This window comes from Cinclus cinclus, chromosome 3 (assembly GCF_963662255.1).
Source record: "Cinclus cinclus chromosome 3, bCinCin1.1, whole genome shotgun sequence".
Classification (NCBI taxonomy): Eukaryota; Metazoa; Chordata; class Aves; order Passeriformes; family Cinclidae; genus Cinclus; species Cinclus cinclus.
The window spans coordinates 73,208,377-73,785,092 of NC_085048.1; the positions used below are offsets into that span (position 1 = coordinate 73,208,377).

A 576,716-nucleotide genomic window follows, 5' to 3' on the forward strand; every position below is an offset into this window, starting at 1 on the left:
ACTTTTTCTAATATTTCACTCTCAAGATTCCCTGCTTGCAGTTCTGCTTGGTAGCGCTTGCTCTTACATGCAGTTGTAGTATATTCAGAGAAAGAAAGCAAAAGTGAGGCTTCCAGAAGAAGAGATTCAGGCTGCTTTCCCTTTTAGCTTAGGTATCTTTATATGGATATTTACACTGATGGCAAGTGGGTGGTAAATAGGCTGTAAATATTCCCCTTATGTCAGTGTCCAGTCATGAGTGCAACCAATAGACAAAGAAAGGTGGAAGGCATCAGAGGTGAGAACCTCCACATTTCAGGACATAAACACTAATACAACTTTAAGCAGCCCTGCTCTGAGATCAAGCCCTCTTCTCTTCTCTTCTCTTCTCTTCTCTTCTCTTCTCTTCTCTTCTCTTCTCTTCTCTTCTCTTCTCTTCTCTTCTCTTCTCTTCTCTTCTCTTCTCTTCTCTTCTCTTCTCTTCTCTTCTCTTCTCTTCTCTTCGTGATAGTCTATCAACAATAGAGGTATCCTCACTGATCACTACAGAGCTTTTTCTGAGCTAGCTATATAGTGGGCATTAATAGCATGAGCTGCCACCTCTGAACAAAAGAGAAAAGGTGAAAATATATATAATTTGTGTTGCTGATGGAGTCCCATTCTCCCAGCCCACATTATGGGTGTGTGCAAGGAATTTCTCATGCATGCTCATGTGAACAACCAGTAAGCAGTCAGGCAGTTTCCAGTAAATGGCTCTTAAGACTTCAGAGCCAAGGCCATACAAAAGTCCATTGTTCATATGCAGGATCTGCCTCCCTACCCATTCATTATAAAAGCACAGATTACAACAGTGGCATGTTTATTTTAGCAGGGTGTTAAGTCTTACCAGCTGAGTCACAGTACCTGGTTTAGCCTTAGAAATGGCATTACTGCAGCTGTTCTGAAACATCTAAAATGCAGGACAAGACACAGGTACTATGCCAATGCTCACGCAACAATTTAAGGAGGTAAATGTTACTTTGGCTGTCTTCTGTGAAGAGGTTGGCTGCACTTCAGGGCAATGTCTTACCTTCAAAATGCTTGAATTTCTCCCTAGGCTAGAATTAGTGTCTGTGAACACTCTCACAGACGTGTTCATGCATTCAAAACTCCAGCCAAAAGTGATGCAAATCTCTGGAGGTGAGTAACCTCCTGGAGAAGAAGAATATGAATAAGAAGTCCAATACTTAAAGGAATTGATTCTCCAGGTCATCAAAATTTACGAGTGAGTCTGGATTGGTGTCACATTATTCTGTCCTAAACTGAGTTCTGTCTATATTATGAAGACTGCACTGGTTATCTGGACAGCTGCATTCAACAGAGCAGAAAGGTGTCCTGCAGGGGAAGTCTCCTACATGGCCTTAAGGGAAAAAAAAAAAAGGGTCAATTTCATTCAAGCCTGTACCCTCTAGGATCTTTTTTACCTTTGGTTCCCTTTCTACCATGACCTGTCTCCCAACTCCAAAGACAAAGTGTCCCTTCTCCTCTTTCTTAAGGAATAGGGAGTGGAGCTGGAGGAAATGGACCTTATGGGGAATAACAGCGGTGTCAAAGGGAGAGAGAGAGATCCTACAGCCAGTGAGGCTGAGAGTAGTGTAATAACCTGTGAAACAGGAACGCAGCCTGCAGTTTTCAAGCCACTTCCTTAAGAATTGAAAAGTCTGGTGGCACTCAGGAGGTGAGCTAAGAAGGGAAAAGCAGAGAGACAGAGGCAGGGTGAAATCAAAGGAGGAATGAAGGACGGCATACATCAAGGACATAAAGGAAGATTGAGATAGACAGTTTGGTTCCTCCAGAGAAAGACAGAGAAGATCAGTAGATAGGATTCAGACAAAAGTGGCATATTAATGTCTATACAGCTATTCATGCAGAGGGAATCCTAGGAGAAGACATGAAGGAGGATGCTTTGCATGGCAGGAGAGAAGTATTTGAAAGAGGAGATGAGAAATATAGGAAATTTGGAAATGAGACTGAAGTACTGAAAAAAGGTGAGATGTTCAAAACTTTGCAGATAAAGAGGAGCAACTTATAATTCTTGAGCCTTTGACACAACAAAAATTATTTTGCTTCCAACTTCATGGGCAAAATGCAGTCACCGACTGGCACCTCCTTTACAGCCTCCTTCCTGGAAGAAAACAGCTTTTCTTGCTTGATCTGTTCAGTTGGCTGTTACCTCCTTTCAGGCTGTGACCTTCTCTCAACATGTACCAGGCAGTATTTTCCAATTCCCCTGTCAGAAATGGCTGGGCTTTGGAAGACACATCACATTTAATCACTCCTGCTCGAAATCCAAAAATGAGCAGGACACAAACACTCATAAAGGAGGAGGAGAATAAGAATGTAACATGGCCAGGTTTCCACAGCAAGAGGGGATATGCTGTGTAGGCAGTCATCCTTTCTACAGATAGATCCAAGGGATATTGTGTACCATCAAGCAAATAATCAATTAAAAGCCTCCTGAGACAGAAAATCCTGTGATGAGTATCCTGTATGCTGTGGGGCTTTCTTCTGTTATTGTTAAAATTACTGCCTAAACAATACATTTGGCTAGAATAAATAGGGAAATGATAATTATGAAGCACAAAAGCCCCCAAAGATTAGCCTCCGGTGCTATAATCTTTTGAGCAAAGACCGGCCTCATCTACCCTGAGAAAATAAACAGGTGAAAACAAATGTAATCACTTGTAGATGGAGTAATAAATTTAACCAGCCTCTTCTATCTCCTTTGTTTATGATTATTCTCTGCAAGTAGTTTTCATTTGGCATCTGTGTGAAACCTAATCCCCAAACACAGCACACAGCTCCTGAGGCTCACTTAATCTTGGACTGGCAGAAAGAATGAAAGAAGTGTCAAGGGTGATACACAGCAGGACTGCTGGAGCTTTAGCTGCCTGGTACCAAAGGAAAAGATCCTTGGCCTTATCAGATCTCTTTGGTAAAGACTCTGCACATTCCTGAGGAGGGGCTTGGGACCAGTCAGTTGGATAACCCAAAGCTCTGGGCAAGGGATGTGGAACAGCCTGAATGTCTTTGATCTGTGGAAAGGAGAGAAAAAAAACCCCTACACACACAAATTACCACTGTCTTCCATATGCTCTCCAATATTATGCTGCTGGGAAGATGTGATGAATTAGGAGTTAGGAATTCCTCCAGGGCAGAAGTGCTGATCAGATAACCTGTTCAACAGTGCATTTTAAAAATAATGTCCAGTTAAAGCTGATTTTAAAACTTTCTTGTTATTGCTGTTAATGTCAAGAAAGAGAACTAAAATAAATAGTGCTCTTTGCCCTATTGCTGGTTCTTGCCTGTACTGGAGTGAATGATAATTGTGCTTTTGTTTAGAATAAGCATTATTCTTACATATTATCAATATTTTTTTCCAGTTATTTTAGGCCTCTGATTGCAGATTCCTAGAATTTTGCAGACTTTTTTAAAGGGGTCCAACACAGAAACAAGCATGTTATCACCAGGTGCAAATTTCTTCTGAAATATTGTCACATGAAAATTGCAAGGATCCATAAACCTGAAGAGTTGGGGGAAAGTGCCACCAGTTTGGTCTTAGCTCCTTGTAGAGACTTACAAACCCTGCCAAACAAGAGCAGTATTGTGATCTCATTCAAGGACTCTGCATGCTGAGCATAGTAGCCTGTAAAATAAAAAGCCACTATCTAGATTTGCAACATAGAAGTACCAACAACAATAGAGAATTAAAAGATTATGTTTTCTGCATTATTTCATTCAAGAAGATTATAAGACAAAAGAAGAAAATTAAAAGGCACATAATGCAATGTTCTCCAAAGCAGAAACTGGCTGTGACCTCTTAAATGTTTTAAATTATTTTATGCTTTAGAGCTTCCTCCCCTCAGCTGCGAACGTCCCTGTGGGAAGCAAAATTGTGCCATCTAGTGGGATTTAGACTAAGTCTTAGTTGTGCATTCCCAATGGACACTGTGGACACCCTATAGACCTGTTTACATCATAGCACGGACATTTTCAGATTCCACCTTGCTCCCAGGTTCAGATGTCTCCTCTGCCACAGATGCAGGAAGTTCACCCTGCTAGTCTTAGGGCCAGAGAAGGGGAGGGGAACTTGCTTTTTCAGTTATCTGCTCAATCTACCTTTCTTTTTTTGGCTTCTGACTGGGAAAAATAGTTTTCATGAGTATGACTTGGTAGAGCATGAGGGATCAAAGCCCTGAGGTTCCCCATGAATTAAGGCTGTCCTGCTTGCCAAGTATCCAGCAGCCTTGGGATTCTGTGCTGCACAGTTATGGAGCTGGTGTATGCAGACAGAGCTGTAGCACAATCTCATTTCCTAGCATGCTTTTGTATCAGTTAAGCAATAGGCCTAATATAGGTTTCAGTACAGTGTTTAATCTTTGTCCTTTGTGGATTTATGTATCTTTATGATAGAAAGTGATTTCACAGCTTGCATTTTTTTTTTTCCTTCTGTGCTGATCATTGTGGAGAGCAATATAATATATGACTTCAGTACTCAAATAGGTGCAAGTGTTGCAAGAGAATTATATACCTCTCTAATAAAACATGATAGATGCCCTTGGGACTGCTGGCTATTGCCCAAGGCACAACAGGTGAATGAGTAACAACTCCATACGAAGCTTTCAGTACTACTAAAAGTAAAGTTCACTGGCCAGTCTTCAAATAATTAACATCTCTCTTCTCTACAAACACAGAAAAAAAGTGACCTTTTCCAACAAGGCATAAGCTGTTTTTCTCCAACTCAAATCATCCCCTGGAATAATTGGATCAGCTTTGCCTACTGGCAAATCTTTTGTCTTCTATGAATCAACATGGAAAGGAATCTTAAGAATGTTTTGGTCATTTCTTTCGGATTTTTGCTTCTCTTTACTGCTTATGGAGGACTCCAGAGTCTACAGGTAAGTGGGGCATCTCCCATTGGTTATCAGGATGGTTGGTCTGGAAGGGCATCTGGCCAACTGGTAGTATGGAACACATCAGTCTTTCCATGGTCTCTGAGAGGAAGGCATACACAGTATTTTTATGAGGTGGGTTGCAACATTAACTTGCTGCAGGTTAGTATTCCTCACCCAGATCCACAGCATTTATTAAATCTTTTATTCTAGTATTTCTCAAAGAGCTTACATACTTATGTCATGCTACTACTTTAGATCCAAAAAACTTGTTTCAGTGGAAACAGAAAACAAAATCAACCTGAGATGACTTTTCTCAAAAGAAGATATTGCAAAATGGAAAATAAATACTGTTTCTGGAAAGGGTTTGTTTTGAATATTTCTGAATTGCTATGATTTTATATTAATATACATTTATATTTATATATAATTTACATTGTACAGCAATGTAAAATAATTAAAAATTATGCCTAAACCATAAAATAATGTAAGTATAAAATAATACAGTAATTTCTAGGATCATGATATAACATAACAGTAAAACCCATTATTTTTTAATAAGGCATTTTTAATAATTATGGCTTGAACTGGCATTAACATTCTAAAACATAGTAGAAGAGATGGGTTTCTAGAATGACTTGAATACTCAGGTTACTCTTAGAGCTCACTTGTTTATCCAAAATAAAAGACTAAGTGTTATTGTTGCTGTCTATGAATGCTTCTGAGTAGATAAACACAAGGAGAAACTTCTCAGCCTAGAAGGCTCTGCTGGTCTAATGGCTGATAAATGAATAGAAGACATCGATGAGCAACTTCAGGCAGAATACTAGCATATGATCATGATCAACTGGACTGAATTTTCCCACTGGAGTGGGAATCTGTATGCCTTAAAGGCGGAACTTGATACATAACACGATGAACTTGTTTGCAATAATGAGGAGCTGACCTCATTTCAGGAGGAGGTCCCTCCTTATTCCGTACATCTCTCTTCTCTCCTTGAGCTGCTTTTCTTTGCTGTCAGAGTCAGATTCTGAACTCATGGCTGCTCTGCACAAACAGTCCCAAAACTGGATGGAGATACTATGAGCTGGGGAGACTAATGAGGCAGGGGAAGATAAACCCTAGAAACTTCAAGTCAGTCCCACTATCTGAAAGAGCTGGTTAGACCATGGTGTTAATGACACCAAGGTTGTGGGTTCAGTGCCTATACAGGCCATTTACTGAAGAGTCAAAAGAGGTTGATGATCCTGTAGGTCCCTTCCAACCCTGAATATTCTGTGAATTTGTAACCTGTAAGTACTGCAGTGGTAAAAATTTTCATAGCTTATTTCAGTATTCCACTACCCAGAAGCCACACAAAAACAAACAAACAAAAAAACACCAACCAAACAAAAAAAACCCAGATAGTAAAAATCATATGATTTTGGAAGCCTGGCTTCTAATTTTTGGAAGCCTCTTTGCCTGTTTACAAAACAACCATTCAAATTCTCAAACAACTTGACACTGCTGTAACAGAGACTGTCCTCAGCTCACTGTCCTGGTACCTGGTCATCTCCAAGCGTGCCACATGACTGCCACCATGGTCCTGCATGGCCAGACTGCACAACCACTGCAGGTTTGGAAAGTGTTCCATGAAGCCACTGACAGCTTCATTCCCCTACTGCGCTCTCCAGTGCCACCTCCTTAACACCCAGTCCCCCTTCCAAAATCACGCTGGACCTATTAATCAAAACAATCAGAAAAGCATTGTTAAGCAGCATAGAATTGCAGAATGGTTTGGTGGGAAAGGACCTTAAAGACTATCTTGTTCCAATCCTCTGCTGTGGGTAAGGATACCTTCCACTAGACCAGGCTGCTCAAAGTCCCATCCAGCCTGGGTTTGAACATTTCCGGGGATGGATAATCCACGAACTTTCTGGGCAACCTGTTCTAATGCATCACCACCTTCACAGTAAAGATTTTCTTTCTAATATCTATCCTAAATCTCTTTTTTAGTTTAAAACTGTTGCCCTTTCCAGGCCTATCACTATCTGCCCTTATGAAAAGTCACATCCCCACTTTTTACTGTCCCTTTTGAATACTGCAAGGCTGCAATGAGGTCTTTCTGGAGTCTTCTTCTCTCCTGGCTGAACAATCTCAACTCTCCCAGCCTGCCTAGGAGAGGTGGTCCATTCTTCTGATCATCTTCATGACCCTCCTCTCCTACAGGTCCGTGTCCTTCCTGTGCCAGGGACCCCAGAACTGGATGGAGTGCTTCAGAGGGGGACTCATCAGAGCAGAGTAGAGGGGGAGTATCACTTCCCCTGCCCTGCTGGTCACAATTATTTTGATGCAGCCCAGGATACACCCAGCCTTGTGGGCTGTGAGCACACACTATTGTTCTTGTCCAGCTTTTCTTCCATGGAATTATCAAGTCCTCTCCTGCAGGGCTACTTTCAATGAGTTCTCCCAGTTTGTACTCATGTCTGGGATTACCCTGACCCAGGTGTAGCACCTCAAATTGGGACTTGTTGAACCTCATTAGGTTTGCATGGACTCATTTTTCAAGCTTGATTTTCTTATTTCAACTTTCAGGGCATCAAGAGACGAGGACAACTAATTTGAGCATAAAACCGTAAAACCTGGTTAGATCAGTAAAATGTTATTCCTTCTCTGCGAAAATGTGGGTGAATCAATTACTTCCAACTACAAAAGGCTGCTGTAAGCCTGTTAGGATGTTTGGACCTTGGCCTCTGAAAATCTTAGAAGTTATCAGGCCTGTTGTTTAAAGCAAAAAAACTCCCACTATTGCTATACCAGCCCTTGAAATGCAGATCTGAGAATATTCCTGCCTGAGACAACAAATGAAGGCCAAGAAAAAGGTCATCCTTCATTCAACTTGCTTTCAAAGAGAAACTCAAACAAATAACATCAAATAATCTAAAGAATGACTTAGCAAAGCTTTGAATCTGAGCAGTCCTTACCTGTTTGTGTATCATGCTTTCATAAATGGTCTATCATTTTGAAGAAAATTTGAAGTCCATAATAAGGCTGTTTTGGAGAAATGAGACAGTAATACCCAGCCCCAGACACTGTCTCTCTATTTCTGCCTGAAGCCACTCTCTGTACACCATAGTATTAGGTACCTGTGATCAAAATTTTTCTCAATCCCCGTTTTTGTCCCTGCAGAGCAGTCTCAACTCAGAAGAAGGCCTGGGCGTCGCTTCCCTAAGTGTTTTGTATGCTGCACTCATCTTATCGTCCATGTTCCTCCCTCCAATCCTCATCAAGAAGCTGGGCTGCAAGTGGACCATTGCCATCTCTATGTGCTGCTACATTGCCTTCTCCTTAGGGAACTTCTATGCTAGCTGGTACGATTTAAATACTTCATCCCTCTCTGTTGTGTTCAAACAAAATAAGTAAGGGCAAAGTTCTTTCTTCTTTTCCTTCTCCATTCCTACTCTAACTCTGTGCTGCAGACCAGCAAGTTGAAGGTAAAAGGTGCTACTTGCAACAAACCAAGATAAATTAATCCAGTATTAGGCGGACCAGAGAGGTGAAAATGTGCAAAGAGTCAGAATGAATACATCCATCCACTCGCTTGAAGCTGCTTCTCTAACTCATGTTTGTAGCAGAGATCCGACTTTGGGGGAAAAAAAAAAATCAGAAGTTTCATTTCAAGTTTAAAAGACTTTTAGGGCTGTTTTTGAAAAGGTTGAAGGGAAGACTATCTTCCAGCCAGTAGCTCTGAGAGAAGAGTACCACAGGAGAAGGCTAACTCCTGCCTCGCTCTTTCCAAAGATGAATGAACAACTTCTGCTCTCCAGTGACCATGGCTGCAACTCTCTAGAGAGAAGTTGTCAATATCCATCTTTTGAAGTGCACGTGCAATTTAGTTCTCAGTTAAAAAACTTAAGGCACATGAGCACAGACCTAGCCAGCCTGGCCTAGTCCCTGCATAGATCTGCATATGCTTTCACACCCTAAACTTCACCAGGCTGGCCTTTTCTTGATTCCATGTATCAGATTTACTGTATCATAAAAAGGATAAATCTACTTCTTTGATGTCTATTTTTGCCTCTGGATCTTTGGGCAAATGAGTATTATGCTAATGATAGCAACTATGCTAAATAAAGTGTTCTTTGGCAGGTACACACTTATCCCTACCTCTGTGATCCTGGGCTTAGGAGGAGCACCACTCTGGTCTGCCAAATGCACTTACCTCACCATTGCTGGCACTTCGTATGCTGAGAAAGCAGGAAAAAATGCAAAAGACATTATCAACCAATACTTTGGGGTCTTCTTTCTGGTGTTTCAGTCTTCTGGCATCTGGGGAAATCTTATCTCATCCTTGATACTTAGCCAATCTTCCACCAAAGGTAAAATGTATTGAAAATGTTGGTACTTCTTGGTATAAATATCAACTAATTCTAGATAGATAAGAGGTAGATTTCTGCAGCTGAACTTTCACAGTCAGTGGAAACAGGCACTTCAGATGAGAGTTGGCTCATATGAGGATGGATGTCTGAAAGAGATGAGATAAATTTCTCCCTTCAAGTGTCTATTTTCTATCAAAAATCAGACATAAAGAGAGATCATACAAATAGCTAAAAAATAGAACTCTGTTGAATTCTGTTTGAATTCTACCCCTGTATTTCAAAGGACAGATAGGATGCAGGCAGTGACAGTCCTTCACATCTGACTTCTATTAAAAGTGGATCAAAACAAAAGGCAAAATACTGAAGCACCCTTTTAGTAAAGCTTGTAGTATTGGGTTAGTTTGCTGTTCATCATTCAAGGTGAGTCAGACTGGTTGCTGTTGCTTGCTGAATATGAGTGCTCTACAGAACTGCCAAGAAGAAGTAGCAGTGGCTGTTGGCAGGAGCCCATGTGCCAGGGATCTTCTGCTGTATTTCAGGCTCAGACAGCAGATGCCAATGTAGCTTGAAGAAATCACTCAGCAGCAGTGCCCTAATTTCCCATGCATGTAATTGGTGTCAATTTTAAAAGGGTAGTTGTGAAGATAAATTAATATTTGGATGCCACCTTAGAGATTTGAAATGAGGTGGTGTCTTATCATTGCAGTTTCCTGTACATTCCTCATCCTGTCAAAATCAGAACAGGGCTGTTCTCCAGATGTGGACAGAGCTTTCCATATACACTGCAACTAGTGTAGCAAGAAGTCCCCTCCTTCCTGTCTCAGTTCAGAGCATGTCCTCTGAAGAGTTCTCAAATAACCACTAGGTTAAAGCTAAATGTCAGGAAGTTGGCATCATGTTTTAATCTTTGAATCTTTAAATTTATGGCAAAGAATTTGTCATAACAAGAGGAATAAAAAGAGGAATAGAACACTACTTTTTGGTCTTGTAAATCCCTTCCTAGCTTTACTTTTGAGGGTGCTCCTCTAAATTTTAAAGATGCTCTTATTTATCTATTACATAGAATTTCAGAAAACACTGTGTTCCTGTGAACAGTTATCAAAGCCAAAAGCCTTGCTCATCTTCCTGAAAGTGATGAGCAGTTATAACATGAGTTTCTCTACTGTGTCTTCTCAGTGACACACAGCTTTAATCAAGAGGGAACTTCTTTGCAGGGGAAAGGGGGTAAGAATAGTCAGTCATGCAATTATTTTTCTCTCCTCTGAGACTTGTGCAAAGGCATCCATTCATGTTTTCATTTTCTTAAAATGCCTAATTTCATTGAGCAGTAGGAAAGATATAGCATGTATCTGGAGAATCAAAATGCATAAAATTCAGACATGTACCTATTCTAGGTGATTGCCTGCATCACTTTATCCAGACACAGCAAGGCAAAGTTACACCATATGGTAGTACCACAACTGAAGACAATAATCAATATAAATTATTAGAGTCATCCTTCCTCACTCATCAATATTACAGTTTTAATTCAAGAGAAATGGTGCAAACCCTGCCTTGCAGCTTGTACATGACTAATTGCATGTGCAGCTTCATCTTCAGATGATGCAGGAACAGATAAAAAACTTATTTTACACATTTCCACATGTCACTCATGTGACTCACCTTTTGCATATGGCAATTTTGCTGAAGGTGTGTTTGTCCATTTTTTGCTGAAGGTCTGTAGTGGTAGCCAGTGACTACAATAAGATAATGATTTCCTTTACGTTAGTACATTTTATCTTATGTTGAACCTAAAGTTGTTCATGAAGCTGGTTAGACAGGTGAGTCACATCACAGCAGCTTTGATTGGAAGCAATGAGGAAAAACACACTAAAAGTAGTTACACAATAACCTTAATTAAAAAATTATGGAACAACTCTTCTTCAAGGAATCAGCCAAGGTACAGCTGAATTGCCCTTTATTGTGCTTGGACCAGAGACAAATTCTGCAGTGAAAGCACTAAAATTATTTTGTGGGGTTTGGATCATCCTCGTCCAGTAGACAGTTTATTCAGGCTTCCACTTTGGGTTGGCATTTATTCTTTACCAAGAGGGTGCTGGAGGAAGTGAGCACAGTGTGCTGATGACACAGTGTATGTGAGTATGTGTGTGTTTGTGGGTTGACACACACCCTACACAACAGCGATAGGACTGCACAAAGCAAAGGTCTTACTCCAAACCCTGCTGAACTGTTAGCTTACAGTGTGTTCTTGGAGAGTTATAAAGGCACTAATAAAATAATGAAGTCAGGAAAAGCAGGCTACTTGGAAGACTGCAGTACTGAGTACTGATACTGGTACTGATACTGATGCTAGTAATCATAAACTGAATTTATAAAAAAAAAATAAAGGGATGTCTTCAGGTGGTTTTTATTCCTATAACATATACAGAAATTATCTGGAGAGGGAAAATGTGAAATGGCTGTAAGAACTGAGTTGCTGGAGTAAACTTATGGACCTATCTCCTGAGGTATTATGATTAAGAGGTAAAAATATATTCTCAAACTTTGAATACTCCAAATTGAGCTTGGATTCATATTTCAACTCGAACTTTTGTCCCTGTCCCCATGTAACCATTAATTCAGTGTTCAGTTTCTCTTTTGTTTCTTTTAAACCAAATTTTTGTGTGTTAAACTGAAATTCTGAAGTTAAATACCTCTCATCAGGAAAGACTTGAAACCAGGACCAATCACTAAGCACTGCATTCCTCATATCCTCATATCCTTATATCCTTATATCCTTATATTCTTACACATAGTGTGAACTCACCTGATATCTTCACTGTCCTGCCTTTCTTTTGGTTCTTAATTAGTGGATATCTCAGAAGAAGACCTGGAATGCTGTGGAGCATACAACTGCCTGACTGATAGCACTAACACCACTGGGTCAGCAAAACCCTCTAACTCCTTAATCTACACACTCCTAGGAGTCTATACTGGTGAGTAATACACACAATCTTTAATCAGTATCACTGATGGAAGTGCATTAGCTCCTGTGGAATCTAGCATGACTTTGCAGGTTAAGTTTCTGCCTTTCCGCTTCAATCCGATTTGCTAAAGAAAAATAAGATATGTGAGAGCTATAAACAACTCCTCCCTAAATAGTTCTAATGCTTTATGCCAGAGCTGTATCACTTTTATTTAAAGGAGAAAGATATTCTTTATATTTTTCACCTGGAATAAAGCTGAACCTCAGTGTTATGACCAAAATTCAGCCAGGCAAATTGGCATATCTCCCATTTATTAACTACAGCTGCTGTAGACCTTCCTTGCACGAGGCTAGAAAAGAATTAAAGACAGGGAAGCTGAAGCCATTAAAAGAAAAAAAATAGATGTGCAAGGAGTCACTGAGTGAGGAGAGTTCCAAAAAGTATCTTGCTCAAAAGAAGTTATACTCTGGATAAAGGGAAGTATGTGGCAAGATGTTGTGCATCTTAGCTCTGTCAAAATATCTTTGCAGTCTCTGAACATAGATGTACTCTCTGGGCTGAGACAGAAGCATAGAATTTGCCATACAGTCCAAGAGAGTGTATGAGATACAGGGAGAGCCAGCTCTCAGTGCACAAGGACATTGCAGAAAACCCTTCCTCTGTCCCCAGTCACCATTCCTAATTGGTGGGAAAGTGCGAAAAATATTCCCCCACTCTCCTGCCAGAATGTACTGGAGCTGATGACTTTCTGCCAAAGGCACATTTGTCTGTAAAGTTTAAATTTAAATTTGTTGACTAACATATACAGAACTCCCTTAGGCTTTGTGAATGCAAAGTGAATGCAACCCTGCTGTCTCCTGACCCTGTGGCAGTGGGGTTTTGTTTTTCTTTTAAGCTCTTAATAAAAGAGATGTCTTTTCTTACCTTGAGGGAAAGTAACTAGCTAAATATTTAATTCACAGACATTTTTCAAATGTGTCCTTTATTTGGTGGCTGAATACTTATTTTGCCCATCTTGGGTGGAGACAATAATGGATAACTCTTGTGCTGTTTCACTTTCTCAAGGACTGAGAAAGTTTCTACTTATGTTCATATCGACCACTATTAAGACATGCCATTACCTCCTATAATTGCTCTTGATTCATTTAACATATTTGTTATGTATATTTCTTCTGAAAAAGTGGATGTCCTGCCCATAAGTACTAATAAACACTGGCAGAACCAGTAATGACTTGAATCATGAAGGATTTACAGCTCAGCCACAGTGGGGAACCAGGACACTCAAGAAATTCTTGGAGACATGGATAAAAAGTAATAAGCAATAAAAAATGAGGCAATTTATTGTAAATATGCTGATGTATTTGGATATTAAAAGTTCACAGGAAAGACACTAACCATACATATAACATAGGAGCACATTAAATAAGCAAAGTAGATGGAAAGAGGCGCCTGGTTCTCATCTTACTCTGAACTGTAGTTCTTTCCATGGATGGAATTCTAGTCAGCCTAAGTGAGGAAATATTATCATGCCCTGCATGTGTAATGAAGCAATCAATTGTGAATCTATGGTTGTCTTGTGTATATTATGAGACATGGTTATCTTCTTGATAACATGGGAAAAAATCGTTCTGATTCACTACACAAGAAACAAAACCAGACTGATACATGCATGATTATTTTCTGATTAACTACTCCATATATTCTTTTGTATGATGCTTCTGCTAGGTTATTATGGGTTTAAAGCTGTAACTTCCATCTTTTCAAGTTAGCTAGAGCTGCTTACTATTACCTTCAAAACAGCACATATTCCATACTCAAAGCATGGTTCTGAGCTGATAGAAAAAAAAAGGCACAATATATACTAGGTTTCAAGACAGCATTTATTTTTCTTTCCATGTATTTGAAAGAAGAGCCCTTCTAGCTTGGCACTGGAAGTGAATACTCCTCTCTCTTGTTGATTTAAAGCCTTCTGATATCTCCCCAGGGAGCTGGGTCTGGCCAGCTCCCATTCCCGTGCCCCTGGATTGCCCTGGAAGGGTGAGCCATCACCCTCTGCAGCTGGCCCGGCGGCTGTCACAACAGCTAGCCACAGCTAAGATGAGGGGATTTGCAAGTGCACAGCTGTATGCAGAAGATGTGAATGTAGATCAGGCCTTCTTGTTTATACAGAAATGGCCTTTACGCTGAAGCGGAATCAGAGGCAGCTGCCAAAATATCCCGCAGAGAACTAAGCACCAAGTCAGAACAATAACAGCAGCAAGCGACTTCCCATCATTCTTTCAGCATTCCTCAGTTTTTCATGAAATTTTTGTTTTGTTTTTTTTTGCAGCTAGTGGTGTGCTAGCTGTGCTGCTGGTTATTATATTTCTGGACCAGATCAAATCTGACCAAGCAGAGACTGAGAAAGAAAAACTAGAGGCACCATCCTTTTGGTCTACGTTCCTAGCAACTTTCCAGCATCTTAAAGATAAAAGGCAGTGTCTTCTAATCCCTCTGACAATGTACAGTGGGTTTGAACAGGGATTTCTTTCTGGTGACTACACAAAGGTGTGGATGTAAATGAAAATCTATTTCTGTCTGATTTTTTGTGCCATTGCGTCTTACTATTTCATCTGATCTATATTTAATTGTCAAATGAAGACGTTTTTAATGATGATTTGTTGACTGCAAAATTACTGTTCACTTCTACATGAATGAACTATAAGTGACATCTTCAAACAGCAGTAAATATGTCCCCTGGAAGAGCCTCTTAAAAGAATGCAGTAAAGAGCTTAACTCACCAGTGGAGGCCACAGCAGAGAGCTACAGGTTCAAACTCTTCACCTTGTTGTAAATAACAAACTGGGAGAAAAGCCAGAAGCCAGCAAAGCTTTTATATCTTCCTTCCTCTTCTGGTTTCCCTAGAGCTCGTATAAATGCAAGTCAGCACACATTCCACATATTTTATTTTGACAACCCGTACGGTAAGAGGGCAAGTCCTCAACATGGCTGGCTGAAAGCCCTCACAAGTCACTACTGCAACAGGTCCAGACCCTGACAGACTGAAATTATTAAAACCACCTCTGCTCCTCCAGCTTCTTGACAAACCTAGACACACAGCAGTTGTGCTCCCCAGGCAGCTGTTGAGAAAGCCTCCACAGAAAGAAGGCAACCTTCCTGAGCTGCTTCTTTCATGCTTAAGGCTTTCAAACCCTGTATATAAATCAGATGGAAGAGTACACTTGTTGCTGTGTTGGAGTGGATTGAAAGGGGCACTCCATGGCAACCTCCATTGGTTATATGCTCTTATAGAAGAGGTCCTCTTCATTGCTTGAGAGCTGCTCTGTAATGACCATAGTCTGAATTGGCAATTTTCATGTCTTGGGCTATGACAGGAAGGGGAGAAAATTCCTAATGCTACTTCCAGGAGTTTTATCTATACAGCAAACAGTGCTCAGATTTGTTCTGCTTGTTATTCCTCTGTTTGCATGGCATCAGTCCAATTGAGAACTGGATTAGGAAAGCTGCTGCTAAAGGCCCAGCTATGTCAATGCACCAGGGACTTGTCGGCAAACTCTCTGTCCTTGCTCTTTTTGTCTCGTCCGTGCTGGCTATTTACCAAATACTCAGGTTAAGATCCTTGAACTTTAGCTGTATATTTTTATCAAAGAAAATGTGGCACCACTATCCCTTCTCTTCCAGGTATATGTGACCTGTGCCCTGGGGATTCAGTACGTTGGCTATGTGATGATCTGCTTTGCAGCTGTAAATTCCCTCTGCTCTCTGCTCTTCGGAAAGATCTCCCAGTTCACGGGTAGAAAATTTCTATTTGCATTAGGTATGTAAAGATTTCTTGAATGGCCAGTCACCACATGCAATCAGATCCACTACTCCCCCCTATATCCCTTTGCATGTACAAAGGGATAACTTGCTGTCAGCTATCAATTAAAACCAAAGTCAATCTCATTCATGAGAAGAGAGGCAGCTCAGCTCACAGTTAAGCACTGTATTGCTGTTTTTGCCTTACATCACCTTGCTGGTGATGTAAGTTCAACCTGCTTTTCAGGGCTCTCTCTAAGCAGAAAGTGCCCTATAGCTCTGATGCTTTATAGCTCTGATGCAACCAGTGACAAATGATCTTCAAATGCAGATGTTGAGACTTGTACTTTAATAAGAAGGATTTCTCTACTGGGCTGAAACCTCCTCACCCTTATGGAGTGAAAGAAAATCACTGTTGATCTGAGTCTCAGCAAATGAGAAGTTTGGAAATTTGAGTGAAATTTCAGGTTGGCCTGTTGTCTTTTTTCCTATTTGTTCTATAGGGAGAAAAATAGAAGAAAGTCATGTATCAGGATGGAGTAATTTAAGGGCTTGTGTATGGGACAGTGATTTTCATATTGCCTTGAGAAAATATATTTAAGAACATCTCCCCCTTCAGAGAACATTTTTCTAATGAGTAACAGAGTCATGGAGGCATAAAAAGTACCAAGAAATATTTATTTTGTGCCTTTGTATGCATTATGCATACTGAAGTGGACTAATACTTTATTTCCACTGTGCAATAATTTGTATTATTAGAAACATCACTGAATAGATCAATATGCACCAAGACATTCTAGGCATTTTCTCCACAGGAAATTTTAAACCTGGACAAGGAAAAAGAAATTTAGAGTGCGTTCTGTTGCAGTCACTAGCTCCAAGATTCTTCTGTCTGTTCTAGGTGTGTGTTTCAGACTATAAAACTCAGATTAAAAAAAAATCAAAACAACACCTAATAGTAGCAATAAACAATTAAATCTCCCTCAAAACTGTACTGCAAAAATGGAAGACCTCTGAACCTCTAAATTCTGTTTAGTGGTCTTTGTACTCAGCCTTTGAATGTATACCTGTGGGGGGAAGAATCTGAGACTCATTTACAAATCACTTTTAAAAAGAAAGACCCAAAGCCACCAACCCCTCTAGAAATCCTTTCTTGTCCCCTCTGGCCCTAAATACTAGTATCATTTAAGGCAAGGAGAGCAGAAGGGTGTTTGTTCCCCCTTCCCACATGCCTCACGTGGTGACTGCAAGCGTTTCAGAAGCTCCTTCTACTCAGTGGTTCGTGTCCTTTGGGCTAGCAACCATATCAGCACTGAGGATCTCTCAGCTCAGGACACTGTCCAGAATTATGAATTAGACTCTGTCAAAGGCCTGCATTGTCTTGTATTTCATGTGATATCAACTCAGGCAGCACAAAGCTCAATGAACCAGAAAGATTTTTAAGATAGCCTTGTGCTTTCATTGGGGTAGAATAAAAAAGTGTTATCTACCACAATCTGTCCTGATTATAATTGCATCTGTATTTGTCTTCTTTATTTCTTTCTAAATCCACAGCCACAGTTACGAACACAGCCTGTATAATAGCACTACTGGTGTGGAAACCTCATCCCAAGCAGCTTGCTGTGTTTTTTGTATTCCCTGCTCTCTGGGGTCTATCTGATGCTGTTTGGCAAACACAAACTAATGGTAAGTCCTGGTGATAATGAAATGTATTCTCTCGAGATATAAAAGCCTGCATGTTTGCAACTATGAAACAATGCTGCATAACAATGATAATGGCTTTAAGACAGCATCTAAAAGAAATATGTTAACTCATTGGAAAGCAGAAAAAATAGAATAACTTGGGAGCAAGAATGCAAAATACTCATTGAACCAATTTTTCTGAGATGGAGAAGAATACTGCAGAATATGGTAACGGGTATTCAGAATAAATATTCTAGAGGAGTATACATATTTCAAAGTAATTTAGAAACTAAGAAGAATTACACATTTAATCTGTCTCGCGATAAAGGAGAGCACTCCAGATAAAATTAACTCCCAGCTCAGCAACAAAAGAAAAAGAAAATTGTCTGTTAGGAGTTATTGGAAAAAAAATTGTAGGGGAACACCACAGAAAGCAGTATTATGCAGACAAGTAACTTCATACAGCTCTGATTTACTCCATTTCAAAACTCATAATCGAATGTGATAAGGCATAACTAGGCAATAGAAAGGAGCAAGGTCATGGGACACTTCTGCTTGAAGAAAGACTAAAAAGATAGCACTCCTTTGCCTGGACAAGAGGTAAGTATGGAAAGCAGTCAGTAAGGTCATTAATTGTATGGAGAAGGTGGCTTGAAATTCACTATATCTCTTAATAACAGGATTAGTGGTACCAGATAAAGTTATCAGGCAGAAGCTTTTATAGAAACCAAAATAAATTTCTCACACAATGCATCAGCAAATTATGGAATTCATTGCCAAAAAATTAAGCTGGAATTACATCACATCATTACAAAATCACTGCAGGGGAAAGTGCTCCTCTGAGCACACATAAGGATATGTGTCTTCCTTGCTCTGATCCCTTTGGTTTTTTCAGGAGCTTAGAAGATCTCACCCACTAGATAAAGTGTCATGTTCCTCCTGGAGAGCCAGATGGAAAACATGGCAGTCCACTGCCTGGCACTGACAGTGGTCTCCTTTCAAGCACATGTAGAGTCCCTGCCTCTACACACAAGGGAGTGACCAGCCAGCATCCTTCTCTGCCCCTCCAGCAGCTCCAGCTCATATCCCTTAGAGGAGAGGTAGTACACACATCAAGGAACACTCATCATCTCACATCCTTACCCAGAGGCTTGTGCCTTAGGTAAACATTTTAAATCAGTGCTCTTGATAATACTGAGGGTCATGGGAGGAAAACATCAGTGAGGATTTTCTCTCTCTTAAGTGAAGAGGTTCATTCATTTCCTGCTTCTTCAGCCACAGTCTGTGTGACTGCTCTGCAAGGCTCTTCCTAACACTCTTGAGAACCATATCTTAGTCTTCCACTGGGATAAAGGATCTGTCCTTTGTCCTGTCTCTATCTAGTCCAGAAAGCCTTGTTCTCAGATACTTGTCCTCAGATATTGCGCTTCTTTCAGAATCATAGTGAGGTCAGGGTTGGAAAGGACCTCTGGACTTCAGATGGTTCAACCCCTTGCCTAAGCAGGGCCACGCAGGAGCAGCCACTTACTCAGGATCATGTCTAGGGAGTCTTTGATATTTTCCAGAGAAGGAGACTCCACACCCTCTCTGGGCAGACTGTGACAGTGCTCAGTCACCCTCATAGTAAAAAAAAATAATTTCCTGAAGTTCAGAGGAAACCTCATGTATTTCAGTTTATGCCCATCACCTCTTGCCCACTTTTCTTGGACACCACTGAAAAGAGCTGGGCTTAGTACCCTCTCTTCTAGGATTTACATACATTTGAGATGCCCTTGAGGAGCATGTTTCCTCAGCAAGGTCCCTGCATGACTGACAAAAATGGACCTGAGGCCCACATTAGGGAAAAAAGGGGTAAATACAGAGGACTTAAGATTGGAGAAGGTGGCTGGGAAGTAACTGTAGTTTCTAAACCCACAGAGGAGGCAAAGACAGTGCACAATTCTTCATGCTTACTTGATGGTGAGTGAGGTCTGCAGCTATGTGATGGGATTAACCTCTATTTACAACACAGTGTCAGGTCATCTCCATTCCAAGATTCCTGCAAGATATTTGTGAAAATTTCACATTTGTGTTAGCTTGGAAAACACCCAAATGTTCTTTTTCCTTGCATAATGTCTTTTTTTGCTCTATACGTTACTCAGCTGTTTCACAGCTCCCATTTATAAAATTATACAAAGTTCGCTTTGTCAAGTTGTCACAGTGAAACATCAAGTGATGACATGAAACCTTAAAGGAGAAGTGCAGTGACATTACCCCACAATGCTGCATCCCAGAATAGGATCTTCAGTTTGACATACCCATGGAGGACTAAATGTCTTCTGACCTTCAAAAGTTTTATACACATGATATATGATATCATGTGATATGAGATATCACAGGAAAAATTCCCAGCGTCAAAGACTATGAGGTAAGACCTCCAAAATAACACTGGTTTACAAGGCCTGTGGTCCTTCCTTGGCTAAGCTCCCACAAGTGCTGCTTGGACCTCAGTAGATAAACCAGTGGATACACAAATGGCATAGTGCTACATACTTAAGGCATTCTTTGGTTTGCTTTGCACTGCTGTGGATATTTAATACTCGAGTACCCCCTAGAGGATATGTAGACTCACAGTGGATGAGTCACCTCATCTTAAAAGTTTTCCTGAAATGTTTGTGTTCATGTATGAATGCTCTCACTTATTTCCAATGAAAGCTACTTCATTTCAGAACATGTTGTGCTCTTTCTTATCTAACTTGACCACAGATGTGGATATTACCCACTGACAAAAATTGCACCCTGGGCCATGACTAATGGAGCACAACAAATGTGTAGCACAGAATTACCAGGTGGACTACAGTAAAACCAAGTTCTTTTGAGGCTGATTTGTGTCTTTAGAAAGTGTTTATAAACTGTTGCTTATATAAACTCAAATACTTGCAAACAGTCCTGTTATATACCCATGCTTACTAATACCAGGGGAACACGTAGGAAAACAGGCAGTGGCAAAAAACCAGGATAATTTCCATGGAAGTGAACTGTGAAATTTCAGAACTAACAGCTGCTCCACTCACTCAGAACAGCAGGTCCTGCTGAAGCTCATCCAGACAATTTGATTAAAAATAGCAAACATGTACCAGCTGAAAACCAGGATCTTTAGACATAGACCTGCCATAGCATCAGAAACCTTCCTATATTAATCTTGCCTCACTTATATCTTTACAGAAGATAACACTGGGCATATCAAGAAATTATTATGAACAACTTGTACTTGCTCATTTATTAGGCAAAACTATGAAGGACTATCATATCTGCACTCCACTCAGCCAGTTTAATGAACTAAGTATATCTCGTGATGCACTTGTCCAGATTTTCCATCAGGTCTAAATTGAAACAGTTCAGTAAATGTCCTCTTGCAGTCATCAGGACACATAAGCTTTTTCATACAAAGTCTCCTCCTACTTAAAAAACCTGAAAGGGTAGTTTGAGTCTACCCAGATTTTCAGAGAACTTTGCATTCCTCTTTGCCTTTTGGCTAAATGTACATATTTCAAACAGATGTGTTGTTAAACAAGCGGATGAAAAGAGTCAAAGTTCATTATGTTCTTCTCCTTCCCTCTGTGCGCACCACATCTGAGTCAGAGTAAATGCCTTGTTCTTTGTCACCACTGGTGCTAGCTCAGCACCCAGAGGAAAGCAAGCTCTCCCCCTTCCCTGTGTGCTTCACTAGTCAGACCTGGAGGCTGGAATTCCTCCCTGGATCCCAGCTGTGAGTGTGCAACTGGCTGAACTCATTGGGAGCTTCCCAGTGAACACAACTGCATTAGGATGATCAATTGAACTGAGTCTCTATGTCAAGTAGATTTTCCAGTTGCTGCCTGGAAGTTCTGTGTGCATCAAAATTATTCTATTTGCTATCCCATCCAGGAGCTGAAAATTTGAAAACCTGGTTGATTCAGAGAGACGTAACTTGTCTGCATACTAAATCTGAGTCCATGTCGTGAAAACCTGTAAGGATTTGGTGTGAGCTTCTTGATAGATATACATGGAGACTCTACAATGGCAAGGCCTCCTTTTTCTCCTTGCTCACTTGTTCATCATTGTAAACCCCTTGATTTTTGTAACTAATAGTTTGAGAAAGTGCTGCCATATTACTTCAATAGATCACATCCTTCCTTCCTTCCTTCCTTCCTTCCTTCCTTCCTTCCTTCCTTCCTTCCTTCCTTCCTTCCTTCCTTCCTTCCTTCCTTCCTTCCTTCCTTCCTTCCTTCCTTCTCGCATTTTTGTTCTTTTTTTCTCTTGCATTCTCTATTTTGTCATGTTTGTTTTGTTATTTCACTTGTTACAATTCACAGAAGCACAACAATTTTTAAAGACAAGGCTTGTATTTTCCTTTCTCTGACATTTATGAAGGAGTGTCTGTCTTCCCCATTGTGCTCTATTTATTCCCTTTGCAGAAAACACATGGTTGCAGATTTAATCTTCACAAGACATGTTTTTCCTTCCTTTCTTCCCTCCTTCCTTCCTTCCAGGACTCTACGGCATTTTATTTGAGAAACACAAGGAGGCTGCCTTTGCAAATTACCGTCTCTGGGAATCACTTGGATTTGTCATTGCCTTTGGTTACAGCACCAAATTGCAAGCCTACATCAAACTGTACATTTTACTGTCTGTGCTTGTGCTATCCATGGTTACATATGGAGCTGTGGAATACCTCGAGGCTAAGAGATCCACTGGGACACCTGCTGCTACAAAGAAGGAAAATGGAGGCTCCCACTCCCAGGAAACATGCATGTAATCCAACAGGTTCGGAGAGATGGAGACAAAGCAAACTCACCAGCTCCATACAGGCATGTCTCCAAGGGTGTTCCAGTGTGTACTATATCCAGAAAGATGGTAAAGGAACAGATTTCAAGGCCATTATAATGCAAATGTCTTAGGAGTAAAAACCTCCTTTGACATCTCACCTTTATAAGGGAAGATTATCTGACCTTACCCTTCCATCCGCATGACCAACTAAATGTTTTCTCTTTTTATTTTGATTAATAAAGTCTTAATAAATGTCTTAACAAGACTCCAAAAGTCCTCACAATTTTGTTTCTGTGGATAAGATCTGGTATAGCTTTACAATCAAACCACATGCAGAATGAAAGATGCAATTGTTGATTAACTCTGTTGATTGCAGAAAACAAACATCATTTCATGGAACCATTAATTATAAAGAATTATGTTGCATTTATGCTACATTCTTTTTACATTTTTACGTTCTTTTTACATTTTTGCATTCTTTTTACATTCTATTTACACCTGCTGTAAATAACATCAATCTACAGACTGGCTATTTCTGCAGTTCATATCTGCACATCACAGAATCAATTAACCACTGAGTCCACCAATTTGTCTTAGGCCAGCAGACAGCTGTGAATCTGCCCATGTCATCCCTCTATCCCAGCACTCTTTCTCTCTTGATTTTCCTGTGTCCAGTTTTTCTGTCACCACTTAAAGCAACATCATCCTAAAAGAGATGCCTTCTACAAGACAAAATACTCCAGTGATTATGACCTTGTCCCACTTTTCCATCCAGGGACAGAGCTGTTTTCAAGATGAGGAGCAAGGCCATGGGGAACTTCACCATGAGAAGAGTGCAGCTGACAGTTCAAAGTCACAGAGAGATAGGGAGAAAAGGAGAACGGGCATACACTATAATATGCTCTTGAGATCTACATGTGTCCTGCAGTGGCTCTTCTCATTTCAACTTCTCTTTAATTTTACCTATATTGTTTCTAGATATGGATTTTCATGGTCTTACTGCAAAGAGTGTTACAGTGAAGTTACAGTGCAGTGTCCCTGCATCTCAGTGAAAGAGCAATGTACAGACCTCATGTTCATTACTGGGAATGACACTATTCAGATTCTCTGTGTGAGGCAGACACCACCAAAGGAATTGCAGACAAATGCTCTTCATGTCCAAGATTAGTGCTGCCTCTGGAAACAAGCTACCTAAGTTGTTGCCTGCCGTGGAGATAACACTTGATACTGCTTCTCCTCATTAACCACAGCAGGAGGATGAGGAACCACACAGTGTGACAACAATAACACAATTAGTGTAACAAACCCCCCCAAATTGTTAGGCCTTTTAAATAGCAACAAACTTCATGCTACTTTACTGTCTTTCTTACATTTCTTGTTCCCAACCATCTGGACTCCCCTTCAGACTTCATTTGTGTTGATTCATGGCTTTTTACACAATGAGCTTTTTTCCAGGTCTCATACAACAAACTAAAATTCATCATGTTCTGCAGAAAAGAAGGTGACAGGTGGGTTCCCTCACAGGTGCAGCTTTCTCTTGCACCTTTGCCCTGTCAGCTCAAAGGCATGCTGTTGATCTCTCTGTTGGAAATACAAATGGCAAAACTATTGTGGCTGAAGAATCCTGACAACCTCCTACATACCCAGCATGCACAGATGGATTTTCTAGGCTGATGTTGATTTTCAACCCGCCCTGCTTCCATCTCATAAAGAATCACAGCATCATGTTTCATCATCTGTGAATCCTACTCTGATTCTCTTTTACTAAGTGGTGCTCAATGGCAAGTGAAGCGAAGAGGATTTCTGAAGTTAAAATCATAATGAAAACTCATCTGTGTGAAAGTAATAAATCTTTATTGGTAACAACCCAACACAGAAGTCAGGATCCTGCTACATGAGATGCTCTACAACTTCAGAACAAAAAGATAACCCCTGCCTAGACACTATACAGCTTTTCTTTAAATGTAGTTTCTCTTTTTACTCCTGTACTGAGTCTGACTGGGATGGAGTTAATTTTCTTTGTCGCAGTCCATATGGAGCTGTGTTTCAGATTTTTGTAACTAAAACAGTGTTGAAAACACACCAGTGTTTTGGCTATTACTGAGTAGTTTTTTCAGAACATCCAGGTTTTCTCTTTTTCTCCACTCTTCCCCCTCAGTGAGTAGGTTGCAGGTGCCCAAGAAATTGGGAGGTGGCAAAACCAGTGCAGCTGAGACAGGGTGATGAAAGGGATATCCCGAGGCACGTGGAGCCATGTTCATCAATAAAAGTTTGGGGCAAAGGAGGAGGAGGAAAAAGGTGTTCTGACCTTGTTGAGGACCTCAGTATCACTGACACTGTATCAGCACAGGAGGTAGGATTTAGCAGCCTGTTGTTTGAGGAGCTGGTTTTCACTCTTGATTTTTCACAGGACTTTATGTAGTCATTTCATGAATGACAACTCTTCCATTGTACAGGGACCATGAGGAAAAATTATGTTACTTTGGAAATGAAAGCCACAGTTAAAGGCAGCAATGCAATGAGCATGATTTTGACTGGAACAGGATGAATATAAGGGTGCCCATTAGTCTTGGACATGACTTAAATGAAAATTGCCACTTACATTGTTACGCATGGACAATACACAGTTATAAAACTTCTATGGTTTTGTTTATTGTAAGGGCTGTATGGATTTTGCTGCGTAGTATATATAAAAAATTTAGGCAGAAGTTCAGCTAGGAACATATATTCACTGAAATGCAAGGAAAAAAATGGTAGTTGAGGTTGCTGTGACATGAGACATCTGCTCTTTCATGGCAAAGAAAGTCTCCACAAACCCTGCTTCAGTCTAGCAGGCAGCAAATAGCACAAGCCTGTCTGTGCTGAGGCCTCAACCAGCAGCAAGGTGCAGGTAGACTCACACTTCTTACCATGTTTATCTCCTGTTTTTATAAACCCCTCACTCAGGCAAAGTTCTCACTAAGGATAATTGAACTTCAGTCTGTCTCTTATCCATAAGGAGATTCTCAGAAATAATCCCAGTGTAGTTTAGATGTTGCTGCCTCCCTTCTAACACCAGTTTAAACCTGAGATGGAAGGTTACTGGAGGTCTAATTGTAGAACATCATTAAATATATTCATATGCATATTACTATTGGAATATAGAATTATATATTACTTTTCAATATGGAAAGTCATTGTTTACAGAAGTTCAAATTTTGGCCACAGTCTCAGCCATTAATGATGTCAAAAGTCTCTTTCCAATAGGAGCCTTATTCCTCACACCCAGGAACCAAAAACTGTTTCAAATCCCTTCTTTTTTAGGCAACAATTCCCTCACAACAGAATGTAAGATGGTCCAGGAATCACTAGGTATTTTCCTACTGTCTACTCTTGGTTTTGAATTGGGCTTTATGATCTTAACCAAGAGAGTTTGCTCAGAGCAGGGCAACATCCTGAGTTAGTATAATGTGCCAGTAATGCAGCAGTGCAAAGAAAGCCACCTTGAAGTAAGATGGACTTGAAGGCAGATGTCTGTGATACAAGGGATATCTTGAAGCTGTTGGAGTCTTATCTCCATGAGAATGTCTATGACAAATTCAAGTTAAAACTCAAGTAAAATCCAGCCTTTTGTTTAGGCTGTTCCATGGATGACACTGTGAGAAGAAAACTTTTTCACAGTACTGATGAACTACAGGCAGATTGACACTTCCAGGCCAAACCAAGTGCCTGGGGTGAGGGCTGGCAGAAGGTGTGTGCCCTGGAGCACAGCCAGAGAGAGTGTCTGGCTTACTCACCTATGAAAAAGTGGCAAAATGTACTTCTGCTTCTTCTCCACAACCTGCCCTGCAGGCTGCAAGAGCATCAATTCCTAAGGTGGCCATCCTAACTAAGAAACTGCCAGAGCACTTCCAAAAAAAAACACTGACTTCCCAGCTGCAGGAAAAAATATCATGCCAAAAGCATCCTTCCGAGCAAAAGGTGAAGCTAAAAATAAACAAATCCCAGGAGGCTGGGCATTTTCCACACAAGTCTGCCCAATTCAATTGATGGTTACCTACACCTGACTTCTGCAAATATGAGCTAACCACACACATATGTCCTCTGATAAGACCAGAGGCCCACAGTTTGTCTGATTGGAACTAGCTCTGTTCACAGGTCACAGCATATTCTAAATGTGAAAAAAACTGGGGCCAAATACTGGCTGTAGCTTGTTTTTGCTAATGCCAGGAAAATCTGTGGGAAGACAGAAGTGGTAATTCCCAAATGTGTTCCATCTCCCTGAAGGAATAATGAAAATTTAATTGTAAATCCTCCAAGACAAAAACCATCGAAGGGTAGCTATGTGTGCTGCTACAGTTTAAGCACAATATGCAGTCACACTTAATTTGGATTATTATTGGGTTATTTTTGATCCTAGAGCTATGAACTATAAATGGTAGAGCCATACTTCTGGTTAACTGAAGCAAGTGGAAGGTGGAGGAGAGAGGGTGTGAGAATCAGCCTGTGGAAAACGAAGTGGGATGTGTCAGAACTCATCTGTGAAGGACTCTCAGTTATAACACAGCTGACAGAAATTGTCATTCATGCGGGTGAATTTTCTGCCCCCTTGTTTCCAAACCCTCTGTGTGCCCTTTATGTCAAAAATCCATTTACTATTATACTATAGAATATTACCTGAAAAAGCATGTCTTGGTAAAATGATGGTTGGACACGGGCCAGCAAAAGTGGTACAAAACCTTCAGTGGAGTCACCCTTGTGCCCAGCTCTAGGGACTGCTTTGAGCATATTCCCCATGTATCGCACATTGTGCACGACTGTGGGACAAATTATTCCCAAAGTCAAAATGTTTCCTGCAAGTAGAGTCAAGAGTGCTTAATGAAGCAAGGAGCAAGCAATATGATAACAAAATTGTTCCTTATTTAGTTTGCAATTAGGAGGGATAACTTATCCACAAGATTCAGTGGATTCAGTGGCAGGTTATTGAATCATAAACAGCAATTTAAGGCTAAAAGCTGTGAGAAAAGCCTATTTTCTGATTTAAGACAGGAACAAAAAAAATGTTAGCATTTTAACTGAAGAACAGGGACCTTTTGTTATAGGAATTCTTGGGAATAAAAAGTGCTCCTTTATAAAACATTGTATCATATCTAGTTTCTCAGCCAAACTGAAAACACTAGCCACATTCACTTTTTAAATTATGTTTAACTGAGAAAAAAAAATCATCATAGATCTGTTTTGGTCAGCATAAGGTAGCATGAACTGAAATTCTTAGTGAAACAATGGAAAATAATGATGTCTTGATTTTATTTTACCTAGAGTTTTCTTTTACAAAACAAAACCCATACAGACTATTTCAGCAGTCGAAAGCAGGAGTGTTATGAAGCAATTAAGGGAAAACAATACAATTTTGTCATTACACCAGCTGATCACAGCTTCATAATTAAATTAATAAGCTGAAGTATGTATATGATCGATATCAACAATGATTCTTGCCCTTTCTTTGAAAGATGCTCTGTAATTTGAGTGCTGATTTGTCAACTGTCTGAGCCCCTGGAAACAGAAAAAAAGAGGAAGCAATTCCATAATGTTGCAATTTTTGCACTTAGGTGTGAGAAAAGGCTAAAACAGCATTCTATGAGAGTGTATTTGTTGCTACAAGAATTTGAAGGCATAAGGAGATATTTGGGCATCTCAGTCAGTGGGAAGGTAATGAGTTGAGCTCTACAAGAGAAGAGTTTCAGTGATTTGGAAGAATTCACTTCACTAGAAGTGTTGAAGGCCAGGTTGGATGGGGCTTTAAGCAGCCTGGCCTGGTGGAAGTTGTCTCTGCCCAGGGCAGGGGGAGTTGGATTAGGATGATCTTTGAGATCCTTTCCAACCCAAAGTATTCTGTGGTTTTCTGACAGGCAGTCTATGGGGAAGGCAGTTGAAAGCAGCGTCTGATAAATTATTACCCCCTCTAAGTATCAGGTCCCATCCAAAGAACCTTACAGATGGAGAGATCCACTGGCCAGAAATATTTTTGCAATACTGGAAGAATAAAAGCAATAGCAGGAAAGGTTTTTTTCAAAGACAAGGCAACACAGAAGAAAGACTACTTGGGGAAGAAGAAAGATCCAGAAGATCCAGATCTTTGATCCAGAATGATCACTAGGATGGAATAAACATTACATTTTATTTTCAAATTCATGAGGCAGATTTTTTAGATTATGATCATATAATTTTTGAATATAGTTGGAAGGCACATCCAGAGCTCTGACTGTTCTCTCCACTCCTGCTCAGGTTTTGGTCTAATGTCTAGCTCATGATAAGCCTTGATACATGCTGGGAAATTCTGCTCCAAAGAATCCAAACAAACTGAAAACATTAATCACTTCCACACATTTTTTGATGATTAACTCAGGATATAAAAACCTCATGTAGATTTATTTTAGCCAACCTAAGGCAGCGTTGAATCACATATTTGAGGTTCTTATAACGTAGTTCTTAATTGTAGTCACTTTCACAACAAATTGCAGAAAAACTAGGGAAAGTGTGATCAGTACCATGGAAGAAACACTTTGGTAAGAAGTACTGTGGGTATTTGTTTTAATGTTGAATACAAAAAAGGGTATGACTGCATCTCCTTCAGTCTCATTCAAGAGACATTTCATTTCGGTTATTCCAATCTAAGCACCAGTTGCTGAGCCAAAGTAATTTCAGCCTTACAGATCCATCCATTCATTTTCACAAGTTTAATCTTCCTAACAGTTCTGACCTGCCAAGAAAACGCCTTGAGCTACATACGTTCAGAGCAGCCTTCTGCAGGGAGGAATCACTTCTTACCTACGAAGAGGTTACCCTCCTTATCTTTGATGTGAACTCATCTAGTGGGGCACTTGGTTTCCTGTCTGCCATTGCAGAACACAGTTTTCACAGTGCCATCCAGGTGTTCCCTCCTCCTGAGCTGTGCAGTGTAAATTTCCCTTTGACCACCACTGAATGCCACCAGTTTATCTCTTCATCTCTGTTCCTGAAAGAAGTAACACTGAATGAAGTGATGAGAAAACACTGTCTCTTATTAATCTGTCTCACAGAACTGTCTAACTAAACTCAATGAAAATGGAAAATAATGTCAATTGGAAAACCTCAGGATGTACATGGGGTGGCATTAGAGATCTGGTCTCACAAAAAGACCTCAATATGCAGTATAATAACTAATGGATGGTGAGATCTGCATTTTATGTGACTTCATGCAGGGATCTCAAGGCATTTGGCAGGCAGAAAGTCCATTTTACGGCAGGATCCCTCTTCTTCTCCAGAAGAGATGTGCAAGAGGGTCCTGATGCTGTTTTTCCCATCTAACATGGAGGAATAGAGACACTCAGATTCACAGAATATGACTAGGAAGAGACCCACAAGGACTCTCAAGTCCAATTCTTAAGTGAATAGTCCCTTCAGGGATCAAACCCACAACCTTGGTGTTATTAGCACCTGCTCTAATCAACTGAGATAATCTCAGTCTTTGCCCATCATTAGAGGCAGAGCCAAACAGCTGGGAATACAGCTCAGGAGTCCTCATCCTGATACCTTTAGTACCCACGTTCCTAACACTGACAGCTGGGGATCTCCTAGCTACTCTGGCCAGTGTAAAGTTACATGGAACTAAATGAGGAATATTTCAGTCATTTTGACAGTGGTGAATCATCACCTATCATTCAAGGTGGAAGTGAATTTTCAGTGCCACATTCTTGCAAACCCTTTGTTATCTTATAAATCCTTCTTCCTTTCATCTGGAAATTTCCCAACTGTGCAAAATCCAACCATAGTTCTAAATGTCAGTCACTCTACCTATGTCCAAAATGTGGTCCCTGTTATTTACACAGGACTTACTTTCCCATTTTTACTACTGTACCATCTGGGAAAAATGTTTCCTTCTGTCCATCACTGTAGAGGCATTTCACACGTGATCTGGGAACACAGTTTCTTGTGTGCCATCAGGATAATGTTTTTTGTGTAGAAAAGAAGATGTTAAAAGGAAGACGTTCTTTCAGACTGCCTTACACAAAGCTAGGTCAGGATGCTTTTTTTGACATTGTAGTGAGGATGTAAATTTTATCTACAATACTGTTAAAAGAAATTAAAGAATCACATAATCAGATAATCAGAATTGGAAGAACTACATTTACATTATTATATTTGCTTGTAGGAGGAAACTGAGAAGTGAAGTAATGGAATATACTAAAAGTGAAATGCAGAGAAAATGTAAAATGGCAAGAAAATATGCAATCTGCTGGAGTCAGAATTCAGACCACACTTTCATAATAGAAATAAATTTGCATATGCAGTTCACATTATGAGCTCTTGCATACCTATCTGATTGTTAGGGAACTGCAGCACCTCCAGGCCATCTGGATAAGCAGTGTGAATTATCTGTGCACCTGCATAATAGTAAATCTGGAAGGAGAGTGAGATGATAGCAGCATGTTCACAATATTTGCATAAACAGATTCAGCCATAACAGTGTGCTCAAAAGTAAGCCATCTTTAAAAAGTCATTTGAAGGTAATTTTCTGCATCTGCCATCCATAAAAGTAGCTATGTTCACATTGCTGTTCCTTCCTCTCATTCACCCTCTACAGCTGTATCCAGACAATGCTACTTTCAACTCTGTTGTGTGCAGGAGAACAGTGTGTATGTGAAAGTCCTCTTCCCACCTTTATGCTTTGGCTTTCATCCATGAACTACTAATTTAAAATAATCCCAGTGCTGCCAAAGCCTCACTTATTGCCACTTCAGCCCACATAATTATTAACTATTTATACTTACGCAATGCTGACATGAAATAAACCTCTGTGCTGCCTGCCCTACAGATGTATAAAAACCAAGCCTTGCTTCAGAGGGCTGCCCATGCCCCTTGCCTTTGTTCAGAGTCCTGCTTGGCCAGCTACACATTCGTTCCTTCTTTGACTGTTATCTCCATGCCTTTCCGCTTCTGTCTTTTGTAGATGAAGTAGTTTCACTGCTCACGGTTGTTAAAACAACACCCTTATCTCTCAGAATATCTCTCAGTTTCTCTCAGAATTGATAGATCAAGATAAATTATAGAACCTTGCTGGAAAATCAGTTACTCATTTTATTTTCCTTAAAGAAAACAAAAAGTTACCCACCACCCTCTGATCTGGCATGTTCTTCTTTACATCACTATTGAAGAACCTGATCATTGTCATCCTTTTATCAGCACTAATCTCCTTTTTAGTACCATCGAGGAAAGTGAGGATTTGTCATCCATCAGAAAGCACCTCTTCTACCTTCAAACACACAGAGCACCCAATATAGATTAAGTCAAAGAAAATGAGCAGCACTGCAGTGCCTTTCAGTTAGATTAGGTCTTGAAGGAAGTCATGCTATATCTTTGTGTTTCAAAAGTTATCTCTGAAGAACAGGCATTATTTTTGCCTCATTTGTGTATAAAGAAAACCAAAAGAAATTTTCTTTTCATAAGATGAATTTACTTGTAGCACATGTTCCAAGTTCTCACCCCACCATTTTGTTTTTAATGTTAAGCAAAATAAGATGCACAGCCCTGCAGGAATAGGGAAGATAGTCAGGTTTCTTCTTGACCAACTTTAGTGTATTATTGACCAAACTCATTTCATATACACTTGCTCATCTTCCACACAGGTCACTTGAGAGATGCCTGGTTCTGGACTATGCCAACCAAAATGATTAAACTTGATTTATTAACAAATTGTTGGCATGGTATGTTAAGAACCATTTCTTCCCAAGTAACTCTATATGAACCTTCAGTACTACAGAATTGATTTTGGCTGCATGCACAGATGTAATTCCTCTCCTGTGTGGTCACAAAAGCCATTTTATTTGAGCTCTTAGCAATTTTTCTGCCTGTTAAAGAGCTTCTTCTTCCTGAGATAAAATTAAAATGTTAACTAACAACATAAATCTGTTAATGTTCAACACTTGTGCAGAAATATATTGATAAAGAAATCTAGCCTACTATTTGAAAGCCATTGCAATACTGTTTTAAAGACTCCACTTATATAAAGAATAAATGCAAAAAAATAAAGCCAGGAGAGTATTGTTGCCAAATGAATGGGAGTTAGCATGCTGTTTATGAAAACTAAGACCACAGACTCCTTGTAACTCTATTTTACAGAGTTAGATGGAGAAATATCTCTTTCTTCATTGTTTCTGCTGGATGCAAATCTGCAAGTGTCATTCTTGTGGTTATGTGAGAGGAACGTGTTTTCTGAGCTATATGAAATGGGAAAAGGTGTCCTGTAAGAAAAATCAAAGGAAAAGGGGTCATTGAAAGCAAATGAAAATTGCTGACTAACATGTCCATACCTGTCTCAGGCTTTTTAAAGATGCTCTCAGAGTCTTGCAATACGTTGCTTCTTACACTGATAATGTTTGCTAACAGTTTGTCCATCCTCCAAAAGGTGCTCTGTCCTGAACCAAAATGAAATGCAATCTGCATCCATTCTCCCATTCTGAATGTCTGGGACAATGAACTCAGTAAGTAGGTGGCAACACAATCTGCTTTCTCTTGTAAAATATGAATTTGACAATACTTCTAAGAATCCTAGATATGTTTTAGTGACTCAATTCTCTATGAGTTAAGAGTTGGGGACCAGTTTCTCCAAATCAATTGCAGACCACTCTAATCAGGCAGGAGGTTTCCACAGACCTCACCTTTTACACAGGAAGATGAGGCGGGCTCCTTAACCACTCAGATGTGAGACAGCTCCAGGTGATTTCCTGCCATTATATCTTTCTCCAGCAGGAGAGGGCTGATGTAAAACCTGAAGAAAAATGAAGAGGCCCTGTCTTACTACCATGCTTCACTTCAATATGGGAGCTATCAGTGATAAGGCAAGAGTATGCCATACACTTCTCCTTCCTAGGAGTTTAGCTGCCTGTGTCTAAGCTTTTGGTGCCTAAGCTTGGTTCAGACTGGTGCAAAAAAAGAAGAAAGGATGGAAGAGCTGAAAGAAGCTTCAGACAGGGCCAAGTCCCCCCACTCCCCCCATCTTTTCTCTTGGGAGATTCATTTGCTCCATGGTGGATTGCATTGCAGTAATGTTTGTGTCCGGCCATGCAGCTCACTGATCCAAATCCCAGCCTTGACCCATGGGATGACTTCCTGTCATGACCCCAGGTCTGTCTCGTCACTATGGGCTTTGACAATTGGGGTTTTGGTCTTCCCTTCCTTCCACACCCAGCCTGCCCTCCTTCCTGGCCAGGGCTGTGGGATAGCCAGAGCCCTGTTACACTCCATGGGCTAGCCCTGGTTCTCCAAGCCCCTGGCCTCACTGGGAACCACTGGTCCATGCAGTGCCTCAATTCCTGATGCATGTGATCACCCCTGAACTTATTCTGAGACAAATGGGGGCAGGTTTCAAAGCATACACCTGCACTCTGGCCTGCAGGTGTCTAAATAGCTCAATGTATGAACAGTCTCTTAGATAATTACTGACAAAAAATCTGCAGTTCCAGGGAAAGAAGGCCAAGCAGCAGCCATGTGGGGACCAGGATCTAAATACAGATTCTGAAAGATATAATAAAAATAAAATAAAGACAGTTTAAATATACCTTGTTGCTGACGTATTTTGTCTGGTTCAAAAGGTGTCAGTCTTCCCTGATGAAGGGTCCTCCTGCCAGTTGGTGTTGTGCTTCTACCAGTGGAGAAGTTAGATATTTTCTTTTCTTGGTATTCCTTTGTCTCTGATCTCAAAGGAGTGGCTTTTTGCACAGAGCTATTTATGCCCTAAAAAGTGTAAATACATTTGTATGAAGTTTATATAAGCATCTTCAAGTAGCATTAAAAATCCTCCTACAATGGGTAAATCATTAAGTGGTTAAAACTTTAGGAAAATGCTTAATTGTATCTATGGGCATACCCAAAGAGACACACTCAAGCACACACACACATTTTATACATCGCTCTGTATTTGGGGTCTTGCTTTGCTTCCCACATTTCTCTGTGCTTGGACAGCAATGCAAGTCAAGGGTAATCCAAGGGGCAGAGTGTGAGGCCAACAGCTGCTGAAAGACTCTCATCTCAGTTATCACAACTGGGCTGACTCAAGTAAAATATATTGCACAACAGTTCATTTCTGCTTGCTGGTTGTCCAACTTTTCTGTGTTTTATCTCATACATTTCCATCAATCAAGGCTGACACAAGACTTGTAGGACCCTAAGGGGTGTGTGAGCCACAGAAGGGAAATGAGATGCAAAAGTTTTCAAACAAACTATACCAGTTATTTAGACTGGAAAGATCATGGACACTCAAAAGCACTTCCCCAGTTTTTATGGAGACCTTAGAGCAGAGCACAGAGGAAACATAAAATATTCCTGCATGACCACCATGAGATACATGGCATTTACAGGATTTACACAATGACTCTCAGGCATTTGCAGCTGCTAAATAAATATTACATTGATATGACAGGAGAACTGAGGCTGTTCTCCTGACTAACCAAAATTTGAAGGTAATGTACCTAATGTAGAATTGCCTGGCGATGTGAGACAAAGACATAGTCTCACTGCCCACATTGCTAAACTAACCCAGAAATGGTAAGGGAATTATGTCTCTGTTTATCAGAATTGATAGCAGAAGGGTCTCTAATGCATTGAGCTGATGAATGACTAGGAGTGAGTACAGGATGGTAAGAAACAAAGAAACAATCAAAAAAATTTGGAAATGGCACCAATAACTCTAATTTGAAATGTCTCACACACTGAAGAGAGGGTGTTTGAAAAGATACTTGTAAGCTATTCATGGAAAGAATATATTTGCCATCAGCTTAATTTACTCAAGTCCGTGAGCTATTGCTCAAGGGACGTGGGACTAGCAAAGCACAGATGGGAAGACTGCACTGCTCCTTCTCTGATTACAGTGGTCAGTGTTTGACAGCTGTAAAATTTTCTGTGTGTAATCAATGAAATTTAGGGTGTCTGCTGCTGCTGTGGAAGGTGATTTCTTATTTATATTAATAAGTGACATTACAATTTAATGTATGCTTATAAGGAAGGAGCCAAGAAATCAATTCTACTGCAACACTAGGAAATGGCAGGATTTTAAAAGGCTAATTTTTTCCTCCAAGTATAAAACAGTTCTCAGCAGGAGAAAGGCAACTGATTTGCTCTTTCAGAGATAAGGGTGCTAGAAGGTACATAAATTAATAGAATTTATTGTTAAAAAGAATATTATTTATATTTTACATTTGGTGATATTTTCTGCAGGCAGATTCTGTGGATATGCCTGTGTTCTCCAAACATAATCAGGTTTTCAAATAAAAGTGAATGGGCAAACTGTCAAAATATGCCCGGGACTTCAGCTTGAGACAAATGGTACAGAACTAAGTTCCTTTAAGGCCATTTCTGACTAAGAGATACTAGCTCAGAAATTGAAGAGGGATAGAAGGAAATTTCCATCATTTCATTGCTAAATATCCCAAGACTGAAACTGCCAAATTATTTAAAAGAACTTGAAAAGCCATTTGAGCAGTTTCACAGCAGCCCAAACCAATTTCAGCCATGATTGCTGCAGTCTCACTCCTTTTCTTCTGTCACCAGCCACATGTTTCCTGTCCCTCCTTTTTGAGGCATCAGCAGCTACAGAGGGGAATTGACCTGGTTCATTGAGTAGAACCAGACGGAGATGAATTTTTTTACAGCCTGGTTAGTTTTGAGCCAGCTGGCTCACCATGTTTAGAAAGTGCCAATAGGGCCACAGCAGCTCAAATATTCATGAGCTTTGGTGAGACACTAACACGTGGCAGCATTTGTTTTCCTTGTGGTTTATTATAGAAAGAATGTTGCAATTCAAGCTTTTAAAAACCTTACCTAAGATTTGTGAATAGAAGATGCTTTGTGGCAAGATGTAGTCAGAGAAAGTAGCAGTGTTTCCATGAACATGATGAGATGTATTCAGCTGAAGGAGCATGCAGTCAGAAGAGTTGGTACTTCAGCTTGTAACACATGCCATTGTAAAAGCCAGACTTCATTTTTTGTGCATTGCATACACTAGCATACCAATTATTAATCCAATAATGTCAAAGGAATCCAGACAGGCTTACATGAATCAGATGTAGTCTCTGTTTTCATTCAGAGGAATGTCATTCTAAGAGATCATTTGAAAATTCAGAGCCATCACTGTATCCCAGGCAACAATTACAACTTTGCTCCTCACTTTTAAAGAAACCCAAATACAAAGATTTGGACAAATCATGCATGACTGAGATCTTGATAAAGATTCTCTCAATTCCATCACTTTCATAAGCAAAACTATCAAGTTATCTCAACTTTCTTCATTGCAAATATGTGGATGACCAGTAAATTCAGACCCTTGATGCAAAGGGGCAACAGGATTAGAGGAAGAAGCAGCATCTCAACATGCACAAGGTAGATAATTTTTTCCAGTTTTCACTGAAAACATAAAAAAACCATTAATCACCAGATCAGCTGGTGACAACAAAAGAGGTGTAGTTTAGTTAGGGAACTTGACTTCATAAAGAACATGTAGACAGTTCATTCTGTATCTTCATGATGGGAACTATTGAAGCAGTTTGGATTGCCATCAGTGATACTGATCCTGCTCTTGGCAAAAGCAGGGACCTCTTGAAATTCCTCTAGTCCTACAGATCCATGATATCAGGAAGGCAGTGGAGAACAGGAGGTATTGTTACTAAGTGTCCACTTGACCACAGGAATTCTAAAAAGATGTTCTCCTGGATCTTCATGCTAAACAATGATCAGTTACATTTTCTAATGAGCTTTTGCCTCCCAGCTGTTAATATCTACAGCTCTTCTTCAAATTTTCCTAGAAATCTTTCACTTGTCAAGTCCCATAAATAAGAATCTCTTACTACCTTCAAATGTGTCATGTAGAGTTCACATTCCCCCTAAAAAATCAAAACCCTGAGAAAAAGCAACAAGTACTTATTGATAAAGCAGTGAAGTTCAAGTGCTATGAAATTCTGTCCACATATTCACAGACCTTCCCTGCTTCAGAGTTGGTAATTTGTCAGGAAGAGCATTCATAGGCAAGGAAATAACATGCTCAGAGTTCATAAAAATCCCTTGCAAGTTTAGACAGCAAAAACCATCTAAGATTGGAAATAAACATATTTGACCTTGTCTGAAGAATTAAGAAATGCTATCAGTATAACTTTCAGTGCAATTCCCCTCCCCTCCTCCCACTTCCAATCCTGCCAGGCAAATGAATTCATCTTTTTTCATAGAAATCATTAAAATCTATCCATAGGTGCATGTTAGGCAGGAAACTGGCAACACGTTCTTGCTAATGAGCTGCATTCAGAAATCAATTTGTTTTCAGAGGATCCATGTTAGTTAATAGAAAAAATTCATAAATAATAGCTATGTTGGCCCATCTGTTCATTCTTTCATAGTCTGAAAGAATCACTAATGATGTGCAGTTAAAATTTTTCTTCTCTCACCAAAGCACAACTTGACCTGGACTGTTCCTCACCAGCTAGGTCACGTTACAGTACAAATAGAGATCAACCTTAAAAGTATTATAGGCAACCAGAGTACAACTTTTTTCAGAGATGTAGAACATCTCTTGGATATGGGTTTATTTTACTTCATGAAATCATGTCTACAAAAAATTTGTATCTTTAGCCTGTATTGATCATTTTTCAGACTTATCAACTGTTTTTGTGCATACCCTCAAATTCTATTAGCTTTGACAAAAATAAGTCAGATGGAAATTGTTTTGCCCTCTTGGCTACAACTGACTAAACTCACCAGTCCAAGCTAGATTTAACTTACATATGTTATAGAAGACATGCATGTCTTCTTCCAGTCCTAGAACCATAAAATATTTTAGGTTGCAAAAGATTCTCAGATCATCAATTCCAACCACTGACACAGAACTGTCAAATCCACCATTAAACCATGTACCAAAGTGCCATATCCGCACATTTTTTTTGAACACTGCCAAGGATGGTGATTCCACTACTTCCCTGTTCAGCCCAATGCCTGACAACCCTTCTGTTGCTCAAGGCTATCCTATTCACTGTGAATTGTTCCTCTGCTCAGTTTCTTGATTTTGGATAGAAATACTATGATAATTTGTTTTATCTATATCCCAAATTCAGAATTATCCAGATTCACAGGATCTGTGAGGGAAAGCATTCACCTGCATCAAAAGAGCTCAAATGCAAAGAAAACACAAATGACTCACTGTGTTCATATCTATCACTATGACACAGATTTTTGGCTTCTGTTTAATGTTCCATTTGCCTGAGACTTCAATTTTAGAGTCAAATAGTTGACAGCCACTCTATTATTCACTGTAAAGCCTTTCTGTGCTATCAAATCAGATAAAGAGCATGTGCCTCTGACAAATGTTTTAGAGTTCATTCAGGACATCTGGGCACTATGCCCACCAGTCTAGCTCATGCTTGTGCTGGATTCCAGTTGGACTGGATCCAAACCTGGCTAGATTGTGAAAGCCCAGATAGCAGGGAGCCCAAAAGTCTGTTGTCCTCAACTTCCCTCTTTTCAAAACTGTTGCTGAAGTCGCAATTGTATTGGACATGGCTATATGCCATAGGAGGAAATTATCAGTATCTCTTTTTGTATCTGGCACTGTATAGAATTCACCAAAGTTACTCTAGTGACTTTCAAACACACACTGTCATGCTCACTATAGTGGAACATTTACCTCCCTTCTCATCTGATCTCTTTTACATTTTGTTTCAGTCCGTATACAGGCAGAGTGTGTTGGATAATCTAAGTTTCCCTTTAGCCGAAGGAATAGTTTCCAGTAGAGAAGATGAATTTCAGAGAGACTGTACACTTGAACAAAACATAGATTTCAACCAAATCTGAGTAAAAGTAAGAAAGGGGATTTGTAATGTCCAAGGTTCCCTTAATATGAAGCAAGAATACAAAGCCAAGAGAAAGAAAAGCATAAAGAGATACTTAGATATCTAAATTCTAAACAGTGAGATGTGTTAGAAATGTGGTAAGCTGGCTGTGGAGGAGCAGTCATGGACACACCAGCCAGAAATAAGCATCTCACTTGACATACTGAGCTAACTTGTCACAACTTGTAAAAATGTGAGTGGTTTTCCTACTGAGTGGAACAGGCAGAAGTACACTGTTACATATTGGCAAGTAAAGCCTTGAATGGCAAAATAGGAGATTTATGGTTTGCCAAGGCAAGGGGATTCCCTGTAAAATCAGCCTGTGGAGTACTAGGTGCAACAATTTCAGAAAACCCATTAAAAAAAACATACAGTTGAGTTAGGCCTAGAAAAGAAGGGGGGGAGAAGAAAGCTTTTTCTCCTGCTTCTGCAAAACCAGATGAAAATCTATAATTAATGTAGAATTATGCGCAAGAAAGAAAACATGATTATGCTTATACACACTTCCAGTTGAAAAAATTTTGATTCCAAAAAACATTCTCTTAAATACATATTTGAAACTCCAGGAAAGTGACTACTGGCAGTAGGGATGCATACTTTACTATTCATATCTCTAAGGAAGTGTTGTTGCAAAGATGTCTTCAGACCCACATGAGAGGTGCTGTGGCTCTTGTGATTACCTCTCTATGAACTTTCTTCTGGTTTGGATGAAGAGGCTGTCCCTCACAGAATAGCTTCTGCAGCCTGGTGGAGAATTTGTTGTAAATACATAATTTTAAGTTCAAGTTACAGCTAGTAGAATCAAACAGCCTTCAAAGCCATCTGACTAAAATTTAAGGCCACTTTCATTTCATAAATATTATGATATTTAAACACAATGAATGAAATTCCACATGATGTTCTGCTAGGGACTGAAATTCCCCAGCATCAAAGAAAAACTTTGTAGGTACCATCCCATCATCTTCATATACAGTATCCTAGTATTAGTTTCACACAACAAAAATAATCAGTGTCTTGACCAGTAGTTTTACAACAGCAAAGTGGTAGAAATAAAACAGAAATCTGGCCACCAGCAGAAGTCAATTAACTTTTTCTTATCTTGGTTTTTATTGGAATTTTTATGCATTTTAATTTTGCACCTGTGACTAATCTTTTTTTTTTCTGACCTTCACAATCTATAAAAGGATGAATCACAAGAGCAGGTAGGTTTGGGAAAAGTAAAAATAAAGTGCAATTTAACTTCAAATTACATTTTCAATGAAATTTAGGTGTTAGGTGAAAAATCTCATTAATAAGTGCATTACAATCAAATTGAAAAAGAGACACAAAACTTCTTCACTCCAATAAAGCAAAGGACAGGTTTGTTGGTGGTTCTAACATTTTTTAAAGACACCTTACTAGAAATTTGATTTGAAAATTAGGGAAATGCCTAAGAGAAAATGGCTCAATTTTATTTTCTTCTAGGTTTGGCCATTCTGTGGAAGTGGGAGGTTCATCTCATCAGATTATACCATCTAGGAGATAATTATTTTTTCTAGTTTCCTTGACACACATAGGATGAAACTGATCCCTCAAAGCAGGTCTTTTTCTCCCTTGGATACACACAAGGTAATGAAATGACCCACTCAACCCAAATTTCAGGGTTTTTTTGAATTCTAGTTTGAACCATTTAATTTCACAAAGGCTTGCTGTCCCCTGTGTAAAAAGTGAGTGACTTTAATTTCCTTTAACTCCCTTACAAGAAGAGACTCAATTATATAGTAATGGAACAAGTAAAACCCTAAAAGTGTTTTAAACATGTGGAATACTGAATAAAAAAATTCCAAGGCACTCTGTAAACCTATGGTTAAATAATTTTGATTTCCAGAGACGCAAAGACATTTATCTTAGCCAGATCTATTTTCCACCCTGTTTATCCCTCCTGCTCCATCCCAGTGTAACTCTCATTCAAGAATCCAACTTGTGCCTCGGTAAGGCAGGCCACTGATTGCAGCATAAAATAAGAACTAAGATTTAATAGCAGGTCCAACTATATTTTTTCCAGGCTGAAAAAGATGTTTTGTTTAGAAGGTAAATGGCATTATATATATATAATAAAGAGTAGAATTATTTTCAGGAGGCCTTTCAGGAGGCTTTAATTTAGGCACTGAAAGTAAATCAGTTCTCTAGACTCCCTTCCCTTCTAGTTAGTGGAGGGAGACATCTGGTCTAAGTGTCTATGACAGGCTGGCTGCATCACCTGGTAAAGTTGCACACCTCATGGATAAAAAGGCTAGTTGGGAGAGGACCACACCAAGAGTGCATTTTAACATGGCTCACTCTAGAGCTGACTTTTGCCCCTTCAGGCTAAGCATGGCAAGAATGGAGGAACAGTATTTACACATGACAGCTCCAAAGAAAAAATACTGAATTTTTCAAACAGTATTAAGCAGGTAGAATCTTCCAGTGCCAGGGTCTCTGATTTTCTGTCTATGAAATTCATAGCTCTGGAGGTTTTTTTCCTGTTTTCTGTCTCTGATGTTCCAAAACTCTGAGCTCATCTCCAAGCTCCATGTTCTGCCTGGTCAGCAACTCAACCTGGTCTCTCAGTAAGCTGCAGGCAGCACGCCAGTAGGACTCAGCTCTCCTGAACTCCTCCTGCAGTCCAGCAATGTGCTGGCTTAATATCTATCAGTGAAAAAATGAAAGTGTGCCGTGTCATTGCCTGCTCTGAACTAGGCATGCCCACCTTACATATCCAGAAGTAAGCATGGAGTCTTTTGTTCTGCTTAAAGGTCTACAGTATTAAGGTGTGCAATAATAATAAAAAAAAAACAAAATAACCACATTTGAAATTATTTCAACAAAGAAAATAAAACCCAAACAATAAAAAAATACTACTTTGCAAACTCCTATATTTAAAACAAACCAATTGTCACAAAATGAGCAGAGGCAAGTCCGTGCTGAAGAAGATAACTAAATTCGAACTAATCATGCAAATAATCAGCATTAAATGTCAATGTCTTTTAAAAAGGCTAGAATGCAAGGCAGATTTTAACAGCAAGAATGTCAGGTGATCAGATCTTCATGTGGTGAAAAGGGAACGGGAATATTTCAATCCTTCTTACAAACCAGCCAGGGATTGCTGAGACATAATTTTCAACTGAATTGAAAATTAAAGTAATGAAATTTGGAGAGGACATTTCCATATACATCCATCTCCATTATTTTTGCCTTCTTCCTTCTTCCCTCACCCCTGCTGATGCAAACACTGAGTCCTTTTCCTTCAGGGCACTAATGCTGGATAGTGCAAAGAGAATACTGGTGGACTTGAGCTAGAAATGTTCAGTTTGCTCTGTAGTCAACCAATTGTCAAATGCAACCCTTTCTCACTTTCACTTGTGTGTCTGCCCACTTGTTTCCTGATTACATTCTTTTCTTAGCTGTGAGTTGCCTGCTCTGAATTTGGCACATCCTCCATCCATTCTCTAGAAGCAGCAGACTTCTGATGTTGGGAATTACAGAGATTAATAACCCCAAAAGTATTTTGGTTTTGTTTTGTGGAAAATTAAATTTTTGAACCTGCACTCATTATGTTTTTCAGGTAGGAACAAAAAATTAAAATAATTCTATCAAATTTTATCTCTAGACCTAAGCATAATCAAGAAGCACAACTATTCCCTGGCATAAATTCTGGATTTTTTTCTAATCCAAGTGGAAAGAAAACTGACATTTTAATATATTATGCAGAGAGTACATTCAAAATATTTTTAATCAAAACACTAAAACAGCCTCACTGAAACATTTCCTGTTGAAAATGCAACTTGTAGACAAATATGCAACATAAGGAAAAAGACCCATTCACTATGTGTATGATCCAAAAATATGTATCTCAAAAATGTACAAATGAAAAATAAAGTGCAGAAATTTTGAACAAAGTACTATGTTGCCAGTTTTAATTGTTCTGAAACTTTTTTGATCATGAAAGTAATTTAAATTGTCAGTTTGCTGTCAAATATATCAGTTTGGTTTAGACATTCTTTTGCAGCAGAACATTGTTCCAGACATTTCTGGGCTTTAACATTGCCTATTCTTTTACTTTATAAAAATATAACTTTCAGCTGCCCCATCTCTTTTATTGGTTTCACATGGCTTACCATTTTTTCTGTTTATCAGTGATTCTTTTAGAAAATTGCCCCTTAAGTTATATTATGTCTAGATGTTTTTAATAGGGATAATGGCCACAGAAAATCAGAGATTATTTTACCACTAAGAAATCTGAAATAGAAGCTTTAAAAATATAGATTCCCCTAAAGGAATTTAGAAGAAACCATAACAAATGAAATGGGGATGTTATTAGGAAGGTTAGATTGTTAGACACAGGGCTAGATATCATAAAAATATCTCAAAGCCAAGTGTAGGGTTAGACCTAGGGTTAGACAATTGTAGTGTAGATCAGGATAGGGTAAAGAAAAAAATAATCACAAATACTCAGCACAGGAATGAGAATGGTGGCCATTAACTGCCTTGCACTTGGCACAATGAGTCCTAATATTTACAAGTAGGAAAGTTCACTGTGCAGGAGCTGGAAATTTTTCAAGAGTCAGCTCAGCTGAGCAAATCAGTACAAGGAAGTATGAGTAACATGGGAACATTTTAACTTCTTGAAAAACTGGTAGGCACAGCCTAATTTTTTTCTTATACGAAAGGAAGGGATGTACATTTAAAACACAAACCAAAGCACAGTCTTATTAAAATTAAAATCTTCACTGTGTATTTAACCATCTGAAGGAATGGCATGAATAATTTGCCATGTGTGGCAAATGGAAAGGTTCAGGTAAAAGCATATGATGTTTGTTTGAAAGGATATTAATGGACAGGAATTGAGTATTTATTCTACAGAAGACTGCTTACTTGCATTTCTTCTGATTTCACGTGTTCTCCTGTAACTTTCCCCCCCGCCTCTGCTTTTCTCAGGCAGGGTTCAATTACAAGGTATGTAAGTGCTGGCCCATCAGGCAGTCAGCTCTGTTCATCTTTGCTTATAGGAACCTTCTTCAGCCCACATAAAAAGACCGGGGAAACTGCTCAGACTTTTCCACAGGCTTTATTCTGTGAAAGGGGGTCATGCAGGAATCTGAATATATGGGGTACTACGTGTACTTTTATAGGGTTCGGGGGGGTTCAAAAGTAAAGCAATAGGGGACAAATTTAAAACACTTAGCCAACCACATAAGGTTTCTTTGTGTAGGACAACCGATTATAAAGAATCCAATCTAACCAATAATATTCTAAAAAGATAAGAGAGGGTCTACATTTTTCTAACATGAGTCATTTCGTGGTTTGTCTTATCTCAGAGAGAATACCATGGGGGCCTCACAGGGGTATCTGCAGAGGGATTTGTTGCCTCTACATCCTCCAGTGACTCTAGATGTTCCTTTGCACTTGTTCTGGGCAATTTTTTCCTTCTGCAGTAAGTGAGCTTGATCTCTATTGTATTCCAAAGAGTGAGTCAACTCCTGGCTCCTGACAGCTCCTCGAGCTGGTCTATTCATGTTCTGTTCACAAAATCAACAAAGAGTATGAAATTTGCATAAGAGGCTGTAATGAAAGACTGTCTTCAAGTGTACCTTCTTTGGGCATGATCTTTGGAGGGCTTGGGAATGGCCATCATATGCTGATACTGCTGGGAGAGGCAACCTGTTATCAGCACTTGTCAAAATTAAGGTACTTCCTCCCTGGGAACACTCATGTATGCATCCAGCTGCAAAATTTGTTCTATTTAGCGGCAGGCAAAAATTCTAATTTGAGTTTTTGACAATATAATGATGGTGAACTTAGAGGCTTTTAAATATGTTTTGTATTGAGATAGCTAAATCAGGTCAGACATGCAGAAGGCACAGCTTGCTACCTGTCAGTGTATCTGTGAAGCCCTGCAATCATGCAAAATGGGGGACTGGGCTGTATTTTCATCTGCCCAGTCATTACTACATATAAGATTAGCCATGGATCTGAATGAAATGGGATAAAGCATTTACTTTCCACAGGTAAATATCCTCCAAGAGTTAAATGCAGGTGTTCAGAAGAGGTTTTGCCTTCGAATTCAGTGGCTCAAGACATGACTGATCTGGAAATGCACTTAACAGCCAGAAACAGGGGAAGAGTACAAATCTTTGCATTTTCTCAAACAGAGCTTATTTATATGACTGTGATCTAACTTCTTAGTTAATTTTTAATTATTTGTTAGCTTCCTGCTAACAAATATAAAGTGAGCTTCCAGCTCCCTTTGTGACCTACAGCCACCATCTGTCCTTCACTATCACTCAAAAAGAAACATGAATTACAGGAGGCAGCCATGACCTCATGTTTCCATCTCAGTAATGGAGTTTAGCACTTCAGGAGCAAAATATGAAAGTTCTCACAGATGCTAAGAGAAGTAAAAACTCCCCATATCCTGCTGCTCTTTGTAGATAATTACCTAATGTTGTTCTTGTTTTCTATTCTAAATGAGCTTGACTAATATTCTGGTTATAAGCATGATGGAGAAAGCCTCAGCAACAATCAATATAAGTACTAATTCTCCTCAAAATAATCAAATTGAATGAGCAAATAGAGCCTTTGTGTGATTATGCCTAGCCCACCACTTCTCCATATCCAGACCTGAATTACAATGCACTACAACAAAAGCAAGATGCAACATCTATATATACCATTTTTCACTGCAGACTGAATGGTACTGTTTTAAGTCAAGGCTAGAAAACAGTCCCTGCCCTAGGGAAATGCAACAACCAAGGATACCAGGAGCACTTGTGATTTTGGAGATGCTGACAAACAGTTGATAACCCAGCCATAAATTACAAATAGGAGCTAGCTGCCGAACGTAGATAGAAAATACATTAGAAGAGGCTAAGCACTTTTACCAAACTGAAATTCCTACTTGCGTGCCAGGCACACTTCTGCATGAGACAAATTACATGAGACAGAGCTGCCTGTGAGGCAAGAACCTGAAGCAAGTCCTTTTTCCAAGAAAAGGTTTTTCAGTGAGATGCAGGTGGAAGAAAATAAACCAACCGCTAACATATTGGCTGCTGCTGTTGGTCCATTAAACATGCAGATTCCATACCGTAAGGAAACTCTGCATTAAAAATGGCAAACAAGCTACACTGATTGGAGGAACAAACAAATAACCATTACAGAATCTTCTGTCTGACACCAAGTGCCAGCAGAGCCACCTCAGTGCCGCAGGGGTGGAGCCACAGATTGATGCCTTGAGACCTGTCCAGGCTCTCTTAGGCACCAGATACACACAACACACTACATCCCTACTGGTTTTACCCTCTTCCTTGTATTAGTTGTGCCTGAAAAGGTCTGAAAACAAAGTATTTGTAAACAAATTAATGGATAGGTTTGGGCAGGTTCAGGCATGTCTTGCTACTCTGAAAAGGATTTTCATTTCTTCCAGTGAGCACAGGTTGTCACACGGCACAAGTGAACTGCTCTCAATGGGCAGTCATCTTGTATTCCTAACAGGGTTATTGATTCAAAAATGCAAAGCAGATTCTTGGATTGCATCAATCAGCACAGGGCCAACACAGCCAGGGATGATAAGATGTCCTCTGCAATTAGTTTTAGCTCATAAATTAGAAAAATTGAGTGAAAAGATGTGTGCATTATACTGGGCAGGCATTTTTGGGTAAACATCTGTGTGGAAATGCTAGCAGCTACTATTGCTAATGACATTAATAAATCCATGCAATCTCTTTTAAAAATATGAATAAATATTAAAAAGTTAAAGCAATTGTTCGGGTAAGGCAGCATGGTCAGCAGGCTGAGAATACAGTGCTGGCAGAATTTGGCACTGCAATAATTCTGCACCAGTACATCACTCCACAGTCAAAATTTACAGCAGTAAAATAAAAGCAGCGCCCAATTTCATTAGTAGTTTCCTGAACTACTAAATCCCACAAATACTTACGTCTGGAACACCTATCATGGCCAGCTAGAGATCCAAGAGGGATCTTTAATGAAACTGGTAATTTTTAAGGCAGTGAAAGCATTTAGCTGAAAGGCAGCTATAGGAGAAAATGCTACAAACCAATAAAAGTAAAATAGCCTTTTGCACTATTCCCATCATCTTTGAAATGAAGAAGAATGGACAGGCAGATCTGAAAAATAATTTCTCACTTTGCATAATATGTCAAGAAATAAAAATCAATTAATGATGCTAAATTTGCACCAGTTAAGAGCTAGGTTTGAAAGGCGAAGAGGAAAACAATCTCCCCTGTGTTTATAGTAGATGGCACTTACTGATTTCTAACAGATTTTATTACATCAAAAATTCATATTTGATTTGATTGTAAGCAACCTCAACTTTTATTAGAGGGATTTTTATAGCCTACAATTAGTTAGTGCAATGAAGGCACTTCCATTACAAACCCCATAGTTCCAAAATTACTCATTGCAGGGATTTTGTGTTAAGAAATTATTTTTCATCTATGAAGGTGTAAACACAAACCAAACCAAACTAAAACTTATACATCATTCAATAATTACAAATCACAAAAGCAGCTCTCTTGAATTTTCAGCTTCTTCATTAATATGGTGTCAAACACATCCTCAGTCTGGTCAAAAGATTAATATTATATATATATAATATATATGTGTATGTATGCAAATAATACATATGCATATATATAGTATTACATTTATTATTTCATATATATAGTATTATATATATGAAATAAGAATGCTATTGGCACTGATGTGTGGTCTACACTTTTTGTTAACCTTAGAAATATGTGCTAACCTGATGTGAATGAGAAGTTTATCCTTTACTCATCATCAGCCTGATCCTATTAATTTTTTTTTTTTTTCCACTGAGCTCTTACCTCTTTCACTGTAATCCAGAGATGTTCAGCAAATTATGGGAAGCATTTGGCATTACTCAGCTTTAGACCCAAAGTGCACCAGTGTTTTGAGAGCTGGCCTCCTTCAGTGAGGTGCTTTACTTTTAATCTAAATACCTAAATAAATTTTTCTGTTCAAAAACAACACAGACACCCCTGAAAAGGAGCTAACTGGTAAGTAAGAATTTAGCAGCCTGCTTTTAAGGGTTCTAAAATAAATATTGTCCTCACTGCACACACCAACAATTTCTTGTGTATACAGATTTACCTGCAGAAATGTGTTGCTTCCTCATGTTCTTCTCTCCCCACTGTCAGTGAAGGGGTTCTTCTGTGGTACACATCAGTCTCTAGTCCTCTGCTGAGGATGTCCTGGGTTTCTTCTGGCAGGTGTCCATGGTAACACAGAACTCTGAGAATATTTACGAACCCTCTCTGTGTTTTTAAAACCACAGTCTGCATAAATTCAGTAAACTTTATTGCTTAATCTGTCAAAAAGAATTAATGCATTTTGCCTAATTATGTAACTATTCCATTCCCAGCATAGCTCTTAGTAGTGCAATCCAAGCCCTACAAATCAAGTAAGTGAAAGAGATTTGGGAGTATATCAGTGTCAGCAGCGGAACTCCTTTTTAGGAATGTGAATGCCATGTGATGGTTCAATTTTAATATGAATATAACCTTCAAAGAGGCCTCAGGAACCCTTTATTAACAGCAGTCTGTCAGAGTATAGTGTGCTTAGTAAATTGTGACAGGGCAATTGAGAGCCATCAGAAATGAGTATTTCTGCCCTGGTGATTATTTGTGAGGAAAACTTATTCTGACTGTTCTTACATAAAGAGAAAGCCCATGGGTTTAGGATGAGGAGTAAATGTGTGGGAAGTCCTTCAGTGGAAGCTAAGAAAAGTCAAGAACCTGTTTAATGAAAAGGACTAAAGCCTGCTGAAGCAGGATACCATTTCATTATCAGAAGTAAGATCACTGGGCCCAAAGGTGAGAAACATTGATTGACTAAAAAGCTGGGACCACATTAAGGAAAAGCTGAGTGAAGATGTTCTTAGGAAATGATAGCATTGTCACTGATGTGAGGTTTTCTGTGTTTTAGGAGAAAAACATGCACATTTGAGAGATAATTTACCCATTTTTTAAAAAGTCACATATGTTAGCTCTAAGCAAGTTAAATAGAAAATGTGAATATTTCACTGTCAAGGGGTGAGTCATACCTAAACTAAAGGGAATTCTAGCCCTGACTTCAGGGATTCATTGAACACTGTATTTATTTCATGAAATCAAAAGTCTGCACCTCAAACAGACTTAGGAAAAATGACTGGTGACGATGGAGAAGTAAGGAAAAAAAAAAAGGGGGCTTGCAGATGTATCTCTTCCCTCTTCTCTGTTTTTTCCAGTTTAGGTCTGAGAAATACTGACAGAGGTGGGCATATAGCTAGGTAGCACAGGCAGAATGAGTCATAAATCCAAGACAAAAATTTTTCCCCAATGAAAAATAAACACAAACTAATACTTGGGTAGTTCTTATCTAATGTGTCTGCACACAGTGTTTGCTGTAGTGCCTCCACTTCAGGGGTTTCTTTAATTTTGAAAGCAGGAATCCCATGAGCCACTCTTGAAGTTGGCAGATGTAGGCTTTTAACATTGCTGGCCCTATTCCCATTCTTTGAGTCAGGCTCATGATCTTTCCTTTTCAATCTTGTAGATGAAATAGGGACTCCTGAAAAGAAGAGTGAGCCTTGTTCCCTTTCAGACCAACAGCTCCAGTACTAGAATCACTGCTGCTCGTGCTGCAGGAGACATCTTGTTCACCTGAAATTGCTTGAATGTCTTGTTTTCTTGATCTGCTGTATTTCCTAACTGAGATTTATTTTTTTTTCTGTTCCACTGGATTTATCTGTAGCATAATCACCATCAGAAAGATCCCTATGTCTGTCAGCGTGATCTACTCCCTGAGGCACAATCCCTGAGGCTACTGATCTTGAGCATGGTGGGATTTGGGGTAATCATCCCTTTTTGGGTGTAAGCAGCTTGACTCACAGAAGAAAGATGCAACTCGCCATGTCAAGGTATCTGCTCCCTTCCTTTGCCATTCTTACTGCACAGTTGAGGATGAACTTCCCTTCCCCACAGTCTCAAATGTAATTTTTATTATATCTTATCAGTGACCATCTCAAACCCACTATGGGTTTGCCTTTTGCTTCCCGAGTTGTGGCTCCCCACAACAATTTCCTGTGGGCAGACCTGAACCCACTTCTGACCCTGTGTGAATGAAGGACCTGCACCCCACTCTACCTCCTTATTGTGATCTGTATCTACATCCTGGAGTGGATAAGGCTTTGGTAAGGCTTCTAAGGGGATTTTTGTTCCCTCTATGAGATGACCTTTCAGAGGCTGATCCACCCTATCTACGCCCCATGGTTCTTCCAGCAGTTTTGCCTGCTTTCCCTAGAGGATTCATGTGATGAGTCTCCATTACCTCACCTACTTGTAGGTTTGCATCTGTCACTGTTTTGGGACATGGTTGCAGGATTTCAGGCCAACTTCTCTGTGATGACTCACCAAGATTTTCCTTTGAGTCTTCATCTCCCCAGTCACTTATTTTCCTTCTTCACATTGCTCAACTAATTTGTTTCATGGTCAGTCTTAACCTTTTTCTCCCTGTCAGCTAAAACACAGTCTGCCTTTTTTTCATGTGTATCCATCTGCATGGAGCTACTGACCTGCCGATTTAGCTGAGACCATTCCCCTAGCTGCAGTATGCCTCTGTTCACTTGGCCAGACTGGGAGAAATGACCCCAGCAATTCAAACCAGCTCTTCTGGAATGCTTCCTATCTTCTTTTAAATACTTCTGTTCAATTTTTCTGAGCCTTGCCATGCTCTCTCTTCATGTCAGAAAAACCTTTCAAGGTGTTATTTTTGGGCTGCTCTGGAAGAAAATTAAGTCCTGACAATCACAGACAGAATCATTCTACAGAAAGGAAGATTACAGTTACAATAACTGAATAAACTGAGACACCAGAAGTCTAAAAGACCCCGGGTATAGATAACTGAGTAGATAAGAAACAGCCCTGATGTTACAGGGAAGGTGCAAGAAACACCTTTTTAGAAGCGGTCGCTACATGATAACTCCATTCACTCATTCATTAGTAGAGACAAAGAGTTACGATGGTACTAATTGTTTATATGATAGAAGATGAGAAACGTTCTGTCCTTCTTTGTTTTCAGGGGAAGTTCCAGTAGGGGAAGTTCCAGCAGTTTTTACGATGTGTCACAGAAATACACAGCTGCATCATTTTGAGATGTTATTTTGCCAGGGAGACATAGGGAAAAATTCTGCGTGATGAAATGAGCATCTTTCAAGTCACCAAGCCAAACCAAATGCTGAGTCTGACACCTAGAGGTGTCAGGCATAAGCTCATCTCAAACTGTACCCACAGCAAAAGGCAGAACATTCTCACTGTACTCGACCTTTGCACAAAACCTGCATTTGGAAATGCCTCCATTATCACAGTAGTGGCACATGACAGACCAGTTATTATGGAGCAAACAGAGTCAACCTTAATGTCTAATTTAACTAAGCATCTTGTGACCTGGGCACAAACTGTGACCCAGAAAATAGGTGAAAACAGAGGAAATCATGGGGGAATTAATTGTGACTGAGTAATACAGCCCTTTTCTTTTTCACTTTGGGGAAAAATCTTCTAATATCACACAAAAGAACAATGGAAAAATGTGCTACCATGTAATGAACCAAAACAGAGCCCACACAAAATCTCTGTCCATGAATATTTGTCAAAAAACAAAGTGAATGCACCAGTGGCAACCGTACCTGTTGCTCCTTCTGCTGTTTTTGTCTGAGATGACTGTATGCTTTAAGTTGCTCTTCAAAACATTTTTCAGAAGTCTTCTAATACCAACTGCTAGTGTGATTTGTCTAAGCAAGGAACAAGAAGGTACTTATTTGTGACATTCTCCAATTAGTTTTCTTTTGATAATTTGAATGGAGGTTATATGGAGTTCAGAACTGCAAACGGTCTCTGCAATTCTTTTTAAAATGTGAAGTTTGTTAGTAAAATCTCCCTATTGTATGAATCCAACTATCACTTAAAAACATCCTGTCTAGACAAAGCATTAATTATACCTCCAGCAAGCAATATTTTTTGCCTAGTATTAGTCTGTCCTTAAAAATAAGAAGATAATAGTTAAAAGGAAGGATATTTCAGTCATTTTCTCCAGACAAGAGTTGATGACAATCACAAAGAACTCACTACGTCTCTGGTACAGTGGCTCGAATTTGATGGTGAAGAATGATAGAGTAGAAAAAAATAATGTCTATGATGTTGTAGAGAGCCAAATTGAAACCTGGCTCAAAATGAAGCATAGTACAGCATACATGAACATAATTCAAAGGAAATGTGCTTGAGCCTTAATTTAGTCACTTATTAACAATTTCTACTAAATATTTTAAAATTCTACGGTTGATATAAGTGGTGGTCATGCAACACATCACTGTCCTTTCTACACCCCATCTCTTCCCATCACCACTGTACCATGGAAAACCTTTTGATTTGTCAGTCTGTTACCACACCATGAGCTAAAAGTATTAGATCTGTAGGGAAAGCTCTTGCTAAAGAGGACTCAACATTAGACAGTACTCGTTTCAGTGAAGCTTCCTTCCAACCAGATATAGCCTGGTGCCACAGTTAAAATGTCATGAAGAGCTGGAGAACATTCTGTGCTTTAGCTTCATCCAGCTCATGATAACACCACAATGTGAACCAAGGCACAGCAAGTAGGGGTGAGTGGGAGACAGACTTCAGAAGCTCACTGCTGATCCAAAAATGCATACATAGACAGGGCCACTTGCCCAGACATGCATATGGTCCTGACATACCTTCCCAGCCTTCCACTCTGGAGGTCCCTGTCTTCCTTTTCTGTCCAACTCCCATATGGTTAACACATGAAAATTCTCATGACATTTGCTCTCAGTCTGTGCTTTCCTAGAAGTTTGCTGCTTCTTTTTATACTTGATGGAAGGCTCAGTGTGCCAAACACCTGGTGCTTCTATCTGAATCAGCTGAGGAAAGATAACAACTCTGAGCATTTTTTCCATCACCAGTGCCAGCCCACCCATTCTTGCCCATTGTGAGCACCCCCACAGTGTCCTTTCGCAGCGTAGTGATGAACCAGATCAGAGAAGTGATCCAAGTTAAACGTTACATTTCTTCTCTTTGCAGATAATTTTAACATTCAAAAATTACTTCACTGCCCTGTTCAATATATAGGCATATAAAAATTTACCTTGGCAAGAAGAGGCAGAGCAAAGACGGGGATGAATGAGCTGCCATCACAAACTGATAGCCATTGCAGAAGTGATGGCATATTGGTAGATTTTATCTCTCCCTGCCAACTTTTGCCTTACTTCTATGCATTTAAGGTCACAGCTACACAACCAGTTAATTTATATGGGCTAGACCAGCATCCCATTACACAGAAGTAGATCAGCTACCAGGCCATAGATCTGCCCAATTTTTGCCCATGCACACTTGCCATTCTCAAGAAAAAGGAAAGAGCCATTGTATTGCATATATAACACAAAGAGTATGTATACCATCAAGGAAAATGTGTTTGCAGCTTGACTGACTGACTAAAATAATTTCTCACCTGGCTCTCTGTATTTCCAGTCTTCATCTTCCCCTCTATGCTAAAGTGAGATGAAGAAATCTCTTCCTTTAGTTGTTCTCTTTGATATTCTTTAGCAGCAGAAAAAGTTTCAGAAAAACTACTTTCTTTTAATTGACTGCTCTCTAAGCAGCAAGAAAAAGGGCAATGTAAACAAAGCCATTACAGAATGAATAAATGAAAAAGGAACATCCTAAAATAATTAAAAATATTTGTAGTTTTGACAACATACACATGGTTCTGATTTTTGAAAACATTTTACAGAATACAACTGAGTTAAGTAGGTGGAAGGATGTACATTGTGGGGAAAAAAAAAGAGGCTTCTGATCCTCAAGTCTAGTGCTGGAGTCATGGAAAGGACAAATGGTAAGGTGCATGTTCCCTGCCTACAGAGATTTATAATGCTTGCTTAATGTGTTCACTACAGAACGTGGCAGTGGAGGCACTGCTAGACAGTACTGAACAACTTGTGTGTCTATAATTATGCGACTTGCGAGCCAGTTCATTAAACAGTTTAATAAGCAGTATTTGTACATATGAGAGTTTCTAACCTAGCATTTTCTATTCTATTCCACAAAATTGCAGGTGTGTGCATCTTCCTATTGAAGCTTACTGGTTATGTTCGCCACAAGAAGGCAGCTTCTACTTCACTTAATTTTCCTCTGAGTGTCAGCTAGCGGTAAGTTTCTCTTTTAGGTCAAGTTAGGGCTGACAAGTGGAACAAAATGCCCTTATTTGCTCATTCATACCACACACTGTTGCTGTAGCAGAAACTATATAACTCACTTCATCATGTAAATACAGCCATTAGTATTCCAGTCCTCTGGAACACACTGGAAGGACTTTCTGGTCCAACAACAGGAATACAAATGTTTGTATTCATCCCTCAGTCTTTCCCAGCTGCACACCAAATATCCTCAAACTTCTCCAGTCCCATAGCAGACAAGCAGTGCTGTTTCTGCAACCTTCCTGCCTGCCCTGATTATGGCTGAGGAGGAAGAGGTGACAGAGTAAGTGGACAGCAGTAAGTGATGCAGAACCCATGTGTCCCTTCTCACAGGTCTCATATGTGGGGCAATGTTACCTCCAGAGTGCTTTAATAGGAGAGGTGCCCAAGTTCTTTAATTTTCAACTAGTGCTTCCCAGAGAAAGGCAAGAGCAATGTGTCCAAGCAGCTGTGTAATTCACTTTTCTTTTCTTCTTTTCTTTTCTTTTCTTTTCTTTTCTTTTCTTTTCTTTTCTTTTCTTTTCTTTTCTTTTCTTTTCTTTTCTTTTCTTTTCTTTTCTTTTCTTTTCTTTTCTTTTCTTTTCTTTTCTTTTCTTTTCCATTCTCATCTTGAATATCTACTCAGGAAAGGTTTTTTGTGGGGAAATCTGTGGACTGAAGCAATGGCTCAGTGCTTAACTCCTTAAATAAGAAATGTTAAGCAAACTGTTGATATGCTCACATTTGTGTTTCCAGCAAGGAAAACCCAGACACATCACTACAGTCTGAGAAGCCTCAGCTAGCTCAGTCCTCAAGTGCAAATTCAACTGAAGCATATTTTGAAGACAGTGCACTGACCAGAAGTGACCAGCTGGAATTTACCCTGATATTATAAGGTCTCTGCACTTTCAAACCTTAGTTTTACACACGAGGCAGGTTGAAGTTGGCAGTGCTGCCAATAAAAAGCAGTCACACTTCTACCTGTCCTAGTGTGCTCTTGCTGTCCAATTCCTGCTGTCTGGTCTTACTCAACTTGTTTGTCAATAATCTGGATGGAAAAGGATAAGAAGCACCCTAAGCAAATTTTCTGATGATCCAAAACTGGGGGGAATGGCTCATCCACATGAAGGCTGTGCTGCCATTCAGTGGGACCTTGATAGGCTGGAAAGTTGGGCAGAGAAAAACCTGATGAGGTTCAACAAGGACATGTGCAGGGTCCTGCAGCTGTGGAGGAATGACCCCAAGTACCAGCACAGGCTGGGGACAGACCTCCTAGAGAGCAGCCCTGCTGAGGAGGACATGGGATAACAGATGGGTGACAAGTCATTGCTGGATGGCAAGCTGATCATGAGCCAGAAGTGCCCTTGGGGCCAGGAAGGCCAATGAGATCCTGGGGTGCATTGGGAACAGTGTGGTTAGCAGGTTGAGGGAGGTTATCCTCTCCCTCTACTCAGCCCTAGTGAGGCTATGTCTGGGTTACTGTGTTCAATTCTAGTCTCCACAGTTTAAGAAAGACAAGGATTAACTGGTGAGGGTGCAGCAGGGGGGTCACAAAGGTGATGAGGGGGGTGGAGCATCTCTCTCATGAGGAGAGACTGCAGGAGCTGGGCCTGTTTAGTCTGGAGAAGACTAAGAGGGGACCTCATCAATAAATACAAGTATTTCAAAGGTAGGTATCAAGAGGATGGTGCCAGACTCTTTTCTGTGATGCCCAGAGTCAGGACAGGGAGTAATGGACATAAAGACAAGAAGTTCCACCTTAACACTTCCTTAGACTAAGCATGGCAGAGCACTGGAACAGGCTGCCCAGGGAGGTCATGGGGTCTCCCTCTCTGGAGACATTCAAAAGCCACCTGGATGAGTTCCTGTGTCACCTACTTAAAGTGACCCTGCCTTGGCAGGGGGTTTGACCCTAACTGTTCTGTGGTTCTGGCAATCTGTGATCCAGTGATTCATCCACCCAAAGACCACCTCCAAATCCCCCCCATTTGTACTGTCAGAAATATTTCAGAAGCTCTACTGTGCGCTTCACTGGGCAATGGATTCACGTTCAGTGTAAACCAGCAAGAAAATAATAGTTCCAGGGAAAAGAAGGAGACCAGACTCTTTCAGTGAGAGTACCTGTCCTGAGCTAGCTTCAAGAATATAAAATTAAACTTCCAATTGTATTATGGGAGTGGCTCACAGTATCACAGTCAGGTCTCACTACAGAAGTTCAAAGGAAACCAGGATGCATGTCTGGATTACATTTATATTTTCTTCATTTTTAAGCTGTTTATTCAACTTCTTTTTGCTCATTTTTTGAAGCCAACTTTTGATTTCTTGCAAATTGCTCTTTTATTCTTTCTTACCCTTTGGTATTTTCTCACAGAAGACAAGGCTGGCAAAGCGTAGCCAAGAGAAGATGCCAAGTAGCAGCTTACATTGTTTTAACTCTCAGTGATGCAACTATATACCAGTGTGAGAAAAAACAAGATTGCTGACAGAGAGTAGGCCTTCTTAGCTACAGAAACATGTTCTCACACCTTTGGAAACCATAGCCACATCCTACTTATGCTTTTCCCCTGAATATAACATATTGCCTTCTTCATATAACTTAGATTTTCCAACTTAATAACTTCTTCATTTTTATCTACAAGGTGCAACTTCTCTCAGTATGAGAGGCAGGATGACTGTGATTTGAGAAGTAAAAAAAAAATCAGGTTTACAATACTTTAAAAGCTTTTATTACAAGCCACCACAAAAAGAAAGCACCTTCCCCTGACCTGCAATAAAATCAGTTAGAATCACTAGCAAAGGCAAAGATTCACAGGAGTTGCACAATAGACTTAGGTTAAGATTTCCTTTCCAGCACTTTTTGTCAACCTGAAAGCTGCACATGGTCTCCTGAGATTTCTGAACTGCTCTCATTTGGCATGAACTCCAGGGATCTGCTTTGCCAAGGAGAACATGTTGTCTGTGAGAATTCCAGGCTCTCGGCTTGGGAACAATTTTGTGATGGGAACTAGACAGGAATGAAAGTAGCTGGAAAGCATGAAAGGGCATCATGGCATCGTGGCTGCTAGGTGAGAAGGAATCTCAGAAGAAAGAGAAAAGCCTAAAATAATCACCAGAGAAGAAAAATTAGAGAAGCTTAAGGCAAGTATTTTTACATTGAACTAGAAATCTCTTACTAAACTCTTATGACATAAAAGCAATGTTGCTTTCATGTTTCCTGGTGGTATGTTCAGAATGAAATAATCAAAATCTGCTTCTGTTATTTTATTTAAATTGTAAAACCTGCTTGCTGCAATCATAAGTTGTAATAAAAATTATTATATGAGACAGGGATGCTGAATTAAAGAGAACTTAAAAGGTACTCCTGAGCATGCAAAACCCCCCATTTACCCTAGTACTCCTCAAGTCCACTAGCAGGTAAAAGTTACATATCTCAAAATATTTCTGAGGCATACATTAATGAAAAAGTGGGGAAGGTTTTCCTTTCAGCTCTGGATGGCTGGTTACACATTCTGTTAGAAAACTTATCAGAAGAAAAAACATAAGCAGTTCTACATAGGGACCAAAGTCCAGGTTCACTTCTTCCAGGAAATAAAAAACAACCTTCATAAATTACACTTGCTTTTTTTTTTTTTTTAATACCAAAAATCCTTTTTGTCCTGTGACCTAACTTCAACAAGCAGAAAGGGAATGGCTGAGACTGAAAATGCTTCACCCCTCAGTTAAGGCTGACCTGTGGATTTGAAACCTGTCAGGCACAGACTCAGGAAGATCCCAACTCACTACTCTTGAATGCTTTGTTACTCCTTTAAATGTATGGCAATATTAAAGCAACTACCTTTACCATAATAACATAAATCATAGCCCTACTATTCTTCATATTTTATGTCTTCAAAACTTAATGGAACCAAATTAATCCAGTGTCCTTTGCTATCCTAAACTTACACTGCCTTCAGTAACAGAAGAGGACTTTGAGTGCAGGTTTTTCTGCCTTTTAATTCAAGTCTGCATTTTGTCTGTGGCCTTATGTGTTAGCTGAATGTAGCTGGATATGTAAATACACCCAAAGAGAATCCTATAAATATATTTCTTACTGTATGAGCTTTGCCCTGAGTTCATAGTATTAACTGTACTTTCTTTCTTCAGAAATACAGTAAAGAATTCACAGCACTGGGGCAGGGGGAAGAGAAATTTCTATGATGAACCATAGCAGACTTAAGACATGTTCCTTCTCACGCTTCAGCCCTTCCTGAGAACCCAAAAATTGTGGCACAGCCACAGAACAGTTCTGCTCCCAATGAACTACAGGCAGGAACAACAAGCAGCTTGCTAATTATGGCATTTGGGCAGAGATTAATGAGCAACATAATTACTCCATGGAGGTTCTGCTTTGATTAGAAAGATTGGAAGTCACAGACTGTGGACTTGTTCCACCTGGTCACCCCAAACAGCTTGATGGCTTTTGCCTGTCATTTCAACCAGCCTTTTCTCTGAACAGGAATGATGAATGTTTAATTTACTCAACCATAGTCTCCATCCTCTCTCTTTCTCAGGCTGTCTCCCTAATATTCAGCAGTGGGTCTTGACAGCTAATTCCCAGTGGTGTAGCTCCATCAGGAAATCTAGTACAGTGACAGCCATGCTTGTTTGTACCACTGCTGGTGTGGCTTAGCTTCTGGCTTCAGGGTCAGTGTTTGAAATCCTGCTTATCCCACCCCAAACACCCTGATTGCCACACACCACCTAGTTTGAAAACAAGACCTTCAAACAGATCTGACACTGAGTTCTTTCTCGAGTTTCTCACTCCCTTCAGTCTCATATTTCTCTGCTCTGCCAGCAACATCAGGAAGCTCAGAAAGGGCCCCAGGATGGAAGCAGACAACCCAAGCTGCAGCAAGCCTGGTTTTTCGTGATCTCTGTGGGGCTGATGGTTGGCCCTTGCTTCCCACCTGGTGCATCTACCCCAGCATACACCTCCTGCCTGCATCCATGCTCCACAGTTCTGACAGCCACACAGCTTTTCCAGCAGCTGTGAACCTGATCAGTGACAGCACCTCCTGCACCCCAGTGTTGCAATGATCTGCATGTCCCTTGTTTATCCATTCCAACATTTTGCCATTCCTACAGAAGGTTCTCTGAACCCATGAGGTTGAGAGGGACTGAAGTAAAGCCCTTTTATTTTGTTAGCTAACAACAGGTGTTATGCTTATTAGTGAAGTAGATGAAACTTGCTAAAATCTCATTTTCTTTTATGAAAGCAATAATGTAAGGTCAAATTTCCCTAAAACAGTGTCAGCTCCAAGAGTTTCCAGGATAGGGGGCAAGGGAATGGCCATAAACTCTTGTAATCGTTAATTGTGCCTGCAGTTATGCCTATTGTCTTGAGCAAACCTTTGCAAGCAGATGTTCCTCATATGGCAACTGAAATAAATAGAATTTTGATTATTAATTATTTCATCCAAACTGGCCAAATTAGGTGTGCTATGAAGTATTTTTATCATATGCATGAGGGAACAACAAAAGACATGGCTGTCCAAGAGGACTTAGTCACACACTTTATGATTAGAAAGTGGGAAAAAAAAACTCTGAAAAAAATGTAAGTTTTCAATTCTAAAAAGTTGTTGGTAAGACCTCATCAGGCCTACACTGAATTCTAGCATGACAGGCACCATCACATAGTTCTCCTGTCTTCTGAAGTCTTAATATGAGATTCTTGCACAGATCCTCAATTGGACCAAGAAGCTTGACATTAGACTGAAAAATATTAATGCCAGATCAATGTACAGATGCAAACAGCAGATGCCTTAGGGCTTAGCTCATGGTTTAAGTGAGGCTGCCTCCCCAGAAGGTTATCTGAGAACCAGCATCAATCCAAGGGGCACTTGGCTTTCCTGTGCAATTATGGATACTCCCTGTCTGATGCTATGCACAAGCAGCCCTGCTAAAACCAGGCCAACAGTCTCAAAAATTTGCATAATTTTCCTAAATTCTTCTTTCACCTTGGGATCACTGAGGAGAATGTGCTTCAGCTGTGGACAGGGTGAGAAGGGGTGGGAGCTCCTCTTTTTCTGCTTGCTGGACAGATGGTGTTTTCCAGCAAATGAAACTGTTTGAGGAGTAGTATCATGCTGTTAGGAACAGGCTGTTCTATTAAAGGTAAGAATCAGTTAACAGCAGCATGGTATATATTTCTTCCTCTTCTTTCATCCATGAAAAGCTGGACCTTTCATATGTAGGTGCAGAAGAGAAAGGCTATTTCAGCTTCTCTGTAATTTTTACCACTACGTTATAATTTTCTGTACTACTGTTCAAGACTGCTTCAACAGAAGTCTATATGGGAGGTCTTTTATTAAATATAAAGGTTCTTCTGAAAGTTTATTACACAGAAGAGGAAAGAAGTGTTTTCAGGAGTTTACAGCTTGTATGCAAAATGTACAAAGAAATGAATGTTTTAGTCCATCTGCCAGAGGAGGAGCCCCCAGCCACTGAAAGCATCTATCAAACCTTCTCTTTCTTTAAAGAACTGCTGCATTTCACTGCTGGAGTACAAGCAGCAGCAGGTGCAGTTGCCAGTGTCAGGAGAGATTCCCTGAGTACCTGGCTTATAAAGGGCGATGATTTTCTGCTGTTCAGCCACCAGCCTTTGCAGCTACTCCATCTGCTGCTTCATCAGCTGGTCCTGCTTCCTTGGACCCTGAAAACATCAGCAAGATATAGTATCAGACTACATTTCTGCATGGTTTTTAACCAGAAAGAATCGCCATATCTGAGCTTTGGGGGTAGGCATCTCTTAAAGTGTGTATTCCTTTAAAAAAAGAATTTTGCTGCTCGTATTTAAAGCTTTTTTACCATGTTAGAACTCAAAGGGTACCTGGCACTGTGCAGGCAGTATGTGCCTTGCCAGGTTTGGCTGCTCAGCCTCACATCAGCCAGCATTTTTTTTCTGGTCTCTGTGCTGGGATTTCCTTCCCACAGAAGAAAAAATGCACAAAAGGAAGAGAAGTGTCCACCTGTGTTTCATACCAAGAAGGTGCTGGAACAGCATCAGAGGACATGATATCATCACATCAAGCTTCACTCCAAAACTTAAAAATGTGCCAAGATTCAACATTTTATTCTAGAACTACATGATAAATGGAAGTTACCAGTCACCAGTGTTGTTGGAGAAACTGAGCTTTCAAAAGTCAATATCGACACACCAGAGCTGCAAGTAGAGGGAAATATAAGCATGGTTTGAAAATAAGGATGAAAGGATAGAAGAATGATTCTGTTTGACTAAATTGCTGTCACTATTTCCATAGCCCTTCCACAGGCCAGGCACTCCCCTTTGCTTCCCCACAGGTACATACCTATCCAGCTTGTTTTGATTTTCTGAGTTTCCCAGTTGGTATCTATTCGAGTCCTTCTTTAAGCCATCTGTTTCTCCTGCCCTGTCCACTGAGAACTACCAGAGATCAGTAGTGCAGGTTATAGGTCTTTTTTTCTCTTTTGTTTATTTATGTGAATTACCAGATCTATCCCAGAGCTAAAACTCACTGTGTAAAGACACTCTCATGTTGCTGCTGTGCCAGGACCTTCCCAGCAGTCTACCTGTCATCCTTTTCACTCTGCTGTCTCTCTGTCTGATATTATTCAACAGCACCATGTAACAAAACAAAGCCCAAGTCCACCTTTTCTTCACCAGACTCTTTAAGAAGGGTTCGAGTAACTCACATAGTTAAACGTTAGAAGGCACCAAAGAACAAACAATGCCCAAGATCCAGTATCAGATTTTATGACAAGTTTACAGTTTAAGTTTTATTACCAGTTTATTGTCAGTTTACAATATTGACAGTTTATACAACATTGTCAGTTTACAGGATACATTCTGGTCATTAAACTTAATGACCTGGTTTATGCCATCTGAGAACAGAAGTGGCAGACTCCCAGGACTCACAAGAAATTATCTTGAACTGCAGCGTTACTTACATTATTACTTTCACAACAACCAAGGAATAACAATTTTTCTTCCCCTATATTTAAAGTACTACTCTCTTCTTTAGAATTAAAAAAAATATGCTAAAATGATGATAGACCTCCAGTGGAGAAAGGATTGAGAACTGCCAGCATAGATACATGCTAAGTAATAAATTCAACTGTGTTAGAAACATAAGTTTCTTTTAAAAATGCAACTTAGGCACTTTATTGTTTACTATCTTATGAGAAGCAGATGGAACATTCAGTGGAAGAGATACTGTGGAGTTGCTTCCGTGCACCACTTTGTCAAAACTAGGAAGAGGAAGTCAGAAATGGAAAAAAAATAAAAAGAACATGGAGCATGAGCTGAGAACTGATAAAAAGACATATGAAAAAGAACATGAACGTGCCCCACAACCATTACAGACACAAGAATGTGGACCCAGATTATGCAATCCTTCTCCCTAGAAGGAGGGAGATAGAAATAACTGTCAAAGAAGAGGAATAAGAGCAAGATTGTTTAATTGTCTCTTGTGAAAATCACTTTGTTGCATGGATGCATTAGAGCAGCAATATCAGACAAGGGGTTATGATGCACTCCCCAGTCTTGCCAGTAAAGCTTCCTTTAGGTATATATATGTATAGTACACCTATATACAGACATGAAAGTCACTGACCCTGTCTTTCTGGACAGGCTGGACCACTATCAGGAATACACAATAGGCAGTTGAAAATTCAGTAATTATTTAAAGCAAACCAACCTGCTCTATGGTTTTGTATGTGGTAGCACAATGGTTCATCTCTGGATCAGGGAGCAAAGGAGGAGTGAACATTTCCATGGTCTTACTCACATCATGAATTCCAGTCTGGTTTACACTGGAAGTCAGCATCTGAGGGAAAAAGTCAAAGTTGATCAAATAAGATAATTGCTTTGTATGCTGAAAAGCTTGGTTGTGGCTCAGGTTGAGACATTACTGTTGTTTATCAGACCACTGGCTTCTGAATGAAAGTGAACATCTCTTGCTGGAGGACTCACTCATATTGTCAACCCAACCTGGGTATAAAGAAGGTACAACGTTCTCAGTTGTACTGGAAGGTGGTACCCTGCTTGTCAAATCACTGACAGTCTGCTGTGCTGTTGATAGTCTTCCTTCTTAAAAGTCTGCTTCCAAGCCCTCCTTTTCAAAACCCATTCTAAGGAAGTGTGACAAAAAAAATCAACATGAACAAATGTGTCATACTGATGTACTGTGTTCTTTCTTTATCCAAGGGAGGTTCTGTTTTAGCCCAGGCTGAATGCAGAGTAACTTGAGACTCCAGAAACTGTAAAACATGCATATATATTTTTGTATGCTATCAGAGATGTAAAATAATATATAAATATACATATACATATAAAATGCTGTTAAGATACATGCAATACAAAACCCCATAAAATCCTTTGCATTCAGAGAAAGTGTTTCATTATCAAAGATGACAGCAGAAAGCAGGTGATGAAGATAACAGAAGGAAAAATGAGAAAATAATTGTTATGTGGGGGAAAAAAAAGCATCACAAGGGAGATACCTGATGTTGAAGTAGCTCAAAACAATGCTTATTTCAAAAAGATAGAGTGACACTGCTACACTACTAGCTTGGATCGTTCTCCCTGGGACTCATAAGTCTGAGACAGCTGGGAAAACACAGTCTGCTTCCCCTCTTCAGGTACTTGGCTCCAGCCTTTCCAGGGCACAGGCCAAGCTGTTGTTACTTACCTTAAGAAATTGGGGTGGGGATATTCCTTACAGCAGGTGAAGCTGGTGAGGACCCCCATCTTGATTCAAAGGTACTTTATTTCCATTCTCTGAGGAATGTGGAGTGTCTAAGAACTTCACTCATTTGCGAGAAAATTATCTAATCCCTTCTTCCTACCCTAATGTAACTGGTTTGTGTAAGATGTTTACACATCCTACCAGCTTTGTTGCCTCCTTTGACAGATCCATGATGCAGAGCTGGGAAGCCTTATGTTGTTTGCAATCTTAAAATTCCTTTTAGATTCTGCTGGAAATACTTTGGAAATCTACAAATCTAACCCAACAGAAGTCAAGACTGTCTGGGCAGAAGTTTGTACAATAAGATAAGAACCATACATATTGGATCTGAAATCCAAATGAAAAATAAAATGGAAGCAGATGTAGTGAAGACAAAAGAATGGACATGGACAGGACAGAAAAAATGGGCTAAGAGAACACATTTAAAGAAGTAGTAAAACCAATGACCCTTATTTATATTGCAATTCCCCTCGAAGTTTAAGAAGGAACACCAAATTCCTGAGTCTTCCCATTTCTCTGCTGTTTAGAGGAGTATTGGATGTGTCCTAGTATTGCACAGGATATGACAATTTGCTTCTACAGATCCTCACTTCAGGTCAAACTCAACTGGAGCTAAAAATTCCAACCAGATGTTGATTTTCTGAGAACAACACTGTATGCAAGTTGGTTGTGATTTTGGGGGGAATTCTGGTGTTTGTTTTGAGTATTTTTACTTTTTTTTAAGTATAGAAAAGAACTAATGCCCACCAAAAAAAAAAAAAAATGCTGAACTGTCCATAAGCTCTAAGTTCAAATGGTGAGCAGCTGTCAGCTGCCTGCTGACATAAAGGTTATGGTCTGTAATAAGGTACAAATACAAATTCTGTAAGTGGCTTGTCCCACTGACATCATATCTTGTGCCAGGTGCATGGAGGCCCCATGTCCTGGTCATGATTTCTCCACAGCATAAATGAAGGAAATACAGTCTCAAGACTAAGAATGGTGGGATCTGGAAAGAGGCAATATTTGCCAAGAGTCTCTCTCAACAAATACCTTTCTTTAGGCACCCCAAGTAAGGCATTATGAAGAACCAGATTTTGTGAGGCAACTTTCTTGACATCATCAAGGAAAAGATATTCTGACCTTGTGATTGACAGGAAGGTGGCTGAGTGGCAAATGTGATACTGTCAGATTTATTCCAGAAAAAAAAAAAAGAAATTGCAGTAATTGTCCATTATAATTTGCCTTCTTCATCCATTTAATGTACTTTAAGTTCAGGAAAGCAAGGGATGTATTCTCAACACATGAGGTTTCATACCCAAGAAATTATTTAGGCTGGTAACCGCCTAGGCTGGTAGCTGACTTTAGTTTGTATAAGAAACTGAACACAAAAACCAGCTCTATGATGAACCTTTTCAATGTTTGCTTTCTTGTGGTTGCTGGTTGTCAGGGAATTATTGAATAAACAGAAGTTCTCACCCAGAGCCCTGACCCCTGCAGTTCTTCCTGGTCTGCACCTCTCAGTCAAAAACACATGAAGCCACTCCTGCTCCAGGTAACACGATAGTTCCTCAGCAAATATGGCCAAATAAGTGAAAACTGCTCCCTGTGAGGCAGAAACACCTTTGCACCACTACCTTGGGAGCCAGCAGGAGCAAGCAAGGAATAGTGGTACAAGCAGATGATTGTCTTGTGAAGTGTTTGTGGGGAATCTCTGATTTAACAGAGTTTTTTTTTTCATGTAGAAATTATCACAATAAGCAACATGTTTTATCTCAGGCAGTTGACTAAAAAATATTAGACTAAATAAATAAATAAATAAATACTTTACAGTTTCACAGGCCTTCCACCCTGGTAATTTTAAAACATTTGATGTGTTAACTGGAAGTGTTAACAAAGTCAGAATGTCTACGAATGCCTGATCTTTTATCATTGCTGAAACCTCAAAAAAAAAAGAAAAAGGCATACATTTAATTGAAAGCCCTAACAGTTTTAATCAGGTCCCCAAAAACAGCATTAGGAAGTTAACCACATGTACCAAAGCCTGCAGACATCAGCAGAAGCCTCACAGCCAGACTCAAAGCCCTGCAAAAGAACTGCCAGTGACAGCGGCAGCCAGGCGAATCCCCTTCCCATTCCACTCTCTGAAGGACTTTAGGGAGAAGAATTTTCCAAAACCCTGAAGCAGTTGCACAAGTTTCTCTTTGGTGGAGATAACAATGAGAAGTTATGATTTATAAATTGCTCTTGTGCTTTTAAAAATCATATTGTTAACAGTGAAGTAGCAGCCATGAACTTCAGGCATATAGATAAGTAGAACAAAGAGACATAAATCAGTGGCGACAATTTTGTTTTAAGTAGCAGAGAATATAAAATATTCAACAAGCATTGAAGTGCTGGACTTATCCTGCACTCTCTGCATTCTCCAAAATCTGATGAATGATTTATCATTCTTCATCTTCACTGCTCTGATACCTAACAATCCAAGCACAGATCTTGATCCTTCTGTGTTGAAAATCATAGAACCCCAAAAACAAAATTGCACTTTGTTTTATTTTATCTACTTATGCAAATAAGTATCCAGCAGCTTCATGGGTTATATCAGCCTTCTGTAAACATGAACATCCATGGACTTTTGGGTCTAGTTCAGAGAAGGGCCACAAAGATGTTTACAAGGCTGGAGCACTTCTGCTGTGATGGCAGGCGGACAGGGATGGGGCTGGTCAGCCTGGAGAAGGCTCCCAGGGGAGACCTTACAGCAACCTTCCAGTACCTTAAAGGAACCTGTGTGAGGGCTGGAGAGGGACAACAGCACAGAGTGATAGGACAAGGGGAATTTGCCTTAAGATAAAAGCGTTAAATTGTTTAGATTAGATATTAGCAACAAATAATTTACTTTTAAGTTTGGTGAGTCACAGGGACAGGTTGCCCAGAGAAGCTTTGTATTCTCCATCCCTGGAAGTGTTCCGGGCCAGGTTGGATGAGATTTTGAGTAACCCGGTCTAGTGAGTGGCATCCCAGCCCATGGCAGCAGGTTTAGAACTTTAAAGTCCCTTCCAGCCCAACCCATTCTATGATTCTATACAATATAAAACCCAACAATAACATAAAATGGGTGAAGTCTGGCATTAATTTGCTTTAACTTATGTATGCTGTGGGGCATGCCTAAACTGGCACAATGAAAAATACCATGCACAACAAAAAAACCCCATTAAATGTTTTCTTTTAATACTGCTGAATAATTTCCAAAAATACTTAGCTAGCCAACTACTTTTACAGAGAAAAACAGAGCTATGAGTAATATCAGAGCAGTATCTAACACTGCACACCTCATAGTGATTTAAGCAAAAAGCAAGACTGGTATCTACTAAACAAAACAGAATTCCAGGCGGTTCCTAGAATTAATTAAATTTAGGATGTAATTACAATATTCAGGTCTTTTGCCATAAAAGATGGACTGATATATACATTTAGGAAGTGTATTGATTGACCACGCTTTTCAAAGTTATTAATGGGTTTGTGATATGTTTATGGTTGCCTGTTTTCCATTATACTTTGAGATTCAGTCTTCTTACAAAACATGCAAATTTTTTATGACAAAATCAGAAAGCACGTAGTTATTTAAGGTGAGAAACACGGCCATTTATTTGTATAAAGTTGTTATTTGCTCCATGTAACCACAGTGTCTGGTGCATTTGAAAGCAGTTATTCAACAACTGATAAAATTCACTACTGTGGTACTGTGATGACTGGCAGCAAAGAATGGCAAATTATTTCTAACCTATGGCCAGTTCTACACGTGTTATTTGTCTCAATATTTGCTACTGGAACATCCATCATGCTACTGAAGTCAAGAGGAGCAGCACAGGAGCCCTTCCTGGCTGATCTTGGACTGCTGCAATGCTTTTCCGCAAAGTGTCAGCACCTTAACAGTGGCGTTCCTGACATGTTTTATTCTTTCTCCAAGTGGATGGCAGGTCCCTTCCTGGCAGGATGCTGCCAGCTGCTTAACTAGCAAGCTGGAGTCTTTAGAAGCAGCCACAAATGAGTCTATGCTAATTCATTTTTCTCTTTGTTTTTTTTTAATTTTTTTTTAATTTTTTTTTAAAATCCTCCTTTTCACTCAGCTGTTGGTAGCCTGGATGGCAGTCTGCCCCAAAAAGCCTACCCAAGCATGCAACAACTGTGTGACCTCCAAACTCAGCTTTATGGTACTTCCTTCTGGCTTTTTGGACAAGCAGTTTCAGACTGAGCACATGACTTCCCCTGGCTGCAGCAGCACAGTTTGAGGGTTTGCTCTTCCTGAATTAGGAACTTGTTACTGTGATTTGTTTACTAGTTTTGAATGTACACTACTAACAACTTAGTAACAGTATCCACAATGCAGTGTAATAATTAAGTTGTCATGAGCTACTCTCATTTCAGCACGGCTCATTTACTGTCTACCATTTAGAATACTCCAGGGTGCTTGAATTTCATATAATTTATCTTGGCCTCTGTAAAAGCTCCCATGGAGAGATTTCTGTTGCCATGCACGCTGCCCATTCAAGTTTCACCACAGCAGAATTACTGTGATAGTAGCAAACTTCCAAAACAGTTTGGTGTGGAACTTCTTTTTTCCTCATTGCTACACTTTGTCTCCATTAACTGTAGGATGTTTAGCTACCTGTTAAATATGATAAACATTCTGAAAATATCCCAAATTACATGAAGCTAAAGAAGATCTGTCAGCATGTCCTAGTAAAGGTTTCTCTGGAAATGAAAATAGAAACCTACATTGTTTTCCTATGGCCTCCTGTTAGATATATTATTTCTGCATTTTTCCCACTGTCTATTTGTTTTCCAAGCTTCTGATACCAACTTTTTGTCCCGGAGTGGAGCAGTGGCTCAGCTGCCACATACTCAGTATCCACAGGACTAATATGGTGACATGTTAGCAATCCTCTGGTATCCAAATATTTTCATATTCAAGAATAATGAGTGCAAATATAATGGGAGAAAAACAGTCACAAACCACCTGAAGTCTACCCTTCTGTACAGTTAGTCAGGGGATGCCTAAAGTCATCTGCAAAGCAAATAAATATGAAACAGCAGGATGCTTTGACAAAGAAACTTAAGGAAGATAAAAGCTGGATGAAAATGAAACCTGGAAGTTCACAAATTAGGAAGCACTACACAAGTCTATAAATATATATCTAATATGTAAATGCATATACATAAATATACTTCTTGGTTACACAGAATTTATGAAGAAGACACTAGTACTCTGCACAAATAAATCTGGAGAGAAAGCTCTACGTATAGAGACACTTTCTTCTGCAGTGGCCTGCCACAAGTTCAGTGCAATTCTTTTCAGTAGTTCTTCTTAATCCCTGGCAATAAAGTTTATGTGGAATTTTCTGGGTGGAACGAGAATCAATTTACCTATTGGCTAGTGCAGCAAAACCAGCAACTCCCTAAGACACAACAAGTTAGCATTGTTAACTGAGTATAAGCAGGGAGGTTGGACCAGCTGGTTTATGGTGATCCCTTCCATCCTTACCTGTTCTGTGACTCTGTAATAATTTAACCCTTAAAGAGAACAGTAATTAAAAACAGCCTGAGAATGGATTTCAAACTTCCTCCCCAAACAGAAGAGGAATTCACCAAACAACTTCCAGCAAATGAGCCTGAAATGGAGCTGTGACATTTTGTTGGTTTTATTATATGTTGCTGTGTCTCGGAGTAACAGAAATTTACAAGTAAAGTGGAAAATGGGCAGATATTTAATTCTCTAGAGACATTGCTATTTTCTATGAAGAGAAAAAAATTCTGCTAACTGGACAATACTCTCCCAGCTGATGGAGAAAGCTGAAGTAACTGGTAATGTGTGCTGATATAACTGGGTACAGATCCTTTGTTACACAAAGACAACTCCAGACCTCAATGAAAAAAGATCTGACTTGGGGAAAAGTAGAACTATCTGACTACATTGTGCTCTGTGATATGGTTCTCTTCATTCAAGCTGTAAAGAAACTTTGATTACATCTACAAAGTAATTACACCTATTTAAGGTCTGATGGATGTGTGCATCCTTAAGATGTAAAATGACAAAAGCCTAAGATAGTACAGGTACAACACTACACTTGCAGACACTGTTGCAACCACCAGAGGGAAATCTTGCACCAGTCTGAGTATGCAAATAAACTAAAATCGAAGCGCAGGGATGATTTTTAAAAATGAAACAATGAAAATAATTTTAGGCCTAAAAGAAACATGTGCTCTGTGAAGGAGTCTTAAGGGATTCTTCGGAAAGTAGCAGCGTCTCACAACAAGTTATGATATTAGATGTGAAATTTCAAAAGTTTGTACGCAAGGAACATTGTTTTTTTGTACATCCTACTGGCTACTAAACTCAAAATGATCCTGAGTTTGGGATGAGTTTGGGTCTAAAAAGCCCAAATGGTTTCCAAATACATCCAAGAATCCACACTTGTGTCAAGAAGACACCAACAAAAATTTGCAGACAGCTTTTAAATTTGAGCACTTTTCTGTTCCTGAACAGAGTGATACCACATAATTGATCCAGTTGCTTTATACCATGGCATCCACTTTTCCATCTTGAGTGAAGCTCACCTCGAGTGAAGTTCCCAAGAAGAATGCTTTGCCTGTGCACCTACACCGACCATCGCAGACAACACAAGCAATTATGTGGGTACAGCTCGCAGCAACAAAACTGACTTTCTGCCACTTTCCAATAACCACTACTTCCTTTGCAAGATGGATTTCCATGGGTAGTATTATTTTGACAGCTGGACCCTTGGTTCTTAATTAGGTAAAGGTATTTCAGAACCTCAACTTACCATACTTTTCACACGGTGTCTCTACTTATCTGCATAAGCTTAATGAGTTTCTGCAGAGTTGTATCATTAGTACAGAAAACAATTTGTACCTTTACGAAAACAAAAAGAAAGAGCAGCATAAGTGAACAGGAATCAAATCTTCTAGTTAAAGCAATAAAACCATCTTAAAACCATGATTTCCATGTCTTTCTTCAGCAACACATTTTAAAGTCAAATTACAAATCAACAGGTATTTATAGGAAACTTGATAGGGGTGAAAATTGTTTAGAGAGCACAGCAGCAATTAGAAACAATGTGTAATAAATACTGCCTCATGCAGCTGAAGACAAGAGCAAGAGGTTAATGAAAACAAAGTAGAAAATGTTTCCTGCATTGACAAGTCTGTTAAAAAAACCCTGTTTTTATGAAAACCCCAGAGCACAAATACTTTCAATAACAAACACTGTGCTAATGCCAAATTAAGCCCAATGTAAAAAGTGCATTGGGTTCTTCGATCTCCGCTTGCACTATTTGTATGTCTGATGATATTGTTCTTTCTTATAAGCAGTTGTTGAAGTGTAAACCTGACATATATATCCACTGGTCTGAAAATACCACAGACTGCAAAACACTTCTGAACATAGTACTATTTTTACCACTGTTGTTATGAGGTGAATCCTGTTTGAATCTGAAACAGAAAAATAAATACAAAGCTAGTATAATTTTCTATTATAATCTTATGAGAAAGATTGTTAAAATACATTATAATTCACCTGAAATACATTAATAAGACTCTTAACTTTCATAAATAAGTCCCTCAGAAATCAAACTATAAACCATAAATACACATCATTAATGCATTCTACCTAATAGTACATTTTCTGTATCTTAATATTATTTTTTCTCTTCCATTCTGTATTTCTGTAATTGAATACAGTATCTAGAAATTGTTTTCATGAAAACATTCTTGATATTAGCAAAAAAACCCTAAAAAATTACATGAACTAGAAGCAAAACTTGGTCTGATACCTACAAGAATTTCATAGGTTTAAATCTGTATAGCAAAAAGATGAGCAAAGAAAATCAAGAACAGCAATTAGAGTTCCAATAGTAACTACTTTAATGGCTCCATATTTCTGTAAATGTTTTTCAGGAATGGGACAACAAATCACAATAGAAACAGTATCTGGAAGATATAATACAGGATAAGAAACAAACAAATGAAAAAATCACCAATTTTCTGGTAATCAGATACTTTCTACTTTCTCATCCCTAATCAGTAGATAGGACTAAGGACAAATTCTTCAAAAATGATACTACCATGTTTCGTCCTGAAGCATCACAACTGTCTGTGGTTTACATAAATCCAGATTACATATTGTCTATTTTGGAAAAAAAATTTATTTCAGTGTTCAGCCACTGCTTCTTGTGGAAGAAGCTGTTGTTCTCTACTTCTCCTAATCCTCAGTGAATCACAAATTTATAAATTAATTCCAGTTGTTGCAGACTAAATACATATTATTACATCAATTTGTATTGACTAAAATAAAAGTCTGGGAATGAAAAAGCTACGCTTAAATGAAATAAGAGCTTAAAAAACTTTTGGTAGAAGAATTTTAATTTCATTTGTTTAGCTGAACCTAATATATATAGGCCAAATTGATAATGCAAGAATTCAATATGTATTTCTAACAAAAAGGCAGTAAAAGTAAATGAAATATGAAGATTTAATTAGAAATATGGATGGTGCATCACTATTTACAGTTGGGTTACAAGATACCATCAATTCAAAGAAAACTGACTGTATATCAGCTAGAAATTTGTACAGGCAATGGGTTTTTCAATCTGTGGGGAAAACAGCCCTCACTTTGCGGATAGGAATTTTTACCTTCAAAATAGCTTCTTAATTACTAGGTTTTGTTTTCTAGAGTAAATAAAACTTAGATGCTTTTTGACTCAGGTTAGTAGTTCATTCAACCAAAAATGAAGAAATTGTTTTAAGGAACTCATCATAAAAGGAACTGAACTGTGCTCCAAGAGGCCAAGAGAACAACACTCTACTTAGTGGCCACATCATTACCACCAGGTCTTGTGTCATACATCCACAGTAGAGGAGGTGCCATTTGATTTCCTCTTCAGCCTGAAGGACATGCAGAAGAGAAATAAGATCTACTGATGTAGGAAAATTTGAGGGTGAATTTTTCACCCAATTTTTTAAAGCTGTACTTTGCATGGATTGTTTCAAAGAGGCTATGAGTCCTTAACTCACAGGGGGCGACAGAGGATTGGTATCCCCTGCCATAGGAGGTAGTTGGAGGGAATACCCTGATTACTTGGCAGCAGCATAAAAAAGTAGATTAGGAACCACTTTCAGTGGTTTTATGAAATCACTTCCTTGGCATTTGTTATAGCATCTGAAAACTAACCAGAAATGGCAAAATATTTTAGATGCTTCATGAGACACTGTTTTGACAATTTGAAACTGTTATCATTTGCACGTAATCTGAAACTATTTTTTTCAATTGTGTCCAAATTTTTAAAGCTTCAAGTATCATCTCTTGCTGCTTCTGCAGCAAGAAAATTTCCCCAGAATTTCCACAATAAATAACAAGGTTGCCCTACAAAAATCCAAAGCAGAGTTATATCTGTTATGTACTTCACCATCATTAATAACCTTCCATAGCAAGATGTTCTTCTCTAGACTGTTTTTACAAGTTTTCCTTCAGTTTCCACATGTTATCACCAAATGCTATCTACCTTGGTGTGTAATTTTCTTTCCTTCGCCTTTCAAAGTAAGGCACAGATGGCTTTGATCTTATCTATCCACTTTGACTCTCTTGCAGGCTCACCAGTTTACAGTGATCACTCTTCTAAGAAATGTAATATATAAATAGAAGACACACCACATGAAATTTAAATTTCGTCCTGTGATGGAAGTTGTCATTTATTGTGGGGACAAGAATAATAAATCTGGTCCATTTTCATGATCAGACATGTCAGAAAACAGATTTAGCTTTAGACTGCCTGCACTGAGGTATTATGCCTTTATTTAGCAGTGTGTACTGATGACCTACGTCCTTCTGGACTGCTAGAACTGGAAGCATCAAGCAGAGCTGCTGTGGACCTACCCAAAGTAGAATGGAACCTGCTAACAAGAGAGACCTGGTACATGCAGCCGATACCATAACCCAGCCCCAGTCCCCAGCTGGAGGAAGATACAAATCAACTTCTCGAAGCTTACCACCCACATCTTCTCTGTGTAAGTCATGAGGCAACACTGCATATGTCCTCCTCTCTTTAAATGTGGTGGGAAACAAGAATATGTGCAAAACCAAGGCTTATCTTTCCAAAAATCCCAGATGGAATACCTGCAACAAAAAAGAAAATCTTACCATATGCTTGTCACACAGAGCTACCACAACAAGATGAAGATAATAATAAAATGCAGTATGCATAGTAAGCTTTGAAATGTTGCTCTACAAGCACTAAAAGGAACACCAAGTTCCCAGGCTCCTCTAAATCTGTGTTCTTTTCATGCCCTGAACTACCAATATCAGCTCCAGCTCATGAGTTGGTTCTGCTGACACGGCTACCAAAGGAAGGATGGAATATCTGAGTGCTCATCAGCCACATCCACTGGCCAGCCTGCCACCCTGGCCATTTCCTTCCAGACATTGAGCAGAGTAAGACCCCTCTTCCACTGCCTTTGCTCTCAACTGGTCTCTCTCTTTTACTTTATCGTAAGTTTCACAAAAAAAATGTCAGGAAAATTTCTATCTACCCACCTTTCAACCCTATAGTTACCCTCAAAGTGGGTGTAAGAAAGCCAGCATCCCAGTGGCTGGAGCTGTGGTTCTCCCTGCACAGCCTCTTGGGAGATGTATGGGGTTTGTACAGTCAGGTTTTGGTGGTGGGGGAGTTTTAAGGGTGGCTACTCTGAGAAAGTGCTAGAAGCTTCTCCCACAGAGCCAATGTCAGCCAGCTCCTCCAAGATGGACCCACTTCCGGCCAAGGCTGAGCCCTTCAGCCATGATAATAATGCTAAATAGGAAAAAAAAATGTTATTGGTACAGAAGTAACTGCAGAGAGAGAAGACAGAAGTGAGAATATGTGAGAGAACCAACACTGCAGACACCAAGGCCAGCAAAGAAGGAGGGGGAGAAGGTTCTCCAGGCACCAGGGAAGAGATAAATTTGCAGCTCATGATGAAGACAGTGGTGAGGCAGGCTGTTTCCCTGCCACCTTCAGAGTTCCACAGGGGCTCAGAGATCCACCTGCAGAGCCTAGAGGAGCCCTACATGAGAGCAGGTGGATGTTTGAAAAGAGATTGTGACTCTGTGGGGAGCCCACACTGGAGCTGGCTCCTGGAAGGACCTGTGGCCCTGTAGAGAGAGGAGCCCATGCTCCATACCAGGTTTCTTGGCAGGAATTGTGACCTCACAAGGAACCAACACTGGAGCAGCCTTTTCTTGAAGAAATGTAAGCTGTAGAAAAGGACCCACGTTGAGCAGTTTTTGAATAACTGCAGCTTGTGGGAAGAACTCATGCTGAAAGAATTCATGGAAGACTGTCTTCTGTGTGAGGAACTCCAGGCTAGGGAAGGGGGAGGACTCCTCTTCCTTCCTGATGGCAGAAACAAGTGATGAACTGACTGTAACATCCATTCCCATCTCCCTGCTAGCTGTGGGAAAGGACGTAAAGAACCGGGAACAAAAATATGTCTAGGGAGGAGGATGGGTGAGGAGAAGGTATTTTAAAGATCTGATGTGCTTTCCATTATCTTATTCTGATTTTGACTGGTAATAAATTCAATTAACTTCTCCAAGTACCTTGATAGCATCAGTGAGTAATCTCTTCCTGCTTTTATATGTTTTCCTGAGCCTTTCATTACATTTTCTCTCCCCTGTTCAGTTGAGGAGGGGAGTGATAGAAGGGCTTTGGCTGATGCTTGGCAGCCAGACAAGTAAAGCCATCACAGGAATCCACCTTGCCCTCTACCCCCATCTTTCCTAGGGACAGATGGGAACCAAGATTTTGGGTGCACATCAAGCAGGACTTCTGGCAAGACCTTGGCACCATCACAATATTTACTCCAAGCGCTGTTTTATTCCCACCTGTGTACAGTATTCCTCTTCCCTCAGGAGGACTTCTTTCCCATATACCCTGGGGAGCAGCTGGGTACAATTTCTCACTTCACTGTCGTTTCCAGTGAGCACTTTGCCCTCACAAAATCCAGCAGCCAGGAAGCTGTGCTGCTCCTGCCTGAGGCAGCTGTCCCATACCACCACTTCCTACTTGGTCTCTCACAGTTACGAGGGGCTGGTGACCTGCAACACCCCAGGCTGACCCCTCTCTCTGGGGAAGGGCCAGGACCCTGCTTTGTTCTCTTTCTCTGCCCCCACCCCCGAGGGAGGATGCTCTTTCAGCCTGGAACCACTTCAGAAAGGCTACTGCACACTTTCCCTATTGTGCTCTATCTTCTTTTTGCCAGGATTAAATGCATGAGAGGTTATTTCTTGTTCAGACTCAGATGTTTATTAGTTCTTATCTTACATTCTCACAAATCGTGAGTTCCACAGCACCTCAAGATAACAAACTAAATATGGAGCCATAGCTCTCTCTCTATAAGACCTTTTAAGGATAAACTGCCCAATTAAGAAATGACATCTAAATTATTTTTGCTTTTAACCCAATATGCACCCACCTGTGGCCTGCAATGTGGATTTTTTTATCCAGTTACAAAATCCCACACAGACCCATGAAGAAGAAGGTGATAAAGAAAGACAAACCTCCTCCCTAAAACCTCCATCTTGCTTTCTGTATATTGCTATATTCTAAAACCTCAAATTCTAAGTTTTCCACCACGTGATGTTACACACTTCTATTCAAACTACACACCCATAATCCCAGTTCTGTCATTCAATTCTGGAAGCCTTCTCCATGGCCTCAGGTCAAAAGCAGTGCTTTCCTGGGGGATCAGAGCCTGTCAGCACAGAAAGTCTAAAATTCCCAGTGATCAGGGCTCCAGCATGTCCCTGCCCTGTGGCAGGGTCTGTCAGCAAGTCGCCGCTGGTGGGACAGTGACAGTGCCCAGTCAAGGAGTGTCCCTTGGCTGCTGTCTGTCCCCCCCAACCCCGCTGTAGCCGTGCTGGGGCTGTTCAGTGGCTGAAGGCCAATGCAGGCATGGCAGTGGGGTGGCAGGAGGTGGGGAATACACTTTGGAGCCTTGGGAGGTTCTGCCCAAGAGCCGCTGCAGCTGCTTCAGCTCTGAACATCCCACCCTGGGGCACAGTCCCTCAGAGAGCCCCTCATGGACAGACTGTTCAGATTTTGACAGATTTTGCATGGAATAAGAGAAAGTTTCATGGTAACATATGTACATATGAGGGGAGTTTTTCCTCTTCAGTTACATTCTTGATTTGCTGAATTCTCTTCCAGAAAATCATCATGGCTGTGTACAGCAAATTACATGCATCTATATTCATATCATTTTCTATTGCATTATTGGAAAATTGCTATTCAGTTATGATAAATGTATGCACTCCTTATCATATCTGGCACTGATATTTAAAAACTTGACACTGCAGTGCAAACAAGGATGGGTTGTACCAGCCAAGGCAGTACTAGTTTCATGTGCCATATTAATGATTTCTTCAAGGGATCTTCAGCTCCTTCTTCTGTCTATCATACTGTCCCACAGTGACTGCAACAGTGGTAAAGCTCACTCAATGAGCAGAAGATCCACTGAGGATTTGTTGAAGCGTTTTACCCAAGGCTGGGTAAAATTAATTGCATTAATAACAAATACTCCTATATTCATAGTGAGTCAAATACTGACTCAGTAAAAATTCTGCTTGAATTAAGTTGGATTCTGATCTATTTTATAGATAATAACGTCTAAGTAATTTCTGAAACTATATATATGCATATTTGAGCTGATGAAGGAATTTCTAAGAAATCTTTTCTAGCAGTAGCTAAACACAAAGAAATGCTTCATATTTTGTCACCAATCACATTCCAACAAATAGTGTTGGAATAGATGCAGTTTCATACACTTAGCTGCCTTTTAAAAAGTAGAGTGCAAATTTCAGCTAGAAAGAGATAACTTTTTACAATGAAATATTCATCAGATTATCAGCTTTGTTGTATTCCGACATCGGAATCCTGTGCCAAACAAAGAGAAGAAACTCTCTAGCAAAACTTCACTCTCTGTTCAGAATAGCACTGGGCAAAAATTCACAAGACTAAGCACCACAGCCCAGCTATGTCAACAGTCCTGAGCCTGTTTTTCCATTTCACAGTTTGCATTCCTTGTGGTACTTTCCTCAATATGCCATCTCTTCGGGTTAGTATTGTCACAATGTGACCTGTCTGCAACATAAGCACAGTGGAGAGCTACACTTCAGTAGGATTTCCAGGTGGAAGTAATTAACAGAAACAACATAAATGTAAGAAAGAGCCTAGGCATAACTTTATTCATTTGCTTATTATTTTGGAGATATTTCAGTGATGTAGGACAGATGAGATGCAATTTTTCCTTGCACAATGATGAGGGTTTCTCTGTAAAGTTCACTTTCTCTATAATTCCAAGAGAATGTATTTTAGAAGCATCAAGAGAAGTGAATAAGGCTTTAGTTTTACGCAGGACAGTATAATTCCTTTATCCTAATTAACTTCCTGAAAGGAGTTGTAGATCATTGGATCTGCTTTAGAGGCACAGAGAAGGTCAGAGGACTTGCTGCTACATGCACAGTGATATTGGTTTCGGATGCTTGGTGAGAACAGTCCTTCAGTACTAACTTCCTTCAGATTGTATTATATAGTAAAAGATGATCCATTGTCAGTCAGAATTTCACTAGTCTGTCTTGAATGATAAGTATCAGAGTTTGTCCTTGAACTACGTTTATTGTCTTTCTTGTCTCTCTTGCACCATAGGTCCTTCATTAGCTTCACAAAATAACTTCTGAACTTCACTCCAATAAATGCATAGAGCACAGGGTTCACACAACAGTGTAAAAATGCTATGGCTTCAGTGGTGTATTTTGCATAAGCCATTATCTTGTCACTGTCACAAGATTTGTCGATCTTGCCCATGTTGACAGCTGTTATGAGAAGAACAATGTTATAAGGTACCTGGCAAACTAGGAAGACAGCTACAATTAATACAATCACACGGATTGCTTTGTTTCTTTTGGAATTATGAGCTTGTTGTAAGGATTTGACAATGAAGGTGTAGCAAAAAATCATGAATATGAAAGGTATAAAAAATCCAAATGCAACTTGTAGCCACAGCAGCAGCGATTTCAGCATTGTACTTTCAGACATTCCTCCAAATCTCTGATCACAAATCTCTTTGGTTTCATTGATGGGGAAGCTGTAACTTTCGCTGTACAGAAAAGAGGAACTGGAGATTAAAATTGATGATATCCACACAGCCAAACAAATGAGTTTACTGTGTGCAAGAGTCCTTGCCCTGAGTTTAAAAGACTTTGTTGCTTGTACAATAGCAATGTACCGGTCCACGCTGATAAAGGCCAAAAGCAGCATGCCACAGCTGAAGTTGATTGCATAGATACCTCTAGTCATTTTGCAAACGAAATCACCAAAAATCCACTCATCAGCAGCGTAATTCACTGCCCACAGAGGGAGAGTAAGAACAAACAGTATGTCTGCTATGGCCATGTTGAAGAGGTAGACATCCGTCATGGACTTGGTTCTTTCATATAAAGTGAAGGTCATCACCACAAAGATGTTACCAAAGAGGCCAATGATACAAATCAAAGAATATGCAACTGGCAGAAATGCTTTTGTGAAGTTCCTGACTTCCAGCTTAGAACAAGGCGGCATGATTTGAGAAGCATAGTCTGAATCGTAGGGGTAATCTGTGGAAGGAGGGTCTGTCTGTAGAAAAGGGGAACACCAGTTAACACACAGATGTTAATCTTTAGTCCCTGTACAGTAGAAACATGATAGATAACTGACCACACATTCCAATTACAAATGCATTTAACACTGCAGACAAGGTTAATCAGAACTATGTAGGAAATTTCATAAAATCATACTTAAAATATGAATGTGGAAATAACCCTTTTGGATGTCCCAGAGGCCTTCACATTTAAATGCATTATGCAGAAAGGACAAGTTTGAGGTCACAGAATACTCTACGGTTTAAAAATCTGAACTTGGGTTAGGGGTCAAGTCTTTACCATCACATAAGTCAAACAGGCCTTTCTAGAATGTTATGCATTTCATAGTAATGTAGCTTGACTAAATCAAGCCCAAAAATGATTACGTCTCTCTACTCAGCTAGACAGGCAATCTATGATAGCTAGCCTGAGACGCTTTTACCTGCACGACAAACACCAAACCTGTAGTGAAAATCCAATTAGCAGTGTGCTTTGAAAGTGAACTCTGCTGTCAGAAACATCTCTTCAGATTTTCACACCTGAAATTATGGAGTTTGGATCTGCAGCCTCAAGGAACTTGGTCTAACAGAGTCATTGTTTCATTTATATACTAATAGAGTATAGGTACTTACAAAATTAGGTACTTACAAAATTCATTTTGGTAGTACAGTTCTCAGAAAAATATGTTCAGAAGGACCTCAAAGTAATTTCCCAAGTATTTCTGAAAAGAAAATTAAGTTTTATGGATCAGGAAATCAGCAAAATAAGTGCGAACAAGTATAAAAACAAAATTGGAAATAAAACCTACTCAAAACAGAATCTCATTACTGGAACATGTGAAAAAATCACACATCTCTACAAAATGTGCAGTTGTACAAAGTGAATGGTGTTTATCACTATTATTAAGAGCACAGACATACATTGAATGTTTATTCATAGGCTAATAAATTATATATGTGAATATGTGACTGCTACTTCACATTGAATTTCCACCACAAGAAATTAGAATAAATTTAATTTACTCTGAGAACTTCTGTAGGACAATGTAAATCCATGTATTGAGGGAAATATGAAAAAAAAAAACAAACCAGCAACCCCTTAGTATACTTCATAAAAGTAATGCAACAATTTACCCTTTCTTCCCACTCTGACACTTTATCAGTGTCTCAGTACTTTCAACATCACATTATTTGTCCTTTTTTATTACTCTAGCAAGGTAATTGCAGAGCAAGAGAACAAGAGTTTCTTATAGAGCACAGTGTATGAACAGACTGAGCACTGGTGTTTGGTCAGTGCACAGATTTACAGTGCAGTGTTCAGTGTGAAGTACAGACAACACCCTATACAAAATTTGTTTTCTAAAACATTGTGATACCTAACTGTTTTACAAATGGGGCTAACTTAGCTGGCACAACATCCTGTGGTGAAAATGTATTACCAACTTCATTTACAAGGCAGAATCTGAGTCATTAAAAGTTAAGTACTACTTAAGATGTTCACTTTGAGACAGGTATCCCCCTCAACATCACTTCCAAGAGTACTCAAAATTATGAAGGACTTCAGCTAAGTAAAGGATTTAATCCACTGACTGTTTGCATCCAGGATCAGACTTCTGCAAATCAGATCGCAGAGTCACAGAAAAATAAAATGGGGAACATGCCATTGATGACCACGTGTGGGAAGCTGGGCTTAAATAACTTGTTCCACCTCACACAGGAGCTCATGGGCAGGAGATTTAATTCCTCAGCATCCCTTTGCATGAGTCCAGTCATTCCCTTCTTTCCATTAGTTGCTCTCTGAGAACTACACCTATCAGCAAGGCAGTAATTTCAGCAATGGGATGACATGAGGTCCTATATTTGTCAAGGCTGTGAAGGGCAGTTTTGTCTGGAGTTTGTCTGCTTTTTGCCAGTTGTATTACTAACTGGGAAGAGCACGTGGGCCAGCTTTAAGTCTACAAAACCAAAACCTTCTTATTTGGGACTTACCTAATGTTGAAAACAGGAGAGAGAGAATTTGTAAAAGTGGGGCAGATGAAGTCCAGATATAATGGGGAAATTGAGGGAGGGAAAGGACAGAAGAGTCTCCAAAAACTTAATGAGGATGACTCATGTGGGCATGCTGGCTCATTACAGAGGGCTGCAGCTGGGTAAAGACCTGAACTTTATGATGTAGCTAAGGCATCCCAGCTTATCTGGATTTCCTGCCCTTTAAACAAATCTTTAACTATCTCTCAGCTTCATCTGCTGGCTTTTCAAAACTGACTTCTAGAACCTGCAGGAATATGACAGCCTGAAAGTGCTTGAACGCATTCTGAAGCAAATTTCAAACAACTTAAAGGTCCCTTAAGCAGGCAAGTTATGTGATTAACCTGGTGCTGTGGTCCCCTTGACCATCTTTGAACAAATTTAGTCAATGTCTGCAGCTTTACACTTTCTAATCTTATCCAGCCACACACTCATGGCCTTGCTTGGTATTTCTGTTACTCTTTGCATTTGGCTGCAGCTACAGTAACTCTTCAGATGGACAGAATTAAAGGGGTATCTGTCTAGGTTATTGTTTTAGAACCTGTTGTTTTTTTGTTGCAAGAAAAATACCATTCTAGGTGTCTGCCATTCGTGTCTTTTTAAGACCTATGTGGTTAAAATATAGCATATCTTCTCTATGAAAGTCACTCTCAATTCCACTTACACAAGCCACTTTGGAAAATGAGCATAACATACAGAAGGAAGGTGATTGGGTGAGGACATTTAGAAGAAAGGGAGCCATGGGTATTTCCTACAACCTGCAAGGAGGGCTAAGAAGGGAGATCTCTTCAGATTATCACTAAGAAAAGGCTTTTTAGTTCACAGAAGAGATCAGCAGAGATCATATGGGGAACAACAACTATTCATCACAGGAGGGGTGCATATTCTCCCTGATCCTACAGAAATTCAAAAAGGCACCACCAACCACACATCTACTCGTAAAATTACTTCCACTCTCCAGCAGAAACTTCCTGAGGATATTTAGTATGAGAGTTGTAGCAAAGGACTCAAACTGAAATCAGAATTTCAGAGATCAGGGTTAGACCAAATTTAAATCTCTTGAGCTGACTTCCTTTTCTGAATTTGAAACAGCATTCACAGACGTTATTAAAAAGATGCGCTGGCTGCTGAGGAAATTGAATCATAACTCTTATAAACACAATTTGCTTTTCTATTTAAATCTTTCTAATGGTGTTTCAGTAGGCACCTTTACAATTTACAATCTGCATATTTACATCTTTATTTGGCATTAATGTATTAGGTAAATATAAAAATTAATTTCCATATATAAATATATATGAGGTGGTATGTCTGAACATAGGTTATGTACTACATGTAGATAGTACATGTCTGTTCACATGCACTCAAAAACACCCAAGTTCTGAATATTAAATATGTCAGCCTTGAATTTTTGAGCTTAGTATTTTTCCACTTTAACCACATCATCACATTTCTTTTCACTATGAAAGTAGTGTGTGAGTACTCAACATAAGACTAGACCACAATCTTAAGAATAAATATAATATTTGAGTTATACAAACAAAACACAATGAATAAAGACAGACCTGAGGAAAAAGTCAGAATTCTAGGAAGAAAAAAATTCAGCCATTAAGTACTTTTAAAAATAGTTCACCTTTGTAAGTAGAATCCCACCTACATCTTAATTAATTTACCATAAATATGCACAGATTATAGGTTACCTGTTTTAGTTTATTACTTACCCAATTTGAAAATTTTCTGAAGGCCAGGGGAAAGAGGATGTGTGATTCTTTTAAAGTCTATTTTGGCTGCCTCAAGCACATTTACCATCAGCCTCAACAAGAGTACACTCTAATTTAAAAAACAAGAAATAACAGCACTAGTTAAAGGTACAGATTTAAATTGAAATAACCACCACTTCCTCCTCACAAGCAACAGATATAACCTGCTTTTTATGTAAAGGAAAATGTTGCTGTGCTGAGAACATACAAGCTGGAGGCAAATATTTTATTACTTTACTTATTAGTCTACCTATGTAATGATATGATTTTAAAAGTAATCAAGCTAGAATTAGAATCATAATAAGCAGGGTGTTAGTTGTCATTATGCTCAGAACATGTCCTGAATGTTGACCTGGTTTTGCAAAAGTACACTTGATGTCATGCAGATTAGTAGTTTCAACACCAATCATTTAAATCAACAAGACTGCTTACAGTAAAACTATGAAATGAGACAAGTAATAATTACCAAATTGATTAGCAGCTGTTCTAGAAGAAAAAGAAATAGTTATCTCTTATATGTCCAAGTGCACACAACCTATAGGTTTGTCCAGATCTGCTAACACAAAATGTGTAAATGCAGATAAATAAGTAAAATGTGGTTGTATTTCCTGTTTGGCACAAACGTTTGCTGTTCATGTTCATGCTGTTCAGGTGTCTTGCTAAAGACAGTTGGGACCAGATATGGAAGTATTTCATTTCATGACTTTTGAATTTTAAAACCTAGAAAGGTTTCCTTTCCAGACCTTGGTTCTGAACACAACTTAGATGTTTGCATTAGCAGGAAGGGGGAAAAGAAGAAAAAAAACCTGGCAAACCATCCTCTTGGAACTCCTTATTTATTTTAGAAATTGTGTTAATGGCATAAATACAGACAGTCTTGTAAGATCCTAAGATATGATTAAACTAATAGAACACTGTACCTAAAGAAATGCTCACTCACCTTTTTCTCTGAACTGGGCATATCACAGTAGCAGTGGCTCCCCACCAGCTTAAGACTGAGGCTTCTTTCCACTGACCACACCCATTGAATGGAACAAAAATGCTGCCTGGTGTCAAAAGGAGAACTGGTCCATTTAAAGCACCGTGCTGTAATGGTTCTAATAATCATCTACACAGGCATATGTTACTTTCTCAATGGCTCATTTTCACAGGATCCATGATTTCAGCTATAACCAGATAACATGTGCAAGGAACAACACAGAGATACCTGAAAGCCCTGAAATGAGAGTCTTGTTTTATCCATGATTTCAGCTATAACCAGATAACATGTGCAAGGAACAACACAGAGATACCTGAAAGCCCTGAAATGAGAGTCTTGTTTTACCTAAAGGTGCAGGCATATGTGGTGAAAGCGTATCTTTATTGTTACTGCTGAACAGCAATCTTCACTGTTTGATGCATACAAAACAAAAAAGTATGAAATCTATCTGTAAGTCAAATAACTTCAGCAGGGTCACTATAAGACTAATTTGGCCTTCTTATCATGGTTTGGACTAAATCGCTCCCTGTCATCACAGATCTGGAACGGGTTGTGATTAAATCCACAGCATAGTCAGCACTTGAAAATTGTTTTATAAAGTCCAGCAACATGGAGAAAAGAAGATGTGTGAGTTTTAGTGCAGAGATAAGGAAGTGAAGCCAGAAGCCCCTGTGAATCTTTCAAGACATCCTTAATCACAATAATGAAGAACTCTTCACTCTATTATTTACAATTTTATAATTCATAACAATTTCCATCATTAAAACTTCACAGGTTTTCAGCCATCCTCTGATCCTCTGCTAAAAAGGTGCTTTGACTTTTCTTCTAACTGCATTTTTGTTCTGGTCTGCTAACTTGTTATTTGCATGTCAAATTGTAATAATGGAAATCATCTAATTAACTTGAGATGAGGCTTGGAAGGTACCTTCTGGACCTTCTTAGAAAGAAAACACAAGCTTCATTTTGAAATCTCCTGTCCTTCAAGTGCTGCAAGGCACAGTACATTTACTCCTGATAAACTGAGGTGCATGTGCTCTTTGTAATAACATAGCTGCATGTAACAGCCTTGATTCTTTTTACAGAGAAGTCACTTTCTGTAAACACAGCCTGAAGAAAACCACTGATTCCTGTTCACAGCCTCTGACAGTTTGAAACAAGGGTTCAAAACCTGTTAAAAGTAGCAAATTCAGAGTAGGATCACATTCCATTGGTAATGGAATTTGGTGATATGTGAAGCATTTCTAGTTTCTTTCTCATAACTGGAAGTGAAGAGGTGGATCTGTGTCTTGCAAAGCAAACTTCATTGCACCAAGACAAAAGTAACACATGGCAGTCATGTAACCAGCAAGTAATGAAGCAGAAGATCCCTCTCCATTACAAAACCATCTGCGACTTCATCGTGATTGTATATTTGGATAAGCACTTCTAGTAACAGCTTCCAACATCTCTCTCAGACAACAACTTACTTTTGGAATACCAAGATTAACCTGTGAAAAAAAAATATTATCAACGTATTTTCATGGAGTGAGAGTCATCAAAAAATAGATCAGATTTGTTATGGTTAATTAAAAGATAAATCAGAGTTTTAGCTTATCCTGTACAAAAACTATTGCTCACCTTGTTCCATAATTAGGTGTTTCCTGATTTAAATGTTTTGTGCTTTTAGTCTGTAATATATTCAGTATCCAGAATAAATAACAACCTTTCAGAAGGTGAAAAATTCACCATTTGGTGAATTCCAAAGTTACCACAAGGTACCTAGTCCAACTTACCTTTTCAACATAGTTTCTTTCAATTGGTCAGACTTATTTACAGGTGCTTTGTGCTTCACCTTCACACTGTGGCAAATGGAAAGAGTTTGTTCTTTTCGACACAACTGTTTGTTAATCCATGTGTTAGCTAGTGTTGGTTCATATGTTAGAGCTCTGAAAGGAAATCTGCTCTCACTTAGCTAATATGGTATTTGTGGTTTTTTCAAATCTCACCACGTGTTAGTTTTCTGCCACCATTAATTAAGGAAAAAAAAAATTCAAGATAAAGAAAGAAGAGCCATTGTCTGAGTTTTTCCAGAATCCACATGGTTCTTCTGAAATGACACAGTATGTCATCTTTTTTTAATTCTAAAAGAAAGGTGGCATGCAACCCTATGCTCTTCCAACCTGATTTCATGTTCCTTCAGTTAAATTTAGATCAGTCTCATCTAATTCAAAAACCAAGCCATCAGATGAAGTTCTAGTCTCTTCATCATTCTTTTGGACTATAAAATATAAATTATGTATTTATGTTCAACTTGTTTATGTTATCTGTTTAATTTTCTCATTGTGACCATCCCACATTCAATATATATTTTTTTCTCATTAATTCAACCAAAATTTTCTTCTTTTGTTTGCATCTAGACTTTTACTTCTTGTCAAACATTTTTGCTGGTTTTGGTATTTCTGTATTTGGTTTTCTGCTCTCCCTCTTTCTTCCTCTTTCTTTGTTCAGGTTTTCTAGATGTCTCTTATTCCCATCTCTTGTTGTCTTTATAATTTCTCTTCAGCATCATGTTTTGTAATACCACTCACTTCCTTCCCCTTTGATCAGTTTTGTTCCCATTTTACCTCACTCCCATCTGCTTCCATTATCCTCTTGCCAGATGCAGCCTTCCTCTCACATTATGAGGTGTCAGTGACTCATATCCATCCCACACTGACCAGTATCCATCAATGTTTTTATCACTTGGTCACCTCTGTCAAACCAGTCAGGGAAGACAGAGCCCTCCTAAAGGCCTTCTACAGGGATTTTTTTTCCCACAGGAGGAAGTAGGGCTCAGGGATTAAATGGATAGCAATTGTAAACAGAGCTTTTGGGAAGGAGCCTGCACAGTCAGTGCTTAAGTCTCACCTCTAGCCCAAGGTATGACTGTATTTGTAAGGTATCATAGTCCATCGCTTTTCTTCCACCAATGCACTCAATATTTATCTTGAAAATAAAGTGAGGCTGAAAATACTGATGGGAAACAGTTAGTTGGTCATGGTAAAGATTCAGATGTGATTTCTTGTCAGACTAAACATGGAATTTCTGAAGGAGGAGCACAGTCATACTCAGAGCTCTACTCTGCTTCAGTGCAGCATCGCTTCCTAGAACCAGCTGAGCTCATAGCAGTCCTGTGTTCCAGAAACAAGCATGAAGAGCAGTAAGTGTACCCTCCTGTTGGTAATCACTGACTTCAGAGAAGCTGTTTCAACAGATTTTATTCTATTGGAGAAAATGTTGATAAACCAAAGTGGTAAATTAAAAATGTTCAGGAAATTTTTATGGCAAAAATGCTAGTTTATAAAATGCACCAGGATGCACTGCTGTTGTATAAGTTATTATATGCCTGTTTATGTTTTTATACTCTTTTGTAGTCTCAACTTATCAATCAGGCTAGGTTTCCTAGCTTTGGACAGATAAAGCAGGCAGTGAGTAATGTCATTCTATGGTTGAAGATCTCACAGAAATTTAGACAGAAAAAGGAATAGAAATCATGAGGAACAACAACTCCCATGAAACATTAAGAGCAGCCTTTTCCAATTAACACACTTCAATTTTTCATTAAAAATGTTTCTGGGATAGCTAAAGGCATTCTGAAGGAAAAATCTGGTTTATTGAAATCATAGGGTTTTTACTTTAAGAAAAAGCTTTTTCTAGATTATGCTGTACTCAGTCTGTTTCTTACTATTCCCTTTTGACTGCTTATCTTAAAAAAGTTTAAGAACAATTTCTGGTGAAAGTATCTCCCCAGGTTATTTCAGAAGTAATGAACCCTTACAGCAATGAAGAGAATAACACAATCTTTGTACTGCCAATGGCTAACTGAGTGAAGATGCCTGGCAATTGTAATCTATTTTTTTCTACCTTTTCAACCAAAAAGAAACTGTTTTATAGACCAGAAAATATACGTTTATGTAAGGTAAATCACAGTCTCTTATTTAAGGGCTTAAGATCATATTCTTGCTAAAGTGGATGCACCTTTTTTTAATTAAGTAAATCACCTCAAAGAAGACATTCTGCAAAATATTTCCAAATAACTGCTGCTTTCTGAAGTCAGTGGTCTCCTGCAAGAAAGTTCTGCTGAATTGTCTGCCAGTGTTTACATTAGGCTGTAGAGGACGAGTGAATTTCCATGTCAGAAATGTTGCACACATGAGATAAAGATACATGCTTTTGGTCCTATTGTCAGACCATACTAGTTGTGGTAACATTTTTTTATTGCTTGACTCAGGCACTCACTCTCAGTTTCATGTCTCATTGAAATAACTACAAAAGTAGTTTCTCAGAGTCTGTCATCACTTTGTACTCACAAGCATTTAAGCTTTAACCTGAGTATGCTGAATTCGGTGACCTCATTTCTTTTTAGACTCGTATTTTCCTCCTATGACTGTTTTGTACAAGAGACCCATACCATGGAATGCCCCAGTCCCATCTCTCCAGCACTGGGCTTCGTGGGCGGAGTAAGAGCTGAAAGTAGTTTAATACTAAAACCAGAGATGATGAAATGGAAGAATTAAATTTGAAATTTGTGTCTGCACAATAAGCACTCCCTGTGTTGGCTGGATGCAGATCAGAGACAATTATTTCCTCCTGCGTGGACCAAGTTACAGCATGTACCTTCCAGCATGTGAGCTGTGATTTTGCTGATTGCAAAGACAAACTGGAGGTGCTGGCTGGCCACTTCAATGAGACAATGACTCCTCCATTTTACATCTAAACCATAGTGCAGACTATAACCACTAACCACACCAATGATCTGAGGCTACCCAGAGAGAAACTGCCACAAGAGATTGCTCTGCAAGGAGGAAAATCTCCTTCCAGGTCTTCTGGACACGAGGAATTACTGCTCCCATACAGCCACCACTGAGATGCCACTTGTGCAGGCTAGTATAGGAAGTTGTGTCCCAATCACACATCCTCTCTATGGTCAGATACTAATCAGTGAGATAATCAAGCACGTTTAAATAATTTTGCTTTTAACAAGTTTTAAATGTTCCAGGCACTTAATTTTCACAGCAGAAGAGTTGCACCGTGATCCCTTGAGAGCATTGAGCATAACCATTTATTTCTGTGTTGATTAGGAGGGAAAGGAAATTCACAGAACTATGTTGTGCTAAGCAGATGACAGGGAAAGTAGCTGCTGACACAGGATGCTCTGCTGTGCACAGCTAACACATCTGTCTGAATTCATATTGCAGCAGACAGGTAAACTTTTACTTCCCTTCTAAGAGTGGGCAGCTGCTCTAGGTCTTTATGCATGCAATCACTGGTGTTTAGGGCTTTGATAACATTGATTTTTCCACTGTGATTTCAGAGGTGGTAAAAAAAAAAGGAAAAAAAAAAAGGGAAAAAAAAAGGAAACCAAAGAAGTAATGGGAGGCACATTACTGAATATTTCCTCACAGGAGCAGCAAATTGGCAACTGCAGTTGATTAATTTTTGTGCTACACAGAGAATGCAGGCATGTGCTTACATCCATTCCCGAGGGATGATGATTTTGTTTCCTTAAATATAATCTAGCCTGCCTGAAGATGGGAACTTGCTTTGTGAGGCAGATATGTTAGAGAACCAAGCAGCACAGATAAATCTACTGAAATGATACTACAGGGCAACAGCCTGGAGAGTGAAGAACTGTTAGCCCAGTTACCCAGGTGTAACTGTCATGGTGACATCAGGAGCACAAAGGGACAGAACAGGCATTTTGGCACCGATTTGAACTTCAGTGCTGGTTGGTGAGTTGACTCTGGCTGGATGCCAAGTGTCCACCAACATATTTCTATCACTGCCCTCCTCAAAAGGGCAGGGGAGTGAAAATATAATGAAAGTCTCTTGAGATAAGGGCAGGGAGAGATCACTCACTGATCTCTTCACGTGGGTATCTCTAGAGCTGTTGTATTATCTCATATACTCTTGTTCTTCTCTTCTTAATCTGTCATTGCTTTTGTGAAGGTTTTTTCCCCCCCACTTCTTAAATATGTTATCCCAGAGGCTGTGCCACCATCGCTGATAGACTTGGCCTTGACCAGCAACACATCTCTCTTGGAGTGTCTGGCATTGGGTCTGTCGGACATGGGAAGTTGTAGCATCCCCAACTCACCTCTAGCAAAACATTGCCACACAAACCCAATATAACCTGGAAAACCAGAAACTTGTTTATGGCTCTTACCCTTGTCAAGGAAACTTCTTCATTTGCAGAAAAACTTTTAACAACTCTCTTGTATCTTCCTTACCCAGTGCAAAGCCAGATAGTTCAGGTGTCAGATGGAGTACAGCCTCCAAAGGATCTATTTATCTTTCTCCAAGTTTTATTATTTTTGATGCCTGCCCAGGCACCTTGCTCATCTCTTCATGGGATCATCCCTGCTTGTTGCAGGGGGATTGGACTAGATGACCTTTGAAGGCACCTTCCAAACCAAACTATACCATGATTTTAGAATTATACGATGGTGCTGAGCAGCACAAACATTTTCTTTACTGACGGGGAAAGGTATATGTTTGTGAGGACACATTTGAGAAAGGAGGAAACCCACGATCCTTTCTCCCCAGGATGTTTTGGTTGCCTCCACCGCCAAGATTTTGAAAAGTGAACTAGTATTAACCACGTCCTGCCTCACTGTATCTTCCTCCCGCTTTGTTGGCTAGGCTTGACAGACATATAAATTTGCACTGGTCTATCACTCATCCCCAGTGGGTTCACACTGCTCTGAAGGTTTAGTGCCTGTTCCAGGAACCACCACCTAAATGCTAACTGGGACACCAGGATCTGCTGCTGCTCCCCATTGCTGCTCTCCGCGGTCCTACACAGTCTTGGCTCTATCGGCCTCCTTCTACAAAGATGATAATCTGACAGATATGCTTCTTTCTCTTTCCCTCAAAATATTCTTTCTGTCCATGTTCAACTGACCTCACCAGACTGTGTTTGGAGTCAGGATCACAACTCAGCTGGTAATATTTGGGAAAGCAGTCTTGTTCTTTCATCACTCCACAGGCACAGTATTCCTTTTGTTATTTCCAAGATCAGTTTCTTCCAAAACACCTCTGACCATTGCTACCTGAAATGCTGAAGTGAGACGTGGCCCAGCTAGTCATCTCCTTCTACCTGCTGTCAGTTGTAGGGGCAGAAATGTTGCTCCTCTGCACCTTTTGTCCCTTTGTCTCAAGCATACCTTCTCCCTGTTCGATTCAGAGTGCCAGGACTGTGTCCTGACTCTCACACACCACAAGAACCATCTACCAGACCACCTTAGTATCAAATATACAAAGCCAGAATCCAAAGAGGAAGTTGGATCCTCAGAGCAGTGTTGGTTACATGAGGTTTGTGTGATCTGTTCCTTGATTTCTCAACATTACTGTGAAGGCATGGGGTCAGCATGCCCACAGCTAACCAGTGCACTGCATTTAGCACTGAAGCACTGACTCCTCGGCCCCTCCTGAACCGGGGGATGCCTCAAGCTAGTTAGGTGGTGAGGTGTTTAGACCTCTGCCTACTTCTAAATGCATGGATAATATCAAAGGTGCTTTTCAGTCTGGTTTTAAGACAGCTGGACCAACATGTCAGCTGCCCCAGACACTTTCTCCTGGGCAATGACACCTGCCTTTCTCTCCTGGTGACTGTCTTAGTTTGGCAAAACAACAGAAAAGTGTTCATTCTCTTTCTTTGTTGTTTTATGCTGTGTTTTGTTGGTTTGTTGTTTGGGGTTTTTAAAGTGAGGAGTTTCCCCCATATTTAGCAAAACAACTCTTTCCAGGATCAGGCAAAAGCCAACAAGAAGAGACCATATCTTGATCCTAAGTATGGTTGGGTTGCTTAACTCCTCTCCCTGTGACTGTGGGACAAGACTTCATGGTGAAAACTGTCACCCCCCTCTGCAATCAAGAAGGAAGGTTTCACCCATGTGGGTGAAGTCAGTCCAGATTAACCCACAGTGACATGTAAAGTCTGGAAAGGGTCCCCTAATCCTCACATTGATTTTGAAGGGAAAATTATGTCTCCCTGGCAGGGCATGATGTGTCATGTGTGCCAGTCATGCCTGCATCACCCTGCTGTAAATGGCACAGAGCAGCCCATCCTTCAGGAATGCCCTTCAGCCTGTCCAACAAAAAGAGAATTCTGTTACACTGTCCAGGAGGTTGTTTTCCTTTTTCCTTTTTGACCTACACAAGTGTTATGGGATGTAAATTTTACTTACCACCTTTTGTGAGGATGGAAGGAAAATCTGCTTCCCTGTCATTAGGGTTTCAGCCTTTATGGCTGGAAAAGAGAAAGATGTTTTGCCACAGCAAATGCAGACAGCAGGATCAGAGATCTTTTTTCTATTTCAAATGCTGCCAGACCTGCCTGACCAGCCTGACCCACACCACCTCTGGCCTTAGGCTGGCTTGTATCCTTGTCAAAGGGTCCTTGCTGTTAATACTTCAGTGGGCCTAAAACAGGAAAGTAGCTTTTGCTAGTATGGGATTTTTGCTACGCTTTTCCAATGGTTTTATTAGATGAGCACCCTGGCTCATCTGTGCCAGAGAAAAGGATGAATTCCTACATGTTGAGCTCAGTCGGAAGGTTCTTGGATATCCTTAAGTGATAATTTTGTGATCTCTAAAAGAATACAAATACAACAAAAATGTTTGCACTGTGGTGCCTCACTGAATTGTATTACTGAAGAGAAACTATGAAAGAAGCTACACTGTAATTACCAGATTTGTGTCCTCTCCTGTTCAGATGCTACTGCCTGATAACCATGAGCTGCACCTCAGAATTCTGAAGTTACCTCAGCTCTACAGGAGTGTAACCAATAGCAAAATTAATGACTCAATTGCAACAGTAACTTGTAATTTCCTCATGATCTGAACCAGCTGCAAACTTTCAGTACTCAGGTAGATATTTCTTAGTGCAAGAGGCTGGTAAGAGTGCAAGACAGTGAGAGAGAGGCCATGCCAGCAGCTGGAGAGAAAGCCTTGAGCACAAAATGAAGCTCTCAAATGTAGCCACTTGGCCTGGTTAAGTGAAATGAAGGTGAATGTGACACTGGTCCAGTGTGAGACAAGGGGTGTGTGGGAAGAGTCAGTATTTTGCAGTTCTCCCTTCAGGCTTTTTTATTATTTAGAAATAACTTTTCTTTACACTAATTTGCCTTTTCAATCACTGCTGAGTGCAATAAAGACTGTAAAAAGCAAGACAGAATGTTAGACTGAAAGATTTTTGCAAGCAACAGATTTGTGGTTAAAAGTTATTTTGAGCTTCTACTGGGGAAGATGCTTCCTTACTGAAGGTAGCACAAGGTTTTAGTTTTAAAAGCTCCCCTCTGATTATAAGTTAATTAAAAAGCTGCTGTTTGAATAAAGAAGAAAGAAACTGCTTGAATTCAATTTTCTATAAGCCATGAACTAAGGGTGTTGTTTTTTTTTTAGAGGGCTTAAGGGAATTCTTAATGAAGTTAAAATCTAATTATTCTAATAATTAGAAAATACCAGAATAATTGGAAAATACTAGACTTGTGTCTTTTAACAGTCACACACACAGAGATCCCTGATTGCTGATCTGAGGTGATAACTCCTCTTTATCTGAGGTGACAACATCCTACTCTAAAAGTCTTTCATCTTCTCTCTTTCTGCACTCCTGCAAGACCCAGGGTGGTTTTCAGTCTATATTAGAGTACAGTAGCATCCTCACAGTGAGCCTTTGAAGCTGTTGTCAACAGCAGCTTTTTCATGGGCTTGTTGCCAGCCTGCTCTCCCAAGAAGGAACCCTTCTGTCCCTGTACCAATCCAATGCTCTGAACCTCAGACTGGAGTTTGAAGCACAGCCCCTGCACAAGGACACTGAAGCTCATCTCTGGGGCGCCCAATTCTGCCTCACAGCCCCTCCTCAAAGTTTAACCTCCCAATCTGCCTGATTCCAGCATCTCTTCTTACTACACAACAGCTTTAATGTTCTACCAAAAGTGCAACTTCCGTTGTTGAACTCTTCAGGAACAATACAGTGCTCCTAAGGGGAAAACCATATTTGCTTGATTTAAAGGCAATCCAAGGGTTTTCTTCCAGGTCCCTGGAAGACCAGTAAATATATCAGTGAGGCCTCCCACCCGCAGGCAGAACTGTGTTGAACTGTCTTTACTCACATCCAGGGCTTGTTGTCTCTTTCTCCCCTCTGACTTGCTCGAATGGCTCAATTCAACACCAGAGTAGGTTTTATTTCCTTCTGAGCAAGTGTTGCCATCCCCTCAGACCCCAACAAGCCACAAGGTTTTTTAAGTAAAAAAAAACTGTGCTGTGCTTAGAGTGGCAGAGTTCCCATTTTGACAGGCTTCACAACTAATGAAAGCAGAGGGCTTTACTGAGATCAGAGGTTTCTACCCTTTCACAAGCCATGAAACCACTGAGAAGGAGGAATAGCTCAACTTCTTGCTAACACCACAGTGCAAATCTGGAAGTGAGGAATGTTCTGCACCACTGTTGGGGGTTGTTTTTTTCCCTTGTTTTCTCCTCTGTGGAATTTTCCCCATTGTCATGCTAAGATACCTGTTGATTAGGCTCTAATGACAGGGGGAAGGCGGGAGGGGAGGGGAGGGGAGGGGAGGGGACAGGGAAACCCCTCTATATCCAAACATCCAGAAGAGCAGACGGAAGGCTCTGGCTTAGCCCATTTCCCCCGCGGAGTTCGGACGAGAAGGACGATCACTGCCTCTGTCCCATCCCTGCCATCCCAGCTTCGGGAGCCATCCTCACTGCTGTTGGACCCTGCCCTGCTGCCTTCTCACTGTAACCTGCCACCATCCAGCACTCTGCTGAGCATCAGGACCCACACTGTGAGCGGAGGGCTCTCTCCATCTCTCTCTCCATCTCTCTCTCCCCCATTGGACAGCGCTGCCATCACCCTCAGCCCTCCTGCAGCTCTGCGGGACCTGCCCGCCCCCAGCACCGGGAACTGCAGCTCAGGGAAAAGGTGCCTGCAGCCAAAAAACACTGGGACTGAGTTACTGTTCTGTTTGTGGGTAATTTCATAGCTGTTGTTGTTCTTGTTTGTCATGTTAGATATACTAGTAAAGAACTGTTATTCCTACCCCCATATCTTTGCCTGAGAGCCCCCTTAATTCCAAAATTATAATAATTTGTAGGGAGGAGGGATCACACTCTTCATTTCAAAGAGAGGCTTCTGCCTTTCTTAGCAAATACCTGTCTTTCAAACCAGGACAACCACACAGCTAGAGTGTGCCTCACCATGCTACACCAGGACTTCAATACTGGTCCCACACTGCCTCACCACTGCTCGTTCCAACCCCAAATACACAGCAGAGGATCCTCAACTGTCCTTCATCCCCTCCTTCCTGTGCCTAACTGAGACTAGATCTAATTAGTGCCTGCCTAGTTATATCTATATGTGCAGTTTTCTGCAAGTAGGGGTAAAAACTAGTTCATAAGACACATCAGCGTCCCTGCATTTATTCACTTTAGGAGGTTTAACATAACAATATTAAATTCCACTCCCCAGCGCAACCTTGTGAACAGAAAACACAGCACCCCTTCCCAGTGATACGGTCAGTGGGGACTGTCCTCTCAGCACCCTGCACTGGTGAGCAATACCTGTGGCAAAATTTCTGTTTGCCCCAAAGTGTTGGCATATTCTACACCCCATGATACTTTTCTGCACTGCCACATCTTGAGATGGAGCCTTCAATTCTATTAAATATCATATTTACTAAAAAAAACCCAAAAAACCCCCACACAGTTCACTAATAATTATCCCAAGTAGCTGTGTACCCCAGGCTGGTAGCTAACACCAGACTGTTGTGGTTTTAGTTTAAACCCTCTGGTTAAGAACAAAAACCAGGAGAGGAAAGGAGCAGCCACTCTCAAGAAAGAAATATTAGCTATGGTGATTAGCTTGTCACAGCTCAACTTCTCCTCTCCTATACTGTTGGAACCAAGGAGAAAATAAGCTCCAAGCAAACAGGTTTGCTTGATTTGAATGATCTCTTCTATGCTCCTGCCTGTTGAAAGTTTGTTTCAATTCCCTTCCCTAACCCCTCAAGGATGAGAGGATCAAGTAAATATAAAATTATTCATTTGCAGAATTTAACTCTACCATACAGAAAACAAACAAAAACAGATAATCTGTGCAAAAGACCCCAGTATTGACAAGAAAATGTACAAATGCTATTTATTGTCAAAAACCACACAACTGGACAGTGTTCAGTTTGCTTCCCACGATGAACAGATCCTTTTATTATACAATAGCACGAGTCAGGATGCACACGTTTTCTAAAAATTCTAACTACATTGAGATATGAGTAAATGAAAAAGGCTGGTCTGCAGGATTTCCTGTTCCGTGATGCATGGGCAATTGGCCTACATTTGTGACCCCATTTTTCCTTCAGGTCTGTAGCTGTACTGCACAGACTTGATCCTTTGATTTGAAGTCTGAAGGAGCGGGAATGGCCAATGCTGGATCCACTGTTGAGACAGCCGCACTGCCCTCTCACCACCATATGCTTTCCAGCTTCCACATGCCTCTAAAGCCTCAACCAGACCTGAAACGCTGCTCTCGAGCAAAGGAAGACATAGAAAGAGACGAACAGCCTTCTCCGCCAGGCAGCTCTGAGAAGCGCACTGGAGCCGGAGCGTCTCGGCAGAGGCAGAGCCCCAGGCGGGGTGGGGCCGTGCTGCAGGATGCTCTGTACCTGCAAGAGAAAGAACCTCTGCGGCTCTGCTCCCTCCAGCAGCACGGACAGCAGAGCCACTGCCCTAAAAATCACGCGTTTCACAGGCTCTTTACATGGCTTTTACTGCTAGAGCTCTAGCGTTACGAGGCATTTCTGTGACAAAAAACAGTGGGGCAGAGCTGTGAGATCATGTAGTCTATAGGAGCTGCTATAGCCATGCATCTCCTTTTTTCAAAAAACGGATTTTCCAGCTCATTCCCTACAACACCAGGCCACAGCCAAAATTAAGGTCTACTTTCTGAGCTTTTGTTTACAAATAGGATTATGACTTCCAGGTTCAAAACCAGAGTGCTCCTCACAGTTAATCTCTAGCGTGATGCAGTTATTTCTTCAGATTTTTAAATTTTTTAAACTCAGCCTTTGCCCCTGCTTCTTCCTTCTCTAAACTGCCCAGCTTGGTATCTGCTTCACCATCAAGAACAAATCCACACGCCCCAGGGAAGGGAGCACAGCATCTATCAGCCCTTGTCAGTGCAAAGGGAGTTTCCTGCACCAAGCCACAGCTCTTGTGTGGCTGCCAGCAGTTTTACTGTGTCAATCAACTTTACATAACTTACTCTCTGCTACCACCCATTGCCTTCTCAGCTTCATTGTTCTTTGGGCTAGTCTCAATTTGTGTGTATGCGCTTAATTTTCTTTGTACAAACTGGATTGACTTGGGTTCTTTCAGAGTGGTACTTGGCACTGATTTCTGCGTATATTTTTGTGCCTCTCTGGGTTCCTTTGCATTTCTCTACAGTTTACCTTAATATATTTTGATATTTAGTGTAAAAGCACGCATGCAAGGAATCAGTGCAGAAGAGCTCCTATGCACTAACATCACACTAGTGTATGCAAATCTCACTTGCCAGGCTGGATAAGCCCTATAGCCTCAATGCATTCGTTTGACTGGTACTTCGAACTCCTTCACATTAAGTACCACCAAATTAGCATACATTTATTGAAACCAGAAACTCATGAAAGCATTCATTAATTTTAATTTCTCTTTCATGGTAGAAGGCCATGAGAATTTGTCCTCTTTTCTCTGAGATCATCAGCACCTTCCCACATCTGTGACTTATCACCTTAAAGAGACCTGCACTGCCAAGACCTGCTCGAAATTCAAACCTTCTTGTACAGTGAACAGTTTCTGTTCAGGCACCTAATTTCAAATTTCACTAGGGCTTCATTAACTTTAATCTACTGAGTGAACGTAACTGACAAACACCAGGTTTGCACTGCTACAGTTAACAATAGCTGGGGTGTGTGTTGCTTTTTAATGGCAGAGCCTATTACTTAAATCCACAATTTATTCCATAAGAATAATTTAAAATTTCATATTTCTCGCATGAATATGTGTTAAATTATGAAGTTTAAGTGTACGTAACTCTCATCTCCAGGATTGCTTTAGTCTCTGAAGCCCAGAACTTACATTTTGTAATTTCATCTTGGCTTGCCTGGAATGCTTTGAACTACTTATCTTTCAATTTTATCAGTTTCTTTTTAATGAACTGAGCACAGACTTCTTTGCTGTTCAAAGATGATGAAGAAAACATCAGTCAAGATGTCAGCCCCTTAACACCATAAAGATACTTTTCTTATAAAGGTTGCCAGAATAATTTTGTAAAACCCAATCTGTGCCAAGTATCACATTGATTTCAAGGAAATCCATGCTTCTAGATTTTGCATAAATTAATCTCTAATTTATCCACAAGACAGTAATACTTAGACAATTTCAAGCATTTTATTCATGATCAGAAAGAACTGGAAAGAATTTTCAGGGAGGGCAGACAGCCCTGTGAGGGGTAGGCACAGCCAGACACACTGCTGAGCAGCAGCCTGTTTGCCCGCAACTGCTCCCTTCCCTCTCTGCTCATGCTTGTTCCTCCAAACCACCACGACCCCTCCCTTTCTCCCCTTTTAGCTCTGGCTATAAATATCCCAGAAGAGGATTTATGCACCCCCCACCCCCCCCCCAAACAGTCTTTTCAAACATCCCATCAGTAGGTCTCTGTAGGTCACTAAGTCCATGGGGTGACCCAGGGGTTTGCCTGGGGGCACCTCACCCGAGATGGCCCAGGAAAGAGATAGGGCAAGGGGTTTCAGCTTCAAGAGCTCCAGTTCAGTATTGGGCTTCCCCTTGCTCTTGCTCCTCTGTCTGAGCCCTAGTCCCAAACCCTATGCTCACCAACCTAAACAGCAGGCAGGCTGCACCATTAACTCTTCAAGCTGTGTTTCAGCTGCTGGGTGGGCAGCACTGCGGAGTGCTTGTTGCCACTGCAGGTTCTGAGGGCTTGCTCAGGACAGGAGCTGCTGGATCACAGCAGCCCCTCACAGTGGCAGCTGCACCTGCACAAGTTACCTCTTTCTTCTTGCCTGCTTTCCATTTGTGGAGCTGAGCTTTTAATCACATAACCTAACACACAGCACCAGAATGACATCTCTGAAACATGATGGGAACGTCAGTTTAAAAGCAAGTCTGCCACAATCACCTAAGCCAAAAATGCATCTGGAAACATTGCTCTGCCACACAGCAGCCTTTTCCCAATAGCTCCCCTTGCAGCATGGCCTGAAGGATATCTGTCAGCCCAAACAGACTACATTGTGAACACAAGGTTGAAACTTTTCCATTTCAGAAAAAAAAAAAAAAACAAAAAAACAGCTGAAGCAGCTTCTTGCTATGAAAGTGCATATGATACTTTTACAGGGGCAAATGACCTGATTTTACTACTTTGTATCTGTTGTGGTTTTCCCCATAGCACAGAGCAATTGAAACTAAACACTTAAAGCTGTTAAGAAACTGAAAAACAACTTTTAGAAACACTTTGTTTTTAAACTTGGGTCCCAGTGTAAGGATCAGCGGCAGTTACTCACCCAGCACACTACTCAGTTATGTTCCAAGTCCACGTTTTCTAAAAGGTTTCTTCAAGGACATAAGATTTAAATCCTCACAGTAGAGTCAGCGTTAAATTACTGTATTTGCACACGTTGGCCTATCTCCTATCTCTTATGAACACCTGCATCGATAAACTGTAGCAAAACTAATTCTACCTGCAAACAGGGTGGTTCGCACACACAGAGGCAGCCAGATGGTCTATCCCCATAATAACTAGTTTTCCATGCAGAGGTCTGTTTCTGTAGAATCATGGAATAATCTAAGTTGAAAGGGCTGGGTGGAGGTCCAGCGGGCTACTCAAAGCAGATCAGGTAGCTCCGAGTCTGCCCATTTGAGTTTTGAAAATTTCCAGTGATTGAGACTTCACAATCTCTCTGGGTATCTGCTCTGAGTCCTGGACCATTTTTCATGATGATTCTTTAGATTTTATTTCATGTATACAACTGGAATTTCTCTCACTTCAGATTGTTGTCCTTTTACTGGGCACCTGTAGGAAGAGCACTGGTATTTTTTTCATATGGTCCACTTAACCACCCATCTTTGCCTTTTTGTCTACAGGCAGAACAGTCCCAGCTCTTCGTAGATCATATATCCCAGCCCCACCACCATCTTCTAAGCTCCTCTACCAGGCTCTATTTTGTTGGCAACTCCTGTACTGAGGGAGTCAAGCTGAGCACAACACTGCAGGTACTGGTCTCACACAAGGAAAGGGAAGTAACCACCTCCCTCAGCCTGCACACTGACCCACCTTTCCAGGCTTTCACTCTTCGCAGCTGCCCCCAGGCTCTTTTCTGCGAAGCTGCTTTTTATCCAGCCTATCTGTCCAGAATTTGGCTACAAAGATGCTTTGGGAGATTTTGGCATCTGTAGAGGCTATAGCTTCAGTATGAATGAGATCACTTACAAATCTACCAAAACTGTAACTCTTGCAATTCAGTTGGATTCCTCTTGGCTCCATCTTACAAGGAAAACATCAAACCAAATGGCCTGCAAAAAGACATGCATCTGGCACCACGAAGTTCTACCCATGGATGATATTTTTTTTCCTGAAGAGGAGGTTGGTCTTTGTTGATAGTATTTCAGCAGTGAAAATTACTATACTAAAATGAAAGCAAAGTAGTAAACCCCATCTTTATCAGCATCACCTAATCAGATCTTTCAGTTGTCTCAAGAGCTAGGTGTACTGTCTGTATGTTGTCAAAATAGTCTAAACCTGATAGTGATATATTATATCTGGGGAAAGCATCACTTACAAGCAAGTATTTTATGAGATGTGCTGTGGCTTCCCACTTAACTTAAAAAGAGATGGAATGCAGTAATTTCACTAAAAAAAAGACAGGTATCATTTTTACAATCCACCCTTATTGCAAGAGCCATGCTAATTCTATGAAAGTGTCAGACAATCAAGTTTTTATCTCTGAAAAACCACAAAATTTGTTAAAAAAATTACAGAGCACTTAACAAAAGACAGTTTCTAACCAGACCTAGCTGATACAGAACTGCACAGAGCAGTCATCAGTGTCCCTCTCTAACACTTGCTTCTCTGCAATGTTCTCATCTTTTATGACAGGGCTCTGGTTGTCAATTCTAACATCTGAGGTGGAGTACTCAACTACACTGGTCCTTTTTGTATAAGCCTATGTGAAATACTAAACAATATGGTTTGAAATATACAGTGAAAAAGCATTCAAGAGAGCTTGTCATTTATGCTTAAATACCTCTAACAGAGGTAAACAAGACAAAATTTTGCCAATCAAGATTGTTTGGTTTCTTTTCGTTGTTGAATCATAAACCATCTGACAACTTGGGCTGATACCACTTAATGTAATTCTGGCAAATCTTAACCAGATTCATCATCAGGAATTGCAAGATCCTTTGGGCTTGAACAGATTCTCAATTGCGGACTAGACTACAAAAAAAGCATTTTTTATAAAAACCCTTCAAATCCCAGAGAGTTTCCTTAATTTATCTAAATGTTAAGATTTCTGGTTCAACAAGTCTTAAGACACGATTTAGCCAGCACAATAGCTTTATTTTACAATTTGAATTATTATACACAATTCAGTAAAAGCTCACAGGAGGAACAACATGGAGACGTACCACTTTTTGGTATTTCCTTCAATTAGAGCCAAAGTGAAAGGTCTCTAACTCCCAAGATAAGAGAACAATACTTGGCTGTTAACAAAAGTCAAGTTAACACTTAAAATATCTAATTAGTTAATGAAAAGGCCACATTTCCAAATGCAATTAGAAATATTTTAATAAATTTTTGGTTTCTTTTGGTATGATAAATTGCCACATATCCTACAGCTAATTGGTAATGGAATATCATGTTTTCCCAAGGCATGTAAGAAAGCAAACAACACTGCCTCTGCATTATTTCACACACCTTAAAAATGAATGCCAGAAAACAACTGCTCATGGGGAATTTTATTTCCTTCTGACATGTTGATGTACTTCTTAAGAAAAAAAATAAAAAGGAAAAAAGAAAGGGAAAAAAAGTCCAATCCAAACTTTCCCATACACAGTAGCTTGAGGCACAGGTTCCCCTACCCTTAAATTAATTTTTTACACAGGCTATATAATATGTTACAACATTGCTCCTATCTGAAGTTATGGCACATTGACTTTTTGGGGTGAAAAAAATTCTCCTCTGTGCTCAGCTGCTACAATATGGCACGAAGTTAAAAGTTAACACCATGACTAAATACTCTGATGCTTTTTTGCTGGCTATTTCTGGGGTGCACATAAATAAAAGGCACACTTCTGCTGTCTCCTCTCAGATCATTTATGTAATGATTTATGTCATGTCATCTATGTAACGTCCTAGCACTGCTCCAGGCCCGCTGGCCCAGTGCAAAAAACCATTGAAGTCAGCTTCCAGAGCTAGTAGCAGCTTTATATGCTTAACCAATGGCTTTAGTTTAGCATGCTACTTCCATTGTGCTGACTACTGCCGACAGGTCAACAGTGTTCCTGAAACAGAAAATTACAAATCCTAAAAAAAGAAAAAAACAGTTAAAATAAAATTATTTATATTCACTTACATGTCTTTTTTCCAGATGTGTTCACCATGTTCAGAAAGTGCACATTTTTAAGTTTTGTTTCAGTATTACAAATGTCCATGACCTACACATTGTAGCAGTGTCACTTGCAACAGTATTGTTGAAGAACTATTCAACCTTGCCACTACTGACCCTGTTCTGCAAGACCATCATGAAAATACAAGAATTTTCTCTTAGCTAGAACTTAGTGTCCATAATGTCTTCAGTATGGTATTTTTAAATATTTGCATTGAACTTTGTACAGCAGTCAGAATCTGAAAAGCAGAAGTTTAACAGTTTCACTTTTTGGTGCTCATTTTTACTTAAAATATTTTCAAGAATGAAAGTGATCTTACAGCACATGAAGAACCCTCAAAAATAAAAGCTCCACTAAGCATTACACACTGTTACAAACTTACCCCGTAAGGTTTAGTTACTGATTTGTGGATCCTTACAAAATTATTTTTCACGATGTAGCAACAGATAACATTGATGAAATTATCATATATAAAAACAGCTTAGGTCTTAACATCGATGGTCTGACAAACATATTTAAACAAGACTATTCTGAGTTAAGAGTAGGGCTAAATTTAGCTCCTAAATATAGCTAAATTTAGGTTTAAGAGTTTAGATATTCTCAATTTAATATGCCTTCATAAAAGGTAAAGTCCAACTTTCAGAAGAATCTATAAAAGAGCAATTTCAAGTAAGTCTGGAGTAATTAGGTATTGTGGCTAGAGTTACCATAAATATGTATTACATGCTGACTTGACAAGATTATGTTCGAAGAAGTGTGAGTTGAACCACTACCTTTGAAGGTTCTTGCTTTGGTTATCTTTAAAAAAAATCTGACTGTTAAAATAACAGTGCAAGTTCACTATAAAGCCACATGCCTCTTCTTGATGTTCTCTCACCAACTGGTTTTCATTATGTCCACTGCCAGCAATGGACATTCTGCTTGGAAAATCCACCTCCTGCTGTGAAAGGTTTGGTTGAACCAAATGAAGAAAGTAATTCTGATATCAGACTCAAATGGGAACACACTCTTTCATTTAGTTCTTGTTAAGAATATGTAAAATCCTTCTTCACCTACAGTCTTTCTGAAACACAAGGCACAAATAGAGAGTGGACATTCCAGCAAAAGGTGATTGTCTGAAATTAATAGTCCACCGCAGTCTTCTTGTTCAGCACAATGAAAGATTTTAGCTGTCCAATTTTATGCCACATCTTCAAGATAATCTGCAACGTCACTTAACTGAGAAATGGTAAGGTCTTGTGTGATGCTTTCGAGCTAGAAAACAAATAAAATTGCAAACTCAGAAATCACAAAAACAGTATTATGTCATGTATTCCTTCATATACCTTTTGGCCTCAAGTTCTTTCAGTGAGATTACACCATCCTTTAGGAGGTACTCAGACAGATCTTGATACTGAGGTAAACCTTTGTATGCTGGGCACTGAACCAGCTTCAAATACATATTACACATCTAGAAAAGCACAGTGAGTTTTGCTACTGAAAAACTCTTGCAGGGCTTTTGTTTCGTTGCGATTTTGTTAACCACTATAGCATCTAACTTAGCAAGGACACTAGGTGCAAAAAACAGAATGTAACAAATAATAGAACCTTAAAATACAACCTAGGAACTAAGGATAATGGCATGTTACTTCACAGAAGGTTGGAAACAAAGTCAAGGTAAGATCAGAAGAATATAAAGAACAACAACAATTAAAAAATAATCATACTTTATCACTGGCATTTGACCCTTCTGTTCCCACAGAAATTTCGTCTATTTCTTCACCAATACTGATGTCACTTTTTTCCGAGCGATGACTCGTACTAAAGAGAAAGAAAAACATAAGTACAGAAGTAAGACTTTCTTATCAAATATCCAGGTATTACATTTATTTTTTATTGGACATTTTATGGGAATTGCACTTTCTAGCAAGTTAGATGTGAAGTTACTTAAAACTCCATAAAAACTAAAGGTTTTCTACCTAAATGAAGTCATAATAAATACTGAGAAATACTTAGGCCTTGATCATACAATTTACAACACCAATACCTTCACATCATAAGGCTGATGTGGTTGTTAAATATTTGTTAGTGACTACACTTGATGCTTTATTTTTCAGTTGAATACCTCAGCACACAACATAATTATTCACTAATTACATTAACTGCTAAAACATTATTAAGCGCATGGTTCAGGGAAAAAAACAAACCTCAAACCCCTTCCCCAAAAAACCCAACATACTATCATGTTGAAGTTAGCAGCAGTTTTTAATGAACTCATTATCCCTATTCAAAAACATCTGCGTTTTGGATGTTTTTATAAAATTTGTAAATAAATCTATTCAAATAGCAAACCGAAGTTTAAAGGAGTTCAGAAATACTGACAGATCCCAGTGATAGTGACTGCCCACCATATTATGAAATAATTCAAATATGCTATTGGATATGCTTATACTGCATAAAGAACTACCCTACTGAGGTATGATCCTTCTCTTACCTGTTGAAGTCATCAACATATTCATCATCATCTCCATTTCCTAAATAAGATTTAAAAGCTATTAATCAAACAAGTTTTCTCTTCGGGAAACACAAACCCTCCCCCCCCCATCTATCCATCTATTCTGGCACCAAAATACATGGTTTGATGACCAGCAAAAGTGGGAGGAGATTAAATTACTTACACTGATTAGAAGGATGAATTATGTTTGTCATTACTTAATCTCAGTATTATTAACATAAACTGCTTCAAAACTGAACATACATTTTCTGGAAGTTAGCTGCATTGCTAAACACAAAACTTAAATATTCAACAGCTCTATTTTGAGAGAATTCTTCCATCACACCTTCTTTGTCTTACACCAAAAGAAAGGCAACTTTCAAAGGTGTGGAGGGCAACTAAAAGTGCTACTGAAAAGCAGTAAAACTTATCAGGCTATCTTTTATCAAAAATATAAACCTGCTCTTTTCGTAGAAACCTCAACAACAAAATTCATCACTTGGTATTAGTAAATGCATGTACAGAATGAATCAAACTTTTGCTCCACGTGTAAAATATTAACCCACAAAACACCAGTTTTCACTTTTCTCTATTTCTTTAGATTACATCTTGCTTTTAACATTAAGCTTCACGGTCCATGTTAAATAGAATAATGTAAGTAAAAGCTGAAGGTTTTAGTTCAATATGTATATTTCAGTTTCTCAGATTCCTTTAAGAAGCTGGGCCAGAATTTATCAGTTATGGCCAACCAAAAATATCAGAGCTTCCTCATTTTAGCAGTTACTTGCCTAATTCTAGTGATCCCAGCTTTGCATTCACCAACCGCAGGTCTTTTAAAACAGAGTTTCTATCCAAATCTGTAAACAAAAGCACTTACATCAGAAATTGGTCTTGTCACTCATCAATAAGATCCCACTTACACATACAAACCAACCATTTATAACACCTGTTCTTTTATATCAACATAATGTACTTTTATAGTATAGTACAGCAATATCATATTTTCACAGTTGAACTCCGATAACATTTAAAAACTTGAGGAGTAAACAGGAATAATCTTCCACTACTCAAGGATTTACAATATGAAAACAAATACCTCTAAAGAACTGGTACAAATAGTTTAAGATAATACAAAGGAATAAGACAATTTCAGTTTAAAACCGAACAGTAGAATTACATACTGCTTTATACACACACAGAAAAAAGGGATGTAGGTAAGTAATTCATGCTCCAAAGCATTAAAAACCCCAGTGGCAGCACAATATATCCAAACCAATATGCCATCACTCGCCAAGAAAGCACTACTGTAAAGCACATTACAACCAGAAGGGGGCCACATACTCTATTGTTCTTCCATCTGAACTTGTAGCTCATTCATCTCATTACAGAAATAACTACTACAATCATCAAAACACAAAAAAATAAGAAAACTTACTATCAGACTCCTTTAGCAAAGGTGCACCAGTCAGGGAGCTTAACCCACTTTTTAGAGCTGGTGCATCAGAAAGGGATGCTAGACCTCCTGCTTTATTAGCCTCAGTTTTCCTGTAAATAAACAAATAAATAAGTACTCCACAGAGCTGTAAAATACGTATCATTTTTTTTTTCCTGTTATTAAATTGTCATTAAACTAGAACAGCAATACTACAGCAAAAAAGTGCAAGGGAAAAGGACTATTCACTCTGCAGCCTTAAAAGCAATAGGCAGTACACTGGCACAAGTGTCAACCACAACACTGACTGAAAGACACTTTCTCACCCATGCAAAGACTTCTGCCTGTCTTCTCTCACAGATAGAGCACCGTCATCAGCATCACTATTTATGTCTAGGGACCTTTCATCATCCCCACATGTCAATGCAGCCAAAAGAAAAAAGATTCAGATATAAATCAGTACCTCACTTCGTTTTACATCTTAAAGAGATTACTTCTGATGAAATTATTAATTCTAAGAGCAGTCAGTTCACAGAATGAAAACCCCTTGGTTATAGGAAGATAGATCTCACCACAAGTTGAAGTTCATTTGGCTACTACCTAGTTCAAATTCTACTTGTGAGTAAAGGATGAAGAAACAGAAATTAAGAGACCAAGATTTTCACATTTAGTATTGCCAGAACTGTTTGCTATTTTGATTCCATTCCTATTAATAATGGGCATCATTTGAATCATTCATTATATCTGGATCACCAAATTATAATGCGCAACATCACACATTAAAGTGGTTCAAAATTTTGAACAATGGGTCAGAGACCTAGAGATAAAGAGTCATCTCTCACACTGTCATTAGCAACTGCTTTCTCTGAACCCATCTGATATGAACGGGCGAGATTTCCATATGGAAATTACCTTTTTGCAAAGAAAGCAATGCTGTCCTACTCATTTACCCCTTGGGACTCGAGCACACCAGCACAAAGTACCACAAGGGAGATTCTACCTGGAGAATATGGAGAGTTTTTGCCCTCTAGAAGAGTTGTCAGGAAGGTAAAAATCAGCAATTCAGCACACACAGCTCAGCTACAAATAGCTTCTAGCTCATTCATAAATGAGCTAGAAGCAAACCTTATTATGGGATGTTACTTCAACAGCTGCATCACTGTAACACCATGTGCTACAAAATACTACTTGTGGACTGTGACTCCACTAGAGACACATAATCCAGAAGCAATTTTTTCTGTAGTGAGTTTCTCTACTAGGAAAAAAAAAGCCTTACTTTACTAAACAATTAGTCTGATTCTTGATTGTCTTTTAGATGAAATCTAGTTTACCCAGTTTAAAAGAAAATTTCCCTTGCTGTCATATGAAAATTCCCAACAAATAATAAATTAGTAAATATTATTACTATGCAAAAGTTTTTACAGACTTATTCTAATTTACTCAACTTATTATTCAGACTACCTGCTACAAAGGTTATTTTGGCTAAAGGCTAGTTAAATGAGCTCTCTTGTAAGGAGGAGTAAATGCACTCAGATGCAGTTTTATTCTTGATAATTACAATAAGGAGAAAAGAATTACTGTAGTAGGGTTAGCTGTAACACACAATATTTTCCAGAGTACAATCACTACTCTTTAAGGAAAAAAAAGTTTACTCCAACAAAAAACATCCAATAAAACCTGTATTATAAATAATCTTTCACAAAGAGTCCACAAATTTACTAGAGAGAGGCCTGGTTCACCTGGCTTGATTACTTTATGCTCTACCAGAAGGATCTTACTCTTAAGAATAAGCATCTACTGTAGCAGTAATACAAATAAGTTTATGTTGCTCTGCCCACTGTCAGTGTAGCTCATCTGAAGGGAAAAGCCAGCTGCCAAACTGACTTACAAATGATTCTGTAACTTCTTCTTAATGCCTGCTAAGATGGAGCAATTCTCTGATTACTTGAGCACAGCAAAAGTACCCCAAGAAATGATCCTGAAGCATTGCTCAATACTGTGGTATTTAAGCTAAGCTTCAAGATAACTCAGCATGATAACACAGGGATAGGTTTTTCAGTTTTATAACAAAGCTGCTGTATAGTTCTTGTTTCAAAAAGAAACTAGTCTTGTTTCAAATGGCATTTTTCAGTCATCAGACTCCACAGATGAACAATAAAAAATGTGCTTCGGATGCATCTCCAAAATAGGCACACACTGAAAACACAGAATGCGTTGCAATGTGAAGAGAAAATCCTCAGCTGTAAGAAAACTTTCCTTATTATTACAGTCAGTAGAACCAGCTTAGAGTGTTTTTTGTATTCCTTACAAAGCCATACTGATATTTAATGCACTGCCCCTATCACTGTCCACTTCCTCTAGAACAGATCACTGCAGCTCTGTTGCAAGAAGAAACACTGATGTCTGTGCCTCATATGTGTTCATTCCACCAAAGAAACAGGCTGGGTACATTAGATACCCTAACTGATGCACCTTAAAGTGATACAGGTTTATCCATTCATAGTACACCCAAGAGATCCCAGAGGACACTGTGAACAGAACAGAACAGAACAGAATAGAATAGAATAGAATAGAATAGGGTTAGGGTTAGAATAGAAGATATTAATATTTTGGAAACAAAATGTTACAGATCTCAACAGTTACAAAAGTAAATAATCAAATAACTAATAGCTCTCAAAGGCCTGAAAGCATACAGAGGACAAAATAAACCATATATTAAGAACATCCATGTTACCTACCAGCTGAAAGTTCTTTCTGGTTTGGGTACAGGGTCATCAAAGAAAGAATCTCCCTCTACATCATCTTCATCCACAACTGGATCACTTTTTTCTTTGGTATTCAAGTCTTTGTTTTCTAGTTGAGGATCTAGTTTTGTTTCATTAGGCAGAAAATGAATACTTCTTTTGCTTGCTTCCCCTGATGAGACACTTGTATCACTCTGAGTGTTTTCAGCAGCCTTGAAAGAAAAAGACTGGAGTAAGTATTCATGTCATGTAATACTCTAAGTGCATATATAAATGCACGACACATAACATACACCTAGCATCACTTTTTAAAATATTACCTCAAATTCCTTTAAAGTACTAGTAAGTTCATTAGTATCATCAAGAATCACACCAGGAAAAAGTTGTTTTCTCACTTCAGAAAGTGTTCTTTATTGCTGCTGCCATTAAAATATATTTTGTTCCATCCTGTGCATTGCTACGCTATCTACATCACTTCTATTACAAAAGCAAACAATTTAAAAAAATTCGGTTATCAAATAAAGAAATCTACAGATATAGTGATTCTTACACATTATTCATGTTATTTTGCAACATCTCTATAACAGTTCTTAGTTACAGCCATTATCTTCAAAAGAAATCAATTTAAACCCATGAAAATAGCTCTAAATTCCACATTACATGGTAATCTCTGCAGTACAGTATTAGGTTTTAAAGTAATAAGCATAAGGAAATTGGAGTATTGACACATTCTCTCAAATACTAAAACCAAAAATGACAGAAGTGAGACTTTAAAAGTACGTAACTTTCAGTCTCCTTCTCATGCTTATGGCTCAGACCTACAGTCTAGAATGTAAGGACAATTCCATGTGCAACCTTCAACAACAAATCATACAACTCCAGCTGTAACTTAGCATAGCTTTGAGGCCAAGAAAAATATTCTAATTTACCTAAATAGTCAAGGTGCTGAGAAAGAAAAATGTTTTTATATTATTACCTAGCAAGGAGTACTGCTATTTTTACTTTCTCCTAGACTTATTAAAATTAAGGCAGTAAAAGACTTACTACATTAGCTTCCTTTCTACAAATTAATAGCAGTACAGTTTTGAAACAAAAAGTATTATTTAATCTAGCCAATATGTATGCAGGCTGTACTGTCTGAAGTGTTTTTTAATCAGTCATTAACTTTCATTCAGAAGGCTGAAGCCAAATTTTCAAACTAAAGGCCATAAAAGTTAAAATTTCCCTGGTAGGTCTTTTTCATACCAAAGCTTTTTTATCTCAGTCACAGAATCACATTCAATCACTGACAGTAGCTCAGTTTTCTTAGGGCAGGAAAAAGTACTTAAACCCACAAGTTGTAGTAATAAAAATATTTTTATTTCCTATCCTAGAGGAACGGAATTGTTTTTGAAAATTAAGAGCTTAATGATAGCCTGGCTACAATAAAAGGGAAGCTACAGCTACTTTTCTGCTCTGGGCCCTGTACTATGTCATGCCAGAAAAGTATAAGCACAAGAATTCATCTTTGCTTAGAATCATATATAAAAGTTCTGCTGAGTGGAATAAATATTTTCAAACTTCAGATCATTTAAGTGAATACTGTCCTATCTGCAGTTTCATAGGGGTTCTCTCCTTTATTCATCTCATGTATGGTATGAAGCTTTCCATTATATTTAATCTTACCTTATTTGGTATAGAGTGTGCACTTGACCGTCCATCAGATGATTTTGATGTGGGGCACTGGCTGTCACTAAGAACTGGAGCCACCTAAGAAGTTTCAAATAAGCACTTACTAAAACTTAAATTTAATTTTGTAATAACTGGCACTGGTGAGGTCACATCTTGACTACTGCATTCAGTTTTTGGCTCCTCACATTAGAAAAGATACTGGTGCTGGAGCAGGTCCAGAGAAGGACAGTGAGACTCATGAAGGATCTAGAAAACATGTCCTAAGAAGAAGGGTTGAGGCAAGTGGTCTAGACAAGAGGAGGCTCAGGGGGGTGTAGTGAGGTAGGGACCAGTCTCTTCTACTGTGCCTGCAGTGAGGTCTAGAGGAAACAACTTAAGATGAGACAGGGCGCATTCAAATTACATATTAGAAAGAAATGTTTCACTGTTATGGTGGTCAGTCATTGGAACAGATTACCCAGAGAAGTGGTAGAGTCACCACCCTTGGAGGTGGTCAAGAGGCATCTGGATCTGGTGCTGGGTGCCGTGGGTTAGGGGTTACAGTGATGGTGCTATGCTGATGCTTGAACTGGAAGATCTTGGAGGTCTCTTTCAATCTCAATGATTCTCTGATCCTATGAGAATTGCATTCAACAAGAAACAAAGCTACACCATCCTCACTTGGACAGTATGCAAACCTTGACACTGGAGAGACAACTGAGAGTAGAACTAGAGAAAACTGGGAAGTCATAGTCACACACTATGACTGGTATGGAAACCAGAGAGTGAGGAGATCTAGGAGGGGCTCTCCTTTCTAAATTGCACTACTGGATTTGAGTCCAACACAGTGCTGGCACATGCCTCTCAGCAAGTCAGTTAAACACCCTCCAATACAGTGGACTTCTCAGTGGAGTCACCATAACAGGACGCTGACAGACCGGCCAGCCACAAGGGTCTTGGCTTTCCTGGGGCATTCCCAGACTGATCAAATACAAGGAAATACAAGGGTTCAAGGAAACACCCGTTTCATGTGACAGAAAATTGCTACGTTAAGAAGTCTATGACAACAACTCCTGAATTTAAGTTTTCTTCTGGACACTGAATGCATCCCAGGTGTAGAGAACTTTCTTTCAAGTTACAATCAAATGCTATTGGTTGGGTTTAATTCACTTAATCAACATATTGATTATCTACTCCATTCAAATACTGCTGTCATTGCCTTCAAGTAGTTCAATACTTTGATACATGTACTCTTAAGTACATATGTTTTCAGCAGAGCTTTAAAGCTTTTGACAAAACTCATTCAAGGCTTTTCAGGTCATATTAAAATTAGAAGTATGCCAAGGAAAACAGATAAAGGTACAGATAAAAGTGTTAGCAAACCACACCAGAAATTAGAAAATAAGTGACACAGTGTTCTGTGTAATTTATCTAGATTCACACTGTGCTACTATGTTGCAGTAGAATATTAAAAAAGAACACTAGGGTGGTATTAAAAATAATAGTCCTAAAATTTACTTCTTATCTCTCTGATTAAGTTGAAGGCATAATATAGTAAAGACCTGAAACAGTTTAATAGTACAATAATAGCCAAGTGTTCCGAATTTCAGTTTATTTTTCATCATTAAAAAAAGGAATAAAGAATTATAAAGAAAGAAATTTCAAGTTAGCATTACTTACTTCTCCACCACTTGAAGCCTTTTTCTGCTGACACTTCCTAACAACCTCCAACAACAGGGGACCACCCACAACACCTTCTGCTTCTGTAATTCCCAAATCTCGAGCTAAGTTTTCTCGGCCATCAAGGCCATTTAGCTGGGGGGACAACAGAAAAAAGAAGAATCACAAGATCGATATATCTGTCAGAAAACATAAGATAAATTTTGTAATACAAAAAAGTCATATTTAACACAGCTCTACCTGAACTAAACAGTGATTATTTATGATGTCTTGTTGTTGGTGGACTAAAGTAATAAAATCAGAGAATCACTCAGGTTGGAAAAGACCCTTAGGATCACCATACCATGTCCCTAAGTGCCACATTTACACCTCTTTTAGAAACCATCTACTGCATAGTTTACTTCTGATCTGTACCTGAACTTGTCATAGATCATGCAAAGTTATTTTAAATATGCAAGAAGCAATCATTAGCATGCTTTGGGATTTAAGAACTTATATGGCCAAATTACTTTAGCCTATCACATTTAAAAGTGGATCCAAGGTCACCCAGCCAGTGGTCCCAGCAAATTCATGGATGATGGGGAGTTACCATTCCTGTGCACAGAGAACTACACTTGCGGAACAACACTTACTTTCAGTCTGTTTCACATTAAAAAAACCCATGGGTTTGGACAGAAAAAAGGATGAAAGCAATTCAGTATCATCCAAAAAAATTCCACAAAAACACCCCAACAACACTTTTTCAAACTGAACTTCACACTATAGGAGAAGCAGAAAGCTACAGCAAACCGAGGTTGATTAGCACAACCCCAGATGGCAACACTGCAAAGGGCATCAGTTCATCTGGATCCCTTACGATCATATAGTGACATTTCTTATCAGAACACAGGTCAAGGAAACACTGAAATGAGCCACCACTAGTCAAGCACACTGAATAAAGAGACAGTACAAGAAACTGCTCAGAGGCAAGTAGAGACAGACAAAGTCAAATCTCTCAGCACCGTACACAACAGCCTTGGCCAGCTCACCTAACTTTGACAAATTTCCTTTATGCTATGCAATAGGTGAAATGGACACATTTACAGGAAAACAGAAGGGGGTGTTTGAAAGTAAGATGCCTTTATAATGCAAATGAAGCACTGCTCCCAAGAGTGAGTGGCAACACAACACGAAGTGTGGCTGTTTTCATTTGTTTTTATTTGGTAGCATGAACATGAATCTTTTCACAGATGTGTTCTAGTTATAAATTAGCAACTAATTTGGCTAAGGATATTTGGCAAATAACAAAGTCATATGGGATTTTCTTTGAATAAGCCACTAAAAAGAAACATGAGGTTCTGAGAAATAGAAGTCAACAACTGGTTCATTTGAAAAAATTGGATTTTTAATATTTTAACTATTTAAACTGACTTCAAAAAAAGTACTTGAGATATTATGGGAAATTCTGCAGTGAAATGCAGCTACTTCAAACCCAAAATTACTATTAAAACCTTTATATCAAAAAAAAAAAAAAAAGACAAAGGGACGAAGATGATGAAAACCCTCTAATTCAGTATCTAAAGCCTTAAAGCAATGAGTTGGGCCACATAATCACTGTAAGTCCCTCCCAACTGAACTATTGCATTCAATTGTTTTTGTAAAGTATATCTGCCCAAAGTCCTTTGTGTCACTGAAATTTCTCTTAGAGTAGATGACTGACATTATTTAAATTTTCATGCAACAATACTAACTTAATATTATGACACAGTAAAGTTAGTGGCAAAGAATGTGGCAGGGGTGTGCAGGATTCATATACTATTATATGATTCCACAAAAATTATCAGCTTGTTAATTCAAAATTAAATTATTATCTAGCACTGATTTTGATAAAGAGGAGTATTTGTATTAGCCCACTTTCCTGAAAAATGTATTTTCATGACACAAAGTACCTATTACAGACAAAATATTAAAAAAAAAATAGCAACAAGTAAGTGGTTTAAACAAATCTGCAATGGCTTCTGTATTCATTGCCACGCACTTCACACAGTGAGCACTGCATAAAAACAAAACCAGTATATCTTACTGTGCTTGACTCAGGCTGGAAAACAGCTAAAGTAAAATCAAGATTGAAAAACCGCAGAAATTCTGCAACAAGACCTGCTACCAAACGACCTAAAAAGAAAATGAGAAGAGTTAAAATACACCAGACAAGAACAAATCTTATTTAAATGATTTAACATTAACACCAGCACACATGGCTTCAGCATGGCCATAGTTTAGACATTAAGCAAAATACCACCTCAGAGCAATTTTGTATACCAATTCCCTAATCTTGAACTTGTCTATTATAGCAAAATCATTTAGGACAGTAATACCACCAGAGCATTACAGACTGCTTACAAAAGTCATGTACAGCAGTTTTTTAACTATTCAGGTGTTCTAAAAACATAATTTTGACATTTGTCATATATGTGCATTCACTCTTGTACCTCTACTCTTAGTTTTCAATGGTTACTGTTTCTATTGGTCTAGAATGTCTCTGAGTTAGCACAGCCATAAGGCATCGTGAAATATTAACTTCAATGCCTTAATTACCTTAATTAAAAATACAACTTCAGAAATATTAACTTAAAAAAATTATAGGTTTAATTATATTCTGAATGAGTAGTAATTAGGACACCTGAAAGGAACAAAAGCATACTTAAGGTAATGGAAATTGCACTGTTAATAAGATGCAAAGATTTAATCCTTTGTCTCCTATTTTTATTATCGTGAGAAATATATACTAAACAAAGAACTCACCATCCTTTGTACCTAAAAAACTCTTCAGGCTTTCATTTACCAGTGGTGCTTTGTTCTGTCAAAATGTAAAAACCAAACAGCAATTAATGTCATCTACGTGCTAGCAAGAAACTGAAAACCACAGCAAGCTAGTGTTTTGGTGTACTCTGCTGCACAATGATGCCCTGTCCACGCAATTCACTTCTTAAAAATCTACCTTTCTATGAATTCTACAAGTAAAAGCTATTAGCAATAAATTTATTTAAGCAAATTATATGTGACTCTGAGCTAAAGTAATTTCACCAAAAATCTTAATAGCATACTGATTTTTATTTATCTAATGACTGAAGAGGTAAGCTAAGCAGCTAACTCACTAACTTCCCTAGTTGCTCCTCTGATACAGTGCAAAGTTTAAGGCAATTCAGTCCAACCTTTTAAAAAATGGAAATTTACAAATCTTCCAGATGAAGTGTGGACCATGCTAATTATTAGAACACAAATGAATACTAATCTTCTATTAATTAAAACACCTTCAAAGATATTATGAAAAATGTTTTTTTCTCCCTTGTTAGATTTGCCCTCTTCAACTTTTAAAACAGAAATAAATCAATATGCTATGTCTGCGGTTGTCAAAATTGTTCTGGATTTTTCAAAATGAATTCTAAATGCCATTCCTAAGATGGAATGGATATCCTGGGTAAGAAAAGGATTGGTTATAGGTATTTATCACTACAGTTGCAAATGATAACACGCAAGAAAGTGCTACCGGAAAAAAGAAAATCTTGCTTAATTATTAAGAATTTAGAGCAGCGGTAAGTATTAATATGTCACCAGTGTTGACAGTGTAAATTTAAAATACTATGATACATGTAAGCTTTTTGAGAAATGGTGACCTGAAATGTACTGTAGTAAATCTCTCTTAATGTTGCTTGAACTATTGCTATTACTCTCCAGGTAGTGTGGGAGGTTGTTCTCTGGGTGCTCTACAATATACTTCCCATAAAGAGATGGCACTGCTCTTCTACATCACTCTTCCACCACATCTTCTTCAGCTACCTTATGTTAAATTTCTGGAATATGGAATCTCATATCATAGAATAACTACTTCCCATCCTTACTAACATCCCAATATTGCCTGTTTCACTGAAGTATTTCTCCAGAAAGAGCACAACCATCTAACCAGTAGAGGAACAGCACAGTTTTCCATTCCTCCCCTTCTGAAGCAGAGAGGCTGGAGATACAGCACTCTACTTTCCCATTCTAGAAAATGGAAAGACAGAGGAAATTAAGCATAGTTGGCAGTAGAAGATGTCACAAAACTGATATCTGTATACCACAGCAGTACTGTTATGCAATCATGAATCAATATCTCATTCCCTTAATATTAATATATTGCCAAAGTATCAGTATATAGTCCATCTCTTTATTGAGAATTCATCCTTAAGTGTTTTTTCTGAAGCAAGCCTGCAACATATTTATGGGAAATACCATAAGCATTTACAACTGGCATTTTACTGGACTAAACCTCTTCTGAAATACACTTGTCAAAGCACCCAAATATAATATCTTCAATTTCAAAAGACATTACTCCAATCTGATAAAATCTTGGTCAAGCAGATATCTGTTTTGAAAGATGTAAAACAGAAAATATTTAGCTATTCTGGTCAACTGAACAGATGCCATATAAACCCAGCAGAGACAGACATGTAAAATTACAATTTCAAAAGGCTACTTAACAATTCCCCATTTTAAACATCTGGAAACACCCTGATAGTCCTGTTTTGTGTCCTTTACAAATCTTATACAGAAATATATCTTTTTATCTTGCTACATTTCATAAATAGAAAGTATTAAAGTTATTTAATTCTACACAAAGGATTTTCTTTTCTGATTTATTTTTTAAGATTCTCTTACCTCTACTTTCTCTTGTTCTTCTAATGCCAAAAACACAGCTGCTCGTAACTCTGCCTGCCAAATAAAAAAAAAAAAACAAAACAAACAGCATTTCTACAAGCACTTTTTTTCCTAAGCAAATAGGATGCAAAGAGCCAGCAAGTAGCTTTACAGCTATTTGTTTCTCCTCAAGCAACTTGGCATGCACTGTAATCTATATCAGTGCAATTAAAACATTTAAGATTACAGGCAATGTTACTCGAGGCAGAAAAATAATAGTTTCCAGTTTGAGAACAAGGCAGGAGGCAGCATAATTTGATACAAGACTTCCTAAATTATTTCTTTGCACATAAAAAGATTCCAAAGTACCTAAATTACCATCTATTAGTTTCTTCTGAGAGTTAAATATCCATCATTTTCAGGCAGCTCCAGAACACCTACCCTTCCCTTATAATTCACTCAGGAAATATAAACAAATAGGCTGTAATAACCCATTAAAAACTAAACATTAAGATATACAAATTGCTATGATTTCTTGTCCAGTTATACTCAAAACCCCAGAATTTCTCAAGGAAAAGAACATGATCACAGTCATTCAAATACTCCTGGATAGTAATGGTTTACCTACCTGATTCTATATTATTATAAAGAATCAGAATTCTTCTAAGGACTACTTTGAATATTAAAGCTTAAGCCTTGTCTACTTTTCAAAATTTTTTGTAAGCACTACAGCTTTTTCTGCTTTCACTGAATGCATCAAATGGATAACATAAATTTGATGAATTAGTTTGCCACTTTAATCAACTCTTAATCTAACGTTTTGAAATAAGTCAGTAGACACCATTGCAGTAATAAAATAGAAAAGATGGCATATTAAAGTTTTCTTAACAGGAAAAAAAAAAAGCAGAATTTAAAAGAAATGTTTATTTCCATAACTAAGAATAAGACCAGTATGGAGAATGACTGGACTTTCTCATATATATATTACGAGAGGTAACTAAACATGATGTAATGGTCCCTTCCCCCAAAAAAGAAAACCAAAAGCAAATGCCCACCCATAAAAAACCCAAACAAAGCAAAAAACCCCAAACCCAACCAAATAAAAATATCAACCAAAAAAAAAATAAAAAAAATCAAACTCAAACACATGAAAAAAACCCCACCCAAAAACCAAACAAATAAAAAACCCCAAACCCAAACATCCTTCATCAGAAAAACAAACACATATTTTTTAAGGAAACTCCTCTTTTGGACACCTAATTGAAGGACAAAAAAATAATGCAAAAAAAGCCAAAAGGATTTCTCACCAAAAGAACAGCAAAATGCTTGCAACAATTATATGCAATGGTCATACTGACACTGCAATCACATTTTTTCAGTTGCTGGGATACAGCATTCAACCAGAAAATCCTCTTATAAGCAATTAATTTATTATTCTTACCTTTTTTTCAGGTGTTGGGGTACAGTTGTCAATGGGTGAGACCTTTTACACACCCCATTAACTTAAATATTATTCTTACAAAATCAGTTTTCATTTAACTTTGCAACCAGCAGCTAATAACTTGCTTATTTATCTTACCTCCCTAACATAAACCTGAAACAATTGCACTGTCTTTGTCACTCAGGCTACAGAAACCAAGCATATTTACATAAGAGGATAATAAAAATAACAAAGCATTCCTGACTGGCTGTTACAATGGTTCAAAACAAAACAAAACACACCAGTCAATGCATGTGGGTAGGGGCAAACCCCCCTAAAGGTCTGGACCGTGGAACTGGAGAATAAAGTTTTCTAAAGTAGTTGCCAGTACAACAGCTAAACCAGAGTCTGAGCTGTTTTGAGATTCTGGAACAGTATCAAACTGCCACTTTTTTTTTCCACTTAACTGGAATAGTTTTCCTGCTCCACTCCTCATCCAATTCAACAGCTTTTAATTACTAATGGAGGTGCTTTTCTTGCTTTTCCTATTTATTTAATCATGAATGGTCAATTTCTCTCAGATGTTGCCTTTCTCCATGAATAGCTGCTTCACTTTTATTTGCTTTAGTGCCCAATTAATAAACTTAAGCTCAAGAGCTGACCACAAGCAGACAATGCCACTGATATTTACACCTCCCTTCATCTTACCTGCATCATCTAGAACACCACCCTAAAGCCGTTCCACAGATACATAGCCCTGCAATCAACCCTCCAGTCCTCTGAGCATGACCATCGCAATGTTTGAAGTTACACATTCCTGTACTATCCCCACAAGGAAAGTCTACACTACTGCAACACCCTGACCTTCATCCTTTGAGGAGGGTACTGCTCAGACCATAGCACATTATTCTCAAAATAGCTCAATAAATTTAGACAAAGAACCATACACTAGAATTTGTGTGAGGTTAAAGCAATAATTCTCAATTTAATGCAGAAGGAAGTAAAAAGCAACAATAACAAAGCTGAGGCCAAAGGAATAATCACCCTACTACAAGATGAATCATCATACTACACCAGTAGGACAGACAATGTCATACAGGCTTTTCAGGACCTGAGGCCAGTCATAAAGAAATTGAACGCCAGGGACTGAGATCATCATCATCATCAAGTACAGCCACAGCAATTTGCTCCCACCATCAGATATGAAGGTTTATATAACTACACAGATTAAACCACTTGCACTTTTCTTCTCACACTTCTTTTGTTTTTAATGGGTAGGAACAGATTGCAATTCTCTTTGCCCTAGTAGCCTTTGGCACCAGCCCAACAGGTGTTTCATACACTGTTACTATCTGCTCTTGTCATTTTCCATACTTCCCTATTCCACACTGCCTCATTCTGCTAGCAGTATTCAACACAATCCAAATACACCATGAATAATTTTATTCACTGTCTAGTAGTAAAGCAGGCCAAAGTTTGATATTCTAATTCCCCACCCATATTCTTTCTAAGCCTTCAGTAAAACAGGGTTATGTCAACAGAGACAGATGTTGATGAGTAAGTGTCTATCACTCTTACATCCATCAAGCCTACAGACTTCTTTCTCATACTGTGAAAGACACCCATTCTCTTCTATCCCCAAGTAGTTTTGTCAGGCTAGAACTCATGTCAATGAAACAGCAATTTCGTTTCACTGAACTTGGCTAAAACAAGTAAGGCTATCATTGTATATGACAAATACTGTCTGTGCTAGAGAAACGTATGGGTCAGTGTTTTGAAACAAAATTAAATTTCACCTTTTCCTCCGAGGCATTTACAGGTCATCAGACAACACTGGTTTTTACTGACTGTTGTTGAACTATAAATCAGAAATTGAAGTCTGTGAAAAAAGCAAGTTTTCTGCACTGAACTACAGTATCCCTCTTTAGAACCTGGGGAAGTTTACCCTATTCCAAATAGAGACCCTTTTGTACGTACCCTAAGTACTGCCCATGAAAACAGCTCCCTTAGTCTGCAGTTCCCTGGAAAAGAGGGTAACAGTTCTTACTATCACGAGAGCTCCCCAAATACACTTTTCAGGTGGCATCTCAAAAAATGCCCATCTAATTTGGAAACATGTTTTTTAATAGGAAGACAACAAGCAACTACACTAACAAGGCTATTGGTCTGATTTAGCAATATGCTTGTAAAGCCATCCACAGCACCTTAGATAGCAGATACTGGATGAAAACTGAAAGGATAAGACAGAGACCATTCAGGACCTGTAACCACATCCCACTTGCAGACTCCAAAATGTGTAACATTTAATATGTCCATGGACACCCCCATGTTCTGGGGGTGTTTATGGTAGTGTTTGTCATTGTGCTAGAATAGATTTGTCCAGAACTTAAACAAGAGATCTGATTTTCCTAAGACAAAACTTGAGACAATGTTTTCCAACAGGAAAACACTTGTAAGCTTCACACACATTTCCACACCTCGAGGGATGTAGGCACATCAGTGGCCAAGATGATTTCTTACAATAAGCACAAACTCTGAATATGGCTTGCTCCTTGCATTCTGTCTCTTTTGTACAGCTACACAATTCACCTTCAATCCAAATATCCCAACACCTTCCAAAGAGACCTCATCAAAATAATTATTTTCTATCAAACTTTATTCATACTTTCCATTTCTGGGGCAATATTTCATATGAATAAGCAATAGTTTTCCAACACTGATCTCCAAATGCTGTGGAATACTAGGTTAAAAAAGTGTGAACTTTAGCTTCATAAACTGCTTTGTACCTATAGCACAGTTGAGTACAACATTGTCTGCTAGCTAAGAGAGCCTTGCTGTCTGCTTCGTGCATCTCTCAACATTTCTACAAACCCTTAGGGTTCTGAAGCTTTTAGCTTTTGCAGAGGAAGTCCTGGGCTTCTTTTTTTAGGCACAACTCATTAGCAGAAACCATAACACAAATTTCAACCTGACAAACATGTATGCTACCACTCTTCTCAACCCACTTCAGCAACTGAACACAGTTTTTGAAGCCATAAAGGCAATGTTATATATTCCCTGAGAAATAAGGGGTAGGCAAGATCAGCAAGTGCCAGTATGGGAGACACTTCAGAGATCTGCAATGGGCCAGCTGGAGGTACAAAATCTCCAGCAAGCTTGCACTCCCAAGATTTGCATCAGAGCTGGTGTGGTTAAATGTGTAGTTTAGGGCAGTGAAATTATTAAAGTAATGCATAAGATTTTGCAGGGTAATGCTCAGAGACCTTCCAGCTAAAGCACAGGAATGTGTAACTGCCATCTGCTCCAGCATTGTGGAATAGCCCCGTGCATGCCCAAGCATAAACAATCTCTCCTGCATTTGTAAAATTTAGTGGCACATGGGCACATTTCTGCACAACTTTCAGCATCTCCACTTCCTAACTCCAAAAGAACTGTCATACACCTTGGTAGATACAGAGCAGATGCACGGCTCTGGAAAGAGACATGGCAGAACATTGAGCTGTTTAACTGCTGGTGACCAACTCTGTGTGCACCAGGATAAAAACCTCTAACAGTCTATATGCATCATAAATCCAAGGCTGGTGTCAAATCATAACCAGCAACATCTCTACCAACATTACTCAGCAGTACCCTCCCTGTCATCTCCATGTGCAAAATCTGTAAGGGTTCTCATCCTTGAGCATGTGGTGGGTATGCTCTGCCCCACTGCCTGCTCAACTTTGGAATCTTGGCTAAGTGACATAAAGGAGTGATTGTGCACACATAATCCTTTAGACATAAACAAAGTCCTGGACTAGGAGTGGAACCAGTCATACTCAGACTCCTCTCTGAGAATATGATGAGAACCATTTTGACATTTAAATGTTGAAATTCAGATAGTTTATTTGAAATAATTAAAAATTGTTATATTTTGACTTACAAAACTAAAAAGAAATAGATGTTACATTAAAAAAAATATTCTCCTTGAATCTAAGAATTAAGTTGATTTTTTGGTATGAACCACTTCAAAACAAAAAATGCATCACAACATGCAGAAAACAGGAGGTTACACTGCACTGCACAGCATGCTCATCGTGACAGTTAATAATTCTAGGACATTTAAAAGCACTATTCATTACTGTACATGGATTGAAGATGCAAAAGCAAACAGGACAATTTTAACTGACCTGGGCACATGCTCATATTAAAAAACAGTACTTTTATCCTTTCTAACATCACACCACTTGCCCATACCACAGCTGTCCAGGTTTTGATGCAGATTAGTAAGAAATTAGTGGTACCACTTGGCCAAATGCTTTACTAGGTATATGACATTAGTGATGCTAATCCCCTCCATGTAACTGTAGCAACAGCAAGTTCCGGAGAAGATGCAAAATTCAAGTAATAGAAGCTTAAATTATTCCAAAGCAAGAGATTAAAAGATATAAACCAAACCAAAATAAAATAACAAAGAAACACACAAGAAGCATAATGGCTCCTCTTGCTCAGATGACAACAGCTTCCCCAGGAGAAAGATCACATTCTCTTCAAGACAAAACACCCCTATTTGTACACTACCACATGGAAACAGTGATAATTTTCACTGAAATACAGATATCTAGAGTTATATTGTGTGTTTACAGAATTCATTATAAAGCTGTTTTATTCATCAGACTAATTCCAATGATTAACAAACTATATATAGTATATATCTGTATTATATACATATATTTATGTATATGCATACACACGTACATATTGCAGTTTAGACAATACAGGAAATTCTCAACTGCAAGTAGCAAATACATTTATACAACTTCCAGTTTTCTCAATATTACTTTATTAATTACTCCAGTGCTCAAACTTTAAGACAAATACAAAAATCATGAACAAATTTTTAAAATGTCATATAAGTAACATTTTTTAGCTAAATAATTTACATCAACACCAACGCACCAAAGAAATTAATCTCAAAATACAAATAAACAAATAAACTGCAAGCCATTATAAAATTGTCTTTTAGTAGAGAACTAAATTATGACAATAAATTTCTTCCAAAAATTACTCTAATTGTTACAAAATGTGTGACTCTGATACATTCTATCCACTGAAATAATTCTCCTTGAATTCTAATCCTCCCAGTGCTTCATACCAAGGCAGCTACACATTGACCACATATTTTTCTCCTTAGTGTAGCTACTTCAATGAATCACAAATACTTTATTGTAGCTTTCTAGCCTCATCCAGCTTGAAAAGTGGTCAGTTCTCATTCTAAAATATGAAACAAACATCAGTTTCGATTAACATGTAAATGTTCAGTTCTACCACATCATAAAAAATATTGGCATATAATAGATAAACACTACTGAACAAAATCAAGTTTAATTAATTTTAGTTAAAGGATGACTTCAACTTTTTAAATGGATGGTATAATCTAATTTCAATTAAAAGATGACAGTTTAAGAAGCCTTGTTCAAGCTTAATTCTTCCAGCAACAGGTTTTTTGTCATGTAATAATAGAACAAAATCTGTAAGTCATTAACACTGCCAATCAACACTAATCAAACTCACATGCTGTCTTGGGGTGACTTTATAATGCTTGTGTCCCCAAATTGTCTGTTCCGTTGGTGTTGAATATTAAGTTCTGCAGCTTTAAGGCTGGTTCCAGTAGTGAAGGGGGAGAGAAGAGGTGCAGAGTTTGTTATTAGAGACTGCACTCGCTCCCCCCACATCCTTCACACAGACTGTGCTGTCTGCAGTGGACAGCAGGAGAGAGCTCCCCTTTGCTTTTGGTTAGTTTCTGGCCAGCTGAGGCAAAGAAGCTCCCTGGACTGTGTTTTTTTTGTTTGTTTCTTTGTTTTTTTTTTTTTTTTTCCTTTTTCTTGGAATTGTTCGAACCTGCTCTGGACTGAAAGCCCAGAGGAGCACCAGAAGCTCAAACCTGTGTCCCACCAGGTCTGGCCTGGCCTGGGCATTTCCCAGTGTCAGAGGGACTGAGAACAGCCTGAGTGAGCTGGGCTGCAACCCGCAGAAGGGACTCTGCTGAATTTGTCATCTCTTCAGAGCGGCAAGACGTTTTGTTTTTTTGTATTGATCATTTTTCTGCCGGGGAGTGCTTTGCTTATTAAATAAGTAAGTTGGTTTTTTTTCCCCTTCTCTCCAAGGAAATACTTTCCCTGAACCAGCTGGAGGAGGGACTGCTTGAATCTGTTTCCTAGAGGGACCCCATTCAGAGGTTTACTCCCAAATTTGCCCTAAACCGAGATGCATGCCAACTAAGGTTTACAGCTAAGAATAAAACCACCGTGAGTTCCTCCAGTCAAAAGCCTTATCCATAAGCATACCAATTATTAAACAGTAATGCCTTGTATTAAAGAGAGACACAATCTGTCTCAAGGAGGCTGCATTTAGTATTTTTCTAAGTCATTTGCTAATTTGCCATAGCAGCACCTTACACAGCATTGGATACCACACACTTTAAGCATTATAGAATAGCAAACGGCAATAAATTTATTCACATAAAACTCAACAGACTGGCAACCATAGTATGAAAATTTACACACTACACAAAGGTGGGAATTAAGAAACTACTGTTCATGAACTCAATGTGACTCAATTGCCTTGCCGTACCTTTTTAAATTACAATTTTACTATCACCATACTTGCATTGTTTAACAGTATGTGAGTGGTTAACAGGTGGCCCAAAAGGCCTTTCTGACATCTACTAGAAAATTCTCACTACTCAGAACACAATTACTTGAGCTAAAATCTTCATTAACTTACAGAACTTACACAAGGATCATCCATCTGAAAGGGGTGAACAACATAGTTTTGAATATTATTTTGCTGAAAAGCATGGCTAGTTCAAAACACAGTAAACTTTAAAGTGCATACAGAAAGACACTCTCATTTCCATAAACCACTTCAGTTGTTCAACTGCTCTTGAACTATCAGCATCGACCATCCATCTCTGGAGACTTACAGCAGTGCTCTGTGGTTAAACACCACAATCCCTGATCTGAAAGCAACGCTTCATTTCTCCTCCAGCCTTGAAGGAAACCCATTTATTTTCAGGCTTCCATATCTGTGTTGCTCTCTGTGATACACAATAATTATTGCTGGAAGCTTTTAATTTTAACAAGAATCCAAAGAACCAATTTTCCTACCCTTCTGACACAAGCTCAGGCTGCACCACAGATTCATTAGCAGTATGCACTCCACTATCTTCTTCCGTGTATTTTCCTAACATAGCATTATTTGTTCCCTGTAAGCAGGTAGCATGCCCAGAGAGTTTCCCGACATAGCAAGCCTCCAAGACACAACTGAAGCAACGCACACACAAGAAGAACAAGCGCTTAAACAGCGACCCACAACTCCCGCTTGAAATTTTCAGTAAGGGTTTTCCGTATCGAAGCAGTGATTAACTTCACCCACCCCGTCCCGCACTACGCCGTTGCCCATTGCTTCCAGCCATTCTGGCGGCAGCAAGGGAGCTCTTGCGGCCGCACGGTACCTGAGAGCGAACGCGCACAGCCGGGGCCGCGCTCCCCTCGCCCGGGGGGGGGGGGGGGGGGGTGTCCCCAGATTCCCGCGGCCGCGGGGCAGCGCCGTGCCATGGTCAGGCCCCGGGCCCTCGCAGCAGCCCCACCGCGAGCGGCCGGCGAACACCAAGGGGAAAGCAGGCGCCACCGCCAGGCCGCGACGCCGAGGGAGCGCTCCAGCCGGGAGCACCGGCTGCGAGCGGCGGCGAGAGGGGACGAAGCCTCGGTCCTTCCACATTCCACAGGGCTGCGAGGCGCCGCCAGCGCCAGCCAGCGCTCCCCGCCGGCGGGAGACTCTTCTTCGCCCACCTTAATCTTATTGAGCACCCCGCTGCTCTCCAGCGTCTGCACCAGCAGGTCCCGCAGCTCCGTGTCCTCCTCCGCCGCCGCTGCCGCCATCTTGCTTCTCCCTGACAACCGCCCAAACCGCGCTAGCGGCGGGACCGGCCCGGCAGATTCGCCGCCGCCGGAGGCACCAGCTTAGGGCGGACCCGAGGGAACGGGGCGGACCGGACCGGTGGCAGCCCTCAGCACCGCCCCGAGAGGGGACGCAGAGAGGCCACGGCCGCCCGGCACTTTTGCCGCCCGCTGAGCCTGGAAACTGCGGCGGCGAACGCGCAGCGCGGGCGGCGGGCGGGAAGTTCAAAGCGGGGGCGGCGGTAACGGCTGGACTGCGCGGCCCCCGCGCCCGCAAGCGGCCCCTCACACCCGCCGTGTGTCCTTCCCTTTCTCCCGCCACGCTCGACCCGAGGGAACCGACCGTACGAGGAGCGGCTGAGCTCATTCGGTCTGAGATCTCAACAGAATCTACAACTTCCTCGTGAGAGGAAGCAGAGGGGCACGCAGCGGTCTCTCAGTGACAGGACCCCAAGGGACGGAGCTGAGTTGCGGGCGGTTTAGGTTAGATATTAGGAAAATGTTTTCATTCAGAGAGTGGTTGGACCCTGGAGCAGGTGCCCCAGGGCTCCCCAGGGAAGTGGTTACAGCACCGAGCCGGTCGAAGTTCGAGAAGTGCTTGGACAACGCCAGCCTCCAGAGCGGGCAGCTGCTCGGTGCTCGGGCTGAAGGCGGGAGCAGCCCCGTCCCAGGGCCACGCTCGCTGCAGCAGCTTCTGAGGGCAGCTCCGGGCCAGCTCTCACCCGCTTAGGCGCTCCGGGAGGCTGGTTTTAAAACACGTGCAGCGACTGTTCAGGTCGAGAGCACCCTAAAGACTTGGCCAAGCCTGTGAGGACAGGTGTCCATCACTCCATCCCACTTCTGCTGAACACATGGGAGGTACTGCTGGAGCCCGATGCCCGTTCCTTCCCAGAGCTGCCCAAAGAACACATTGTTGCATTTTGGAATCCTGAAGTTCGGAAACATTAACAGTCTTCCACTTTAGGACAAAACCGTGTTAAAGTAAACCCACAACACTGTACTTAAGCACTTAAGACAACAATTCTTTCCATTTAATTTTTCAAAACCATGTCAGAAACAAATAGTAAATGGAGAAACATAATGTCTGGTATTACAGTTATTTTTATTTGTTCACTAGATCTCTAAACGTAATGGAAAGACAAAACCCACTGACTAAATAATTGATAAAGGAAAGAGCAGAAGAAGACAAATCAGTAGACTTAGAAGATAGTTTATAATTTGTAAGATTCATTTAGCATTTCATAAACAGTGCCTTCCAGCTTTCAAATGCATGTAGAATATTTTGAGTCCATTCTACAGGTAAATTTTTTTTTGAGCTCTGCAAAACAGCAGAACTATTATATAGCTAAATACCCATCACCTTGAGGGCAGCAGTAGTGTCCCATTGCAGTGCATCGCCTCAAACTGTCTCACGTTTAAGGAAATGTTTCCATCTTGACTGTATGTAATTCCCAAGTCAACTCTGTGGAAATCATAGAAACACATAACTACAGGCTATTAACAGAATTTAAAACAAACTTAGCTTTCAAAATAATATATGGACCAAGTCTATTGACTTAAAATTAGGCTGAGAATACACACATATTTCAAAACGTGTTCATCTGCTCAGAGTACTGTAAATGTTCCTTATAACACTTTTAGGAATAAAGTCTAGCTGGATTTGTTTGTTCTATTTGTGCAATGGGAATAATCAAAGCAAAACAACACATTCTGTTAGGGACAAAAAAATTTGAAAGTCTCTATCTTGATTCTTAAATCCTAATGTATACTGCTGAAAGCTGCAAAAAATGTACTCTTTTGAAGCATTTCAACTAATTTTGGGTTGGGTTTTTTTCATGCCACACATTTCAGTACATAAACATACAGAAATCTATACCACATTTGTTCATTATTTTTTGAGGAAGATATAATTTTCATGAAATTTAAAAGAAAGTTTTCAAATAGTCTGACATTCCCTCATTTTTTCATAGCATTATGAGTACTAATAGGCAGCAATCAGGAGATAAAAAACAATAAAGAAACAAAAAATCACAGTAGATAGATAAATATTAAATATAAAGTCTTAAGGAGATAGTTATTCAATGTAGCTATCCATTGTCTATCTTTGCATATTTCACAAAAACATTCTTTTTAATAACAGCCTCCATTAACATGCACTATTTTATACTGTAACATAAAAATGTGGCTTCTTTGTCCCAATATACGAAAGGCCTACACTATTTCTGAGTAACTTTGGATCTCTCTTTGTAACCAATGGGAAACTTGGGCTCAGTTTTCACAACGTGCAAAGTGGTAATTTGGCACCGTCAGAGACCAAATCCCTGCTGCACCTCAAACAAGATTAGCACCGGAGCACATGACCCTGCAGGCTGGAGAGCATGTGTGCAGTACAGCCCAGTGTTTTCACCCCTGGCCTGCATAGATAAAAGGAAAAACCACTCTGAGAGAACAACTCGGTGTGCTTATCTACTGATTTAATGGGCAGTGACAAAGACTTCAGTGCCACGTGGAGCCCTGATGTCCTTCATGTGACACGAGGGACAATCCACACTGCTTACAAGGATCTGAAGTTTCACTGTTTGTGACTCTTCGAGAAAATTCCTGAAATTTTTGATACCTCTTAGACAACAACAGACGGATCACTCATTCCATCCCGCACATTTTCACGTTTCCACAGAAAGGTATGCAGAAACTAGTTTTGCCTCATCCTCCTTCCTACCACGTAAATGCGTAAGCATAATTAAAATTATTTTACCAGTTAATAAAACTGTTATGAGATGTTGAACAAAGACTTCATTACAAAGACTGATTAATCTGTTTAAAACAAATGTTGTTTTGCTTGTGGAAGCAGATCTGCCCACATATTTCTTAAGTACATTAATGTAGGATGGTTGCAACATACCCCCTGTAGTTCAAAACCATGTAATAGTAATTAATAATCACACTTTGTATTTATGACTCATGCATCGGCAGAGAATGAGGGGTCAGAATATGTTTCATAGCTTAACATACCGCTGAGAAAATACTGAGCCAAATCCTGACTCATCCCTTGGGGCTCCTTCCTCAGAAACTTCCTACTTCTTCCAAACACGAGTTGTTACCATTTCAAACTTCTCTGTTTGGAGCAGCACGCCACAGACGCCCGCGTCAGCTCCTGGGCTTGCATTAGTCAGTAGTCTAATTTAGAGTCCCCATCGCACTCTCGAAGACCTCCGAGCCGTGCAAATGCTCAGTATGAAATCAACATAACTAAATCCTTGAATATGGTAAAGAACAACCATCCAAAAAAGCAGGACGAGCCAAACCACCCACATAAATAATTTCCTTCGCAGCCCGCCGCAACCCGGCGCTCCTTTCTTGCCCGCGCTCACAAGGGCCTGATCCCGCGGTGCCCGGCTGGCCGCGGGGATGTTGCGGAGATGTTGCGGAGATGTTGCGGGGATGCTCCCGGGAGGCAGCGAGGCCGCCGCCCCCCGAGTCTGAACTCGGAGCAGCTGCCAGCGCCGGGGCAGAGGGCGGCAGCCGCTGTGGGGAGCGGCGGTGCCGCCGCCCGCCCTCCGGGGCGGGGCCGAGCGCGGCCTGGGGAAAGGGGCGGGCGCGGGGCAGCTCCTGCGGGCAGCGCCGGGACAGCGGGCGGAAGGTAACGCGGGCCGGGGCGTGCGCTGAGATCTGGACTCGAGATCAGCGGAGGTCGGGTTTGAAAGGGTCCCTGCTCCGGCCTACCTCGGCTCCCTCTGCCCGCCGTGGGGCTGCGCTCCCGCCGCGGCAGCCGAGCGGGAGGGAGCTGCTGTTCGGTCCGCCCGAGGTGTTTCTGAGTGGGCTCTCTGCCGCTGAGATTCTCAGTTGCGCCAACTGCGAAGGTGGGATTTGCAGGCCTGGGACGGATTCAGTTTGTGTTAGCTTTCACTTCTTATGCGTTAAATTCCATGCGTAGCAAATCGAAAATCAGCCAAATAAATGCCAGCAATTTCCCAGAGGCAGAAAACCTGTTAATAATTTTGTTTGTTTTGTTTGTTTTTTTTTTTTTTTTTTTTTTTTTTTTTTTACGCTTAACATCGGCTTTGGCATCCTGCTGTCGCCTGGAGGCCTCCCGCTTCCGGTGCTTGTGCTATTTGCATTCCTTGCGGCTCGTGCCGACGCCTGGGTGATGATCGTTTATCGGGACAGCGTTCTGCTGTCCGAGTTCATCGGTGCGGGAGCGGAGCCGTGCGTTGGTTTTGCCGTGCGGGAAGGGCGAGGTGCCGCCGTGCTGAGCTCGGCCCCCGCTGCCCCCGGGCTCGGGCCCTGCGCCGCGCCGAGCGCTGTGAGAGGGGTACTGCTGAAATCCTGCCGTGGCGGTGGGCGTGAGTGCTGCTCTGAAAAGCCTTCAGAGAGCTTCTTGCTAAAATTACTCGGGCCGGCGCTCGGGCTTGGGATCCATGGTTGGCTGCGAGTGGACAGCGAAGGGAAAAGTTGCCGGAGCCAAGAGCGTTGTTTATAAATTAAATTAATGTTTCTGACTTAGAGTATTGCGACTTGCCTTATCTGTCTCGTTGTGGCAGATGCAGTGCGTGCTGAGTTGTTTGGGATGTTACCAAAGCCTTGGGTGTTCATTTTTGTGGCTTTAGATGCCAGGCTGACTGTCCTAAATATTATCTCTGGACATTGTTGCCAGCATTTAGCTGCGTGCAAGGTATGTCATAACCATGGATATCTCCTGCTGATGTTTGGATGGTCTTCTGCAGCATATTCTTTTCTGATTTTGCTGAAGGAAACTGTAGAGCAGGAAATTTTATATTAATGAGGGGTTTTCTAGTCAAGCTAATTGTTAAAAAGAAAATAAGGGAATAAAAGAAGAGGAGACTAATTGTCTAATGTCCAGAAGAAGCATGTGCTACATCAGCAGTCCCCTCAAGATGGTGTATTAGAATTCCAACTATAGTGAATGTGTTACCAGGAGGATTTCCTCAGTGTTTATTACAAGTTCTATCTAGTCATCTATAAGCCTGGGCAGGTAATTTTGGAAACAGCATGGAACAATGTTAACATAACTGAAAGTGACCTTGTCCTGACCGGGTTACTAATACACACACAGAAACTTGTGTTTTGCATTCCTTTTCTAGATATAGTAAACAAACAGTCATCCCAAAGCTGTTCTCGTGCTTTGGAATTTTATCCATAATGGAAATGAGTTGATAGCCTAGTTTCAAGTGATAATTTTATGTATAAGTTTTCTACATTATGAAATCTTGTGGAGTATCATGACTTTTTTTGTAACTAACTTTCACAACATGAAATCCCTGCTTCTTATTGGAGAAGAGTTGGGGTAAGAGTTGTTAAATCTGTTCGTTCTTGTATTTGTGAAATTAGTAATCTAGTGTAATTTTTAGTAAACAGAAGCTGTTTTTATTAAAAATGGACATGCTTTATGCATCTTAGTTGTTAATACAGTTTTCATTTGGATGCGTGTATTTCCTCAAATGTGCATTATTCAGGTGACTTTAAGGTGAGATTGATGCACTTTCCACCCACCATCATCAGTGTCTCAGACAAATAACAGATCAGCTTGAATAGACCAGTCAGTCTGTCAGGATAGTTGTGGTAGCTGCAAGGTTCTCTTCTGAACGAAATCCTAAGAGAGAGTTTATGTATTGTTTGTCAGTGGAAAAAAGTGAAAGTTACCGACTGGGGGCTTTCAAACCTGCTTGCTGTCTTTGTTGCCCTATGTTCTGCTTCCAGGGTTCAATAGAACAATACATACAATCAATCAGCACCTTCTGCTGCTCCAATAGCAGCATTTTTTGATGCCCCCTCTGTTCCTGGTCATTACTTGAGCAAACATAAGAGTCCAGTGAGAAAGGAGATAATCGCATTCATTCTTTTTTTGCAACAGTCACTGAAAAGAAAAAAAAAGGCTTCTTTCTGCCTACCAGTTTACATCAAAAGAAATGCTGTTACTCTTGCTGGGTTATTTTTCTCTCATAATCGACTTCCTTAAGGTGTTTCTTCTACACCTTTGTAGATTGCAGCTTTTTTTTTGGTGATGTGCGACATTACCATCTTTTAAGTGGTACTTCCTGCTTTTTTTAGGTAGGGCAGAATTTTACATGAATCTCATACTCCTTACGTCTCTCAGTGTTTTGTCTTGAGCAGATAGTTTTTCATGCAGAAAAGTAGTCTTGCTTGGTTGGTTTTCAGTTGAAAATAATGGAAGATGAAATCATTAAGCACGTCTGTAAGACAGAATCTCATATCATTAATTCCTGTTGTTCAGATGATGGACTGGAGATCACTTAGGGTACAGAAGTCTTGGGGAAATTGGCAATCCAGCAGTTAATTACTTAGTTGTGACTTTTTTATACATTGTATGGCTCTATAAATTTCTTTAGTACAGCATGTATGTCTTGCTTTAGCTTGCTTTTGCTAAAGATTAGTTCTACATTATTGTTTGCTTTTCTATACAGGTAGCACTCTCCAAATGATTTTTTAAAAATTATTATTTTTCTCTTATTTTACCTGGTGAGTGAAATTCCTTCTGGTGTTTTTTTAAGAAACTAGATCAGGAAATTAATGGTTGGCAACTAATATTTGTCTTATTATATCTTCTGTTAGACCAACTGCCTTGATAATGTGTCTGTTATAAGTTAGAGAGGCATTAATATATGAAATAGAAGAATGTCTTAAAGGTGTTAGCTCCCTCACAATTTAGCAAGACCTTGTGATAAATTTAGCTGGTTAACTGTTACTGTTGTTGCCAAGCCCCTCAGGAGTTTTGAAATCCTCTGGCATTTTGCAAGCAGGGAGGCTCCCTCCTTTGTACTTCTGCTCTGGCACAGTGTTTGCAGAACTGTGGGGTTCTGCAACCTGGGTCCAGAGCTGCATAACGACTGTGGGAAAATGGGCTCCTCTTCATAATGAGCTGTGAATATGAATTACACTGACTTTTCTCAGTGTAATGGCTGAATCAGCCATGTCTTCGCTGGTGTCAGAACAGGCTTTACTTGACTGCTGTAAAGGATGAATTAAAAAAAACCTTAATAGAAAAAAAGAATACGACTTGTGTAGTGAATAATCTTGGGTCACCTAGGTTACAAGCAGTGTCTTGTGGTGTAGGGTTGTCATTTTGAGGAAGTTGGGAAGTAGGTTTGGTGAGGCTTTAATAACTTGCATGTAAATATATGCATGTACATCCCTCTTTTGAAGGCAGCATTTGAAATGCTGTGAAATGGCTGACAGGTTTGGGAGACAGTTGGGATTTTTGACCTGTGCCAAGTGCAAGTCCTTCTGATTGTGAAGGTTGATTTGTTGTTTTTTTTTTTATCCCTTTACTTCTAAGGTCCATGAAGTAGGCAAATTGTGCATGGTTTCATAAAGGCTCTCTCATGTTTTTAACAAGAACAGAAACTCATGTGGTTTTAGCAGCTTTTTTTTCAAATATTAGTTTAGTAGTCAACTGGCATTTAGACAGAATTTCATCTTTGCACATCATACTTGGCTTCCTGTGAGTTTCTAATATTGGCCTTGGCCAATCCAATACGTATATTCAATATTAACTTCAAAGTTTCTCTAATTAATCACTTTGGGCATTTGAGCTGACTCTGAGTCTTCAATTACGTATAGTTGTGTAGAACATTTATATATTTCTGTTAATTGGAAGGTGGCTCTTTTGCAACCATGTACAAGTAAAGAAAAAAATAGGAAATGGTAATCTCATCCTTCATGGCATTAGTTTATGAAAATGACCATACAAGCTGGGCAATCAGGTACAGCCCTGAAAGAGATCAGTATTTTACACGTGGTTGTAAATCTTACCTAGAGTTACTGTTACCTGCTATTTTTGACATAGTAGTGTTTTTTTGCATTTTAACATTTAAGTGTGCTGGATAGGTAACAGATTTCTTCTTTTAACACCTTTTTACAGCTATCTGGATAACAAGATGAAATCTGCAAAGCTGCACTATTGGATTCTAGGTTGGTTTTCCATGGCACTATGTTGTTGGTGTACTTCAAACACATTTACTCAAAGGTAAGTTATGCTTTAAAATGAAATGTCTGACAACTCATTCTTAAGTGCAGCTCAGAATGATTTAACTATTACTGTGATGTTGTTATGTACTATTTTTGATGTGCTATTCTTCCCTTAGGTGATTTATAATAAGGTATCTACATTAACTGGAGGAGCAAGGGTCATGCCTGAGGAGACCTGTATATGTGTCATGTGTATGAAGAAAGAGGGGAAACTTAAATTCCATTTGTTGCACTTAAAACTTTTCCAGTCTTGCTGGTAGATGAATCATGTAGAGTTGTGATGTAGTAATGACAAAAACTGAAAATAATTTTTAAATTTACAGCAAAAAATCTGGAGTAATCCCTGTGGTGTGAACTGCACTAACTTTTGCATTGTTTATCATTTTTTCCTTGCTATTTTCTCAGTTTTGACAATATAAAATTCTTTTTCATATGATATCCCAACTGAGGCTGTGTCAGATTGCTGCATCACCTTTTGGTGGCTGTTGTACCTTGGCAAAATCTGAGCCTCCATACCAATTGGCCATGGGAGAAACCACACTCCAAGTCACACCCTTCTGTGGTCAAAGCTGAAATTCCTATTGCATTATATGAGGAAATAAACTTTTCTGCTTCCTTTCAGAGCTTGGGCAAGAGAATGGTTAGGGGTGCTCAGTTCAGTGCTGAATTTCTTTCAGTGCCTGCATTGCAGCTGGTGGGTAGCTTAGACACTGCTGATGTTTCTTCAGTGCCCAGGATTTAGGCTCTGGCTTGGCCATCTTGGCAAAGAATCAGCCCTAGAGGCACATTGCTGACCTGCACAGAGCAGGATAACTCAGGTCCAGAGAAGGGGGGATATCTCTGAAGCTGCATAGGTATTGAAAATGGCTTTCCTTGGATTTCAGTTCTGAGCCTAACATGCTCTGTTTAATAAGTGCAGTTTTCTGACCTATCCTTAGCCAAAAAGTGTGTTCTAGGAGAACTCTTTTTGGCATGATGGACGTTGCAGAAGTTCAGCTGCTATTTCAAGAGCAGATAAAAGATCTAATGAAAAAGTCTAATGAAATAATTTCTTAAGCAAGGATTTTTTTAAAACCAAGATAATTAACTGCTCTGCAATATGGGGCAATTCCTCTATTCAGGTTTCTACGGCAACAGTAAACATCCCTATAGTGCTAATAGTTTTCATTAAGACTGTGTCCTGGTAAGTTCTAGAGCTATTCTCCTCAGTTATATAGAAAACCACAGATAGATGTGAACGCTAAAGAGAAAATGTGGCCATTGCAAAGTAGAAAAACTAGAGAAAAAAACTGAGGCATGATATAACACAGAAGCATCCCTAGGCTGTACTCATGTTGAGAAGGATTAGCGATTAGCTGTCTTTTATTCCTTTTCTTTTTTCCTTTTTATTTTGGTAATATATCCTCTAGCAAGAACTAATGACTGACAAGTGGCTATTAGCTACCAGAGAATAACAATTTATTTTGACAGTTCTGCACATAATGCTGTCAGTTTAAATAACTTACAATTCTGTTTTTTTCCCCGTTTGCTGTTCGATCTAATTACTTTGTCTGGTTGCTTAATAACTACATGTATCTGTTGTAGTGTCTGATGCAACAGGTTTTTTATTTACTTCTACTTTAACCAGAATAGGTCTGCTCCAAACTGTTGGAAAAGGCCTCTATAGAAGTAATGTGATACAGGCTTCCAACACTTCTTGAACAAATTTTTGAGGGTTTTTTTCCCCTCTGCATATGAATAAGATAGTACTGGTGGGTCTGTAAGTTATAAATCTCATTCTTAGAGGATTTGAAAGAGGCATGTTCCTGTAAAATATGGACTAACCCTTAAATTCTTCCACAGGTAACCTTAAGACTCTGTCATAGTTTGATCACTTTTTAAATGTTTAAAAATTACTCAATTTTTAATAAGTATTTTAAAATGTGCTCTTTGAATTAAATGCCTATAACCTGACATAGTTAGAATTCTGTTTGCACTTTACTTTTTATTCTCAATGTTTTTTTAAATCAAAAAGTTTGGAGACATTTGCAAGATCCAGTTGCATGTCCTGCAGTGTAAACTACATAGTTTGTGAGCGATTGTAGTCTTTCTTTATTAGAAGAGTAGTTACAGTTCTGAGAAGGTTTTATGCTTTTTTTTTTTTTTTCTTTAGATAATATTTCTGTCAAGAAGAATTAGAAGATTCTTAGCATCATAAACAAAGACACCTATTTTAAAAAAAATATCATTTTAAAAGCATGCCAGTGAGTGGTCTCCTAAATATAAAGCAGAACAATGTTTTTTCCATACTTGAGAAATGGAAAGCATATGGAGGTAGGGTGCCAGAAGGAGAATTTGTTTAACAATGAGGATATTAGCAGGTTTCCTAATTATGTTTTTTCTCTCTGACTTGTTAGTTTGGAGTGTGTGCCTGAAGTTGTTCCTCTTTTTAAAATTCTTGAAGAAAAATAAATTTGTCTGTCTCTCTCCAGTGACAGCCACTCTCATCCCTGGAAAAAGCTGTATTTTGCTCATCATTGGCCAGTGACTGTATGTAAGGTGAGATTTTTGTGTTTCTCTTTCATCCTAAAAGAGGTAGCATTGGATAATAAATACGTGAAAACAGATTGAATGAAGCCCATTAAGTATTTAATCTTGGTTATGCCTTTGTAAAGGCTTTTCATGATCTTGATGCAACTTTTGCTACTTCTCCCAGCAATGCAGAGCAGCCATAGCAGAAAAGATTGTGGTGTGTTGCAGGTAAGAGTCGTCAGTGTAGGGTGTACTGTCCACTAAGTTTGTTACAGAATTTGTGACATCTTATTAGTTATAAACTTAATCCTAGACTTTCATCAGACTCTATAGGAAGACTTCCCTGCCTTGTTTGACTGAAGACAGATCAGTATTTGAACTATCTGCTGCACAATTAAGTTTTTTAGCTTTGTAATGATGGCTCCAGTATTTCTGTGATGTCATCAAATACTGATTCAGTCAGAAAAAGAGCTGTAAAGATGTTGTGGCAGGTGTCTCTGAGAATTTCTGCATTTTTTTGCTGTATTTGAGGAGTGTGAACCCAAAATGAGCCCAGCCGTCCAACGTACACTTGTCAAAGCACAGCTAAGAGAGGTACTATTGCTGTTAAGTATCTACTGCCATCTGATAAATAGAACACTTTTCCTATACACAAGTACTCAAAGGTCTCTTCCCATACAGTTAAGTTAAAAATATCGGATTTACTGACATAAGGTTGAGGAACCTTGTGGATAATAAAGTAGCTTTAGGCTCAGCCAAATGTCTTTGCAGTGAGAAAAGTTTCTTAGGTTTTTTGTTTTTTACAACATTAGAATTTTAATTTTTGTGGTTTAGGTGCTGTTTCTGGAAATAGATAGAAAAGCAATAGCAACTAAAGTCATGTGCTGCCTAAATGTCTGAGGAAAAGTAGCTGTACTTTACATTGCTTAAATGTGGAGAGCAATATCAGTAGCAAGAGTCAGATGTGTGTGACTGACTGAGACCAAAGACCAAGACTACTGTTCTGTTTTTTGTTTGTTTGCCTGTTTTTGATTGGAAGTAAGGAGAGATTTCATGCCATTTGTGTCTGATTTTCTGTTGATTAAACATCAGTGTTAATGACTTGCAGCAGGGATGTTTGTGTTGAAGAGTTTGTAGTGCCTAGCACGAGTCAGTGTTCAAAGTCAGTAGCAATGCAAACCCTTGCTTACATGAATGAGATGAGAACAATTGGGAAAATTAAGAAAAGAAAAATGAAACAATCCAAGATTAAAAAAACAAACCCCTACCAACCAGTTTTCCCACTATGTATTTATGCTGGTTACTTCTCTGAATTCCAGGGTAGTGCAGTTGATAAATTGACAAATAATTTACGTAACCTGGTAAAATTGTAGTGAAGGTATTGAGCATCAGAAAATGTAGGCATCCTAGTACTTTGTTGATTTCTTATGATATTCTGTAGTAAGAGCATTCAAAGAAGTGCAGAAAAAGGGATTTTATAATAATATTTAAGTGACTTTTTTTCCTAGTTTCCCATCATTGAGTCATATGAAGAAACAAGATCTCAACTCTACTCCTATAACAGCTTTCTTGTTTTACATAAGAGGAGTTCCTAAATTCAGGAATTAATTCAAGTATTTTTAAGTAGGTAGATTTTTCTGCATGTTCAGTGTATTTATATATGATAACTGGTGTTTTTCAGGGTGTAAATAGCTTTAATGTTCTTATTCAGTTGAAAGGAAAAAGCTATGAAAGAAACAGCAAAAGTCATATCATTTATGGCAAAAAGCTGTGAGATTTTTTTTCTGAAAGTATTTCTTAGTTTATGCCTCCTATATAAAAGAATCTGATTAAAAACTCTTTCATACATAGTGTATTTTGAGTTATGTGGATGAGCTGCATCTTAACTCCTACCTCTCTTACCAATCTGTCCTTGTAAAGGTTTTTAGGCTTTTGATGGCCTGAAAGCCCCTCTTCAAAATTTAGAGGGCACAGATCAGCTTGCCAGAAATTTGAGAATACATCTCTCCCAGCTCTTCCTGGGCTTGAAAAAGTAAGTGTTCAGCTGGTGCTTTTTAATACCGAGTATGATTGGCACAATTAAATTGGAAAATGTTTTGTAATCATATCTTCCAAACTAACCCATTAAAATAAAGTGGTGTCATGGAAGCAGTGATAACCCCAGGACCTAATTACTGACTACTATGGTGAAAAGGTTGAAGAAGGAAGAATTTTCTTCTTTGTAATGTAATTAGAAATTCCAGTACCATATAATTGACCTAAGGTGACTATGTCTTATGCAAATATATCTAAGCTAGATTCACAGACCTCAACTGACTATGAATTTCACATTCCCTTAAAAAATTGTGCCTGTGGCTAATTCGTGCCACACTTTTCAGTAACAAATCAGTGTGACTTAAGAGCAACTCAAGGGCAAGAAGAGAGACTTTCCTACTCCTTTTTTACGGAGCTGTGAAGACCTTCTATTCCAGAACTTTTAAAAGAGAACTGTTTATTTCAGCTTTTGCATCCTGGAGATTGCAGAAAGATAAACTTTTCTGTGTGGTGGTGGTTTTGTGTGTGTGTGTGAAATGTGGAAAATCCAGTGTGAGTTTGTAAGTTATTCAGTTCCTTCTCTGTTAGGAATGGGAAGGACAATAGGGAAATGGAACCTGCTGACATCTGCCTTTTACTGCTTTTTGTGTGCTGATGAAAGGAAAGAAAAAAAAGGAAAAGAGAATAGAGTAATGAACAGAATAGCCTAAATTCAAGTTTGACTGTTAAGCAACAGATTGTTTTTTTTTTTTTTTTAAATTTTTATTTTTTAATATGAGATAAAAAATTTTCCCAAGTTCAGGTTTTGGCCTTTTATAGCAGAGATTTAAATGAAGAATACAAACACTCTTTCTTTTTTTTTTTTTATATAAGAATAGAAGTTGTCACATAATACAGAAAGAATTAAAGTGAGGGCAGTACACTATTGTGATCTAGCATAAGATCAAAAAGTTCCTTAGGTTTATTTCTTTACGTTTTAAGCCAGGTGTGTCAAGGTCATTTCAGCTCTTGCTCTTCTGGAACAAAAAAAAAATGCTTTTACCAGTGTCCATGTAACTCATAAAATAGATCTTAATCTATGCCTACAATTTATGCAGTTTTTCTGCGACTAAGGTCTAGTTTAGATGGTTTTGTGGGTCTTTATATTTGTGAAGGGTTTTAGCCTATCAGCTCCTGCTAGAGAGGTGTTCAATTAGAAGGGATTTTGTTTTATTTGCCTCCCAATTTTTTTCAGCAACCTTATAAATTTGGCTCGTTTATTTATGTGTTTGACCCCAGGGGCTGGAGAGAAGGAGGAAGGGGAGTAATGCATGCTGGGGGGAAGAAGTTGAAGAGGTGAATTCTCTCCACAGTTGGAAAAGCAAGAATTTTTCTTAGCAGATGCCATGTTTCATTACAAAATAGCTTTTAATTTATCTTAATTAAAGAGATGGCCTACTTAAGCAAAGTGGTTGGAAGGGAGAACAGGATTAAATATTTCACTTCCCAGAAGCCAATTTTTTTATTTCAATTTGGTATATCTGTCTGTGATCCAGTAGCTCTGGCATTTACCAGCTGCTGTACCAAGGGATTTGTAACTTGGGCAGCCTAACAGGTGACACATTGATGCTATTTCACTTTTTGGCATTTCAGAGATGATAAAAGCTTCCATGCCTGTGGCACATGCTGTGTGTGCAATGGCTTGCTGTTACAAATAGGCTGATTCTTCTGCTGTAGCATTCCTTCTCAGCGTGGTGGGTGCTCTACAGCCTCACCAGCACTTTGCTCAATTTTATAGGTCATGTCATTCAGATTGGTTTGATTATCAAATTGCATTAAAAGAGGAGGAAACAGTGCTTCTTTTTCAAATTAATATAGGTATATAGGGGGTCCAGTGCCCACTTGAAAATAAATATTTGTACTTCTGTTTCAAGTTAGTGGTTGCCTGAAGTTGAATTAATCCTCCAGCAATCAGTCTATGATAAACAGGAAGGCTGACAAGCAGTGGTTTTGCATAAGCAAGCAGGGATACCCAGCTTCGCATACCAGCGTTTGCATTTTTTATGATACTAATTTAAAATGACCATTGGAAAGATATTAAAGCTAGAATGAAAAAGGAGATTGAATGAAGCTGGCCAAAGCATGCAGAGTGCGAACTGAAGTGCTGTAGGTTGCATTGACCTCCCAGTTCTGCCAGCACACAGGGTAACACCGTCTGATGGAGCTGATAGAAGAAACTTCTAGGAAGGTTAGTGCCACAGTTTCAGATCTAAAATGCTCTGGGTATTCCATTAGCATGTCTGAGAACTGCAGTTAAAGATTGAATAAGGAGCACAATTGTTTTGTTGCCCCCTCTGTTGAGCAAGCTGTTGACTATTAATTTGCTGTACTTTGGGCTAGATAGCCAAACCCCTCCAGCTCCACTGAGTTTGTGTCACGACAGAGCAATGTTGTTTAGGCATTTGCAGTGTGTGCTTGTTCAAAATACTCCTTTTAGGAAGAGAAAGCTGCTGATGGGTGTAATTGCTTGTGTTGTTGTTGGCAAGAGAGAAAGGAAATGGACACAGAACAAGAATGTCTTGCAGAATTGTGCAGCTTTGCTGCCACTGGCCTGTGGCATGTGGGAGGCAATTAGTGAAATTACAGGTCTGTCTCTGCTCTTCTCTACACTCTGATCTTGCTCTGGCATCACATAAAAGGCGCTATAAAAGGCGCTGTGGTGTAATTAAGACAGAATGCAGAGCCAGAAAGGAAAGATATTGTTACGGGATAAGAACGTCTGGGGAGGTTGTTAGTTAATGGCAAAAAATGTTTACTTGAAAGAGCTGTAATTGCTAAGAAGAATAATCAGGGAAAATGCAGTAATGGTATTCTGTGATGTGTGACATGGATTTTTTTAGTTTGTGATTTTCACAGATATGTCACTGCTCTAAACAGTAATTAAACTATAGGCTATTATTCCTGTATTATCAACAGTTTTTATTGGAGGCTCTATTTTTCTGTTGTTGTAGGAAGGTATTTAGTCTTTCTTTTTCTCTCAATTGTCTTGTCCCTCAAGTCAAAATCCTTGAAGCATAAGTCTGTTTTACTTGGAATAAGCAATATATTTGATATCTTCTTTGCATTTTTCACTTTTAATACAATGATAAAACTAGTCCTGAATTCTTAAAATAAGGTTTTTTACTTGTCCTATATTGTAGTTATTTTGCATGTTTTTATTTTAATGGCTCTGCATTCCTTGAAAAGATGTGGTAATGAAAAAAGTACAGAGAGCTGCCACCTGGAATATTATAAAAGCAGATAAATCTCTGTTCATTTAGTGTGGATCAGATGACTTCCTGTTACCTCAGAACCTGTCCTTTTGACTTCTGTTTATGCTGTCTGTTCAGATTTCACTGATCTGCTTCAAAATTTTAATGCCAGTATGTCCCAAAGTGGCATAATCCATGACAGCTTCGAGTGACTCTTCAAGGAGTTCACCAGTTCCTGGTTTGGCAAGTAAAAGTTAACATGTCACAGTAGAGCCTCAGGCCATCACTGAATGAGGTTTTACTTTTGCCTTTGAACTTGAACTCCTGAATACATACAGCAAATACTCTGTGTTTCTGTTTCTTACAGATGAATGCAAATGATTGTCATGACCCACCAAAGTACTGGACAATCCATGGATTGTGGTATGATCATAGAGTCTTTTTTTTTTTTTCAGCCTGGAAAGGAAAAATCAAATTTTATACGAGGTTGTTTAGTGATTCGGTTTTGTTGGGTGGGGATTTGTCTGGTTTTGTTGGTTTTTTGTTGGGTTTTGTGGGTTTTTTTTTTTTTTTTTGGAGACTCACTGGACTTGATGCCATTGGCAACAATTCAAAAATTTTCTGGACAAATGCAGGTTAAAATCAGTACAGGAGTTTAAGCTGTGCCTCCTGGAAAAGTGAACAGCATTAAGTATTGATTCCCTGAGAGTGTCTTGGTGATACTTGCAGAAAGATCAGATGGGGTAGCAATTTAGAAGGTCAGTGACATTAGTGACACCAGTGACATCATGTGCAAGACCCTTTCAAGTCATTGGCACACCTGAATAAATTTTACATAGAATGAAAGGGACCAAAGGGCCAAACAGAGAAATCACAAAATCTTTTGGGTGTCTTTTGAATCTTCATGAGGAATCTTTTGGCCATAATTAATGTCTTGAAGGTGTTAGTTCTAAACCACTGTAGGTTCTGATGGTTTACTTGTATTTTTAAGTAAAATCTACAGCTATAATTCTGCATATTTAAAATTCAGGCTAATGATATGTTAGTTGCCAGTAGTGAGTTAGGAGACACCTCTTTTTCAATTTTATTTTGTTTCCCTAGGCCTGACAGAGCTGAAGACTGTAATAGGACATGGCATTTCAATGTCACAGAGATCAAGGTATTTAAAACAAAAACAGACATACCAGGCAGAGCTAAGTGCAATTACTTTTGCACATCCTATATACAAAATCTGCAGTTTATACTATCACTCTTAATGTTTGCTGAGAGGTATGATTTTTTTCAGGGCTCCAGAAATTTTTAGTGCTTCTGGTACTATTTGAAGTTGCTGTCCTTGTGATCATTAGCAGCTTTATCTACTGGATTTTGGAAACATGCAGTTTGGCTCGTTCAACCACATCCTTCTTAATAAAATCTAGAGGTCCACCACCACATAGGTGATGTATCTGCAGTGGCAAAACGTGCCTGTGAAAAAATTCAGTCAGTTGGTGTTGTCTTCACATTTTCTACTGCAAAATCAGAACAAAGAAAATAAGAGTTTAGAGTACTGTTTTCTGTGTGTTTTCTCCTAGGCCAGTAGTCCTTTTTTGTTCTTTTTCTACTGAAAAAAAACAAAAAAACAAACAACCCAACATATTAAATTTTTAAAAAATCATTTATGAACAGGGATAAGAGGCTTGAGCCGACAAATGTCAAACACTGCATGATTGAACAACTTCTGCAGGGACAGTTGAAGGAAAGTTTTTCTTTGAGGCAGTATGTCAGTATGTTCAGATATTTAGGTGGTTGCACCTGTTACCTCCAACAGCAGCATTTGCAGAATATGGGGAAAAAAGACCTTTTATTTTTCTTCAACCAAATGTTTCAGTTATGGACACTGAAAGATGAGGCTTCAGTTGTTAGAAAATATATCCATATATGTAGATTGTATAAGAAACATCTTGTCAATGCTGTAGGTGCTTTTATTAATTGTGGTATTTTTAGGATCTTCTGTCAGACATGAGACACTACTGGCCTGATGTGCTTCATTCATCTCTGAATCGCACCCAGTTCTGGTGAGTACAAGAAAGCCCTAAAAAGCATTTTGGATATTATTTTGTAGAAATCTATCTGAGTAGTTGTTCAGGTGATCTGTTGTGCATGAGAGGAAGTGTCCAGGAGGCCGCTGAAGCAGTGTCTTGCCAGTCTCATTTACAGTATAGATCTGTTCTCTTGTAAAATACAGCTGCTGAAGAGAGGGCTATGGCAGAAGTTTTAGAGAAATGAAACTTGGTGAGGGAATGTTTCTTCCCTTTGTCCCTAGGGAGCAGAAACAGCTGCTGTTGACACATTAAATCTGAGTAGCAGTAGGACTCCTGGGATGTCACAACTAGCTGCAACAGCAGCTTCCAGATCTCTTTACCTAGCTAGTTTCACTGTGTTGCTGGTCTTAAGAGAGCTTTCCTTTTGGGTTTCCTCACAGAAGAGAAAATAGAAAAATAGAATGCACCATGTCATGGTAGCTACTTCTCTGCTCAGTGAAGTTACTGATGGCAGGTCTGTGCTACCACCAAGCTTGTGGGTGCAAGAGGTGCAGAAGGATGAAGGCCTTCATGAACACTGGCATCAGTACCTTTTTTTTTTTTTTTTTTTTTTCCTTCAGCATGACTGTGGTGCAAAATAAAGTAACACTCTGAAGGGTGTCATCTTAAAGTCTTGGTAAATATTTTGTGGAGACTATAGTCTCTGTCCATTCTGGAAGCTCATAGGACTGATTAAAACACTGGGCCTGGTGCATTCTTGGCTTGCTGCAGATGGTGGTGCACAGACAATGTCAGTGCAGACTGCACCAAACCACTCCTTGGGAACAATAATGGAGCTTCTTGAATGCCAGCAGATCTTTGGCCCTCTATTTCTGCCTTCTTTTTAGAAAGAGCAGGACACTTAAATACAAGTACTACTGAAAGTCTTCGAAACACAAACACTTCACCATTAGGTTTACATACATACACGTATACGTTCTCTGAATTAAAATTGTCATCCTACATGCAAAGCCTTGCCTCCAGCTTGCTGCTGTTTCAGCAGCCCTTTGAATTTGACTGTTGTCTGCTTCTGATCCAACCTAACCATATCTCTTGCTGAGTTTACCCCTGAAAGACCTTCTGTTTACTTTAAAACTGTGGTGTCTTTTCTCGACAGTAATTTAAAATCCCCCGTGGAGAAATCTGCCCATGAAAACTGGACTCTTCCAGGCAATAAACGATTAATTTGACATGCAGTTGGTTGAATGTTACAGCCAAGATAAGAACCCTCTACAAGGCTGAATTTGGGAAGATACAGTGAAAGTCTTACAGTAAAGCATCTTCTGCCCTGCCTCAAATCTCCTGACACCACAGTTGCTTTATTAATTCTCTGTTCAGAAGTAGTGCACTGTTTTTCTAGATTGGAACATAATTTCTTTTAAGGCATTTTAATTCCTTAAGAAAAATCCGAAGTTTTTAATATGAATGGACAATTCCAAGGTAGGCTTTCAAGTGAATAATAGTTGTCCTTCTCTGCTTTTTGATTGTGTACTTAAGGCATCATAAGGTGACAGGATGCTGTGATTATGGCTGGAGTTTAGATAATCTGATTATATGATCTTTGTGTGCATCTGCTGAACTGATACTTATATAGTACAAGTGGATTGTGAAAATTTGGAAATAATTAAAAAAAAAAGACATCCACAGGCAGTGTCACTCAAGATTGTACTGTTTAGTCTTTCAATGGACTTCAGAATTGATAGAAACATTTTTGTCTTTTTCCCAATTTCTGCCCTGTTTGAGTTTGTCTTCTGTGCGCTGCAAGAATTTCTTTTGCTCTGTGTTCCTTGCTGTTAGGAGGATGGATAGTGAACTAGAAGCAAGACTTGAGAGGAGGCCTGTGAAAATTTTGCCACAGGCCAGCATAAAATTTGATGCTAAAATCTTAGCAGCTTGTGCAATTAGACTGTTTCACCCAAAATAAGGCTTAATCCTTTGAGTTCAGAAAAAGATTTAGTGCTTTGAAGGTGCATTTAACACAAAAAGTTCAACTAAAACTTACAAAAAACTTAGTAATTTTCTAGGCAAATTCTTTGCATTCTGATCTCCAAACATCTTTGTGGAAATATACTGTATCATAAGAGCATGATAGATATTTACTTCATGAATATATAGATGTTGCTCTAATTGAAATGGGAGTAGTGAGTGGGGTGGGAATTGAAATGGGGTGGGAGTGATCTTGCTTGGGTTTACTTTGGTGTGATAGATTTGAATGCAGTGTCTTACTCCATGTATGTAACCTTTCAGATACTTGATTAAAGTACAATGACTAGCTTATACAGCACATGTATCTGCAAATAATGTGTTCTAAAATTTGCATTTTGCTTTTCTCCTACAGGAAACATGAGTGGGAGAAACATGGCACTTGTGCAGCCACACTTGAAGTCCTTAATTCTCAGAAAAAGTACTTTGGTAAAGCCTTAGAACTCTACCAGCATATTGATCTCAATGGGTACGTATATAAACTCGATGATCTGGCTTTTGTTTCAAACAGTTCCTAAAAGTTTTAAATCTAGCCTTAAATGAAAGTCTAAAAATGTGATAGTAGAGAGGAAATGAGAATTAGTGGAAATTATTTTTAGTCCTGAAGTTCAGAGGAAGAGTTTTTACCCTGAGAAGCAGTTTCTGGTCACTTCAGTCAGATAAGTCAACAGCATCCTTAGCAGCATCATTTTAGACAGTGTGAGCCAGTAAATTTTTGAGAAGCTTTACAGGCTGTATCTTGATACCTGTAAAGTTCTAAATCAAGTGACAACCTCCCACCAAACTTGTGAGTCATGCTGAGTCCCAAACACGTGTTTTTAAGACAGTATTCTGCTCAGGGGAAAGGACAAGCTGCAGGCAAAATCATGCAGGACATCTTGGGAAAAGGCTGAGAGGCAACAGCAAGAGAGGAGGTTATGAAGGATTCAGTTGCTGCAGGCAGCCCTCTTCTGTCCTGTCTGACAGCCTCTAAGTGACACTCTTGCTTTGTCCTAGGGGCTGATTCCTCCTTATGGTTCCAAAGCACTGGCCATTCCAGATTCAAAGTCTTGATGAGACTGTTGTGGCTTGTCCAAGTGCTGTATGCATGTGTTCTGGCTGCAGGTGAATGCCAGAAGGTTAGAGTCCTGTCCTGATCAGTACTTGGTATGGGCGACAGGATGTTTGACTTAAATTTCTTGACCATAAGAGGATAGCATCTGAGAAGGGAAATAGTTTTGTACGAGGATACATGTCTTGAAAAAAATCTCAATAAAACAACCCCAAATAAACCCCAAACCAGCTCATCCTGTTTATACTTTGCCAGTATCCTGTCCAAGCAATCTCCTAGTTTCATTTATTTTGCATGTGCACAAAAGAAATAAGTCTTTCTTCCCTCCCACCTCGGTTTTGTAGAATTCTTTTAAAACTGTAGCAGATTTTTCTACACAACAGTGTTTGAGTGTGTCATATGTAATGTTAAAATTAAGTGTCTAAGTCAATTGCCTAAACAGCTGTGATGGTGTGACTAAAACATTTACAGATGGCACAGTGACCAATAATGTGACTCTGTATCAGCATGTGCTGCACGGCAAAAGAATAGAGGCTGAAGCATGTTGAAAATAATTGCTGAAAGCTTATTATCTATTGTGAAAATAAGTATAATTAATTTTATCTTTACTGAAGAGAAAAAAGACTGAAAATGTTCTCATTGTATGTCATTTCTACTTGAATGAGGAAAAATGTCAATGATTAAGAAATTCGTTTCCAAAAGGCAAATTATTAAAAAGAGGACATCATGCAGCCTTCTGTAAGAATTAACAGAACATCATCTATTTTATTTGCCTCCTTATATGTAGTGTAAATGACAGTGAAAAACAGCGTGTCCTTTAGTCAGCTGAGTAAAATCTTCCTTGTGCCAAAACTGACCTTGAAAGGGAAGGGTTGAGCATTATCAGCATTTATGGATTAAATCCTGCAAGACACTGACCATTCCCACTTCTAACAGAAGAAGCTGGGACTCACAGACTCATCATGTGTTGGGTCCTGAGTATTGTCAGCTTGGAAGTATGAACTTCTCTCAGGACTGAGCCTAAAGGAAAGGGTACACAGGGTAGAGGTTCTTGAACATTACCTCATTTCTCTCATGTGACCAACTTTTCCTCTTCAAGAACATATCTATTGGGAACAGTTTCTGCCCTGCTAGTGACATTAATCCTGACTGACATGCTGTATGCCTCACCCAGCGTGCTGTGTGTATCCCACCACAGAAAACCCATCCTTTGAATATGAGGGTGCCTAGAATTCTTTCACATGTCTGCTCCTGTGCCCTCTGCAGGGCCAGGAGCACATGGGAATGACTCAAGGCAGGGGAAAGGAAGCAATTAAACTGCATGCCCTACCTGGCACTGAACAGAGCACTCTGAAACTCCCTTTCCCTTAGCTGTGTCTGAAGACTGAACTGTGCTATTTTCTCGGATTAATGTGTGGGAAAGGGTTCTTCCTGACCCTGCCAAGTTAGATGGGAAGTGTCCTTTCAGAAAATGGCCTTTCCTAGGCTGGCAAAAAATGAAAGACAAGTTGGCCTTGCTCCCATTACTGTAATGCTTGACAGGTTCCTAAGATTATCTGTTTTACCTAATGATTATGAAGGTGTGTTTGCATACAGGAAACATTTTAAAATGTTTTATCTTTGTTTCAGTTGTCTCTTGAAAGCTGGGATAAAGCCAAGCAGTTCATATTACAAGGTAAGAGGCAATCTTTTTATAGAATAAAATCATGTGCATGGATGGTTTTTTTTCAGTAGGAGTCAATGAATTTATATAGAGCATATGACCTTTTAAAAATTGTATAGTTCTTTAAGGTTGTGCTTTTTATAAACGTTTTTGAGAGTTTAACCAGTATGGCAGCTTTTGGAAGGTATGCTTGTGACCTGTTAATCTCTACAAGCTTTTTAATTTTTCAGATGACTGCTATAAAGGAAGCTCTTACAAGATTTTATGGGGTAACACCAAAGATCCAATGCCTTCCTCCAGAAGAGGTAAAAAGTCCCCTAGCTTCTCAAAATGGAAAAAACAAATGAACAGAAAAACTTCATTTTTTAAGGAGTACTTTTTATCAAAAATACAGCAAAAATAGAGTGAAAAATCTTTGATATGGTGAAACTTAGGTCTAGGAGTTCTTTGTGGATACACCAGCTTGCATAGAGGTATTGTTTGATTCTTGGACTTGGGTTTTAAATGTCTCTTTGTCTTAAAAGATTTAAACCTGCATCTCTTGCATGCATGGTGTAACCACCATGCCAGAGGTATTGCTGTAGCTGAGCACTTTCCACCGTGCCTGCTGAAGCTTAATAGCTGCATGGTAGATGACTAAAACCAATAAGAGTGAGCTGAATGGAGCCAGTGACCGTCAGCCTTGGTGAGGGTGCTGCTCTCAGCAGCAGCCTTCCCTCCACTGGACATGGCTCTTGAGTTCTGCATGAAGAACTTACTCAGTGAACAGAATCCTTCTGAAATAAAGCAGCTCAGAAGCTTGTCTCTGAGATTGTTCCAGAAAGCCCATACCTAAAGAGGTAAAAGAGGGCGTTTTGGGCTTCACTGTGGTTCAGGATCACTGTAGTCTTTCCTTTTGAGCCAATCATGTCTCCGGTTTCCATGTCTTTTTACTTTTCCTTGCCAATGATTGTGCTGTGCATCGTGATGCAGTAGAAAATGTGGTACACAGAGATGTTGTTCTGTGAAGTGTAGGTCACCATATCTGAACCAGAAGTGCCTTGGAAGGAACAAAATAGTATTCTGAACATCTACATGTGTAGGTTGTAGAGCTCTTTCTTTTTTTTTTCCAGCTGGGGTACTCTGCTCTTATGGAAGAATAGAGCAAAAAACAAAACCCACAAGGTTAGCATTCACTCTTATAAGTGGTTCCTTCTTGTTAAAGGTAATTTGCTGCAAACTCGTGGCAGAGTTACTGCCCCTACACAGGCAACAATTCATGAAAACTTGCTAAGATACAGTTGCTATTGGAGTGTGTTGTCAACTCTTGCTTTGGTAATGCTGTGAGGTTTTTGTATTCATAGGTTTTTTAACAGGAAAAGAATCTATAGGTTACAATATTTTAAACGTGTTTAGAAGTTACTTAAGGAACAAAGGAATATTAGTTGAATGTGGGTTGTACACTCATCCACATTTTGACATTAAAGAAATACAAAGCTAACACAAACCCCAGTTTCTAGCTCTGTTCACTGTAGTTCTGCCATTGCTTTTAGTACACTTGGGATACTGCTCCAAGTACATGAAGGTAATGTATAGCTTGGGTCTCCTGTACTTAACTGCTGAAGGTATTGGGTAATATAAATTAAAATGTACATCTCAGTTATATGAAGATAGGCCTTTTTCAGAGTTCTAGACTTGTCCATGCCTGAAGTGCATGATGGAGGTACTTTGACTCTTGGAATGGATTAGACGTACTCTCTGTTCTTACGCTTCTTAAAAAAAAATACGCAAACAAACTAAACAAACCCCCCAGCAACACAAATTCCAAACAAAAAAAAAACAACCTCACCACAGTTACTTTTGTCTTGTGTGTATCTTTTTGTTCTGCTTAATTGTTTCAAAATCAGTTTTTTTCCACATTTTATTAGACCTGAGTATTTGGGGGATTTTCCTGTAATCTTTTTGCTGCATGAACGGCATCCATGCCTGCCTGCTTTATTCATGGTCAGTGGTTTTCTTCCTAGCCTGTCCTGTAATCCAAAAATGATGTTTCTGCTCCTTTTGACGGACAGCTTTGTTCTGTATTCTTTTGTGTAAAAGCTGTTATAAAATTTAGTTTCTGTTCTCTTGTATGGAGAATTTTATTGGCTTCAATTCCTGTCCTGCTATGAAGAATTGGTGAAAAGTGTCTTTGGGGCCACATGTGCCCTTCAATATTCACACAGTACACCGAGAGCTCGTCACTGAGGTGAACAGCTTCCATGGCCTGTGCAGATGAGTGAAGGCCAGGATAATGTGTCACAGCACTTCATGATGAGACTTACTAGTTAAACAAGCCCCAGACTGGCACTGAGTAACAGTTTGTACTGTAAGCTGTTCACTGTGGTTGCCTTTTGTACTTTTCTTTGCGTTTTTCATCTGGTAAATGCACAAATAATCATTACTGCATTCTATAGGTTGGGCAATATAGCTGAAGAATTGATTTATTTTCTCCTTCCCATGAGACTGATCCTACCTTTCATGTTTCTAGGGTGAAAAAGCACAAACAATTGGCCAGATTGAATTCTGCTTCACCAAAGAACTGCAGCTGGTAAACTGCACTGCGCTGGAGGGTGAATCCAACCCAGTGCAGGCTCACTTGAAGCTTGGAACTTCGGAGCTGTCAGTCTGCATTGATACTCTCCCAACCTATTATCCTCCAGAGGTCCAAGATCACAAATGAAGCCATAAGAGTTTGAAAAACTTTTTAAACAGCAACAAAACCTGAAGTCATGTAATATTACAAGCCCCTGTCCTTATCACAGGTCTACAGGGAAGATTTCTGCATGAAAACACAGTTCTTTTGCTATTAAAGGAGAGTGGTCCACATGGTGGATAATCATCAGATCTACAGCTTGGTCTGGATTCTTTGGCTTGCTTATGGTTTGAATCAATGTTTGAAAGAGTTTGACATGCAGTTAAGTCTGCCACTTAAGCTGCTTTTTGGTTTTTACCAGTCAGGGAGTCAGAGAAATTAAGTAATTCTTTGTATTGAAAGGATGATCATCTGTTTGAGATGAGGTGACAGTTTCTTGAGAAGAAAATACTGTAAACAAGAAACTCTTGAGACCTGTCTGGAGGTCCATTCCCAGATGTAATAGCCACTGCCTTGCATAATTGCTCTCCAGAAGTGAAGAACAGAGATCATATCTTCAGAGGTGTTGAACCTTTTCTCACTCAGGGATCACAGTGGACCAAAGATGACTTTTGCGTAACTTCTTAGTGAAGTAATAACTTTCTGCAAGTTTGGGCTCTGCTACCTAAAACATCCCAGGGAGACTGTATCTATAGCCTTACCTGTTTTTGATTATTTTTGTGGCAGTAGCTCCATACAGTCTTCAGGAGCAACCAATGCTAGAGTTTACATGTTAGTATAGGAGTATGCTAGCCCCTAGAAATATGTTGTTAGTAACTTTTAGTTGTGTTTGAGCATTCAGCTTTACTACTTGTGAGTGCCCACACTTTTATAGAAAAACAAGATTGTCACATAATGACTTTTTTCCAGGAAACAGCTTTTTATAGATGAAACAATAAATACTGCAGGATTTTCAGTAAAAACTACAGATGTTGGCAATAGTGCATCTCTACCCCATAATGATGAGTAACATGCCACCAAGTTGGATGTTTCCAGAAGGAACCGAATTTTGATGACGTATTCCCCACACTGCTGTGTTGCTCTATGTGTCTCAAATTGTGTTTCAAAGACAATTAAGGCTCAAGGAACCATCTGTTTGTTAGAATAATGTTACTGTGAAAACATGAAATGCAGTATTAGAAACAAATTTGTTATTTTTGAGGGGGTTAAAAACCACTTACTCTCACTTGTGACTATCCCTGTTTCTCTACCCCCTTTCATTTAACCACTCTGTAACATTTACATTCCTGAATGCTGTTGGTTTTTTAGGCCTTTCTTGAAACTCAGATATTTATTTATTTTAACAGCCAAGAAATTACCGTGTGTCGAACAAGTGATTGTTGGGTTTGCCTGTTTTTCTGCAGTTGCTTTAATTCCTCAGTCTTGTTTCTCATTTAAAGGTAAAACTGACTTTTACCAAAAGGAATCAGCAGATACATGAATTACAAATGACCAAAGTTTGCAGCAGAATGGATAGTATGGATTCCATGCATTTTTCAGCCTCATTTTCAAAGGCCAGGAATGTGAAGGAGCTGATATGTCTTGAAACTTTGAGAAGAAAATAACATAATCCAAAATGAGTGAGGGAGATAATTTCTACTCAGATGCTGGCATGTTGACTGAGAAAACATAAAGCTTGGCTAAAACAACCTCACATATTCTGAAGTCCCATTTAAAGGGACATACCTGAAGTACTGTGTTTACCTTAAAAAACCCACGCTGATGTACTTTTTATTACAGATTAAATATTTAAGTTTTCTATGGTGAACTTTTCAGTAGTAGCAATAAAGCACTATATATACAACTGCTGTTGCTTGGGTTTTGACAAACCCACTTTCCTAACTTCTGGGTAGACACAAGTCTTTCAAAAGCTACCTACTGATTTTTATACAGAGATGTGCCAAGACATTATGAAGTTTTAAGTGATATATTTAAGGGATGTTTTAAGGTCTGTATCTGAGCAACTAGAAGAGCAGATGAATGAATGAATGCTATCACCACTTCAGATCATACCCAAAGATCATGTCCACCCCTTTGTGTTCTCTCTAGCAATGGCTCACAGCCAGTTGTGAGCCTTGTCAGTTGCTTTCCATCAGACTGTATGTAATTTAAAGAGTTGGATTAAGGCTATTTAAATAAAAGAAGTAAACAAAGGTATATTGGGAGCCATAAAATTCACTTCAGTTCAGAAAAGTGTCACTCACTTCCTTGTGCAATATAAATTCTGTCAGCCTTGAAAATTCAGCACAGCCTGGGGCTGATGGGTCCTATATTCTTTTCTGCATCGTTGAATAAATTAACTAAATTCCAGCAGAGATGTGTGCAGTCTCAGTGGTTCAAAACGCTACTCAACTCCACAAAGGGACTGAGCTTGTTTTTACCCTTAGTCTGTGTGCTGTCTCATACAAAATGCTTAAGCATCGCTTGGCATGTAGGTTGGAGTGTGGGTGTGTGTCCCTTTTCCAGGTACAGCCCCTCTTCCTGTGGCAGGGGGAGGTTTATTTCTCTGTTGGTTTTCCCTCTCTTTGTGGCCTGTGCTGAGCCTTTCTCAGCTGCACAGGAGGCCAGCTTGAGCCAAGTTTGTGGTGGGGTAGTAGAGGAGATTGGGAAATACAACTTCTGCTCAGTTTCATGAGGTGCATATTTCACGTGCTTAAGGACACATCTGTCTCTCTCTCCCAGCAGACAGCTGGTCTGCCACTGCCAACCGCAACAGGAGATGGGAGAAGTGGAGGGGACCGGTCCCCACCGCTCTTGTTTTAGTGGGTGCAGCAGCTGGTTGCAGTTGCCCAAGGGATGGGCAAAGCTGTCTGCAGGCTGGAATGGAGGTGGCACAGGCCTCTGTCTGCATCCTCAGTGGCTGGAGAGTGCTACTGCCCCAGCTGCTGCTGACTGGAAGGAGGAGTGGGGGCAGGACTGCAGTGTCCACGCAGCATGTCAATACACTGCAAATCAAGTCCCACCAAGGGGGACAGGCTAGGTATCTACTGCTGCAAAGCAGCAGGTTGGGAAGGGGAATTTTGACCAAAATGGGTTCTTGAATTTGGGCACCTCAGTTCTAGTGTAGTCCTCCTTCAGTCAGCAATGCTCTGGATCTGGCACTGCTCACCTTTAAGCCAAGGCCACAGAAGGTTAATGGTGCTGCTAACAGTGTTATTGATGTCTGGTGATACAAAGAGAAATTGTCAAGACTTTGCAAGTTGCTTTCCCAGGAATGGAGCAATCAATGGTGAGGAATGTTCTACTTACTGTAAATTCAGACTCATGCTGATGTGGCAGCTTCTCTCACAAGGGTCACTGCATGCCTCCTGTAAATATTCCTGTTCCACGAAGTTGCCATAGATCACCCAGAGTTGATACAAACAATTAATTTTAGAAAGGATTTAAATTTCTCTTGCTTTGAAGAATAAGAGGTTTTATATGCAGGCTTAGTGAGACCTGATATGAGAGATAGATTATTTTGTGTTTATGCTGTGATTATCATTATTCCTTACCCAAAAATATACTGGAACATCACAGACTGGAGGAGGACTAAATTGACCTCAGGGGCAGCCAAACCCAACCTTGCCCACAGATTGGTGGTGTAAATCAATACATCAATTCATTCAGCATGACAATAATAGTGCTGAAATTTATATGCAATGCTCACTCTAAAGGACTGATATTTCAGTAATCTTTCATAGAGCAAAAGAAGTAAAAATCACCATATTTGATAAGAATTTTAAGGTATTATAAAATTCTCAAGCAAGCTGGAGGATACCATAGTGCTGTTTTGCAAGAAATACTTCTCTGAGTACAGCTTATTTACCAGAAAAAGGCTGTTTGCTTAGGGTTTTTTTTCTATAACTCACACAATTGTTTGTGTTAGAGACCTGTGCTCTGCATGCAAATCAGGAGAGAAGAGCCAAAACAAAATTAGCAAGAATTAAAAAAACACAGCAGTTACCTTGTAACAATTAAAATCTCTGTAAACAAGCAGGATGCATTCCAGCAGGTGCCTGCCTTTACATCACTTACTTCTTCTTAGTATTAAATACAATTTGCTGCTGTCAGCTTTGGAGGGACTTCTCTCTATCCAAAGTGCTCTGCTGAGGGTGGAGAAGCTGTGTGTGCTTGTAGCAGAGGTTGGAATAGCTGTCATGTCACCTGACTGCTGTGATTTTAGCCCATCAACCTTCCACAGATCCATCTCCCTTACCAAGGTTTCATAGGTTAGGTTAGGAAGGCTGTGTATATCCAGATGACTTGTGCTAACAATTCCCCGTGCCAGCTGTTGTGGGCTTGTGTTCCAAAGAAGATTCTGAAGGGACTGCCCCTCCTCATAAACCCTAATTTGCAGACAGTTGCTAAATGCCTGGGGTATGCATTTGTCGAGGATTTATTAGCCAGGAGGCTGGCTGACTGATGTGTGAAGTGGGAACCACTTCATTTTGTCCCAGACTCCCAGATGTTTGGGGGCTTAGAACACTGGTATCCTACTGGGGCAGATGTTTCATATGTAACAGCTGGCCCTGACTTATTCTTTGTCCTTCAGCCCCTGAATACCTTCAGAGATTTTAGTCTCACCATTTCTGTGGGATTTGGTGAGCAACTTGTCATTTCTGAAGCCTACTGCAGGATAATCACCATAATAAAATAGCTCTGGGACACAAACTACCTTCTCATTTCCAATGCCTTGTGTTGTTTTCTCTTTGATTCCCTTCATTATCCTCAGTGACTTGAGGGATGAATGGACCATGCTTTTGATCAATTGAAGGCACAGATACTATAGGAGAGAAAAATCTCTTAAATCTCATGGACAAAATATTCTCCAAATAAACACCTATTTTGTGTCCCCAGTTTCCCCCCATCTATGATTTTGAAGGACTCAGACTTCAAGGAACCTTGCGGGTCTGAAAGAAGGTAGATGTATTGATGGATAGCTTTTAATCCTTTACTTGTTATGTGTTTGGCATCTGTTCTTTGGCCAGCCTGGCTGATTAACAGACTTGCTCTCACACTTAAAACTGACCAAGAACATCTCAAAAACTGAATTAAAAGATGTGGGGGAAATGGATATTTATTAAACCAGTTAACAGTCTGAGGCCTCCACAATTACTTAGACAGATATGTGGCATGACTAGCCTGGTCTGTCTGGCCACATGGGAGAACAGGGAAATCGGGGTATGTTTTCTTATTTAGCTCTGCCACTATCCCCCCTGCAAGTGAAATTCAGCTTAAAATCTGATGACAATTTTAATTCTCACAAATTAAACAAGACTTCCATGTACTTGCTGTCTTCAGAGAACCTCTTCATCCTCCCTAGCTCTGGATAAGTAACTGAAGTCTAAATGCTTAAAAATAGCATGGATTTTGGAGGTAATGGAACATGTGGTACCTACGGTGGTTAAAACCTTGGTTTAAGCATCTGAGCTCCTTTTGCTTACATGGTGTGAATAAAGTGACACTGCAGAGAGATGCCTTATGCAATAGTTGGACTGAGTCTTAAATCCAGCTTTTTCCCAGGGTGGCAAGGAGAAATGTCCTGCTGCTCTGGTGCAGGAGTTCTAAGCCTTTGGAGATCAAACAGGTATGGCATTCCTGGAAGGAGTGCAGACAGCACTGGTTGGTGTAAATAAGCTCTGCTTAGTCGTGCCGCAGTCACACTCTTCCAGTCACCCCAAAGAGGGTTCTGCTGCTACAAAAAGCCTCTGGAGAAATTGCTGAAGCAGGTTTTGTAGCAGAGATGAGAACCAAGGGCTTCTTCCCATTTCAGGCAATCTAGCCAGTTTTCTTCACAGCTTCACAAGAAAAGACTTGGAGGAGGCCTGTGCAGAAAAAAAGCCCTGGGTTTGGTGGTTTGGATGCTCAGAGGGGAGAAAGAGGTCCTTGACCCTCTTTGACCCTGCCAAGGGGAGAGTGCAAGGACCTCCTCTCCTGTGTCTGAGACCACTGCTTCACTTGCTGTCTCCTGCAAACAGCTCCAGCACTTTCAGCTGTGTGTTAAACACAATGGGTGCTGTCTTTTGCAATGATTTTGTTTCCTTTTGGGATAAGTAACATGGGCTCTTAGGAAGCTGCCCCAAAAACAGATAGGTGAAGAAGGAATAACCTATCTGGTGAGGAAGAAGTGCACTGGGTGCTCAAACTCCTCCTCCTCCTCACCCAGATGGATGAGTGTTAGCAGTACATATCCAAGTGCCTGGGGTCTGAACAAAATGGTGACAGGGAGGACCTTGCAGAGCAAGGTGTCAGGTGAAGAAGCAGAGTTTCATAAAATGAGACTTTATGCTTTTCATGCCTCAATTCCCCCAAGTTTCAGAAGTAGCACACATGCTTTTTCTCATCCATCTCTTAAAATCTGCTTAGCAGTATTCTGTGCATTTCTCCTTCTCCAGCTGAATTCTGCTGGAAGTTGCTAGTGGTCAGTGGTGGAAATTTTAATTACTGGCATCTTATTTTATGAGCCACAGGGAGCCAGACAGAGCTAATTCCATAACCCAAATCATAAATAATGTATTATCTAATAGAGATGCTGAAGTCCCTTTAGGCTTGCAAATCAGCCAGTTAATAACTTTTTGGTTTAGACGTACTGAACACTGTAATAACCTGATGTAATTTTGAACACAGCAATTAAGTATTCATTTTACAAGACAAATTGAGACTCATTACAGTCAATCAGGGAGAATTACATGAACTTAAATTGCAGATATTTATCACAGTTTCTCAGAAGAAAATTTCATTAGCTATTTTGAAAGAAAAAATCTGCTGCTTTGTTATTCCGTAAAAGAACTGCCTTATTTATAAAGAGCTTCTAATGAGCTCCTGTTCCAATTGCAAAGTGTTTTGGTAATCTGACTGCACCATGTCATCATAGGTCATTGTGAAATTAGAGAGTAAGCATGACAAGTATATCACACTGGCAATTTCTTAGCAATTTATTTTAAAATTTTGTAATTGTGATGGCTAGAAGGAGATAAAACTTTAGATCATGCAATAGGAACTGATTCAGAAGTCAGTGACTTCTAGTACACTGTAAAGAACAAAACCAAACAACCAAATAAACAAAAAACCCAAAAACTCAGAAAAAGAAAGAGTGAGATTTTATACGCTTAGTTCGTCATGTTTGCCTAACTTAGGAAATGTTGGGAATTTTCCAGTACTTTAGAGCTCAGTAACATAAGTAATTCAAAGACCACTTAGTAAAATACCCAACACAGATATTAAATTATTTCTGATTGCAATTTTTAATTATTTTAATACCACCCATCTTTGTAGGCTTTGTACTATATTTATCTTCTTTACAAGATTGTCTAAGCTGTAATAAAGCTGCCAAAAGCCAATTAGCAATATTGGGGTAATAGTAATGCTTTGTAGCAGACAAATTGGAATGAAATTATTTCCATTTAGCCAATGATTTCAGATGAAATATTAAGTAGCATCATGGCTAGATTTAGAGAAAGCAGCCAGGCTGAGGCTGCTCTTCAGAAACTTGCTTAACATAATTTTCCCCCTCAATTTCTTTAAGACGCAGGAACCTAATGTTGTTGGCTCAGCCTATAGTACTTGGGGGTCCTACTGCATTAAGGCAAATTTTTATTATCAGTTGAACAAATCACAGAAAGACTCTATTAATCCCTAACCTTTGCATCATTATGAATGACTGACAGTGAAGCTCCTGTTTCATCTCCCTGTTTTCAGTAGCAGCATGTTTCTATTCTAGGTTATTTGTCATCATTCAAGTTTAGGCTGAGAGGTTGTGTTTTGTAGTCACTCCTTGTGAAGACATAGTTCACATGAGCATTTCTTGAAATATCACAGTCAACTACAGTTTCATTAAAGGACATTGGTGTTACAAGACAACTGCAATTTGCATTCAAGTAACAGAGCAGAAAGGTTTGCAGAGAAAACCATCTTAATGAAGTAGTTTTGCCTTAGAAAAGTAGTTACATTTGCATAGGAAGTTTTGTCCTCATTTTCTTTATTCCACACAGAGAATTAGGCATAAAGACTGAGATACAGAGCATGCCATGATGCAGCCAGACTGCACCAGACAGTTTATTACCAATTTTTATTCCAGACTTTATATACCATTTTCTGGAATTAGCTATCATGTGACCTGCTCTCAGAAGCATTTCAGGGTAGTTTATAAAACAGAGAAAATTGTACATTGGTGTTATTTATATGAGACAATAAGCAATTCCAGATTCTGCTAGCTATGACTTTTTGGGAAACATTTTACTTTTGAGAAATCTTTTACAGTTTGTCAAGCAAAAAGTGGGATTTGGTTAGAAGAGAAGACTATCAATCCAGCTGACATACTGGATGTGTGCAGACTGGCCAAATAGCTGTTTTGTTCCAGGATCCATCCAGAACATTTCTGAATCTCAGTTGTCCACACTGTGGTCATTGGCTGCATTTCTGTCCTGGGAGAGTAACTTTTCAAGATAACCATTTTCTACAGGTCTGAATTTTGTTTCCCAGTGAGCCTTTTCTAGACCTCAGTGACCACCAGAAGATATCCCTAATGCAGCCAAGATATTTGCAGTTCCAAGAATAGCACAGTACAGAGCTGTGCATTGTCCTGTTATAGCTGGATCAAGACATTAGCATTTCAGACAATTCAGTTCTGAAATTCTGGGACTACTTGTACTTCTAATCTGAAGTTCTGCCATGTTTATATTAGCCTTCCTATTCTGGATTTTACAGAAGTGGGAAAGAAACCTAAGGACCAAGAGATTTTCTGCAGATTACAGAGAAGTAAAATCAGCCATGATCAGAAACCTCATTTAATGCTGCCTGTATTAGCTTAAATTAGATTTGAAACATTATTTGCTCTGTTTTGTTGCACAGTATTGTTAGGAATTTGGCAGATGATTTGTTTATTTGACAGAGAGCAGAATTATAAATAACAATGTTTTATTCCTACAGGTGCTGTTTCACAAATAAAATGACTGCAGGAGAAACAGTCTGAAAAGAATGTGCCACGTATCTGCTTTCAAAACGTATTAATTTATAACAACAAGGCAAGTCAGCACGCATTTTGAAACACTTTTAAGACTTCCGATTCTTCCAGACAACTTGTATTGCCCATGTGGAAATGAATAATTGCTGTCCCTGAAAACCCTGAACGCTGGAGCTGGTAGAAAGCTGTGCTGTCAGCCATCCCAAAGGTCTTCTTTCTCTGAAGTACCCACCAGCTAAGAACACTGGCCCCTTAGGAAGCTTTCGTACTTTACAATTTTTCCTACTTTACAAGTAAGATAAGCTCTTTTAGCAAGTTCTCCCAAAGACTGAGATCCTCCCTGCAGCCTCTGTCTGCAAAGCCTGATGCACATGTGCTCCTTTTCCCCTAAAGCTTTGTTAGAGGTGTGAGATTTTCTTTGAAATGAATTCTGCAATCTGAGAGCTACTGTGAGGCAGTACTTTGAGACTTGAAGGACTGTTCTTGGTGGATATTTTACTCTTGATTCTAGGTCTCCGAGTGTTAGAGACTTGAAAACGGGTGGCAGACTCACAGGGATTTGTCCAGTCAATTACATTTGGAGAGAAAGAATAGATGAGCTGTAGAAATTTTTATTAGCTATTTGCTTGTTTTGTGAAACAGGCATGACTGCAATGAATAGGCTGGGCCAAACATAAAGTAGTTAATTGACTCCACTGGTGATCGATGGTGGAATTTCTATCTATTGATCAGGAACAGAATTCTCTGGCTGAAACCGAGTAGAACAGGAGACAAAGGAGGAAAATTGTCTCTTAAAACTGTTTGGAGAGTGCTGTCTGAGAGGTCTAGTAATTATATATACATCTAAGCCAGGGCAGCTGCTTGCCTGGGGTTTTTTTAGCCATGTGGCTTAGCTACTTGGTCATGTTATATGGCAAGATAATACACTCACAGAAATGGTTTAAATTGCTTTATATAGGAAACTTCTAGTCAACCATCTCATAGTAATATCTCAAGGAAAATTGCAGTGAAGCTTGAAAGAATGCTTTGCAAATTATTTACGATGTCATAAACAACATTCCTCTGGTTTCAATAACACTGAGAAATCATAATTATTCAAGTAAGCCTTTGCTTCTCAGGTGGTAACAGACAGGTGATTAACACGCTGTTTGAAAGGAATACTGTCTCACATACTACTCAACATGGATAATATTTCTTTTCTTTCAGCAGTCTATTTGTGGAGCTGTATTATTGCTCATAATGGCGTTTGTGATATTAGAGTGGAAATTATACCAGTAATTACTCAGGTTAGAATAGCCTGACATGAGAAAATAACATTTCTCATACCCCAATTAACTGAATTGAATGATGATTCAGAGCTATGTACAGGATATTATAGATGACCTATAGAAATTATAAATGTATAAATATTTCTAGAACATTTAAGCCATCAAATACCAATGCAGTAGAAACATATTTATGATTATTTTCAGTAAAAGCAGTAAAAGGAAGTATTTAAAACAACAGGTTTTAAATATGAGGTAGAACTTAGTGGTTTCAAAAACAGGAAAATTCTGAGATAAAACTACTTTTTTTGAACAAGTTAAAAGCTGCGATAATGAAAATTCATTATTAAGGTAGCCACAGCAAATATAATTTTTCAATGTTACACACCACACAGATCAGCAATCAATGTGATATTAAAATCAAAGAATAAATTAGAGATACTTAATAACTCCATTTGTATCTACCTTATTGAACTACGTGCCTGAGAACATGTAACCTAATACTAAGCATTTCAGAACTGTTGTGGAAACCATTGTGAAATGACATGCACTTATAGCTAGCTGTGATAAAAAAACCCAAGCAAAAACCCTCAACAAAAGCATTAAGTGGAATACTTTTTAATGAGCTCTGGGGAAATGATACAAACTCAATTTCTGAAAAACTGGATGTGCCCTTATGTGGAAAAGGGCTGGATTACATTCATCAGTGTATCAACGCAATTAGCTAAACTAGGCAGAACAAAATGTGTCCAGGAATTTTATTATTGGATCTATGCCGTCTAAAAAGTAATTCTGGCCCCTGTGAAACTGTCTTCTCCTACAGGTTTATGGGCTAGAAATGGTATATGTAGCAGATATTGGTTGCTAGCATGAAGCTTTTATCAGTATAATTCCAGATTTGGTTTCATAGAAATGCACAAACTGCTGAAACACTTGAAGGTCGTTTGTCCTGTTCAGCTGCAAAGCTACAAATTTTTACACACAGAAATCACTTACTAGCAAGCTTTCACTTCCTTTTGTTCCACTCCTGAAAGTGAGGAGTGAGACCAGGTCAGGCTGTACAGGGGACTCCTGAGGTCACTTCATGAGCCCGTTTTATGCAGGAGGTTACCACAAGGGCTAATGATTAACTTGGCAAAAGTATAATTCTTGAAGCATCTCACCAAGAGCAAAGGTTTCCTGTTTTTATAATGGTTGGCACAGGATATCAGGTACAATAGGAAGGGAGTAGAACATGAGCTTCTCATTACACTAGTAGAGCTGCTTTTTCAAGAAAGATAATTAAGACATTATGAATCTGTACCTAAATTGATTTCTAGAAGCAGTGATTCATACATCACAACAGCCCCTCCAGCACATGCATGAGTCTCCATTCCTATTCTGAAAACTTCTGAAGTGTAAAAAGATGTTTTCAACAAATCTGATTTATACTAATATCTTGCAACATTTGAGGAAGTCTGTGTAATATGTAGACTTGTCTAAATAGAAAAAAATTAAAAGACTTCTGATTGCGGTGTGTTAGGGTCTGCATGAAGTCAAGCAAATCATTAAAACAAAATGCATTTTCCTTGCTGTATTTCTGTTTGACACTGAAAATGTAGATCATGTGATAAAGGTACTGCTGACCCTCAGTCTCAAGTCCTGTTTGTAGAATCCTCAGGCAAGTAATAAAATTTTAAAACTTTTGAGGAGCCCTAAGCATAATTTCCCTTTGTTGTATTTTTATGGTACTAGGAAAGGTCTAGGAAATGTTGAGCATGTGTAAAACCAGTCCCAATCCTAATTAGACACCAATTTAAGACTGGATTAAGACAATTTACATAGCAGTCTCACTTGATTGGGATGGAAGAGTTAATTAACGAGTCTTTCTTTACTTGACAGAAATTACTACCTACTTTTTACTTTGTTTGTGTTTTTAATCCTACAAGGGATGTTGCTCTGCAATGCAAATAATTTAGAATCCAGTTCCTCTTCACCAACCTTGGTAATTGCCTCCATAAAAAAATTGTAAATGCTTTCTAGTTGAGAGGATGGAAAGAAATTCAATGCATTTATTGAAAATTTCCACAGCAATGGGCTGCATATGGCCTGGGCACTGTGCACTTGTCACACGAGGTATCAGGCAGCCCACACCTGGCAGCCACCTGGGAAGCACGAGGGTGACAACAGGTTGATGTGGTGTCCTTTGAGGTGGCAGTTCGACGTGCACAGCCCATAGAGGTGGAGAGCTGGAGCTCACTCCAGTCAAAGGCTGCATCCAAAAGAGATCATCTCAGTTGGCTGTTGGAGAAGGCAAGGGGATATTCCCTGTGGATAAGAGCTGATTGAATATGGAGTTCCTGCAAAGAGGCGCACAGGACTTTTGTCAACCTTGTAAAGGCCCTAAAGGTCCTTACCAGTGGCACTCACGGGATGGTGCATGTTAGCTGAAGAGATGAACATTCAGGGTTAATTCCCAACTTCAGCCTCTGAAAATCAGCTGAAGGCAATATTTCTGTGTAGGAGTTAATTGACCCTGAAGGCCCAGATGGGCATAAGGGAGTTAGAGAGCAGGGAAATACTAGATCTCTGAGAGAATGAACATTAGTATGGATATGTGAAGTTGAGAAACGAGGGAGGAATTATCCCTTCCATCTTGCTTTATTGCTTATTGAGTATAAATGAAAATGCTGCGAGGGACTTCTACCACCCTGTTCCAGATTTTAATTAATTGACTTGAGAGACTGTGCAATCCAGCTAAACTTGAACGCATTGCTATTATTCTTTATGTTGTTATCTCAGTTTTATACAAATCTGCTAAAGTTTGAAAAGCAAATTGCAGGTCTAGTGGGTAACAGCAGCTGAGAGCCCTGCATGTCTGTTTGAAAGGCTCTAATGAGACCAAGGGAAGTTTGTTTTGAAATCTAGCAGCATGACTGCTCTTGCAGAATCCTCTTTCCAAGGAGAATTGTGCCTCATTTGCACAGTCTAAGACCGATTTACCTCTGGTCACCATTGCCCTGCACTCTCTGGTTCAGTACTGCTGTGGAACACCTGCAACCCTGGTCTGATTTGTGTCTCTTTTTAAGTCTTTGGCCAGCTGGTGGTCAGGCTTATTGGCCACCTGTATGTGAGGCCTTGAAACTTCTTTGGAAGCTGCTTTTAAAAGTAACTCATGATAATAAATTCTACTATTCTTGCAGAAGAACTGTGTTTCTTTTCTAATACAAATAAGCTTTTACTGATCAGTACTCATGCATCAAGTTTGACAAGCTTTTGCTTTTCATGCCTTGCTTCACAAATTGGGCATTAAGTTTTTTGAGAAATACAAAAACAAGCTAGGGACATATAATGATTCTTGAAGCAAACACAGAAATCACAACATACAAGGGAACATCTAATATAAATGAAATGTAAAATTCTACTGAAGGCTTAATTTATTTACAGACAAGAAAAGCATTAATTTTGGAACAACTAATATACTATACTTGTTCCAGAGCTTTTCTAACTCTCTTGATGGAAAGATAGCAAACGAATGATAAAAGAAGACCCAGGAAATCCATATCTTAAAACATTAGGGGTTTTTATTGGCTGGGATTTATTCTGTTGTGCCCTCTTTCTCTCAGTCATTCACGTGCCCCCAATCTCAATCATTCTTCAAAAAACCCACTGGAAGTAAGTACTACAATTTAATACAATTTAATTTATCTGAATCAAAATATCAGTCAGCCAGTGCTCATCTGACTGACAGCTCCGTGGGACAGATGTGAGACTACATGGCTCTCTGCATTTCCTCCACTACAAACACTGTCCTTGCTCAGGGCAGGATCTATTTCCAACACCAAACAAGAGGCTGAGGGTAGCAACTGCTCCCCTCTTGCCAGAAAGCCACTCCTGGAAAGGGCTCTCAGCACTAAGAGCAGGAGTGTTGTTCTTTCCCTCTGGAGCCTAGGAGCAGGTGGCTCTCCTCCAGGTGGCCCTCACCAAGGTGATCCTTGTTACATGAAGGAGGGGCTTTAAATTGGTGTAGGCTAGGGATGTAGAGGCTTTTCCTGCCTTTGTGGCTGTGGTGGTGTCTTCTGCAATTTGTGCTGCTATTGCTGTACTCTGGGGAAGCGACGTTACCTGGATAATGAGCATGGAAGGACGCCACCCCTATGGGCTCCTGGGGCTGTGGTGCTGCTGCACCTTGACCTGTGAAGGTGGGAAAGTGGCTTTGAGTGGCACCATTTCCTTGCTGCTTCTTGGGAGGGGGAAGAAGGGCACCTAGAGATGGGCTGCTAGCACATACTTTCCTGACTTACCCGTTTTGGCAAGTGGTAAATGGTATGGAAAATGTCTAGGCATGCTTGTTGTTTCTGTGTGTGTGCCTTGCGTGGTGGGAGCCTTGTGGTGTGGCATAACAAGCTCACCTGTGGACTCCCTATCTCAGCCTTGTGTGTTTCTACCCCACCAGTAGGTGGGAATTCTGATCTGTGCATGTAACTCATCTCAGTGATTCTGCTGTGGAAAGCACTTACTTGGTTTCTAATGTCTATTTTGAAAACACTTGCTATGTTACAGCAGGTGTCTCTGCTAGTGGGCACTGAAAGGGTTAATTGGTTAGGTCCCTTGTGCACCATGATTTTAACTTGCCCATTAAGCTGCCTTTTTTTTTTTTCTTTTTTTTCTTTTTTTTCCTTTTTAAAATCTTCCTAAAAGGAATATGAAATGTGAGTTATGTGGGGGTGGTATACAGCTGTGCTGTGTTGCCTGACTCTCTGTTCAGCCTCACAGCATCAGAGGATTTTAACTCTGGTCTGCTGCTGTCCCCAGCTCCCCCTTCTGTCCTTGCCTTTGATAATGGTCACTGCCACAATGAGGGGAAATTCTTTCTGGAATTGCATAGTTGAGAGGTGCTGGGTGGGCTACAACCAAAAAGCCTTTTAATCATCACCCATAATATACTCCATTTCTTGAGCTGAGATATTCAAGTCTGAATCTCTGTTATCTCATACTTGTCTGTTAAAGTAGGCAGCTACTGTTGTATTCATTTGGGAAAAGTAATGAAAATACAGTAAGTCGCATGCTTAAAATAAAAACCTAAAAACTGTAACTTCTGTCTGCTGGAAATTCAAAACTCTGGAGAAATTAACTCATTTTGGAGTATGATTTGTTTGTTTTTTTTTTTTTTTACAGAATTGGATATAAAGCACCTGCAGAGTTTAGTAACTCCATTTTTCTCATCTTCAAGCTAAAGTCATATTTGAAAAGACAAATGTCAAGTGACTGAAGGGGAAGAAATCATACTGACTTTGGTCTTGGATTAGAAATTCTTGATTTCTGATTTAATTTGTGTGTATGCTTTCTCAGCTCTTTATTGATTTGAATGTTCCATTTGAGAGGAAATAATTCCCTTTGCTGCTAAAGATACTTGATGTTGCAAAGCTCCTGTAATAATGGAGCACTGGTGCTGTTGAAGTTGAATAGATTTTATTAGTTTCCCAATTGTAAGTTAGATTCCCTTAAAGAAGAATTTATGAAGCTGAAGTACTTCAGCTTCAGATGGTGCTGCATTTACTCCTGTTCTTAGAGTATGAGATTATGGTTTACTGAGTGAAAACCTAGCAGCATGCACAAACTTTCAAAATTAATTGTAAATATTCTGAACCTTTCCTCCATTCAAGGTTGTGGTTTCCTCAGGCTGTGTGTGGATCTTGTTAATGGATATGTTTTGTTCCTCCATTTTTTTCTTCAAATATCATTGCAGTTGCTGAAAATCTCATGTCTGTGTACAGGTTTGATGGGTGTGTTTTGTCTGAGTAGACCTTCTGAAAGTAATCAAGTCCATTTTCTTGATACTTAACTTTTTTTCCCCCAACACCAAATGAAAAATGGACCTCCTTTTAAGGAAGGCTATAATTCAGTTATTCCATGTGTTTAAGCAGGTCTTTAGCAGGATCTAAACTGAAAGTCTGCCCCCAAATGAGCTAGTACCTTTTTCCTCAGTCACCTAGTGTGCATGTGTAACAGCTATTGGGCAGCTTTACTGTGAGGTTTTCTATGATGCGCAATCTTACATCACATTAATGCTACTCTTACTGAATTATGCTTGAAATATTGCTTACAGTCCTCTCTCTGTATTTTTAGGCAATCTTAATGTCTCTGCTAACAGTGTTTCCTCATCTGTTACAGAAAGAAAATTAGGAAGCAAGCTTTTTTAGTTCTAATTTTTTTTTTGATTTAGAAAGCTTATATGAAAAAATTAGTTCCTGAGCATTCTTTCACCAGAATGTTGTTCTAGATCTAAAATAATAATTTCATTATGTACTTAAGTTGACAATTTGTTTGGACTTCTAAATGTAACTACTGACAGAAACAGTGACCTGTATGAACGTAGTCAGTTTTGTCAATGAAAGTCAAAGAAGATTTAAATTAATTCCTGAAGGACAATTCCCCTTCTGTAGGCAGGAGTAGGACAACTGCTCTTACCCAGTTCACTGCAGCCACATCCACCCTACTGAGATTCTAGTAGCAGTGTAGCCCTGCCACCTTTTCCTCTTGGTGTTTCTGCTGCTTATTCATGGTCCAGTTGAGGTACCAAAGCTGTTCTTGCTCCTTGTAGTGAGGCAGTGTTTAAGCAGTTGGAGAGGCTATGTTGCAGCTACCATCTTTTTGCTGTGTGCCCTGCTCATCTGGCACTGAGGTGACAGGCAAGAGTTTTTCCTTGTTGGTTTTTTTTTTTTTTTTATTTTTTCCCTGGGAGGGAAAAAGGTTACATTGAGATGATATTATGTCTGGATGCAGTGAGTGCAGCAGGTAGAGTAAGTGAAGCACCAAAGGTTCTCCCCCATCACCCTCAATTGCTTTATTGCCTCCAAATCAGTTTTCCTGGCCCTGAGCTGAGGGCAATGTGACAGTCCTTTTCCCTTCCCCTCATTTTGGCTGTGGTAAGTGTCCAAGCTGTGCTGCAGCTGCTGAGAAGCCTTGATCCAGCCTGACTGGAGCAGTTTGTGTTCGGCTCTCTAGCCTCTGACAGAAGTGGCTGCTTGCAGCAGGCAAGTGGAAGCCTCTTTGTTCAGCCCAGGTACTGCTGCTGCAGTAAGAACTGGCAGAGATGGGAATGTGTCCTTGGAAATCTCTGCTCTAGGCCATTGTGAGCTGCTCCTTGAAGAGCTACGTAGAGTGTATTTTGGGAAAAACAGTCTCTTCTGTGCTTGCAAGATGAAAACGTGAAGTCACAAAACTTAGTGTAGTCTTGCATAGCAGGAAACCTTTTGCTACATCTTGTATGTGTTGAACATTTTAAAGTGGTGTTTACCAGAGTGTAATGGGGAATTACAGCTTTAATGAATAATATCCCAGAAGTTTTCGCAGGGAATTGCTGTGTAGGAGGTACTTCTGAGGATCAGCATCTTTGCCACAGGAGTCTTTTCTGTTTCCTTTTTTTTTTTTTTTTTTTTTCTTTTTTTTTTTAATTAGTACAGGATGTAGCAGGTAAGGCTACCGTGTGTTTGGCAGCTCAGCTCTGAGGGTGGTTAATGCCTTGCACAGTAAGGAGACTAACAAGCTCTGGATTTCAGGCAAACTGTCAGCAAATCAGCTCAGGCTTTCCAGCTGCACAGGCTTGCAGTGCAAATATGATGCAGGTACCCAAATGCCTTGTGGAAAAAACAGTCACCACTTGGTTTAGTGTAGGTGGCACTCAAGTGGATTCTGGAGCTTGGCTGATGCCATGTGAGGCCACTTGGTGCTGCTTCCAGTATTCTGCACTGGCTCACCAGCCCCAAGGCTCCCAGGCTCTTGAAGCTGGACCCAGTATTGTACCTCAACTAAACTGGTGGGTCAGTGCAGGAACAGAGTGGGGTATCTGCTGTTCTAGCCAATTATCCTTCCTGAGGACATCAGCTAAGCTATGTCTGTATTGAAGGAAGCTGATCTGCTGGAGATATCTGAACTAGGTTTTCTGTTTTCCAAGTTAATTCTTCCATTTATTTATTTAACTCTTCAGTAATATTAAGCACTGATTAATGTAGGATGTGCTAAGTAGCTGCAGCCTTAATGCAGATAACTAACAGATGTGAAAAGTGTTTTTCTACAGCTTCTAATAGCCCTAATCCTTGTTTTGCAGAGGCACCAGGCTGGCTTGTTGCCCTCTTCAAACTGAAGGAGTGTAATTACTCTTGTTGCTCTCTAAGCATATTGATTTTAATGCTCAGTCTAGACCTTCTCATTAAATACAAATGGTGAAGCCAGACTATTGCCAAGGTTAGGAATTAAGCTGACTTTCTCGCCAGTTTTGAGCATTTCTTATTCCAGGGGACTCAGCGGACATGATTTTAACTTGGAAATGTTATAAGCTTTGTAGGGGGCAGATGCACACTGCTTTAATACTGAATGCCTTATCTGCCACTGTTTCCTCATGTATTTCTCAGGCTTGTAGTTTACAATTGAACAGTAAAATGTTTCAGCAGCTCTAGGGATGCCACTCCTACTGTAGTAAATGCTATTTCTCCTGTGTCTGGTACAGTTAGCTGTGTGTAGATACTGTTTTGTGCTTCTTTCTGGTTCTGCACAAATGATGGTAGGCTCTCCAAGTGCTGAGCTTGAAGTAGCTTGAGCTACTTAATGCTGAGATACTGAACAAATAAGCTGAGGAGAAATATATTAATCTTATTTAGGAATGAGCTTAAAGCATTTCAACACCTGCTCTCACTGAGAAAAAGTAGTGTGAGGAGTTTTGTTTGTTTGCTTTCCTCCAGGAAGGGTAGAAGTTTGACTGTAGAGATTATAGGAAACTAGTCATGCACAGCATGTTTCTTTCACATTTAGGATAGTGGAGTGGAAGTCCTATATGAACCTCAAAGACAATGGTTTCTACTCCCCTGCCATAAGGCTGCATTTTATGGTAAATGAGAGCAGCAGCTGATGAATAGACCATCCTGATGCATATACATGATGACAGTCATCTGGGTGGATCTGAAAAACTTCACTGGGATGTGCTCAGGCCTTTCCTCTTGCTGTTGAGATTCTGCTCGTCTGTGTATGCCACCTTCTGCTGCTGTGTGTGGCCAGCAGTGTTTTCTTCATCGTGGGATGTCAAATCCTTTTGCTGAAGTGTCTCTATCAGCAGGACTTTGAGTCATTTCCTCCAGTTTATACCAACCCTTTACTGTCAAGGGAGGTATTTTGAAGTATTTCAATGTGCCTTGGTCTTCTTCTGTTTAGGACATTAGAAGGATTTTTTTTTTTTTCCCCACAGAAAGGGCAATTAAGCATCCTTCCCCATGTGCTTATTCCATAGGTACAAATATGCAACAGAATGGAGAGGTTACAAGATGACTGCTTGCTTGAAATACGTTTGTGCTGCGTGGTAGAGCTTGTTCTGCCCCAGGTCTATCCTTCTTTGGGTTCAGTACATAGCGGGAACCACTGGAAAGGACCAAAGAAACTCCTTTTTTGTGGCTTTGGAAACTGGATTATTCTGCAGGAAATGTTGCTAGTGCTCTACTCTGATTTTCTTCTTAAGTTACTTTTGGCAGAACTTCAGCACACATTGTACAGTCTGATTTCTTTGGAGGTTAGGGGTGATCAGTGGTTGGGTCTTTTGAAGTTGATCATTCAAGGCTTTCCAGGAGTCCTTTAGCAATCAAAAATGGCATCAGAAAAGTAATGCACTCTAGGGATGCTCTGTAGTGCAGCATGTGAAAAGGGACGGGGAGTGCTACTACTTTGCTCTTGGTAATATTTTTTCCTCCCACTTTTACTGATGCTACTGACGCTTCAGTAACAGGATCTCTTCTCAGCACTGGCACTGGGGGATTCTATCACTTAAGGAAGTGTTCCAGGTAGCTTATGTTTGCCTGGGAGTTACTAAAAACGAAGCTTAAATTTTGCCTGTGTAATGGTGCAGATGAACAGGCAGGCAAGTGGTCAGTCTCGTCCCAAAAAGTTATGTGCAGGAAAGGAGTTTCACTTGGGTGAATACTTGAAATTTAGAAAATGGGGAAAAAGTAACCCAAAACCAGGCAGGTGATGCTGGTCTGGCAGTGTAGCCAGCCAAAGAGTAGGTGAGGTTTGTACTGTGGCAACCAGGAGGAGGTATTTAAATGGGGGGGAGGGGGGGGGGGCAATGGGAATGTCTCTGAAGGAGAGAGGATTTATTTTGCTGACTTCTAAGTCAAGTAGTACCTCTTTTGGTTGTTGCACAGGCAGAAGGTTATCTAGCTCAAGTTTTGAGTGAGCTTTGAGTTCAAGCTGCATGCAGATGAATGCATGTGTTTTGGCATGAGGTGATTCCATTGAACTAAACATTGAAGTAATGAACTTGGAAATGTTGAGCTAGTGGCTGAGAATAGTATTTCTCAGTACTTCTTCCCTTTTGTGCATCAAATAGGGAAAGAGTCCTTTCCTTTTCCACAAAGCACTGGGCATGTAAGTTATTAAAGCATCTTAATGTGATTTGTACAAAATTCCCTGAAGGCATTGTGTATCTCCTGCTAGCGTAGGAGTTAATGTAACCCAGCAGGATATTGATGTGTCTAACCCCCCCAGTCTGCATCTGGCAGTGACCATTAGTTACCATTCAGGAGACAGGTAAAAGTAGATGAAAATTCAGCATGCGAGTAGTCCAGTGCTTCCTCACCCAGGAGATAAGTGCTTTTATTCTCTTGATGCATGTTGAACTGACCTCCTTGCCATTCTCAGCCTAGCTGACATATCTGCGAATATTACTTGTATAAATTGTGAGTGTGGTTAAGTAAATTTTTCTTAAGAAAAATACCTGTAAATGGAGATCAATTTCTTTGAACTTCTGTCTACTCTTCTGTGTTTTTTTTTTTGTTTTGTTTTTTGGTTTTTTTTTTTTGCCTCTGTTCCATCCCCCTCTTCCCTTCTATTTCTTTATTTAGCTCCTAATGAGGTATTTTTGGAAGTGGCCTACTCCTGATTTTGTGATGCTCCAAAATAAAGGGCAGAGGGAAAATTACCCAAAGCTGCGTTTTCATTTGATCTGGGGTTAAAAACTTCTGCACTTCAAGTAGGGATAAGAAATGGAGTATGGAATGCATGCTTTGGTTAGTCCAATTATTTTTGAATATATAATTTGGGCCCAAGTCATCTTGGTGCTGAAAGAGCATAGGCAGTCTACTGCATAATACATGCACCATGCTTATAACAGAAGTGTATATGTCAAAGGAATAACAAGATTTTGTCACTTGTTTTTCCCTGCTTGTATTTTTATGCATTTTACACTGACTATACTGGTGTGGAAATCAACTTCTGAGTTTTGATGTCCCGGTTCGATAACAGGTTAATACTTAAGGAAACATGCAATTACATAAGTCAAGAATTAAGTGAAGTTAATGGCAAAGTTGTAAAAACATTTAATCTGCATGCACATGTTTTTAACTTGGCTACAGTTCAATGACCCCAAGCCTTGGATTCACCTCCCCTGGGATTATCTGGACCTCCCCAATTTCCTGTTGTCAGAGACACTTTGCTCTTGCTCTCAGCCTGTAGCAGCCAAGATTTGTATCTCAAAGGTTAAAGTACAGTCCTGTAAATTGGAGTTACATGGTTTTTAAAAATCAAGTTGGCATGTGATATCATGTACAGTCTTCTCGGGGATAATATGTGGGGTTGATAAAGGTCCCTGGGTTTTGTAAAACAAGTGTAGTTTGTGCTCTGAATTTGTTTTGTTTGGTCCTGGCTTTGGTCTTTCAGTTGTTGGTGCTATGAGGCTGTTTGGGAGTACCCGTATGTTGAATTAAAGGTAGGAACTCCATCTCTCATGTGTAGTTGCTGAGGAAGAGGTAGGGATAGAATACAAGAGGCAGGGGGTGTGTTACAGCCAGGTATTGCAGCTTCTGACCTCAGTTACATGTCTGTTATGGGAATAACATCACTCCCACTATGCTTATTTGGTGAGCAGCGAGGTAAGGCAGTAATCTAGATATTTAATTGCTCAATCTGTAAAGCACATGAAACTGCATAATTGGTGTTACGAGTTGTTACTTTAGTGTTGTCATGGATGTCAAGAAACGTATTAATATTCTAACACAATTAAAAGACTGAGTTTCTTGCAGCAGCATCTGAATGCATGGCTCTGTGGCTCTGGTTGAGGACTAGGGTTTGTTTTTTTTTCCCTTTATTATGGTTAGTGAATTTGATTTTCCTAACCATGTTTAGCATTTGGACTTACAGGGGAGCTTTTTCATGTTCAGTAGGGTTTGGGGAAGCTGAGATGGGACTGGAGGAGGAACACTTCTCAAATATTCCTTTGTAAGCTGGCAGAAGAATTTTTGTTTTCAATGAAAACTTGTCCTGAATTTGTAGAGCACTGCTTCTATGGAAGCACACTATGGCATTTTGAGCGTGGAACAGAAGAAAAATGCACTCTGCATATTGACTCTTAGTTCCAAAACGGCTCTTTGAAGAGCTGTGATTTAGTTAACGTTAAAACCGTTCAGTCTCCGATGAAGTTGCCTGAAGAAGTTAAAATGCACGTTTTGTCCTAAATTTGAGGAGAATTTAAATCAATATCTGCTGAAACCATGGTCTCCGGCAGGTGGGCATGTGATGTGTTGTCACGCTTGCTGTAGTAAGGGTGTAATAGCTTCTGAGATGTGAAGGAGGAGGAAAGGGCATGTGAATAAACAGACTTTACTACAGGCTTGGTAGTACAGACATAAAATAGTAAAGGAAATGATAGTTAATTCTTTTTAAGACTGGAATAATAAACGGGCTTTACAAACCTTAGATATCCTTCTGTTAACCGCACACTCTATCACGATCCCGACGTTCTACATAGCGGCTATAAACTGACTCATTTTCTTGTTGCCTCTCCAGCCGCAGTGGGGCCCGGCGCCGTTCCCGCTCCCTTTCCCGTTCCCGTCCCTGTCCCCGCCGGTCCCTCGGGCGCTGCGGGCGGGGCCGGGCAGGGGGGGCCGCCCCGCCGTTGCCATAGCAGCGCCCGCCGCCGCCGCAGCATCCTCCGCAGCAACTTTCCCCCAGCCCAAAAGCGAGCCAAGGCGCCCGAGAGGGACGGGACGGGGCGGCCGGGATCCGTCGGCGGCTGCGGAGCGGCGGCCGCTGCCTTGTCCTGTCCCCGCGCCTGCGGAGCTCCCCCGCCCCGCCCGGCAGCCGGCTCCCCGGGGGCAGCGCGGAGCCATTTTGCCGAGCGGGTGCCCGGAGCGTCCCGGTGCCGCTCGGCGCCGTGTCCCGTCCCCGCCTGACACCTTCCTGCCTCCGCTCTCGCCGGCGGCCGACGCGCGCTCCTGCTGCTTGGTCCCGTCCTCAGGCAGGAATCGCCCAGCATGCCGATCGCCCACCTGCTGGAGCTATGGAAAGGGATAGAGGTGGAGCCCATGGAAACGGAGGTGAGCGGCAGCGGCGGTGCTGCCGGGCCCCCTTTCCCGCCGGGGAAGCACCTGGTGGTGCCCCGAACATCACGAAACGGGGCGTGATGAGCATCCCTCGCCCGCTCTGCTCGCTGCTGAGGGCGGGGAGCCAGGCGAGGCTCGGGAACCTGTTGCCTCACAGGGCGGAGCGGTCCGGAGCGGCGGCCGTGGAGCCGGGACCGTGCGGGATGTCCCGTTCCGTCTGCCCGGCACCGGGCTCGGGTCGGAACCGTGCCCCGGGAAACCGGGGGGGCTGGGAGGGAAAGAGCGTGTCCGACAGAGGGGAAGCCACAAAGCGGGCTGAATCGGACTCGGGCTCGCGTTTAAACGTGAAGTATGTGATCCGTAATTTGAGGCTCGGATAGGACCGTGGACCTTGCTTGGGTTTTCTGATTGCCCATTTTGCCATCGCCTGTCAGCGTAAGCCTGTGCTTTCCGGATCATGCTGGAAACCCGATGCGGTGATGATTAGCGGACTGCTGTGTTGCGTGTGCTCACAGTTGTTTTGCAGTGTTTTCATTACCTGCAATCTAAGGTTATCTTGTGTCAAGAAAGGCATCGTTCAAGTTCGAGGGGTGTTTGGACAGTGTTCTCAGTCACATGGTGTGATTCTTGGGGATGTCCTGTGCCGGAGCTGAGCTCTGTGATCCTTGTGGGTGGGTACCTTCCATCTTGGGTTATTCTATGACTTTATAATTTTTATACTGTAATGGGACAAGGTAGATTCCTGAGTATTTCTGGGACTGTTGAGCAGTGTGAAACCCCCGAGGTATTTCAGGCCAATTGTTTGTAGCACAGGATGTATTTTTGTAACAGACAGGTGGTAGAAATAGATGAGTTAAACTTGGGGGGTGGGTGGGAGGGAGGGGGTGGTATTTATTTTTTAACCCACCATCCCCTTGTTTAATTGTATTACTGTAACAGGATTTTGGTGAGAGGAAAAGATGGGAAGGTAACTGAGCCAAACGGGTTATGGAGAACACAAAACACCTGCCTCAAATCAAAAGCAGTTGCTGAACCGCTGGAAAGGTTCCATGCAAGCTGTCAGTTTGTACATATAAAAATACAGCAGAAGTGATAATGTGGTATATTCTACCAGCACAGTTCTGGAGTCCCCCGTGGTGGGCTTGCAAAGGTTTAAATCATGTAATTTGCTTCTGAATACTGTCCCTTGTTCCACTCTGTGGGATGCAAGGAATCTGAGGGCCAATAAACAGATTATAGCTGGGAAATTGTGTATCATTCCTGCTTTTTAGAAGTCAGCTGACACCATGTTAAATCACTTTGACAATGAGAAGACTTGTATAACTATATTTATGGTGACTAGTTTTCTGTTGAACATCATAGAAATGGTGATCCCCTCCCAAGTATACCTTTCCATTGACCTGGTATTCAAAGTGCATATATATGTCTGGGTTTTTTTTCTTTTTATTCCTTCTCTTCTTTCTAAAATCAGTTTGTTTTTTGTGTGCCCAGTGTTTTTCTTTTTGGCCCTGACAGAAAGCACTTCAGTCATTGCTTTTTCTGTTGTCGATTTCTGAGGAAAACACCCCTAGATCACAGGGTAAATCCTGCCCTAAAGCTCAATTGCCTGGGACAACATCTTTGAACTGTCATCCCTTCTGCTGGTAGAGGGCTTATTTAGACCTTTCTTTCAGAAGAAACTGAATGGATCTCCTTACCAAGGCTAATTGACCCATTGCAGTGACAGTGAGTCAGATATGTGGGTTTGTAGGTTTTGGTGGTGCTGTTTTTTCATTCCCAGCTTGAAAGAACAGCATAGCTGAGCTACATTGTTCTATCATTTGCTGAGATTTCACTTAGAATTTAGAGGGTTAAAGAATTGCAGACTCAAACTCCTGCAGTTTAGATAGGAACAATAGATAAAGCGCCATTTATTTGCTCTATTTATTCCTGTCTCTAAGCATAATACAGATATGGTATAATTTAAGACCATTTTAGATCATGCTGTAGATAGAATAGCTGAAGCACTGTTTGCTCAAATCTAGTAAAAGCATGTAGAAATTAATGTCATCGCTGGTGGGCTCTTGTTTGTGAGGAGGTTTTCACACAGCAGAAGCATTTACTCTTTAATGAGCTGAATGCAGCTTAAACACTAGTGGTTGTACTGATTCAGGAGAACTGTCATGGTCTCTGAATCTGTGTGGGATAAAATGTTTTCATGATTGTCTGCAAGTTGCTCTTTTTCACAGAAGCTCTTCACAGTTAGCAGACAAGTAGGGAGACAGTTTAATTCTTTGATGCATATGGACCTCTTTCTCCTCCCCTTTCTCAATGCCAAAAACCCTTTTAAAGCAGAGACATTTATGAGTGCCTGTGCATGACTCAGGTGAATGACTTGCAGATATTAAATACAGCTTTTATAGTAAATCAATCACTTGATTAGGAAGAGTGCATCAAGGGCATGTTCTATATTATGTCTCTGTAAAGGAAGAGTAGTGTTCCACCTGTTGACTCAGGAGGTTATTAATTGTGTTTGACAAGTAAGCAAGAAAATTTGGATATTTGCTGTTCCAGAATTTCTTTGAGAGTAGGCAAAGTTATTGATCTCACTCCAGATGGATGGCTAGAATAGTGGATTACAGGCTTGGGAATATTTTCTCCTGAGAAAGGGTTGTCTGATCAAGCTTTATGTAATCTTTCTACCTGTTTTCCGAAGGTTTCATCACTTTATGGATTTTAGATGAGCACAGCATTTAAATGGAAGCTGAGTATTTAGAAAATTTGCTCCTATATATACACATATATTCTCTTCTGAGCAAAAAATTATTTTCCATTTCTCCAGTTCTTTTTTCAGTAATCTTGTGTTCTTTAGCCATTCTAGGACAGATTTGACTTCAACAATTCATCAGCAATTTTAATTGTTATTTTATTATGCTTTCTTCTCTTAACATTTTATATATCTTGGAGAAAGCAGGTCCCTATGGATTCTAAGTTTATTTTACATGTGGAAAGTGTGAAGAATTTAACAAGCCTACTATAGTAGGATAAATTGAAAGCAACTTGACTGCCTAAAACTAAATTAACTGTTTTGTTCCAGATTTTGGCTAAAAATGGTATTTCTTGGTAGTGTATATTTACAAGATTTTTCTTCTCTTTTCTCCTCTCTGTTTACTAGACTGTGGTGGAAGATGCTGCCCTAGATGAAGAACCTGTAAAAGAGGTAAATTAACCAATTCATGGATCATGCAAATTTTAAAAAAATATTATAATTATCACCTTCTGTCTTCATGAAACAAAAAGTGTCTCTGGTCCATATTCTCCACATGCTTGTAGCTGTCAAGATACAAAGCCAACCCATTTTTGGTCTCTTATTACAAGGTCAAGTGAGGAATAAAAAGATGTGGGAATTTTATTTTACAGATATTGGCTGTGCATTTTTTTCCAAGGAAGAGCAAACAACTTCTTGAGACATGCAGTTTGCCTGTGGAGGACATTCTTTAATGACCTCAAAAAGAATAACTGTCATATTAAAAGAGTTTGTGTATTATGAATTGTGCATAAGGGAATTCTGTAGACTATTAAATTGAAGTCATTACTGGTTGCTCCCTTGGCTGGCCTTCACCACGACGAGACTGAGCTGACCCTTTGCTTCAAGTTCATCTGTTGTTTATATTATTGTAACACTGTACTGTTGTGCTAGTTAAAAAAATGCCAAAACAAAACCAAACAAATCCAAACCTACAGGCAAATGTAAGTCTTGCCTTAGTGTCTAAATGCCAAGTAAGCCCTATGAAGATATAAAGCAGCAAAGCCAAATCATCATTCACTATTATGATGAGTTGAGGGCAAGGCTTGATGCTCGTCCCATGTGTCAGTGCAAGGTGCTGCTGGTTTGTGTAGAGTGGGCCAAGGTGTGCTTGACAGACCATCAGCCATTTGCTGATGTCAAAAAGCAAAGTAGACTGAATCCCTTCAGGACTGAAGGGAGGCTGCAAAGATGCATGTCTAAGTAGCCACCTTTTGAAGATCAGCTTCCTGGTATCTCTTACTCCTTGAAATATAAAACTTACCTTTGATGTCTGTTTTTCTGTGCAAGGATGTATTTTTGTTTACTTTGACTATGTTAAAAACATAGTTTAACACCCTATTGATAGGAAGGAGGAATAAATCTTAGCTTTGATCTCTGAATTGAGTGCAGCTTCCAAATGGATTTTTTCCCCTTCCATTACCATTTCTTAAAAAGAGCAGTAAATCACTCTTTAAGAAGTTTGGAGAAGAAATTAAGTGCAGGTAGTTAGCTCTTCACTTTCTTTGAGCAAATGGCTTAAGACAAAATTTCTGCTGTGTAGGTTTTAGGAGGACTTTCTTTGTGAATATAGGCTTTATTTCCCAAATTAATTTAAGCCCAGTTAATTTTCATTAGAGATGCTTCTTATAATTCTTAAGTTGAAATTTTGCAGGAAAAAAAATGGCATTTAATGACTGCTAGTATAGAAGCCTTAATCCTGTGTTCTTATTTTCCTGTGTAAACATTGCAGTGTGCAATTTAATATCTCTAATGGTGTTTCTTTCTGATTTTTTTTCTTCCTTTCTCTGCTGCTGCCATGCTATTTCAGCACTTTGCTGGCTCAGTCTGTAAACATATTCCATTTCCATGAAACTTATGTCCTGCTGCAGTGGTATTGTAACAAAGAACCATCTACTCTTCAGGTGACTGATAGCTGTGTGGTGCCCAACCCTGAAGAATTTTTTTTGTTTATTTTTGTTTTGAGACACTGAAGCATGACTTAAGGAGAGAATTTAAATCATGTAATGCAATGGCTCTTACCTGCTTAAAGGATGTTTTTGTGAATAATCTCCCTTAGGCTATGTTGACCTCCTGCTGTTTCTCCCATGCTGTGTATAGTGTGGACAAATGAGACGGTGGTAAAATGCATTATAGAACTGCACTTCTCATTTATTTTTTTCCTGAGGTCTGATTTTCCTGTTGATGCACATGTTTAACTGCCTTGGGAGCACAGATTAATGGGATTTGTTGGATAGAACAAGTGCTTCTGAGACACATCTTGGCCTGAGAGCACTGTGTCAGCTCTGCTCTAGAATTGTCACCCAGATTACTGAGTGAGGGTTGATATCAGGGCTTTTTTCCTAGGAGGAGGAACATCCCACAGACCCTATTTGTCCTGCCACAAAAGCAAGCAGAGTAGTGGATGGAAATTTCCTTAAGAGGATTTTATATTCCTGCAGCAGTTATTGCTTAGACTTGTGGGATGCAGTTTTGCCTTAAGAGCTTCTTTTTGACAAAATGGCCTTGTCTTGATAGAGAAGAATAAGTCTGACCACCTGTGTTGGTTAGAGGCCCAGCATACTTATGGGTGATGTGTCTTGTGGTCTATGCCCAAGTGTTGGCATTCTATCTAAGCTTCCTTGAAGGTGCAGCTGACAGCAAAATTGTCACATTTTTCTAAAATAATGGGTATGTGTGCAAAACAGCTTGCAGTACTTTGAAATTGCAGCATTCAGAAGCTGTCTTGTAACATTGCTTTGAGCTGTTTTACCCTTTCAAGGGAATTGGTATGCTCTAGTTCAAACATTGCATGGGGCTCTTGGGGGAAGTAGAACAGATGTGCAGTGGGAATGCTGAAACACAAACAGAACTGTGTGGCAAAACTGAAAATACCATACCTAGGCTTACTCTTAATTCCTGTGCAGTTTCCAAAGACATGTGACTTCTGGCAATACTGCGTGCACTGGTGAAACTGCAAGTAACAAAATTGGAGGGAGCAAAGGTGGATGCTCTGCGTGTAGCTCATGGCAAGCACATGTTGCAGTTTCTGCCACTGTCTGTAGTGAGGATATGAATTTATTGGATCCTCTAAGAAAGATGAAGTTTCTATAACTAATGGCAGTAACAGCTTATCTGGTACTTTTGAGGAACTGAAGGAAAACTGCATTGAATGATCACAATTAAGAAGGCATGAAATCTGCACATCAGTGGAAATTTCATATTTGTTGCTCTAGTGCTGTCGTTATTTATTGCTAGCAATAAATGTTCCTGGCAACGTAGAAAACTGATGTTGGAAGGTGTCTCTGGAGATCATGTAGCCCAACCTTTCCTGCCTTTTCCAGATGAAAGCAATGCCAGTGGTCGAAAGTTCTTGGTACTGCATCCAGTTGTGCCTTGAATGGAAGGCAGTACAAGCTCTCTGGGACCTGGTTCTAGCATTTGATCACCCTAAGAGGAAAATAAAACATTCATGTTTAAAATTTCCTGTGTTGGTTTGTGCCCACTGCCTCCTGTCACTTCACTGGAGATACCAGATACTGCAAAGAGTCTCATTCTGTCATGCTTTTTTTTCTCTCTTTGGGTATTTATACATGTAAATAAGACATGGTCACTATTCTTTTATTGTCTCCTGAATTGTCGTCTTCGGGGGTACAACTGCAGCTTTCTCAGAATCTTTTTTGTAGATCAGATCTGCTCTTCCATTGTTTATTTTTGTGGTGGTTCACCTTCATCACTTCCTCCAGTATGTTTGTGTCTTTTTTCTTTTTTTCTTTTTTTTTTTTTTTTAACCGCATAAGCCCAGATTGCCCACCTGGAAACCCAGGTACTTCTCTACAAAGATGAATTCCAGCTGTGTGGCCCCCAGCCTCTAGCAGTATGGCCAATTTCTTCTGTCAGCAAAAGTCCCTCTGGACACAGCACAACTGTCTGATGTTGCCTGCTGTTACTTTTTTGTAACATCTACAAACCTGTAGTGTGTGTACTCTGCCCAACCATCCAAATAATTAATGAAGATGTTAAATAATCCAGGACCCAGTCTTGATCCCTGGGGTATGCCAGTGACTGACTCCAGCAGAACTTGGTGCTGATCACAGTCCTTTGGATACTATAGTTCAGAACTTGTTCCATCTCGCTGTGCACTTATCTGATTTAAACAGTCCTCCTTCTGTTTGGTTGAGATATGGGAGACAATGTCAAAAGTTTTTCTTGCACCTTCATTCTTCAAAATGGAAAGGGCTGTCAGGTTGTTTAAGCACAGTTTTCCTCTTCACAAATCTGTGGTGACTATGCCAAATAATTTTCTTGCCATTCATACGCTTGTGAATTCTTTCCAAAGAGATTCGATTCATCACCCCTTTCAGGTACTGATGTGAAGCTGACTGGCTTGGAGTTTGTTGGAGCTTCCTTCTTGAGGAGAGGAACTACATCCCCTGTGACCTCTCAAGAAGCTGTTCCAATTGCCATGTGTCTTCAGAGTACTGAGAGTGGCTACACAATGATGTTGGTCAGTTCTCTCAGCATTAATGGATGTATCTCATAGAGTTCCACATTCTTTTTATAGGGTATGTTGTGTTTGTTTAAATGCCCCCTAGCCTGACCCTCTTCCACCAAAGCCAAATCCTTCTTTTCCACTTTTTTTTTCAGGGGCTTGGGAGTCAGAATAACCAGTAAAGGCTGAGTACTGAGTACCTTGGCTTTCTTGTGTCCTTTGTCACTATTCCTCCTTTCCTGCTCAGTAGCAAGAACAAAGGTATTCCTTTTGCTGCTGCTAGAACTTCATCAGTTTCTACCTCTGTCACCAGATTCAATGGCACAAGGGCTTTGGCTTTCCTGGCACTACCACTACATGCTCAATAGTCTTCATGCTCCTCCTGCACACTTCTGTTTCCTCCATTTAGATACACTGCTCTTGCATATCTGAGGTTTATCAGATGCTCCCTGTTCATTCATGTAGGTCTTTGGCTGCCTTTGATTTTTTTTTTTTTTCCCCCCCCCTCTTTGGCAGTGTGGCCAAATTCTGAGCTAGGAGGAGGTGATCCTTGATAATTATCCAGCTTTCCTGTACCCCTCTGTCTTCCAGGGTCATTTGCAATGAGATGTATCCAAGCAGGTGCCAGAAAGGAACAAAATCTGTTCTGATGAAGTATCTAATTGTGATATTGACTTTTGCTTTTCTCTTTTGTCTTGGGATCTTAAGTTTCTTCTCATGGTGACTGCAAGGAAAACTGCACTTGTACTTCAGTCTTGATCAGTTCTTTCTTGTTTGTACAGATTAGGTCTAGCAGAACAAATTCCCTTATTGGCTTGTTGATCACCTGTATCAAAAATTTGTCAATGCAGCAATCCCTTAGTTTTCTTGCAAAGTTGTAGAGGTGGGATTTTTTTTTCCAGTAGTATCTGGTGAACTTTGACTTGTCTCCCACCTCAATTAATTGAAAGTCCCAATACACCTAGTATGGCGTGTTCAATTCATTACAAAACTAAATGTATGTTTGTGATGATTTTTGGTAGTGATTATAAATGACTGCACAATGAAGGAAAAAATCTGCATCTCTGTGGTTGAGCTTGTAGGTTACAGGTTAGCATGTGTATTGAGGTCCTTCAAACAGAATAACTTTAGTTTTCTGCTGCTGTATGAGTTGTGTTTAAGTTGTCAGGAATTATCACAGAACAAAAGACATTTCTTGGTATATATGTTTACACACAAGAAGTCTGTACCTTATTAAAAACTTGAACTGCAAGAGGAGCTTTTCCTTTCAGGGAAAAACAAATAGGAAGCTTCTTGTCAAATGAGTGGTATGGCACAAAGAGTAGAGATGTACACTTTTGTAATATGATGCAAAAACTTTTGAGGAGGGAAGCCTGGTTCGGGCTTCTAGATGACAGAAACACATTTACTGAACATGCAGGGATTTTTTCTTCCTTCAAAAAACCAAGCAACCAAACCCAACAACCACCAAACACTCAGAATTACAGAACCTTGTTTAAGAAAAAGGTTTGAAGTAATGATTTTTTTTTTGTATTAAGTAATGCTTTTTAGTCACGATGTGTAAGTAATTGTAAGTCCAGACATTGTGCTACATACCTTTCTAAAAGAAAGATTTGTAGGCATCTGTCTGGGATTACTTTTTACGCTGTATAGAAATAGATGCTGGGTGAACTCAAATGCAGGCCCTGACTGGAAAATCATGACCTTGCATAGATTCTGATGAAATTGCACTGGTGATGTATTTAAAAAACAAATTATTTCTCCTTTCCATAGTTCTTTGAGCATGTGGAGTAGGCAATGTTAGCTGTTTCACTTAAATTTTTTCATTAAAAAAAAAATCCCTAGTATTTAGCTGTTATGAAGGATTTGATAAGTAATAACTTTGTAAATAGATTTTTAGAAACTGTTTTAATTCCCAAAATATATTAATCTACATTATATATAATGTAAACTACACTGTTATCTATAGTGCTAGCCTATTGTCTAACACTTTTAAAAAGAGCAAATAACTGCTATTTGTTTTGGAATTAAGTTGATCAGGCAACCAACAGAATACTGGTTTCTATTTTACTTCATGAAAAGTAGTGTATAAAAATGTGTGTCCCTGGATAAAGATTAAAGGATTTTTGGCACTGACTGTGTGGCTAAAATGTGAGGAGACAGCTGGGGTCATGGAATGAATGAAATATCTCCTTCTCTTGCCCCCCAGAGCCTCTGTTCAGAGTCCCAGCAATGAAGGGGCAGCTGACAGGGCAACAGCTGTGCTACTCTTATTGAAATAGAATTTTGTTGCATCTGATTCTTTGTAAATTGGTTTCTTGTTGTCACTGTCTCATCAACTCAATTAAGAGACGTGGGGGAGATAGCAATACAAAAGGAAAGCTTATTCCCCCCCCCTTTTGTTTTTTCTCTCACCCCTTTTATGTTTCATAAAGCAAATAGGGACATTGAAAATTTCAAATTTTGGGGGTAAGAGGTGTGTAGAAAAACCTATTACATAAACTGAAAAACTTGTGGCATTTGAATTTGTGTTTAGGTTTAGCAACATATTTATATCCCATTCACATTACACTTTCTGTTCCTAGCTGTTATTGCACAGCCACTGCTACTTTTTTGAATTACTGCTTTCAGACAGTGTGCTATTGTGGCTCTGATGCATTAGAGAGAAGATAACAGCGCTTTAAAAAACTTCTTCAAAAGTCTGTGAACCCTTTTCAGGATTTTTCAACCCCTCTGGCTCTCTGCAGCCTTTGCTAAATGCTGCTGTCTGTGGCAGATGGCAACCTTCATTGAAACTATTTTCTTCATGGCCAAAGGGTGACACATTGTGTTTCTCAGAAATCTTAGTCTTTCAAAACCACAAATTAACTGTTTCTCTGTATCTCCTGAGACCATAAATGATGGGTTTTTAGGTGGTAGAGAAAGTCACTTGTAGTTACAGTTGACAGCAGAGCTTCCTTTGAGATGGTAGCTCATGATCCCTCCTATTAAAGTGTAACTTTTACATGGGTTAGCCCTGATGTTCTTGAGCTTTTATTGAATCAGCACCTCGGTGTGATGGTGATTTCACCTCTGCTCCTGATGCTTCAGGAAGCACTGATGTAATGGGGTGGTGCAACCTGCAGAGTTCAGGGACCATGCATGGGAGGTGTGAGTTTTGTTGGTGTGTTCCCTGTTGTTGGATTTTGTGTTGGATTTTTAAGTTTGCGGTGTTTACCAATGGTACAAACAGCTAACCAACCAAATGTTTTTTGGTAAATGGACACTAAAATGACCAATTCTGATTGAATCAATTAAGACAGGCACATGGATGCACAGAAAACACACTGTTTGGAAGTTTTTAAAATAAATGTCGCACTGCAGCGGTCACAGCTGAGCAAATGTCATGCTGAACAGGGAAAAGAGGTTCTGACAGCATCTGCAAGATGTCAAAGGCTTCATGGAATTAGGCCTCTTGATTTTGAACGAGGGTTGTTACTTAAATGACAGTTCGTCTGGGGAAAACCATTCCCTCATGAAAATAATCTTATACTGTAATGGCTCTTGGTGCCCAAGAGTGTGCTGGCTGTGAGTGAATTATGTCATCAGGAGAGATGAGTCACTTGGCATTCCCTAGAGCCAAGGATAAATTGTTTCTGTGATGGGTATGGTGCCTCCTAAAGAGATGTGTTATTTAAAATGGAAACAAACTATGATTTACACACAGATGGTTACAAGTCTAGGGTGAGAAAAATTCATTTTTCTTCATTACGTTGGAGTAGAAGTCAATTGTTTTACTCTTTTTCCTACTAGATTGCTCTAATTTTCTTGCTCACTCTGGTTTGTTTTCTCCTTAAAATGTAGTGTTTTGTGTTGAAATGAGTTTTCTTTGACTCTTCTACTCTCCTTTCCAAGGTTAATACATAACTTTCACCATAGGAAAAGTAATGTGACAAAGAAGCAAGATGGGCACTATTATTTTGGAAGAAAATGCTTTGACTGCTTTCTTCCAAAGATTTGACAGGAAAAATCAGAAGATAGGTCTAAATCTTAAAAAAATAAAAATAAAAAAAAAAAGAAAAACATTCTCAAATGGGCATGGTTAGACACAGAAGTTATGTTATTCGAGATGTCAAGTATTAAGGTTCTGTATCTATGTAGTTATGTGCTTCATGGTGTGGTGTATTTTTTTCAAGACTTGGCTAGTTTTCCCTGCTGACTAGAAAGGGAAATTTTGGTGATAAGTTAGTCTGGCTGCACTTTGAGCAAATGAATGGCACTTGCAGATGCTTTGTGTTTATAGAATGTGTGATCAGTACTCAGACATACTTATTACACTCAGGGTTTCACAAAGATTGTATTGACGTTTACAGGTGACATGTGAAATATTCAGAGCAGCAACAAAACCAACACTGCATAAGTTTTGGAAGTCAGGAAGGAAGGCACATTACTTCTTCTTGAGCACTTGGATGCTTGAAACTACCAGATGCTGTGTCTCATTCAGAGAGTTGATTCTGAGAGTTGGCCACAAAAGTCACGTTATGTATCACCTCTGTGGAAGAGGGCTGCTTCAAGACCAGGAGAGTGAGGGGCTGAATATAAAGACCTGATGTCCAGGGTAGCAGGTGGATGCTTTTACAGTATTGTCTGTGAAATTAACTGGAAGTTCCCAGATGTTCAAAACATTGATCCAGCATCTATGTAGAATTAGTGGTACATCTAAGTTTCTTGAAGGGTGGGTATCGTGATCAAATGACCTCTTTGTAATTATACAAGGTAGAAACCTGAAGTCTCCTAAACATTTCAGTTTTGGATGTGAGGAGTTTTGTAAATGACAGATTCTGCCCCTGCTCATACCTGTCTCATCAAAAGTGGATGTGGATTTCCCAATTGCTATTTTAGTCTTTATTTTGTATATGTTTTCTCCCCTTTTTAATTGTGTGATGTCAGTAATTACAATGATTACTAGGTTTGTTTAGTATGGTGTAGAACTATTCTTTCTGATAAAAAAAATCAAACAAAAGAAGGAGAGGGAAAGCATGTAGTGGATTCTAACTGGCATTCATATATATGTTGGATGATTAAAGTGTAGTCTATCCCTTTCATTGGTGTCTTTTGTTATTTGGGATGGTCTGGGGTTTTAAGTGTGCAGATTAGGCATATTTATTCATATTCAGCACTTGAACAAGAAGTTTGATCCTTTGTTACACTTGCAACCACATCTCTCACCTTCAGCAATCAGTAACTGAGGAGTCCTCAGTATTTACTAATCTAAAACTTCAGTCCAAGCCTCAATTTTTTATTGAGAGCAAAAGGTAATACGTATATTTAACAATATCTCTTATAGAAGCAAACATTGCAAACAGAACAAGGAGCAGTATGGTGCTGTTAAAGTGGATATACTCCTGTACATGAGACCTATTATTGGAGTGGATTGCTTCCTGGTTTGTGCTATTAATCATGCATGTTTAGTTAGTGTAGTATCCTGCATTTTCCTATAAAAAGTCTTCTATTATGATGAACAGTCTTGAGAGACTTTTTGTGCCACATATATTGCAGCTGCTTTTAATATGTTTTGCTTTATTTCTTAAGAAAGCTAAGGATTGTGAGTCACCCTTGCTATAAAGGAAGCTGTTACAACAGAATTAAACTGCTTGAGTAGTGTTTTGGTTATATCAGTGAGCCTCCTCTGAGTGTCAGTCATCTGAAAACTGTTTCTGAAATCCTGCTTGCAATGCTGCAGCAATGGTTTTGAAGGCTTCTCTGAGCACTCTGCACAGCTGAATAGGGAGGACATGGTGAGGGAGTGTTATTTATTTATGATTTCAGTTAGTCTTTGAAATGCTTGGTCTCTTCATCTCTTTTCAAGTCAGTCTGGGGAACTCCTTAGAAAGGGGAGCATAGCAGTAGAAGGAGGGCTGACTTCTGTTCCTAAAAGGAAAGTTAGAGCATCACCTTGTATCCCAGCTTCCTAACTGCAGTATTCCTGACTGCACCTGACATAACAGGCCTCTGAGGAGGGTTCTGCTTGGAGCCTGTCCTGCAGCAGCACTGCAGAGCAGCTGTTTGCAGAGGTCAAAATGATGGGGTTTCTCCAGAGGGATGTTTTCCTAGGGCAGCATCCTTTGGGCTGCCCTGCTTGTCAGAAGAGCCTTGGTCCCTTGGCCCTGTGGGTGCCAAGCAAGGGCAGGACCCTATTCCAGCACAGCTGTGTGCTAGGTAGCTTGATGCACACAGCTGTCCTTGGGATTTCCTTCTCAAACAACTGTCTAGGCTCTTCACAGATGCCTAAAGTGGTCACTTGTACTGTTAGCAGCCAAATACTTGAAGAAAACTACAAATCTGAATGCCTATGCTTGGTATGGGTAACACTGTTTACTTTTGGGAGAAAACTGAAGGATTGCTAATTTCTTTGAAATTTGTTAGGCTGTAGATTAGATGCACAGGGCGCATCTCACCCAAAGAATTGAGTCAGAAGGTCTGTCAAGGTAGGAGATTTGTGGTGTGTGTCTAAACTTATTTCTATAACTGATTGGTTTATTCTCTCGAATTTCCTGGTGTTGATTTTTCCTAGCCTGGCATAAGGTTTTATCACACTTCAGGGAGGGCAAGGTAGCCCTGAATCTCCAGAATATGCCTGTGGTTTCCCAGGGATATTTCATTTGAAAATGGTGTATGATAAGCAATCTCATTGCAGATATTAATGTTTCTGTGGGTGACAGTCTTGTTGAGTGACAGGGAGATTATTCAGATCTCTGAGCTATGTTAGTATTTGCCAGCTTGCAGTCTGTGGTTTTGAATGGTATTTGTTAGTTTGCAGTGGGTAGTTTGCTTCTGTAGACGGACAAGTGATCAAATCCTGTAAACATCTGATTCCAATATCCAACAAATATTTAAGCAGTAAATCACAATACTAAATATGACTTGATACCCAGGCTTGATGCATATCTTGTTCAAGATATTGTTGTGGATGTAAAGGTGAATGAAAAGGTACAAGAAGGTGACAGCTTTTCTCTGCTTACTTACTGGTTTAAATCAGGCTTGATTTAGGGTTGCATGAAGAGTTTTGCTGTCTGATAGCTCAGTGTTGGTAACTATGGTGAGGAGTTCAGCCTTGTTGAGATTAAGTGTGGGAATAGTTGAAGAATTAATCTTTCTTTATACAGGGTAGGTGTGGCCACCTGAAGCCTCAAGTGCATTAGTGGGACAGGTCTTGAAAGTCAGTACAACCTCTTCCACAGATACCTTTCTTCTAAGCTAAATGTTTAACACCAGTGCCCTTTGACTAGGGAAGGGCAGCAACTGCATCTGGCAGAATGTTTTTTAATGGTTTCAACTTGACCAAGTAAGCAAATCCAAGTATGCCTGTGAAAAACCTACTGCTGTAATGGGGACCTCTCATCTTCTTGCACCTTGCAGAATATATGCCCTCAGCTGTACAACTTTGTGCTGGCTGAAATGATAACAGTGAGACCCTGACTGTATGAAGGTTGTTTGCCTGTGTCCCCTTGTCTAACATGGGGAGCTTGTCATCCTGCAGGTCAGGATGTTGAAGATGCACAGTAACAGCGCTGTGGGTGTATGGCAATTGAATTATAAAGTACTTTACATATTTCATATTGGAAGAGTGCAAAGGACAATGACTGCACTTGTTTCCCTGCAGCCAATTAGTGATGTGTATATGTTGGTTTATGTGCTACTGCTCTACTTTTTTTTAAAGGGTGTGATGGAGGCTGATTTATAGTACATCTAATGGATGTTCTGTGAATCCTTATAAATGAAATGCCCTGTACATTTTTCTACATTTTTCTGTGGTCTTGTGGGACCTCAGAGCTCTCCTCTATGTTCTTATTTACTTTAGCTCATTGCTGTCAGCAGTGGGAGTGGGCAACCTGAGGACAACAGGATAAAGCATATATGTGCATAATGGTTTTTATTTTAGCATCAGAATTATTTTGTGCAAGTTTGATCTTTTACTAGTAGTCTATATCTCAGTGAAGGAGCTCAGGATACTGCAGTGCATAATATGTCAAGTACCAGCATGGTAACCACTGAATACCTGCAGTGGTGTGCACAGTGATGACACAAAAATTATGGTAATGATGCCATTACCGCTTTTTCTTTGTCCTCGATGTTCCATCCTTTGTTGGAAGCAGACATCTTTCAGTGTGGAAGGCACTGAAGGGGGAGAGCAGTAGATCAGCGTTGCGGTGTCTGTAGGCAGCACAGAGGGGATTAGCAGAGGGCTTGATGTCAGTGCCTCAGCAGTGACTGGTTGGTCCAGCCTCTGGGCTTCAAGTCATGGCATTCCCTTCTGCCTCCCCCTGGCTTCCTATCTGTGCTACACTGGCCTATGGAGCAAGGAGTATCCTCCTGGATCCCTGCTTCAGTAAGTCATTGTTCAGCTCCAGAAGTAAGCATTTAAGCTTTTATGTTGCCTTGAGTTTGCTCCTGTGATCTAGCTTCCATGATTCATACTCCTGCTTGCCAACTGGAGTTAGCGTAAGGCTCAATTAAATGTGTCAAACATACTGAACTTAGTGAGTCATTTTCCTGAAATATGCTGCGTGTAGCTGGCAGACTTGCCCACCTTTTTGGTTCTCAGAACCAGCTTTGAATAAATAATTGACTTTAGACAGGAGGTGACATATTTGGTGTGCGTACTGTCAGCCTTGAAGCATCTGTGTGAAAGGAGTATTTAATAACTTAAAAATGCTCAGGATGAACCGATGTATACTTAGTGTGCAAATGGAGAATATGTTGGGTGGGTTGTTTTGTTTGCTTTGTGTTTTTTATAAAATTTGAAAACCCCAGAGGTTTGGATGTCTAGGTGAGGCTTATGCAATCCTATTGATAAAGAAGCTAGGTTAAGTCCAGTTCTCCAGTCCCTGGAGTCTTCCAGGTTTCTGGATTTGAAACAGAAATTGAAAATCTTCCTTCCAGACAGGTAAGCAGGAGTTCTCATGCACATTAGAAGACCAGCCAGGTCTTTGTATACTGGGGGGGACCTGACTTTTTCGTATTTAACTTTTCTAATAGTTTAGATGAAAGTTGATGGGCTCTGATTGCAGGTACAGAGTGATTTGGTATGGCAACTCATTTCTTCTCTTGCCCATGAAATGCTTTATCTTTAAACCAGAGTTTACTTTCTGGAATACCTAGAGCTATGGGAAGTTCTTGCTGCAGGTTTGAAGTGATGACTCCATCAGTTTGCCAGGTTTGGTGCTGTGACTGTGGTGGCTCTTGGAAGGTGCTGTAAGGGTATCAGCACAGCATATTTTAAACTGTCTGACTCTTAACTCCCACCCACTGTGCCTGGAGTTGAAGGTCTCCTGGCTATTGCAGAGTGGGTGGAAGCAGGCTTAAAAACCAGAAATTCCTTCCATGTTGCTTTTATGCTATTTTGTGTTTTTTAAATTTATTTTTAGGGTGTGTGTGATTTTGTTTCTTTTGGGGGGGATGGGTTTGGTGTTTTGTGGGTCTTTTTTAAAGCAGTCTATATCTCATACCTCTTCTCTAAATATTGCTACCAATCTTTGCCTTCAAGGCATTACAACTCTGTCTTATATTTATTAATATCTTGGTGGTCTTTAAAAGAACATTGCAAGCATAGCTGCAGGCAACAAATGGCCAAAACAACTGTTTCCATCTGGTTGGTGGCTTGAACAGCTGTGACTATCACAGAACACTTCATGAGCCTTCTTTTCCACTGGCTTTTATAATCACTCAGTTATAAATATTGGGTAGAAGTACTTCCAGAAACTTTTTCTTTGCTGTAGATATTAAAGAAGAAAGCTTGTCAATCTACAGGGCCTCCTCTTAAATTTGATAATTTGTGCCTGGCATAGTATTCCTTACCCTTGCTGAAGGTCTTGGACTTCAGTTTTACTGCTAGAAAGCCAGGTATACACTTAAATGTCACTGACCAGCAAGAAGAGCATGTGTGCACACCAAATGCTTCTAATGTACTTGTGAGGCTGACTTTAGCAAAGAGTTTTCCCCTTGAGAAGATATACAGATTCTCAGCTGTACAGCTTGAATGAAGTGAAGCCCTGGGAGATAAGTGGATCATTAAAATATTGTTTTGCCTAGCTTGTTCCTTGTGCCTTTTATTCTTTGACTAATGTGGATGGACCCTGCATGAAGAATGGAAAGAGCTGCTTTTTTATGAGATGAGGCAGCTCTGGGTTCCTGGCTGACAGCTGGGGCAAGCATTTAATGGCACAGTAGGTGTTGATGAGGCAGATGCTGACAGCAGGAGAAGCAGAATAAAGCTCTAGTTGTCTGGAAATAATGGCTTGTGCAATTTTGAACAGGAAGTCTAACTTGGATTAGGGTGTTTCTTTCATAATAATAAACCTGGAGGATGGGGAAGCACCTGCAAATCCTCTTCAGCAAAGAATATGTGTTGGATGCCTTCCCTGTGGTGTCTGCAGGGTGATTACAGTCTGAACCTCTATCTGCAGCTGACAGAGATAGGACTTTTTATCACATGGGATGGAGAAACCTTCTGAGATTTTTATTATTATTTTTTGTGCCAGAGTATCTGAAAATGCCTTGGATAAGTTGGGGGACCTCTTCCTGCACAGTTTCTTTTAGCTGTTATTTCTTTGGGACTTAGGCACCATGTAATGTCCAGATGTACTGTTGATCACTTCAATTTAGGACCACTAACTTGTATTGTTAAAACTGTCTTTCACCTCTGTAAAAATAAAGTAAATTTAGTATAATGTAGTAGAATACTAGTAAGTTTTTTTCTGTCACACCTTCCACAGATGAGCAAGATAAATGTTTTCAGAAAATATAATGAAATCTGGATTTTGACCTGATCTTGTGACTGTATAATTTAAAGATAAGAAATACTGGAAGAGTAGCTTGTTGGGATTTGGAATGCATAGTGTTTTGTCTACAAGTTTCCTTGCTTTCCTTATCAACAACAAATTTCCCTTTAGCCCTTAAGTATCTGGCCTAGGGTCTTTTTCTGAGTCTGAATAGCAGGTTTTTCTGATGAAACTTGTGTCTGAAGACTGTATGCTGCACTTCTTAAGGAAGAGATAGTTGTCTTCTCTATGGGGAAAGGAGACTCACCCAAAGTTTGATGTGGAAACTTCACGAATGTTTTTTTTTGTTGGTTTTTTTTTTTGTTTGTTTGTTTGTTTTTTTCCCCCCTCCCTTTATTGTCCTTATGAGGTTGGGAACAGTAAAGAGTTTGGCATGCTGTGTATGGGGAGTCAGCTGACTTCTGCTTTGGGCATCCAAATCTATCTGCACATTGTGTATGGCAAGTTATTGTGATTAAATTATATATTCAAGACTGAAATGAATAGCCTAATGGTTTCTTCTTTCTGAAATACTTTTGCTTCATATATTACAGTGTAAATACTAGACTAAATCTGAGACATAGATGCAAAAGGCCTTGATGTGTGACTTTTTCAATTCTTACAACAAAGCCAACATGTGAGACCAGAATAAACTTTCCTCACAGTTTGGGATGAGCATAACTCCTTCCCCAGGTGAGTGTCTTGAGGAGGTCGACTGCCCTTTGCTGATTCACTCTGTGAATTAGCAGAAATATCCAGTGACTGAAGATGGTACCAGCTCTATACAAGGGATTAAAAAGTTTTTATCAGGTGCTGCTGTGGCACAACATAAAATTTCGCAGGCCTACCAGAACTTAGGGTTGTGATGGGTAGATGTGAATTTTGTTTAAGGAAAGCAGAGATCTGAGGTTTCTGAATATTACTCTGATGATATGAATCCAGACATATTCAGGTCAATGACCTTTTAGGCGTAATGTGGTACTTGGAAACATTCCTAGGCAAAATGGCTAAATGCCTGCTGGGCACCTCTATCTGTGGTATAGGAAGTGTTGCCTCTCCTGTCCTGTGTGTCTATTAGTCAGAAACAACTTAAGTAACTGGGTTGTGGGTTTGGTTTTTTGTTGTGGTGGTTTTTTTTGAGTGTGTGGGGTTTTTTTAATTTTTTTTTGGTGGGTTTGAGTTAGGAAATGACACAGGTACTCAGTGTTCGCTTTGTGTCTTTTATCTGAATACATCGTGTTCTTGTAAGGTGCACACTGAAATAATTTCAGATAACATGATGTAACGTGCATTTCCTACCGGGTGCTGCTCTGCAGCTGCATGTGATGTTTCTGCAGCTGTGGGACAGAAAAGTTCTGTCTCAGGAGCAGGTGTGATGACAGCATGAGCTTCAGCTAATGTGTGTACTCTGTGTGGAGACCCTAACCCACACTACTTGGGATGTATTGTAGCATTTTCTTCAACCAACCAGACTGAAGATGACAAATAAACTGCAATCCCACCTCCTGAGTGGGGTGTGGACATGATGGCAGTCTGTTGCCATGGGGACAAAGATAGGTCTCATTATATAGAATGGTACTGAAAACTGCTGTAACCTGGGAGGGCATGGCCTGCAAGCAAGCAGCTAGGCAGCAGTCTTGTTGAAGGATGTCAAGGTTGATGGACTTGATTTAGGGTTTTCCTAGGGAAGCAATGTGGACAATCACACTGATCAGACATCCCAACAGTATCAATGCCACTGCCAGCTGCAGTTAAGCTGGAAAGAAGAGTAAGTGCTTAGACCTCTGTTCTCAAAGACTTTGTGAATATTCACAAATGAGCAGAGATTCAAAGCAGTACCCTACCAAAGGACAGAAAAGCAGAACTGTACCTGGCCAGAAATCAACATGTATTATTCAATACAATAAGAATGCCAGGAAATCTGTGTGCTATGCCTCTGTCCAAAAGGGTGGAAGGAGGAAAGATATCCAAGAAGCAATAGCCATAGGCCTTTTGAGAAACAGGCTCCATTAGCTCTGTTCTGGCAGAACAACTTTGACTTACCTTTTCTCTGGGAAATTTCATCTTCCTAAAAACAAGTACAGAAGTCTGTTTGCTTCTTTATTTACATACAGAAACCAGATTGCACTTACTGTGACTACATGTTCACCTGTTTTTTTAACCTTTCTTAAGTTTAGCTATGAGACCATCCCAGCTTTGAGAAGATATTTTAAAGACAAAGCATGTGGTTTCCTAATGTTTGTTCATGAGAATAGAAGGCTGTTTTTATTCTTGTTCTTCACTATGCAAGCTTGACCCTTAGTAATCGAGAAGAAAAACAGTGCTTTGGAAATACCTGTTCCCTGTATCCCTACACGCTTGCAACTGGCCATACTGGGGCAGGACTGACACCTAGTGTGGGCTGGGTAGAACTGAATATTCAGCTCATGAAGCTACTGCAAAGCTCAGTAAACTTTACTTTAAGCTCTGGATGTCACAAAGCTTTTGATGTGTAAGTTTTCAGTTTGGACATCTGGCAGCTCACTTGTCCCCTTGCTCATCTTTCCATCAGATAGCAGAGATGCTGCTGTAGTGAGCAACCATGGCAGCTGGAAAATGTGGTGTCTTTTTTGCCTGATTTCCTTTCCCAGCTGACTGATTTCCCAGCTGACATTTCTGCATCATGGAAGACAGTCATTAACTGTTTTTTTCCACAGATGGAACTGCCTCAGTCATAACTGTCATGCTTTAGGCAATAAAAATGGTGTTTATACTGCTGACACTGATGCAATGCTGTGCCTTTTATTAAGTGGTAACTCTTAAGTGTCTTACCCTCTCGAAGAAAAGAGATCTTGGAAGGTTGAAATAAACCCATAAAGCAGGGAGAAACTTAACCATGACAGTTATGTATTTCTAGTCTTGAATTTAAGATACGCCAAAGCTTCCAGTTGACTTTTTTCATATCTGTGTTTTAAAGTTCTGTGATGTGTCTTGTATCACTGTACCATAATAAACTGCATGTAGTCTAACACTGTTGCAGATGGTAAAGCTGAGTTTTGTTAGGGAACAATTATCATAGCTGTAATTATTTACTTTCTGGTAGCAAGACTTCAATTCTCTGGGTAGACACAAGTCTACCTGCCAAGTATTCGAAGAAACAGCTACCCCCTTGCTCCAGATCCTGCCCCTGAAACATACCCCAGTTTATAACTATCTCATTTCTGCCAAAGAGTCTGAGTGAAATCTGTCTTTGGGCTGATGTCTTTGAACACATGTTGCCTTATTAGTGGTTCCTTCCAACCCAAAGTATTTTATTAATGGGGATTTTAACCTGTTTCCTTCCTTCTCTTGCTTTCAACAATGAGAAAGGATATTTCTGTTTCTTAAATCATAGCCTGCTCTTTCAATGGAAGGTGCAAGGGGAGAGGGGGTGGGTCCTGGTTGTTTCTTAACCAAATAAGAAGCTACATTTTCAACTCCATTGTTTGGAACATCATCACAGAAATGTTGCAGTCCACATTAACTGTGGATCTGACAGGGAGACTGGCACAGGGTAGCCTGAGTACAGCTATGATTTAACTTGGAGAGAGTTGGCATACAATTTAGAATGATGTGACTGGCAGATGTGTGCTAGTCCCAGTGGCATAGACCTCAGCTCAGGTGAATGGAAAGACCTACAAGCTGGCATTTTGCTACTGGTGGAATATCCAAATGCAATGTTTATGCATTCATTTGAAATCTTTATATTTCTTAGTCTTAAAAATTGCATCTTTTAATTCTGCTTGTGAGATGTCTAGCACTTTATTTTTAGGAGCAACAGCAGTGCCACGAAGGGTAGCTTTTTATGAGGTCCTGAGCATGTTTGTTTCCATGAGATGGGCCCCTTAGCAAGAAATTCCCCTTAGGAAGGAGGAGCTGACCACCTCACCTTGTGCTTGGCTACCTCTGCCAACAGGCTACCTCAAATGCCACTATGGTGCAGCAAGAGCCTTGCTTTGCACTGCAAGCTATAACCTCTAACCAGCCCAAGGGCATTTAATGAGGAAGCTTGTGAAGCTTGCAGTAACTTCATCCAACAGCAGAGGTCTGTCTTGTTTGGCAAAAGGATTTTTATCAGCTAGAAGTGAATCATTGTATGAGAATTTAGGTAGCTTTTCAGTCGTTTTTAGGGTGGAGTTTTCTTTTTGTTTCTTTGAATACCAATTTAAAGGTTTGTTTTATTTTTTTTTTAATGATAAAAGCTGACCCGAAAGCACAGCGTGCACTTCAGTGAGTTGTATTTGCAGTAGCTGGGGAACTCTGGCAATCGCTGAGCTGGTATGAGAAGCTGTAGCTGGAATCTGAAGCCTGCACCCTAGACCCAGCACTGAGAACAGAGATAGAAACTGCTGGCAGATTTTTGGGAGTGTGGGAAGTGATGTTTTAGAGGTTGAGAAGTGAGCTTGTCCCTCTCTTGTGATTTTTTTTCAAGTCAGAATTGAATTGCTCTCCAGCAAACTGGCTTTAGCCAAACCTCAGATATTTGGCTTCAAGTGGATGGAAGTTCATGGCTAATGTTAGACAGGAATCCTTAGAGCAGATGAATGTATGTTTTCTTTCTTCGAATGTTAACTCACAAAACTGCAAATCTTCTGCCAGAATTTCTTTGACCTCAAATCACCTCCAAGTATTCTCCATATCCAATTACCTGTTACATCTGTGAATAGAGGGATTCTGTACAGTCTAGAAATGGTTTCACAAGCTCCTAAAAGCACAGGTGTGCTCTAGTGTGGTTTTCTGTTACTTAACTCACACCATCTCTCGTTCATCATTATCTATTAAGGCATGCAATATTTTCTTCAGCCACTTACTTGTACTGTTCTGGAATGATATTTTCTTTTAGGTAGTGGTGCCATTTTAATTGAGCTATTAGAAGCTTATGTTTGATTTTGCTAAAGTTGAATGACTTCAGCCCAAACATATAATTTGCCATTTATGAGTCAGAACTATGATGATTTCTGCAAATCATCCTGTAAAGCATCCTACAGCTTGGCTAACTACACAACATACAGATGGTCCTCTTGTTCCCTCAGTCCAAACTTAATGAAACTTTGCTGTTAATCAATACAAATTTCAAAATCCTGTTTCCACATTCCCTTGTAAATTTGTAGATAAGAATTTGAGAATGAATTTAACTGCTCTCTTGCATTACAGACCAAATGTGTAAAGTCTTCATGGTAGCTCTTTGAGAGCTTGTACACTGTTTACACCTTTCAAAAATTCTGTATGAACAATTCTGCATAAATTCAGTTAGAAAATGCATCAAATTTAGTGGAAGGGTTTTCAGTGAAAATACTGTTCTGCATTAGCTAATCCTTAATTAAATAGATCTTGCAGTTGCCTAAATCAAGCTGCAGCTTTTATTGCTCTTTTCCTGGCTTTTTTGGTTTAATTGAAAGTTGTAAATTTGACTTCAGAATCATTCCTGTATTTATAGTGTTTTTGCCACCTTACTGTTTTTAAAATTCTGGGTCCTCTGCCTCACCTGGAAGATAAAACCCCTGTGAGAAGCTCTACAATTTCCTAGTACAGTATTTTGAGGGAACTTTATTTAGCAGAGTTTGTTTTACAAGAGGTTATGATCAACTGCAGAAATTATTGGAATTATGACAAAGAGTATTATTGTGCTACTGTACGTGAGATGAGATAACAAAGCCAGTGGAAAGATGGATTTTTTTAAATCCATGAGCAAAGAACTTTTGTAATTGTGATATTATATTCTACATTCATGTTTTTGGTACATTCGCATAATGTCTTAATAGAAGAATAATAGCATCTTTAATCAAATGCAAAAGCTCTGAAGGTGAAGAGAAAAAGGTTTTGTTTTGGCACTTTTTTATCTTTTTTTTTTTTTTCTTTTTGTCAGCAGTGGAGTTATTTCTAGAAATCTCTTTCAAAATACTAACAGTATGCAGGGATAGCATTGTTGTGCCAAGTATTGTGCCACTGTAGGAGATTCAGAACACAGGCTTTGGAGCATCGATTCTCTTTCTGTTTGTGAAGCACTGGGTGGGTATTGTAAGCAGGAGGAGGTGAATAGGCAGTACCAGCAGAGCTATGCCTCTGTGCTGATTTTTCTCAGTTGGAACCCTCTTTTCAGTTCCAGTCATTTCACCTTTGAAAAAGTATAGAAAAAACACAGTTATTGAGACTAAAGAGTTGGTGGAAAATTATTAGAGCAGTGGAGAGAAATGTATGTAAGGAGATGGGAAGAATATTAAGCATCTTTTAAGTATATGTGAAACAGATATGAGATGGTTCTTTTGGTTTGTGTGGTTTTGCTTTTGTGTGGGGAACTGAAGATCCACTAATGTAAGAAATTACAATCTTTTTCTCCCTTATATGTATGTCTTTATGTACAAGAATCACAAATGAAAGTAAGATGCAGATAGATTCAATGGAATGCTAATAAATGAAGAGAATAGGATTAAGTTTGTATTTTATCCTAAAGAAAAGATGTGACATATTTCCAATTGTGGGCTTGTTTGTTTTTCTCCGAGGTCTCTGGCTTAAGTCTTGTATTACTTTTTTTTTATATATATCCTTTATAGCTATGAGCAAGGCGTAAGAGTTACCAATGCAATAAATATTATTTTAACTCTGGAACTACTTGCTTTTAGATAACCTATAAACTTAGAATATTTAAAATGTCAAAAAACCTCTTCCAAGAGACACAAGTTTTAAACCACTAATTGTAAGTTGAGATCTGAGTCTGAATCTGGGGCAGTCACTTTGGGCAATAGACTTTCCTGGTCTACTCTACTAAGGAATTGCCCTCAATGTGAGTTAATCTTTACAGTGATTATTGTAATAAAAATAGTTTATGGTATGAAAGCTTTTCCATTTTCACATCAACTTACGTAACTAATAGGTTATTCACTTGTATTTACTGTCTATTGGAAAGGTCAGGTGAAGATATGAATCTGTGTTCAAAATAGCTTACTAACATGCCATATTTCCAGTATATATCTAAATTACAGATCTACCATAAGGATATGAAAAACCAATAGAAACCCCAGGCAATTTCAGGTTGCAGGCATAGATGAATCATCAGTTACTCCTCCTACTGCAGTCTTGCTTTTCTTTTTTTATTTTTTTTTTTTTAAATTCCTTTCCGCTTTGCTCTGCTTGTCACCTTGGGATGATGCAAAATGTATGCCTAAAACTTGAATCTGGAAGTAGGATGTGTCTACTTTCCAAGGAGTATTGTCTCTCCCTAGAATCCTGTTTTCAGTGATCCATGTACATGAATCTGCATGTAAGAGGTCAGAACCACTGTACTGGTGGGAAGGTAGTGGTTTGACCTGGTACTTCTTGAGTTTCTTTTTGTTCATGTGCTTCTGACTCAAGTTCTCACTTTGAATTTTGGTATGATTGTATTTTAATTAGAATTAAGTAAATTTGTCTAAAAAGTGAAATCCTATACCTAAGTGAAAGGAACAGAAACACCCAAAGTGCAATTTTAGGAAATTAGGTACTCTTTTCCCGGGCAATCCTATCAGTGGGCTGCCACAATGAAAGCAGTGGCTCAGAAGTAAAGTGTAGGGTGCTGAAAATGCAAGTCCAAAAAATTCAGTCATCGCTCATAAATATTGCCAGAAATTTTTCTCTGATTAGAGCTTGAGCATACAGTGTTATGTCTGCTTTGACATATTAACTGTTGGCATATTTTCCTGATCATCATGATGGTAGTAGTATGTGTTTGTCTGGTTAAAGTGCTAGATTTAACCTTTTTGTTGCTGGAAAGTTAGCTCTGCATGTAAGATTATGTTGGAAATTAACTATCAGGGTTCCCCAAACGGTAATTCAAGTGTCATCTGTAGACAAAAATAATGCTTTAAATTGCTCTTGAGGCTGCTGTATTGCACTCTCCATTGTTTGTCAAAGAAACCTCTACCTGGAGAGATTATATCATACTAGTAGTGATTTTTAAAGAGAAAAAAAAAAAGACAAGGGGAAGAGTCAAAATAAAACCCCACATACCTTCCATTAAACTCACAAAAAACCTTGTCAAGAGACCATTGTGTCCTTTGCATGTTCCCAGTGCTAAGAGCTATTCTGCTGCCTAGTGTGTGGTACTTGTCTGGTGGACATGGTGCATCACAGCCTTGATAAGACTGCAACTGCAGAACCACAGGGTGTGTGGTACTTCAGGGCTGGGCTGTCAGGAGATGTGCATGGAGCCTCCTCTGGAATGTACAGCTGTTCATTTTGCTGCCTGTGTGGCGACTGCACCTTTGCTATGGACTCCTCATTGTGGGTGAGCAGTGAAACTCCTCTAAAATGTCAGCTGCTTCCTTGATGCTCTTCCTATATGTGAGAAGATGTAACTTGTTTCTTTTCAGAGGCAATTCTTTAAATGTCAGGGTCCCAAGTGCAACTATTTGCAAGGTTTCTACTTCTCAGAAATTAGAAAGCTTTGAAAGCTTGATAAGCATGTAATCTTGTCTGTGAGCAACTTTTCTGAGGGTCCTTTTTTTGAGATGTCCTGTGATTCACACTGGACCTTTACAAAGAAGGTCTGGTTTCAATTTCAGGTTGAAAATTTAGGGTGCTGTCAAGACTGAGCTCTCGCAGCATGGCTGTTGGTGTTGTGCTGCCTAAATCACACTAGAGCTTCACGAGCTACACTATGATCACGCATTTTGATACCTTTCTTAGACTTAGGCATATTTGAAAGTGGAGAAGCTCCTCTTCATTTAGAGGAGCAAGTCTGAGTGTCTGACAATTCTACTAAAGGGTTCTTTAATGCATTTATTAGCATTCATTAACAGCATTTGTTAGGGGCACTGTATGAAGTTTCCAAATGTAAGTAATTTCAGCTTTATACAGTGTTTTGAACCTTACCTTGTCAGTAGAGGTGTTGCAGAACATTCAGTGGCATTTATGAAATGAGAGTAAATTGCTGCATTAGAATATACTGAAAATAGAACTTATATTTTCCTTTCTTTGTTTTCACTGATCAACACAGTAGAAATCAAAGAGTAAAATGTGACTGGGAATCACCTTATGAACATGTGAACGTGTTTGGCTTTTGGTAATCAGATAAACTGCATATAGGGAAGCATGGTGTCATGGGCTTATTTGCAGCCTACAGACTTTTCTCCTGTTGCTCCGTTCATGACATCCATCCCTTTCTTCTGCCTCCAGCAAGGAGTGTTTCTAGTAGTGTATATGTGAAGTTATAGGGAGACTGTGAGTAGTGGCCAGAGAGCTGCCTGTTAATGCACATGGACATTTTCCCCTTCTAAGCTCCTTAACTCTGACACCTCCCTTCTTATCCTTGCAGAGGTGACCCCCTCTCTTCTTCCAAACTTGAGCATAGGACTTGACTCTAGTAGAAATAAGGGAGGGTTATCTCATATTTTAACTAATGTGAATTCTTTGTTGACCACATGCACAGTGTAGAGTCTGAAATAACCTGAACTTGGGTCAAAGCAGATCAAAATCTCAACAGGGACATGAATTGCAATGCACCTTTTGAGGATAACCTGGTTATTTTTTTCTGATGAGGAGGGGAAAAAAACGAGTATGGATTATTGTGAGTTTGTGTGAAGTATCTCCCCCACAAAAAAAATCTCTTGACTCTTGGAAAGATTTATAAAAGGCTAAGCTGAACTTGAATAGCTGTTGTGTACTGATGTTGCTTAAAAAGGCTTCTGAATAGAAATCAACTTGAAGTTGGCTTGCATTTATAATAAAGGTTTAGAGAAAATACATGGAGCTGTTTTAACCTCATAGAAGTTTAATAAAGAAAGGAAAATCTGGATTGAACCTTGATCACAGTATCCAAAGTCACAGCAAAACTTGAAATGAATACCTTAAGAACCTCAGCCATAAATCTTTGTGATATAGTAAGTTTCAGGAAATAAAATGCGCATCTCTTTGCTTAGAAGTTCTTCTCCTTTCCCGTTTAGTTGCTTCTACACCTAGCTCTTTCCCAACTGTGATCTAGTCATGTTTATTTTTTCTATTTCTAATTGCAGAGAACTGTGGTTTTTTGTTTGTTTCTGGTATAAAAGTAATGCAGTCATTTTTTTTTCATTGGGAGCATCTCAAAGGGTAACTCAAGGATTTATAGGGCAGCAAGGAGACAAAGTGTTTCTCCTGTGGAGAAAAAAATTCTTTGTTTTTATTGCTATAGTCCTTGGCATCAGTTCCCCAGGAAACTGCCTTTGTGTTGGGTGTTTGGGAAGGTGTGAGGTGAGAGTTATTTTCAAGGCTTGAGCAGGATCTGCCAAGGCAGTGATGTTTCCTAATCGGAACGAGAGGGGAAAATCAGGTGCTCTTATTGCTCTTACTCTTCTGCCTGAAGTGGGCACTTCCAAGCCTAAACTGCTGTGGATTTTGGCACCAGTTATTTTCAGAAGGGAGTAGAGTTCTGTTTTCCAAGATCGGTGTTACCCAGACCACAGGCACTGTGGTCTGCTTCCCTGTTCATCCCTCAGGGTGGCTCTTGAGGAGATGGGATTGGTATATCAGGACAGAAGAGGATATGATAAAATCATACCTTTAGGCTTTTGAGGAGTAGGAGGGGGAAAAAAGTTTTTCTGTAAGCCAGACTTCCTGATCAATTATGCTTAGATATTTTTAGGTAAGTTTAGGGGGGAGAAAAGTGTTAAAAGAGGTAATAATATTGGAATCTTTCTTGATGTAAGTTACCAGTGATCTGTGAGAGAGCTGGAGCAGTCATTTGCTGTGCAGCCCTGGGAAGCTTAAACAGACTTGCATTAGCTAGGTGTCTGGAGAAATCCTTTCAGAAACAAAAAGGAAAAAATTCATTTTTCTGTGCAATGACTTCAAATAATTGAGAGGGAAAAGCTGACAAAAATGCCAATTCTGATTTTTGAGTATGCAGAAACTGACTTGTATTAAACAATTCTCCTGGTGTTTAAGTCTGAATTTGTAAATCAAAACAGAAGGTAAGATGGAAACCTGTAAGCTACAGGACTAACATTTGGCTATAATCGCTGATAAAATCACTTTATTTCAATTTGTGCTTCTTATTCTTTTTTACCCATGTGAGTTAAAGCAGGGAGGTATTTGATTTTTATTATTTTTTAATTTTTATTTTTATTTTTCAGATTTGAGTTACTAAGGAAAGGTAACTTCAGTGGGTGTAGAAAAGAGTATTTAATACCACCTACATTTGTATGGAACTCTTTAATATTGGTTCTAGTCAAGAGTAACACTGTATTGAAAGAAAAATCTGAGTTATATTTTGCTTTAATAGGAAATATTGTATATATGCCCTCTATGAAGATCTAAATAGAGCCACAGGATGCTTTATTTTTTCAGTATTGCAGAATTTGGGTATGGCCAGCTTCTCTTGGGATGCTAATGCCATCTTGGTAATATTAATGAGAATTAGGATTAGATGGGAGCTGGCCTGTGAAGAACTGTGTAGCTCATAAGCAAACAAAAAAAATTAAACAGCAGCAACTATTAAAAAATGGTGTTCCTTCTCTCAGGTCAGAAAGATGAGGTAAGCATTTATCACTTAATGAAGAATATTTAATTTAAATTGCCCAAACAAAGCCTGTATAACATATAACAGTGCACTGACTTGAAAAAGGCAGATTGCTGTGTCTGGAAGCAAAGGTGTTTATGCACATGGAGTTTGGAGGACCTGTTTATATGTGAAATGTTACTTTCAGCTGAGAGGATTGGAATAAGCAGGGACTCTATGTGTTACATCTGTTCACTGTCAGATTTAACAAAAAACAATTATCTACCATAGTAACCGTGACAGAATTCAGAATGTATTCTGACGTCCAGACATACATAAATACCTAAAAATAATGCTAAAGGTGTGTCTTCAGTCCTCAGTGTTTTTCTTGATTTTTAAGAAACATTAAGCAACACAAACAACAAAACCACAGCAATTTGGAAATACATCTAAAAATCTGCCTTTGATCTTTGCTGTAATACAGTTTTTGGTTTTTTTTTTCCAAAAATCTGGTTATGCATTAGAAGGCATGGAAGTGTAAGGTATTTTCAGATTAAATCTAAATGCTTATCTTGAGCTAAACTTTTTAAAGAACTAGATGAATATAGTGTCTGGGATGCTTATGTATTATCTTAAAGGAAGGAAGCCTTGATTTTTAAGATCCCTTCAAACTATCTTTCTTTGTTCTTGTAGAGGAAAACCTTGCAACGTTTTGTGAATGTGAGTGTAGAAATGAAAATGAAACTAAATAATTATGATAGGAAAAAAGGAATTCTAAGTCAATGCTGTTTGGCTCTGGGGAATCTCCTGGTCAGAAATTCAAACCCTGAGAAATCATGGAGATCCTGGTGATCTGGAATAAGAATTGGTAGTTTTTAAAAGTAATATGCTTCTTGATAACACATACCCCAAAATCACAGAGTTTTTTTAAACTTGAAAGGCTTCAGGTTTGAAAATCAAATTTGCCCATTTGTAGCAGAAACTGTTGAGAAAGATTCTATAGCTGCAATTCATGTTTCTGCTATATGCATCCAGGTGGGTTTTATGGTGTGTTCACCATCCTTTTTTTTACTGGTATCTTGGATTCTTCTCCATCTTACACAGTACCAAGTGAGACTTTCCTAATAAATGTTCTTCCTAACTTCTATTAAAACTGGGCCCAAAGGCTTCAAACATATAACACAGCAAGGAATTACCCCGTCTTGCTTCTTGTGTTCCCCAGTTGTCAGTTTTGGAACAATTTCTTGAAATTGGACTTGGAATTACCTTCATGTTGTTTTGATAGATGTGGTCATGATGCAGAATGCTTCTCAGAAAACTAGTCTAGAATTCCCTATCAGTTTGAATACCTGGTAGTCAGAATAATCTAAAAACCAGGTCTACTGCATAACTTCAGCTGTTAGTTTATCACAGTAGTTGTCCTGTGTCTCTTTCTCCTGACTGACATTGTGACCTATGTTGCACTTCTGTTCTGTGGCATTGTCAGTGTGCTGCCTCTCTGGCTGAGCTTGGGGTGCATAGTGGCATTAGTTCCCAGAACTTGGTTCTGCATTTTACTGCATTGTCGTTTGCCTGTCATGCTTGGCCTTCCCTTAAACACAAACCTCTGCAGCTGAGCATGTGCTAAACTCTCTTAACCTTCTTTTTTTCCTTGGCTTGCCTCAGACCTTGCCACTTCTGTGTGCCTTTTCACGAGTGGGAATTTGCAGGAGCATTTGGTAGGGTTTCTAGTGCTTAAGCTCCTGGAGAATGGGCAGTGAGAGGGTAGAGGAACACAGTCCTTGCAGTAAGAAAATCATGCAAATAGCAAAAATGATACAGACAGAGATGGACTATTAGAGATTTGTAGCCTGTGTGAAATAGTATTTATAATATAAAACCAGAAGGTGGAGATTTGGGAACAACCGGTAATGTTTGGAAGAAATTCCTCTCATAATACATTTCTGTGTATTCTTACACAGACTGACTCTTCAAACACCAATCAGGGAAGTAGCTTGATCATGGAATGATTTTTTTAAACTGATTAAACTGGCTGATTCAGCATGTGCTTCATTCTTAAATGTAGGGATTATCCCATTGGCATGACTGGGAGCGAACACAGTGTTTGAGATCAGAACACTAGAGAGAACTTGCTATTTTAGGACAGCAGTGGCCCAGGAGATGCAGCATTACTGGTGTGCTCTTGAGCCCTGTCCTTCCAAATCTGCAGCTGAGCTTTAGCTGCAAGTTCCCAAAGGGAAGACAGCGATGCCCATGATTGCTGGTTCCTATGGTATTGAATCAAACTCAGCATTGGTGTGTTCTATAAATACCTCCATATGTATCTGTATATAACATCTCTGCATGCAATCTGTGTAGAGTTTTTTTTCTAAAAAATATTCAGAGGAAGTAAGTCTTCCCATTAATGATTTGAAGAGAACATAAGTGACAGGCTCTTTCCTGTGCTTGGCTGAATCACATACAATGTGCTTAATTAACAGGTGCACAGTGACAAGCTGCACTCAGCAGGCAGTGCTGGATTGTGTTCAGAGTCCTGGACACAGAGTTTCTTCTGTAGCATGGCATTTGAAAGGATCAATAAGATACTGAGCATCTCTGTCTCTTTCATCCTCTCGTAAATTCTTGCCCCTGGATAAGCACCTTTTTTAACTTTGCAGGTTTTATTTTAGGGAGCAATACAGACCTCATACCTGTTCTCTTCTTCCTTGTGCTGCCAACACAGCCAAAGTATTGAGCTGGAGCTGGAGTGTCTGTATTAGAGCTTCCTTGTTTGAGTCAAAAGTGAGATCCAGCCTAGCTCTTGCCTTTTAATCTGTTGAGGGGCTGGGCTGCTGTTTGGTGACGCATTGGACTAAGCTCACTGCAGCGAGTTAATAGAGAAGGCAAAAGGTGTCAAGCCCTGCAGAATGGCTCCAGTACTTGCAATGCTTGACCTGTATCCTGGATGGTGAAAAAAAGATGATAAAGCTGCCTCACAGAAAATTGCAGAAATTTTTCCTTAAAAAGGTAAAGTGCATTTTTTTTTTCCTGTTTGCTTGCTTTAGTTAGGTTGGTGAGAAAGTTTGATAATTGCGTTGTTTTTGTGCTGTCAGCCTAGTGATTTCTTTGCACTGAGATGCCTCAAACTGTTCTCTCAATGGAATATTGTTCTTGGCTTGGGGTCTGGGACACAATGTCCATCAAAAGCTGAACAGCAGCACGCTACAGGGGTTAGTTTGATTACAAATACTGTTTACAGGTTCTGTCACCCTGTTGTATTAAGCTGGCTTTTAGCAGTGCTCCTTGACTCAGTATATTCTGAATCTGCTAAGCAATTTAGTGCTAAGTTTTTGCAGTGTACAAGACAGAATGCTGCTCATTGACTGGTTTTCATTTAAAAAAGTTGGTATTAGAACATATACATATATGTTATGCGCAGAATGTATATTTGCACTCTGTTTTCAAATATATTCGCAGCAATCACTGGAGATATGGATATATATGACAGAAAATCATTTACTTTCAGGTAGAACTCTATTTTAAAATAGAGTTTAAAAGTGAGTTTAAAGTGGGTTTAAAACTATCCCTAGATCATATGTTTCTGTAAAGTGCCTTACAGCTAGGGATTGAATGGTGTGGTAATGAGCTATCCTAAATACCATTCTTTAATTTTAATGTCTGCAGTATATGGATCCTGCGTTGGCATCATATAAGGATTTGTCCCTTAGGTTGTGAAAACATACTGGGTTTTTTCCCCTTCCCCCTCCTTTTCTTGACAGCTATTGCCCAGGGTTTGTTAGTGGTTGATTAGAAGTGAATTCTCTCTGTTCTGTAGAGCATCTCAATTTTCATGCAGGGCATTTGCAGTTGTAGTTAATTGGAATTTTGTGTTTTCACCATGCTGTATAATTTAACATACATGAGATTTCATACTGATATCTGCAATATGGTAATTCAAAATTAAATACTCAACTTGCTTGTATACTAATTAAAACAGTTTTAAAAGGGCACAAGAGAAGACAGTTGCATTTCAATGCAAGTTAGATCTGGCACACAGGTCACTGATTTTTGGCTCATTCACAGATGCAGATGGTTGGTTGTACCTTTTTCTCTGGAGTAAGTTTTCAGTATTTAAATGTTGAAATCACCATTGTGCTATTGTACTATCCTTTTAGGGCTTATGTTGACTGAGAAGAATTTTGCCACTTGGTATTATATATGTCTTGGTGCTGGCATATCTGATCAAATGGTTATAATGGGGTATATTAACCATATATAACCATAATCTAATGGTTAATGGGGTATATTAACAGCAGTGGAATTTTTTGTTATACTCTTGAATATAGAACTGAAATTCAGTCAATTAAAGTGAATTAAAGTTCAAGAGAGGAGACTTATGCTGGAATTTATTTTAATGTAATTGTTAGGAATTTATTTAACTGAGCTACTAGTTTGAAGTACAAAATGAAGGTGGGTACAACCAAGGTGGTGATGAGTGTAGGTTAACATGAAATTAGCAGTAGGTTATTGATAGTCTCAGGCATCCTGTAGCAACTTGTTCTCTCACAAAGATGTCTGTATGGTGCCACACAGCAGAAATCGTGTATCATTCACATACTTATCTGTGTTGATGGTTTCTGGTATTTCTCTGGAGGTAGACAGAGTATTTAAAACAAGCTGGTTTTATTTGTGTTGATGTTCAAAAGAAAATTGCGGAAAACATCTGTAATCCTGCCAAGAGTTATGTACAGGTTCAGTTTGGAGAGGCCTTTTTCTGGATGTTAAGAAAGGGAGGCACCACAGAGCAAGTGGTCAGATCTGCCCTAAAATGAGTGCATACTTCATGCTCGAGTGAGTGTATGAACTCATTATGACTGTCAAGTTTCTGTCTTAGGCTGTCATTTGAATCACAGGAATCAATAACCTATGTCAACCTAGAGTGCCTGAATATACCATAGGTAGTTAGTATAGATAATTTTGCTTCCCTTCCTTTTTAACTAGGTTGTAGGGTTGCGGTTAAAAAAAATAATCTCTAACTGGAAGGTGAATCAGGTGAACTAAGTCTTTGTGTGGTGACTGGGAAGAACTTATGGATATTGTTTGAGGGGGTTGCTGTGATAAATACAGAGTTCAGCTAATGCTATCTTTATTTGATGTGGCCACTCTCACTGCAATATTTTCTTGAAACAGGTTTTGAGATGGACCCATAGCTCCCTTCTCCCTTTTTGAATATAGCAACTACCTGATGGCTAGCCTACATGAATATTGCTTAGATGTTAGTGCAATTAAGTAGCTAACAGAACATGCTTTTAATTTTACATATGAAAGAATGCCCTTACGTTTCTTAATATAAGTAGATCAGACCTAAGCACAGGCCTGTATTTTCTGGGAAAAAATATCTATTGAAGAGTGACATTGAATTTGATTATTGCAGTGAATATCTTCAGAGCTTACTCTTCCATATTACATACTGAAGCAGCAATCGATTGCCATATCAGATATTACTCAGCCTGATGTTTGTGTAGGTACCAGCAGCTCTTAGAAAAGTGATTCTTCTTGAATACACAGAGTTGGGTCTTCAGTGGCTGTGTTGAAAACATCTCTTTGCCCTGGAGAATGACTGAAATGGGCCATGTTTCAAGGTCCCAAAATCACACAGTGGTTCCCAAAATATTTTTTTTCAGGACCAGAAAAACTTAGTTGAGAAAACATTAAGACTTTGTTGTCTACTGAACCTTGAAAGAACAGTTGTCCTTTCAAAGAAAGGACAGCTGCTTAAGATATGAAATTCTAAATTACATTTCCATGTAAACTTATCTGTGCTGCTCAGTTTCTCTGACGCTTTGCTGCTTCTATCTTCTGTTTCTACATGAAAGAATAATGTAAAGACAGAGGGGCATTACTCCTGTAGCACTTTAACATTGAATTACTATGCTTTACAAAATTGGTATGCATAGAAAATACAGTATCAACTAAACTGTTTGATTTAAGGAATTGATCTGAAAACAGTTGTTTGTAATAAACTATAATTCAGTAACTGAGTCAGCATGAAAATGAAAACCTAGTGAAAAACATTTTGAACAGCATTCTGACAGAGAAAAATAGGTTTTATTAAAAATGGGTAATTTAGAGTTTCACTGTTTAAGAACAAGATGTAATGTCACCTAATAAGCACTTAAGGAAAACAAATTAAGATTTCAGCTGATGCATTCTTTTACGGGGATTTGGTGCTGTAAATGCTGATTACATGATTTATGGAAATGCATATGTTCTTTGTAGCATTAAAAAGGATGATCTTTAATTTTTTTTTTCAGCATTGTGAAAAACAATTTGGTAATGACTGCAGTATTGGCAGAATATTGCTCTGTTGCAGCTTGTGATAAATGCCTCTGCCTTTTCCCTATTGCCACCAATAGAAGTTTCTGTCCTTAAGGAATGTATGACTGAGTCACTGATGCAAAGGACAGCAGAATGAAAAGATAGCTAGCACCAAAAGAATCTGACAGCACGGACCTGTTCAATGTCTTTCTGTACATTCTCACATGGGAGAATCATACACATGGGCAAGGTATTTTGTGATTTTTTTTTTTGTTTCTGACATGAGTTCATATTTTATGTAAAACAATATATTTCATACACGTCTATAAAATTAGCTGTTTTTCGTATGCATGCTTATCTGTTGTGTTCTCAAGGACCTAGTCAGCTTGAAGGAACTGCTCAGTCTTGGTGAGGATGCCTATCTAGCTTGGGTGGAGGGCTTGAGCCCTTTCTAGTGGAATGATTTTTCAAGGACTCTCCCCATCCTGCATGGGCATCACCTGTAATATTCAGTGTCACAGTTCCTGTCCTCAGTGTTGAGATTGTTCAGTAAACAATCAGTAAAGAGGGTCAACTCTTGGGAATGCAGGGAATTCTAGTGGTGTTTGACTCATATTACTGTGTGACTCTTGCAAGACCTGTGTGTGTTGAGGTAGTGAAATATCTGGTCTGGCAAATAGTCAGCTTCTGTCATGATTGTCATCACTGTTAGAGAAAAAGGGGGAGATAATACTTCCCAAATATGTTGGAAAGCATGGAAGGCACAAAAATGAACTTGGGGAGCTGTTTCAAATGAGTGTGTGGGGTTTCCCTTACGCTTTGTTTTATAAATAACCCACTAATAGGGGTGTGTGTGAAAGTGTGTAGGAGGCTTCCTGTATCTGATCCAGAGAAGGAAGGTACAGGTTGTCTCAGCTGGAGGCAGCCTGCTTGGCTCAGGCTGCAGGGACCTAGGGCTTAGATTCATGAGGGTTTTAATTTGTGCATTAGTTTGGCACATCTTGACCACTGTTGGTATTGCTTTGTCTTATGAGTACATACTAATGAATCTTCATTGTACTCCTAAGATAGCCAAGCAAAATTACTTCTGGCAGTTGTAGAGATGCTTTTGAAGCCAGATATGGGAAAGGACTCCTTTTGTCACACAGCTTACAATGCCTCAGGCTGTTGAGCTGCCAAGAACTGTTGCAGTCTGGGGCCAGCAAGGTTGCTGGGTGGGTTTTGAGGATGACACTTCCTCCTGAGTATGGAAAATCTGGGGCTTGTCAAGCCAGGCATCTTCCCCCAAGAGGTAAAGGGAGAAGAACATGTTGGGGCTGGAACACCAGGTCAGAGGCAGAACTCTGGAGAAGCAGCCTTGGGTTGTTGCTGTAGCTGCTGGAGGACTTAAGGGATGGGACAGGTTGGAGAGTGCCATTTTTCACTTGTGCAAATATGAAGCAAACTGCTTCACTGTGATCCCTATCCTACATTTTGCAGGAACATCTATCTGTCTCTCTCTGGGCTGTGGTATAGGTAGGATTGGGCAGGAGGAAAGACTGTTTTGCCCCATACACTGGCCTTTTCCTCTAGGCAACTGCATGCTTTGATTATGCCTAGAACTGACCCAAGTGCTGTATTGTCTTTCAGATGGAAACTGGTGTTAAGGAATAACTGTAATCTTTTGAACATGCAGTATTAGCTGTAAGTCTATAGATGTTTTTATAAGGAACCTTGCTGATACTTGTGCTCTAGAAAATATGTAATTATTTAAAATAATCTTGGTCCTCAATTCCAGAACAGGCAAGAGATAGGCAAGATCATTTTGAGCAAGAAATCACAGTATACATAGAAATCACTGTCAAACTAACTCTTGAAGCATCTGTTTTATGAGGAAAGAGGGTAATATTTCTGGTTGGACTTTAAAAAGTGAAGTTGCAAGCAGGAGCAGTTTGGTTCTCTTACAGTTGGCTTCAGACATTCTTGGTCATTTAAAAAGACTTGCATACTTCACTGTCAGAATACAAGTCTTGGACTTGTCTGTGTGGCATTGGTGGGAATTAAGGCCCTGATTTTTTTTTTTGGTTCACATGTTTCCATAGGACTGAGTGGGAGACAATGCAACTGTGTTTTGCTGGTAGCTTATTTTGATAAGTTGCAGTAGAAGCTTTCTGAAGTGTACAAGTCTCCTAAACCTCACAAGACACAAGAAAAGTATGCTTTTGAATGTGTAGTTCTTGAGCTGAAATACTTGTTCAGTTCTTGGTGTCAACAATGAATGAAGCAGGCTGTTCACAGAAGAAGAGGGAATTTCTATTCAAGTCAAGGCAAAGAGTTTAAAAGGAAAGCAATAAAATTCTGAGTTCAGCATGGCTAGAGTTGTGTATTATGCATATATGCATAGAACCAATGCAAAGACAAATGATGCTTTAAGATGGCTTTCAATCATGTATAAACACTACACATGCTTTTGCACATTACAGCCAAAAATCTGTATCCCTATATAAAAGGAATAATAAGATTGAATATAAAAGACTCCTGAATTTATGTAGTTTGATCGCTTTCAAAATTACAATGGGAGCTAATCTTTATACTTCTATTCTTTCCTCATGGAACAGGATCTGTACATCTTTCTGCCTTTTTGTACTTGTCTCAGTCTTCCAAAGGAGTGCTTTATTTGAGGGAATTGATGAGGAATGGTTTGGTTTTGACCTGAGCAACATAGGTATTTTTCTTCTCATCTTATTTTCAGAAATAGCTGACCTAGTTAAGCTTGAAAGTTTGCAAAATAATTTAGCCTGAGGCAATCTTCTGGCATGGAAAACTTCAGTCTAAATAGACTTGAATTGGTAGAAATAGAAGCAACCGAAGCATGATTCTTTGATAGACGTGCGTCAGTAAATTCAAGAGGTGGTATTTATGGAGGCATTCTGGGAGCCACAACATGGAGTAAGAACTCAGTCCAGCTTTTGAGCACTGCCTTTACCCTTTCCTCCTCCCCCAAACTGTGTGTCTTGAGCAATGTCATGCCCAGGTCTGTGAGCACAGCTCAGAAATACCTACTTACACATATCACTAATATGCTAGTGAGACAACTCCTGCTGTTCATGGGTTATGCAACTGGACTGAAAATTAAAATCAAGCCCAGTTGAGAATCTGTTGGTGGTGAATGTGCATCTGTGCAACCTGGGTGGAGTTGTGTTGGCAAGTCATCTGCTACACATGATATAGCGATTATTTTAGGGCATAGAAACAATAGGGGACATGGACAAGAAACTTAATTCTTGGACTTGATGTAGAGGGGAAAATAGATTGCTTTTTAGACTGGCACACTGGCCCTAAAGAGGGGTTCGGCTGTAATAGCAGTATTTATGTTCAAAAGATTGATAAATAATACTAAAAACTCCCTGGATTTCTGATGTGAATCAAGGAAGTAAAATATTAGTTGTATTTTCCGAGTCAAAAGGCTGGATCCATGGTTCTTTAATGATCATTTACTGCAGGCTTCATTCTTCCTCCTTTAAAAAAACAACACACATAGACACACAAAAAAAAGGAAAAAAAAAAACAGACAAAAACCCCCACCAAACTCCTCCCCCCCTCCCCAAAGAAAAAACCAAAACAAACCAGAGAAAGAAGTGAAACAAAGCAAAACCCAAAAGACTAACAAAACCAATCCTAAAATATGACAGTGATACAGGAAGACCTGAGGAAATGCCAGTGAATTTCCATCTCCTGGATGTACCTGTTGACCTCCTATAAAATTGCTTATGTGGAGCCGAACACTCTCTTAATGTTAATAGGCTTGTGATCCAGTGAGACAGACCTTGGCATTGCTTCCCAAGATAAATGTACTGTTTTGGCCAAGGGAAAAGCCTGGAGATGCTAAATGCCTCCAGGTGATCTCTGCATTCAGCCTGCCACAACTACTCTGTGTCCCTTGCTCTGCAGCAGGGCTTGGGCTGTGTTGCCAGCCTGTTTCCTGCCTTGCTGTGCTCCACTGGGCACCTCTCCTGGCCATGGCACACCTGGGAGTGCTGGGAGAGATTCTGGGGAGAGCAGGACCTCGATGCGTGCAGGTGCGGGAGTGCTGTCCTTGGGCAGAGGATACAGAACTGCTTCATTTGTCTCCTGAAGCTTACATTTCACCAACAGGTTCTCATTTTGGTAGGAGTGGGAAAGCTGTGGAAAAGGGTCTGACTGAGGAATCTGGCTGGAGCTCCAAGATGGCAAGAATTGATGGGCTGAAGAACAGAATTGGGGTTGTGGCACTGACCTTTGTAAAATTGATGTGGGTTTCCTGGCAATTGCTAGCTTAATATGTCTATTAAGTATGTCTTGTAATTTAACTTTTTAATTTAACTTTTTAAAAGAATTAGTAGGTAAAGAGACATTACTTGAAACACCAATGTAAGATTAAATGCAAGAAAATCAACTAAAGACAATTATGCGTAGTGTCATGTGCTTGCACCAAACATTGCCTCACAGAGATGTGTATCAGAATAATATGATAGGTTTCCCCTGAAATCCTTCCTGCACAGCAGTGACATTCTCCCCTGGAGCACTGTGTTGTAGTAATATCCTTAAAGACCATTTTCTAGGACTACTGCCTGAGGGCTTGCTGCTGAGTGTGTATAAAGACTTGTCTTACATGAAGCTTTCTATTATTGTGTGGATTTTTGCACTATACAGCAGTATCTTGAAATCTACAGCCAAAAGTTAAAATCTGGGAGGAGGTGTACAGTATATCACAGCTTTCTCTCCCCCTTGTTTACTTAGACATTTCTTCTTGATCAATATACTTGTCATTGTGCCATATCTGTTAAAGTGATTGTATGACTAATTCACTGTTCAGGAAAGTTTTCTCTGAAATACCTTTTCCTTTTGGCTGGAGGCAAGCACAGGTCCTTTGACCTCCAGGTTCTTCCCACTGAGATTTGACAAATACTTCAGGGTTTCAAATATGTCCCTGTACTCTGTGTGTTGGGGCAAATGCTAGAGCAGTGTAAACCCTTTAAATAACATTTCTTCTGAGCTTCAGAAACAAGTTCCCTATGTGGTTACTCCTGGTTGCACTCTGCTGCCTGCTGCCCATCCCCAGGGGCAATGAGAAGTTAACTTTTACTGCAAAGACACAGCAAGATAGAGGTGTATTTGTTTTTGAAAGTGAAATCAATACTGTTTTTACTGCTATAAATATGCTTTGAATCTCAAATAAGAGAAGTGTGCAAGAGATGAGGAATTGGTAGTCTGAAAAGTGCTACTGCCTCTGTCTGCTCAGTTACCCAGTAGGATGAAATACCTCTGAGTATGTAGTGGGCTGTAATTGCCTTCTGAAAGGCTCGTCTACATACCTGTATGTAATAGCAAATGAAAGCACAGAATTTAGCAAAGTATTGCGTAAGAGCTGTTCTTCTCCCCGGTATACTTGATTTTGGTGTGTTAAAAAATGGGAAAATTATTTCTTGATGCACATGATATGGTGCCATTGTCAAGTGCACCAGTACTGTAGTCACTGGGTGTGTCTCTGGAAAATGACTGACATACTTTCATACTGAGTTGAATTTCTTCATGCCTTTCATTTTTTTTTAAAGATTTTGTGAGTAGATATATGGCTTTCTGTAAAGAGAAGCCTTTTCTGGTTTGTTTCTCTTAATGACTCTTAATGGTGGCTGTGCTCTGGTCCGTTACTGCATCCTGTTGCAGAAGATTGAGACCCAGTTCATAGCAGAAATGCATAGCTGGTATCTTTTGCCTGCAGCGTGTTGGGCATAATTCTGCACCTCTCATAGCACTTTTAAAAGATTCCTATGCCATAAAGGGCTGTTTCCTTCTGTAACTTCCTTGGATACAGAGGCCAATAATAAGAGAATTCCTTATGCTTTTAAGCACTGCTGTTTGGTAGCTTGACTGAGCGCTGTACATGCCCTTACTTCTGATGTACCCCTAAATTCTTTTGTTGCTGAGTAGTCCTATGCTGTCCACTTCCAAAGCATTTGACTGAGAATTCGTGAGGACTTATGATGGAGAGCCATTTCAAAGGAGCACAGTGAAGCACCAGAACTTGACATCAGGACTTGCACAGGCTTGGTGTTCAAGAACCTGACTCAGGCTGGAGTAACCACTGTGTTCTGTGGGGGCTTCTGTGTTTGCCATGGAAATATGACATAGGAGTGCAACTTGTTTACATGAAATAGTTCAGCAGGTTTTCTGGGGACAAAGTCAGTATGAAGTAATCGATGTGCTTTCCTCACTCTTATTCTGATTTTCTTTTTTTTTTTCCCCTGTAGCCTGTTACCTGTGCTTAATATGTATACTGCATTTGTATTGCCTTTTGGAACAGCAAAATGTGTTGTGGCTTGGAGAGTCATAGTGGAAAAGTCACGTTGAAATGACTGAGAAATCTACAGCCCTGGAGGAGAAGTCAGAGGCAGAAAGTAATGTTTGTATGAAAGATACTTGAAATAGAGAAACTCTTTGCCAAATCTGTAACTTTGAAAGAACTGGAGATGGTTTGGTTCAGCGGGAGTGCACATTTCTGTATAAGTTCTGGCAGCACTGTTCACAATGTTGGCAGTAGTCAGTTCTTATTTTCTGCACAGGTAGTACGCTAGATTCTTTGTTTAGTTAGGCCTTGTGATGATAAATATCAGTTCATTGTTCTGAAAATCAGAGCATTCCCTCAAATGACTTTAATCAGTGGCTCCAAACAGCTACTTTTTCCTGTATGGAAATTTGTCTGTCAGAGAATGTACCTTTAAGTCCTTTGTGCACTGTTGTCATTCAAGTTATTTACCCTTTCTTAACCTGCAAAGCTCACGGTGTATTTTAGAGAAGAGAAGGAATTAGCAACTTCAGAAACAATTAATGATTACTTTGTATGAGCAAGTTATTTTCTTTGCCAAACTACAGTTTTCTTTACAAGTCCTTCAAGAGCAGTTAGTAATATGGTTTTGATTGTTTTTGTTTTTTTAATCCTCTTTAATATATTGTTCTATTTCTTGGCTGACTTTGACATACCTTTTTCAAAGCTTTGGTCTATTATGCTTCATATATTTCTTTATCTTGATGATCTTTACCAAATGTTCTTCAGCTTTAGAAAGCAATAAATTTTTAATAGCATAGTTCAGTGAAGTCAACTTGCATTAATACCAAGACAGTATAAATGTTCTCAGTTGTCTTTGAGCCCTTTTACTTGCTCTGCCTCTTCTGGTAATTTTATTTTTAACTTTAGGATTACAGTATCTGTGCTAATTCAATGATGTTTGTAAATGATGAGTTTAATCGCACAAAACCTTCAGAGCCACAATATTCCACTTGTCACTGGCTATGACTTAACTGAGATCCTTTTCTGGTCCTTTTATTGGCATGCCAGAAAGTCCTTCAGGAGTTTGTTGGTACTTGCTTAAACACGTGACCATTCCAATACTTTACACTTTGTATGTTGCACCTGAGTAGACTTTTCAAGCTACAGAATTATGCTAATGGAGGCTTCAACTTTTTTGTTCGATTCTTAATTATAGCATTTCTTTAGCTATCTCTTTGACTATACTGTTTCTGTGCATCCATTAGGAAGAAACGAGAATATTTATAGCTTGATCTATACTGTTATTTACAGGACTTGTTGACTAAAATGGAGCAGACTGGGGAGGGAAGAAAAGTAGCCTCAATGGCTGCATGATGGTCAAGAATAATAATTTTGCACACCTGCACTTAAAATTTAAGTATTCACAAAACTAGATGTAAGCTAAATAAAGTGTGACTGAAAGCAATGTCAAGTGTTCAATAATTAATCCTGAAGGCATTTTTTATCCATTATATGGAAAATAATTTAGACACTACTTGTAGTTGTGGTGCAGCTGGATGACTGCTTGTACAGAATTCCTCATCCAGTACAACTCCTGTAGAAATTTTTAACAGTAACTATGTCTGGTCATGATAGTTTGCAGTGAGACTATTTCTGTGTCATTGCTATCTTTGTTCTGTTATATTTTGGTTTAATGTTTTTGCATCCTGGGTCACAATCTCCTTAACTTTTAGCTGTTGGTGGTTGGGCTTTTATGAAATGAAACTTATGGATAAAACTGTTAAAAATAGTTGTTGTTTTGAAGTGTTCTCCTTCTCAGCTTACTTTTTTGGGTGTCTTCCCTAGCTGAACTTTGGGAATGAAATGTAAGCAGCATAATCTAACATGTGTGCAGTTCAGGTCTTCTGAATGTTTTAGGTTCAGTCTTGCATGTGTTGTGGTTGCTGAAGAGTTACTCTTTTGATGTACAGATTTTGTAGGATTTTAGTTTTGTCAAAATGTTTCTAAGTCCAAGCAACTTTCTTCTGCAATCATTCAGCATTGGAGCCTTCCTACAAAGATGGATAACACTTGATGCCTTTTTGTTTAAGACATAGACTATTTGGAAAACTTGGTTCTCTGACTTTAAGAAACATCACTCCCAGAATGAATCTAAGGCACCTCAAGCTATCAATGTTTTCATTTATTTCTTCTTCAGGAAAAGCTAGTGGCTGAGCATGGAGATTTTTGTGTCAACTCTATTGTACCTTCTCCTTGGATTGCACCCAAAGGATGCCATTCTGAAACATGGAACTCCCTTTTCTGCACCTAAATGAGGCTGTAGCTTTTTCCTTTGTGGAATATTAAACTTTTCTTGTCCTCAGGCATAATCCCTGAATTCTTTGCATTGATTTTCCATTTGTTTTGTCTGTATCCAGGATTCAGTATTGTTGCTAACAGCAAAGCACACATGCTGTGCACCTTCTGCTGCAAGCACAAATCATCCTTCCTGTTATTAGCTGTTTCATATTCTGAATGTCATTCAGGCCAAGTTAATTTTTCTTACTCTTTTGCCAGTGTGATCTGCCTTTGCCTTTTTGCTTTAAGGTGGTCTTCCAGTTAATTAATGCATTCCCTTGAACATGGGTATCAAGTGTCTGCAGCAAGTATAATCCATGTATGTTTTTACACAGGCAGCTGCATTTTTTCCTTGCCATACTGGGACAGTAGAAACTGACGTGTTTGACTTGTAGTTTTCCAGAGTGATGCAGTTCAGTAGTCACTGCTGACCTTCCGAAATTATAGCTAAAAGGGTGAAACATGCATGTATTCAGTTTTCAAACTCTCAGGAAGTAAAAGCAGCAATCTTGGCAGAAATCTCTTCTCAATGACTTCTGGTGCTATTTTATAAAGGAAGGTATGAGTCATGCCATTAAGGTAGGTTCCTGTATGTTTCCATGCGGACATAACTTGGGTTTTTTCTCACCTGTCTTAAGCTTGATGCAGGCTACCGAACTGTGTGAGTCTTAGAGGGAATATAAGCATATATGTCACGTTTTCTAGATAGTAACAAATCTATACTTTAGTTGTGTAGGTGTAGAGATAACTTACCTATTTCTTACTAGCAGCTGTGTCTGCTCAGCACTGCCTAATTTAACCTAAAAGTAAGTCTGAGCTGTCTTCTTACAGCTCCCTGATGGGTATTATCTACTTTTAATCTCTAACTGGTCTCCTGCACAAAGCAGAACAATGTTCCATAAAAACAGTAGATATTGTTGACATTGCATTTGGAACTTTGCATATAAACTAGTATATTTAGTATTTTCTGAATTTTCTAGCTTTTTAGTACTGTGTGCTGTATTTGCAAGACTGTATTAGTTTCCAAAAGACACTGGTAGAAGAGAGGAATAAGATGTGGCTGCAAGATCAGCCTTAGAGCTCCAGTGATGCTCTGTAGAGAAGTTGTGGGGGTTTGGTCTTCACCCACAGTAGGTGCCTTGGGAAGACAAAGAGTCCCTAGAGGGCAAAGTTGGAGTGGATGATGTGGAAGAAATAGAAGGTTGTTATTTTACAAGGTCTAATCCAGGATGCACTATTTCTGAATTGAGTTTTGAAGATATTTGTTAGGATTTGAAGCACAGACCATGTATTTTCTTTATTTTTATGACTGTATTGAAATCAGGGATGTTTATTTCATCTTTACAACGTAAAGAGAAATAGGCAGTGTTGAAGGAAAAGCAAATCTTAGTATCTCTTTAATAGCCATCTAATAAAACAGTAAGTCTTAAAATGGATCGGCAATACTGCATTGCACTACTAGAATCCAATAGATGAGAACTTATCAGTGAACTATAATACATGTCTCTAGCTTGAGCTGTAGTTAGCTTTCTCTTATTTCACCATAAAGTTTTGTGTTGCAATCTCTTGCTTTGCTCACAGATCTTGGGATTCATGTATTCCTCAGCTCTTCTTTCAGAGAAGTAAACTATCAGGTGCCATATAATTGCACAGCATGATTTTTCCTCTGCCCTTTTCTGACCGTGGTAGTTAAGTAACAAAGGAAATGTGTATGGACTGTACTGTGGCTTTTTGCTTATGTCTTTGTTTGGAATTTGTACTTGCCTTGTCTGTTTTTTCTGTGCTAGAATATTTATTCCCCTCTCTGTTATGCTGCACTTCTGAAAAACTGCCACACAAAACACTTACAAATGTCTTAATGTGTCTTTCCTAAGTGTAAGTTTCTATACTGCTCTTAGTCCATTGCTTGATGTTGTTTGAAATGAGATGCTACAAGCCAGATGACTGACCTGTATAAAAAAAATCTTCTGAATGAAAGTCTTTTCATCCCAAATTGATTCAAAGTTGTTTTATGTCCTCTGTATTTTATAGATATAGAAATATATTTGAGTCACTCAGGCAACCAAAATGGGAAACGAACTTAGATTTTCAAGGTAAAGCTCTTGCATGAGCTTACTCATTTGATGGAGCTCTTAGGCATTAGCTGCAAGGTGTTGGTACTGTATCACCGTGGGCTGGTGCAGCAAGCAAATAATTCTGCTTCTTTATGACTGTATGTTTATGGGATCTTGTTCCCTTTTATTCTCCCTTCCCTCTGTCCCTTCTTAGTATTCATATTGTTTTTCTCCTTCCTCAAGGGTAAAAGAGAGCCCTGTTGAAAAAAAAAAACCCAAAAATGTCTTCCTAGCTGCTTGCTCAAATATAAACTCTCAAAGTCTGGAAAATAAAGGTATATTTACATAGGTCATGAAATGACCAAGGCAACAACTGCTATGAGTACTGATGTTTCCTTAAGCATTATATATATATATATATATATATATATATATATATATATAATGTATATTTAAATTTTATCTCAAGGGGATTATTTCTGGAATCTGAGTTCCAAAAATCAGAGAGATCTTGGAACCATGTGTGCCCTTTTTCTTTTGTTGCCTCCTCCTCAAAGAACAACTCCTTTACATGGGAAGGCATTAACTATATCTCATTTCAGATTCTGGTGGTAGACAAAGTCATCTTAATACAAAACTAATAACTATTGTAAGCAGAAAGGAACCTGACTAGAAAGTCTAAAGATAATTTTTTGCTGCTTCTTTCTTAGGAAATAGCAGTTGTTTTTGTTTAAAACAGAAAACAATTGAAGATACAGGGCTGTGTAGGGTAAAATGATGTATTTGTGAAGGCATTAAAAAAGTACAAGTGCATATGAGTTTGAAGAGCTGGGAAATGCCATGGCCTTGTGCACCTGTTGTACTGTGTATGTACTCATAAGCAATACTGTGAGTATGTTTATTGTATGCTCAAGATTCAACCTCTAACATTGATTTGCATCAATTATCTTGCAGGATGCAATTGTAAGCATCTTCATTTGTTTGTGAAAGAACAAGCAACTCAGGTACACTGCAGGGATAACAGGAAGCTGTGAAAACAACTTTCCTTCCATAGATGAACATATGCAGCAGTGGTGGAGGGGTACAGCAGAACAAAGAACACCCCTGTTCTTCCTGCAAATACCCAATGAAACAAAAGAGCAACAACAAAATTCACAAACAAAACACTAAGCACCTTCCTCCCAAAACCAAAACTATTCCCCCCTCCAAAACTTCAAAGCAAAAAAAAAAATCACTTAATAAACTTTAGAAACTCCTTTCTTTTCCCTGGAAGTCAAATTATTTTCTCACACCTCAGATTTTGTCAGAAGATATTCAGTATTTCAGCCTTTGGGGTAATAATAAGATTCCATTATTCATTGAATGACACAAAACATCTGTAAAATAGCTCAAGATAGCTTTAAGAGACCTGTTGATTAAAAAGAAATTGCAGAAGAAACAGTGATTAACCTAAGCAAGATGTTTTCTCTGTTTTGGTCTTGGCTTTTCTGTTTAATGTTGGAAGAGAAGGTTTAACTCTCCTAACCTTCAGTGCTTTCTTGTTTAATCACATTTAATTTTACATCAAAGTTTTTTAAAATTTTTCCTATTAAAAGCGGCAGCTATGCTCTCCCTCTTAGTGTCAGTCTGTAATGAGAAAGACAAGTTCAAATGCAGAAAGCAATCTGCTTGATTCAAAGTCCTTTAGATTGTTGTGCGGTTGTATTTGCCCACTTAAGTAAATCCAGGCTAACAAAACTTATGATTTTCCTTAGCTTTGAAGCAGGATATGCACTGCCAATTTTCTCCTACTACTGAATGCTTCTGAGGAGGCAAATAGTCAACTCTTGCAGGTGATAAAGTTGGTTACCCAAGACTGGTGTGTGTCTCATGTATAAATGTTCCACTGAAAACTTTATGACAATTACTGGTCTGCAGCTGATGTTTGTCCAGTCTCTGTGTTGAAAATCTCATAACTTAATCTAAAAAATGGATATTCCATCTGAATATGTGGAAAAACTACTCTGAGGGTGACAGAACACTGGAACAGGCTTCCCAGAGAAGTTGTGATTTCTTCTTTGGAAATAGTCAAAACCTGCCTGGATGCCATACTCTGCAAACTGCTCTTGTGAACCTGCTTTAGCAGAGAGGTTCAAATAGATGGTCTCCAGAGGTCTCTTCCAACCCCAGCCTTTCTGTGATTCTGTAATATAGGAGAGAGAGGTTAAGGCAAGGGTAACCAAACCTATATTATTAAGGCTATGTAGTTACTCAATGTAAAACAAAGTAAAGAAAAGAGGCTGAGACTCCTTTAGCACTTTTTTCTTCTCCTGCCTGGGAAGTTGGTTCCTGAATTGAGTAACACTGGTCTATACTGATGGATCTAGAACAAAAAAGCTTCAGTTAAATTAGTAAAACATTTTCAGATTTTGTTTTTTGGTTTGCTAGGAAGAAATAGAAAGTGAAGTCCTTCCATTATTTCATGTTCAGAATTCAAAATTTAAAGTTCTCTTTTAATATTGATCAGAATTTTGCATGATCATGATGATAGGGAAATACAATGGGAAAATGTCAGTTGTTGAAAGTTGGTGTTTTCAGATATTTTTTGTAGTAGAATATAGATCCAGTGTTGTAATAAAATCTCAATTTATAGCTAGTGGAGAATATTAGGAAGCAAATATATATAGTCATAGTCCCTGAGGAAAACTTTACCTAGGCTCCTTTTTTGACCTGGCAGCAGCAGCCTGTCGTGAGAGTTTTAGCAGCTCTCCTGTTAGACTGCAGCATTCTGGTCTCAGCTTCTGATCAAGGTAGATGGGGTTCTTGGGTCTGGAGCAGTGTGCTGTTTCTGGCACACTGGGGGAAAAGTAATCTCTTGTTAGTTTTTGTGTTGACATTGGATCCAACTGCCTATTCAGTATCAGCAGTAATGAAGAGCAGGTGCTTGTTACGCTGTGTGTGTGCGTGGATGGGAATATCAAAACTGCTCTGTGGTTTGGTGCTGATCTTTAGGAGAGACGTTAAAAGAGCATAACAGATGTTCCCTCAAACAGCTCCAAAGCTAGCAAGGCTGCATTAACAACCAGTCTCACAGACAGAAAAGGTGCAAAATGAGAACAGCCTGCTGAATAAAATATGCCCAACTCCTGGTTTTGGCCATTGTTTCCATGGCAGCATGGGGTTCCATGGCCCCATGCAGCTGAGCAAACTGGTCTCTTCAAACCTGGCTAGTGACTCTCTCATGCTCGCCAGGGAGTAAAAGGAGAGAGGCCTGCCCTTTTGGGCTTGTTGGCAGCAGTTCTTCTCACAGAAACAGCTTCAGGTTATAGAAATTAGTTGACGGGCTGTTAGAGAGGAGGAGTAGGAGAAGACAGTGAAAACAAGGTGGCAGAGCCATCGGAGACACAGGTGGCTGGCACGGAATACCCATGCAAAAAGAAATAAGAGGGGGAAGAAGAGGTGTAAAGGAAAACGATCTCTCAGCAACAGTCTTCAGAGGACTGAGCTGGGGAAAGAAGGCAGGGTGACATAAGCAGGGATGGATGTCTGTTTTGGGGAAAATGAAAAGGAAGGTAGGAAGGAGCTTCTGTAAGCTGTTGTGAGGATCTGGCTGAGATGGTGGCCATTCTTGTAACCTCTTGAGAGCTCTCTTTTCTCAGGGACATATGACCAGGCAGGATGTGAATGGAGAAGGGAAGCCAATGCTTTTGCCTTGCAACCTCCCATTCTGCATCACTGTGTAAGGATCTCCATGTCCTTAATTAAGAACTTCAGTTTGGAATCCTAGAAGCTGGTTTGAGAACCAGTGTTTGCAGATGAGTGACTTTAATTTTCCTCTTATGTTCTCAATGAATGGCATATGAAGGCAGAAAGAAAAAAAGATGCTCTATCTTATAACTCAAAGTAATGTTATAGATGTGGGAAGAATGCTTGTGATTAAATTTCTAGGCTTCAAGGTGCTATTAGACTGAGACTAGCAAAATTAGAAATACCACATGATTTTGGTAAGAAATATATTTGGTGCTATTATTGTAACTTAATATGTGATACGATAAATAACCAAGTCTGCCCATTTGAGAAGATTCTCCAAATAAAGCAGATTCTGACCTTTTATTACTAGTGAAAGTTTAGTCACCTTTGCAAATATGTAAATGAAATAGAAACTGAAAGTGACCCATAGTGGTAGACAATTACTTGGAGGTCAGCAATGGGACAATGCTTCACATTAAGTGAATTGAGTAAATGATCAGTACAAAACCATATAAATTTGCTAATTCCTTTTAAACCCACACTAATCTGTGATTGTGGATAATCCTTCAGGATGGCACCAAAATCATTATGTGGAGTATAGCCATAAGCATGATGTTCAGCCTTGCAGTATTGCTTGTAGCCCACTATAGCTTTCAGGACAATGCATTGCATATAACTTTCTTCAATTTGACCAAAATAGGAGTGTCTTCAAATTTACAAGTGTGCCTGCTATCCTCTTGTCCTCTGCTCTGGGTTTCTTCAATATTAGATTGGATGATGCAAAGAAGACAAATGTGTTTCTCCCGATCTAAAGACACAAGTTTGTTTAGGTCATGGAGACACTGAAAGCAGGAAATTTCCTGACTTACTGGGAAAAAAAGCAAATTAACATCATATTCATCATATCTCTTTACAAGTTGTGTTCTGGGGGTATTTACTTCAGGTTTAATGCTCTTTACTAAAGCTACCAAAGATTAAGAATGCTCTCTCTAGTCAAAGGATCAATTGACCTAACATGGTTTCTTCTCATACCTTCTGTTTTCTTTTCCATCCCGGCCACTTGGAAGTCTTTCTCAAGGCAAGCAAGCTGAAAAATGCAAACCCTCAGCTTAGCAAGGAATTAAAGGATACCTCAGTTATATCTAGACAAGCTGCTCTTGTTACATGCGTTCACCAGTTTCTAGGATTAATAGTGAGTATTGTTTTTAAAAGATGAAAACGTACTTCAGAATACACATTTTTGAATGTGTGACACAGGAAAATGAAGGGATGTAGATCTGGGGCAAGTGTTAAACTATCAGTTAAAGTATCACATGCTTCATTAGGAATATAATTTAATTGAAAGAGCTTTTTACAGTTTAGCTTCAGAAGATTTATTTACTCTGTGCAGCACTGCGTTCTGTGTAAACTGCTCCTTCTAAGCTTGAGCAGCACTGCCACTGCAACTTGTTTAGACAGACAGATGGTGTGCTGTTAAATCCACCTGACTGCCTCATCAGCAGGGACAGGGACATGGTTTAGCTGCTTTTAGGGAGGGGGAAGAAAAATCCAGCGTTGATACTAAAACAAATTAATGCAGCATTGTTTATGACAAACCTGAAAGTGATAAGGACACTTCTAAAGGACTTGCTTAGATTTCCTTTTTTATTTTTTTATTTTTCATTTAGATGGTCCTTTATCTTCATTGTTGCTCTCTTGGTTTCATTCTGGATCTTTGATTGTTTAACCTTGACTATATTACACTAGATGAAAATAAACCTTGTGCATAAAGACAAAAGCTTCTATACAAATGAAAGCAATTGTTATCTAAACATGATATCAAAGATATCTTCAAGTTGAAAGCCACACTTAGGAAAAAAAGGACTGCTCTTGTATGTATGATTAATTTGCAATGACTCATGCAGGTTACCAAATAACCAGATTCAAGGACTTTGTTTCTGACAAAAAGTGATCTATGAGAAAAGGCCATGGCTATTAATCACTGCACATTCTAGACTTGTCAAGAGAGTTTAAGGCAAATGTACAAATGAAGAACAACAACAACAACAAAAACCCCAAATTATTATTCTGTTTAGTCTTATTTAATCTTTAAGACTAAAGTGTAATATCAACTTGGTAAATCTTGATTATTTCCTGATTTTTCCCCTTCTGTGGGTGGTGGTTGATATTTGCCTGCTGTAAATTTTGACCAGTGGGGATGAAGGGCTTTTGTTTTAGTTCCATTTTGTTTGCTGTAGTGGAGTTCAAGTGTATAGGGAAGAATGTTTGCACAGCTCATGTTTCTTATGGTCTGTGATCTTGGTAACGTTTTTTAATGTAAAATTAGCAATGCAGGTTCCTCCTTCTAATAAATGATCACTGAGTTCTACAGCAGTGGGATGTAGAGAAAGAAATGACATTGCACAGATTTCTGGGATTGTTTTGTCTCTCAAAACCTAAGAATGAAAGTGGTTCTTACATCTACATGTGTATCAGTTATTTCTGTCTGGTAGCTCTCAAAACTGCTTTTTCTTTTATTTATGTTGGACACAATCTGTATTTTATCACTCACAAAAGATTCAAGTTTCATGATTCATTCTGAGATAGGACATTTTTGGAAACCTATGAATGGATGGCAATGTGTGAAAATAAGGATCAAAAGCAAGTGTTATGATATGGAAAATGACAAACTGAGGTGCTTAGGTTCTCTTTATTAAATAACTAAACCTCACTTTTAGTGGAAGAGTTCCCACTACTTTCCCATGATCCTAAATACCTTTAATGGTGAGGCAGGGTGGAGGACTTCAAAAACAGGATGGTGAAATGCAGTGCATATGAAAAATCCACAATAGCCTACAGAGATATTGTTAAAGAATATGAACCCCAGAAGCAGAAAAGTTATGGCCAGATACTCCTATGAATTCAGATATTAATGTTTAGATTAATAGCTGGTGGTAAAACAGAGGTTCAGAGTATGACTCCCAACACATAGGGTTGCAGCATTTTCAGTCTACTCCAAAGATCACTTCCCCACCCACTTCCTCATACCTCTAACTTGTCTAGTTTGTTGTGCTATTGAGGTTCATATACATGCAATGTCTTATGGATCTCAGCAGTGATAGTTCTGACCCTGTACACTGTGCAGTTCTGACACCAGCACAGGGCTGTGTCTTAGGTTTGTGCTGAGCAGAGTTGGTGATAGTGAGATGTTTTTGTTATGGCTCAGCAGGGCTTGCACAGAGCCAAGGCCTTTTCTGCTGCTCATATTGCCACACTGCTGAAGTTGGGGCTGCATGGGAGGCTGGGAGGAAACACAGCCAGGACTGGTGACCCAAAACTGACTAAAGTGATGCTTCTACTCTTCCAGTGATGGGGGGGGAGTGAGCGTCTGCATGGGCCTTGGCTGCTGGCGGGTTAAACCACGACACACCCTTAAATGGCTTCTATGCTTCTCCCATAGTCTGCTTCACACTTAGTTCCACTTATTGGAGCACTGTCTTGCTCTATTGCTCTCCATTACCTTAGTTCTTTCCCAGTTGTGTGGTTGACAATGTGGATAATACATGTCATTAACTCCCTGACCCTGGGCTTGTGATGTATAGAGATGTTATTAAGGGCTTGAGGTATTAACAATCAGAGATGATGACAAGCTTTCCAAGTAAGTGCTGACCTGATGTACAAGGTTAATGTAACTGTTTGATCTGCTTAATGGTGACTGATAACATTAAATATTTGCTGAGTAAACTTCCAGGAATCTAAATGGCTATTACAGATAGCAGGTAAAATGTGTGCAAGGAAGCCTAATTTATATTATTTTAAGAGGCTGGCCATGATAAATGGTCTTTTAGTTGTTGCACTGTTTACCAGCCCTTGGTTTTGGGCTTAATATGAGAAACCATTGTAAAAGACACTGGATTCACTTCTAGACACTTTCTCAGATACTGTTAATAATAGATATTGCAGCTAAATCTTTGAAAGAAACTGTTCAAATCTTGCGGTGATGGCTCTTTGGGTTTCATATCCCTTTTTATGCAGTTCGAGACAAGTATTTAAAGAAATTAACAGCTGCAGTGTAGTCCTAATGGCCAGACACTTACTCAAATACTTATATTCCACTTTCAGATTGAAACATGTTTTGTTTCCAGCTGGAGAAGAGATTACAGTTCAATTTCCTCTGCAGGAATATGCTCTACATGCACCCAAATTGCTAGGTGATCTAACCAGAACGAGTTTTTGTGGATGATGGCAGAATTTGCTCCATGGCCCCATTACTGCTCTTAAATAGGTGAATGGGTGTTTTTTAATCTCAGGGAATTAATACTATGTTGTCATTAGTGCATACCTGCCTTTCACAGCAATTAGATGATAGTTTGTTTTCTACATGCTAGTGTGGGCAGAACTGTCCCATCATAACTTCTATGACTTTTCTGTCTTTTCTGGGTCTCCTTTTCTTTGCACATAATTTGTATTCTGCAAAACAGAGCATGTGGGTTGATGCCTAGCTTTTTCATGCACATAATGATGTGAATTGACTTGTTTATTCCCTGAATTCTCTTTATGGACTCGTTTAAAATAAGTTTCTCAGGTATTGATTGGAGTAGTTCACAACATAGTAGAAAATGCTATAATTTTCCATTTCACAGATGACAGTGCAGCAGCTGGAGTGAAAATGTTCTCATATGTAAAATCTTTGGTTTGCTTAAACCAAAATCCTGACACTGATGCTCTGCATCTGGGGATCTAGGCCTTTAGAGAGAATAATGTAAGTGAATAAAATTTGATTAAAATGTGCCATGAGATTCACTTGTGAAAAAGATGTTATTTACATAATACTACAATACTACAACAATGCAGAGCTGAAAGTATTGCTTGGATAGATTGTTTTCTAAAATGATTTAGTAGCCAGCAAATGTAAACTGTAAGTTATAGGGTTTTTTATTTTTGACAAAAAAAAAAAGTTCTTTCAAGAGTCTCCTTTTTTATTTTGTTCTTGTTTCATTTTAATATTGAATTTTGTACTTGTTCTTAATTTTATTTCTAAGCTTCATGGGTGTGATCTCACTTCCCATAATAGTGATGAGAGAAATTCCAGATATGCTCCTTTTGCCAGTTTTATAGGACTGAGTACTAGCTAAGAGCCTTGCATAGTTTTCTTTTTTTTCCTCCCAATAATTTTCTTCATTTGTAGAGGGAAACTCTCTTTTCTGGTCTTGCTGTACTGTTGTGGGTTTCATCTCTGTATGGGCCATTCGCTTAAGAGTTGGACTTGAGGATCCTTGTGGATCCCTTCTAAGTCAGAAAATTCTGTGACTGTGTTAATATAAATAGTCTCTTCTACTTTATACTTTTGGTATATGCTTCATTGGCTCACTTAATTCTTCAGCCTCCAGAAGAAACAATTTTTCCCTGATGTGTGGAAAAAAAGTTCTATACTGACAAGTGCTGAGATGTTGATTCTTTCATGGATTGAGTGCTGGATTTGAACAGTCTTCTATTACTATAGATGTTCAGAATACACTAATTTATTATCCATCATCACTAATCTTGAAGCTTTTCTACTGCATTTTTAAATAATTTAATACAGCAAATAAGAATTGCCATTTCATTATCCTTGAATAATATTTTGATACAATTGCTAAAATAGGGACTGCATAAGTTCATAGAACTACATTATATTTTAGGTTCATTATAAAAGCAAAATGTCATAAGGGAGAATGCAGAAAGTTTCAGTCTGGTTGTGTTTGTATCCCTCTCTTTTCTCCTTGGAAAGTTGCCCCAGTTTGAAAGTCTCAATATCATTGATATTGCATCTTTGATAATTTCCTTAAATGCTGTTCCTAGCTGTGTGAGTACTCTCACAGAATTTTTTATATATTTCCTTGAGAAAGTGTAGTATTTGTTTTGGTATAAGTGTACTTGAAGCCTCCATCAGAATTCATACTACATCAATGTTGTTGAGATACCAACTGTGTATCTCATACATTTAACGCATTCTTCAGACTTCAGCATTTCACGGGTAATTTTTTCTTCAACTACACTACATCAGTTTTATTGCTGTCTCATAAATTAACTGGAACTTTTCTCTGTTTAAATTCATAACCATTTTTTAGAAATTAATTTTGCCTACAGATTTTCTTGATCACAAATCTTCATCCAATCTTTATTTTCTGTAAACCAAAACAATTTTTCATAACAGTTGTCTATATAATATGCTTTACAACTAATATACATCTGTTGCTCACATCAGCAAATTTATAAGAGGGGAACTTTGGAGTATAGAGTACAGTAATGTTAACTGGGTAGATGACTTGTGTGGCAATGCTTCTTTTGAATGATTTAATGAAATGCTTTAACTATGCGGCTATTTCAATTTTTTTTTGAGTAAAACACTCTTGAGAAAAGCTAATGTCTTACTCTTTGAAGGCTGATTGACCATTGCTATTTGAATTTCCATGGCAAGCCATTCAACTATTCCTTTTGTATACTTCACCCATTGAAGTAACGGGTGTTTTCAGAACTTTATTATAGTGTCTTTTTGTCAGGGGAAAAAAAGCGATATAAACAGTAGTCATTTGTATATTTTCAGAGGGATTTTCTTCAGTATTATCCACAAACATGAGAATTTCCTGGGAAACCTAAAAAGGGCCTATAAAGAAATCATAACTAATACCCACTACAATAATTTTGTATCAGCTCATGTACCTGACAAAGCTAAAGAATGTCTATGGTATAGCTGAGGATAATGAGGCGTCTCTTTTTCTTTTTCTTTACAAGTTTTGGTATTTTTTTTTTTATTTTAATGTAATATTTATTTCTCATTTGAAGTTTTTACTTGAACTTTGCAAACTGCAAATCTGATAGTGTTGAACTCTTGGATCCATTTTCCTGTTGGTGGTGACAGATATTTTTAAACTGAATGCTAGTAATGATGCACAATGTGGGGTTTTCAAAGGTAGGGATGCAGCACTCACAAGACACCTCCTTAAGTTCATGCCATGAGAGCTCTTGAACACTGCTGTATCTAGTCTCATTGTTGCTTTTTACAGCTTCCCTCTTTACAGCCTCTTAATTTTGGCATCTCACACACACCTGCTGTTGGAAGATTTCAGGTTTTCCTAACTTCCCCACCAGGAGAGCTGCATATACATTTTGTGACATGGGACCATGTTCTGTCCCTAAAATGTATGTGTGCAAGTCATTTGACCATTTATTGTTAGAAGCTGGGAAGCTCTGGAGAGGGGCTGGGGACAGAAAGGTGCAGAGAGAGAGATCGATCTTTGCATATTTTTCCTGTTGTACTACTTCTCCCAACAGGTTGCATGTTCATCTCTGAGGCAGATGTTGGCCTAATTGTTCTGACAGAAGATATCCTCTTGCATTTATGCCTGCGTCATATTTGCTGATTACATGTGGCTGTTTCACTGGGGTAGTTTTAAGCACAAGCCTGAGGGAGACCTAACCAATACAGCCTTTTTGAACAGCTTTTCATTAAGGTGGCTGCTGCTGCAATTTAAGTTCACTGCTGTTAGGCATGGCTTCTGTTCAGTGTGTGCTGTAGTGATCTGTTGCTTCAGAGTTTATTCTGCCATTAAGGGTAGCAAAGTTCTCTCTCTCCCTGCCTTTTCTTCAGGCTGATGTGGCTTTTTCCTGATTCAAAATGGCATCAGACTTTGGTTTCTGTGACAGAAATACACCCACAAAAGAAGTCTGCATTCCCTAATTTCAACAATAAGCATTATACAGACTTGTTTGTTTGTTTTAGTAGATGTGTTTGAAACCTCAGCTGAGTCCTTCACTCCTTAAGGAAGAATTTTTATTAGTTGTAAAATCATATCCATTATTAATTTTGGTTTAGTATAATCTGCTGGAAGGTAACTAGAAACTAATCCCTTTTCACTACTAATGTAATCCTTCCATTTCCTCTGTAATAGATGCCTCTCAACCTAGTATTGCATGTAATTAGAATGGCACCATTTGTTAGTTTGAATCAGAAGTAATTGACGTTTACACCATATGTTGCTTGCTACTCTATTTCAGGCAAGTAATTTAAAAAAAGCATTTCTGTCTGAGAATGCTATAGAAAGAAAGAAAAAGGGCAGCTTTCATCACATGTTCTCCTTCCCAAATGTGAATCTATGCTGTTGGTCAGCAGCCTGTTCTCTACCAGAAACTTTTCAAATTGTTTTGTATGTATCCATATGTGAATTGTTTAGGCAAAGTTAAGCGATCTAGCTACACGTGCAAGGAGTTTCCTACAGAAAACAAACCACAAATCTTTCAGCCCTATTCTGACTACGGTTTCACGGTGTTTGACAGTCACATTCCTATTTCTCTGTTCTGACTTAAAATCTGAGTTCAAGCTCTATGTTCAGCAGCAGTAAGTTCTTGCTCCGAGAGGGCTCTTGGCTGTGTTCACACTGCACCCACCGGAGCACTTGTGGGACAGCTGGCATATGCTAGGACATCCCCTGTAAGCCCACGATCCAGGCAGGCAGTGCTCCCCAGCCCATGCTGAGATCAGCCATACACCCACCTGTCCTCCCAACACTGCCTTGGCCCTCCTGGCAAGCTTCCTGCCCATGGCCTGCTTGGGTCCCTGGGAAATCCAAATATGAGCTGGAATTTCCAGCCCTCTGCAGGATGACACGTGGTTGAGTGGTACTGCAGTTGCTGTATTACCAGCTGTGTGGCTGTGTGCAGCAGGAGCAGGATCTCTGCTCTGTGAGCACGTGACAGTGTCTGGGATGGGATGGGGTGGGATGGCTGGGAGTTCATAATATGTGACCCAACAGGCAGCTAGACATCTATTGTTTATTAAACGTGTTTTAGATAGACATACCCCAATTCTGACTGCTTGTGAACTGGAAAGGGAACTCTGTAAAAAACTTAGTAGGGATTTAAAGGGTGATCTGACAAGAATTTACCATTAAAATAAAATCAAAACACCTTGAAACCAGTAGTACCATATTGTAGATATTTAAAAGCACTGATTACAACTTCAAATGCTAGTTTTGCTATCAAAACAATTGAAACAAATGAAGAAGAATGGTTCATAAGTTCTAGGAGCAAATCTGCATACTTGGGTCTATAGAGTGTATCTATTTTGGCTGATGGATACACTGAAGCCAGTATGATTCCAGACAGGTTTGTCTGGGTTTCTAAAGTCTTTCAACAGAGTTGAAACCAAACCACCTTGTTCCTGTTACCTGTCGTGTCAATCCATCTATTTTCTCCCCATATTTTTTCTTCCCTCTCTCTAACCTTTTATCTGTTACTTTTTGGTCATAAGCTCAGTATTATAAGCTAAGGAAGGAGCTTGTATCCTTTATTTTATGTGGTGTTCCTGTCAGGCATGTGTGTAACAGTAATGGTGTTAGTAAAGTGGTGATTTTAAGAAGAGTGACATTTGCATATTAGTGCTAGGAACCATTGCTCTCCATCTTGCCTTACCCAGGGTTACTCGGCAGATATACAGAGTTCACAAACTCATTTTTACTATTCAGCTTCCAAAGATGATGGATGAAAAAAATTTGCTGTTTTGAATCAGAAACACAGGAGTTTAGCTCTTTACCTCAGTACTTAGTGCTAATTGAGTTTTATAGTGTTATCTTTAAGACCTCAGCAGCTAGAATTGTGCTAATGCATTAAAAACCTGACTTTATCTTTCTGAAGTAAAATATATATTTGCCCTTCCAGAGGAAGCTTTGAAAGTGGGAATTGGATGTGGTATAGTCTGAAAAGTTGGAAGACACTTGTAATATTAATTTCAGAAGACTTAGTTGTTTTTGAGTATGTCATGTGATTTTTGGAAGACAAGTCTCCTATTTTGAATTTCTGTGTTGAGCAGCTGAGCAGGCTGAAGGCACAGGAAGGGGATGAAGGGGTGGGGGAGCTGGAGAGGGCTTTCCCATGTCCCTTGGAGGTGCAGCACGTCAATCACTTTCTCCCTCAAGCCCTGTAATATGTCTAAGCCCGATGCTAGGAAGAACAGTTATAGAACAGAGACTTCTTTTTCTGATTGATTCGGTAATATGAAATAGCATTATTGCAAATAAGGTAGCTGTTACCAATAAAATTTTGGCACAACAGAATATTGATCCAGGACTAAGATTTAGAAATAATGCGGGCAGTGTATGTTGTTCCAAAGCGTCTGATAACCATTTATTATTTTGCAACAGTTCAACAAAATTGTATCTTTATTTTTGAGAAAGATGCTACTCTTTGCTAAACAAAACCTCATGTCAGAAAAGGGAGATAACTTTTTTAATCCTTTATTCATGTTATGTTTATGCTTCAGAGCTTTCACTCTGCTAGGAGGTATCTGACATGATTCCATTCTCAGTTTTTTAAAGAACATTGAGTTGCAGTATATTATTTGACCACTAAATGTCTCTGAAAAACCATATAAAGTGCCAGGAGCAAGCATTAAGTACATCACAAACAAGAAGAAAACCCACATAATTCTGTTGAATTCCACAGTTTTCACTAGTGGTGAGCCCACAGCAAATTCTCACAAGTTGAACTTCCTATAATGTAGTATATTCTGATAACTTGCCTTTTATTTTAAGTTTTTTTATTCTGCTTCTTCCTACTTGCAGAGCATAAGCCTGGAATCATCTACTGCACTGTATTTGGTTTTCCCTGGGTTGTCCTGGATATAGCTTGCAATTGTACTTAAAATGGCCAGAATGCAGCCAGGCCTCACTGAAAGTCTTCAGGGGACAGACACGTTCTTTGCTACTCTTGGTAGTTTGTTCCTCTGTCTAGTAACTCTAGCTCAAAGGTTTTTTGCCTTGCTGGAAGTATGAAGTTGCTGGGCTTTTGGCTTCTGCTGTTGTTTTTCGATGTATCTTCTTCCTCGGGTATGAGTATATTGGAGGATCGAGCTTTTCCTTACAGTTATGACACCCTCTTCAAGGAGCTCACTCTAATGAATTTATCAAAAAGGCAAAAAGTGGGTTTTGGGGCGTTCTTCTGCAACTTCTTTGCATTCTTTTAAACAGGTGGAGACCAGACCTGGATGAGACCCATTTGCAGAAGTAAAATCCTCACTGTAGTATAGTGGCAGGAGTGAGAATATGGTGTCTTGAATTTGCTGTTGAAATCTCCTTCTGAGTCGCATAATTTTTTCTATGCAGTGCAGACTATTCTTTTTGTAATCTGTTGTCTATGGTGCTACTCTATCCATCATTTATCTATGATTTTTGTGCTTCCCATTCTCTGAATTTTCCCCTAAACTTCTCTACCAAAGAAGATCCAAAATTTGTAGTTTCCTGAGATATATTTGTAGTAACCCGTGTCTATTCTTTTTGATCTAACCTTTTGATTAAGCACCTTGAAAGGTTTTTCACTAACATTTAGTTCTAAACTGATCACCCATCACCCCCTGCCCCCCCTGCCCCGGTTTCCTTTAAATACCTAATCAAATGTAATCTGCTTGTTTCAAGTGTGAAAGTCTTCATCAAGACTATGGTTTGGAGACTAATACTGTTATGATGTATGAACCTGGGATATCTCAGGTCTTCAGCTTACAAGCACATGCATATCTCCTTCAGAAGGGTGTTGAGATTCTTTTAAACAAAAGGTTTTTTTAGTAAGTTTTAAAAGTCTTTGAAATCCTATGAGAATGACTCCTGTATTTGTTTATTTCTGACAATAACAGATTAGAAATTACTTTTTTCTTTATTTGAACTCTGGAAATTATTGAGCTTTTCTGTGTGAATTATTTAATTGCTTAAAGAATGATCTATAAAGTAATGAATAGAGGAAAAAAATATCCCAAATGACAAAAAGATATAAATAAGATATTAAAAATACTGTTAAACATTGATAAAAGGAGTGACTCATTGTGCTTAAAAACACAGTTGACATTTATTATTGAATTTTAGAATAACAGGTTTTAGTGGAGCTGAGTTTGTTACCAAATTCACAGTTCATCATATTTGTTGCAAAGGAAATATGTCTGGTTTTGTTGTTTTCACTGAACAATTTCTTTGGAACCAAAGCTTTTCACACACAAAAAATTGTGAGGAAAGCTTCCCTTGGGTCAGGGAAAGGCAATATTTCTGGGGGGTGCCTATGGTGAGATCCAAACCAGGGCCCTTGGCAGAGGGGCACAGGCTGTCCTGTGCTAGCAGTGGCCACCTGGTCCCTGAATCAGGGCTGAGGCAGATGGCCCTTGGGGCAGGAGGAGTTGCTTGGCCAAGTGTCATAGGTGTTATGGTCTTTCAGTTGTCTGAAAAAAAAAAATAGGGGAAAGCTTTATATGCTTAATAAAATAATTTCTGTCCAAAGATGAGTTGCCTCTGATGGATATTGCTGAGAAGTGCATGTATTTTTTGAAGGCTTCTAGATACCGTGGTGTGCCTGACTGTATTTCTAAAAAGACCAGCTGCAGTTTATATACTACCCTGTTTTTCATATGTGTAGAGTTCTTTGTATACAAGATCTGAATTGTTGGTTTCAGTAGTGACATTAAGTCCTAATGCTGCTAGAATAACATCTTTCAATAAAGTTTTTCTCTTATAAGTAAACCAAAACTTCATTTAACCCCAGTCCTTGGGTGGCAGTGGTAGAGTTTCCATGGCCATGTAAGTGGAAAATGTGTGGGAGTGATCCATGGGTGTAGGTTGATAGAAGGGTATGTGGTCAGACACAGCTACTGGGTAGGATCTTCTGTCACTACAGTTTTCAAGGCTTTCATTTTTGTAATCTGTATATGTTATAAACACTGAAATACAGATTGAAGAGTAACTGCCACAGCATTAATAATTTTCAGTGCTTGATATACAGAATTTGGCCTAGGATGAGAGTGTTTATCCAATAAAAGGGTAATATTTCTCTAAAGGTTAAGTTTTTCTATTTGCACATTACATTAACAATGACAACATTTTTGCTCTCTGCCTCTGCAAGACCACTGGCAGTTGGTGTTTCCTGGGGCAAGAAATGCTTCAGGGAACCAAAGATCATGTTGAAATCGTTAACACTAAATAAATTAAACTAGCAAAGCATTGTTTGTCCCTTCTCACTGGGGTGGCATGGAGAGGAAAATTGGAGACACACAAAGGTGATGATCAGGGATTGGGATGAGAACGATTTACTGGAAACAGCAATGAGACAAAAAAAAAATAACAGTAACAGCAACAACATTAATAATAAAAGTTTACAAAAGAGAGTGAATCACATGTAAAAACTTTCAGCACAGCACTGAACTTCCCCACCACAGCTGTGTTACCCTGACTGTTCCCTCCAGCTCAGAACTGGTGCCACCTGACCTCTTTCTCCAGGTACAGATGTCTGTGCAGGGGACACTTCCCTGCCTGTCCTGCTTCAGCAACACTTAAATGAAGAGAGCTTGTGCCTACCTGTTGCTGCTGAGCTGGCAGAAGTTTCAGCAGTTGGTAATTTCTTTCTTTTGGATAATTTATACAGCAGCTGCTATTTATCTAATCCCACTCGTTATGCAGGAGACTTTGGGTGGAATATGCTGTTTAAAACCTTTGCCAAAATTAGAGTTGTACAGAGTTATTTAGTACTTGGTGTTGCATGAGTAATAGCACTGAACTAGAGTTGTGTAGAACAATGCTCCCTGTAACTCTTTTGATCCCTTAGAATTTGTTTCCAATTCTCAAATAAGACGTATTTGTGTGTAATTTTAATTTGGTAATCTATCGAGCAAGCTGTAACTGACACAAGCTAAAATCAAAATAAGCTTGATTTTTGATGCCGCCTCTTTCACGGTCCTCATGGTAAGCAGCTCACTGGCAAAAGGTACAGATCTATGCTTGCCAAGAAATAGAGTTTTGTAGTTTTGAGGAAGGTACTTCTAGATGTGATGTGCTATTTCTGATCTTGAGGTGGGAAAAAAATGATGCTTCCTTCACTATAAAATGTGTAGCTTTACACATTATATGCTTCAAATTTATCAAAAGAATAAATTAATGAAGGCTTTAGGGGAAGAGGTTCAGCTAATAGTAAACATTTTTCTGTCTTAAATATTTTTCCTCTTTCTCTCTGAACATTTCCAAAAACATTACATATTTGGAAAGTACAGAAAAATCACTTCATAGAATGACTGTGGTAATTTTTGGAATTAGGCTAGGCACATTTGTATTATTTTAGATGCTTCAGTACCCTGTTATTTAGGCAGGTATCCCATCCTTATCTCAACATTACCCTATTTTTACAGACGAGAAATTCACAGGGAAATGGTGGTTTCTCAGTGTTGCACAAGGAGCTGAAGTCTGAGAGGGAGTTGAATCCAGGCTTCTCAAAGTCTGAGCTTGATGCTGTTCCTCCTGCCATGGTAGGGAGAGCAAATATAATAAACTCTGCCAAGACTAGAGAGACAGGGAAGAGTTTTCTATTTATACAAAATCCAGACAATAACATCAGGCTTCTGCCTTCCTCTAGTGTTAGGAAGTTTAAGAAATCTTTCAGAGTTCTGTCTGGTTTTGGCATTTCTCTTGCTGAGCAGAGCTGGGCCCTTTCCAGATATACTGGAGGCAGTTGAGTGATATTGTGTAGCCTTTTTTTCTTCATTCTTTCCTTAAGAATATCTGAAATGAATCTAGTGTTCCAGAACAGAAAGTGGGGATTTGCAAGAATTTGGAGCCTGTCAACACTTAAAATTTCTGTCACTGCTACTTTTGCCATGGTTTTGCCTAAGCAGCACAAAAAGATTTGCGGATGCTTGTTTTAAACATGTGGAAAAAATTCAGAAATTTGTGACTTGGCACTAGGACAGAGATCCGTGTTGATTCTAAGATCTTCATCTTAACAAAATGTTGGATTTTGCTTTAATTCACACTACTGTAAATCTTAACCCTGTTGGAAAGCTGTTGATTTATTCCAGAATTACTCTAGTGTAACAGAGTAGAAGTTCCTTCATTAGTTTTGTCCAAAAGCAAAGGCTGAGTACCCAGGTAGCTGAGTTGTTGTACTTAATGAAGTAAATTATTCTCCTTCCAAGAAAACCTTTGTAAGAGGTTGTTTTAAGATTTGGAAGGATTTGCAGCCTGTCTGTGTGAGCTGTGTGCCACTGCCTGTGGCTTACACTGCAGAGCTGATGCCCAAGGGGGTGATTCAGATGTCCACACATTGGCCCAGTTCCCTCTTTGTTCTTGCTGTCACTTTTTCCCTCTGCTTATGCCAGAGTTATCCTAAGTGTTGGGTGTTGGCTCTCGTGTCTCGGGGAAGGGTCACCCTGAGGCAGTTCCTTGCAAGCTGGTACCAAGTGTGGTGCATGGCAGATGCTGGAACAAGCCTCTGAGAGACTTGGGTACAAGGAGTGAAGCAGGTCTGCATTTCCTCTGCCCCTTTGCCCCTTCCTTTCTCTCTGATCACCTACAAGTTCAGAAGAGCAGAGCTTGACTTTTCAATTTGAATTTATCCAAGGGAAGTGGATTCATGCAGTACATTCGTATTTTTTATAATAGCTCATCTTAGCAATTTCCTTGCTCTTGTCACCCAGGAATATTTGAATGGTTCATCTGTATAAATATGTTTAAGCATTATAGGCAGTGATTGTTGTAAATAATCTTTATTTCAAGTTCAAGCATTTTTAGTCCTTAGTTAAAACCCTTTAAATTAACCACTTCAATAACTAGCAATTCAAGTAAAGTCTGTGTGGTTTAGTGTAAAGCATCTATTAGGCTCCTTTCTAGCACAATGGGAAAGGAAAGTGCACCTTAGCTTTGCCTTGGAAGGGTAAGAAAGGAAAATGCGAATGAAATTAAGTTAATAAAATTTGAAAGTAAGCATTGACAACATTTATGTAAGTGATGCCTGTAAACTTTTGCAATTACCTCCCAAGTGCTACAGTTCATGCTATTTGTTTCCTTTCAAAGCATGCAATAGGAAAGAGATATCGTCACTCTAGGAGACAAATTGCAGTTTAAATATGTGGCTTTTTACATTCATCATTTTCTTTTAAGTTCTGACAGTGTACCTTTGCTATTTATGATACAACATGAATTTGACAGAAGAAAGAGATGACAAGATTTAGAAAATATCTTATCCAAGCTATGAGGTTTCTGTTTCCTTCAAGAGGGTAACTTGTTTCCTTCAGTATAATTCTATTTGTATCTTTGACACATCTGTTCCTCTTGGTGTTGAGGTGCTTTTACAAGATGAATTATATAATAATTGCAGAGTGCCAAGGCTATATGCTGCCACCAGCTGGGTGTAGACAGTGGCAAGGACAAGCAACCTGGATGAATAGCTACTGTCTTGCACACATCCTAGGGAGCATGAATGGAAAATGAGCTCTCCCTGCCTGATAAATATTTAACTATAATTCTCTTGGGATGGAGGGGTTGGTTGTTGCATCTTTCACTTTATGTGATTAGTCTAGTAAAATTGCAGCTTAAACTAGAGATCACTGAGTGAACCTGTTTGGCTGGGGGAGCAGCTCTGCCTGAAAATCCTAACTAGTCCCTATTTACCAGGATAAGTAGGGAAACACCATTTTCACTGAAAAGGAGTTCTCATGAAATAGTATTTCCATTATGTGTCCTCTTCTGTGGCTGATTAAAAAAGCCCTTACCTGTAAAGACTGAGCAAATATATATCAATAATCTTTTTTGCATGCAGAAGAGAAAATTAAGGTAGCTACAGTGAGCAGAAAAATGGTGTTGAGTAGTGTACAAATTAGTTATGCTTGCCATGAGTTACAGCTAGGTAGTTGTCTGAAGCACTTTTCAGGAAAACATGTTTGAAATACAAAGGGATTTTTTTCCCCTGTAAAGATGAGAAGAAAAATAGCTCTTTAAAGATTTGTCAATCTTACAGCTCCTGCTTGGTATTTGAGGAATTTAGATGTAGATTACCTTAGTATATGCACTTGTCAGTGGCAAGATATCAGAAGGAAAATATTGGGATTTTTAATTAAAAATGGTTTTACAAACGATGGCCATTTACCAATATACTGTACTGTAAGTGAATAATTACGGAATATAGAAATAAATGTATCTTGTGGATTTAAGTGAGGAGTTTTACAGCATGATGACTGTGTTTTATTTCATGTGATTTTTATAAGCTGAAGTGTAACTTAATTACAATCCCACATTTTATATTGTGAAAAGATACTCAGCTGTTTCTTAACTTGGACAGCTGAAGGAAGTGAAGTTTTTCCAAAACCCTGAATAAACATCTGTCCTGAGTACTCAAGTATTTGATGAAGCAAAGCCACATAAAATGTGAGTAACAATGCCTCATTAGCTATCATTTGTTTCAGTTCAGTTTTGTGTTGCAGTCTGTTTCAGTTCACAAATCGGCATGCCAGTGGCCTTTTGCTGCATTCATTTGAATTTTTTCAGGGAGCAATAGCCAACTGATTGGGAGGTCTCAGACCAGATGGCAAGAAACTTTGAACCTGATTCTGATTCTGCTTATATAAGGAGAAACAAGAACTAGTGTTTATACAAGTGAAACTCCATATAGAATAAAATAATTTCACAGGCAGCAGTAGGAAAACCATAGTGTTTGCCCTACTCTCCAGAAAGTCTCACAAAGTCAGACTTTCAAATTTATTTAATTGGAATTACATTCATATGTATTTTAAATTTCTAAGTGAGCTCAGCCTTTAATGCTTCAGTTAATGTTGTGAAACAAATCTTACCCTGGTGCAACTCCATTGAAATTGGTAGACTTAAACTCAGAATTAAATTGGCTCCTAAATTTTAATTTGTTTTAGTCTTTCTAGCTCAGTGTAAAACAAATGCCCACATAACTCATATGTTACATGTATTTATATTTACTTTTAAAATGAACTTGAGTTGTAATCTAGTCTGGATTTTGAGTGTATTGGTTTTGTTTTCTGTTCTGCTTTTTATTCTATTCTTTTGTCTAGTGGTATCTGTCCTAATGATACCTCTGTGTTTTCTTGGAAGGCAAAGCATTTCAAAAGCCATAATTAAGATGTGCAGCATTCTTTCTTCATAATGGTGAAAGTGCTGTCAAAACCTTTTGGAGTGATTAATGTATCTGCTCAAAAAAATTTTTTTTTTCCCTGGATTTTAAGATCTGGGAAGTTCAAGCATTATCTCAAAGTAGTAGTTGCTAATCTAGATATGAATTTAAAGGAGCCTCAATTCAATATATGGATCAAAAATCATTCTATTAAGTTGTTTTGCAACATTGTAATTTGTACATTATGTACTTTTTAAGTGTGTAAAGTGGTAAGAGATTAATCAGTTAATTCTGTTTCCAGCATCTTGATGCTGATTCCTGTGAAGTGTAGAGCAGCTGAGGTGAGGGAAGCTCCTGTAAAATCTCAATATTTCTTGAGATGCCCAACCATGGAGACAGGCAAAACTTGTGTACCCCACCTATGAGTTACAGCCAGTGTAGTGCTCCTGGGTAATGTCAGTTTTTTGGGAATGCTCAGTAAATCCCTCTGTTTCTTGAGAAGAGTACTGGGAAAAAATGCTAGATTAGATGTTTCATTCCACTGAGAGCTTTGCTATGAACCCTTCCCTTGAAGGGTTTCTGCTGGCCTGAACTAACTTACTCAATATATGCTTTTGTCTTCCTTCTACCTTTAGTCTGTAAAATGAACTGCCTGGCCAATGATGTTGCTGTTTAAGAGTGACTTGGAAGATCAGGGATGTGTTGTGTTGACACTGAGTCAGCAGTTGTCTCACTGTACATATGTCAGAATGACTGAGGCTTTGGCAGGCAGCCAAAAGCCATTTGTAGCATATTTCTTCACAGAACTCTGCAGTGGTAGGGAAGAGTTGGTAGCCTTTAATTGTCAGACTCACAGTTTGTGAAATTTGTCTTCAATGTCTTTTAACTGTGGTATTTCATATAATTTTTTGTTCAGCTTTGTCTACAAAATCCAATTCTTGGTGATTTAATTAAATGATAAAGAGATAAACCAACACTGAGTGACTTAGTGAGAATGAAATCTTGAGTAGGTTTGCCCTGAGCAGATGTGTAAAGAGAGCTCATGCAAGTCATAGCCACCTCTCCATGAGGACACTTGTCAGTTCTCTGGGAGCACAGGCAGACAGGTCTCACCAGGAAACAAGTATTCTGCTCATGCATGCATGGATAGGTTTTAGCAGCTTGTTTTGACCTACAGTGGAAGGAGGCACAGACATACAGAAATGTTTATCAAAAGTATCTGGATGGAGAAGCACTTGATGCAGAGCAGGCATCAAGTAAGAACCTGGCTCCTCCCATAGTCCAGGTAAATAGGAAGCATAGCCTTTCACCTACTCTGGGAGGATTCACCTTAAAAAAATAGTAGTTGGTAAAATCGTCCCCAGTTAAGATGGAACCAGAAAAACTGGAGATATTCTACCCCTGCTTTGAAACTGCAGTGAGATTAACTTTCAATGAACTCAGAGATAAAAAAAGACGACTTAAAATGTTGTCAAATTCCATTTGAATTACAAAAATGCACCAGAAGGAAGTAATTTTGTTGTTCTAAGCCAAAACTTTCAAAAGGTTAAGGTTAAAAAGACAAACTTGTGATTTTTTGAATACTTGTGAACTATGTGGTCTGATACACAGTCACTAAATGCTCCTTTTTGAAGTGTCATTGACTGAATGGAATTTAGAGTGTTCAGTTAATTTGTGCATGTTGTTTTTTCAATCCTCTTCCAACACATTTGAGGGGTTAAACCTATTACATTTCACTGTTGTCTGCTCTGAGGACCATGTTCATTTCTTTCAGGTGCATTTACATATTGTAAAGTTACAATCTGGAATGCTTTAGCAAAAACACAGTTATGAAATAAGTGAGGCTGTTTTGCAGCATGAAGAAAGGGAGACTATGGCATAGATATGAAAATGAAAATATTATAGAAAAATTAATAAATGAGCTGAACCATTTCAATTAAAATTTATGTACAGAAGTCCTGTGGCAGGAAAATGACTCTTTGGAGACAATCTTCACATGACAGTGTTTGCTAGTTAAAATGGAGTGCAATAAGCACATGCAGAAGAAGCATCATTCCCAATTCTAGAAAATGCTGTAGCCCTACTTTATAACAGCAGCAGACCTGCTTGTTGATGCTTTTAACATATCTAGTTTTTCATTCAGTGTTTCCTTCCCTGTTTTGTTTGTGTATTTTGTCTAAGAAAGAGTGATATAGGAATTACATTTAAGAAAAAAAACCCCAAAAATCTGTGGGGGTATGGCAGAGATGACTCATATGTCAGCTTCTGTAGTACATACTGGAGACACTTTGAGGACCTCTTTAGTAGCATTTTCTTACAATAGGATTCTAGTGAGTGACCAGGGTTGTAAGCTGTGTTGTCTCAGCTTTTGGCAAGGAGATGGGACAAAAGCTAATTGTCAAACATGGTTATGCTATTCTGTTTGCAATACCTGTTGTATTTTGCCTTGAATCACAGCAGACCTATTGCTGTGCTGCTTTTTATGCTTTTTCAGCTTTTAAGAGAAGGGGCACCAAAAATGTTCATTTGGCTGAATTAAACTTGTAAGATGCACAAGAGATAAACTAGTCCTAGCAACTACATCAAAACCTTTAATTTTTCTAGTCTTTTAAGGTAGTGAGAGGAACATGGTCAAGGGTCTAAGCAGTTACCATTTTGTCTGTGATCCCATTGCTTGAACTTTGACAAATCTGTTCACAAGAAATCCAAAAGGGCTGGTACTGAAAAAGCTATCTTAATGTTGTCACATGTACCAGAATCCTTGCAGATGTTGCTGAAGGTGTTTGTAATAACAGAACTCGAGACTAAATGCTTCAGTTCTTTCCCCCAGGAACAGACGCTGTTTACAGTGATGCCACAGTCGAGCCCTCTTTGGGTGAACCATTAGGACTGCAGTTCATTTTCTTTCAGTTTACAAAGTTTGCAGTGGTTTGTTTCATGAAGGTCTGTGGGAAGAAGGACGTTGGAATTGGCCCACATAAGCATATACAAAACTGTTGTGCTTTACAGGGGAGTCTGTGGCAGAGCAGCAAGTTGAATTTTGGCTTGCTGAGGAAAAGTCGAGAGTCCTGCCCATAGAAACAGCCTAGGTTTACTCAGACTAATCTGCAGGACTGGAGGATACCTCCTGCTTAAGTGTTTGATTGTCAGTAGTAGAGAAATGCTAAAATGTAGAGCACACCCCTTAAAAGAATCTCTTCAAATATTTGGTGTCTCCATGGCACGTGCCATTTCTGACTCACCAGTGTCATTAGGAAACTGCATTATCACAAAGTAGCTAAGCCTTTTTCCTGAGCAGCTGAATAAATTGCTTTCTTGAGGCAAATATTGTTGTACCATGGATGGAAATCTTTATCACAGTTTAGCTTGGGGCTTAAAAATTTCTTGCTTTCCTTTCCTCTTCCTCTCACCCCATCTGCTCCAATTCAGCCTCTTACCAAAAGGCTTTAGTTTAACAAAATATGAAATAAGCAGTCTTTGGAAGGTGGTGTGTGTATTAGAGCAAAGGTGATGTTTTCAGTTGGTCAGCATAGACCAGACCACATCTGCAAATCTCTAATGAAAGGGCAAGGTGTTGCAAACATCCTGACACTCGTATTCCTGCCGGTAACCTGTTTTTCCTCTGTTTAAAAGAGGTTACTAGTTAATGGATATTCTTCCATTTTGGAACAAATACTTAATTGTTTCTTCATGCAGTCCATCTCCGGATTTGATGAACTCAGAAAGGAACAAGAGAAACCATAATTTAGCAACTGTTAGTATGAGAGGATACAAGGTTCCTGGAAAGGTTGGGGAATTACTAAGAGCAGGATCAAATACCTTTGGCAGTCCTTGACACCCAGTATGTTCTGAACATACCATTTAGCCTGTGTCCAGCCAGCTTATGTGTCTCAACAACTTACCGTGACACCCAGAGCTAGCACCTTGCACACATCATGACTCTGTCGAAGTGAACAGAAAAGCAGCCTACTAGTTTTGGTGCTTTTCCTCACAGTGAATTTCACGTTTATGGGTTCAGCCTTGAAGTTGTAGATGGGTCTGGGTCTTCAGAGTTGGAAAGGAATATCAACGTGCTTTCCTGGAACAGCTGGAACATCATTCAATAGGATGTCTCTTATTTTTTGAGAGACCCATATGCCAGAGAGCTCTATATTCTCAATTAAGCCACAACCCCTCCCTTTTTCAATTGCCTCTTGGTGAGAGGTGATTTTCTTTTTTTGGGTACTTGTTAGCATTTCTTTTGTTTTGTTTGGTTTTCTTCCTTTCTTTCTAATTATCTGTACTCCTTGTTGGATTTCACTATGTTAACTTATTTGCAGCTATCCAGATAAAGTTGGAAGGTTGATTATTTTTATATCACTTCAAATTAGCTGTGTTCCAGTTCATTCATTGGCTGGGATTGTAATGGAGGGGGAAAAAGAAAAATCTAGAATGCAGTACTATGAAAGGTGGGGAAGATTGCCACACCTGCTTTTTCAGTTACCATCAAAGTAACACTTATTAACACTTGGATCGATCTCCTTTATTCAGAAAAGGCACAGTACAAAATCATTAGTAAAAAAGGGTCCATGCCTGGAACTACTTAGAGAAAATCTCTTCTGCAAGGAAGATAGTTTTGTCCCTCAGTATCACAATGTGCGTTTGTGTTCTTTCTGCTGTTTTTGTTAGCTTTTTCCTGTAATCTAGAAAAATGCTATTTTATTGTATTTTTGTTTAGTCTTTCCAGTTTATTTTTAATTTAGCAAGTTTTGATCAGATTATTTTTTTTTCTTGAGCATATAACAATTTAGCCCCCAAACCCCAAACTGGCCACAGTGTGGAGTCCTTGTTCATCACTCACCCTAATGCAGGCTCTTCAAGGTGGGTGGTGTCTGCTCATTTTGTTTGAAAGTCAGTCTCATATCTCCTCTGTGCTCACCCACTTGTCTGCGTTGGTGTGCCAGGGAGGAGATGTTTTATTTGGCAGGCTGTATTTGAGGGTTTTCCCTGCAGAGGTTTTCACAGCTCCTTCCCCCAGAGTCTTTTGCAAAGGTGCTGCTGATGTTCCAGTAAAACTGTTTTCCTTGTGGTCCTTCACAGGGATGTAGGAGTGAGCACCGAGGAGCTGAGCAGAATTAATTTGATTGCAAATGACAGCAAATCCGTGGCCACAGAGAAAATGAGGCAGGAATGGCAATTACTCTGTGACTGCTGAGGGCACTTGAGAGGAAGGGGGAACATGACAGAACTCCAAGAACTGTTTACCACAGTTTCAATATTTCAGGAACCCAAATAACGATGATTGTTTCTTTCTTGCTTACATTGGGTTAAATACAATCTGTAGCTTCAACTGTAGAATGAAGAACTACTCAGGCAAATAATTAAAAATGCATACCAGATTAAAGCAATTCAAAACAGCTGTCTTCCCTTCTGAGGAACTTTCTGTGCAAGTGAGATGCATTCAATAACTTGCCATGAATTAGGGACAGGTAATGCAGGACAGCAAAAATATTGATGAAGCTAGTTGCTTGATGTGTTACTAGAAAAAAAGAGGGTGAAGTGGAGAATCAGACATGAAATTAAAAAGGAGAACATCAAACTCTATATTAAATAACTTTTTATTTTATAAAGTAGTAATTGCAAAATGCTATTAGAGGAATGTAAAGCTTTGAGCTGTTGAAGGATCAGACAAATAGTTTCTGAGTCTGCATTACTGCTATCAATCCAGCAAAATCAAGACAAGACCAGATAACTCAATACTTCATGGACTAAGAGTAAAGGAAACACTCATTATTATGTGTACAGAGTTTCTGTAAATATCAAGTATTAATAATCCATATATATCAAATCCATGTTATTTGACTCATTTTTACTTTCATTTATTTTGTTATGAGACAGGGTGAAAATATTAGTTTCATAGAGCAGAAGATGAGTTGAAGTGAAAACAGGTTCCAACCAGGTAGATCAGTCCTGGGATGGGAACACACTGTGCTGAATTGCCCACACAGTGCTGCCAACGTATGTGAATCATGAGGAGCAATGCCACTTCCATTTATAGATTCCTTAGGAACAGAGGCAGCTATAAATGCTGTGGAGTGGCAATTTTTTAAAAGACGGTTTGGACTCAAAATGTTGAGCTTCACAGAACTAATTAAATCAATACAAGATTTCCAAAGTAATTCCCCTTTGAGAAATTATTTAAGTTGCCAAATACAGCTCCCATCCTCTAGGGAAGTGCCAAGGATTCAATAATTGCTTTCATCCCCAGAACATTCAAGCCATCTGAAATGTTCACATAAGACATGAACAATGAAATATGAAGTTTAGAATATCAATGTCTTCAAGAAGTACAAGCTTCTTGAAACCAAATGTTTGATTCTTATTTTTCTAAGGGAAAATACCAAAATTTCAGCAGGATATTGTATCAGATTCACAATCTGAAAATTCCCAGGCTAAAAGGTGGCTCAGTTAGTTATTTCACCTTTTAAGGTGGTCCTAGATGGAAAGAGTAGGGTACCTTGAACTATATGCATGTCCTGTATGTGGAATATAAGCTGTGTATAACCATGTAGTGTAACACACTTTCACAGGTTGAGAACATCATACATGATGTGCATTAACTTAATACTTATTCATATCCTTCATATAAATGTGTGTATTTTGGGTAAATTAATTTACATTTCCACACACCAAGTATTTATTTAGAAACCAAGGAACTAACGGCGTAGAAGTTCCAGATTCCTCTTCCATTATCTTATGGAAAGAATGGTCTTCATGGCCTATATAATTCAAACTGCAAAATAGCCACTGCAGATGAGGCTTTTGTGCCTGAAATAATTTTAAGGCACTCCAATGGGGTATATATTGTTTCTATTGTTTCCATTTAGATGAATAATATTCTCCCTTCCTTCCTCAGTAAAAAAGAATTTAGAAGATGGTACTGCTCCTATGCGTATACATGTGCGTATATCCATATATTTTTTTATTGTATAATTTATATCTGTGTATTTATATGTATATTTTTATACCTACATCTAGAATGGTTTCTCAACATCAAAATTTATCACGTCTCAACAGAGGAAGTTGGGGTGCTCCAGATAGGAGCACCCACCCTGCCAGAGTACACACACAGTGTCACATATTTAAGTCCTGTGAATGCAATTTAGGCTGAGAACTTGAAATTGTCACTTGTGTCCTATATGAATGTCTTAACCTTGAGGCAATTTTTGGGGTGTTACAATTTCCGTCTCTCTGGTGAAAACAGTTCTGCTTTATGTAAGTAATTAAAATACTAATTGAATCTGTATCTTTCACAACTTGAGATAAGTCCCATAACCAGTGGGCTTGGAAAAGCAGCCTAGTTAGCCCTGTGAATGTGTAATTAGTTACACAAGATGAGGTTACTCCAGTAGAGTAATTGAGAGCAGCTCACCTGAGGATAGTAGAGAAGCTGGTAATTAGTGCACTCACCTAGTCTATAGGAGGCCCACTCATTCCTGGTAGGACTTAGCCTGTGCTGGGATTTGAAGTATGGCATCTTGGATTTCCACTGAGGCTGTGACTGGTTAAATTATGGGAGAATGCTTGTTTAGATTTTCATATGAATTTTCAGATGGTTTGGGGTTTCTCTGGATGAAGAGAAAGAGATCCTTAATTTTTATTGTATTTTTTTTTTAGCAGAAGAGTTCCTTCTTGCATTGCTCTATTAAGATTAACAGCACAAGAAATTAGACTTTTTCTAAAAGTAGCAGTAATGATTCTGGAAATATTAATTTGCTAATATTATAATTTATGATGATGCATAATGAAAGCTACTCCTGTTGCTGATAGGAAAAGTAGACAATGAGAAACATGATGTTTTCATTGGCCTGTATTTGTGTCTTGACTTCTTGTAGTGTTTACGTGTTTTCCTTTCTCCTGAGTTATGGAAAAGCCTTAGCACTCTGTTTATAATAGATTCTGCATACATCAGTTCCTTTGGGAAAACAAAACTCAAATACCTAGGAAATGTTTCAACCTATCTTGCGTTTCCTAAGATGTGACAGACTTCCTCCTCATGCAGAATGAGGTGTCTGCCTGCAGTCCAGCTGGCAGCTCTCTGCACTCAGTCCCAGACACTTCTGATATGGGCTCTACCCACCAGGATGGATCAGTGAAGAGCACCAGCTAAACATCGTGGAGTAGCTTGTGCTGCCCAGATTTCTTAATTGTATTTGTTCCTTGGAATGAAGGGAAAGCTTCTCTCCAAAATAGACTGGGGCCGTGTACAACATATGCAGTAACAACCTGAGCTCCAAAATAGATTAGCTCCTTACAGTACTTTGACAGAACACAACCTTACAGAAGGTCTTTTTGCCCTCTCTGAAGGTGCACTATTTGCACAAAAATCTATCCTGCCTTACAAAATATAAGGGTAAGCACTCCAGCAATTCATTGATGGCTTGAAAATTTAGTAGATAAATTTAAATTTAATTAGTAGTACTTATGCAAAATTGTGCTTTAGTAGTCCAATACTTTAAAATGCTGAATCTGCCTATAAAGCTGATCTGTTCTATTACCTGCTTTGGTTGTCTGAGAGTAGTTTGGGTCCATAATTTGTATGAGGGAATGGATATATTGAGGCTGATTTAAGTTTCTGTTATAATGTGTTGCATATTAAATCAGCAAAGGCTTGCTGTCCTTAACTACAAACTCTCTTGGGTCTGTAGTCTCTTCTCTCTAAATTTTTTTAATTGAAAATTCAATTGTTTTGCCTGGTGTCAGTGAATCATCCCAAAATGTGCTCTGTTTCTCTCACCTAACCAAAACTGTGATGCTGTGCCAGACTTGACTGGAGCAGCCTCCTGACTGACAGAGGAATAGTAGATGTCTCCTTCTGCAAAATCACCTTAATATATTTTGGCAGTTCTTTTTGGCACCCAGAGGCAAATGTTACTGAAGAATCCTTGTTCTGCTTAACTGCTCTGTCTGATGATCAGTAATGGGAAGCATTAAAGGGAAGCCTAGATGCACTACAGTGGGTAGGTAGATTGATGTTCAGTGGTAAGGTAAACTATTATTTTTATTGTAACGCCAATCTATCTGATGTCTATGTGTCCATGTCCTCATTTGAGATAATTTCAAGATTTGGATACAATTTGTTTCTACTTTTACACCTGTGGGCCAGTCAGGAGCAAACAGTTTCTCCAGTGTCATGGTCCCACAGTTTTCTCTTTTTCAATTTACTGAAGAGGCACCTTTCATTCTGTTATTTTTCTAGCTCTCCTTTGCACTTCTATTCATACTTCAGGCCATCGCTTGACATTCTTAAAGCATGTGCAAATGCCATCTGTCACTTCCTCCTTGTTAGGCTTTAATATTTTATGTTCATATGCTCAGCCTATGATACCCAACACTTTTTCTATCTAAGGGATTCTAGATTTTTCCCATGAGGTTAAGTTAATCTTTTATTGAATGGAGTTGGAGGCTTCTTTTGTGTTGTTGTTCTGTTGCATAGACTGACTTTACATTTGCAGGGAGAACAGATCTAATGCATTATTATTTTTTTTATTTAATATCAATTTTGATTCATACTTCTACTTTTATCCCCCTCCCTAAATTTTTAGAAGTTCATCGAAGCCTCTTTCTGACCTCAGTTTGCATTGCTTGAATTGAAGGAGGGTTTATTCATCATATGGTCTGCTTCCTTAAAGATAAGATGGTACAAATGTCATGATACTCCTTTATCTGCTGTGAAACTGGCTTGAAATAATTAATAGGCATAATTTTGGCTTCACTCTCAATGAAGTGACCAATATGTTTTGCTATGTCTGCTAATAACTGCTCTGTTTATTCTGCTTCGGAAATGGAGTGAAAGCCACCCAAATGTGCCTTTTGTCTGTGAAACTTCTCAGATGCTCACTGGGCTAATTTTATTGTACCCCAAAGATGACCAGTGTTAACAGGGATATTATAAATTCTGGTCTTCTTCCAGTTATGATTTCAAACAACTGGACTGTCTGACAGCAAAACTGGCTTTTTGAAAATCTCTGTTTTTCATGAATGGTGCTTTTCACTTGACATTAGCTGTATAAAATGCGAATAGCCACTTGACACTTGGCTTAAAACCTGCGTGGTGCTTTCTGGCCTGGAAATATACTTGCTTCTAAGCAGGTTGTAGATAGAAATTGCTCTTGATTTTTATTTTCACTGCTTCCTGGTGTGGAGAATAATACAGGGTTGTACTAGATGTCGAGGCTGACAATGCTGGCATTATTTGAAATGCCTGCTCTAAGTCTTTCTTCCGTTCCATTGGTGTCTCTTGTACTTTGCATATTCTTCAAAGCACGAGATGCCTAAAGGTTTATTTGCCCCTTGTTTAGAAAATGCTCTCTATTAAAGATTTCCTTTTTGTATTTACTTAACTTCATCATTTCTGACATTTTAAGTTTTTTTGAATTTCTGTCAGAAGATCTATATTGCCAAATCTAGTCCACCATTTAGGCTTGATCAATTAAAGACAAAATAAGCATTGTTAATTTTTATCTGAGCCTATTATTTGTTGAGAATTTTTCTGCTTGTCTTGGACAGAAGTGCTGATTCAAAAAACATCCATTGGCTGTTTAGTCTTTTTTTTTAATATATGATTTTCCCTTTCAATCTATATTTCTCTAGAGATTTTGTCACTTGCTTTTGGTTTGGTGTTTTTGGGTTTTTTCCCTCTTATATTCTTGTGTTCTAGACTTTGGTTTTTCTTTTTGTTGCTGCTACTAAATTAACAATAGAAATGTATTCCTTCCTTTTAATCTAATTCTCTTTGGAAAAGTCATCTTACTTTTCTACCTGTACTATGAATAATTGTGGTTACCACAAGAGGCATAAATCTTCAAGGTAGTTTTTACCTTTCAGACTTACAGATATGAACTGTAAACTTGAATTAAGTTTTTGAGATTCTTGTATTTTATTTTCATTTTAGCCATATAGTGATTACTGTTGCAGCTTGTATTTACTTGTTTATGTGCATAAATATTTGCTGAAGGATTGTAAAGTTTACTTTAAATGAAGTAATTTATATATAAAGTTCTGCATAAATTGCAGCATTGCTTTCTATTTTCCTGCAAGGAAATAAGGATAGACTTGAGAATTTTCCTTGTGGAAACTACATAGTTTTTGTGAGAAAAATATTTTGATAACCAAATTGCAGGCAGCTTGAACCAAGAATATCTGCACCACCTTGGAAGTGCCAGTTCTTTTGTCATGAGGGAAATAGACTTCAGTGTTGATGTTGGTTTAATGCATTTCAGCTATTTTGTAAAATGAATTGTTTAAGTATTCCAGTGATAAGCATTTGGCAACAAAATCTGTTTCTTCAGTGGTGTGCTGGAAAGGTTTTGTTCATGCTGTATAACTCAATGTTAGTTTAAACTGTTGTGCAAGGGTGTGTTCATATTGAAGTTCTCAAATGCCGTTATAAAATCCAGCTAGTTTCTTGCTTGTTCTGGCAATATTTCTAGTTATTTAAGATGCTTAATTTCACATTAAGGCAACTGACTTCTGTTCCTCCCTCATACCTAGTATTCAATTTCTCTGCAAAGAATTTGCACATATAGACACTCCTGTTCTAATAACAAGGCAAGGTCAAAGAATTTTTATGCTCCAGCATCAATTATAGTCAATGTAAGGGTTCTTAGTTATTTTAGAGAGACCTATTTTGAAAATCAATTAACTGCTGTCACCTCAACTCACCAACCTACCAATGCTTCCTCTAGTTCACTGCCTGAGAGAAAAATAGTAAAAAAGAACACAGTGTTTCTACTGGAAAATGTAGTAGTTCGACCTTTTCACATGTGCCTCTTCACCACGCCTGAGCCTTGCTGCATTATGATTTTTTAAATTTTTCTTTTTAAATCTAAAAGGTGTGCCAGTGATACTAGGAGTTCACCCACAGTGACGATGCACTGGCCTCCAGCTGTACAGCCTCTTGCAGCGATAGAGCAGCTTAATCCAGCTCAGAGCAACTCGCTGCATTCTGAAAACAGCTGCCAGGGCGAGCAAAGCCTCCAGAGCTCATTCTGACAGCCTGGATACAAAATGTGCCGAGCTGCTGTTAGCTGTGGTGAGGACGCAGTTCTATACATAATGCTCTGTGCAGGTCAATTTCAAATACTCAAAATCCAATGAAGACTGAGGGCTTTCAATTTGCCCTTCAGCTACCATGAGGGCAAAATAATCTCATTTTTTGCAGAGAAAGCTCTCATTGTAAATGTTTGTCTTGGCATCTCTGTGAAAGATATTTATTTTATACAGCAAACTGTACCTTCCTCATTCTTCTCACAAGCAAAGATGAATGCCAGTGCAAGAGTGGAGTTTGCATACTGAGAGAAAGCACTTACTTAGCAATATAATTAAAAAAAAAAATCATATAAAAAACAAAACCAAACAACAAAATTCGGCAGTAAATGTTTGTATGGATTTTATCTACCTAGACTGCTCAGGTGTTTACATACAAATTTACTACACATGTAGATAGGAGCCAATTGAAAAACATGGAAATTCAACGTTTTATTGTTCCTTTTATTATTGCAAGCCCTAAACATATAATCCTTAGCCCACTCAACTTTTATATTTTCCCATTAGGTACGCATCCTCAATGTGATGAATGCAAATGCTTAGTAAATGCTATAGTAATACAGTGTACTCCAGCAGTAGCGTCCCTTTTAGTTTCTCAAAAGCCTCTTGATGTAGTTGGTACTTCTGTTACAAGAATTTCTTTATCAGAGACAAAGTGGAGCATCTAAACCACATGAAGGCTTTCTCCTCGTCAATGGGCATGCTGGCTTTACCCTGGCGGAAGGGCACACTAGGAAGTTTCTTTTCCATGAGAACTTCTGTGGATTAATGGGACCAATTGGAGGCTGGTTTAGTTGTTGACAGCCTGAGAAACCAATTGGAAAAGTCAGATCACTCCGTGAATCACATTTGAAGCAAGTAAACCCCGGGAAAGGGGTTTCCTCTCTTAGTGAAAGATCCTTGTAGCTAAACAAAAAGAAACTCCTCTCCCTCAAATGAACTGAGAAAAATTATTTAAGTAAGGAATTGACTGAAGTGTCCCTGTATGCTGTTAAACTGTAACAAGGGGGGAAAGAGGAACTGGTCTGAAAATCTGTTCTGAATTTATTATTATTATTATTCTTTGTGTTGTTAATAAAGTCTTTTTTTCTTTATTCCCTTTTTAAGTTTTAGGCCTACTTTACTTTTACTCCTAATTCTATTTCACAACAAAAGGTAAATATATTACAGTTGGCAAACCTTAAACCATTACAATGGGTGAATACTGTTACAATCCAGTAAGGTTAAGATTCAATTCCCTTTCCTGTAAGGGAAATTCAATCTTGAAATCAGAGAACAAAGTCTAACAAATGCTCAGGGGAGGAGATAGGATGTAAAAAAAAATACAGTGGAAAAAACCAGAAAACTTGGAAATGGAATTACTGAAACAAAATGGACCAAGATGGAATAAGGGGCAGTGAAAAAGTCCAAAACTTTCTAAGTTTAATCCAATTAAAATCCTTCTATTGGGAAAGAAAGGTGAACAAAGAGTGAGGAGAAGATGCAAACAAAATAATAGACTAAAGAAAAAAATTGGAAAATTCCAAAACCAAGTGAAAACAATAAAAATTAGTGGGATGACAAGAAGTGCAGGGAAATGGACTGAAGCTTGCCCAAACAATTCTCACTGAAATAGCAAGATTTCATTCCCTTTCCTGAAAGGAAATTCACCCTTTCTGGAAAGGGAATGAAATCTTGAAATCAGACGACAAAATCTAACAAAGCCTCTGGAAAGGAGATAAGATGAAATAAAAGGCAACAGAAAAAAACCAGGAAATTTGGAAATGGAGTGACTACAAGCAAGTGAACTGAGATTACATGATGGGCAGTGAAATGGACTAAAACTTGCTGAAATTACTCTGAATGAAATACTGAAGTGGGGAAGAAAGGTAAAAAAAGGGTGTAGAAAAGTTGCTAACGAAATGAAATGCTAAAAAAAAAACCAAGGGGAAATTCTGAAAGCAAGTGAAAACACTAAAAGTGAATGGGATGGCAAGAAGTGCAGGGAAATGGACTGAACCTGAGCCAAAGAATTTCCTTTTATGAAAGGAAATTAAATATTGAAATCAGAGAACAAAATCTAACAAATGCTAAGGACAGGAGATATGATCAAATTAAATTGATTGGAAAAAACACAGAAAATTCAGAAATGGAGTGACTACAATCAAATGAAATAAGGGGCAATGAAAAGGACAAAAAATTGCAAAATTACTCCAAATAAAATAAGGAAATCATGGAAGAAAGGTAAAAAAAAAAAGGAGTGTACAGAAGATGCTAAGGTAATGAAATTCTAAAAAAAAAAAAAAAAAAAAAAAAAAAAAACAGGGAAAATTCTGAAACCAAATAAAAACACTAAAAGTGAATGGGATGACAAGAAGTGCTGGGAAATGGACTAGAGCTTGCCCAAATAATCCTCACTGAAATCGAGAAATTTCATTCCCTTTCCTGAAAGGAAGAATTTCATTTTAGGAAAGGGAATGCAATCTTGAAATCAGGGAAAAAAAGTCTAACAAACCCTCTGGAAAGGAGATTTGGGGAAAAAAAAAAGTGCATTAGAAAATAGGCTAGAAAATTTAAATCCTGACTTTAATTAAAAATTAATAGATGACAACAAGCACATTAATTTCCTTAGCATTTTCTCTGCACTCTTTTTTTAACTTTCCTTCATTGATTTCACTATTTTATTTGGAGTAATTTCATTAAGTTATAGTCCTTTAAACTATCCCTCATTTCATCAAAATCTATTTTGTTATATTCACCCAAGTTCCTAATTTTCTAGGTTTTTTCTTATTGCATTTTTTTTCATATCTTCTTTCCAGAGTGTTTGTTAGTATTTTTTCTTTTTTTCACAACAATGCTCTTTAATACAGCTGTCAAAAAATCCCTGAACAGTAAACCTACCTGTTCTATATTGCTCAGAGTTACCTGATGGTAATTATTCCATCTACTGTTTCTTTTCACTGTGAAAAATCTGGGCATAATGTTTGAAGCACAGACTAAGTGGAAGTCTAGTCAAAACAGGGAGACTGGGTAAAAGATTTTTCTAATTCACCAATTCTAGCCAAATAATTGCCGCATAGTGTATCTGAAGGTGAGAGTCCTGACTGGGAGTACATGGTTGGCTGCACAGCTGTTCAGGTTTCTCTCTCTTGAGACTGATGGCATATTCTTTGTGACAGATAATACCTGAAGCTGCTGTCTGCATCCAGTTAGTATTACTACTAAAATTCCCTTATTATTGATTAAGGCAATGAATTCATCTTGGTGCACAATGGACCTTCTTGAGCAAGTTTTACTGTGTTGTCTTTGGTAGAGCTACTCCTGATTTGATGGAAGGAGAACCAAATCATGCTCAAAATACTATCGTTTATGTGGAAACATCACATAAATATTCCCCGGAAAACCCATCTTGCCCTTCTACAACCAGACTTGAAACTGCAAACACGGTACAATTCTTTTTGTGGTGTAATTCTCTTTCATTTTTATCCCTTCCTTCATTTTTCTGTCAATGTCAGTTTTGCTCAGGGTATTTTTAAGCCTGATCAGAGTACAGTTAAGGAGGAAAATGACTTAAAATAAGGTGCTTGTATTTATTCTTTCCCCAACCTGTGCTTTAGTGGTGATGCACTGCATCGCTGCTGAATTCCCTACGTTTTGTGTGCAAATATCAACCCAGCCTCTGACCCATTTGTTTCTACAGAACTAACTGTTGAAATCTGGCTCAGTACCCTGGCCAGATTTCAACCTGGGTAATTACATACTTCTCTCCAAGAGCTATCTTCTGACTTTCATTTCAATAGATGTCTGTGTTCAGCCTGTAGTATTTCAAGACCTTTTAGATTCCATTTTTGATGTTCAGTAGTCCTCTGTTACTTGATGAATTCTGGGGAAATCCATTAAAATATTTTCTCTCTTAACACAGTGCCTATTGAAAACCTTCAGGGAGGGAATGTACTTCTATGTGTCGCTTTATTATTATCTCAATTGCAATCATATAAGATAAAATATGAGTATATTTTCAAGTTAAAACCAAGGTGAAACAGCAGAGGACAAACACCCAGAAGAACTTTTGTAATAAAAAGTGTACAAGGCTATAATAATTGAATATTAAATATTTTCAGAATTTCTTAATACACGTAGCAAAAGAATTGCAGTAGCTGTTTCCAAAACAAAAAATTTCACTTGTACTCATTTTTTTCTTTTTCCTTTTGCCCTATTCCACTCTCATCCTTGTACTCTTGGCCCTGAGGAGAATAATAGATTACACAGAGATTTTTTTTTTCTAATGTCCAGTTAGATAATTTTATTTTTTTTTTTTCCCCCCCCAGGAAGTCTTACCTTTCCTTTCGTTTGTGCAAGCAGAAAAATAGGAAATGGTCTCTACTTCCAAAATCCTTGTCATTGTTCATCACTACATTTGCAATTTATTTGCTTCCCAAGTGGATACACTTCCTATCAGACAATGGTCATCATGGCAAGTCTACTGTGTTCAAGGGCTGTTATCTGTTATTTGGATTTTATTACTCTTATCGCTCATATTTTTAGCAGATTTTGTTGTCTCCGTAGCAAAGTATTTCTACAATAGCACAAGCGTATATAAAAATGCATACCTGTAAAGATGAGCAGGTAACAATGTGAAATCTATATCTTTTCCTTGTCTTTAATTACCAGCCTAAGGTGCTCTAGGATATTGTGTTCCTCCACTTTATCTCAAGTGTATTGCTCCACTTTTTCATCTGCTGCTGCCCTTTCTATTTCTTCAATTTGTTCTGTTCTTACACTGGTTCACTCATGCACCTCATATGTTGATGGACTAGACCTGTTTGTTTTGTGGTTTATATAAGGACTAAGGACTTACATAAGACTTTTATTCTAGGCCCTAACAGCTGGCATCAATCTCTTTCAGGGGAAACATCACTTGTCTGCAAAAATCTTTATCTGTCTATATCTAAAAATCACCAGATAGTTATTTCTTTCTTTACCAGGAGATTGTAAACTGGGTTGGGTTGGAAGGGACCTTTAAAGGTTATCTAGTTCCAGACTGCAAAAAGCAGGGACATCTTCAACTAGACTATGTTGCTCAGAGCCACATTCAACCTGACCTTAAATGTTTCCAGAGATGGGGCATCTGCTGCCTCTGGGCAAACCTGTTCCAGTGTTTTCCCACCCTCATTTTAAAAAAACCCTTTCTTATATCTAGTCTGAATCTACCCTCTTTTGGTTTAAAACAATTGCCCCTTGTCTTATGGTGACACGCCCACACAGGAAGAAAGTTTGTCCCTATGTTTCTTATGAGCCTCCTTTAGGTTTTGAAAGGGTGCAGTGAGGTCCTCCCAGAGCCTTCTCTTTCCAGGCTGAACACCCCTAGATCTCTTAGCCTGTCTTGTTAAGAGAAATATTCCATCCATTTTTCTGGCCTTCCTCTGGACCCACTCCAATGGATCCATGTTGTTCTTGTGCTGATGACTGCAGCTGGTTGCAGTATTCTGAGTGGAGTCTCACAAAAGCCAAGTAGAGGGGGAGAATCAGTTCCCTCCAGCTGCTGGTCAAACTTCTTTTGGTGCCACCCAGGATAAGGTTTTCTGAGTCACAAGCACACAATACCAGCTCAAGTTCTGCTTTTCATTCACTGGTACCCAGAGGTTCTTTTCAGCAGGGCTGCTCTCAAACCAAGCCTTTCTTCCTCAGGCTGTATTGATTCTGGGAATTGCCCTGACCCAGGTGCAGGACTCTGCACTTGGCCTTGCTGAACCTCAGGAGGTTCCCATGGGCCCTTGATCTTGTCCAGGTCTCTGGATGGCATCTGATTTCCCCAGACATGTGAACTCCACCACTCAGCTTCATGTCATCTGCAAACTTTTTCAGGGTGCACTTGATGTCATCATGTGATTGATGGAGATCCCAAAACAGTCCCAGTACGGACCCCTGAGGGAACACCACTTGTCATCTGGATATGTAGTTATTGTCCACTACCTTCTGTGTGTGATCATCCAACAAATTCTTCATCCACTTAACAGTCAAATGCTTATCTCTTCAGTTTAGAGAGGAGGATGATGGGGGATCATGTCAAAGAGCTTACAGAAGCTGGGATAGACAACATCCATAGCTTTTCCCTTGTTCACTTATTTAGTCACTCCTTCGTAGATTGGTCAGTCAGAACTTGCCCTTGCTGAAGCTGTGCTGACTGTCTTATATCATCTCCTTTTCTTCCACATGCCTTAGTACAGCTTCTGGGAGGTTCTGTTCCATGATCTTCCCAGGCACAGAGATGGGGTCAGTAGTTCCTGGGGTCCTCCTTTCTACTTTTTTTTTTTTTAATAAGTTCATTGACGCCCTTTGAAGTCTAGGTGAGGTCGGTCAATATTTATTTGTGACTATTTCATGTCTCCTTAAAATACTATGCAGTGGTAGTAATGGGGTAGTATGACTATGAAAAATGATACGGAGAATGAAATGTTGGCATCTGAGTCCTTGTAGCCTGAAGAGGCAGATTTCATGATTTAGAGCAACCACAATTGAAAATGCATGGGGAGCAACCAGTGCCTGAAGGGAAGAGAGTAGATGAGGCTCCTTTTTGCTGTGCAGAATTTGTGTTCACCTACATACTTGTCTGCTTAGGAGCTGCTTTCAAAGTCAATATGATCACTAAGTTTTAGGATTTCATGCCAGTATTCTCCAGGCTGTTCTTTCGAAGAACCAAGCATATCAGTGCTGACCCTCAACCACAGCTTTTTTTGCTGAGTGTTGTCCTGGGCCACTCAGTCTGTCACCAAACTTGGTGAGCATTTTATGGTTCCCTTTAGGAACTGTTAAATACATAGAACAAAAGAGGAAGGCAATTATTTATGTTCCTTTTGGCAGGTTAATTTACATGAAGTGAACATTGGATGGTACCTGCTGGGCACATATTATGTGACTTGATGGTAGTTCAAATTCACTGCCTTGAGGCACTCATCATGACCTAGCATAAGCCAAGGGTGTATGACTGAAGGAATGTGTTGGCTGCCATCTGTCCTGGCTGGTGCATGCTTTCAGATGTGTCCCCTAAGGCTAAGGAAATGAATAAAGCATCTGGAAGGTTTGGCTCAGTTTTAAATGCCCTCCTATTATCTAGGCATGACTTAATCTTTTGACCATTAATTTATTATGCAAAAGCAATAAAACATCTGTGGTGAAAATTCACTGGAAGTCATGTATTGCCTATAAAGTCGTTTGAAATAGTAATGCTTTGGTTTGAAGTTGTTATTCTTAGTAATTTTCTATGAAGAAGGAATTGACCAATCCATTTCATTTACAGTTGCATGAAAGTTAGGATATCTGTACAGTTTCACCACCACACTCTTGAAGCAAACCATCTGTCAGCATGGTTTCCATGAGAAAATTGCTTCCCCTCTGAGCTGCTCCTATAAGGGGAGCACAGCATCACTGCTGCAGTGAGCTTTGTGCTGCAGCTCTGTCTGGCAGCAGCTCCCAGAAACTCGCTATCATGTGTAGCTGTGCATGCCTGTCATTCATCAGAGCATTCTTCCTAGTTCCCAGCAATTTCCACTGCCTGTCTTCCCTTCTTTACCTGTGATACCATGTACTCAGCCTGTAGAGAATTTGGAGACAAAAATAATAGTGGTGTATGTGCTGGACTGAGTGAAAACTGAGCTCCTTATCCTTTCTGGGAAGACATATATTTAGAATTGCAGTCATTTTTCAGCTTTAACACTTAAGCAGCACTGACAGTTACAGTCTGAGGTACCAAATTATTTGATTTCTCAAAATGGGAGCAAGAGTTGCATTTAAAGTTTTCCCGCTTGCAGGTAATTTCCCTCAGTTTGTGAGGTGAAAGAGAGCCTGTTCAAGGATTTGTAAAAAGAGATTTTACCCGCCTTAGGGTACTGTAGACCTGGTTCTTTCTGTCCCTTGGTCCTTGGTGCTCTTCTATGAATTACTTTTCTGTTCAGGGAATAATCCATGTAGCAGTAGGTGTGATTAAAGGGGCTAGGTAGACCAAGCTTAGGGTGATGTTGTCTGGCCCTGAAAATTATTTAGGTGCCTCAAGGTGCTTAATTGAAATTCTGAACTGTCTGCAGAGTAAAACAGCTGCTCTTGTTGAATGGACATCTAGACATCAGTGAGGACTGCTGCTGTTTCAGTGTTCTTCCTCAGACAGCTTTTTCTCACCATGAAGTATCTTTTTTATTTTCTTCTCTACATATGTATTTCATATGCTTCCACACATTGTGTTGCAGACTCTAACGGCAGGAAAACTGTTTTGCAGGGGGAAAATTCAACTGTTACTTGTTTTGCACTGTAACAAGTATTGTAAAATATGTTTCTAGGTTTTACAAACAGTTTATAAATCACTTGTATAAATATGGATGGCTTTCCCAATATATTTTTTCAATTCTGATTTAAATTTTGCTTTTCTGAGTAGTGAAGATAGTAGAATGATAGAATTAACTACAGGAAGAGCCATGAAAAAATACTGCAGGCCATGAATATTGCATTTACTCTTAGATGCAAGTTTAAAGAGTCCCTAAAGATGTTATTTTGTAAAGAGTGCTAGAGTAAACCAGGTTTAGGAAATTACTGCTGTTGCTTAATGGCTTTCCAGCAACATTAAGTGCTCTTTCACCCAGAAAAATAAATGCATAGCAACTGGCAATTTAAAGTGGCTTTTATTTATATGATTTCTTATGTTGTCAAAGCAGAATTTTTTAAACATTTAATGATCTAAGCAGATATAATTTCACGTAAAATATTCTAACCTCATGTTATTGACATAATTGGTGACGTATTTTAAAAAAGTCATACTCTTGAAAAGTCTCTTCTGATATGCCTAAGTACTCCCTGTTAATTTTATTATATTCACCAGCTCTGATACATGTGTTCTTCCCTAATATCTCCCTATTACCATGCCAATAAGTTTTGCCTTGTTTTTGTGCATTTTAATTCTCCATCAGCTATTTCTTAGTTGTCTATATATAAAGAGAAAAGTAAAATACAATTGCTGTAGTCTCATTTAATTATTTATGTTAACCCTTGCATTCGGAATAGCAAGTAAGGGCTGCTCTGGCCCAGAGAGAAGTGTCACCAATGCATAATAAAAATGTTGCAGAAAAAGGTCCTGATTTAAATCTGTTATGGGGTCTGGATTCTTATTTTTGTTTTTAGTTCACACAAGCATAGAATCATAGTTGCAGTTATAGGAAAAGAAATGCACTGCAGATGTGCCATGCTGAACCTGTGTCACAGACTAGCTATGCTTGCTATGCCTGTGCCACTATCCCTGTGTGGGACTTCACCAGCTACCTTTCTTCTAAGGAAGCAATGATCAGAAGATAGCTGGTTCTTTATATGGTATCTCTGATACCATCCTAACTGCAGAAATCTCCCTTACTGAAAATACCCCATACCTGCCATAACAATTGAAAAATGCCTATAGCTTGATATGTGGCAAACGTGTATGTGTCTAGGTACCTAGCATTTCTTCTGAAGAAAACAGCAACAACAGAACCATTTTGTCTTGTTAACAGCTGAAATTCCTTCTGCAGCTTCTGTGATAGCTGTGACTTTGCACACCAAAAGAAGCATTCTGCTGCTCCTGCTAATCTTTTCAGCCTCTCCTGAGTAATTCTGGGGCTACATAGCCTGAGTTCATTAATGTTAACATGAAATCAAATATTTTTCAGCCAGTATTAAAAACGTTGTTTATACTAGAAGTCCCGTAATTCTCTCCTTAGTCTGTTTTGGATGTGCTAGCAGATGGAAAGCTCTCCATGCAGGCTGTGCTGGGAGAACACCATCTGCTTAGCTGGGCCACCATCTCTCTGTCTCTCTTTCCAATCTGGTTCTGAAGTGTGGTCTGAAAACAATTAGCTTTTTGCCTCCCTTTTGTGGGTCATATTCCAACTGTTATGTTTGGGTCTTTTCTTCCTGCATCTCTGTGACTCTGCTTCTCCTCCGGCACCTACAGATCACAGCTCTCTGTGTTCTTGCTGTCATATGCCCTTAGCAGTGACGACAGTCTCGAATCCCCAGTAGTTCTCAGGATGTCCTCTCCCAGGACATGTAATACTCCTGGTAGAGCAAAGGAGTTTTGAGACCTTTAAAGCTAGAATAGTCTGTATAAAGTTGAAAAATTGTTATATTCCTATTCTGTCTATTTGGTTTTCCAACCTGGAAATGTGATGGAGGCAAAGAGTGTTACCAGCAAAATCTGAAGTATAAATGCAAACAATTTGGTAGTTTATTTCTAAAATGTAAAACTATAAATTTAACTGGCATTATATCACTCTGCAGGCGGCACAAGAAAACATCATAATGGATACCTGCTTAGAAGAATTCCATGTCTTAGAGGTATCATGCTGTGTTCTAAGAAAATTTTTAGAGATATACTACTTTTCTCACCACATCTGCCAAATAGGACACGAACATTAGTTTCATTTTCCAAGACATTAATTAATCAATCAGCATAAATATTAAAATGTGTCAACAAACTGAGTGACCCAGTTACACTCGTTGCACTGCATGTTTTCATTTCTCTGCTCTAGAGCAAAGCAGGGCAGCAGTAAAATTGCAGCAAACTGCTGAGATTCGGTTTCTGGCAAATGACCTTGCAGGGATACATATTCATTAATCTTCCAGGATTGTGACCCATATCCCTGTTCATCCTGTGTTGATTGGGCTCACCTAATTGCATCAGCTGTCACCTGATTCTTGGTGACATCACAGGTTGACCTGACCTTAGCCCTGTTCTTGAAACAGGTAAGTAAAATGAGCAGAAAAGAGCAGAATCTTGAAAAAGACAAGCTGGCAGAGATCCTTCAGCTTCTGTCTCTTTTCAGGAGTGTAGTTTCAGAATGTTTAAGGAAGAGACACAGCTCAAGGAATAGCTCTGTGGGCTTTTCTTGGGCTGTTTTGGTTTTTAGAAAGGCAACAGGAAAACAGCATCAATCTTCCCCTGTTTAAATGGTCTTGTATCTGTGTAGTCTTCCACTATCTCCAGCCTCTTCCTAGGGTGCCTGCCTAGCTTCCCTCAGTACCACCAGATGCAGTGTATATGACTTTGGCAGTGTTCTCTGGTGTATCAAGGTGGCCTAAAGGTTGCACCCTAAACGCCTGGAGACTTCCATTGTGTATTCTTGTTGCTTTTCCCCAGGTTGTGAGGAGGGTTGCACAGGGTCTGCTGGATAGGCTGCATCCTCAGGAAAGCCTTATACTTACTTTCTCAGATGTAGTGTTCAACAATTTTGTTCCAGCAGTTTGATTGGAAAATTCTCTTTTTATTCAAGGGAGAAGGCAGCCTGCACCTTCAGAAGTAGTCAAGGGAGTAGTAATTTTGACCTGAATTCAAGATGTGCTGTTTTCTTTTCCACAGTGTAGATAGGCTCCCAGAAAGGTTTCTTCCTTTATGTAAAAACACAGCAATTCTCCTACTCCTATTCAGCCATTCCTGGTCCTTTTCCTGCTCACCTATGCTGGGGCAGAATAGCAACACTCACTATGAGCTTCTCTCTACCTTGGATGGAGACCCAGCCTGTATGAGGCACATGCCAGAGAATAAAGGGGCACCTGGAAAGCTCTGGTTTGTTCTGTGTCATCTTGTAGGCAGGAGAAACCAACAAGGTGGTATTTGCAGGGCTTGAATTTCTATTTGTGATTCTTACAGGTTTGTTTCCATGCTCAGAAATAAATAGGGATTTATAAATGAAGCTTAAAAATTCCTATTATAATAGTGTGTAGCCACAAATGCACACTTAAATTCAACATGAAAATTCTAGTTGAAAAAAAAGAGATAACAGCTTGTCCATAATTTTATAGTCTTGCCTTGTTCTAGGGTATTAATTGGTTTTTAATTCCATAATTTTCTGTTTGGTATCTTTGTACTTAAATGAATAGTAGAAGCCTTAATTATTTGCATTGCTAGAGTTATTATTGAATTATTGAATTATTTTTGTCGTGGAAAGATGCATAACTGAATAGCAAATATTCCAGCAGTAAAACATATGTTTTAATTATATATAGGACTCCAAGTAACCAAACATTTGTTGGTTCAGGATGGGATTTTTTTCATGCTGTTTTTGTTTCTTTTAAAGAAAACTTCTTTCTCTAAAAATTGTCTAAATTTCTGCCCCCCACCCTCACCAACTTTCCAAACCTTATTCAGCTGGAGAATGGGGGATTGACTGTATTTGCAACCCCCCTTAATGAATTTTGTGGTGTTTAGGTCTGAAAATTATTACTCTTGTTCTTATCTGTCTATATTGAGAGTATTAATTCTTGAAAATTAGTTTTCCAGCTAAAGTCAGGAATAACTATTTAAAACGTATGCAGTCTGTGCAGTGGATTTATAAGTTGATTTTGAATACAAGCAACAGGTTTAGAGGGAGCATCGTTAAATACATGAATGTATATCTAGATTACTAGCTATGAAAAGACCCATTTTGTGCTGCTTAAAATTGAAAAGTAACAAGTAAAAGTCTTGGTAACATTGATTTAATCCTTTTTCAGTCTGAAAAAAAAAAAAGCCCACCCAAACTAAAAATGCTAGTATATTCATAAGCAGTGCATATCTAGTAGAGTGTTTATTGTATGAGGGCCTGCCTTCATTTACAGTTTCATGAATAAACCAGATGGCAGAGGGTAATGGTCTGTATTGCAGGCACTGCTTTTTCTTTTGCATTTAGCATTTACTTCTGAGCTCCATAAACTGCGCTGGGCCCCTGCCAGCCAGTGGCAATTGCAGGGGGCTGGAGCAGCCAGCCCCTTCCCTTGCCTTCCCTTGCCTTCCCTTGCCTTCCCTTGCCTTCCCTTGCCTTCCCTTGCCGTCCCTTGCCGTCCCTTGCCGTCCCTTGCCGTCCCTTGCCGTCCCTTGCCGTCCCTTGCCGTCCCTTGCCGTCCCTTGCCTTCCCTTGCCGTCCCTTGCCGTCCCTTGCCGTCCCTTGCCGTCCCTTGCCGTCCCTTGCCGTCCCTTGCCGTCCCTTGCCGTCCCAGTGTGCGCTGTGCTCTCATCTGCACTTTGCCACACACGGGGCCACCGCTGGCAGCCATGGCAGGACCCACACAGAAAGTTATTCTTCCAAAGCAGAAAATCTTCATTTCGACTGCAGCACCACAAGGTTGTTCGTGAGCCTCCAGACAGAATTTTTTATGTATTATAATTTGACTCAGAGTCAGAAGAGAGAACGTGGGGTAATCGCTTCATGCCACGATGTGCAATAGGGAAGTCACTCAAAACTCTCTAGACAGATAATTTTAAAATGCCTTTTCAGTATGTATTAAATAGTAATTCACTCTGTACTTAACGTAATTCCTTCATTGATTGTTTTACTTTTGACTAAGAGGTTAGAGTCCTTGAAGCAAATATTAGTTTAAGCTATTCTTTTCACCATGTTAGGCCTGTCCATTCCTTATTATTTCTAAAATTGTCAAATTGTAGTTTGTTCTCAAATTTCTTCTTGCTTTGGCTAGGAGCTGATTTGATTATGTATCAAAATAAAATTTAAAGATATTGCATGCTGTCTGTTAGCTCGCGCTTTTTCCATTTCGACTAGCTAAAAGGATCTTATTATAGCTCCTGGCTGCACATTACATTTTAGTGTAATATATACTACAGCATTTTACAACATCTTTGTTACCTGTTACACAGCCTACTCTTACTTTGTAGTCTCTGACCCCTGAACTTCATATAGATTGAAAAATTTCTAGTAACAGTGTAAGATCAGCTGGTTAGTACTGGGGCTGTGCTGGGTTTGCTGAACAAGCTGAATCCCACAATGAGAAGAAATTACACAAATCAAGTAATGTCAAGTCTCTGATTCCCTGTTACACACTGTAGTTAGTCCTATCATGAGCAAGGCTGTGGAGTCCTGAGGAGCCTGTAAAATATTCCTGGAGTTCTGCCAGATATGTAATAGATGCTGTCTGGACTTTGACCATCTGCACATTTTTTTTTTTACAAGTTATTAGGTCATATATAGTGCCTGACCCAGCCATGTTCTGCAATAGCTAACAGTAGAAACTTTTCTGTTTTAAAGTTAGGAGGGTATTTTTCTCTTCAAGTTGCACTGAGGAGAAAAGGGGATAGTGAGCAAATGGAAGCAGTTTCCCCAGTTTCAGGTTCTGCCTCCTGATTTGAAGAGAGGACTGCTGCTGTCACCCTCGTGAGGTTGTAAGTGTTTCCCAGCTGCTGGAGGTTGGGCAATTTATTTTCACTTCTGACCATTGTTTCTGTGGGGGTCATCACAAACTCCTTCCTTCTCCTCATCCAGTGGCTTTGCAGTGCTGCCACTGCCAATTTAATTCACTGCTCCATTTTTTAATCTGACAAAATATGCAAACTGCTGTATTTTTCATTAACTGACTGGTACTGAAGAAACATATCTGAGCTGGGATACAAATGACAAATTTGAAGCTAGCATATTGTATACCACATGTTGATGTGTATTAATGAATTCCCTGTTCTCCTAGCCTTGTCACCTCTGAGTCATTCATTAAATGACAAGATTCCAAAAAATAAAATAAGTCCAGAGTACCAGCAATTTGTTTTCTTCTATCAGAGAGGATTGCTCTCTATCCATCTTTGGAAGAGAATCAACTCAAATTAAATTTTTTATTTGTCTTATAGGGGATGAAGTTATAGCAGGTGGTGGTATTTTCAGGAAAAGGAGGGGCATATCCTCCTGCCTGTAGCTGATGTCTGGGAATAGAGCTTGTGTAGGACCCAGTGCTCTCTGGGGGTCCATGGCCATTGTGGTATTCCCCCTTGCCCTGTGTATTTGCTGCTTCTTGCCCTCGTAGCCCTTCGGGGTGGGGGAGGGGGGGAGTAGGCTGTGTGGTTTGCTCTTTGAAGTTGAGGTGATACAGATAGGTCATGCTAATGGCTGGAATGATCCAAGTCTTTTTTCTTTGTCTTGTGTGCTCTGGGTCTGTCTCTGCTTCTACGCAGTTTGTTGGAGTTCCCTGTGGCCAAAGACAGGAGCTGGAAGCAGAAGCTGGCAGCAGGGGGCATGTGTGTCAGCAGTCTGGGTAGCTTTGAGTGCGGTTTAAAAAGAGAGAAGCCCCTTCCCTGCCCTGCTGCCCCTGTTGGGGACTGGCCTTTTTATCTCATCATCTGCCAGCAACACAGGCAAACACGTGCAGAACCAAACACAGACACAATCCCACTAAACTTTTTTGTTTTCCAGTCACTCTTGGTCTTGTACTAAAGCCTTAGGTGAGACCAAGGCTTTTTTTGCTTTGCCTTAGCCCAAAATTCAGTGTATTGTGAAAAGCTTAGTCACACAGCTGGCCAAAGTAATATTTTTCTCTCTTTGGTTTTGCTTGTCAATTTGAATACAAACTGCATTAGCAGCTCATATTAATACTATTTGTGACTGATACATTATTTAAGATGAAGATGAGACTAAATGATCATGCATTCTCTATACAAATTATAATTCAAGTGTATTAGATTATTTCCTTGTTTTAAGAGTTTTGATTACTGTGAAATAATGATGTCTTAACATTATGAATAAAACTCTAAGTAATAATCAAAATAAGTTGTATTTATTTTATATCCCTCTGATAGATACTTGGCATAATGTAGAATATAGCCCAAAGTAACAGTTCATGTTCAGTGGTGGGAGTTTATTTTCACATAATTTTTCAAGGTCATACTAGCTTTTTCACTTGGGACTTAAAAAAATAAAATCATATTGAATTCATATGTACACGGTTTGTACGTGTCTTGGATGACTCTATAAGTAATTGTAGGGTTTTAGAGATGCTATTGTTCTTTACTAGTGTTCATGATCAAAATGGGGGGCATCTTCAAAATGTTGTGTTCAAATTCAAAACTCAGCCTTTATAATGCACCTTTTGGATTTGAATCAATCGATGCATAATATCCACATCTCTTTACTTTGTTGCATGTCAGCAACTAATCAATAACTTAAAATTTGGCTCTGTGGCATTTTTTAAACTTCCTCTTTGATAGAATGAAACTTTTGAAAAACACATTATGCAGCCTTTCATACTCCTCAGAAAGGCTTTCCACTATATTTTGGAATAATTAGGGATGATACTAAAATTAAGACCCTTTTTTCAAAGACAAATTCTCTGTTAGAGTTGTGAGCTGTTGCTGTTGGTACTGAGCAGTTACTGCAGTTCAAAGCGGGGTGTGCTCATACGCGAGTGTCTCCAGTAAAGAAAAGGGTGTTTTCAAAGGCACAGATGGCAGCTAAGCTGTTCAGTCTTTCTTGGCCCAACCTAGAACCAAACGTTCTGTCACAGCTGTGGGAATTGGTAACGTAGCAGGAAAACTGATCAAATGTTATAAATGAATCAGTTTTTATTTCTAGGAGTCAAATAGAAAAGAGATATGTCTTTGAACACTAGGAGCTTCATCTATTTTAACTGGCTTTTTACCTTCCTTCTGGTGATTAGGAGGAGGTATAGGTTGGTGCAAACTGAAGTTCCATCCACTTTTAGGTACCTTTCTGCTGATGGGGCAGGTCAAGGGAGGTTTTAGTTAAAGGGTAATGGTTCTCTTAATTACAATGTTTTGCCTAGTGTTATTTTGATGAAATTTCATATGGTAGTGTGAATTTGCTCGGCTGTAGGGGATGTCATCTATATTACCCTTTCTTGAAGAACAACCCTGGCTAATGCATGTAAAGTGCTTTGATTAGGGAAGAGGCTAAACTAGGAAGCTGCTAAAAAGCGCTATGCGATGGATGTGGCAAGAGAGTTTTATGAAGGCACTTACAGACCAACTTCCCTGAGCATCACACACCTCATTGCCTTTGCATGTAAATTTCTTCTGCGTGAAAATTGAGGTGCAAGGGGGAGTAAGTGCCATTCAGGATCACTTCCTAAATCTGCAAGCAGGGAAGCACAGAAATCCTTGAGATGTGGTGATAAGGGACTGAGTACTAACCCTGTTTTGATTCTGAACACCTCTGTAATTGCATAGCTGTCTTTTCAGATGATGTGTGTCTAATTCTGCTGTGTCATCTGCATAGTGGTTTAGGGAATTAGAAATAGATTACAGTATTACAGGACTCAGTCCTGCAAAGATTTATGTGGAACATACTGCTCTCTTTCATTATAAGGTCATCTATGTCATTCTGTAGGAACAAAATTTACATTTGTTTTCCTAACTAGGAGACTATTGCTGGAACAATAGTGAAGAGTATCATAAGAAAGATACTTAGTAACTGGTCCTCAACTTCTTTATCCCGAGAAAAACAGTATTAAGTACCATATTCTGAAATGAAGTTTTATATTCTGATATTTTCTGTAAATGTGTTTGTATTCTTCACTCTTGTTGAAATTTGTTTTATTTTTTAATATTATTTTTCATTTTACTTAAATGGAAAACAGAACCTGCAGTTTCATTCTGGAGCAGAAATAAGCAACGCAAAATCTTAATAACCCAAAAGTTATCCACCCATCCAGTTAATTCTTATCTGCAACCTTTTCTAATCTTCACTGTTCTCCTGCTCCCTCTCTGAGATGCCTGAAGAAAAATAAAAAGCAATACTTTCTCAGGAACTAATAGAAAGTCTGCTCTCTGGACTGTTTCTCTAGCAGAAGGTCCAAGTGAATTTGATGCTGAGTAGCTTATGAAAGCTGTGGTATTGGGAAGAAATCAATCTGACTTCCTGAGTTGGGTGCTAATACTTGTTTGGTTTAGCAATCTAGTAAAATGAAACTAATATTTGAAGATGCCTGTAATGTTTATGATTAGTTTGGTGACAAGAAGTACATAAATCATATGGAAATCCTTATACTATCTTCTCTCTGTATTCTGTTTTGATTTTTTATTTATTTATTTCCATGAAAATGCTTAAAACTGTAAGGAAGCTTCAACCACAGAGACTTGCTGGTTGCATTGGCTTCCAGGAGGACTCTCTGACTTCTGAGCACAAGCATTATTTACCCTGCATGCCATACCTTTTCTGACCTTACAAGTTTATGCCCTGTTTTCTGAGCTGGGAATATGCCTTCCCCCTTGGTTTTCTGTCAATTAAGTCCAGTGATTAGCATATGTCAAACATCTGTGGCTTATAAAGGAGAGGGAAAAATGCTCCAAACTGAAATTGTCATTCCAATGGAGGAAATTTTTAGGAGACACTGCCTTTGGTACAGAATTAAAGCATTGATTTAACTGAAATTCAAATTAAACTTGAGAACAATGAAAATCTGAAGCAGAAATGACATTGCTTTTATTGATTTTGTCAGCAGCAGGCCTTTGGGGATTGCAGGGGAAAGAAGTGTGTTTGTGCATGGTGTTCCATGCAGTGACAGTAACATGAAATTAATGTGTGTTGGTCATTCAGAAGCAAAATGAGTAACATTACTGCTCCCCTTGCTGGTATGTTGATCCATGTTCTGTGAACATGAACAATGCCCTCCACTGCAGTAGCTGACTTTGATTTTAAGTGGACTGTTCACAAAGTTATCTACTTGGCATAACGTTGCCCAGCTGGCAGTGTACTACTCAGAGTGAAGAATATAAAGGTAATTCTTCTTCTGCATGCTTTTGAGTCATTTAGCCTAATAGATTCCAGTAGTATTCTGAACTCTTTATAGAGCCAATTATTGTTAGTGAAAAGTGAAAGCTGCAAAACTTAGGAATTTGTCTTTGATGTGTGACTGCATAGCAGTATCACCCAAGTAGCAAGTGTGATAGCTGTGCACTGGTCTAATTAATTTTTCAAGCCAGGTGTTCAAAAACAAAATATCAAAAGCTCATCTATTTTAATGAGTTAATAATCTTGTAATCTTGTGTTTACCAGTCCTGTGGGCTGAAATTAAAGGGTTACCTTTCTTTATGCTGGACTCTGTCTGACTCCCTCCTCGTTTAATTTGGACATGTCTATTTTACACATTGAGCTGTTGCTATTGTACCACATGTGGCTGTGCACACTCAGTGTCTGTCATATCTATATCACTGGGCAGAAATTCCTATTAAAGGGAGAGTCCTTAATTCATGGATCCTTCACAACAAAACAGAGCCTGCTACTGTGGGAACAGTAGCAGTAAAGTCTTTGATGTGACAGAGAATGAGGACTCCACTCAAACATGCAGCTTTCCCTTTGGAAAAAAAATAGTTATACAAGGGGAAAGGATGACGGTGATGGTTTTGAAAAACTGTGCTTAGAGACAAAGAAAGTAGTAACTGGTAAATGTGTGCATGTCATGTTATCTGTTGTTTAATTATTGTTGTGGAAAGACTCTTTGCAAAGTAAATGTTGAGCATCTTGCCTAGATCCGGAAAAGAGTATAGAAGGGGTAGTATGGACAAAAGTAAAATGGGGTTTCTCCAAAAGGCATTTTAAACAAAAGGCTAATCAAAATAAGCTTTGAAATTAAGTATTACCAATCCATGTCATTTTCTAGGTATGAGAGATACTATTTCTCACTTCTTTTGTCTTTCTTTTTCTGACCTTTTTCGAAGCTAAAGCCTTCTAAACATTGAGTCTTTAGTGCCTGGATTGTTCAGAATGTCCCAGAGAAACAGTTATGAGCTGAATGCTGTGATGATATGAGTCTGGTATGGCAGCTATAGAGTGACTCTGCAGAGAGATTTTTTTTTTAATTTGGGATCTGGTAAAACTCAGATCAATGAATAAGACAAAAAAGCATTTGAAAGCATAATCAACCACTATTCTAGTGAGTGAAAAAAAGGAAAGATAAGCTCGTGCTGTTAAATATAATACGTTATTATTAGATGTACAGTGAAACCAGCTATATGAAATGCAAATTGTTGAAACATGCAGTTATTAAATAATCTATAACTGTTTAACTGTTTCGCATATTTGAAATAATTAAAGGTTCTGATTTCTTTATCTGTGCTTTTCCACATTAGTCATAATCTCTGATTGGTTGTTTCTATGTTTTATGAAATGTTGTAGTTTCTCAAATTGGGTTGCAGTAATTATTGATTTTTACACTTATTTGTGCGTTACTCAAGCACCTAATATATGCTTCATGCTTGTATAGAGAACATGTATGTTCTCTGAAGAGCTGACTGTAAAGAGGCCTTGATCCTGGGAAAACTGGAGGATGCAGGTAGCTTTTGGCAGATGAGTAATCCCTTCCTGACCAAAGTTCTACTTGCTTATATTTCATTCTATTGAGTTAGGTGAAAATTGACACTGTGTCTTGCTAGGACTCCTAAATGAGAAGTAAAAAGGCTAAATGTTTGCATTTATGTTGTGTACTCTCTTTTCTGTCCACCCATTTTAATACAAGTTTTCAATCTGTATGTGTTTTGGGGGAGGAGAGACAGCGGTGTTTGGTGTTGGTTGGTTTGCTTTTCTTTTTTTTGTTTGTTTGCTTGTTTGGCTTTTTCTGCATGCACTACTGGATGTGTAGACGGAGAGAGATTGTGTTTGGAGGTTTAATTGTTCGAGTTTTTAATCAATTAATGTATTTACTTTCCCTCAATAATTCACGATATTGAATCCTGCAAATCTATATAATGGTAAGAAATCTTAGGGAATTTTCTGGTGAACTTTCAGAAGGCAAAATGCCATTGCTGGATGCAAGATGTCATTTTCTACTCCTTGTTTTCCAAAGAGGGAAAGAGGTATTAAAAGCATGTCCTTGCCTGTATCAACTGGCAAATTAATAGTTTCTCATCAAGTTTTGAACGCAGTAGTTAATGTCACTTCAGGTCATGTTTCACAGCTCAGCAACCCTGGGGTCACAGGAAGAGATAGGGTGACAAAATGGATAAAAGAGGTTGCTGTTGGTCCTGGTCTGTGTGTCTGCATGCTCTGGATCTCCACTGTGCATATGCACAGTGCGCCCACAGTGAATTGTGTGACTGGTGTGAGCTCCTGTGTGCACACACTGTGCACAGGCACATGGGTGCATTTACCGTGGGAAATCCTGGAAGGAAGTGTGGTAGGCCCAGCCTTCCTGCCCTAAGTCACATCATCAGGGATCAACAGGGACACAGGACTACTGACAACCACTGGTGTTATCCATGTGGCTCTCCTGTGTGCTGCTGGCTGCACAGGCTGGCCTGCCTTGCCTATGGAAGATAGATCATCAGAGATAGACCTCTGATGGATCTAAACCAAAACACCATGTTTTTTTCAGTGATGAGAGTAATTATTTTCAATTCAGTTTAAAGAAGGCTTCAAGTAAAATATATGCTGAAAAGGTGAGGTCCTGTTTAGCAGTGCAGTTAAGCCCACCCCATGGGTAGCTGTTCTGGAAGGGCATAGACTTGCCATTCTGCTCCTGCATGCTCCCAGCATCTCCTTTTGCTCAAGTACTGAAGCTCATCCAGATCCTTGGGGGTCAGTTCAGGGGACATAAACCAGCAGAAAATGTGTGTATGTAGTGGATCTCTGTTCCTTAGACCAATTCACTGTAAGCTCCCCAGCAAAAGGCAAGAGAAGGTGTTAAGGGAAATGAAGAGGCAAAGTGACAGAGCATGGAAATCCCTTTATCAGTAGCAATGGGTCATTATAATGTCAAACTGTACCACTGTAATGATCATAACTAAAGCAGAAAATGCCCATTGGTGTAGCAGATGGTGTTCTGTGATGAGGCATGGAGATGTGAGGGGATAATCCTGTATTTAAAATGAACCTAGTTCTGTTCATAACTCTGTCACAGTCTGAAAGGCCTTGAGCAAGCAGCATCTCACCTCATTGTGTGTTTCTCCAATGAAAGAGACAATCAGAGAGAGCCTTCTTATCAACAGCTGCTATTCAGATGCTTAGCTGTCTTCTGGTAGGGAACATTATGAAAGTAAAACTATAAAGCGCAGCATTCTAAATATGGAAAATTAGTAAAAGATGCTAATTTTCTGTACTTCACTATTGCTTGGACCTACAGGCTTAAAAAAAAAAGCTTTATTTTAATTAAAATTAAAGCTTCATTACTCTTGAGTACATAAGAGCTCAATATGAAAATATCATTGCTATTCAGAACTACCATAATCTATTGCAAGTCATCTGTGAATCATCTCTAATTAACAAGGTGCTCTATTACAGGGCTTTCTGAATAATGGCAGGCTATTCTTTGCAACCCTCTAAGCTAAAGCCTATTAGCTTTTCATTATCTCAATTACTTTTAATATTCTGGAAAAACTGTTTGTGGAGTTTGCCTGATGAAAAACTCCAAAAAGCAAAGTTACCACTGGAAAATAAGGGCATGAAGTTTGCCTCCCAACTCTCCAAGAAGGATATGCAGATTCTCTTAAGTATCTAGAAATCAAAGCTGATGTGAAGTTTTTGGGAAATCTGATGTATGAGCCATAGGCCCACTATTTATTTTCAGATGGTATCATCAGAAGGTGGGCTTTAGTCACTGAAGGCTTAAGGCAGCTGCATACCCACTGTGACCCACTTGGTAGCAGTCAGATGTACCTGCATATGTTGTTCTAGTATTTTCCAAACTATGTTTGCCCAAACCTCATGCTGTTGTTCACAGGTGTTCTCAGAGTTTTTCTGAAACTTTACAGGAAATTTTGCAAATGTCTCTTTTGACTGCTGTGTCGTGCATATTTTTTAAAAATACCATTTTAACCACCTCTGAATTGAGAGTGTTCTACTGAGCCACTGGGTTTGAAACTTCAAACTTTTAACAGTGATTTAAGAATTGTATATTTATCTAAGAAATGTTAGATGGTATTATTTATACTGTAATTGCTTAGCTAAATTCTATTTCAAATAAAAATCCACAGGAAATATCCAAACAAAACTCATATCAGGGTGAGGGGGAAATTCAGATTATGCATTAGTGGTTGAGCAAGGGAATTTTCTCATAGCTATGTTGGAGTTGTCACCAAAACAAGCAATACGCTGTTCCAAGTTAATAGTATGGTGAAAAGTTGTGGTTATTTATTAGGGGGAGAGAATGGAATATTAGAATGGTTTGGGTTGAAAGGCACCTCAAAAAGCATGTAGTTCCAGCCCTCTGACACAGGCAGGGGTGCCACTCATTAGATCAGGTGCCCATGGACCCATCCAACCTGGCAGTGGATGCTTGGAGGGATGAGGGAACCACAGCTCTGGGCAAGATCTTCCTGTGTCTCATCATCCTCTGAGTAAAGAATTTCCTCCTAACATCTAACCTAAATAGTCGCTCTTTTAATTTAAAAACATTTTGCTTTGTCCTATCACTATCTGCCTATGTAAAAGTCACTGTCCATTTTTTTTTTTTTTTTATCAGCCCTCTTCAGGTACTGGAGGCTGCTGTAAGGTCTCCCCAGAGCCTTCTCTTGTCCAGGCTGAACAAACCCAGCTCTCTCAGCCTTTGCAGGAGAGGTGCTTCAGACCTCTATTCACTTAGTGACCCTCCTCTGGACTTAGTACAAGAAGTTCATTTCCTTCCTATGTTGGAGGATTTGGAGAGGGGATCAGAGAACTTTGTCTTATTCCACTGAGTATACAGCAGGTTTAGAAGTCCCAGTTAGAGTATACCACCAAGAAAAACTGGCTAAGTTTCTTGATTAATTTACAGGGCAACAGTGAACTAAAAATCTGAAATAGTAGTGGTAAAATTGAAGAAAATCCTAAAGTATTTCTTCTGATGAAGAATTAATAATTATTGATACTAGTGAGGCTCCAATAAAAGCTCTTCGTTCATGACATCTACAAAGAAGATAAACATAGACATAGTCAAGCCTAGGACAGGGACACAAGCAGGAGAGATGATTGGGTGAGGGGAGGTTAAAATCTCACTCTCATTTAGCATAGCCAAGCCAAAACTGTGAGGATGTATGATTACCCTTTCAAAAAGAATCTGCCTGGAAGGGTGCTAGTATAAGAGTAAAAGGTTTTAGCTGTGGTGCATCTACGGTAGGCGCTAGAGTGAATAGGAAGGCGAGTTTCCAGACAGACTCTCAATGAGGCCAATAAGTACTGAAAACTTAATTCGATGGTGATTTTGCAATGGTATTAAAACTTCATAAGAGTTCAAGAGTGTTGTGTGTTGACTGGCTGCCTGTGGTTACATCTGTGTTGCATTTGACAGTGGTTCTCAAACTCACCAAGCAGTGCGCATCAAACACATCCAAAATACACAGTATAGGTCATGCAAAGGGGTCTCAGACCTTTAGCACCCAACCTGAACTCAAGTTCTGCATATGTGCTGGCATAAATACTGCGTACCTACAGAGATTTGTAAGAGGTGTGTGCAGTTAATAATTTATGTGTGCAGTTATACAGTTCTGGGAGAACATGGAGTTGCCTGACAGGGAAAGTATTAGCACCCACAGAAGATTAAATCAGATAAATGCCAGAAAATACTGTTGAGAAAATCAATTAAAGTAGTGCCAGTTAACATCACTGGAACTTGCACTCTTAGTTCTAGGAGTCTTACTACGCTCCCAGTGGCTGGGCTTCAGCACTAAAGGAGAGCCCAGTCAGTTCTAGTAGGGTTCTTGGCTTTAAACAGCCCTCTGAATTTCTGCAGGGCAGCTATAGTTACTCTCTCCCCCATTTTGGGATCTTTTTCCTTTTAAAAAATCCAAGAACCTTTTATAGATTCAACTTTTTGGAAAGCACATTATCTCAAAGCATAATTCCAAGTTCTGCATGTTTCTAGCCAATTCACTTTGGCTAGTTTTATAATAAAGAAAAATACTTTAGGACATTTTAAAATGTCCTTTTTATACCAGAGCTGTTATTTTAACCTTCAGTGTGATTGAAAGAAAAGTTTGACATGGCCTGCTCAGTAATTCCAGTTCTGCTAGGCAGGCAGCTGCAGTGTGCCAGTTCTGTATTTGGGAAGCCAGCAGTTAGTGTTGGCGGTACCCATCCCTGCCAATGAAGGAGGCAGAGCCACCTCACAAGCACACACGTTCCTGCCCCCACCACTGGAAAAGATATTGAGTAGGCATAGATATTTGTTTAGTGATTCAGAGGAGGGAGCTGAACTGGTTTAAAATTAGCATTCTGGGGTGGTATTTGGACCAGTTTCTCCAGTTTTGTTCATTCTGTGGCTGTGGGGATACTTGTGCCAATAGAGAGGAAGAAGAAAATGATGGCCTGGAGATGGCAGAGTGAGGCCACAAGTGAAGGCTTATGCCAGGACTAATGATATTTCTCTAATGAGCCATTGTCTTTTTGCCTAAAATACAACAAACCTCTGCACAGCCCCAAACCCATGTTTATCTCTGAGAGAAGCAGGTGGCTTTAGCTCCACGCCTCCTTTCCATGAAGAATTGGTTTCTGTTCCTGTTACCCAGAATCTCTTATAACTGCACTCATCTTCCAGCAGGTTAACTGGGCCAGGACTGTTGTATTTTCTTCTTCAGTTAAGTGATAGAATCATTTAGGTTGTAAAAGACCTCTAAGATAATTGAGCCTAATCATTAACCTGGTACTGCCAAGTCCACGACTAAACCATGTCCTCAAGTGCCACAGTTACGCATCATCTAAATATTTTGAGGGACAGTGACTCAACCAATTCTCTTGGCAACTTGTTCCCATGCTTGACAGCAATTTTTGTGAAGAAATTTTTCCTAATGGCCAATTTTAATCTCCCCTGGCAGAGCTTGAGGCCATTTCTTATTGTCCTATTGCTAGTTGCCTGGGAGAAGAGACCATAGAACTTCATTTCTTCAGGTACTTGTAGAGAGTGGTAAAGTCTCCCCTGAACCTCCTTTTCTCCAGGCTGGACATCCCCAGCTCTCTCAGCCAATTCTCACAGAAGCTGTGCTCCTAACCCTTATCCACCTCTGTTGCCTTTCTTGGGACTCACTCCAGCACCTCGCTGTCCTTCCTGCCCAAAACCTGAATGCAGGATTTGAGGTGCAGCTTCTCTAGTGCTGAGCACAAAGCACAGCCTTCATCCTGCTGGTCACACTATTCTTGATACAGGCCAGGATGCCATTGCCTTTCTTGGCCACCTGGGCACACACGCTGGCTCACGTCCAGCTGGTTGTCCACCAGCACCCTCAGGTCCTTTTCCACCAGGCAGCTTTCCAACCACTTCTCCCAAAGCCCGTAGCACTGCAACAGGTCAACACTCCCCCCAACTTGGTGTCATTTGATGCAAGCTTGATGGGAATGCACTCTATCCCCTCATCCAGATCATCAATAAATATATTAAATAGGAATAGCCCCAATACTGAGCTGTGGGAGACACCACTTGTGATCAGACAGCAGCTGGATGTTTCAACTCTGATGTTTCCTGTGAATCACTGTGACTCCAGAAACCAGTAGATTTTAAGGCTTTGTGTGCTTGAAGACACACAGTAATGCTTCAAAATTAAGCCATGCTGCTAAAAGGATTTTTTCCCATCTATTACCAGTTTAAGTGTTACTACATGACAGGGATAGCCCCTGAATATCCCTTTCTGGTTTGTTCTGCCTCCTTTTTCTTCTCGCATGTTTTTTGATCTTCTGAAGTCCAGAGATGTGTCATAAAATAGTCCCAAAAATCAAGTGTCAGGAAGTAATCCCTTTTTCAAGCTCAAGTTTTGCTTTCTAATATTTTTTGTTATTTTTATTATTTCAACTTTCTTATGAGTTAAGAGGAGTGAGTCATGCATTTGAAGAGAAGATCTGGGGAATAAGAAGTAAGAAGAGATGAGGAGAGGGCTCTGGAGTGAAGGAAGGAACTAAATATGTAAATAGTAAGAACATAATAAAATCACAGTGGAAAAAAAAATAAGTATTTTTCAGTCCCCAAGGCATACAATAGCAAGGCTCTGCTGTGCCTTTTTGAAATACTCCTTGATGTCCTTGCTTGCAGTTCCTAAGCAGCCCAGCTAGACCAAGATGCCCTTGAAAAGCTTTTAGGAGGCTGTAAAAATTCTCTTTTGTCTTTGATGCTGGGAGGGAGAACCTTGTTTCAAGTCTGTGTAGTACTTGCATCATTTGCTCCTCCTATCTGATGTACGCATCTATTTTCTCCTTTGGGAGTTGAAGCAAGAGAACAGTCTCAGTCTCCTAATTGGTAGATGTTCTGCCCCACATCACTGTGCATGGTAGGATTTCATATGTTTCAGATGTTGAAGTAAGTACCAGAATATGAAATCAGATCCCAGTAGCAAATTGGGGCAAAGGTGTCACGTTCCAGTGAATGTATATCATGTGAATCACACGCTATGCACTGCAAATATGAATTTGAGATGACTCCTTCGTGACATTAACAGAAGTTTATGGTTCAAAGGTAAGGTGTTTCTTACAGGATTTTTGATTGGTTAAAAAAATTGGAGCAAAACATCAGCATTGCTAGTGAAGTAAAAAATTTAATATTTTTGTATGTTAATAGATGTTTCCTTTTATTTGAAGAATGTCACTGTATTTAGGTAGACAATATCATTTGGGAAGCCTTTTATAACATCTTGGCCACAACTGTATATTGAAGCATATGAATAACCTTTACTGTTTCGTAAAGGGATGGCTTTACTAAAGCATGGCTTACTTTATCACAGGATTAACTGCACACTTTAATCTCTAGTTGATGAAAAACAGATAAAACTGCCACTTTTGTTTTATGCATATGGGGAGTTCGATTCTTGTTTTGTTTGTGTTATACATTGTGTTGCTTATTTCTCTGTTTATATCTTGTTTGGGTTATTTCAGGATTTGAAGATAAATGAAATTCACAGAAAGATGTCAAAGAATTGAATTGACTTAATATGATGAATTGCCTTAATATCATGAATTGCCATTTTTCTTGTCCATTAGGTCAACCAAAAATTCTGATGTTGAATATTCCACATGCGCTCTTTATAACTAATTTTGGACACTTGTTAGGATGAGTAGGAAGACATAGGCAAGATGTTGAAATTTCTTGCAGATATTTTTTGCTGTGTCAGCCAGGAAAACATACTTCCAGTGTGGGCAGGCTCAGTTAGGCAGGAAGAACCTCGTGCCCTTCTTGCTACCTGGGGACTTAGGTGAGAGAAGTGCCATTGCACTTAAGAGAAGGTGATGCTTTGTGTATCTGAAATTAAAAAAGGAAAAAGGTCATCTAGCATACTAAAGATATCCAAATAATAGTGCAGTATTGTTACAAAAATCAGTCCTAAGACATTTTATGGTTTGTCTTTCTTGCTTTTAGTTGTCAGCAATAAAATAGGACCTTGGACTATATTGTTCTGGATGAATTAAGAAATCATTATGTCTTGATGAATATCAAATGGAACAGAACTAACTTTTTGAGGGTTAAAATGATATTTTTTTTTCCAGTTTCACACTTCCTACGTTGCTGTATCAGACACATTAGACAGAGAATTTAGACTTTTTTTTTTTCTCTGTTTCTTCAGCTTCTATTTCAAAACCAGGCAGGGATAGATATGCCTGTAATCTGGAGTTATGTACTGTCACTACATTAATTTAAAGCAGTCCTTCAAAATTTGTCTAAAAAGCCATACAATTCCAACAAGAGGGAAATTAATGCTAAAGATTTCAAGAGAGATTAATGATTTTTTTTTTATTTACAGATCTCATTTTTGTTATGTCTCACATGGGGTAGGAGTTCATACAACCTTGAGCCAAATTTTCAGTGTGTTAGGTGTATAATATATTTTGAAAATATTCCATGTGTCATTTGTCCTGCTAGATGTAACGCCTACCAAGGTAAATTTGCATGTCCCATTGGTTTATTCTTTGACATTACTCACAGTTAATCTGTTTCTGTAAATAAATCCAGCAAATATGTGACAGCCTTCAACTAAAATTTCAGCTCTGAAACACATAATATCAATCACTTTGTTTTCTCTGAAAGAGCTGTCATGAAGTGATAGAACACTCTAGCCCCATATTATGGAAGGAGACTTGAAGCAGAGTTTCTTCTCTGCATTGCAGTGCAGGTACAAACCTTTAGGCTCCTGAGTTTGCATACCCACTTGTCAGAGTGCACTCTGTCTCCGTTCTGGCTGAAAATACCAGGAGGTATTTCCTTCACTGGAGACAGGAGATGCCAGATGGGAAGAATAAGAGGAAAATGGTGCCAACTGTACCCCTATTCTGATAGAGGATCCAGAATGTGGCTGGATTTTGTATAATCCCTGGAGCTAGGCACACCTAGAGAGTTTAAGGTTCTTCAAGGTCATACAAATAGTTTCAGATATAAAAGAAGGAGATTAATTCAGGTAATTCAGTTCAATTAAATATGATACTTTTATACACCTCGTTAGCTTTTGTACCTCATGCATGTGGTTTCATTAAATAATTACAGGGAGCAATTTTACCAAAAATTTTCCTGAATAAAATTTACAAGAAAAAAACATACATTTTTCTGTTATTCAGGGTTTCAATGGTAAACAGTGGTCTGGTCTTTCTGCTCACTGCCGTGTCAGCTTGCTGTCAGTGATTATAAGAAGCAGAAATAGGTGCTCCAGTAAATGTTCCATGCATTATTTCTCCTGTTAGGTGTAGGATATCTTTCAGAGCCTATTAAGGGGAAATTGCCTATTAGCAGACTTTTAACAAATGCCTCTCTTTTTAGTATTGTTCACGGCTAGTCTGAATAAACAGTAAACATATGCTGTGCATAATTAAATTCTTCCATCCAATTTTCCATTGTATAATGTTCACTCAAAGTGATATTCATAAATATTCATGTGATAAGACTGTTCATACTTCAGTTACTAAGTAGCATCCTTCCTTCCAGAAAACTTACAGTCCTTTATAGGAGAACAGTATGACTTTCTGATTGTCCAAAGGAAAGAAAGCAGAATTTTATCTTTGGCAATTTCCTTCATGTTGGAGTAGAAGCTTATGTAATATGAGGGAAATTGGATTTTTGAGTTCCGCGTCTTGTATTTCTATCTAAGCCACCAAAATCCAGCAGGACCAGTATTGCAGATTCCTAGGCATCGTAATCTCCACACTTAAAGTAGTCTGCAGCTGACTGATGTGTGTGTGGCCAGTGAAGCTGTTGCGTGTTCAGGTGAGACTGTACGAAGCAAAGCACGTATGGGAGCAGTCAATACAGCAGCTGTGACAATTGCCAATCTGATGTTCCAGCATTGACACAAGATGCTTTTGTGAGAGTTAAAAATGTCTGTCATCTGGTGAAAACTCAATCAAATATTGTTTTCTTATTTCTGGAGCTATTATTTCTGCAGGACTCCTGTGTCTACCTGCACAAGTAAGAACAAACCACATGTCCTCATAGTGGAGTTCATCTGGTCCTCTGAAAGTAACACTACAGTCATGTGACTGGTGGGTGCTTAGGAGGGATTGAGGAAGATTTTTAGGCAACTGAACCAAGGAGATCTCAATGGTATGAAGCTGTGTCAGGAGAGATTTAGCTTGTATATTAAGAAAACTTTTTTCACCCAGAGGGTGGCTGGGCACTGGAACAGTCTCCTCAGGGAAGGGGTCACAGCACCAGCCTGACAGAGTTCAAGAAACGTTTGGACAGTGCTCTCAGGCACAGGGTGGAATTCTTAGGGCTGTCACATGCTGGGCCAGGAGGTGGACTCAGTAATCTTTATGGGTCCCTTACAACTCAGGATATTATGCGATTGTTCTTCTCCAGCATGGCACAGAGATGGTTCACCCTCTTAGTGCCACTATTTTTTTTTTTTTTTTTTTAAATCTTGCTGTTGATGTAGTCTATTGAAAACTCTTCAGGACTTTTGTCTCCATCTTAGCTACTGACATCTGCAAAATACTGATTTCAAATCTATCAAGAACATATTTTGATGCCCATTTTTAAAAATGTTTAAAGGTATTGAATGGAATCCACTGAGTGGAATATCACCATATCAAGCAAAACAGGTCTTTTTAAACTCATGCTCCTGTGGCTGATGCACTTCTATTTATACTAATTACTCTTCATATAATAGCCAGTATGTTGGACCATGCTTTTAGCAACAAGGGAATTACATAAATGTGGGTATAAGAGATACCTCAAGGCAAAAGCAGAGTAACAGGTGCAAGCTTAAACAGGCATTGTAGGGTTGTTATGTTTCTTTTGGGATTAGGGAAGACTGTGTCCAAGGAGCCTGTGTCCTGCCAGTTTGTCAGACCCAGTTAGACAACATGTATGACTTTGCTTTCTCCTTCCTTGTGAGCAGTGATTTTAATTTGCAAGATGGCTGAAGGGGCCTGCACCTCCACTGGAATAATACATATAGAGAAAAGGATACAAATTACTGAAGCTTGCGACACACAGCCAGGAGGTGAGAGAAAAGTGTAGAAGATCTTTCTTTCCTGCCTATTCCCTTGTATCCCCATCCAGCCAACACCACTGATCACTTGTCAATGCTGGTGAGAGATGGCAAGTCACAGCCTGTATTCTGCAGTGCTGGCATGGCACAGTGCCTTTTTGAGAGAGAAAACTCCAGTGAAGTGTGTGCTAAATAGGACAAGGTACTTAACTATGTATAGCGGCTGGAAAGATGAGAGAGCCACATTGGTACACTGGTGTAATGAGAGCCAAGCCCAAGCACTTCTTTGGGCAAAGCCCACCATGTATTATTGAAAGAAACATCAAGAAGAAAATCTTAGGTGGTTTCATTGAGGAAACAAAAGCCATGTGGCAATTTGTCCAGAATTCAGGATGAGGAAACAGCAGTCACTGAAAGAGTCATATACAATCTAACCATCGGGGGGGGAAAGTTTTGTTCCTTATTCAGCTGATTGGTGTCTCTTGGAAACATCTGCTCTTGCTCCTGAGTTTCTTTGATGAGAGCATAAATGGCACTGTGTAATTCACCTTTTCTGTGGCATTGTCTCTTGGGCCTCTGTTGTGGTAGTCTCATTTTCCTTTTCTCTGCATGTTGTTTTCTGATAATCTTATTTGTTCTATCTGTTGTGTCTCTACTTCTGATGCTTCCTTATTTCTCTCTGGATTTTTTTCTGGCTTTCTGATGGATTTACTGAGGAAGGATTGGTAATACTGACTACATTTGCAAGGAAAATACTATCAATTCTTAGTTTTTTACTTTCACAGTGATCACTAAATTTTCTCAAGTAGCAGAGTCATTCTAGGTTTGCTCATAAATCATTGATTCACATAAAAAAATAGAAGGCCTAATTTCAACATGGGGCCTGATGTTCTGTGTAATACAGTAATGCAAAATTTCTCTGGGTAATGATATCATCCAGTTTGTGGTAGATAACTTGGACTTGCATGTTCTGTCATTTAGAAATTGATGACTTATCTGGCATTGGCTACTGGCATCCTTCTCACTTGGGTGCTGTTCAGGCTGTTCTGCTGCCCCCTCTTAATTTTCTAAGCCTGGGTCCCTTCCTTCAGTCTGTTACTGCTCTTGCAATGGTCTCTCTGTACACAAGGAAAGGACCTTTGGCTTTCATTAGATATTAATTGGAAATTCTCCATTTATCTTTTAGAAGTTCAGACTCGGGCTATGTAGTATCTAATTCTGGTGATTCCTGTTGGAGAGTTTGTTTTGAATCCTGGCTATGAGCATTTTGATTTGGGTGTTTTTTTAAGCCTTTTTCCAGCTGAAGTAAACCTTCTTTTGCTATTAAGCTCACTGGGAGGAGGGGCAGCCATGATATTGTATGTATTTATTTTGTATTACAGCATATATGATTCTAGTTTTAAAAAGCATATTTCCGAATACAGGTGAGTATTACTTGGTTGATGCCAATGTGTCATATGCCCCCTCCACCATTTTTGTTGCTTATTCTTGTCTTAAACAGACACATTTGAAGATCTTTTTTCTCCATCAAGTTTCTCAGCAGTTAAAATTGTCTGAGAAGATCAATAATTTAAAGACATTAATTTCTAAGTGCAGTTAATATTTCACGTTGCAGATTGAGCTGAAAGAAGTGTATTTATAAATGTTATGCTGAATGTTCCAATTTAATTGAATTTATTTTTAGGCTTGCACCTTTTTATTAGAATCACCATGAAAAGTGGTAATTGTCTGACTTATGTGAAAGTTTGAGCTGATGTTTTTGGTGCCTCTTATTTGTTTTGCTGAAGAAATGTTCAATTAAATCTTGAAGCAAGCCACATGGAACTGTTGTAAAATTTGCTTTTCAAACATCTATCCCTATGCTTTAATTTTGTATGTGCATATATTTTGTTTAATTTCTGCATTTTTATTTTTATGTACATTTTTAATGTAAATTTTGCATCTCAGTTGCTTTTGCTTTTTCACAAAGTTGGAATATATTCTGCAATATTCCTGCTGCTCTGCTGCCCAGTAGAGCAAAGGTGGTTGGTGGTCCTTCTGTATTTAATCCCTAATCACTAGTCTGAAAGCAGAGCAAGAAAACAAGAAGAATGAGCCTATTTCTATGCCTGTGCCATGTCAGGGATGTAAGAGAGTTACTTCCTATCCCTGGGCATGGTATTGTATTGTACTCTAACCTTTAGCATACAAGGCTAGTTTTTGCTCTGATGTGCACAATAAATCGCAATACATTATGATGGATTTTTTAAAATATTTTTTGTGGTAAAGAAGAACATTCTGAATGTAATAAGCGTACCTGATAGGTATTAAGTCACGGCCTGTGTAATTTTATTGGAAGTTTATTACAGTGCAGGCACATTTAATGGTGAATGCATGTCCCTGTATGTGAAATCACCACTGATGTAATTGAGAAGGGAAGGTTGTGATAAATCTGCCAGTGTAATAGCAACAGGCACTCATATACTTGATATTATTGAACACAGCCTGTGTATTCAAAGCTGGGAAATTATCATCTCCTCTGCATTAATAAAGATGTCAGTAACCAGGGATGTATCTGTGATGGGAAGTGTTCAGGGACCTCACCCTGGACTTGTCTGGCTGCTGTTTAAGGCTCGAGTGTCTTACACAGGTGGGAATGTGTGAGGCTGCCAAAAACTTTTGCCAGCACAAAGCCTTGTGCCAGGACACCTCTTTGCCAGGGAAAAGGCAGGACAGAAGTAGCAGCAGCTGTGTGGTGTATCAGGACAGGTGAGGGGGAGCTCAAGTAATCAGCTGAGTGCCTGAGGCCTTTGTGACACTGCAGATTTTACTGCAGCAAGGTTGAGAAGAGACACAAAACTTGACTAGAGGCTGCATCAGCAAGTAATTTTGGCATTGACCAACTAAATTGCCTTTTAGCCTATTCATTGTTTCACCTGTGTATAGGTGTACCCATACATACCTGAAGTTTCCTCTTGGACATTTGCCTCTGCTCCAGGATCTTTACTTGGAGAAACAAGGGAACTGTGATGGCAAAGAGCTTCTGGCCTTGACGTGGCTTGCACTGGGGGGAGCACAGGGAAAGCAACCCCCAAAGGTATTTTTTCCCAAACCATGAGAATTAGAGAAGCAATCAGAAGGTGTGCTGAGAAGGGATAAGGAAAAAGCAGGCTGTCCAGACTGTCACTGTGAAACAGTTACCTTAGGCTAGGGTAGCCCCAGGTTCCAGGCATAGCAGAGTCAGGCTCTATGAGATTATAGAGCCCAGCACAAATGGCAGCCTTTCCAATCTAGCCTCCTTTTTAATTAAACCAGAAAGGCCAAAGTATTTTTTTTTTCCTTTCTTTTCTCTTGTTAATACTTCTCTGGGTGCATATAGATCATGATGAGCTTTAGGCAGAAGAATGGGACAGAGAACCTAAGAAAAAGGCAGATATTGACAGGTATTGCTAGCCAAGGTAGTTCACAGTAGAGCCCAGATATGCAAGTAAAGCAAAATGCACTTCTCTTTTAGAGCAGATGGACTTGAAAGGTGTTGTTATTTAGCCTCCAAGTCTTCTCAGGCTGCAGTGTTGTCGGCTCTCCCTGGGTTTATTTATCCCAGTCATTAATAAGTCATCAGAGTAATTCCCTTTTCATGTGAGGTTATGGGAGAGAGGCATGTCTGGGTGCTCCTTGGTAGTCAGAAAGGAAAGGCTGCCATGGAAAAGGAGCCTGAACTGTGTGCAATAGGCAGAGGAAGCTCTTTGGTCTCTGGAACACGCTGAGATTCATTCGTTTTTGAAGAAAAGCTGAAAAATGTGATTTTGTTGTGGGGAGATGGTGGTGCCAGCTGTAAGTCTGCACGCTTGCCATGCAGCTCAGAATTACAGCCCGTAAATAGATGTACATACTTAACCTCCTAGAAGGGCTGTAGCTCCCTGGTGTAGTACAATGAGAATAGTAATGCTTACCATTTAGATTGTGCTTTCTATTTTCAGAGCTGTGCCAGTGTTAGGTATTTCAATGTAAAGCGGGCGGGTGATTGTGAACAGGATGGTGAGCTTTTCAATTTCGGGGGCGGGAGGGGGGGACTGCTATTTTGCATACTCCCCGGAATAAAAGGAGATTCAAACCCTTCTATTCTGGCAGTGGGGGCGCGACATCTTTCAGCTTTCTTCCAGGAGCGACTCTCACAGGGGAGCTGATTTCTTCTCGGGTCTGACCACCGCAGCCCTCAGTAATTATAGCAGCGTCTGAATTCTGAGCTAAAAACAGAAGTGCAGCATGTGCCTATTCCCCATGTGATTCAGAAGGCAGGAAATTGAAAGAGCCTGACTGAGAGGAGAGGGAGTGCAGAGCAATAGACACATCCAATGTTTGTGTGAGAGCTGCTCCGCCCGGGACGCAGGAGCTGTCATCCTCCTCACAAGGCGCGGATTCTGCGTACAGCCGGGCCGGGCACAGCCGGGCCGGGCACAGCCGGGCCGGGCACAGCCGGGCCGGGCACAGCCGGGCCGGGCGCGGCGGGACCGAAGGCGAGCGGAGCGGCGGCGGGGCAGACTTGAGCTCGCCGCATCGAAATGTAAACACTGCGAGCCCGGAGGGAGGGAGCACAGCGCCTTCATGCTCCGAGCAGCCGGTCCCGGAGCTCCGACAGGTCCAGCTGTGGCCGGCTCGATGAACAGAACCGGGCGCTCCGGAGGAGCTCCTGCCTGTGGATATAAATAGGGAGCAATCGGGATGCGCTAGCTTTCTCCGCCGGCGCTGCAGCTCCTCCGTGCTCCGCGCCGAAGCCGGGACAGGGCGATGGACATGAACATGAAGAAGTTCACAGTGCGTCGCTTCTTCTCGGTCTATCTCCGCAAGAAGTCTCGGTCAAAGAGCTCGAGCCTTAGTAGATTCGAGGTAAAATTCGCCTTAACTTTGTTAAATGTAGCAAATGCTGTTGGTGCGGGTAGCAGGGGTACAAGAGAATGCCTGCATTTGCTGGTGTGATAAGTACTTAAAGGTGCTCTTTCCCTCGAGGTGGTGATACTCGCACCCAATGTTCTTTGTTTCAGCGTAATTCAGTGCCTTTTCTCGGTAGTATTCAATACATTGCATAATCTATTTAGCGTGTTGCCAAGAGTCCTTTTATCAGCCTTGCAGGGGAGGAGGAAGCTGGTTCAGGACATCATGAAGTTGTGGGAAATAATTACAGATCCACTTGAATTAGCACAAATGACACCATAGTTTGAAATAGCCTCATCTTTCAGTCTTCCCCTGTGTGCATACCATTCTTTCTTAGTGCTAAGTTTCCAAATAATTAATCAATTTGCTAGTGCCTCTCATATATATGTGGTATGTAAGACAGGGATTCTCTTGCTTATTTCTCCATAGGTTCTTATGTTTGCACATATTTTTTTGCATTAATCTTCCCCCCCATGCATCTCTCCTGGTAATTTTTCATTTACTTTGTTTTAGGAGAAGTTGTTCTTTAGGAGCTGGGGGGACAATGTCAAATTAAACCTTTCATGATTTAGCAGTGTGGGGAGATGAAGGCAGTTCAAGTAGGAGGTATTGGCAAATTCAAATGGGCGAATGGGTTAGAGCCCGGATTTCTGCCTGCCTTCCTCAAACCATTGTTCTTCAGCCCTGTCTGTGGAGCTGTGAATAGTCGGCAGGATGTGAGATCAATTGAATAGATGTCAGTTATATTTATGTTGTTCACTTTACCATTGCAGATGATCTGCAACCTCTGCATTAAAATAGAGGTAGATGGGGCCTGATTCCCTTCTGTCTCACATTTATTTTTTGCTGCTGTACTTCAACTGACCTCTGAGGAGTTACTCTGGTTTGCACTGCTACTCCCAGGAGGAGGATTAGTCTTACGCTGTGTGAATACATTTTGAAATGTTATTCCCTTAGTGTCCTATTTAAAGCACCAGGTAATTGTTTGAACATAAAGTTCTTCATGTGTCATTGCTTAAACAGGACATGCTGAAGAGCCAAGTTTTTCACCTGTGTGTTGTGTTGGTTTTTATTTTCTTTCCTAACTATTTAAAATCAACTTTCTTGGAAAATGAGCATGTAAAGTTTTATTTTCATCATCAAACAGGCATGCTATGCATTTAAAACAAACTAATAACTCCCTCCTTGGAGCAGTCACATCCCAGAAGGACTGAGGGGGAGAGATGGGAATACCTTTCCTTTCCCAATTGTGTAGTCAGAATCACAGAGTTTAAGCTAGAATAAATGTTACTTGTAACACACTGTAAATTCTCTAAGACCTGAGGCAGCTTTAAGTTTTTTTCTTGGTTTTTTTTTTTGGTCCCCTGTGGTAATGATCATCTTTGTGATGTTCTTGTTACAGCAGTAAATTCTCTAAGCTCATGCTCCAACAGAGACAACAGGAAGCAGACCTGGAGTTACATGAAGGAGTTCTGAGACAAATCAGTGTCTTCACAGGCCACCAGTGTCAGGGTGGGATATTAAGAGGGGAGCTGAGCGGAAGAAAGCAGAGCCCCACCAGACCTCATAACTATTAATTTGACAGTGCCATAGTTTGGGAGGAACAGGTTCCACCATACTAATTATTTAACTAACTGGATAATCTAGTGTGAATGACCACCAAGACTCAGCATTGGTATCATGCTATACTCTTGCTTCACTTACAAAAAAGAAAAAAAACCCTAAAAGTGAAAGAAAACATCTTTGCAGTCCCTTTGACCACCAGTGTTAGATTTACTGGACTTTCTCAATAATTATGAAATAGTTTTCCCTTATGTGAGTTGTATTGTAAAGATTTTTTTTTTCTTATTTTAATAATTTCCTTCAAGAAACAACCTGATACATACCTTGTCGCACGTGTAGCTTCAGAGCATTTCATCCACTTCCCTCCTTTCTTCCCTGGCTTGTCAGTAATGACCAATTTGATGCAAAGTGACTCAGTATTATAATGGAGTAGAGAATAGGATCTGTTCCATCTATGAAGAAAAAATTATTCATAAAATCTGTTCTGCTATTTAAGTGTGAAAATCATCAGAGATGTTTCTTCTTTGGGCGGGGGGTGATGGCCAAACATGAACATCAAGTCTCCTCTGTGATTTTCATCCGAGTACTTCTGTGTAAAAATTTGTAATTGCAGCCTAACAAGTGCTTATCAGACAAACAGAAAGTGTGAGGAACCCTGTTGTTAGATTTTTATTTTTTTTTTAAGAAGTGAGAATATTCTTCATCCCAGTAGGTATTTTTAAAGATGCAGTAAAAAGGTACGGGTTGTTACCTCACGGAATGAGTAAAAGTAAACTAAAGGAAAGAAATTTGGGAAAAAAACCCCATGGGACATTGCTTTGCTTTGTGTGCATTAGCTAAGGTATCTGGCAGAAGTTGTGTTGCACGATGCCATTTGAAATTTGGAAGGGAACTGTTTTTACTAGCTTGTGTGGGATTTTTGTTATGTTGTTCTTTTGGCAAGTTGGGAAGAAGGGTTGAAGGCTTTAAGATAGATGCTCCTAGGCTTAGCCATTTAATATGTTTAAAATACCACTATTAGAGTAGATTCAAAAATAATACAATATTAGTTATTAATATAATGATTAATTACTTTTTCTACTTTGGTATTCTACATTTCAAATTTACTTGTATTGAGAATCATAGCTTGCAGAGCCAGGATACAGCTGCAGAAAAGGACTTAGCAGATCACAGCTTGGATCCTGACCTTTACTTGATTGTTTCAGATGCCAATGTCATTGCTATACCTGAAACAACAAGATCATCACCGTGTGTAAATAGCGGGGTTTCACATTTTGTCCTGTTAAAAGAGGCAGAGTGCACTCTGGTAAATTAGATGGTTTTAGGGTTTCATTTCATCTTGCCTAAAATGCATGCCCTTTTTATTATTCTGGAAAACCTGGCTGAAATTTGAATTTATTTGGCTACAGTTTAGGGGTTTCAGTTTATATTATTTTTCAGTATGGCCTGCATTGACCTTCATTTAAAAAGTATCCAGTGATGTAATTTTATTGAATGTGCAGAGCCAAGTTTTGCCCTTCTGCATGCATCAGAGTTCTGATTGAAGTCAGCTGAAAATCCAGCGAAGTCAATGGGAACTGCATGTGTGCATCTGAGAAAGGGCTTTGTTTATGGTTCTTGTTGAGTGTTGATGAACATGAATGTGAAACCATCAGGATAAAGTACACAGAGTGGGGATCTGCTAAAGACTTTGAGACCCAGTGGAATGCATCTTATGGCAGTGAGTAATATCCCTTCATTTATAAATCAAAATTTAAATAAGCCACTGGAATAAGCTAGGAAATACCTAAGCATATAAATAATTTTATGTTTATTCCAATGACACAGGAGTATCTCCTTTTTGTTGTTTTTCTTTTGAGAAAACAACCAATTAAAACATTCTTTTATTCTTTTTGGAGAAGTTTCTGACTTTTGTATTCCTGATGTATTTTTAATTCGTTATTCTTATACTTTAATTCTTCTAATTCATTTTTAGTCTTACTGGTAATGATGAATCCAAATTGTTTAATCTATGTATGGGGCTTAGAGCCTAGCAGAGTTCTTGGAAATTAATTCAGAATTAATTTGGAGCCTGGTGTGCCTCAGCATGGTCAGTTTGAGAGGCAAGATCTCCTGTGGATGATTCAAGCTTGACTCCTCCTTTGGTTCCAGCACTGGCATGTAGGAAATGGAAGTGAGCCTATGCAGGCTTGTAAGTGGTAGTGCAGAAGGACTGGCACTGGCTCTCTAATACTTTGCTATGGAAGGTTTTTGGTTCTAATGTTAGGCTCTGATTCTGATTTTCTCCAAGCTAAAGTTACAGTAACCTTAGGAAAGAGCCCAGAAAATGCTGAGCCAGACTGCTCCTTTTCCACAGTGGGCTGGAGCAACAATGCTTCACTTTCAAACACTTGTGACTTCTTCTGCACTTGTATGAAGAGCAGTTCTGTTCCTTATCAGCAGTATGTCATTCATTCTGCCTTTTTTTTTCTTTTTTAAATTTTTTTAGTTACTCACTTGGTAGAGGAAGAGAGTCTTTTCTGTCAAACGTTAGCCAGAATAAAGGCAAGTTAAAGAAAGGAGATGGAGCTTACCAGCCCAAGAACGTCTCTGTGGGGTGTATGTCCTGAGGTAGCTTTAGTTTTTATTTCCCTCCCCACCACCCCTGGTAATGATCATCTTTGTGATGTGTGTTCTTGTTACAGCAGAAGGTACTGATGCTGTTGTAGTGTCTGACTTTCCCCAGCTGCAGGCAAGACTTTTATGAAGAAGTGCTGCAGTTCTTGTAGTCTTGCATGACTTGCTGTGGGGAAGGGAGGTGGGTGGGGGGGGGGGGTGGGAAGAGAGAGCAGGAGGAGTGCGTAGTTCCTTAGGTCATTCGAGGAGCCAGGAAATCCATTTTTCAGGCTCATTTTGACAACTTGCTGTGTCATTACAGATGGTTCAGACCTTTGTGCTTTGCATTTCCCATTAGAAAAAAGGAAAAATATGATAAGCATTAAAGTCCATTGATACTGTTCTACCTATTTATGCTGGGTTTGAGGGCAATGCTCATATGTACACTTCCATAATAAAGTAATTGTTCCCAATTCCCCAACTGCTTCTGACTTTATCCCAAATAAAGTCTCATCTGCCTCAGGCTTGATATGTGCTCCTTGCAACAAGCCTCAAATTAACTGCTGAGGTAAAAGTGCAGAAAGGGAAAATTAAACAGGTAGATGTAGGGATAGCTTGTACACAGGAAAACCACAGAAAATCGGGACTGGAAGGCATCTAAAAGCCCTTAATCTGGACTCCTCTTCCTCTTTAGGTGGCATCAGCTATATCTAAACTTTTCCACCAAAGACAATTTTCTTAGACACCTCTTACTGAAGTGAAGGCCTCCAGTGGTAAATGCCCATAACCTCTGTATTTGGTATATTTTGCATTATTATCCTTAGCATCTGAGGATTTTCCTAATATCTAACACAAGTTTTGTTAAGGCAGTTTAAGCCTGTGTCATCTTGTCCTCCCCATTGTAACTGTGAAAAGGAGTTTCCTTTTCTTTCCAGTAGAATTCTTATGCAAAAGCTGTTCAGGTCCCGCTCCTCAGTATTTCTGGTAGAGTGAGAAGAATGTCTTTCCTCCTTTCTGAAAGTTAGAGACTTCCAGAAGCAAGACCCTGGGCCAGTAACAGCAACACTACTAGGGAGCATCTTTTCCTTTTTCAGATGCTGATTGTCCCTTCTGAAAATCAGGTCTATCTCTCCCCTGCAAAGACCAATCCAAATTGTCATTTTATGTTCCATTTCCACCATCTCAGTGTCGGCATGATTCCTTTATCTGATGGTATTTGGCATCCAAGCCAGTGCTGACAGCACTGATCCATGGGCTCTAGTGTGAGAGGAATTCTGACATAGATCATACAGCCAAACACAGGCTCTGGTCACATAGCCAGGGTACGAATGTTTGGGCATAGAGCAGGGGCATGGGGTCATCATATAACAGAAGAGGTCTTCATTTGTTTGTGGGATGAGTCCTGTCTGATCCCCTGACGGGACACATACATACCTACAAACCAATGATGGAATGACAGAAAGGGAAAGGGTAGTGCCCTCCCACTCTCTGAGCTGGACAGTGCCGTGGTTCCCTGTGCCTGGAGCATCTGTGTGCGGGTGTGCACGACATGAAGAGGTGAACCTCAGGGGCTGGTTGGAACCTGTGGGCAGCTGAGCCCCTGCCTAGCTTTTATTTGGAGGAATATAACTTTATGCAAGTGAAAAACATGTTACTTAAAGTTTTAGCTCATAGTACGATGACCTGTCTGACCCTGTGGCACAAGATGTCTGTTCTCAGAGGATTTAGCTCTCCTCTATTTTTATTATCGGTAGCATTTGGTTCATACATTTTTCTGCTAGTTTCAGAAGAAGACTCCTTTTGTGTGTGCTTTCTGCATTTGTGTCCTCACAGTTAACTGGAAGTATTTCCAAAGTAAGACACATATCAGAACAAAAATCTTCCTTATGTTGTTTTACCAGTTACTCAAGTACAAATAATTTTCATCTAAATATTTGCTAGTCATCTCCTTTTGTTCACTTAACAAGACTTACACTCCCAGTTCAGCAAGGATTCTGTAAAAGTAGTTGTCGTTAATAAAGACTCCAAGCACTGCAGAGAAGCAGCAGTTGGTTCTGCACACAGGACACACTCTGTGTGTGTGTGTGTGTGTGTTACTATCAGCTCTTACAAAGTCCAGTTTTGCTTCCTGGAGAGCAAAGTTTCAGGAAGTGAAAAAAAAAAAAAAAAAAAAAGATCGAATCACTAAATCTGCCTTAAGAATAGCTTTCTGACTGAGGATGTGTAAGGAAGCAAGTGATCCATCCATTCAAGGTCCAACTCACATGCAGGAAGTGCCTTCCAGGCAAACAGTTTGGGGTGCACATTCCCTCAGTGAGTGTATGGGTGGTGATGGGCTGGCCACAGCATGGCTTTGGCAGACTTTGAAGGAAGCAGTCGTGCTTTGCTGTTCAGTCTCTCTCCCAACTTTGAAGTGTACTGTATTTGAAATGTATCAATATTTCAGCAGAACTGTTTTTACTGTGAGATGTGGGAGAACTTACAGCTCTTCTAGATGAGAGCCAGGAGTTCAAGGGTACTGGAAATGCAAACTTTTTAGAGCACAGAAGACAAAAACCACAAAGCTTCTACAGAAGAAAATATTTTACTCAGATTGCAGTATGTTATTAGGCATTGTGTGGCAGCGCACAGGCAAGAAGGGAAGATGTAGTTTGCCAGTGTGCCTTCAGATGATAAGTAATGATGCTCAATGGCAAAATGACACTTAACTCATTAAACCTTAACACGTGAACTTGTATGAAATCTAGATGTAATTCAAGGGTTTCACACCTCTTTCCTGCAGGGCCAAATCTGAGCCTGTGTATGACTGGCAGAAAGCAGTAAATAGTTTTACTTTCAAGAATGATTATTAATGAACTGATGGCTTTGCAAGGGGACAAACTGAGTGTGTGGGTTTATCTATAGCATTCACCTTTCTTTTCTTTTCTTTTAGTAGAAAGTTCTGTTGTTTTTTTTTTTCTAGTAAGTAACAAAGAAAATCCTGTATCAGTTCAACTTCGTTTTCTCTTCCTTCAAGTTGCCAGCAACTAGTGGACAGGCTCTGTGACTCTGAAAGATATCTTAGTCTGAAACTTCTGCATCAGCAGACCTCCATGCTAATCTTTCCTGTTTCATACAGCCTCTGTGACTAGAATATGTCTGGGACAGCAATTAAACATTGTAATTGCATTAATTGAAAAACCATCTCTAAATATCTAAATCCCTGCTGGATCTGCTGCTAGTCTGCACAGCTCCTACTTTATCACTGTATGGTTATACATTGCAATTATTACTGAAGAGTAAATCTGAAAGCAAGCCTTTATGTTAAAATTTTTCTGTGACACAGTTAGGGCCCATTCATATCACTAGACTTGAATTTTTTTAGCACTTAGTGTGTGCAGATGTTAAATAAAACATACTTCAGAAGTTTTATTTTTTTTTTTATAACATTTCATTATGTAGTAAAAACTTGAAGCCCTTTTCTGGCAAGTAAAATCTCTAATTTTTATTCCAAAACCAACTCCTTTAATATTCCATTGAATCAACACTATTAAGATAGCTAAACCAAAGCATTTTCAAAATGTGAATGATTTTTATGTGTTGGCATTGTATGGCTGATTTCAAACACATTGCAGTGCCTGAATTTGAAAGAATGGAGATGATGTATCTGCTTTTGTTTTTCAGATTCTTATACCTATGAGAGTTACCCTCTTTGTATGTGGCAACCAGTGAAATAGGCATAAAAGGAGGGAAGGAAAGTGTGGTATTTAATCTTGGCTCTTCTTCATTCTGTCAACTTCTCTTCAAATTCTACTTCCAAAGCAGGACCACTTAGTTGGGTTTACTCAAGAAATGGGTGAAAATGTTTTATATGAATCCACATAGAAAAGTGTTGTGTTGTAAAGGCAAGAAAGTCCCTGCTGAAGTAGGCATCAATTAATCCCTCTCAATCTGTTCAGCACTGTGAAGTTGTCCAAGTTTATGATGCCTGCCAGTCAGAAGTAATAATACTGTTCTATTTTAGTTATTTAATCCTCCTTTGTTCATGGTGAAGTTTTAGCAATTGTAAGGCAGAAAATACGTAAAGCTAATAAAGCAGGAGTTGGGTCAAACTAAGCTGAAGGGGATTGAGGGGAGGCTTTGCTTTCTCCTTTAAAGTTTTAATGTGCATTATCCTTAGCTTTGTGGCTAAATAAGCCATTATGTCATAAGGATGAGCACTTTGGGGGCATTTGCTGTGGTCTGAAAGAAGTGTTGTACATACCACACTAACTGCAAATTGATCCAAGGCAAAAAAAAAATCATCCATGTTAGCAGAGCTGGAGGCAAACCAGTTTCTCAAAATCAGTTGCTGAGATTTGTTTTCTCCCCCACGATTTCCATTTTTTAATGCATTTACAGAATTTAAGAATCCATGCTAAAAGCATACTTCAAGTGCACCTACTTTTCATAATTTTTTGGAAAAATTAGTGTCACAACAGGCAAGGATGGTGGGCCACAGAACTTACTCAGCAAAGTAGATAATAGATACTAACCTACTTTTCCCTGTTGCACCAGTGCAATTATAGCAGCATCCAGATGCTTTCCTTTCCTATGGCTGTGAATGCCACCGATGCTACAGCAGCCCTTCTCACATAACAGAGGAACTCCATCTGTATTTGCTTTTCTCTGAAAGAAATAAAAAACTGAAAAAAAAACTTAATAACATCTTTTCCTGATGGTATGAAATTAATTTCTGAAAGTCTTCTCTGCAACAGGGATTTTGTATTCTAGCAAACAAAATTTTATTTTTTCCCAGACAGGAAAACCCACATGGGACTTTAGAAGGAATAGAGCACTAATGATTCTGAGGATTGTCACTTCCAAAGCACAGACTACCTCTTGATTATCTGCCAAAATATACACATGTTATCTCAACTGCCTTTGTGAGAATCTCTCCATATATCAGAATGAAGCTTACATAGCAATTTGCTCTTGGAGATGGGTATTCTGCTATGAAAGGGTGTAAGTTACCCATAACAAAGATAATTATGTGAATGGTGCCAACTGCAGTTTTTCCCTTGCTTGGTTTAAAAACATCTTCTCTCTCTGTAACAAGTTGTAAAAGAAACCATAAAATTAATTTGAGTAATGTTTGTATTGAATGAAATGCTATAATGGGCAGATGTTTGTGATGTTACGGGAGGAGTTGTTTCCCTGGAGTTGTAAGGAAAGCTTTAAGATTTTGACTTAGTATTTCTATCTTTCTCATAACATGTGTCAAATGAGTGAATTAAAATGGTAATGTTTTCCAATGCAGCTGATCTGGGTCGTTTTGAAAACATAACTTTTTTTGAAGAGCCTTATTTATGAAAAACAGATAACCTGATTTGCTGCTTTGCTTCTGCTCTTCACCACTTATTCTTCCATTGATCGGTTTAGGGTTTGCTTTTTGCCTCATTTTTTTGTGTTTGTCTCTTTCTCCTTGCTGTTAACCACAGGCACAACCATGGTAATTATAACCAATCCCCAGGGAAGTGGGAACTTACAAAACATTTAACAGGCTGTATGCACTACAGCCAAGAGAAATTTTGCCCTTTCACCCTACCTTTTAAAAAATCCTTCTGCTGGTGTGAAATTTGTGGGTCTGAGAGAGAAATAAGAATAGAGCTCTCTCCATGGAGTACAACTATGGTCTACAAGTGCTCATTTATCTTTCTGGTGGTCAGAGAGCTGTTGTCTGGGATTTTGTATCATCTCTTCAGGGAGGCACATCAACTCCCCATTTTTCAGTTACTGAAGAGAAGAAATTAAGTTGTTTTGCCCTCCTGGGATGTGATTCTTTACTCTTGTCCACAGGCTTCTCTTCCTTCTTGTAAATAAAGGTTGAAGATTTGAATGTGCGGTGTGCTGGTGTAGAATGGCACAGCTGGACTGCGGAAATGCTGAGCTCCACGCTCATGGAAACTGTGCCCTTGAGACCAGGCTCTTGCCTCCCGGTGTCCACTGAGACTCACTTTGCCTTCTCAGATGTTTCCCTTGTAAGGTTACAGTTCTGCTTTTTCCTTCTCCCTCACCCTATCATTCATCTGATTCAGCTTTTTTTTTTTTATTTTTTATGCTTTGGGCTCAAAAAATGCAATCATGTGTTTTTGCTTTTCTTGTACTGCCTCTGTTTTGGTACTTTCCACCCTCACTTTACTGAGGTAACTGTGCAGTCATCAGTAAAAACAAAGCTTTTTTTGAGGAAGTGCTGATTCAGAGATGATGCTCACCTCTGAGGCTGGGCAGTGGTCAGATGGCTCTGGAGCAAATCCCTGATGCGGTACTTGCTACATATCTCAGAAATGTCCCCATCTCAGATACTACAGTCCTTCCCTATTTCTCTTCAAATGTCTCTGCATTCTGGCTTTCTGTAGTTTAAATGTCTTGTGATCATTCCTCCCTCAGGGAGAGCAGCAGAAAAAACTCTGAGGGAGTCTCCTTGCCTCACAGCTCCTGAGAGTTGCTGAGGGTTTCATACCTATGACTCAGCTCTGATCCCAGTTGAGCACGAGCGTCTGTCTGTCTGGGATTTCAGCTTTATATAGTAGCATTTTCACAGCACCTCTACTCTGAATTTAAAGCAATGTTACTATGGCATCTACAATATCTTAGAAAATAATGAAATAAAGAGATGAATGTTGACATTTTGTGTTGCATGACAGCTTTTGTGCCTGTTTTGCCTCCCTGTTTTCACCCTCTCTGTTTTCTTTTAAACCTTAATGGTAAAAGCTCACAGTGAAAATGAGATGATGATTTGGTCCCTTGTCATTCTAGATACGTGAAATCATGTAAGGTTTCATGCTTTCTGCTCAGTCATAATCCATTTCAGCTTCCTGAAAGAAGAAAACTTATGTAGCTGTTCATCTTGGGATTTCCATGACAAAGTTAAAACTAGCCTGCATTAATTCATTTATGATAAAAATATCTTCCATTGAAAGCTTTGTAGTTAAGAGCGACTTCTGTTATATTTACTATGCCATAAAGCTTAAACCAATGCAAACCTACATGATTCAGATGAAAAGCAAATCAAATTGCTCTTTTCCCCTCCCTGGAGCTGTAATGAGATCTGAATCAGTAGAAAACTTGTATGGCTTTTGTTGGGACACTTAACACCAGAGCAGACTGGCATTGTTGTTGATGGAGCAGCAGTCCTTCCTCATTTCCAAAACTTGAGATACAGCAGAATGTTGTAACAACCTGCTCTAGGTAAGCTTCCTTGGCTTCTCTGTCTTCTGGCTGGTGGCCTCAAGTTGCCAACAAGGACTATAGCAAAAAAAAAACAAAAAAAAACCCAAACAAACAAACAAAAAAAAAATTGTAGTTTAATGTTTAAGCACATCTTGTATTATTACCAACTTTTGGGCTAGCACAAAATTAGTGAAAGTGTAAAACTGAGTAACTCATAACTGAATGTGTAAAAGAAGGTTATACCCTGGCCAAGCCTGAGAACATAGATGGCTGAATTTGATAGTGTTGGAGGGTAAAGTGCCCATAGTAATACCTCTGGATCTGAAATCACAATATTTTATCAATGTGGCCTCTAAAATATATTGAGACTGTCAAATCAGGAATCTCTCTTTTTCTCTGTATTGGATCTTAAAGAGTGTCTTTCTCTTTCCTCCTAAATTAAAACCTCTCCAAGGCATATTTATTAAATAAAACCAGCAAAGTGAATCTTGAACTGCTGATATTCCCACCTGGTAGTGGGTGAACAATGTATTCTGTTATTCCTGCAGGGATGCAAACCAAAATGTCAGAGTATTACACTGGTTTTCCTTTACTTCTCTGAAAAGGTGAGTTGTCACCTTGACAGTGTGCTGTGTGTTTGTCATGTAATCATCTGTGTGAACACAGGAAATGGACTGAAAAGCTGAATTGTTGATTTGGATTCAATTTTAGCTTAGGTTCCTAAAAAAATGAGGCTTTGTACGTGCTCCCACACTCCTTTCTGGCCCTTTGCTTTGAAAGCATTGTCAAATTTAACAGAGAAAGGGAGAAAAAATAGTGGTCTTGACATAATGTTCCTGTAAGATTCTTGAAAGTAGGGGCCTAGAGAAAGGACAACACTGTTACTCCAAAATGAAGGAATAGGGAGTGGGAGCATATTTCTTTGCCACTGAAGAAACCAAACAGAGGGGGATAGTGGGAGAGAAAGGGACAACCTGATAAGAAATGGGGATTTCTCACTCCACTCTTCCCAGGTACAAATGGATTAGTCTATTTACCTGTGTAAATATTTGGGCTTTGAAATACTATAGTCCCCAGCAGTGATGTCATTTATCGTAACAGTGCTGTCTTTTACTAATGTTTTTCCCCTTACTATGAAGTAAGCAAACTCTTTTGTTTTAAAAATTCCTGCTTCTAATGTAATGGGTGAGGCAGGAGAAGTCACTACCCGTGCTATTTTATCAAGGTTACTGAGATGCTTTTGCTAAAAGGAGCAGGCAATGTAGTATAACACTGGTTGTTTTTTCCTTTAGAATGTAGTGATCATCTTTGTGTGGGAATGTATTAAAGATATTTCTTTGAAGTCACTTAAAATGTGATGTACCAAGGGGGTAAAAAGAGGCATTTAGCTATAATTTATGGAGTAAAACACTCACAGAACTTTTTTTTTTAAAAAACAGACGAATTTATCTGTATAATTATTTTTAAAATCCTATAGAAGTTAGTAGACACTATAGGCTGATAAGGAATTAATCAGAAAAAAGTACCATGGTATAATAATAACTTAAAAGGTTTTAGAATCCTTGTTGCAGGATTATAATAGAATATCAGCGTTTGCTTGAAATATCCTATCTTGCTAGCTGATTGTCACCTTGATTACTTGAAAAATGGGTTTCTTTGGTTAAAAGTAGGTATTTAGACTGGCAAGAGAGGCTTTGCAGGTGCAATGAGGAGTCCTCAGGCACAAATATTTGGAGTAAGGAAGTCTGGGGAGAACATTGGTGTTTACTGATGCTGTATTGTACATTACAATAATTACTTTTAAATTCTGTTGCATATAACTACATACTATCACATTACTTAGTTTGGTGTCTCATATCTGCACGCTGAATGGGTCAATCTGCAAAATTTTGATATTTTCTGATGTTTGCAGGATGCGTAAATAGCAAAGCAAGATTTCTGCCTGGTGACACTTCAGTTGGTGAAGCTACTAAATTTCTTAGCCAAAATCTGACTACATACCTGTGCCCCTCAAATGGGAGTGAAATTGACCACTTTTGCACAGCCTCCTTTATACTTTGCTTCTGAATGGCAAATGAGACATCAATGCATACAGGAGAGAAGGGGACTTGTGTGGGCACGTACAACAAATGTTTTACCCAAACCAGACAATGCACGTCTTTTTTTAACAGGCAGTCTGTTCTGCTGCTTGCAATAAAGGGAACATAAATAATGTCTAGTGGTCTTTGCTCTTTTTCAGGACAGTTTCTGAAGAGGATTCAGATAATCCAGTTTCTAAGGAGTATGTTGTAATTACAGCCGTATTTTGTGTGTGTATATATATGGCATTTACATGAATAATGCATTTAGCAGTGTAAATACATATAGTATGGCAGTTCTTCCATGGAAAATGCTACTAAGAGGATTATAGAGTTTGATTTCATAATACTGTACACAGCCTCTCATTGACTCAGAGTGGAGGATTGTTTAGCTCTGGCAGTCACCAAACAGATCAGCAGCTCACATTCTTGTTGACATTCTGCTTGAACTGAAGTTGCTAAAAAGATAACTTCTTTTATTTTAAACTTAAGAAAATCTCCCCAAACTGATATTGTGCAAGTTATTAAAAAAATATTTTCTCCATTTCAGGGTTTAGATTACTCTTAAAATGGTTTTCAGGGCATGAATTAACAATTTCTGACCTTGTTCCTTCTTTTTTGTTCTCAGGCTTTGAGCCATTTTTCTATATTATCTCCTATCCCCACAGGTGTACATTTTGCCCCTTTTGGTTTGTAAGAGGCTCTTCCTGTCCCTGAAAAGTGCTCCTAATGAAGTCATCTTTTCCCAGCTGCTTCAGATGCATCTTCTGTTCCACTGCTGAAGCCCATCTTGTAGACTAAGCCACTTACCTCCCCTTGTTTAAATATCTTACAAACAACCATTCTTGCCACTAACTGAAGCAAACAAGCTCAGCAGGTCATTTCATGCTGCAAACGTACTTTCCTTGAAATTTCTGAGATTTTTCTGCTGCTCTCACTTCCATTCTGTAGCCCTTCCCTTTCTCATAGAATGACAGAATGGCTTGGTTTGGAGGGGTCTTTAAACATCATCTTGATCCAAGGTCCCTGTCATGGCCAGAACATCTTACACTAGACAAGGTTGCTCAAAGCTGTATCCAACCTTATCTTTAACGTGTCTAGGGATGGGGCATCCATAATTTCTCTGGGCAGGCTGTTCCAGGGCCTCACCACCCTCACACTAAAGAATTTCTTCCTAATGTCTTACCTAAATCTAGCCTCTTTCAGTTTAAAGGCATTATCCTTTGTTCTGTCACCACATATTCTCCCTTTTGGTGTTGTACCAAAGGCTGAGGACCCCCCTTTGGCCAGGGAATGTCTGCAGGTCACGGAGGGCAGCTCATCATTTGTATTTAAGTCCTAACCAGAGAGAGAGATGTTTTTGCCTTTGCACTGACGTTTTTCACTGCGCACACTGCAGTGAAATGCAGGTGACACACTGCACCATCTACTAGTGATACACATGGCTTAAATATGAAATCACCAGTTGCATTCCTCTTTGGTTTTTCAAGTATCTGTGCTGCTTTACAAAGCCTTCTAGCTTTTCCTTTCATAGTTCATCATGCTAGGGAAGTGAATGGCTTGTACCCAAAACTCTCTCTGGGTTGCTAATGCATTTTATTAGCTTAATGTTAAGGACTATGAGAGTTTTTGATTCTGTATGATAATCACAACTATCTGCAAGATTATAATGGTAAAACTCCAAAGAAAAATTCAGACATTTGTTTTGATTCAAATAATAGATGTGTGTGTTCTCCACTGGGCTCCATTTCCTACTGAATAAATAGCTCTCCCAGAGAATACCCATCCTGTCAAGCTCCCCTAGTGTAAGTAGACCTGTGTTTCATTTCACAACTAGTCTGTTCACAAGCTACTTATTTTTCTTAGAAACTTGAAGATGGGAAACATTCCATTTATTTGTTTTGCAAGTGTCCCTCAGACCAGACAGATACTCCCTGGTCACTGCACTGGTGTTCTTTATTGTGCCAACATGATGAGCTCTTGTACTCTCATCTGTCTGGATTTCAGTGGTGCTGCAGACACTTTCTTGAGAGCCAGGTTTATGCTTACTACTCCTACGCTAAAACCCCTTTGGTTCTGGGCCAACACTGAACTCCCCAGCAGTCTCTAAGTACACTTTTCCTAGAGCTTACTTCATGTATGCACTCTGGATTTATATTCAGGGGTTCCTGGTAGTTTGAACAGACAGACTAATACTGTATGTTTTCCAAACCCAAAGAGTTTTAGCTTATGGAAGGAAAAAAAGAAGTGCAGTGTCAGAATAAAGTTTGCATGTGTTTCCTTGCCTTTGTTCCTTCCCCTGCTTAGGTATTGTTGGGTTTTGATCAGGGTCCTCTGTGGGGATTTATGGATTTATATTCAGATCTCTGCATCTGATTAATCTTAAGAAGCTTTTTATCAAACCAAGTCCTGCTCAGCTTCCCATCCCAGATACTCCTCTGAAAAGATTTGTGCTCTGACCACATTGTTTCTCTTCCTGACTAGTCACATTCAACAATACCCCTCTCTGGAGGGGTGTATAAACAGGAAAACAACTAAATATAGATCACAGAGAGAGAAGGAATAGAATGCAACAGTGTGCATAAAGAGAAGGACTGCTTGCACAGATGGTGTAGGGCCTAGAGGAAATGTGTGGGGGGGGGGGGGGGGTGGAGAGAGAGAAGCTTGAGAATGAACAGAGATGGGGAAAAAATTACCTGTGGCATAAACTGTTCATGAGAGAAAGGAGGCAGAGAGAACATCCCTCTCTTGCCTGGAGCAATCTGTAATGAACAGGGTATGCATGATCAGAGAACAGAGGGCAAACTAGACTTGAAATCTTGTTTCTTTCATGATTATCTGCTGCCTTGATTAGAAACTGATCAGCAGAACAATCTCGAATGCTGCAGCCACCTCCTTGTGGGCAGCCTGCTTTGGTGGAGCAGAAGCACGGGAGGTCAGCCTTTGTTACTAAACAGAACATGAATATAATCTCATGGAATGGCACACCATGAGAAATTGAGGGAAGTGCTATTTCAGGCATCTGCCTGCCTTGGTCTATTACATTATTTTACTTTTATTCTCCTATGTATTAACACAAGTTGCTGACCCAGAGTAGTCTAACAGCCTCTGATCAACAGACTGGCTTACAGGAGAAAGATGAACCTTACATCTCTTCTTCTCCCCACTGCAGCCCTTACCTAGCTCATACCTGTCCTGCCCAAGCAGGTGGGATGTGACTGTGGCACGTTGCTGTGCCCCTACACATATGCAGCAGGACCCATCTGTATTCCCAATTTCCACATTCTCAGCAGGCATGTGTTGCTTTGAATGCCTCTGTAAATTGGGAAGATGAAGTGTTTCTGTGGTCAGTTAGCCACTTTGCAGCAGTGGGGAATGGGTGTCCATTCCTTGGCAGCCTGCAGACAATGCCTTGGTGTCTTGGCTCAAGTCATGGACGGAGAGGGGCTGACACTGATAACCCACGCTGTGGGCTAGGGCAGAGATGGGCAGATCTCTACCTGCCTCTGATAATTTTCAAGGGAGATGGAGAGACAAGTTTGATTGGGAAGCAGAAACATATGAGATTGCCATTGCTAAATCTGCCAAACCATGATGGTTGGAGCCTCGGTTGATTTTTGGAAGGATACACAGAGATCTGTGGAAATTAAGGCTGGATTCAAAACCTTCTGCTGCTTCTTTCTGTGCACAAATAGCTTCTCTACCAATAATATGTTGTCTTTCTTTTTCCCAGCATCCTTCCAACAGATCTGCACAGGCTAGACTGTTAGTTGCTGATGGCCTCTTTTTGGAATTGATGTTTATGTGGGGATTTTTATATTGGCAAGCAATTTTATACTATTTTGTTTTCTGTTCTATGTATAAGTCTGCAGTTACTCATATTTTTTGTTTAGAAATACATTTGGAAAAAAATTATAGTGACAGAAAATAGCCATCCAATATCCCATTTAAATGTTAAAGCCATTCTTCATTCTACCTTTTAGTTGTGAAATGAGGCACATGTTCATTTGAGAAATTTTTTTCTTGTTTGAGCAAGAATGAGGGGGAAAAAAAAAAGACCATTGTAGAAAAGCTCTAAGGGGTCCACTTCTCTGGAAATTAAACAGCACATTTAATAGTGCTCCAAAATGGGGAATAAATCAGTTTGGTTTTGGGGGTTTGGTTTGTTTTTTTTTTTTTTTTTTTTTTTTTGTTTTTTTTTGTTTTTTTTTGTTATTATTTTTTAAAATTTTAAATTTTTTTTTATTTAACCAACTTGTTTAGAAGAATATTGTTTGACAGTTAATTTATTTTACAAATCAAATATATCTGTATTAGTATTGTTAGATTTAAAGCACCAGAGAGCTAAATCTGATATTCATCTGTTTGTGGAAAGATCGTTTTGAAAGAGATTATGCTGCTAGTATTTTGATGAGAAATACTACTTATTATTGAGAAATAGACAGTAATTGCATTTATATTAAAGCAGAAAATTATAAGGAGTAAAATGAATGTATATCAGTTCAGTTGTCTTCAAAATACTGCAGACTGACTCCATCCTGTTTTCTCCTGCATGGTAAAATCTTTTGTGTGTACCTGCATGGTTTTGGTTTTATTTTGTTTCTTTTTCTGACTGTCAGGAAAGGCACCTTACTGTTTGAAAATATTAGACTGATTATAGCACAGTAATGAAAGATGACATATCTCACCCCTTTTGTCCCCAGCAAGACCAAGGTGGCCCAGCAGTAGAAGCAGTGCAGAGAAGGCTGTACCCCTCCAGTCACCAATAGAAATATTCTCTTGGTCCTTTAGAGATGGGGATCTGCTGCAGACTCCAGATTGTTCTGAGTTTTATTCCTTTTCTTTTAACAAGGAGGTTCTCTAAGGCAGAATTTGGATCATTTTTTAACGTGGTATTAACTGGCAGCATTTCTTAGGCTGAAACCATTTAATTGCAATGCTTGCTACTTAGTTCCAACCTAATGTTGGTTAGACAAGTAACTGTGAATTAACAATAAGGTAAATGGTTAAGAACCTGCTTTAAATCTGCCAAATAAAGGTTATTGCCAGTTATTGTTAATGGAGATCTACATTTTTGTTGCTCTACGTATTATCTGTTATTCTAAAAGTATATAATGTCTTATGCAGCTTTAAATGTTCTATATTTGTGAGAAATTGCACTTCAAATGGACAACCGGGTCGCGATGAGTTGAAGCCTTCAGTTTCTTTATTCAGCACATACAGAGAGCCGTGGATTCTTTGTGGCCCCTGGCTCCTTTAGCCAGTTCTGGCCCCTGATGCCGTCAGCAGTCCTCCTGCAGTCCCTGGATGAACACAGGCATGTGCACACAAATTAACACATGCATATACACACACGTGTGACTGTCCTACCTTGTCCATGCTCCAGACAGCTCACTTCACAGATTTAAAGCTTGTCCCCACCTGCAGATCACAACCACAGATTGACACCTTTGGTCCATACCCCGAGTCTTGGGTGTGTCTGAGAAGAGGCTTTGATGCCTTTCTTTTTGGGATGTTTAGCCACACCAGAGATGCAAGAGGGGCAGTGGCCTTTCAGTTCAGTTGAGGAGCTATTGCTGTGGCTGTGGCTGCTCTGTGTTGGTACCCACCAACAGGAGATGGCTGTGGCAGATGCTTTGATTGTGAAGGTAGAAAATGCCCTGTGGCCTTTGTAAGTAAGGGATGTGATGGTGGGGCTGGCAGTGAGGGGCTATAGCAGAAAGGGGGCAAGTTCAGCAAAACTCAGACCAAAGATGCAGTGCTTCAGAAAGGAGGAAATCTCCCCTTGAACTCTATTTAAAATGAGAGAAGGGAAGAGAGAGGAATGTGGCAGAGGGAGGAAAGGAGACACACTGAAATAGAAGACAGAGAAACAAGGGTGTGGAGATGATTGGAGTGAAAACTCAACACAAGGCTGAGAAACTTGTCAGAAGCTTACAGAATGCTGAATGTCTGGAAAAAGCAAAAACCTGTTTTGACTGTTTCTGCAGCTGTTCCTGCCAGCTGGTTTTGTACTCTGCAAGTGTTGCCCCCCTCCCCCTACGCCTTCCCCAAAGTGCAGTGTGGTGAATCACAGCTGGTAACTCCTCCAGCTGTAGATACAGTTTGAACAGAGGAAAGCTAATATCCTCTGGTCGTTCCAGTTTTTGGCTGGAAATCCTGTGAATGATAGACAATCTACAGGCTCTTGGTTTTTCTAGCGTAGCAAGGTCCAGCAAAGAACATGCAGATTGCACCTGCAATATTACAGAGGAACGCAACAAAAATCTCCCTGGAAGAGGAAAGCAAACTCAACAGGAGGACTGTGCTTAGTCAAAGTTACATCTCTGTACCAGAAAAAATTTCTTCTTCGTGTTCATAAATAACAAAGCTAGGCCAGCAAAAGCTCAGTGTTGCAGATCAGACCTTAAATAATACTGACACAAGCCCAGCAAACTCAATTTCCCATTTTCAGTGACATGTTTTCCAAGCTAGATGCTGCTCTTCTCCAACGCCTTCAGTAGAGCATCACAGGCAATCTGGAATTTAATATTTTGTTTAAGGCCTTTGCTGGAAGGGTAACCTGTTTTTTACAGCATTCACTGCATGTGAATGGGACTGTAGTCACAATCTGGAGAATATCACTATCATGAAGTTACTAGGTTATAATCCACCTGTGTTTTTCTAGATTATATTGTTATCCTTCTGCAATACAAAAATGCTAATAATTCTTGCAATCTCACTTGAACTATTCTTTTTGTGTGGTTCATGTACTTTGTATTCCCCAAAACTTGGATAACGAACCTAAGAGGACAGGTCTAGGGTTGGTTTTGTTTGGTTTTGTTTTGTTTTTCTTCAGAGTCAAAAGTTCCCTGACTTAATTTTCTGGGAAAAGAATAGGCTCACAGACTGAAAGGCTCATTTGTCAATATATGGTCCATGCCAGTTTTAAAAAAGATGCTGCGTAATTTCTGTAGAGTATATGGGGTTAGAGAGAAAAAATATTTTATGTACCAACATTGCTGCAAAGTGTTAAAGATACGCACACATACAAAAAAGGTCCCTTATTTAACTCTTCAATAATTATTTCATTTATTAAAATTACCACTGAAACTCTGAAAAGCAATGCTACTCTTTTCAAAGCCACTTCTACTGACTTTAAAAATCTATTTCAAATATAGCTTCAGTTTATGATATGTTTAAGCAAGGACTTCAACATATAATTTTAACGTCAAGGTGCAAAAGTCAACATGTGTTTTCAAGACCTAAGCCAAAATTACTTGCTGAGACCAGGCTGCATTTAACATGGAATATAAAAGTAGTACTTCAGAGTACAGTGAAAGCTGAAGCTCAAGCTCAGCTGTTACAAATTCACTCTGAGGCCTTGACTGCAGCTTGGACCAACATGATGGCCTTTGGGATCAAGTTTTCATCTGAGGGGAACTTTTTTCCTACTTTTGTGTACTACTGTAAACTGCATAAAAAAGCAGTAGTAAATTACAAATGATGCTCCCAGTCCTGCATTTCCAGTGGCATCCAAGGCAATAAGCAGCTGATAGCAAATAGGACGATGTACAGAGTAATGTTTGCAATTTCAAGTCAGAAGAATGAGTTATTTTCAGTGTGCATGAGGTGTATGCAAATGATCAATTTTTGGTTGGGATGGCAGGTTAAGGTGCAGTTGTTCACTGGGCTGCCCAGGGAAGCCCAGCTCAAGGCTGCTGATGTGTGAGTTCACTGCCATAGGCAGCATGGGCTGGGTTTTTCTAAACCTTCCCCAGTACTTCTAGCAAAATATGATTCTCTTCCTTTGAGCTCGGTGTCTGTAAGATCATGAGATCTATAGTGTCATGTGAACTAAGAGTTAACATGGAAAAAGAAATCAGTAACACACAGCACGCTTGTGTAAGTGAGCAGCTGCCCACGTCTTAGGCTGTCCTGTGCACTAGTTTTACCACCAATTGATGTAAAAGCCTACTGCATCCTCTTCCTGGTAGTTTTCTCCCTTCATTGTTGACAGGATGTGCTAAAAATAGTCTCCAATCTATAGATGAAGCATAAACAATGAAACTGCAAATACAGTTTGTGAGCGGGGATGTTGCCACAAGCTATTTATTTACACTAAGCAGCAGCAGGAGGCAAAACTAGTTTCTGTAGATGTAGCTTAGTAGTAATGTCTCCTGAGGTTAGAATATAATTTCTTCCTCATTTTGTTGTCAGAGAATAGTTGTGATAGGGTAGAAATATACTTTCCCCCTGAGGAGTGGAACTATTTGTTTTAAATTTCCTTGGTAGTCTGTACACAGGATCAGAAATTTATCTAGACCTGGAGGACAACTCAGCTCCAGCATGCAGAAGTTAATGGAGTTTCAAGTTATGCTTTGGATAATTACGGCTTTTCCAGTTATGGTGCCTGAGTAAAAGGCTGTAACTCTTAAGGGGTGTAAGTAAGCTTACCCTAGAATGATGTGAGTTGTTCCTGGCTAATGTTCTAAAATTAAGTAAGGTAGGGATGAATATCTGTGCTCACCTCAAGACAGTGAGTGAGATTCTGCCTTCTTAAATATGTTTCCTATTCCAGTCTCTTTTGAAGAAATTTATACTCATTTCACTTGTTGTACTACTTGCAGTGAGCATGATTAAGGCTTGCAACCTCTATGCCAATCCCCCCAAAATTGCTACAACTGAAGTCTTTGGCCATTTCCCACCACTGCAGGTCAGTGCTGTGGTATGTCAAGCTATTATTAAGAAGTTTTCATGGGGGAGGGGGCACATGGGAATGGAAGCTGTGTTACCTGCTGGACCTGCTGGAAGGATGAAAGGGGTCGAGGTAGGACAGCAAAGTTACCAAGCTGTGGCCATGGGACAAACACAACTCATATTGAGCAGTTTATGAGAGAGGCAATTTGGTTTCTTTCCCCATCATATTATAAAAGTGGATATAATGTATGTTGGAATGGATTTATGATGGTGAATGGGAGATAACAAAATGTTTTACTGTGAAAAGCAGTCTGTGATTGTGTAGTGCTATTTTCGTGCTTATTGATAATGGCATAGCCTGTTGCATACTAGGAAAAGAATGCAGATTTTATACTGCTGCATTTGTCATACAAATCATAATCCCTAGACAAGTCCAGGCAAAGACTGCTAATATTTTTATGAATAATGCAGAACTATGTCTTAGTTGTGTCTGTCTCGCTGCAAAAATTTTTACTAGTTGAATGAAATTGAACGAGTTTCCCCTTAAATAACGTGTGCTGACTTTCAGAAAGAAAAGGATCTGTTGGTCTGCACATCCCTTAGCTCTTCTTGCTGCCACCCACTACTTTGTCCAAGGGTTGTTTTGTTTTATTGTTGGTAGGGTTTTTTGATTTTGACATTTTTTGGTTAGTTTTGGTTTTGTTTCTTTGGTTTTTGTTGGACTCAGGCTGTCTTTCCTGCTTTGTTTTCTTCATCTGTTACCTTCTGAATGGTCCCCTGTGCATTCACCACTGCTGATTTCTCTGTATTTCCAGTAGGTCAAAAACATTTTCTCTCTTGCATGGAGACGCACAATGTTAAAGCAAGGAGACTGCCTATATGGCATGCAAGCTTCTTACTGTCAATACCCATGAATACTAGTGTTAGACATAAGAGAAATAAAGATAATTGATAATTTGTTTTAGACACACAAGCAGTTGCAAACCAGAAGCCTCCTCTCATCAGATCTGTTCCCAAGTTCATGTATGTCGCGAGGCTGAAGAGATGCAGTGTCATGCTGTGCCCCAAAGCCTATCTCTAGCCATGACTGTGCACAGCTTGGTGCTATGTCCCAAGACAGAGGCAGGAAATTTCAGGAACCCTCCTTGCCCAATACAGTAGGCATACAGGCTGACCTTAAATATCCTGAGCTTTCTTTTCAAGCAAGATAGTAGAAAACTAAAATGGAAGAGTTTATTTTAGCAATAAAACAGTAATCTGGATGTAAATGAGACTGAATTTTGGAAGCAGCCTAACAAAGGGAATTTTACAAGAAGGAATTTACATCTTGATGTTGGATCCCAGTGTTCTCTCTCTCCTCTTTCTCTAGTTGTTCAAGGGATTTCCTCCATGTGTTTGAAACATGCTTCTAAAGCACTTGGCTGTTGAATTGTTCCTCCATGATGAAGTGTGCCTGGAGTGTTTTACTATCCTGCTATCCTTTGGTAGAATGGTGTTCTGGGGAGTGGGTAGAAATTGTGATGAAAAGCTGACTTGAGAGCATCTTATAGTGCCAGAGATGGTCTCCTTCCAGTTGACCTCATTGCCTCTGGCAATGTCTTTTACAGCTCCGGCTTTTGATTCAGGTTTACCTCTGATTCTCACATGCTTTGCTGTGGTCTCTGTATGGATGCTGTATGCTGTGGTGGAGTTCCCCTAAAGGATCATGAGGAAAGAAGCCAAGTCATGGGCTGCTTCACGCCTTCCACCCTGAGGAAAAGTACTCAATTCCTAGGATCAAGTGACAAAAATTGCAATGAAAAGGACAGTAATTCCTATTGACAGCTTCCCAGGGTAGAAGAAATGATTTGCTACTTCATCTGAAGTTGTATACAGGACTACAACTGTTAAAAAATCACATGAACTAACTTTAAAAGTATGTTTGGGAATGTCTTAATTTTGAAATGGTCAGCTATTACTTGCAAGCCTCATCTTTCTTCTGTATTACTAAAACCAGAACTTTGCTCAGTAATAATTGTCATGAATCATTGAATATAGGAATTTCCTGGTAAATAAGTATTTATAATATTTTCATCAATAATAAGGCCCATTGTTTTCCACTGTGTTTTTTTTCCTCTTGTCCTTTGTGGAGGACTGCAAGCAAGAAGAAACACTAATTAATTTTTTTGAGTGCCATGTCACATCTGACTGCCTTGCAGCATGTTGGTTCCAACAGACGTATGAGTAGCACAGTCCAAAACTGCCATAACAGAATGACACATTTTAATACATCATTTGGGAAGTGTGAAAAGGGCAGCAGTCTGTGGAGCAGACAATCAAACAACTTGGGGTGTCAAAGAAAGAATGGCCTCTAGGCAACCATGTCTATTGTTCTTGGAAGGAGTTAGAGTTGGGAATGTAGATATTCAAGTAAGTTGGAAAGTGCAGGAGATTTTTACTCTTGCAATTTCTTTTCCATTATTCATCCCTTTCTTGGAATTTTCTCTTACTCCCATCTTTGTGATGCCTTTTACAAATGGAATTGCCATCTGTTTAGAAAAAAACCCTAGCTAAATTGGTGACCTCAAACAAGCAATTGCTGTGTGCATAGATGTTGGGTGCACAAAAGCAGCACCTTCAGTAAGTCCAGGGCATAGGAGACTTAGCACAAATGTGCAAGGTGACTTGCATGTTCCTGGATTAGCAGGCTGAACCTTGCATGCTGACCAAAAAAGTCAGCATGGATGAGTGACAAATGGAGAGGAGGCAGCCTAAGTGTCATTGTTAAAGCTCACACAAGTCAGTGGAAGTTGCCTTCACAGGGGCTGTTGTATACAAGGGTGAATATGTGGTTTAGAAAGCAAGCTGGTGATGCTGGGGGGTTTTCTCTGCTTTGCAAAATACCTAGTGTGCAAAAGGCACCGAAGAACTTTGCCAGCTACAACGAGGTGGAATTGCCACTCAAGCTGTCCCACATTTCTGAAAGTGATGGATGAACATCAGGACATTTTGAATTGACCCGAATGTCCAGCAGAAGACAAGGAGGATGTTCAGATGCTTTAAGTTGCCTTAGCTCAAATCACTTCCCAGAGGTTTATCTAAGCCTTATGAACAGGGACCTTCCTTCACTCCTTGTAGGAATTTACTGTGGGGAGGAAAATTCATGGATTCACAGCTTTGGAAACCAATAAATCATTTTGTGTATGAAAAGCAGAAACAAGCATCTCTCTGCTATGTTTCCACTGGCTTCCAATAGAAACAAGACAAAATAGTAATTCAGTTTTTATATCCAGTCGTATACCTGTTGATCACATGCCATGTGGTAGTAGTGTTTAACAGATGCAGATTTACAGGGAATTCATTGCAGAGCATAAAAGTCATCTCCACAGATCAGTTTGTTTCTGATAACTGCAGTCTGTCGGCATTTTAATGAGTGATAAATTTAATATCACCAGTCAGTTTTGTAGCTTGGCCTCTTAAGGAAGAAGTCTTGCATTATATATTATTTTTCTATATTCAGAAAGGGGGAGCTTGTTCTGAGTCTATAAAATAGTCGGCGGCTGCAGCAAAAAAAAAAAAAAAAGTAAAAATTGAAGTATTAAAATGTTTCAGAGTTTTCGGTCTCAATTTCTTTTTTTCTTCTGCTTCCCTTCTTGCATGTTGTTACTGTCCTGCCTCACCATGGTTTAGGGAAAAACCAGCTGCTTATGGTAGGCTGCGTGCAAACTGAAACAGGACCTGGAGGCATCTGCCCATAAACATCTGGGGGGGTTCTTCTTGTGATTTCCCTTATTTTTCTTTACCCTTTTTTTTTTTTTTCCTTCCCGACAGCTCGAAAGTACCACAATTTCATTTCAGAGGGTCCAGGATAGATAGCAGCTCATTAACAGTCTTCTTTTGAAGGCAAGTCATACACTGCTGGTGACCTCTGTCACAACACTTTTGTTCTTTATCACTACTGTCTGGGCTTGCTAATGAAATAAGGCTTTTAAAGGTTTATACTGCACTGCTAGCAGTGCTTCTAAGGGGGCAGCAATTACAATCACAGAGCAGCAGCAGCCAGAGTGCAAAGTCTGGGTTTGTTTTTCATCCTTTGTTAGTACCTCTTTAATGAAGTACTTAATAGAGATTCCTATTTATGAATAAGATTGTTGTATTTGGCATCAGGAGCCAAATTACAAAAAAAAAAAAAAAAAAAAAAAAAAGAAACACAGAGATACCAATCTTCCACATGGGCAAGAACAGTGTGAAGGAATAACAGAAGCCAATTGTGAGCCATTGGACAAGCACAGTCATAAAACTGGAGAGAAGGTCCCTCAGTTTCCTCTTGCGTCACTGGAATTCTTTATCTGCTTCATGGCACTGAAAAATACTAAAAGGTCATGGAAAAAATGTATCTCTGCTCTCTTTCTCTGTTCCATAGATGAGAAGGATGAATGGGAGGTGCCCCCTCGGAACTGATGACTGAATTTGACTCATTGTATTTACTTAATTTTTTCAAATGGTGGTTTAGAGGTGATTTTAGCAGTTTACTTGAAGCATGCAGGGACTATACTAGGGATATTCTGTCAGAATTGATGAGCTGTGCCTAACCCACTTGGTTCCCATGAGATTTTGGTGTGCTGAACATTTCTGCAAATACACCAAAATAGGCAGAGTTGTGAAACTGTTTCTCAGTACATTTTCTTTATGTTTATCAAATTTATATTATGAAGTCTTACTTCAAGACTGTATCTGCCATTTCCTTTTATGGGACAATATATTACCACACTCTTTTCCACCAATTGATTTACAATTGATTGCTTTCTTTCTGTGAGGCTGGAAAATTAACTTGGATACACATGAGAATACATTTAAAAAATAATACATTTGTGTTTTACTGGATGGGAAAAAAGGCTTTTGGTGAAATGACACAGAGTACCCTCCAAACCTGTCTTTTACTAAATGCAAGGCCTTTGTTTTGTTGCAACAAAGATGCACATTTTATAATTTTTTTGCTCTCTTATTAAGGCTGTGTTTGAGGAGGTGGGAGTTAGGCGTTCTATTGCAAGACTGTGATAAATATTTCCAGGCATATACAGCAGAAAGCACAGTGTGTTACCGTGTTCTTGTAGTGGCTAGTCTCAAGAACACTATAAATCATCAGCATAGCCCTGCACAGTCCAGTATAGAGACAGGATTAATGACTCTGGCAAAGTGTTGGCAATAATGTGATCCGTGCTTTTCAGGTCCAAGCTGGAGTCTCTGGTTTTAGCTCTGTGTTATGTGAGGTACTCGTGTCCCTAACTGTCCTGTAATTGTTCATAGAGTGATTTGGCACTGTGGTGTACTGTGAGTGACTGGAGTTACTTATTTTTGTTCTAAAATGAAATACGTGTGAAATACGAGTAGATTGAAAGGAGACTGGAAATTAGGCCCATATCCTGCAGGTATTTCTGCAGATGTAGCAGATGAGTAGGCATGCTTATATTTAACCATTTGTATAAATGTTTACATGAATAGTGCTTCAGTTTCTATTTTTAATGACAGGAGGAACTTTTAAATTGTTCCCTTTCTTAATTCAGTACACATATTACAAAAATGTAATGCCTTTGTACCTTCTTTAAAATTCTGCTTGTACCAGAAAAAGTCAATTCCGTTTTATTACAATATCAAAGGAACTAGAATAGAGCAATGAACATTGCACTAAATATGTAGTGGAGATACCAAAATTATCCACTACAGTAATTTTGGTCAAATCAAAGTCAGAATTCAGATGCAAGTAAGAAGAGTGTACAGCATATATTTTCTGACTTTCTAAATGGCTCACCCTAAATGCTTGCAAGTACAGACATGTAAGATGCAGGTAAATCGATCCCTTAAACTTCAAAATACTGTAAATGGCTTTAGAAAAGTCACTTTGGAACATCACAAATATGTGGTGGACTGACCCTGGCTGGATGCCAGGTGCCCACCAAAGTCACTCTATCACTCCCTCTTCTGCTGGACTATGAGAAAATACACAGAAAAAATCTTACAGGTCAAGATAGGGGCAGTTTAGTAAAAGCAAAAACTGCGTGCTGAAGTAAAGGAAAACAAAAGTTGTAGTCTCTATTTCCCATCAGTAAGCAATGTCCAACCACTCACTTCCCTGGAAGCAACACTGCAGTACATGTAGTGCTTGGTCTGGAAGACAAATGTTGTGATAATGAATACCCTGGGACCAAAGTCATAGTTTCTGCTCTTCTGTGACTGCCTCTGCTTTGTAGGTAGGATTGTACAAAGCAGCTAGTTCCATGCCTTCTTCCCACTGAAGTCCTAAGCATTACTTGGACAATAAGAGGTCAACAGGTATGTTATTAACTAAACATACCAGTTCTTCATCATACTGCATAAACTGAGAAAGTTGATATTGTTTAAGCCTTTATATCACAACTGATCATGGGGATTCACTAACTTTGCTAGCTTGAATCAAATATATATGTATAAAACCTCATTTGTGGGTTGGTGGGCAGGCAAATATTTGTGGAATCTATTTCATTTTAAACATTAGGTTTTAAATAAAGGAAGTCAACAGCATAATTTATTTTCCTAAAAATTGTTCTTCAGAGATATGAAGGATAAGGGAAACCAGCAGATTTGAAGATTTAAAACAGCAAAAGTTTGAGTTATGATAAGTAGACACATTGCCTGGAATTTACAGGGGACCCCCAGGAATTAGCTAACACCACTGAAAATCCTGGCCATTGTATTTATATAAGCTGTTGTATATCAGCTTTTTTTTATGTGTCTTCTATGACTCATCATTCTTAAAATAGTTCATTTCCTAATTCAGCAAAGACAATACATCACAGAGATTTTTTTTCTTCATACAGGTTTACAGGATGATAATTACAATATAGGGTTGGTTTGGGGAAATATGTAAATATACAGATCTATCTACAGAAGAGAAGAGGGCTGAGGCTGGCTGCAGGGAACAGTAAAAGTTATGTCTCCCGGATAAAACACACATTAAAAAAAAAGGCTGTTTCAGTATTTAAAAGAAGAAAATTGAATATTTAGCCAATGGGAGACTGCCAGACAAATGAATCAAAATCAATATTTACTTCTGGTATCAGTCCATCTAAAGGAAGAATATGCGGCCAGAAAAAAAAAAGGGGGGACTTGGGCTGTTTTATGATTTTAATTATCGAATACCACTGAAGAACATGCCCAAATCCCGCTGTACTCTAATGAACTGCAGAAGATAGCAGAAGCAGTAGGCGAGAGAAAGCAAACAAAGGTAGAGAAGCAAGTTACAGGAATGAAAACTATTTTCAGAATCACATATCCAGTGAATGAGTTCAACTCATACAGGGACAGGGGAAAACCAAAGGATTAAAAAACTTCTGGTTTTTTTTTTTGTTGATACTGTGCAGGATATTTAAGTTACTAACATGTAATAGGACCACAGTCTTGATGTTTAAAGCATGTAATATAACACATGTTTATCAGTGTGTATAACATTTACATTTTGTTTTCATGTTCTGAGTTTACTTGGAAGGACTTTTTAAATGAAATCTTTATGAAGAAGTAAAATCTGGATTATAAATTACTGTCAGCCAAAGGCAGGGAGTTAACCAGATGTCCAGCTACTGCAAGAGGCGTAGAGAAAACTACCTAATGTGCCAACTTGGAGTTGAGGGGTTGGCCTTTTGTTTGTCTGCAAGTTTAAAAGCTCAGGAATTTAATTTAAGTTACCTACTATAAATTTAAATAGTTCTGTTCCTGCTGCGAAACTACTGTCAAATGTTCTCTTTCCAATGTCAAATTCAGATTACTACAGCCTGTAAATCATAAAGTATATTAAATATCATAATTGCCACTCTTTTCTCCCTTTCCCTAAAATGCAGAATCTGTCAAAAAAACTTTGCTTGGAACTCAAATGCATAGGTATATTTAGAGTATTGTTTACAGTTTCTTTTTTTTTGGGGGGGGGGTGTTTAAACAGTATTCTTTCTGCTGGATTAAAGTGTGTACAGTCTTCTGAAAATCTTCAGGGCAAGCAGAAATCTAGGTAGTAGTCACAGTCAGTCAGTCTCAACATCACTTCTGAAACCACAGTTTGAAAACCTATCCCCCCCTTACTTTTTTTTCTAGCTGCAGGCTTCTACCTGGCCACATTTTGAGAAACAGGGAGTAATTTTAACATTACAGAAGGCACATGTTATTTGAAACCAATTGAACTGTGGAAGTCATGACATTCAAGGCTTGATCTGCCCTAATGTGCACTGTTGGACCTATCGAAAAAGACTATGAGAATGTGTTTGTGTGTCATCCACACTTGGCTGTGATTTGCATTTCTCTGGAAAACAATGCTGGTGCAGTGGGCAGGTGTATGTTAAGGACCAGCTTACAGTGGTGTGTTGTAACTGGGTGTAGTGTACCTGTTCTAGTTCTCGTGACCTTTAGTACTCCTAGCAGGGAGTACAAGTACAGCAGGGACTCTCAAGTACCGAGTCCTATGGAATTCAGCAAGCACTCGAATCAGACACTAAATCCCTTATTTAGGCACATGTTTAAAGATAGATTTGACAGTAGCAGCAGTTATCTCGATGTTAGTTAGTTAGTTAGTTGTCAAATGTCTTTTATATTTGCTTGGCTACAAGTACAGCATTGCACTACATATTGCTTCCTCTTTCCCCACCTCCCCACACTCATGAGAAGTGGCAAGCTAAGTTATCTGTGACTGTAAACAGTTATGACATTTTTGTGAAAAGAGCTTGCTTAGAGGATGAAGCTGCTGCTTCACAAAACAAAGTATTTGAGTTCTTTATCATCAAAATGCTGGATCATTTTGTGGATTGACTTGCCAAATGCATTAGCAAGTATGCATCTCTCACTAATAATTCAAGCCAGCCTGCTGTTTTTACCCTACTCATCTTTGTTTCCAAGTGTACAGGACAGGGAATGTATGCAGATCTCTGCTGATGAAGTGCTAGGTCTGGGTCATGTGATTGTCTTTTCTTTGACTCTGTAGAAATGTTTTGGTGGATAGCATATACCTTAGTGTTTTATTCACTCTGCACTAATGGCATATTCACATATACACAGGATGGAAGTGAAAGCTACCTGACAACATTGTATGATTCTGTAATTTCCCAGTCCAAGGTGGAAAGCTTTGAACTAAGTCAGAGGTGGAGTTTGTGAATTCAGGAGCTCTGTATGACCCCGGATACAGATTAGGTTTTGTTTGTATACTATGGTATTTCTTTACAACAGAGGAATAAAACAGAATTTAAGAGGTCAGCAGCATGTGTCTTCCATGGAAGCAAAAAGGAGTACACGGTGGAGATTTCCAATGTCTTATATGTTGGGAGTGTTTGGGGTTTTTTTTTAACTCGCTGTGAAATGCAGTGCTTTACTTGGGTGTGAGTTTTTACAAGTCATAGAGCTTGTTTGGCTTTCGGATCCAAGTACAAAATTGACACTATTTTGTACACGCAAAGTGGTTCGTGTATTAACTTTTTATCATCAATCAGAAGTGAAAATAAAACTAATATTTTGTCAACTGATTGTAGTCTCTCCTGGATTACCTTGGAGTAATATAAAGCACTGAGGTGTTACTATATGTGTGTGTGTGTATATATATATGTGTGTATATATATATATATATACACACACACACACACACACACACTATATATATACACTATATATATATATAGGTGTTACTATATATATAATATATAGATATGTTATTATATATATATAATTATGGAGAAGGATCTAGAGGCTACAGATGCAGAGTGCAATGGCAAAACAAAAGTTAGGAAGTGTTTTTCATGTGGTATTTTAATTGCTTAGGTGGATTCTAGGAGCACCTAGTGAAGTACCTTGGTTAGGCTGTATAGCCAAAGCAAACAAGATTGCCAAATACAGTCCACATTTTTAATGCTTTTCAGGTGAAAATCAGCACAGGAGAAAGAATACTTTAAGAAGATTAAATAAGACTATTCTAAGTTTTGTTAATCACTGGGAAAAAATTTAATTATTAGTGTTTTACTACTTTCACCTTTTAAAGAAGGGGAGAAAATTGCATTGAAGAGGATGCAGAATTACTCTGGTTTTCTATTTAAATATTGATATTTCGTCTTACTAAATCATGACCAATAGCAGTGCTTGGATCTTGATTTAAATCTGTATGCGGGTTTGGGAGAAAACAAACAAAATCAAAGATATTTAAGTTAGGTAAAGTTTTATGATGGCCATTTGGGTTCTGGTTTTAAAGACCATGAGGTCTTTATTTGAGAAAGAAGACGCGTAGCGTTCGGGAGGATGAATACATAGTAGTTGACCCAGCAATGACTGGAAATAAGCTTCATGGTGTCAGGTTAACTAAGTATATTAGTAACAGCTGCTTTTCATGTATGCCAAACAGGATCGCTGACTATCAGTGATCGACATTTCTAACAGGCATCTGGACTTCCAAATGTGATATGCAACAGCCCATTACTATTTTGAACAAGACCTCATATTTCTTCTTCTGGTGATATATGAGAAACTGCAGTTCTGGTGACCTCTAGGAGACCTGTATGACTTAAGCACCCAGGATCTCATTTCTTCCTTGATAATTGTTTTTCTGCTCCATATATCCCTTGAAAATTGAAGGTATTAGCTTGTTTCAATCATGTGTGACAGTGGTACTCTCTACGCTCTGCATAAAAAAAAATCAGTGATGTGAAGCCAGCCTGGCCTGCCACATAGGAGGAGGTTCTAGGAAAGTAGAGGGGTCTTTGCTCAGAATCCTTCCTTGGTAATCCCAATTAGTAATGAAGAACGCACTGAAGTGGAATTTGTGTATAAATTAGCTCAGTTTTTAGCATAGAGCATGTACAGCAGAGTAATACCAGAATACGTAAAGCAAGTAACTTACAGCAACTACTTGTATAAATACCTTTCTTATTCTGTGCTGAAGTAATGAGAGAAGATAAGGGAGTTATGGCAAAACAGAGAAACATGAGCTGCTTTCCAGTGGTTGACTCTCTTGAGGTAGCCAGTGAGTTCTCTTCTTGGGCCCAGACCCTACTCAGAAAAAAAATTATGTTGACTCTGGCACAGATGTGTGTCTGTAGCTCTGGGAATAACTTGTCCCTGAGTGGCATAGAGGATTTGCATTCAATTTTTATGAACCCTCAGAAGGCCATTGTTCTCCAGTTTCTGATTGATTGTCTTTATGTAATAAGGACAACTAATATAGACTTGTCAGAGTGACTGAGGAAGGTCAGCTGTCACTGCTTCAGTTTAACACAAGCTGCTAAGGTTGCAGGGTGAACTATGTTCTGTTGCATGCTGCAAAAAAGCACATTATTTAAGTGGGTTTTTTTCCCACTGATGTTTGATGACTTGTGTTTTCTCCCTCTAAATCTTATGCTATTTACAATAGTCCTAATCACAATTTAACTTAGGTTGATGGATGTCCTCTGGCCATAGTCCCTCTGTCAGTTATGAAAGGCTGATGTGGAGTAAATGTTTTCAGAAGTCCTTGATAAGGAGTTCTCATGAGGAGGGGTGTTCAATTTTCAGAGCAGGTAGTCACAGCTTTGAACTAACAGGATCCATAAGTATACAGCATCTCAGAAAACAGAGCACAAGTTTTTTCTTATGGGCACCTGATATTATTCATTATTTTTTCTGGCAGAGCGGAGGGGTAGGAAGGTTGAGAGACCATAGACTGCAGCAAAGTTGTTGCAAGGCCAGCAACTGAACTTTGTACAATCCCCAGCTCAGCTGCATTATATTAATTAGAGGGTAATGCCAAAGAGTGTTCTGATGTGGGTGTGACAGTAGTGTCTGGACCACCTGTCTGGTCTTCTGCAATAAAAAAATTCCTTGCTTCTGCCAGACTGTCTTGGTCACTGACCCAAAGCCCATTGCATCAGCCCTCCACAAAACCTAAACACAAAATAAACAGTTCTGGAGGAAGTAAAGTAGTCTTGGGTGCACCCTTGTTCCCAGGCTGGAGCAGCAGAAGGAGGTACTGGCTGCAGTTAAGCTCCGATGAGATTCCCAAATGTCTTTTCATGGAGTCCTTCCTGTTCCTTCCCCTGTCCAGTTCAGTGAAGGCCCCCACACCAGCCCCAGAGCCTCCCAAAACTTCCACCTGTTCTCAACATCCCCACTGATTCCAGCATAAACGTATTCATAATCCTTAAACCACCAACCTCAGCCATTGTAGGTCCCTCCCAGCTATTTCCGCCATTTCCTCTTCAAGTCCCAGATTCCCGCCCACCTACACCATCTTCCAAATTCCAGCCTTCCTCTTGCATTCCTCCCCATCCTCATCTCTAGGTCCCTAGAACGGGATGTGCTGGGTACATGGGATGTGCTACACCCATCTTACTCCTCTGCTTCTTTGCTGCTGCTGCTGCTATGCTTTCGGTGGCCACTGCTGCACTGCTGTGGCCACTGTGAACTCTCTCTTCTGGCCTCCATTCTGGCCTTCTCTTGCAGAAGAAAATTCTGTCTCCTGCTATGAAGCTGTAGAAACCCCAACTTCACTCATCAAAATTATACAAAGCAGAAGGCAGATTACTTGGAGGTTTGCTTTTCTTTCCATTTGCTCTGCTTCCTGTTCATTATCCACCTCAGAGGAGTTTGTTTGGTGGGCCACTTGTGACTGTGGAGCAGGTAATTCAATTCTTGAGGCTCTACAGCCATCCCACAGGTCTCCCCAGTTTGTGAGTGTTCTTTATAGCCTAAGCCCTTCCACTTACTTCAGCCTTAGTCTGCCTGTCCACTGGGCAAAGCCACACCTTGGACAGGGTAAGAGCCACACAGTCCTAATGCCTTAAAGGGAAGTGACCCTTCCTCATTGAAACACCTTTTCTTTCCCTTGAGGAAAGGACTCTTGAACACAACTTTGCCTAGCTGTTCTTCACACCAGCAGTGAAAACAGCAGTTGTTCATGACTTTTTTTTCTGATAATGACTATAAAAATCATAGTTTTATGGGCACCACTCAGCTGTTTATAGCAGAAAATTACTCTAGATGTGGCAAAAAAACCACTGCCCATTGCAAGCAGTTCCTGTTTTTGAAGAGTGGCCAGACAAATTTGTCTCACCCAGTGCATAGGAATGGATTGCATTGCCTTCTCTGGTGATAGGCTGCTAGGCTTTTGAAAAGCAGAATAACTTTGTCTTTCCACACTTAAATTTATAGTTCTGAGGCTATTTTTGGTGATCTGATTGAGTTTCCAACCCTCAGAGCAGAGAAACTGGAAAACCATTCATGGAAATCTTGTCAGGGAACAAGGCTTTTCTACATGGATGAAGAAAGAGTTCCTTATGAAAGACATGCTATTGTCTCTTTTCTGTAGCTGACTGGATCTTGATTCTGTTGTAATGTGAATTACTGTTACAATCTAATTTCAGCTGTTAGAGGTGGGTGCATATTTTGGAGTAAAGTGGCACTCAAGGTGGCTTTTTCTCTAGGTCTCTTGCAGTAAGTATTTAGATTTGTTGCAGTGGTGGCTAGTGACTGGTATCCTGGGGATTAGTGGGAAAAGGTTTGGGAACCTTCTTGGACTCTGCCTGTAGAGCATGGCTGCATTTTTTTTGGACACCTAGTGACCGCAGCATTTCTGTCTGGACTATTTCTCTGTCACTATAGAAACCTTTGGTGGCAGACCTGTTCACACAGGTGAATAAGAAGTTTAACTGCATAAAAATGAGCCATGAAATAGGTATTGCCTGTAAATTAAACTTCTGTTAAAATAATGGCATTGATAACTCCATGGATCACTATTTGCAAACAAAGCTCTGAAAAAATCCTGCCAGGATTAAAGAACGGTTGCATAATCCATGGGTGTGTTGTGATAATTTTAGAATGAGAGGTGAAGTGTTCTGTACTGTCCTGTACTCTGTAAATAATGTATGAAATTGTGATGATAGATGTTAAGAACAAAACATTTCTAACAGTAGGGAGGAGGTTATTGTGTGGAAATTGTAGTTCAGATGGTGGGTCTGGATTCCCAAGCTTGTTGTTGGGACCCATACTAAGATAAAGAAGTATAATATATACACACACACACACACACACACACACATATATATATATCTATATATATATATATATATATATATGTTCCTGCTGCAAGGCCTTTTTACATTTCTGGAGGAACATGATAAAACAGTGTGTTAGTATTTACTTTGAAATAAAACCTTTCTCGCAGACATTAATTTTAATTTATATCCATAACCCCAGAGAAATAAAGCCAAAAAATACTGTAAAAATGCAATTGAATGTAGTAGAGTAGTTAAGAAGCTCAGACTGGGAAAAAGAGAATTTATTTTAAAAATCCCTTTGCCTCACAACACCACTTTCAGCATCATGTCCATTCCAGTCTGTGACCCTGTCTGGTCACAGAGATTGCTTCAGTGGAAACACTGTATTATCAGCAGTATTTCAGACCAGGCAGTCTTTTGTTTTATGTTGTTTTATATTTCTCCTGACTAACAGGAAATGTAGTTATAATTCCGCTGATAAATTTATTTTTAAGTTTTGTTTGAAAATGAATGTTTCTGTACGGTATTGTTGCACTCTTCTGTTCTGCCATCTGTAGCTTTTCTTTGCTGGCTGGATAGAGGCTGGCTAGAAAATCTGATTTAGGATTAGGGTCAGTTTCTAGCTCAATTTGACCCGGATGGCACTGAACACTTTAGGATTCATTGTTAATAAAAAAAATTTACAATTTTCTTTGCAGAATCAGGATGAACATTGTCCATCAGAGGATTAATTTTTGTTAGCTAAAGAAGTTTGTAATGGAAATTTTGAAACAAAAATTCAGGTGTGTTTTATGCATTCTCTATTTCTACAGAAATTTTAGAATTTGCAAACCAGCAATTTTACCATATAAGAAGGAAAAAGCAAAGATTATTGATAAGTTGAGATGATTATTTTTACAGCTTTGCAAACTAATCTATGAAAATATTTTAAATGTAGAAAACACTGTAAATGCAAGGCATATCAAGTATCCTGCCTAGTATTGTGTTGTCTCATTGAATAAAATCCATGTATTTCAGAGAAATGTTTTGTCATTTGATGTGACTGTTGCTTTGTGGTCAGAAATGCAGTTTCTGCAGCATAGGGCCTGTTCTGCACATGTGGCTGTGTAGTGTTTGTGGGTGTATGCACTGTTCTCAGTTTTACCTCTAATAGAGTTAAGTGCCTTTGAAGCACAAGAGGAGCTTTTTAATGAGACTTAATCTCATTATTTGCTTTTATCTGATCCTATCATTGTCTGTTGCATACATAGTAGGAAAAGAAAAGCTCCCTGGAAATCTTGTTCTCAAGTGTGGAATTGGTGTGAAATCAGTCCTTCTATTTAACAGAAGGCTGGCAGGGAGGGAAGGGGGTGGATAACAGATCAGAAGCAGAGTGCATCAACGATTGGATTTGGTTTGGGGTTTGTTTATTTACTTTGTTTGCTTTTCCCAAAGCTGCATGGGTAGAGGATTTCAGTTTTGTCATAATTCTCATTAATTGTGTTGTTATTCTCTCCTCTGTAATTTAAAGCTCTGGTTCCTCTAAAGTTATAAACCAATTTTTGATGTATCCATCATGCCTGCTTAAGGATCTAACTATAGTAATTTTCATGTGTTATTACTTGCTCTAGTTGTGCTGAAGCCTACAGTGGAACAGAGAGATTGCTCAGCAAATTTCTGTGGCAACAGTGGGTTGTAATTGCTTAATTAGGCAAATGTATACTAATTTAGCCAGTGAAATATTTTAGCCATCCTTGATTTAATTCTGTGCTGTAAGAGTTTGAATAGCACATGAAGAACTAAGGGGGAAAGTGCATTACAAATTGATCAGAATGTTTTGTTAAAATGAGCTTAGATTTTCCTGAGGATACAGCTATAATAAAACAGTTTAAGTAGACTATTTCCTCTAGGAATTGGAGCATAAGTCACTGTCAAAAAAAGGTCATTAATTATTCACAGAAGGTCTCAGTCATTGCTGCACTTTTGTCCATACTTAACAGGATCAGGCTAGTGTGTTTACATGTGTTTTTATTTTTGTATTGCTAGAATTCTTGCTTCTTTTTTTTTTTTTTTTTTTTTTGTTCCTGTAGGCAGGAAGCACTGCAGATTTGCTGAATTTATATATTGTTATTTCCTCCTTACATGTATAACCTGTGAAATACCTATAATCCATTTAAGTAGTGGGTGTATTCTTTTCTTCCAAAATATATTCATGATGTGTAGGGGGACAGGAGGAGAAAGAAGAGGAGAAAAGTAGCATTTTTATTTAGTAACATTTTTTGATATAGTGAGCTGGGTACTCCAAGAAGTTTCTTGCATGGCACAACATGGTGTGTAATGAATGTGGAAGACAAATGGAAATACTCATGGAAAACTTTGTTTTTAGGAGCAGGTTCATCTATGAAGGGTCTCTTCTATGGACTGTCTTCTTTTTTTCCCCTCTTGCAATAGGCAAGGCAGAACACATGATAGAAGGATATGGTTTATCTAGTGATGCTGCTCTCATATTTTGCCAAAACCAGCGTTTAGAGCTCAGGAACCTGCAAGCAAACCTTTCTGCATCTGAGTCTACTGCTTGCTGGGCTGGAGCACGGCTTGGGCAAAGGAGAATTGAGTGTGTTGTTAACTTCAAGGTATTTTAGAAGGTTTGAATGTTTTCTAGCCATGAGATGGCATGCAGAGATGATGGAGATGCACCTGCCAACACAGCTGCATTAGGGCTTCTCAGATCAGAGCAAAGTCCTGCTCTCCTGCAGTATAGTATTGCTACCCAGATCTAGTGGATAAAACATGGCATTTTGATCTTTGTCACCTTCGCAGGGAAGTCACAGCAGAACTGAGCTCAATGCCTCACACTCAGTGCCCCATCCTCCAGGTGTCCTTTAGGGAGATCCAAAGCCCAGGGTTATGCATGGAGTCTGAACTCAGGGCAGGAAAGAGGAAATTGAGAGCAGATTTTTTGATCTTGAGTTGCCAGAAGGTAACAGTATTTTATGCTACTAGTTTTATATTCCATGAAATGTATATCCTGTAAGATTTTGTTATAAATTATTTATTAAAGAAATCTGTTATCCCAGAGTTGTATTCTCTTCCCCTTTCAGAGAGTATCCACCTTTCTCTGCCTGATGCTTCATCCTTATTCATGAGCAGCATTAATGAAGCAAGTGTATAATATCATTTTACTTGCATAAGAAATACCTGCCTATAATATTCATAGTTCATTCCACTAGGGAAGAGGCATTGAGGTAGACTGCTGAAAATTAAACACGTTCTCTCTTCTTCTGGTAGGTTCTGAAGCCTACTGAAATAGGTTTCAGTATTAAGCAAAACCTGGTTTTCTCAGGTTGTAGCAGTAAATAGTGGCAGCAATCAACCCTAAGAAGCAATTAATTTATACAAGAATTAGGGATCACTTTCCCTTATATGGAAATCAAATATGGGAATCAAAGGTTAACAGCCTTTCTCAAACTCAGTGATCTGAACCTTGGTTTCAAAGACAATTTCCATGTCTCAGCTTCAGCCAGGTAACATTTTTTGTAGCAGGTCTGCTGCCAGACACTGAGGCTGAGTGACAGCTCCTTATTGGCAGCAGGATTATTGTCTGCAGACCTGCATATTCTCTTTTTCAATGTTTTCAGTCAGACTTTTGTTTATACTTCAACTTTCTGCCATCTGTTTACTCCTGCCTGACAGCATTTGTTTGTCTTGTTGGCAGGTCACAGGTAGATGGCTGGGGTTAGGTAAGTGCGTGGAGCAGGTCACTTGAATGGTACAATTTTAGGATTTTGAAAGGTGCTTCAGTACTTGGAGCATGGGAACTGAACTTTTTCAAATATCAATGCACATCTGTGAAACATGACACATAAAATCCTGTTTAATGATTCATAATTGCCAGGAGGTTGTGATATTAAGATATAGACAGCTATATATTTCCCAGTTTTTACAGGGAAAAAACCCCAACTAGGTGCCTAGTAACAAAGCTTCCTTCAACTTGTACTGGGTAAATTCAGGTCATATTTATTTTAGATTGACTTCCAGAATGATGTCTCTTGGAGTGTTTCCAAAAGATAATCAATACACATGATGTGATAGACTGTTTTTAAAATGTGCATGACCATTTTCCAGTTCCAGATTGGTTGTGATAGGCAGATTATCAGCTCTCAGTGAACTCCTAAGCAAACTAAATCATGTAGCACAATAATGGGGGCAAATTCCTGCACAAAACACAGAGGTGTTGCCCAGGACATTTGATGGGAGTAAGCAAGAGGTTTTCCAACCTGCCAGGTTCCTTGTAGGGACCTTCTCCCTTCCTGCTCCTCTCAGCTGTACTCTGAAGGGGAGTTTGGGCAGGGTTTTGCCAGGGGGCAGGAGGCAAATAAAAACACAGGAGAGTAATAGTCACTGGCTACATTGAATGGAGTGGAATTTTCCATCACTGTTATTCTTTACTGCCCATGTTGCCAGAGTGAACAGCATCCCTGGCCAGCAGCCATGGTCCTCCACTCTGCTGCTCCCAGGGGACACAAGATGACCCTATGCAGGGAACTTGTCAGGCACCCACAGGACAGTGGAAAACAAGGCAGGGCAGACAGACATAGTGGTAGATGAGAGTAAAAGGAAACAATGAGAGAAAATTGAGCAAACTGAAAAGCAGCCTGCTCAGCTGCCAGTAGCTCAATGATGGACAGTTTTGATTTCCTTTCTTCCACTTTTTTACAGTCTTTTTTGGTTGGTTTTTTTTTTTTGTTTTGTAATCATAAAGTAGGTTTTTGATTTGCTTCTTATTTTTCACTAGTGAAGTGCTAATCCTGTCAGTAAATCTTCCTCTAAGATCAGTGTCAGTTCCTACTAAGTAAATTTTGACACTTTTCCAGAGCACAACACACATGATGGAAAAATGAAAATGTTAGTCCGGATGTGGGGAAAACTTGCATACTTGACCTTAAAAAAATGAATAATAAGATGAAAACCTCAGTAAAAAAAAGACATCTGGTATGTTTTGGTAATTTTCTCAGGAAAGGGTAGATGGTCAAGAATAGGGAAACTAATGTTTTCACCCTCAGCATCCTAATATTTTCTCATCAGTGGTTTGCTTGAATATTCCTCAACATGTGTGTGATGCTGTTAAGGGCTGCCATGGTTGCAGAAGAGCTCGAGGGCTGTTCTGTTTTGCAAGTGATCTTTCAACTTTGACAACTTTTGAAAGTCATACAGAATTTATGACAGCATGTAAGGAATGCCAATAGTAAATATTGAGAACAAATTTTGGGATATTTGAGGAAATTTCCTCTGGGAAGGGTAGCTGCCTGCTGTGGAATGTTTCATGACATAATTTGTGGGTGAAAAAATTGGTCCAAGGGCAGTTAAATGGTTGAGAGGCATCATACAGGTCTAAAAGGCAGAGTTCACATTCTCTTAATTTGATCCTTGATGAAAATTGCAGGTTCAAATATTAAAATATTTATTCTTAAACCATGGGGAGTCTCATAGATCTCTAAATTTCTTTAAAATATTTCTGTAGTGTGCTGTAGAAATTTTCAATTGTGAATTTTTATTTCATGGTTAAAAGTAGTGTCCCATATGAATGATCTACAGAGGTAACACTGTGACTCTTTAATCTTTTATTGCTATTTCAGTTTCAATTAGAATTTTTTGTACAATATATATTTAAGTGTATGTATTATTAAATAAAAAGAGACTTTCCAAGATGCTAAGGGCACTTGATAGTGAGGTAATAGATATTGTTAGGAAAAGAATAGCCCCCAGTTCTAAAGTCTGAGGGAATGATCTGAAAAGATTATAATTTTCTAAAAATAAGAAATAAAACTTGCTCATAGCTTTAAGCTTCTAACACTGGTGGGTACTCATTGTGTGGGGGTGATTATCAGCATAATAAAAGTCCATTTTCTGTGTAAAATGAAAAAGATGATAACACTGCTAGACATGAGTAATCTTTAGAGTTTTATTGAATTTATGAGCAATCATCTGAAGTAACTGCACAGAGCTTTTAAAATTCAGTAAAAGGTTTTAATTACTTTTTTATTATTATTTTTTAATTTTGGCCTTAAATTAAATTCCCTGCAGAATTGAATAATATAATAATAATAATACAAAATTGGCATTTGTGTGTTATCTAAATGTTACTTTACCGAGAAGTTACCAAAATATTTAATTCTACTAGGACTAAAGATAGATCAGTTTGATACTGGTTGACTGGAATAGATAAAGCCGAAGCATTACAGCATTGTGAATGTTGTGCAACTATACCTGTAGTAAAATCTAGACAACAGTATTTTTCAGATACTTTGTTCTCTGCTTATTTATTATGTTCTGCATTCTATATAGCTCATAGGAAAAATTAAAAGTTTGATTCTTCAGGAGCCCTACTGCATAGAAACCAGTGTTGTGCCAGATTCTTTCCTATAACTTCAGTTCAGACCTTAATTCTCTGACAGTGCTGGACTTCTCTAATTGTGGTGAGCTGAACCATGGAGCACCTGCTTCTTGAGGGCTGGCTGGAGGAGATGGGAGGGCTGTGTGTGTCCAACACTGCCCGGGGCTCCTGCAGCCAAGGCAGCCCCTGCTTATCTCCCACTCATCCCAGTTTACCATGGCAGTGGGGATGAGCTCAGGGGTTGCACCCGGCAACACAAGCTGGTTTGGTTCACGTTGCTGTCAAAGTGCATGTCCTGACTTCATTTTCTTTGGGCCTAATAAGAGGCATTGCATAACTTTAATTTTGTTCTTTTTGCAGTGGCACTTCAGGCTGGGCGAGACAGTGTCCTTAGCTGCCTTTATATGTAGGTTTTAGGGCACTGGTTTATGTAACCCACTTAATGGGGTTTTTTTTGTTTTGTTTTGTTTTTTTTTTGCCTTATATTGTTGCCAGATGGCACCCCTTGTATGTATTTGCCCTTTACAGCTCATTTAGCTTTCCTTGACTGGGACTTTGCCTCTCTGCTGTGCTAGCAGGGCTTGCCCCCACCCGACACAGGGCAAACAGCTCAGAAAGGGATGGTCTGCTGGGCTGGGGAGAGGGCAGTGAAGCACTATCCCACCAGTCCTGGCAGCTGTTCCACAGCTCTGACCAGTTTGTTCATCTGGGAATGAGGAGGCTCTGAATCTTCTCCACACTGTCATGTTCAGATCTGAGCAGGACAGAGCTCCCGTGCTTCCTGCAGTGGTTACCGATCCATGTCTGTTCAGTGGGAAAACCTCTGTATATGAGTTTGTGAGCGCAGTGACTCTTGTAAAAAGTGTGTCAGTTGCGATCAGTGTGTTTGGTTTATTTTAAACAGGTGCATTGTCATGTCCAAGATGCTGTGACAAAATTTTCCAAGAATCTGAACTTTACAGAGGGCTTTAAGATTGTCCCTTTTCAAGTCCATGCCAGGTGCCTGTGTCCTTATCCTCAGCTGGTAGGTGGCTGTGTGCAGGGCTGCCAAGAGAACATCCACTTTCCTGGGACAAGTGTTCAGTAACAGGCACAAGTCAAATGATTCCATCAGACCCCAGGTGCCTCCAGCAGCAGTCTGGTCTCCACCAGGGAAAGTGGCTTGGTCCAGTCTTATTTTTCTAATTTGGGAATGAACCAGTCTCTACTGTGCTGTTTCTCTTGTGCAGAGAGGTGCTGTGAAGTCGTTTGAGGTAACAATAGGCCTGGTAGATTTGTGTATGTGTGATTTCCAACTCAGCTGTAGCCAAGTCTCCTTATCTTTGCTGCTACAATACCAAATTTAAATTGCAACTACCTAACCAATGTGACTTTCCATTCAGACATTTTTTATTTAACTCAGAGAGAGTAATAAGTTTAAGTTTTTAGAGTCACCAAGTCAAAGTCTTTCTAACAGTTTTCAAAGTTACTTTAATTTTGCAAAAAAATCCCCCAAATTTTTGCTTCAAAACTATATTGAGCTTTTTGTACGTGGTTCTTCTATTTTTGTTTTAGGATGTTCTTGAAAAACCACATCCTAGTTTTTTGAACTTACCTTCAAACTAAGATGAAAATAGAATTTTAAGCAGGAAAGAAAACAAGATTTTACAGCATTTTTAAATTTTTTTTCATAAAATTGCAGCTCAAAAACTGTTCTCAAAACATGCTTGATAAAAAAATCTAGTTCTAGTTTTATATATCTATATCTATATATCTCAAATAACTTTTGTAATTAAATCCAGATAGTTAAATAAAATTTCCATCAGATTCTTAGTTGAATACAATATTCTTTCCAGTAACTAGGTGCTTCCAATTAAAAATGAAACAGGATGAAGTCTAGTAGCTGTTAAAGAGTGATCTAACATTAAAGTTGAGCTGGAGTTCCTCCAGAAAGAATGTCTTTACTTTAGCATTATCCAAGTAACCAGGATACCTGGGTGCCTCTGGCTCCACTATTAAACACATGCACACTATTGTACATGCAGGTGCTCCCAGACATTCATGGAGAGGTGTTTGTCTTTAAGAGCACCAGCTGCTATGGTCTAGATTATTTTGGTTTTCTTTCAATCAAACTAAGTAGTCCTTTATTCTAGAACTGGTTAATCCCTAGAAATATGTAATTTACATAATATAATACATAATTTACATTTAGTGGCATTGCAAGCACTAATTTCGCTGTTTATTTCCTGTAATACCGGAGTTGCCATTTTTGGAGCTAGAGAAACCTATTTCACTGTGTGCTCTACTTATAAGATTAAAATACTTTTTCTATGCAAATACTGCCATCCTGTAGGATTACTGTAATTGATGACTCTGTCCACTGGATTTGTGGAGATGGCTATTTTCAGGATGTCTGCAGGTGGTGACTGTTCTCTGACTTGTTAATCCTCTTCTCTTCTCTTCTCTTCTCTTCTCTTCTCTTCTCTTCTCTTCTCTTCTCTTCTCTTCTCTTCTCTTCTCTTCTCTTCTCTTCTCTTCTCTTCTCTTCTCTTCTCTTCTCTTCTCTTCTCTTCTCTTCTCTTCTCTTCTCTTCTCTTCTCTTCTCTTCTCTTCTCTTCTCTTCTCTTCTCTTCTCTTCTCTTCTCTTCTCTTCTCTTCTCTTCTCTTCTCTTCTCTTCTCTTCTCTTCTCGTCTTCATTATCTGAACAGATGTTGGTTAACCCCCAAAATGGCTAGGACCCCTAAGAGCAACAAACCATGCAAGTCAGGGGAAAAAAAATGAACTAAAATGTGGGGAAGTTGCAGTCAGTTAGCATGAGAAATGAAGGCTCAGTGAAGAAAGGGAAGCTAAAAAGAAATTTTGAAATTGTATTTTTCATGTGGGAAACTTTCTGGAATGACAGACTTTGGTTTTGAGTGAATACAGGAGGTAGTTTCTGGACACAAGAAGGGACTGTCTACTTGTATGGTGGTCTGAGGCATGTGTGTTTCTCTGTGCTTCTTCTGTGAGCAGTGTAAATTATGAGTTTCCAAAGGATGAGTGCCTGCAGCTTGCCTTAGCTCTCCACATCTAGGTGCTCTTGCAACCACTGTAAACAAACAATTTGGAGTTATTCCAGAGAGATGTGTTGGGAACACACTTGACGTCAGCAGAAATGGGTCTGGGAGTTGAAGCAGTTGAGCCCTCTAATAGTTCTAATGAGCCACTGTTTGATCTTCTGGAGCCACAATGTCCTATGCCTGCAGGTAGCCCCCTGCCAAAACACACTGGAGACCCTCCTGCCTAGAGGGTATGCTGAATCTAATGGGAATGACCTCTCTTGGTGGCATTTCAGGCGGTGCCAGCAAGGGTTGGGTCAAGGTTACGCAGAGAAAAGACGTATGGAATTGTCCGAGGGCACCCTGTGCCAAGCTGGCCTGGGCACTGCATTGCCAGTTCTGATGATGGGTGATGGAACCCAGGAGCTGCATCCCAGCATTCCCATACAGCTCTGTAAGCATCAGCATTTTCTAAACAGCTCAGTGTTCTGAGATGGGCCAGTTCATTTCCATTAACCTAAAAGCAGTTTTTAGTGTACGTCATACTTTTGAACCTGAAGTAAAGTACTAACTCCTGCTGGTACAAGCTCTGGAGAGTTAGAAACATGAATTGTACCAACAATTAAATTAAAAATAAGAAATTACATCAGTGCTGCCTTATGATAGGACTGGGGAATCAGGAAATTTGTCCTCTCTTTCTAGTCCTATCAAATTCCCTGTGTGACCATAGGCAAGCATCTTAACCTCACAGCATCTATGGTTAATACTTACCCAACTTGCAGGGGTTTCTGAGGCTAGATTAGTGTTTCTAATTAGTGTTTCTGTTGTTTCTTTGACAGCCTTCAATGGATGATGTTTGCAATGCATATGCTGTTGATAATAGCATAAAACAAAATGAAATGTAAATTTTTTTTTTAATAAGTGAAAAATGCAGAACTCCCAGCCCGTGTTTTTGCTAAAAATAATTGCAGACCATCAAGCAAATAAATTTATATAATTTTTTGTTTGTTTGTTTTTAGGCATGTTATTAATCCTAGGTTTTTGATGACCCAGATTAAGTCGTCATTGCAGTTACTTTAGCAATGCAGTAATACAGAAACTTTCCAGTGGAAAATTATCGCAATGAATTCCCTGAGGAAAGAAATGTACATAGGAGCCATTTCTGTGGAAGTCAAAAGGAAACCATAAATTTTTCATTGCTTCATAGATTCGGCTCCAAATTGCAAAACTCATTTTCTCTCCATGTAAGTGGTTTTGGGGCCTTTGGCATTAATGGTCAGTGGAGTAAATCCTGTATGTGAATTGTTGAAATGTTTTTTCAATGACAACAGAAACTCTCAAGGGAATTTAATTTCTCTTTCACATAGAGAAAAAGCAAGATGAGGGGACATTGCAGGACCAATGCACTGCTGGGCTGTTCCTCAGGCAGTTACCTTATGCATTTATAAACAAAGGTTTTATATTCACCTTGTATAGTCAAGTGGTTCTGTTTGGCAAATCGTTTTGCACTGGATTACTGAAGGTTATGAGTCTTTCATAAACCAGGTGAACCATGCAGCTTCTCATTTGGCTTTCAGCTGAATTAGTTTTGAATTACTGGTTTTCAAACAGCTCTATATTACTGAAAAATTTTTGTGTAGATTGCCACGTCTACTGGCTTCGTTTGCAAAGAGCTTTCAAATCTGGATGAAAATCTAGATTTTTGTTGCCATTTTCTGTGTACACCTACAGGCCTAGGCTTTTTGTTTTTGTTGTTGTTTAAGTAATCATGTATTCAGACCTGTATCACTTAAAGAAAAGTTTCTTTAAATACCTAGGCCATTTTTAATCCAGGGTTTTTTTTTTTTTTGTTTTGGTTTGGGTTTTTGTTTGTTTGTTTGTTTGTGATTTGTTTTTTTGTTTTGTTTTGGGTTTTTTCATGGTTGTTCTCTGCAAAGCATTATATTCTATAACTGAGGTTTTTCACACTGAGGAGTGCTAAAGTATAAAGGGATATGGTTCTGGAGCTATTCTGAGGGGGTTGGTATATCAGGAGCTGTGGGAATTCCCCCTTGCACATTTTCATGTCAGGGATACATGGACCAAGCAAGGTCTTCTGAATACCAGAAGAGTTCATTTAGTTATTGCAGAGATTTGCATTCTGAAGGAAGATAACATGGTAAAATTCTGGATTTTCATTCTGCTCCCTTCTACAACAAGAGATGAAATAACACAACATTATCTGGTTGTTTAGTCAAGCAACAAGTAAAATAAAGACTTATTTCCTCAAATTTTATTTCTTCATGAATACAGTGAAGATACATTATTGGAAATCCACAATTAGGATCTAGTAATATACTATTTCTCAAATAGCTTTTAAAAACCAAGTGATGAATCTGCTCTTCATCCCTGACTTTTCTTCATGGGGTGATGCTATTTGTGTTTTGATGATGCTCTAAAGTCGGTAAGAAGTCTTTTGATGGTCTAGCAAGTATTTTGTTAATGCTGTTTCCATCTTCTTTTGCTGCTTTAAACTTACCAAAAACAAATTTAGAAACTCTCCCTGTTTATAACGGAGATGACAGTGGTAGCTGGTTAAAAGGGGTATAATTTGTTGCCCCACTTATCTCATGTTATGGATGAGCTGCAACAGATATTGATGCCAAATTCACTTTTTATGTGAGTAAATTTGGCACATGTGCATGACAGTGCTTCCTCTTGTACCATCATTAGCAGACTCTTAACTGGCATTCTGCCACTGGGGAAAAAGAGAACTGTTTTGACTCAGCGTGCATCTTGTGATCACCATCTATATCCTCTGTTTTAAGTGCCTGATCCTGCAAAATTATTACAAGAACAGTTAGTTTTCCAATATCTACTTATATTGCTGGTAGTTAATGATGCCGATTTATAAAGAGAGGGGCTTTTAAGAGCTGGGGCTTGTATTTGTAAGGTGGATTCTGAATGTCTGTTATAAATCTTGTAATGGTCACCATTTTTTAATAGGATTGGTTGTATTTACAGCCATGTGGAGATCATTGTGGGTACTTGAAAAAATGCAACAAAACAGTGTAATACCAGATAGGACAAAACAGGGGCAGGTGAAGGATAGTAACAAGTTAGTAACACATTAAGTGGCATCTCTTCTAAAGTTTTTCTGCCCTTCTCAGGGAAGGATTTTCCAGACGTCTGACCTGAATTTTTTGTGCTGTGGTTAGGTTTATTGCCCCTGATTGTATCCATAGTAAAATGTAGGTTTGGTACATGTCTCCAGTGTTGCACAACTGGCAAAATACTGCAGGTAGACATTATAACAGGCTTGGTTTAGGGCTTGTGTTTCCATGCACACATTAGACGGTGGAAAACAGCTTTTGTTTAGGCCAGCAGTGTTATCTCCAAGTCCCAGAGAAGTCTGAGGGGGGAATTGCAGGACCAAGTCCAAGAGCTCCCATGTACCTGTCTGCAGTGTTCACATGGGTTGGAAACTTGTTTCTTGCCTTTCCTCAGAATTTCTGTGGCTTTTACCCTGAAGTGTTGAATGATTGTGTGGCTGTGACAGGCTGGGAGATTGTCAGCTTTGCTTAGTGTTACTTGCCACAGCCCAAACCCTTCTGTCCTCACTTCAGGGGTTCACTCTGGGATGCACCCTGTGTTTTCTGCCTTACATCTCTCCCAGAGCTGGCCACAGCTACAAAATAACCTGGCTCCTTTCATTACACTCTGTGTGAGCTGCACCTCGCTCACCTGTGGCTCAATTTCAAGTTGGGATTTAAAAGACTCCTTATAACTTCCCAAGAGCAGAGCAGCTGGAGACCTTTGTGAGGAAATACTTCTCTGGGTTTGAGGAGCAGAGGATGGGCTGAGGGGCAGCAGCTCTGCTCATGTTCCCATCATGCCCTTCAAAATTTTGATGTGGATCCCAGGAATCTGCAGCTGTATCCCACCCCGGTTCCTGCCCAGCCCAACTCTGCACTCCTCTTGGCATTCTCCCAGACTTAGATTACCATCCAAATATTTGGGACTGGGTGACTGGAAGGCAGGCAGGAGGTTTTCAGGTAGTGTGGGCAATAACTTGGTTTGCTTGTTTATTGGTGAAGAAAATACTGCAAGGGATTATCTTTTGATTGGTGCCTTTCCCATGTGACTTCTGAGGGAGATTCAGTAGCTAACTTGGCTGATAGGCATTGTTTAGTGTGCAATGGATCCGTAGATCTTCAGATGAACTTCTGTAAAAAGAAATAAAAAGGAAAAAAAAAATTCTGATTTTGCTCCAGATAAAATCCAGAATATTCTTTTGCATATACATCATATTTTTTTTTCCTTTTTAATAAAGGGAATAATGTTCTGAATTTTCTCTGATACATATTTGCATTTGGTATGCATCACCCTGGGTCAACTTGCAGCGTGTGTATTAAAGACTCTTCGATTCTTTTCCTCTCTGCAGCTCCAGGAATCTTAGTTTTAATTGCACCTAATAGACCTTGAGTGTCCTTAAAACATACAGTTACAGCTTGTTGGCACAGAAGTTGGTACAGAGATGAGAAGGTGATGTGAAATTTTTGTTTTTCTTTACTCTTAACCTCCAAATAAAGGCTATTTACACAGCAGTGTTATATGTCACCCAGCTTCACTTGCTGCTTCATAGAACCAGAAGTTTAGATATTGCAAATATGCAGAACTGTAATTCTTATGTTACTTGACTTTTTAGATGGTTTCAGTAACATGGTTTTATCCAAACTCACTGATGACATCCATGTGTATCTTCACAAGCTTAAGGAGCTCTATGAAGATAAAAGATTTTGGTATTGACCTGTACAAAAAAGTTTCAGTTGTAAGTTCTGGATAAAATTCAAAGACAGCAGATGACAATTTACTCAGCCTTTTTGGGTAAAGAAACATTTTGAACATTGAAAATAAATCAGAAAAAGCACAGTCCAAAAATAATGTTCTTTGGACAACTGAGCTTTTACCAAAGCGAGCTGGAACTCTGCTTTGGCATAGCAGGACCCTGCTGTGTAGTCAACAAGAACAAGGAATGGTTTTAAATGCAAATAAATTTAAGAATACAAACAAAGCAAAATGTGTGGCAAATTCATAATCAGCTTTTCACTGTGTTTTCCATTAAAGAGGTTTTTTCCTTACAGCATTGTCTTAAATTGCAGAAACTTTACCTCCCATGGTGTCTTGGAAACACTGTGGAATTGCTCTTCTTTTATGACAAAATGGGGAAAAAAATAAATGAGCATTGGACTTGTGTATTTGATTAAACACTTCTTTTAAATAACACTTTTGTGTGGTTTCAGCTTTCCTCTTTGGCTTTCACTTGCCATCTTCTGGTTGTGTTCTCTATTTTTCCTTTGTCCATAATGTTAATTTCAGCTTCCTGTCATTACTGGTTGATTGAATTACTTCACTTTCCACTCAGTTGTCTTCTTGCTGTTGTTTATAAAACATCACTATAGTTACATGTGATACATATATGGTTGGCTGGCTAGGGTCATAAAATAAGACTCACTATAAAGATGGTGGGCACAACTGTCTAGGACTCCCTGAGAAGTACAATAAATTCCTTATCTGTAGAGGAATGGGAATAGCTGTTTTTTGGTGTCCTGTATTTCATACATAATTACTGAATTCAAGTGATTTTCAAATATTTTATGCAGCAAAAAAAATTATTGGTGATTATAATGTGTCATCATATTCTTCTTCAGAATTCTGTCTCCCAGGTTCATTAAGGATTTCACTGACATTGCAGCCCAGTGGAGCCAGCTGGTTATTTTGAGCATCAATGGGATAGCATCCACCATATGGAGCAAAGAGCATTTTTATTTTGTTAGCTTGATATTTAAAAATTAGTACACCTCTGTAAAGTATGGCACTGTATTTTGCTGTTCATTTTTCTTTGTTCAGGTTATTAATGGAAGCTGTGTCTAAAATGAATGTTAAAAGTCAAATAGGAAAAACTCATTTAATCTGTGCCCATTCACTTTTCTCTGAATCAGAGGTTAGTCTCTTCCAGGAGTCCCAGACAGTTCTGTGGCTGCTCCTGAGCATAGGAACGATCTCACAGTTTACTGTATAGCAGTACTTTAACTTCTCCAGCTCCTTGGGGATAAACCTGTGAGAGAGATCATGATGTTGATCTATAAAGATCTTTATCTCTGCTCTGGTCTTTTTGTAGGTACAGGTCTGTAATCTGTGAGCAAAACTGTCATTTCAGTAAGACAGTAGATATAAGTTTGTCTTCTCACATTGTCCCTTTATAGTGTGCAGCAAACTGATTTTCAGTAAAGCCATTTGGATTATCTTTTATTCACTAAAAAAGGGGGGGGGGAAAAGCACCTTTACCCATTAAGATGCCATGTGAATTTGTTTTAACAGTTTTCAGCCAGAACAGAAAAATATTGAAATAGCTGCAAGTCAGTGAAAACTACCTAGCAAGAACTTGATAATCTCCATTTGACCTTTTTCTTCCTTGTGTATATGTTAAAAAAATACTTGTAGAATGGAGGCTAAAGCAGTAGGTTTGCTCTAAAACTGGTATATTCAATACTTTAAAAACCTCGGCAGTTTCCGCACAGAAATGGATTAAACAGAAAGAGGTCCTTTCCACTGCCTTCCTTCATCATTATCATCACTTTGTTTTAAGTAGGGTTTTTGTGAATAAGGTGGCTGAAGATAAGAAACAGGACCACTTGATGTAAATGTCCCTTTACACAGCTGGGTGAGTAAAAGTGCTGCAGGGCAGGTGAAAGCCATGCCTGGCAGTCTGCAGGAACCTGGCAATGACCACTGCAGCTGGGCTCGGCTTCCAGTTGTCTTGGTAGTTTTCACTGATGCCAGGTGACCTAATGGGTCAAATACTACCAGGACTGTGCAAATAAATAAAAATTATTTTGAATTAAGAGACTGAAGAAACTGGGTTTTTCCATACCTGTTAAAGTTTCTTCCAGTGTAAAAGTTTGGCATGGTATCTGACACAGGGTTGTGGGTTTGCCTCCAGTTTCATGGCCAAGAGCCCTGATTTCCCTGACTTGTGGTGGCAGCTCATGGCAGTATGCACACAGGGTAAGAACGTCTCTGCAGAAGGATATTGCAATTGACTGTCCAAGTATGCATCAGGCCAGAAAATCTAATCTATGAGTTCATCATGCATTGCTGGAGATGGTAGAAAATCCATAGTGGAAAAGGTGAGTTAATCAAAAGCTGTCCTGGAAATATCCAGTATAATGTAGTGTATGTGTTTTGCAAAACACATATGCTCTGTCTAATGCTAAAGGAGTCATTGAGGAATGAGAGAAGGAAGAATTTTTATAAATCTGAACTAATTAGCACAGACTTGCTTTACAGTCAGCAGAAAGAGGAAAGCTTACTAAGTCCTGGTTTAGACTTCTGGAGACGTACTGTTGTCTAAAAGAAAGAAAAGCCTAAAAGCATCCATTTTTTTTTTTTTTTTGTCAGCTGTACATTAGTTTAGACAGCTAACTCAGAGTTTGGTTGTTGAATAGTGTGGACATATGTTTGGATGAATCCTGCTCTGAAAATCATTTTCAGTAGATTTCAGTAGACTCTGGATCAGCTGTGACTGAAATTTTGCTGCTGTGAAGCTGTCATGATAGGTTTGTCGAGATCCCAGTCAGCTGACAGACAACTAACTTATCATCTCCCCCTCCTTTTCTTACACAAAATCACATTCTCCATTGTAAATCTCTGCAAAACAGTTGGTGCAGCAGTTTGACCTCTTTGAAGTAAGACAATACTCCAGACAGCATTGCAAAGGTGTTCTTTGCATCCAGATGGATTTTTTGTGTTTTGTTTATTCTCATTCTCAAAATGCACTTCTTTTCAGTCACTGTGTGTACATAATGTATGCTTCTGTTTAGTACAGTAGTTGTAAACAATCATTCCCTTCACAGAAAAGAGGATGTGTGATAATTATTTAGCAGCTTCTTCCTTGGAGATTGGCCGTGTGAATCTTTGAAGGCCATGACCTAAACTAGAGTATTCTTAGTAAAAAACACCACAAAATGTCATGGGCCTTTTCCTGGGCCAGATTTTCAGTAGATTGCTGAAACTTTGTTTGAAGAGGTACTTGTGCATGGTAACAGTCCTTAGACACTGAAATACAAACATCTGACCTGGGTCTTAGCCATGATTGTAATAAAAGTAGAGAGCTGAAGAGAGAAGTTTTAGTATCCCTTGCTAAATATTTGTCCATGAAACTGGAGCTAGGATGAGAAGAGGTATTGTCAGGTACTTTGTGTGACTTTTTAAATATTATTTTATCTGTGTGTTTTTGTATAACTTAAAAAATTGAAGCTGGAGTCTACTAAGCAGAGTCTGCATCCACTGCATTCATACTGTGCTTTGGAGGCCCAGTTGAGTTACTGGAGAGGGCTGGATGCCCAAGACCATTGAGCAGCTGTGCAGCAGAGCACCTCTAGTCCCCATCATGCTCTCACCCTTTGTTTTGGAAGCAGTTTTGAGTGTGCCAGGACTATTTCCCAGCTTCCCCATCAGATCATTACAGTACATACATGCATGCCTGTACTTTCGGTTAGGTATTGAAATTGGATTAAGCTGATGCATAAAAGGGGCAAAATTTGCATTTCAAGTAATATAATATTGCCGTCCTTCTCTTGGTTTAGTTCTCTGTTGGCATAGGCACAAGCCAATTGCCCTTGTCTTGTGTCCTTTATGATACCTCCTTTTCTCTCTGCCCTTCAAATCTTATTCTTCTGTCCATGTTGTTAAATTTGTCATATGATCATTTAGAATTTCCTTTTTTTCCATCTTCTCTACGCCTTGTTGAGCTGCTTCAGCCTGTCTCCTTCAACACCTTCACTGATGCTCTATGTTGTAAACAGTAGCATTAAAACTAACTTGTATTTGCTTTGATTCCAAAATGACCTCGCATTAGTCCATTTCTCTATTAATACCCTGCTTGTAAAATGCCATTGAGATAATGAACCTCATTACAACACATTTTCCCCTAACATAATGCCAGCAGGACTCCAGTTTGTGAAGTACAAGCTGGTTGAACCCTTAGCTGATGCTTGATTTAATTCATGGGAGGATGCAAAATGTGCAAGCAGGTCAGTATTCCTTCTTGAAGACAAAATGGTAATTACTAAACCCTACAAGAGATTTGTAAACAGCAGACGGGTATATTTCCTAAACTGACTAATCCAACACTTCAGTAATGCAATTATCTCTTATTGCAGCCTTTTGTCGACTCCGCCTCACATTTCAAGATGAAACCTGGTGTTTTTCCTTTAATATGCATATTAAAGATGATTCAGTTGTTTAAAATCACCATTCAAATGCTCCAGGGCTTTGTATTTTCTACTTACTGTGTTGTGGTGCCATTTACACTGCTGTGGTGAGTAGTGTTTTATTTGGATCATGAAACAGTGAGGAAATGGTTCAAAATATGTTTTGCTTAAGGAGTTTATCTTCCTAGTGCAGCTGGAGTTTTTATTTTACACTCAAATGCACTAGTAAAACATCAGGCACCTTTTTCTTCTAGTCTGTGAAGAAGCTGAGTACAGCAATAAGGGAATTTAAGTAATTTAGGAAGTATTTATATTTCTTGAATAGTATCATTAGCATACAGAACTTTTTTTTCTGTCTTCCTTCTTTTTCAAGCCTCATATCATCGTATCTGAGCATTTGGTATCTTTCCAGTGTGCAGTGCCTAACCACATGAAAGAGGAAGATGGCCTTACCTGCATTTTACAGATGGGAGGCTGAGACACGGGGATGTGGGGGCTGTCTGTATTCTGGAAATGCATGGAATATAGGTTGCCATCACATTAGGGCTGTCCCATTAGGGCTTTCCTGCTGATGAGCTGCAGCAGGTGCCAGGCAGCTCTGCTGAGTGGCTGCAATGGTGGGTGAGGACATCCGTGGGAGGGTCTCTGGCAGGAGTCACCCAGGCCACTCACAAAGAAGTTGTGAGTCAGACCAGAGTGCACAGGAAGTAATACTGGCCTGGGAACCAGCCTTGATCTGATTAATATAATGCAATTACTTTTCAGTGCATGTGTATTGGCCCCTACCATTGCATGTAACCCTGTTTAGGTTTCTGTTCATAACTCTGTTTAGTGGTGGCGTAGAATCATCATAAGGAAACAAGAATACTTACCCTTCTAAGAGTCACATTTTCTTCCATGCACTGGCTCCAGACACACTAGGAGTTAGTTCCTTGATGAATGTGCAGCACGTGTTCTTTTGCCCATTTACCAGCAGAAACAAACAGCAATGGATGTTACAGCTCTTTGGAGTTGTAAAGGCCAGTGGCATACCTGGAAGCCATGCCAAGTAGGATGTTGGTGAAAACATTCCTGTTCTTATTTATTGTAGAAAGAGCAATAGCGCTGAGTTCTTTGTCCTTTAATAGTGTGACTCATTTTGAGATTGTTTTTGGTAAAGTTCACAAAAGTATTTTAGTATTTGTAGAGAGCTGCCGTATGAGTAAGGCTGGCCAACTGTTTGTATTTTTCTTTTGTGACCAGATGGTTCTGCTTTTGTCTTTTTAAGCCCTTGCTTTAACATTTTGTTAGGCACTCTTTCTGCTCACCACTCCTCATAAACTATTGCAGTTTGCATAAGAAATAATATAAAAATTAGAGTTACCCTGGCTAGTGATTTGTGCCCAAGGTTGAAAGTTAGGTCAAGTGTTGGTGTCTCCCTGTACTTAATGCACATCTGCACTTGGAGTAGGAAGATCGTTCTCTTCATGTAACTTTGCAGTCATAGTGTTGTATATATTTGTTCTAGTCAGGGACTGGGTCTGTAAAGACACCAAAATCATCAGATAAAGAGCACCAGACTTCAAAATGTTTCAATCTGAGCTAAAGGAGAATTCAGTGTAGGCCACCTGATATCTCATGTATACTGGATATATTTAAGATAATTTGTCTGTCCATTACTGCAGTATGGGAATTTCAAATTTTTACTGTGTTAATTCTCATGGTATTCCCATGGGATAGGGAAAAGCAGCTATCCCTATTTTTTGAGTTAGGGAGCAAGTAGAAAAAATGCAAAATTTAGCAACCTGCAAAATCTGACCAGTGGACTATTTCCAACACATTAGAGTATGTTTTAATTGTCTAGATGTTTCAAGTATATAAATTCTTTTTCAAGAATCTTCTATTTCAATAGAAGTCTCGTGGCATTTATCAGCAAACATCTCTCTTGTAATGGCATTAAAAATCTGGCCACAATACTTCTCTATTTAAGTGTGTTTCAAAATCAAATTATAAATATGAATTCATCTCATGCAAGTGCAGAAGCCCCTAACTCAGCAAGTTATCTTAGGATTTCTTCATAGTCATCAGGCAGAAATGTGCACTTTTTAGGATGCGATTTCTTTTAAGGATCTGTTCTCTTTTAATCCTGAATTCTGTGCTTCTCTCTATTGACTGCAAAGTAAACATAGTTCAAAACCTTGTCTCCTGTGCTATAAATGCTTCCATTTATTTAACTGAATTCAGCCTTAGGTGATTCATCAAAGACACACAGGATGCCTTGTTGCACAAAGGATTTTATCCAAATCTCTCAAGTACTCAAACCTCCACCTCATGGACTTCACCAAACTATCCGGCAGATTGTATTCACTGCTTTGCTCTCTGTGATTCATCTCTTCCCATTTAATTTGTTGGACTTCAACTGAACCACAGCTGTACAGGCATGTATTAGGGAGAAGAAATTAAAAATGTAGCATGAAAAATTGGAGCTGGAGAGAAATGTTAAAGCATTTTAAAGAGAGCATAATAGTTACTCTCTCTAGAAAAAGATCTGCTGAATTTAACAGCTGATTTCCACAGAAATTGCTCTTAAGGTTTTTGTTTTCCAGTAAGTTATGACATGTTGGAATTCCAAATTCAAGTTGGAATTCCAAATATTCAAGATTCTATTCACCTTTGTGGAAGATCTGGGGGAAAAAAAAATCCAGATCTCTCTTAAAATTGTGAGAGAGGATATAATATAAATCATATGGATTATTTAAGTCCATATAACTTTTTGAGAAGGTAGGTAAGCTTATGCTGGAAAGCCAAATATAGACCCAAATGCACAATGTCCAGTGAATTCACTGTGAGTTCCACATGCTTCTTTAAGGGCTCAGTAAGACAATTCATTGTCACTAAAGCAAATGTTTATTTGACAGAAGAGAACAAAGCAACCAGGCCCATTTATGGCATTATTGTTGTTTACATCTTTCCAGATGACAGCAGAGGCCAGAACTTGGATTGTAACCCATTTAAAATGGAAGATTTCTTATTCTTTTTTTTTACTCCAGTTGCTGGAGACTGACTTGGAAAGAGGCTAACTAAAATTTTCCTCTACTTTTTTCTTTAATGTAGATATTTGTCCTCAAAGAACTCAATGCAGGCCAGCAATTCATTTCCTGGTATAGGCAGCATTTGTATAGCCTATTATGTCTGTGACAAATATTACTCTCCTGTGGGTTGAGCCAGATTAGAAACTGTGAAACAGAGGTAGAAACCAGGCCTCATCTTTATCAGACACATCCTGTCCTAGCAATTCTCATATGACTGTTTTAAACATGCTTTCTTAATGAATCATATTGTTTTGAAATGTTGTGTTGCCTGTGATACTTGGTAGTTAAATAATTGTGACTTGGGTTTATGTTAGGTGGTAACCTGCCAAATGGGAAGATTGGTAACAAAATAAAGTCTGTATCCTGAGCATATGCTGTAGACAAATAATGATTATCTCAAACAATAATAAAATGTCTTCTGAGTTATCATTATTTCTTATTTCCTCATGTCACATTTTCAATGTCACACATGTTGATTCCTTCATTGACCTCAGATCCTAAAGCATGCAAGCCAAAAGATGTAAAACTTGCACATCAAAAGTGCACATAGTTTTGTTGGAAAATGAAGCTTACCCTTTACAGCCATACCTGTATGCCAGCCTTGATCCTCTGGAACTGAGATGAACAGGCAAGGAATAAAACTGGGAATCCTTTCTTACAGATTTTTCATAACAAGAATCATATAAAATTAGCATCATGGCTTTTTTGCATATGATGTGGTGGCATGAGTTTTTCCATTGGTGAAAGTAGCTGATTCTTGAATTATCTCCCCCTCCTGATATTTCAGGAAGTCTTGGTAAGGAAAGATTTTTGTATGCGGGTGAAATATATCTGGTAGATAAGGTGGTCTCATCGGTGACCTTAGCTCTGCTTGTTCAGGAACTAGTTGTTGGGGAGTAGCCAGACAAGAGTCCATAAGGTGTTAAACCTATCCATTTTCTAGGAGGTATTATTTCCATAATGTCTGCTGAGAGGCTGTGGAACAGGCAAGGTAGTAAATTGAAGAGTTGCTCTCCAGGAAGGCCTGCCCTTTTGAATGACTTTTTGTACTCCACTGCCAAATCCATACCCCTACACTTCTTGATCCTACTCTGACATGCCACGATGGGTTGGCAAGTATTGTTACAGTTAGAAGAGTTTTCTGGGTTGCTCTCAAGCAGCCAGTGAACATTAGTACCTCTTTCTCCAAGGTTGCATTGAGAAGTCTTGGAAGAGAGCTGAGACCAATGCTACAGGGAGCTATTGCCTTCCAGAAGCCCCAGAGCAGATGTGTCTGTGCTATCCACAGTCCCAGGGCAAGAGCAGAAGCTCTCTTCTCCTATGTCCCAGAGGAAAAGAGATCAAAATCGTCTTTCTATTTTAATCGTGAGTTATGTCCAAACCTTCTGCCAGCTTTGGGGGAAGCCTTTAAGTGAGTAATGCAGTATAGAATCAGAACTGGAATAGGTCTTTCTTGTATTAACATAGAGAACCACTCTCCATTCCTCTTTTATCCTTCCAATTTATTGTCCTCCCTCCTCTAGTCTATCCTGCTTGACCACGTGCTTTCTTCAAGCCACCAAGAACATCCATCTCACTTTTGTCACAGGATGATGTTTTTTGTGCAAACATAAATATTTAGAGAAGTTTATAAAAGATTAAGCTTCATCAAGTCAAGCATTCCTGCTAATGCAGTGGGGGGCAGCTAAGTCAGCAGGGAGCAAGAGCCTTGGCTGGTGTGCACAGCTGTTGCAAGATCAAACTGTGTAATATTCACTTTTGATTCCACTGACTTTACTGATCAAAACCAGTTTTGAAGTTGACTGGTTGTTTTCTTTCCAGACTGAAATCCTTTCCATCGAAACAGCTTCTTCAGTATGCAGGCTTTGTCTGTATTTTGATTCTTTTGTCTCATTTTTGTTGTTGTTATGTGAATTCCTGATGCAGATATGGTGCACTCGCTGGAAGAGTGAAAAATTAATCTGCATTAGAGAAGTATCTAGTATGCAACCCAGACCAAAATAGTTGGGAGGCCTGCCCACAGTAGTTGTGCTTTGTCAGTTTGAGTTTTACTCTGATCATCAATACCAGAGAAAAATTATGCCAGATTCCATATTAGCATAATACAGGAAGACTTCAAATGAGAAAATCCCATGTAAGTAAGAATGTAAATAAAGACTATAAGGCTGGTTTGTGCTGGGGACTTTTTTTTTTTTTCTCCTAGAAAGGTAAAACAAACAAATAGAACTTATTCTGTGATTTATGCAACCAGTAAGTAATAAAATTATAGAAATACATTCAAGGAAAATGGGTTCATTTCTGCAAACACACCAGCATGTTTCCTTTAAGGAGCTGTGACTGTCTTTAGTCTCTAGCACTGCCAGTTTGGCTTTCTGCTCCAGGGGGAAGTGGATTTGTCATACCAGCTAAAATACTATCTACCTCTTGGACAGCTCACAAGTGACACCACTGCGGTGATGATTGGTGAAAAAACAGCTCTCTATCATGCTTTTTCTTCAGTGCTGCCTTGCTGCCCCTTTCTAGCAAGGTGACCACAGGAAATCCACAGGAAATCCTACCTTCCTAGAAAAATATCCTGCTTCCTCCTAAGAGCGCGTGGATCAGCCAGCTTGACGGGACTGTGGGCAAATCGAAAAAAGAATAATCTTTTGTAGGAAGCGGCTCAAACTTCAGCACTTGAGACAAAACCACAGTGGACAAAAAAACCAGCTGGTTGCTGTGATTAAGTGTCAGTGATATATTGGGCAGGACTGTTGGACTAGATGACCCCTAGAAGCCTCTTCTAAGCAATGCTTTCGTATTTTGATAATCACAAAATCTAGCATGGTTTTTCTGTCTTTAAAACCCATGCTTCTCTGATAAACATTGCTAGGCCTTGTATTTTGGTTCCATTTTCTGTAAATACTCTTTTTTTTCCCTGAGCTTTTAATTAAAGATGCATATAATTAAAGTACTGTTTTTATTGCATTTTATAAATTATTCATGTTATTCTATTGGAGTGCAAGAAATTTTTAAGCATTCTTCCAGCAAGCTGAATTTTCATCATTTTAATACTTTTAATATATTCCTGTAAATGAACATGTTTCATGGACCTAAAGAGGTTATATTAAATTTAGTAATACAATGAGTAATATGCTTAGGGTTGTAGGTCTTTGACTTTGATTAGTAATATGAACGGGGAAATTGAAGCTCACTCATCATTTAAATTGCAAATGTAGCTGAAAGTAACTTCATGGTTCAGGCTGGAATACAAAATAATTGAAAAAGACTTTATATTTAATATCAGAAAGTTATGCTATCTTGCACAGCAGTTAAAGTCAGAAAAACGAAAAGAGAGGTCTTGGCAGTTCTGTACTTAGAAATCCTTTAAATCTCTCTGTGAAAACTGTTTCAAGCATTTCCTTTCAGGCAAACCTTAAACTGTAGGAATTAGGATCAGAAAGAAAGAGTTGCTCTGAGACGATGATTATTTTCCATGATTGTGGTAGCATGAATGAACTGCAGGAAGCTTTCCAAGCCAAGCAGAGGGTATAGTCCACTGTTCCAAAGTATGTGAGTGTGAAGAGGCAGGGTAGGGAAGAGGAGGGATGAAACTACAATAAAGCAAGCAATCTGGGTAATGCAAGACGTGTATCTGACAAATTACAGCTGGTAGAAAGTGACAGCAATTTTTCTGAAGGATAAGAGAATCAAAATTATTCTTATTTAGCACAGAATATGTTTTGGACAAATGTTTTTGGGTTTGTTTGGGTTTGTTTTATTTTTTTCCAGGCATTTTCATTTTTAGGATGTTATTTCTATTTTCTCAAAATTAATTTTTAAGAGTGGAATATAAATGTTCTATTTATGGGTCTGACAAAGATTTTTTGGGAGGAGAAAGGAAAATTGCAGGAAAGGTCCACATAAAAATGTTTGTGAGATTGCAGTTATTTCTGTTGAGTGCAGAAATACTCAAACTTATTCCTAAACAAGCAAGTCCCTTCAAACTGGGAGATTAAAAAAAAAAAAAGGTTTGTACTGAAAATCCATATTTTTGTTGTAGAGAAGCTAGAACAAGTAGTTTGAACAACAAAAAAAAATCCACTCCAAACAAACCAAAAAGCTCAAATGTAGGTCTACAAAACAGTACAGAAATAAAAGGGGGTGTAAGTATTACCTTTCCTTATCTTTGTGTCCTTGAGAAGCAGGTTCTTTCTTGCAGGTTTCTTTTCAGCTCAATGACTTTCTGGGTTGCTGCAAACTCCATGTAGTCCCTCTGGGTCTCAAATGACCCAGTTGCTCTCTTTTTAGAGGAACTTGACAAAATAACATCGAACAAAAAACTGAATCTAATGCCATATGTCACAGCTTGCAAGATGAAGGTCCTGGTTCAGCTGATGTCTTTGAGGAATGTGCATCTGTTGGCAGAGGAAGGATTTTAGCAAAAGAACCTGGACAAATCCAAAGTGTATAAAACTAATCCTTGCCAGCAAAAAAGTGCATGTCAGTCTTCTCCCACCACCATCTCATTTTATGTCTAGTTATTAATTTGTTTTCCATTTAAATGCTTACCAGTAGTAACTTTCCAATTTTTTGAGGTAAATAGGAAGAGGCTTTTTTAGCAATGTCTTTTCTTTGTTGCCTACTCATTAGAATTGCTGCTTAAGACTAAGGAAGCTTTTTAAGATTGACTTAAATGATGATTTGAGGGGAAGCTGAGAAGGTATATGGAGAGAAGTGTGATAGAGCCTCTCTAGTACAGCTTTGAGAACATGCCATTTTGCTAGCAAGGTCTCTGATGGGAACACCAAGCTCTGCAGTGTATTTTTTGGCTTCAGCTTGTATAATCTGTCTTTATCTAGTCGTATCTTGAAGCTCAATAAACAGAAGTACCAGGTTTGGATGTCCTGACATCCTGACATCCTCCCCAGCTGGTAACAGGCATGTGGAATATTTAGACAAGCATTTTTTTCTATTTTCAAAATTTGCTACATGATTGTAGCACTACAGAAGACAAGATTTTAATAAACTGTATGTTTCCTGAAGATAATGGCTCTGATTTGGGCATTTTGTCTTTTTTTTTGTTTTTCCCTCTGCAGGAAGAAGGTATCGTGAAGGAAATAGACATCAGTCATCATGTCAAGGAAGGTTTTGAAAAAGCAGATCCTTCTCAGTTTGAGCTGTTGAAAGTATTAGGACAAGGTTCATATGGAAAGGTAATTTTTATTGTCATCTAATCACCCAGAGCAACACTGAAAATATTGTGTCCTTTCTCTGAGTTCATTTACACTGCTTACATTATCTAAATATAAATTATATTGTAAAGGCAGATGAGGAAAGCTCTCCTATCTTCGTTTTAGTAACACTTCAATCTTTTAGCTGGATTTCTGCATATGAACCAGTTTCGGAAACAGCAAGTATGGCTCTGGACCTGGACTAATGAGCAAAAGTGATTATTAGTAGGCATCACTCTTTGTAAACAGTGATAAATAATATTTATGAATTCTGACCTATACACCAAGGAGGTAAGTGTGCCACTGCTGCTTAGTTGGAGGGTGTAAATAGGAACATTCAAAGACTTAAAGAAGTTAGCCACACAATTCCCACTGAGGACAACCTCAAGCACATTTCCCAGTGCCAGACTGCTTTTTAGTTCACACTGAGAGTCTCTGAAAGGTCCTGGAGATAAACTCCAGTGCAGAATACAAGTAATCATTATAGCAAGAGCATAGGGGGAAAACCCCACTTGTATGACCACAAGCTAATTTGTGGAGAAATAACATTCTCCACATATCTTAAGACAAAGGATTTTCTTAATTCCAAACACAGTTCTTCAGCAGGGCATGTGGTTGGGGATGAGAACAGAAAGGAAAGATGGAGAGAAAAAAGGAAGCGTCAATTCAGCCTTAAAGATTTTCTGTGATTTAAATAAGTCATTGAAACCTTTGGACCAGTGAACCTAGATGAAACTAGGCATCAAAGTCCTTATAAATATAACTATATTATTCTGTGGAGTTTTAAAAACATATTTTCCAATAAGAACCTTTAGTTTTATTTCTAAAGGAAGTCACATTAAGAGTATTTATCAATGTCCTGGTTATTCTAGAATTATATTGATAAATAAATCTATTAGAAGTTACCTGAGATGAGAGATCTCAAGAAAGCTAACATTCAATACCGAGCCTTGAACTCAAGAATTTCTTCAGAGCACAGTATATTTAAGTTTTAAATATTAAATGAGTGTGAAAAAGCAAACAGTTCAAAATTACGTTTACTATGGGACTCAGAGTAAGAAGAATAACAACAGAAAGAAACATCTTTGATAAAAGTAACAGAGGCAGAATAGTTTTCATATATAGGCAATAAATGTTTTAACAATGGTTTTCTGGTTATATTGTATTGATGTATTTTCAGTATTGTTTGAGTTGGCATTCTAGCATTAGGCATTTTATAAGCAAAATGCCTGCTGTCTGCAACCACTTTCCAAAAGGAAGTCTGATTTCTGAGGCATCAGAGTGTGAGCATGGACAATGTCCCTGTCTGGAGCTGCATGTAATTACAAATCACTTTCCATATCTTATGTGAGAAACATCAGTAAACTCCCTGGAGCAGCAAAGACATGGGGAAGAGAGGTCTGCTCTGTTTCTTATGCAGTCCCCAACCAGCTATATTTTCATCACCTTGGTATTTGAGCTAATGGTTCAAATCTGTGTCTCTGGGTATGCAAACCATTATGTTTTCAAGGTCTTCACCCAAGGCCTAAATAATTTCTTGCAGGATTAGAGAAGATGTCTTTGGTGTCAGAGGAAGTGCCCCCAGCACTCTTGAGATACAGAACACTTGCTTACATTTTTATGTCAGGTTTTGGGTGATGCACCAATTTCTCCAGCTAAGGGAGTTTTGCTAGTTCAGGTGTTAATAACCTGAGGTGTTTGCAAACATGCCAGAGTAGAAAATTGAAAGTCATGCTCAGCCCCTTACACATGCTATTCTGGCAAACTAGTATAGTCCAGCTAATGTAACCTGCCAAGTAAGCACTTCAGGGCTACTTGGTGGTTTCAAGAACAACATGTAGCATTATATTTAAGAATAATCAGAAAGGTGACATCATTTTGCAATACAGTGCATTTTCATTTGTTCTGTTCCTTTCTGATTTGGTGGTTATTTTGTTGTCCTTTGACATAGAACGCAATGTTCTTGACGCATTTCTTTTGGAGGGAATGCAGACAAGTGTCCTATCCCATGCTACAGTGAACAGCTGACTAGTGACTGGTAATGTTAATTGATAATTTTGCTTGTTACAGCAATGGGGATATTACAAACTTTGCAAGATTATATGGCAGACAAGATATTTCTAGAACTGCAGCCTAATATTCTGCAGATGCAGTATGCTGTGCTGTTTCATGTGCAGTGCTGCTGAAAACCATTATCTTAAGGGTTTGGGTTTTTGGGGTAAAGAGCCCATAAATGTATTTTAAAAATAATAATACAGCTGAAACTCTAGTGTCTGGACAAGCTTGCTTTTGACTTTCTTCTCCTTTTAAATGTAATACAAAACTTAATTTTTTTACTTCACCTGGCTAGAAAAATATCCCAACTTTTCTCTGTAAACTTCTGAATGAATTTGACTTCTGTTGATGCTGGAGCAGCTGAGCTTCATTTATCATGAAACAACATAAAACACTTCAGAAAGTCTTTCATGTACCTGTTGCATCCAGATTTTATCATGTTTTTCCTACAGTTGTGAGCACTGGAGGTATTTATATGTTCATCAGAGCAGGAAGCAGGAGCTAGGAGCAAGCAATGTGTGCCCAGCCCAAGCTCAGCTGGTAAGGGAAGCTCAGCTGAGGAACTGTGCTTATCTCCTGTGCACAGGGAACATCTTGAGAGGGAGTCCCACCAAAACCCTATCTGATCATGTCATAGGATTGTTGCAGCTGTGATGCTGTCAGATGTAGGAGTTCTGAGAGAGAATTGAGAATTCAGCTTTTTACCTTATTTTTCTTTTTCTTTCCCCCAGCTTCTGTACCTGCTTGATAAAAGTTGTTCTCCCTTCCCACAAACCTCTCTTCAAATGGGTTTGAGAAAATCTATTCTGTTTACAGGTTGGGATTTCTTAGGAGGAAGAGTCTTTCAAATTTCAACTTTTTCAGACTTTCAAAGAGTCTTGCAAAAAAGTGTGCTAGAAACATACTTCCTTCTTCCTTAGTTTTTGGCTTTTTTATATTTTTAGGTGGAGACAGTTGACAAAGCTGCATGGTTCCTGGATAGGCAATTATTAAAATAATTGTAATGGAACTTTTAATCCAAATAGACATTCATTAGTTAGCTAATTTCACCTGGTCTTTGTTAATTTCTATATTAATGCATATATAGGACTGTACGTATATGGGACTATATTTTAATTTCTACGTTTGGTATTATTTCAGCTTGTATCCAGTAATGCAGGTGCTGAAATAAAAAAAAAAAAAAAAGAAAAAAAGAGAGAGAGACACACCCATTGCCTAGTATTTGTGACCTCAGCAGACAGTGTGTGTCCTGGGATCCGGCTAAAAGAGTTGTTTATTTTATTTCCAATTATTAAAACACTGAAGGTCTTATAAAGACCAAACTGATCCCGTTGTTCACTACCTCTCCAGTGCTCATTTGCACTGAGGGGCAAATAAGAAATATTTGCATGCAATACAATAAAAAGAGAACAGGTTTAGCTACCAATTTTATTTTATTTTAATTGAAATTTTACACTGTCAGAGAATGAGGCATAGGAGACTGTAACAGGAAAAATGGTCTTTTTTGTATAATAACAATAGATTTTCAGCTGTGTGAACTTTCTGGTTCAGCTGCATCTTAGACAAGTTGTTATTCATGACTTATGGCATGAATGGCACCAAATTGATATTTTTTTTTCTTTAATTTAATTGATGGCAATAATTTTAAGACACTGCACATTCCCAGACACAATTGAGACATGATTTTTTTTAATGTAGAGCTGGTCAGAATATGAAGAGATATGTGCACACTGATTCTAACTTTTCACCCATCTTTAACTGAATATATGAAGTCAGTTAATAATGTTGAAAATGGCCTTTTTTTGTGAGGTGGTAAAGGCTTAAAACTGAAAATTTCCAGAGCAAGCTCAACAAACTGCAGGTGAAATAGATATGAAATGCTTTCAGCTAGTAATTTTCATTAGATTACCTGAACCATAGTATCTATTCTCCTGTCGAATGCACTAAGTCTTGTAAGTAGAACTTCAGTACTCATCAATACAAAACATTTGCTTTTTACAGGTATTTCTAGTCAGGAAGATAAAAGGATCTGATGCAGGCCAGCTTTATGCCATGAAGGTACTTAAGAAGGCAACTCTAAAAGGTAAGGATTGGGACAGTGTCTTCAGTATCTATTTATGTGCTATATAGTAATTTATTTTCTTGCTGTTTTTTACATTGTTGCTGCCTTTCAGTGTATAAATGCATAAATATGTCTCTGCTATCCTTCAATACATTGCCTTATTGTAGGCGAATGTTCTAAAAACAACTTAAACAAAAATATGTTATCAATACAGTGTGAGAGCAGGAAAACAGAGGTTTGCAGCTTCCCAGCTGCATGCTTTCTTTATTTTCTTGGTGTTATTTTCAGGACTACCATTTGGTATATATTAATTTGTATTGAAATGTCACTATCTTTCTGTTCCTGAAGTAAATAAAGATATTGCTGTAGTAAAACCTGGCTCCTACTGGGCAGAATGGCCTTCCCAGCTGGTGCTTCTCCCACTGTGCCTGAAAAACCATGGGAACATGTTTTCAAGTGTGGGGAATCATTCTGAGACTGTTCAGATCATACTGTTTCCTAGCTCATGGGCTGTAGGAGACAAGGGCCAAATGACTGATGTTTAAATCTGATCGTTCTCTTCTGGGGCCACTGCCTGCTACAGACAAAAAAGAAATTGGTAGCCAAGCCCAGGACTTAAAAGCAAAGAGAGTAAGTTCAGTTTCATCTGAAGTCCTTTATGGCTGTTCCTCCACAGAGTAAGGAGGATGCAGTCATCTTCTTGTTTCCCTGACCCAGCACTGTTCTGATCTTTCCCCCAAAACTTGACACTTCTTGCAGATAAAGAGGAGAGCATTCATTTTGTATGGAGCATATATTTTGCTTTGTCTTGCACAGTGTGGGTTTGTGCAGTGCAGTGTAGTGTCTAAATTTCTGTCCTAATGCAAAAAATAATCCCTAAGTAACCAAATAGTTCTGATCATTTAAAAATACAGATCTTTTTCATCATGTCTTGCTTTGGGGAACCAAAATATGAATAAAGCTATCAGTAACTACAAGCTAGAGCTACTTCAAGTGGTGTCAGGCAGAGCCAGCACCTCTTCTGAGTACTGTTTAAAATGGGGAATGGGCACACCAGGTATTTAGACAGTCCTTTCCCCTAAGAAAGCCTTTTCAGGGAAACATGAGTTTGAAGCAATGCTGGCATGCATATCTTTTTGTTTAGAATCTAGATGAGAATGTTTGTTCTAGCAGAACAACCCAGTGTAAATAAACACTTAAAACAGTGCTGGACATAAGACGTGCAAAGTAATAGGTGAGGCCTGTGTACGTGACACGTATGACAGAGTGATTCTCTGGCTTCTCAACCAAGAACAGGACTGGGAAGTGCCCAAACTGAGCTGAACTCAGATGGGGAATGTCATCTTTTGATGGTGCCTGAGCAAGGTCTGTGTAACCCCTCAGACATCAGGATGCACCAGAAACTTATTCCTGTTTCTTTTGACAATATGGAGTATTTTTACAGAAAGGGAAAACTGGGTGTTCCCTCTTCTTCTGTGTAACTCTGAAGAATATTTAGCAGGAAGAGCTTTGGCAAGGGGGATGGGTTTCTTGCATCTCCAAATACTTTATTGTTACTTAATATTTGATGGTGAAATATGTAACATTAGGTTTCACTGTAAAAGACAAGACCTTTATTATGGCAGTATTTCAGGAAATGTCAAAACTTAGGTTGCAATTTTGAGGTACCCAAGGTGTTCCATCAAATTTCTATTCTGTCAAGAACAAGAACCCCCTTGCAGTTCTGTCGTTCCTTATAGCATAAAAAGGCTATTTACTGTCTTCTCAAGTGTGGGGCACAAGATTCAAAAATTGAGGCTACTTTGTGATTCTGGTGGATTCCATTTCTCTCCTATTCAGAATACTTACCCTCTGACTGCTAGCTCTGGATTTCCCATTAATTTTAAGATAACCAGCATAGGGGTAGGAACTAATTTGTCTGCACTAGTTTCTACTAATAAGTTAAAATTGGCAGCTGTTAAAGTACAAAAATAAAGACAGAGCCCCATTGGCAACAGGGTGAGTGAGATGAGCAACAACAAGGATTGCTGTCAGTAAGCTTCCATGTAACTTTTGGCGCAGAGGTAATATTTCTGACAGCTTAATTTCATCTTTTAAGTGAGAGTGGTGAATTGTTGCTGACTACCTACACTTAAAAAGGCTGGATGTCACTCCAATGTGAAGTATTTATTACCTTGTCAAGCAATGGGAGCAAAGCTACAGGTATGTGTTAGCACTGCATTCAGCATTTGCTGACAAAAGGCACGCTACAAGACAAATTTCTAAATTATTTTGCTTTCTGACCTGCACTCTGCACAAGTACTACATGGAGCAGGAAAGTCAGATCTCTCCATGCCAATTCCACTGACAATGATCAGGCAGCCCAAAATGTTATAGCAGTTATTTTCTATAGTGAAACAAATTTTCAAAGCATGTAAATAGAGAAGTCAGAAAGAAAATAAAAAAGATGGGATAGCAAAGCTGATTTATTTCCTGGATTTGTCTGAAGAAATAAAACCTGGATAAGTAAGAGACCTTCAGGAGTGATGGTACTTGCTGTGAAGGGCAACCATAGTTGAGGGATAGTTGAACAACCTATCCTGTTGAGGGATTTTTTTACCCTGGAAGCCTGACTGTGGCCCTGGCTGGCTGGTAATGTTTAGGAAGAAGCAGAAGTACCAAATGGTGCTTTCTCCAGCAGTGCTGCTGCCTCCTGCCCCTTTCCAGGGTAGTTGTCCCTTGTCAGCGTGATCTCAACTTCACCAGCAGCAAAGGTTAGTATAAGAAGGGCATAGAATGCAGCAGCAGAATTCTTCAAGCATTTGCAGATCAAAAAAAAAATTATACAAAAGAGACTTTGTAGATCAATCACATATGTAGATTTGAGCTTGAAAAAGATCTGCTAATCAGCAGGACCACTCATGTTGTGAACGGAAAATTAGGCTCCAGAATATTACAGTTTAGATTGTAAAAGCTTGCAGAAGCACATGCTGTACACACAAATATTGGGGAAAATTAAATTAATCTTAAACCATGAAGGTTTATTTTAAACATAGGGTATATCTGAATAAGCACCTGTAACATCCTTGAAAGGGAAAAAGCCACTGTTACTTTTTGTTGTATGAGAGCAACACACTTACGTTAAATGAGAGCATCACTCTTAAGTGTTTTCCTTTCTGCCTCATTTCCTTTTTTGAGCGTTGTGGGTATCTGATTTTAAAGCAGAAAGCTTTCTGAAGAAACTAGATAAGTGTTTCATCGTAATTATTAACTTTAGGAAAACTTCGTTCAAAATGTTTAAGGATGTTATGTGTGTTAGGTTCCAGATGCAGAATACATCAGGTTAAAGGCTGCATGTATGTGTAACTCTAGCTTATCTCTCTTTCAAATGCTATATATTAAATTGCATTACCTTAATAGTTTCCTTTGCAAATATAAACCCTTTCAGGGGCATCTAGGTGCTCAAAGATATTTAGGCATTTAAATACCTTCCAGGAGTGAGACTTTTGCCCTTCAGCATGTCATTAAATAGTACTCTTAAAATGCCATCTTAAAATGTTGCTTTCCCATCTTTGTTGCACTCTACTTTTTCTTTAAAATCAGGTTTTCGATAAAAAGTTGACAGATAATTGTTGATCTATATGTTTAAACGGTTACAGAGATATATCAGTGCACCTCTACTGCCCCTCCTGAACATACTGTAAATCTGAGGGAGCCCAAAATAAACCAGGGAGTGTTTATTCTGTGTATATGTGTGTCTGGTATTCACCAGCAAAGCTGGAACAGAGAGACAGGGCAAGATGATTGCTCTGATTCATTCAGTATTTCTCTCGAGATATCTCGGGCTTCATCAGCTTTACTGAATATGCTTCAGAATTCCATGATCAGGAGTTGTTTAGATTGGTTACAGTGTAAGCCTTATTAAACACCCATGAATGCCCATAAATCCCCAGCAGGTTGCTGTGCTGGAATGTAAGGGAGCTTGAAAATCAAAGACCCATTCCTCCAGGAGACGCCCAATCTCAGAGAAAGTGGCATGAAGCCATAATTCACTGACATAATGCTCATGAACTTTATAAATATTGCAGTGGTGATGTAGCAAGGGTTATGTGATTGATCATGAGGATGCAGTTTGCATCTGCCCTTCTGGTTGGCACTTGGGGTAAGTCTTGGCACTGGAAGCCATTTGACCCTGAGAATGCAATCAGCCTTTTTGTGCTCATGGGGTTTAGAAATGATAATCTCTTTTGTCAAAAACCTCTGAATTGCTTTGCAGCTTCTGATCCCCTCAGTTTAAGCCAGCAAGCTTAGGGGTTTGCTGGTGTGTGGTGGTTACAGGTACAGTAAGATGTGAGAGCAGCTTTAGTGACTCACAGAGAGTTTGGGTGTTCTCGGGGATGTAGGATCAATAGTGTCAATGATACCCGAAACTGAACAACTAACCAGGTTAGTTACCAGGTTAACCAGATGTTACCAGCTGCAGTGTGATTTCTGTCTAAACCACTGTTAAAACTGTAGTAGTGTTTTCCCTGATTAGACACCAACCAAAGTGGCTTCCTCAGTTTTTGTCTGTATGTGACTCAGTTTCCCTGTAAAAAATGTGGTGTTTAGATATCAGATACAGAAGTCCAGTGGTTTCCCTCTGGTTTGAAAGGAAGAAAACATCAACCAAATTAGAAACTGTAGAGAAAATGAGAAACTGTAGAGAATTTTACCTTATGAAATGAGGCTCAGAAAGAGTCTTCACCTCAGGTAAAACTAGCTCTGTTGTGCTGAGGTTTTCAAGGTGTATTTTTCTATTTTTTACAAAAATTTTATTTTGTGTTTGGTGAGAGGCCCTGGTACTCATCCAGGTTCACCATTTAAATTTTGGTTTATTATCTTTTCTTAAAGTATTCTGCTATATTTTTTATATCTTCTTGGGCCTCTTATTATCCACTTCTGAAAAATATCACCAGGGAAGTCCTGTCCACAGGACAGTCCAGACCCCACAGAAGAGGTGCCCTTGCCCAGCAGCTTGGAGGAAAGGTTGTGTGGTCTGCATCCTTGGAACTGCTGCTTATGCATGACTTCTTTAGTCTGAGAATTGTAACCCTCCAAATGTCAGGGCTCTGAGCTCAGAAAAACACAAACATCATTGGACCTCCAAGTGCCCTTAAAGATCCAGCTGAGATTAGACTTACCCCTCTCCACAAATAACCATACACTTATTTTTCAGTCTTGGAAAGAAATAGCAACTTCTGTCTGCACAAACACAAAAATATTTGATTCCTCTGTATATTTCCCAGTGGCTCTAAAATGTAAAGATCAGCCTAGTGAGTATGTGCTGAACCAGACAGCAATACTCTTGGCTCACCATCTGGACCTGGCCCATTCACATGCATATTTGGTGTGGGCTAGGAGTCAAGAAGCAGTGTGGAATGTGCCAGCCTTCCTCACAGTCTAAGAGCAAAGTGGATTTAGTAGCTGTCACCTGAGGAAGCAGAGCTTTCTTTCCTCTGTGGAGTTTTGAAAGCGACACCAAGAGGTTCTTCAACAACCAGTGCGTAGGGGTCACTTTTGGGCCATGTTTTTCCAGTGCCTTTGCAAATTTACTTGCATCAGACCACCTCTTCCTTGCTCCCCTGAAAAGTCAGCTTGCCTAGGGCTTGCTTTCTGAAGGAAGAAAAAGTTGCAGTACGTAAGAGAGGGCTCACTTAGTCTGGCTCTCCATAAAAGTTAGATGGCACAATGTGGGAGACCACCATCTGGGATTTGTTTGAACAGAAGCAAAATTACTGTTTCCACGTTCTTCATGTAGCTCCCACATGTGAGTTTCAGTTTCCTCTTGGCTGTTGTGTTTGCTCCAGGATAAAGGTTTTGAGGATTGAGGAGAAACCAGCAATCAGCATCAATGACAGCCCCTCCTTTCTATTTTCTCTACAGCATTTTCTATCTGCCTGTGATAATATGTTGATAAACTCAAAAGGTTTCCATGGCACAGTAATTTAACTGACATTTTATCAGCAGCAGTAGATTATTTTTATAAATTTGGGCAAAGCCTGAGTTGTTCAGACAATTGTATTTTGTCCCTGGTTGTCTTTCAGTTCTTTGTTTGGGCTATGACATAGTTACCATTGAGTGGGAATTGTCTTCATCAACACTGTAAACTCAGAATTGACTTTTCTGCTGAAAGAGAGCCTACATTTCCTCTTTTTCTGTTTCACATATCTCCTTCTGTTTATATTTCTTCTTTCCTTTTATTTTGATAAATAAGTCTTTGTCCTGCACTTTGATATCCTTTAAATATTTATCTTCTATACAGGTTTTGTCTACACTTATCTGTTCAAATTTGGTTTCATTATGGATATAATAAGCTCTCCAATGGAAAATGTCAATGTCATACAGCTAGGTACCATCTTGATCCTTGCATATTATCATAAGAAAGAAATATTTACAAGTGTACATTTAGAAGTGCTGTTCTGTATTTTTTTCCTACATGGTGTTCCCAGCACAAAGCAAGCAACTTCCGAAGCAAAGTTTTTAGGAAGCCTGAAAGTTTGCACTGTGTGTGTGTGAGGAGTATGGTTTGCTAGCAGTCACTGGAAGGACTGTCACAGGGCTGGTGGTCACAGGGCTGGGTGGCCCCAGAGGGGCTGCATTATCCCTCTGCCTTACCCACAGCTACCACCCACAGGGTAACAGCCTTAGAGATCAAAGATTCTTGATAAAGCTATCTGAGGTCACAGAATTAAAATCACTGTGTGAAAACTAAACTGCTCATGGTTGTTCACAGGTTTTTCAAGTTCACTTCCAGTATGAATTTTTGGTTTCTGGTATTTTTTTTCACTTTGGTGGAATGTTCTGATATAATGCTAGAGGCATTAACCCCTCTACTATAAATGCTGTCTTTCAGGCAGCCTTCCAAACACTTGTGCGTAATAATGAAATCTAGGATTATTTTTTTTTTTTTAAGATGTCCTTTATTGAGGTGGAGTCACTGCAGCAAAGTAGCACATAGGAAAAATGCAGTCTCATCCCCCTGCAAGCAGGGCAGGCTGATTTCTTACTAAATAGTTATTTAACTTTTTCTGTTTGGTGTTCTTTTAAAATGTGTCAGTAAGGAGGTTCCAACACCAAGCCACTGCTCTGTTCTCTAGGGGTTCATGCAGTTACAGTTTGCCCAACACAGCTTACATAGCCTCTTTTTCATTTGCCTCCCTCCTCCGATTTATATTAATTATTTTCCTTTTATTTTGATAAGTAAGTCTTTTTTTTTTCCTTCCATGTTTATATCCTTTAAATATTTATCTTCTCTCCTCCCATCTCCCTGTAGTCATTGCTCAGTACCGTTTATGTTTGGCTTTTGGCAGTTGCTCAGTAACATAGGGGAAAAAAACAAGATTTCCTTTTTGGTTAGGTATTCTCTTAGAGCTCAAGCAAGCTACATATATTTTTGGAGCTGTATATAGGGACTGAGTTGTAGATGGTGGGATCCTGTTAATGTCAACAAAGGTTTTACTATTGACTGTTTTAATGCCATGATTTCACCCAGAAACTCTCTGAACTTAGTCATGTCTTCCACGACACTCCCTATACAGTAGTGGAGTCCAGGCTGAAAACCAATTCACAACTCTTTGAGGACTGTGTTTCTCTTCTCAAAGGAGAAAACAATAAATCAGCCTGTTGTTGTTGTTGTTTTCTATGTGACAGAGGCTTTCTGATTGCAAAGCTTTAATGAGCACGTTGATAAGAGTGAAAGACCAGGCTTTTTCTTATGCTCTAATTTAGAAAATGACCTTGCCTTGACTTCACACCCTGCTTTCTGGTGGGACTGGAGGCTTCTTCAGTGACAGACAGCCGTCTTGCAGATGCTTTTCATTTTTATGAGACAAAGATATCAGCAGAGCTATATTAAGTATGTCTGCATCATGTCAGGCCCTGGACAAAGCAGAGATTTGTTTTGTCTGAATGTTAACATTAAATGCCAAAATTGACTGAACTATTTAAATTCTAAATTCCTGTCTGTTATGTGTGCAGGTAGCATGGAGGGCTGGGTTACAGGTAACCTGATAAACTTCATCCTGTGTGTTTTACAAATAGAATCTGTCTAAGGGCTTCATATCTCCTAAATGAAGTGTGTCCTCAATGTTGTATGATAAGCCACTATCCCATCTTCTTCGGTGGTGCCTTAAATATACTAGTTACGTGTTTCAGAAACCAGATTTTTTGCAATTCAGTAACTGAAACACTTATCCAAAAACTTTTGTTAGAACAAGTCAGATTGGGCTGTCTCTGTGTTTACCACATCCAAGCAGCCTAATGGAAGGAGTGTTTAGAGTGAGAAGTCATCACAGTGACATTGTGGTCAGGACAGTTTAGGGAGAATGTTAACACTTGCCTCCTGTCCCGTGACCAAATCTGTCCAAACCCTCCCTTCTGAGAAATGAACCTCTTACTCCCCAGCCACTGCCTCATGTTACCATATCAGAACTAAGTTGGTAAACTCCAAGTAGGACAATTGCAAAAACGTCACTTCATAACTTTGTATGCTTGCCCTAAACCTGGAAGACATAGGGGTTCTGTTTTAAAACTTCCTGATGGGTTTTTTTATTATTTGATCTTCTGAATTTATGTTACAACTGATAAAAAGAAAGATGAGTTTCTGATAAGAGAGTCTATCCACAGGAACAGGACAGTTGAGGGAAATTTTGCTTGATAAAATATCAGTATTAAGCATTTCAGAAGAATTCATTGGTTTGATTGTGTACCTTTTTAAACAATATTTTATAGTTGTACATGATAATTAGAGTTAAGAAAGAGGAGATAAAAAAATAAAACCCTTAACAAAGAGTACTTTGATGCAGTCAAAACAACTTTTCTCAATTTAATGTTGGCAAAACTTGCTCTGAATTTAGGCTTTCTGTTCCTGCTTAGAGAACAAAAACCCACAGCAAAATATCTTTGAAAATACTCAAAAATACAAGTTTCAAACAGGTCTACAGAAAACATTTACTAGGATTACTTCAGCCTATGACTAAAACTGCCCTGGTGGCAAATGACAGCATCCCAGTACATACATTCTACATTTCCTCTCCTTCCAGGAATTCTCACTTAATATTTTATAAAAGATTATTCGTCTCATCTTTAAACATCTGAACTGGACCAGGCACAAGGTCTCATACTATGCCATTAAACAAAATAGTAGGGGCTCTTATAACAAATGAGGAGAGATTTGGGTGGGCTTTAAATCACTCTCACACAGGGGCACTTTGCCCTGTGTTGGTATGCCAAGAACTCTTGGGGAGATCCTGTGCCACCCTCACCCCCTTTCACCTCTTCCAGGCCTTGCAAGTGGATTAGTAGTTGCTTAAAGGTCCTGAAGAAGAAGAAATGCCCCTTTCAGCACAACTGGCTTTTTAGACCTGGAGAGGCTGAATAAAGGGGACGTTTCTTTTTTCCTGTAGAAGGCTGGCATAAGAGGGAATATCTTCACATTTTCAACCCTGAGCCAGTGTTCACTTCTCATACCTTTTAATCATAACAGCTATATTTTTGCCTTTGATGATAAACTGCAGAAAGTATTTGTGGTGAATACCAAAGCACAGACAGCTTTCACATTTCCAGAGTAAGGTGATGCACAAACTTTATTCAGCTCTCCCTGTAAAACCCACCAAACTGGTGTATTTTCAGAGCAAAGAGCAACAGTACTTGATTAAACCATGCTGGGCTTCAAGCTTAAATGGCAAGCAGTAAAAATCATTACCCTGAAAGACCCAGCAGTTCCTGGATGTCTGGATCATCTCCATCTCAAGCAGGACAAGGAAAAAATAACTTCTTCACTGCTTCTGTTGGCTTAGCAACATCTCCATAGCAAAACACAGGACAGACATTCACTTGATACTGGAATGCCCCATGGATAGGAAATACAAATCTTGGTGCTGCCCCTTCTTTGCAGCACTTCAGCAGGACAGGAGCTGCAAGGGAAAAAAAGAGCCTTCCAGGAGATGTGAGAGAAGATTGATGGAAAAAAAATCATCCCTCTTTACACTGTATTTAAGATATGACTGAAGACTATATGTCCTGGTCATCTTCGTGTTACTGGTTTCTTGTATGCTGGAACTAAATTTGAAATACCTGATTTGTAAGGCCAATTGTCTCATACATGTTTTAAACAGCTTTTTTTTGTTGCAAAATTATGTGAAACAAGTTTCTTCCTTAAGTTCATCATAGTTTCCAGAGCTGCTGATGAATAGTGTTTACTGGGACCTCTGAATTCTAAGGCCAGATTTCTTATTAATTTGTCATTTTGAAATTATGCCCATTCCTAGAGCATAGGTAATTATTGCCTGTCAGTAAGAGATAGTACTGAAATTGTTATTGCCTGCAATGGTAGTAATAATAATAGTAGAAAATAAATAGTTACAAGTCCCACTTCAGTACAACTGAAGCAAATGAAGTATAGGAGTATGTAACACTCAAATTCAAGAAACATATACTTTTTTGATGATTTCACAGGACATCACATCCACTAAGATAAATTAATTTAAATCTAACATATGGTTTCCATATAAAGAAAAAAAAAAGTTCCAGGTGCAACTCTGCAGAGGTGTTGAAGACTTTCAGTTTCACACAAGTTGTGAACAGATGTATTTACAGCTGTAGGTTTTGGATTTTTAGAGGAAGTTCCTTTCTAGCAGATGGCAGATTTCTTTTCTCTTCATCAAGCTGTTTATTGATTCTTTTTTATTTTTTTATGAATATAGTTACAACTGATTTATGCAGTTGTGAGGGGTGTAATTCTGACTTTGCTGGTGATGTACATCTCCCTAGGATCTGGCTTGTTGGATGCCCTTTCACATCTGCAGCTTACAGACCTTGGTGGAGAATGGTTTCACCTGGGAGCTGTGCATAAGCACATCTGCAGATATTCAGTGGTCCAGTTCTGCTTAAAAACACACAAAAAAAATGAAATTTCACCTCTGCATAAGGACATGAGATTTATGTGATCATCTGGCTGGTCTGTCAGTCAGTATTTCTCTAATGATGGGGTTGAGCCCAACAGCTAATTTCAGCCAAAAATCTAAAGCACACTTAATCTCCTGCAGGGTCTGTGGACTTTTTGGTCGAGAGATCCAAGCTGGTGTCTCAGGGAGGAAACAGCAGTAGGTTGCAGCTGCCAGAGGAGCTATGGGGTAGGAAGGAGGCAGCAGTGCAGCACCCTCAGCTCACCAGGCTGCTCCTTGCTGAGCAAGGCTGTGAGGAAAACATGGCAAGGGCTCAGTTGACTGCTCTGAGGATTTATTCTCAGCTGAGTTTGTATATCCTAGAATCCGTGTTTAGTCCTAAAAAGTCCCATGTGATTTTTTTTTTTAAATTTCTTTTTCTTTAGCATCAGACTTCATCAATCTGTTCTTTAATTCTTTTTGTTGGAAAATTGAGCAGAGGTACTTCAGAGGGATATTGCGAGATTTAATTAACTTCTACAAACAGAATAATTAATAGGTGATAAGGGCTATAAATGGAAGCTCAATACCGAAGTGTAGTATTGATTTAGAGACATCTGTCATTCTGAATCTCAGTATTGGAACATCAAGGCTACTTTAAAATACAACAAACAGAGGCAGCTTTTGATTACGTCAAAGCCAAATGTGTTGTTTCATGTAAAAAGGAAAAAAACAAAACAACAAAAAAAAAAAAAAGGAAAGAAAAAAAGAAAAAGGAGGAGGGGAGATAAAATTACCTCCCCCAGATCTGTGAGTCCTAAAACCCAGTCTGCATTCTTACTGATTTTTCAGAGTGCCCTCCTACAAAGCAGTGTCTCCTGCTCTGTAGATGTGTTCTACCTTTCCTGCAGAAGTGTTGGGCTGGGCGGTAAAGCTATGGTAAAATGGCTCTCTCCCCATCTCTAAAAGGTTCCATATTTTGGGCCACAGAGGATCTTTCTTCCAGAAAAATAACCTTCACAGAATGATATGCATTTCAAAAGAAAAGCTCATGAAGTCCCTGTGTGACATTATTGGTATGCTTCTACATCCAGTGTGTCAACAGGACACTTTTCTGTTTTTTCTTTGTGTTGTAATAATGCTCTGCTGATGGACGTGCAACATCAAAGGCTGCTCTTTAGAGAGCATTTGAGTTTAGTACTATGTGGAACAAAAACACAGTAAAGCAAATAGTATTTCCAAGCAGAAACATTGAAGCGAGACTATGATCACTTTTAGACAGCCTGTATTTGCCCATATCTCAGGTAATTAGGCACCACACACATGCTTTGTCTTCTGGACACAGGCAGTGTGGATTTGAATTTAGAATTTAGCTTTCTACTTTTGTCTACAAAAGACAGTATTAAAAACAGATTAAAATAACAGCAATAGAATTGAAAAGCCTATTGCAGAGTGTTTTATGTATACATTCTATATTCATTATCTTTTTTGTGTTCCTGTGCTATGTGAAGAATTTGAAATTGAGTTGCAAGTTCCTAAGCCTGAATCCTATTTTGCTTTTGTTCCACTTGAGGCAAAGTGCTGAGTTTGAAAGAAGTGAGGAAGGTAACAAAAGAAATTTAAAGCCATCATTTTGTTGACTTATTGCTCCTGCTGCAATACATTTGATGGTGATTTAATGAAGTGAACTTAGTTTGTAGCTCCCTTTGTTCTTGCTTTATTAATTAATTAATGCTCTACTCCTGATTAAGCAATGACATTCCTTATTGAAAGGTCATTTTGCAAGGAAGGGATGAGCAAATAATTTATAGTCCGTAGTCCTTTTTGACAAACATATCTGGGCATATTGTGAAATCTTTGACCTTATTTGTGTATTTTCTGCATGTATCTTCCTGCAAAAACAGCTTTCTGTAAGTGGCAGATGCTTTTGTCACACATGCAGGGGAATTTCTCTCCCTGATGTTTCTGGTTGGGGGATTCAGCAGTACTTTGGTTAAAATTGTTAAAAAGGACAAAAAAAAAACAAAGAGAAAAAGTCACTAAGACAGCAAACCTATCATCTGACAACCCATTCCTATTTAAAAAAAAAACCAAAAAACAAAACTTTCAAACACCAATTTCAGCCCGGTGACATCAAGAAGATAGTTTCCAAAAGCACTGGGAGAGAGTAACCCACTCAGAGGCACCCAAATCACCAGGTGCTGTCCTGAGCCACCTCAGAAGACTCTGGGGAGGGACCAGGCTGCTGCAGCTCAATGCAGTCAGCAGATGTTCACCCACCCTGGGACTCTGCTGTTTGTCACGTTTGCTTTGCAGCACAGTGCCCTTGGCCAAGGCAGGCCATTAAGATGTCTGTAATATGCACTGTCTTGCTGCATCTTTCTCTACGTACCATTTCAAAGAGGAGAGCTGTAAGTGGAAAATGGTATCTGCCATGGGAGCACTAATTTAGAGCATCCGTAGCCTGACAGGACCCAGCTGGCCCCAAGGGAAGCATGGTGGGGCACCAGGGAGCAGGGCAGAGCCCATCCCACTGCCACACACCTCGTGGTACTCTTGCCCCCCAAATGGTGCCTGAGGGCTTACCAGGGCTGGCACAGGCCATATGAGGACAGCAGACAGGGGCAATCTGTGGTGCTGCTGAGCCTCCAGCTTCATAAGCCTGATTTCTGCTCCGGAAAGACAGGTTTTCAAAAGGAGATGTAACTCCATAATGTAGCACCTTCAGGTTCAGGGTGGTTACAGGGCCATGACTGGAGAGTGAGATGTCTTCTGTGGAAACATCATCTTCTCTTTAATTCCTGTGTGCCTCTTGTGTGCATGTGGGGAGAAGGGTGACTTGTGTGGTGACAGGTCCAGAAAGCACCACAGCAGCAAGAGGGGCACGGGGCTTTGGCAAAGCACTGGTCTGCACAGCTGGGTCTTTGCCTCTTGAGAGGTTAAAATGATGGATGGAGGAGGGTGTGCTGCTGTTCTGACTGCCTATTCTCACAGCTGTGCCATGCAAATGCAGGTAGGCACTTAGGCTACCTAGCAAAGAGTAATGGGAAATGTCCCATGTGCAGTGTCCAACAATGCCCGCCTCTCCAGCAAGAATTCCCACCTGGGATCACCTCTGATGGACAGCACAAGAAACCATCCCTCTTCACATAGGTGAAGTGAACATTTTGTGAGTGCAAGATGTGTGATTTTTACTTGTGAGATGGGATTACAATTCTGCTATGGCTTTTGTTTTGAATTTTTCTACAAGTTTTCTTAGGTTGAATGAGGTAGTAAAGCTTATGTCACTATTGGCCTAGGCATCAAAATAGCAAGAAAGCCAAGTATGTCTGGTGAGTGCTATTTACGGTTTTCAGATTAGTTGGTCTGGACCTATTTCTGTGCATCAATTTTTGAAGTACAGAAATAGACAGGGGTTTTGTTATGGTATGTTCCTTACTTGAGTGCTGAGTACTCAGCTTCTGAGCAGCTCCACAACACATGCCTGCAGTGTCAGACTCTGACTGAGATCTCAGCCTTTGCCACCTAAAATAGTTCCATAATACCTCTTGCAGATTCTTTAATCTGAAAAGCATATTGACATTTTCAAGAGAAAGAAGAAAATGGTAATACTTTCAGTAAAACAGTGATTGACTGAAAAATGCATCTTTAGGATCAAGATTTGATAACATGTGGACTTGAATCCTCCTCAGTGTCTGCATAGTCTGCTAAATGGCTTTGGTATAAAATCATCAGCATTATTTTTGTTTAGCTTGAACTCTGCTCACCCCTGAAATTATAATTTCCCTTACTCTCTATTCATCTTAACCAAAAAAAGTATTTTTCTCACTTCTATCACACAGTAAAGTTCTCTACACATAAAAATAATCAGGTACTATTTATATTTGCAGGTTTTTTTTATTACTCATTGTTTGGGAGGTGGTTTAGTGGGAGTTTTGAGTACTGTGTATATAGATCACTTCCAGAAAGTGCTGTTCAGTGATACGTCATAAATGCTGCTAGCATCAGCAAAATATAATAGATTAATTTGAATAAGATTAATCTGACTTGCTCTGGGACTGGTACATTCTGTTTCCTCTTAAATGAAGTAACTAATTTTGTGTAGCTTTCATTTTCCCATTAACATTCTCTTCTGTGAATTGTAATTGCCTTCTTTTAGTTTGCAATACTGTAGTCATTTTAGTTAGGGCAGCTCTCCATAGGAAAAGACACAGGGCCTTCCTATAGAACTTACTACACAGACCAGACAGTCAGAAATAGAGGACACTGGAGTGGTCTGCTCTGCCTAGGGTCATACAAGCCATCAGCAGAGTGAGAATCAGAATCCAGATTGCCAGAACCTTATTCCAGTACTGCATCCAGTGACCATTCTGCCTCTTAATATATCACTGTTCTTCTTGTTCTTTCTTTATAGTTCGGGATCGGGTACGATCTAAAATGGAGAGAGATATTTTGGCAGAAGTGAACCATCCTTTCATAGTCAAGCTTCATTATGGTAACTGTAATAAAATATAATTCATGTTTGTTCTTAAATTGGTTGGGGAATTGTGAGTAAATGTGTTACACATCCATGCAGATCCTTCTTGCTTACTTATGACTTCGTTTCTAACAAAGTCCTAGAGGCAACCTGTGTGAAATTCTTCATTTGTGCTAAAGGAGACATCCAGTATTCATACGTTTCAGCTATTCTTCCATCAAAATAAATTTGTCATAAAGTCTTATGTGGTAGGTGGTGATGGTGGGGTAGCTGGTGAATTTACATCTGCCTACCCCTTACCTGCTGTCAGGTATTGTTTAGAAAGACAGAGAAATTAAATAAAAGTGGGGTTTAATAATCAGTACCTGTCTAAATTTGCATGCATATGTACATGAGTGTGGTGTCTTGCTGGAGCTGCCTCCTGCCTGCCCCATTGCTACTGTTGTGGGTGTTCTGAGGACATTTGGGTATTGGGCTCTCCTCTCACACAAACATGGGAACATCTCTCTATGCCTGTCTCTTGATGATTCCTGATACCTTGTGGAGTGGGAAACACTGATAATTCATAGTTGCTTGGCATGCAAATTAATATGTTAGTAATGCACAGTTGTCTCTCAACTGACACTATTTTTTCTCATAGCCTAAGCTCAATTGCTAAGGTCTGTACAGAGATGGTTTTTTTGGTTCTCAAAAGTTTTGAAGTGACAGTGAAGCAATGGCATGAATGATACACTGCTAGTCAGCTGGACTTACTCATTGGGGACTTAATCTTGATTCAAACTTTCAACATCTCCATCCTTTTCTAATGCAGCATTTCAAACAGAGGGAAAGTTGTATCTAATACTAGATTTCCTGCGGGGAGGGGACCTTTTCACCAGACTCTCCAAAGAGGTAAGTTGATAGATCTTTAACTCAGAAATTAAAGACTGTCTTGGATTTTCAGAACTCAGATTGAGTTCATGGGAATGAAAAATGGCCTTGGGAATAGCCATATATATATGTAATAGAGTTATCACATCTTGAATGGTTAAGTGGGTTCTTAATAATTGTATTTGTATTTGAATTATGCCAAAGATAATGCAGCAGATACCATGTAGGCATCACTGCCAGAGAAAAATGCACCACTGCTAAGCCATTCCCACAGCAAAATATCCTCAGACTCAAAGTTTTCAGAATAAGTCTTGGATGTGATGAGAACCAGTCTGAGAAATCAATCCCCAATACATTTTGCCCTCGGGATGAGTAAAGAAACACTGGGAAAATACACACAGTGCCATGAGAGGGAAGGGATGGCCATGGATCAGGGCCAGCCCCTGCAGCTGCTGGGAGCGGGTCAAGGGCCAGCCCGGACATGGGAGATTGAATGTCACATCTCTCACCTGCCCTCCTGCTGCCTGCCAGGAGCAGCTGCTGCTTCCATACCCTCCCCAGGCTCCCATCCCTCCCCTGTCCTCTGCAAGCCATGTCCCTGGAGAGGGACTGCTGCAGGCAGGGAGCATCCCAAACCCGAGTTTTGCTGATGCCCATACAGAGTAGCCGCAGGAGGTTTTCTAGGTTCCTTTAGCTCTTTCCTTTATTTCCAAACCTCTGTGAGCCAGCAGTCCCAGAGAGGTCCCTGCAGGAGTGCAGGAGGCTCCAGTGAGGCAGGATGGCCGCTCTCCAGTTGCCTGTGCCCTGGTATTCTCTGTCACCAGCACCATGTCCCCAGTCCTTGGTACTTCTCAAGGTGTGGGTGAAGGGTTGCAGGCAGCCACTTACCACAGACAGGAGGAACCTTTCAAATGCTATCTGTTGCTCTTCCTGGGTTTGGGGAGCTACTGATGGACTAAGAAAGCTGTGAAAAGAATATTTTCAGGCAAAAGTTCCCTAGCTTTCCCCCTGCTCCCCCCATTTAATTCCTGATTCAGTGACATGCTGCAGGATGCTGTGTGCACTGCAGCTTGGGATCCCAAGTGTTTGCTTTTAAGGCTTGTTTGCTAATGCAAGAAGACATTGGTAACAAGTTAATTACACTGCTGAGTAATGATCCTTGTACAAATATTCAGTCCCTGGTAGCAGTTATTTTTAATATGAGGAAAAATATTTTAAAAATTTAAATTTAAAATGTCCTTCTGCTATTGTCATGAGACCAAGCTTTATTAGCAAGGCAGCACTGCCATCTCAGCAAGGGCCTCTCTGGTTTCATGGAAGATAGAAAATGTGGCTCTTGCCTAAGAGGGCAGGTCTCTGTTCTGCACAGCCAGGAACTCAAAAGTGGAAGGTAACAGCTCAGACTTGTCCTTCTTTAAAGATTTGTGTTTTCCCCAAAGCTTGTCCAGGGCAATTCACCAACTCCTGTGCTGTATACCATCATTAAGTCATTAAGCTGACAGTAAAAAACATGCTTCTCTTTTTTCAGTATTTGCAGCTCACCTTGCCTATACTTTACCGCTGTTTAGGGGCAAGTTATTGCAAGGGAAGAAGTTCTGGGAAAACTTGAATTGTTTGCAATTTGTTGTTACAGATTTGGTTGAAAGGTATTGATTTCAGTGGAATTTCAGTCAGATCCCATATACATATATTTCATGCATGCATGCAGAGCTTGCCCATTTCTTGCTCTTTTTGAGACATCTGTCTTTAACTAGGTGTAAATGTATAGATTAGATTTTTCCTTGATTCTATTGATTTAATTTCTTGCCTCAATTATTTATTTTAAATATTATAAATAATTTAAATCTCTTTTAAATTAATGTGATTTTTACATTCAATACTATTACATTTGAGAGCTTTTGCTTATATATTTCTTTATTCCTTGTGTTTTTATTTCTAGCCTTTGCAGTAAAATTCTTAATTAAATTATGTGACATCTGTTCTCCAAATCATCTCTTTTTTTTTCCTCTTAGCTGCCTGAAACTTCTCAAAGCACTCAGATATTTTGCTTACCCCTTTTTGAGAGCAGAGACATAATTTTTAAATTAAGCTTTGCAACTTCTACTGTAGAATTTATATTTACATACGACAAGTAAATTTGTATTGAGCTGACTCATTTTACTTCTGTCATGCATAATCACAGTTGTGTATCCAATACATCAGCTCCTTTTTCTGCATTATTATCTCTGTGCGCATTGAAATTTAATTAAAGAGAACATCTGAGATATAATGGAAGTTGAACCAAAGGGGTTTCCTGCCATCTGAGTTTTTCAGAGCTTATTGGTTTTTTGATTACATTTTTCATTACATCTTCTCACCCTAAACACAGCTTTCAGTGTTAGCAGTATCCATATCAGCTACAGAAAACACTGTCTTCATTGGCACCTCATCAGGCCCTGGATGTTAGACAACACATCACTGGTTAGGGCATCTGCACTGATATTCCTTGAACCTCCAAGGCATGAGGTTTTAAATCCATCTCTGATTCTCTTCATGCTGTATATTCTGCTCAGACTTGGAAGTATTCCACTTCTCCAGAAAGGTTTCCCATGCTATTTCATGAGGATTTGATAACCAAATGCCAAGACTGAAGTAAGTTAAAGGATTTGACAGCAATATGGGGTGCACTGAATGTGTTTAATTTTACTGTTCATTTCCAAAGGGTAGGGAGTTATAATTTATTCCTAATATTGTGACATAATGTCATCTAAACAGATCAAACAGACGAATGAGAGCAGCATATTTTAAGCAACAGAGGTACTCAACAGATCAAGTTTTGTTTTATAGGGAGAATCTGGTAAGAATTGTTAATGTCAGTTCAGACAAATTATGGAAAATTGAACCTGATATGATTGTCCTTCCAGCACTCCCAGGTTAGACAATTCCTTCCCCGTGTTTGTTTAAGGCAAGCCAGCCCACCACTGTCCAATAAATAGATGTGGTCTTCTCTTCCTTCTCTCTAGGTGATGTTTACAGAAGAGGATGTCAAGTTCTACTTAGCTGAGCTGGCCTTGGCATTAGACCACCTCCATGGTCTTGGAATTATTTACAGGGATCTAAAACCAGAAAAGTAAGTTAACAAGGAAAAGTGAGCTGAAACATAAATACAAGAACTTTAAGGTGCTTCTGCTCCTTGTCACACTACTAAATGAGAAGGTGCTGGGGGCTGTGCCTTCCTTCCTGTTTGTGAAACTCTACACAAGACCATCACTAAGAGCCATAGGATTTTCCTATCGTACCATCTTAGCATGAGGCCAAATGTTTCCACTGTGTTCCAGTATGATGGGACCTCTCTGTGCCTGGCCTTCAGCTTTGTGAGTGATTTGAGTAAAGGATTCATATCCCTGTGCCTTTAACTTCAGAGGCACTGTTCTCTGTTTGCAGCATTCAGTCTGGCCATGCCCTTGATGCAGTGTAAACCACTCAAAGCAATTCCACTTCCAGCTCATACAGAGTATGGCATGGCACTGTTCAGTTTTACTGCAGCCATTGCTTAAAGTAAATGAGCATGTCTGAGAACCTGTGTGCCTGTTAACTCATGAGAGAAATTATATTCAGGACTTTTAAAACACTTGTATTAACTGTGTAAAATATTTCCCAAAATACTTGTTCTCACTTATATTTGCAACTATTTTTCACTCATAATGTGGTTCTAATTTTCCTTTCTCTTTTTTATTTGCAATACATCAGTAGAGCAAGTGATACCCTCAGTGTCACTGGGAGTAATGTGATACTGTTTTCATTCTATGCCCTTTGCTTGGTGCTTTGCTGGATTCTGCTGTGATGAATCAAATAAATCAGGCTGCAACTTTCCAAAGTTTCTTTTTAATGTAATGGTCACTAGCATTTATAAAAGATAACCACTGAGGGCAGTCTGTTTGGCAGTTGCTTAAACTTTCAAAGTTTAACAGCAAAGCATCATTTTCCTTCCGTGATATCAAACTGAAAAATATGCAGCTCTTTCTTTAAAATGGAGTCTTATTACTTTCACATTCGCAGGCAAAACATGAGACCAAAAGTGATGGAAGGTGGACTTTGTAGGTGAGAAGTTGAAGGGGAGGACACTGTTTATCTCCATTGCATTTCTATGTGATTTAAATTTCATTTTATGTTTTGGTTAGAAAAACAGTAGTAGCAGTAGTAGTACTATATGAGTTCAACAGATGTACATAGCAAGAGTTCTCAGTCTTTTGGGCTAGAGGACTTTTTGCAGTTGACCAAATTTTCCATTCTTGCCCTTTTATGCAACTGAAACTGGAAACCAGAGTCTTTGGCAAATGTGGGAAGTCATCCTTCAAATTAAACAACTGGAGGGAGAAAAGTATGAGTTTGTTTCTGATATGAAATGTAGGTGGGCAGTGGTGACACCCCAGCTGCCACAGCCACAAGCTCTTGCATCATCTGCTCCTCAGTTTCAATTTCATTTTGATTATGAATTGCTCTTTTATCCATTCAACATCAACAGACGTACACAATAGGATAACTCCAATTGTAGGTTTTCTGTTTTACACTTTCATTCAATTGAGCATTCATATGAATCATGCACTGCTTTTCTCTCTGATGTTAGTTGAGGCTGATTTTTGAGGTAACACCTGATACATGAATCTGCTCTTAGAAGCTATCCAGACATGAGCTTGTATATTCACAATTGTATATGTCACAATGCCATTACATTTTTAGGCACATTCTGTAATTTTTTGCTTTAGAAAAAGTTAGAAACAAGAAGAAAATTAGGTGTATGTCAAAACTGTTCATTGTATTTGAGATACTGAGAACTAGATTTTTCTGAGCAGAAAACACTCAGCAGAAAGTGTCACTTAGCATCTCAAAAAACATCTCTCAATGACTCCAGCTGCAAGTGAGAGCACTTCATATTACTGCAGACCAAGCTGCAGTGCTTCAAATCAGGGATCAGTGAATCAAGAAATTGGAGCTCATCTAAGGAAGGAAGGAAGGTGTCACTGATTTGTCATTGTCACATAAAAGCATGTTGAAAAGGTACAGATGGAATCCAGTTTTCTCTATATTTTTGTCTGAGCTAGGCCCAGCCATCCCCTTCACTGTACTGGTCTGCTAAAATCCCTCCCTGAGTGTTACCAGTCTGCCAACTGAGACAAGATTTCTCTGGAAGAAAATAAAAAGTATCATCACGTACTGAAACCTTTGCACAGAGACATCACTGTGTAAAGTTAAGGTGGCAACCCTCACTCTTGCATTCTCTAACTTCTGTATATATGGTTTATGATCTTTGATGTACAGTTTAATGGTTTAACTGTAATACAGTTTAATTGGGATTCAATTGACATAGTATGAAATTAGTTTACATTAATATAACTGTTGTACAGGAAAGGGAATGACTCAGAAGTTCATACCTGAAGATAAAGCAAGGCTTCTGACTGAAAATCATACCTTCTAAAAATGTGCAAAACCATATCTTCTAAAGGTGTAAAGACTATGTGTAGTCACACATAGGAGAGCAGAGCATGACAGCTTATGATTTCTCTGGAACTTCAGGTTTACATTAAAGAAATAGATACAACAGAGTAAAAAAAAAAATTACTCTCAGGGGGAAAAGAAGCTAAATTTTTGAGTTACATCTGGGAAATATCATCTTTCTAAATAAGATGATAAAAGAAAATTAGGACCATTGCAGGATGTTCTCATCCTCTCCTTGCCCCCTGGCAGGATCAAGACCATAACAGGTGTGTTGCTAACCTGGGCTTAAAACAGCTGGTGGAGATTCCATGCTCTACACAGGAGGCCTCTTGGCAGTGCTCCAGCAGTTGTTCATCTAAAATCTTGTTCTTAATAGCTAGTTTGAAATTTCTTCACAGCCACTGCAGGATAATACTCTTTGGCCTGTCCTCCTTGAAGCCCCAACCTGCTCTGCTCAGCAGCAGCCTCAGGGAATTGTGAGAATATCCTTTTCCTTAGACCCTCTTCTGTACCCTCAGCAATCCAGGTACTGAACTCTTCTTCACTAGTCAGTCTTCACAGGGGTTGTCATTCTCCTTACCCCCCTTGAGTTTCCCTTGATTCCTCTCTCCTTTGAAGTGCAACATGCAGAATCACACACACATCTTCAGCAGAGGTATTACCAGCAAGATTACAGCACAAGGTTTGCTCTGCCAGATTTGCAGAACTGGAGATTAATTAATTAATCCATAATTTCCCAATTCTCTCTCTCTCTCTCTCTCTCTCTCCTTTATTAAAGATAGGCACTGCATTTGACCTGTCATTGTTCAATATTTTTGCTGTTCTTCAGAAGTTCCCAAAAGTAACTGCTGATAGGTTTGAGTTTGCTTGTCAGCTCTGTAAGTATGCTAAGATAAAGCTCATTGGAATTGTTTATATTAAAAAAAAAAGAAAGAAAACAGCACTGTTCAAACCACTTAGAAGCACCCTCAGTACATTAAATTTTAAGGTTCACCTTTTTTTGTTTTTTTTTTTTAGATTTCCTGAGCAAAAAATCCATGTTAATAATTCAAAGCTGTGAGTTAACTTCAAGTACATGCAGGAGTTGTTCTCAAGTCAGCTGTACTTACTTCAAAAAGACAAGTAATTGAGCTTTCTAGTTAAAGTCGTGTTTAGAGCAAGCAGGTGCTTCTCTTGAATTGTTGCAGACAAATTCTTTTTGAGTTGTCCTGGTGATTTCAGTGGCATCCCTTGTGGACAAGGTATTGTTCAGTCACACTGGGAGCCACTGAGTTCCTTACATGATGAGGCATGTTTTTACTTATAAATTGCACAATCAAGCTATAAAATATGCTAAATATACCCAAATAGAAATATGGGTACTTATTCTAAAGCTGCATATGCATATGATGCATATGTTATTTCTTATGTTGTGGTTTATGGGTATGAGTGACTTAGAAATAACTCTATCATCTGAAAATGGACAAACTATTATTAATTTCTCTTCTTAGGAACCTAGATGAACCTTGAGTTCTGGAATAGAGGCTTAGGTTAACAAGGAGTAATGTACATTTTAAGGCCCTCACTTGTCTACACAAGAGACAGTTCATATAACAGCTCATATAACAACTTCAGATATGTTGAACTATACTCTACAAAAGCCAAACACCACTTTTTAATGCAACATATTGCCAACCATGACTACTGATTTATGAATGTAACTGCCCTGTATAGAGAGGGGATATCTGAGAATCAGTAAAAGACAAAGGCTTGTGGTAGAAAGTTTCCACTGATGTAAGCAGTCCCTTTTTGACTTCATGGTGTCAACAAAGCTACAGCAGAAAGGAATTTGAGTTCAGCAAGGTGAGATAGCATGGGGTCATGTGACATAGTGTGGAGTAATGCAAACACTGAAATGTCACGAAAAACTGACAATTTTTGAGAATCTTCATCCCTTTAGTATGTGTTTGACTACTTTGTCTGGTACTTTCATAACAAAATGTGCAATGAAGTAAAACACTCTTGATAAAGTCTCATGTTTTATTTCTCACCTGAAGATTTGGCTGCAGTTACTGATTAACATAAAGTGTGGGTTGAATCTTCTGCAAAACTGCTCTCACTTAAAAAGAAACTTAGATCATCCAGTGGAAAAGAAAAAAAACACCACAAAACAAAACAGACAAAAAAACCCAAACGAACAAAAAAACCAAAAGCAACCCAGAGTTCCAGCCTTATTAGATTTGGCAGAACTTCACACTGATTTGGGGATGTTGGACCTCAAAGTGAAACCCAGAAAACATGACTCAAAACCAAAAACAGAGAGAGAAAAATGGGAGAGAATTGTTCAGGCCTTGATTCAAGACATGATATAAAACAATGCCAACTAAAGCTTTTTTTTCCCCCGTGATAAAATTGCAGCAGAAACATTGATATGGAGTTTGCCGTCCTAGCTCTGCTATGAGACTTCTCCTGTAACCTGGACTATGTCATTCCTCTGCTACAAGTTTAGCTACCCCAACCTCTAGCATGGAGATTTCCAGCCTTTATTTTCTCAAGGCATACTTTTAAACTGAGGTCATGAATGTTGTTTGAATGTTTGTGGAATGATCCTGATGCTCAATCACAGATTAAGATGTTCAATCAAGATGTTCAATCACAGATTAATAGGCTGTCCCCAAGACAATCCCAGGAGTCACACCATGTGTCAGAGGGCATTGTCCAAATGCTCCTTGAAATCTGTCAGGTTTGATGCTGTGACCACTTCCCTGGGGAGCTGTGCCAGTGCCCAAACACCCTCTGGGTGAATAAACTTTGCCCAGTACCCAACCTAAACCTCCCCTGACACAACTCCAGGCCATTCCCTCAGGTCCTGTCCCTGGTCAGCACAGAGCAGAGATCAGTGCCTGCCCCTCCTCTTCCCCTCTATAGGAAACCTGTAGACTGTGATGAGGTCTCCCCTCAGTCTCCTCTTCTCTAAGAGACACCCTTACTTTGTGGCATTTTTTTGTTCCAAGCCTACGTGTGGTTCGCTTATTTATGGTGTTGGTACATTTTTCACCTAATAACTGCTTTTACTGCTTTGACAATGACAGTATCCTGTAAAAGCACTCAAGCAAGACTGAACAAATAAAATTAAAATACCTCCTAGCTGAAGTTTATCGCTCAGTGTGATTGTAACCTAATTTAGCATTTAAAAGTTGTCTACTTTTTTATGGTTTTTAGGATTTCAGAACATTAATTTAGATGAAGGATTATTCTCAAGCCTGAATCATATTAAGAACTACTGGTTCTTTTTCCCCTTCCATAGAATAATACTATCTTATTTCAGATTAGTTTATCCTGCAAACCATAGCTAAAGTAATGGTCACAATAGAATGTCTACTATGGATAAAAAGGATAAAAATATGCCTGCTCTGGGATAAGAAGGAATTGTAAGTGGTAAAGATAAAAAGAGAGTAGGGGGTATGAATAGATAGTAAGTTTGCTTCTACTGTCACAGGAAAAGTATTTGTCTGTTGTTGTAATTTTCATTCTTAGAAGCAGGTACTTCGGTTTTTTCTTCTTAATTTCACTCTAAGATAATTCAGTGCAACAGTTGTCTTCCTCCCCCCCCCCCCCCCCCCCCCCCTATCAGCATATTGTTTTCTCTTTAAGTGAAATATAATCTTTGGTTAGTAACTGTGGCATTATTTGTGCTGCCAGATGGCAAATGTGGAGGCACTCAGATGTCCAAAGGGTGCTGCTGCCAGGGGCCACAGAGGAAGCTGAGGGAACATGAGATGGAGGAAGGAGCTGCAGATCACGTTTTAGGGGATATAGGATACACATCCATTGGAGGCCCGGATCTATTCATTTTGCTGCTCATGTAAACAGTGTAAGAAAGAGTTGCTGTATGTTTCTGACTCAGCCTCAGGCACTGTTATCAGTCTGAAAGCTCTGTTGGTGTTGTCTCTACCCCTTAATGAGGGTAAGGTGTGAACCCTTTAATCAGGGCAAAGTAAGGAAAACATACATTGTGTACATACTGAAGCAGCATGGATTTTCAATAGGAAATTATGAAATTTAAAACCCATTAACTGTAAAATCAGTGTTTCTGGGGAAATTTACACAGCCTTTGAATTGCATAGTGATTCATGGGGGCTTCCTGAGGGTGGGGCAAGATTTTGTGTTACTTCTGTGAGCTCTAGTCCCCCTGCTATTTTCCCAGATCCAGGTCCAGGGAGTTCATACATTCATGTTCACTTCCACACTGGCAGGTGTTTTATTCTGTTCTCTTCTGAAGCACAGAAGAGTTGCAGGGGTTGCAGTCACAAAAATACATTTAAACATGCCTGGTATAGACCAATACTTGAAAATTATGTGTTCAAGGAAGCTGTGGAGAAAGAGTAAAGGTAAGATGGTTATAATTAAGAAGAAAAGGCTTTAATTATTGGATTCATGGTACTGACTTAGTTGCTGGCCTTTGATGACTTGTACAACAGCTTTTTCTAAACACATGAATGATAGAAGAGCATCTTTTTTCAATTATGTTTCAGTTTGGACACAACATTTCACAAAATTATAGCCCAATATGTTTGGTTCTCTTCTGTCCTATTTTCTTTCTGAATAATTAGGTTAAAGTGATTCTCTAAGAGAAGAGGAATATAAAAATAGCTGGCACCATGCTAGATCACTTTGAAAAGAGAAATCTACTAAGTATAGCTAGGGCTGGAAAAAGACCACCTTCATTCCTATGTCAGTTTTTATTTAGCAGACTCGTTGGACTCAATGATCTTGAAGGTCTCTCCCAACCTAGTGATTCTGTGATTATTTTTCAAATTCAGTGCTCCTTCTTGTTTCCACAAAAACTAGTACTGCTTTTTGTGAACTACAGAAATGTTGGAGTGCCTTCATTAGGAAAAAATATGTTGGCAGGTGGAAAATGAGAACACTTGAATTTGGTTTCCAGGCTGAATTTTCATCTGTGCTCTGGACAGAAAAAATAAGCAGAGGCTGAGATCCATGCGGTTAGGCTGGGACTAGTCACTGCGCTCTACAATGACTTTTATTACTTCAGCATGAACCTTTGGACTTAATTTTAGGTCCAATGAGTCCATGCCCTGATTATTTGTGTGCTTGCCTTTTATTATGACAAGAACAGGAAACGTGTAGCTCCTTCTCGTGCTGGAAGCATATACTCTGCAGCTGTTGGCTTTGAAAACCCTGTTCTTTCTGAGCTCTGTTTGCATGCCCACCTTGAACATCCTATGGAGCACAGAGGAGGCTCCTCATGGAACTGGCTCAGGCTGTGCATGCTTCAGACAAGAGATCAAATAAACCTTTGAGCTTCATTTTTCTTTCTGGAGCCATAGAATTCAATAAGGTTTTATTTAGGTAAGTATTTGAATCTTGCATATATCCTTATCTGACAAACATTTTTTTATTCATGTTTTTTAACTGCACTTCATGCCTGGCTAATGAATGAATGTTTCTTTTTTGCTTTATAGCATTCTTCTTGATGAGGAGGGTCACATTAAGATAACAGGTATGTGAGGAACAGAAAATTTCATGCCTATAAACTGATTTGTTTTTTTTTTTCTTCAGTGTATTTCATGCACCCTGGTCTTTGCTTGGAAGGAATTTGCTTACAAAAAGTAGAAGCCAGAAGAGTTTGAGTGCTGAGTTTCTGTCAATTTGTCATCCCCCATGCTGCACAGCGCATGGAGAACATAGCATTTTCTTGGTAAAATTGTACTCTCGACTGATGTGAAGCAGGCAGGTTTGGCTGCCTGCCACTGTGGATGGAAGGATGCTTCCAATATAACTATTTAATCCAGGCAGAGGATGGCTGGAAAGACATCCCTTTGCCACTCTAGAGGCACTGTCTAGCCAACCTTTTCACTGGTGTAATCTGGGATTATTATTCCTGATACTTTGGTTAGCTGCACGAGAATCCTCACTAGCGCTGCCTTCACCAAACCTGAGCTGTATATATCTGCTTATTTAAACTCCCTCCTGCCTTGAGCCAGAACCTCATTCTGAACAGGTAAAATGATATGCCTATTTTCAGGGTGTATTAACAAGCACCAGGCACTCACGTAGGCAGGGCTCCAGCGCACACGTGCCTTGGGGCCTCTCTCTGCACACGGAGAGAAGGGCACCTCACCAGCTGGTTGGAGTGTTTTGCTCAAACAATTTAAGCGAGCAAAAGCATAAAAAAATAATTTTTAGAGACCTGACGAGTCTTTTTGTGCTTTGGCTTGTGTAGATTTTGGTCTGAGTAAAGAAGCCATCGACCATGACAAGAGAGCGTACTCGTTCTGCGGGACCATAGAGTACATGGCCCCAGAGGTGGTGAACCGGCGAGGGCACACGCAGAGCGCTGACTGGTGGTCCTTTGGCGTGCTCATGGTAATGCAGAAATTGTGCTGGTTGGCTGGAGAGGTGCCTGTGGGAGGGATCAGATCCCTCAGATAAAAATTACAGTATCAGTGAAGTCTTTGAGAGAGGTACTGCACATTCCTCAAGCCACCCTTTTTACATGTTCAGATGCCAACCCGCTCCCTCCGCAACCCTGCACCCTTCCAGCTTCTTCAGTCTTTGTGCTATTGTTGCTGAGGTAGATGAAGAAAATATCAAGAAGTTGGTTGGTTTGTGACACTGTGATTTATTTCAAAGCTGTATGAACACTGTAAACTTTTGGAAAGCAGGTGTTCAGAACATTGTTTTATCGAGCATAGTGCAGTCCCTTGAGACCAGACAGCAGGCATCTGGTACTCTCACAGGGACATGTTTGGATAATGGAATTGGTGCTGCTCTCTCCTGAAGTGTGCAGGTGCAGCTCTACCCTGTGCTAAGGGCATGGCCATCACCAGGCAGATGTGGCTCACAGGACACCTCACTGTGGGTGTCCCAGCAGAGCCAGGGCAGAATCAGAAATCAGCGTAGCAATGTGCTCTTCCAGCACAGCACCATTTCCTGTGGCATGGACACTATTTTTGATAGCTGTATATTCCCCTATGTACCAAAATCCATAGAATATGTTGAAATTTTATGTACCTGAAGCAAGCAACTGATGGCACTGAAGGAAGTATAGGAAGCAATGTGAAAAATAGTGAAAATTTGGGATGGGGAGGGCTTGCATCACTGATCTAGCGGGTTGGCAGCGGTTAATCTACAGAAATATTGTAATTTATTGCCTGAATTATAAAAGGGGTGGAACATCTTTATCTCCTGTGGCCACAAATCCATTTGTGGATGCTCAGCACTTCTGAACCATGTAGGTTTATTCGCAAAAATCAATAGGTTATGTCTCATAGAATAAATCTACCCCTAGCTTTTAAATTTTTTATTATATATTTATTTTTGGTGAATAGCTGTGTCTTCTCACTCTTTTGTCTCCCATTAAATGATGGTTCATTTGGTGTATAGATTGTTCTTTCACCAGCTGATAAACTCTTAATGAACTGGACTACTTCTTCCTCCCTGGGTTTTGCTAGGCTTTCTTTTTTTTTTTTTCTCTTTCCATTGCTCTTTTCAACCCTCCCTTAAGGATTCAGCATATTAGAATTAGAAAATATAAGAATCCCTATAAAAGGAGATGAATTAAAGAAAGTAAAACCCTTTTAACTCCAAGCTAATGCTTTAAGCCATTCAGTGTTACCAGACATCTTAGAGAAAATTATGTCAATGAGTTCAACCTTTTTCCCTTTTCAACATTTTTCTGGTTGGGACTGAAAAATGTCTATTTCTGCACACTAAACGTCTGGGAGGATTTTCTGGTGCTGTAGTTCACTCTGCTCTTTTCTCCTTGTTTTCCTTGTTCTGTCACATGTATGTTCTATTACAGAAGCTGTTTTTCTGACAGTCTGAAAAACTGAAGATAATTAAGTGGTCTTCAAATTATTTATTAGCATTTCTTCCTAAGCACTTTGCAGTATGATATAAAATAAGTGAAGAAAATACACCAGTTGATGAAATATGCATAGATTCAAAAGAAGTGTATGTGATAGTGTAATTTTTGTATCTAAAATTCTTATCAAAAAAGAGAACATATCAGGACTAGATATGTTAGATAGATATATGCAGATAGTTATAGCATGGCCTCATCATCAGAGCAACCAAACACTCACTTGGATGTTCTGTTCTGTGGAAGGGGGTTTATGCTTCAACATGAAGAGTTGGGTTGTGCTGGCAACTTCTTGCCAATCTGCATTGACCAGGGCACAGACTGGAGTCAAACTGAATGATCCTTGCACACTCCTTAAATGTAGTATGTTGTGATTATTAATAGTGAAACAAACTTGTCTGAAAATGACTAAGTTCTGGTCTTATTTTTTAATTGTGTTATTAATTATTTTGTGAATTATTATGCACCAGGAGTTTTACTATCAAGAACAGTAAAACTTCATTTACTGCTAGCTAGATCTTTGACACAGGCCACACAACTCAAACTGCTGCCTGTTCTGTTTATTTGCTGCTCAGTTTATTTGAATTGTTTTATGGTAGCTTATTGTAAGTCAGCACAATTATACAAATCTCTAAATTTGCTCCTTCCAGCATTCCAGAAGACATTCCCACTTCTCATTAAATACATGGCGATGACTGCTGAAGCCCAACTGTAATTTCTGCTGGTGAATTTATGTGGTTTATCATGACCAAACAGTTTTCCTTTTCTGCCTTTCTGTATCTTGCTCACTGCATTGAAGGTTTTGGATAGGATATACTTCACAAAAGCTCTGCAAATGCATCAAGAGATCTTCACAAACAAGTGTTTGGCCTACATTGTTAAAAAGCTGGATGTGTAGATAATACCTTTTCAGCTGCACTGCAAGAGTCTTGATGCCCACACTGGCGTCTCTAAGCCCAGATAAACTGGTCTGCCTGATCTAACATGTACAAACCTCTTGGAAGGTGTCACAAAGTAGTGCTTTTGCAGTTCATCCTACCAGCTGACTTACAAGGTCACAGACCTTATGGAAGTTGTATCTCCTTCAGTTCAGGAAAAGACCACTGTACACTTTTGAGAGTCATGTGAGCAGAGGGGAATATAATTACAGAAATGGCTATGATGACTTGGTGGCAGTTGCAAACAAGAAAAAGTGTCTTCATATAATTACCTGTGTCATCAGGTAATTAAGTCTTCACAAGGAAAGAAAATGTCCCTTTGGTATCCAAATTATTCTGCTCTGTACTAATTTTGTAGTAACTGTACAGTGGCATTAGAAAAATCAATACAAGACATCAAAGTATTGCGATCTTCTTTTACAAAATCCCATTATAATACTTGTGTTATTCCCAGTGCAAGAGATGGTCTTCATGAACAATATTTTGACTATTTATGCTTGTTACTATGTTAAGAGATTCAGCCCTTTGTGAGCACTAATTCATTATGTTTCTCACACACACAGGTAATGAAAAATATTTAATGCATTTTGCAAGTATTAAACTGAACGCTTGAGCAATTCTCCAATACCTGGAAAATGACTGGATGAGAGGAGAACCTGGCCATTCTGATGTCTCCCTCTGTTTCCCAAACTGGGTGGCATCAAGTGGTATCAAGTTTCTATGTAGCTCTGAGTTTTATCCTATGCTCACAATAGTTCAGCAGACTTGGGCTGGAGTAGTTTGCACAATCTGCTCCCCTTCCATCTATTAGGAAGATACATCTGGTAGTTACCCAGGCTGAGGATTTTTTCTCATTCATTATCTTCTCCAGTAACCTTCCTGGGTCACTTCTTGAATCCTGAATTTCCTCAGGGAATGTGACACTCTTTTCCAAGGTCTTCCCAATGTATATCTTCTGGGAAGTGCTCGTGTTTTGCCTACTGAAATTGGAGACTGCCCTGAAAACTAGAGAAAGGAAGCACTCCATAGTATGTTGAGACCTCAGCAAGGGTTGGATTATGTGACTCCAGAGGCCCCTTCCCATTAAGCTTAATTCTGTGGTTCTCTAAGTAGGCCGCTGAACTGGAACAAAGAATGTTTTCTTTTCCTGTACTTTCTTTGGTACAGAAAGGAAGTCAAGGTTGGAGGGAGGTACGGCCTTCTGAAGTACTGTCTAACAGAAGGTGGCCCTCCAAAACACCCGGGAAGTGAATTGGTGAGAAGGAAGGAGCAGATGGTTTATACAGATGGGGAAGTAGGGAGAATGAAAACTGAGTCTCCCAGCAAAACTATAGGGACTGCTTTAATAGACAAAAATACTGCAGAGCTCATTGACCTCTAGTCTTAGCTTCTTGTCAACCTGCTGTGACCATACAGCTTTGTATTTATGTGCAAGACTGTAAGCAGAATGTTCCCACTTCTCTTTTTGTGTTTAGGTTTAGTGAGATTTTTGACATTTTGGAGAACATAACCAGGAGGACAGGTCGCTGTGCAGTGAATTGATAGCTTGAACTGATGAAATGAAGAATTTAATTTTTTTTTCAGTCTTGTTCTTTAACTTTTTAACCTTCAACACATTTAATCAGGACCACAGTTGAGAAACCAATGCTTTCTTCCAGATTCTGCTTAGCTAAGTTCATTGAAGTAAAAAGCTCTGGTACACTTAACTTATGTGGGTGCCTTTCACTTCAGATGTTGATGTCAAGTGCATTTCTTCTGCACCTGAATTAATCTCAACATGAGGCCTGTGCAATTGGAGGTGTGGTAACTACACCTGCTGGCCATTACAGCAGCACAGTAAATGTTTCCTGCAGCCTCAAGAGCACTCACCCCCCCCTGCTCCCTCCTGCAACTTAAATTTCTTCCAAGTTCCTTCCTCGTTTTCATCCCTTGCGACCACGGTGCATTTGCAGGTATTCCTGGGATATTGGGGTGGGTGGGAACTGCAGTCCTTTCCCACCTAGTCACTGACCAAGCAGTTGCTTTTATCTGTATCATCTGCATCAGCAGCGTCAAGCCCATTTATGCCAGTATAAATGAGATGTAGCAGCCACTGTTGGTGCCCCTAAATTAGATTTATTATAATAACAAAGTAAAATGAGCAAGTGTAAGTGAACATTAGGTACTTACTGAGAGCATAAACACTCTAGAAATCATGAGGAGGGCTCGGTACAATCTGTACCATTTCTGCTGCTGCCTTGGGAAGCAATGTTCTCTGCCCCTTGTTCCCAGTGTATCTGAGCAGTTTTATCAGGACTAAGGCTCTAATAGGTCAGAATTACTTTGAAAATAGTATTTAAGATCCAGCACCATCTAGGCAGGTTTAAAATTTCTCCCCTGTTACGTTCCCTTGTAGAAAACACGCTGCTTTCCTCCAGGTCTACCATGCAGCTCTTTTCTTGCCTCTCCTAACCCAAGCAAAAGTTAATGCATTTGTTTTTGCCAAATCTTATTTATATTTGGTAGCCATATACATTTTTTAAAATGGTTTTATTTCTACTATGTGTTTTAGTGCCCTGAGGTAATTTGTTACTAATGAAGATTCATCCTTCAATTAACTATATTCAATTAGTTATCTGGGTTCTAAACCTCTCCTCTGCCCTTCTCCCAAAATTAGCATAGCAGTTTCACCATTAGTTTTCTTCTGTTTTCTTTATTCGTTTTCTGGTATTGCTGTATTTAATCTGGGCAAAAGGAAGAGTCAGGCTGTGGGGCAGTGACACTAGTTTTCATAATGAAAGAATCTTTCTTAGCACAAACCTGCTTTCTGGGAGTACTGTGGTTTCTTGTGGGATAAGGTACAAAAACTACATAAGCCTTGAAGAGTCTTTCCTGCCTTAGCAGGGATTTACTTATAGCAATGAGTATTAATTATTAGATTAATTAATTAATTACTCTAGTTAGCTAGCTTACTATAGTAGAAGAGATGCAAAGCCTGAGTGACAGACACAAACAAGTAACAGTTCACCTTACCCTCAATGGACACTGTTTCCCTTTGTGTCCAAGCTGAATTTGTTCTTGGTGTCTCTATATTTGGTGATGCACAGCCTTCAGCCTCCCTTAGCCAGAGGAAAGAGCTGCCACTCCATGAAACACCATGGTGAGAGCTGTGTGAAAGACCTGGTGTTGAATTCAAGTTAGGCAAGCTTCTTCAGCTGGGGTTTTGTTGGGTTTTTTCGCTTCTTACAGATGTGAAATTCCTGTCAAATTTACTGAAAGCACTGATCTGTCTCCAAGGAACCATAACTGATTGATGTTTCAACACTTGAGTTAGGCAGATAATTGATGATGACTGTTGAGTTTTGCTTTGAGATTTGGGTTCAGTTAAATGTGACACTTACGAGATTCATCACTGAGTACAGCCAGAGGACCCAAAACAGGAGAGAAAAGGCATGCTAAAAAGCCTTGAGAATGCAGGGTTTAGTCCTGTTTCTCCTGCAAAATACAGTAGAGCCATCTTTAAGTGGTGCAAATACACAATCAAAGGGGTGGTTTATCTCAACCTGAAAACATGGGGAGTGGCATATCAAATCCACTTTCCTTGCATGGTATTCCATGCCAAACACCTAAGAAGAGCCATATCCATGCAGTCTAAGGGTCCCTCCAGCAAAATACCTCATTGCCAGCATTGGTCATAAAATAACAGGTGCTGGAACCATATTTGACACTTCTCCCCAAACATACCTAAACTTGACAACAAATATCAGTGTAAACAGTTTGTAACATGTCTCTGGAACTGAACAGTCATCCAGAATTGCTGTGCCATCTTTTTCTGAAGCATGGCTTGTTGGATCATTTATTTTCCTCTAGTTTTCAGTTGTGTTGGAAATAGAACATTGATGTGTTGTGTTTCAGCTTTGCAGACCATCCTAATGCACATTTCATTTACCATTTTGTTGCTACTCCACAGTTTGAAATGCTGACGGGATCATTACCCTTCCAGGGAAAAGACAGAAAGGAGACAATGGCACTCATTCTCAAGTGAGTATCACAACTGCTTTCATTCTGAGTTAATTCTGCCCTCTGGAGATTCCATAGGGCCCAAGTGTGTGATGGGTAGAGAATAATGATGTGCATAATGAACTTTCCAAAGCATCAGTTTAGTAAGGCACACATAGCTGATGCCTGTGTTTAACTCTAAATTTGCCTTAAGAATAAACAGTAGGAATTGAATTACTAAGAGGACCTTACAGAAGAAATTTATCTTACTTTTTGTAATGCCAGTATCCACAAAATGTGGGAAAGTCAGATTTCTGCAGGACGTCTTATATTTTATTGTTACCAAGTTTCAAATCTTTTCCTTTGCGGTGTCCCATTCATTTAATGTTAAATGCTGACAAAAGTATTTGAAGCTTATCTTTGGTCACTAGTGCATTTTTTTTTTTTTGTAGTGGTGAATGACCAAGAGAAAAGTTTTATTCTCTTTAAACAGTATGCAGTTTAGTATACATTTTTTCATTAAGTTTGGTTGTTTCAATTCTTCTCTATTCCCAAATTTATTCCAGTAAACTAAAAAAGTGGAAAAAATTCTGTAGGAAAATGACCTATTTAGTTTGCAAAAGTTTTATGAGATACATTAGATCTGCTCTATTTCTAATGAAGTCAGGGGTAAAACCTTCCTTAAGATCAGCAGAATAAGACCAGTTTCTCACTGTGCATTGCACTATGCTTAGGTAACCTTTGGTCACTGATTCCATGTGTCTGCCCATCCTGACCGCTACAGTTCCCCTGTTTCGGCCGTAGTGGGATGGGGGAAAAAAAGCTTGAAAAATATATTTTCTTTTCAAGTGTTGTGTTCTTTCAGAGCCAAACTGGGAATGCCACAGTTCTTGAGCATAGAAGCCCAGAGCCTGCTGCGCGCCCTCTTCAAAAGGAACCCCTCCAACAGATTAGGTACGTGTGCATTTGATCAGGACATTTGCTGTGTGCTCCCTGCCCTGTCAGCTGCTGAGTTGTACCTCTCAGCTCATCTTTTCCAGTGGTTATCCTCTTCACTGGGTGGCATCTGCCATTCCTTCCCAGGGCGCAGTGGACCTTCAGCATCACTAGAGAAGTTCGTAAGGAGTATAGGCAAAGCATTGAAATCTAAAACATGATATTAACTTGTGTTTCATTTTTTTGGTAAAGAGGGTGCATGAACTGCCAGCTTTTAAGAATGATTGAAGATACCTGCCATGTATGATAATGTAGGGAACTGAGAAACAAGTGTGGTTTAAAATCTGTGTAATTTTGCTGCCAATCTCAGGTTTCATCTCTCCCATTCTAAAATGCATTTCAATCCTGTCTCATTCTGTTAGCTAGGGGAAGTCTTGCAGTAGACTTCATTATTAATTACCCAAATACATCATCTCCTTTCTGCTGATGTTGATGCCTTGGAGTGGCTGCCTAGGTTAGACAGAGTTAGAAGAATAAAGTGGGTATTTATTAAAGGCCTTCAATAGATGCACCTTGAGCAGTGCAGAAGCCTTGCAGGGGCTACACCCAAGATGGATGATGGCCACAAGTTTTTCAGACAGATATAAGTTTGGTCTTTTTGCATATCAGGGGTTAATTCTCCAATTACAGCTTCAGGTAATGAAGTCATATTCCCTTAGCTCACTCCCCCACACTTCAATTCTCTTTATACTTTTTGGGGCCTGAGGCTGTGGTGTGTCCTTGGGTCTCAGGCCTACAGGGATTGTTTTGTCTAATCAAAATGTGAAGGTAGTTGAGTACACTTTATATGGAGTTTAGATCTATGCTTTGATGCAGGATAGGATTTGAAAAATATAAAAGCTAAAATCTTAAGGCACCAATGTGTCTACACCCTTAGTTAATAATCCTGTTTAGATTGTAATAAACTGGATGTATATATTGGATAATGTATCTTATGTCATCTGTTCCTTTGCTTACAGGTCTCATTAAGAAATTAATTGCATTTGATGAGGTCATGGACAATCCCTATGGCGTGATTGCCACTGCAGATGTTGTCATTGTTCCCCATACATGTGGGGACAACCCAATCAAGCCCAGTGTTGGGTGGCAGTGGGGATTGTCCTGCATGTGACTGTGACCCCTCTCCTGCCAGGGGGATCCCATATGGCTCACAGAGGGAATGCCTTCCCATTTGTTTTACCTCTTGATCTAAATGGTAGCCTTGTAGTCTGATACACTGTGAACACAAGAGTAGAAAAACACATTTTCTCAGCAGGTTTCAATTGCTCTCAAGCAACTTGTTTAACACTGGACAAACTAGAGTATTGGAATTTCTAGTTTTAATCTCTGTTCAGAAAAATTAGGTGCTGCACCAAATATGAACCTTTTCCCACTCCCCACCTCTGTTTCTTTCTGCTGTTTCTTCCCTGTCTCCATCTCTTGGTTTTATTCTGCTCTGCTCATTTTCCATCCTAAATGGAGCCCCAGTGAAGTCAGTGGGATTCTCTGGATACCAGGCCTTAAATAAAAAGCTACTCACTAAAACTTTGTTTTGGGAATCTCTGGATACTAGTCCTTAAATAAAAAAACTGCTCACTAAAACTTGGTTTTAGCCATAACAATTCTAGCCCTCATATGTTAATAATGAGGAATTGCTAGGGGGCAAGGTTTTAAAACCTGAGGTTTATTGAAATACTGGAAGGATCGGAGAAAAAAAATAAAGAAATTATTTATAGTACAAGCATCCAAGGAAATAAAATCTACAAGAGTAGCAGAAAAATGGATCTTAACATTTCAGGGACAATGGTGGAAAGCTCCTGAAGGTATTCTCTGTTTTAACTGATTGAGAATCAGCACAAGGGCAGATGGAAAGGGACCTGTTGATAAAAAGAGAAGAAAAGCTTGAATAGTTGGCCTAAATACTGAACAGAAGTCAGTAGATAAAAGGGCTGCTTCACCCTTGTGGATTTAGCTTTTCCTGGGAAAGGAATAATAATAATATTAAAAGAAAGGTAGGCTTAGACATCCAGTTTTGAAAAATCTTTGGAAAATTAATGAAGCATGCTAAAATAAACGAACCGTATTATGAATCAAACACTTGATTTCAGCCATTGTTTCATGAATTTGCAAATATGGAAAGTGCATTTAATTCCAAAATCCAATTTTAAACATTTACAAGATAAAATATGCTTTTTGCCATTTGATTTTGTTATCTTAACAAACAGAAATGAAGATTGATTATGTGTCTTGAAATTTTGCTTTGAAATTTTATTTTGAAGCTTTGGATTATTAATGGAAGAAATATTAGGGCTGAAGCAAGTTAGACAAGACTGAAAAGAAATTCAGTAATCTGATTTACCTGCTTCTATTTTTAAGTCTGATGCCCATATTAATATTTGTGACAAATTTTTAAGGAATGGAAAATCTTCCTTTGCTATCCCTGGTTTTGGGCTCTGTCCTTTTCTAAGCCTATTTGCTAAAGTCTGCATAGCACTTCTTTGGTAGTATTGCCCTAAGTACAATAAATTTCAGATTGTGGATAAACTTAATTTTAAATTCTTAAACTAACTGAATACCCATACAAATATGGAGTAACTATTCAGAAGTAAAACTTTATGATGAAAGTGTTAGTTCCTGGAAATGTAATGAACTTAGGCAAGAGACTTTCTCTAAGGTCTGGATCTCCTCAAGTAGGTAAATATATAATTTATTATTTAACCTGATTATTTAACAAATGTATATTAAAATCTATTTTATATAAAAAACACATTCTCTAACAAGCTCCCTATGGTGCTGAGCAGTATAAAGTGTCCAGTGTCCTTATAATTGAGAATCTCGGCCAAGAAAGTTTAAAATAAAAGCATATGCCCATAGACTCAGAGTAAAAGCCAAGGAAATCATTACTATTTTCTTAATCCCATGTTCTCAGGTAAGATACATTCTGCTTTGGCACATAGAAAACTTTGGGCTTTGACTTTATAAAATGAGTTTAAACATGAAGCCTTTGTCAGAGTGGCTGCAAAGCTTTTGTGTAAACCTTAGAAAAATACCTCAAAAATTCTGTCTCACTAAAAAGATTCTGAAGCTCTAGAGACCCTAAAATTTTATTATCTGAAACTGAAAATCTGGAAACTCTTTCTGATAAATTTCAATATCCAAGTAATCAACTTTGAAGTGTCTTAAGTCTCCATTTTCCCCATTAATATTTCAAGGCTCATGTTGTCCGTAATAATTTTGTGGTCAAAACTGATTAAAAACAAAACATTCTACTCTTACTGTTTGCATACTTTTATTGCAGGCATAAAACTTAGATAATTAAGTTCTCACTTACTAATGTGAGACTGCTTTTATATAAATGCACTCTATAATGTGTTTTAAGTGGCAACTTGTTCTGAAAGAATTATCTATCTTTTCAGTCCCTCATGGGACTGGATGGCACATAAGAATATTTGCAGGCAGTAGGTTTGATTGTGCTGATTATTCTTGACTCATAGGCCTCATTGCTAAATTGAAGTTGAAGTGAAGCCCCAAAAAAAAAAAAAAAAAAAAAAGCCCAGACTCACTGGAAACCTTGCAGAAGGTGGAAGGTTTTTGGTGGTGCAGTGTGCTATTGCGTGCTGTGCTTGAGATGTTTGCTGAAGAGCCACTTCTGTGCCAGGAAATGTCCATCTCCATGCTGCAGTCAGGACTTCTGCACTGCCTTTCTCTTCTCCATGAAAGCACATCTCTTTGCAGTACCCCTGTAGATTTGCAGGTGGTAGATGAATGGCTGAAACATGCTGAACAAATCCAGCGAGAATTCCACCATAAGCACTGATGCCTAATGTCTCCTGAGGACTTTTGGAGCGGGGTCAGGGCTGTTCTCCTGGCTCCCAGAGCTGTTCCTGAATGCACCCTTGGGCTGCTTCCCTCCTGCAGCTGAGGAGAGGACCAGACACAAGCTGCTGCCTGCAGCCACAGCACACAATCCAGGAAGGGGCTGTGGGCTGCACCAGCAATTCTCATGGCAGGGAAGGTCAGGGAATAAAAACTGCAGGAAGTGCTGAACATTCTCCATAGCATAAAATCAGTTGCTAAGAATTTGAAGTAAGCCATTCCTTGCATAATGAGGCTATTGCTGTCCTAAATCTCTTTAATATATTAAGCCCTTGCACTTTATTACCTGTTCTTTCTGTGCCAGAGCTGAGGTGGCCCCAGCTGGGAAATGAGACTTTTTCAAATAAATGCCTGCCTCAACTGCATGGTTGCATTTCTTACCAAACGCTGCCACCCCCATTAGAAGAAGTAGCTGTGGGGATGGACTTTTTTTTTTCTTGTTCCTTATTTCTGTAGCTCTGTGGAAAAAGGAACAGCAACAGTAGCAATAAGTGTGGCTTTCAAATGGATGGCCTGAAGGAAAGCATGCCATTCCCAGCACACAATGATATATCCATTAGGCTGAGCAAGAGGGAAAACAGAAGCAGTGGGGAAGGGGCAGAGCAGAGAAAATTGAATGCACTAGCAATTATCCTCAGTCTAGGATAGGCTACTAGTGTCTTACAGTGTTTAAGCATTTATCCCAGTCCTGCAAAATCAGTCTGACACTTGGGTTTCATCCTGATATGGTAAAGAACATTTGCTGTACATTGCAGTTTCCAGTCGCCACCACTGAACTCAAAGCATTTTTCACAGATATTTCCTTTCTGAAGATTTGCTTAATGCAATTCTCTTCAGACTAACTCTGTTGGTTTTGTGTTTCTGTTGGCATTGCTAAAATCAGAATGAATCTGCCAAGGGAATCTTGCAAATTTCAGACTGTGCATTGAACAAAAATATGCTAGGAAAGTCATAGAACAAGTCCTATTCTAAGGCTTCTTATTTTCTTGTTCAGTACCCATGGACCATAAACAACTGCCATGGGGCATGAACAGGATAAACATATGTTGCTTCACCCAAATTTTCTCCTACCCTATTCCTGTTTTAAGGTCAAGCAAGGGGTTTCCTGAGCCTCTTGTGGTTTGTCGATGAAGTAATCCTCAACAGATTTCTTTTCAAGTTTCCTGGCCTCCCCATGAACCCATATAAGCATTTTGCACCACATCATCTTTTCCAACTAACTCCACATCACACAACTGTCTGTTTCCTGAGGAAACATCTCCAGGTTCTTCTGAACCCAATTCCTGCTGGCATAATTTAATGATCTGTTTTATACTTCCTCAATCATCTGTTTCCAGGCTGAAAAGTCCTGACCTACTCAGTCATTCCTTAAGATTCCTTGTTGGCCTTCTTTGATTTTTCCTAACTTAAATAAGTATACTCTTTTACAGGAGCCTGTGTCACCTACAATCCAGTTGCAGAATTGCAACAGACTTAAACAGTGACAGTGTCACAATGTTGTCCCTCTTGTCCTCTTTTTTTTTTTTTTCCTAAGGTTTGATCTCATATTGTGCTTGCCTAGAAATGTCTGTCTGTCATGACCCACAGGCTCCTCAGCAGGGCTAATCACCTCTGAGCATGTAATTTTGTATTGCAGGCTAGGATTGTTTACCCCCATGTGCACCACTGGCATTCGCCTGTATTGAAAGATTACTGGGATGGGGAATTATTCAGATCATCCCTCTGCTGTTTTCCTGCAGGCCTGACAGACAATCCTGCATGTTATGTTTGCAGAGTGTTTGCTTCCCATATCCATTCATCAGTGAATGTGAAGCAGGCTTTAGGAAGCAGTTCCTGATCACTGCATTTTGACAAATATAGATAACAGTCTTGTACACAAGGAGAGAAGACATCACATTTCACAAAAGCTTCAGTTGACAAGGCCTTTGTAAAGCTGCTTGTAATGTTGATCTTCCCAAAGTACAAATACTGCATGTATAAAAAGCTGAGTCCTCTGAGGTGCTGAGTGACCCTTGCAAGGTGCTTAGGAATCCCAAATCCTTTTGGGAGTCAAGGTTACTCGGCATGCTTGTGAAGAAGTAGGCTGGGTACCCTTCAGAAACTGATTCCAGCATTGCAGTGCAAAGCCTTTGCTTCCAGAGTTTAATTCTCCTTGAAATGAAAATGAAAGGTGCTATTAATAAGGTCAAATCAACCCCCAAAATGGCATTCTAAATCCTCTCTGACAGTTCTTTTAATTATTAGTGAGTACCTGTTTGGTTCTGTGATAGCACTGAAGAAAATAAATTGAGCTGAAGGAATAAAAATGTCAATTTTCAGTGAAAACATAAGGCAAAAGTAATGAAGGAATTATATTCATTACCAGATCTCAAAAGACTTTCCCTAAATTTCCTACAGTAATGTAAGATAAATTTAATAGTGAAGGCAACATAACACTGAGAGTGATGATTCTGGTACTCTCAGAAATTTGATGACAGTATGTGAAGAGGGGGAGCCTAAAACCTTGGCTTACCTCAAATAATTTTGGAGCCTTTTGGCATTTTGAGTCTGTACTTGTAGTGCAGCTTTCTGTGCCTGTGGAGATTGGAAAGTCAGTGTGGATAGAAAAACTGCCACTGGTGGAGCCTTGCCAGAGCATTGGGATATCCTGGGGCCTTTCCTGACCTTGCTGGTGCATGCACTCTGCTGTGGCTAAAATCCCATGTCTCACCCAAAGCCTTGGCAGCAGCCTCAAGCCTTCTACTAAGAGAAAAGAAGGGTCTTCTTGGAATCAGAGTCTCATTAATGAAGTGCCCTTGTCTGTATCTATGGCAGTTTACACCATGATGGCAATCACACCATTCAGAATTTCTTAGAATGGTTTAGATGGGCACTCTCACTTTGACAGAAGAAAGGTGGGGATGGGGAGGGAGAGTGGAGAAGAGGCATAATGGAGCTCTCTTATAAGCATGACTTCATTCTGATTCTTTCGTTCTCTTCTCAGGTGCTGGATTTGATGGAGTGGAAGAAATTAAACGTCACCCTTTCTTTGTTACTATAGACTGGAATGTAAGTGGAGCAGCATTTTTCTTTTCTTAGCTACATTTTTTGAAGACAGACTGCCATGCTTAGGAAAAGGATTACTTTCTCTAACATAGAGAACCTAACTTCTCTAACCCAGAGGAGTTAGAGCCTTTTCAGTGGGTGCCTTTGTCTCTCTTGCATGTGTGTTGGCATCAGTACTCAAAATTGGAACAGTTGATCAAATTAAACGTGATTCAGGTAAGACATCAGATGTGATTAACAGAGTGGTAAGCAAGGATTTATTTTATTGCTATCAGCTACAGCTCATTAAAGGTGGTGGTGCAGACTATCTGAGTATTTGATTTAAACCCATAAGAGGTTAAACCTCTCATTTTCAGCATTGTTTTTTTCAAATTAACTTACTCTTAGACAAACCTGGAGGCAAACATTTTTCATTCTTGATCTGGACAGCTGCCAGTGCATCAGAACTGCTGTTTGCCACATCCCCTAGCATTTTCTAGTTTAATATATCCATCTTGTGTTGTGGTATTGTTGTGTCTCTTGAGTATTTAGTGCATTCATTCAGGAGTGCAACAGGTAACTTTGATGCAGTTCTTATGAGAAATTCTGGTAAAACAGCATGAATCTATGTGACAGAGCCATTCTCAAACTGCTGCCCAGGACTTTTTACTAAAGCTAATGCCTCCGTGAGAGAACATTTTGTGGTGCCCAGGTACCCTTTGAAAGGCCCACAAACCCATTTATTTTGGAAAAAAACTCATTAGAAAAATCTAATTTGGGTTGCATGTTGAAGACTTGTCATGACTCATAAACACATTATATATAATATAATCAATGAAGGTGGATTTTGAGACTTTCCTTTATAGTCAGCTGACTTTTAGTCCCATTAAATATGTTCTGGAGTCTAGAGTATCTTTCCTTTTCTGATTCTTACTGAGATTCTGTGTGAAGACTTTACATTTATAAGAACAATAAGTGAAAATAAAAAGTAGAGAATTCAAAGAACTTGGGTTGTTGATGATGATGATAATTATTAAATAATAATATTAGTATCAATAACCATAATATTATTTTCTGTATTCCCCCATATCTCTTCAGTCCTCAGCTTTGCCATCAAAATATAGGTCAGATGACTACATCTTGCTGTGATAAGAAGCACTGCAACAGTGAGAGGGTTTTTCTTTCTTGTGTTTGCTAGGGCAGCTGCTCACTAACTCTTCATAAATAAATGAGGCTCTGCATCTTGGAAAGGTCTTCAGAAAAGTCCGTTCTGTCCCATGAAATTAGTCAAGACCACCTTCTGTCATGATAATTAGTGATTCTTTCAAGCTCCGTTCTTTAGTGAACAATTTCATGCCTGTCCTAAGGAAACTCTGCAATCCTCCATAATTTGAAAAAACTCTTATGGACAGGGAAATATCTACCATGAAGAAGATAGGTATGCTTGAACATGCCTTGGAGCTAGAGAGGATGTGTTATCCAGCCCTCTAACTCTTCTGTGAAATATAGCTTTAAAAATCCATTTTAATCCAACATAATTAGTGCTTATTGCACTCTCTTGGAGACATATCACTATTACACCAACCAGCTATCATCTTTGTAATATATTTCCTCATTTTATCCTAATCAATTTTATCCTTTGCAATCATTCATGGAGATCTTGGGAGGCTTATCTTGTTCCAGCAGCAGCAGTACTGTATGCATTTCAGAGCAGTGTGAGCCTGGCCCTGAGCTGAAGCCAGGATTTTGACTCTAAATAATTATCCAGACAGTTCTTAACGTGTTCTCCATGGACAGAAACAGAACAGGGTCAGACAACAGAAATGGATCAGAGGTAGATGTTTAGCACTGATCTGTACAGCTGCAGGAAAAGAGTCCCTGGTGCCCTCATTTTGATCTCCCATAATGTGTACAGAATCTCCCACATCAGTTTGCAGACAGTCAGCAAACAGCACTGTTGGGATGGGACAGAAATGATGATTTACTTTATGCCTTGGCATTATGAAGACCTCAGAGAGTAAGAGGCAAGCTCTTTTGGAGAACTTCTGTACTACCTTGGCAGCTATGATAGACAGGACTACTGTGACTGACAGCACAGAAAATTTCAGCAACTGTAGTAAAACAATCCTCCATCAAAAGCCCCATTACCATGAAGGGTGAGAATGGCTTAGTGTCTGCTAGAAATGCAGTATGAAATAGGTTTGCTTTTAAGCATGATTTTTCCTACAAGAGCGACATGATAACCAGGAACAAAGCACCTAGTTGCATCATCTAATTTTAAAGAGAAATTCAAAACTGAAATGAGTTAGCTTCTTCCTTCTAAGGCCACGTGTGAAGTCTTGATGTTGCAGTGATACTAGACGTGCAGATGGAATCCTGTGACTTAGGCTTTCATTTCACAGTGTTTTCAGGGCTTTTCCCGTGGGGTTTGAATTGGAGCTGGTTATTTTCTCTGTTCCTAAAGTGTTTACCTGTTGGGGCGATCATTTCCCATCTTTTACTTTCTTCAGACAGACACAGCCAGATATAATGTCTGGTTTGGATGAACACCCAATGGAAATAGCATACATGTGCAGGAACAGCCCTTGTCAGGATGTTGCAGATGCTGATGCCAAGCACAGCATGCTAGTAGCATGTGACCACTGCATGCAGAGGCAGTAAGGACAATCCTGGAAAACATGAATGTGGCCAGGGAGCCTTCCTCCTCCCAGCCTTTCCCAGAAACCATTCCTTTTATCCAGGGTTCCATCCTTCAGCAAAATCTCCAGCCACTTTAGGTTTAACTTCTGGCTAACTTCTGCACTAAATGAACTGTGGACAATCTGACATAGAATATGATATGAGAGAATATGATAATGATATGAGAATATAAGATGTAGAATCTGTGAATTCTACCCACAGAAGAATCTGTGAAGAATCTGAACCCAGACTTAAATGGTGACATGAGACTCTCTGAGAATCACATTTTTGCAGCTGTTATCCTGTAACAAAGCCCTAAATTCCCACTTTGCAGAATGAAAAATAGCTGGAGGTTTCTGCAAATATGTCTTGCTGCTCTGAGGCATTTAGCAGGCACCATCGATCTGTTGTTAAATGGAGGGACTGTCTTTGATGATCAATGCTGGGACACTCAGAGGAGAGATGAGGTGTCCAGCTCCTTGACAGTTTTACCTGCTTATTAACCTTGCACCTCCTTTTCTTCTTAAGACAAGCAGATGCATAATGGGTTGACCTCAGATAATTTAAGTCATTGGCTCTGAAAAAGCAGAGTCTGGTTCCTGATATTTTACTACTGTTTCTTCTTTCCAGGTCATGCGTAATGAATTTCTGGCTTTTCACTGAAAATGAAAAATGAAATCACTTTTTGCAGACTGCAGTTGAAAGACTGGGCTATAAACCGTAGTGTTTGTTTGGGTGACAGACTAAGTTGGAACTAGAGTAAATGACATGCTCGAAAATGAACTGTCAAGTACAGCTGAGAAAAAGAGTGGGGAGAAACTGGATTCCAGTTCTTTTTCCTTTAATATTAATCAGAGATCAGACTGAACTGAAAATGTGAATTATTTAATTGCAGATTTTACCAACAGCAAAAAATTAATCCTGGGGTCTGAATTCTGCTAGCTTTTCTATCATTTTCAGCAATAACATTGAGTCATTAATCTAGGAGAGGACAAGCATTTTAGAATGTAGTTCATCCTTTTGTCTGCTTATTGGATTTCCCATGACAGGTATATGTATCAAGGGAGTTTATTCTCACACTACAAGTGCACCATTGTGGAGGGTAGTATCTTTCTATTTCTAGAAGGTGTCTAAGGAATAATTCAATTCTTCATCAAAGAAACTTAGTTGAGGAAATGACTAAATAGTTTTTAATGAAATTAAACCGTTTTCTTTTTCTTGATATTTGCCAGGCACATGTACAGAGCATTTAAATCTCTGGGATATTTAGGAGTGTGGTTTTTAAAGATGATGAAAAATTAACTACTTATAAATAAGAAGAGAAAGAAACGCAGTGCTGCGGCATTTTATTATTAGTCTCTCTTGTGTATTACTTAAGTTCCAGCTGAGGAGGTGTTCAGATGAAGATCATACTAGGGATGTGGAAACATATTTTAAGAAAAGGTCAGTGGCACCTGGATTTGTTATATCAAGTAAAAATATTTTTTTCTGAAATCAGAAATAAAGTCAATAGAAGCTCAAAGTTTCTTAAACTGCTACAGAAATCATTTCTAGTTAATTCATAGGTACTTATTGTGAAAGTCTCAGGAGGACAGGAGGCGTTGATAAGTAGTCAGAAACATGGATATGTATCCAGATGTGAATATCTAAATCAGTGTTTTCATGCCTTGAAGCCCATCTCCCTCGTGCTGTGGATTATGCACTCCCTCAGCAGAGCTTCTGGATCCAACACCACCTGCTGTTATGCAGTGATTATTCATACCTGTCAGTCACATTTTTCTGTGCTGAGTGAATGCTGTGGCCAGTTTAAAAAAACTGGTGATGGAGTATGGGAGCTTATTCTTTACTGAGAAAGATAAATAAATAGTATTCTCAATAAAACATTAAGGCCTGAGGAGTGCAATTCTCCCTTATGGATGTGGAAACAATGTGGAAGAAAAAAAATCCTCAGCTTCTTACACCTCTGCAAGGTAACAAACACATAATGATCCTAAGTACCCAGCCTGAAATTTAAATGCTACAGTTAGCACTATGATATCCAAAGTCTCTTTTAAATGCCTAATGAGTTGTCCCAAAAGAAAAATTTGGATATCAGAACTTGAATTTAAACTGGGAAAACTGGGACCCTCTTCCCACTTAAACAGATGATGGAACTCACTGTAACTTTTGAATACAGTAATAAGACTACCATGACTTAGAAAGCACATAACTGCTTAAGCTTCACCAGAAGTTATGGACAGTCTGATAGAAATGGTCAAAGACAAGGTATGAAATTTCACTTGCTGTCATTTCCCACTCTGCTTGGCTTCTGCCAGAAGAGGTCACAGTCATGATACATCATCCCTGAATAATTTGGGGACTGTGGTAAGAGATAATATATTAATAAATTTCCTAAAATTAGAAATATTCTTGAGAAATCAGGAAGGATCTCAAATCCTCCCAGAGATTCACTCTCTATATATATACAAAGCAACGGCTGTGATTCTTACTGCTTTCTTACACCAGCTTTTGCCACATTTGAGTTTTGCAGTCTACAGGATGCAAGTTTTTAAAGGAAGAGGTGTTCTTCCTGCAGCAGGCCTTCATGTTTAACTGTGTTGGGCTGTCCTCTGGTTTAGTGATTTGGCTTGGGTTGTAGTGGCTCACACAGAGAACTGGAGCTAGTGTGGGATGGAAAAGTCCATAGGTGATGCTACTCTGGTTTTCCTGATCCTCAATGACTTCGTTTAATTACCCTTTTCAAGAGCTTGGGGGAAAAAGTGTTTTAGGCAGTTTAACTTTCACTGTTGGCTAATTTTTATCACAAGTGGGTAAAGAAATGGAAAAGAGAGTCAATCAGGGTTGTGCTCAAAGGCAGTGCCTATCACTCCAACAAGCAACTTCTTTGTTCCCATCCCCTCCCAGAAAGCGAATTTGTGATTATAAATCTTTAGGTGGCGTGTGACTCATGATGAATCTTAAATCCCTCCCTAGTAGTGGAGGATGTGGGTTAGGGATTCAAAACACAAATGTAGTTCCAGCAGCACTTAGGAAACTACAGATGGGGGGAGGAATTAAGAGGCCAGAGAGAATATGGTTACAATAATGAAAAGAGAGCGCAATTCCTGAGCGATGTACAGCTCTGAAACGTTCTCCAATTTTTGGACCTCACAGGATGAGCTGTGCAGTTAATCCCATGAAGAAGCATGTGCGTGTGACCATATTGCTTTCTGCAGTAGAAACACTGCAATGGTGAATTAAGACAAATAAAGGGAAGCTGGGAAGCAAATAGCTTTCTCAAGGTGAAATCCTAGCAACAGAAAAGCCTTCAGTAGGTGCTGAGTTCTCTTGTAAAGTTCTGTGCAGACAGAAAAATATGTATGCTAATTACTAGGTTGATCTGTTCAGCTGATGAGTGACACTTCCTGTTAAAGATTGCAATTGGCTTTTAATTATTTGGAAGACTGGCTTTCCATTGTGGCTCACAGCAGTTATTCATCTCCTTTCCTCTCCGAAGATATGGAGCAGTTTTATGCAAGCAGGAACTTTTTATGGTGAAATGGCCATTAATTATCGCAGTCATTTCCAACCTCCCTGTTTCACTTTCCCAAGGAATCACAATTCAACCACAAATATATCCTTTATGTTAAGGCTAATACTGTGCTACAGAATGTTCTGCATCAACAACCTTTATTTATCAATGCAAAATCAAATTCAAACTATGATGATGTGTATATATCTTAGATTTGACCACATGCTTTGTATTGCAGAAGTTAATTCCCCAGTAAATGCACAGCTAAAAAGAATCTTCCAGCATGCAAGGAGCTGGACAAGCATTTGGTAATGTCCATTAAACATTTTGAAAAATCAGCTCATTAGGAAGTGCTAACCTAAAAATACATATTGCAAACAGTCATAAAGTTGAACTCTCCAGTTCTTATCATGACTTGAAAGTTTGCATTAAATGTTTTATTTATGCTCAGACATGTTAATTATGGGGAACTATCTGTGGCAACTAATTCAGCCCTTTGAAACCTGAGAACAAAAGCATTTCTAGAAAGGAAATGCAATCTAGGGAGGGGCAACACAAGGCAGGGAGTCAAACTGGAACTCTGTTCCCTGTGCTGCCATCAGAATGATGTTCGGTTTCAGCCATTTCAGGCAGAGATGATGCAAAGATGGCTGAAATCAACAGTGCTCTTTCCATTAACCTCTACAGGCTTTGGATCAGATCCAGACATCCTCATCTCAGTGTGCGTGCCTGTGTATGAATGCTTGCAATAGAGTATGGTGTAGCAATTTCTCTGAGATCTCTGAGAATGAGTAAAAATGGCCATGAAGTTTCTCATAATAAAGGCAGGATGTATTAGGATGAACTTGGGGTGCCTGTTTCTTAGGTGATCCCCTATGTGACTCCTCAGTCACCAGCAGAAATTTCTACACTTAACAGTACTGTTACATACCTCCCTTTCTTCCATATGTTTTTCCTTTGTTTTGTTCCTCAGTTCAAGCCACACGCAGAGCTTCAGTGTGATTGCCCACATCCACACTGTTTTCTCCCCAGCATCTTTTGATGGGAATTTCATCTAATCATCAGCTGTAAACCCCCTTCCCTTTTAACAGATATGTTAAAAGAACAAATCTCTTGTTTAGGTTGTAAGGACCAGGCAGCCAAGGCTGTTGCTCTGCTCAGTCTGGCAGCAGGTCAAACACATTGCTGGTTCTCAGGAAATAATAAATGCTAAAGCAGTCATGGCTTCCTAGCAGTTCTTTGTGCTGATTGCCATTGCTGCGCTGCTGAAGTCACCCTGATTCCTGCTCTTACCATTGCACATCCAAGTCCTGCCCTTGGACCAGTGAATTTCCAGATGCCCCAGCTGGAATCATGTTCCTTTCTATGGGCTAAATTTTTGCCAGGAAGTTTGTGTTTATGTTCAGGATTCCAGTAGCTAAAATGTGTGGGGACCAACCAGGGCACAGATTTTAAGGCAATCGGTAAAGCAGCAGCCAGAACCACAGCTAACATCATCCTTTTCTGTCAGTCCAGCAAGGATAGCATGGAGCTGAGAGAGGACGCCCTAAAGAGAGCAGGGGAGTCTATCCAGATGCTGAGAGTGTACACATTGATGCTGATTGTGATCTGTTTTTCTCCTTGTAGAAACTGTACAGAAAAGAAATCAAGCCGCCTTTCAAGCCCGCGGTGGGGCGGCCAGAAGACACCTTTCATTTTGATCCAGAGTTCACATCTCGGACCCCCACAGGTTAGTATGGTGCCACATGGGTAATATATCTTTTCAGTTAGTAAATTCAGTCATCCTTTGCCCTCTCTATTCCAGCACAATCTAAAAGTCTGATCACCTGTGGCATTACAGGGTTTTGCCATATGCAGCAGGAAGGAATGGCTGGTTTTGCTTTTCCAGCAAAAGAAGCTCCTAAGTATTCCACCAGCTTCATATTAACTCGTCTTCAGGAAGAATGTCTTGAGAAGAAAGATTTCACATTTTTAAAAGAAAAAAATAACTCTTGCTTAGCTATTTTGTTACTCCTATTTGCTTACACAATCTGAATTTAACTATTTGAAATTGCCTTGGCTTCAAAGAACTTTGTATCTCTGCAAGTTAGTATTTAACTATATATTGCATCGATGTTTTATTTAATTTTGACTTCCCACGACTGTGGACCTTGGAAGTTAACCTGTGGTTAAAAGCAATGAAAAGTCATCAAGTTCTCAGGTCAGCAGAATTACGCCAACAGGAAATTTGGCCCACAATACTTAGAAAATGCTTGCAGATAGAATGTTGTTCCTGTGACTTATATTTCCTAACAGAAATACCATGTTTTGTACACTATGTATATGAAGGTGACTGTTCCACAAAACTCTATCTTTCCACTCTTTTAAGTGGAAATAATGCCCCAGTGGTAGTCCCACTTACAAGGCTGCTTTCTGCTAGACATGGGTAAGTTGCATGACATTTCTGCCTGTGATGTACCTGTGTAAAGAAGTACTTGTGTATACTTCCTGAAATTTAAAAGTTGAATTAATTGTTGTTTGTAGAACACTTTGAAGGTGGTAAGCACTGTAAATCATAAATCATATAGTATTGTGGTAAAAATCAAGTATAAGGTCTCAAGCTTCAACCTTCAAATTGCCCCAGAACTGTTGCAGTGAGAGGGAAAGATCTGAGCTTTCACTATGAAAACACCCTACATTGTAAAACATGAATCAGAGCTGAGATTACCTGCAGTTTTTTGTTCAGGTTTATCATGACCAATACAATTTCTTCTTAAAGCTAGCCGAAACTTCTATTCAAAGCCTAGATCAAATTTTCTTTCATGGGGTTTAAAATAAGGGTATTGACTCCAAATATTTCCTTAATACCTATGGGGTTTTTGTTTGTTTGTTTTTGTTTTGGGGGTGGGTTTTGCGAGGATGTGCTGACTTTTACAAACTATAAATTATTACATTATTGCATTCTTGTTTTTTCATCTGGAACATCCACCTGTTTCACTTATATGTTGGTCATGTTCTGATATTCCTATTCCACTGCATAGAAACATGATCTTTGGTTTGCAGACATTTCACACATCTGATATTTAGCTTTAATTTAGATTTTGGAAATATTTGAGACTGCAAGTTAGCCTGGTCTTGAGGGACGTGCACTCTGGTGCTGCCTTGGGAAGTTTCAGGGATATGCAGAGAAGCATTAAGAGTTTGGATTGTTTTGGAAGTTCACACTTCACTGCTTGTACTGATGCCTGGGGCTATATTTTGCGCTCTATGTGTTACTACTTTTGCCTAATTAAAATTTTTATTTAGTACAAGACATTGACTTGGTAGGTTTGTTTTGGGGTGTTGGCTGGGGTGGAGAGGTGGCTTGTCTCAATTCTGCTTTGGGCTACCGTGGATAGTGGCCTGAGAATCAAACATTTCAAAATAGGTATAATTGGAAATGTGAATCCATTTACACTTTCAGCATGATGGAAAAGCCCTTGCAGACTGATAGAATATTTTGCAGCCTCTGACTGTGGACTGGTTAGGTCAAACAAACTGGAGAGAGTATCACGAATGTGTTTACTATTGTCTCACATTGCCAATGGAATAGTGCAATAACATTTTTTCTTTTATTAATATAGGACACAGCCCCCAAACAAACTAACCCTGTTACTGAGAACATTCTCCAGTAGAAAGCACTGTAATAATTCCTCTTCATGGTCATGCAGTTGTGTTTTAATGAAGCTGTCAGTCACTACCAAGGAGGGGATACAGAAACATATACTAATTTTACACAGTCTTTGTGAATGAGTTTTGTCTGAAAGCAGGTTTATGTCAAAGTTTTGGATCCAGTAAAATCTTGTCAACCCAGTGATTTGCTGTACCTCAGAAACTTCCTTTGCCCTGGAGGTTGAAACCACATTCTGTGGATTCTTAACTTCAAAACTGAGTGTGCCAAAGATGTGGTTTCTGACACTGACAGAGCATTTATGTGGGCATACTTTCACATCACTTTTTCTCAGAGATTTGTCCAAGTTGGACTTGATCTTTCTGGCTGTTTGCTTCCTAAATTCACCACTATGGGCCCACATCTCATTTGTGGTGACTCAGTTCCTTACAGGGAGCTGGAGGCTCAAGCAGTCTAGGTTAGAAATGGTGATTTGAACAAGAATCCGACCAATATCATTATTGTGACCCTAGCTACATTTCAGTCCACAAATGTTTGTACTGTTGTAATTGTTGGGAGAGCAGGCTGTAACCTGCAGGAATGTTTTGGGCTGGTTTTAGTGCTGAGAAAAAAGTATATAGAATTTCACCTGAAGTATCTAGGTATGCTCCACTGCAAATAAGATGTTTGCTAACCCTAGTGAAACATGATGAAGGAAATAACTTATGAGTTACAAAGCCTTTGAAAACCCTTAAACTTAGATGCTCTAGTGAAACAAAGTGTTATTACTTTTCACAGGAAGAAGGATAACCATTATAAGAGATCAGTACTTGTAAGTGGATCTAATTTGGATAGATGAAATTATTCTGATTTATAAGGCCTAGAAAAATGATTTAGGCTTCTGAGCTATCAGTTAATTAACATGATTTATGCATAGTTTTGCACTTAGCAAAAATATTTTAATGGACAAATCAGTTGTTGGTGATGACTATTTAATAGCAAACACCAAATCATCAATAGTTCTTCTGCAGTATTTGCTGAAGCCATTGGCAGTGAATTATGAAGGAACAACTATTTTTAAACAGAGCTGACCTACTGCTTTAGTTTTAGAGCTGGATCACAGCTTTTCTGAGGTTGAGAAGTATTCAGATGCAAATTATTGTCATTCCTTCTTTAAAAACAAACATTCTTAATTAATCCCTTGCGTAAAAATCGCTGTTATAGATATGCCATTGTAGGAAGTATCCAGTGATGCAAGAGGTCTGGTGTGATTCATCCGCATATTTGCAAGGAGAGTGCCCATCAAAAACACGGAGATAAACAAAAAGCCCACGTCATTTTTCCAAAAGACAATCTTCTCCATCAGAACTCTGCTTGCTGTGCAGTAAGAACACACTTACTCCTGACTCCTGTCAAACCTGAGGCAGCTTTGTGATGAGAAATAGAATTGGCTGCAGTCTCAGGTATTTTATTCCCAAGCAGATATATATTTGTTTTATCAAATTCTGACTTCATTTGCTCTATTCATTTGACCAGTTGATTTATACAGGGCACAGGCATGCTAAGTACACATTTTTGTATATTTTCAAGGCCTCATGCAGGTGAGTCAGATATAAAGCTCAGTGGGGATGTAATTTCTTTACATAACTGGGTATTTACACACTTTACTACAAGGAAATAGCTTTCTAAAGAAAGTTTAGCTCTGTAACTTTGTCAGTAAACCATATGGCACTTAGGAAACCTGAAAGGAAAAGGAGAAAAAAAACAAAAGCCCCCCAGAAAACCAAATAAAAGGCTAGCAAATTTTAGTAATGTAGGTTTTATAATACACAGCAAGTTTCCAAGGAATGATTTACTAAGTGATTCTTCTATACACTGGGGAGAAAGATCTCTTTAATGCTTTTCAGAATTTTAAGTGAAGTACAGCTCTTCTTGCTTTGTCATGCTGCTTCTCTCACTGAGCAGTGGTGCAAGTACAAAGAACTGCTCTCTGCTTATTTCATTCCAAAGGTAGAATAATTCAGGATTTTTTGAACTTTAGCCATTCCTTCCCTCCTTTTGCCATGCCAAGGGAAGGAATGGGGAGAAAAATCTCCATGAAGGTTAGTTAAAACAATCCTAGTAGTTTCCTCCACCTGAGGGCAAGTCAGGCACTGTCTTTCCTGGAGTAGGTCCCAGCTCCTAAAGCTGCTCCAGAATATTCCTATAATGCCGCAAACCACCACTACTGGAGTATTGTGCTTTTATGTTGGTTTCATGCATTCTCTGTATTCTCCTGACCCGCACAATGTACCACTTCAGTCTTGGTAATTTCTGTAGCCAAATTTTAGCCAAGACAATTTCTGTGCTGCAAAGGACAGATATAGCAGCCTGTAGCTTTCTTCCACTCCCTGGAGAACCTCTCCTAAGCCCTGAAGGGTGCCCTGCCCTCTCTGCCCTGTGCCTTCCCTCTCTCTGTGCACTCTTGGCACAGGCAATACTTTGCCTAAGAATGAACATGCCCTTTGAAAAAATCCCTGTATCCAAGAGGAGACATCCTTGTAAATGATACCCCTGCATTGTTCAAATGCAGAGGAAAGGAGTGGAGAAGGCACACCAAAGCCTCAATATGGAGATGAATTCTATTCCCCCGTGTCTGCCAGTTTATCAGATCTGCTATTGACTGGCAGGTGTGACTTCGTCTGTTGTAGTGCCGTGCTACTCCTTCCTGTTATTTTGTGTAGCTCATGAGGCCATTCTCTTCCTTCTCCTACAGATTCCCCAGGTGTTCCTCCAAGTGCCAATGCTCATCATCTTTTCAGAGGGTTCAGCTTTGTTGCCTCTAACTTGGTGCAGGAGCCTGCACAGCAAGATGTGCACAAAATCACTGTTCACCCAATTGTGCAGGTACTGAAGCTGATTACATTTCACATCTGATGTGCAGATATGTATGCGCATAGTGTATTTAAACCACCGAATGTTCTCACTGGTATTTCACAGCTGCCTAGTGTAAGAAGGAGGTGTTTCACATGCAGCATGTAGGTGTTGGAAAATGAGAATTTTTTCTTGAAGCCTTTTATGTATAAAACATTACTCACTACCTTTGCAAAGGAAATAGGAACTGCACTTTTTCACAACTAAAATGAAAAGTGCTTCTCAGTACCTGAAACAGGATTCCAGTTGTGCATGCAGTGCAGGTAATGAAATACTGTTTTTTTCACTGAAGGCATTTCATTCTCAACAGTTTTGCATTGAATTATATGATCCAGTCTGTGCTGGCAAAGAAGTTTGATGATCTACTGCTGTAGGCTTCCAGAGAGCCCAAGCTCCTGGGTGTAAGAGGCCACCACACTCCTGTTGCTCTTGCACAAGAACCTGGGTGTACTCACCTAAACCAGGGTGCTTGATGAGGGAACATGCCAGACATTTGGTTCTTTGCTGCCATTCCCCTAAAAAGATCTATCCAGTTGTACTTTAAGCCAGAAATAAATTGCTACAAAAGGCTTGATACATCAGAGGAGAAGTGAACAGGGAGAAAGAATTGGGCTGCTTAAAGATGCAGCCAAATTTCTCACTAGGAAAAAGCTCCCTCTCCAACCCACAGACACAGGTGTATGTACCTCAAGGGGGCAGACCCTGCCTGTGGTTTTTGTAGGTTTTCATCTCTATTTTAATTATTTACAGTAGAATGTGTCATACTAATAAAGATGCTCTTATGCCGCTCTAAGTGAAGTGTTGCCCAAGCAATTGCATCCCTGAAATGTTATATATATTCCCTTGATTTACTTTGTAAAAATGTGTTGAATATTGACAAATGCACATCTTAAAATTTAGCGGGTTCTGTATGGACTTTGCTAGCAAGGCTACATTTTTAGACAGATGATTCTGGAAGATTTTCAGAGGCGCTGGTCATTTCTTGAGTCCTGGAATGGAATTTAGAGCAAAGCAGCAGATTTGGGGTTCACCACTGAACCAGTCTACCTGCCCATTTTCCAAAGAGCATATGAATTAATTGCTTAAAATAGTAACTTCTCTCTCACACAGAAATCGCAGATATACGTATTCTAGGCAAGACCTCCAGTGATCTGAAGGCACTCCCCATATATAGGGTATCTCTCTTGAATCTATCTCTTGTATCTATCTCTCTCTTGTGAAGCTATTAGTATTTTATGTTATCTGCCCCTCAGTAATTGGAAATCAGTTTATATTGTCAAGATATATGGGCTTGTCAGGAGATTTGGGGCCACAGTTTCCTATGAATTCTAATATATGGTAATTTTCTGCATTCCAAAAAGAGTTTAGAAAATTACAGCGGTTTTGCCACTGCTTCTGCATGGACAATTCCATCTTACAGACTAGAAAAAGGTAGAAAGGGAAGAGACACGTTTACCTGCTTAAGTAAAGATCTTCAGAATTTTGTAACTGGATCTAGAAAAGCTGCTAAGGACAAGAGAGCTCTGTGAAGGAGAGGAGATCAAGCACCTTGCTTTCACATGCCCTTCATGTCCTGATTACCGTGTTTCTTTTGTCTTTCCCTGTAGCAGTTGCACGGGAACAACATTCATTTTACTGATGGATACGAGATCAAGGAAGACATAGGAATTGGCTCCTATTCAGTGTGCAAGAGATGCATTCATAAAGCTACAGAAACAGAGTTTGCAGTGAAGGTAAGAGAGCCTCTGGTAAATGCCAGAAATGCAGCTGACACTGCTCTGCCAGCCTGGGCAGCAGTGGGGGCACTGAATTTTTTTGTTGGCTTATTTCTTGTTGCTGGGTGTTGCTTGGGATTTTTTCTGTTTTATAAGATGTCAGGTTTCATGATAAGTCTTTCATATTTTTTCACACTACAATTCTATCACGTAGAATTCCTCAGTGGAAAAAACCTCTGCTGTCTTGCATGGAAATCCTGTCAATCAGCCATGCTCCTTGCAAACTGAATAATATTTTTAATATATCCTACACTGAATCATCATATTTTTTTTAAATGTCATAAAGAATTATTGCAAAGGTGAAACATGATTTATTCTTCTTTCTCAAGTTGGTCTGACTTTTTTCTAATTAGATGTTTCAGTGAAACATGTGTACTTTGCTTTAAGGAAAAGTTTAGCAATGAAAACACTCATATGTTAGAAAAGTATTTCATGGTTTTGTTCTTGTACCAAAAAGGGACAATATTAGATTATAACATGGAATTTGAAAAGACAGGGGAAGTTATGTCAGATCCTTTCACTCTGTAGCATCTCATGGGTACAGATTGCAGTATGTAGAGAAGTGTATTTACCAAACTTGAGGGCATCTAGCCAACTTCCACTATGTAAATATTTCTAATAAATGAGATTGTCTTTGCAGTTAAATGAGATGATGAGAGCTTAAGGAAGTGATCCAAACTGCAGTTCATGAGATGAATGATCTCAGATAGTCAATAGAATAATGTTGAACATTTTATTTAGTCTTATTTTCCACTACTAGACTGATGGCAAGGCAATATCTATGAAAGTCCATGAAACTTTTCATGTTTCCTCATGATGGCCACAAAAATATGGAAACCACTATTAACCTACAATCTGTTGATGTCACTTTTCAAACAATGGTTGATTTTTCTAGGCCACACCATAATTAGGAGCATGGACTTGCCAGCAGATCTGTGGGTTTGCATATGAATATGCTACTATTTCCATTTCAAATTAATTTTAAAAATCAGAGCCTTTCAGTGCCCAGGTCATTTGTCAACAGATTACATTATGCTATAGTAGGTGTGGGTTCTGTATAATTTAAATACATCCGGGATGAACAAAATGTATACTAAATAGAAGTAATACCTTTAATATTTAATTTATATCAAGTATTGTGCACAGCTTTGTTAGTGTAATACAGCCATTGTGAAACCAAAATAGAAAATCCTCATCCCTTGAGGATGTCCAAGTGCCCAAATCTGACAGCATGCTCAGCAGGCGGGGTGTTTGGGGTACCTCAGAGGATCCAGAGCGAAGTCAAGGCATGGAGACACTCAAAACTCCAGAAGAGTTCAGCACTGTGATTACTAGGTTTATGCTCTTTCCAATTTTTTAAATATTTCCTCTCTTTACTCCTTTCTTCCTCCCTCCACTTCCTGCAACTCTTTTCTTGTCACATAAATATGTCCTGATTTTGACTGCCAGTTTGCAGCATCTCAGTTTCTGACACAGTGTGAGTCAAATGTGTAGCACAGATTTGGGGTTAGGGATGATGGGTTTCTGTTTGTTCTGTTTCCAGCACATTTAGTGCTGCCTTTTTGGTTATTACTCCTACCAATATATTAATTTTACTTTTCTTTCAATTTTATTGTAATTTCATAATAAGATTATATCATTTTGTTGTCAGAGTAGCTCACTTGCAAAAAAATTGCACAATGCCACCCATTTCACGTAATTAGATAGCACAGGAGTTGCAACTGATATTATCATAATTATATATCAGTCCCTTTTGACATGCATCCTTTAACTCTCTCTTATAAAAATCACTGTAATTAGGCTCTCTTCATTTCTTTTAGCAAGTGTAATTTTCTCAGTGTTCTGTAGTGCATAACATTCACAGGAAAAAGCGTCTGCAGTGATAGTTTGTGTGATAGACAGCAGCCCCATTTGCTTTGCACTACCTCATTAAAAGCTCCCTCTTTCAGAGGAACTGCCAACACCTCACAGAACATCATCCTGTCTCCCTCAGGGGAGGCTGGTGATAGGGAAAGAGTTAAGGAAATTATGTGGTGGCATCACTGCAGGAAGACACACACCATGTCGCTGTGCAAATAAATTATCCTTCCACAGAGCCTGCCACTCACCTTGTTTACTATTGTTGTGTGCTGTCTTACTGAGACAGGAGATTACCTGGCCAGAGTAACTTGAGTCAGAGCTACAGACAGAAAAGCAAAACTTTTCCTAGCCCAGAAGCAGAATATATTTATTAAAATGCAAAATACTCCATCCATTTTTCTTTTGCTGGCCATCTGCTACTAATTGGAAGGGGCATCTTATAGAGGTAATTAGATGTCTAGCAGTGCAAAAAAGTTCTTTGCTGGTGTTGTAAAAGCATTTGAAAAGATCTGGAATTTCACTGTTTTCAGAGCTCATTGAGATGAGGCACGTTGCTCACTGAGAAGCTTTTGGAATTTCCCCCAGACATGTCTCTGCACCTGTAGGCAGCTGTACTGCCTCTGTAAATCCAATCATGGAGCCTGATAAAGAAGAGAATTTTCTTGCAACCTATTCCCTCTTCTTCCATGTCATCTGTAAAAATGAAATGCTAATAATAAACTCTAAAGCTATTTCAGACATGCCCTCGGGCTCCTAAGTGCAATATTTCAGAATTCAGACATATCTCCACTTCTGAGAGCATTTCACTACCCTGTGAAAGAGAAAACCCTGTAGACAGTCAGATTTTCTGCAAATTGAGTCTACCCTGAAATTAGTAACCACCTGTCTAGGTTAGTGGTTTAGCAAGTCCACATGTCATATTCTACTTGCACGTACATGCTCTGAGAAGCTTTTAAAATTTTACTCTTAGCTTTCTTTCCATCTCATTCCCAAGTGGAAAAAAAAAGTAAAAGACTCTGAAATACAAGTAAGGATTTGTTCATTTTTCTGAATCTCAAAATATTCTGAGGTGGACGCTTCATAATACCCTGGTAGAAAGAAGAGAGATGGGGAAGAAAGTGTTTCTCCTCTGATGGACCTCTACTGTGTTTCAGATTCTTATGCTATAATATTGATCACCTTGACTACAGCAGGCCTAATGATTTTTAATTGCAAAGAGAACTGGCATTGTCAGTCAGTTACAAACTTCACATGGGTATAAATGGAATGGTGAGGTCAGAAGCAAAGGAAAATCAGATCAAAATATTAAGTCACATTGATATCTATAGAAAATAAGTAAAAAAATGACGCTAGGGGAGATGCTAGGGGTTTCTCTGAGTGGAATAAGGTTTGCAATGGAAGCCTAAACAGATTAAGAGCTCTTGTTTGGAGTTTAGAGTTCTTGGTGAATCAGGTTTTTCAAAACCTCCCAGAGATGTGATGCAATTAGTGTACTCCAAATGTTTTTCTTTTCCTAAAACTATTGCACAGCTTTCAAAGCTTGGAGCACTGGTGAAGCTTTCAAGCTGGGCTTTTGGATGTGCTTCTTATTAATGACAGATTAAGTTAGAAAAGGACTTGATTTCATCTCCCTGTTTCTAAAGGTTTATCTATTCAGATTGACTCCTGACCCCCAGGAGAGATTACTGGTGGATAATAGCCAAGTAGAAATTTCTGCTGCTGGGCCAGTTCTACCCCCAGTACTGCCCCCAATATTGCAGAGGCAGGTGGTTTAGATGCCAGATTCAACACCTTGATGTCAACTGCCTTTTTCTCCAGGCCAAAAGAATATCCAGCTGCTTAAGTCTTGTGGGTTTTTAGTCCCTCTATGCTGTTAGAGGCAAGGCAAAAAACTAGATTGTATATCCTAAACACAGAATATATATTTTTCCCTCCTTTGAAGAAGAAAAATACAGTAGAGATAGTCCCAATTGACAAGTCCAGTTTTGCAGATGCCAATATTACAGTGGAATTTGGGCCTTGAAACACATGTGAATCCCATTACTTTTTCCTATCTCTGTAATGTACTGACCAACTGTTTGGCTCCAGATGTTCCACAGTTGTGAGCAAAGCCAAAGTTTGCAGTCTGTGTCTTCCACTGGGATGCAAGTTAGTTTATGCTAGAGTCCAAGTGAACGCTACAGCTTGTGTATAATTCTGGCAACTGCAAAGCACTGAAAGAACATCTATCTAATATGTTTTGGTGTGTGCAGACTGGAGAGAAAGTGCATTTTAATTAGCTACAAAAATTTGATACCAGCAGAGAAGTGATGTCAGCATGCTATCAATTAATAGAAATCAGTAACTCATGAGAGCTAGTGTTAGAAGGCCTGTGTAATCAAACTGGTTGTGTATGTCTTATTTATTTGCTACTAACAGTGAGTGACATAGTCACCAAAACCCATTTAAATTCCAGAGATTTTTCATCATTTCCTTAAATTTAATTTTCCTCTTCCATTGATTTCTATGGTCTTAATTTGGTTGTTTCTAGGTGGTTGGTATAAGTAGGTAAAATGGCACACTGATCTGAAGGCAGGAGGTTACACAGTAGCATTTAGTGGCTTTACGTTTTCTCTGTAGCCTGTACTATGGTTAGGTCAGGAGTTTAGTGCTGAATGCAGTAAAGAAAATAGGAATCTTACTTAGTTGAACAGGAAAAAAAAAAAAAAAGAAAAAATCAGTCCAAACGTCATTAAATCTCCTTGAAAATTAAAGTGTCTGTAGATCTACAGAGATTCAGAGATTTGCTTAATATTGTCTCTTCTTAACCATAGAAAGTCACTGAAGTGAAACAGACAGTGAAAATTTCAGGGAAAGCTTTGTATCTATTTTTGTCTGTTTGGGAGATACTTAGTGTCTGGTGGAAAATGGATAAATATATCAGTATTTAAATAGGAAGGTCAATGGAAAGTTTGCTGGATGACCTCAGATTTCTTGGCCCTGAGTCTGCCAGCTTGTCAAACCAGCAGATACTCATCCACTGCTTGTCCAACCTTTACCCCCCTCTGCCAGAACATGATACAGAGGTCAGGCCCCAGGGTATGTGCTCCAGTCTCCAGGTCAGAGCCACTGGTAATGCATCCCTTTTAAATTTAGCTTTTAAATTTAGCAGAGGTTACGTGCTGCTGGAGCAGAGCACTATCAGGACTTTGCCAGAGAGGATGGGCTGAGTGGGTATGGATCAGATGCTGAGGTCCTGTCTCAGTTCTTGTTCAGTCCCTAGTAATGCAAACCCCCCTTGACTCTGTGGTGGCTGTCACAGTCAGGTTTGTGCAGGTAGGAGTAGGCCTCTATCACATCTCACATTTGGGAGAAAAAAAAAGGCAACAGGAAGAATATAATGTCATGTATAAGGACCTCGTTACAAAACCTGTTAGCCAAGTGAAGGGAAATAAGAGTGCCAGCTGTGCTTCCAGAAGCCTCTAACTGTCCTTGCTCTTCCTCAAGATGACTTATCAAATTATCTCTGAAGAGCATATCTTTTGCCTCTGCAAGATCATACAAATTATGCTGAAAGATACTTTCCAATATTTTATTGAGAAAGTGTCTCTGACTGCTGTCTTGCCAAAATTTTTAATTCCTATTTGTTTTCCTTCCCTGAGTATGTAATGCAGCTATTCAGTGTCCTCAAATAATTCACAGGATGGAAATACAAATATTTGAATACCAGCATCAGACATGCATTTCATAAATATGTTGCTAGTGGAGTTACAGTTTTATTAATAAAATTCATACACAGACCTATAGATTTCTATCTTACTAACATGCATGCATATAAATGAGTTTTTCTTCTAGTACCTGAGTAGGAATACTAAACCCTGTGAGATCATGTGCTCTTTTGATATCCGTGGTTTAAGATAGAATATAAGTAAATTAGAGAAAATCTATAGTAGAAAATATGGAAGAATTAAAAGACAGGCTCTATCAAGAGAGCTACAAGTATGTGTGATGTAAGACAGACAAAACCTCAGTGGGATGCAATCAAAATCTATAAATATCTCTAAGGTGATATAAATGATGGATGACAGCCATTTGGCTGCTAAAGACAGCAAGGGAAGACAGAATGTCTTGAAGCTAAAAAAGAGAATTTAAGGGGAAAAGAAGTCTGATTGTGAGAGCAGTTGGTAAAGAAAACTCTTCAAGGAAATGACCAAGATGTCTTCCCCTTCACATGCCAGGCAGCTGGATTTGTCATATTAGTGTAAATGTAGCCTTACAAAATGCAGGGTCAGAGGTACAAGACCCCTTCCTACCTTGATAAACTACAGAGAACATTTAGCTGTTTTTCTCATGAAATTTGGTTTATAAAGCTGGGCATCAGGAAATAACGTGGTCCAGACACTTAGGCAAAAGATGGTTTTGTCTGTCTGAAGCACACTCAAGCTTTTTGGCAGTGGGGCACCAAATTCGGTAGCCTGTAGGGTGCCATTCAAGAGATACAGGCTTTAGAACAGATTTAAGCACAAATCTTTGTCTTTCGAATTGGCATAGGGAGGGCTGTTTTCTAGAGTGCTCTGCAAAGAAACCAGCATTAAAAGCCCTAATAAGGGTTAGTTACCATACTAAGAGAGACTGCAAACAGCATTGAGGGGTCCTCTTGATGTGATGGAAAGAGAAAATGATTTACAGTAAAATAGATGAAGCAGCAAAGGGTGTTAGAGTATTGTTGTCTATGATGATTTTACGTCTGACCTGTGAGAGTATTTTTAAAGACTTTCTTGGTTTTCCCATTTCAAAAAGTTAATCAAAGGGCCTGACTTCCACCCTGGACCGGGGTCATTCTGTACACTCACCATAACAGGAGGCAACATAGCACATTTTATATGGTGTCCTCAATTTTTAAGATTTGAGTTTTCCAAAATTCCTGCAAAACTTCAACAGGCCTCACTTTTCTACTGTTTTGAGTGTGTTCAGATAGGAGTTGGACTCAATGATCCTGATGGGTCCTTTCCAACACAGCATATTCTGTGATTCTATGCTTTCTGACACTCTCCTCATAGAAATAAGTCAGTTTTCCAAGGAGACACTGCTTGAATAGGCAGAGACCTTCAGCTACAGCTTCAGAAAGGTGCAGAGTGCTGCTGGAAGGATGTGGGAGAAGGCAGGGCAGAGAGGCAGGAGTAACATTTCTACAACTAACCAGCCTTTTTCTACCAGCAAGAGCCATTGCTGACTTTTGGGGTAAATGGGGTCAAAATGTTGCTTAAATTCTTAACAAAATAATCAAGTAGAAATACAGAAATGTGTGCAGGCCACCTCTTAATCTCAGCTTCAAAGAAAATCTTAAATTGTGTAGTGGTTGTACATCTCTGGTTTAAGGATTCCTGCAGTTTCCTTCCTGTTTTGTCACAAAGCTCTCAGTGTCTCTTTCCTTGGCAGGTCTGAGCCTCTGAAGAATGTTAGAATCTGGTATTTCTCTCTGCTAACTAGATCTTTTCTGAGACCAGGATCAGGCAGCAGTTTTTCTACAGCTTAATAATATCATGTTTCTCTTCGCTAACTTGCTTGCCAAATACCTAAAGTATTGTGGACAGAATTTGGTCCTTTGTGCCTCTGTTTCTCTTTTGGGGCTATTCAAAGTATATTTCTTGTATTTGTCTTCGATGCTGATGTAATAATTTTTCCCATTTATAAGTTCTGGATATGATGCACTGGTTTCCATCCCTGGAAGTTTTCTACAGAAGTTTTCTATAGAAGGTGAGAGCAGCATTGCTGTTATTTTTCAGACTGAAAACTCATCAGTCTGAACCAAGGATGTGTGCTGGGCAGAGCAGACTGAAACACAATGCAGAGCCTTTCCCACCAAACTATTCTGCTTCCAGAACTGAAGACTTCTCCCTAAAATGAGCTTTTCTGTTTCACGGGTGCTAGTGAAATAAATTTGTTAATGTTTCTGCTCTGCTTGGGAAAAGTGTGCTACCGTATAAGTGCTAATTAGCAAGAGCAGTTAATTAACACTTCCAGCTGACAGCTTAGGAGTGCTAAGTCAGCAAACACTGTAAGCAAGTGGGCATGCTCTGTGTGCAGGAATGTTCAATGTCTCACCTGCACAGCTCGATCAGATGGGCAGCCCTTATTTCAGAAAAGTATTGCTAATTAGGCCTGATTCTTCTAATAGTAATTTTTCACTATTTTCCTGAAAGATTTAAGCATGGATGGAGGGAATGACTTTCTGAAGCTAATCAAAACTAATAGAACAGCAAATAGTCCCTCTGAAACTATTAGACTTGGAACAGTTCTCCTTGGAGACCTCTTAAATGTAAAATTATACCATGTTCTTTTAAATAATATTAGCCTTTCTGCAGTGATTTTCATCCAGCTTGAGTTATTTGACATCAGAAAAGGAACCAAATTAAAACAGATGCTTGGCATGAGTAGAGCTTATTTTTAGAAGGAAATATTACTGAAATGGAAACCTGTATATTTTTCCAGCAGCACAGAACTGCAGAACCCTCTCTCTCTGTGACACTTTCACTGGAATTAATATTGTAGATTAAACTGTCAGGTTAAAGTCTCTGTGTGCTGTCACACCTCCTTTTTTCAGAAGAGAAACAAATGCCACCTATAGTCAGTTCCACTAGTGATTCCCTGACTTTTCAAATACAACACAATGCAGATATAATGTGCAAAGGAACACAAAATTCATTCTCCTTTTGCTGATCCCTCCCTTCCCAGAAAAGGAAAGGATTTTTACAGAGACTATCACATCACACTATGTAATGAATTTGTTCTTAAAGGAGATTAACCCTTGCTTACTCTCCAAACAAGCTATAGAAAACACTGTATATAACAGAAAATAAAGCTGCTTTAAAAAGCATAGAAAATTCTCTTCGTCCTGCATGCTTTTTTCACAAAGCCATTCAAAGTTCCCTAATGCTGGTCAAAAGGAGCTTCACATTATCCCATTGCCTAAATACGCTGGCAGCCTCAGGTGTGGCTGTACAAGGCATGACAATGCCCAGTGTCTCCCCTGCTACTTTCTACTGGACTTCGTGTTGCTGCAGCTGGAGCAGCAGATTGGGACTGTACCAGTAGCTCAGCTGCTCCAGTTCACACTCTGGTATCTCAGTTCCAGCTGCCAGGAAAGGTCACTTGGGGCAGTTGAAGACAAGGCAGAGGCTGATCCTATTTGGTCCTGGTGGCAAAAAGAGCTATGTCTTATGCCTGTACAGTATGACAAACCAAAACTCCTAATTCAGAGCTACTCGACCAACTTTTTATCCATTCCTGTGCTGCAGGGTGTACCTCCAATGCTTCCCCATGTTTGTGGGATTTGTTGTGGAATGAATATATAAAATAAAACAGAGAAGTTTTGCTGCAGTCCATGGTCATGGTACACACCACATGGTGTTAAGTGTTAAACCTCTGTGACAGAGTTGGGCACATTCAGCTTCCCTGGGAAGGGAGGTGTCTACCACCACCCATTTCACTTGACATGATCAGACAGCTTTTGAGCCCCATTCCACTTAAAGAGAAAAATCAAGTTAGAGCTAAGCAAATGTTTTAATGCAGTCTTGTTTGGTCATTAAAGATGCACAAGGTCCTTTCTCCCCAGCACAGAAAGACCCAACAGAGCAGTTTCCTTGCTGCTAGCTCCAGCATAGCCTGGCCAGATCCCCATATCACTGCTCTTCCCATCAGTGCATCTCAGGTTTCTTTTCTGTCCTTTTTCTCACTCTCTTGCTTCTCTCTCACCTTTTCTTTTAGGCTGTTCATTTTCCAGACAGCAAAGACAGTTAAACTGTCTCCTCCCACCTCCTGCTTTTTCCAGTCTCACAACTGTAGTGATGGAGAACTCCATGTGAGAAACACAGCCATTCTCCATTCTTCTCATGCACAGTCATACAGGTTAATTCCAGTGTTGGAAAAGGCAATTTGTATTAGCAGGGCTGGTTCACTGAAAGTGGATTAGGCAGTGCTCACACATACTGTTTCTTTGGCAGGGCTGTAAAGGCTGTAAGTCCCAGCTGGTGGGTGGTATCAAACAGCTGAAGGCTCCAACATCTGCTAATGGCATAACTGGGTCCAGAAGAAGAGATTTATCTACACGGTTGAAAGCATGCAAATACCTTCACAAAAAGGCAACAAGCAAATATATATATACTGTCTCTTTAGTTGCTGTGCCAATTTCAGCAAGGTTTTACCCACACAGAATTTTACTGATAATCTCTTTTATACTCATCAGTCTGCTCTGGCAAGGCTAAGTCCATTGAAAATCCATTAGTGAAGAAGAATTATTTTTTCCATGCAGAAGACTTGTAAAAGGACTTGTAAAATCTGGACAGATGCATTAATTGGGATTTTGAAAATATTCTATCCTGCTCCTTTCTTCCTTAATAGAGGAAGTGTTCAGTATTGTCCTTTAAAGGAGCTTGACTCATTTTAAAATATCATGAGGTTATTACCCTAAATCCCACTGAGGAAAGAAAGTGCACCTTTTCCTTTCAGTTAGTCACAAAGGATGTAATAGTTAAAGAAAAAACAAATCCCCTATCAGAACAAAGGACACTATTGACCATGCTGAGCCCATTTTACTCTGAAATTCTTTCATACTCTATTTGACACAGATGAGTTTCTGAACAATCCCTGGGTGTCCAATGGAGAGAAAAAAAGTCTATTTGCTTTATGGCTCAGTTTCTTTCTCTTCTGAAGGGCAATGGACGACCCTTGTGCGTCATAGCTCTTCTGGGCCAAGGTACAGGAGAGCTCATGTTACATTTTCAGTTAAGTTACCTATGCATTGTGGTGGCTTTCTGAGTTGGTCTTCTTCACCACGCATCTAAAGAGAGAAATAGAAAAGTAGCATCGTTATATGTTACTCAAATTATCAGGGCTGGTAACTGAGATCTCTTATTTCTGGTATAGAGAGTGTCTATATGTACATTTTAGTTGAATTCAAATAAGAATAAGTGTCCAAAAAAAAATACATAATTGCTTGCACAGGAAGAGCTGTAGGAGGTTCATGTGCTCTCCCAGAAAGGAACAGCGAAAAGCTGTATTCATGCAAAATACAGAGTCTCAGAGAAAACAGGGACCAGGGCGGCAATTTTTATTTTTTACCACAGGAAACTCTGGGTGGGTTTAGCAACTCACCAAAAAAACTCTCAGAAAGTGTTGTGAAGTCGCCATCCCTGGAGGCATTTAAGAGATACGTAGATAAGGCAATTTGGTTTAGTGGTGGACTTGACAATGCTGGGTTAATTTTTGGACTTGATCTCAAGAGGTCTTTTCCAACCTGAATGATTCTATGACTTTGTGGAAAAGAAGATCAGGAGAACTGAGTTTTGCAGTGGAGCTGTGGGGCATATTTAATGGACTGCTGTGGCTATTGCAACATATAAATAATGAAACTGTGGATACTGCAGCCAGACTGAACTGCAGAGGGAGTTCTGTTGAAGTTGCAGCAAACACCTCCTCTGCTGCTTTAGCAATCATGGGCCAAGTGTAAGTCACAAGCACACTGAAGAAAGGCATTGTCAGGGTGACAATCCCTTGCTGTGGAGGAGAAAAATGGTTCTGGTCTGCCCAGTCAGACTGCCCAGGGACTGAAAGAAATTTTGCAGGTTCCTTCACAGCTCTGACAGTGATTTGTGGTGCAGTTTGAGGCAGCTTGTCCATGTAATCAGTGTATCACAGGTTGTGCACACATTAAAACAAAAGCATACATGTTTAATGGGACTGTCTTGCAATTTGTATTTACATTGCATATTGTGAATTAGAAGCGTTAAATTTCATCTGCTGCTGTTACTACTACCTCAGTAGCAGAGTGCTTCAGGTCATGTTTGTTTTAGTTTTGTCTATAGCTGAGACTGTTTTTTGTTTGGATTTTTTTTTAGGCCACATATATGCGTTTATAGTCCTGCATTATTAATAGTCACTTAAAATTTTCCACAGCTCTGGATATTTCCTTTGACAGGGAAATGCAACGGAAAAGGAATCTGGAATGCATAGCTTGCTACAGCAGCATAGTGATAGTGGTATTTCACACTGATGGCAATACCTGCCACAAAAGATTCTGCTTCTTTGTACAAGGCAGGCAGATGCTAACAGGGGCACATGTGAATTACTCCAGTAACTTGACAAGAGGTTTATCAGTGTAGCCAAGGACGTGGCCCTGAGGATCTTTTTGTATGTTAGGCTTACTGGTTGAGTGGAACGCACTCAGTCACTGTGGCTGTACTTACGTGGAGTCAGTTGATCAGGGCTTCATTGACTTCTTAAGAATGTCTCAACTAAACTGTGAGAACAGCAGCAGAAATTTTTATTTCGTTCACCCATTCTTGAGGTCTTCCTTTATTTATTCAAATCTGCACAACAACCATTTACCTGCATCAGCTGCCTGTTGCACTTTCATTTGTCACACTTCTATCAATTCAGAATCAAGGCACTGATATGGCTTCAGAGGCATACCTGAGCCATGGACAACTACTGACCATCATTATCACTGCACATACATGCCTGTCATGGTAACTGTGAAACCTCTGATTCATATCAAGTTATGCATTATTATGGCTAATGCATAAGATTCTACTCATTTACTTGAATTTGTATCACCATAATTAAAATGTGAAAAATGCATGCATGTTATAAAAAAGACAGGCATTTATCCTCATTAGCAAAAGAGGTTTTTAAAAAGCTATTTTTTTCCCTGCTTACACCATCATTTAAAATCTGTGCTCTGTGCCTAGTTCTTGGAGAAACTAACTACATTTAAGTTTGGAAGCCTTGAAAATGCCACCCATTCCACTTTGATAAACCTGTTATTCAAAATTACAGCTGTTGTTTTCTAGCAATAATGCATAGAGCCAAAATGGTGTACTCCTAATGCATTTCTTGTAGAATGAGTCTTTCACCATGTCCTGTGTAGTTACTTTTGAGATTCCAAAGTGCAGAGATTTCCCTTAAGATTATTTTTTGTTCCATATTTATCATTGAAATCTGCAAAGTGAGAAGCATTAATCAGTTCTCTCAGCTGAACAAATGACTAAAGCTCTTTGTCTGACATGCCAAATATAGGTACCAGAATCACGAAAGAGAAGTTAGTGCTCTTCTGATAGCTGGCTTTTCATGCAGTGATACTGTCTTAGCAGCAGGTATCATGTTTTTCTAAGACCTGCAGTACAGAACTAAAAAGTTTGCATGTCTTACTATATTTTCTAATAAGGCAAAAGATGCTGACTACATAAATGTGATCTATGAAGCAGATTTCTTTCCAGTTTAGGAATGGGTAGAGAGTTTGGTTAGATGGCCAAAAACAATCTCTGATCACCCTGTTGTTCACTACAATGGCTTGGCCTAAAGAGCCAAGTGATTACCCATAGTTTCAGTTCAAATCTCCCCTGACAATAAATGTCCATACATTTTAATTTCTGACAAATACATATGAAAATTAATTTCTATTAATTTATCAGCATATATACAAGCATATGATTCCATCAATTTTTTATGTCAGAGAGGTCATTTTAAAACTACGATTATTTTAAAACCCTCAGTGTTGTTCGATTTCTAAATGACATTTCTTGTAAATGCCATTATTTATGGGTAAACAGAACTGTAGGCATCAGAAAGAGGGTCTACGCCTTCAGAATCTAAACTAATTATTGCTCCATCTGGCTTTGGCAGACAGTCAGCATGGCTCTCATTTGCACATGGTTTGAGCTGTCCTCTCCCAGAATAATGATTAATAGAAGAATTTTTAATAGTAATTTGTTTAAACTGTAGGAATTTGTTCTTTTGTGCTTAGTGCTGCTAACTGGTATTTGACTACACTGTCCTTCATCTATTCCAGATAATTGATAAGAGCAAGAGAGACCCCTCTGAAGAAATTGAGATACTCTTGCGATATGGACAGCATCCAAACATCATTACTCTTAAAGATGTGAGTAGTCTTTGAGCACTTCAGCATTAAATGATTTTCACCTTACAGTCAGGCTTGCTTATTAGCCCATGTCTGGAAAATTCTTCAGTTGAAGATCCGAGCTAAAACCAGACCCATTTAAATCAAAGATCAAAACATGACTTGGCAAGTTACTGGATAGAGTTTGGAAAGACTGGTCAAGCTATGCATTCTCCAGTTACTATTTAAAAAACTGTAAATAAAAACAAAGGGGCACAGAGCTGGAGAATGAAAAAATGGGTTTGGGTTTGCAGCACTATTTAAAAGGAGATCTCCCTAGCTGGGTATTTTGGGTCACTGCTGAATACACACAGTGGTGCTGCTCAACAGGGGGATGATCTTTCTCAAGAAGCAGCCATTCCTGTGCAGCCTGTGTAATCTGCTTTGCTGGGAAGAGCAGAGCTCACAGAGTCACTAGGATTTCCCTCTATAGTGTTTTAATGCCAGGGACTATTTGCCTTCTACTCTCACAACCTGAGAAGTCATTAAGGTATTTTTCTTCAGCATTTCGTATGAAAAATAATCCTTCACTATGCTTAAATGAAGTAATGGCCTTTAGTCAGAGGTGTTTCACTGTAGCTGCCTGAAGTCCCACCTAAGATTGTACACACCATGTCAGATTCAGAGTTCACAGAACAAAATTCTGCTGTCTCAGTGGCCAGTACATTATGGTTTAGACCTTAGAGAAGTATATAAGAATTTCTTAATCACATGCCCTCAGGGAAGTCTCACCTAATTCCTAAGGAGTATCTCAAAATCTGTGCAAAACAAGTTTTAATATTCTTTTCTAAAAACATACAGCATTGATGACTATAACACTGCCTATTATTGCAGTCCAGATAAAGGATGATGATATGAAAATGGTTGTCCTCCAATTTAAATGTAAAATGTCTTTTATCAACTGCCATTGACATTGAATGTAAATATGTCTTGCAGCTGATATCAACAATATATTCATCAGAATTGCAAATGTAAATTATATAATATCATTAGATGCAAGTGTTGGCCAACAGCTCTTTAGCTGATCATGAGTCAAAGGGAAATATTGATATTTGAAATGGCAAATGTTACCCTGTGGAAGTGGAAAGAGAGAACACTACTGAGAAGAATGCTTGGGTGAGAGCCAGCAGACATGTGAAGCTGTGTGGAGTGGTGCTGTTTTTAACAGCTGAGCCTGCTCTGTTGGCATGATAGAAAACCAGGAAAGCTACATTTCTATGTGGACAAATCAGCAAGCTGCTACAGACACCAGAAAAAAAGCAATTATTTAAGTAATTTTATACAGTTTTCTTTTTAGTTGTTGAGCATTAAAAAGCCCATTTCCCACATATTTTCTGAAAATTTCTTCTTGCAACTTCACACACAAGCAAGCCAACACTGTGATTAGAGGACCAACCTTTACCAGGTTGATGGGTCCAAGCCGTGTATTTATTGTGTTACTGCTCCAGGTCTATGATGATGGGAAATTCGTGTACCTGGTGATGGAGCTGATGCGGGGTGGCGAGCTGCTGGACCGCATCCTTCGGCAGAAATGTTTCTCAGAGCGGGAGGCCAGCGCTGTGCTGTGCACCATCACCAGGACTGTGGACTACCTACACTCTCAGGGCGTAAGTACTGATTTTTCTGGCTTAGCTGCATCAGCCTTCTTAAAAATCAACTTCTTGAAATAGCAAATTGTTGTGATTTTGTTTTTATGAAATGTAAATATGTTTCTCCCCCGCAAAAAAAAAAAAAATCCTACCTCCATATTTATAATGACATTTGATTTGTGAAATAAGGTCTTTGGCTTTTTATCCATTTTCCGCTGAACTGAAGCATGTCAAAGTAGTATTTTCTTTCCAACACTACAGTGATTTTCAAGTTCATGTACCTTCTTGAGATATCAGTTGTTTACTTTTTATCACAATCATTATTGCAGGACCTGAACTTTTAGCAACACTGGTAAGGTAGCTGAATCAGCAGACAGGTAGAAAATCAAAAGCTCAGCTCTCCAAATGAAGTGGCAGTTTGAGCAACTGATGGGAAAGACTTCTGACATGCTGTTAAAATCTGACTTTTAAAGTCTATCTCTTTATATACAACAGTTTGAAAATCTCTCCTTTTCAGGGACAAGCAGTTTGGATAGCTAGTCAAATATTTACTGCTTTTCCTGCTTCATGGTTAAAACAAAGTGCATTTTGTGCTTTGGCTTCTATGCTTTCATCATAAGTTTTCAGTTTTGCTGTAACAAATAAAGGCTGTTTTCCTGCCACTGAAATTCAGCATGTCTGGTAAAACATGCAGTCACATGAAATTGTGTGAATACATTTTGGAATTAGGAAAGAAACTAATCCTTCCTTTCAGGTGTGAGCCATTCACATGGACAGTCACAAGAAGAACTTTATATGCTTTCCTTCCGTTATGTGATTTATTCCTCACCTTTTAGTTGAGTATTCAGGACCATCAAGCTCCAGGAGACTCTACCACCCAGAAAGCCCACTTTGACCACCCTCGGGAAGTTGTCTCCTCTTAGAGCAGCAGCCTCCATCTTAATACACCTGCAGAGGCTGTCAGACATTTTGTTTCTCATTTTAACAGATTTTAATTTTTTCCCCTTCGTTTATCCAAGGCTTTTAAGTAACTTTTTTTTCCAAAACTTAAATATTTTCAGCATGAGCTCTTGACTGACCTCAACCAGCAGACCAGAAATGGCAGCCAAGCCCAAGTGCTCCCTGACCTCCTCTTCTCACTTGTTTCTCACTGTTCTTTCTTAAGGTGGTACACCGAGATCTCAAGCCAAGTAATATCCTCTACATGGATGAGTCAGGAAACCCAGACTCTATCAGGATCTGTGACTTTGGGTTTGCCAAGCAACTCAGAGCGGAGAATGGGCTGCTCATGACTCCCTGCTACACGGCCAACTTTGTCGCTCCTGAGGTAGGATCACATTTCAAAGCCTGCAGCAGTAATTGTGTCCTAGGAAGCAGTCCTTCCTCCCTTGCTGCCTTTATAACAGGACCAAGGCAGAAACCAGGCTACTGGCACTTGCACAGCCTCTATTACCATAACTTTCCTGTTCCTGGTCCTGTCACGGCAGTTGTTTTTCTCCTGACAGAAGCTGGTGTCTGGCTTGGACTGGTGCACACAATGCTTTGGCTTATTATTGGGATTAATACATTTTTTTCTCTAGCTGCTTCTGATCAGACTGCTTTCCCTCCAGTGCACTGCATCAGAGCAGGATTAAGGCTTAAGAGGGAAATCTTGATGTCAGGTTGCCCAGAGATGTTGTGGAGTCTCCTTCTCTGGAGATACCCAAAAGCCATCTGCACACAATCCTGAGTGTTCTAGGGGACCCTGCTTGAGCAGGGAGGTTGAATTATGTTACCCTTCCACCCTTAACCATTCCATGATTTAAGACATAACTGAAAAGAAAAATCCTTGCACTAAATCCTTACTCTGCTGAAATCAGTGAGAGCTTTATTGTTGACTTCACTGAGCTAAAGAAACATCTCTCCTCTTGGGCTCTCCTAGTACCAATCCCCCCTATTCTGGGGGGAGTATGAAATACTTACTCATTTTTACAGGAAAGTGGAGAAAGACCAAATAGCTTATCCCAAGCACAGGGAGAGGTGGCTATGCATCACTGGCAGGTGCTGCTCATTTCATGCAGCCCTGCAAGAGTGGACTTGGGTCATATGGCTGTTCCATGGCTCGGGCTCTTTGCTGTATTTGACCCATGAGATGTTCATATCTGCTTCCTCACAATGAAGGAGCAAGAGATTAATTTCTTGGATAATTACCCATTTTTTGGAGTGATGAAAATCAAAAATTTTAGTACTTGCAATACACTACTTCAAATGTGTGTCTCCCTTTGTTTGTTTTGTTCCTTACAAGAAAAACAAAAAAAACACTGTCTTTCAATACTTCATCTGTTCTCTACTATCAAATACCCGTGTCTCTCCATTGGTATTATCTAGCAATCTTTTTTCTCCCTAGGTCTTCTCTTTCCCACATGCAATGTTCATCTGTGACTGGGAAGAGAAAAATAGGATTATCTTTCTGTAAAAGATCCTTTCATGATACCAAAAATTACAGGAATCACAGCCTTCCAACATCAGAAGGAAAATTTGTTATATAGGGACCATTGCTGGGGCAGTATAAATTCAAAACAGATTTTTCTTCAGCAAAAAAAGCCCTTCCATTGCCAAGACAGATTGGTTTGGGGTATTTATTACGGGTTGGTTAAGCTTCCATTTTAGAAATGGGAATGAGCTGTTTAAAATTTCTCAAAGTAGATTGAAAAAGTTGTGTGGCACCACAGCCATTCACTTTCTAAACCACAAAAATAATCCTGTTTGCAAGATTTGAAGCACCCAGATTTCCTTCAAGGTACAAGGTGCTTAAAATAGGTGTATCTGTTTTCATGGTGGGCTAATTTGTATAGTGTCTGTAACGCAAACATTTCAGCCAGTTTCAGATTGGGCTCTTCTGATTGGAGCTGAAAGTAGAAATTACACTCCCAGACATTTGTGATGAGTAAGACAGGCCCTGCTAATGCAGGAGACATTGGAGATTAATTGAAACATTACCAGAACTGGCAGAGAGATTGCATAAAGTCTTAAGTGCTTTTATGTTTTACCTGTGATATAATGCTGCCCTCCAGCCTAGATTTGACTTTCACATTCCCTGAGTTCGACTGCAACGTTTGCCACATGCTCATGAAACTAATTAAGGAGGCAGAAAGTCAGCTGAGCTGGTGACAAAGAGGGCAGTGACCGAAGAAGGAGGACATGTTTACCCACTTGTATCTCGCTTTATTTTGGAGACAGTCGATTTGGGGCTCAGGAGATAGCACGAGCAAAGATGAAGGCTATCTGAAAGAGGCACGCTGCCACCTAGTGCAAGTCATGCTGCAAGCCAGGAGGAAAGAGCCAGGCGGTTGTACTACTGATGCAGTAGGCTGTTTCTGGATAAAGTAAAAATATTGCATTCTGCAGTTTTACTACAGAATTCGTGAAGAAATACTGCTTTGTGATTTGAATTTGTGAGGTTTTTTGTTTCCTTTTGTACTGTTCGCATCTCTGATTGTTACAACTGAGAAAAACCTCTATTAACGCTGTTAACCCAGTAAGTCAAAACCTACAGAAATAAAAGGGGGTTGGACAAATATCTGAGCCATTCTCAGAACTGAATGAACCCAAGGTATCATTATTTCCAGGACATCCATTATCCTTTCAATGTCCAGATATGGTGTGGAAGAACCATAAGAAACAGTTTCTGCCTCTATTTCAGATCCCACTAAGTTCTAGAAGTGACCGATCATTTTGGGGTTGTGTAACCACTTGCTTATCAACCCACTCCACTAAGTATCATTGCTGCCCCATTTTTCTGTCACCTTAGACTTGATTGTCCTTGGTTATTGGAGGAAAACAGAGAAGGAGTGAAATTGTAATTGCTCAAAATGCAATGAGAATGACCACAACAAAAGATAAATGTTGGATATTCAGTCCCACAGGTGAAGCAAGAAGCTACTGAGTTTGTCAAATAGAAAATAAGTTTTTGCCATAAAAACTAACATTAATAAAGGGGTAATGAATGCAGGAACTAAAGAAATAGAAAGAAATAAATCCGCCAGAAAGCCTACATCTTATGTGCAGAGGAGAGAAGCAGAAGCATGATTTTACCAGGTTTGTCAACAGAAGGAACTGCAGCTTTTTCTCTGGTTTTGTTGCTGTGGGAGCTTTTTTGGCTTGTTGTGTTTTTTTCCAGGTACCAAATGTCTGCTCAGCAGCATACCTGACAGATGGTTGCTTTGCTACTCATCATTTAAAAAAATCTGTCAAGGCAACATTTTCTCAAACTTCTTTTCCTTAACAGAATTTGGTCTTTTTTGTGATAGACATCAGATACTTAAATCACTCCTGGGTCATAAGGCTGCAGGTCAGAGAAAGACTTGCTGAATTTGTACATTCCTTTTTCATGTGCTTTGAAAAAAGATCTATCTACTGGTCCATATAAAGAGGACAAAACTCCTTGTGTGTCAGAATTGAATAAACAGAGGGTAGTTTGCTTTTGTGGGAAGATATGGAGGTGGACCCTGAGCTTAGTTAGGCTTCATTTTCACTTTCACAGACCTGCACTGACTCAATAGGAATTTATTTCAGTGTGCACTAGCACTAATAATATCTGGACTTCATCCTTACTGCTACACCTTACCATCCTGTATTAGTATTGACCCTACTGGTCAGATCTCTACTGACTACCATGGGTCTTGTTTGCCCCCATGGGAAAAGGGAGTCAAGTTTTAGCCTGCTGTAGACTCCAGTCTAAATGTGCCCACTTTTATTTATATAGAAGTAAGAGAAGCCTTTTAGCTTTCTTTGCACTTGTCATGCATCCTCATTAGTCTGACATTAGATAAGCTTCAGTATGCATCCATTTGTTGTGTCAAATCCTAACCAATCTGTTGGAATATTTATGACTGTCCTTTAGACCTGTGATGCATCCACAGTATTCTTGGTAACTTTTATGTTAGGAGGATATGTTTCAAAGTATTAATGAGTTTCTTTTTTTATTAAACATTTGAAAACAGTGAAATATTGTTCTGCTTTGCTGCATGTTGGATGGTCAGAGGACCTCCCGGACTCTCCAGCTCCAACAAACTGCACTTATCTCTCTCACTGTGAAGGGAAAAGATGTGCTGAGTTTAACCAGGTCATTTCAGCCTGGGCTTTGCCTTGCTCCATAGCACTACTGGACATTTTGATCCCAAGGCAGCCACCTGTTCAAGGCAGATATGTAGCTAAGCCCTGGGAATGTCAGGAGACAACCACTAATCAGTGCTTTTTGTACATTGTAAGCTAAAAATTCAGGAAAGCAGATTAACAATTTTCATCTCTCTCACTTTCCTTCCCACAGGTCCTTAAACGCCAAGGTTATGATGCAGCCTGTGACATTTGGAGCTTGGGGATCCTGCTGTACACCATGTTGGCAGGGTGAGTGACGAGGCTCTCCTAGAGCAGCAGTCTCCAGTGGGCTCAGCACTGCAGCACTGATTAAGCCTGGAAGGAGTCACAGACAGAGATTCTGGCCTCCTTGAGAAGTGTGTTCAGTTGTATAAAGCAAGAAAATAGATGGCAAGACTTAGAATAAGGCTTTTTTTTCTATAATGCATAAATATATTTGACACTTGACAAATTGTTCAGGTTTTTAACATAAAGTGCCTGCATGCACTGAGACCTAGACTCCTAAAGTGTTCACTCACCACTTAAAACAGTGGGAAAGTTTTCCATTAGGAGAGATGCATAGGAGTATAAAGAGCCTCATAATTTTATCTGTGGAGGAATGTTAATTCATTCTGTTGATACATATATTCTCTTCAGCTTCATTATTCTTCATTTGTTACTATTGTTGAAGTGTCTGAGCACCTCTAAAAGTTGAAAAAAACCCCACCCAAACACAGTTTTCAGATCCTATTTGAATAATGTGATTCAGAAAATAAACTAAGAGATCAGCAAGAGTAGCAACAGGCAACAGAAACTTTTGAGAGGCACTTGGCAAAAATATTCCTACCAATGTGCTAAAGTGAAATATTAAAACAAAAAATCTAGGTAAAGGCACAGATTAAAATAAGCAGCGAAGGATAGGAATAAGATGTGCTGGGATGATTGGGAAATAAGGTGTGCAAACCCAGTCTAGAGTCATCAGGCCCCTGAATTTCATTTCTCAGATTATGGTATGTGCATATTTATCTCACCAAAGCACAGCTTGCAGCTTTTCAGTGACGTCTCTAAAACTCTTTCTGCTGTGACAAGAAGCTTGGATTCGTTCCTAGGTTTTATACAGAAAACAAAGAGTTGGACTCTGACTTTCTGTTATTTGTATCTCTTGCCTTGTGGATTATAGAAAAGGTGCCAGGGGTCTCTATCTCATCTGTTTTATTCTTGACTACAGATGTGTTCAAGGTCAGCTGAAATATATCAAAACATTCTAGGGAAGTTTCCCAGTCTGCTGGATCTCCAGGAGCCTGTTTCTATTTGGCTGATGCCCTAGACTGCTGCACAGCTGGAATCAGTAAAATAAAATTAACACATTACCCACAGTTACATTTGTTTGTTTGATTGCATTCAGAATGCTTCTTTATTGAATATTAATTTAAAAACCCAAATATAATTGAATCAGAAATACAAATAACACAACTTAGTGGATATTCAGTTTACTGACAGATGCCAGTAATTTGTATCTCACTTTTCCTGCACTCACCAGAGAAAATAATAGTAACACAATCAGTCGAGGAATGATTTTTTAGGTGCCACCACAGCATTAATGAATGGTCTTGTGTTTCCTTACGAGAGGAAATTAGTAGGAACTGACAAGTATTTTCATACAGGGCTTTTTTCTCCTCCTACAGTCACTGTGAGCAGAGAGGGCTCAGGCAGCCCAGAATAGAGCACAGGCCAGGGATCATGTTAATGGAACTAGTGATGGACTCAGAGTTTTTGCCAGTCCTTAACTCTTACTGCATCCCTCCTGATAGCTGTAGGTTGGAATAACATTACCTACCTCTTTGAGCTGAACTGCCATGAAGTCTGACATTTTTTTGAAAATGAGAAAATACAGCATGAGGAATCGAATTTTCTACCAGAAACCAGCTGGGATAGGAAACTGTGGCCAAACCAACTGTTTAACAGTCTAAAAACCATCCTGGCAAGTTTGAAGAGAAGAGAGATTGAAGGAAAAATATAAAAATCAAAAATACCTACTTCTTCTAAAACTACACAGCTGTTCAAGATTGCAGAGTAAAAACAGGCCTGGTAGATGGTAGTCAGCTGCAAAAACCTTATCTCTTTTCACTTTCTGAAGACAAAAAGTGTATCCTCTGCATGTGACACTGATTTTGTCACAAGCTGGGTGCATGTTACAAGTCATTTCTGACTGGCTGGACAAGGAAGTAACTTATTGCAGGTAATTTCTTTTGCCCAACTAACTTCCACATTATGATTAACAAAGCATTGTGAAATAGATTACAAAGGGTTCTTTTTCTTTTCCTTTTTTTCTGTTTCTGATTGTATTTCTTCTCCTTTGTAATTTTTGTCCTTTCTTGCTGTTACCAAAGTACTGGTATTGGCAATAAAGGTGTTGGCAATAAAGCAGAGTTAAAACAAGAGGTAAAAACCTGACTATTTTTACAAAGAATATTTAATTCCTAAAAATTAAAACAGAATAAAAAAATTAAAAAACAATTAAGGAACCTGTCTTTTCTTCTACAGATCAATATAAGGAACCACCAACCTGTATAGTTTGAGTGAAAATAAAGCAGCAGTATCAGTGGTACATTCTGGAACCAAATTCCTGTTGTAATCAGTAGCAGTTAATAGTGGAAGCTAGGAATCATGTACTTGTAAATTACATAGTTTTCTCTCCCTCTTTTTTTTTTTTTTTTTTAATATAGATTCACTCCTTTTGCAAATGGACCAGATGACACTCCAGAGGAGATTCTGGCCAGGATTGGCAGTGGCAAATATGCTCTTACAGGAGGAAACTGGGATTCAGTATCTGATACTGCAAAGGTCAGTGAATCCTTTCTCAGATTTTCTCGCAAGATTTAAATATGACAGAACTCTTTTTTTGGTGCAACTGCACTTCTTAAAGAAGTGTAGGTTTGTCAATGCCACAGATGTATAGTCTATGCATGAATCACCTTTTTGGTTCCCAGTTACCCAGGAGCAGGTAGTTTTAATTCCTGTACAGTTCACAGTTTAGGCTTCCCATCAATCACAAAGCAAGGAAAATCCTGGGATTAAAAAAATCATCTGGTGCTGAGATCTTTAGGCACCAGGCTGTGCACTAGTCTGTGATAAAAGTAAATGGGCAGGAAAGTTGTGAGCTTTCAGTTGCCCAGCATTAATCAGAAGCTGTGATAGGCTTTAAAGATTCTTGCAAGAGATTTCAATTTTAGCAACTGTTAGTATCCAATGGAAGAACATTGATACTTTCAACCACCAAACTGCAAGCAGTCCTAGTTACATATTAATCTTGCTACCAGCACCTATAAGCCTCACAGTGGATTTTATCAGCTGCCCAGTTTTGAAAATGTTTAGATGTCAGACAACTAATCTAATTGAACTTTAGTTTCCTGAGTGTTGAGTGTCTAAGTTTCACTTGCAAGCACGCCTTGAGGTCAGTGAGGAGATGCCTCCAGATGGCATCCTCTCCCTAGGTGTTTATCCCTCCTACAAGGCTGCCAGTAATTAACAGTCATTCAGTAAGATGAATACCCTCCACATTATGTTTTTACTGGATTATTAGCTGAGAATTGAACATTTTTGAAGATAGGACCTGACACTTAAAGAACATAAAGCCTGTCTAAAGTGTATCACTCTCTCCATTTGGCATGGTAACGATGACACTTGCCAACGGGAAGATCTTAGTAAAACCTGCACTGCTATTAATTACTTTCTCCCTTGTACTGTTTTCTTCCTTTTCAACCCAGGACATTGTGTCCAAGATGCTTCATGTAGACCCTCATCAACGCCTCACAGCAGTCCAAGTCCTGAGACATCCATGGATAGTGAACAGGGAGTACCTGTCTCAAAACCAACTCAGCAGACAAGATGTTCACCTGGTGAAGGTAGCTCCTACAGCCTTCCCTCATCCTTGCTTGCAGAACGAGTTGTCGTTGATGTAAATAGTACGAAAAGTGATAGAGGAGTTGGGAAGATTATTTGCCACAGAGGCTAAATTTAATATGGCATTGTATTAACTCTAATTTTGATTGTCACTTGCTCAGTATTTTTAACTTTAGGCTGAATTGTAATAACCTGGTGGCACATGCTGCTCTTCACCATTTTGAATCTGAGACACTCTAGCTGTCTGCTGGCCTAAATGGTATCACTTCATGGAAACTGTGCATGTGTGACAGTTTTTTGGGATACTGAATGGGGGAAGGGAAAAGCATCAAAGAACTGAATTTCAGCTCAAAGTTTTTTTCCTTCTCTGTTTTACAGGGTGCAATGGCAGCCACTTATTTTGCTTTAAACCGAGCACCTCAGGCACCAAGGCTGGAGCCTGTATTGTCCTCCAATCTGGCTCAGCGGCGAGGCATGAAAAGACTTACCTCTACCAGATTGTAGCAGTACCCCCAAAAGGCCTCCTTGAAAACCCACAGCTAATTATTTGAGAAATTAATCTTTACTTGGCTAGCGGAACTTTTTTGGACAACCTGCACATGAAATTGCCAGAACTAGCAGAAGCCCACGTAAGGCAAAGTTCTTATTTGCTGCATCTTTTCTTTTACATTCCAGCCAGGGTCCTGAGTCTTAACAACTTCACAAAGATGTGCCAGTTTTGCCAGTAGCTCTGTTTCTTTACTGAGATAAAGCCAAATGAAGTAGGAGAGCTCCATTCTTTCCACCCTAGGAAAACTATTTTTGAGTCCATAAGATGTTCCATTGGAACAGTTTTCATTTTGTTTCTCAAGAAAAGCACTTTTTGCTACAAAGAACGCAGTCGGGTTAGAATGCTGTTCCAGCATGCGTCATGATGAAGTGACTTGGCTGGTCACCAGTAGACATCTACTGATCTCCACTCACCCCAGGAAGAGTGAAGGCTGCAGAGACACATGAGTAATACCTTTTTCAGAACAAGTGCTATACAACATGAGGTAGAGAGAGCTGGTGGTGGTGGAAATACCTTCTGGTTTTGCACTTTGCCCCTGCCTTCTCTGGAATGAAGCTAGCACCTCTCAAAAGGAGAGTGTGCCACCAGTTCTGACTTGCTCAAAAGTCTCAGAGAGCAAAAAACCTCTGAGAAACTTGGTCTTCTGAGGAAAAAAATGGGTCTTATGAGACAGTGGGAAGGCATTCATGTAAAGCAGTGTGAGTAGGAGCCTCTGGATCAGGCAAGAGAAAAGTGTCTGGTCTTGGCCAGCAAGTGAGTCTGGAAGGATTAGGTAAGGGGGCTGGGGAACCAAATAAAGGCAGGGAAGGGTGCTAGTGGCTTTGAGGATAGTAGGCAAAATAATCCGAAGGCAGCTGGAGTACAAGTGTCTGAGGGGCAGACTGTGACTCCCTCTCAAAGCAGGGGACACACAGTCCCCCTTCAGGGACTGGTGCAGAGGACAGTGGGTGGCTGGGCTGCCCAGGGGCAAGTGGATCAATGCAGCCATCGTCCTACAGCATCATCCAGTCTGCTCACCAAGAGCCCTCCTGGCAGGCCAGAGTGCCACGCTGGAGCACGAGAGGCCATTTCCAGTCATCACTCCCTGCCCTCCCCTGGCTCTTCACCCAAATCTGCCTCCATCACCCATCCTTTCATCTCCCTGCCTGGGTGTTCTGCTCTAGCAGAGCTAAACTCCCCATGCCATGTGTGCATAGAGAGTACCCACTTCTGAAGAGTTCAGCCAACTCTGTTACAAGCTTTAATAATAATAAATTATGAGAAGAAATGGGAGGATGCTCTGCTTTTATATTTATATGAATATGTACATGTGTATTTATATACATATGAAACAAAAATTCCGTGCCCTAATACCTGGATTTTCCAGGTCCAGGGAAAGAAAACTTTTGTTGAAATAGTCTCTGCAAAATGGACTTTTTTGTCATTCCCTGGTTTCAAAGAAAGCAAGCAAGGTTTGTGGTGCCAGATGTGAACTATTTTTTTATTATTTTTCTTACCCATCTTGGCTTATTGGTGGTCACAAGCTGACCAGGATTCTTCTTTGTACTGCTTTTGTTAATTTTTGTTTTTGAGTGAATTTTGTCACCTCAGATGCTTCGTGGGAAAAGCTACTGTGCTGTGTTAGCTTTTTTCTGTTGTGATGGGGAGGAAAAAAAAAAGAAAAATGTGAACATGGAGCTTCATATGCTAGACATGGTAATTTTTGCTTGTTGGGTAGTTTGTGCATCTTGGTGCTGAACTGGAATTACCAGATCACTGCCTCAGAGTGTCCAAGGGGTTTCATTTGCTATGGAATATTCTTCCTAAAACTATCTCTCCTTCAATGTTGAATGAAGTTTGTTTGCATTAGTCTATTTTTAAATTTAAATTTATTCTTAATAATTTAAACTGATATTTAATGTTCAAGTTTATGTGCTGTGCACAGAGGATCACTGCAAAGCAGCTCTCCTTGAAGCCCTTCTCTTTTCTAAAATAAACAATGCTGTGAAAATTCACACAGAGGCTGAATTGGCTGGGACTGATGAGTGCAAATGCAAAGCTGGGTGTCTATGCTTGTGCACACAGCAGCCCACATTCTCTCCTCTGGCTAAGCTGTGCTCAGTGTCAGCTTTTTGCTGCCTTTAGAATTTTCTGCTTGTTAGAGGTTAAGTCTCACACGTTTCTGCTAACAGCACACTGTGAGGATATCCACTGGCAGGGATATCCTGGCTGGTGCAGAAGAGCTCTGGCCAGGCCTTGTTTCCCTTGAAATTACTTCTGTCCTAGAAGAAGGCAAAGTGGGCATAAGGATGCAAAGGGCAACCTGGAGGGAGGGCTGGATTTTTCTGGGGTCCCAACTGATATGTGCTGTTTTGACAAAACATATTTTTAATGGTCAGTGGTATTGTATTGCATTGTATTGTATCATATATGGGCAGAAAGACTGTTGAAAATACTGTGTACAGTTTTTGTCTCCCTCTAGGATTTCCTGGTCATCTTGCATTGCTTCAGTTTGCTTTCTCTCACAACCATTGGAAAAAGTCTAATTCCCTCTAGATATACTCAGTTTTAATTCTTTGAGCATTTTTTTCACTGAATATTATTGTAGACCAAGCTTACAGGATGTTGCTCTTCCCAAAGTTTAATTTCTTCCTGACTTACCACTTTCTAACCTACCAACTATTATCACAGAGACACATACAGACTCGTACATCTTAATTTTCATTAGTTACTTTATAAGCCTAGTAATAACTATAAGCTCATACATATAGTGGGCTTTGTTTATTAAGGTTTTGTTGCCAGTGCATCCAGATGTGTGCATATATGTGTCTGTATGTAAACAAATGCATAAAAAAGGTGCTGTCCCAGCTTGTCCAAATAAGAGTGGAAGTGTAGTCAGAGGCTGAGGTGATGATACTTGGAGTTTTGTCCACAGTGTTCTTTGAAATCTCTCATTGATAATGGTAATGATTACTCTGAGTGTAGAAAAAAAGACTGTGCCCATCCATGGAAGAAAATGCCCCATCCGGCCTCCCCTTTGTCCCAGATGTGCATCCCCATGCACTTCCAAGGGCAGATCAGTCTCCCCTCTGCAGTCCCGCCATGGGAGGTGCTCTTCTGAGGGTTTTCCTTCCTGTTCCAGTCAGGTGAACCCAATTAAACTATTTCCACTGTCAGTCTTGCTGATCTAGCTCACTTGGACTGAAATACAAGAGCCTCCATCAGCAAATCCAAGGGAGGCAGCAAGGGAGGAATATGCCAGTGGCAGACATTATTTTAGACTGATAGAACCCACCACTTCCCCTGGCCCAGCTGGATCTAGGAGAGGCTCCTGGGATGTGGCCTAATTACTGCAATGGCTGCTTTTGTACCAGCATCTACTTTCTAGACTCCTGGCCATGGTATAGCTCAGCAATAAGCACTTTTTTTTCCTAGGAGAAAACTGAAAAAGGCTTAGCCTCTCTCTCTCTCTCTCTCTCTCTCTCTCTCTATCTCTATCTCTCTCTCTCTCTCTATTTTCTCTCTCTATATAACCTTAAGAGGCTTTTACTAAACATTATGTTTAACTCCTAAAAGTCTAAAAATCTCTTTGAATTACCACATACCATCTTGCAGGTTTTTAATCCATAAAGTGACCTAGTGCCTTAGGCTATTACAAATATTATAGTTACATTTTTAACCATCAAGCTGCACAATGCAATGACTGTCCAAGGCATACTATAGTGTACCTCTCACATAGTGAGCACATCTGGAGGCTCACTTCAAAATCAGTCACAGAATGGTTAGAGTTGGAAGTGACCTCTGGAGCCCATCTAGTCCAACCCCCCTGCTAAAGAAGGTTCACTTAGAGCAGGTTGCCCAGGACCATATCCATGCAGGTTTTGTTGTTCAGTCCAGGAGAGAAGTGCCTGCCCAGCAAGGAGGAGGCATATCCCCACATTTTGCAGAGCTGGACCATCCTCATCTGCAGCTTCAGTATTCTGAAGTAGCCAGACGGCCCTGATGAAGAATATCATGGGAAGCGTTATCGCAATTCCTACACAGCACCACAGCTTGTCTATATGGCAGAGGTGTGGGAGACGCTGTTCAAAGGGCAAGATGACCCCTGCCCCAGCCCCTCATGAATTTTCACTTATTTAAAATCTGTTTAACTTTTTCTAAGCAAGTTTTAACAGCAGATAGCATTTATAAAGCCTAACTATTTCAGCAAATGGCAAGTAACCATCACAGACATGTTGTTACAAATCTCTTCATTTGAAAAAGAAGCCTACCTGAGATAGATTCCGGTTTGTTTCCTCAGAAAAAAAAAGTCTTCTTCAGCTCCCTGAGAGCCCAGGGTGCTGGGAATAGCCCAAGGACAGAGAGCTGAGTGAAGCACATCTTTGTGTGACATGACGTCGTGACATCACATGTCACACTCCTACAAAGTGCAGACTGTGTGTCCTTGTACTTCACCTAACCCTGGATGTAATACTGGGCTCTCTTTTCAGACAGGCCCTTTTGGCTCTCTCCAGCAACTTGTACCCAGCTCTGGTATTTCTGAATACATCCAAACCTTAGTCACGACTGGGCATGGCTCATCCCCTAAGCCATGGATGGCACAAAGGTTCCTTATGCTGCTGGTGTACTGAATTTATGCTGTCATATGCAAGTTCTAACACTAAAAATGGCAGGTAGTCACTTTCTCTTGACTTGACCAGCTCATCTGCCCTTTCACACCTCCCTTAGTCAGGTGTCACCACGGGGCAAAGCAAATGTTTGTGTGTCAGAACAAATGGCTGGAGACAGCAGGAAGGCAACAGAATCAGTTTTGCCAACAGTGCTGTCAACATTGGAGTGGCTACAAGATCAGTGTCACCTCTGTCCCTCTGTTATGCTGAGCAGAGCCCAGGTGTGGCTCCGAGTCAGGGCTATGAATTATGTGATGTTTGTACAGCAGCATGTTCCCAGTGCCAAGCCCTGTGCACAGAGAGGGAGAGCAAGTTCTGAAAATTGGCCACAAGTTCATACAAATTCCCTGTAATCAGAAGGTGTAGGGCCACAGATGGCATGTCACGGGGAAATAATGTTGACTGTATGTATTTTTGCCACCATTACCTTAATAAAAGTGATGAAAAAACCTCAGGGTTTGTTTTTAAATCATCCATTTTTGCAGAGTAAATTCTTGATTTTGGGGCATGTTACAACTTTCTTGATCCTTAGAAGGAGTAAGGCAGTCAAACACAGAAGACATAGCAGATTACTATAGCAGAAAATATATTGTAGCTTTCACTGGAAAAATATTTTCAGGCAGGTGTTTTGAAGCCCTCTCTTCGTTGTGTACATCAGAAATGCCAAAGCAAATATTTAGAAGCAAAGTTCCATTGTTGAACATCCAGAGGGGACACCTTTAAGCAAGAGCCACATGAACTCCACATTCACATATCTGAATCCTAAAAGACAGGCAAGCAGCACAACCCTTCAGATATTCCTTACATTAAAATAAAAAGTCTAAAATAATGTTAATAAGATGCTTTAGTATAAAACGTTAAAATAGGGGGGGGAAAGTAAAATGTCCAAGCCCACTTTTCTTTTCCTCTTTTGAAGTATACATCATTTTCCTTTAGAAGTGTATATTACTTTCTAGCTGACCCTGATCCTGAAATCTTGTGTTGCCTGAAAACACTGCAGCTAAGATGCTTCTGGTACCTCAGGTCCTGTGTGAACACAGTCCCACACTCCTCTCTCCATGTCTGTCCACAGCAGACACACACAATTGCACACCCTCTCCTATTCTGAAAGTTAGCAAAAACATGAGAACTTAAACTCAGAAAATAAAATGAAGTTAAAAGTAAGGTTCTCAGTGTGCACAGAACTAAAACTCATAGTATTCGGGTGAAGGATGGATTGAAGCCTGTGAAGAACCAAAATGTTACAGAGTAAATAAAGTTACAGTAATTCTCAGAGCCAAATTTTATCTAAACTCTCTTCTTAGATTTTTGTGAACCTCGACCTTGCATTTCCAGGTGCAACTAGGTAACAACACATGTATGTCAGGCAGTGCCTGATCATTCATGTCATCACAAGGCTTGCACATGAAAACATTTTGCAGCCCAAAGTTTAGAGTCCAAAATCAAGATTTTGGCCCTTTTTGTTGTCCCATATTGTGAAAAACACGATGTTCAATGTTGAATCATTCAACTGCTACTTCTTTCTTTGGTATACATAGTTACAGAGTCAACTTGTGCTCCATTATGTCTCTTAAATTGATGTTATGGACATATTGTTCATAAATGCTTTAGCCTGAAAGAAAAATGAGCAAATGCATGCCTTCTTTGATGAAGGCAAATTTTGAAAGGGGAGGCTGGAAAATATGCATTTGAAGCAGAAAATGAAAACCAATTGCTAAAAGATTCTTTCTGATTTGCTACTCAGAGCCAAATCTTGCTGCCTTCACTCCCGTGTTAATTCCTTAAATCCATATGCACCTTCAGTGACTCTAGTGGGAGAGCTCAGAGTCAAGTCCTCTTTACAGTTGCAGTATTGGAGTCTGGCCATTAGGTGATGATGTGTGTAAGGGATTTACTTGGGTAGTATTAAATTGACAAAATATGAACCATGATCTAGCACTTTGTTTACAGGCTCCATATTCATGTTTACAAAATGATGATTTCTGAGGTTCACGCTTTTTATGTTTCCTGTATGAAAAGGGCAGCCAGTGTACAGATATTTGTTATGTTTACCAGCGTTTCCGAATAGATTTTTTTTATAGTACATGGTTTTATGAAGTGTAATATTTTTATAGCAGAATGATGATCTTTGGACTTTCTATATTGTTACCTACAATTGTTTGCAACCAAGCTCTTTGCTCCCTTTTTTCTGTGCACTGTATCCCATGTTGCTGCTGCTAATGTTGCTGGCCTCAGCTGCTGCTGCCCCACCATGATGTGGGCTGATGGTATTGTGAAACTGTGCAAACTAACTTCAAAGAGCTGTGATTGTGCTGAAGGGCTGGCTGCATGCTGGGTTCCTCCTGGCAGGAGGGATGGGGAGCTGGACCCTACCAAGACAAGGGTTTACTTTGGATGGCCCCCAAGGAGAAGCCTCAGTGCTCACCTTTGTCTGTATTTTGCCATTTTGGTTTGGCATGCCCATCCTTTCCTTTCTTTATAATGAAATAAAAAGAAAAGAAAAACAAAAAGTATCTTGTTTGTTTTTGCATAATTCCTTTCCAGTCCCTAAGCACTGGCCAGGTTTGAATGCCATGTGTTGGTCACATTAAAAAGCACACAGTCACCTGTTCAAATTATACCTGGAACTGTTATCTCTGTGCAGCCTGAGTACTCAAAACTCTGTTTGGGGAAGCAACAAGTAAGCCTTTAATGCCCATCATTCACACAGTTAACCCACTAGACAAATTTAGGATTTTGGTGCCAGACAAACGAGTGCTTTCAAACAACCTGCCTCAGCATGAATTTCCCTTGCCCCCTTGAGATCTTCCAAGGTACCATTCTTCTGGAAACTGCTGGTCTCTGGCAAGCAGCCTGCATAGCCTTTTCTGTTTGCTGGACTTGCTAGTGACCACAAAAGCAAAATCAACCTCTCCTACTTTGAGGGATTGGTTCTGCTTCCCTGGCATTACATCTAAGCCTGCACACAGTTACACTGGCATTCACATCTGGATTGTCATCAGACCTGGCAGCATCACAAAGGTGGCGAGTCTGGCTCAGGCTCCTTGCAGGAATAGCATGTGGTACCAGAGATGGAGAAACAGCATGCAATTTTACATCCAAGCAAGCATAACCGAACAAACTTGGACTTCAAGAATGTTGTTCATAGGATTTCTGCTCTGACCATAGGCAGTCTCATTTCTCTTTTCTACTGCCAGCTGCTCCTGTCCTCCTCCCACTTCTGTCCTTCCCTTATTTTCTGGAAGAAACTTCCTTCTCTTTTAGTCCTTATGGTCCTTCATCACTGGGACATGTATGTCCCTTCCCATCCTCTTTCTCTGCACTTCAGCATCTACCATGAGCTGTTCCACCTTTCTCTTACCACATTTCTGCCCCACAGGTCCATCTTGTGGGTTTATAGTCTTTTCTAGTAGGAAGGCAAATAAATCCAATACACCTGTCTTTACAGGCCCAGCAATTAAAAAGAAGGCATCTTCGGAGAACCACAATCATATACAAGAGCATCCAGGTAGGAAAATTAAAGAGAAAACAAAACAAAACAAAACCAATCCAGGCTTTCTCTTCTATTCCTATTTCTAATTCCTCATTCCAGGAATGAGCCAAGTCCATCCATTTTTGGACACACATTAACTTTTCAGTGGATCTAGTTAAGAAGCCATGGGTCTTGCCAGGCCCTTGGCAGGCAGGTTATAGTCTTTCCCTCCAGTGCCAGAAAATGAATAAATAAGATATCTGAGAGGAAGGCTTTCCAGAATATATTCCAGTGCTGATCAAGACAGAGCTCTTTTAGGAAACTTGCACTGGCAACCATCTTAAACCTCTGCACTTAAGAAGAAAGTAACCATGCTTTTTTTTTTCCCTGAGGTATGCACTCATTTAAAAATTTTAAAAAAAAAACAAAACAGTAGCCAACAACTCCCCTCTAACTTGTAATTTTGCTCTTTATTCAACATTCATTTCTTTCTTGTATCTTTCCCCTCCTTTATTCCATCCCAGTTCACTTCACCCCCTTTTTACATCCCACAACAATGTACCATGGGAATTGTCCTGAGGCTCAGAAAATCCTGTAATATGCCTGAACAGCATCATCTTCAAGGGCAGCACAACTGCTGGCTGAGCACCTCAGGCAGTATTGCAGGGCAAGCAAGAGACAGTAACAATAACAACTAGTGTATGAAGATCACAAGAAGCAAAGATTTTGCATTAAAAGCTGTAAAGAAGAGCTGAAGACAAGGATTTTAGGCTATTTCCAGCTTTTCAAGTTACTCATAGGTAACTTCAGTGCATTATCTGTTAAAGGTGCTATACTCCAGCTGTCTGGAGACAAGATGGGAAAAAAGGATTATCTGTCCATTCATCTAGATAGACAGGAGCTGTTAGGGTTTTTCTCTAAACAACCAAAGTTGGCCTGAGCTGGCTTTCAACTGTTTTTTTGTTGAGGAAATTAGTTTATTAAGAGGCTGGTGACTCACCATCTTTGGTAAGCCTAAGCATTGTTTTGGCTTGGCACACTCCTGCTTAATTGATTCTTCCTGTTCTTCAGGGTCTGTGGTCACTGGCAAAAACAGCAGTAGCTGTAAAGCTTAACTCTTTCCCTACTGTAGAATTTTGCAGCTTCAATTTTAATGATAGTCTCCTTGCTAAGGCATGCAAAGGAAGACTAGTGATTTCTAGTGCACTTACCCAGACTTTTTAATCGTCAACACTGCTGTCTGGTCTCTTGTCTCTGTTGTAAATTATTTTATAATCAGTTATTTGCTTTACTCATCCATTTACTTATTCCACCTGTTGGTACTACAATAATTTACCCTTTAGGAACATCAGCTCTTACAATGGAGACTTAAACACAGAGAACAGAAACAACCTGCCTTTCACTTTAGAGAAATGACAAGGCCAACCCATCAGCTTTCAGAAACTCTTGGCTGTACTGATCTTTTGCTATTTGGTTTCACTTCTGTCTGCTGCCATCAGAAGAGATTAGGAGGTATATGTTAAAGGCAAGAAAATGCCATGCAAACCCCACCATTCAGGCCTCACTTTTTTAAAATGGCATCAACTAATATAACTTTAATATATTTAAAGATCAGAGTTCAGATGCAGAGAGAAAGAGCACCAAAATGATCATTAAAGACCCTGAAACATATATCTTAAAACATATGAGGAGAAAAGGGGTTTATCATTCCCTTTGTATCACTTGTAGTAGTGTCCCTTAGCAGACAAGAAGATTAGTGCAGAAGCAAGTGGATGACTTCAATAGCCTGCAGTAATCTAGAAATCAATTTTAAATGCTTGTGATGGTCTCTTTGGACCTCAAATATGACATGCATTGACATCACCCTATCACAAGCACTCAGCACTGAATGAGCAGATCAAGACTGACGGATGAACTCCCCAGATTAATTCAAATATTTTTAAGTCGCAAAAAAAGCCACAACTTTCCCTGTTTAAATCTGTATCTTTACTATGGTACACATGGATATTATTTGCTGTCTTTTGACAATATAGAATATCACTCTGAAATGTAGTGATGTTTATGACTACCTACAGTGTTAATTTAGAACAACCTGCTCTCCACAGCTGCTGCAATATGATTAAAGCCTGTAACAAGACCAGGCAAAAGGTGTTCCCTAAACATAGTAAAAAACTCACTGCCTTAAAATCCAAATAAATTATTAGAGTATGAATAATGCACTTATCCTGTGAACCACAGAGGGGCCTTACAGAAATACATGTCAAACATGGGTTAAACCTTTGGGGAAAAAAAGGATACATGAGACTTTAATTTCAAATGAGATGTCCAATTATAATCAAACTTTTAAAAGAGAGTGAAAATTAGAACACAAAATCTTGAATTTTTACATTACCAACGCCTGAAGCTGAGTGGCAACTTGTGAACTGACTGGCTTTATACAGCTTCTGAATATCTAGATGTACACTGAGAAAGAGATAGAGGGTGCACAATTCTAATCACAGGAAGGAAAGAAAGACTAACAAATAATAAATGCTGTTCCTAATAATGTATAGTCACCATTAAAGAAGGTGTTTGTCTGGGGAAAATACTACCCCACTCATCTCCTCAGCTTCAAGATGGTGAATATTAGCAATTCCCAGAAGAACTACTTTTGGTAAACCTAAACATTAAGGATTACATCTAGTGAGACTTTTTCCAGCTCTGTGACAAACACTGCTGCAGCAGCCTCCCTGAGGAATGATGTGGCAGAAATTTGTGCAGAGCAGCTACTCAGTATGGAAGTGCTGCATAGCAACTCCCATCAGAGCAGCCTCCTGCAAAGTGACAGTCCCTCTTTGAGTCCAAAGAACATAAATAAGCCTGCACTGCTGGAAGCTTGCATCACACTCCCAAGAGGTTGTTGTGTGGATCTGATCAACACCAGCCTAAGGAAGGAGCTGATGGGGTTCCCTGACCTGATCTGCAGCCCCCTTAGCAAGTACTGGGATCACAGGGTTTCCATGTGATGCAGAGATGATGCTCCCACTGCCTCCTCCTGAACTTTCAAAGAAGGAACTGATTTCAGCAGATTATAAAAATGTACTTCTGCACAGCCTTCAAGAGGGACAATCTGAGCAAGAAAGCAACACCAAAGTCACAGAGGGGAGGGGGGTCACAGTAAGGGCATTGATCTACTCCACATATCTTCTTGGTTTGGTTTTGTCGAACTTCCTGTGTGAAAGGTTTGGTTTGCACTCTGCAAAGGCTAACTAATATTCCCTGTGTGTGCAGGGCAGACACTACTGTCCAGCCCAGGTGCCAAGGATCAGTAGCTTTTGGATACAGTATTTAATTTATAAGGCACCTGGTGTGAAAAACAAAATATGTCTTGCAAAAAATGATATAGCTTTTGTGAACTGAAGCTGTAGCATCACCAGCAAACATTCATGTTTATTGGAAAGATCAATACCCATATTAGGATGAATTCAGGTGTCTGTGGGACACAACATTTCAAATATTTCTAATAAGAAAAGATCCTCTCTACAATGTTTGGAGGTTGTCTATAACTACCCAATTCAATTTGGCACATGCACATTTGGATACATGAGTAAAATGTATGCATTCTTCTATAAGTATACACACTTGAATATTTACTTTTTTTTTTTTTTTTGGTCTGTTAGGCCTTGTGCAAACCTCAATGACTCTGTGCTGAGTCCTGAATGATTTTGTAGAAGTCCACTGTGACCTATTGCTTATTTCACTTTGATCCCAGTAGCTTTGGAAAGGACTTTGGCATGTTTACCTTCAAAGTTACTCATCATGTGTGCCTGTGGTTCATTTATACACTGTAGCCTACTGAAATTTCCCCTTTTCTTTTAGTTAAGGAAAAAGGCCAAAGGTGATTTCAGGGTCCCTGTTTGGATACACGTCACCAATTTAGAGACCTTTGGCTTCCTCTAGTAAGTCAGGGACATCTTAGATATCATCTTGCTCTCACAGTTCTCCAGCAAGCAAGAGAAATGTCAGTCCATCAAAAGGAAAACTGGCCTTAAGTTTAACACAACTGAAGATACTGCAATTAGACTGAATGAGCCCTGGTATAATCATGCACTTGTCTCAAACATGATGACCTACCATTTTTCTTTTTTCCCCCTAGGATAAGTCTACCAATATTTATGTTCAGTTTTCCAGTGGCAGTAGTTTAGGTGGTTGTTCTTTAACTGGGGAAGGGCTGAAAGAGAAGAAAAACACAGAATTATACTTTTCTCTCAGGAATGATCCCTTGCTCCTGGCCATCCTAAGCCTCACTTAGGTTGTTTAGACTGAGGAGAGCAAAGCTTCCAGGAAAGAACATAGAGTAAGTTAATTTATTAGTAGCAAACCAAGCCAAAGACCTATATTTTTATCATTTTCTATATTATATACAGCTCAATAAAGACCTGTGAGTCCTGAGGAAAAGATTACATAACTAAAATGACTGTCATTATTTACCAGTCTCTCAGCTTTGACACCTCACTTTCTGCCATCACTGAGAAGACTGACTCTACCCTTTTCCTTATAATCAGTGGGATGTTTGTATCGGTTAAAGCACTTTAAGAAGGACATACAAATCTTGGGAGAAAAACAGTGAAGTTTCTTCATAAAGCACAAGTGTTTCAGCACACACTTCACTAGGCAGCAATGGATGAAGCAAATCTCCCAACCTTACTTGAGAAGTCCAAGTCACATCACTGATACTCAGAAACTGGAAATAGTTTTTAAAAACAGAACAGAAAAGTTTTTTTTTCAATTTTTTTAACTCGTGTTAGATTCATCACCAAGGCAGGTTTTCCAGGATGAGGAAACCAACTCTGTTTTGCAACCCAGTTTGACACCTTGTAGGAAGTACAGCCTGCTGAGGGAGCATCACCAACCCTCTCATTCTGCTCCTCTGGACACCATAATTACAGCAATGAAGTGAGTATATGTCACTTAACTCAAAGAGAAGTTTCATCAGCTGAGTGAAGCAGGTGAATTTTCAAGGCAATTTTGCAAGAAAAAGCTCTCTTACCCCAGATGACCTGATTTAGGAGTATAAAGTACAGAGTGCATCTGACTGAAAAAGCAGCCCTCATCCCTTCCTTCCCAAACACAAGATAATCCTTCACAATTGTTTCAGGGATACCAGTAATGCAGTTGTGTGGTACTAGAAACAGAAGTTTGGTGCTTCTTCTCACAGGGAAGTGGGCACATGACTACTAAAAATGACCATTTATTGTAACAACTTATTTATTGAAGAGAATTTTATAAGTTAAAAAACAAAGACACTTTTAAAGGTCCGTTTATTGAATAGTAATAGTTGACTTCTAGGAAAAAAAAATTCCCAGGAGAAAACTTGCCCTTACAAATAGCTATACTGTAAGTTAAAGCAGGGAAAGATAGTTTGGGATTTTTTATGTTTGATTCGGGTTGGTTTGGGGTTTCCCACCCTTCACACAAGGTTTGGTGCTGGCAGTGAGTCCAGCAGTGGGGAGCTGCCCCACCCTTGAGCAGTGGCTCCAGCTCTCCAGGCTTCTTCTCAGGCACCGAGAAAAAGAACGGCCTCACTAAAAACCCAGCTGCTTCTCTGTCAGACTGCTGTACTCTGCTTCCCCTTGTCTATACAATTTTGGACATGACAGTTTTTCACAGCACAGGACTAGCTGTTTCCTATTCACATAGATATAGACCAGAGTGATATAGACCAGAGCCTACAGCTTGTGAGGTTTCAACCTACAGAGTTTATAATAACAGGAATAGCTATGGTAATAAAAGTTTCAAGTATTCAGCCCCACCCATCTGTAATCTAATCATGACAGACATTTTTTGCATGTAAGACTGAGGAAAGCAGTGATAATTGCAGCAACTGCCTGAAATGCTTGTCTTCTATGCTGACAAAATACTTTCATTTTTCGTTGTTATAGGTAGTACCCTTGCTTTAGTTCCTTCTGCCCAGAGGTTGCTTGGCTTGCCTACAAACATTGTTAATCACAATAGCTGCTAATTTGCCAATATTTATGTCTTGACAATAAACATTTTTTACCAGATCCATTCTGCATACTTTTCACTTTCTGACTCTATCCAAAGCAATGCCCACATAATAGCATTCTTTTGGCCATTCATAAAAGAGGGTTTTTTTCTGGCGGTTTCTTAAGACTAGTGTCTTATTTGCAGGACCTCAGCTGGAAAAGTATGTTTTAATTTGCTGTTTGATCCTACTCCAGATCCTTACCAGAACTGCAGATGATTAAATGCCTCTAGCTCCAAAATGTGCAAATTTATCCTAATTGATCAGGTTTTACACAGAAACTGTGGACTTCTCAAATGATACATGCCAATTTTGTGCAACAATGTGCTCCACTGTCAGTCACAGTGAGATCTGTTACCTCTAGAAGCTGCAGATATATTTTTCAGCACCAAGTACTTCTGAATTTCAGAAAGTGCTTTTTAAAAAGAGGTATAGCTTCTTCTTGGGTTATTTAGGTTTTAGGCATTTATTTCAGTTTTCTTTAGACTAATACTAAAGTCATATTTCTACTAGGATGCCTTCGCAAACCTGTCAGCACTGAGCATGCATTTTACAGATGTTACTCATTATTTCTGCAACACGGATTCCCTTCTTAGCATGCTCAGGTGTTCAATCTACTTAGTTACTGCTGTGTGCTCCACATGGAATAAAACTGCTCAAGCATCATGCCAGCATGTAGGGATAATGTATCTGTAATCAAAGATGCAAAGAGAAATGCAAGTGTCACATCAAGCTGTGCTCTCACTTGGCTCAGTTTGAGATTGCAGCTGATTAAATGCCATAGTGGCTCTAGTCAGTCTTGTCTACCTACCATGGGATTTCTGCCCACTTTAACGAACAAGTACTTCAGTACAAGGTCTAGGAAGACTGTCCAAGCACTCTATATTTTCTTCATAATTTTCTGCAACTTTGTAGCTACCACAGCAGGGAAATATTAACTCCTTCAGTCCTGAAGTCACTGTTTCTTCAACAACTTGTTCAATTGTTGTTCCCTTGTCTGTCAAGCAACATTCTAAATAATGTTTTATTGCAATTCTTTTCACAGATGGGAAAAGGCACCACTCTTTCCCCCGAAGATGTTTGTTAAGGATTGTAATTAGATACATCCTTTAGCACTGATTTTCTTGTCAAGCTTAACTACTGTGTAGCATTAGTAGATTGCTCTGCAGTGCCCATTATTGCCAGGCAGATAGAACACCACCACGTATGTGTCTGCAAAGACAGTCAAGAGGAAAACAGTAGATGCCTGAAAATGAGAAATATGGCAGGCTGCTTTACTCAACAGCTAGATCTGAGTCCACGGAGGTCAATGTGTACTAATTCCTGAGATGCAGTTCTGAGATGACAACAGGAAATGCCATATGTCCCCTGTAGCTAGAAGGTTTGTTCCTGCCATTCCCCCCCTCCCCCCCTCCCACCCAGGAATGGGGAGTGGGATATGGAGACTCCCTTCTGAGGGAGACACAGCATACATTTGCTGAACAGACCAATCATCCAACAAATCACTTCCTCAGAGGGCAAAATTTAAGGTACTACCAAATATTAAAGCTCACCCAGCCCAGACTACAGTGTGTATGTGTCCTTGTGGGCAAAAACACCAGCCCTGGGTGCGCACTAGCACTGAAGACTTGTGGAGGCAACAATGGAGGAGTCAGGAATGCCCTCCTCCATCCTTTCAGCTGCAGGCAGAAGTTCAGGAGAGAGCAGACATGCTAGCAGCAAGGGATGAGGAGCTGCAGAGCTGCTATGGACAGAAAGCCTCTGTTGTTAAGAGTATCCCAGAGTATATGGGATACAGAGTATGCAGAGTAACTGCTGCACAAGGAAGGGAACTCAGGCACACAAGCTTTCAAATCCAGTGAGGAAAAGTTGTAGCTTAATGACAGACAGTCACAAAAGTCAGGAAGTGAGTTAGAAATGTAATGACCTGGCCAAAGACTGAGGGAAAATAAGGAGAATAACTGGACAGCCAAAGAATCTTCAGAAGTATCTCCTTGCAAAGGCCAGAAGTACAAGGCTAACAAGAAACAAAAGAAAGCAATGAGAACATCAGAAGAAATTCCAGGAAATGGCAGGCAGGGTATTTGTGAAGATAATCTAAGGGATAAAAGATTGCAGGGGACCTGTCTGTTTGAAAACTAAACCAGCTACAATTACTTGTTCTGGTTAGAAGAAACTCAGGAGCCATCCTTTGACATACATAGCTTTTCTTATTCGTAAGCACATAGTGACCTAAAAATTAAAAGAGAACAAGTAAATAGCCAAGAGGACATATGAGTAGATGAAAATAAAGAAATTGTGTCAACTTGATTATAACAGAATCAGAAAGGTGGAGTTCTGAAATCAATTTCAACTATCACAGAACATAGAAGACAATTAAAGGAGTTTGATAAAAGCATTAGAAAATACAATGAGACAAAGGAAGTTGAAGTCATTAAATAATGCAGAAAATGTCTATGACAGATAAAAGCAGAAGTGTTATAATAATAACCCAAAATATGTATGAATTTAGTGTGAAAAAAAGTAGAAAGAAGTATAGTTCAGACCAGGAAATAAACAGGCAGAATATATTTTAGTAAAAAATGTGTGGCAAAATCTAATGACACTTGCTCTGAAATCCACCAGGCCCTCACAGAAGCAATTTTAAATGATCAGTTTGAGATCATCAGTGATTTTCCTCCAGGTCATGGAAGGACAGGGCAGTCCTGCACTGGAAAAGATGTTTGAAGAGAAGGGGTTCACCAAAAAATCAGCAGATTTTAAGTCAAATGGCCTAATTCTGATATTAAAAAAAACAAAACCAAACCAAACAAAAAAACACTATAAAGAAAAACCTGTTTCAATAATTTACTAGACTACCAGTTAATGTTCACTCAGAGAACAACACACTCAAAAATACACCTAACATGGACTTCTCAAGAGCAACTCATGTCAAATCCAACCTAATTTCTCTATTGGACAGGCTAAAAGGGGCAAAAGAAAAGCAATGGATACATTAAGGGGATCTTTTGTACAGTTTTTTATATCCTTTGAAAAAAGCCTTAAAACCATATGCAAATAAAAGCACTATAAATACATACAGAACAAAAGCAAACTTCAGATCCTGTTTTTGTTGTGTAACTGGTAGAGCCTGTCATGTAGGACTGCTTTCTTCTGGACACATTTCAGGTTAATGATTTTTCTATTAACTACCTTGAAAACAAAACAGAAAAGTGAGATACTTTCAAAATTGGAGAAGAGTAATGCACTACTGGTAAGGCTTCGACTGAGACATGATGACCCTTGACTATGCCTTAAGAAAGCTAAACACAAATGGAGTAGGCAAAAGATTTTAAAATGTAATAGGCACAGCCTGTGGGAAAACACTAAAAGAACTTGCTTACTTCAAGAAGAAAGACTAAAGAACAATGCCTTCCAATGCAGACAGATTATTGTTTTGCTCTCTATATGGTGTTAAGAAAAAGAAAAAATTACAAATTTTCAGTGAAGGAGAATAAGACTACATTTTTAGCCTTATTATGTAAGGCTAAAAATTAGTTCTGTATCTGTAGCTGTAATATTAATGACTGAGCCCAGCCATCTGGGATATGTGGAATCCTGCCACGAAGATTTTATTTGAACATACAGGACTGATTTCCATAGACCTTCCTTGTGTCAGTGCATGTCAAATCAACTGGAATAAATTATTCCTTGGGATCGCATTCAGATTGACATTGCTGCTTTTAAATAGGATTCTGAGTAGACCACTGAAATATGCTGGGCTACTTTTTGGCTTTTCATTATGCAATATGCCAAGGGGATTAAAATTCTTCCACTCACAGAGCAAAGCAGGGCGTTGTTGTGGGTTGTCGTATCATATGCTGAATATATATAGAAGAAGGAGAGGTTACCCAATGCTTTTCCTCAAACCTGCTGCTCTTTAAACAAGCAATGAGGGAAGTGTGAAGAGAAACTTTCTGTTGGGACTTTTTTGTACAGTTTTTGAGCATTTTGGGTTTGGTGTGTGTGTGTGGGGGTTTTGTTTGTTTTTTTTTTTTTTTTGAGGGGGGGCAGGTTGTGGTGTTTTGTTTTGTTCTTTAACCTAAGATGCTGCAGGGAAGTGGGAAACAGAAGGAAACAAAAGCACCCACTGTGTCCAGAGCTTCTTGCAGATCACAGCTGTGCCTCAGGCTGCACTCTCAGCCCAGCTCTGGACCTCAAAGCTGAGACTGCAAGTCTTTGGAAAGCACAGGAGATAAACATCCATTTTCACTATCTCTAGTGCACTGAGCAAAGACATAAGAATTTGTTTGTATGCCCCAAATTGTCTAGAGATAGTATTCGTAAGATTAGAGTTTATCTTTCCTTGTACGTAAGCAACCTGTGCTCAGGTATGAAATAGAAAGTGCTGGTGAGATATGGGATCGTAGATCACACCAACTAAAATTACTGAAGTATTTAGCACAGAATCACAGGGCAGCTGGGGTTGGAAGGGACCTCCGGAGATTATTTAGTCCAGCTCTCCTGCCAAGGCAGGGTCACCCAGAGTAGGTGACACAGGGACGCGTCCAGGTGGGTTTGGAATGTTTCCACACAGGAGAACTCCACACGCTCCCAGCTCAGTCTGTCCCACAGCTCTTCCCCCCCGCCCGTGTCACCCGGCCCCTCACGCCCCCCACTCCCCCATCACGCCGCGCTCGCGCCACCGGGGGCGGAGCCACACGCCCCGCCGGGGCGGTGCGCGCCAATGGGGAGCGACCAGCCGCGGCCCTGCAGCCAATAGCGGCCCGCGGAGCCGCCGCGCGACGCTGCCCCGCGTGCTGCGCAGGAATGCCTGCGGCTCTGCCCACGGCGACCCCTCCTCGGCACGCTTTGCGACGCTCTCCCCCCCTCCTCCGTCCGCGTTGCTTTACGGCCCCTTGCCTTTCCCCCTGCCCGTGACCGTCTCCCCGCCCGGGCGCGCGCGGGGGGCGGGGCCGCCGCGGCGCCAATGGGCGGCGACAGCGCCGCGGGGACGGGGCGGGGGGGCGTGCGCGCTGTCGTAAAGCGGGCGGCGGGCGGCGCGCGGGGCGTTTGTCACCGGCGGTGGCATCGCGGCGTGAGGCGGTCGGGCCAGGCGGGCGCTCCCGACCCTACTGCCGCCGAGACGCCATGGCGGCGGCGCTGGGCCGCAAGGCCGTGGAATATGTGCGCAGCAAGGAATTCAGGGACTATCTGATGAGGTGAGCGCGGCGCGGTGGGCGTCATCGCCGAGTCCACCGCCCTGCCCGGGCGGGCGGCAGGGACTAGCGTCGGGTCCCCGAACCCTTCCGCAGCCTCGGGGTGCCCGGGACGGGGTCGGACGGTTGGCACCGGTTGACCCCTGGCGAACTCGCTCTCGCCGGCGGCTGGGCGAGGGGAGAAGGCAGCGAGGAGCGTCCCGGAGCTGTCGTGGTCCCGTCGCTCCCTTCCTTTCGGCCCTCGGGGACGGTCGGGGCTGTCACTGTCCCGCCCCGGCACGAGCAAACGGGCCTTGACCTTGAAGTGACGCGGCGCGCTCTGAAGCTGCCGCGGCAGCTGCGCCCCTCCGTGACCTTCCCGGCCCGGCTGTGACAGCCGCGAGTGCTGCCCCGCCGCGGACAGGGGCTCGCTAGCTGCGGCACAGGGATGGCAGCGGGCACGGGAGCCCAGGACCAGGACAGCCTGACCGCTCCGGCTACAAGGGCAGAATGGGCTTTGCTCTGCCGTGGGCTGAAGCGAGCTTGATCGTGGGTGCAGTCTGAGGCTCTTATTTGAATCACTTTCCAGAGGCTCATTAGAGCCCCGCTGTCGTGGGAATATGCCTTAAGTCGCTTCTCGGATAGCTCACTGCTTGTGTCAAGCTTTTTCTTCGTGCTGTGGAAAGGGATATGGTACTCTGGATTGAAACTACAAGACTGCCTTAAAGAACAGTTTTGGTGTACTCAAATCTTGTTGAACCGCTGTGCGGGAACAGTCTCGGGTAGGCAGGCTGAAGTTACTCTGGCTGACAGGTTGTTTGACAAACTAAACAAATAAAAATGGTCTCTTCTAATAAAGGTGGTTGAGCAACCTTTCACTGTAGCTATTGCTTGTTGTTTTACCTACGTCTGTTGCAACTGCTGTTTGGCGTTGAGCAAGCATGTAGGAGGCATCTGTTTATATGAGAAACGTAGTCTTAAAGTAGCAGGAGATGGTATAAGGCTGCGTGGAGAAGGATGGGATCATAATATAGAGGCACTTCAGGACGATAGACTTAGATTAGCTATTAGGAAGAAATGCTTTATTGTGAGGATGGTACGGTGTTGGAAAGTTTGCCCAATTTGTTTTGTATTCATAAAATCAAAATCCACAGAAACAGTGGGACAAAAATATGAGAAGGAAGAGAATTACCTGGAAGCAAAACACATAGGTCCAGAGCAGGCTTTTGTGATTCCTTTTGAAAGTCTTGAGGATACCATGTAAGCTTGATGGATGCGTATTAGTGCTAAGACTTAGTTAATTGTAACACGATTCATATGGTGCCTGTAAATGGCTGTTCAACCAGTAATGTGCTTCATAATTAGAAAAACAAACATCCAGATAACAGCTGCTTCCTAATGTCATCAGTTACTGGAAATATCTGTATCCTCACTTAAGACTGAGAAGGTTTTTTAAAAAAGAACTTTCAGGTGTATTTCATCTAGTCTTCATACAAGCTGTATATGTGACTGTACTTCAGTAAAACGAGCATTCCACAATTTCTGCCATTGTGGATGGAACGTGTTTTGCCTTGCCATATACGAAGATACCTGCTTAATTTGTACTCCTGTTACTGGGTGTGTCGTGAAGAGCTGAAGTCAGTTGCTCCATCTGCTCTGGCCTTTCAGCATTGTTTCTTGCTCAGTAGGAGATAAGTGTCTAAGTTATTGGCTTTTGGTAGAGTTTAAAATTTAAATAGTTGTCAGTAAAAGACTTCTCTGTCTTCTGTATGGAAGAAATGGAGAGTTATTTCTTTGCATTTCTTCCCCAGACTACAGGACTCTATGCAGAAAAAGTCCTTTCTTTGCTCACAGAGTAAAAGTGTCCATAAAGCTCTGAGACTCTGGCATGTGTTCTAAAAATCAGCATCTAATCGTTGCAAGGAATCAAGACTTTATGAATGTGAAACGTGTCCAAATTAATGAATTTAGGTGTTGTTTGGGATACCAGTGTTAGGCTTTTGATTATTTGACCCTCAGTAGAATAACTGAAGTTACCCAAAGTGGTGGATTAAGTGCTCCATTATTACAGCTTGGGGCAAGCAAAACTTGCAGACATCTATTCCAATAAAGTGGCTTTGATTTCAGCTTCATAACCTGCAAGCATGAAAGTTAGCGTAATGAATGCATGCTGCTTTGCTCAGGTGGATGTATCTAGCATTAGAATTGTATTATGTCATGGGTTAGTTTTGGATCTTGCACAAGGAAACAGGAGAAATTGCTTTTAAAACCGCAATCAAAAATTAATTGTTCTGCCAGTTTCATATCTGGCTTTTCTCTAGTGGTGATTAATAGGGATCTGAATGACTGTAAATCATACAAATACAAATTTACCCTAACTGTGTCTTAATGCTTCAAAATGAGCATAGTAAGAACATAAGCTGTAGGTAAGACTTTTCTTGCTTCTTGTAAAATGCAGCAATGTTAAAACTAGCTGATTAGCATATTAAAGCCTGATAGCTCTAGGTATTGTGAAGCTGAAGTTGCATTTTTTTCCTCAAGATTCTAAAAATGGCAGCTGTCACTACAGTTGTATTATCTAAGCTGCTAAGAGTAGGCAACTGCATCCTTTTACTTCCTATCCTATTGATTTAAAACATCTTTTGAAAAACATCGAATAAAACAGCTTCCCTCCTCTTTTAAGAAAGAAGACAGAAGACATCATTCTAGACAAGCTTTTTTTTTTTTTTTTTTTTTTTGTGGTGGAAGCGTAAATTGTTTTTGTCCCATAATGAATTCCAAGGAATCAAAAGATCTCCTGGTAAGAGAAAAACAAGCCTGAGCATTGCAGTGTGCTGGGGCACTTGTGAATTGTCTCTTCCTGATGACTTGGCACTAATGCAAATGTAGGGACTCTGTTAATGTAGAGGGCTTTTAAATAGAGTTTGAGGCTGGAAAGCCTGAGCACTTAAACTGATGTGAGCTGTCTAAGAACTTTCATTCAATTTAAACAAACTTCAGAGGAGTTAGCATTGGTAATAGACCAAAAACTAGCAGACCTTCTGATCTCTTTCTTTAGTAAACCTTTGAACATGACGACATAAGAACTTGAAAATTAAAAGTCCTTTAGTTACACGTGTGCTATAAACTGAAGGACACAGCACCTGCTTGTCTTGTGTGCTCTGAGAACTGAACAATCTGCTGTTTTGCAGAAGGGTAGTACCCTTTCCACTTAGAGGATATCACTACAGGGAAAACAGTGACAGTTCACCTATATTTGCAGAATGGCCTATTAATATTCTTATTGCCAGAATGAGGAAAGTATGTGCAGAAATTTTAGAAAATTTAATTTTTCCTACTATAGCCTTTTTGGAACGAACTTGGTACTGATGCAAGGTATTGAACAGCCTTGGGTTCCTCTTGTCATGTCTAGACATTTATACAGAAAACTGGACATTTGGAAACTGATTGAGTAAATCCAACAGTTGTCCACAGTTCTGAAAACATTAGTACAATGGTTTTCTTGTCAATGGACTGAATGTGGTTCTTGAAGTTCTTGGAAACTACTAATTTGGAATGGAGTCACTTCAGAAATAGATGAGTGCACGTGGTGCAGTATCCTCACTATTGGATGTGGTGCATTTGTTGCAACTCTCTTGGCTGCAGAGCTTTGAGGCTGGATGCCTGTTTCCTGGAAGAGTCCATGTGTCCTTGGTTTGTCCTCTTCTACGAGTATAGTAAGTGTTCCACTGCCACGTGATTGTAAGGACAACCTTGTAAGACCTTAGCCAGACCTACCTCCTCTGTTAAAGTGTTAACAGTTTGATTCTATTTTAGGCTTTCACTTCCCTGGAAACAACTTACACTTCAAAAACTAAGGCTGACTTCAGTTGGCACAAAAATGTGGTTCTAGAAGACACATCTGAACTAGTTTAGTTAAGGTTTTATGAAAATATTTAAGGTTACATTTGTCTTGTGATCTTCACTCAACTGTTGCTGCAGATCAGTTAAAGAGAAAACAAAAAAGAGTGGTTAGACTAGTCAAGGGCATCCAAACTAAGTATCTTGAACCAGCTTCTAGTGAAGACTCACTGAAACATACATCCTATGTGATTTCCTAAGTAGACCTGACAGTTCCCTTACCATAGTTATTTATAAAATGGTGATCTATGAACATGAAAATTAGTGTGAGGGAAGTGATAGTGTTTTGCAACTCAGAACAGGTCTAGGTTTTTATCAGCCTACCTGTTTCTCAAAAGAAATGCCTTCTTGTAAGTCATAATTCAGAACAAAGTCTGATTAGTGTTTTTGTTAAAAAGGTGTTTAAAAAAGGTGTGTTACAAAAGCTTCATAACAAACAATCTTAAATGTATGCTATAGTCTATCTTTTCTGCATAGATCATTAAGCTATTACATAAACTGGTACCTAGATGATCACTGAAATGAACCCCATACATGACTAAAGTGCAATTGCATATATCACTGAGAATGTGTTATAGCTCATGTTTGGCACAGCCACAGTTGCCCCAAATTTAGTAACAGGAAGATATCTGGCAGTCTTTGGTTTGACCTACTTACAGAGGTACACAGAGAATTCCAAGTGACTTCAAAGCTTTCACTGAAGAATTTCAGCTGCTTTGCTTTGTCATGACAAAGCCTGATGTCTTTTCACATCCTTTAAACTAGTTGGGATGGGATCTTGGGTGCTCTGAAGGGTTGAATATCTTCCAGTGACCATAGTGGGATTTTATGTACCTGGGAAAAAGAGCAGCAAACACTTTTCTCAGTGGGACACTTGACATAGCTCTTGTGGGAAATGGGATTTTTTGAACACTAACACATTATTCAGAGTTAATGCCATGACAGCTTTTGGACTTCTACCTATTTTCTATTTGTAGTATGCTTTTGTCTATGTCGATTATGAAAGAAACTAATGTGGTTTTTTTTTTCTTCTTTTTTTCATATGCTTTTTGAATGGAAAACAATGATGGTTCACTTGAACAGTACGGTAAGAAAAGGGAGAGGATTTCTGGTTTCATGTTCTTCCTAACTTCAGTAGCTTGCTGTCTTTTTCCCTTAGTAGTGTTATGACTTTGTCTGCACCTGAAAGGTATACTATAAACCTCCAGGAGTGATGTACTAGGAATATTTAATTACAAGTCTGAGGTAAGGTGACCAAGTGTTCGCTCCTGCAGAATGTCTTAAATTCAAGGAGCTTTGTTTTTTCCATACTCCTTTGCTAAGGAGATCAAAGCAGTTTGAAACATGTTATTCTATATAACAGCAATACATAACCAAACTACCTGGCTTATCTCTAATGGCCTTCGGGCCTGACAATAAATGTACAAAATAACTCACACTACACTCTTCTGTCCTGGACACTTTCAGTTTGCCTAAAAGTGGAAGTGTGAATTTTATGCCTGTTGTACTGTGAATCATAATGTTATGGAAGATTTGCTTTTCTGCCTAGACAAAAGATGAACTTGTAGTTGTTCTTTAATTCTTGTGAGACTTCAAAGGGCTGCCTGCCTGGAGGCACTTAAAACCCAAGGCATCACCACCTCAAAGTTCCAGTTAAAACTCCTTGTTAGCAGAGAAAAGCTACTGCTGTGGTACTTTTGTTTACTGACGAGTCTTCAGCTTGCACAGCCCAGATCTGAGTGGTCCATAATCTGTGGTGTATTATTTGGTTGTGTTCTAATGGCAATAGACTAAGCAAAAATGCCAAGTTGATTTAATTTACTTTGCAAAACAGAAGCTGTCACTCAGAATCTTAAAAGCTGTAAAATACTTCATAGACCAAAAAAAAAAAGCTTATTTTTCGTAAACTACAGTTGTTCAAATGAGAGCCATGAAATTACTATAAAACCATCACCGAGTACAGGTAGTGTCTCTCCACTTGAAGTTTGCTTTGGTGTGGTGGTGCAATGTCAATACCATGTAGTCATGCAACTCTCCTCAGTTATGCCGTGTTACAGCTGACGTGCTTGAGAGGCTTTAACCATGACAGATATCAATTTTCCTCTCACTAGGAATATAGCAAACAAATGCTTTTATTCTGTTACTCAGAATACTGTTATAAATCTGAATTTGCAGGAATACGGTACTTTGCGTATTGCACTGAAGTTGAATCAAAACTGTGTGTGTAACTTAAATTCACTTTTTCTATTTTTCTTCTGTTGCAACTGCAGGAAGCAAGTGTGGCTTTTAGTTTGACTGTAGCATTACAACAAAGACTGGCAAGAGTATCTTAGAATTAAAACTGCAAGAAATTTAAATACCCCCTGAGAATTCCAAATCATTAAACATGTTACAGTTACAGGAAGTGCCAAAAGAATGGATATAGCTTGTATCTGCAAAAATTTTTCTTGCGAGGTGCATTTTTTTTTGTTGTGTCTGGCCAAGTTACTTTTGAGAATGAGTTTCTTCTTAAAAGAAGCTGAGGCAAATACTGTGTGCATCTTCTGTGGAAAGAATTCTGGTGAAGCCTTTGCTCATAACAGGAGCGGAAATTGAACTTAAGACGCTATTTTTCTCACTTTAGAGTCTTTTGAATAATGCCCATCAAAACAGACTTGCCAGTTTGTCTGATTAGATCCTTTCCACTTCTTGTCTGTTTTTTATGTACATACCTGTCACTAACTGCTCTCCTCTGTTGAATCACTGAGTTTTAAGTAATCACCAAATCGTTTCAGCAATTGCAGATGAAGCTCAGGGTAACAGTTTGCTTTGCTTGCTGGCCCTGCTCTTTCAAAGATGCTTGCTGAGCTTTTCTTCATCCTCAGCATAAAATGAAAACAGCTTCAGTTCTTCATTTCATCAAGTCCTTACCTTTTGATTATATTTTTGAGGAGTCTTATTTGAAAGAGGGAAATGCTAATTCTCTGCACAGAAGTGAGCTATCAATCTGTAGGTTTATTTACCTTTCCTTCTGAAGACTAGATCCCACTAAAAGAAAGGTCTAGTGTTTCTCTCTTCCATTAAAAATTCCCTGTCTTTTTTTTTTTTTTTTAACTTTATCCATAACCCTGCCTTCTAGATTTGAGTGGCTAAGAAAAAAAAACTAAGAATACTGCAGGAGATCTTTGGTTTTGTTTAATTTCATTTTTGTTTTCCCTCTTTACAGCACTTTTGGGGGCCAGTTGCCAACTGGGGTCTTCCTGTTGCTGCTATTAATGACATGAAGAAATCACCAGAAATTGTTAGTGGCCGAATGACATTTGGTAAGACCTGAGACACTCTTCTTGTTAGGAAACTGACTCCAGAATAGTTTGTTTTTTAAGCAGTGATATATTATTAGTTGTCTGCAAATGGTGATCAAAGCAGATGCAGATATGAAATATCTTTGTTATGTAACTTAAGAGGCCATTTAAGTAGAGGTACTGAAAAACTGAAGGGCTCTTTTTTTTGCAGTTTACAAGACCAGATTGTCTCCTGAAATATAACTCTTGTTGTCTTACACCATTGCACACACTTGTTCAAAATGTATCTCTTTACTCAGTTTTATTCTTTGTATAAAGAACAATGATCCTTTGTGGTTAGTGTGATATTTAAATGTTTATCAACGCTGACCAAGTGAAGACATGGTAATGCTTGGTCAGCAGGGTGCAAGAAGCAGCAAAGAAGACTTGAACTTCTTGCAAAGCAGTTGTCTGTGAGAGACTGTTGTGACTCTTAATGAGACATTATTTTTAAATGAGAAATTATTTTTAAACTCCTAAGCAATATTTTTCCACCTCACTTGGGAATGTGTAGTTTTTGCCTAGATGTCTGTCTCTATGTTCAAATTCCTTTCTAGGATTAGGAGTCTTGGAGTTTTAATTTATTAGCTTAACTTTGGCATTATGTCTCTTCCTTAATTCAATTAACTTAATTCTGAGTAATTCCTCTTCCCACAAGCAAAATACCTTTGGCTTAAGAAATTTTATAGCCTCATTATCATTAGGCTCTGCTTAGAGTAATTCAGTTGCTTAGTAAGCTTTCTTGAGCCAGAAGACTAGTTTAAATAGTCTCCAGTACAGCAAAACTGTTTTGAAAATAGTGTTTTGGTGGCAGCTACCCAACTTAGCAATGTTGAGACACCTTTTTAAATTATTGCAGGTGTATATATAGTTTGGTGTGTGTATGGAACCTGGGAGATGAGAAAAGAATATCTGTCCTTTTAAAAAGGCTGTTTTCCTTGAACAATTGATTTACTAATTTTTTTCTTTAAGCCTGTCAGTTCTTTACAAAATTAGGCAATTCTTGGATTGTTACTTCCTGTATTCGGATTTAATTATTATAGGAGAACAGATCAAAATAATTTATCTTCTTTCTAGAAAGCAGGTAACAAAGTTTCATGTTTCTGAATGTTCAGGATTTCCTGGACCTTGAATCCTGGACATTGAAAGCTCCTGATCTTAAAGTCTATTTTAAAATATGTTCCCAGAAAGAACTCTATTTAAGTGATTACTGTCTTTAAAAATACTTCTTAGAAAATGCCAGAATAATAGTATAGGACAGACTATGTCTTATTGAGACAAACACTTATTTTCTGGCTGAGATAATTTAGATGGTAAACTAAAAAGACTTCAGTTGCATTATAGGATAGTGTATGAGTAAAATGAATTTTTATGGAAAGCTGCAGCCATGTAGATTTTCTTGTATAGTGGAAATGAGCACTGTTTTGTGTTTTCTTGCACTGGATTGTCCAAGTGGACATGTTTGTAGGGATGTTGGAAAACTCATAAGCAGCAACAAGCCTTCTACCTGTCATTATGTTTTACTAGTAGGAAAATTATGAATCAACAAAATGCAAATATTTACAGCCTCTTAAAAAGACCTATCATCTTTTGCAGCACTGTGTTGTTACTCCTTGGCTTTCATGAGATTTGCCTACAAAGTGCAGCCAAGAAACTGGCTTCTTTTTGCATGCCACTTCACAAATGAAATTGCACAACTTATTCAAGGAGGACGACTGATCAAATACAGGCAAGTTACATTTTTAAATGGGGAAGTCATAAACTGATGGCTCCTGGAGTACTTTTTTAGTGATTTTTAACTGCAGTGCAAAGCTTTACATGGCTCCTGAACTCGTTTAACTTCATTGCCTTTTGCAAACCTTTTTAACAAGCTTGTTGTCAGTGGGCAGAACTTTCTACTTTGAACCTTCTGAGGTCTACACATAGAAAAGGCAGGAAGCCCTTATTGTCATGAGAGAGTGTAGACAGGGCCTTCAGCAGCTGCTGGCTATTTTGGGGGTTGTTTTGTGCAGTCTATTGGTTTGTCTGTGTGTGTCCATCTTGGTAACGAATTCCTGAGATGGAAACATCCATAAAACCGTGAAGGAGTTGAACGCCTGAAAGAGAAGTTGCACAAAACCTGTCAGAGCTGACTGTTCCATACATGAGGTGGAGCCAACTGAGTGTGCCTGGGGAACAGACTGCCATCAGTCTCACACCCTGATTGTGTGGCAAGCACTGCAGACACTGCCCCAAGCAATCCTGGTGAGTCAGGATTATGGCTTTTCTGTTTTCTGCCCCAAGAAATTACTGTGGAGCAAGAGAGGATGAAACCTACTGAACTCTAAATTAAAAAAGGAGATTGGTCAGTAATTTACACAGAGACAAGTCCACATGCAGTTTTGTACAATGTCCTTCATTGATAAAGTTCTACTGTAAGTTCATAGGTTTTTAATAGCAATTGTATTTCAGTGTTCATTCTTACAAAAGCTGTTTTTCTTTTGTCAGGCTGGAGAAAAAGAACTAAATATATTAACTGAAATAAGCCAGGGAATGTATTCATCCTCAATGCCAGCCAAGGAAGACATGCCATCTACAGTTGCTGTGACAATTACAGTGGGGATTAAACAGAAACCCATTATGAATATGATCCCACCAAGAATTCTTCTAATAATTTTTATATCTTGCCTTTTAAAAAGTACTATTCAGCAATGTAAACCATTACATTTTAAGTCTTGCTGCCTTACTGACCTTTAATAACTACCCTTTTATTAAAAAGTTAGCCACCCAAATAGCAAGCAGTATTTAAAGACCAACTTTATCTAACAGTCTACAAGAGTGGCCCATGATGGTTTGACAAAACTCATTTTATAATCAACATGAACAGAGGTCAGTAAACAAAAGTGTAGGTGGTATCATTGTTTATGTATTAACATTCTTAAAAGCCATTAAACTTGAGTGCATTCATTCCTATTCTATTTTTTTTTTTAACTTAAGCAGTGGCTTGCTAATCTGCAAGAACAAATGTGTAGATAGGCAGCCTGGAAGTGAGCAGCCATCCCTCTTCCCTCACTGCATGCCTTTTCTCAGTAAAGAGACTTCATTACCATACATCTTTGTCGCACACTATTTAATGAAGTCTTGGAAAAACAAAAGCATAGCACTGAATGAAGGAAGGCAACAAAGCCTAATACTGTTCATTAAGAAGTTCTAAGTGGATTTTATTTTTTCCTACTGTTGGAGTTATTATAGATGTATGTAATTCTTACACAGGCAAAAACTAAACTTGTTTGGAGTCTGAGATCTGAAAGACACAAAGTGCCTTTCAGTAGTTTTTGACTTCATTGTGAGAGTGGTTTTCTTGCATGATCTGCCTGAAAATTACATTGCTGTAAAGATAAAATTGACAAAGAATGTGAGAATGTATGTTACAGATTTTTTTCAGTGCAGTGTTTTTGAACAATAAACATGTTCCAAATGGCAATAAAACTCTTGAACACTTGGAAAAGTTTTGTTCTTTATATGGTGATAACAGACCAAAAGTGAAATTTTATTATGGAGTGTCACTTGATTACTGTAACAGCATGAAGCAAAAACCAGCTGAAAAAGTAAGTGGCATGTACTGAATTTGGGTAAGTGTCCTCTAGATTCTAATACTTAAAACTTCTTCCCCCAGCAGGAAAGAGTGTGCGGGTACTTAGATTGTAGTCCTGCTGTGACAGGCAGGGCTGAATTCAGAGCTCTCATTATGTCACTCAGCTTTACCTATTGTCTTCTAGCAATTAGAACAAGTCTTAATTGACCATCGTTTAATTCTATTGTGATGGCAACATTTTTTGATGGACATAAAAGAAAGAGGCTAATAGAGCTTGTCTGCCGGGTACTTCTTGCTTTAGAAAAGCTACTGCATAAAGCTGCCCCTTCAGTACTGCTGTTCTGTCACAAGAGCAGTCACCTTTCCCTTTCTCCTGGAACAGAAGCACTGTTAGACTTCTGTACACGAGTGGTGAGAGACAAGCAGATAAGGACAGCTGATTATCTTGGCATCTTAGAGTTAGTTACATTACTCCTGGAGAGAAAAATAAGCTGCAAGTGAGTTTGAACTTCATAGGTGTGAAATGTGTCATGCTGCTCTTGCATGAAGCTAAGAGTACAGGCTGCACTCTACTCTCACCTTCTTTGATCACTGTTCTGATTGTCTTTGCTTGTCTACCCAAAGAATACCACTTGCGAGAGTTCCTTCTCTCATTTTCCTGGTAGTGCACTGTACTTTTATTTTCTTCTACCTTTCTCCTTCTTTCTTCTCCTTATCCATTCATTGTGGCAAGGGTATGGGACTAGAGCAAGAGTGAATTGCAGGGAGAAAGTGGGCTTTACCTTGCTTTGACTGGATGTTGAGCCAGGGATGCTTCCTGCAGTTCCTAGACTTCAAAAAGAGGAAGGTGTGGCAGCAAACCCTCCTTCATGTGACCTGAAGGGACTGGGCCCTGTTTAGGAAGGGAAATACCTGGATTTCCACTGCTTGTCAGTCTGCCTGGTGAATAGAATAGTTTATATGGGCAGAGTGCCACCAAGTGGCTTGTGGCCTGTGTCAGTCAAAGCATTATTTATCAAGCTATTTACATATACCATTTCTTTGTTTAAAGGTGCTGGGAGTAAGGATTATTGGAATATTATTTAAAAGGAATTTATTGCAATAAACAATTGTCTGATTAGTCTGCACCCTACTCCTCTGGGACAAAACACTGAAACACAGTGGCATAAGGCCATTTTAGGATGGGTAGGCTTGGGATAATCCAAAAAAGGGAACAATGGTTTAAAGAGGGTGGGAAATGGTATGTTCTTGAGTTTGAATTCCTTAATGGTGCTAATGGCTTCCTTTTGTTCTTTTCACATTGACTTCAGGTAGCACTGGAAGAAAGAATGGGGTTATGTGAGTTTCACTGATTAATTTTAAGTTAGAGCTCAGTATTTGCATTTGATTTATAATATTATAGGGCTTGTCTGTACTTGCATTATTCTGAAATACCTACTTTGTTTCAATTTCACAGCTCAGTTTAATTACAGCTTTCATCTGTAGGATATGTCCTGTCACTAGAAACCTGAGTTGCTTTGCTCCCAGGCACTGCCCTGTGTGTTCTGCTTCTGTTCCACCACAGTAAGGCTGGGGATCACGTGGCCTTTCCTTTCTTGCTGCAGTGGTTACTGCTATAGCAACAGCTGCTGTCTTTTGATGTCTTCAGACAGAAAAGAATTTCTCACCATTCTGAGCAAGTCCTGCTACACTGCTGGTAAGGAATACAACACCCTTAGGAATTCAAGTGGGAGACAGTACCAGTTAAGCTCTCATGCCGTCTTTCCCCCCTTCTCCCTAATTTGAGCTGGAGATGTCTTGAGTCACTTTTTAAAGGGAAGACTTAAGACTATAACTGACTATGGTATCAGAGTAGCTTACAATATCTCCTGCTATTGCAAGATTGAGTGTCCTTTATCTGGAAGCTTGATGATTTATGTTTCAAATGTGGAAATCATTTGGTAGCGTGGTAATTACGTGACAGAAAGCACTAACTATTATTGTGTGCTTGGAAGAGAAGGAATTACTTGCAAGGTTTCTTTAATGAGTATAATAACACCTACTGATAGTGAATTTTGTTCAACCCCACACAACTGTCTCATGCTTTATAATCAATTTAGCCAATACTGCTATATATATGGGTGGTGGGTTTGTTGTGTTTTTTGTTTTTTGTTTTTTTTTTTTTTTTTTTTGGAGGGGGGTGTTTTGAAGTTTGTTTTTGTTGGGGTTTTTTGGGGGTTTTTTACTTCTAAGACTTCAATATAAAGTGAATGTTCCTTACTCTAAAGCCAGCAGAAAAATCTCTTGGTCACAGTGCTACTACTAAAGCCTGCCAGCTCTCAGAGAAAGCACACTTGTAATAAAATGTAGTTCTCCACAGCGTTGAGGATTACCTTTTGCTCTCCTTACAAAGCACAATGGTGTCATGTGAGCAAGGACAGCACATCTGAGAATTGGGAGAGGGGGTGGGGGAGGGAGTCTCAGTAAATTTAGAGATAAAGAAGGTCGTAAAAAAGGGAGAGTTTTCTCCTTGGGACCAAGACAGGTTTTGACACAGAATTAAAGTGCTTAGAAAATGCAGTCCTAGACTAGGATAGACCAGTCTTATAACTACTCCAGTGTTTTCCCTGGGTTCTTGCATGAATGCACATACAAACTCTATTATGGTCCAATAATACATAAAGCCTCAAACTACCAAACACATTTACTTCAACTGCGTGTGTTTCCAGTGTACATGAATCTGCATTACACTGCTATGGGTGCAGACAGGTTATTTCTTTACATGCCAGCTCTAAGAATGTGAAGGCAGTAAAAAAGAGCAGGAATAAAAAGATGAAATAGAGACAAGTAATAAAAAAAACCATTAGAGTGATACATTCATATCAGTCCAAAGCCCTTAATGAATAGAGCCTGTTTCTTCATGTTCATGTGACAGACATTAAAGTTAGCAGTAGAATATAAAAGAGTAATACAGAAAATATTCACAAGCAGTTACCAGCTCTCTTAGGTTTTCAGCCTTTGTCTCACAGGGTGCATTGGTCCTATCTGCATTTGGGAAGAACAGTGCTCACTGCCTGATGCAATGTGACTACAGTTCTGCTTCTAGAGAGCTGGAGTATTTCTGCTGCCAACTAACACAGAGGCTAAAAAGTTCATTGCAATTGAGCAAGATATTGCTGCAAGTTTTACAATCTCTATAAAAGCAATCAGTCTGGTGTTTAGTATTAGACAATTTCTTTATTGTGGAGAATTGTGGAGAAGTCAATCTCTTCCCACCTAATCCCTTTCTGCCTTTGCAGATCTAATACCTACCAGTGCATTGCATTTAGTCACTGTGGTAACCACCTAAAAATAACGAATGGAATCAGCTCAATAGCAGCCAGAAGGCAGAAATACTGGTTTTCTGGATAACCTGCTCAGAGTGTGATCACTTGGGTCCTGCTCCTTCCAGATCATGGCCTCTCTTCATCACATGGCCTAAGCCTAACCAGAGAGCTATTGCTCTCTTCTTTTCCTACCTCTCATCCTTTTCCCTTTCTTCCCACCTTCTTTAACAGCAGGTTTCAAGTAACTATGGCAACAAGGCTAGGAATTTTCCACTTATTCCTTTCGTCTGAAATCTGGGTCATGTCTTTCTCATTAAGTGAAACGTGTATGGAGATAACTGGTCCAAACCCAGCCTTTAGTGCAAGAGAAGGCAGTGTCAGTTACATTAGCACTTACATGGTGGCTGCATTTGATCCATTGCATTAGAAAAAAATGTAAAGGTACAAAAGTAAGCCACTTAAAATTTGGAAGGTATTTAATAATTTAGAAAGCATTTAGTCCATAACTTACTCAGGCAGAACCATTGCTGTAACTTGCTCTAATTGATGTTGATTTATAGGCTGATAGGAATAATAGAATATATAATAATAGGACAAAACTAGGATATAGACTGATGGGAATAATTTCATACTGTATTTCTTGTTCTGAGGTATGTATTAACTAAAGGGGTGCCTTTTCAGAGGGGTATCAAGTGATGTAAATGATGTCAGTAGCCTCTCTCAAGAGGAAATGTGGTAGTGTGAAACCTTCAAGGTGTCTCCTGACAGGTCAAGATATTAATCTCCTCTAATCTGTCACTGCAGTCTGACTGGATCTGAGATCACAGTTTCAGGACAGAAAGATCTCCAGATTTTAACTTAGTGCCAAGGGAGTAGCAAGATTATCTCAAATGTTCCTGTTTGACAGATTTGGATATACCACATCTTGCACCTAGGATGACATAAAATCCTAAAACAACTGCTGTGTTTATTAATGGGGAAGCCATGCAAAGCAACGATTACAAGGCAGTTTTGTACACACTTGATGCTATGGGTCACCTGCAAGCAAAGCTGAAAGCCAGCAGTGTGATCAGTAACCTATCTACTACTTTGTGTGTTTCACTGTAACTTGGTGAACATCAGCATCAGCTCTCAGCCAGACTATTGTTAGTAACAGGAACAGGTTCAAAGATTTAGTGGGGTATCCAGTAGTGTCTTAGCTGACCAAGCACCTGCACTACCTGATCTGAAGGTATGATGCCACACGGAGCTGAGCTCACAAGGCTATTTGGTACTTCCTTGCATATATGTTGTTTTGGCCACAGTGAGTCAATAAAAGATTTTACCTTTCCCTCCAAAGTTTTGCAATAGCTCAGTCTTCCTGTGAATCACACACACACCTGGCTACTACCTGGTGCCTGCCAAGCACATTGGGAAATAGCGCATCTGTTTTTTGTATGCCTCAGTTTTCCACACTGGAGACCTATGAGTGAGGTTATTTTGTGTCACTAGAGAAGTGATGACTGGATCTGAAAAGGTTTGAGTTACAACAGAAACAATTACCATGAAGCTGGATAAAGCCACCATGTGGTCTGTGATTTAGGCTGATCTGCAAATTAGAAAAGATGGGTTTCCTGAACTGAGGCAAAGAAAGGGGATATCTTTTTCAGCTTTTGCTTCCTTGTTTCTTATTTTTGGATCACCACTACCTGTCACTGTCAGCAATGAAGGCTTGTTGGAAGATGTTCATAGTTGCATTTGCAGGAGCATGGTACCTTTTCAAAGGCTACAAACAGCATTCATTCCCCACTGTTAAGCTCCCTTCCTTTCAGAAGCCTTCAGAAGTTGCTTCTTTGTGTAACATGAGATGTTTGCACCATACAGCAGGATTGAGACAGGAGTCTCATCAAATGGAATAGGCAAGTTCCCAGAGCAGCTCTACATTTTGTTTTCAACCACGCTCCCAGTAGGTCTCTGTAAGACCATTTGTTTAATATTCCTTACAACCTTAACCTTTCAGCAGTATTCATTCAAATACCCCATTTCCAAAGGTAAAGAATGAAAAGGTGGGGTGGGATACAGGACATTAGAACCCTATATATGACCAGAGCAATCACAATTTTGTGGAGTAAGTGTTTACAGGTTTACAGCTGTTAGAGCTGTAAGACTGAAGGGTACAGATACTACTCTGTGTACATTAGACGTATGCACCAACTGCATCAATTCAGTAAGTTGGCTAAACTCACAAATTTTTCAGGAAGACAACGTTACTTAGCAGATTTTGGAGTTAACTTCAAGTTTAGATGCAGATACATGCAAACCCAAGAATCAGGTCAAGAATCAGGGAAAATTGTAAGCAAACCACACCATCTCTTATGAATAGAGAAACTGAGGTTTGCAAATCTGTAACACTGTCATCATAAAAAAAGAAAATATCTTCAGATGTGGTAGGTTTGTGATCTAAAGGCATAATGATACTTTGTACCAGCTATTTTGACTTGTGTTAGCAAAATAATTTTACCTTCTTAGAAAATCAGAGTAATTTTTTGATCCTGCTGCCTTATCAGCTAAAGTTTATCAGCACAGAAACACTGAACAACACTGGCATTCTAAACTGCCTCTTTTTCATGGCAAGGTAATGATTATCTCATGGTATTTCATGATAGTGCAGAGAATTAAGAATTTCTGTTGAGCAGAGAAACTAGGAAAAATACATTTGGGGTGACTATGACAACCTTCTCCTCAAGAAAGAAACAAAAAGCACCCTTTGCCTCATTCAGGAGTGAAACAGCTGTGGGCTCCAGGCAGGCTGCACAGCCCAGCCAGCTGCAGGTGGGAAAAGGAGACAGCAGTAGAATGCAACCTGGATGCCCCACACTGCCCAGGTGTGCGCTGCTCTTCTCTATGTTCTCTGTGCACTTGTTCACACAGAAACACAAGAACAGCTTCAGTTTGCTCTCTGCCAGGTGCTTACCTGCCTGTCCTCCCAGAAAGCCACCAGTAATCCAAGGCAAAGCCAGCCACTACTGCTTAAAGTCATTCAGACCAGAAGGCTAGACTCAGATATAAATTGTCTGCATCTATCCATATCTATCTATAAATTGGGGGGGGGCGGGGAGGGAACAAAGAGAACTTTCTTGGTTTTATATTTTCTCTCACACATGCTTTAGAATTTAAACACTTCTGTAACAAGTAATTTTGTTACAATTTTGGGGGCTACTAAAAAAGATGATTTGTGCACACTCTGACATACCCTCATATACCCTCTCCATTCTTTCTCCCATTTCTCCTACCCTTCTTGCAGGGTCACAGTGATGTTCCCTTACACACTGTCCACCCTGCGCAGGTCCTTACAAAGTATGGGCAATGCTGCCTGGCTCAGGTGACATTTTGCTATTGTTTGGTTACTTTCATCGAAGTGTTTCTTCCCTTATTAATTTTAGCCTTGAGTTAAAGCTTCCTGAGATGCCAATAGCCTGTCGTCAAGCTGGAAAGGTACAGTTTGTGTCCAAGTGTTTCACCTAAAAGCCAAGGTAGAAGGCGCACAGGAAACTTCCTAAGTGTGTGTGGGGAGGGGAGGAGGGTGGGAATGGAAGGTTTCAGTCCTAAGGACTTCAGTGGGGGTTCTGCTGCCCTCGCTTTTATCAAGTCTCATTCAGAGAGCAGTAGTTACACAGCCCTTATCACCCATCCCCTCTCTTGTCCCACCCCACGCTGCTACCTGCCGTCACTTCGCATGTGCCACCTCGATCCTTTCCACCAGCCCCGTTCCTCTGCAAACCAGCCAGGCCATGCCGAGATGCTGCTCAGAGGGCCGACCACACAGCAGATACACACACGTGCAGGAACAGCCCAGAGGACAAACACAGGGTCAGCATCTGAACACAGCAGCTCAGGGAAGACTTATATGGAATGACCAAGCTTCAACAGGGCGGATGGAAGATGGAATGATGCTGGGAACAAGCAGGCAAAGCTAAGACACAAGGCAGCGTGACGGCCTCTGTCCCATCCTTCCGAAAGGGGCAGAGCTTAACAGACCACACAGCGCCACACTGGAAATGTCTAGAAGGGGTTCACACCTAGGCCTACCTCTCCAAAGCCCACCCATTCTAGCTGGAAAAACACCTGGCTTGCTCACAAGCCGCTCGGAACCACACTGTGCTCCAGGGTCATCCCAGAGCAGGAGGCACAGGATCGCATCCATACAGTTCTTGGACACCTCCAGCTAGAGAGACTACACAACGCCTCGGGACGACAATCTGTTCCAGTGCTAGGTCACCTGCCCGGCAAAGTTCGTCCCCGTAGCCAAGTGGACCTTCCTGTGGCACCGGAGGCATAGGGCAGAAACTGATGCTCAGGAAGTTCCACCTGCAGGAGGTACCCCAGCACCAGCGTGTCCCACGCGATTCCACCGGGGCCCCGCGCACCCGCGGTGCTGTGTTCTGTACTCTACGTCCTGTGTTCGCCGCGCTCATGCAAATCACGCTGCTGTGCGAAGGCCGATTCCGCGGGTGGCGATGAAGCCGAGCTCTGGCTGAAGAAGCCCCTCTGCCTCCCCGGCGCCTGCAGCGAGGGCCGCACCAGGGCTCGACCGGGAATGCGCAGGCGCGGCCCCGCCACCGCCTCGGGGCGCGCGTCACTTCCGGTTGGGCCGGCGGCCTGTGGCGTAGCGCGGCCCCGTCACGGCCCGGCCCGGCCCGGCCCTGCCCAGGGAGGGCCGCCATGGAGAAGCTGCGGCGGGTGCTGACCGGGCAGGACGACGAGGAGCAGGGTCTGACGGCGCAGGTACGGCCCGGCCAGAGCCCGCTCTCCTTTCCGCGGCGCGGGGGTGGAGCGGCGCTACAGGGCCCGGGCTCCGTGTCTCGGGCGCTGCCGCGTTCCCCCCGCTGCTTTCCCCCGTCCCCGGCCTGCACCCAGGCACACCCCGCTGCCTGCCCCACCGTGTCAGAGCGGGGCGGGCAAAGGAGAGACCGAAGTTTGCGGCGTGCGCCGAGGGACGGGGCTAGTGGGCGGCAGGCTCTGCCCGGAGGACGAGGTTTGGCGAGTTACTTTCGTGTAAAGCTTTCGGCTGTGTTGGTGGCTTGGGATCCTTGAGTTTCTTCGAAGTTTTCTTGTGCTTAAGCAGGGAGCTTGAACCAGATAATATGCTATGCTCCCTTCCAACCCGACTGAGTCTGCGATTCAGTGTAAATTGTTTCTCCATTACCTTTATGCCCTTAAATTTGTAGAAACAAAGGTTTTCTTTAGACAAACTAGTTTTGTCTACATTCTGCTGAAGTTACTTTTTGCCCCTTATTCCTTAAGTGTGGCTTAATTTTTCTATTTCCTTGCCATTATCTTCCTCATTGTTAGCAGGCTTTTTTGTTTCGTTTTTACTGTGTTTGAAGACCATACATTCCTGAGAACTAATCTCTGGGATGAAGCAAAGCTGAGCATTCTTACAAAGAACCATTTATTCCTTTAGCTCCCTCTTAATTCATGTGACTGCAGGTCAAAGTGCCCTACATCAAGGAATATCTACTGCTTGCTACTTCCAGACTGCTGGAGCGTGGTGGAGGAGGCTGGAATGTGGCTGGGATCTGGGCTGTGGCTCACAAACCTTGGGGAACCAGCACAACCTGAGCATAGCTGGCATAATGTTAGTTGTAGCAGCTTGCTGCTGGCATGCTTCACTTGGTTTTGCGTTGAGTTGCATTTGGTCTTCAAGGTTCATTAATTTGGCTTCTCTGCCACGGCAAAGCACCTAAATTGTGTCCACTGATTCTGGAAACAGTGTAGAATCTGTGCCCTTTCACACCAGAACTGGCTGCCAGCATTTGGAGGGGATGCTTTACCTCCTGTTCTTCTCAGGATTATTAAAGAAATACTTTCCAAGAGAATTGATTATTCTGCCATCACCAGGCACATTTCACGCAAGGCATGTGATAGTGACGCAGTTTTCTGTTACTTGATGCTGTGATAGTTGTTTTAAGGTGGCAGTCAGTAGATAAATGCTTGGATATTTAATGCTTTTATATGTGAGGTTTATATCCTGTGGAGAGAACTGAACTAATAATGTGTCTAATTTGTTTAATGTCAGTAATTAAACTATATAGGATTTCACTATTGCATGTAATGATGCTGTTACAACCAGAAAAAGACTTCAAATAAGAAAAATCTGCCTATACTTAAAGTCTGTTCAGTACATGATAGAAGAAAACTTATAAACATATCTTGGGTGCACTGCAAAGGAGCTTCATGCTGAGATGAACCAGAAAGATCTTTAAAATAAATAAATACCCCCTGACTTTAAAAAAAAGTCAAGTGTTTAGATCAGGCAATTTCTCAGCTGTATTTTTCTCTCAAGGTAGCAATGTGTTTTTAGAACAGTGGAAATCAAGCCTCTTTTTAGACAGGAAATTCATATGTGACATTCACTAAAGCTAGAGCTGAGTGGTGCTGACTATTTTTAAAGTGTGTGTGTTAGAGCAAAAAAAGTGTGTGCACTCATGCAGAGAGGAACACTTGGTAAGAGGTGGGGCTGTGAAAGAAAGTGTGAGGTTATGCATTGTGTGTGTAAAGTCTTCAGCTGTTTTCATCATTTTTCTGCAGACTAGTCATGTGTTTGGCTGAAAACAAAGGCCCTCTCTTTGGAATATCTGATAGTTGTGTAGTTGCCATCATATGGTTCTTATCCATAGATCTCTGTATTCTTTCCCTAGATTTTTGCAGAACCATTATGAAGTCACAAGTCATTCCTGCTAAGTAGAAGACAAGTCTATAATGAAAGAACTGTGTGATGATTCAGTGAAGTCTTTCTATACTTTCTAAACTCTTCAGATGACCAGCTGTTTCTTGCTGCAATTAGATCCATTATTCTAAACATAATTTTAAAAAGGGAATGAATTGCCAAAAAGATCAATAATAAATAATAAATGTAGCTGTGTTATGATATTTTCAGGGCAGAATTATGCTGTGTAGTTTTATCAACACGAAAACGAATGTAAAATGTAGTGTAAAATAGTCCATGTGATGATACATTGGATGTTGCATGACAGCTGACAGCTGCTTAAAGCACTCAACAAGATTTCAACAAAGAGGAATAGACCAGGTATTTCATATATTTTTAAAAGAGATTTTATATTACATTTCTTATATTTAATTTCTTATGTTTCTTGTGTTTTACTTTAAACTGCTGATAGGAGTACATATAAGGAGGCTTGTTGGGGAAAGATGAGAATGTATCTCTAGAAATGTTTTTTTCACTATGGCTTAGAAACTCAATTCTGCAAATTTACTCAATGTTTCTTTGAATTTTCCCCATTACTTGCATATATACCATTGAGAAAAGATGTAATTGTTAGCTTTTGGACTAGTAAAATAAAGTGGTTCTGTTTTTCTGTTTCCCCACATGGAAAACTCTTAGAAAATCATTAATATATGGGGGGAGCCCAGGTGGGTGTTCAGAGCCACAAGAAATATTTTTGATCAAAGGCAGCCTTGTGGATTATCTTCATATTGTTTATGGTGTGTCCATTGCAGACTATTCAGAAATGATGCTGTTATTGATACTTATAACTCATGTATCAGGCTATTGCAAGGCTGTTCCTTATGTTTCAGAAAGTCTCCATTCCAAATTCATGTCCACTTAGGATTTCCTCTTGATCTTTGGATGTCTTGGGCATTTCTTTCATATACTATTAACTTGAAATAGCTGTGAATAAAAAGCTTTGCTTCTTGCCCAGGAGTTTGGCATTAAAGTTTAGCAGTAGAAAACTAAGGATTTCCTTTTGTTGATTTCAGTTTAATTTTTCTTTTACTTGTTAGAAACAAGCTGATAAGCAGTACAGCAATATGGGTATGTTTTGCAGGAATTCCCTTGCCACCACTGCTATGTAGTTCTCCACACAAACTACAGATATGGAACATGCCTGGCAATTTTTTCAGTCTCCTAAGTAAAAGCTTTTGCTAATGCATATACCATAGACTGCAATGGCAACTCCTTTTATCTGAAATCTGAGATTAGCTGTATAATTTATGTCAGACACACAAAAGAATCTTTAGCACCTTTGCCTTGCTTCCTGCTTTAGTTGCAAGGGCAGCTTAGACTTCCTTTTTCTTAGGGTTCATAGTTTCTGAGAACCTAAGCTGTTACCTCGGGGTGTCTCATGGTCCCTAGTATAGAAATTACTGCCTGCAGCACCTGTGATAGGGTACATGCAATGTCAGAAATTCAGCTTCTAGAGTGAACCTGGCATTTTAGCACAAGCTGGTGTCTCTGGTTTATGCAGCTGAAGTGTGTATCTCTGACTCAACTTCTGCAGCAAGGTGCTTCTCTGCAGCGTGAAACAGGTGGAACGTTGCCTTGGAAAGGCAATGAGTTCCATTGCCTCCATGAAACTCAAAAAGTGTAAATTATAGAATATCCTGACTTGGAAGGGACCCAAAAGGACCATTGAGTCCAGTTCCTGGCCCTCAACAGCACCATCTCCAGGCGTCACACCGTATGCCTGGGTGCATTGTCCAAATGCTTCTTGAGCTCTGTCAGGCTGGTGCTGTGACCACTTTCCTGGGAGCCTGTCTCAGTGCCCAAACACTCTCTGGGTGAGAAACCTTTTTCTGATAACCAGCCTAAACCTCCTTTCACAGCTTCAGCTCTTCCCTCATGTCGAGTCTCTGGTCACCACAGAGAAGTGGTCAGTGTCTGCCCTTCTGCTTCCCCTCATAAGGAAGCTGTAGACTGCAGTGAGGTCTTCCCCCAGTCCCCTTTGGTATTATGGACTAAGAAAATGCATTACCACATCCCCAGTTTCAGGATTTCAAGCACTACATTAAATAGGTTCAGCTTGACAACATAGATGGTGACATCATTGGGAATGGTTGGAAGGATGAGCCTTCATTTTAATACCATTTAATGTATTTAGTTTTGTTATTACACAGAATGCTCTTGCAGCCCTCATGCCACAGCTTATCTTCATGTGCATATATTTTCAATCAGTTTTTAAGAGTTAAAGCCATAAAATGTATCAAACTTTTTGGGGTTTGTGGTATTTTTTGCTCCAAGCCTTTGTGTGGTTCTCTTATTTCTTGTACTGTTTGTTGTTTTTTTTCCACACCTCTTAAGTGTTAGGGAATTAAATGAAGATAAAGCTGTTTTCAAGTTTATTTGAAGAATGAAATGTCCTGGTAGTCACTTCAGGAACACTGTCAGGTAATAAGATTAGAAGAGTAGTAAGTGGCAGCAATGAGCCTGATGCACCTGAATTAAGGATTTATCTTCATCCTATCCCTGTTTTCTAGGCAATCTGAAATATGTGTGTTGGGTTACTGATATTTTTGGCCTATCTGCACTTCATTTCTGAGCAGAGATGGAAAGGATTTTTACTCTCTGTGTGTTTGTGCTTGTGATTAGTTTTATGGATAGGTGTAACTAAGGGCATGATTGAAATACATATTTTCAGCTGTGTGCTACCAGCTAGGAATTCAGGACTCTGGCTATCAAACATCATTTAAAATACTAAACCGTCGTTCAGTTACTGTTTTTGTTTATTTCTTTAATGCATACATAAGGATAAAGTGTTGGACCTAACAAGGTAAGCTGCATCATCTGACCTTTGGAAAGTTCTGTCATCACAGCATCTTCAGGTGTGCATGCATGTGGCAGTCTTTTATTAGACTAGATAAGGATTCTTTGTTTGTACAGATATGAAATTGTTTTAACCAGATTTCCTTGGTTAGCTTACCACTGCTTGAGAGAGAAATTTCTCAAGAGATAAGGAGAAATATCATTGGCTGGGGAAGATCTATCAGGTATATTTGGTTAATAAGGCTTGATTAAAATACCTGTTAAGAAGATAACAAGAGAGTAAGTTTGCCTGTGACGTCTGAACAAATAGGAAAGTTGTTTTTTTAAAATAATTTTTATCTAAGCTGACGCAACACTTCACTTACTAGGCCAGTTTAGAACAGAAATTACATTTAATTGTAGTGACCTGGAGTAAGATGAAATGTATTGTTCTTACAGCATGGGTGGAGATGAGCTGAGCATGTCTACCAAATCACTTCTGCTGAAAGGAGCCTTTCTGCCAGACACATGGCCCTGCCTCTTTCCTTACTTCAGCCCTGCTGCTTTTCTGACAGCTTGCAGAGCTGGCTTGGCTCATTAGCCAAGTCAGCAGAATAGAAGGAACACTAATTCTGTTCTCATGTCAGGAGTTGTGTCAGGTAGCTCAGCTCATTATGTTCTGGAGTCACTCTGGAGAAGCAGGAAGTGAAATATTCCCTTTCAGCAAGTTAACTTAGTCTGATGAGACAAACTGTTAGTCTGCCTACACCTTCAGGAAGGTAATTGGAACAGTAATGGGAGTTGTAAATGCTTGCAGTGGATACTTGGCATTACTATGTACTAGGGATTCTCTCTAGTAACAGGAAAAGGTGGTAATTTCTATAGTAACCTACAGTGTTGCACGAATAGATTAATTCCGCTGCAAATTGCTGGAAGATCCATTCATTCTTTTGATTTGGTACAATTGTGACTCTTTTCAATTGAGTGGTGATAAAAAAATCTGTTTGAAAGTGAAGCAGCATTGCTTGCATGCCAGGATATACCTTTATGGGTTTTGTCTTTTTTGTTTGTTTGTAAATATGTTTCCATATGTTCCAGACTAATATGATTTTGTAATATGAAAGAATTCAGACACAAGCAACTGTTAGGCAAGGTAAAATAATTATTTCCAGCTAAAAATGATTTTGTTTGAAATTAAGGACTATGGTGGTAAGGAAAAAATTGTCCTTTAGATTGTTCTAAACTGGGTTTGTAATATCATCTTTTTCCTATCTTATTAAGGTCCTTGATGCCTCAACACTCAGCTTTGGTACTCGAGTCAGATGGTTTGCCATATGCTTTGTTGCTGGCATTGTGTGTTCTTTTCTTGTAAGTAAAGTTATTTCTTTCCTTGTGCTTTATTACTTTTTTACAGTTGAACCTCATTCCTTTTATGTGTGATTCCATGTTTGTTTTATCCTGCATTCTAAATGTTTTATTTATTTATTTAACTGGACGTTAAATTATAATTGGCTGTGTCAATCTATAAATTATTATTTTGGCCATTTTTCTTCCAGTTACAGAAGAGAGCATTTTTACTGTAGCATAATACATTTTCTTACTCTAAAAGGTTTGAACACTGACAAAATACTCTCTATTTTTTGTAATTGGTGTATTAGAAAAGAGGTGTGTACCCACCTTATTTTTATTCCCTCCAGTAAAAGGAAATAAGAGGGGGGAAGCTTGAAAGGTTTGTAGAGGCTGAAGAAACCACAGTTGTAGCATGAAGGCTTTGGATTTAAGTTCGGTGGAAAGAAGAGATGTCTGGAAGTAAGAGTTCTAAAACGTTTCTATTCAGCCTCAGTGTGTGTATTTAGGCTGCAAACCCAAGTGGTTGATTGGAGGAGAGTATTAGTGCAGCTTTATGATATTTTATGTTGTGTGCAGAGGTGTACGGTGTACAGTGGGGCATTGTAACAAAAGTGAAAGTGTTGTGAAATAGGATATAAACAGTACAAATAAATGTGTTCAAACATTGCCTAGTTGTAAAAATATCTAGAAATCCAGTGATTTTTATTGCCAGCAGGTGGCAATAGAAGAGTGCTGGGGTAGTGACTGTTGCAACTCTGAGAGCAGTGTGCTCTGCTAGTGTGTGTCAAAATGATGTTCTTCATAGTATGATGTTGTATTTATAGACTACAGAATCTAAAAAAATTGAATTAACTATTTGTAAATTTATCAATAAGCTGTCTTTTATAGGGAACAGCATTGCTATGGCTCCCAAAGGGGATCAAACTTTTTGCAGTGTTCTACACCCTGGGAAATATTGCTGCGCTTGCCAGGTATGATTTCTTAGTTATTGATTTTAGAAAATTGGCCTCCTTTTCAGCTACATTTCCATTTTCTTTTACTCTGGAGTGCTGCCTCTGTTGTGTATAAACAGCATTGTTTTGTATTGAATGCTAATAACAAAAACTTGTTTGTTTTACAGTTTTGTTGTTTATCAGTTACCTTACCTGTTTGTGGATGCATCACAACTGCTATTTGAAGTATGAATAACAAATTTCTAGCGGAAAGTTTTGTACTTTTTACAAAGTAAAAGTCCTTGCTAAGTCCTTCTGCCGGGTACAGAAGTACCTCAGCTTCAGGAGCAAACTAGTAGTCTGCCCTCTGTATGGATACTTGGTTACTATAAGGACCTTTATGCTTATAAAAAAGATCATCCTGTTTCCAAGAAAATTTTCAAAAAGGAAACATTCAGGAAATCCTTGTTTTGACTGTAATGCTGAAGGCAGAAGCTAAAATTTGCTCATAGTGTATTTTTAAACTCTCTGTTCCATGTAACAGTTAGTCCTAAAAGATTTGCAGAAGGGGGCCTCTTAAGATTGAAAACTTTCACAGTTTGAAAGACACATAAGAAACAACTTAGTATCTTTAAGGTATTTTCACTTTCTGTTTGTCCTCCTTCTCTTATTATCTTAGTGTAGTTGAGGCACGGCCATGGGACTCAAACTCCATGGAGTCTTGTCTTGACTTTCACAGACTGACTTTAGTCAAGTAGCTTAACTTTTGAGTCAAAGCATTTTTAATCTGTTAGAACTCAGGCAATGTGACACTAACATTTGAGAGATGTGAAGATACTGCTTTTCCTCAACAAATTTCTTAGGAGACAATAATGTCTATACTGACTTTGAGTCTCAGTTGTAGAACTACTCCATCTCATACTAAAACAAGACAAAAAGTTAATACTGGAGACAGGCAAAGCTAAGTGTTTGCCTTTCTCTCCATTATCTTACTCTTTATTCTCTGTTGTTGGGTAGGGGTGAGATTTTTTGGTTGTGTTGTTTATACCTGGTACTTTGAGTGTGTTTTCACTTCTTCAACTTAAATGAGCTTTTTCGAAACTTAGTACTAATTGAGTCTAATTGAGTTAAGAGGAAAGTTTTTACAGACTAGTATTCCTCTAAGGAGAATGCTGAAAAACTTTAGTCTGCACTCCAGCTAAAATTAGAAGAAAAAAGAGGCCCATTTTCCCTTCAGTAGTCCTTTTGGATATAAAAAACAGGCAACTGTGTTCTAAGAACAGTAGGAGATGACAATGAAGTCCCAAACTGGCAAGCAGATTTAAACTTTTCCAGGCTTGTTTACAAGTCTGTTTAAACCAAAATGCAGTTACCATTCAGGGATGCTAAGTGCGTCTCCTAGAGAATGGTGTATCTTAAAGAATTATTCTGTTTAACTGGAGGGTGTCTAGAATTTTTTTCCAGCCTTTCTTTCTGCTCTGTATGGAATCTCTTCTCATCTCTGGAGCTGCTCTTGTGCAGAAGGTCTTATCAATATGAATTAGATTACAAACAATGCATTTTTCTTTGTTTATTTTTTCTGCCTATTTTATGTGGCCAAACTTAACTCTGTTTTACCACTGTATTTTTCTCATCCCAATCCTTCCACTAGCTAACTAATATTTTCTTTTAGTTCTTCACATCCCCTTTTTTTGGTCTTAATTTAATTTTATGTCTCAGCAGACAAGATGAAAAAATACTGAGAGAAAAATAATTTGGATTGCAGTGAATGCAAAATTTTTCTTTTTCTATTGAATTGTGATAACTTTTTTCCATTTAATATGGACATTTGGGGTCTGTCTGCATCAGATAAAAAAAAGTGAAGGAGATACATGTACAAAGTTGCTGATAGGAGAACATCTGGATGTGGAAAATTGAGTTCTGTTTGCTACCTGGAATGTGGATTCCCATATTTTCTCTGTCGTAGAAGGCTTATGATTGATTTCAGGAGGAAGCTCTATCAAACTCTTCCCTGCTTCATTTCATGACAAAATGATTGACTAGAAAAGGAGTTAGACTAGGTTTTCTGCTCTGTAGTAAAGCATTCAGACCACCACAAGATTACAAGCATTTTAACTCTCTCATTAAATTTCTGTGTTTTCTACAAAGCAGAATGACGAGGAAGAAAGAGACTGATCTCAAATATTTGAAGCCTGACAGTTACTCCTGAGGTTGTGAACTCTTAGTTCAGATGGCATTTCTTTGCATAAAAAGGTACAGCATGTGGTGTTGCTGATGGTTTTCATTCTCCCCTCAAATTAACTACAGAGCAGGAAAAAGCAGGAGGATTAACATAAGCTACTGAAGTTTTTCCTGCCTTTTTGCTGGCTGAGTTTGACTAAAAGAGGTAGAGCTTCCCTGTAACCTTGATTGTAGCTACTTGCATTCTGCCTGGGTAAAAAAAAAAAAAATTCTTGGTAAACAAAAGTTTTCTACAGCAGGTTGGTCTTTGTAACTTGACATTATTTTGGCAAGTCAGTTGTTATAATGGCTTCAGCACAAAATTCAGCAGACTTCAACTTGGTAACTCCTCTATACTTATAATGTTTTGTTTTGGTAACGTAAAGAGCTCCAACCACTATATTTGTTCTCATTATCTTTCCTGAAATCTTGGATATGATCTCATTTACTTCTGCAGTTGAGTTTTCTCATCTTATCTATTATGGTGCCTGCCACCTTAAAATAACAAGCAAAACATCTTGACCACCCACCCATGTCTAAATCCATATAGATCTACTTATAGTCATTGTTCAATATCCCCCCATTTTGTATCTCTTAACATGATTTAAATTTAACTGTAACTGCACTGCTTTCTTAATCGTCTTTATTTATAAATGGCATGCAGCACCATCAAACAGATTATTAGTGGAAATGTGTCTTCTTATTTGATGAAAGAGTTCATGAAAACTGATTTGCTTCTATGCTCTTCTGTTATTCCTTAAGTATATCCTTGTCACACTCTGTCCTCTCTTATCTCAACCAATATAAGTGTCCTTGTATTTGCCTGTTACTTTTTTTCACTATGGTAATATTTTGGAAAGAATTTCGTGACCAAGGGTGACTCATAAACTGTTGCCAGGGCTGAATTCATGGAGTATTTCACCTTCTGTTCTAGTTAGTTTCTGTTGCTAAGCACTGAAATATCTTTTTTTAAAGCCTTTGTAGTCATCTATCTGTTGGAAAACTGATTAATTACCTGTAGTGTTTTAGAAAGAGTTATTTGAAAGTGATTTACAATTTGTTTTGTTTTTTCTCTCCTATTAGTACATGTTTCCTCATGGGGCCACTGAAGCAACTGAAAGCAATGTTTGATCCAAAACGATTAATAGCTACAATTGTGATGTTGGTAAATATACTATCTTTGTTTCCTTTTATTAAAGTTTCCCTTTAGCCTGAAAGCTAAATTTGATGCTTTAGTAAAGGGAGGTTATTTCTCAGTCTGCCTCTTTCTTCTGCAGAGAAAGCTGTAAGTCACAAAGATCATCTGGCTCCTTTCTGTGAACATCTGTGTTTTTGTCTTTCATGATTTTTTTTATTAATAATTTTGTGTTAAATGTTCCTTACGAAATATCTCTTAGTAAATGGTAATAGCAGATTAATTGTTTTTAATTTATTTTCTAAAATATTTTCTTTAAAAACAAGGGGAGAGACTTTTTAACTACTGTGAAAAGTCAGTGGCCCCCAAGTGTAGCTTGACAGTTGTTTTGTGGCTACAGCTCGGCCTGTAAAGGTCAGTGGTTCAGCACTTTCAAGGCAGTGGAGAAAATTAATTTATTTCCCCAAGGTCTGGCAGCCCCATGTTCAACTTTGAGATGCTCCATTGTGACATACCTGGCTCCTTCACTTCCATGACCATAACTTCTTCTTCCAGGAGGATGGGGAAAAAGCCTTCTCCTCAGTATCAGAATTCCTATACCAAAGCTCTATATTAGGTAGTTAAAACAACTTTCTTCCCTTGCTGCTTCTCTGTTGAATACTTTTCTCTCTTGTTCCTACTGATTTGTTTCAACTTTTATTTTTGAAATGTATGTGGCTTTCCTTTTCTCCTTATCATATAACTTGTTTTTCTAGTTTGGTGGCTAAGAAAGTCTTCATAATCTTTTTCTGGATGGCTGTTATATGGAGGTTGCATATTCTTCCTCTTTCCATCCTTTCCTTCCTACATTAAAAAATAGTTATAATCTTATTTGAGAAGCTTACATATGCCCCTGTCTTTTGAGGAAGTAATTTGGTCATTGCTTGGACTCCAAACTTTGTTTAAGAGGTTTGTTGTGTTTTGAGTGTTTTTGTTTTGTTCTGTCATTATTTTCAACTCATAGCAAGTTACAAGTCCTAGGAGGGTTACATTTTGTAAGCGTGAATTAAAAATGTCCAAGATTATCTCTGGTTCTCCATAGAGTCTCTGTTTGCTGAGCCTGAATTCTCCAACACTTTATAGCTGTGGGCTTTTTCCAATGAAACTGAGAGCCTAAGCCAGACACTTAAAATAGGAGGCACAAAAAATAATTTTGCTTCGCTGATCCTGTCATCCACTGTGCTCAGACATGGTGACAAAGAAAATAATGTGCTTTGAAGGCTGTAAAAACAAAACACATCAGGGAAATGGAAAGAGAATGGAGAGCAGAGCAAACGCTACCTGTTCAGAGAGGCTACCAGCAAAATTGGGAAAATGAGAATGAAAGGTTTCATTTAATAATGAACATGAACATTGGATAAGAGCTAAGACTTTTAGTATGGAAATTTCAGTAAAACAGAGAAGAACTGCTAAATTTAAAGTTTTGAGAACTTGAGACAATTTTACTGTTTTAATCCCCATCCTAACACAAAGCTAGAATTGTAGGAAGTTCAGGAGTCACAAACATTATCGGAAAATTTCAAGAGTGTGTTACTTTTCGTCTTTTCAATAAAACACCAACACTTTTTTTCAAGTGAAAATCAATTTGTGGTTTTGTTCTGTTTTGTGTAATGAAAAATGGAGGAAGGCAGTTAGGATCTAATGGAAAAGTTCTAAGTGATGGTTAAGCTTGCACAAATGGTGTGTTTATTTGGCATAGTGAACCATATCATTGTAACGTTCCATCTGAAGTGTTTAAGGACATTGAACAAAGCTTCATGTGAGCTTTTTCACTGTACCTGAGGCAGCTGCTCCCTCGTGGACTCCTCATTAGTGTCAGATGAAAAAACACTGGCAGATGAGGCATAGCCTGTATTTGCCAGATCCTGTAATTGAGAATGGATGCTTTTAATAAAGGGTTGTTCATAGCGATGTACACATCTTTCTTGTCAGAGACAGCTGTTATGAATCCAGCTTCAAAATGATAGTATGTACTGGAATAAGAGAGTAGCAGTTACCAGATTTCGTGATTCCTTTCAGTAAAGCTTTATCATCTAAGCCCACCTCTTAATAGAACCAACACATAGGGGTGCACACACAGGCTTATACTCCTGCTGGTTCCTCAAGTCAACTCCTGCCTTTCAAGACTTGTCTCAGCCCTTCTGGCCGTGCTTACTTCATACTGTGCTTTGGAAAACTCCGTGGAGTTCATCATATAGTCACTGTGTGACAGCCTTCAGCTCCTCTTGTTTCATCAGTCAATTTTCAAGTGCTGATTGCCCATTCAAAACATGGAAATTGTTACTGTACTTGCTTCGTTGTGTATTTGAATACTCATTCTTTTTTTTTTTTCTTTTGTCTCTCCTTCTCACTCCAGCTTTGCCTAATATTGACTCTGTGTGCTGTATTCTGGGTAAGTGAGAATACTTTTTTTCTGAAAAGAATCTCAGTTAGTTTATTGTATTGTAGCTTTAAGATACAGTTCAGTGGTGGAGGAACGGTGAGCTCATGTGTATGGTGTTTTTGTTGTCAGCTGCAGTTGAGCTTAGGTGGAGTGATAAGCCTGCTAACTGTAAAGCAAATGCATCCTTCTACCTGCATGTGATGTAGATGAGAATGCAAAATCTAGAGCATCGGGTTCAGTCTGCAGAACTCTAGAATAAAATCTAAGAAAAGCAAGTTCAAAAATTGTTTTGTTTCAGTGATGCATATTTATTTAGGAAAATATCAGAGAGTGTATAGCCATCTTTAGAAGCCATGGATACAGAATACTAAGCTGGTTAAGATTAAAAAAAAATAAAAACAACCCAGAAGTATCTTTAAGCATTTTCATTGAAAACTAACTGTAGTTGCATTCCATAGAAGTAAATATGTCACTGGAATGAATTTCCGTATTCGCAGAAGTACAGTGACGTGAGTGAGTGTTAACACTGATGTTGTTAGGTATTTCCAAAGCTAGGAAAGGTTTACATAGCATGATGCTAATGGAGTGATGGATCAAATGAAGGAGAGGTGTTGGGAAAGAAACAGCAAATTAAGACAAGGAAATTTAGGCATTGTCACTTAAATAAATTCTTGATTGATTCTCTGCTAATTGTTTGCAGTATAGACTGGTGTGGTGCAGAATTAAATGACTTGGAGTATTTGCTTTATTTTTCTTTAGTGGAACAAAAAAGGTTTGGCAATGCTATTCTGCATATTGCAGTTCTTGGCAATGACCTGGTAAGATTCTTAAAATTCCTTCTAATTTCTTCTCCCTGCCCCTACACCCGCATGATTATGAACCTATATATATGATTCGCATATAAGTGTGCCCAAATGCTAGCCTCAATCTGTTTTTCACAGCTAGGTTGTGTAACTCCAGCAAAATCTATATTCAATCATCTTGCAAAAATGGTAATTTGAAGTATATTCTGCAATGTGTGAACTTATCTAAAGCCTTATGAAAGGAATACATGTGCAAAAAAAATTTCATACCTTTTCTTGTTGTAAAAGTAACAGTATACTCTCCTCTTTTTCAAATTCTAACTATTTTTTGATTTTTGAAGTGAAAGAAACTAAAAAGCATTTTCATAGGGTGTGTCCTGCCCCAGGAATATACTGGGTAAAGGGTGGGTGGATGTGAGAGGGTGAATTTAGTGCAGCAAGTGCTGTGGTGGCCATGAGTGCACTCAGAGGGGCTGGGTTTGGCAGTGTGTGAGTGCAGTCAGGTGAATGCTTGCAGGCCTGGCAGAAGTTCTGGAAGTCAGTGCTTTTTCCACAGGGATACACGTTTTGTGTCCTTGTCCCAGGTGAGTTACTTAGTGCTCACTCTCAGGCAACCCAAGGTGACCACAAGGTGACCGCAACAAGCAAGGTTGTTGTTTGAACTTGCCGTGAATACACAGAGTCTGTACTGAACGTGGGTCTGAGGACAAGGAGCCATTTGTTCAGGACAGGGACTGTTGGGCATGGTGCTAGATAGAGGGAAAACCACTAGCTCAGACTGTGGTCTGTGTGTTTGCAGCAGACAGTTCACGTTTGTTAAGTGTCCTGGGGTTTGATCAGGCTGGGCATGAGAACACTGCCTGGACGCTTGTGAGAAGCAAGTTTCAGAGAATAATAGAATTGTCAGCTGTCTGAGTGTCACAGTTGTGGAATATTATTTATCCTACAGCATGTATCTGTATTTAGTTACATAAATGATGTTATTAGATGTATATTTGCATAGTAATTTAGATTAACTTTTTCCAGTTTAAAAGACATCTCTAGCATCTTGAGTACTGTTTTCTCAGAAATCTCTATTCCTTTTGGATTTAGCAATAGTAAGTCTGCTTTTTTAAGTTCATGCACAATAGAAGTTGTGAACTACATTAAAAAAAAAAAAGAAACCCAACCAAATTCATGTCACTATATTTAGTTATTGTCCAAACATGTCATCTTTTCTCAGGTAAGCATTAAATTGAATAGGTAATCTTGTTTAAAATTTTGTTACAACGGGTTGATTTTATTAATGCTGGGCTAAAGTGAAGTAATTTGGTTCTAGGAGAGACATGAACACTCTGCAAATATACTTTTTTCCTCTTTTTTTCAGGTATAGTCTGTCTTATATTCCTTTTGCAAGGTGAGTCTGTATAATAATTTCCATTGTAACAAAGGTCAGTTACCTTTGTGCTGGGGAGGGGTAAAAAGTGCTTTGCATGTGTGTAAAAATATAACATCCTCCCTTTTAATTTTTGGAAAATGGCATAGCTGAACTTAAAAGTCATGCTTAATATAAGCTTTAAATAGAAATACAACACATAGTAATTCTCTTTAATAAATTTCTCTCTAGTTTCCACCATTGAAAATTAATCAAGGTTTTGTTTAAATAATGTCTCCAATGATTTAATAATACAGTGACGCAATAGTGACTTTTCTGGTACTAAAATTAAAGGTAACTTACGGATCTGAAGTCCTAGTTAAAAGCAAACAAACATCAGAGTGGCAGCTTCTGTGTCTATTTCTGAATTCCTCCAGCATTTTTAGGAGGGGCAGAGGCAACACTTTGTCTTTATTTTCATTCTGGCAAGCTTCTCTCTTTTCTTTCATTCTGGTGTTTACAAAAAGGGAATGAAAGCAGACCAAACACATAGTGAAAACACATGCAATCAAATGTAAGAATCTGTTTTATCTATGATTCATGTAAAATGCAGTTTGGAGTTCCTGACAGTGGGGTTTTTTATAAAAAAATAAGCACTTCCATATCATTTAATGAGTCTTGCTGTAGTAGAGGTGTGAGAAAAAAGAACATGAAATACTGTCCATCCGTTTCATCGGGTATTTTCCTGTAGCATTGCCAAAAAAAAAAAAATCTGTACTGTTTTAAGGTTTCAGATTTCATCAAGGAAGGATTTTTTTTAAGATAGTCGTTGATAATTTCAGTGAATAAAACAACTGAACTCAGGCTTCAAACTGTCATTTTACTATTTCTGACAACTCAGGCTAACCCAGTCAGAAGTAGTATTCTAAATTTTTATAGTTCCCATGGCCATGAGACAGTCTCAGTTCATTCCTTTTTTTGTCTTTTTTTTAAATGGCTTTCTCTGTAGAGAAAGCAAGCTGTGCTTCTGGTGTCTGACTTATTCTTTCCTACCAATAGTAATTCTAAGTTCTGGACAGAAAAACATTAGGTTATATGTATCAGTTAATTTCTTTGGGTTTATTTATCTATTAGATTTTATGAACCAAAGAGCTGAATTTTATGCTTTTAGTAATACTGTGATTTCTTTAGGGATTGCTAAGTTATTTGCTTATGTGGAGTGGTATCATAAATTTCTTGCATAGACTGTCTTTCTTATGGGAACAATGATCTAAACCATATTGAGTGCCAGAGAATAGTATTATGTCATTTTTTTTAATTTATGCATTTCACTTGATTTAATGAAATTATCATTCCTTGAAGTTTACTCTACTCATAGTTTGTTCTTCAGAACATTTTACTTGTTCAGGGGTTTGTTGGGGTGGGGGTTGTTGGTTTCTGTTTGTTTTTTCCTAAATTAACTCTCCTGTTGGCTTGGCAACAAAAAGCCCCACCAAGCCAGACCCAAATGAAAACAAAAACAAATGGGACAAAACCAAAACCCCTACAGCTAAGTGACTTTAAGGAGTGATTCTAGTATGTTTCTTTATTTTTTAAACTGACTAGCAACAGAATGCAAATTGCACTCCTTAGTAAGTTGTTACTTTTCTGAGAAAAGGGAAAATAAAGAAGACTAAAGTAAGTGATCTGAGTATAACAGTCAGAAAACAGTTTCTTGTCGACTGAAAAAAGGGAACTCCCCAGCTCTTCCAGACCTTAAGGCTGAACCAGCTCTCTCCATCCTGCAGTGTCAGTGCACACTTCAAACCCTTCAGCTTGTGCTTTATTTCCTTCAATGTCATGGTCCAGCTCCAATGTAGCTTGGAGCCCTGGCAGCTGTGTCTGCATTTCAGCATGGTTTGCAATGCAAACAGCACAGAAAACTCTTGGTACTGACCAGGCTTGAGCCTGGGCTTTAGGCTTTAGCTGTTTTGGTGGAGGCACTCGCACACAGATCGTGTATTGGGTCAGCTATTGATATTGATCTGTCTTTAGTTTCTGCCATATTTGTAATTGTAAATAGGTAATGGTTTAGATGTATATAAACAAGATAACAAATATCTTCACTGACTTTTTTTTTTTTTCTTTTTTAAAGGGATGCTGTGATTAAATGCTTCTCATCCTGTCTAGGGTAAATTAAAACCAGGAACCACTGTCCACTTTAAAAAGCAACTTTTTCCTTTGTAAATTTTGCTCAAAAAACTACTTTTCTACTTCTGAAATACCCAGTAGCAATTTAGTATTTTCCTTGCCTTTTGCACTTGGGAGATTAAATAATTTTTACTAGAAACAGTTTTTTAAATAAGTTTGGAGAATTATTTGTGTTTACCCTGGAATTTCCAGGCTTTTTTTTAAGAAGAAAGTATATTTAAATACTTTATGCAGAGTAGTCTTAACACTACTTTGTATCCAGTTTATTCCCCAGTGGAGGCAAGTCGCTAAGGTCTGGGTAATATGCATAAAGATTGCATTTACAGTTCTGTCTAAAACTTGCAATGTGCCATTTATGTTTGTATATTATCCATTGTATGCTTTTCCAAAGACAGAGTTTTATAAGCATTGTAAAGATTTGGAAGATTATAATTAACTGCTCCTTTGAAATGTCTATACATGTGCCTTATGGAAAAAACTTAATGAGAATGTGAAAGCTATGTTTAAAACCTGTTGGATTTTATTAAAAAAGCTGTATTTTAAATGGGGTTTTTTTAAGACTTTCATAGCTAAATACTTTTTACTAAAAGAACTTATGGCTAATGTATGAATGAGATTTGTGAAATAAATTCATTTTAGAAGTGCCTGATGCATTTTAATTTAGGAATCAGCTACAGAGGGCTGAAAATTTCAGCATTACTCTTGAATGTGAAAGCATAAATGTGTGTATATGACTATATCCAAATGTGTTTAATAGATTTGCAGAAGTGACCTTAAAGGTTCTTTTAGTGTTTAGACAAACTGTTCATTCTGACTTAATCCTGGTAGTAGATTGAAGTACTCTAATACTTTGCCTGGCTCCAGTAAGAGGTTCTCATGTCTAATTTTTTCAGCTAAGAACTGTCCAATTGTTCTGGAGTGAAGTTAAATCTTTGATGGTTGATACTATGTTGCAGGAGGTTCTGTTTTGCACAGGATGGATGTGCTTCCTTATGTGTGTTCAAAATTGAGTTGGTTTGGATTTTTTTTCTGTTGATGCACAAATCTAGGAGAAGGAATGGCTTTGAAAAGACATGATCAGCAGTGTCAAGAGGGGGAAACCTCAGTGTTTTTACTATTCAGAGTTCAGGCTAAAGAGACAAATCGTGGTACAGTATGTTCTTGTTAAATCTCAGTGTATGTTGCAAAACATAGCAACAACTTTTGGGGAAGCTGTGTACAGGGTGATTGCATTATTTTGCGGCTAGACTTCCAACTAAGCCACACCTTTTAACTGATCAGTAACAATAAATTTCCAGGGAGGCATCCTCCCTGCAGGTGATAGGGGGGCCATGTAGTCCTGGCCCCACAGCAGGTTCTTGGGCTCGCTAGTGCTGTGTGATGTAGGGACAGCTACTCCAGCTCTGCCCACAGCCCTGGCTACTGGGGCACCTTTGGCTGAACTTCTGGTTCCTTTCAGATTTTAGCTTGCATTGAAGATGAAGTAGGATGTGCATAGGCAGCGATGGGTGTCATCCTGGAAGTGACTGCCCCTTCCCCAGTCGCTGCTGCTGACCTGGGCTGACTGGGGAGATCCCACCCCATCCCACTAGTGCTTTAGGGCCAGGCCTTCATTTGCTCCAGAGCATGGTTTTGCCCATCACCCACCAGTTCTGGTGGTGCGCAGTCACCTTCACTGTAGTCTTTAATTAGAATGACATTGGTTATTCAAAATCTATTTATTTAATTATTTATTCACTGTGGTAGATTATGAAGTTACCACTCATCTGTCAACACTTAGATCACCGGGAGAGAATGGGTTCAAGAACCAAAAGTTCCATGTGCTGGTATGCTTTCATATGCATTTTGGTCTGTTATATCATGTGCCTTCCTTGTTTGTTTGTTTTCTCTCCTGGACATTTAAGGGTTTACTTCCTCCATCTGAATACAGAGCAGAGAGTCTGTGTTGGTTTGCCTGTATCTTTTGCTCCTTCGCATCCTGTCTTTGTTTACTGTGTGTGAGTATTCCAAGAGCTCACAGCTGGGGAATCTTCACAGTGTAGTAATACCCTTTATGATAGTGTGGAACCATAGGTGTGAAGATCTGTCCCTGTGGATTGCTTACGTGCTACCCATTTTTTTATACAGTTTTGGTACTCTAATTAAAACAGTACTTTGAAGTAAATGCTGTAGAAATTATATGCCGTGACTTCTAAGGCTAAATTTCAGAGTGGTGGCAATCATCTTGGGTCCGTAGGAAATACATGTTTACTTATTACTGCTCCATGAAACCACTCCAAACCCCTGTTGATGGCTAGGGTACTTGAAAAGATAGGAAATTGCTGCCTTGGGCATCACAAAAACCCAAACCAAACTCCAAACAAACAACAAACCTCCACCGGGGGGGATGTGCTTTAGCTCTGTCCCAGAAGCGAGAAGAAGGATCTCTGGACTGTACTCTTCATTACCAAACCAGGCAACGCTTGTCCACGACGTCTGAGCCATCCCTGGGTCTAAGCGTGTCTGGCTTTTGTCCTGTCTGCCTGCTCTTATTCACGACCCTTCATGTAATCAAGGAAATTAAAGTATCATCCATGTTTTTTAAGACGGCAGGCCCGTTTAACATTATTTTAAAATACTGCCTTTTCACGCTTGTACGCTTGAGGACTGCGGGAGGAATTTAGAGCCTTTTTGCCCTCGGAGCGTGAGCCCCGTCGTCCGCTCTTCGGGGACTGTAGGGTTCAGTTGTAGGGCGGGTGGAAGAGGACCTGGAAACGGCCCCGGCGTAGCGCCACATCGAGCCCGAGCATTGCGGCTCGTTCGGGAGGGCGGCCAGTGCCGGCACGACCCCAGTCCCCGCCCGCACGCCCACCCCGCGCCGGGGAAGGGTGTTCCCGGGGCGGGCGAAGGGCGGGAAGGGGGACGGGTTATCGAGAGGGAAAATCGGCGGCCGTCGGCGCAGAGTGAGCTCGCGTTCCGCGCCGGCGGCTGGGGCTCCTCGTCCGCCTCTGGCCATGGGGCTGCAGCCCCGGCGCGCCGCGGGGCCCTGCCCGCCCGCGGGGAGAAGCACCGCCCTGCCCGGAGCGCGCTCCGCTCCTCCCTGGGCCCGCAGCGACGAGCCGGAGGGAACTCCCGGGCGCCCCGCCACGCTGCCGCCCCTCCTGCCGGCCATCCTGCCGACCCCCTCCGCTTCCCCCGCTGCCGCCCGGGCGCAGCCCAAGAAGCCGCCGGCGGCCGCCTCGGCCCCTAAGAAGGCAGCGCCTCGGCCCTCGGAGGAGAAGGCGGCGAGGAAGGCGCGGGGGGCGCCCCCGGAGCGGCCGGGGCCCCTCTCCAGCTCCTGGCCCTGCTCATCCCTGCAGCGGCCGCCGCAGCGGAGACCGCCGGTCGAGCGGGCGGCGCGTCCCCAGCCCGCCCCGCCGCAGCCGCGGGGCCGCCCGGGGGCGGGCAGCCGCTCCTGCGAGAGCCTCGGCGGGGCGCCGGGGGAGGCGGCGGGGCGCTTCTCGCTGAGCCTGCCCCCGGAGGCCATCCGGGTGCTGCAGCGCCGCAGCCTGGAGCGGCAGCGGGGGCAGCCCGCACCCTCCCCCGCGGGCAGAGCCGCCCCGGCCCGGCGCGGTGACCTGCGCGCTCTTCTGAAGGTTTCGCTGCTCAATGACCGGCACCGCTACGACGACGAGGAGTACGAGGAGGAGGAGGCAGGGGCCGCGGCGGACGAGGGGCTGGTGCGGAAATGCACCGAGTGGCTGCGCGGCGTGGAGAGCGCGGCCGGCCGCGACCACCCCGAGCGGCTGGAGACGCTGCCGCACTTGGGCACCCTCTGAGCCCCGCCGGGAGCGGGCAGCGGCACGGCCGGAGCGGTCGGGCCAGGGGGAGGTGGGGCCGCCATCCGCGATGTCGTGCTCCGTGTGGTGTTGTCGGCGCCCCGGCAGCCCGGGCGGGTGGCGGCAGGGGCCGGGCAGCGGAGCCCCTGGCCCGGAGCCGATCCTCGGAGCGCCGCCGCCGCCCGGGCGAGGGACAAAGGAGCGGCGCCGGCCTCCGCCCGCCGGTGCCCGGGTGCTGGGAGGGAGGGCACAGGCTGTGGGCGCCCTGCCTCCACCCTCGCGGGTTTTTTAAAGATTTCTGACTACTTTGTAAAATGTGCGTAATGGTTTTGTATATTTGTACATAAAAGTTCATTTTTATTTATTTGAATAAAGTAACTCTTGTGTTGCGGTAGCCTTTGCGCCTTGTTAGCTTCGCGTTGGGCTGTCCCAGCCCGGCGGTGTCCGCGGTCCCGGTGTCCATAAGGTAAGGTAAGGATGGCGGGCTGGTCAGCGTGCGGAGAGCCTGTGCCGCTTACACGCTTGCTCCTCGGAACAGTCGCCGACACCTCGGCTCCAGGGAAAACGGAGAGGCGCGGATTCGGTGAGGCGGCGGAGACAGGGGACCGAGCAGGTGGGGGCGAGCCCGTCGCTGCTGGGGGCAGATGGCAGCAGTGCCGGAGGGGAGCGGTCCTGCCGGGAAAAGCAAGGGACAGCGGGAAGAGGATGGGGCGGTGCGGGCGGCCGCGGACAGAGGTTGCCCCGGTTCCCTGCGCCGGCGAACCGGAGAGGGGCGGCTGGGTCTGAGCGCGGGCTTGGCGATTGCAGTAATTCAGATACATCCGACCTTCCGAGCTGCTGCTGGTGTACGAGGTGGAATAGGAAAGAGACAGAGAGAGAGAGAGAGGGAGGGAGGGAGGGAACACAGAAGCAGCATCCTTTGTCAGCGTCCCCCGGCCTCCCATCCCCGGGGCTGGCCGCATCCTTCCTCGCTCCGGGCTATGACCATGCCCGATGTTCTTCCGAGCTCTGTGTGTTGGGAGAGGCCAGGAGGGGGCTGGAGAGGCCGAGTGTACCGAAATTAGGGCCGGAAAAGGGAACGGTAAGTCTTTGCCAGGTTTACAGTGTCTCGGCCACCTACTGTTGCTCTTGTATTGTTGTTACCCAGCTTCCCAGAACAACAGTCAGACCTGAGCATTTACTGTGATTCTGTAAGTATTTTGCAAACGAATGTTTGAACATGTAGGAACACGTTCAGTTGAATTTACTTAGCTGAGTAAAACAAAGTTTAGTGCCACAAATTGGGTATTATAAATTTCACTAAGACGTCAGTTGTTTACACCAAATGATGTCTGTGCCGACGTCCATTAAATCCTGTGAGGTAAGCCTTTCTATATATTAGTTGCACGATGTAGCCGTGCACTGCATTTTGTTTTGCTCCATGTTTGTTCAAGTACCTTTTTCCTTTTTTTCACCTGAAACCTAAGGAATGACGGGGGAGATTGTTTGAAAAAATATTTTTTTATTAAATGCACTGATACTGCCATTGCAAGGCAGTTGTGAAATAGCTATGCTCAAAGGCCAGAGAAAAAACCATGGGGCAGTAAAATTTATGGAGACTAATTCTATTTCATTTAAGCAGGTATAGAATCATTTGTACTGATAGCTATGAAACACATGCATTTTCATATCATTCTAGCTGAGTTTGCATGTAGTTCTGTCATATTACCAGTTTTCATTAACTTCTTCAAGTAAATCCACCTCAACAACTGCATATTTCCTGCCAAATTTAATATATGCTGGATTGATGTCAGAATCACTTTTTGTTGTTGTTTTTCCCTGTTCTAACAACGATGGAAATGCTAGTAGCTGTTAGCTACTAGCTACTGAGCTGTTAGCTCAGTTTTCCTTTTGTTTCACTTTTGGGAATGTAAGTTTTTGAATGAGCATCCTGGACTCCTAACATTGCTCCTTAAGCTGCTCCGTGGTTTCATATTAACTACAATCAGTATCTCCAGTTGCAGTGAAGGGTGATTCACTCATTAGGGGCTGAAGTATGTTAAAGCTTACTTGTGAGGCTGAAAGATGCTTTGTTCAGAGTCTGAAGTGTGGCCAAAAAATCAATAAATTTGAATGCACAGCTACAGCAAATGCAGTGTGACCTGGGGGTAAGAGGGGCTGGAATTGAAGGGCTGCCAACTCTGAAGAAGAAAGAACCTGCTCCTAGAATGAAGAATTTGAAAACTTGGGAATCACCTGGATAAATTTATTTATTTATTTCCCCAAAATATTTTATTTGAACAAAGCTGATCATGCAGCTAAGATCTTTTATGTTAGGTAAGCCATTGTACATGGTAACTGGAAATGGGCCTGAGATGAGCTCATCCCCAAATGAGGTTATGCAGTCCTGATTTTGGGCTGGATGCTAAGAGCCACTGGACTCTGGAGTCATATAAGTAATGTCTGCTTGGAATAGCATCTCCTTCACTTAAGTGGTAGCATCAATATTTATTGTTCTCAGTATTGTCACCTTTCTACTCTCTTTGAATGAGAAATTCTGCCCTTAGTGTTCTGAACACTTTCAGCTGAAATCCCCAGAAATTTTACAAGTGCTATTAGAATGGACAGAGGAAGTTAATTCCTACAAACCAGCAGTAACTTCTGTTCCTTTTGCATGTTGCCTACTTTCTCTGTATTTTTTTCAGTTTAAAACAAAACCCTTGGGTTCTGGTATCTAAAAACTGTAGCTAAACATAGTAAAACTGCTTATTTAATTCATTAATATAAGTTATAATAGACAATTGAACCCAGTAGCAGGCTTCACCAGACAAAAATGCCTGTGGAAATTCAGAAAGTGGTGGAAATCCTCCAGTAAGTCATTGCATTGTCTCAGTGCAGAATAGCTACTGATGTCTAAGATCCAACTGTATGTTGTCAGTAGGCATCATAAAATGGACTAATCACTCTTCCTTTCCTTGATGAGAGGGCAAAAGCCTTATGAAGTGTTGAGAACCAAAACTTCCTATCCCACTGATCCCCAGTCAGCCTGAGCTTCCTCCATCTCACACACATGGGTTCAGGACATGTTGTGGTTGGCATGACTGGAAAATTCAAGTGGAATGCTGTGAAACAGTATCTTTTCTGTCCCTGTGCTGCACTGTGCTCAGTCAAGGTGAGAAAGCTTTCCCTGGACAGATAAGGACACTGTCAGCTCCCTTCAGTTCTCAGCCTGTGCAGCTGCACCCCAGTGTAAGTACTGCTGTAAGGAAGAACCCTTCTGGTTCTGTACTGGTGAACAGATCAGGTGTCTTCAGGAACACTTTTCGGGTGGCATAGATCTGATTTTGCCATAAGAACCAACAGCAGACTGGAAGTCATTACACTTGCTTTTTACAGTATATTAGCCATCTTCAAATTGCCTCTGCCTAAGCCTCCCACTCATAACCCTTTTAGCTGTTGAGAATTAGGAGCAGCTGGTGCTGTCAATGCTTAAAATAATCAATAATTCCTTTGGGGTAGATAGCCTCTTCCTCCAAACATATCAGCATGATTTACAGTGGAAAAACACCCTGAAGCAACACATATTCTGGGTAATTTTTTTTATAAAGGGAGCTAATAGGTAGTGTTGCCTTCCTTCTGCTCCTAGCAAGTCTGAAAGGCCACAGGTGAAGCCTGTGTTTTTCTAACTGAGCAACCTTAGCCCTGTTTATTTCTGAGTTTGCTCTTGCATTCTAGCCCAACTCTTGGCTTTCTCACACCACTGGTACAATTAGTACCATTTTTCTTTTTTTTCATTTCAAAGCTGAGGGGGGAGCATATTATTGCCCAGCTTTTATCTTCATTTGTGATCCTCCTCACCAGCACGCTTGTAAAGCCTGACAAACAGTATTCCCTGAGCTGTTGTCAAATATCTCCACCATCTCACACCCTTCCCAGCTGTGCCTAGGGGATCTGACACACAGCTGGGTGGGGGTATCAGTCTGGGGAGTGCTGTCCTGAGAGGACCAGTGGGGTAGTGTCTGTCTTGGCCACAACTGTCCTTTCAGCTGGGGGAGCTCTTTCTTTGTTTCTCTGGGTGATTTCTGGGAGGTAAAGACACATTCTGTTTTCTCTTTTAAGAAAAGCCTCTTCCCATTGGTGGTTTTGTGAAGAGAGGAAGAGATTTTTGAGAAGGTTTGGCTTTGGCACCTCCTGGAAGTGTAGTCACCATTTTGCAATGACCAGATGTGGCAAATGTGCGAGCTCCCAGCTGACGCTTCTGCAAGGAGGGGAGCCCAAAGCAGTGCCAAGTCACTACCATAACCAAAGGTACTGCAGTTCACTTCTTGGCCTTCAAGAAAGATGTGAATGTTTTCCCTTCCCAGGGAGGAAAACCCCTACCAATACACTCTGGAAATAGTGCTGGTAATTTGTTATTCACAGGTGCTCTTGCTTCTTCTGAGAGCTTGGGGAAAATGCTGTGAGCCTCACTGAATGAATGCCTGCAGCTGATGGGCCCCAGCCTGGATCTCACCCAGCTGCAGGACTAAGCCAGCAAATAGATGAGCTATGAGTTAGGAGCCACTTCCAGAGAAAAAAGCTGGTTCCCAGTGATAACAGTAAGTTGAGTATATAGATGATATAATGAGGTCTTTTAGCCCCTTTTAATTTTATTGAAAGAGCTGTTACAGGTTATGTTTGAAGGACATTATTTTACAGTAGTTTTTCTCCCCTTCTTTGTGACATAATGAGGGATTGAGAATTCTGGAATAGCTTAAAGATGTCTTGGTTTGGTTTTAGTTGTTTTTATAAAATTGAAGACATAAAAAACCATGTAGTCTGTGTTTTGCAGTCAGCTGTCTTGAGCTAATGACTGTCCTGGTTTTGGTTGAGATGGAGTTATTTTCTTCTCAGAACAGTGCTGTGTTTTGATTCAGCATGAGAATAATACTGATAACACACTGAAAGCTTTTGTTTTTTACTAAGTCTTGTACATCCTAAGAACTCTTTTTTGTGTCTCATGCTCTGCCAGTGAGGAGACACACAAAAGGAGAACTGGAAAGGAACATTGCTGGGACAGGTGACCAGAACTGGCTAAAGGGATGTTTTCATACCCGAAAACATCATGCCTAGTATATAAGCTGGGGGAGTTACCTGTTAGAAGAGTTGTAAGAAGAGCTGGCATTGGTCAGTGGGTGTGAACAATTGCATTGTGCATCACTTGTTTGTTTTGGTTTGGTTTTGTTATCATTATTACTATGTATATATTTGTTGTTGCTGTTTGGGTTTTTCTGGGTTTTTCTGGGGGGTGGTGAGTTTAGTTATTTAACTGTTCCTATATGAACCTACAAGTTCTACTGTCGATTGTCCTCCCCATTGCACTGGGGGGGAGGGTGGTGAGTGAGTGGCTGCTGTGCTGCTTAATTGCCAGCTGTAGGACAGTGACAATAGGTCATTCTTACTGTGAGGGCTCACATTTTGGGTGAAAGTATGAAAATTCTAAGAATGTTTTCTACACCCTCAATTAGTTTTGTTTTTTGGTTAAATGAACTATTCAGTGAGAGTCAACTGATGTTCAGTTCCTGGCACTCTGACTAAAAGGAATGTAATGTTTCCATTATTTTTCCTGTTGCCATCACAGTTCTGAGTGCTGGTAAAAGCTGAGTTTTGAATGAAAAGGAAAGGAAGGTTCCTAATTAAACATAAAAATTAATTAGCACTGAAGCTGTTACCTTCTTATCAATTAGCACAGGAGAGAGCAAATTGTAGTAAATTCTGGTATTCCAATTTTATTTTTTTTTTATTAACATTCTCTTGGCTGGCAGAGTTTCACCCACCAGCGTGGTCCCAACAGCCAGGCAGGTGCGTCAAGCAGTGAGGGGCTGGGAAATGAATCACAGCACTTGCTTTGCCAGGGAATTTCCAGAATAGCAAAACCCGAGGAACAGCACCAAGAGGCTGAACTTTAAATACTTTAAATTAAAATCAACAGAGGCTGTTTGCAACTGGGACAAAAATAGGACCAAATAAAAGCAAAATTCCGCAGAAAAGGATCTCTGTGCTTGAAGCACTTGATAACAATTGTCAGGGGAAATGGAGAATCCCAAGAACCTCCTGGAGCTACCCCAGGGAACCCCCTGGAGCCGGGGCTGATCTACCCTGGGGTCACACAGCCCGGCCCAGCAAACAGGTCACAGTCCTTTGGTTTTGTTTTGTTTTTGTGAGTAACTTTTGTTTATTTGTTTGTTTGTTTGAACACAATCCATGCAGTAATTCGGGCTCTGTTGTCTGAAAGCATTTTGTTTGCTTAGGGCCTAACATATAAAGATCTTAACAGAGATCCAGCCATTTTAATAGATGCTCATATAATACAGTCCTCCCTGTGTTTTTCTCCTGCAGCAACCATTATTATAACTTCTCATATAGCAGCTCCTGACAGTGAGCTAAATCTCTCTCCCCTTCTTACCCTCACCCCTGAAGTGCAAAGTTTCAAGGCAGACAGAAAAAGAGCCAACAGTTAAATAAATGCTCTTGAGAGGGTGCTGTGTGGGGCTATGTGTCACTGGGATTTATTCATTCACCACCCTGTGAGGTGTTGAACAGGTCCTGAGAGTGAACTTAGAGCCTCTAACCAAGTGGTCTGTCTTACACATCCATGTGCCTTCCCCATATCTGTTTGCAATGTCTGAGATCTCTTCTTGGGACAGGCACAAATGCTCTTCACAGCCATCCTTAAACAGGAATGCTGATGCCCTGGTGTTAAGTACTTGTTATGAGGATGTTTTGTACTGATCACTGTATTCGACCATGTGCCCTATGACAAATGGGTATTTTTCAATTCATAGTGGTCACTGAGCTTCTTTAGCTTTGAGGAAAATGTGTGTAGACTTCACTCAGGCTGCTTTAGGGTAGAAATAATTTGGCTTGGCAATTGTATCTGAAGGATAATGCACAGGATGTCAAGAGCAAGAAATTGCTTTAAATTACAAGTACATGGAAAACATGAATCTATTGTTTTCAATCTCATGGCTTCTTATTTTCTCCCAGTGAGGCTACAAAAAGATTCTGTCAAAATGGGAAATAGTCTGACCCAGATACTCTTAATGATCACCATGATATCTTTAAATTAAACTGGCAATATTGCAGGGTGCGATTACTGTGAAACAGCAAATACTGAATTTGTATTGATGCTTACAATGCCTTTTGGACTGTTTATTGGTTCTTGACATGTTGAGAAAGTTCACTGTGCAAGATATGTTATTCACATGCCTATTGGTAACCTTGATATGGGTCATACTGACTGTTTACTGCTGGGATGTCTTCTTTTGTCTTTCTGGAGTTCCTATGGAATGTGTGCTGGTTTTTTTGCTTCTCTCAGATGTCTGAAATAAAAATCTTGCAATTTATGGATTATTTGGAATATGAAGGTTATGTCTAAGAGTTTAATGAAATTTCTGAAAGTGTAAACCAGTGGCCTATAGGCTTAAGTGTGGTAACCAGGAGTCTCCACCTCCACTAGCAAAATATTTAAAAACGCTAAGAGCCAGAGGAACATACATTGAAAATGTGTAGCTGTCAAAACTATAGACTGGGACAAAGAAGAAAGAAAAATGGGTTGTCTAGGGCAGTACTCAACTGTCAGTAGAACCATGGATTATAAAAATTATCTGCCAAATGGTGCTTTCACCAAAACGAGCAACTGGAGTGCATCATGTTAGAAATCCTAAACATACATTTCATTTCTTGAGTTTGAACAGCTGATTTTTTTCAGGGAAAATTGTTCCATTTTTTTTCCTTTGTTTGTTTGTTTTTTATGAATCTGAAAAGAAATTTGAAGGCAATAGCTGCATCTCTAACCTCTGGTGGGTGGATAGAGATTGTAACAAAAGGAGCTCACCAAACTGGCTCTAGCCACCCTGTGCCACCACTGGCTGATCCCCAGCTGTGGCAAAGCTCTCGCCCTGGCTCAGCTGACTGAGCTGCTTAACATGCCTGCCTCCCAGATTCCAGCCCTCAGCTGGAAGCTTTTCCTCATGGGGTTTGCTTTGCCTGAGCAGCCAGGGAGAGCTTCCACAAGGGGAGGGATCAAGAGATGCAAATGAGATGTTTTGCTATAAACCTTGAGGGGAATTAGAGCGGAGGGCTTAGACCATTGCTGGTTAGAAACAAATTAACAGAGATGAGATGGTGTTAGTAGTCATGCAGGAGCCTGTTCCTGTTACCTCTTGGATTGGGTCACACGAAAAAACGGGATTTCATTGACTGGTTGACACAGACAAATGCGTCTACATTGCCAGGTTTAGTTGTTTTCAGTGGAAACAGCCGGCTGTGTGAGTGGTCCTTGCCCTCACTGTTGCCTGGGTACAGCTAAAGAGCAAAGGGGTTCAGCTTTGCTTGGGAAGCAAGCAGAGTGGGTCACTAAGGCTTCTTTTATTGTTTTATTTTCATTAAAAAAAGAGAAAGCACTTTGTTTACAAGAACATATCTGAAGGTCTTTGGTGTTTATATCTCATTCATAGGCCTACAACTCATCCTTAGTTAATGTAACAACAAAGTTAATAAAAATAACCTCTATTTTGTTTCTCTGAAAGGTTTGCCATCCTTTCTGTGGCTGTTTTGTTCAAAAATAAAGGAGAGGGGGGAAGTGAGCATATTCTAGGTACAAAGGGAGAAGATAAAAGCATCAGTCTGTTTCTGTACCTCCTATGTAATATTGCCATAGTAACGAGGAGCTGACTGTGGCTGTTCATCACTGAATGCTGAGGTAAAGCAGACACTCTTCTGATTCAAAGGAATATTAGTAAAATACAGATTTTTTTTTTTTAAGGTGTCAATAAAGAGTTAGGAAAAAATTATCTGCCTTATACAGCACACTGTGTAAATTAATAATGAAATGCCACTTTGAAAGAAGACAGGGCAATTAAGGCATTTAGCAAATATCTATAATGCTGTAAATCAGAGCGGTTTATCCTCCACACAAAGCCATGCTGAGGTGTGATGTGCAGTCACAGATGATAGATTTTGACATGAAATGTGCATGAGATGAGAAGCTCTCTTCTCTTCTGCTTAATACATTTCTGGCATGGCTCTGGCTATTGCCAGATATTTGTACTGCAGCACTGACTGCCCATTCTCTAATCCAGATTAAAGTGTAAATGGGTATTTTATGTATTTAGAACTGCATGATGTCTCCTAGATCCTGGTGCAATTTTTTAACCATTAAGCCACTTCAAGACAGAATTAAGTTCTCTTCCAGGTGTGTGCATCAAAAATATCTATATTTTTGAAATTTCAGTGAAAAGAGGAATAGTTCAATTGCTCTCAGGAAAAATAAGGATAAAAATGTGCACTGATTTCAGTGCATAATTACCAGCATAACTTACTGTTACTATTGTAACTTCTCTGTGCTTTACAGCAATATTTTGACATTTAAGTTGTTGCGTTTGGTGTCCAATAGCAGCCTTTTTTCTAAGTCTCCTGTATTTGATCAAATGATAGATTAAACAGGATGTCTTACTCTGCACACACTCTTAAAGGTCTTATTAAATTGAAATTTGCAGGTTCTGGTTTTCTTTTCAGAAGGCTTTCTTAACCTGAAACATGTTTAAAATGAGGGCTTGAAGCATGGAGCAGAACTTTGCAAGCAGCCATGGCTGCCTTCTGGGATCAGGAGGTCAGAAGGGGCTGCAGGAAGAGATTTTCCTACACCACCACTGTTCTTTTCTGCCAGCCTCTTGTGCCTCTGGTCAGGGTTACAACAAGGACAAGAGCTCGAGGCAACAGCTCTGGGGAAAGTGATCCATGCTCAGATGCCTGGGAAAATGATACAGATTCAGGTCAAAGCCAGGCTGAAGGGATGGAAAGACTCAGCCAGGAGGAGCAATAGCTGGAAGCTGCCACTCTTTGAGCTTGCAGAAGAGGAGACTGAGCTAAGAATGCTGGCAAATCCCTGTGAAATGCCAAAGAGAATGGATGTTCCAACTCTTCCCATGGTTGACTTAGGTAGCAGGTGACAAACTGGCTCCACAGACGGAGCTGCTTTATTCACTCAGCCCTGTGCTGGTGGGAGGAAGGCTGGCATTCACTTTTTCCTCTTCGAAAAAAGCACACGAGAATGTCACGCGCACACCGTGGCTGTGGGGCCAATCACACTGAAGTTAGGTATGAAGTAGTTCATCCACCCCCTTTGTTTATATGCTCATACAGCCTTTTAAAAAGTCACTTCACCATCACTTACTGCTCAGGCTTTGCTCTTCCTTGCACAGCCTGGTTGTATTTCTAGAAGTTTGTTATGCTGTACTGTGATGGGTTTTACAACAGCTCCCTGCAGTGGCCACTGGAAAGTGCCAGACCTGCCTCATTATGCAGCCTTGTGGGCTGCACGTTGACATGTTCTGGTTGATGTTGGCCGTGTTGCCTGGCAAAAGGCTGGCAAACCCAAGCTTTCTCCTCCTGAGCATACTAATGGGGTCTTTCTTGGGTTTTGTCTGCCAGGGAGCCTGTGTGTGGGAAGGGAGCAAATAGAGATCGTGTAACTTGGTCCCTTTTCACAGTTTGAACAGTTGCCTGAATGGTATTTTTATTGCTTGGCTATGGGTAGTAAACACTTCTTTTTTTTTTCCCTGTGAAATTGTGTTCTATCTGGCTTGTGAAGCTCCAGTTTCAAAAACAGCTCTTAGGGTTTCGAGGGCAGCTTTGTGTGTGTGAGAAACTGTGTGTTCATGAGGAAGTAGGAAACAAGGATTTGGAAGAGGAAAAATGTGTAGATTACTGTTTCTTGACAGACTACTGTAGTTAAAAGAAAAAGTTGATGGTTTTAGGAACAAATGAAGTGCAGGATTCCTCTCTACCTGGCTTATTTTCTCGTCTTAGGGAAGAGTTACTGCATCATGGGCATCCTCTTTGCCTTGTCTAGTAAGGTCAGAAGAGAAGTTAGAAATCCTCCCTCAGTGTCATCAACAACCTGGTTGTTATATTGCTCTCCTGGAAGGTGAGGCAATGCGGGTGTGAACTTCATACAGAGGGCTTGAGTGCAGTGACCAGTACTAGCATGCTGCACAAAGTGTGCTACTTTGTGGGATGGTTTTTACCATCAGAGATGACAGTGAAATGTCTCTGCTTGTAAAAGAACCCAGTTCTTATAGTTAGTAACAAATTAATAGCTAATTCACTACGAAGATGTTGAATGCAACATCTGAGTGCAGATTTGAGAAATATTTTCATTGGGTACTTCTTTGCTATTTTAGGGGGCTTTTTAATTATTTCCTCTCCACCTCTGCAGTCAGGGTATGAAAAAAGTCAGTGTGCCCCTGTGAGAGGGCAGATCTTCAGCCCTATAGCTCCAGGCTCTGTTGAATTTTGGTGTCTGGCTTGGACTTGTGAATGCTGTTCTATGATCTGAATGCCTCAGCAGGATGGGGCAGTGCCAAGTGTTGCCTCACTGCAACTACATCCCTCTTCTGACTGCTGTGGATTCAGGCTCTTGTCTTAATTTATATGTGTTGTGATGCAGGTGCTTTTGCACAACAAAAACCTTTTTGTGTGGGGGGGAAAAGGATAAAGTACTGAGGTTGGGACTATAATGTGTGCTCTCTGTGCGTATTTGTTTAAATTCTTTAGATAAAGTAGACAATGCATAATCTAGCAGAAGGATGAAACAGTGTTGACACAAGGAAGTGTGGGTTCAACACTATATCTCATGTACTGCCAGCAATTAATCCAGTGAATGACCATTTGAGACCATTAGCACACAAACAGGCAGATTTGAATTTGGATTTAGTAGTACATTTCCAGTGACTTCTCATCAGTTGTGTTCACTTGGACTAAGATTTGGGTCACATATAAAGGAAGCACAGGTATGCCAGCGTTGATCCTTGTGGGTCCCTTCCAACTCAGCATATTCTGTGATATGTCTTGGATTATTCATCTGCTGAATACTTTTTCTGCTTTTCCTTGTGTACATGCCTGGACGCTGTGCACTGTATCTCGCTCTTGTGTGACACCAGCCTTGTATTACTCATATCAGTTCCTCCTCTTTCAACAACCACCTGTTGATTTATTCCTTGCCTTTCTCAAGGCTGAATTACCCTTGACGGGTGCTGCAGGAGAGATGGAAACTCATGGTACAAGATATACTGCTTACAAAGCCTTAAGCTTTGCAAATGGAGTGTTGCATGAGCTTAAAAGGAGTCTCAGAGTGTCTTGTATGGGAAAGTTTTCTCATGGTAGTTTAATTACTTCTTTGTTTCTTTTTGCACTCTTGCTGTGGTGTCTTCAAGCCCATTTGAGGTTGGGTCAGAACTAAGTTTCAGAGCTGTTTTGGTAGGGAAGGGGTGAACAGCCACTGACCCACAACAATGCCTCTTCACCTAAGCTTATCTGTATGTCTGTTCTGTGTGTTCACTGTAGACAGAGCTGTGAGCTCAGCTCCAGAGAGCTTACTGAATTGCCTCAGAGTGGTGCTGCTGGGGAGCTCTCTGGGAAAAGGCAAATGGGATGTCACCAGGGAGCTGCTGCAAGATGGAGTGGGGGCGGGGGAGATAGAAAAATAAGGTTGATGTGAAGAGGAGCAGACAGGAGCTTAGGGATATGGCACAACAACAAAATACCTCAGTTTGTGGCATGGTTCCATTTCTCTCTTATAAATCTTGTACTGCCAGCACAATTCTCAGTAGCATCATCTTGCCTCTAGAGAACACAAGCACCTGCACCATCTGTCAGCCTCGTTCTCTCTGAGGCTGGAGATCCCTGTGCTGCTCGCTGGTACCTCGGGTGTACATTCATCTGAAACCACAGCATAACCAGTGCCTCTCCCCACTGCTGCTTTTGACAGAACTGTAAAGGTTTGCTTCTCCTCTCTGCTCAGGATCCTTCAAAGCTTGGACTGGAAAATGAGAGGAGAACTAGCATGGGTGGAATTACTGCTACTGATTTCAAGTTTCTCTCTTTAGCCCTCTCATTTACAAAACACTGCCAGTGCCATAAGGTATTATTGCTGTGGCTCTTCCCCCCAGGCAACGTTGCTGCTTCATACTTGCAGGGTGAGGTGGGTGCCAAGGCTGCCTTCCACTCTTCTGCACACAGGGAGTGCCTGCAGGCCCTTCTGCAGGCTGGGAACCACCAGGATTATGCATGTTTGCTCGTGTCCTTGGTAGCAAAGGATTACTTGCAATGAAAGTGGGATTCTTCCCACTGCGAGCAATGTGCCTCCTGAGCAGTGCTTTGGTGTTTAAGCAGAGAGATGGATTTTGCAAATAAGCTGGAGGAGGAAGTAGTGGCACTTTATGCTTATGTTTTTGTGGTTTGTTTTTGTTGTGTTCTTTAAACAAAACGGAGCTTCTTTTTAAATGTCAGTCATTTTTATTGTACTGTCGTTTTGCTTGTTGTCACATCTGCCTCATTTTGCTGCTTATTAGATACACATTAGATATTCACTGACTTTCAAAATCAATCACCGGCATTCTTGAGATTTCATAGCAACAGATTGTACTACACAGAGAGAGGGAGAAGCGATGTTGTGTGGGAATGATGTCAGTAATGCCAGGTATTTCTGTGAGATGGCACCTGTTTTCTTTGCAGTTGTCAGTCTCCTGCAAACAAGAAAGATGTGGTGAATGAGTGTGTGTGTTAACTGTTCTGTGTTGCTTCTTGACCTCTGGTGAAGGAGCTTGTGCCACCTCAGAAGCTTTGTCACAAGAGCCATAGCTTCTATGATTTGGATGGAGAGGATGTTTTCTGTGTTTCTTGGAATGGCACTTAGAAACTTGGTGAGCCCAGAAAGGTATCAGGCTTAGTCAGAGTTGGATGTTGAGCATTTGATAGTTAGAATAAACCAGAAAAACCCAACATGCCACAAATAAATTATGTGAAATAACATTATTCTGTTATCTGGTACTGATAAAGTATGAATGAATGCTTTAGTTCCTCAAGCCAGATCTGAAATCACAGGTCAGTGCAGGACAAAGAGCTGATCTGTTTTATGCTCCCACTTGCCTGGAATACTTGTCATTTTCTAAAGCACAGAGAGGGTCTGACAGATACCCTCTTCTGTCAGCTCTTCTAGAGTAGTCTAATTTTAGTGAGGTATTAATGAAACATTTTTTAAAACTCTGTGGGTTTGTTGGGGTTTTTTTTGTCCACATTCATAAGAACTGCTCTGATTCTTTGACATCCCAATAAAATCTTGTGTGTTTTTGAACGCGTGACAAACAGCCAATTGACACAGTTTGTATCAAAACTTTGAGCCAGTCTTACATACCTGTGAGCCACCAGAGCTGTTGCTCTGCCACAGGCCATCCCTCCAGACCTCCAGCTGTTGTTCCCTGACCTGCAGGTCTTGTGTTGCAGCTACCTACCTGGTATGGATGTCCCTGATACACTGAGTGCATTACACATGGAACAAAAACCATGCATTTCAGCAGGATTTATAGGTTGTTTATGGCATCTTTGTGATTTGCTGGTGCAGCCTGTAGGATATTGGCTGTCCAATTCTGCTCTGTGCAGCAGAAGATTGTGTCTGCTGAGTGTTAACTCATCAGAAAAGATGCACAGCTTCCACTCTAGTTTATTGGAGGTGTCTGAGAACCAGATGCGTGTTCTTGGTATTTAAGCATGTGTAGTGTGGATAAGTGTGTTATGGCCAGCTGTGTTCTAGCTTCATTCAGGGTTTGAATTATATATTGGCAAAAACAACCTGAAAGTATCCATTGCCATAATTGCACAGCTTCTTGATTTTGGCACCAATTTATTCTAGTACAGAATAACCGCAGAAGGTGACTATCAAAGAAACAGAAAGGATAAATGGCAAATCAGCACTTAGTGAGGAAGATTAAGAAGGTGTGATGTAACAAGCCCTAATGTATCAGGTTATGCCATTGTGGAAGGCTACCTAGTAACAGGCAGCACTAAATTTCAGGACGTCTGATCAGGTAACAAGGAAATCATTCAGTTGTCAAAGGTGCCAAGACAGTTTCTCTGTTGGTGGAGCACCTTGGTTAAACTGGTAGGAGAATGGAATCTGACATCAGTTGTGGTTACTCTACTGGCATCTTTGATTCTTTAATGAAATTATTTTTATTCTTTGCTTATGTTTGTGTGGGCAAGAGCAAAACCTGATTATATAGCCTAAAATTCTGAAGGCAGTATTCAAAAAATCTCACGTGTACTAAGGGAAATGAGATTTTTAGGTGTGGTGTTTAGCTGTTACTGTGCTGTAGTGCCCATTGTTTTCATCAGCTAGCAGGGAAGAGTCTGCAGAGCAAGCACGGAAAGGAGTTCTTTGGTCATGGACCTCAGAATGGACTATTCCCTTGTGCATCAAATGAGAGTCCATCCTGGTTAACCTAGACATTCGAGGGATGGTATGGATGGGATTCAACACTCTTTATTTGCATAATGGCATATGAAAATACATGCTATATCAGAAGAGTCTTTCCAAAAAAGCTCTTGTAGTAACTGTTGTGAGATACTCAATATTCTCTCACAGCTTTGGCGTTTACTCCATCAGGGTGCAGTTTGACACAGCTGAGTCTCAGCTCATTCCTTGCTGATAACTGAAAGAGATTTGTTTGTACTTGAGGAACCTCCATGTCACTGGCAGGACAGTGCATGCAGTGTGTGACAGCTGTAATTCTGTAGTGCCAGAGACAGCAATTGTACACAGCTGAAAAGACACCTTGTATTCAAACTTTTCAGCAGGACCTGTTGAGACAGACAAGGCGTAATGGTTTCAAGCTGAAGGAGGGACAAGTTAGGTTAGAAATAGGAGGAATTTGTTTTACAAGGAGGGTGGTGTAACACTAGAACATGCTGCCCAGAGAATCGGTGGATGTCCCATCCCCGGAAACATTCCAGGTCAGGCTGGACAGGGCTCTGAGCAATCTGGGCTAGTTGAAGATGTCCCTCATTGCAGTGGGGCTGGATGAAGAGACCTTGAAAGGTTCTGCCCAGCCTGGACCATTCCATGATTCAACAAATCCGCTGCTGGCTTGAATGTACTTTTCTTTCAGAAAGCTGGCTCCTGTGGCTTTTCTTTTCCTCCTTTTACCGTAGCTCTGACCATACCTCGCTGCTTGGCGTATTCTGCAGCAAAGCGGGTTCTCTGCTCAGTAAGGCAGCGCTGATCCCGACTCCAGAGGCTCGGGCAGCACACGGAGACAAACGAGCAATTCCCAAAGCCCTGCGCGGACTGCGGTGCCCAAGGACACCCAGGTCAACGTTGCCATCTACTGGGCCTCTGCAGGAGCTGCCTGCAGCTGGGAAATCCTGGGAAATCCCGGGAAATCCTGCCGTCTGGGGCTGGAAAGTGTGCGGGTTAACGGTGTGTGCTGAAAAATACAAACCTCCCGCCAAGGTTGAGTTCAGGGAAAAGAGGCTTCCAGTAACTGGGGAAGGAAAAGGATTCTTGGACTAAATCTGCAGTTGCCTTCTCATTTTCCCAGGGAATAAAAGCCACCACTGCTATGGACATTTGTTTCAAGCAGTTGCTATGGGCCTGTACTATACAATAATTGTATTTTGTACAAGGTGGTTTTGCTCATATTCATTCCTCTGTGCCCTAAATGTCTCGATGTCCAATGTAGCCAACATGTACTTGCATCAAATAGAAGTGTTAGTATGTTTGTGCTCCTAAGAGGTCCATAGCACTGAGGAAAGTTAAGCATCCTCTTATTTGTTGCATTAATTAATTTCTTTTAACTATATAATGCAGGTAAAGTTCTTAGGTGTATATCAAAGACTAGACTGTCTCTTCAGTTTTAAAGATAAACGCAATAAAACGAGTGAAATGGCATTTCAAAGGGCTTATTATTTAAATAGCTTCAACCTGTTAAAGAGCTTGAGCTTCTTTAGTTTTTCATTTTATTTTCCATCTATCCAGAATGTGTTTATATATATGTTTGTGTGTGTGTATATATATATATATATATATGAAGATGAAAAATATGCTTTAAAAAAAAAATCTGTCAAGTGTAAATTAGTTAGTGAGATTTTTCCTTTCTCCCATAACCTCAAGCACCAGCTTAAAATGTAATAGGATCTCTGCAGACACAGAAATGGTATTTATGCTCCCAGGACTTGCTGAATAGGGAAGTTTGAAAGCAGATAAATCAGATCTCAATGTCTGATTTTAGCCTCAAATGAAATCTTGAACAGCAAAAGAAGAAAAAGATGTGAAGCTGAGGAGCAGGAGGATGTTGGGAAGAGGGATAGCCAATATTTATGTATTAAATTCTTTGAAATACTAGCAGAAATCTTTTTCAGAAAGATTTTGTTTGTATTTTCTCTGAGATCTTTCTTGGTGCAGGAGAGGATTTTCTTTCTCCAGTTCAGCTAAAATAAACAAGTTGGTACTGCGGGCTAGGATTATTAAGATGCAACTTCAGCATAGATGTATTATACTAGTAACTTGCAGGTTTAAAAGGGGAAAACAATGACTGCACAAAAAGCACAATAAAAGCAAAATAAATCAGATGAAAGGAAGATGTTTGTAACAGTAACTACAAGAGTAATTATTTTTTTCCAATGGTAGGTGCAAAGAAACCTGAGATATTAAAACCACTTTTCTAATTATACAATCACTGAAAAAATAACCAAGTAAGAAGTGTGATTTGTTTGATTTCCTGCTTTACTTTGGTATAGGAATAAATTCTGAAATAAATAAAATAATATCTTTTAGTAATAGACAAAATTATATTGCCATCCCCAGAAACTGCAGACAACCCAGCCAATCTCCAAGTTTTTATAGCTTGCAATTCACCAAATGCCAGTAGTGGAAATCTCCTTCCTGTCTGCCACTCAGGCTGCTAACAGTGACATCCCTTTATGGACTCTTACTCTTTGCAGTTGCTATTTTTTTTCCTCTCAGAAGAGGAGGAAGCCTTCCCAAACTTTCATAGGTGAAGCAATTCCATATTTTCAGGAAGCGCTGGGGAACAGTCCTGCCTGGAGTGAAATAACGCATTTATTTGGTGACTCGCCAGTCCTCAAAAATCCCTGTGGGTATCAATATCTAAACGTTAGGAGATTTTGTAGAGGTTTTGTAGGTTTGGTCTGTCAGCTTTGCTGTACAACAGCTTTGCTACATGATAAGAATTCCACACCCACCCCCTCCCCCCCCCCATGTTTCAATCAAAGTTTTTGCTCCTGATGGTGTTATTTTGTTTAGCTATGGATTTCCACATGCTGCCTTGGTCTGTTATTGCCCAGCTTGTGATTCTGTTTTTACACAGTGTTGCTAAGCTGGCTCGCTGACAGGAATACAGTCAGAGCTGTGAGCTGAATTCTGTTCCTTTCCTCCTGACTAGTCTGCAGGAAGAAAGAGCTCTCACCCTCTCTCTCGTGTGCTGTGACTTCTGTCAGCTCGAGGATTTTGTGATGAGGCGCCCCTGTTGCTCCTTAGCAAAGCATTCCCTGGGGTATCCTTGCTTCTTTACACCATGTATTCCTCCATTCATGTCAGTGAAGACATGAATGTGTTGGTCTCTGGAGCAGATGCCACAAATCAGTCTAGCACTTCTTTCTAATTTTAATGGAGATGAGCTACTTGCTGTAATTTCTTGAATCTCTCGTTTAGGATGTAGAGAGACCATAAATCTTAAAGCAACAAACATTCCCAAATCCCACACTTTGAAGTGAATGGGAGCTCCTGGGTTATCAGCACTTTTTGGAAACAAGTTGCTTAACTAGGTGTCCGAAGCCATTACAGTATTTTATTTTTTTGTATTTTGAAAACTTTGGTCTCAATATTTGAGGGAATATACAAGAAGTTTGCACAGTGTGAGCAGCACTTCCATGAACAGCCTCAGACAAAGCCATTGGATGCTGCAGCATCCAAACTCAGCACTCCTGAGTGCCAAGCCAAGAGTTTGGCTTGAAGATTACATTACCGTTATTATTAGATTTTGTTTGGTGGGAGGGATTTGGGTTTTTTTGGTTTTTTTGTTTGTTTTTTTTGCTTTCAGTGTTGTTATTAAAAACCCAGAACAAAACTAAGAAAACCCAATCAAAATATCAGGCTTGTTGTTGTTTTTGTTGTTTATTTATTTATTTATTTATTGGTTGGGTTGTTGTTTGCTCATTTGGGTTTCTTTTTGTTTATTCTATCCGTACTTTTCATTCCCTATTTTGCATCTTGTCCTTTGAAAACTTACTTGGGTGTGGCGTGGAATAGTCTAAACAACTGCTTTAAATAATCTGCTAAAATATGCATCTCTGAAGAGTATAACAAAGCTAAATGTATGCAATATATTACGCTCTTATTCTTGCTTCCACATTTTTGTCTTTAGCTGAAAATTCAGTTTAACTCCATAGTCTCTATAGATAAACGAGTTAATTGAGCTGTGTGCTGTTTCTTGAATTGGCGACTATTTTTGAAGAAAAAGTATAAATTTTCCAGTACATAAACTATGTACGCAATATATTAAAACACAGATTAAAAAACAGACCAATTTCTGAAAAATGCTTGCAAGTTGGTTAGGAACGAAGGGGAAGAAACACGAAGGTAATACTACAGCTTATCGTCTATTAATGGATCACATCTTGGCACAAATGTTTACATTTTACCTCAGGGTAAACTCTTCAGCCTGTTGGCTGAATTTTGAGGGCTGACTCATCCTGGCAGCAGCTTTCAGCAGCCTGGCTTGTTGGAGAAGCCCATGTGGTATGGGGCTCATGTTTTAATGGCACAGGAGCACTTCCGTGACAGCGCTCTTGTGGTGATCTCAGTGATCTCATTGTGGGCAGGTGCTGGTATTTTCTGTTGGGGGTTATTCTGCCCGAATAATCTTGTATTATGATCTGTGTGCTCACAGCAGCACAGTAGTATTGGGGGCTCACAGGTGCCCAAGCACTGCAAAGAAGTAGGTAAGAGCTGAACTACCCTTGTGGAGGGAGGTGAAGGGTGTTCCCTGTGCTGGAAGTTTGGTGCTCTGCTATTGCTTGTAACCCTACAGCATTATTTGTGTGTTGGGTCTTTGACAGGCTGCAGCAGAGCTGTCAGCAGTCTAAGTTCCCCCTTTGCATCCACACAATCCAGAGTTTTGTTAAGTGCAGGCCCCAGGCTGGAGCAGCCTGTTCCTGAAGGACTGTCCCAGGGCCCCATGCTGAAACAGCTTGTGAAGAACTGCAGCCCAGGAGAAGGAATCACCTTGGAAGTGTTCATGGAGGACTGTCTCCTGAGGAGGGGATCCATGCTGGAGTAGGGGAAGAGCATGATGAGCCCTCTCGCTAAGCAGGAAGAATTGGAAGAAGCAACATGTGTTGAACTGACCACAGTCTCCAGTCCCCATTCCCCACCCAGGAGTAAAGCTAAGCCCAGGAAGAAAAGGTGGGTGGGGGAAAGGTGTTCTTAAGATTTGGTTCTATTTGCCATTATCCTACTCTGACCTGATTGGCAAGAAAATTAAACTAATTTCCCCAAATCAAGCCTTTTTTCCATGACAGTGGAGAACTGAAAAATCAAAGGAAAGACAGTCAATGTAGGGCAAGATAGACAAAATTCATCACCTCTCACTGTCAGTCTTACAGTGATGAGTAAAACACGGTTAACATCTGTGGGATGTAGGAAGACAATTAAATAGATTCAGGATTTGGTTTTCTGTTTGAATGATAGATTGAAACATGGATGGTTGTCACAGAAAAAAAATACATTTGTGGGTTTCACTTATCCACTGTGCCCACAAGGGAAAAATGTACTTCCACAATGCAGGTGAAAGCAAGATCGTTGTTGAAACCTAAATAGCCCAAGGCTAAGTTGTTGTATCTTGGAGTTTCCTTCCTTTTTCTTTCTTTTTCTTTCTTTTTAAAAACGTATTTAGCTTTACCCTAGAAAGAACAATACAGTTGCCAGTACTGCTCCTTTAAGGTTGTTCTTCTGGGACACAAAACTTTTTCTCCACTGGTGAAAAAAGTGTGGGTTTGTGTCAGGGTAGTTAGCAAACTTGCACTGTCTTAAGGTGCTGTGAAGTGAATTTTCCAAGGTTAGTTTCCTTGCTGACTTCATCATGTTGACCTCAGGGTAAATCAGCATCTCATTTTCCCAAAAGTAATGGTTTGTTATTACCTTGGAGTGGTCCCTGTATGTGGTTTATGCTGAGAGAATTCTTCTGTGCTACAAACCAGTCCTGAGTGGGCTGATGGAGGGAGGAAGATGAGGGTGAAGATGGCTTGCTTAGGTGTCAGAACTGGTGAGAGGCAGCAGAATAGGACCAGGCTGTGGCTAGTGATGGTAGGATACACACGGTGTCCCAGAGGAGCTGTCACAAATTTCCACAATGGTGAGATTGTTGCAGCCACTCTGATATTTGGGACCCTGACTGCAGAGATCAAAATTGTGTTTGCACAGAAATACTCTCTTTTCAGTTTTGACTGCAGAGCTGGCCATAACCTTCAGATAATGTGTGTTTCCTAATAGTTCAGATATTTTGGACCTCTCCCAAAAGGCATTTAGTGGATTCTGTTACTCCCATGCAACCTTTAACAGCTGCCACATGTCAGAATCTGAACTGAGCCTGTCAAGGTTCATGTGAATGTTTGGCAAGCCACTGGAGGAAAGCTGGCTTGATTTTACACATGTAGGAAGCTTCTAGGCACAGGATCACGAATGCTTTGCTGGTTTCAAAGGTAGTGCTTGAACCATGAAGACAAAATGGCTTTGGAGCATTGTCTGAAAAGCCCCCACAGGGTTGCAGGACAGCTGCCCAAGGGCTGCAGGCACGTGTCCTTCACATGTCACAGCCTACAGTGCAGAATGTGACCAGCAGTGCATTTATATGTGTTTTGTATGGTACGCCAGCATGTATATGTGCATTTATATCTGTGTGCAACCTGCATAACAATACAATAGATTGAGCTCTGATTTATGAGTTTGTCTGCTTTGTGAAGATTTACACGTTCCTCTTTTGACCCTGGCTTTTTAAGTCCTGCAGCTAGGAAAGCCAAGTAGATTTTGCTAGAGGCTACAGTAGTTACTTGACTTGTTGCTATTCTTTCAGTGTCACTGTTACCAGATACACAAACACCAAGGCACACCCTTCAAGACACTGTGGAGGTCCCCTAGACCTCTTCCCTCTGCAAGAGAAGCCAGTGCCTGAAGCTCTGGACCTCCCTGTTTGTCTTCTCAAATCTGCATTTCCAGCTTTGCCATTTAGGTGGCACTTCGCTTCTGCTCTTCTCGTTCCCTTGAGGAGAAGGTCAAGGGAGCAGATGAAACTCCCTAAGCAGAAATGGCTGGAAGGGGGAGAGGAATCCCGTTCAGTCAGCTTTCAAACTAACAAACTACTCTGTAATTTCAGAACTATACTCATTTATTTCACATTAAGAAATAGAGAGGCTGCATTAATTTCCTCAAGCTGACAGATAAGAGCAATTGATGAGTGACAATTGTCCATATTTTTAATTGATGGCTGAAGTCATTCTCAGTAGAGCCTTGAGATGACAGAAAGAAGTTTGAATCATCCCAGCATAGGAGAAGATATTTGACACAGTTTTACTAGCAGCTGTATACATACATGCTGGTCAATTGACTAGACTGGAAATATAAATTTATTGAAAAATACTTATCTATATCTATCAGTATATTTTTTAAAAAATATAAAATGCTTAAGCCATATAGAATTTTTTTTTAAAGAACAAAAACCTTCTTGTTATAATTTTTAGTTTCATCAAAGCAACAGTTAATACAAGGGAGAAGCTTCCGTGTCAGCATGTTAAGAACAATCACATTTTTCTAGATTTTATTTCAAATTAAAATGAAAATCATCTGTGCATTGCAGGATTTTTTAGTTGTTTTTTTCTTTTTCTTTTTATTTTTTAAATTCCATTTTGCATGTGCTCTTCAAGCAAAAGGCCTTGTTTTAGTGTCAGAAAATGAAAAAATTTGTCCTAATCTATTTTTGTTGTTCAAGAAATATGAAAAAAATGCCAAAGTTGAAATGGGGAAACCAAAATTTTTTGGGGGGAGAAAGTATATGGAAGCCTTGCTTGAGTGTGTGGTTAAATTAAATTTTTAGGATATGTGGCACCATATATAATAGATGTAATTTCTGGATTATTTTTAAATGGTAAATAAAAATTAGGATAAATAATAAAGGATTATTATTCTTTTGATTGCTTTTATACATTTTTCAGTGTTGTTTTAAGAAGAGTTAACTTTGAAATATCTCTGCAGTTTACAGCTAAATAGAATCTCTCTCCAGGTTTTCCATGGGATGCAGCAAGCTGTTGAAATAAATGCTGCCAATTTCTGTGCTTTTGATACTGGGATTGTTTTCATGACCTGGTAATTTATGAGGGTTTGCAACTGAGTGGCCTCATTTTGCATGCAAAGTTACCAGTGAAGAGCAAAAGCTCCTCCTAGTTAGTCACAAAGGCTTGGCTTCTATTTCAATCTTTTGAAGGTTTACTTTAACTGAGAAACATTACAACAAAAACAACAGTCTAACTTTGCATGACATTTTCATCTCAACTTGTAATTAAAAAATATGTTGTCTGATTCAGCCCCTGTGTGAGAGGGAAATAAATCTCCTTCTTAAGACAGCTATTATATCTGGTGCCACATATCAGGTTGTCTCTACAGGTCCCTGTCAAAGTAGAGTCGTAGGCTTATTAGCATCCTATTAATATGTGCATAAAATGTAGTCTGTGTCTGAGCCCAAATACACAAGCTGGGAAATCAAAGAGAAATCCTTCACACCTTTTGCTGGCTTCATCCTGAACTTTTATTTAGCTTAAAACAACTTCCTTAAGAGAATTTCCTCTTCTAAAGGAAACACTTTTCTCCATATTTAGCAGGAGAATACTGCATTGAATTATTTTTGGAGTGACACAGTCACCCAATTGGGAGAGAATTGCTTTAATCATGATGTATGAATCTTAATTTTGTCTTGTGTAAAGTATCAATCAATTTGAAAATTGATTGACCCATCTGTGCCATTTTTTTCTTTACAGTTAAAGGTTAGGGCAACATTGAGCACAGAGTATATTCACTTGTATTTTATCACAATCTTATTAAGAAAAGGCTACAAAGGCCGCTCTGTGTTGCAAGTTTTGTTTTATTTATGCTAACAACAGTACCATACTTGTTTCTGAGTTCTTTAGGGCTTTATGTATACTACAAAATTACCTGGAAAACTCATGTCAGTTTAATACCGACTTGGATATTGCAGTAGAAAAACCTTGTCTTTAACAGTCATTGTAATTTAGAATTCCATCTGCTTAGATTATGTTAGTAAGCAGTGGATTTAGATTAAATTAATATAAATCACACTAATCTGAAATAAAAGGTTTGTACAGGTTTAAAATTCAGCGTTCGGTTTGAGAACGAGCTGAGAGTTGCAGGTGGGGAAGGAGTAGGATAGATCCTTTCATGCATCCTTTTGTTTGGTGCCTGGTCTCAAATGTTCCTCATGAACTGTTAGGAATTGTTAAAAAAAAAAAAAAAATTAGGTGATTTTGTTAAAGCTTGAGGGTTAAGAAAACCTTCATTTGGTAATGGAGAGTGTAGTGCTTTTAAAATTAAACCAGCTATTTATGTTTTGTTAAATAAATCTTAGATAGCAATTCAGAACAGTTTCCAGTAGCTTCATGTTGTTCAAACCATCAAAAGCCTATTTTCATATTTGGTTCTTCGAGATTTTTTTTCCCAAGTATTTTTTCCCTTTATTTTCCTGACCTGCAGCTGTCAGTGAAAGTGTCCCCTGAATTGCCTGCAGCTACTGTCCAGCAGAACCAGCAGCCTCCAGGCAAGCTCTTCCCACACTCATGTGCCAATAGGTCTGGAAAAGTTGCTGTATCCAATTACTAAGTTGTCAAAACAACTTGTCAAAGTACGTTAATGCTTCTTTTTACAGGAGTGCCTCATGCATTACTGCTCATGGCTTCCACAGCATTATTTCCCATTATATGTTATGTCAAATAAACACAGGGGTGACTGGAAAATGCAGATCTCCTCTGCCTGGGCCTGCACTCACAAAAAATGGTTGAACTTTTTTAGCCTTGTTAACTGTGTCATGTGGACCTTGAAGCCTAAAAAGAAACAACAGCTCAAGTTTTCTTCCCTTTTAGTATCTTAAGCTTGTTTAAATTGTATGTTTTCCACAATGAGTTGCATACACAGATTTAATACAAGTATGGAAATTAAATTAGATTTAAAAATAAAAATGAACAATTTATTTTCTGCCCAAGATCTACCTGTGAGGGAGACTACACTTTTAAAAATGAATAGCTCAGCTCTTTTGTTTTGAAGGCCTGTAGATGTCTAATTTCCCTCACATTCATTTGCAGGCAGGTCTGCAATGGCTGTGGTGTGTCCTGGAGTGTTTTGGGTATAGAAGAGGAAAACAGCAGTGGTGATGAAAATAAGCATATTTAATTAAGTAACCATGGTTTCTGAGAAACTTTAAATTGGCTTTATCCCAACCATTTTAAACTGGAAGTACCAGAGATACACTTAAATATTACTATTAATATTAATATTAATGTAGCAAAACTCTTTAGAGTTAATTACCTCAGACCTACTTTGAAGTGAGCCTCCAGCTGCTCCCCTTTGGCACTTGGAGACTCACACTGGGAAGTGGGGCTGAGCTTGGATGGATGGACATGCTTTTCCTTGTGTGTGCCAGCTGCCAGTGGGAGTTTTGGTTTGCAGTTCCATACTAGAGGTAGCTCAGAGTAAAAAAAACCTGGGTGGGTGCTGGGTCGGTCCTCAGCACTGACTTTCATTCTGCAGGTTCAGCTTCCTCTGTTCTGTGCTGTGCTAATGCAGATGTGGACAGAGATGTGCTCCCAGATTCTGCTCATTTTATTAATCTTAATGTGCCTGTAATGCATCTTATGGGGTGTGAAACTCCTGGTCCTCTTGAGTTATTTGTACTGACGAAGTCTATAAAACTTAAAATCTATAGCTTGGGTATGCAGTTCATTGGTATATTAGCAGATAATGACTCATATTTAATCTCGACAGTTATTTAGTTTGAGGAAAAAAAAAAAGAAAAAAAATGAACCTAAAGACTTCAGGCTTGGTTATGCTAGACTGTACTAACAAATGAAAGTGTGTAGGACTAAAGGATGGTAATTTTGGAATTTTTCTCAGAGATGTTATTCAGAAGAAAATAATTTGGAGAATATTGAAAAGGAAGAGGGGAAAAGTGACTGCAGGAGAAACTGAGAGCTGAAATCTCATCTAACAGAGAACCTGCATCTCTTTCTCTCATGGATGTAGCAGGTAGTACAAGAAAACCCCAGTAAAGTACTCCTGCAGTGAAGCAATGCACCAAGATATGCTTTAATGCCTCAAATTCACCTCCTCTGTGAACTCAAATCCCACAGTTGCTCTGTGTGGGAATGCACATATGAGATGGAGAGTGGAAGCAAGTGGGTGTATCCAGCAAAGCCACTGCTCTGCTCCTCTCACTGCCTGCAGAAGGCCAGGCTTTGGCTGTCTGTCAGCTAGTGTGGCTGCAAACTGGGGCTGTAAAAGTGTAGTGTGTGACCTGATGATCTCCATGGTGTCTCCTGGTGTTTCTGTTTTACAGTCCTTTCACACCTCTCCAGCCTTCCCAGTGCTTGCATTACTGGAATGCAGCACCAGGCTCCAGGACAAGACAGGTGAAATGGTTGTAAAGTGACTAGGAAATGAAAGCTTCTGCTCCCCTCCTCACCCATTTTGGATTTCCACGGGACTGTTAGCATGACAGGGTTATAGTTATATTTGAAGGAACACAAGATGTCAATGACTGTATGTAGGATGCCATTTCAGTTGTGACTGTGACAGCTGCTTTTCAACACCTAAATATCAATATAGTGCTGGTGAATCTTTTCAGCTGGCCACAGCAATGCAGAGAAAGGCAGATCTCATGTCTATGTTTTACTTTCCTTCTGGCATTGGGCTCTGACCTCTAGAATTTAGAGCCACTTTTAAGCATAATGTCATTTAATCATGTCTTTACGCTTTCTCCCCATTTTGTAAATAATTGACATGAGAAGGGAAAATCCTGAAGGGAGTGACAGTAGAAAATGAACAAAGAAAGACAATAAATGCAATGTCTGCCCCTTTCTCAACCTATTTCTGAGTTAAGGTTATTCAGGGCTTGTGAAGTAACACATAGTTTTTCCATTCAGGGAGTAACTGTGACTGAAGATTTTACATGTTACTAGTAGGAGCCTGATTCTTTCAATTTCTTTAAGAGTTAGCTTTGCAAGAATGCCAGGTGTGAATCTCATCAAAGTATTAAATGTTTTCCCCTATTTTATGTAACTATTAGTGGATTAAATGAACTTACAAACTGTGCCCAGTTATGGTGAAGAGGTTTCTGTTCTGAGATATTTGCCTGTGTGGAATGAGTTGCATTTATAGGCAGAAGATGCTAACACACACTTAGGTGGCTTGGAGAAAAATAAATGGTGCCACTGGTGTCAGTAGTACAGGAGGCACCATGGAGAAATACTACTGATGAAAGCTGGCTTTACTGTTTGCATGGATGCTGTGCAAAACCTAAACAGAACCTTGAACTCCGGAAGAACAGCAGATGTGGAAAAACTGTTGTCTCTAACTCATACTCCAGTGTCAGGTGAATGGAAGCAGCGAGCTAAACAAGTTCCTTCTCTGACTTAAGTTTCATTTCTGATCTCAGGAGGGATGACATATTCCCCCCTTTCCTCTTCGGTGGCACTGACAGATCTGTCCTTTACTTGGTAACATGCTCCCACTAAGTGTTTCAAGTTCGTTTTTTTATATATATCTGTCATATTTAAATGGCTAACATGTTTGCAGCAGACAGTTTATTAATATTCAGAATGTGAACCTCATTTTCCTGGGAAAATAGAACAGCATTTTTTTCTTCAGGAAAACACACAGAACTCCCACAAATCTCTGACTCTAATAGATATAGTGATCTCCAGTTTGAATGATGGAGAGTGTAAGATGGTTTTGTTTGCATGGGAAATTTCAAATTTGACTTTCTTTGTAAGCCCAATATAATGGGAATTTTCACAAGTGTGTGAATCTTTATAATCCTCCCTAATCTTGTCGAATGGGATTCCTCTCAACATTAGCTGCTAAAAGTTAAGTATCTCTCCTAAGGGAGTAATCTAGGAAGTAATTCCTCAGCAGATACCATGCCAGGGATTCATCTCACCTGTTTTACTCACCTATCCTAGAATGGGATAAATGGCAATCTGGAGACACTTATCTCTCTTGCTTGACTACAGAAGGAGCCTAGATGACTGGCTTGGATGAGCCACCTGATTTCTAGGGGGCTGTAGAGCAGGGGCAGTACCTCTCTTGACCTTAGAACATAAGATGTAGTTTTCAAAGATATACCCTTAGTGCTGAAAGGGTTGTTTATATATACACACTCAGTTGTGCAAATAACACATTTCTTATTAGCTGGTATTTGTGTACGGATTCATGTGCACTTAGATGATCTGTATATGGGTGTGTTATTTTGTGTCCCAAATTTCTTTCTGAGAGGTATCAAGACAAAACTGAAATGAGTGTATGCAAATAAGTTACACAGGCACAACTGCTCCCTTCCAACAGAGGAGCAGGGAAGCTCTCATTGTAATGAGTGAAACTCCCCAGCCAGTCTGGTACCTGGGAAAGGCCAGTCTATGCTAACCTCAAATGGAATAAATAAACTTCATTCTGAAAATTCTGTAAATGTCCACGACAGTCATAGTCTTTTAGTTGTGGAGGAGGATATTTGAGTTCACATCTATGCACAGAGCAGCACATCAGCAGAGTCCACTCAGTCCAGCTCTTTGATACATCTAGATCTGTGGAAATGGGCAAGCTGGTCTGGCTTCCTGTACTCAGGCTTCCTCACGAGTTGTTTTTCTGTATTGCTGAGCAATATCGGCACCTGGATTGTTTCATTCACTTCTGTCACACAGTGATCCTGTCCCAGCATGCCAGGAAACAGTGATGTGGAGCCTTCAGCACGTGGTTCCTTTCTGAGGCAAGAGGAATCAGACAGGTACTGAATTCCTCTACCTTGGTGGCCACGTGGTCTCCTTGAAATGCCAAGGTGCCAAGCAGCAGCAGAGAGGGATGATGCAGGGCTGATGCAATGGTTCCTAGACACTTCCCATGACACGAGCACTGGACAGGTGAGCTCTGGGTACACACAAGGACTGTGGGTTGTTTGTCCATGATCCTTCTGGATTCTGCCAATATCTGGGCCTGATAAGGATCTTTCTGTACCACGCACCCTTAGGACAGTACCGAGACACATGACGCAAGGCTCAAGGTATATATCTGGTTATTCCTCAAAACTCATGGGATAGGTGTTCTGGGAATTCTGCTGTAGAGTTTATCCCTCTGTCACTGATGATTTTCAGTGCTTGCTGTGAGGGCTGTTGCATGCAGAGGCTGCACAGCTCTGTCATGCTGCTGCAGGAGCAGGAGTTGGGAGCTTCAGTGAGAACTGTCAGCAGAGGCAGTGGAGGGAGCAAAGTGATGGGTAACTGGGCACACCTTTGCCAAAAGACAGTGGGGATTTAACATTTAGTGCAATTGGAAAGTAAATTACTCATTTTATGATGTTTGCTTTGATTTTTCTGAAATGGCAAAAAACAGTGGAAAGAATATAATAGAAATGAAGGCAAATCAAAGAGAAACATGGAGAGCTCTGAATTAGCACAGTTTTAGTCTGCGTTCCTTGTTGTCTTGTAATGCCAAAAGCATCGAGAAACTATCAGACTTAACTGATGATGTTTTGGCTAACTTGCATCTAGCAGTGTTGATAGAAACAGAGATGGCACATGAGAGCACCCTGGCTGTGGATGGTTGTAAGACAAAAGTGGATTTAGTGGAGTTGAATGGGTGGTTTCACCCATATTGTTTTATACAGTGACACTCGCTAAGAAGATCTCGCAGCTCTCTGGGCTGGACTTTCCTCTGCTTTTTGCAGTGCTATAATGCCATGAAAGTACTTTTTCATTTCAGAAAAGCAGTGATAAGCTGGTAAAATCTTGGTTTGGGAGATTGCAACCTGCTTTGTTATTTTCCTATTTTCCAATCTCAATGTAAAGATGTGAACCTTATTTTGTGTCACATTTCAATAGAACTCTGTGCTTCCTAAGGGAAGAAGTAAGGCACAGTCTGCATGTGACTTTAAAAAGCTCGGGTAATTTATTGAGGTTTTTTGGATAGGAGATACAAAATATTTTACAGTTGATATAAGGATCTCCAAACTGAATATATTTTGTGCAACGGTTTTGGCTGAAGTAGAACGTATTTTTTGCTTTTTTTAATTCTTGAAGACTTTGACTTATTTTTGAGAGCAATGTGCTTTTCACTCTTTTCTACTGGAAAATTTGTGTTTTGAAAAAATAATGTCCTTGTTCAAAAATCTGAGAATTCACGCCTATTTTTCTCTGTGAGCCCATTTGTCTGACATCAGCTATTGTGTTATGCACTCTCCTCCAAAAGAAAAGTCGAAAAGGAGGGAGAGAGAGAGAGACAAAGAGGAAAGGATTGCAGTATCTCAATTTTATTTTCTTTCCTGAAGAGTATTCTCTTTGGACAGAAAGTAATTGTAGTTTCTAATGACACAAACTTGAAGGGAAACAGAAGAAGACTACAAACAGGTTTATGGGCCTATCAGCAGGAATATGTGGCTACAAATTGCAGAGTAAATGAAACAGCCTGTTGTTTCCTAAACCTGAGTTTGTGAGTGTTATGCCAAAGTATTTGAGGAGGAGCTAGAGCACCAGGCGGTGTAAAGGATACCTGCTGGGCCCTAATTGGTGCCCACTGTTGTTAATGGCTTCCTGTGGCTGAATGTTTACTTGTCATTTGTTTTGTGCTTTGTTTCCCAGCTACTGGAAGGAAAAAAAAAATACTGACCAAAACTTTATTTTGCTTTTAAGTGGACATCCTTGGATATCAACTTCCACACTGCAAATTGTCTCGTACTTGAGACTATTCCTTAGTCTTCTTGGGCATCTAAAGTTACATTTTCTTTGAATATTGTTTTTGAATTTAAAAAGTCAACAGATTTTTAAAAGATATATTATTTATATATAATATAGAGTAAAATATCTATTATATGCAATATATATATTTATTATCTAAGAAAACTATGCAATAACCATGTCTGGGACTTTTGCCTACTGCAAGGCTTTGCATGGTTGAACATTTGAAAAAATGCTACAGATAATACTGATTTATTTATGAGCATCTGTTTTCCTAAAATGCCCATTCCATTTTCCTTAGAAATCTCAGTTTTGTTTTTTTATGTGGGATGTCTGTTGCAGATGAAGAAGAATGAAATCTTGCATGCTCAGAACTTCCATACAGAGGAGTCCCCTTTCTGCATGTGATACAGCTGCTGTCTGGTTTCATGTTTTGGGTTGATTTTTTTTTTTTTAATCTTCTAATCCAAAGGGACTAAAATAAAACTATCCAGGCCAATGTCTCAGACCCTTTGCTTATCCTGTTCTTGGTTTCCCTAACAAGAGAGCCTGTTAGTTTCAGCTATGGTGTGAACACCTTCCTGCTGGGAAAAAAGAGTGAAACTACTGTTTTAAACTAGGACAGCGAATAGTTTGTGGTGAATACCCACATATACACATTACTCAAAAGAAGGAATTAGAATAGTAAAAAACACCCTAATCCTATAATCTTAAATCCTCTGCTTCTCCTGTGCTGGGCTGTGGTGTTGAGGCTGCTTTTGAGTGGTGTCAAGGGAAATTTAGTTTCAATATTCCTAGAGAACAACACAGACTTCAGAGAAAAAATACCTCTATCTCAATTTAGCAATTAATTATTACTGTAAGAATGTTTTGGTATTTGTCCTCTGTTCACAGGGTGGGCAGTTTGATATACAGAAACATAACGTGGTTGCAAAGATCTGAATCAGTTTGTGATAAGGCTGTGTTTGAGACAGCAGGTTTCAGACAGTGTTTGGGATCCCCTCAGAGGCAGACAAGACAATGTAGGAGAAATGTTCATTGAAGTGCAGAGCACTTTGTCTGGGGACATAAATGTAATTCCTTGATTACCACTGACTCTCGTTTCAGCTGTTTCACCTCCATATCCCTCCCATATGCATTTGGCTCATACACCTTGCAGGTGCACTGTCCACAGAGTATTATCTCATGCTATTTTGTGTTACCAACCTAGATAGCACTGTCTGGAGCTCTCCTTCAGCAGGCATGGAGTTTGGAAGCTACTTAGGTCTGAAGGAAACTTTACACAGTGTAGAAGACCAGGATTTAGGTACTGAGTTCCAAACACTTAATCTGTGCTGACCTAGGTACTGGAGAGAGGGGGAAGGAAGGTGGGTTCAAAATGTCCTTAACATATAGCCAGGGAGATTTTCCACTTTGCAGACTGATGTCTGGAAAAGCACATCTAATTACGTGGAAGCCCTTTTCTCTAATTCCTGAAGGATCTTGATCAGTAAGAAAAAAGTGCTGCTTTCCTCTGAGTGGAAAGATGATGCTCAGAAAACAGCAAAGGAAGGATTAAACAGATTTGCCCCATCTTCAATGGGAAGTTTAATATATTTTAGGGTATTCTCTTCCTAATTATATCTCTAGAACATATTCTAAGCTTTAGCAAGGTATTTGCCGTCTTTGATTTGTTCTTGGGTTTGAGTATTAACTAATCTAATCTTTTTGTATCATCTTTCTCAGACTGGAAGGTTAAAGAATAAACTACAGAACCAACAGCACTGTGAAGACTTTTGGCTGCTGTTTCCACTGGGCTATAATAGTTAACATCTCAAAAGAAAAAATGAGGATATAAAATCAAAAACTTGAGTTTCTTACACACTTGGTTGTAGCTGAATATTTAGGAAGTTTAGTTGGGGGAAGGAAAGGAAGCCCCAAAACAAAACTGATTGCAAAAAGTGTCAGCAAGAAGGCAGCAAGAAAAGAAGCCAGATCTTTAAGTGTTGTAGGAGCGTGTAACTAATTAGCATCAATGGATCAGTGCTCATTTGTGTCACTTGAGAATCAAGCCCAGTAATATGGTGTTGTCCCTTCAGTGTAATTCTTCCCTCAGAGTTCCCAGTCTCTAGGAAGAGGAAAGCTGAACTACATTTTGAAGACGTGTGAAATGCTAGAATCTAAAATAATCTTTCAATTATTTAAATAAAAAAATGAAGCCTCTATGCCAGAATATGTAGAGAGTCTGATTAGTTTGCCCAACATGTGAACAAGCAGTTTTCATGACTGGCTGCACTACAGCATAATTATTCAAGGACATTTTTCTTTGGGTTAGGATGAGAAATACCTTGACTTTTGGTTTTGACAATTTATGTACCACTTGCTCATTTTGATCCTCTTAAAAGTCATTGAAAGAAGGAGATCTTGCTCTTGGTTTTGCTATCTTGCTCCTTTCTTAACCTTTCCATATTTTTTTACACCTGTATGTTGGTTTGTACCCTAATTTTCACAACAATCCTGCAAATATGGACTTGGTTTACTGCAGCTCTTCCATTAATCTGAATTTGCCTGTTGAATCAAGGCTACTAGACATATGAAATAAGGGAAAGGGGTATTAGTTGATTAAAACCTTTCCCTTGATTTCTATAGAGGTGTCTCAATCACCTTCAGTGGATCTGGAGCACAGATTACTCTGCCTATAGTGTAAAATGCCTTACATAAATAGATGAGTACTGTGATGCTAGGATGTTAAAAAAAAATGGAGATAAATGCTACTCTATAAACTAGGTACCCAAATATTGAAAAACTGTTAAAATGGAATCATTTTTATTTCTATCACATGTTACCAGTAAAATTTTGATTATGGTTTTTCTTTGACTTTAGAGTGGTGTCTTCCAAAAGTTTGCCTTCTGGTGCCTTTGTAAGATCCATTATGGAGCAGCTGGCCCTGTTTTCTCTAAGCAAAGGATGTGAGCAGCTGAAAAAGGCAAGCAACTTATGCTAAACAAAATCCTTGTGCTTTCCAACAGTGCAACCCATGGTATTGTGCCATCCAAAGTCACTCCTCCCTAAGCTGTGCTTGTACAGGACAACAGTGGAGGCAGCTGCCACGATCTGCTGTGGCAGGAAACCTGCTGCCTCATTCCTTGTGGTCAAAATGTTTATATAAAGGCAAAATAATTATTTTACTGAGAGGTCTTCCCTGAAAAAAATAAGTTCTTCTAGCAGAACAGCATTTTTCCTTGTCAAGCTGTGGCTTACTGTGGCTTTTTTGGAGTAGTTGTGCCCCATGGTGGTAGAATTGCTACTTGCCTTCCCTGCAGCATTCCTTAGCCAGATGGCTGCCTGGCAAGGCTTAAACTTGGCCCGAGGTTTAGGAACATGCTCATCCAGAGTCTCAGTTCTTTGTAACTTCACAGTTGTGAAGAATGAAGCTTAACACCCTTGTGTTTTTCTTGGAGGGCTCGGGATGATCCTTTTATTTTACTGTAAATTTGAGAGGGAACTCATACGTTGGGAATAACATAAGGGGGAGAGGAACCATAGAAAGCTGGAGGAGAGAAATATTAATTATTCAGACAGTGGTTTTAGGCTACGAAAGTTCTGTGTCCGATTTGGAGACCTGCTGCTTTGGCTAAGGGGGAAGCCAAAGAGCTAAAGAAAAGAATTTTGGTCAAAGTATCCAGGTTTTTTATGTTCCCCACAGAAACTAAGTGGCATGAAGGCAGTGAGAATGTTTGGGGGTGTGTAAGTTGAAGAATGACACAGAAATAAGGAGGGTGAAAATGCTTAGGAGAAGCTTCATTGGTGTTTGCCCCAGTCTTGCTGGAACACCTTCCCTTCAGCTCATTATGTTCCTGTGCAAAAGTGCTGTACACTGAAAATGCAAATAGGGCAGGTTTAAAGGATGGTGATGAAGAATGCTTGAAAAGACTCAGTAGCACACCCAGTTTTAATCACATTAATCAAAGGGATTCATTCTGGCATCTGAAAACTATTTTGGTAAGAAACCACTTTTCATATATGTTGCCAATGAAAAATGTTTGGCTGAAATAGCAGCAGGATATGAAGGAAACCAAAGTATCTCCCATTTTTTGCTTTAGTCCCCCTCTCACCTCCTCCCCTCAAAGCCACTTGTTCCCCCTCTTTGTGTACAGATCCCCCTGCAGCTGTGCCCTGTGAGATGAGCCGGGGTGGCCGCGTTCCTCACACCTCCGTGCGATGCACACATCGCTCCCCCACTCTGCCAGACTTAGCAGTATTTCTTGGGCCAGACTGTCAGGTTGCTGAGGATAAGGGAGGGTTTAATTTGCAGTTTGCATTCTTTTCCTAAGTAGAACATGATCTGGAGACAAGTCAAAAGCGGTCGTATGATTATGAACTCAGTGGTTCCATCCATCTATCTTTTCATAAAGTCAGTTCTGTCCAGAAGGTATTTCACATGTTGGGGCTACTATGCTCATTTATATTGTAAGGGACAAAAATAACACCCTTTTTTTTACAGCAGTGAAAAATGTGATGACCCTTGCTCTCTTCTAATCTTAAATCCAGATAGTTTAACTGTGCCTAGATATACCTGTGGTCACTTTGTCCTTCAATTTACCAGTTCTGGGTGTATAAGTTGCTGTATAAATTGACATGTTTGCAATATAACACACATAATAAAGACACAGTTCCATACTAGAATTTTTAATTTATTGTCTTTTACAAATTTAGAGTTACCTAAATGCTAATGAAACAGTTTAAAAGAAAAGAGAAGTATGGGGTTTTTTTTGTGGGGGAGGGATTACAGAATAGGAAACTAGGACTTTATCCTGTATATTTGATAATATGGCTAAAAGTTTTATTTGTAAATACAAAAAGTGTATTACCTGACCCCTAACCTTTGAACCACGTGGAAAAATTTAGCATTGGTAAATTCTGGCAGTGTGACTACAAGTTAAAGAAATATGTAAGAAGTTTTACAAGTTATAAGAAATAAAGTTGTATAAATGAGGAGTGGTCTATCCAGTCTTCTAAGACCATTTTGCAGTAAATGAAGATGATGAGATTTTGAAATTATTTCTCTCCTTTTATTTTCCCACATTTTTTCCCTGTGATTCTAGTGATGGAACAGCAATGAGAATATATTTTATTTTTCTTTCAAAGAAGGTTACTAGGCTTGGAAGGGGGAAAAAAAGAAAATGGCTAGGAAGTGTTTTGAGATGAAACTTTAATCACCTTTCAGTTTAACTTTAATATACCTTTTTTGGTTTCCTTAGCATGGTGTTCTTAAGTGATGCTCTATTTGATGCTGTCACGTGATACAGCTTTTTTCCTCTTCTCAGAAGAGCTTACACTTGAACACTCAAGTAACTGATCATCAGAACCACTTTTCCCCCATCTCCAGACTTGTATTCATCACGAAGATGATGTTAACATCATCAGCTATTTCAGTAGTGCTCGTGTAAAGGACTTTTCTCCTCCCCATCACTCACCCATAATGCACGGCTTGCTTTCTGTTTTGGCTCAAGAGAGAAGGTACAAGTTTTGGCCCCATGCCACAGAGGTGGCAGAGCTCCCACACTTGTCTGATGTCCTCATCTCCAGTGGTGAAGAATGGGCTTGCCAATGCCCAGCTCTTCCTTGGACAGCTTCAGCTGGGTCCCTTGCAGCTGATGTCATTGTCGAGGATGCACATTCCTCCTGTGGCAAGGATGCAGGCGACAAGCCAGATTTGAGTTAAAGGATTTAAACTATAAGGCTGAGGCTTTTAAGGTGGCTTCTAATGTGAGAGGAAGAGATGACTGATTTGATGATATAAACCCTTTTCTTTTGATAAAAAGTGAGTTTCAGCCTCCTGTCCAGTTTAAGACCCAGTCCCTCTCCTTCCAGTTAGACTAGAGCAAAATGTGCTGTGTGGAACTCTACATAATTACATCATGTGGAGCTCTTGCCTTTGGCCCACAGTGTACATTTTGGCTGCAGGCTAGAAAAGGGCTTGGATAAGCAAATTTCACTCTGCTTCTCTCTTTGCACCTGACAGCTACATTCTCCAAGCTGGAGCCAGGCTTAGTTTGCAGTGAACCTCTGTGATGAGAGGATCCTGCACAGCAGAGGGAGGCTCGGACCTGATTCGTGCTTTCGTGTAGGCTGACAGGAAGGCTTGGCACCCATGTTTTACTAAAACAGATTTATTCCACGGCCATTAAAAGCATGTTCATTTCCCCCTTTACTGTCCAGGCAGACCTTGTGTCTATAAACTTCATCCTTTCTCAAAATTACTTTTCCATAGAATTCAGCCACCAGCTGACGTCTTTAGGAGGATTTAGATTAACTGTTGTGCAGTGTGCAGAAATGGCAAGGGGAACATAAAAGAAAGTTGAAATTACCCATTAACAGAGCAAAAAAGAAAACACACAAATATGATTGATTGATTGATTGTTCCAGGATTTTCTCTGGGTGATTCCCCTCTGTGACAAAGCCCTGGGCTCTCACCAGTGTAAGTGACAGCAGAAAACAGGTCCCGAGTGCTGGCAGTGAAAAAGCAGCCTCTCTCAGCTTATGGAAAGAGGTTTATTTGTAGCCACTTTTGGGTGACTCTCTGTAATTGTTCCCAAAGGAAGGGAGGGCTGTCTGGGGTGTCACCAAACCGTGAGGGGGCCTGGATGCTCCTTTCATCCTGCCCTGGGCCAAGGGTGGCCACACAGACCCTGTTTGCCTGTCCCAAGGCAAATATGCCTTGGCTCAAGGCTTGTTTCTGTGTGCTTGGCTGAGGCTGAGGTGATTGTTCACAAACAGGTGAGAGAAAAGTAAAGCAGAGAAATGAAGGGACAGCCTTTAATGCATGAAAAGGGGAAAAGGCCACTTGAAGATTACTTGAAAAGCCCTGAGCCTTTCAGACTATAATACCAGCACGACAGAAAACAAACAAATGAAGAGCAGTCAATGAAGAGAAGGTACTTTTAGAACAATTATGCTCTATGGAAAATAGAAAATTCAGGCCATGAATTTAGATGGAATGGTAGCAATAGGATGGCTCCTTTTGGCATTTTCCAGCCTGGAGCAGCTTAGCTGTGGTCCCAGGAGAGGACCGGAGAAGGAAAAGCAAGAGGGGAACACGGCACACATGCAGATTGGCTTCTGGATGCTGGCTTTCCTTCCTCCTAGTATTCTGCATTTTAGGAATATATTTCTAGTCACACAAGCAGCTGCAAATACTTATGATACTGAGCCACTCTATAATGATAAGCTATGCAATGCAAGTGTATAGGCAACCACTTGGGTGCACATCAGAATCAGACCCAGAAAGCTTTTGTTTTTCTCTATGAAATGCAAATGAAATTCAATCAAAGGCCTGCTCACAAACTAGCACTAATTTAAATGTATCTCTGTTTTTTTAACTGATACAAGCAATTGATGTGGATTTTGCATAGACATTGCCCAGAGCATTTCCTGTATTGTTGCCCATCAGGGTTACAGAGATATATATTCAACCACTGTATTAATACTTGCTTGCACTCTTAGGTTCTTATGCTAACAGTACAGACTTCCATAAATGTTAGTTCCATTGCATTTTCTTTTAATTCCCTACTCCCATGAAAAAAGACAGGCAAGTCTTCTTTCAATTTTTAATGGATTCAGCTGTGCTCTTTGGCTTTGGTTAAATGAAGATACTCTGCCTCACGAAGTTAAAAAAATAATTCTTTTAAATAATTTTTCTCTCCAGTTCTTCTTCTCCAGCTCTAGTTTACAGAAAGGCCAACTTCTTGTTATTCTGAGAAAAGAGACTTTTTATAGGATTGCTGCAGGGAGCAACCTGAGACTACAGGAGAACCAGATCCAGAGTTCACATTTCAGTACTTCTCTTAAGTGTTAAAATAAAAGACAAAACAGGGTAGAATAGTTCAGCTGGAAAAGGCATGAAGTTATCATCTGTCTATCAATATGAACAAAAAAAAATCCATATGCAAAATATTTTACAAAAAACTGTAATTCTTGCAAATTTGTCCCAGATAGCTATTAAAACTATTATGAGGTAGGTAAGGAGATATTTTCTTTTTTCTTGAAAGATGCCACTAAATCTAATAAACTCTGGAAATGAATGAAATTTGACTGACTAGCAAGAAAATAGATTACTTTTTCAGATGCTACTTATACTTGGAACACTGTTTATGTCTAAGCAGGATTGTATGTCTTCAACTGCCAAGTGTCAGAGCTTTAATAAAACCCATCTCAGGCACAGAATTGCAGTCTGCAACCTTGGTTAAGGTGAAGACCCCAACATTCTCAGAGTCTGAAACATGCCAGACAGTCCTGTTGTGGAGAGCAGCAGCTGCAGTGCTCCAGGAAGGGCTGGAGAGCAGCAGCTTGCGTTGGCCCGAAGGTAGGAGAGTTTCCTGGCATGGGCACCGGATGCTTCACACTGCTTAGCTGCTGTGCTAGAAGGCTTTGTCTGATTTCCTGGTGTTGGCAGAGCATCAGCAGCCCCCAAGAAATGGTTTGTGGGTCTGGCACGTGAAGGAATCGGTGAGAATGGTGAGAGGAAAGAGGTGTGTCTTGGCTCTCTGAAAAGGCAGAGTATCCTGCATCAGTGGCATTCATTTCACTCCGTCCTTTGTTTCGTGCCTCTCGAAAAATAGATCTGAAACACAAAGGTGATGGTTTCAATACACTATTTGTTGCCTCTTCCATTGTAATTGTTTTAACTGAAAGTATGCTGAAGGAACTAAAAGTGTAAGTAAATTGGGTAAATCTGTGAATTAATAATTTCTCCAGTCTTATTCTAAGGAAATTAGCTGTGTCTGTAATTCTGTTGTCTGTCCTTCTTTCTGCCCTTTCTTCTGGGCACACTGGATGGATTTGTATCGAGGCTCCAAAAAGGTTTGTGAAAACTGGTATCTAGGAACAGGAGTGGGAATCAGGCACAAATCTGAAGAGATTTTTCAATACAAGGCCAAGTTGCTTTTTAAAATGCCACTTTGAGAATGTGTTCATCATGGGCACTGCAAGAAGCCAGTAACTGAGAGCTTTTACCCAGCTTTTGGTATAGAACTTAGGTGTAACAGGGCAGGAATTGAAAATACAGCAGTACAGGAAGGGAAGTCACAGACAAGACAGAGCAATAATTTTTGTACCCGCTGTTGCATTCTATTTTTAAATGTAATTAAAGTTTCTGTGAAGTGATTATTATATCTAAGTGCAGCAGGTCCTGGGATTGTAATGTATTTATATAATTCAGTCCATCACTGGTCCAAAAAGAGAGAAGCAGTGAAGAACTGAAGAAGAAAATATTGGTAGTAAATCAAGATGACCAAGATGTGGACAAGAATATTGTGTGGATTCATTTCTTTTATTGTGGAAGAGAATTTGAAAGGCATGAAATATTCCAGCACTGGTAGGTAGAAAGAGCAAGTATTAAAAGTAGGAATTAAAAACTGAAGTTTTAGAAAAGGGAAGAATTTTGCTGCTAATAGAAATGGAGACGAGGAAATAACATGAAAGGAAATAACATCAAAGGAAAAAGACAAGCTGCTCAGTAATAACTGCAAAGTTTAGTTTTAAACAAATAGTCTTCCTTCCAGGACAGCAGATCAGAAGTGTTATTAAATGTGTAGTGCTAAACTGAGGGAGATCACTTTGGTATTGAGATGCAGATTTGTGAGCCATTTACCTAAAGGTAATAGTTATATCAGTGTGAAGAGGAGAGGCTCCCTGAGGATAAGATACAGAAAAATGACACTTAGGATAGAGCTTTGAAGAGCTCTCACAGACAGGACAAGAGATAGTGGAGAATAAGGAGCCATTCCGGGGTGATGGGAAATCCATATGTGTGCTGGGCTGCAATGGAACACAGAGGGTGATTTGTTGGGGCTGGGGGCATTAGAAGTGCCCACACTCTGCTCCTTGCAGCCTAGATCAAACTCATGACTGCTTGAGCTTGCATGTTAAAATAAATGGGATATCTCTTCCTTACAGAATAGGCATAAATCCAAAAGTAGGGGCCAAAGCCAAGGTAAATTTTAAAGGAGAAAAAGAGTGACAAGGAAGGGTTGGAGTCAGGAAGGAGAAATTTAGTGCAGACTGTCACACAGGTGAGAAGGGGACAAAACGGAGTGAGGTGCATGTAGTGTTCAGCATAGCAGAGGAAGAGGAAAAGGGAAGGGGCCAGGTTGGATCAGGGAAGAGGTGCTGATTGTGAATTTAGCCTTCAGAGGGATGAGGCAGAAGTTTAAATACCACGGACGGCCTGGAACCTGGCATTTGTGTGTGTGACTGGTGACTACTTGAATCTTAGCAAGTGAAGACTATGACTCCTCTCTCTTCCTTCCCACATTAGTTTCCAATAACAACAAAATAAATCCCCAAACTGATCCTCTTCATGCTTCAGCTAGCCTTTCTTTCCCAGGGCAGTACCACTTTACGTGTGCCCTGAGATGTCCTGAAAGAGACCCTGGCCTTTCCTCCTCCCAGGCATGACCGAAATGCACCTGACTTGGGAGAAGAGGGGCTGTGGGTGCTGGGGTCTGGCCCCCAGTGCAGGGACAGGAGGAGAGACTGTGCCTTTTGATGTGGAATTCTGAGGAACTGCATTTTCTGAGGACTCACACCAAAATTATTTCACTTCTTGGTAAAGAAATTTCAGAAAAGCAGGTCCTGATAGGCAAGAAATTGTCATCAGTCACATAAAAAAACTTCCTTCTCTTTCCACTCCACCTTCCACTGGCATCCACAACTCCCAAACCAGAACCTCCTGGACACCAGCTGCTCCCATTTTAACTCTAGACACAGCAGCTAAGATTAATGTGAAATTCTGTTTTCTAAAGTTGTATGTGTTAACATTCATTTCATTCTGAAGTTACTGTTAACTTTAGCAGCAAATAGAGTTGGATATGGAGTGGGAGATGCCAGAGAAACTATGTAAAAAATCAGGTACCATATATAATTTCTAGGAATGAGAAGCAGGTGTACAAGATAAATCTCTAAAAACAGAGTTTGGAGTTTAAGAATGAAAAAAAAAAATTTGCTTAGAACATTTAAGGCAGTTCATGCTAAAAGAAAATGGCATTTCAGCAGAGACTAATTTGTTTTTTACCCTGTGTCAGGGACCAGGCATGGATTTGAAATCAATTTTTATCCTTCACTAGGAGCTTAATGTCTTCTTAGTAAAAGTACTCAAGGGGCACCCCACTGTAATGGTTTTCTGATTATTATGCAGGTGGGTTCTGGATGGGAAATATTCTATGAGGAAACTGGTGCAAAGCAGATGGTGTATAATGAATAGACAGATGACTCTTCTGACAGGGGCTTTTCCCTTCACACACTCAGCAATGCTAAGGAATAAGCTTCTTTACACAGAGTGGATGCAGGTAGATAGTCTGAATAGAAGTTCTGTAAGATGGTCCCTCAAGAAGTTATTTTAAATGGAACATTTCCAGTTATTTCTGGATCAAAACTTGATAATCAGGAAAACATCTAGAGTTCTTAAGCACAAATTCCTTCATGAGTGAAGTAGTCTCCGATACTACATGGTGGTCTCTTGACATCCCAGTGGGGGTGATTGATGTGTACAATGATCTGTGTCAGTTCATTTTTAGCAGCATAGATCAGGAAGGCTGGAAGCACCACAGGTCTTTGTGCTTTTCAGCAAGCTCACAGTGAACCACAGTATCACTTCTCTCTCTGAATATCTGGGGTTGTTCAGCCATGTAGTTTACAAATAATAATGGCTGAGGTTGTGTGCCAGTGTGATCAGGGAATTTAATATTTAGTCTCGTATCTGTCTGTGGTGTGCCCTTGAAGCTGTGTCCCTGAGACAGATACCTGCCTGTGGGAATTGGAAGTGCTCTCCAGGAACCGTGATGCCTTATGCTGACAAGTACTTGGTGAGTGTGAACTCTCACTGTTTTTTTCATCAAGGTGGCTGCTGGGGAAGCACCATCAGCTGTGCCAAAGAACAAATCCTAATTTATTTTAAAATGTGTTCAGAAGGCAATGTGTGAACAGCGGTGTTTCAATGTTGGTGTATGTATCGGCCAATATGAAATTTTTTGTAGGTCCAGAGTATAAAACATGTAATTTGTTATATGTAGTTCCCCAGAGCTTATTAGTGTTTTTGTAGTGCACAGTAAATTAGACATAGTGCAATATGTAGTTTGCTCTGTGAGAGGGTTGCAGGTGTGTTTGGCTGAAGCTAGACATTGCAGACCTGTTTTCTGTCACTTTCCTCTTGTGTGTCATTTATACCAATGCAAGTAGGTGCAAACCGTGGCTAATTCAGGGAGGTGGCAATAACTGCCCGAAGTGCAGACACTCAGACTTTGTATCTGTTATAGCCGGTATTGCACTGTGAAATATATTTCCTGTTCATTTCTCTTCCAGAGCACATTTCAAAAAATACCTCCATCTGGGGGAAAGGGGTGGTGGTGTGTGTTTCACTGTTTGGGTGTTTTGTGTAGTTCTCCCCCCTCCCCCCCCCCGCCCCCCCCCCCCCAATCTCTCTCTCTTTTTTTTTTTAATTTCAAAAATAGTGTCTAAGTCATGTGAAAAAGGATACTTAAATGAACAGTTATTAAAAGTTGTTAAGGTCTTTTTAATTCCTCCTTGAAAGCATCCTCAGTTTTGTCTGACATGGACTTAAGACCCCCACATCCCATTGTGAAAATATCCCTAATGATGTGCTAGTTCTCAAGGATGCATCAGAGTGCTGCAGCTAACACCCGATAACACTGCTCACTCCAGTGCTGGCACACTTTGCCTGATGGGTGCAAAATCTCTCCTGAAACAGATCTGAGGCAAAAAGCCAGGATCTACATTGACTTGCATGACCACACAGCAAGCAACAAAAAAATCAATTCTTACTGAGTCAGGAGGCTAGGCTGAATGCCTGATCCTTTCCCTCTTTGGATCTCTTATTTTCCCTCTTGTTTTCTTCATGCAGGAAATGGAAGTGTTACTTGTCTTACAAGAACTTAGCAATTTTCTTTTTTTAGGTCTTAATTAAGTTAAGCATGGTTGCAAGATTTTCTTTTTTTTTTTTCTTTTTTTTCTTCCCTTTTTTTCTTTTTTTTTTCTTCTCCCAAGGATTGGAACTAGAGCAGAGCTCCTATGTTTAATACATTTACAAAGACTAGGGGAGTTATGATGAATATCTTTGCTCTGAGACTTATCTGTCCTTAAATTTTATCAAAATTAATGTTCATCTGACAAAGAGCTATATTATGCACACTCTTGTGGAGGTTGCTGGAAATAACTCCTTTTCCGTGCTTTAACTTGTTTGAAGGGTTTCTGCAGGGGGGAAGAGCTACAAGGACTTTGTTGTTTACATAGTACAACATATAGCTAACCTCTGGCACCGGCTCCAAGAGGCTGCTCTGCTGCCTTCTCTCTTTGCTCAGCTGGCCTCCTGCCTAATCTTCCTGCTGTAACAGGGATGTTTGCAGTCACTTTCCCTCTCAGTAGCAGTTTGTGTTGAACTGTGTGGTCAGAAAGACACAGACAAGATTGTTTGTAGTCTTCTTAAATTAGACCAGCTGCAAAAAGGAGATGGTCTCTGAGGCACACAAGTTCTTCTCCAGGCTAAGACTAATAATCTTGTAGTTTGAAGAATGCTAAGCTTCAAAGAGTGTTTTCTCCCTGACATCCCTTCATACAATCCTGTATTAATTCATTACATTTTAAGTCCAGGAGGACCCAGCTGATTATTGACTCTCTCTCCTGCTCAAGGGCCCATTATATTGTCACACACAGGGCACTGACTGATATTTGGCCAAAGCAGAGAGTCCAGAGATATGCTCAGTTTTGATAATGACCATGGCTGTCACTATTTGCAAGTGCTCTTGGTTAAGTACTCAAGGGAAGTAGGATGCCTCTGCTAAAGTGATCGGATCAAATCTACTGCTATAAGCACTTAAAAGCATTGAAAATAGTAGCTGCAAGGGATCTCTGCAGATTTCTCAAACAACTTCTGCTTCAACTTCAAATCTAGATCATGTTGCTCAGGATCTTTCTCAGCTAAACTTGGCCTGCCTCAATGTACTCATTCTGAACCTTCCTGCACTGCCGAGTACAAAATTTCATGGGAAAATTTTTAATCAGATCCATTACAAAATCCAAGTGTATCACATCCACACGGTTGTTATTGCCAACCTAACCTGTCAAATAATGAAAATCTGCTGATGGCATTCATTGCTTTTATTCAGTTAATCATGGTCATAAACTTTTTAACTAAGAGCCTCAAAACTGACTGAGGCATTGGCATGAGCTTTTTGTGTGAAATTTGCCATCAGTGGGTCCAGTCGAGCCTACCTCATGGCTGAGGTCTCCTTTGCTGCCTCAGTTGTGAACCTTTGCACCTCTGGCTCATGCCTGGAAATGAAAATGTGTAAATACCTTACACTTAGGCTGCTTCCAGCAGAGGCAGACCCAGGCATTTCTGAAACACCAGTGCCGTGCAGCTTGTGTGCTGCTCCTGAGAGCAGCAGGTAGCAGCTGCTTGTGGTTTGAGGCCAACGGAGGAAGATATGGGAGGAAAAAGAGAACCAAAGTAATTGCACTTCTCTAGGGCTTGTGGAAGTATAATAACAGCTTGAAGTAAAATCACCGTTTTTAAGGATTCATCAGAACAGCCTTTGTGAAAAACTTAATAGGGCCTTCTCCATCCCCTCTTTTTCTGTTGGAAGAGGGGTTAGGTGGCCTGAGCAAAGCTTTAAATCTCTATTTCAGTTCTTGGTTTCTGAGACACATTTTGTATGGTCATGTGTAACTGCCTTTTATGACAGATCTCAGAAAGAACCACTGTAATTTTTCTAGGCAGCAAGAAAGAGAGATAAAATAATCTCCAGAGTTTTCAAGTTTTAGTGTTGCTAATGATCAGCTTGCCACAGAAGCTCTAAATGATGGGTTGGTGTTACACCAAAACTGACATAACAGCTATTGCTGCTAAGTCAGCCCCCCTTCCTTTTCTGTCCTTGTTCTCCTGCTGATGTTTCTCTGACACTAGAGTGAGCCAGCTCACAGAGCTCAAAGAAAAAGAAAAAAAAAAAGTGCTTTTTTGGGGGGGGGGGGGGGGGGGGGGGGGCCTTATTCTTAATTGTTAACTGCCAGTACTTTAGTTTCACAATATTTCAGATTGATGTAAGTGTGCTGTGTAAAGTGAAGTTGTCAACTCCAGCTCTTCCCTGCTTGTGCTCCTGCTGGATCTCATGCCCCCTGTGGTGGGATACAGATCTTGGTTCTGATCTGGAGGAAAATCAACTCCCCACTCCGCTCTCTAATTTTTCTTCAGGTTAGTTTGGAGATGTTTCTTGATATGGCTGATTCCATAGCTGTACAAATAGCAGGAGGAGGGGGCGAGACCTCCTCTAGCTGGTAATTTCCACTTGTTTTGGCTGCGACATAACAGGGAGGGGCTACTTCAGATATGTCCTTGTAAAACCGGACCTGTTTTGCTGACACTAAATCATTTATTCTCTATTTCCATTGAAGGTAGATCAGTGAAGAATACAGTCAAATGGAAAGAAAATACACAGGATGAGAAGAGAGTGAAGCATGGATAAAACATAATGTGGTCCTCTTCAGAAGTATTTTCTTTCAAAGCAATGAAGGTTGGCTTCAATAAGGAAAACATAATCTCTAAATCATTCCTGCATTTTATGTTAGTTACTTTTTCCCAGGGGAAGATGAATTTTAGGATGGCACATCAAGGGGCAAATAAACTATCATGAGTTGAATATCCCATTTATGAAATGCATCATTCTGACTTTGTTTTCTTTCTTCTGCCCACAGCACCCATCCAGAGTTCTGGGATCAACACCCTGCCAATGGCCGCCTCATTCTCATAAACACAGAGAGCCCCAGAAAGAAAGAGAACAAATATTTCCTATGGTAAGTGTGAAAACCTCAGCACTTGCTGGCTCCTTTCAGCTGAATTTTGGTCTATAATTACTAAGATGAGTGTATGAAATTAAAGCTGTGTTTTTCAGCAGCTTTTTCCATTGACCTTACCAGAACTGCACTTGGTAACCATTTCTGCAGAGTTATTATTATTGTGCTGCCATCATCACCAGAGAAGAGGGTTGTGGTGCAAAAAGACTCTACAGTGTGCAAGTGGCTAAAGAGGAGTCCTGTGGCACAGCAAATAATTTACCATACTATTTCTGCAACATCTCTTCCCAATCCCCACCCCCAATATCCAGTCTCCTTCAGCTTTTCAGTTTCTAATGTGCTTTTTTTTAAGAAATATCTTCTTTTGGGAGCACTGGTTCATAACCCTCCAGAGCTGCAAGGTCAGAGCTTCCTTCTTGAAAAGCTGATGGCAGAGCAGTTGTCATGAACTATGATACATACATTTGAGAAGATATTTTGAGGCATCACAAACATAAGAAGAAAGGCCAGTTCATGTTATGAGGTGATTTGTGAGTGCAGCACAAAGTCTACCAAGATTTTTGGATTTAAAAACAATTTTGTTTCTTGTGCTTTGCTGTAAAAATCTATCTACCGACACACAGTGGGGAGGTTATTACAGACTGCTGCAGGATGGATAGCTAAAGATTAGTCTGGCAGTCAAGGGAACCTGCAAAAGCAATTAGTCATGAGCTCACCTTACTCTTCCCTCTGACAGCTGGGAAATAAGTTTCTAGTAAAAATATAGAGAGTGGTTACCTTCTCTATATCTCTTTCCATATTTCCTTGCTCTGCAAGAGTACTCTGACAGTTCTGTTCCTGAGTTAGGTTTCTGAGCTTTAGTTGCTCTTTTAGGTCTCAGACCATCTTGTCGAGTCCTGGATTGGGCAGTTTGTGTTACATTTCCATGCTGAAGGTACTGGCACTCTCTCCACAACAGTTACTGGAAGATAGGAGAGACATCTTACATGTACCAAGTTCCCTTAGAACTGGATTTAGGAGCAGCATGAAATCCATGCATATCATTCCCTGATGCCTTCAGAAAGGGTTTGCTTGTCAGCAAAGCCATGCCATGCCAGGCTGACTTCAGGCACAGAGAAGGCCACACTGCATTTTTTACTGTTGCAGACACTAAGGTCCATTCTGGTTCCTCATCTTGAAGAGATATCCAGCTACCTCAGAACTTCATAAGCCACTGAGTGGCGCAACCAATTGCTGAAGAATCATGCACCTGGATTCAGCTCATTTATGGTTTGCACTCCTTGACTTCAGGTTTGTGACTGCTCCCAGTCCTGCTTTATGTTTCTAGGAATTGCTGCATTAGAAATAATTGTTAGTGAAAATAAAAGTTTTAGGAAAAAATAAGTGAGCTAGTCAGGGGCTTGAAGTACATCTATGGCTACTTGTCAGAGGGGGAACATCCATCATATAGGATGTGCTGGTTTTGTCTGGGGTAGAATCAACTTTCTTCTCAGTGGCTGCTATGGAGCTGTGTTTTGGATTTGTGCTGAACACAAGGCTGGTAATATTGAGGTGTTTCTTTTGTTGCTGAATACGGCTTGCACAGAACCAAGGCCTTTTCTGCTTTTCCTACAGCCCCATTGATGAGGAAGTTGGGGGTGACTGGGAGGCTGGAAGGAGACACAGTCAGGACAGGTCCTCAGCTGAGCAAGGGGACATTCCAGACCACATGACATCATGCTCAGTGTATAAAGCAGGGGAAGAAGGACATGGGAAGATGTTTGGAGTGATGGCCTTTGTCTTCCCAAGTAGCCACAGTGCATGTGATGGGGCCATGCTGTCCTGGAGATGGCCAAACACCTGCCTGCCCATGGGAAGTGAATTAATTTCTTGTTTTGCTTCACTCATTTGCGTAGCTTTTCCTTTCCCTATTAAACTGCCTTTGTCTCAACCCACAACTTTTCTTTTACCCTTCTGATTCTCTCCCTGATCCTGCTGGTAAGGGAGTGAGTGAGTGGCTGCGTGGGGTTTGGCTGCTGGCTGGGGTTGAACCATGGCATAGGTCTAGATGGATAAGAGCTGCAGAACTGAGAGCTTTGAGATCTGGGCAACGCCCAGTAGCTTTGTGTAGACAAATCCCTCCCTCTCTAAACTTTTGCTGTATGAGCAAACAGCAGAGATGACAGTGCAGCTGACACTTTTCTGACTCACTCACTCCTTTTAAACCTCCCATCCCCTTGCAATATGTTCCTTGCTTGTTGCTTCTATGTCTTTATTTGTTCACTCTTTTTTAGCACCAAAATGCTGCCTAGCTTTAAAACATTGGTACAAAGGTCCAAGGTTAAAATACAAATGCCTAAATTTCTGGGTGGTAGGGAATCTAGGACCTAGAGGTTGCAGAAGTGCTGGCATCCCACACCTAATTAGGGGCTCAGGGACAGATTTAAAGCCCGCAGGCAGCTGTTCAGGCTCCTTTCTTAGAGGGAGATAGGGACACTAGTTGAAGTTGTGCACTAAATATTCTGTGAAGTCCAGGCCATGCCTTAGTGTTTGGGTGATCTGAAAATCCAAGTCCCATTGATTCTGAGTGGTGAAGAATGTCACATGTCACTTGTGTGTTCTGGAAAATGGTTCCTGTAGATTGTTAGTTTCAGGTGCCCGTTTCTAAAAATCTTGAGCTGGAGCTGCTAAAAGTTGTTTTTTAGGCCCAGTTCACAGCTCAAGGACCATTTAAAATAAAACAGACTTTTATAAGATAAGAGTTTTAGATATAGTTTATTAAATTGTTCAGTTATTTCAAGAACTCAAGCAAACTTGATTTGCTTGAACTTTCAAGCAAATCATTGTGTTTTTTCCTGTTTTGTTCTTTTGCTCCCCCAGCAGTCGGTCCCCTCTGCCTTCATTGCCCAAATGTAAATGGGTGCAGAAATTTCCAGATGAAAGTTTATGACATAAATGAATCCCTAGTGATTGATATTTTTTTTCCCTCTGTGAAGTCCACACAATTTGGAGGCGGCTGCTTATCACTGAGTAAGATCACTGAATGATTTAATGGAGGGCTAAATGAAAAGTAAGAGTTTTCATACCGGTGTGATGTAAATCCCGTGTCCAATTTAAGCCTCAAAGCATTTTTTAAAAGCTGTATAAAAGGTGAATCATTTCTGTAAACAGCCCTTAAAGTGAAAACCCAACACCTTTGCTGTGGGAGAAGTAATACAATCTCAAATACCTCTGCAAACAAAGAGTCCCTTGCCTTCTGCAAGCTGCTCTCTTTTTTTCAGCAGCTCAGCATGGGGTGCCAGAAAAATCATTAACGGGCCCATCTTGCACTTCTGGCTTTTCCACACCTGCGTATCACGGTCTCTGCTGTAACTTTATGGACCGTGAGGAGGCAGGTTTGACGCCATGAAACACAGGCTCAGCCAACAGCTGCAGGATGGGCAGAAAGCCAGACAGTAAAATGTAAAGAGGAGGAAGGAGAGGGATCACCTTTGAAGTTTACCAAAAAGAAAAAAGAAAAAAGCAAAAAAAAAAAAAAGCATGACTTTGACCACTTCCTTTTTTAATTAGCTGTCTCAGGTACATTGAGCCACCAGTTTGAATGGATACTGGCAGGGGGTTGTTGGAAATGTTGAAGGTAATACTGTAAGGGTTTCATCACAACATGACTATTATTTTTTTAACTTTTTTTCTTTTTTTTTTTTGGTCGTTTGGGTTGTTTTTTGCGGTTTTGTTTGTTTGTTTTGTTCTGTGATAAGTTAAACATGCTAACACAATGTCGGGGAAAAGAGCTTATTTCTCTTGGGAACGCCTGAACTACAGCTGAAATCTCTATCTTTTGCAAGTGTGAAAAACAACATTAAAGCAATGTTGAAGGGTACTTGGAGCCCCTACTACCCAGGAAATTGATGATTACCACTCCCATAGCAACAAGGACACACCTCCAGGACTCACAGGTTGAATTTTTTTATTATATAGTATATAGTGTTAGCTTTTGCTCAATATCCATGCCAGCACCAGGAGGTTGCTTTTGATTAGTGCTATTATAGCTGAAAACCGAACAGGAGGGATCCTGTAAAGGAATTGCAGTTGCTGCAGTGACCAAACTTTCCTGTGCCCCCAAGAGGCCAAAAGCTCACTTTGAACTAGTATGTCCCTACTCCTGTCTATGCATGTTAAAGTGTGTTCAGGGAGAAAATGCAAACTGCTGTTGTCATCGATATAGGATCTGCATGCATTTAATTTACAAGGCTTAAGAGTAGGTATTTTGATATTTATATTCTAAGTTAGGGTAAGATCCAAAGATAAAACTCTAATTATTCAGGATTGAATGAGCTGTCTACCAGGTAGAGAATTTCTATAGGGTGATAAAAGGATGGTGCAGTCAAATCTTGAACAAATTCAGTGAGTATTGCTCTAGCCTCAAAAAATTAATTTGGGAATTATCTGGGGATACAAAAAATCCCTCAGACTGAACAGGGGAAAAAAACCAACAGAATTATCTACTGTTCTGCTGTAAAGTGCAGAATGATCTCACAGTAAAGTCCAAAGATATAATGTCAATGACATAAAACTTCATTGTGCTGTGTAACTGCAGTAGTCTTGAGTCTGCTCTCTGCTTGAAAGAAAAAAAGTAACACTGGATATTACTATAAATCCACCTAATTCAGGTAGAAATTTAGCTTTATACAAGAGTTAAATGAGGTCCAGTGTGTCAGTGTGTTTGAAAAGTTTCAAAAAAGGGAAAAAAGGGACACCAAACTGAATTGTGTTATACACAGGTGATTTGCATAATTGAAAAAAATGTTGGAGCATGGAGTAATCATTCTCATGTGATTTTTGATACAATATTTTTAAGCATAAAATTAAAAAGAATGCTTAGATTCATGTTGATAAACTGTAGTTGAAGTACATAATTTGATATATCATAGGTAAAGAAAAACATTTATGTAAATTAGTTTAAGGTATTATTTAATTTATTTTTACATAATCTATTTTCAGTAATCTAGTCTATACTCTAGTATAATAAATCAGTCTGTCATCACTTGACTTTTTTTTTTCCATCTCTGGACTTAAGAATTAACAGAAAACCATACTGGAAAGTTTGCAGATTGATGGTTCTCTTTAGCTGAAATCACTCCTAGTTTAGGAGTGTTGATTTAATTTGTTAAGATCAGGTACTTTAGACAGACTTCATGGTGTTTTCAGGAGTAATTTCTATAGTCTTGAAAACATCTATCTAGAGTTGATGGTTTGTTGCACTGTCTGCTTAGTTAAGCACAAGACAATTTTCTTTCCCCTACATATTGCAATAAAATATGAACAGATAACAGCTTTCTTTAGAGGATGGTAAAATACAGGTGAATCAATAACATACCTCATAAATATTTTGGTTTATTTTTATGAGACTCTCTCAAAACCTGTACATTTTTTACGGGATTGGATCTTGGAAAATTCTGTTAACTGCAAAAGCTTTAGGCTGATTAAGTTGTTGGAATTGTAGAACTGGAAGGTTCTTTTCCTTTAAAGAAGTGATAATCTAAGACACTCACCTTCCCAGTACAGCCTCAGATAGTACCCACTCATCATTGACAGATATTTATATAACTTTTTCTCAGGGACCTGCTTTCCCTGTCAAACATGGTCCAGATACCCCATCTCCTTACCTTTAAAATGTGTATTTCTCAACCTGGAACCTTAACCTTCTTCCTGCAACTAGAGCCATTCCTCTTTTTAAAAATTATTTTTAAATTATTTTTCCCCAGTAACTAAATAAATAGAAAAAAACGCTATCAATTCATTTACACAGACTTGCAGATCATAATTTCTTCAAGTGTTTGTTTTTTGGGTTTTTTTTAAGCTATCACCATTGTAATTACTTGCATTTTCAGAACTTCTTTTGACCTTTATTGTTCTCTTCAGCTTTTCAGTGTCCCTCCAGAAGCAGCTCACACACATCTGGCTGTGGTACTGCCTTGAAGATGTAACACAGCATAATGACTGGATTATTATGTTTTTGTGATTTCCAGCCTGTATTTATGCTTCTGGTTCCTCTTGTAGTGTTTGGGTTTGCAAGGTTTGCAATCCTTGGTAGTTATTCAGTCTTCATCTCACACTCTAAGCAGCTGCTTGGCAGCCTGGCTTCATGTAATGCATTACTCTTGCCTGTGAGCACTGTCTTGCATTTATCTGTGCTGGATAGCCTGCTCCTGCTTCAGACCATGTTTCAATTTGTTCAAATCACTTTGTATTCTAAACCCAGCTTCCTGGTAGTCTCTTCCCACCTGGTATCATCCACAGGTTTAATAAAATTATCCACTACTCTGTCACTGCATGATGTATTATGGACTCCAAGATTAATACAGGAGGAATACAAATAGTTTGTCAAAATGATTAAAGTTGTGTCTAGTGGTTCTAATAGTGGTCCTCAGAACACTAAATCAGGATCCTCACTGATGAAGTGTATGGATGTACAAGGACTTACAGCCTGGAAAAGAAAAAGAGTAGGAAAGCAGTGGGAGAAAAAGAAACAACACCTAGACATACCTGTGTGGAAACAACGATAGAAATACAGCCTGACTTCCTAATAATGTATTAGCACCTCTAGTGACAGAACTGAATATTGAATTGGTGATAACAGAAATAATTATTCTGATGAGGCTAGGCTCAGCTTTCCCATGTGTCTTTGTTCCGGGTGATTTATGAATGTCAGCAGGGTAAAAGTCAACCCCTGCCATAACTCTCCCTTTTACCCCAAGTTTTGACGATGGCTGTGTTGCCCTCCTGAGCTGACTGCCTTTTTCTGTACTGACTAAGAAGAATCTCTGTAAACCACCCCCAGGTGAACCATGACTGAAATCGTGCTGCTCTCAGGAAAGTAGACCTGAGTTCTGTCATATCTGGATCAGACAGGGAACTTTTCATAAAGAACCCCAGAATTTTTATTTTTTTTTATCTTGCAACCTTAGCAACGTAGGGATCAGTAATTCCGACAAGTTAAGGAGAGTGGGTTGGTTTGGGAACTGTCCAGGAAACCCAGTGAATCCTGGAGATATGGAGGGAAAAAGTTAAAAGGCATTTTCATTCACATCAGCACCAAATGAGTGCTGTAGCAGACTGTAAGCCACCAGGCTGTTTCACAGTGTGATGCTTTGAATGAGCCTTTACATGGGTTTCTCATATTTTTAAAATTTAAACTGTTACCATGTTATTTTTCAGGGTAACAATGGTGAAGTCTTATTGGAAGAAGTCAGAGTATTGCACATGGAAAGAGTTGGCAGCCTCCAATTCCTACTTATCCTGTTAGGCTCATGTTTTGGTATTTCTGTTTTATGCTAAACCTGGGTGTTGGATTATGTCCCACAGCTGCAACTTTCTAGGCGCTCAGAATTGCAGAAAAGACCTGAAGAGCCTTGGAAGGAGGTGAGTTCTTCCAGAAAACCTTCACAGCATCTCTCTGTTATCCATGCTTTCTCCTCACTCACTCCCTCACCTCCCAGCCCAACAAAAAACCCCGAGGTTTATTTGAACTCTTGTAATTAGATCTGTCTGGGAGAACGACCAAAGTGTCAAGGTTTCAAAGAGGAATTCAGAAAAGTCAAGAGCAAGTAGATACTTGAAAAGGGGAAGTCGGAAAAAAAAGCAAAAAAAAAAAAAAAAAAAAAAAAAAAAAGCTGGTCTTTATCATGGTAATAGTAATGAAGCCAAGCTGGAAAAGCCCAGACGAGGGGCTGGGTTATTGTCCTGTGAGTGCCAGGGCAGCATCCCGAGAGAGGGGATTAGAGAACCACGGGGCCCGCGGTCACTCGGGCACTTGTGCCGCTCGCCCGGAGGGAGCAGCGATGGAGCAGGGAACGCCGCAGGAGCGAACCCACCCGAGTGGTGGCGGCCGGGGAGCGCCTGGGTGGGCAGAACAAGGTTTTGAGGGGGGTCTGAGCGTGTTCCCGGGCGGGACGGGCTCTGTGCCCGCTGGGGTGACACCCGGGTGTCACCCGGGACTCCCCGCCCCGCTGCGCCCTCTCCCCGGGCCGGCCACGCGGGTTTGTGTCCGGGGCCGCGCTGGGGATGGAAACCGGGGGTGGAAAACGATTATCCCAGCGCAGGAGCCCCCAGCCCTGTGAAGCGCAAGCTCCCGGCCCCTGTGCGCTCACATCCCCCCGGGGGTCGCCCCCTTCGCCGCTGCAATCAGGCTTCCAATCAATTAGGCAAATTGACTGCCGGAGTGAGCTATTTCCTACGCCTGGCAACAAAACCGGCTTGTGTTAACTCCGTGTTTCCCAGGAGCCCTGGTCTTCTCCACCTTAGGGTCTTTCGGTTTTGTTTCGTTGCCTTTTTTTTTTTTTTTTTGTTGTTGTTGTTTTTTGTTTGTTTTTTTTTTTTTTCCAGTGGCGTAAAGGACTCAATAATGAAAAAGCAGGAGGAGTTTCTAGTAGCTGTGGGTATGCTCTGTCACTATAGACACCAAAATAATTTCGCTAAACGTGGGAGGATTTTGGTGATCCTTTACAAAGCTGTTAATTTGGATTCGAAGGGATAAGTATTCCAGTTAAGCAGGTATGGGAGTTTGCTGTTTAAGTCGCAGTCAGCCCGAGACCCAGCTCACACGAGCAGACAGACGTACATATACCCAGAGAAGCAGTACCGCATGTATTTCAATCTGTAGGTGCTACAGGCAGATAGGACATGCTGTTTAATACATACAGCTTCAAAAGCCCTGAGGACAGAAGTTCCAGATGAAAGCTGAAGCTCCACTTTCCCTTGCTGTCGTTTTACGTAGCAGGGAATTTTTTTCTACCGGGCTCTGCAAGGAGCTCTGCATAGACAAGTCACCAAAGTCCCAAAGACTCCACGTAGGTACAGATGTATTGGGCAGTCAGTGCCAAAGGATGTCACATCTGTTCTTAAACGTGATTTTACATATACCACACTACTGGTTTCGCAGATTGTTTCCAAAGATGTCGCCAGGCTACACTGTTCTGTCTGATTTCGTTTGCCCTTTCAGGAGTCTAGTTCACTGTAACTCGTAGCCAGTGCTATGTATGGGACAGAAGAATCCATCCCCCACAGTGCTGTATGAGTTGCTTCCCAAAATGTGCAGCCAAGCAACTCACCGAGCCCATGGCCCTGCTCCCGTTTCTGTACAGTCCTACCATTGCTTGGGTCTCACTCTAGGGGAACACAGAATGCTGAAAGTGTTTTCAAACGAGTCACCCACACTGATATTTTATAAATTGAAAATGGACCTTGCATTAAGAACGATTCCTGAAATCTTCTGAAGCTCAGCTCCAGAGCATTAGATTACAGTTGGTCCTGAAGTCACGCAGGAATTTTAGAGATCAAATAACTCTCATTAGAAATAATTTTATTTTTTTTTGCTAGATTTCCTTCCTTGAAGAGGCAGGCAAATAATTCAAGCTACCGAATTCACACAGAAAAGCAAAATAAAGACCTCAATGAATTTGCCATCTCACATACATAAAAATTAAGGATTGTTGAGATTAAAGATTGCTACTCAAAGTCATTAATGACAATTTATTTATTCGTTGTAAATTACAGGTAAGTGTACATTTCATGCATGAAGGATGCTGTCACACAGTAAAACAATTAAAGCAGAGAGTGTTAGTGACAAGTCATGTTTGCTTTCTGGACCAGCCAGCAGAATAGGGGAAGTTAAAAGATATCTATTTTCAGATACATAATATAAAAATTATATCTTATAAAGAAATTTATATCTTTCTACAGCTATTCCAATATGGTAAAAAACTAATTAAACCAGAGATTTTTTTACTTTGGATCTTTTTTTATTGTTATAGCATTTCTGATTCCAGTGAAATGCTTCACCAAATTAATTGAGTGAATAGGAATTTCAGGAGGTCTTTAAATGTCCAGTGTTACACAGTATTATATAGACAGTGTTTATTTCCTGATTTAAATATGAGCTTTCCTTTGAGTCAGCTCAGTTTATAATAGTCACAGTGTCTAATATTTTTTTACTTACAGTACAAAACCTGTAAAAGAAGAAATACTTTCAACATGAAAGGCACCTTTCTTTATTTGCATTCTTACCATGACATTGTCCAGGACGTCAATTACTCTTATTATGTATGAGCATATTTAATATTGTATTAAGATATAGTCAGGTCTTCTGAGATTTATCTAAAAGAGCAAGTAGCTTCACTATTTAACAGAATTATGTAATGTTTTAAATGACATTATTATACGAACTTTTGATTTACAAGCATTCGTTTTTGTTTCTCCATTTGCAAAAATGATGGCAGGGTGTTATTCACAATTGTTGACTACCAAAACAATGGGGAAAATGTCCAAGATGTTAAAAATCTTTAAAATAACTGACACTAGTGCTCCCATATTAACCACGTGCTCAAAAAAAGTAAGAGGCCTGATAGTAGGTACCTGAAAAGTTGATTCAACTTCAGATTTTTTTCCCCATGTATAACAACGAACTTTGGCAAAGGAAGGCTTTAAATCTGCTTTGTTTCAAGTTGTGTGTTCCATGAATGAATACATTTCTGTTAGACCAAAAGGCCTTAGGGACAGAGAACCAGATTAACAAAGAAAAGAAAAACCCCAGTTGCCTTAAGACCAGATCACTGCTTTCCCATTTCAAAGTCTTTTTCCAGCTACCAGAGCAATAGAACAGAAATGCAATGAATCTTGTTCTAAGAAAGTGATCTGGTGGATCAGAGTGGTGATTATTTTTGTTGTTGTTAAAGAAAGTCCTCTCCTTGTAGAACCCCAGTCTTGTTCAGGAAGCTGATGGACCTCCTTGCAAGCTTCTTGCTTAAGCTTCACTGAAGCCTTTAGGAATACAGCTGGCTCCTTAACAGAGAGCAGACTCAGAGTTTTGGTGGGCCTCCCACGTGTTCTAGTAATCTCAAGTACAAAGTCACAGTGAGGCTTCATTTTAGATAGAAAGCTAAGCTATTTAAAATTTACCCTGACCCATGTGTTCTCCCCAGTGAAACAAAACCTGTTTCCATATTTGAGCTCAGATGAAGCACTTGCTTTTATGATGAAAGATTCTCAGTCCTCCAGAACAAAACAGGAGATTGTAATACTGGGAAAGAACTATAACAGCCCCAGTACGCAGAGGTGCACTTTTTCAGGATAGAGCTCACTCTAACCAAAATTCTTATTTTAAAAATTATTTGACAAAATGTGCTTCTGGTAAATCAGTGGGAAATCTGCCCAGAAGACTGGAGGTATGGGGGTTCACATCTCTTTTCAAACTCTCCTTGCTCTGTGTGATTTTTATTGAAAGAAAAGGAATTCAAAGACACTGGTGGCAAGCATAAAGTAATAAATTTAAAATTGGTTTTGGATGTACATTTCGTGTTTTGTTACCCTACAGGTTAGAAATGCTGTATTCTCAAGTATGAACCATTAAAAAACTTTATTTTTTCTAGATCTTCTAGGCTTTGAAAACAAAGTTTAATATCTCATAATACTTAATACCTACAGATAAGCCTTTCAAGAAAATGATATCAGGACTTTTATGGAATGCCAGTTTTAAGGTATGAGTCCAGAACTGTAGTAAAGCCAGGAGTAGTAAGCTTTTATTGTTACCATATAAAGAAATGCTGAGTGTTTACGACTAAAAAGATAAATGAAAGTCAATGGGAAAATCTGAGAATAAAGACCCATTTTGTTTAAATTAATTTATGATTTTTTTTAATATATCAGTGACAGATATTTGACTAAAGAACCAGTATTTCAAAAAATAAAATAGAACAAAGTAACAAATAAATAAATAAATAAATATTTCCTTTATTTAGCTAATACTTTACTGAATATCAAAACCAGCAAAACCCATGAATGGCTTATGATAATCTCAGGCTGTGGGACATTCTTACTGAATTTAGGGATGTATGGCTCTTCTTGAGACACAAAACCTTTAAGTACTACTTTTTCACTAACTTCTTTTTGCATTATTCCTCCAATTGCTTCTTTATACTGTGTACTTAACAAGCAGTATGCATGGAGATATTAAATGTAAATCTTACTCTGGTATTGGAGGTGCACATAAAATAGCAGCTGATTCTGACAGCATTTTTCTTACCTATTTTTAAGCACCTACTTAAGCATCTCACCTTCTCCCCATCTCAGCTATCCTCTGTCACTTATGATGAGTCCAGACTGGTGAATTCTGAACTGAGTTAGCCGTGAACCTCACTCCCCATGCCAACTGGCAGAAATGTACTTTCTTATTCATTCCAAAATTCAGTCTAAAACTATGGTCTAGGCAAAAAGATGGTGACCAGTTCCAGTAACTAACAGAAGTTCCAAGCCAAAGCTTGAAAGATGCATTCAGTTCTGAGCATGTTATTGAATTCGCCCTTTAGCTTTGTTCAGTATTCTGCTAGGAGGGCACAGAATTGTTTTTTGCTACTCACTTTTGTTTTCCTCTTACCTCAAGGCAGATTATTTATTTCCAAGACAGTGTAAATCACCAAGTGTCACTGAGAAAGTGGGGAGGAAAACACAATTCCAGTTTTGGCCAGAAAGAAGCATCAGGGACAGCAATGCAAGAGATCTTCCAAAGCATGCAAAGTTTTCTATGAACTGAGCAATTAAGATAATGGGTCCCAGAAATGTGAGTATATTTTCTCCACATAATGATTTGAATCAGCATATTTCCTAGATCACAACCTTTCCTTCAGGAAGCTCTATCTAAAGTTTATGTCTACAAGAGTAATAGTAGTTCCTGTGAGTAAAATGCCTATATTCTTTCATTCTCTGACTGAAAGTAGAAACATGATTTATTATAAACACTAAGGTCTCCAATGCCCTTTTCTTCTTGTAACTGATTCAGAACAATGCAGTACTGAAAGTAATCACACATTCAAATACAAGTAGGTGTGAGCTTTCAAATATACTGAAAGTGAATATTCAGAACATCACATCCTGGTGTTTGCTTCTGATGTTAAAAACCTGCTGTGCAAACCAGGATGCATGTTTTCAAAAGTCTATAACTTTGTCATTTTGAAGATTTCTTCAAACAGAGCAAAGCACATATTTACCTTCTAATGATTTGTGCCGTTTGTGCTGACTCTGGTACCCTTAATAGAAACTAATTTTGAATTTCCTTGAATGCAAATGTACATGCAAACAAAATTTTTCACACCTAATTTTTTGGATAGATTTGTTTAGGTGTTCTGAGAAACATTTTGCTAAGAGTTTCTCTTTGTTTGAGGTTGGAAAGTTTGATGTTACCCTACCAGAGAAGAGATGATCTAAAAACTAGAAGAGATGGAAATTAGTTTATTACAATAGAAAAAGTATATCTAACATAATTGCATTGCACACATAGCACTGTGCTGTAAATATTTAAATGAGGTCTATGAAATTAGTTGTTTATAATGAGCCTTTTCAGAGGTGTATTTTACATGTCTTGCAGAAATCTAGTGCCAGTGCTTTAGCCTGACAAGAAATAAACCTTTGACACTTCAGGACATGGCTCTGTAGCATCCAGTGCTGGTATGTTGCTCCTCATTGATCCCACACAATTGTGTTTGTTCCATAATTCTCTCGAACCGAGTTTGGAAGCTTTGTCTAATTTGAAGGGAGATTCAGATTTGACTTTGTACTCAAGTCTGAGTGCAGCAACACACAAAGACTTCAACTCTACTGCTTATATAGACATGCACATACTGTTATTAATACCTTTTCCCTAAAATGCAGTACTAGGAACTTTAAAAGTACAGGTTTTGGGGATCTGGTTGTGAGTAGATCTGATGAAATATGAGAATTTGTGAATTTTAAAACATATCCTCCTTCCTGAACAAAAAACCCCCAACCAACCATAAAACAAAAACAAACAAGAACCCCCAAACAAACAAACAAAAAACCACAAAAAAACAACAAAAACCAAACCAACCTACAAACAGAAAACAGCCAAAAATAAACCAAACCCCCACAAAACAATCAATTAAACAAAAACCAAAAAAGCCCTATCAAAAAGAAACCTAAAAGCCCCACTAAAAAAACTAAAGAAAAATAAAATATTTTTGCCTTACACACCCCCCCCCCCCCCCCGCCAAAAAAAAAATATCTCAATATTCAGTCTGGCAATAAGAAAATGGCATTTTTACTTGAAAACTCAAAAGGTGCCTCAGTAAATCACTGATGTTCTTGGCTCTGATGGCGTTATTTTCATTTGCTGTAATGACACCAAGTGCTCTGGGTCAGCTCAGTTAACCTGTATTCTTCTGACTCAGAGGGGCTGTAACTCAAAGGAGGAGACAAAGGAAAGCACAGAGTGCCTCTGTCCGGCTCCCACATCACCCCGTGCTCCCGTGCTGCACTCACTCAGGAGTCCTCCACTTGGCAGAGGAGACACCTCCTTGCATCACACATTAAAAAAGGATGTGCAGTCTAGCCAAGGGAGCCCCAGCAGAAATAAGCCACCACCCTTAGGTAGAATCCAGCTACAAGGCAGGTGTTGTACTTGGCTCCAAACATTTAGAGTGGTTTAACAAACAGTAGAACTGGGACTCAGATTTTACTTAAAACCAGATTAATTTTTGTATTGATTTTCAAATTTAAATTATACATATTCCGTGAAAATGCTTACTTTTGCAAATACTGTGTTTTTGTCCCTTCTTAATGAAGTAGCAAAGTACAAAAGTATTTTTAAATAAGCTGATGTAACTATAATGATGACACATCTCTTGTTCAGGACTGACTGATACTATTAATTTGCATGGTTTAATTATTCAGTGTAATGGTGAAATTTATTTGTTTTTTTTTAACTTTAAGTAGCTAAATCAAGACTTACTGATAGGACTAATCAGGCAGATAAGGAAAAACCTCCTAAACTGGAAAGGAATTACTAAAATATAGAAGCAAGAAATTACCTTTTTACTACTTGTCCAAAAGCTCCATCAGGTACACACTATCCAGAAATACTTGGAATTTTTGGTATTAACAATAATCCTGGCCTTACACAAAGGCAAGAGTTTCTGCCTCTCTTTTATCTTCTTTTTCTGCAGCAAATCTCTGAAGTGATTTTTCAGAATGGTTGGTGTTGCTGCAACTTAAAGCTTAAACTTCTGGAAAGAAACTTGAGCTCTTCTTCCAGTACTGAAACCCACAATACCAGTGATTTTTTTTCCTTTATTTTACACCACAACTAAATTGGAAAGAAAAGTGTAAGACTTTCCATGTACCAGTATGGGCCAGCAACAAAACTGAGTATGGATCAAAAAATTCACTTTTCCAGGAAACAGCAAAAATAAGCATATTTAGAAGTATGTTCATGTTCTTGGTATGTTGCAGAATGTGGTTTTCAGTGTCATTCTATGGACGTCTTCATACCTCATGCATGAGTGGGCTGTTTTACACTCTCTTTGTAGCTGCTCATGGAAATAAACAGACCATGGTAGCAGAGATAATACCCTCAGCTGCTTGAGAGAACACAACTCTTGCAATGGGATAGATGAGAACACTTAAGAATCAAAGATGGTCAGTGGAGAAGGAAAAAAAAAACCTTAGATGAGTCACTCTTTTCAACTAGAAATATCCACTGAGAGCTAGGAGTTAAAAAAAAAATTAAAAGTTAGTAACTCGTGATGGAGAAAAAAATATGTGAACACCAGAAAGTTGTGCGAGATAAAACACCCAAATTTACATATGTAAAAACTGGTTCCCTCACTCTTTAGAACACAAAAGGGATGTGAAAATTATTTTTCCTGTCACAGCTGTAAATTGCAAGGCAAATTTAGCCAGGTACGTAAAGTGCCTTCCTGGTTCTTGAGGACTGCTTGGCCAACTCTCAGTTCCTTTAGGCAGGGATAAAGTCAAAGTGCCAGCAGCTCCCCCCACCACTGCTACAAGAAAAGCCCCACAGCAGGTGTTAGTAGCCCGTGTTTAGTGGCCACTGCTACGTAAGCGAGCCTTTGGAGGGTATTTATCACACTGCTACCATGCAAAAGAGACTGGGTTTAAGGCTTGAACGCCCTGGCTACTAGCAGCATGGGGATGAGAATGTAAGGGAAGTGTAACTTCATTGCAGCAAAAGGAATCTACAGGGCAGCTCCATTTTTTTAGCAGCAGAAATTGCTGCTTGTTTTGTTTCTCTTGCACAGAACAAAGCATGTCTTAAAACAGAGCAACTGGCATAAGAAATGAGTGAAAAGTGAAGCCGGCAATGAGTATTCACAAAAGAGCAAAAGCGGGATTGGTCATCCTGTTTTGCAAGAACATGGCTATTCTGGTAATTCACGTTCACAGGAAGAACCTTCCCGAGTTTAATAGTGCTCTCTTTTGAGCCATGGGGTTTTTTTTCAGATTTGATCAAGAAATTGAAGTTTAACCCAATTTTATAACTGAGGAGTTTAACCCCCAAGACAGCTTCATTTCCATCTACTACATTGCGCGTTCCAAGTGCAGCAGATAAAGAGCTGGAAAAAAAATTCATCCGTGACTAGTCAAGAAAGTTTTCCAGCTTTTACTAATCTCTTAAAATAAAGTTAAAAAGAAAACTAAAGTCTCAGCAAACTAAAGCATTCTGTTTCTTAGCCTTACTTTCCAGGCAACTAGTCGGGGAGTAAAAATGCTGTTTGCAACAGAGATGCAATCTTACAAAAGAAATTAGTAAAGACACATTTTGTGGAAGTCACCTAAAATCCAGAACAAAGGTTGTGAGATTTTTAAATGGTGTATTTCTGCACTTAACTGCTAATAAAAGTGGGTACTAATTGTTAGGCCCAAGAGTTATATGGAAGGGACAATTAACATGTTGTTCTGTTTTTGAAGTATCTGTCTGCATTAACATAGGGCATTGTAGTGCAGATTACATTGAAATGCTGACTACACTGCTGTAATATTGCTAGGAGGAAAACAGTCCTACAGCAAAGAACTGATATTAGTTAACTTAGAAAAGGTGAGTGTTGCTTTGGTTTTGATATTTTAGATGGTCTGCTTGATAAGTAAATATATATATTAATTTCTCACAGGGTTTTGACATTTCTTTCCACAAATAAATAGTTTCCACTAGGAGTTTTTAACCTAAACCAAAGCATTTTTGTGTACAAACAGTATACAAACAATACAAAAATTGTGACATTAATGCCGACTTCTCCCTGCTGAATCTCTCAGGATACCAAAAAAAAAAAAGTTTCAGATATTAGATTTAGGGCAAAATCATGTCACTGTTGGTCAGGTTAGTTTTCTTTGCAGCAGTCAGCCCTGTGTAAGGGAAACCAGTGCTTCAGACCTGCTGACAACTCACATTTAGATCAATGAGTCTAGATCAGTGAAGCCAGTATTTTCTATAGCCTTGCCATATTAGATTTTCAACTTTACATTTTCATGTCTAATTCTTTTTTTGTCCAAAGTGCCAAACAAATAGATAAGAAAGGAAAAAGAGGCAGTTAATTGTCACAAGAAGAGCAAAAGAAGTATCTTTGTACATGCTAATCAGTTCCCTCTGCGTGTTTTCATTTTCCCTTTCGTGGGTGCGGGTGGAGAGTGGGTTGGAACAACCAGGAGCAACTTCTAACCAGCAGCTCTGCTTCTTCCATCATTTCCCCTTCCCCTTTGTTATCTCCCGCAAACAAAACAGTTTCTCCTACAGGGCTTCTCCTCAGCTTACCAGATCTGGCTCCTCTCTGCTCCCATTCCCCCGCTGCCCCATGGTCCCTTCCCCCACCTCCTTGTCTGTCTCCTGCCTGTTCCCAATGGTTTTCCATCCTCCCTCCCATCACTCTTTGTTCCCACAGGTCTCTGGAGATGTGCAGCAGGAGCTCAGCTCTTTCTTTTTAATTGTTTTTTTTTTCTTTTTTTCCCCCTTTTTTCAGGGAGGAAACATGGAGCATTTGAAGCCCCACTGACTGCATACAAGAAGATAGGAGAGAAAAGAAGCAACCATCGTGTGCCTTAAGCCAATGCTGTCATTAAACACAGCCACATTTTTCCTTTAGAAGAAGATACTCAAGTGGCGAGAAAGTCTGTATGCATGCAACTATGACAGATTGCTGTGTAAGTGATCTGTACAAAACTAAGAACTTTCCTTCACAACAAGTTTAGCAACATTTTAAGAAGCACCTTTATGCCTGTAAAGGAAAGTGAGGAAGGTGGGGTGAAGTTGCCTCATAAGGTTTTCAGAGAGCTCTTACACATAGAAATAATGAGTATATGTTCAAATCTGTGTACAGATGTCTAGCAAGGAGCTATAGCTTTCTGTAGAGGAGTACAGCAAGCCCTCAGGTGCACAGTATTAACCTGCTACCGTGACAGTGGTCTGGATAAGAGTGCTACATTCTCTTTAAAAAGGAAAACAAAGCACTGCTGTAATTTTCCCAGCTTTGGAAGGGTGTATGCCAAATTTTTCATCAAAACCATGAAAACACCTTTCACCACCACCATATTTTGATTAGGAGCATAACCGCAAAACCGAGTTTAAGCAGCCAAGAGAAAATGTTTACAGAGTGCTGTGTCTTTCCTTACCTATTTAAAAATTGCCTCTATCCTGGCTGAATCTGGGACAGAAAGAAAAGTAGGATTGGAAATTAAGGCCCTTTTATTTCTAATCATGTTCTTCAAAAGTCCTGCCTGCTTCCAGGCTATGCTTGAGATAATCATGTGTTACTTAAACTGAGTTAATGGAACAAGCAGCAATCGGGCCAGTCCAGCTTAGGTTGCAAGGCAGTGCTGAGGAAGCTGAAGGTGCCTGCAAATTTGTAATCCCTAATATCAGAGATCAAACGAGTAAAGTGTTGCTCTGCAGCACAGCACATAAATTACTTTATAAGGGGATTCTCATGCGTCCTGATGGATCTATGAGAACTGGCAGACACTAATAGGCAGTAAAATAATTTCTCTAGAAGTTCACTTCTGCTGTTTGTTTGCATACCTCTCTGGGGCAGAAGTGAAATTTGCTAGTGTTTCCCCCTGAATCCTCCTCCCATGCATTGGAAACAATGAAATTCTATTTGAATTAGGGCAGCAGGAGAGGCCATTTAAAGGGGCACTAAAGATTCAGTCGCTTAATCACAACTGTGACAAAATGCTGTTATCCTTGCCGGCAATTCCCTGGCAATTTACAGTACACTGGTGTAAAAGGAGGAGACCTTGCATTGCAAGGAACCTGACTAGATACCCACATCTTCATCTACTGATTCCCCTTTCCTAGCACTATTGCACACATCCTGGGGATCACCAGGTACTCCGCCCTCCTGAAGCCATTCAGGAGCTGTATTTTGATCCTGACATTGAATCTAAAGTTATTTAGAAACTGAAGTCAGTGTAGAGGTTGGCTTCTGAATAACCCATTTAATGAGGAGGGCATTTCAGTAGGACTGTGTCAATGCACACCAGCAGCCCCATTAGGCTGCAATAGCAGCCTAAGAGTTTTTACTATAGGGGCAAACTAAAACCACTCTTCCTGAACTGTGGTTTCTGCTGCTCCCCAAAAGGGATGTTGGGCAGGTTTCCTCTGCAAGATCTTGGAACCTTAGGTTGCCCCAAGTCTAGCAGTTGATTTAGGGCATAAGAAAAGAAACACATAATTAGGAATTTGGGAAAGATCTGAGGACTTTGAAGATAACACCCCAAAGCAAAGAAGACCTAAGGAAGGAGCTAGTATTTTTTTCTTTCATGTCTTTGCTGAGCTGATTTCCATCTGAGCAATTGCTCAAATGTGGAGAAAAAAAAAGTTGGACTGACAATGGTAAGTTAAATAGAGTCAAATAAAGGCTTATTTTTATTATCTGCATATAACTGAGGGCAATTTAAAATATGAGGAAAACAGGTAGTGTAGAGGCCAGAAAAATACCCCAAGGATCAATATGGTCTTCAAAAGATTGTGATGTTTTTAACAACTTGTTAATTGCTGGTATAGCAGGAAGTGCCAAACCCAAATCATTGTTTCAAATTATGTTACAAAGCAAAACACATAGAAATTGCCAACCTCTGTTAAGCAGCACAAATAAAACAGACCCCACATACTTGTGGGTGATTTTTGAATTACTGTAATTCTTAAGACTCTCAAATGAATCTCTACTTTCATTACCAATCGCTGCTGTTTTCAGGCCTTGAATATCTGAATCTTAACACTCTTCCTGTGAGATGCTTAAATAATGAGGAACTGCAAATATGGGGTTTCAGCCTTTAATCTGGACACTTTTGTCAAGAGAAATAATGTTAAATTACCATAGCTGTTCTTCAGGTAAAACTCTTAAGCCATCTATTCCCACGTTCTTTTAGGGTAAAAACATGCTCAGATTTACCTATTTCTTTTGCTTCTCTCTTTATAACTAGCTGATGGGAAAAGGCAGAAGAAATATTAAGTGTGATTAATTTATTTTAAAGCATATTGCTAAGACAGCATCCAGGATAGCATATTTCTGCTGACAGCCTTTTTACAGAAGATCTTCAGCTGGTTTTCAATGAAAAGTGTCCAGCATCCTGGAATAATAAGAATAATTTCCTCTTCCTATGAAGTCTTCTAGAGTTGTTAATTTATGTAGAATGAAGAAAGTAATTTCAAAACAGATATGAAGTGGGCAATAGCTTTTCCCTTCCTGACGTTGCCATGGGTTTGTTCTCTTGCAGGAAAGTCTCACCTTTCAGCTGAGGACTTCCAGAGACAGGAGTTTCTCTGGTGCTGTGCACAAAGCTCTTCAGCTACAAGTAGAAAGGACGATAGAGCTCTTACAGCCTCAAGTCTTCTACATGGAAGCCTAGTAACAAAACACTAAAGTGAAAATAATTAGAAGTATTTGGGTTTTAGCGTCAAAGTTCTCAATTCAGGCATCTCAAATGTATCTGTTGGAAACATCCTCCTATCTTATATCCTATCCTCCTACACGGTTACTGTTCAGTTACTGCTCAGTATTTCTGTTCAAATGATGTATTAGTTGGTCTGAGGCCGTTGAAACCTCTCTTCTAATAGTTCATAGCATCATTTATAAATAATTTGTTTTCTGTAGAATTTCACATTGCTTTCCTAACTCTGAGATAACTTATAGAAATTTTTGTCTTTTTTGAAAAATATTTTAAAACTGTGGCTCTTGTTTTAAATCATGCTTGAAGTTTAACACAGATTTTTATGGAGGAAGACAAAACTTATCCACAAACATTATAAATATGTTAGGGATCACTATTTTCCTGTGGTATTTCTTTGAGTCAGAACATTGACGAAATTAGGGAAACTAATTTTTTGGGAGAAAGACTCAAGGATAAGATTTTATTCTGTTTGCACCCTTCAGATTGTTTTTGCAAGGCTCTCTGAACAATGAAACATGGAACGAGCAGCTGTTTTCTCTGTCCTTCATGATAGCTGGTTGATATTCATAAGGCTTCCTGGAGCTGTGCTTCCTCTTGGAATGGAATCTGGGATTCTGTGTATTTAGTTGTTTTCCTCTATCTTCTTGGGTTGTTTTTTAAACTAGAACGTTTAAGTTAAAAATGTTATCGAAATTCTGTGGTGAAATTTACACATGAGAATCCAATCCAGTAATTTAATTTCTGCTTAAAATTGCTCTATCCTGTGTCATTGAGCATATCACAATGAGTTTGGTAACTAAAGCTGAGAACGTGCTTTCTGTGTCTGAGGGAAGGTGGGAAATGGAGGTTGTGATGGCTGAATTATCCTAGTTTTCTACAGTTCTTTACTTTGGTAGAAATTGTAGATATTTAGCACCCCTGATTAATAGGTAACTTATATAGGTGCTTAATTGTAGGCACTCCGGCAGAATTTTGAGCTATTTTTCTTTCTTGAGTCTGGATATAAGCGAGGAGAGGGTGGCATTTTATGCCTCATAAGATGTAAAAGCGTGGAGAAAGAGAACTGGTTGGAGACTGCATATCAGAATTTGCCTAGAAGGAATGGGGTTAAAGCTAAGCAGAGTCAAATGTGTGCCCCATATGAGAAAAAAAGCTTGCAAGCAAGATACATTTGTCTATAAGTGTGTTTTCCAAGACCACCAAAGACAATGTTAACATGCATGGACATTCAACAGTACTCTGAAAAAAAAAAAAATAGAGATATTTGCTGGACCCTGGATAGAAAGGGTTTTCGTTACTGGTATTGTCTCTGAGTATTTGGCGTGAAACACGGTGATTTTGCTTGAAAATACATGGGGCAGCCAAAAGCTTGTAGCCACTTGTGCCTTGCTGAGAGATCAGCTTCCATAAAACTGAGCTCCTTTAAAGAAGGTGCCACGCTGTCAGCACATCTGTCTCGGGCAAGGGAAGGAAGCACTGAAGGTGGAGGATTGCTGTTCATTAATTGCATCATATTGAGCTTCCAGGCAGACTTGAGACGGCCAAAAGGTGGAGATTTTTAGGTTCCTCCCCCTACTTTTCTATCTCCTCCCCCCTTTCCAAAATAAATGTTTTGCTGAAACCTCCTTGTGGCAGAGCAAGGGTTTTAAAAGGAAAGTTGGGAACAAAGCAAGAATTTTGGAGACTAGGTTAATTCAAATCCTTTATTTTCTTAAAGGAAGACCTTCTTAAAGGAAGACACTCTATCAAGTCACATTATTTCACTGTTACTCAGTGAGCAAATCCAAAAAAAGTTAAACATATAAGCAAAAATAAAATAGGTTGACAAGTCATTACCCAGCCTTGTAAATACAAGAGTCTTCAGCTTCCAGTAGTTGATTTAAGAACAAAAATTTTAAGAACTGGGGACATACTCATACTTTGCTCAGTTTTATTCATGTGTGGATTACTCATGGAAAAATCTCCTATGCTTTCAACAGAAATATTTCTGAGGTAAAATCTGTAGAAACAAGCTCATACTTAAGAACCTTTTTAGCACTAAGGGTTCATTAATAAAATGAGTTTGTGGGTTTTGCAATTTCTTTATGGGAAATGTATACTTGACTTATTTGTTTAATATTGTGCCAGCGTGGCACAAAGTGTAATCTAGATGTAAAACGTGGTGAGGATTTTTCAGTTCATCCCAGCAGTTGCTTTTTGAATGGAAATATATTTACTACAAGTGTAGACAACTTAATGTGCGAGACAGGACATCTGCCAAGGATAAAGTCTTGAATTAAATCCTATTTTTATCAAAGCTGTCAATGTGTTAAGGCTTGAAGTGTTTTCTTCCTAAAAAAAAAAAAGGTGCTTTGAAGTTATTTTCTTAGATTGACGCTGTCCTTGACATCTAGACAGACAGAAATAGGAAATTAATTCTCGGGGATACATGGCATCTGTCACAAGGTTCCTGAAATGAAATGCACCTGAAATTACTGACTTGGACAACATTGAAATCTTCCTTCTTTAAAAAAAAATTTGCAAAGCCAGTGTTAAATGCAAATAACAAGCTGTCTAAGGATAGAATTGGAGAAGGCTTCAATTAGTGGTGTTTTTTACTAGTATAAAACAAATAATATAACAATGGAAATTGGTTTTAATTTATTTTAATTCAGCTTGTTAAAAAAAATCTGAAGAAGGCAAATTAATGTTTGCAATGTGTCTGCAAGTTTATTAATGTCCTACATTAGCATGGATGTAAGTGGAAAGTTCATGACTGAGTGGAGGAACTCACGTTTCTGCAGTGTCCCCTAGGCATTCCTGGCACTGCCTCCTATGGCACAGGCAGTGGTGTCCCCACACATTTGTCATTTGCTCCTCATTCCTCATCTCTGTTGTACCTCCACGTGCTGCTGACCGCATGGATTGCTAGATAAAAAGGTAGGGCTTACATGCTTCCTTTTTACTCTGTGGATTGGTTTTGAGCATTTTGTTAGTGGTTTTTTTTTGTTTGTTTGTTTGTTTGGGGTTTTTTGGTGTTGTTTTGGGTTTTTAAAACAAATTTAATGTGCAAAATGAACCAATGTCTTCAGCATGCTGGAACTAAGTGTACTAAAATGAGCAGTTTAATAAAAACTCCAGCACTCCAGAAACAGGAAAAATACATCCAGCTGGAAAAATGCAACCTTACTAGAAAATCAAGCTGAATGTGCATTACCAGATATCAAAGGTTGTGAATTTTTGTTGTGACATATAATTACTCTTCATTATGTATTATTAGCCTATTGGATGCTTGCTTGCATTACAAATAGTTCTCGAGAAAATAAGGCAGGTATGTTAGCAATGAAACTTCCTGTGTAATATTTTCACTCTGAAGATTGCTAAAATGAGATCCTGAAGACCTGCCTGAAGGGAGAGAATGAGTCAGTAGAGCCCAGAGTCAGCTCTCCTGGCATTAAAACATTTGTGTTGTACATTACATCAACCATTTTCCCATATCTAAACCTCTTAGGTTGGCATAAAGCCAAAAGAAGTGGCCAAGACTCAGTTAACCTTGTCTGAATTCAAACCTGAAAACCGTAAGAAACATTCATCAGAGCTTGATGGGTACATTTGATGCAAAAAGGCTGAAGCTAGCAAAGCATTCTACATTCCTCATGGAGCCACAAGCAGAGAACCACAAGCATGTCTGTAGGTCCCAGAAGGTGCTCTCCAGGTCTGAGCCCTGTATGACAGGCATTAGTTTTGCCCATTTTCTCTCTAAGAAGACCAACAGGAGCTCCTTTAAGGAGCTGTGGTGTCAGCAGTTCCTGATTTCTCTGCAATTACCACTTTCCAGTGAGTGTTGCCTCACTTATTTATTCCTTGTCCAGATTTAAATTCAATTTAACTTTTCATTGGTGCGACAGTCCTGTTCTTTTGTTCTGTTGGGTCCCTCTCTCACATATTTTCCCTCTGAACAGACTTGTCCAGGGTGGTGTGCAGAATAAATGCTGTGCACAAAATGGGAAAAAAAATTACAGGGAAATATGGTGGTGGTTTCATCAATTTTGATCAAAATTGATCAATTCAATTTGAATCAATTTTGAACATTTTATTTTCTTAGAGTGATAATATGAAAACAGTTGGATGTGGAGAAGACCTTGTTGGTGAAGTGAGTGTGGGTAAGATGAAGAGTTAGGTATAGAGAACAGAGGTACATCACATACAGCTTGGAAGAAATAAATCAATTGTGCTTAGAGCAGTGTAAGAAAGTGTGCTATGGAGGGACCTAGAAAGTGGCTTAGTTGATGTAAGAGCATGCTATGTGTGAGTTCAAATAACCCCAAGACTGAGTTAAGTTTCTGTCTTTTCCTCTGAATCTGCTGCACCAACGTGATGAAAACAGTGTCAGCTGAACAAAATTGTTGGTGTCAGTCAGTGGAAGTTATCTCAAACGAGATAAAGTAAACAGTTTTCTATCTGAGAGCTTCCTTGCTGATGAGAGGCAGAGAATTTGTTTTCAGTAACCCCTCATTGCTGAAGTTGTCCAAATCCTTCTACTTCGTATGGATAAGGGAGTTACCTGGAGCAAAAAATCGGGAAATAATCTTGGCAGTAAAAGAGTCCAGGCAAGGCTGTAAGCTTCGAGGCCACATGCAAGGCAATTACTAATTCCAAAGCATGAGATAATCTAGATTTATACACAAATTGACTAACAAATATTAAAAATGTTGTCCTTACTAATAAAATATAAAATAGCACTCATTAACACTGTGTATTTGCATTTCCTGTGGATTAGTGAGGAGAAGGAAGAAAAACACTGAAAAATAAAGGAGGAGGAGAAAACCCTCACAAAACAACAGAAAAGAGATTGATTTGTTTTTAAAAATTCTGCAGTTACAGATTAGGATTTATATCTCTTTTTGTGGAGGTGTTAACATTGTCTAGCCATGAAGCACGCAGTTTGTCTTAAGCCTTACAGTAATCTTCATGAAATGTTCAAAGTAGAGGAAAAATGATAGCTTTCCAAATTCCTCAAATCTTTTATTGCTATTAAAATAATTGTGAAAGAAAGTTTGATTCTCAGCACTGCACACTTTTATAAAGAGAGGCATGTGTTTAAAATTGAAAATATGAACATTTCCAGTAAGTGTGTTTCAGTCATTAATGTCAGCAAATCTGAGGACTTTTGTACTCAAGACCAGAACACTAGCTTTTTAACCTCCTCCAACATATCTCAGCAAGGAAAGTTGAGTTTACATTGCCCTTTGGGAACTATATGGATTGAAGTACAAAACAAAGTGTTGCTTGTGGTAGGGTCTCCCAACAGGACTCCTGCTAGGACATTTATGACAACACTAGTATGTTCTGTCCTCAGATTTCTGCGGTCCCTGTTTGAAACAGAGTATGTCTTTAGTGTGGGGTTGGGTGGTTGTTTTTTGTTTTGTATGCTTGTTTGTTTTTTTGGTTGGTTGGTTGTTGTTTTGTTGGTTGGTTTGGGGGTTTTTTTTGTTTGTTTGTTTGTTTTGTTTTTTAGTTTTTGCTTGGTTGGAGTTTCTAAAATTTACCCTTTAGGCCAGGATAATACAGTAAACAGTATCTATTATTCTACTACTTTTCTCTGCATCCCCTGTAGTCCCTGTTGTTCCTGTCCCTCTTTGCAGCTTTAAATGAAATGGCTTGTTAAGAGTGGTGAGTGGCTCTTGTTTGTGTCCTCTCCTTGTTCCCACTTGTTCACTCAGGAAAACTTTGTTTAAACAGCTCTTGTCATCTAAACAATATCGCTAAGATATTGAGAAAGGTATTCTAGTTCAAGATACTCTACTCCCACGTTTGCTGATTTCACCTACCTTAGTGCCAGGCGCTCTCTTAAGGACTTTCACAGAAGCTTCAGTTTATTTTGTAGCCTTTCCCCAGTTGGTGCTGTCTAGTGCAGCAGGCACTGAAATCACTGGGAGTTTGATCATTGACTTTCATGAGGGAAACCTCAGGATCTGAGTATTTGAGCTGGAGAGAGCACTTAGCAGTACTCAAGCAAAGATCTGACTAAGTCAACGGGAGTTTTGCCACCTTCCAAAAATGCAGGATGGTACTCTGCCTTTGCCTTGCCCCCCCCAAATGCTAAAGGGGGAAAGCAAAACAAAGCAAAATCAGCATGCTGTACTCTGCCCAGACTACTTGAAAAAGAAAATGTTTCTCAAAAAAGTGTTTGCATCAAAACATTTGGAGAAAATCAGTCCTATTAAATACTAAAAGTGGAGAACCTGAAACGTCGTCTTAATACCCACATTAATATGGACAAAACTGCTATATGTTTTCACAGGCTATCATGTCCTATGTAAGTGTATGTTAGCATGCTGGGGTTACAAGGTGGTGAGCACTTATAAAGAGCTCTTCCAACACAATCTTTAGGCTTTGTGTAAAGCATCTGACAAGTAGAAATGCACATCTCAATTACAGATATATAATGATAAAAGTGTTCATTATTCTTAAGGGGGGAAAGGGGTAAAAAGCCTAGGTGGTGGGGAAGCAGGTGTTGGTTCTTCAGCGAATTAGAAGTGGGAAATTTTGACCTTTGAAGATGGTTTTCATCCCTGGGCTCAATGGGTGCCGGCCCAGCCCGGGAGCAGCAGAGACACGAATCCGGCACCAAAGGTGGTGTTAATCGCGCATGTCCCCCCCAGAAGTGCAGCCTGAAAAATATTTAAACAAATACCTCCAATACTTAAACACACTGGCATTTTCACACGGCATCCTCAGGCGGTTAAAGCTGCAGAGGGGCAGCTGGCACCCTGGGACCGCAGGGACGGGCTGGTTCCCGCTGGGAAGGTGTCTGGGGATTTGCAATGTCCCGGGGAAAAAGGTAGGGAATGACGGACAGACCTTCTGAACACCAAGTGACAGCTGGAGGCTACTAATCTTCCCATGCAAGAGGGAAAGTATTGCTATAAATCGGGAATCTTTATAGCTGTTCGGCTGGAGGAAGTTTTTTGGCTGTAAACTGTCATGCACTGCAGCTCCTTCTGAAAAGACTGTGGAAGTGGGGAGTCCTCTCTCCTGAGAACTAAAGTGCAATTAAGATCAGAAAGAGGGGGAAGGAAATAAAATAAAGACGACAGGAATCCAACCTGAAGAAAAACTTCACGGTTTGGGTTTCTTGGTTCTTTTGGAGCAGTTGCTAGGTTATTTTTATTTTATGGCATTCCAAAGATTATACATAAACTCCTGGAAACTTTTTTCTTTTTAATGGTGATTTCAAAATGTAAAGGTGGAAAGACTTTATTATTATTATTATTATTATTATTATTATTATTATTATTATTATTACTAGCAGCTGAATTTGAGAGCATACATTATTCGTCTGGGATGAGCAGCTCACTCATCTGCTAAGTATAAGTAAAATGTGCGATATGACATATCACATTGAACTTAAACTCCCCTCTCTTTTTCTGAAGAGAGTGATCAGTACAAAAAACATTAACCATATAGGTGAGTGTCTGCTGCTGAAGGGCTTCTCATTCCTTGAATGCATATATATATATATATATATATATATATAGAGGGATTGGTCCTTTCTTGGAGCATCCATCTGAAAGAATTAAACGGTGTTTTAAAAGGTCAGATCATATTAATACAAATTTAGATAGTCTCTAATTATTTGATTTATACATTTTCAGAACAGTTCATATTCCACCGAAACCGCTCTGTCGCTTTCAATTCCGGCGGTTCCTGCTGCTTTCGGCTCTTAGACACGTTCATTGTCAGGTGGCGTCGAGCTGAGGAAAAGCTGAGGCAAGACAGGACCCACCATCACCACCCTCACCACCCCCAATGCTCTTGTCCCCTTTCCCCTCCGCCCCCTTCCCCGCGCACCGCACCCTAAAAGTGACGGGACTTCTTCAAGGGGCGACAAGTCCCCTCTCTCCCTGTCACCTGCACGGAGCGGGGAGGCGTCTGTGCGAGTCCTTCTTCGGGGTTAGCCTCTCCTGCTACTCGTCTTTTTCAGGATTAGGATGTCAGAAATGGCGGCTTCAAAGCACAAACCCAAAGGTGGGGCTGCCAGCCCACCCGAGAGCCAGCGTGCCGTGCTCATGCTGGGTTTGAGCGTCCCTGGGTTTTGTTAGGTCGTAGTTGTTCGCTTACAGTGGGACGCCTTCAGTGAAATAAACATCTGATAGCGAAAAGATCATCTCCAACTATGGCTGGCTAGCCGTGACCAAGTACCAATTTAGTAAACTTTGTCCCTAATTTATTTGCAAATGCTGCTTTCCCGTTCCGAAGAAGACAAAAAGCAGGCAGTAGGTGCTCAGGCAGAAAGAGCTTTAAGAAACTTTAAAGCAAGAATTAACCTGAAGGGATAACATTTTTTTCGCCTGTTTCTGCACAGTGATTGAAGAGAGGTGGCTCGAGGAGTTCGGCTTCTCAGATCCGAGGGGAAAAAAAGCTCTGCAGAGTTGAGTAAGTGAATGATGTATGAGCCTGATGTGATGAAAATACAGCCCTAACCCGCAGCTACTAAACCAAAATCGCCGTCTGCATCCCGCAAAAGGGACTTTCAGCGTGCCTTCCTCTGACTTCCAGCTCCTTCTGTGCCAGGCAGCTTGGCAATGTATCCCGGGCACATTCTCCTAAAATTTGAAAAATCCCAGCAGGAATAGTGCGCGGTAT

General features: G+C 39.7%; 8 protein-coding genes and 1 pseudogene across 15 annotated transcripts; 6 read left to right on the plus strand and 3 right to left on the minus strand.

Moving 5' to 3' along the window:
• The first annotated feature begins 4,829 nt into the window (after positions 1-4,829).
• Positions 4,830-22,492, plus strand: UNC93A (unc-93 homolog A). The gene is made up of 8 exons (XM_062489160.1): positions 4,830-4,916; positions 8,079-8,260; positions 9,039-9,268; positions 12,118-12,243; positions 14,564-14,781; positions 15,916-16,051; positions 17,587-17,718; positions 22,227-22,492. The coding sequence occupies exons 1-8, from the start codon at positions 4,830-4,832 to the stop codon at positions 22,490-22,492; spliced, it is 1,377 nt and encodes a 458-aa protein (XP_062345144.1).
• A 6,807-nt stretch (positions 22,493-29,299) lies between these two features.
• LOC134041947 (uncharacterized) lies at positions 29,300-58,528 on the minus strand (annotated as a pseudogene).
• A 20,520-nt stretch (positions 58,529-79,048) lies between these two features.
• CCR6 (C-C motif chemokine receptor 6) lies at positions 79,049-80,796 on the minus strand. The gene is made up of 2 exons (XM_062489161.1): positions 80,788-80,796; positions 79,049-80,134 (listed from the first exon to the last, which is right to left on the minus strand). The coding sequence occupies exons 1-2, from the start codon at positions 80,794-80,796 to the stop codon at positions 79,049-79,051; spliced, it is 1,095 nt and encodes a 364-aa protein (XP_062345145.1).
• Positions 80,797-104,598: 23,802 nt separating this feature from the next.
• CEP43 (centrosomal protein 43) lies at positions 104,599-127,566 on the minus strand. Its single transcript, XM_062489162.1, has 13 exons — positions 127,477-127,566; positions 118,249-118,302; positions 116,356-116,410; positions 115,637-115,725; positions 113,575-113,709; positions 111,910-111,993; positions 110,239-110,456; positions 107,827-107,901; positions 107,504-107,613; positions 106,857-106,925; positions 106,069-106,108; positions 105,302-105,395; positions 104,599-104,849 (listed from the first exon to the last, which is right to left on the minus strand). Exons 1-13 carry the CDS (start codon positions 127,564-127,566, stop codon positions 104,775-104,777), a joined length of 1,188 nt encoding a protein of 395 aa, XP_062345146.1. The 3' UTR covers positions 104,599-104,774.
• Positions 127,567-131,092: 3,526 nt separating this feature from the next.
• RNASET2 (ribonuclease T2) lies at positions 131,093-154,994 on the plus strand. Its single transcript, XM_062490216.1, has 10 exons — positions 131,093-131,444; positions 135,485-135,589; positions 138,063-138,129; positions 143,734-143,789; positions 144,468-144,525; positions 145,350-145,420; positions 147,765-147,878; positions 150,090-150,135; positions 150,354-150,428; positions 152,633-154,994. Exons 2-10 carry the CDS (start codon positions 135,501-135,503, stop codon positions 152,822-152,824), a joined length of 768 nt encoding a protein of 255 aa, XP_062346200.1. The 5' UTR covers positions 131,093-131,444; positions 135,485-135,500; the 3' UTR covers positions 152,825-154,994.
• A 21,265-nt stretch (positions 154,995-176,259) lies between these two features.
• Positions 176,260-441,454, plus strand: RPS6KA2 (ribosomal protein S6 kinase A2). Of its 3 annotated transcripts, XM_062489163.1 has the most exons (22): positions 176,260-176,322; positions 179,483-179,527; positions 355,407-355,523; positions 359,598-359,679; positions 374,977-375,057; positions 375,851-375,930; positions 378,912-379,018; positions 386,850-386,887; positions 387,611-387,753; positions 394,139-394,209; positions 395,033-395,121; positions 402,002-402,066; positions 409,859-409,961; positions 414,616-414,746; positions 416,381-416,506; positions 430,236-430,325; positions 431,792-431,950; positions 433,098-433,259; positions 437,241-437,317; positions 439,774-439,891; positions 440,815-440,952; positions 441,329-441,454. In XM_062489163.1, exons 1-22 carry the CDS (start codon positions 176,260-176,262, stop codon positions 441,452-441,454), a joined length of 2,211 nt encoding a protein of 736 aa, XP_062345147.1. The 3 variants fall into 3 exon arrangements, with proteins under 3 accessions (XP_062345147.1, XP_062345148.1, XP_062345149.1); XM_062489164.1 differs by lacking the exons at positions 176,260-176,322; positions 179,483-179,527 and adding an exon at positions 292,360-292,458; XM_062489165.1 differs by lacking the exons at positions 176,260-176,322; positions 179,483-179,527 and having other exon boundaries at positions 355,044-355,523; positions 416,384-416,506.
• A 19,243-nt stretch (positions 441,455-460,697) lies between these two features.
• MPC1 (mitochondrial pyruvate carrier 1) lies at positions 460,698-471,530 on the plus strand. Of its 2 annotated transcripts, XM_062490217.1 has the most exons (5): positions 460,698-460,847; positions 465,807-465,810; positions 467,929-468,025; positions 469,640-469,772; positions 470,531-471,530. In XM_062490217.1, the coding sequence occupies exons 1-5, from the start codon at positions 460,777-460,779 to the stop codon at positions 470,547-470,549; spliced, it is 324 nt and encodes a 107-aa protein (XP_062346201.1). In that variant the 5' UTR covers positions 460,698-460,776; the 3' UTR covers positions 470,550-471,530. The 2 variants fall into 2 exon arrangements, with proteins under 2 accessions (XP_062346201.1, XP_062346202.1); XM_062490218.1 differs by lacking the exon at positions 470,531-471,530 and having other exon boundaries at positions 469,690-469,766.
• Positions 471,531-479,518: 7,988 nt separating this feature from the next.
• On the plus strand, positions 479,519-497,495 carry SFT2D1 (SFT2 domain containing 1). Of its 5 annotated transcripts, XM_062490222.1 has the most exons (9): positions 479,522-479,686; positions 485,727-485,813; positions 486,684-486,766; positions 490,031-490,112; positions 490,638-490,698; positions 492,478-492,513; positions 493,264-493,322; positions 494,674-494,703; positions 496,796-497,495. In XM_062490222.1, exons 1-8 carry the CDS (start codon positions 479,624-479,626, stop codon positions 494,677-494,679), a joined length of 477 nt encoding a protein of 158 aa, XP_062346206.1. In that variant the 5' UTR covers positions 479,522-479,623; the 3' UTR covers positions 494,680-494,703; positions 496,796-497,495. The 5 variants fall into 5 exon arrangements, with proteins under 5 accessions (XP_062346207.1, XP_062346206.1, XP_062346203.1 ...); XM_062490223.1 differs by lacking the exon at positions 493,264-493,322 and having other exon boundaries at positions 479,519-479,686; XM_062490219.1 differs by lacking the exon at positions 490,638-490,698 and having other exon boundaries at positions 479,528-479,686.
• Positions 497,496-499,699: 2,204 nt separating this feature from the next.
• PRR18 (proline rich 18) lies at positions 499,700-500,648 on the plus strand. Its single transcript, XM_062490225.1, has one exon. The coding sequence runs from the start codon at positions 499,845-499,847 to the stop codon at positions 500,646-500,648; it is 804 nt and encodes a 267-aa protein (XP_062346209.1). The 5' UTR covers positions 499,700-499,844.
• The last annotated feature ends 76,068 nt before the right edge of the window (positions 500,649-576,716 follow it).

What these genes read in the sequence shown, in the direction of transcription:
- UNC93A (XM_062489160.1), top strand. Translation starts at nt 4,830, where the DNA reads ATGGAAAGGAATCTTAAGAATGTTTTGGTCATTTCTTTCGGATTTTTG. An exon ending in TTTCTGGTGACTACACAAAG is followed by an intron (nt 14,782 to 15,915) that starts GTGTGGATGTAA and finishes CTTCTCTTCCAG; the next exon opens with GTATATGTGACCTGTGCCCT. An exon ending in AAAATTTCTATTTGCATTAG is followed by an intron (nt 16,052 to 17,586) that starts GTATGTAAAGAT and finishes CTAAATCCACAG; the next exon opens with CCACAGTTACGAACACAGCC.
- CEP43 (XM_062489162.1), bottom strand. Translation starts at nt 127,566, where the DNA reads ATGGCGGCAGCGGCGGCGGAGGAGGACACGGAGCTGCGGGACCTGCTG. An exon ending in GGGTGCTCAATAAGATTAAG is followed by an intron (nt 118,303 to 127,476) that starts GTGGGCGAAGAA and finishes TTTATTTGGCAG; the next exon opens with GCAGAGTTACGAGCAGCTGT. An exon ending in CACACTCTATACCAAATAAG is followed by an intron (nt 110,457 to 111,909) that starts GTAAGATTAAAT and finishes TTTTCTTTCAAG; the next exon opens with GCTGCTGAAAACACTCAGAG.
- RNASET2 (XM_062490216.1), top strand. Translation starts at nt 135,501, where the DNA reads ATGAAATCTGCAAAGCTGCACTATTGGATTCTAGGTTGGTTTTCCATG. An exon ending in GGCCAGTGACTGTATGTAAG is followed by an intron (nt 138,130 to 143,733) that starts GTGAGATTTTTG and finishes TGTTTCTTACAG; the next exon opens with ATGAATGCAAATGATTGTCA. An exon ending in CAGCATATTGATCTCAATGG is followed by an intron (nt 147,879 to 150,089) that starts GTACGTATATAA and finishes TCTTTGTTTCAG; the next exon opens with TTGTCTCTTGAAAGCTGGGA.
- RPS6KA2 (XM_062489163.1), top strand. Translation starts at nt 176,260, where the DNA reads ATGCCGATCGCCCACCTGCTGGAGCTATGGAAAGGGATAGAGGTGGAG. An exon ending in TGGAGCCCATGGAAACGGAG is followed by an intron (nt 176,323 to 179,482) that starts GTGAGCGGCAGC and finishes TCTGTTTACTAG; the next exon opens with ACTGTGGTGGAAGATGCTGC. An exon ending in CCAACTTTGTCGCTCCTGAG is followed by an intron (nt 433,260 to 437,240) that starts GTAGGATCACAT and finishes TCCTTCCCACAG; the next exon opens with GTCCTTAAACGCCAAGGTTA.
- MPC1 (XM_062490217.1), top strand. Translation starts at nt 460,777, where the DNA reads ATGGCGGCGGCGCTGGGCCGCAAGGCCGTGGAATATGTGCGCAGCAAG. An exon ending in TAGTGGCCGAATGACATTTG is followed by an intron (nt 468,026 to 469,639) that starts GTAAGACCTGAG and finishes CATCTTTTGCAG; the next exon opens with CACTGTGTTGTTACTCCTTG.
- SFT2D1 (XM_062490219.1), top strand. Translation starts at nt 479,624, where the DNA reads ATGGAGAAGCTGCGGCGGGTGCTGACCGGGCAGGACGACGAGGAGCAG. An exon ending in AGCAGGGTCTGACGGCGCAG is followed by an intron (nt 479,687 to 485,726) that starts GTACGGCCCGGC and finishes TATCTTATTAAG; the next exon opens with GTCCTTGATGCCTCAACACT. An exon ending in AATATTGCTGCGCTTGCCAG is followed by an intron (nt 486,767 to 490,030) that starts GTATGATTTCTT and finishes CTCTCCTATTAG; the next exon opens with TACATGTTTCCTCATGGGGC.
- PRR18 (XM_062490225.1), top strand. Translation starts at nt 499,845, where the DNA reads ATGGGGCTGCAGCCCCGGCGCGCCGCGGGGCCCTGCCCGCCCGCGGGG.